Source organism: Ranitomeya variabilis, chromosome 2 (genome assembly GCF_051348905.1).
Source record: "Ranitomeya variabilis isolate aRanVar5 chromosome 2, aRanVar5.hap1, whole genome shotgun sequence".
NCBI classification, from domain to species: Eukaryota; Metazoa; Chordata; class Amphibia; order Anura; family Dendrobatidae; genus Ranitomeya; species Ranitomeya variabilis.
Window position 1 is genome coordinate 24,870,837 of NC_135233.1, and position 576,716 is coordinate 25,447,552.

Consider the following 576,716-nt stretch of genomic DNA (forward strand, 5'->3'; position numbering starts at 1 on the left):
GTATAACTACTATAATACTGCTCCTATGTACAAGACTATAACTACTATAATACTGCCCCTATGTACAAGAATATAACTACTATAATACTGCCCCTATGTACAAGAATATAACTACTATAATACTGCCCCTATGTACAAGAATATAACTACTATAATACTGCCCCTATGTACAAGAATATAACTACTATAATACTGCCCCTATGTACAAGAATATAACTACTATAATACTGCTCCTATGTGCAAGAATATAACTACTATAATACTGCTCCTATGTACAAGAATATAACTACTATAATACTGCCCCTATGTACAAGAATATAACTACTATAATACTGCCCCTATGTACAAGAATATAACTACTATAATACTGCCCCTATGTGCATGAATATAACTACTATAATACTGCTCCTATGTGCAAGAATATAACTACTATAATACTGCTCCTATGTGCAAGAATATAACTACTATAATACTGCTCCTATGTACAAGAATATAACTACTATAATACTGCCCCTATGTACAAGAATATAACTACTATAATACTGCTCCTATGTACAAGAATATAACTACTATAATACTGCTCCTATGTGCAAGAATATAACTACTATAATACTGCTCCTACGTACAAGAATATAACTACTATAATACTGCCCCTATGTACAAGAATATAACTACTATAATACTGCTCCTATGTACAAGAATATAACTACTATAATACTGCTCCTATGTACAAGAATATAACTACTATAATACTGCTCCTATGTGCAAGAATATAACTACTATAATACTGCTCCTATGTACAAGAATATAACTACTATAATACTGCCCCTATGTACAAGAATATAACTACTATAATACTGCCCCTATGTACAAGAATATAACTACTATAATACTGCCCCTATGTACAAGAATATAACTACTATAATACTGCCCCTATGTACAAGAATATAACTACTATAATACTGCCCCTATGTACAAGAATATAACTACTATAATACTGCCCCTATGTACAAGAATATAACTACTATAATACTGCTCCTATGTACAAGAATATAACTACTATAATACTGCCCCTATGTACAAGAATATAACTGCTATAATACTGCTCCTATGTACAAGAATATAACTACTATAATACTGCTCCTATGTACAAGACTATAACTACTATAATACTGCCCCTATGTACAAGAATATAACTACTATAATACTGCCCCTATGTACAAGAATATAACTACTATAATACTGCCCCTATGTACAAGAATATAACTACTATAATACTGCCCCTATGTACAAGAATATAACTACTATAATACTGCTCCTATGTACAAGAATATAACTACTATAATACTGCTCCTATGTACAAGAATATAACTACTATAATACTGCTCCTATGTGCAAGAATATAACTACTATAATACTGCTCCTATGTACAATAATATAACTACTATAATACTGATCCTATGTACAAGAATATAACTACTATAATACTGCTCCTATGTACAAGAATATAACTACTATAATACTGCTCCTATGTACAAGAATATAACTACTATAATACTTCTCCTATGTACAAGAATATAACTACTATAATACTGCTCCTATGTACAAGAATATAACTACTATAATACTGCTCCTATGTACAAGAATATAGCTACTATAATACTGCTCCTATGTACAAGAATATAACTACTATAATACTGCTCCTATGTACAAGAATATAACTACTATAATACTGTTCCTATGTGCAAGAATATAACTACTATAATACTGCCAATATGTACAAGAATATAACTACTATAATACTGCTCCTATGTACAAGAATATAACTACTATAATACTGTTCCTATGTGCAAGAATATAACTACTATAATACTGCCGCTATGTACAAGAATATAACTACTATAATACTGCTCCTATGTACAAGAATATAACTACTATAATACTGCCCCTATGTACAAGAATATAACTACTATAATACTGCTCCTATGTACAAGAATATAACTACTATAATACTGCTCCTATGTACAAGAATATAACTACTATAATACTGCTCCTATGTACAAGAATATAACTACTATAATACGTAGACTGCTCCCAGGTATAAGAATATTGACATGAACAGTTGAGTTCCCGTTTGTCTGATCTATATTTGCAGTTCTATACAATAAACCGTTTGAAGGAGAAGAATAATAAGTGAAGACGTCTTTATATTATAAACGAGGCAATCATTAATCCCTGATGTAGGAAGTGTTTGGATTCTTTGCATGTGAGATTGGGATAAAAGAAGATAATACATAAATTAAACTCGACACAATTAGCCGCTGACAACTTTACATTCTGAGTCGCTGAAGGGAATTTGAAGGGATTTAATTTCCTTCTCTTTCATTTTTACTATCTGTGTTCTGCACGATGAAGTTGAGATAAAGACAATGATATCCAGAATTATTCTGGTAGTGAGAAGTCTTTGTATTCTGAGAAGTGACCCGCTATGGAAGAAGAAAATAGTATTTCTGTTTCCAAATTCTTTTTTGTTGTTGAAAGTTTTGCTTTGTAGAATTGTAATATCTTTTAGTTAATGAAGCTTTACCCCTCCTGACATGTCACATTCATGGTGGGGGTGTACATATATAGGGAGGGCAGGGGCCTGTTGTGGTTTATTGTAAAATCTGCATCTGCCAGGATCGAAGATAATTGTGATATTTTACCCCCAGATGCCACATTAAGGCTGGGGTCACACTTGGCGTAAGACAATACGCCACGTATTATACGTCCGTACTACGGCCGTAATACGGAAAAATGTTCCCAAAATATTGATCCGTAGTCAGGGTGTGTCAGCGTATTTTGCGCATGGCATCCTCCGTATGTAATCCGTATGGCATCCGTACTGCGAGATTTTCGCGCAGGCTTGCAACATCGACATCTAATGGATTTATGTGCTCAAATGTTCGGGAAAACATATATACAGTATATATATATATATATGTCATTGAGACACATATATATATTCTGTATTTAGATTTCATTCAGCGCGATATCTGTGAAAAGTCGGTAATTCAATTGCCGGCTTTTCATTTCTCCTGCCTAAACCCGACAGGATATGAGACATGATTACATACAGTAAACCATCTCATATCCCCCTTTTTTTTGCATATTCCACATTACTAATGTTAGTAGTGTGTATGTGCAAAATGTGGGCGCTGTAGCTGCTAAAATAAAGGGTTAAATGGCGGAAAAAATTGGCGTGGGCTCCCGCGCAATTTTCTCCGCCAGAGTGGTAAAGCCCGTGACTGAGGGCAGATATTAATAGCCAGGAGAGGGTCCATGGTTATTGGCCCCCCCGTGGCTAAAAACATCTGCCCCCAGCCACCCCAGAAAAGGCACATCTGGAAGATGCGCCTATTCTGGCACTTGGCCACTCTCTTCCCACTCCCTGTAGCGGTGGGATATGGGGTAATGAAGGGTTAATGCCACCTTGCTATTGTAAGGTGACATTAAGCCAGATTAATAATGGAGAGGCGTCAATTATGACACCTATCCATTATTAATCCAATTGTATGAAAGGGTTAAAAAACACACACACATTATTAAAAAGTATTTTAATGAAATAAACACAGCGGTTGTTTTAATAATTTATTGCTCTCTCAATCCATCAGCAACACCCTCGCTTGGCAAAATAATAAACGCACAAGATACATACCTTCTGATGTCCGATCACGTCCCACGATGTAATCCATCTGAAGGGGTTAACTAATATTACAGGCACGAGCTGCGATAAACCACTCGCTCGTGCCTGTAATCCCCGGGTGCTGAAAGGAAAGCAGAGTGATCTATACTTACATTCAGTCGCGGTGATGCGCCCCTGCTGGATGTTCTCATGAACTGCAGCCTGGGAACTTTTTCCCACGCTCCAGGTCATATGAGGACATCCACCAGGGGGCGCATCACCGCGACTGAAGGAAATGTAGGTCAATGACCTACATTTCATTCATTCGCCGGGGATTACAGGCACGGAGCACAGCTGCATTTGCAGGGCTCCTGCCTGTAAAATATTTTAACCTCTTAAGATGGATTACCTCGTGGGACGTGACGGTTCAGCTGAGGGTATGTATCTTGTGCGTTTATTATTTTGCCAAGCGAGGGCCTGCAAATGGATTGAGAGAGCAATAAATTATTAAAACAACCGCTGTGTTTATTTCATTAAAATACTTTTAAATCGTGTGTGTGTGTTTTTTAACCCTTTCATACAATTGGATTAATAATGGATAGGTGACATAATTGACGCCTCTCCATTATTAATCTGGCTTAATGTCACCTTACAATAGCAAGGTGGCATTAACCCTTCATTACCCCATATCCCACCGCTACAGGGAGTGGGAAGAGAGTGGCCAAGTGCCAGAATAGGCGCATCTTCCAGATGTGCCTTTTCTGGGGTGGCTGGGGGCAGATGTTTGTAGCCAGGGGGGGGCCAATAACCATGGACCCTCTCCTGGCTATTAATATCTGCCCTCAGTCACTGGCTTTACCACTCTGGCGGAGAAAATTGCGCGGGAGCCCACGCCAATTTTTTCCGCCATTTAACCCTTTAATTTAGCAGCTACAGCGCTGAAATTTTGCACATACACACTACTAACATTAGTAGTGTGGAATATGCAAAAAAAATCGGGATATGAGATGGTTTACTGTATGTAAACCATGTCTCATATCATGTTATCATGTCGGGTTTGTGCAGGAGAAATGAAAAGCCGGCAATTGAATTACCGACTTTTCACTAACACCGCTGCGTATTTCTCGCAAGTCACACTGCTGGTCCGTGTGGAATCCGTATTTTTCTCGCCCCCATAGACTTTCATTGGCGATTTTTTTGCGCAATACGCTGACAAACGCAGCATGCTGCGATTTTGTACGGCCGTAGAAAGCCATATAATACTGAACCGTAATATACGGCTGATAGGAGCAGCCCCATTGAGAATAATTGTGCCGTATGTAATGCGAGTTTTACGGACGTAGTTTCTGCGCTCTTACGTCCGTAAAACACGCATGTGTGACCCCAGCCTAATACCTACCACGTCAGCTAAAAAGCTCATCCGTCGGCCACTGCAACGTGATCACAGCCTAAAAAATGCCCCAAGACCCACCAGAACGGGAATTAAATAGAAAGCGAATTAAAACATAAGAAAAACAAATATAAAAAAGTGTATAAATTACAGAAAATGTCGACATTTAAATCACCCTCCTTTATAAAAAAAAAAATAATCTATGGCTTTGTGCGCACTGAGTTTTTGAAGGAGTTTTTGGAGCAGAAACTGAACAAAAACTGTTCAAATCCTCCTCAAAATTCCTTAAAAACTCGGGGTTTTCACTTAGTTTTTGCTACAGAAATTCAGCAAAATAACTCCGTGTGCACATACCCTAAACAATGAACACATTTGGTATCCCCACATACACACAATCCAAACTATTGAAGGAGTGGATTAATACCACATACAATGAATGACATAAAAACAAATTAAATGCCAGAATTTCTATTTTGTCATCTTAACACAAACCAAAAATATGGAATAAAAAGAGATTTAATCGCCACAGAGCAGAGGCAGATCGAGGTTTTCCAGCATTGGGGGCAAGAATTCAGTTTTACACACCCTCCTATAGTAGTCATTATGTGACTGCAGACTTCTGAATCAACACAGCTTGCACACTATACGCTGTCAAAATTCTCCTGTGCCGGGAGCGGGAAGTCATGTGACTGCAACTATAAGATTTGCATAATTCCCGCTTTAATTCATCTGGACATTGGGTGGCTTCGCTCAATTCAACGTAATTGATAGAGGCAGCGCATGTCTAGTTGGCACAAGACTGCATGCATACAAATCGCATACTTTTAGTTAAATGAACTGTATCTTTCGCCACTGGAGAATCCTGATAGTGGGCAGTATGCACTTTGTGAGGATTTAGAGGTCTTCAGTTACTATCAGTACATGAATACATCACCAGAACCACTATCAGTACACAAATGCAGCTGCAGAACCACCATCAGTAAAGAAATACAGTACTAGAACCACCATCAGTAAAGAAATATAGCACCAGAACCCCCATTATTACAGAAATACAGCACCAGAACCACCGTCAGTAAAGAAATATAGCACCAGAACCCAATTTAGTACAGAAATACAGTACTAGAACAATGATCAGTACAGAAATACTTCACCAGAACCATCATCAGTAGAGAAATACAGCACCAGAACCACCATCAGTACAGAAATACAGCATCAGAAGCATCATCAGTACAGAAATACATCACCAGAACCCCCATTAGTACAGAAATATAGCACTAGAACCTCGACTAATACAGAAATACAGCAGCACCTGTTCTGGAATGCAACACTAGAACCACCATCAAAATGCAGCTGTCTAGAAGGCACCAAGGACCACAGAGTGAGGTGACCCAATGGTGCCCACCTGCTGGCTGCACCATGGGCAAATGCCCTGTCTGCCACCCTCTAAATATGTCCCTGCTCTAGAGTACCAAAAAAAACCTGCCACTCTCAGATAGCGGCATCAATTGAAAAATAAAAATCTTATGGGTATTAAAATTTTATCTAATTTGTGTTGTATTTTTTTGTTTTCTTTAGTATAACATAACATAATAATATAAAACTGGTATAACCGTAATCAAAGTAATCTGCAGAGTAAAGTCACCAGGTCATTTAATTTCAATGGGAAAAAAAAAGAAAGATCTTTGAAGACAAGGAGGGAAAAACAAAAATTGGTGGGAACAGGTTACTGAAGACATGAGAAATTGCACTTATATGTTTTTCCTCTAGGACCCATGGTTAACTCATCTCTAAAGATTCCCCAGCTAACACAAGTGATTTTCCAGCAGCAATAAAAATAAAGCTTTTTCTTTCTGTTTTGTTTTAAGAACTTTTGCGGTTGGATTTTTTTAAAGTTTTATTTTGTATGCATTGTCCATGGTTCTTCCTAAAAGTTTCCACTTTGGACAATGCCTACCCTTGACAGGATGCAAATCATATCACAACCACTAGGTGGCCACATACAGACATGTGGCATAAACAGCTGCCAACACTCCCAAATTATGCTTTTTTTATTTCACAGCTGGTAATCTAGCACCGGCGCCGCACATCTCAGGATACATAGAGCCAAGAGGAAAAGTAACGCTGACACCTGTAGATACAAAATCATGATTAGTCTGATACCAAGACAGGCAGGGCTACCATCAGGGCATTGCTGCCCTTATCGGCATATGGGACCTGGTGGTGGTGAGTAGGATGGAGACATATGGGGGACAGGATGGAGGTATATGGGGGCAGGATGGAGGCATATGACGGGGAAGGACGGAGACATGGGCGGCTGCATGGAGACATATGGGGCCAGGATGGGATGACATATGAGCGGCAGGATGGAGACATATGGGGCCAGAATGGAAGGACATATTGGGGCAGAATGGGAGAACATAGGGAAGCAGGATAGGAACCCATGGGGACATGTTGGGAGGACATATGGGAGCAGGATGGAGACACATGGGGCCAGGATGTCTTACATTATTACTGTAGGGGCTAATTAAGGGATATTATTAAGGCTGTAATGTATTTTATTTTTGAGAATACTGTTATCAGCGGGGGAGGGGTCCTGTCTCTGTGCAGGGCGGAACTGTCGTTTTTTTTCTTCATCTGGAGTAGTGTAGAAGTTGGGGAAAAATTAGAGAATGGGCTCTAGATAACAGTTATTTTCTGCAGAGATAAAACCTAGCTGGAAGAAATGATGGAGTTCTGTGCTGGATGAAGAAGAAAGGCGAAGATGAATATCTTCAATTAGAGACGCCACTCGTGAGTCAGTGTGTTACTTGTATACTTACACTATTTATTATATACGGAGCTCCTGTGTATAATGTCACTGGTGATCACTGTATTACCTGTACACTGACACTATATACAGAGCTCCAGTGTATAATGTCAATGGTGATCACTGTATTACCTGTACACTATACATTATATACAGAGCTCCTGTGTATAATGTCACGGGTGATCATTGTACACTATACACTAGGGTGCCAAGGAAATGCATGGTAAAAATTAAGTAGCAAGTTTTTGAATGTCTTACCTCCTAATTTTGTTCCTTTTTGGTCAGAGATACTTTATAATTTTCATTTTTTTAAGATTAGTTATCATTTACTGGTTGCTCAATGGCACATCATATTGCAGTTTTAAATGTTTAGTATTTATCGTCATGGATATCCTGCGTTATGTATGATATGTTATGCCGTTTACCGATCAGATTAATTGATTTTATATTTTGATAGATCGGGCGTTTCTGAATGCGGCGATACCAAATGTGTGTTTATTTGCTTTTTAAAGGGAACCTGTCACCTGAATTTGGCAGGACCTTTTTTTGGTCCGATGGGCGGTGTTTTCTTCACCCCTTCCTTTCCCGCTGGGCGCACGCTAGCCGCAATATTGGCTTCAAGTTGATTCCCTGTCCTCCGTAGAACACGCCTGCGCAAGGCAATCTTGCCTTGCGCACGTGCAGTATGCTTTGCCCAACTGCGGGCAAAGCCGAAAAGCATTAGTGAGCATGCGCCGGCGCACTATGTCCCGGAACACACCAAAATACTTCCGGGACATAGTGCACCGGCGCATGCGCACTAATGCTTTTCGGCTTTGCCCGCAGTTGGGCAAAGCATACTGCGCGTGCGCAAGGCAAGATTGCCTTGCGCAGGCGTGTTCTACGGAGGACAGTGAATCAACTTCAAGCCAATATTGCGGCCAGCGTGCAGCCAGCGGGAAAGGAAGGGGTGAATAAAGCACCCGAAAACACCGCCCATCCGACCGAAAAAAGGTCCCGCCAAATTCAGGTGACAGGTTCCCTTTAAACCCTTTAATTTTCAATGGGATAATTCACATGCCTTGAGCAAGTGGAAAATCTAAATTTAATGTCAACATATTTTACATGGCGAATCATTATGCCAAAAGGAACAAATTTGAGGGGTAAGACTTACCAATTTGCAAAGTTCATTTTTCCTTTGCACCCTACTATACACTATATTGTACACTGTATACTATATATAGAGCTCCTGTGTATAATGTCACTGTTGATCACTGTATTACCTGTACACTGACACTATATACAGAGCTCCTGTATATAATGTCACCATTGATCACTGTATTACCTGTACACTTGCACTATACAGTGTATACTATATATAGAGCTCCTGTGTATGTCACTGGTGATCACTGTATTACCTGTACACTATATACTATATACAGAGCTCCTGTGTATAATGTCACTGTTGATCACTGTATTACCTGTACACTGACACTATATACAGAGCTCCTGTATATAATGTCACCATTGATCACTGTATTACCTGTACACTTGCACTATACAGTGTATACTATATATAGAGCTCCTGTGTATGTCACTGGTGATCACTGTATTACCTGTACAATGACACTATATAGAGCTCCTGTGTATAATGTCACTGGTGATCACTGTATTATCTGTACACTATACATTATATACAGAGCTCCTGTGTATGTCAATGGTGATAATTTTACCTGTACACTATACATTATACACAAAGCTCCTGTGTATAGTCACGGATGATCACTGTATTATCTGTACACTATACACTATATACAGAGCTCCTGTGTATGTCACGGGTGATCATTGTATTTGTACACTATATACAGCGCTCCTGTGCATAATGTCATGGGTGATCACTGCATTATCTGTACACTGACACTATAGAGCTCCTGTGTGTAATCTCATTGGTGATCACTGTATTACCTGTACACTTTCACTATACAGTGCATACTATATATAGAACTCCTGTGTATGTCACTGGTGATCACTGTATTACCTGTACACTGACACTATATACAGAGCTCCAGCGTATTATGTCACTGGTGATCACTGTATTGCCTGCACACTATACATTATACAGAGCTGTGTATAATGTCACTGTGATCAATCTATTATCTGTAAACTGACACTATATACAGAGCTCCTGTGTATGTCAATGGTGATCATTTTATTACCTGTACACTATACACAGCTCCTATGTACAGTATATCATGGGTGATCACTGTATTATCTGTACACTATACAGAGCTCATGTGTATAATGTCACTGGTGATCATTATGTGCACACTGACACTATATACAGAGCTCCTGTGTATAAAGTCATTGGTGAGTCAGTGTGTTACTTGTATACTTCCACTATATACTATTTAGTATATACAAAGCTCCTGTGTATAATGTCACTTATGGTAATATTAGTATTGTGTTGTTTTTTTTTATTATTAATGATCAATATTGTAGTATTCGGTCATTACGTGGTGGTAATATGTGGTCCGGCCATGGTGTGATGGTATTTGTTCCTTGTATGTGGTATTATTCGGTCATTATGTGTTGGTAATATGTGATCTGGTCAAGAAGTGATGGCATTTGTTCCTTGCACTGTATGTGGTATTATTCGGTCATTATGTAGTCTGGTCATGGTGTGATGGTATTTGTCCCCTGTATGTGGTATTATTCTGTCACTATATGGTGGTAATATGAGGTCTGGTCATGGTATGATAGTATTTTTCCCCTATATGTAGTAGTATTCGGTCACTATGTGGTGGTAATATGTGGTCTGGTCATGGTGTGGCGGTATTTGTCCCTGTATGTGGTATTATTGTTCATTTTTAAAAATGTATGTGACACATTCCCGAAAATGTTGCCAGTATGAAGCCCTGAAATTTCTGGTGGCAGCACTGCAGACAGGAGTCTTTGGCAGTTATATTATTATTGTCAACAGCCTACACAATACACACATGGCTGACCTGATGCGTGATCTGCTAAACCCATCCAACTCTACATAGGACATTGGAGAAGACAGGTCACAAAATAACATTCCCTCATTGTGGCATGTGTCATTGTGCAGAAATCATTCTCCGGTCAGCCATCCACATATGGAAATCAGAATCGCAGAAATGGTGTCTGCATGGATATCTGTCACTTCAGCTGGGATAATGCTTCCCCCCATCCTGTGACAGTAAAGCGGAGAATTCTGCATTAATAGAGCAGATTCCTACTGGAAATAGTCAGCAAAAGGTCAATCTGGAAAGGGAAGTTGTTTTGAATATTTGGGAGCCCGACGAATTGGAACAGTTTGCAATTTGATTTGCACAAATTGCCAAAAATGAACACAAAAAATGCACCGTCATTTTACACAAAACTGAAGATTAGTTAGCAGAGAAGAAAGCTTACATCACCTCTGATGCAACCACACAGCTTTCCCCATAATGACTGTCGCATCATAAGGTACAGCCAATCAGGAGGGATTATCATAGTCTGTATAAAAGCCGAGGCAGGGAACACAGTGGTCACTTTGTAATGAATCTGGAAAGTGAGAAGACGTCACAGCTCACAGATTAGTCATAGAGGCAAGGAATGAAAGCCATAAAAACACTGAAAAAACACTACAGACAGTGTGTGCGTCAGCACAGCAGTCCAAAACAGATCCAGCTATTTACCCATATATGTTCTGGTCACTTTAAGATACGTTTTCCTTAAAGAGTTTGAAAAGTGTTCAATACAGTCCTCGGCCGACCTGGGGCACTAAATCATTAGTAGCCCATTTACAGAGCCGCCCTAATTGAGATATAACCGATCGTTCAGTGCACGCAGGCTGCCATTGATCTCTGCAGCGCGAGTCCTGTGTACACAGAATAATACGCTGCCGAGAAAGATAAACAGCCCAAATTATGGAACCCTAAACAATATACAAATATCGCCACTATACCCAACCCAAATAATATTAGAAAGGTTTGTAACACGCTGCTCAAATAATATTATCACATAAAGCTCAAATAATGCCGCCATACGGGGCACACAATGCTGTTGTATCTAGCACTGACCAGAATGTATAATTCAGCTTGTTCTACCGCAGTGATAGTAAAGTAACAAGTAGACGTCACATTCAGCACCTACTCACCAGAAACGGACGTCTCCGGGCCACGCACTTCAGGTTGTCAGCCCATGTGCGACAACCAGGATAAAGAACAAGACATGAACTCGACCATGTTAAAAATGATTTTATTTCTGAAAGATGGTCCGTATCACAGGGACTGAGTCACCTTTAAGAGGTTTCAAAAACCTCTGTGTAAAACTTTGGTAAGTTCTTTATTTCCATGCGGCCGTTTCAGGATTTCCTGCAGATGCAGAAATAGCAAAATACCAACGAATTTTATTTCTTTTCTTTTTGTGCCAAATTTCAAAAGAATTCATAAATTATTTTATGTTTAATACATATACAAGTAAAATATATCTATATATTATATGTGAGGTCAGGAGCTCTGCTCCCACCGCTCACAACCATACAAACTGGAAAACTGATTTTTAGGACCAAAGACCTTAAAACGCAAATTCACCTTCAGTTCAGCAAGAAAGTTTTCAAGTACATAAAGATGCTGGGGCTATCATCAGTAGCATGTATTCTACTCCAGTCACATCCAAAGCTGGGAGGGATGGAGGGAGGGAAGGAAGGGAGGGATGGATGGAGGGATGGAAGGAAGGAAGGGAGGGAAGAAAGGAAGGAAGGGATGAAAGGAAGAAAGGGAAGAAAGGGAGGGAGGGAAGAAAGGAAGCAAGGGAGAGAGGGGAGAAAGGAAGGAAGGGAAGGAAGGAAGGGAGGGAAGAAAGAAAACAAGGGAGAGAGGGGAGAAAGGAAGGGAGGGAAGGAAGGAAGGGAGGGAAGGAAGAGAGGGAAGAAAGGAAGGAAGGGAGGGAGGGAGGGAAGAAAGGGGAGAAGGGAAGGGAGGGAAGAAAGGAAGTGAGGGATGAAAGGAAGGGAGGCAGGGAAGGAAGGGAGAAAGGAAGCAAGGGAAGGAGGGATGAAAGGTAGGAAGAGAGGGAAGAATGGAAGAGTGGGAGGGAAGAAACGAAGGGGGGAGGGGAAAGAGGGAGATAATAAGGAAGAAAAGGAGGGAGGTAGTAAGGGAGGGAGGTTGTAAGGAAGAGAGTGAAGGAAGGAAGAAAGGAAGGAAGGAAGGAAGGGAGGGAAGAAAGGGAGTGAGGGAGGAATGGAAGAGAGGGAGGGAAAAAAGGAGTGAGGTAGTAAGGAAGGGAGGGATGGAGGAAAGAAGGAAGAAATAAAATAAAGGGAGGGAGGGAAGAAAGAAAGGAAGTGAAGGAGGGAAGAATGGAAGGGAGGAAGGAAAAAAGGAAAAAGGGGAGGGAAAAAAGGATGGGGTAGGGAAGAAAGGGAGGGAAGGAAAACAGGGAGGGGAAGGAAGGAGGGAAAGAAGGGAGGGAGAGAGGGAAGGAAGGAGGAAAAGAGGTAGTAAGGGAGGAAGGGAAGGGATGGAGGGAAGGAGTAAGTGAGGGAAAGAGGAATGGGGAAGGAGGGAGGTAAGGAACGGAGGAAGGGAAGAAGGGAGGTCGTAAAGGAAGGAAGGAAGGATAGACAGACAGATTCACAGATAGACGTGTCCGCTCATGTTACACCTCATGACTGGAGAATCGTTGGTTCATTTGAACATCGTCTATTAGTCCCAAATTCCCATGTGGCTGATGATCAGTAATGTGACCCCCCCATTTGTGGTGAAGCATGAGTGCGGATCTAACCCTGTTCTCTCACCCCCCCCCCCCCCCCGTGTGCTTTTATCTATCCCTTATGTGATGATAATGAATGATAATGGCGTCCCCCTCACATGTCAGCCGTCATTTCTCCGTTCTTCAGTGGCCTCTACTGGAAAACAAAACATTCTACCCTTGAGTTGCCATTTTCTTCCCCTTCCGCGTCTCCATTGTCATTTTCTTGCTCCTGATTTTGCTCCTTAATAATTTCGTCTTTCCTGTCCGGTTTTCCGTACTGCAGCGGAGCGGCGCTGGCGTCACTGCAGGCAATGGACTTTGCCACGAGGGTTTCCTCTATTCCAGTGCGATGGTCTTACTGCCCTCAGTGGAAGTCATGTAGGACCATTTCCCAGCGCTGGCTGATGGCGGTGGTCTCGCACGGGTTGATCACGATCTCTCTGTTGTTTTCATCGGTGTCGCCGATGATTTCCGTATCCAGACAGAAGTGCGATGCCATGTGCTCGATGTGAGAGCCGACTTTACTCCACCTCTGACGCCAAGAAGAAAACAAAAACGTTAAAGCCGAGGGTTAGAAGACGGGGAAAATATTTACAGTAAATAGAAATAAATATTGACATTATATTTCCCTTTCCCCAGACTACAGGGAATGGCAGGGGAGCCATAGAATATCTATATGGCTGTGATCCCCCGTCCTCTGCTTATTCTGTCCCAGTCTATACAGCAAAGCTTACAAGTGAACTGCACAAATGTCCACGTATTTTGTGTGGTGCTACTGTGGTCAGTGTGAAAACTGAAAAATGTATATATTCTATAGTTACATAAAATTAAATAATTATGAAACACAGTCACCAATTTGCACCTGAAAAAGATCTGTTGACCTTTTAAGGGGGTTGAAGACATTTGCAAGGTACTGTCTATATTTTCAAAGGTCTATAAATATTTATAAGGATACATATTTGGTTACAAAAGAAGAAATACATGGATATAATATTCAAAAAGACAACTACAGATGGGATTACATTATTATTTTTGGGGGGAGGAGGAACTGAAAAAGCTCTTCTTATATACAGGATACAGACTTCGCTACTTATTTACTGTTCTTTTGAATCCTCCTTCAGACTTAAGAGGCCAATAAATAAAATGTTCCCCTGCTAACATGTTCTCTCGTTATATTGGTTGCAGTAAAGCAAGGTTCCGCTGTTGCAAAAATGCATTGTAGATTCTAACCTCAAGGTGGCGCCATCCACAATCCACATAATAAAAACCATTGGGAGAAAATTCTCTTACAATTATTTAGATTTTTCATCGTCTTATTCACAGTATTTCTGCTATTATTAATTTGGGGGATTTTTTTTTTAGTTTTGGGGAATATTATAATTTATTATCGATTTGGGGTATGACAAATGAAGTTTTAACCCTTCAATCCTGACCCTTTCCCCTTTCACTCTCTTCCCCACCAAAAATAGTGATGTAGATATTGGGACCATGGTGGAGACTCGTTTCTGTCACTTTGACCATGTACAAAGTATAGATCGACTTCTTCATATTCGGCTACATCGGGGCGCACTGTGTGACCTCACCTGTCGGCCATCTCCGTCTTTGCAGGGTAAGAGAACCACCTGGGTCCCGGGAAATAAAGTGTGCACCGACAGACACAGATCCTGCTGGCTGATCTGCTGAACCTGAGTGTAAATCCAGTCCTGGGAAACATAACACAGGACAGGGTTAAAATATCAATTAGCACCTCACTAATGTAGCACAGCTGGATTTCTCATTTACAGGGGTCCTCCAATTTAGACGACCCTTACTTTCTAGGAGGATCTTTTGACATTGAATCGATCACAAAGTGTCCCCCACTCCTCTCCTGGGAACCCCCCTAGCTGTGATCTATAGGGAAACCATGCAATAATTGTTGCATTTCCCTGCAGCTCCTCCGCAGGTGAAACAAAGTATTACACAGGTCCAAGTCACGTCAATGTTCTGTCTGTGTAATATGGGACAGGACCTGGGGAGAAAGAGTCGTTATTTCCAGCCGCTCTCCACCCTGGCCAAGAAGTGAAGATCCCGAGCAGAGGATGCTCATCTATTACCTTAGAATTCCTTAAAGGGGGTATGTAATTTTTTTTTTGTAATGGGGAGGGCGGCTTTATAGGGTCTTTTGAGCACAATTTTTTTTAAAAAGTAACTATTTTAATAATAATAATAATAATAATAATAATAATAGTGTCCTGATTTGTTTCACTTTGTAGAAACTCAATATTCCTGAGCTGTCTGTGTATATTGTTGCCAAGGATTTATAATCGGTTTTCATCTTCTTAGATCAATATTATTATGACACTTTTAATTGCAGAACTATCTTCTAATTGATTTGAGACGCGGAGTATGAATCATGTCACCGCACGTACAACGCTGCGCGGCGCCTTAATTAAAGCAAAGATGTCAGGATGATGAAGGAGGAGGAAGGAAAAAGGCAAAATAAGAGGAAGAGATTACTGAATGTATCACAGGGTGAAGGCGCAGAGCAGGGATCAGATGTGCACAGACCATTCCCCACACAGATACAATGTATCGAGCGGCACACGGACTAATATCAACCACAGCACAAAGGAAGCGACGACCCCGCGATTATCCAAGAACCCGGAGTGATGGCGGAAACTACTGATGAAGAGGACTTCAATCAATAACAAGTGCGAGAATTGTATAGAGACATAAAGGCAAAAAGTACTAACCACGATTACATCAATACACCGCGTTCCAAATTATTATGTACAAGCTCTTTTTTATAATGCTCACATCATCGATCGTTCGAGGATAAATCACATTTTATTGGACAAATCTCCCAATGAGAACAGGATTCTTTATCAAAACTAATAAAGATGCGGAACATTCTGGTATCCTCCATTTTGATACAGGAAAGATTCAGAAGTGGTTTTAGTTCCATTATCAAAACTAAAAATTCTGAAAGTTATTCTGCACAAACGTTTCCAAACAGTTTGTAGATTGTAGAAAAACTGAAAATGGTAATTTGTCGAATCTGCAGCAATAAGCGATCACATTTACTGACATCAAAATATCTTAACAAGCCAAGTTACATGTAACAAAGGAACCTTCATAGATGTCACAAATCTAGCATCCATTAAACTTGTGAGTTTTTGCATAGTTTCTACTTGTATTTCTTTGCAGGATGTCTGAATGGACTCACCCTCATAGATCTATTGTTTGTACATAAAAGCAGTATTATACTAGTTATATTCTTGTACATAGAAGCAGTATTATAGTAGTTATATTCTTGTACATAGGGGCAGTATTATAGTAGTTATATTCTTGTACATAGAGGCAGTATTATAGTAGTTATATTCTTGTACAAAGGGGCAGTATTATAGTAGTTATATTCTTGTACATAGGAGCAGTATTATAGTAGTTATATTCTTGTACATAGGGGCAGTATTATAGTAGTTATATTCTTGTACATAGGAGCAGTATTATAGTAGTTATATTCTTGTACATAGGAGCAGTATTATAGTAGTTATATTCTTGTACATAGGGGCGGTATTATAGTAGTTATATTCTTGTACATAGGGGCAGTATTATAGTAGTTATATTCTTGTACATAGAAGAAGTATTATAGTAGTTATATTCTTGTACATAGGGGCAGTATTATAGTAGTTATATTCTTGTACATAGGGACAGTATTATAGTAGTTATATTCTTGTACATAGGAGCAGTATTATAGTAGTTATATTCTTGTACATAGGGGCAGTATTATAGTAGTTATATTCTTGTACATAGGAGCAGTATTATAGTAGTTATATTCTTGTACATAGGGGCAGTATTATAGTAGTTATATTCTTGTACATAGGAGCAGTATTATAGTAGTTATATTCTTGTACATAGGGGCAGTATTATAGCAGTTATATTCTTGTGCATAGGAGCAGTATTATAGTATATTCTTGTATATAGGGGCAGTATTATAGTAGTTATATTCTTGTACATAGGAGCAGTATTATAGTAGTTATATTCTTGTACATAGGGGCAGTATTATAGTAGTTATATTCTTGTACATAGGAGCAGTATTATAGTAGTTATATTCTTGTACATAGGAGCGGTATTATAGTAGTTAGATTCTTGTATATAGGGGCAGTATTATAGTAGTTATATTCTTGTACATAGGAGCAGTATTATAGTAGTTATATTCTTGTACATATGGGCCGTATTATAGTAGTTATATTCTTGTACATAGGAGCAGTATTATAGTAGTTATATTCTTGTACATAGGAGCAGTACTATAGTAGTTATATTCTTGTACATAGGGGCAGTATTATAGTAGTTATATTCTTGTACATAGGGGCAGTATTATAGTAGTTATATTCTTGTACATAGGAGCGGTATTATAGTAGTTATATTCTTGTGCATAGGAGCGGTATTATAGTAGTTATATTCTTGTACATAGGAGCGGTATTATAGTAGTTATATTCTTGTACATAGGAGCGGTATTATAGTAGTTATATTCTTGTACATAGGAGCGGTATTATAGTAGTTATATTCTTGTACATAGGAGTAGTATTATAGTAGTTATATTCTTGTACATAGGGGCAGTATTATAGTAGTTATATTCTTGTACATAGGAGCAGTATTATAGTAGTTATATTCTTGTACATAGGGGCAGTATTATAGTAGTTATATTCTTGTACATAAGGGGCAGTATTATAGTAGTTATATTCTTGTACATAGGGGCAGTATTATAGCAGTTATATTCTTGTGCATAGGAGCAGTATTATAGTAGTTATATTCTTGTATATAGGGGCAGTATTATAGTAGTTATATTCTTGTACATAGGAGCAGTATTATAGTAGTTATATTCTTGTACATAGGGGCAGTATTATAGTAGTTATATTCTTGTACATAGGAGCAGTATTATAGTAGTTATATTCTTGTACATAGGAGCGGTATTATAGTAGTTATATTCTTGTATATAGGGGCAGTATTATAGTAGTTATATTCTTGTACATAGGAGCAGTATTATAGTAGTTATATTCTTGTACATATGGGCCGTATTATAGTAGTTATATTCTTGTACATAGGAGCAGTATTATAGTAGTTATATTCTTGTACATAGGAGCAGTACTATAGTAGTTATATTCTTGTACATAGGGGCAGTATTATAGTAGTTATATTCTTGTACATAGGGGCAGTATTATAGTAGTTATATTCTTGTACATAGGAGCGGTATTATAGTAGTTATATTCTTGTGCATAGGAGCGGTATTATAGTAGTTATATTCTTGTACATAGGAGCGGTATTATAGTAGTTATATTCTTGTACATAGGAGCGGTATTATAGTAGTTATATTCTTGTACATAGGAGCGGTATTATAGTAGTTATATTCTTGTACATAGGAGTAGTATTATAGTAGTTATATTCTTGTACATAGGGGCAGTATTATAGTAGTTATATTCTTGTACATAGGAGCAGTATTATAGTAGTTATATTCTTGTACATAGGGGCAGTATTATAGTAGTTATATTCTTGTACATAGGAACAGTATTATAGTAGTTATAATCTTGTACATAGGAGCAGTATTATAGCAGTTATATTCTTGTACATAGGGAGCAGTATTATAGTAGTTATATTCTTGTACATAGGGGGCAGTATTATAGTAGTTATATTCTTGTACATAGGGGCAGTATTATAGTAGTTATATTCTTGTACATAGGGGCAGTATTATAGTAGTTATAATCTTGTACATAGAGGCATTATTATAGTAGTTATATTCTTGTACATAGGAGCAGTATTATAGTAGTTATATTTCTGTACATAGGAGAAGTATTATAGTAGTTATAATCTTGTACATAGGGGCAGTATTATAGCAGTTATATATTTGTACATAGGGGCAGTATTATAGTAGTTATATTCTTGTACATAGAGGCAGTATTATAGAAGTTATATTCTTGTACATAGGGGCAGTATTATAGTAGTTATATTTCTGTACATAGGGGGCAGTGTTATAGTAGTTATATTCTTGTACATAGGGGCAGTATTATAGTAGTTATATTCCTGTACATAGGGGGCAGTATTATAGTATCTATATTCTTCTACATATAGGACAGTATTATAGTATTTAATTCTAATCAGTAAAAAATGTACGTAAACTACCGTAATCACAATCTTTTCTGTATGATTTGTTACAGCACTACAGATATTTATAGTCAATGACTGGAACATGCCCTTCATATCGGATACTTTCCAATAAAACTACTTAGTACTTTTAATAATAGATGATTTTGGGATCTAATGGTCTAAGTCTCTAAGAACACTTATGCATCAGAATGCAATGATGTCATGGAGGTACAAGTCACTTTCCTAACTTGAAGACGTCTCTGTGTATTGATAGTTTAATATATTCAATACACATTTTTCTGCAGATTTCCTATAATACTGAGGAGATACAGAAGACGTTACATGGGGTTAATATATCCACACTCACATTGTGCTGCGTTCAGACTGTGGACTCTTCGGCACTAAGCGCTGTCATCTCGATGTTACAATGACTTTCACTATCTTATAATAAATGTGACAGCCTTCCCGGAAATAGCTGTGATAAATGGTCAATGAACAAGCATTTAGAGAAATGAATTCTTCACAATGGTATCAGTCTGAGCTGTGGATTTCTGTTGAACCCATTTACATTTATGTGCAAAGAATTAAATGAGATTGTGGAGGTAAAGTACAATTTATACCGGCGCTCTGTCACGTGCTCATGCCTGCGGGTTAAATGAATATCATCGAAAAACACGACTAATAAATAAACCTGTTGAAGGTTACATCATGTGTCATGGCTGTATAGGATGGTATATAAATCTGTATGCAGTGAGCTCCCCTAGTGGTGGCTGTATAAATCTGTATGTAGTGAGCTCCTCCTAGTGGAGGCTGTATAAATCTGTATGTAGTGAGCTCCTCCTAGTGGTGGCTGTATAAATCTGTATGTAGTGAGCTCCTCTAGTGGAGGCTGTATAAATCTGTATGTAGTGAGCTCCTCCTAGTGGAGGCTGTATAAATCTGTATGTAGTGAGCTCGCTCTAGAGGTGACTGTATAAATCTGTATGTAGTGAGCTCCCCCTAGTGGTGGCTGTATAAATCTGTATGTAGTGAACTCTTTTATTATAAAAATACAAAACTTACAATCAATAAATAGCAAAAATCAAAACCCCAGCAAAAGCAACTGTCCGAGTCCAACATTACCCCCCCAGTCCAAAGCAAAGTCCGAGTCCAGCATAACTGCCCTTAGTCAAAGCAACCCCGCAAAAGAAAAAAAACTGCCTTCTTCTTTCTCAGAGAAGCTTCCTCCATCTTTCCTTCTTATGCTGTTTTCTGTCCTTTACTCATCTTTTCACTTTTTGATTCCTCCAGATCTCCTCCTCCCCAGGTTACATCACCCAAGGAGAGAGGAAACATTTTATTAATACACACGCACATACACACTTCATACCAAACCTGACAAAGAAAACTCTGGTCCATCGCCCAAAAAGAAACATTATAGCCACCTGGCTTAAACACATCTATCTAAATCACACAAAAAAAAATTGTATTTATTTATTTTTTTTAAATTTATATATATATTTTTATTATTATTTAATTTTAAAAATTTTTTTTTTTTACACAGCAAACACAACTATAAACAACCTACCACCAAACCCACACAATACAAAAATAAGCTCACCGAGGAACTCATAACCTCTTGCTTATAAGACAGGTGCATTAACCCTGTAAGCCACAGAATCATCATCTTACAATACAATGCTACATAACTCTCTATATACAACACTTACCCAGAGCCAGGATTGGTGCCTGTAAGCCCTATATCAATAATTCACTTCTGCAAAACAAAAATCTGATAGTGAAAAGCCCCAGCCCGCCACCGGGAAACCGGAGATGACAGGCTTCTACCCTAACAATCCTTACCCTACCAGCCGTCCATACCTGTCTAGACATCTGCCCCTATTTATCTACCTACCTTTCCCTGTCTCTCCCTGCCTGACCCTACTACCCTACCTAATTCACCGCGTGCCTACCTAACTGTCCCTAGGCTGTCCCTATCCTGTCCCTAACTATCTACCTGTCCCTACTGAAGCTATCTACCTGTCCCTACCACCTACCTGCTTATCTAAGCCCTAGGTACATTAACCCCTTCACCCCCAAGGGTGGTTTGCACGTTAATGACCGGGCCAATTTTTACAATTCTGACCACTGTCCCTTTATGAGGTTATAACTCTGGAACGCTTCAACGGATCTTGGCGATTCTGACATTGTTTTCTCGTGACATATTGTACTTCATGATAGTGGTAAAATTTATTTGATATTACCTGCGTTTATTTGCAAAAAAAATGGAAATTTGGCGAAAATTTTGAAAATTTTGCAATTTTCCAACTTTGAATTTTTATGCCCTTAAATCACAGAGATATGTCACACAAAATACTTAATAAGTAACATTTCCCACATGTCTACTTTACATCAGCACAATTTTGGAACCAAATTTTTTTGTTGTTAGGGAGTTACAAGGGTTAAAAGTTGACCAGCAATATCTCAATTTTACAACACCATTTTTTTTTAGGGACCACATCTCATTTGAAGTCATTTTGAGGGGTCCATATGATAGAAAATACCCAAGTGTGACACCATTCTAAAAACTGCACCCCTCAAGGTGCTCAAAACCATATTCAAGAAGTTTATTAACCCTTCTGGTGCTTCACAGGAATTTTTGGAATGTTTAAATAAAAATGAACATTTATCTTTTTTTCACAAAAAATTTACTTCAGCTCTAATTTGTTTTATTTTACCAAGGGTAACAGGAGAAAATGGACCCCAAAAGTTGTTGTACAATTTGTCCTGAGTACGCCGATACCCCATATGTGGGGGTAAACCACTGTTTGGGCGCATGACAGAGCTCGGAAGCGAAGGAGCGCCATTTGACTTTTCAATGCAAAATTGACTGGAATTGAGATGGGACGCCATGTTGCGTTTGGGGAGCCCCTGATGTGCCTAATCATTGAAACCCCCCACAAGTGACACCATTTTGGAAAGTAGACCCCCTAAGGAACTTATCTAGAGGTGTGGTGAGCACTTTGACCCACCAAGTGCTTCACAGAAGTTTATAATGCAGAACCGTAAAAATAAAAAATCATATTTTTTCACAAAAATTATCTTTTCACCCCCAATTTTATATTTTCCCAAGGGTAAGAGAAGAAATTAGACCCCAAAAGTTGTTGTACAATTTGTCCTGAGTACGCTGATACCCCATATGTGGGGGTAAACCACTGTTTGGGCGCATGGGAGAGCTCGGAAGGGAAGTAGCACCGTTTGACTTTTCAATGCAAAATTGACAGGAATTGAGATGGGACGCCATGTTGCGTTTGGAGAGCCACTGATGTGCCTAAACATTGAAACCCCCCACAAGTGACACCATTTTGGAAAGTAGACCCCCTAAGGAACTTATCTAGATGTGTTTTGAGCGCTTTGACCCACCAAGGGCTTCACAGAAGTCAATAATGCAGAGCCGTAAAAATAAAACAAAAATTTTTTCCCACAAAAATTATTTTTTTAGCCCCCAGTTTTGTATTTTCCCGAGGGTAGAAGGAGAAATTGGACCCCAAAATTTGTTGTCCAATTTGTCCTGAGTGCGCTGATACCCCATATGTGGGGGGGAACCACCGTTTGGACGCATGGAAGGGCTCGGAAGTGAAGGAGCGCCATTTGGAATGCAGACTTAGATGGAATGGTCTGCAGGCGTCACATTGCGTTTGCAGAGCCCCTAATGTACCTAAACAGTAGAAACCCCCCACAAGTGACACCATGTTGGAAAGTAGACCCCCTAGGGAACTTATCTAGATGTGTGGTGAGTGCTTTGACCCACCAAGGGCTTCACAGAAGTTTATAATGCAGAGCCGTAAAAATAAAACAAAAATTTTTTCCCACAAAAATTATTTTTCAGCCCCCAGTTTTGTATTTTCCCGAGGGTAACAGGAGAAATTGGACCCCAAAAGTTGTTGTCCAATTTGTCCTGAGTGCGCTGATACCCCATATGTGGGGGGAACCACCGTTTGGATGCATGGGAGGGCTCGGAAGGGAAGGAGCGCCATTTGGAATGCAGACTTAGATGGAATGGTCTGCAGGCGTCACATTGCGTTTGCAGAGCCCCTAATGTACCTAAACAGTAGAAGCCCCGCACAAGTGACCCCATTTTGGAAACTAGACCCCCCAAGGAACTTATCTAGATGTGTTGTAAGAACTTTGAACCCCCAAGTGTTTCACTACAGTTTATAACGCAGAGCCGTGAAAATAAAAAATCTTTTTTTTTCCCACAAAAATTATTTTTTAGCCCCCAGTTTTGTATTTTCCCAGGGGTAACAGGAGAAATTGGACCCCAAAGTTTGTTGTCCTATTTGTCCTGAGTACGCTGATACCCCATATGTTGGGGTAAACCCCTGTTTGGGCACACGGGAGAGCTCGGAAGGGAAGGAGCACTGTTTTACTTTTTCAACGCAGAATTGGCTGGAATTGAGATCGGACGCCATGTCGCGTTTGGAGAGCCCCTGATGTGCCGAAACAGTGGAAACCCCCCAATTATAACTGAAACCCTAATCCAAACACACCCCTAACCCTAATCCCAACAGTAACCCTAACCACACCTCTAACCCTGACACACCCCTAACCCTAATTCCAACCCTATTCCCAACCGTAAATGTAATCTGTTTAACCCTAACCGTAACTTTAGCCCCAACCCTAACTGTAGCCTAACTGTAGCCTTAACCCTAGCCCCAACCCTAGCCCTAACCCTAATGGGAAAATGGAAATAAATACATTTTTTTTATTTTTCCCTAACTAAGGGGGTGATGAAGGGGGGTTTGATTTACTTTTATAGCGAGTTTTTTAGCGGATTTTTATGATTGGCAGCCGTCACACACTGAAAGACGCTTTTTATTGCAAAAAATATTTTTTGCGTTACCACATTTTGAGAGCTATAAATTTTCCATATTTTGGTCCACAGAGTAATGTGAGGTCTTGTTTTTTGCGGGACGAGTTGACGTTTTTATTGGTAACTTTCTGGGCACGTCACATTTTTTGATCGCTTTTTATTCCGATTTTTGTGAGGCAGAATGACCAAAAACCAGCTATTCATGAATTTCTTTTGGGGGAGGCGTTTATACCGTTCCGCGTTTGGTAAAATTGATAAGCAGTTTTATTCTTCGGGTCAGTACGATTACAGCGATACCTCATTTATATTATTTTTTTATGTTTTGGCGCTTTTATACGATAAAAACTATTTTATGGAAAAAATAATTATTTTTGCATCGCTTTATTCTCAGGACTATAACTTTTTTATTTTTTTGCTGATCATGCTGTATGGTGGCTCGTTATTTGCGGGACAAGATGACGCTTTCAGCGGTACCATGGTTATTTATATCTGTCTTTTTGATCGCGTGTTATTCCACTTTTTGTTCGGCGGTATGATAATAAAGCGTTGTTTTTTGCCTCGTTTTTTTTTTTTTTTCTTACGGTGTTTACTGAAGGGGTTAACTAGTGGGCCAGTTTTATAGGTCGGGTCGTTACGGACGCGGCGATACTAAATATGTGTACTTTTATTGTTTTGTTTTTTTTATTTAGATAAAGAAATGTATTTATGGGAATAATATTTTTTTTTTTTTCATTATTTTGGAATATATATATATTTTTTTTTTTTTTACACATTTGGAAATTTTTTTTTTAACTTTTTTACTTTGCCCCAGGGGGGGACAATACAGATCGGTGATCTGCCAGTTTGCATAGCAATCACCGATCTGAGAGAAGTGCAGGCTGCTTCACAGTGCCTGCTATGAGCAGGCTTCTGTGAAGCCACCTCCCTCCCTGCAGGACCCGGATCCGCGGCCATCTTGGATCCGGGTCTGGAGCAGGCAGGGAGGGAGGTAAGACCCTCGCAGCAACGCGATCACATTGCGTTGCTGCGGGGGGCTCAGGGAAGCCCGCAGGGAGCCCCCTCCCTGCGCGATGCTTCCCTGCACCGCCGGCACATCGCGATCATGTTTGATCGCGGTGTGCCGGGGGTTAATGTGCCGGGAGCGGTCCGTGACCGCTCCTGGCACATAGTGCCGGATGTCAGCTGCGATAGGCAGCTGACACCCGGCCGCGCTCCCCCCGTGAGCGCCGCCGATCGCACTGGACGTACTATCCCGTCGGTGGTCATACGGGCCCACCCCACCTCGACGGGATAGTACGTCTGATGTCAGAAAGGGGTTAAATGAGAACCCTCTCCAGAGAAGAGAGGCCCTCGCTGCACCCAGCCTGTCATACTCCAGAGAGCGCACCTTCACCAGGCCACCCAGAATGTTCCTAACAACCTCGTCCCGGGGGAGGGTTTTTTGCTGAGTTGACACTAAGCACTAGTGCGTTCCACGTGTAAAACCTGACGACTAAACTGACTAGAAATAAAGTGCCCCGATCTCGGCCACCCAGGGATCCGAATGCCCCATACGCCCACTCCACATAGGAAAGGTGTGCCAGCCGAGGCCAACCTATGGAAGCACCCACCCTGTTGTAGACCCCTGTATTAAAAGGACACTGAAGGAGAAGTGCTCCATGCTTTCCAGCGTGTCGCAACACCCCTCACGGGGACAACCCCTAACATCGGAGTTCCTACACTTCAGGTTGTCCCTTACATACAGTTTCCCATGGAAGCAGCGCCAAGCCAAGTCCCAAAACTTCAAGGGGACCCGTGTAGAATTCAATAACCTCAGCCCACCCTCCAGATCCCGACTTGGGCAATCTTTGAGCACCAGAGGCTTCTGGAAATGGGTCAACAGGACCCTCCTGTCAAGGAATTTCCTCGACATGGTCCTGATCTCCCACATTCCCAGACCCCACCGGCGGATCACCTTCAGAACCGGGGTAGCGTAAGCCGGGAGATGCCCATGCGGTGTGCGCAGGTCCTTCACTTGCCCTCCTGTCTCCCATTCCTGGAAGAAGGGTCGAAGCCATCCCCTGCAGGAGAATACCCACGGAGGAGCCCTCTCTGACCAGAGGTTGGCGATGTTAGTCTTGACAAAAGTGTTTATTAGAAACACCACTGGGTTGACCATACCCAACCCTCCTAGTCCCTTTGTGCGATATGTGACCTCCCGCTTGACTAGGTTCAGCCTATTTCCCCATAACATCTGGAAAAACAGGCTGTAGACCCGTGTCCAGAGCGGCTCTGGCAACATGCAGACACTGCCCAGGTATATTAACAAGGGTAGCAAAAAACCCTTAACCAGGCTAACCCTTTCCCTCAGGGTCAAAGACCAACCCTTCCATTGGTCCACCTTCTGGGCGGCGATCTTAAGTCTGCCCTCCCAATTTTGCTGGGGGTAGTCCCCAGGGCCAAATTCGATGCCTAGGATTTTTGCCGATGCCTGGGGCTCTGTAAGAGTGTCCGGGAGACCAAAACTAGGGTCTCCCTCTCCCAGCCAGAGACTCTCACACTTTTCCTGATTAATTCTGGACCCAGAAGCCTCCGAGTAGTGATCAACCTCAGACATGACCCACTCCGCCTCCTCACCCGAGGACACGAAAAGGGAGACGTCATCGGCATACGCTACCACCCTCAGAGTGGCTTCCGGGGCCACCTGGTCCATCCTGACTCCCGCCAACGGCCCACGCTCAATCCTCCTTAAAAGGAGATCTATCGCGAACACGTATAACAGCGGGATCAATGGACAGCCCTGGCAGACCCCAGACCCAACCTCAAAAGGGCGGCCAGACCAACCATTCACGAGCGGGAAAGTCTCTGCCCCCGCGTACAAGATCTTTAGCCAATTTACAAACCCCCCAGGGAAAACGTACCTCAGAAGGATGGACCAGAAGTACTCATGGTTAACCCGATCAAAAGCCTTCGCCTGGTCTAAGGACAACAAATACACCTTCCAGTGACCTGCCCTGCCCTGCTCCACTGCCTCTCGGACACCGAGCACAGCACTAAACGTACTGCGGCCTGGAGCAGAGCAGTGCTGGGCCCCCGAAAGGAGCCGGGGTGCAAACTTCACCAGCCGTTTGAACAGCACCTTTGCCAGAACCTTATGGTCCGTATTGAGAAGCGCTATGGGACGCCAATTCTCAATATGGGATGGGTCCTTACCCTTTGACAGGATAATCAGGGCCGACTGCCTCATTGACTGGGAAAGAGCGCCCGAGGAGAGACACTCGTTAAACACCTCAGTCAAGAGAGGGACCAAGGAGTCCCTAATGGTCTTATAAAACTCGGATGTTAAGCCATCCGGACCTGGCGATTTCTTAGGCCGAAGCCCATCAATGGCCAGTCGCACTTCCTCTTCCCTGATTGGTTCTGTCAAAACGTGAAGCGAGGGGTCATCCCCTGGCTCAGGGATGGCCTCGGCCAGAAAAGCCGACATCACGTTCCGATCCAGATCCCTCTTCCCCAAGAGGTGTGAGTAGAAAGATCTGATCACCTCCAGGATCCCTGATTTGGATCTGTTCAGGGAACCCGTATCGTCGACCAAACCTGTCACCACCTTACAACTCACTGACGTCTTACAGTTTCTAATATCAGAGAACCCGAAAGCATAATGAGCCAAACCCGGGAACAAACACTAGTGTGATATATAATAATAATCACCCGGGCGCTTAAATCATTGCTCCAGCAACATTATATAAAGAGGAGAAACAGGAGCCTAGAGTACAAATGTAACCAATACTTTATTAATGAAAAAGTTAAAAATGTCGGACAAAAGACTGTACAAAAATGAGAGTACCACAAGAATACATGGAGGGGAACAAGAAAAAGGAACAACTCTACCTGTCCACTCCCTGGCACTAGATGAAATAAACATTAATTGGCGCCAATGTGTGATGGAAAATAGTAGGTGCCAAAATAGTGCATAGTACTAAAAAAATGGGAAGCGCAAAAAGCATGTGGAAAGACGCTGCCGTGTGACTATACAGCGCATGGTCTCAGGGCCAGTGCCCTGTGTAGTGACATGCAAAAACCTGAAGCACACCGGCAGTGAACAAGTATAATATGCTTACCCAAGTGAAGGGAGACAGACAGGAGAGGGTCCCACCGGTGGAAAGGCCCCATTAATAAAGTATTGGTTACATTTGTACTCTAGGCTCCTGTTTCTCCTCTTTATATAATCTTACAGTTTCTGTAGGAGTCAGGCGAGCGGTACCTCCCGAAATCCCTCTCAAAAACCAAAGATGTGTGCCTATCGTACTGACACCTCTTGAGTAAAGACTTCACTCTGGAGATCCCCTCACGGTCACCTCCAGCCGAGACGAGATGTTCGAGTTTCCTCCTCAGTTCCTGATACAGGCGGTACCTGCTCAGGCTCCTGAGGCTCGAGAGCTGGCGGAAGAAATTCGCAACCCGATCCTTGAACATCTCCCACCACTCTGACTTATCGCTACAGAGATCCAAAAGCGGTACCTGGCTCTGAAGAAAGTCCTCAAAGGATTGTCTTATCTCTGCTTCTTCCAAGAGGGACGAATTCAGCTTCCATAGTCCCCTTCCCATCCGAGGGGTTTCTGAAACATTCAGAGAAAAAGAAATCAGACAGTGATCGGAGAACTCCACCTCAACAACGGACACTGCTGAAGAGATGGCTTCCTCCTTTAAAAAAAACCTGTCTATCCTAGACCTACAATTACCTCTATGAAAGGTGAAACCACAGTGACCTAGGGTGTGCCGGATGTGGACATCCACCAGGCGAGCGTCACTAGCTATGCTATTAAGAGTATTACTATCATAAGCCAGCCGGTCAATGGAGCCTCCCCTATCACGAAGCCTTGTGACAGTGTTAAAGTCACCTCCAAAGACCACCTGCCGACTCGTAAAAAGATAGGGCTTAATCTTCAGGAAGAGACATTTATGGTCCCACTTTGACTGCAGACCATAGATGTTAATGAGCCGAAGCTCCTGTCCCCTCATGAAGACGTCTAAGACCAGGCACCTCCCCATTTCTACCTCGATAACTCTCCGGCATTCAACCGATGCAGTCTTAAAAAGGACTGCCACCCTGCTTCACGGCTCGGCCGCAAGAGACCAGTATGAAGACCCGCACCTCCACTCGCTCTCCGCCTTGCGTATGGCCCCCATATCCGTAAGCCTGGTCTCCTGCAAAAACAAAATTTCAGCCTCAAATCGGGTGAGAAAATCAAAGGCCGCAAATCTAGCCGCATCAGACTTTATACTAGTGACATTAATGGTCGCTAGAGTCAACGGGGTGGGTGCCGCCATCATGAGTGATCGAGTTAGATGGCCTTTTTCTTCCCCCAACCCTTTTTCTTAGCCTGCTCATCTCCGGACAATGAAGCCCCCCCTCTTCTTTTCAGAGAGACCGAGGTATCCATCCCTCCCACCTCTTTCTCATCTCTGGACCCAGGGTTGTCCCCACCTCCCGAGGAAGACACACCCCCTGGAGAAGGGACTCCCCCGCCTCCCAAAGGCCCTCCCGATGTTACCGCCGGAACCTCACCCCCGACTCCCGTCTCAGCAGGATCGTCAAGGGCTTGGAACCGGTTGGAGAGGGGGATCAGAGGGGAGTCGGTGGGACCTTCCTTAGGCACCTTGGTCAGGGAAGAATATTTTCCACCTTTTCTCTTTTTTTTACTTTTGGCACTCTTGGTACCCTTGTCACCCATTTCTTTTGGCTACTCCCCTCCATCCTCATCAAAACTTTCATATTGAGAGGCATCTGAGAGATCAGCCACTTCCTCATTCTCCATCCGTCTGATCTCCTCATTCACCACTTCCTCCCCCGGGGCCTCAGTGACATGGGCCGTCGCCTTGGAGGAGGGGGCAGCCATTACCCCAGTTTCCCGAGGCTCCTCCTGCCCCCTGCCCTCCTGACGCCTTGCCTGCCTCCGCTGGTAAGAGGGGCCCCTAGCCCTGCCATTCCTCATCAGCCCCTCAGCTCCTCCCCCGCTGCCACCTCCAACCTCTGCAGAAGTTGCACAGCCAGGAACTTCCTCGCGGCTCCCCTCCGCCCGGCCGGCCATGGCATTAGAGAAGGAACGAGGGCAGCGGCTGAACGGGTGACCTAGATCACCACACAGGTGACATCGAATGACACCACAGGATGCGGCGAGGTGACCCACCTCGCCACACAAGGAACATTTCTGCACCTTCCAGCCTGCGCTGAAGTGGCGAGGATCACCGCACCTGTGGCATACCTTCGGCTGCCCCTGGTAGAAGACCAGAATCCGATCCCTTCCCAGGAAAGCCGAGGAAGGGATGTGGGTGACAGTGCCACCTGAACGCTTCAACTTTACCATGAAGGTCCAGCCTCCTGACCAGATACCAAAATCGTCCTGGTTCTTCTTAGGGACCTCCACAACCTCGCCGTAGCGGCTCAACCAGGTCATTATGTCAACGCCAGAAAGAGACTCATTACATGTTAAAACGGTCACTTTCTTTGGCCCTCTTTGGCGAGAAATTGCTTCCACGGCGAACCCTCGCCAGCCGGGCTCCTCTTTTACCAGCTCATAATTCAACCAAAAGAGCTCCAAGCCCTCTGGCCGACCAAAGCTGATATCAAAGGTGGAGGTCCCAAAAGGATGTATCAGAGCAAAGATGTCAATAGCCCTGAAGTCCATCTTCATGAGGAGCTTCACCACATTTGTCCTGGATGGACACGCCTCATCGCCCCTCCAGCGAAGACGAACCACATTTCTCCTGGAGACCCCCTGCCCGGCTATCGGGAGGGACCACACAGTCTCCCCCCCCCCCTTTTCTCTTGGAAGGCAGCTAGACCAAACTTATCTAGCCAGTAGGACAACGCCACCTCTCTTCCCTCTACATTGATCGTCCGCTCCCCTTTTTTGAGGGCCTCCAGGAAACGGCAGTGAAAAGCTTCATTCCCTGGGTCCGGAGATGAGGAAGACCCCTGTGGAACCCCAGCGGCAGCAGCCGCATAACTAATGGCGGCTGCAGGTAAGGGGGACGATGGACCAGCCCCAATATTCCCTGAACCCTCAACTTCACAGTCAACCATCTCCACCTTACTTACCTCAGCCTCACGATTTTCACTGGTAGAAATCCCCGCACTGGCACCATTCACACCAACCATACCTCCACCAGAAACCGCCCCTGACCCGTCACCATTATCACAGACAATATTCACACCACTTGCACCACTTCCATTCTTATTTACATTTTTGTTTGCATTTTTTTTTTACTGCTTTCTGCTGGGGTTGTTGCTATTTGCAGTGCAGCTGCCCCTTTAAGATCCATACTGCAGGGTTTGATTACCACACCCTGCTTTGCAGCAGAGCATGTGCTGGCAGCTGCAGACTGTTGCTCCAGCCTCTCCTGCAGACCATCTCCACGCTCCTGTGTGCACTTCACCGCCGGGTCCCCCACAGATACAGGTGACACACATGCAGAGGACCCAGGCGGTGCGACCCCCTCCGGTGAGGGTGCAATCCGGGCCGGCAATACCGCAGCCATTACAGCTGCACCCGAGATGATAACCGGTGCCGGGGTCCCGGACTTTGACCCAGCATCGGATCTGCATGTGGGGGAACCCGACACCACAGCACACGCCGCCGATGATGCGGCCCCGGCTGACAGCGCACTGCCAACACTGCAGGGAGCGGTGACCACCGGCAAGGTACCCACAGCCTCCACCCCCCGAGCGTCAGCGGGTGCAGCAGGCACCAGGCCGTCCCCCGTTTCCACAGAGGATCGGGCCTGGACACCTCCACAGATGTTATTACCGCCCGCCACAGGGCCACACTCCAGACCATGCACACTGTCCGGCTCTGCAGCCGCATGCCCACTCTCGCCCCCTCTGCTACCGCCAGCAGAGATGGCGACCTGCGCCATACGACTTGTACTCTCCCCGCTCCCTCGCACCGGACCCACTGCAGGTCCCGGGCCGGGGTGGGTAGCGGGCTCCACACAGCGGGACCGGGGGGTCCCATGAAGGGGGACAAACACCAACCTCTCCTCCGATGTTTTCTTCCTTTTTTTGCTTTTCTTTTTCCCCCTCCTGGTTGCCTCGTCCCCGCAGACCTCATCCCCAAACTTCAGGTGGGCATAATTTACTGGGGACTCTAGCTGACGGATCTGCTGCAAGACGAGGCAACCCCCACTACTGCTGTTATCACTGCTGCTATCATCCGCATCACCCCCATCATCCTCTGAAATACTATTGTCTGATGGGAGTGGGACCTGCACTGGAGCTATCCCGCTGTGTGTGGCCTAGAGATAACTTACCAAGCCCCCAGGTGGGTACGGTGCCTCCTCCATCTCCTCATGGTCCACCTCCTCCACCTGGGTTGGACGCTGAGACCCCTCTGGCTCCTTTGCAGCAGCCATGTTGTGGAATCGGTCCTCATTTTTCAGCTTTTCTCGGATGGGCCCGCTGTTATCCAATATAGCCGCTCTCCAGGCTTCCATGCCCTCAATGCAGATCCTCAGGCTGGATATCCTGGCTGTTAGGGCAGACTTCTCTGTGCGGGAGGCTCTGCTTGCAGCTTGCCTCACCTCCTTCAGCTCCTCCCGGAGCCTTCTCAGGGTCTTCCCAGCCTCCTCATACTCCCTGAGGTACGCATGGACGGGGGAGCCATAGCTGGTAACCGACTCCCGTGCGGCCCTTTTGCCCCAATCCTTCTGCACCGCCGCCGCTGCACCTCTGCGAGTGCTCCGCTCACCTCTGGGAGGAGACACCGCAGTGGCCCTCGCCTCAGCCTTAGGGGCTTTGCAGCCCTCCTGGGTCTTCCTGGGCTCCTCCATGTTTTGGGCCTTGCCGGATCTGGTGACCCTCTTTGCCGGTTGCAATGAGCTCCCACCCCTCGCCGGCTTAGACCGAGGGGTGGGAGACGGGGACTCAGCCCCACAGTCCATCCACTACACCCCTCTCTTTCCTGGGTCAGAGAGGGGGAGGAAATTACTGGGTGAAAAAAAACAACTGGTGACTCTCCTGGAGCAAACAGACCAGCACCTTCCTCCACAGACTACAGGCTCCTAGTGGTGGCTGTAGAAATCTCTATGTAGTGAGCTCCCCCTAGTGGTGACTGTATAAATCTGTATGTAGGGAGCTCCCCCTAGTGGTGGCTGTATAAATCTGTATGTAGTGAGCTCCCCCTAGTCATGGCTGTATAAATCTGAATGTAGTGAGCTCCCGCTAGTGGTGACTATAACAATCTGTATGTAGTGAGCTCCCCCTAGTGGTGAGTGCAGGTATCTACTGTGTAATGTTTAATTTCCTCTCTAGCAGAAGATTTGGAACTTTGTGTTGATATAATAATAATTAGGTATATCAGATATGTTTAGAAATTGACCACCCCTGAGTTTGGTATCGTCAGCATTGCAGGGCTGTACGGTGCATGTGACTGTATTTCTACACGTGTATTAGTGGCATGGCATTCAGCTCACCGTAAATGATAATCTTTAGAACCAATTTGGCCATCACCGAATTTGAGGATAATTACTTTTGCAGCCACCAGCGAGTGCTACATTGTTGCAGGAGATACGCGGGTTATCGAACAGGGAAATCAGTGTGGCAGCGGCCGACGTTCACAGCGCACTGGACATTTATGGGACCCTCCCCTGTGAATGGCGCTGACCCAGCGTTTGTTACACGAGTGAGCCGAGCGATCTATTAATCTGCTGGTAATAGGAAACTGGAATTAGAAACATGGCGGTAACAATCGGCAGAGATGGAGCTTTGTACACGGCGTCCGGAGCCGGGGAAGAGCTGACACCATGAATCTCCGGCTTTATGATATAATTGGAGGTCAGCGCGGGCCGTGGATTCACTTTATGTGTCAGGAAGACAAGCTCAGGAACGTCAGGTAATGGATTGTAATAAGTGCAGCAAATAATTCCACATTTACTCGGCAGCGCAGAACCTGGAGATCAGAGAATAAAGCAATCTCAGCAGTTTATCTGTCAGTGTAAGGAGCAATATACTTCCTTTATCTCCACGGTTTATCTATCCTCGCACTGCACAGGAGGAAGGAGCAGCGCAGTCAGCGACCAGGATTCTTTCTTGGGAGGTCTGGTGCTCTCCATCTACTATTACAGCTGGTAGGGGATCCTGTCCCCAGGACTCGCAATATTAAAGAGTAACGAAAACTTTGGGGATGTTTTTTATTTGTATACGTATTTAAATTATGAGAAGATGGGTGGTATTCCAGGTCCTGAGACCAACAGATCGCTCAAAAGACTTCAGAGAAGTGCACAGATAAAGAGACAGGAGAGCGCACAGTGCAGAACAGATCAGGAGACAGGAGAGAGCACAGTGGAGCACAGATCAGGAGACAGGAGAGCGCACAGTGCAGAACAGATCAAGAGACAGGAGAGCGCACAGTGCAGAACAGATCAGGAGACAGGAGAGCGCACAGTGGAGCACAGATCAGGAGACAGGAGAGCGCACAGTGCAGCACAGATAAGGAGACAGGAGAGTGCACAGTGCAGAACAGATCAGGAGACAGGAGAGCGCACAGATCTCGAGACAGGAGAGCGCACAGATCAGGAGACAGGAGAGTGCACAGTGCAACACAGATCTGGAGACAGGAGAATGCACAGTGCAGCACAGATCAGGAGACAGGAGAGCGCACAGTGCAGAACAGATCAGGAGACAGGAGAGAGCACAGTGGAGCACAGATCAGGAGACAGGAGAGCGCAGAGTGCAGAACAGATCAAGAGACAGGAGAGCGCACAGTGTAGAACAGATCAGGAGACAGGAGAGCGCACAGTGCAGCACAGACCAGGAGACAGGAGAGCGCACAGTGCAGCACAGATCAGGAGACAGGACAGTGCACAGTGCAGCACAGATCAGTAGACAGGAGAGCGCACAGTGGAGGACAGATCAGGAGACAGGAGAGCACACAGTGCAGCACAGATCAGGAGACAGGAGAGCGCACAGTGGAGCACAGATCGGGAGACAGGAGAGAGCACAGTGCAGCACAGATCAGGAGACAGGAGAGCGCACAGTGGAGCACAGATCAGGAGACAGGAGAGCGCACAGTGCAGCACAGATAAGGAGACAGGAGAGCACACAGTGGAGGACAGATCAGGAGACAGTAAAGCGCACAGTGCAGCACAGATAAGAAGGCAGGAGAGCGCACAGTGGAGGACAGATCAGGAGACAGGAGAGCGCACAGTGCAGCACAGATCAAGAGACAGGAGAGCGCACAGTGGAGCACAGATCAGGAGACATGAGAGCGCACAGTGCAGCACAGATAAGGAGACAGGAGAGTGCACAGTGGAGGACAGATCAGGAGACAGGAGAGCGTACAGTGCAGCACAGATCAGGAGACCGGAGAGCGCACAGTGCAGCACAGATCAGGAGACAGGAGAGCGCACAGTGCAGAACAGATCAGGAGACAGGAGAGAGCACAGTGGAGCACAGATCAGGAGACCGGAGAGCACACAGTGCAGAACAGATCAGGAGACAGGAGAGCGCACAGTGCAGCACAGACCAGGAGACAGGAGAGTGCACAGTGGAGCACAGATCAGGAGACAGGAGAGCGCATAGTGGAGCACAGATCAGGAGACAGGAGAGCGCACAGTGCAGCACAGATAAGGAGACAGGAGAGCACACAGTGCAGCACAGATCAGGAGACCAGAGAGCGCACACTGCAGAACAGATCAGGAGACAGGAGAGCGCAGAGTGGAGGACAGATCAGGAGACAGGAGAGTGCACAGTGGAGCACAGATCAGGAGATAGGAGAGCGCACAGTGCAGCACAGCCATCAGGAGACAGGAGAGAGCACAGTGCAGCACAGTTTAGGAGACAGGAGAGCGCACATTGGAGCACAGATCAGGAGACAGGAGAGGACACAGTGAAGGACAGATCAGGAGACAGGAAAGTGCACAGTGCAGCACAGATCAGGAGACAGGAGAGTGCACAGTGCAGCACAGATCAGGAGACAGGAGAGCGCACAGTGCAGAACAGATCAGGAGACAGGAGAGAGCATAGTGGAGCCCAGATCAGGAGACTGGAGAGCACACAGTGCAGAACAGATCAGGAGACAGGAGAGCGCACAGTGGAGCACAGATTAGGAGACAGGAGAGCGGACAGTGCAGCACAGATCAGGAGACAGGAGAGCGCACAGTGGAGCACAGATCAGGAGGCATGAGAGCGCACAGTGAAGGACAGATTAGGAGACAGGAGAGCGCACAGTGGAGGACAGATCAGGAGACAGGGGAGCGCACAGTGCAGCACAGATCAGGAGACCGGAGAGCGCACAGTGCAGCACAGATCAGGAGACAGGAGAGCGCACAGTGCAGAACAGATCAGGAGACAGGAGAGAGCACAGTGGAGCACAGATCAGGAGACAGGAGAGCGCAGAGTGCAGAACAGATCAAGAGACAGGAGAGCGCACAGTGCAGCACAGACCAGGAGACAGGAGAGCGCACAGTGCAGCACAGATCAGGAGACAGGAGAGTGCACAGTGCAGCACAGATCAGTAGACAGGAGAGCGCACAGTGGAGGACAGATCAGGAGACAGGAGAGCACACAGTGCAGCACAGATCAGGAGACAGGAGAGCGCACAGTGGAGCACAGATCGGGAGACAGGAGAGAGCACAGTGCAGCACAGATCAGGAGACAGGAGAGCGCACAGTGGAGCACAGATCAGGAGACAGGAGAGCGCACAGTGCAGCACAGATAAGGAGACAGGAGAGCACACAGTGGAGGACAGATCAGGAGACAGTAAAGCGCACAGTGCAGCACAGATAAGAAGGCAGGAGAGCGCACAGTGGAGGACAGATCAGGAGACAGGAGAGCGCACAGTGGAGCACAGATCAGGAGACATGAGAGCGCACAGTGCAGCACAGATAAGGAGACAGGAGAGTGCACAGTGGAGGACAGATCAGGAGACAGGAGAGCGCACAGTGCAGCACAGATCAGGAGACCGGAGAGCGCACAGTGCAGCACAGATCAGGAGACAGGAGAGCGCACAGTGCAGAACAGATCAGGAGACAGGAGGGAGCACAGTGGAGCACAGATCAGGAGACCGGAGAGCACACAGTGCAGAACAGATCAGGAGACAGGAGAGCGCACAGTGCAGCACAGACCAGGAGACAGGAGAGTGCACAGTGGAGCACAGATCAGGAGACAGGAGAGCGCACAGTGGTGCACAGATCAGGAGACAGGAGAGCGCATAGTGGAGCACAGATCAGGAGACAGGAGAGCGCACAGTTTAGCACAGATCAGGAGACCAGAGAGCGCACACTGCAGAACAGATCAGGAGACAGGAGAGCGCAGAGTGGAGGACAGATCAGGAGACAGGAGAGTGCACAGTGGAGCACAGATCAGGAGATAGGAGAGCGCACAGTGCAGCACAGCCATCAGGAGACAGGAGAGAGCACAGTGCAGCACAGTTTAGGAGACAGGAGAGCGCACATTGGAGCACAGATCAGGAGACAGGAGAGGACACAGTGAAGGACAGATCAGGAGACAGGAAAGCGCACAGTGCAGCACAGATCAGGAGACAGGAGAGTGCACAGTGCAGCACAGATCAGGAGACAGGAGAGCGCACAATGCAGAACAGATCAGGAGACAGGAGAGAGCATAGTGGAGCCCAGATCAGGAGACTGGAGATCACACAGTGCAGAACAGATCAGGAGACAGGAGAGCGCACAGTGGAGCACAGATTAGGAGACAGGAGAGCGCACAGTGGAGCACAGAGCAGGAGACAGGAGAGCGCACAGTGCAGAACAGATCAGGAGACAGGAGAGAGCACAGTGGAGCACAGATCTTGAGACCGGAGAGCACACAGTGCAGAACAGATCAGGAGACAGGAGAGCGCACAGTGCAGCACAGACCAGGAGACAGGAGAGTGCACAGTGGAGCACAGATCAGGAGACAGGAGAGCGCACAGTGGAGTACAGACCAGGAGACAGGAGAACGCACAGTGGTGCACAGATCAGGAGACAGGAGAGCGCATAGTGGAGCACAGATCAGGAGACAGGAGCGCACAGTGCAGCACAGATAAGGAGACAGGAAAGCACACAGTGCAGCACAGATCAGGAGACCAGAGAGCGCACACTGCAGAACAGATCAGGAGACAGGAGAGCGCAGAGTGGAGGACAGATCAGGAGACAGGAGAGTGCACAGTGGAGCACAGATCAGGAGATAGGAGAGCGCACAGTGCAGCACAGCCATCAGGAGACAGGAGAGAGCACAGTGCAGCACAGTTTAGGAGACAGGAGAGGACACAGTGGAGGACAGATCAGGAGACAGGAAAGCGCACAGTGCAGCACAGATCAGGAGACAGGAGAGTGCACAGTGCAGCACAGATCAGTATACAGGAGAGCGCACAGTGGAGCACAGATCAGGAGACAGGAAAGCGCACAGTGCAGCACAGATAAGAAGACAGGAGAGCGCACAGTGGAGGACAGATCAGGAGACAGGAGAGCGCACAGTGCAGCACAGATCAGGAGACCAGAGAGCGCACAGTGCAGCACAGATCAGGAGACAGGAGAGCGCACAGTGGTGCACAGATCAGGAGACAGGAGAGCGCATAGTGGAGCACAGATCAGGAGACAGGAGAGCGCACAGTGCAGCACAGATAAGGAGACAGGAGAGCGCACAGTGCAGCACAGATAAGGAGACAGGAGAGCACACAGTGCAGCACAGATCAGGAGACCAGAGAGCGCACACTGCAGAACAGATCAGGAGACTGGAGAGCGCAGAGTGGAGGACAGATCAGGAGACAGGAGAGTGCACAGTGGAGCACAGATCAGGAGATAGGAGAGGGCACAGTGCAGCACAGCCATCAGGAGACAGGAGAGAGCACAGTGCAGCACAGTTTAGGAGACAGGAGAGCGCACATTGGAGCACAGATCAGGAGACAGGAGAGGACACAGTGAAGGACAGATCAGGAGACAGGAGAGCGCACAGTGCAGCACAGATCAGGAGACAGGAGAGTGCACAGTGCAGCACAGATCAGGAGACAGGAGAGCGCACAGTGCAGAACAGATCAGGAGACAGGAGAGAGCATAGTGGAGCCCAGATCAGGAGACTGGAGAGCACACAGTGCAGAACAGATCAGGAGACAGGAGAGCGCATAGTGGAGCCCAGATCAGGAGACTGGAGAGCACACAGTGCAGAACAGATCAGGAGACAGGAGAGCGCACAGTGGAGCACAGATTAGGAGACAGGAGAGCGGACAGTGCAGCACAGATCAGGAGACAGGAGAGCGCACAGTGGAGCACAGATCAGGAGACCGGAGAGCGCACAGTGCAGCACAGATCAGGAGACAGGAGAGCGCACAGTGCAGAACAGATCAGGAGACAGGAGAGAGCACAGTGGAGCACAGATCAGAAGACAGGAGAGCGCAGAGTGCAGAACAGATCAAGAGACAGGAGAGCGCACAGTGTAGAACAGATCAGGAGACAGGAGAGCGCACAGTGCAGCACAGACCAGGAGACAGGAGAGCGCACAGTGCAGCACAGATCAGGAGACAGGAGAGTGCACAGTGCAGCACAGATCAGTAGACAGGAGAGCGCACAGTGGAGGACAGATCAGGAGACAGGAGAGCACACAGTGCAGCACAGATCAGGAGACAGGAGAGCGCACAGTGGAGCACAGATCGGGAGACAGGAGAGCGCACAGTGCAGCACAGATAAGGAGACAGGAGAGCACACAGTGGAGGACAGATCAGGAGACAGTAAAGCGCACAGTGCAGCACAGATAAGAAGGCAGGAGAGCGCACAGTGGAGGACAGATCAGGAGACAGGAGAGCGCACAGTGCAGCACAGATCAAGAGACAGGAGAGCGCACAGTGGAGCACAGATCAGGAGACATGAGAGCGCACAGTGCAGCACAGATAAGGAGACAGGAGAGTGCACAGTGGAGGACAGATCAGGAGACAGGAGAGCGCACAGTGCAGCACAGATCAGGAGACCGGAGAGCGCACAGTGCAGCACAGATCAGGAGACAGGAGAGCGCACAGTGCAGAACAGATCAGGAGACAGGAGAGAGCACAGTGGAGCACAGATCAGGAGACCGGAGAGCACACAGTGCAGAACAGATCAGGAGACAGGAGAGCGCACAGTGCAGCACAGACCAGGAGACAGGAGAGTGCACAGTGGAGCACAGATCAGGAGACAGGAGAGCGCACAGTGGTGCACAGATCAGGAGACAGGAGAGCGCATAGTGGAGCACAGATCAGGAGACAGGAGAGCGCACAGTTTAGCACAGATCAGGAGACCAGAGAGCGCACACTGCAGAACAGATCAGGAGACAGGAGAGCGCAGAGTGGAGGACAGATCAGGAGACAGGAGAGTGCACAGTGGAGCACAGATCAGGAGACAGGAGAGCGCACAGTGCAGAACAGATCAGGAGACAGGAGAGAGCATAGTGGAGCCCAGATCAGGAGACTGGAGAGCACACAGTGCAGAACAGATCAGGAGACAGGAGAGCGCACAGTGGAGCACAGATTAGGAGACAGGAGAGCGCACAGTGGAGCACAGAGCAGGAGACAGGAGAGCGCACAGTGCAGAACAGATCAGGAGACAGGAGAGAGCACAGTGGAGCACAGATCTTGAGACCGGAGAGCACACAGTGCAGAACAGATCAGGAGACAGGAGAGCGCACAGTGCAGCACAGACCAGGAGACAGGAGAGTGCACAGTGGAGCACAGATCAGGAGACAGGAGAGCGCACAGTGGAGTACAGACCAGGAGACAGGAGAACGCACAGTGGTGCACAGATCAGGAGACAGGAGAGCGCATAGTGGAGAACAGATCAGGAGACAGGAGAGCGCACAGTGCAGCACAGATAAGGAGACAGGAAAGCACACAGTGCAGCACAGATCAGGAGACCAGAGAGCGCACACTGCAGAACAGATCAGGAGACAGGAGAGCGCAGAGTGGAGGACAGATCAGGAGACAGGAGAGTGCACAGTGGAGCACAGATCAGGAGATAGGAGAGCGCACAGTGCAGCACAGCCATCAGGAGACAGGAGAGAGCACAGTGCAGCACAGTTTAGGAGACAGGAGAGGACACAGTGGAGGACAGATCAGGAGACAGGAAAGCGCACAGTGCAGCACAGATCAGGAGACAGGAGAGTGCACAGTGCAGCACAGATCAGTATACAGGAGAGCGCACAGTGGAGCACAGATCAGGAGACAGGAAAGCGCACAGTGCAGCACAGATAAGAAGACAGGAGAGCGCACAGTGGAGGACAGATCAGGAGACAGGAGAGCGCACAGTGCAGCACAGATCAGGAGACCAGAGAGCGCACAGTGCAGCACAGATCAGGAGACAGGAGAGCGCACAGTGGTGCACAGATCAGGAGACAGGAGAGCGCATAGTGGAGCATAGATCAGGAGACAGGAGAGCGCACAGTGCAGCACAGATAAGGAGACAGGAGAGCACACAGTGCAGCACAGATCAGGAGACCAGAGAGCGCACACTGCAGAACAGATCAGGAGACAGGAGAGCGCAGAGTGGAGGACAGATCAGGAGACAGGAGAGTGCACAGTGGAGCACAGATCAGGAGACAGGAGAGCGCACAGTGGTGCACAGATCAGGAGACAGGAGAGCGCATAGTGGAGCACAGATCAGGAGACAGGAGAGCGCACAGTGCAGCACAGATAAGGAGACAGGAGAGCACACAGTGCAGCACAGATCAGGAGACCAGAGAGCGCACACTGCAGAACAGATCAGGAGACAGGAGAGCGCAGAGTGGAGGACAGATCAGGAGACAGGAGAGTGCACAGTGGAGCACAGATCAGGAGATAGGAGAGGGCACAGTGCAGCACAGCCATCAGGAGACAGGAGAGAGCACAGTGCAGCACAGTTTAGGAGACAGGAGAGCGCACATTGGAGCACAGATCAGGAGACAGGAGAGGACACAGTGAAGGACAGATCAGGAGACAGGAAAGTGCACAGTGCAGCACAGATCAGGAGACAGGAGAGTGCACAGTGCAGCACAGATCAGGAGACAGGAGAGCGCACAGTGCAGAACAGATCAGGAGACAGGAGAGAGCATAGTGGAGCCCAGATCAGGAGACTGGAGAGCACACAGTGCAGAACAGATCAGGAGACAGGAGAGCGCACAGTGGAGCACAGATTAGGAGACAGGAGAGCGGACAGTGCAGCACAGATCAGGAGACAGGAGAGCGCACAGTGGAGCACAGATCAGGAGGCATGAGAGCGCACAGTGAAGGACAGATTAGGAGACAGGAGAGCGCACAGTGGAGGACAGATCAGGAGACAGGGGAGCGCACAGTGCAGCACAGATCAGGAGACCGGAGAGCGCACAGTGCAGCACAGATCAGGAGACAGGAGAGCGCACAGTGCAGAACAGATCAGGAGACAGGAGAGAGCACAGTGGAGCACAGATCAGAAGACAGGAGAGCGCAGAGTGCAGAACAGATCAAGAGACAGGAGAGCGCACAGTGTAGAACAGATCAGGAGACAGGAGAGCGCACAGTGCAGCACAGACCAGGAGACAGGAGAGCGCACAGTGCAGCACAGATCAGGAGACAGGAGAGTGCACAGTGCAGCACAGATCAGTAGACAGGAGAGCGCACAGTGCAGCACAGATCAGGAGACAGGAGAGCGCACAGTGGAGGACAGATCAGGAGACAGGAGAGCGCACAGTGCAGCACAGATCAAGAGACAGGAGAGCGCACAGTGGAGCACAGATCAGGAGACATGAGAGCGCACAGTGCAGCACAGATAAGGAGACAGGAGAGTGCACAGTGGAGGACAGATCAGGAGACAGGAGAGCGCACAGTGCAGCACAGATCAGGAGACCGGAGAGCGCACAGTGCAGCACAGATCAGGAGACAGGAGAGCGCACAGTGCAGAACAGATCAGGAGACAGGAGGGAGCACAGTGGAGCACAGATCAGGAGACCGGAGAGCACACAGTGCAGAACAGATCAGGAGACAGGAGAGCGCACAGTGCAGCACAGACCAGGAGACAGGAGAGTGCACAGTGGAGCACAGATCAGGAGACAGGAGAGCGCACAGTGGTGCACAGATCAGGAGACAGGAGAGCGCATAGTGGAGCACAGATCAGGAGACAGGAGAGCGCACAGTTTAGCACAGATCAGGAGACCAGAGAGCGCACACTGCAGAACAGATCAGGAGACAGGAGAGCGCAGAGTGGAGGACAGATCAGGAGACAGGAGAGTGCACAGTGGAGCACAGATCAGGAGATAGGAGAGCGCACAGTGCAGCACAGCCATCAGGAGACAGGAGAGAGCACAGTGCAGCACAGTTTAGGAGACAGGAGAGCGCACATTGGAGCACAGATCAGGAGACAGGAGAGGACACAGTGAAGGACAGATCAGGAGACAGGAAAGCGCACAGTGCAGCACAGATCAGGAGACAGGAGAGTGCACAGTGCAGCACAGATCAGGAGACAGGAGAGCGCACAGTGCAGAACAGATCAGGAGACAGGAGAGAGCATAGTGGAGCCCAGATCAGGAGACTGGAGAGCACACAGTGCAGAACAGATCAGGAGACAGGAGAGCGCACAGTGGAGCACAGATTAGGAGACAGGAGAGCGCACAGTGGAGCACAGAGCAGGAGACAGGAGAGCGCACAGTGCAGAACAGATCAGGAGACAGGAGAGAGCACAGTGGAGCACAGATCTTGAGACCGGAGAGCACACAGTGCAGAACAGATCAGGAGACAGGAGAGCGCACAGTGCAGCACAGACCAGGAGACAGGAGAGTGCACAGTGGAGCACAGATCAGGAGACAGGAGAGCGCACAGTGGAGTACAGACCAGGAGACAGGAGAACGCACAGTGGTGCACAGATCAGGAGACAGGAGAGCGCATAGTGGAGCACAGATCAGGAGACAGGAGAGCGCACAGTGCAGCACAGATAAGGAGACAGGAAAGCACACAGTGCAGCACAGATCAGGAGACCAGAGAGCGCACACTGCAGAACAGATCAGGAGACAGGAGAGCGCAGAGTGGAGGACAGATCAGGAGACAGGAGAGTGCACAGTGGAGCACAGATCAGGAGATAGGAGAGCGCACAGTGCAGCACAGCCATCAGGAGACAGGAGAGAGCACAGTGCAGCACAGTTTAGGAGACAGGAGAGGACACAGTGGAGGACAGATCAGGAGACAGGAAAGCGCACAGTGCAGCACAGATCAGGAGACAGGAGAGTGCACAGTGCAGCACAGATCAGTATACAGGAGAGCGCACAGTGGAGCACAGATCAGGAGACAGGAAAGCGCACAGTGCAGCACAGATAAGAAGACAGGAGAGCGCACAGTGGAGGACAGATCAGGAGACAGGAGAGCGCACAGTGCAGCACAGATCAGGAGACCAGAGAGCGCACAGTGCAGCACAGATCAGGAGACAGGAGAGCGCACAGTGGTGCACAGATCAGGAGACAGGAGAGCGCATAGTGGAGCACAGATCAGGAGACAGGAGAGCGCACAGTGCAGCACAGATAAGGAGACAGGAGAGCACACAGTGCAGCACAGATCAGGAGACCAGAGAGCGCACACTGCAGAACAGATCAGGAGACAGGAGAGCGCAGAGTGGAGGACAGATCAGGAGACAGGAGAGTGCACAGTGGAGCACAGATCAGGAGATAGGAGAGGGCACAGTGCAGCACAGCCATCAGGAGACAGGAGAGAGCACAGTGCAGCACAGTTTAGGAGACAGGAGAGCGCACATTGGAGCACAGATCAGGAGACAGGAGAGGACACAGTGAAGGACAGATCAGGAGACAGGAAAGTGCACAGTGCAGCACAGATCAGGAGACAGGAGAGTGCACAGTGCAGCACAGATCAGGAGACAGGAGAGCGCACAGTGCAGAACAGATCAGGAGACAGGAGAGAGCATAGTGGAGCCTAGATCAGGAGACTGGAGAGCACACAGTGCAGAACAGATCAGGAGACAGGAGAGCGCATAGTGGAGCCCAGATCAGGAGACTGGAGAGCACACAGTGCAGAACAGATCAGGAGACAGGAGAGCGCACAGTGGAGCACAGATTAGGAGACAGGAGAGCGGACAGTGCAGCACAGATCAGGAGACAGGAGAGCGCACAGTGGAGCACAGATCAGGAGGCATGAGAGCGCACAGTGAAGGACAGATTAGGAGACAGGAGAGCGCACAGTGTAGAACAGATCAGGAGACAGGAGAGCGCACAGTGCAGCACAGACCAGGAGACAGGAGAGCGCACAGTGCAGCACAGATCAGGAGACAGGAGAGTGCACAGTGCAGCACAGATCAGGAGACAGGAGAGCGCACAGTGGAGCACAGATCGGGAGACAGGAGAGAGCACAGTGCAGCACAGATCAGGAGACAGGAGAGCGCACAGTGGAGCACAGATCAGGAGACAGGAGAGCGCACAGTGCAGCACAGATAAGGAGACAGGAGAGCACACAGTGGAGGACAGATCAGGAGACAGTAAAGCGCACAGTGCAGCACAGATAAGAAGGCAGGAGAGCGCACAGTGGAGGACAGATCAGGAGACAGGAGAGCGCACAGTGCAGCACAGATCAAGAGACAGGAGAGCGCACAGTGGAGCACAGATCAGGAGACATGAGAGCGCACAGTGCAGCACAGATAAGGAGACAGGAGAGTGCACAGTGGAGGACAGATCAGGAGACAGGAGAGCGCACAGTGCAGCACAGATCAGGAGACCGGAGAGCGCACAGTGCAGCACAGATCAGGAGACAGGAGAGCGCACAGTGCAGAACAGATCAGGAGACAGGAGAGAGCACAGTGGAGCACAGATCAGGAGACCGGAGAGCACACAGTGCAGAACAGATCAGGAGACAGGAGAGCGCACAGTGCAGCACAGACCAGGAGACAGGAGAGTGCACAGTGGAGCACAGATCAGGAGACAGGAGAGCGCACAGTGGTGCACAGATCAGGAGACAGGAGAGCGCATAGTGGAGCACAGATCAGGAGACAGGAGAGCGCACAGTTTAGCACAGATCAGGAGACCAGAGAGCGCACACTGCAGAACAGATCAGGAGACAGGAGAGCGCAGAGTGGAGGACAGATCAGGAGACAGGAGAGTGCACAGTGGAGCACAGATCAGGAGACAGGAGAGCGCACAGTGCAGAACAGATCAGGAGACAGGAGAGAGCATAGTGGAGCCCAGATCAGGAGACTGGAGAGCACACAGTGCAGAACAGATCAGGAGACAGGAGAGCGCACAGTGGAGCACAGATTAGGAGACAGGAGAGCGCACAGTGGAGCACAGAGCAGGAGACAGGAGAGCGCACAGTGCAGAACAGATCAGGAGACAGGAGAGAGCACAGTGGAGCACAGATCTTGAGACCGGAGAGCACACAGTGCAGAACAGATCAGGAGACAGGAGAGCGCACAGTGCAGCACAGACCAGGAGACAGGAGAGTGCACAGTGGAGCACAGATCAGGAGACAGGAGAGCGCACAGTGGAGTACAGACCAGGAGACAGGAGAACGCACAGTGGTGCACAGATCAGGAGACAGGAGAGCGCATAGTGGAGCACAGATCAGGAGACAGGAGAGCGCACAGTGCAGCACAGATAAGGAGACAGGAAAGCACACAGTGCAGCACAGATCAGGAGACCAGAGAGCGCACACTGCAGAACAGATCAGGAGACAGGAGAGCGCAGAGTGGAGGACAGATCAGGAGACAGGAGAGTGCACAGTGGAGCACAGATCAGGAGATAGGAGAGCGCACAGTGCAGCACAGCCATCAGGAGACAGGAGAGAGCACAGTGCAGCACAGTTTAGGAGACAGGAGAGGACACAGTGGAGGACAGATCAGGAGACAGGAAAGCGCACAGTGCAGCACAGATCAGGAGACAGGAGAGTGCACAGTGCAGCACAGTATACAGGAGAGCGCACAGTGGAGCACAGATCAGGAGACAGGAAAGCGCACAGTGCAGCACAGATAAGAAGACAGGAGAGCGCACAGTGGAGGACAGATCAGGAGACAGGAGAGCGCACAGTGCAGCACAGATCAGGAGACCAGAGAGCGCACAGTGCAGCACAGATCAGGAGACAGGAGAGCGCACAGTGGTGCACAGATCAGGAGACAGGAGAGCGCATAGTGGAGCACAGATCAGGAGACAGGAGAGCGCACAGTGCAGCACAGATAAGGAGACAGGAGAGCACACAGTGCAGCACAGATCAGGAGACCAGAGAGCGCACACTGCAGAACAGATCAGGAGACAGGAGAGCGCAGAGTGGAGGACAGATCAGGAGACAGGAGAGTGCACAGTGGAGCACAGATCAGGAGATAGGAGAGGGCACAGTGCAGCACAGCCATCAGGAGACAGGAGAGAGCACAGTGCAGCACAGTTTAGGAGACAGGAGAGCGCACATTGGAGCACAGATCAGGAGACAGGAGAGGACACAGTGAAGGACAGATCAGGAGACAGGAAAGTGCACAGTGCAGCACAGATCAGGAGACAGGAGAGTGCACAGTGCAGCACAGATCAGGAGACAGGAGAGCGCACAGTGCAGAACAGATCAGGAGACAGGAGAGAGCATAGTGGAGCCCAGATCAGGAGACTGGAGAGCACACAGTGCAGAACAGATCAGGAGACAGGAGAGCGCACAGTGGAGCACAGATTAGGAGACAGGAGAGCGGACAGTGCAGCACAGATCAGGAGACAGGAGAGCGCACAGTGGAGCACAGATCAGGAGGCATGAGAGCGCACAGTGAAGGACAGATTAGGAGACAGGAGAGCGCACAGTGGAGGACAGATCAGGAGACAGGGGAGCGCACAGTGCAGCACAGATCAGGAGACCGGAGAGCGCACAGTGCAGCACAGATCAGGAGACAGGAGAGCGCACAGTGCAGCACAGATCAGGAGACCGGAGAGCGCACAGTGCAGCACAGATCAGGAGACAGGAGAGAGCACAGTGGAGCACAGATCAGAAGACAGGAGAGCGCAGAGTGCAGAACAGATCAAGAGACAGGAGAGCGCACAGTGTAGAACAGATCAGGAGACAGGAGAGCGCACAGTGCAGCACAGATCAGGAGACAGGAGAGTGCACAGTGCAGCACAGATCAGTAGACAGGAGAGCGCACAGTGGAGGACAGATCAGGAGACAGGAGAGCACACAGTGCAGCACAGATCAGGAGACAGGAGAGCGCACAGTGGAGCACAGATCGGGAGACAGGAGAGAGCACAGTGCAGCACAGATCAGGAGAGCGCACAGTGGAGCACAGATCAGGAGACAGGAGAGCGCACAGTGCAGCACAGATAAGGAGACAGGAGAGCACACAGTGGAGGACAGATCAGGAGACAGTAAAGCGCACAGTGCAGCACAGATAAGAAGGCAGGAGAGCGCACAGTGGAGGACAGATCAGGAGACAGGAGAGCGCACAGTGCAGCACAGATCAAGAGACAGGAGAGCGCACAGTGGAGCACAGATCAGGAGACATGAGAGCGCACAGTGCAGCACAGATAAGGAGACAGGAGAGTGCACAGTGGAGGACAGATCAGGAGACAGGAGAGCGCACAGTGCAGCACAGATCAGGAGACCGGAGAGCGCACAGTGCAGCACAGATCAGGAGACAGGAGAGCGCACAGTGCAGAACAGATCAGGAGACAGGAGAGAGCACAGTGGAGCACAGATCAGGAGACCGGAGAGCACACAGTGCAGAACAGATCAGGAGACAGGAGAGCGCACAGTGCAGCACAGACCAGGAGACAGGAGAGTGCACAGTGGAGCACAGATCAGGAGACAGGAGAGCGCACAGTGTTGTGAATTTGGATTCTGGGCTCCCCCGGTGGCTACTGGTGGAATTTAACTTGTGACATCATCTTCCCTGTTCACCTGTTCTGATTAGATCTGGGTGTCGCTATATAACCTGGCTTCTCTGTTAGATGCTTGCCGGTCAACAATGTTATCAGAAGCCTCTCTGTGCTTGTTCCTGCTCCCAGACATCTACTAGATAAGTTGGACATTCGTCCATGTTTTGTTTTTGTATTTTGGTTCCAGTTCACAGCTGCAGTTTCGTTACTGTGTCTGGAAAGCTCTTGTTGATCAGGAATTGCCACTCTGGTATTATGAGTTAATGCCAGAGTCCTAAAGTAATTTCTGGATGTGTTTGGTTAGGGTTTTCTACTGACCATGAAAGTATGCTTTCTGTCTTCTGCTATCTAGAAAGCGGACCTCAAATTTGCTAAAACTATTTTCCTGCTGCGTTTGTTGTTTCATCTCATATCACCGCCAATATATGTGGGGGGCTTCTGTCTCCTTTTTGGGCATTTCTCTAGAGGTGAGTCAGGTCTTATATTTCCCTCTGCTAGCATTATTTAGTTCTCCGGCCGGCGCTGGGCATATAGGGATAAAAAGTAGGACATGCTACCTGGCTACTTCTAGATGATGCGGTAGGTTTAGTTCATGGTCAGTACAGTTACATCTTCCAAGAGCTTGTTCCTATTGAGGCTTATGCTAGTTCTCTGGCCATGGAGATCATGACAGCACAGTGGTGCACAGATCAGGAGACAGGAGAGCGCACAGTTTAGCACAGATCAGGAGACCAGAGAGCGCACACTGCAGAACAGATCAGGAGACAGGAGAGCACAGAGTGGAGGACAGATCAGGAGACAGGAGAGCGCACAGTGCAGCACAGATCAGGAGACCGGAGAGCGCACAGTGCAGCACAGATCAGGAGACAGGAGAGAGCACAGTGGAGCACAGATCAGAAGACAGGAGAGCGCAGAGTGCAGAACAGATCAGGAGACAGGAGAGAGCACAGTGGAGCACAGATCAGGAGACAGGAGAGCGCACAGTGGAGTACAGACCAGGAGACAGGAGAACGCACAGTGGTGCACAGATCAGGAGACAGGAGAGCGCATAGTGGAGCACAGATCAGGAGACAGGAGAGCGCACAGTGCAGCACAGATAAGGAGACAGGAAAGCACACAGTGCAGCACAGATCAGGAGACCAGAGAGCGCACACTGCAGAACAGATCAGGAGACAGGAGAGCGCAGAGTGGAGGACAGATCAGGAGACAGGAGAGTGCACAGTGGAGCACAGATCAGGAGATAGGAGAGCGCACAGTGCAGCACAGCCATCAGGAGACAGGAGAGAGCACAGTGCAGCACAGTTTAGGAGACAGGAGAGGACACAGTGGAGGACAGATCAGGAGACAGGAAAGCGCACAGTGCAGCACAGATCAGGAGACAGGAGAGTGCACAGTGCAGCACAGATCAGTATACAGGAGAGCGCACAGTGGAGCACAGATCAGGAGACAGGAAAGCGCACAGTGCAGCACAGATAAGAAGACAGGAGAGCGCACAGTGGAGGACAGATCAGGAGACAGGAGAGCGCACAGTGCAGCACAGATCAGGAGACCAGAGAGCGCACAGTGCAGCACAGATCAGGAGACAGGAGAGCGCACAGTGCAGAAGAGATCAGGAGACAGGAGAGAGCACAGTGGAGCCCAGATCAGGAGACCGGAGAGCACACAGTGCAGAACAGATCAGGAGACAGGAGAGCGCACAGTGGAGCACAGATTAGGAGACAGGAGAGCGCACAGTGGAGCACAGAGCAGGAGACAGGAGAGCGCACAGTGGAGCACAGATCAGAAGACAGGAGAGCGCACAGTGCAGAACAGATCAGGAGACAGGAGAGAGCACAGTGGAGCCCAGATAAGGAGACAGGAGAGCACACAGTGCAGCACAGATCAGGAGACAGGAGAGCGCACAGTGCAGCAGATAAGGAGACAGGAGAGCACACAGTGCAGCACAGATCAGGAGACAGGAGATTGCACAGTGGAGCACAGATCAGGAGATAGGAGAGCACACAGTGCAGCACAGATCAGGAGACAGGAGAGCGCACAGTGGAGCACAGATCAGGAGACAGGAGAGCGCACAGTGGAGCACAGATCAGGAGACAGGAGAGCGCACAGTGGAGCACAGATCAGGAGATAAGAGAGCGCACAGTGCAGCACAGATCAGGAGACAGGAGAGCGCACAGTGGAGTACAGATCAGGAGACAGGAGATTGCACAGTGGAGCACAGATCAGGAGATAGGAGAGCGCACAGTGCAGAACAGATCAGGAGACAGGAGAGTGCACAGGGGAGCACAGATCAGCAGATAAGAGAGCGCACAGTGCAGCACAGATCAGGAGACAGGAGAGCACACAGTGCAGCACAAGAAAGCAAATGACTTTATAAACCTTCTGCTCTGTGTTTTTTCTCTAATTAAATGGGCTAAAACATATAAAAGATTCCCCCAAAATTAGGTTACTCTTTACATTTATTAATATTATATTATTAAAGGGAACCTGTTACTTCACCAAACGCTGTTAACTTGCAGATTAAATAGATCTTAGACCTAATAAAGCTGATGTACTTTCTTTGAAAAATGAATGACAGAATGAATACTCATTTTTGAACATTTGAACTCAGTCTCCACCCATCTAGTCTGATTGACATCCTCTCAAAGTACCTCCTTCCCTATTTATGCTGAATCTCCATCTAATTAGTCGTCTGATTTACAGCTTCTCGGTGCCTTACCTCCCTGATGGACAGTCCTTCTTCATTACCCCTCCTCCCTGCAGTTGAATATCCATCCTTTAGCCTGATTGACGGCTCCTCAGTGTCCCTACTCCCTGCAGTTGAATATCCACCCTTTAGCCTGATTGATGGCTCCTCAGTGTCCCTCCTCCCTGCAGTTGAATATCCATCCTTTAGCCTGATTGACGGCTCCTCAGTGTCCCTCCTCCCTGCAGTTGAATATCCACCCTTTAGCCTGATTGACGGCTCCTCAGTGTCCCTCCTCCCTGCAGTTGAATATCCATCCTTTAGCCTGATTGACGGCTCCTCAGTGTCCCTCCTCCCTGCAGTTGAATATCCACCCTTTAGCCTGATTGATGGCTCCTCAGTGTCCCTCCTCCCTGCAGTTGACTATCCATCCTTTAGCCTGATTGATGGCTCCTCAGTGTCCCTCCTCCCTGCAGTTGACTATGCATCCTTTAGCCTGATGGATGGCTCCTCAGTGTCCCTCCTCCCTGCAGTTGACTATCCATCCTTTAGCCTGATGGATGGCTCCTCAGTGTCCCTCCTCCCTGCAGTTGACCATCCATCCTTTAGCCTGATGGACGGCTCCTCCTCAGTGAGTCTCTTTCCTGCTGATGCTAAAATCTCACATTGCTGAAGTACAAGCTGTATGGGCAGAAACTGAATACAGGTCCAATGAGCTCGCTCACTCTATAGCTGTACTCAAACAATGTTCATTTTGATATCTACAATACATACCAATTCTGACATTGATTTTCAAAGTAAGTACACCAGCCTCATTAGATGTAGATTTCTATTTAAGAATCTATACACTTTATTTTGTAAAATATGGGGAAAAATCTGGTTCAAAGCAAATCCGTCACCATATTCCATAATACAAAATGTGCACATCATTAAATAGATCTCATATACCTGGAGAGGCTGGTGTACTTACTTGAAAATCTATATAAGGATGGTTGTATATTGCTGAAATTAAAATTGGTATTTCATAGTCTAGTCAGAGCTCCAGTCCTTTCATAAAGGACTCTATAACCACTCTTACATAAATTCCCACCATAAGTACACCAGACTCATCAGGTCAGTTTTTGGAAAATTTTAAATAAGAAAATCATCCATACTCAGGACTCCTCAGCTCCCCCTAGTGGTGGCTCAATGAAGACTGAATTTTAAGTTATCCATATGGTTGGAAACTGGAGACTCAAGAGAAACAACCCATCATTTTGCTAAACTAGGATCCCTGACCTGAGCGTAGTAATAAAACACTCATTGAGCCATCATCTACAGCCGGGTCTGACGGGGACAAGAATCGGGGACTCCTCTTTATTAATATAGATATGTGGACATGGATATTCTAGAGCAGGATAGAGGATGTACCTGAGATTTTTCGGTCACCCCTTTAAGGCTGCTACAAGGTACTAGGTTTAGGGTGGGAGCATCCTGCCCTCCGGTCTTCTGGGACTCGACACATCGCTGTCTCTGTCTGATTATTCCTGATTTTGATAAGGATTCCACCGGGATTCTGGAAAACACACGAACGACATCATTAAAATGGTCACCGGACAATGGAGAAATTGCCGACACGGTCCCAAAAGAACAAAAGAATCATCCATTCCAGAATGTTACAGATGAACCAACAACAAAAAAACCTATGTGATCAATGACTTCTGATCATCGGGGCCCGTAGAGTCCGACCTCATATTGATAATTTATTGCAAAGGACAGTCCCAGAAAATCATTTTTAATATCTCGTCAAAGTATAATTTTATTGAGTAATTCCTCTAAATTACCAGAATTTACATAAATGTAAAAGAGAAAAAGTTGCTACATGCACCAGCCACTAGAGGGAGCAACTGCACACCGAATTGTTATTCAGTTCAATATATAACAATAAGCACTAAGCTTCCCCAAGGCGACTTTCACACTAGCGTCGGGCACTGCACGTCGCAATGCGTCGTTGTGGAGAAAAAACGCATCCTGCAAAGTTGCCCGCAGGATGCGTTTTTTTTCCATAGACTTCGCATTGCGACGGTTGCGTCGTGTTTTGGCGGACCGCCGCCACAAAAAAAGTTACATGTAACGTTTTTTTGTGCGTCGAGACCGCCATTTTCGACTGCGCATGCGCGGCCGAAACTCTGCCCCCTCCTCCCCGGACCTTGCAATGGGGCAGCGGAAGCGTCGTAAGACTGCTTCCGCTGCCCACGTCGGGCATTTTTTCACAGTATGCGTCGGTACGTCGGGCCAACGCAGCGCGACGGCCCTGTACCGACGCTAGTGTGAAAGCAGCCTTAGTGGCAAATACAAGCACTGAGCTCCCCCTAGTGCTGGTTACAAGGATCAAGCTGCCCTATTGGTGGTACAAGCACTGAGCTCCCCCTAGTGGTGGTTACAAGCAGTAAGCTCCCTATAGTAGGCAGTTACAAGCATTAAGTCCCCCGAGTAACTGTTACAAGTAGTGATGAGCGAATATACTCGTTACTCGAGATTTCCTGAGCACGCTCGGGTGGTCTCTGAGTATTTTTTAGTGTTCGGAGTTTTAGTTTTCATCACCTCAGCTAAATGATTTACAGCTACCAGCCAGCATAAGTACATGTGGGGGTTGCCTGGTTGCTAGGGAATCCCCACAAGTACTCAGCCTGGCTAGTAGCTGTAAATCATTTAGCTGAGGCGATGAAAACTAAATGTCCGAGCACTAAAAAATACTCAGAGACCACCCGAGCGTGCTCAGGAAATCTCGAGTAACGAGTATATTTGCTCATCACTAGTTACAAGCACTGAACTCCCCTAGTAGCTGGTACAAGCACTGAGCTCCTCATTAATGGTGGTTACGAGCAGTAAGCTCCCCCTAGTGTATACAAAACTGTAAAGCGCTGCGGAATACGTTGGCGCTATATAAATAAAGAGATTGTTATTTCTTTAGTGGTGGTTACAAGCAGATAGCTCCTTCTAGTAGCGGTTACAAGAGTTAAGTCCTCCTAGTAGCAGCTGCAAGCACTGCGTTCTCCCTAATAGCAGTTAAAAGCATTGAGCTCTCCCTAGTGATGGTTACAAGCACTGAGCTCCCCCTAGTGGTTGTTACAATCACTGAGCTCCCCCTAGTGGCTGTTACAATCACTGAGCTCCCCCTAGTGGCTGTTAAAAGCATTGAGGTCACCCTAGTGGCTGTTACAAGCACTGAGCTCCCCCTAGTGGCTGTTACAATCACTGAGCTCCCCCTAGTGGCTGTTAAAAGCATTGAGGTCACCCTAGTGGCTGTTAAAAGCACTGAGCTCCCCCTAGTGGCTGTTACAATCACTGAGCTCCCCCTAGTGGCTGTTAAAAGCATTGAGGTCACCCTAGTGGCGGCTAAAAGCACTGAGCACCTCCTAGTGGTTGTTACAAGCACTGAGCTCCCCCTAGTGGCGGCTAAAAGCACTGAGGTCACCCTAGTGGTGATTACAAGCAGTAAGTTCCCCCCTAGTGGCTGTTATCAAAATAACTCACTGGAGTTCTGGATACACGTTCTCCAAATACCACTTGAACGGTCGGCATTTTAAGCTCCGTCGCAGAGACAATCTCTTCTGAATACTGCAAAAGAGAGAGAAAACTCAACCATTGATTATTCTCTGGGGATAATCAACTCCAGTCACATCCAAAGCTGCATCTGAGCAACTCTTCACACAGATCCTAGAGGGTAAACTACTCCAGTCCCATCCACAGCTGCATCTGAGCAATTATTCCCAAAGATCCTGCACTGATTCCAGGGGATAACCTACTCCAGTCACATTTAAACCTGCATCTGAGCAACTCTTCACACAAATCCTGCAATGATTCCAGGGAATAATCTACTCTAGTTACATCCAAAGCTCCAGAATTCTGAATGCAGCTCTAGATGTGAAACCCAAGGTGACTGATGCCTGTAATGGCCTCCATATTGTATGCCACCCATCTGCATGATGCTACAGACTTCTAAATATAATTTAGAGCATTGAGAGAAAGATAATTTATATTGTGGCTTCACAAGTGACGTTGTGATAAAAATTCTGATTATTTTTTTTTATTGATTGTGGTCCGGGTATGAATGCACCCTAATCACCTGCAGGTATATAGATTTGTACATTTTATACCCATGATGAATTTTACTTGACTGATCCTGGTGCACTAAATGCTTTAGCAGCAGCTGCCTGACACCAGACGCGCGTATGACACCAAGACCATGTTCACATGCAGTTTGTGAAGGGTTTAAAAATCACCAGTATTCTTATAGAAACCCCTTGAGGTAATGTTCCTCTTTTGTGTAGATTTTTGTTTCCTGAAGAGGTTTTGAAAAGTTTTTGAAGATTTTTTTTCCCTACGGTGTTTTTTGCAGTCTTTTGATTGGACAGTGGCTAATTTGGAGTAGATTCCTTCCTTCAGGATTTGAGTGATTTTAAAGACCTCTAAAGGAAAAACAAAGCTTGAAAAAATCTGAGTATAGACAAAATTAATTTGCAACAGAAATGAACAGGAAGAGTTTTTGAAGCAGTTTTTAAAGAGTTTTTCCTGAGCAGATCTTCCCCAAAATCCTCCTCAAAGGATCGTTTGGAAGAAAAAAAAGAAAGACAATGTCACTTCTTTGAAGAGGATCCTGAAGAAAAATTCTCCAAACGTCACACTGTCCAAATCACAAGATTGGAAAGGTCTTTGCAGGGAAAAAAAAACTATTTCAAAGCTTTTCAGGAAATGAAATCTTTTTCCAAAACTGTCCAAAAAAAGAGCATTAAACACCTCAAATGCCAGTGTGCACAGAGCGTCATACTGTTGGAATCTCTGCTTGCCAAGGCTTTACTGCAGGGGAATAGGGCAGGCCTCTGGGGAATAAGGCAGGGGGCGATCACAAAGCCAACCGTAAATAAGGCAGGGAGCAATCACAAAACCATCCGTAAATAAGGCAGGGAGCGATCACAAAACCTTCCGTAAATAAGGCAGGGAGCGATCACAAAACCATCCATAAATAAGGCAGGGAGCAATCACAAAACCATCCGTAAATAAGGAAGGGAGCGATCACAAAGCCTCTGGGGAATAAGGCAGGGAGCGATCACAAAACCTTCCGTAAATAAGGCAGGGAGCGATCACAAAGCCTCAGGGGAATAAGGCAAGGAGCGATCACAAAGCCTTCAGCGAATAAGTGAGAAAGTGATCAATCACAAAGCCTCAGGTGAATAAGTCAGCAAGTAATTACAAAGCCTCTGGGGAATAAGGCAGGGAGCGATCACAAAACCTCCAGGAAATAAGGCAGGGAGTGATCACAAAGCCTCAGGGGAATAAGGCATGGAGCAATCACAAAGCCTCTGGGGATGAAGGCAGGCAGGGATCACAAAGGCTCTGGGGGATAAGGCAGGGAGTGATCACAAAGCCTCAGGGGAATAAGGCAGGGAGCGACCACAAATCCTCTTTGAATAAGGCAGGAAGTGATCACAAAGCCTCTGGGGAATAAGGCAGGGAGCGATCACAAAACCTTCCATAAATAAGGCAGGGAGCAATCACAAAACCTTCCGTAAATAAGGCAGGGAGCGATCACAAAACCATCGGTAAATAAGGCAGGGAGCAATCACAAATCCTCCTGGGAATAAGGCAGGAAGTGATCAGAAAGCCTCTGGGGAATAAGGCAGGGAACGATCACAAAGCCTCAGGGGAATAAGGCAGGGAGTGATCACAAGCTTCAGGGGAATAAGGCAGGGAGTGATCACAAAGCCTCAGGGGAATAAGGCAGGGAGCGATCACAAGGCATCTGGGGAATAAGGCAGGCAGCAATGACAAATCCTCCTGGGAAAAAGGCAGGAAGTTATCACAAAGCCTCTGGGGAATAAGGCAGGGAGCGATCACAAAGGCTCTGGGGAATAAGGCAGGGAGCGATCACAAAGCCTCTGGGAAATAAGGCAGGGAGCGATTGCTGCTGCGGAGGAGAAGTTCTGTTTGTTAGTTGATTATTATCAGGGTAATAGACTTGTGATAAAAATCCATGAATCCGATCGGCGTTACATACTACTCCGAATACGGCTTAATTGGGGAAAATTTAAAATAATATTACTACTGCTATATAATGGATCACAAAGCCTCGAGAGAACGCCAACTGCAGATCCTAAATTATGGATTTATTGCTGCCATGTGTTTTAATTAAAACATTCAGATTGTTAATTAAAAGTGACGGAGCCGAGGAATCGCCTGCAAACGTCTGCAACCTCGTCACATGGCAGACGGATCAGAGGCTATTCTGCTCAGCGTTTCTAGTAAACCAGAGAATATTTTCCGGGGACGGAGAAATGGAGTTTATTCCAAAGACAGATTAGATACTGTGTCACCACTAGGGGTGCTGGACTGGGGAGATCTGTTGAACAACATGGAACCCCGGGAATCACTATGCAGGGATGGGATGTCCTTTTATTTTTCCAGAAATACCATAATAATGATAAGACCAGACTATCCAGAAAATACACACCCCGGGCCAGTCAACTCCAAAATATAGACCCAAAACAAAGTGTCACCAAACTATAGACCCCAGACCAGATTATCCCCAAAAATACAGACCCCAGACCAGACTATCCCCAAAAATACAGACCCCAGACCAGAATTTCCCCAATAATGCAGACCCCAGACCAGACTATCCCCAAAAATACAGACCCCAGACCAGACTACCCCCAAAAATATAGACCCCAGACCAGATTATCCCCAAAAATATAGACCCCAGGCCACTCTGTCTCCGGAATACCGACTCTAGTTGAGACTATCCACAAAATATTGAGCAGACTATCCCTAAAATTCAGACCCCAGACAAAAAGAGCAACTAAAAACAGACATCAGGGCACTCTATCCCAAAAATATTGACCCCACAGGAGACTATCCACAAAATACAGACCCCAGACCAGACTATCCCCAAAAATACAGACCCCAGACCAGACTATCCCCAAAAATAGACCCCAGAAAAACTTATCCCTAAAAATACAGACCCCCACATCAGAATATCCTCAAAAATACAGACCCAGACCAGACTAACCCTGAAAATACAGACCCCTGACCTGACTATCCCCAAAAATACAGACTATCCCCTAAAAATGGAGACCCCAGACCAGACTGTCCCCAAAAATACAGACCCTAGACCAGACTATCCCCAAAAACACAGACCCCAGACCAGACTATCCTTGACAATACAGACCCCAGACCAGACTCTCCCTAAAAATACAGACCCCAGACCGGACAATCCCCGAAAATACAGACCCCAGACCAGACTTTCCCCAAAAATACAGACCCCTGACCAGACTATCCCCAAAAATACAGACCACTGAACAGACTATCCCCAAAAATAGACCCCAGACCAGACTATCCCAAGAAATACAGACCCCAGAAAAAACTATCCCTAAAAATACAGACCCCAAATCAGAATATCCCCAAAAATACAGACCCTAGTTCAGACTATCCCCAAAAATACAGACTCCAGACCAGACTATCCCCAAAAATACAGACCCCACAGACCAGACTATCCTTGAAAATACAGACCCCAGACCAGACTATCCCTGAAAATACAGACCCTAGTCCAGACTATCCCCAAAAATACAGACCCCTGAACAGACTATCCCTGAAAATACAGACCCCAGACCAGACTATCCTTGAAAATACAGACCCCTGACCAGATTATCCCCAAAAATATAGACCCCAGACCACTCTGTCTCCGGAATACCGACTCTAGTTGAGACTATCCACAAAATATTGAGCAGAATATCCCTAAAATTCAGACCCCAGACAAAAAATAGCAACTAAAAACAGACATCAGGGCACTCTATCCCAAAAATATAGACCCCACAGGAGACTATCCACAAAATACAGACCCCAGACCAGACTATCCCCAAAAATACAGACCCCAGACCAGACTATCCCCAAAAATACAGACCCCAGAAAAACCTATCCCTAAAAATACAGACCCCCAAATCAGAATATCCTCAAAAATACAGACCCTAGACCAGACTATCCCCAAAAATACAGACCCCAGACCAGACTAACCCTGAAAATACAGACCCCTGACCTGACTATCCCCAAAAATACAGACCCCAGACCAGACTGTCCCCGAAAATACAGATCCTACACCAGACTATCCCCAAAAATACAGACCCCAGAAAAACCTATCCCTAAAAATACAGACCCCAAATCAGAATATCCTCAAAAATACAGACCCTAGACCAGACTATCCTTGAAAATACAGACCCCTGACCAGACTTTCCCTGAAAATACAGACCCCAGACCAGACTACCCCCAAAATATAGACCACTGACCAGACTATCCCCAAAAATACAGACCCCTGACCAGACTATCCCCAAAAATACAGACCCCAGAAAAAACTATCCCTAAAAATACAGACTCCAAATCAGAATATCCCCAAAAATACAGACTCTAGACCAGAGGTGTCAAACTGCATTCCTCGAGGGCCGCCAACAGGTCATGTTTTCAGGATTTCCTTAGCATTCCACAAGGTGCTGAAACCATTCTGTGCAGGTGATTAAATTATCACCTGTGCAATACAAGGAAATCCTGAAAAAATGACCTGTTGGCGGCCCTCGAGGAATGCAGTTTGACACCTCTGCTCTAGACCAGACTATCCCCAAAAATACAGACCAGACTACCCTTGAAAATACAGACCCCAGACCAGACTATCCCTGAAAATACAGACCCTAGTCCAGACTATCCCTGAAAATACAGACCCTAGTCCAGACTATCCCCAAAAATACAGACCCCTGAACAGACTATCCCTGAAAATACAGACCCCAGAGCAGACTATCCTTGAAAATACAGACCCATGACCAGACTTTCCCCAAAAATACAGACCCCAGACCAGACTACCCCCAAAAATATAGACCACAGACCAGATTATCCCCAAAAATATAGACCCCAGACCACTCTGTCTCCGGAATACCGACTCTAGTTGAGACTATCCACAAAATATTGAGCAGACTATCCCTAAAATTCAGACCCCAGACAAAAATAGCAACTAAAAACAGACATCAGGGCACTCTATCCCAAAAATATTGACCCCACAGGAGACTATCCACAAAATACAGACCCCAGACCAGACTATCCCCGAAAATACAGACCCCAGACCAGACTTTCCCCAAAAATACAGACCCCTGACCAGACTTTCCCCAAAAATACAGACCCCTGACCAGACTATCCCCAAAAATACAGACCCCTGAACAAACTATCCCCAAAAATACAGACCCCAGAAGAAACTATCCCTAAAAATACAGAGCCCAGAAGAAACTATCCCTAAAAATACAGACCCCAAATCAGAATATCCCAGAAAATACAGACCCTAGTCCAGACTATCCCCAAAAATACAGACCCCTGAACAGACTATCCCTGAAAATACAGACCCCAGAGCAGATTATCCCTAAAAATACAGACCCAGAGCAGACTATCCCCAAAAATACAGACCCAGAGCAGACTATCCCCAAAAATACAGACCCAGAGCAGACTATCCCTGAAAATACAGACCCCCTGACCAGACTATCTCCCAAAATACAGACACCAGACAAGACTATTCTTAAAATACAGACCCCAAACCAGGCTATCTTCAAAATACAGACCCCTGATGCGACTTTATCCTAAATACAGACCCCAAACCAGAATATTCTTCAAAATGCAGACTCCAAATGAGACTACACATAAAATATAGACCCCAGACCAGACTATCTCTAACCGAGACCTCCGAACAATTTCCACAGATTCTTTTCTCGCCCCTATAACAGTCCTCACTCCCTGGGGCGACCCAGACAGCGTGGCCCATGTTAGGACCGTACATTGTGTGCAGAGGAGCCTGGGGCGAGAAGCATCACAGGTATGGGGGGCCGTGAGAGTATAGGGGGCACCCGGCAGACCTCCTCTCTTTCTTTTTCTGGCCAGTCAGGGGTCTGGTGTGGGGGTCACCAGGAGAGGGTCGTTGGTATCGTGCCCCCTGTATGGCCCTGGCATTCTCCTGTATGACGAGGCTCATGAGCACAGACACGAGCTGGGAAGAATCCGGCGGTGCCGTAATTCACAGATAATTGGATTTTCGGTCTTATTTATGGGATCGGGCGCTCGGTCTCAAATTATTACCTGTACAATATCTGCACAATTAAATCATATAAAGCAGAAAATGGGAAATGTTTATCTCCAGGCCCGGGGTACACATCCGGCACAGCTGCAGAGCGAGGAGCTGCGTCTCACCGGCCGGCAGATAATAGCTAGGTGTAGTATGTATGAAATGGAATAATGGTGTAATGCACAGCTGTATAATGCCGCACACAGTGTCCACACTGCTCCACATCCCAGCCACTGCACATTACTAGCCTGACTATTTTTATTATACTTTTTCCCATTTCCATTCCATCCTCTGGAGGGGAGACGTACTCGCCGTATGGTCTTCCTTGAGCAGCCGGCCTCGCTGCATAGTAATGGTTTTTATATTCATCCATCCATACTTCAGCTGTGCGCTTGGTGTTCCTGAAGGGTGACAGGAAAAAGCAAGAAGTTATTGAGTTGTGCGCACCGTGTGTTCGCTTCTCGGAGATAGCGACGTGTGTGCACGGAGAATAAATGCCCCCATCCCCCCTCTACCATATGTTCTAGAAGGATCCAGGGGCTGATAACTGAGAAAGTTAGAATAGTGATAATATATGAAAGTAACAATATAGTCATATTTAATAGGTAATCAGGTAAAGTTACGACATCTAAAATTAAATACGTAATTACTGTCATAGATAAAAATTGTAAAATACATAAAGAAATCTCCGGAATTAATTAATTTATATGATAATTTATCATTTATATTCATTTATATAATAATTAATATGGGATTAATTATAAGTGGAGAAGTGAGAAAAAGCAGACACTCCAACCTCCACTGAAATAATATATAACTACTATAATACTGCCCCTATGTACAAGAATATAACTACTATAATACTGCTCCTATGTACAAGAATATAACTACTATAATACTGCCCCTATGTACAAGAATATAACTACTATAATACTGCTCCCATGTACAAGAATATAACTACTATAATACTGCCCCTATGTACAAGGATATAACTACTATAATACTGCCTCCTATATACAAGAATATAACTACTATAATACTGCCCCTATGTACAAGAATATAGCTACTATAATACTGCCCCTATGTACAAGAATATAACTACTATAATACTGCCCCCTATGTACAAGAATATAACTACTATAATACTGCTCCTATGTACAAGAATATAACTGCTATAATACTGCTCCTATGTACAAGAATATAACTACTATAATACTGCTCCTATGTACAAGAATATAACTACTCTAATACTGCCCCTATGTACAGGACTATAACTACTATAATACTGCCCCTATGTACAAGAATATAACTACTATAATACTGCCCCCTATGTACAAGAATATAACTACTATAATACTGCTCCTATGTACAAGAATATAACTACTATAATACTGCCCCTATGTACAAGAATATAACTACTATAATACTGCTCCTATGTACAAGAATATAACTACTATAATACTGCCCCTATGTACAAGAATATAGCTACTATAATACTGCCCCTATGTACAAGAATATAACTACTATAATACTGCCCCCTATGTACAAGAATATAACTACTATAATACTGCCCCTATGTACAAGAATATAACTACTATAATACTGCTCCTATGTACAAGAATATAACTGCTATAATACTGCTCCTATGTACAAGAATATAACTACTATAATACTGCTCCTATGTACAAGAATATAACTACTCTAATACTGCCCCTATGTACAAGACTATAACTACTATAATACTGCCCCTATGTACAAGAATATAACTACTATAATACTGCCCCCTATGTACAAGAATATAACTACTATAATACTGCTCCTATGTACAAGAATATAACTACTATAATACTGCCCCTATGTACAAGAATATAACTACTATAATACTGCTCCTATGTACAAGAAAATAACTACTATAATACTGCCCCTATGTACAAGAATATAACTACTATAATACTGCTCCTATGTACAAGAATATAACTACTATAATACTGCTCCTATGTACAAGAAAATAACTACTATAATACTGCTCCTATGTACAAGAATATAACTGCTATAATACTGCCCCTATGTACAAGAATATAACTACTATAATACTGCTCCTATGTACAAGAATATAACTACTATAATACTGCCCCTATGTACAAGAATATAACTACTATAATACTTCTCCTATGTACAAGAATATAACTACTATAATACTGCCCCTATGTACAAGAATATAACTACTATAATACTGCTCCCTATGTACAAGAATATAACTACTATAATACTGCTCCTATGTACAAGTGTATAACTACTATAATACTGCCCCTATGTACAAGAATATAACTGCTATAATACTGCTACCTATGTACAAGAATATAACTACTATAATACTGCCCCTATGTACAAGAATATAACTATTATAATACTGGCCTCATATGTTCTGGTTTTGTGATGGGTGTTAAACTCATGCCTGGTGCCATTTTTCGTAGCATATGTTGATCAGTGACACAGTCACAGCAGGACTTTGTAGAAATATCGGAGCAGGAATGTAGATGAGGATTTCTTCATTACTCACGCACCTGCTGTTCCCTTCTCAGACTTCAGATGCAGTAAAGTCTCAGATCGCCGGCTCTGGTGTCGCACTAACACCTGTCTACTTCAGCATTAATAATATGTGATCCGTCTGCTATGAACCTCTGCAGGGGAGCGGAGAGATCGATATGGTCGGTGAATGAATCGGAGAGTATTTGTTTTCAATATTTCTTGTCTGTAAAGCTATATATATATACTAGACTGTGGCCCGATTCTAAAGCATCGGGTATTCTAGAATATGCATGTCCCCGTAGTATATGGACAATGATGATTCCAGAATTCGCAGCAGACTGTGCCCGTCGCTGATTGGACAAGGCAACCTTTATGACATCATCGTCGCCATGGCAACCATTATGACATCTACGTCGATACTGTGCCCGTCGCTTATTGGTCGAGGCGAATTCGCGGCAGACTGTGCCCGTCGCTGATTGGTCGAGGCAACCTTTATGACATCATCGTCGCCATGGCAACCATTATGACATCTACGTCGATACTGTGCCCATCGCTGATTGGTCGAGGCGAATTCGCGGCAGACTGTGCCCGTCGCTGATTGGTCGAGGCAACCTTTATGACATCATTGTCGCCTTGCTGTGCCCGGCGCTGATTGGTCGAGGCCTGGCGGCCTTGACCAATCAGAGACGCAGGATTTCCAGGACAGACAGACAGACAGAAAAACCCTTAGACAATTATATATATAGATATATATATATATATATATATAACTAATCCTGCAGAATTATCTGATTTTACAGTCTGGTAGAAACTTTTAGCACATTTTACAACTTGATTAAGTGTTGAAAAAGTTTGCAAAGTCTTTAGATCCAACTTTTAACTATTCTGCTCTATTTACACCTAAAAGAAAAAGTAAAATTCTCCTGATTGTGACCTGGAATATGTGGAATTTGTAGGTGTTAAATGTTCGACGTGTAACTAAAAGCTTAGAGCCGAGATCTCGCAGCCCTCTGTACTCTAGAATAAAGCTGCTTTGGATGTGAATGGAGTAGATGACATCTATTTTTGCTGCTCAGCCTTATTGTACGGGTCTATTCTTAACAAGAATCTCCTTTAGATCGAAAAAGATCATCAGTCTCCATATTTATAAATACAGGAGCTTTGTTTTTCTGATACATATACTGTATATACTGTATGTGCAGAGCTGCCACCAGAGGGAGCCGTTGAGCAGGCTTGGATTTGAGCTAAAATTTGTGCCAATTTTTTTTTATTTTTCGTTTTTTCGTCCCCTTCTCGTAAGAACTATAACTTTTTTATTTTTCTAGCAATAAGCTGTATTAGAGTTTGTATTTTGCGGGACGAGTTATACGCCGTTCCTCCTACCACATAGTGCACTCGAAAATGGGAAAAAATTCCAAGTGCGATAAAATTGCAAAAAAATAAGGGCAATAATACAAGTTTTTTTTAATTTTTATTTATCATAACCTGATAATACGATTCTCCGGGTCAGTATGGGGTACATACGATATTTTGATTGCCTGTTATTGCATTTTATTGCAACGGCCAAAAAACCCCGTAACTTTGGCATTTTTATTTTTCTTCTCGTATCAATTTACTTTATATTTTGATAGATCGGACATTCATTAAAGCAGCGATTAAAAATGCGTACTTTTTTATTTTTTAAATTGTTTTATTTGTAATGAGTCAAAAGGTTGTGTGATTTTAATTTTATTTATTTTTTTTAAATTTCATATTTTTAAAAATCTTTTTTCACTTTTTAGTGTATTGAACAGTAGCTGTGATCGCTGGTGCCGCACGCAGCCGGTTATCAGCCATCTCCTATGGACGCCGGCCACAGGTTGGCTTTCAGAGGAGGATCGCAATGACAGGCCCGGGGGTGATGGGGCACCGGATAAATGACGCTGTCAGAGACTGATGACGGTATTTAACGGGTTCACCGCTGCGCCCGCGGCTGTTAAAGGCACATGACGGCTGATTAAGTGCCGACCCGGCCTGCAAACCCGCATCAAAGGCAGGCACATGTCATATGACATAAATGTACGTCTTATGTCCTGAAAGAATTAAAAGGAATCTGTCAGTACGCTTGACCTTCCTGAGCCGTCTATATAGCATGGAGGTCATAGAAAGTTGAATAAAATGATACCTTGATATCTGTAATCCAATTTATTCTAGAAAAATCCACATTTTTCTTAATATGTAAATGATCTGTTAAGATCTATGGGCGGGGCATAGAATTCTCTAGAGAATCTGCCTCCAGGGCTTATTGTAAGTGATACCCTGGGCTGAGGACTATATACCCCGGGCTGAGGACCTTATACCCTGGGCTGAGGACTATATACCCTAGGCTGAGGACTATATACTCTGGGCTGAGAACTATATACCCCAGTCTGAGGACTATATACCCTGGGCTGAGGACTATATACCCCAGCTGAGGACTATATAACCTGGGCTGAGGACTATATACCCTAGGCTGAGGACTATATACCCTGGGCTGAGGACTATACAACCTGGGCTGAGGACTATACACCCCAGCTGAGGACTATATAACCTGGGCTGAGGACTATACACCCCGGGCTGAGGACTATATACTCTGGGCTGAGGACTATATACCCTTGTCTGAGGACTATATACCCCGGGCTGAGGACTATATACCCCGGGCTGAGGACTATATACCCCGGGCTGAGGACTATATACCCCGGGCTGAGGACTATATACCCTAGGCTGAGGAATACATACCCTGGGCTGAGGACTATATACTCTGGGCTGAGGACTATATACCCCGGGCTGAGGACTATATACCCTAAGCTGAGGACTATATACCCTAGGCTGAGGACTATATACCCTGGGCTGAGGACTATATACCCTGGGCTGAGGACTATATATACCCCGGGCTGAGGACTATATACCCTGGGCTGAGGACTATATACCCTGGGCTGAGGACTATATATACCCCGGGCTGAGGACTATATACCCTGGGCTGAGGACTATATATACCCCGGGCTGAGGACTATATACCCTTGTCTGAGGACGATATACCCCGGGCTGAGGACTATATACCCTGGGCTGAGGACTATATATACCCCAGGCTGAGGACTATATACCCTTGTCTGAGGACGATATACCCCGGGCTGAGGACTATATACCCCGGGCTGAGGACTATATACCCCGGGCTGAGGACTATATACCCCGGGCTGAGGACTACGTACCCTGGGCTGAGGACTATATACCCTGGGCTGAGGACTATATACCCTAGGCTGAGGACTATATACCCTGGGCTGAGGACTATATACCCTGGGCTGAGGACTATATACCCTGGGCTGAGGACTATATATACCCTGGGCTGAGGACTATATACCCTGGGCTGAGGACTATACAACCTGGGCTGAGGACTATACACCCCAGCTGAGGACTATATAACCTGGGCTGAGGACTATACACCCCGGGCTGAGGACTATATACTCTGGGCTGAGGACTATATACCCTAGGCTGAGGACTATATACCCTGGGCTGAGGACTATATACCCTGGGCTGAGGACTATATACCCTGGGCTGAGGACTATATATACCCTGGGCTGAGGACTATATACCCTTGTCTGAGGACGATATACCCCGGGCTGAGGACTATATACCCCGGGCTGAGGACTATATACCCCGGGCTGAGGACTATATACCCCGGGCTGAGGACTATATACCCCGGGCTGAGGACTACATACCCTGGGCTGAGGACTATACACCCTGGGCTGAGGACTATATACCCTAGGCTGAGGACTATATACCCTGGGCTGAGGACTATATACCCTGGGCTGAGGACTATATACCCTGGGCTGAGGACTATATACCCTGGGCTGAGAACTATATACCCTTGTCTGAGGACGATATACCCTGGGCTGAGGACTATATACCCTGGGCTGAGGACTATATACCCTGGGCTGAGGACTATATACCCTGGGCTGAGAACTATATACCCTTGTCTGAGGACGATATACCCCGGGCTGAGGACTATATACCCTGGGCTGAGGACTATATATCCTGGGCTGAGGACTATATACCCTGGGCTGAGGACTACACTCACTGGCCACTTTATTAGGTACACCTGTCCAACTTCTTGTTAACACTTAATTTCTAATCAGCCAATCACATGGCGGCAACTCAGTGCATTTAGGCATGTAGACATGGTCAAGACAATCTCCTGCAGTTCAAACCGAGCATCAGTATGGGGAAGAAAGGTGATTTGAGTGCCTTTGAACGTGGCATGGTTGTTGGTGCCAGAAGGGCTGGTCTGAGTATTTCAGAAACTGCTGATCTACTGGGATTTTCACGCACAACCATCTCTAGGGTTTACTGAGAATGGTCCGAAAAAGAAAAAAAATCCAGTGAGCGGCAGTTCTGTGGGCGGAAATGCCTTGTTGATGCCAGAGGTCAGAGGAGAATGGGCAGACTGGTTCGAGCTGATAGAAAGGCAACAGTGACTCAAATCGCCACCCGTTACAACCAAGGTAGGCCTAAGAGCATCTCTGAACGCACAGTGCGTCGAACTTTGAGGCAGATGGGCTACAGCAGCAGAAGACCACACCGGGTACCACTCCTTTCAGCTAAGAACAGGAAACTGAGGCTACAATTTGTACAAGCTCATCGAAATTGGACAGTAGAAGATTGGAAAAACGTTGCTTGGTCTGATGAGTCTCGATTTCTGCTGCGACATTCGGATGGTAGGGTCAGAATTTGGCGTAAACAACATGAAAGCATGGATCCATCCTGCCTTGTATGGAGCATCTTTGGGATGTGCAGCCGACAAATCTGCGGCAACTGTGTGGTGCCATCATGTCAACATGGACCAAAATCTCTGAGGAATGCTTCCAGCACCTTGTTGAATCTATGCCACGAAGAATTGAGGCAGTTCTGAAGGCAAAAGGGGTCCAACCCGTTACTACCATGGTGTACCTAATAAAGTGGCCGGTGAGTGTATATACTCTTGTCTGAGGACTATATACCATGCGCTGAGGACTATATACCCCGGGCTGACAGAAGAAAAGCCGGCTACGGAGCTTTTAAATCGGCGGCCATCATTTGCATGAGAAGACAGATATGACGTGAACCGCCATATTAACCCTTGTCACATGGGCTTGTGCGCTATGGATTGTAATCTTGCAGCCTAGTCATTTTCCCAGATAAGACAAGGAGAGATTGCCTTCTAGATGTTGCCGTTTCTTAATTAACAGTGTCACACTGTGTAAAAAATCAATTTCAGCGTCGATGCTACACGGAGATACGCCGTACGCCTGCAAAAGCAAATAATCTACAGCCGCCTCCCCAGGCAGTATCTTCATTATCCGCAGAGAAAACACTCTACCTACTTTATGTAAGTGTTGGCGTTCCCCTCTGGAAAGACATAAGGATGCTTCTTCCGAAACACGTGTCCCACCCGGCTGCAGGGTATGATTTCCAGGCTCCCTCCGCACATCCAGACGCGGAATGAGATTTCTGAAAAACATTATATTCAGCTTAGAAAAACCCGATATCAGATCCCTGCGCTGTGGATTATGGCGGGTGTGTAACACAACAAACCTAATCAAAACCTAACTGGGAATTCAATGTAGCGGATCCCTCCTGACAGCAGGAACGCCTTATCGCCGCGCCGATACATTGTATCACACACAATCCCCCCAACAGGAGCAGGAAGAGGCTTACAAAATAACAGGGTCACTTGTCGTAAATATTTATTCATTTTCATAAATTACAAAAAGGAAAATGGTCAGATGCAAAAGTTTGGGCACCCTTGGAGATTTGTGAGCTCAGATAACTTTGACCGAGGTTTCAGACCTTAATTAGTCTGTTAGGGTTATGGCGCGTCATGGGAGACAAGGTGACAAGATTACTGGAAGGGGTCAGGATGGGGTCATTACATCGGGAAGGGGCCATGAGAGGAACATTGTTACATAAATGGGCTCAGGATGGGGGACATTATGGCAGGAAGCATGTTGGACATTATTACTGCAAGGGCTCCAGGATGGGGGACAATATTACCAGAAGGGGCCCAGGAAGGAGGATATTATACCAGAAAGGGCCCAGGATGGAAGACATATATTAGTGGAAGGGGCCAGGATGGGGACATTACACCAGGAAGGAGGCATGGTAAGAATACTGTTACAGAAAGGGGCTCAAGATGGGGGACATTATGGCAGGAAGCATGTTGGACATTATTACTGGAAGGGACCCAGGATGGAGGATATTATACCAGAAAGTGCCCAGGATGGGAGACATATATTAGTGTAAGAGGCCAGGATGGGGACATTACACCAGTGTGAAGAGCAGAACAAAAATGGTTACCTCAATGAACCATTTTAAAAAGAATTTGTGATAAATATTGACCTGTCCATTCAAGGACATTTTAGCTATAGTATGAAATCCTGTTTTTCTTGTCTGTGGAATTGCCTTTGTACTGTTTGTTGTGAAACTGCCGCCCACGAAACTGTTTTTTCTTTCTTTCCTGTTTTGTCTCTTTGTTTAAACATGCAAAACTTATATAACCACTGAACCTACCGATACAACTATATAAAGAAGGGATAGCACCTTGAAGGCAGGCGTGCTTCAGAGACTTCCCAGTGATACACTATACAAGACGTGTCTTGTGTATTATTTCTGGTGATTCCCCACTTCCAAAGGCTGCTCCGACTGAGTGTGATCCTGACAACCAGGAAGGGGCCATGGTAGGTACACTGTTACAGAAAGGGGTTCAGGATGGGGGACATTATGGCAGGAAGGATGTTGGACATTATTACTGCAAGGGGACCAGGATGTGGGACAATATTACCAGAAGGTGCCCAGGATGAAGGATTTTATATCAAAAAGGGCCCAGGATGGGGGACATATATTACTGGAAGGGGCCAGGATGGGGACATTATACCAGGAATGGACCATGAAAGGAACAGTGTTACAGAAAGGGACTCAGGATGGGAGGACATTTTGGCAAGAAGAATGTTGGACGTTATTACTGCAAGGGGCCCAGGATGGATGATATTTATACAGAATGGGGGACATTATTACTGGAAGGGGCCCAGGATGGATGACATTTATACAGGATGAGGAACATTATTACTGGAAGGGGCACAGGATGGATGACATTTATACAGGAGGGGGGACATTATTACTGGAAGGGGCACAGGATGGATGACATTTATACAGGATGGGGGACATTATTACTGGAAGGGGCACAGGATGGATGACATTTATACAGGAGGGGGGACATTATTACTGGAAGGGGCACAGGATGGATGACATTTATACAGGATGGGGGACATTATTACAATTTGGGGTGGGGGGCAACACGTATGTCTTTATAGGATCTAGAACGCCATAAGGGGTAATACATGCAGATTGGGGCCCATCGGACTCTCGTTCCGCCGGTGTCTGGATTCTTGGGCAGAAGTTCATGTTCTCTCTCCTTGTCACCTGCGGCTGCCTTCTTGCACCCCGTGTACTGGCGCAGCCTTTTTCTTGTGTTTTCTCGCCCGGACTACCGGCAATATGATAGATCTCGGAATGTTGCGATCTGCCGGAGTTGCAGAAAAGTAACTTTGTGCTGCAGAGAAAGTTTCCTGTGTGAATGTGATAATGAGTGATACCGTGTGGGAGGTGCGGAGCGCGCCCGGCACTTCTGTAAAGAAAAATGAAAAACAAAAGGTGGAGAAAAGCCGCGCTGAGCGTTGCCAGAGGCTGAAATTCAATCAGAATATTGACTGCGCGGATGCCTGGCACCAGATTACACGCACAGAATGGCTGCCGGGATCCCACAGGAGGACACTTTCACTCGATGCGTCAATACAATCCAAGGGAGAAAAAAAATACGGAAAAACTGATTAGGCGGATTGAGATTTCCATATATCCTGCCGGGTACATAAACCAATTTGTCACTCGATACGTCTGCGACAGGGCGACCGGCCTATTTTCATTAGTCGGAGACCGAGGATCACGGAAGGGAGATGTATAAATAACTGAGACTGCCAGACATATTTTATTTATCAACTTCTCAATAAAGAATCCGTCGCCCTATCACCTCTCTGAAATATATCGTCCCGCTGGTGGCTGCTGACAGCTGGCCGGCAAGAATAACGTATTACCCACCGAGCCACGTGATCAGGCCTGAGATCTGCTGACATCTGCAAAGGAACCTTCCCGGGCAATTTCTGGCACAGAAATGAATGGAATACCACAGAATGTATTTAATTAGATTAGTGGAATGATGACAGCAGCAGAAGTGGAGGAGGATGATTTTGTGGGAGAAAGTGACCTGTCTACTTATGGGATTATGTGTCTGAGGACAGGACTGCATGTGACAGGGGCAGTGTTCGAAGGCGAGGAAAATGAGAGGGAAATCATAGTCTGAAAAAGGAAATATCAGGGTACCACAGCAGTACAGAGTATTTAATGAGAGGAGTGTGTTGAGTTTGTGGGTGAAAGTGACCTGTCCATTCATGCGATAATGTGAATGACGCCGCCGCCAAATATGACGGGAACAGGCTTACAATATAAGGAGAGGAATGGGAATGAGAGGGAAATCATAGTGGCTGGGATCACACATACGCGAGATACGGCCGAGTCTCGGAGGTGAAAACCCAGCTCTGGCGCCGGCACTCCGGAGCGGAGTGTGCAGCCGCACAGCAATACATGGAGCTGCACGCTCCGCTCCGGAGTGCCGGCGCCAGAGCTGGGTTTTCACCTGCGAGACTCGGCCGTATCTCGCGTATGTGTGATCCCGGCCTCTGAGAGAGGAAGTTTCAGGGTCATGTAGCAATACATAGTATGTAATAAGGGGGGGTGTTGATTTTGTGGGAGAAAGTGACCAGTGCACTCATGTGATGATGTGAATGAGCGCATGGTGGCATGTGACATGGGCAGTCTTGCAATACCAGGAGCAAGAGATGGAAATTATAGTCCGAGAGGAAGAATCAGGGTCTCTCAGCAATACAGAGTATTTAATGAAAGGAGTGTGTTGAGTTTGTGAAAGAAAGTGACCTGTGCACTCATGTGATGATGTGAATGAGGATACTGCTTCATATGACAGGGAAAGACTTACAATATAAGAAATAAGAAGGGGAATGAGATGGAAATCATAGTCTGAGAGAGGGAATATCATGGTCCCAGAGCAGGATAAAGTATTTAATGAGAGGAGTGTGTTTCTTTTGTTGAGGAAAGTGACCTTTCCAATCATATTATGTGTGAATGATGACAGGGCTGCATGTGATAGGCGCAGTGTTGGGATGTATAGGGAGGAATGGGAACAAGAGGGAAATCATAGTCTGAGAGTGAAAGGATCAAGGTAGTGCAGTGCAGAGTATGTAATGAGTGGAATGTGTTGATTTTGTGGGAAGCAGTGACCTGTCCTTCATGTTATGATGTGAATGAGGACATGGCTACATATGACAGGGATGGGGTTATGATATAAGGAAAGGAATGGGAATTAGGCCAGCGTCACACTGGCGAGTTTTACGGACGTATGAGAGCAGAAAATACACCCGTAAAATACGCATAACACACGGCCCAATGATTCTCTATGTCCCAGCTCCTATCAGCCGTATTTTACGGATCCGTATTATACGGTCTTGTACGGCCGTAGAAAATCGCAGCATGCTGCGTTTGTCACCATATTGCGCAAAAAAATCGCCAATGAAAGTCTATGGGGGCAAGAAAAATACGGATTACACACGGACCAGCAGTGTGACTTGCGAAAAATACGCAGCGATGTTCTATAGAAAAGCCGGTAATTCAATTGCCGGCTTTTCATTTCTCCTTCACAAACCCGACATGATATGAGACATGATTACATACAGTAAACCATCTCATATCCCCTTTTTTTTTGCATATTCCACACTACTAATGTTAGTAGTGTGTATGTGCAAAATTTGGGCGCTGTAGCTTGTAAAATAAAGGGTTAAATCGCAGAAAAAATTGGTGTGGGCTCCCGCGCAATTTTCTCCGCCAGAGTGGTAAAGCCAGTGACTGAGGGCAGATATTAATAGCCTAGAGAGGGTCCATGGTTATTGGCCCCCCCTGGCTAAAAACATCTGCCCCCAGCCACCCCAGAAAAGGCACATCTGGAAGATGCGCCTATTCTGGCACTTGGCCACTCTCTTCCCACTCCCGTGTAGCGGTGGGATATGGGGTAATGAAGGGTTAATGTCACCTTGCTATTGTAAGGTGACATTAAGCCAGATTAATAATGGAGAGGCGTCAATTCCAATAGTACGAAATGGTTAATCAAACACACACATTATTACAAAGTCCTTTAATGAAATAAAGACACATGTTGTTGTAATATTTTATTATACTGGTAATCCACCTGAAGACCCTCATTCTGTAACAAAGGAAAAATAAAAACTCAACAATATCTCATACCTTCCGTCACTCAGATCAAGTCCCACAAAGTAAATCCATCTGAAGGGGTTAAATCATTTTACAGCCAGGAGCTGTGCTAAAGCAGTGCTTGTGCCTGTAAAAACCCCCAGGAATGAATGGATTGCAGGGGAATGACCTGTAGTTACCTTGAGTTGCGGTGAGGCGCCCTCTGCTGGATGTCCTCGTATGAACTCGAGCGTGGGAACTTTTACCAGGCTCCAGTTCATGAGGACATCCAGCAGAGGGCGCATCACCGCAACTCAAGGTAACTACAGGTCATTCTCCTGCAATCCATTCATTCCTGGGGGTTTTTACAGGCACAAGCACTGCTTTAGCACAGCTCCTGGCTGTAAAATGATTTAACCCCTTCAGATGGATTTACTTTGTGGGGCTTGATCTGAGTGACGGAAGGTATGAGATATTGTTGAGTTTTTATTTTTCCTTTGTTACAGAACGAGGGTCTTCAGGTGGATTACCAGTATAATAAAATATTACAACAACCTGTGTCTTTATTTCATTAAAATACTTGTAAATAATGTGTGTGTGTTTTATTAACCATTTCGTACTATTGGATTAATAATGGATAGGTGTCAGAATTGACACCTCTCCATTATTAATCTGGCTTAATGCCACCTTACAATAGCAAGGTGACATTAACCCTTCATTACCCCATATCCCACCGCTACAGGGAGTGGGAAGAGAGTGGCCAAGTGCCAGAATAGGTGCATCTTCCAGATGTGCCTTTTCTGGGGTGGCTGGGGGCAGATGTTTGTAGCCGGGGGGGGGGGGGGGCAATAACCATGGACCCTCTCTAGGCTATTAATATCTGCCCTCAGTCACTGGCTTTACCACTCTGGCGGAGAAAATTGCGCGGGAGCCCACACCAATTTTTTCCGCCATTTAACCCTTTATTTTACAAGCTACAGCGCCCACATTTTGCACATTCACACTACTAACATTATTAGTGTGGAATATGCAAAAAAAAAAAAGGGATATGAGATGGTTTACTGTATGTAATCATGTCTCATATCATGTCGGGTTTGGGAAGGAGAAATGCAAAGCCGGCAATTGAATTAGCGGCTTTTCTGCTATCTAGCGCTGTATTAAATATATATATATATATATAGACTGTTTTCATGAATATTTCAGCCCATGGATCCATTAGATGTCCGTTTTTCAAGCCTGCGGGAAAATCTCGCAGTACGGATGCCATACGGATTACATACGGAGGTTTACATGCGCAAAATACGCTGACACACCCTGCCTACGGATGACATATGGATCACTATTTTGGGAACATTTCTGCGTTTTACGGCCGTAAAAAACGGACCATATTTTCATACGCCTAGTGTGACGCCAGCCTAATAATGTGATGATTTTTGACTCCGTTTATGTTTGTTTAATCATTTTTTTTTTTCTGAGGAATAAAAGTTTTTCTAAATAAATTCCTCCTGAAGAGTTATGACAGCCCAAAACACTGACTGCACCTTTGCCTCCATTAGTAATTAGAAATACTTATTTTCTGCGCAGAAATATCTATTGTTTCCTTTCTGAATTAAATAGATTCTTCCTCTGTGTAAATTAGCTGAACCGTGAAGTCTGAGTATTTATGGGGCATTAACTTGGGTTTTTTTTTTTGCAATTCTTCCCATTATTAATGCCTTTACTCAGATGACATTGATCTAGTGGATCGGTTTGGGGGATGAATATGGCGGCGTCTATCACGGCTCTCCGGAAGCCTCTGCGGCGATGCTACCAGCCGGAGCGCTGCTGTCTGCTCCTCGATTGTGCCGGATAATAGAAAGTGTCAGCGTCTAAACTCCGGGCTTGTTCTGGCTCAGTCATGCAAGGCTTCTCCTCCTGACACCAGACACGGTTCTGTTTCTAAGTAATTCCATTTGTATTTGTGCTCTTGTCACATTCCCCAGACAGATGCAGACGGGTATTGAGTTTTCCTTCAGCTCCATCTCATTAAATCTGTAAGCCCGGGCAAAATGTGATACACAAATAGGCTACTTAATATGGCAAGTGTCGTCCATTTACAGAGGAAACTCACAATCCCATTGAACTCAATCAAGGCCGTGTCAAATTAATAGGCTGGAGATGTCCTGTAACTAACAAAGTACCTACGAGGAATTACCAAGGTACCGCCGCCGTCTAAAAAACAAATAACTGCTCCTAAATGGGATCTAATCCACAGCATCGCTAATTTAATGTCTGATACAAAGTTCCAAATCCCCTGCATGGACAAAGAATGAAATAATGTATCAGATCATGTGACCAAGGAGTGAAACAATGTATCCAGTTCAGCTCTGGATACACTGAGGGGCAGTACCCAAAGCAGCCACCGGGTGGCAGCAGGAAGAAAGTATGCTGGGATATACCCAAGGGGTCTCAACAAGGAGAGAAGAACTAGAAGTTTCAGAAATAGTAGTCAAGAAATAGAAGTAGTTTGTAGGCCTGAGGTCAGAATCAGGGTGTGGGATAATAAGTCAAAGCATACAAATCCAAAAATAGGCATTTGCAAAGACATACACTGATCACCAGGCTCAAATGGCATCCTGAATATATCAGTGTTTGTACCGAAAAGCAATAGTCTACAGCCACCACTAGAGGGAGCTCAGGAGCAAATGGAAGACATAGGACAGAATGCAGTAAGCTCCTGAGCTCCCTCTGGTGGTGACTGCAAGGAGCTGCATGTGATAATATAACTGTCTAAAAGGGGATTTGGAGCTTTGTGCCAGAAAGAGGGAGCTCCGATGAGAAATTAATCAGCACAGCATCATGGTAAGGGGCGGAGGTTCACTTTAAGCTTCTTATGAGAGAGTCATGGATAAAGTATTAAATGGAACATGAGCTTCTTTCTATGGCGATTTATGGTATGCGTGTCCACGGGCGTCAGGGTCACAGTGAACCATCTGTCCACCACAGGAGGGGAGTATACTTTTTTTATTCCAAATGGGGAACTTTAACGTTTAAAAAGAAGTTATTACTTGGTAAAAAATGATCAATAAAGTCTAAAATAGTCCATAGTCCAATCTTTAGGGGTATAAGCTACACCCAAGGTGGGAAAGTAAAAAAAAAATTATCCAGAGCGTGACTTGTTTCTTTCTGGAGGACCGGTTATGTTCCACCACTTCCTTTGGGCACCGTGTAATACTTCTTTTCCCCTGCGGGGGCAGTGCAGAGAATTTGCACACTATCTGCTGGCTGCTCTTGAATATTAGGAATGATTGCTGGGATCAGCTTTAGTTTTTATAGGTAACACATCCAAATAAAACAGCTGGAACAAGGAAGAAAATCCCTTTAAGAACATTGAAAAAAAAAAAAAGTACAAAAAATCTGTTTAGAGGAGAAATAGAGAACTTTGTAAGTAATACAGAATTAAGTGAGAAGCGCAGCGGGAGATTTGGTGTGAGAAGCGGGGACAGGACGTCAGCCTGGTTCTAGAATTATGGACATGGCGGTTAGTGCAGATTGTGAGGCAGCGAGATGGGAAGCGGAGAGCGGAGATAACAGGACCTGGCACTAATCACAAGGAGGAGGCCGCCGAGGGGATTAGACGAGCTATCTGCCAGAGACAGACGAAAAGAGGCATCTCACCTGCAACACGGGAGCAAGGAGAAAGCCTCGTCATGGAAGCAGACACCCTAGACTTGTCCTTGGGAACAGGCGGCATTACAGGCGGAGATCAGGTCCCGAAGAAAAATTCCCCAAAAATCAAGAAATGCCCTATCCATAGAGATCCCCAGCAATCCCAAGATTAGCCCCCTGGATGGAGTGGAGCAGCGCATGTTCGGAGTCCACTCCGTTCATCTGTATGGGACTGGCGGAAAGAAACGGGCGCTGTACTGTGCAGTCCCATAGACAATGAATGGAGAGGATGGTGAGCATGCGTATCTCAGCCCATTCAGGACATTACTGCGGAGTACAGCGCTCATCTTTTCCCATCAGTCCTATAATAGAACGGACACTGAGCATGCGCACCTCCGCTCCATTCAGGACAGGCTGCGGAGCACAGCGCTCGGCTTTTTCCGTCAGTCCTATAATAGAACGGACACTAAGCATGCGCACCTCCGCTCCATTCAGGACAGGACTGCGGAGTACAGCACTCAGCTTTTACCATCAGTCCTATAATAGAACGGCCACTAAGCATGCGCACCTCCGCTCCATTCATGGTGGGGTGTGGAGCACAGCTCTTGGAATCACTGGGGTTCTCGGTGATCGGACTCTCCGCAATCAGCAAGTTCTCCTCTATGCGATGGATAGGGGTTAAATTCCTTTTTTTTTTAAAAAACCCTTTAATGAAAAACTTAAACAGATTCAATAAAAAAAAAGTTTCTCCTTTACTCATCATCATTTATGCAGGTAACAAGATGGAGCTGGGGAGAGCCCCTCGCCGCCTGCTTATTCTCCAGATCCCACTGCCTGAGTGGTTCCCATCTTCTGGACTCAGATCTTCCAACATTGCAGCTGCCAGTTAGGTCCCTGTCCCAGTTGCACAGGATCACCCGCTCTCCAAGCAGGACTGCCCATTTCTGGGTGAGATCTGACTGTTTCTTTTCTCCGGGCCATCTCCAATTTTGTGAAGGCTGGATCTGAATAATCAGGACAGTTCCTGCAAAGCCAGGATTGTTGGCAACTACGTAACATTCCCATAAACTCATGCTATTGCCTCACCATGGAGTAGGGGCCCTGAACCCATGAGGGCCAGCGGAGAGCTTGTCTTAATAACCATAAAATTAAAATTCCAGCTGCCTGTGGCCACCACTAGGGGGAGCTCACTGTATGCACAGTCCCACAGATACCACTGTGCTCCTCCTAGTGGGGGCAGCAGTCTCCAGTACACCTCTGCTGCTGTGAAGCCCCCCGATACTGAAGATGGGGAGTAGTCCGCACCAACCTTGGATGCTGGGGGTGATACCTGTACAATGTAACAGTGGTCATTGTTCTGTGTAGCAGTGATATCTGCGTGCCGGACCCCCAGGGAGGATATTGACTAATTGAAACCTAAAATAAGAAGTCATTGCATCGATTTCCGCTTTCGAGATTTCTCTACTCTCTACACCATGTTCCAAATTATTATGCAAATTACATTTTTATCAGATTTTCCTAAATGGTCGGTGCAAATGACAGTCAGTCTAATAAAAGTCATCACCCGTTAGATTATACATCGAATTTTATTGAAGAAACCTCCCAATGATAACAGTATAATCTCCAAAATGAATAAAAACTCACCGCACTGTTCCAAATTATTAGGCACAGTAGACATTTGATATGTTTTAAAGAACTGAAAATGTTCATTTGTGGAATTTGCAGCATTAGGAGGTCACATTCACTGAACAAAAAAGCTATTTAACGCCAAAACATCCTAACAGGCCAAGCTACATGTTAACATAGGACCCTCCTTTGATATCACCTTCACAATTCTTGCCTCCATTGAACCTGTGAGTTTTTGGAGAGTTTCTGCTTGTATTTCTTTGCCTCCCAGAGCTGCTGTTTGCATGTGAACGGCCTCCCACCCTCATAGATCTTTTGCTTGATGATCCTCCACAGGTTCTCTATAGGGTTGAGGTCAGGGGAAGATGGTGGCCACACCATGAGTTTATCTCCTTTTATGCTCATAGCAGCCAATGACTCAGAGGTATTCTTTGCAGCATGAGATGGTGCATTGTCAGCATGAAGATGATTTTGCTCCTGAAGGCACGTTTCTGCTTTTTATACCATGGAGGAAAGTTGTCAGTCAGAAACTCTCTATACTTTGCAGAGGTCATTTTCACACCTTCAGGAACCTTAAAGGACCCTACCAGCTGTTTCCCCATGATTCCAGCCCAAAACATGACTCCTCCACCTCCTTGCTGACGTCGCAGCCTTGTTGGGACATGGTGGCCATCCACCAACCATCCACTACTCCATCCATCTGGACCATCCAGGGTTGTCGACACTCATCAGTAAACAAGACTGTTTGGAAATTAGTCTTCATGTATGTCTGGGCCCAATACAACCGTTTCTGCTTGTGAACACTGTTTAGGGGTGGCTGAATAGTAGGTTTATGCACCACAGCAAGCCTTTGAAGGAGCCTACACCTTGAGGTTCGAGGGACTCCAGACGCACCAGCAGCTTCAAATATCTGTTTGCTGGTTTGTAATGGCTTTATAGCATCTGCTCTCTTAATCCGATGACCTTGCCTGGCAGAAACCTTCCTCATTATGCCTTTATCAGCACAAACACATCTGTGCTCAGATACAGCCACAAATCTCTTAACAGTACGATGATCACGCTTAAGTTTTCGGGAAATTTCTAATGTTTTCATCCCTTCACCAAGGCATTGCACTATTTCATGCTTTTCGGCAGCAGAGAGATCCTTTTTCTTTCCCATGTTACTTGAAAACTGTGACCTGCATAATAATGTGGAACATCATTTTTAAGTAGTTTTCCTTTAATTAGAATCACCTGGAAAACTAATTATCACATGTGTTTAAGATTGATTTCAGTGATCCATTGAGCCCTGAGACACAAAACCATCCACGAGTTTATTTGAAAAACAAAACAATTAAATCTTTATCACACTTAAATCCAATTTGCATAATAATTTGGAACACAGTGTAGTCTTCTCTGGGATCTCTCATCTAGTTACTGGCGCTTCCCGAGTTGTAGAATGAGGGGTTAATAATTCATCTTTATGGTACCGGAGTCGTCTTACATCTTCACTTCTGTGATTACTGCGCAGGAGGCACAATGAGCTGCGGGGGGCAATCACCGGGGGTCACACCATCCTCCACATAAAGGGAAACCGACCTCATTAGTTTGTCAGTAGGACTACAGCTTAGTGCACAATATAGCACCAACATATACCGCAGCGCTGCGCCACAACATTAGTCCCTATCCCCAGTGGGGCTCACAATGTTGTATTCTCAGTCACACCCACTAGGGACACATTCACAGACAGTCATTCTAGCAGTGTATGCCATTATTATTTATGGGCACTGTGTGGCGCCATTTTTTGCCGGGTGTGCTGTATGCTGCACTGTGTGGTGTTGTTCCTACTGTCTATTGAGATCCTAATACTTGGACAATATACAGTGCCGCTATTTGAGTGTGATATGTTGCTGTCACTTTGGTAGCGTATATCGTTATTATTTTTTATGATGGTCTTATATGGTTACTGTATGGCGCTATTATTCTGCAGGTTTATGGATGGATATGATGCTTCTATTTGCGTGTTAATATATGTTGCTGTCACTTCTGCATGCGTGTGTATTATTATTTTTTTACGGGCACTGTATAGCGGTTTTATTTGGCAGGAGTACATAGCTGTTATTTGGGCTCTGTCTAATATTTGGGCACTACGTTGTGCAGGTGTTTGTTATATGTTGCTATTATTTTTGTTATGTGTTATGTTGCTTTTATATGGGCACGGCGTGGCGCTCTTTTTGCTGGTTGCTATTTTTCAGTATTAGTTTCTTTTATTTGCACAAGTCGATGTTTCTTGAGACTCGTGTGGTCCGGATATTTGGGCACTTTATTTTGCTGTTATTCGGGCACGGAATGTTTTCATGATCTCCCCATTACGTGTTCCTGTAATTTCATTCTTTTTTATGGTGCAGTTATTTGGGCAGTGTTTGGCTGTCCTCTATGGTGGGGGGAGGTTACAAATTCGGGTGTATTATGCGGCTGTGGTCTGAGTGTTATATGTTGCCGTCCTTTTACCTGTACAAGCCATTATTATTCTCTTCTATGGTTCCGTTATATGGGCAGTGTATGGGCCTCTTCTATGGTGACTATTATTTCAGCACTATGACGGGGATATCATCTCTTGCTGTAACAGAATATCAGAGATTTTTAGCACTTCTCTTTTGGCCTTTTCACTTTTTTTTTTTATTTTAGAAAAAGCGCCAGGAGCGCCGAATAAAAACAGAAAAGAAAAGGCGCAATTTTATGGCAAAATAAACCGATGCTTGGAGAGTAATAAATCCTCCCCCTATATGTTGTATTTGAGCGATCACCATATTCCCCCAACCCTAGAAGAGGCCGTCCTACCCTTCCCCGAGTCCCATAATCTCCCCCAGTCACCGGGCGCCATTTGTATTAGGAACGCTCAGAAAAAAGCTCATGCACAGAAATTATCATTTCTACTTTGATGATTTTCCTGTTAATTCCCTGATGGCGAAAATTTGCAAAAAATATAAGAATCTTAGCAACTAAACTGATCCCAGGAAACCGAATGTTCGGTGTATCCGTGTCTGTAGCAGTCACCAGTTACTTAGTAACCACAATGGAATCTTCCCCAGTATTCCGACCCTTTCATTATCAGGTCCATGGACATTTTTCTACTTTAATTTTTTTTTATTAAACGATTTTATTTATTTATTTTCATATTATTTTATTTTTATTGTTTCACTTACCAAAATTCTCTCCTCCCCAGATGTCCATGGCGGTGTCGTACTTCCCCAAGTGATTGAACCAAGACTTGTCTATGACGAAGAGTCCCCCAGCGATGACGGGGGTCCTGCACAGAACACATGGGGGGCACAATGTCAGGCTAAAATGGGGAATTCTCATATTCTCACCCCACCGTGCTACCTGCCCACTTATTTCTCTTTATTTTGTAATCATTAATTGTCCTCTTTTGACTTTTATTATTCCAGAGTATAAAATGATAAACTGAGTTTTTACCCCTAGGATCCAGCGCTTCCTCTCTGCCGCTGCTCAGATCTTTATTCACCAGTTGCAGTGATGACATCATGTATACAGCACTGCAGCCAATCAGCTTGTGCCATCTCCAGCAGCAGAGCCTTAGAGTATCAGTGATTGGCTGCAGTGGTTAAGATTGCTGTAGACCTGAAGTCACTGCTGCAGACAATGAACAAACACCGGAGCAGCGGCGGAGAAGCAATGATGGAGTCAAAGCGTAAAAACTCAATTGTTATTATATAGAAATAAAAGTCCACACAAGACAACCCCTTTAAGAACCTCTTTTGTGTTTTCCCCGCCTTCCAAGAGCCACAATATTTTTTATAACCTTATTTCCAGAGACATAGCTGCATGGTTGCTTGATTTTTGTGGGATGAATTGTATTTTCCAATTTCACCATTTAATTTATAGAATAATATACTGAAAAACAGTAGAAAAAAAAACGTTTTGTTTGTAAAATGTAGAAAAGGTAAACTAAATTAAAGGTAAAATAAAGAAAAAGTTATTCCACCAATGTTTTTGGGGGATTTCATTCTTTTAATAGTGTTCATGGTGAAGAATAAATACCCTGATAACATTATTATGTGGATCAGTACAATTCTAACGATACCAAATACAGTGATGTGAAAAAGTGTTTGCCCCCTTCCTGATTTCCTATTCTTTTGCACGTTAGTTACACTTAAATGTTTCAAATCACCAAACAAATGTAAATATTAGACAAAGTTAACACAATGAAACACAAAATGCAGTTTATAAATTAAAGTCTTTATTATTAAGGAAAAAATAAAATCCAAACTTCCAGGGTCCTGTGTGAAAAAGTTATTGCCCCTAAACCTAATAACTGGTGGGGCCGCCCTTAGCAGCAACAAATGCATTCAAGCGTTTGCAATAACTGGCAATGAGTCTTTCACAACGCTCTGGAGGAATTTTGGACACTCATTTTTGCAGAATAGTTGTTATTCGGCTACATTGGAGGGTTTCCGAGCATGAACCGCCTTTTGAAAAGGTCATACTACAACATCTCAATTGGATTAAGGTCAGGACTTTGACTAGGCCACTCCAAAGTCTTAATTTTGTTTTTATTAAGCCATTCAGAGGAGGACTTGCTTGTGTGTTTTGGACCATTGTCCTGCTGCATAACCCAAGTGATCTTCAGCTTGAGGTCAAGAACAGATGGCTGGACATTCTCCTTCTGGATTTTTTGGTAGACAGCAGAATTCATGGTTCCATTTACCACAGCAAGTCTTTCAGGTGGAGAAGCAGCAAAATAGCCTCAGACATCACACTACCACCACCATATTTTACTGTTGGTATGATGTTCCTTTTCTGAAATGCTGCATTACTTCTACGCCAGATGTAATGGGACAAACACCTTCCAAAAAGCTCAACTCTTGCCTCGTCAGTCCACAGAGTATTCTCCCAGAAGTCTTGGGGATCTTCAAGATGTTTCCTGGAAAAACTGAGACAAGCATTTATATTCTTATTGTTCAGCAGTGGTTTTCGTCTTGGAACACTGCCATTCAGGCCATTTTTGCCCAGTCCCTTTCTTATGGTGGAGTCATGAACACTGATATTAACTGAGGCAAGAGAGGCCTGCAGTTCTTTGGATATTGCTGTGGGGTCTTTTGTGACCTCTTGGTTGAGTCGTCACTGCGTTCTTGGGGTAATTTTGGTCTTTGGTCGGCCGGTCACTTCTGGGAAGGTTCGCCACTGTTCCATGTTTTTGCCATTTGTGGCTAATGGCTCTGACTGTGGTTCACTTGAGTCCCAAAGCTTTAGAAATGGCTTTATATCCTTTTTCCAGACTGATAGATCTCAATTACTTTGTTTCTCATTTGTTCCAGAATTTCTTTGGATCTCGGCATGATGTCTAGCTTTTGAGGACCTTGTGGCCCACTTCACTTTGTCAGGCAGGTCCTATTTAAGTGATTTCCTGATTGAGAACAGGTGTGGCAGTAATCAGACCTGGGTGTGGCTAGAGAAATTGAACTCAGCTTCCTAAACATGTGAGCAACCACAGTTAATTTATGTTTTAAGCGGGAGGGGGCAATAACTTTTTCACACAGGGCCCTGCAGGTTTGGATTTCTTTTTCCCTTAATAATAAAAACCTTCATTTAAAAACTAAATTTAGTGTTTCCTTGTGTTATCTTTGTCTAATATTTACATTTGTTTATTGATCTGAAACATTTAAGTGACAAACAAGCAAAAAAATAAGACATCAGGAAGGAGGCAAACATTTTTTCACATCACTGTGTATAAAGTTTTTGTGTGTTTTTTATTGCGGTTAAATTTAATTTGAAAGTTAGTAATAAAAATTTAGCTTTGTGTCATCGTTTTCTGTGAACCATAACTTTTTCATACGTTTTATACTGGTACAATTTTCCTGCCTTATTTTTTTAAACTCGGGATGGGACCATTTTTACCCTTCATGATAATGTTTTGCTTTTTTTTTTTGTAAATATGCTTTTAAAATGTTTTCTTGTTTGCATATTGAAATAAATTTTTATGCTAAATTTGGTTTGACTTTTATGTAATTTTTATATATTTTTCTATACTAATAGAAGGGAAAAATGTAAAGAAAAATGCAAAATGTGTTTCTATTTTTCACTTTTTAAAATGTATTTTTTTTACAACCACAAAGGACCACTAAAAACATTTTAAATTTCATTCAGCTCTCCAGAAAAATTATTTTTGTATATTCAACTTTTTTTTTCAACAAGCCGCTGCAAAGTTGAACTTTTTTTTAGTCCTGTTTTATTATTTACTTATTTTCTTGCTTTTTTACACATTTTTCATTTATTTTACTTACTGTGCCCCACATAAGGACTTAAAATATTTTTGTGGGGGGCATTTTGACATGTTAATAAATTCTTTCTATTGCTGATATCCCCTGTAACTAGAAAAGTATATCAGTCCCGGTTACAGGGGAAAGTCAGCCTTGTGCCTGCATAGCAGAAGTGACTGGGTCTCCTAGAATTCAGCAGGTCCTGCTCCCGCACTGCGATCACATGACCGTTGGTCTGGAGGAAGAAATGCTGACAGCGATTTCAATAACTGAATACACAGAACTTGTAAATTATTGTGTATATAGCGATAGGGAAGGCAGAAAAGCTAGTAAACCATCTCTGCCTTCACTATGAGGAGTCTGGCTGTGTCTGACTGCTGACTCCTTGCTGCATGGTCTTGTGCAAGCAGATAACTCTGCACTGACATTTTAACATCAGTGCAGAGTGAAGTGTGGACCGCCTGGATGCTTAAAGTCTATGGGCAGCGCGGAAGTAGTTAATTTATTTTATTTTGGATTATTATTTTTATCAGTCTTCCTTAGAGACTTGAACCTGTGATCGCTTGTACAATACTGTACACTGTAAACACTTATATTGTCATTTTTCTGACCGCCGATGAAGCTCCAACCGCTTAGATGCTGCAGTCGTTATTCACTATTGCATCTAAGCAGTTAATCAGCTGAGATTAGAGCTATCTCCTGAGCCCGCTCCTTACATACCGCAAACAGCAGGACGTTTTTCATCGTCGATCAGTCTTATACATTTTTGTCAACAATGTACAGAATTTAACAGGAAAACTTTTTATAGTCTCTGTATGAAATTGGGGGCCTTAGGAGAATCCTTTTTCTGCAGCTGATCCCGGCCCACGACTGATATGGGTGTTGTCATTTTTTTTATGTGTTTTGGTTATTATACTTACTTTATTGGTTCTGTGGGGTCCAATCTTTTAGCTTTTTGTTCCGTAGTGAGCTGCTCCCATTTAAAGTGCAAACTCCAGTCAAAGCCTAATAAAAAAAAAAAAAAGTAAATTATGTATATGTAAATAGATATAGAAAATGTAGCAGATTTTTTTTTTTTTTTTCAAAAACAGCGCCACTCTGTTTAATTGGCTTTATCTGGTACTGCAGGTCAGTCCCATAGAAGTGAATAGAACTGAGCTGCAATACCAGACAATGGCCATATAAAAGAGTGGCGCTGTTTATTTCTGGCAGCAGATGCGTTTTTCTAATTTCTTTCCAGCCATCTAAACCAAGGAAATAGTCTTGTATCTAAAAAAATAAAACATTAGTAATAAGATGCATATTCCTAGAGAACTCTCATAAAACACTTCTGCGCCAACAAGCCAATTTTTTACCTTTTAGGCTATTGGAAAGGTGAAAGGGACCTAGGGGTGAAGCAGTAGACAACTAATAGAGGACCTGTCACCAGGTCAATAACGGCCAGTTTATGCTTCTGTTTTATTCCTGCTACTCCCCTTATTATTCATGTTTCTTTTTTTTTTCAATCCACCACACAATTATAAAGAGGGGGCGTGGCCTCCAGGGTAATTATGCCGAGCATTCTAAAGACACGCCCCAGAGGATCCTGTGAGACACACCCCCTTTGTAAAGGCCATAAAAATTAGCACCAAATAAAAAGGCTCATATCTCTTGAACCTTATAGCGAATGTATGAAAAAAAACAAAAACACAGAATAATCAGTTCTGGTTAGGACTCTGCTTTAACTTTTAGGGACTGGTCTATGGTCTGATGAATATTAGGGACCCGGTATAAAGTCTGAATAAAAATAAGGGGTTGGCCTGGGGTGTACATAAATGTATTGGGTGGTTTAACGTATGATAAATTTTAGAGGGCTAAACTAATTTTAAGGTCTGGTGTCTGAATACATTTTTTGAGCTGATTTGGGGTTTGGATTAATTTTATGGGTTTTTTTGGGTGGTGAGGGTCTAAATTAATATTAGGGGTCCATGTTTGACGTTTGAATGAGTTCGGGGGTCTGAATGTGTGAATTTTTCTAACTTGTTTTCATGATAACAAAGCAAAGTCAGTAATAATGATTTGCGGATTTTTGTCTGACCTGATTACTCAACACGACCCCATTCACCTATGAGAATTATTACCATTTAGTCCTTGAATGATGATGTCATAGGATGACATCACCTCATTTCTACAAGTAGAAGGTCCCTTGTATTAGACATGCAATGATTACGGAGGCCGACTGTCTGCAGCGCTCTTCTCTGCCCTCCCGGTGAGGTAGCCGCATATGTTATTCGGTAAGCACATAGGTTTATGCACGGATAATATAACAGCACGGAAGCCCCATGGGCATTAATTACAATGCCTTCTATCCGTGACTCCTCTCTGCTACTAACGTAAATTGTAATCCGCCGGCAGCTTGTTTTCCACATTAGGCGCAGATTTCCTGAATGGGTCTGGATCTGCGGTGGAGGAAACATCTGCTCGGGTGGAAGGTAAGACAGTGCGTCCTGCTCATCTGTAATCCCTCCACACGTACTCCATGGAATGCTCCCGAGACCCCGCGCACAGAGGGAAATGAAGCATGTAATGTCGAATAAAACGTAAAAATAACGACTATTCCAGACTGGAAGGAGAAACTTTATACCAAAAATATCACTCCAATGAAGCAGTTAGGCAGCAACAGACCCTGACTGATTTGGGGGAACTGTGCAGATCACAAAGTCCTGGCTGTCCCCACATAGCACTGATCCATATGGACAACGAGAAGGAGAAGGTGACAGAGGTAAAGTGCACATTATACTCAGCCTCCTATGACAACAGGCCAGTGTCAATAAAACACCAAACTAAACATGTACAAGAATATAACTACTATAATACTGCTCCTATGTACAAGAATATAACTACTATAATACTGCCCCCTATATACAAGAATATAACTACTATAATACTGCCCCATGTACAAGAATATAACTACTATAATACTGCCCCTATATACAAGAATATAACTACTATAATACTGCCCCATGTACAAGAATATAAGTACTACTGTATAATACTGCCCCTATGTGCAAGAATATTACTACCATAATACTCTGCTCCTATATACAAGAATATAACTACTATAATACTGCCCCAATGTACAAGAATATAACTACTATGATACTGCTCCTATGCACAAGAATATAACTACTATAGTACTGCTCCTATGTACAAGAATATAACTACTATAATACTGCTCCTATGCACAAGAATATAACTACTATAATACTGCCCCTATGTACAAGAATATAACTACTATAATACTGCTCCTATGCACAAGAATATAACTACTATAATACTGGTCCTATGTACAGGAACATAACTACTATAATACTGCCCCTATGTACAGGAATATAACTACTATAATACTGCTCCTATATACAAGAATATAACTACTATAATACTGCCCCTATGTACAAGAATACAACTACTATAATACTGCTCCTATGTACAAGAATATAACTACTATAATACTGCCCCTATATACAAGAATATAACTACTATAATACTGCTCCTATGTACAAGAATATAACTACTATAATACTGCCCCTATGCACATGAATATAACTACTATAATACTGCTCCTCTGTACAAGAATATAACTACTATAATACTGCTCCTAGGTACAAGAATATAACTACTATAATACTGGTCCTATGTACAGGAACATAACTACTATAATACTGCCCCTATGTACAGGAATATAACTACTATAATACTGCTCCTATATACAAGAATATAACTACTATAATACTGCCCCTATGTACAAGAATACAACTACTATAATACTGCTCCTATGTACAAGAATATAACTACTATAATACTGCCCCTATATACAAGAATATAACTACTATAATACTGCTCCTATGTACAAGAATATAACTACTATAATACTGCCCCTATGCACATGAATATAACTACTATAATACTGCTCCTCTGTACAAGAATATAACTACTATAATACTGCCTCTATGTACAAGAATATAACTACTATAATACTGCTCCTATGTACAAGAATATAACTACTATAGTACTGCCCATATATACAAGAATATAACTACTATAATACTGCCCCTATGCACATGAATATAACTACTATAATACTGCCCCTATGTACAAGAATATAACTACTATAATACTGCTCCTATGTACAAGAATATAACTACTATAATACTGCCCCTATGCACATGAATATAACTACTATAATACTGCTCCTCTGTACAAGAATATAACTACTATAATACTGCTCCTATGTACAAGAATATAACTACTATAATACTGCTCCTATGTACAAGAATATAACTACTATAATACTGCTCCTATGTACAGGAATATAACTACTATAATACTGTCCCTAGGTACAAGAATATAACTACTATAATACTGCCCCTATGTACAAGAATATAACTACTATAATACTGCTCCTATGTACAAGAATATAACTACTATAATACTGCTCCTCTGTACAAGAATATAACTACTATAATACTGTTCCTATGTACAAGAATATAACTACTATAATACTGCACCAATGGAAAAAAGTAGCATTCAGAAATTTGTGACATGTCTCTTACCTCCTCTGAGATCAGAAGATGCAGCAATATATGCAAATGTGTCCAAGTTGATGATGTCGATCACAGGACTCACAACACGAGTCGGCTCCTGAGTACATAACATAAATACATATATAGTAAATATCTGCATCCTCCTCATTTTTTAGTAGTTAACTACTTTTTTTTTTTTTTTTTTTTTACATTTTTGCAATTCATTTCCATTGTTCTTCCCCTCAGTCCAGGGAATTTCTCACCTCTTTCACTCTTTTCAGCAGTGGAGGGAGCCAGTCCTTATTGACTTCACAGTGACTGTCTAGGAAGGTGAGCACTCTGGCCTTCGCAAGCTCTGCTCCTCTCACTCGAGACCGTATCAAACCTGCTTAGATAAAATAAATGTGGTCACTGAGAAGATACATTTAAAGAAAGAGTGAAAATATTAATCATTAGGGAAAATGTAGGGGGAAAAGGATTGTTGATAAAGTATCTTAATTTTCAGACCATAAGACTCACGCCAAATTCAGAGTATGAAAATAGGGAAAAAAAATATTTTTTACGTGAAAACTGGAGTCTGTCTTATAGTCCAAAGTTAGCTTAGTGGTGGCGGTGGAGAGGGGTCACAGGAGGCAGTAGCAGGGTCACCACTGGAGTGGGGCGATGGACTGGGGGGAAGGTATGTCACTGCCGTGTGAGGCAGGAGCCATTGATCTCCTGGTGGTGGGCTTAAGGAAAATGTCGGCGGTGCGAGGCAGGAGCAGACTCAAACCGGTGGTGGGCTTCAAGAAATTGGCACCAGAGGCGGCGCATGCGCAGATTGAGATCTTGTCCCATCGCCAGGAGATGAATGTCCGCAGCGGGGACTCAGCTCCTACCACAATCTGCTGACATTTTCTTGAAGCCCACCGCCAGGAGATTAATGGCTCCTTCCTTGCACCGCCAGTACACTCCCAACTTCCAGGCCAGTGTCCAGAGCATCACCCCACTCTGGCCGTCGCCAGCTTCCTACAGCAGTGACCCTTCCTCCTGTGACCCCACTCCGCCACCTCCCCCTTTTTTTTCAGACTATAAGACGCATCCCCATCTTCCTCCCAAATTTGGGTGGAAAAAGTGTGTTTTATAGTCTGAAAAATACAGTAAATGATAGCACTCAGTGTCAGTCTGCTGCATCTAAAGCGAACATGTTATTGTCCTGTGGTCGGAAAAGCATGGCTTCTAGAGAATAAAGTTTTACTTCCTCATAGAGTTCTGAGATGACCACATTTTCTTTAATCTGTCCAGTTTTGGGCAGCAGTACAAGAACCGGAGAGAATTCAAAGGCGTAACCAAATTAATAAGAGGTGTGAGGACAGATTATGATGACGGGTTGGTAAAACAAAATGTATTTACTCCTGAGATGAATAAGCTGATGGGGGGTTGTGGATTTGTCAGGTGGCCAGTAGGGGGCAGAACATATAACACTAACATAAAAACAGTGCAAAATATTAGGAAGGAGAAGGATGGCAAATTTCCATTAGGGCTTATGCTCACTGTCACTGCTATGTTACGCTTTTGGTTTGGACAAAGCCATATTTTAAGTGCAAACCCTCCAGTCACTGATGGAAATGATCCTCGAAAATCTGATATTTAGATCATACATTATATTTATGCAATCACTACATTTACTAGACAGTAGAGAACCTCAGGGGCTGGTCTAATTTACATAGAGGACCCACCCCTGAGGACCACGTATCTTTCTTTTAAAGCAATTAGCAGCTTATATCTTAACAAATGGAAGTGAAAGGGTGCTGGGTTTGTAAGACTTCAGCTAAGTCAAGGGAAATATCAAACAGCAAAGGATCCACCTGCCTCCCTCCTTTGATGCATACATTGGACTTTTACTATTCATTTTACTGATGGATGTTTATATTAAAGGGGTATTCTGGACTCGTACAGTGATGACACATGTATGGAACCTTACTAATCCTGTGACTAATCACTGCTTTTTTTCGGCACAGAAACACAACTCGGCTCCTAGTCACCCAATTATGCAGCCATCTGCAGAAAGTTGGTGGCGGGGGAACTGCGGCAATGCTGAAGACTTTCCATCTGGTAAGATATATGACGGCCTCAGTAGTAACACATCTAAGGGATGCGACGACTTCTGCTGAAATGGGGTACCGCATTCATTATAATGTACAGCTGAGCTGCATGAATGAAGCTAAGCTGCAATACCAAAAAGAACCTGCAGAGAGGTGTGGCGCTGTTTTTATAATAAGAAAAGAAGCAGCTGTGATTTTCTGATCCTGTACAACCCCCTCGGGATGTGTTGACCCAACCTGAAGACCTGACATCTTGTAACCTGGATTTCTCTGTAAAGGTTCTGGAAGATTACTGCATCCCAAGGATGAGACCCCCGCGCCGCCCGCCTATTTACCGCAGGCGTCCTCCTGCTCTGTATGCATCGTGTTGTCTTTTGAAAACGTGACCGGAGAACGATGAGACAGAACGTGCGGCAGATCATAAAAGCGAATTTGAGATTCAGGACTCGGAGAGTTCACAGGCGATACATACACTTTTCGGATGTTCTCCGGGGTCTCAGCAGGATTCGGCGCTTTCAGCCAAACCATTTGTAATGCAGATTTACTATGTAAACGGGATAATGTTAGAAAATACGATCCCGTCCCGGACACTGCCGCGTACGAGAACATAAAACCGCAAATATTATTACTGGTGAGGCGTAAATATTTCTCTGTACCTTATAAATATGGAGTCTGGTCTGGATTTTATCGTGGGTACGGGGGTAATCGCCTATTCGTCACGCTCTACAGCCCCGTGGCACCGAAAGAGAATTATTTCAGAAAACAATAATGTAAGGACACCATATGGCATGTTATTTTGCCCCATGTGGTAGCATTGCTGAGGCAGAATCTCTACCTTATTGTTTCCCTTCTTCCAAAGTGATCGAAGACACATTTTGCCCAAGAGACCGACGCAGATTTTTTTTCCATCTGAGCCAAATTTTTCACCTGTTATATGAAATGGACCGAACATCCTGCAGCCAATCAGATCACTGGGAATTACAACAGCAGGAGAAGAGTGTGTTGATCTTGTCGGGAGGCAGTGACCACACAACAGGTGCGATGTTAGTGAAGATAAGGGTGTAGGTGGCAGAGTTAGTCTTACCTGCACATTGATTGTGGAAAGTAGCAGAGCCCCCAGCAGCACAGAGTATTTCAGGAGAGTAATGTATTGATTCTGTGGCAGACATTGACCTCATGTGTTATTATAAGAGGCGGGAATCGGAATAAGAGGGAGGTCACAGACTAAGGGAATGTTCTCACAGGGCAGATTTTTGAGGAAGGACCTTCTACCAGGAAAATTGAGAAAAATTGAAATTAGATCTACGCTGCTTGAGAAAAAAAAATCAGATTTATTGCAGATTTTCCACTTTCCAACGCATTCGGTAGTATCCATGGCAAAATATGACTGTGACGACTCTGCATCCGGGTTTGTCACAGATTTTGTTGTGTATTTGCTGCGAAATTTTGTTTTTACATAGTAGAAGGAGTAGGCTCTGCAGCAGCACAGAGTATTTTAGGAGACGACTGTGGTCACCGTCTGTGACAAGAGCAGCAACAATATGCGAGGATGAAAGAATCTCGGCACTGAAACGCGGCGGTGCTGCCGAGAAGGGACGATCGCCGCCTTTGGATTGTGCCTCGATGTTACATTTTATCAAGTGTTAAATGTTTGTTTTTTTTATTAACGCTATATAATTGTTGTCTTTTTTACCTGCACAAAAAAACCCCGAAACATAAATTTTCAATAAATGTGTAAACGGCAGGAGCCTGGAACAATCGCACGCTCCCTCGATAGAGCAGGAGCCGTAAAAGCGACACTTGGCAGCAAAAAAAAAAATTGAAAGACCTGGAAAGGCCTCCATCATTTTGATAACAAATTTACCTTGTTCCACAGAGAAGGATCAGACTATGAATTTTAAAGAGTCCCCGACGCGCTTTACTGCACATCTATCGCCACAATCTCCCGCCATCACGGGAACTTCCTTTCCAACTTTCTTCGCTCAAAACAAAGATTGAATCAGCGAAGACGGAACAAATGCACATTGGATTCCCAGATAAAGCGATGCGCACGGCATGCTCCATCCGCCGGTGGTCATAAACAGCGCCAGACGACGGGCGCGTAAAGATCCCGCGTGATCGAAAGGTCGATGGATTTGGGATAATACTGAAATGTTTTGCAAAACATTAAATAACTCATTAGACGGCAGTGATTCGGGACCGGACCCCTGAGAACACGTCAGGGTATATTTATATTCTCTTATGCCGAGATCTGTTCCCAATTTTGATAAAAAAAAGACGTACTGGGAATTGGTTTTCCTAAACACGTGTTTATACCGCCACACACAGCATGAATAAAGCGGCTATACAGATAAATGGCGAGTAGGAACCACTATGTAGCTCATACGGTAATAACCACTTTCCTGGTGAAGTGGGGAAGGTAAGGGATTAGCGTATGTTGACCTGGTGGTCTACACTAATGGAGGGGTTAGTGTTCCTTTCCCTGGTGGTCTAAGATAGAGGGAGGGTAAATGTACAATTCCCTGGTGGTCTAGGATGGGAGTGAGTCCATGTGTATTTTTCAGGTGGTCTAGGTCTACTGGTCATGCTCATGAGTGGTTGACTGCTCTTATCTGCTCTTCTAGATTAGTGAATGGGTTGATGTTTGTTTCCCTGGTGGTCTAGGGTATCTCCGTTGGTATTTAATAGTGCAGGGGTTAAGGCCTGTATGCCTAGTTGTTTAGGGTATAAGACCGGTTAATGCCTGTACACCTGATAGTCAAAAGTAGTGGAATGGTTAATGCCTGTAACCCTGGTGGTGTAGTGGAGTGGAGGGGTTACTGTCTGCATCCCTGGTGCTGTAGGGGCCAATGCCTATATCCATGGTGGTCTAGAGTTGTGCAGAGGTTAATGCATCTAGCTCTAGTTGTCTACAGTCATGCATGGGTTAAGGTCTGCATCTCTAGTGGCCTAGAATCATGGAAGAGCTAATGCTTGTATTACTAGTGGTCGAGGGTATAGGAGGGGTTAATGTCTGTATCCCTGGTGGTCTAGAGTCATGCAGGGGTAACTGACTATATTCCTGTTGCTGTAGGTGCTAATTCCTGTATATCTGGTGGTCTACAGTCATGCATGTGTTAATATCTGTATCCCTGATGTTCTAGAGTCAAGGAAGGGTTAATGCCTGTATTACTAGTGGTCAAGGGTATAGGAGTGATTAATGTCTGCATCCCTGATGGTCTAGGGTAGTGGAGGGGTTAATGTCTGTATCCCTGGTGATCTAGAGTCATGCAGGGGTTAATGTCTGCATCTCTGGTGGTCTAGGGTAGTGGAGGGGTTAATGTCTGAATTCCTGTTGATCTACAGTCATGCAGGGGTTAATGTCTGCATCCCTGGTGGTCTAGGCTTGTGGAGGGGTTAATCCCTGTATCCCTGGTGATCTAGAGTCATGCAGGGGTTAACGTCTGTATCTCAGGTGGTCTAGGCTAGTGGAGGTGTTAATGCCTGTAGCCCTGGTGGTTTACGTTAGCGGTGGGGTTAATGTCTGCAGCCCTGGTGGTCTGGGGTAGTGGAGGGGTTAATACCTGTATCCCTGGTGATCTAGAGTCATGCAGAGGTTAATGTCTGTATCTCTGGTGGTCTTGGGTAGTGGAGGGGTTAATGTCTGAATACCCTGGTGATCTACAGTCATGCAGGGGTTAATGTCTGCATCTCTGGTGGTCTAGGGTAGTGGTTGGGGGTTTAATGTCTGTATCCCTGGTGATCTACAGTCATGCAGGGGTTAATGTCTAACTCAGGTGGTCTAGGCTAGTGGAGGGGTTAATCCCTGTAACCCTGGTGGTCTAGAGTCATGGAGGGGTTCATGTCTGTATTTTCTGGTGGTCTAGGCTAGTCGAGGGGTTAATGCCTGTAACCCTGGTGGTCTACGTTAGTGGAGGGGTTAATGCCTGTAGCCCTGGTGGTCTACAGTCATGGAGGGGTTAATGTCTGAATCCCTGGTGGTCTGGGGTTGTGGAGGGGTAAATCCTTGTAGCCCTGGTGATCTAGAGTCATGGAGGGGTTCGTGTCTGTATTTTCTGGTGGTCTAGGCTTGTCGAGGGGTTAATGCCTGTAACCCTGGTGGTCTACGTTAGTGGAGGTGTTAATCCCTGTAACCCTGGTGGTCTAGAGTCATGGAGGGGTTCATGTCTGTATTTTCTGGTGGTCTAGGCTAGTCGAGGGGTTAATGCCTGTAACCCTGGTGGTCTACGTTAGTGGAGGTGTTAATCCCTGTAGCCCTGGTGATCTAGAGTCATGGAGGGGTTCGTGTCTGTATTTTCTGGTGGTCTAGGCTAGTAGAGGGGTTAATGCCTGTAGCCATAGTATGTTAGCGCAGGCATTAGTGCCTGTAGCCCTGGTGGTCTAGGGTAGTGAAATGGTTAGTATCAGATACTGATACCCAGCAGCAGCTGCAGGAGGACAGATGGCCGAGGGTCCCGGACCCAGGGAATGAAGCATGTCTCATGTGACAACCTGACTGACACGGCGCTCTCCTCGCTGGCGGGTCAGTAATGTCAGCGCCTGATGTCTCATGTACGTGGGAGGACGTAGAGAAGAATTCACCGTGAAGCCTCATGAATATTCTGATGTGATTATGAATACATTATGCAGATGAATGGTTGTGTTTTCTCCCAGAATTATCACATCCGCACCTCGTATCATAAAGAAAAAAATGACATCTCTCTAAATTCTATTAGATGATGATCCAATAACAATGATGTCAGATGAGGCGGTTCACACCCAACGTTTCCGGACGAGCAGTCACTGACATGTGGCCGTCCTATCCTTCGGCCAAGTCAGAACATTGGGGGTCTCACATTAGAAAGTGAAGCGAAAAATCATGTACAAGGAGATAACCAATGGCGGGACGGGCACCCCGGATATCCCCAGTGTGTGACTATATCATAGGATTCAGAGTGGACGCTCCACCACCAGGAGGCCCAATGTCGCCCTTCTTCCCCGCTGGCGGGGACTCGGCTAGGGCAAGTGGGACAGCTCCTACTGCTACAACTAGACGACTCGCTGATTCTACGGCGACGCTGTCTGGTCTGTGAGGGTGACCCAACTGGTGGACCATAAGCCCAACTGGTGGAAACCCAAGTCCATCCATAAGATCATCAGAGCCAACTATGTAACAGAGTCTACTCCAGGGCTTCCGAATGACATGATGAAGACTCTATGGACTAATGTGTCTTCTGGTAGACCGACCAATGGGCACAAGGACTTGTTATGGATGGAGATATAGGTAGGACTGCCCGTCCAGTCATTCATGGACATCTACAACTGAGCAAAACCAGGAATTGTCCAAGGACGCCTTTGTGAAGGAAACATCTTTCTTCATCTTTTGGGGGTTACCATTTTGCACAGAGTCTGTTGGATGCCCTGAATCTTCATTTCAGAGACATTGTACCTAGGTAGAGTCTACTCTCTGGCAGAGGCACGTGGCCGCTAAGGGGCCTGTGAGCCGGGGGAAGCCTTCTTTGCATTCATCTGTATTGGCATCCCTTGCAATACCACTTCTAACCACATGGAATGCTGTGGGCAAAACACATCCATAAGTAGCATGTTGCATACTGCCATCTAGAGGTAGCAGAATACCTAGAATTTCTAATTGGTTGCAGTAATACACAGGCATGGAGCCTGCCCATCTCTTGCTGGGATGATATAGGGAGATCGTGCAGCCGGGACAGATTGATGATATATACACATATGTCACTTCTGTTTACATGCATAATTATTACTTCCATTCTTGCTAGAAAAATTGAATTCTTACTGTCTAAATGGTTTTACCCCGAGCTCAGTGAGCCCGCGACAGCTTTGATGCGGTCGGTACATGAATCATCTGCGAGCGTTCATGATGGATATGCATGAGATGTGTTATCAGAGGGGGGTACGGCCCATGGATGATGTAGCCGCGCTGCTCAGAGAGGCGGTGTCGCTCCATTAGAGTCAACGTCGCTGGTTATGGCGCGATTTATTCCCAAACACAAAGGAATTGAATTTATATCAGAAGCCGGAAACTGATTGATTACCCAAAAAGTGTACGAGGAACATCCCCGCTGATTTTACGGTGATGTTTAATGCATCCGGACACGCGCGGCGCAAATCACATTTTATGTGCCAATAAAATCCTAATATTTCCCATCTACTGATACATCCAGAAGTGAGATAGAAGATACAAGGAATCATTCCGGACGGGGGTGATGAATATAAATTATGTTACATTGTGCTCTGACTAAAGTAAACAGCAGGTTACACATTTATGGGGGGTTTCTGTTACATCTGATCCGGCTCCGGAGCTCTGTTAGCTTTACATAAATAAAGCGTTAAAGCTATGACCACCGTTACAACTGTCCTTTCTACTGTTCCAGTGTATCTAAAGGAAAATGCACCTTTAAAAATCTCCGACTACTTTGTGTATGCAGCTGTTATGCAAAACTATGTCTCCATGCTTCTCACTTCAGTTTAAATTATGTTCCACTGAATTACTGGAAGTGGGGGCGAGTATTTGTCCATCTACAGGAAGTGGGGGTGGGTCTTTGTCAATCTACAAGAAGTGAGGGCAGGTCATGTCTTTCTACAGGAAGTGGGGGTGGGTCTTTGTCAATCTACAAAAAGTGGGGGCGGGTCTTTGTCTTTCTACAGGAAGTGGGGATGGGTCTTTGTCCATCTACAGGAAGTGGGAGAAGGTCTTTGTCAATCTACAGGAAGTGGGGGCGGGTCTTTGTCTTTCTACAGGAAGTGGTGGTGGGTCTATGTCTTTCTACAGGAAGTGGTGGTGGGTCTATGTCTTTCTACAGGAAGTGGGGGTGGGTCTTTGTCCATCTACAGGAAGTGGAAGAGGGTCTTTGTCTTTCTACAGGAAGTGGGGGTGGGTCTTTGTCTTTCTACAGGAAGTGGGGGTGGGTCTTTGTCTTTCTACAGGAAGTGGGGGTGGGTCTTTGTCTTTCTACAGGAAGTGGGGGTGGATCTTTGTCCATGTACAGGAAGTGGTAGAGGGTCTTTGTCTTTCTACAGGAAGTGGGGGTGGGTCTTTGTCTTTCTACAGGAAGTGGGGGTGGATCTTTGTCCATCTACAGGAAGTGGGAGAGGGTCTTTGTCAATCTACAAGAAGTAGAGGCAGGTCTTTTTCCATCTACAGGAAGTGGGGGTGGGTCTTTGTCTTTTTACAGGAAGTGGGAGAGGGTCTTTGTCCATCTACAGGAAGTGGGGTGGGTGGGTTTAATAATGTAAACTTGACTTGTCCTATTCTGTTCCATTGTGAAGAAACTATATATAAGCTGGGAAAACCAACAACCTCCAGTGCTTTATAAATGCTTAATTTGGCTTTTGTAAACCCTGGGAAAGCAAATCCACCCTAACGTGCAGAAATCTAAGAGGAGAGATATGTAATGCTTCATTCATAGTACACTCAGAAGCAAATAAATAACTACAATCGTCATTGTAGCCGCAATGACGGCAAAATTGGTTGTCACCAGTAGTGTAGCTCGTCGCCCCGGGGCACCGCACTCTGAGGGGGCCCACCCGGAACTACGCCACAGTAACTGTATCTGTGTGCACAGCGCGTCGATACAGTTACATTCTGCAGGAGAACAGGGAAAATCGATCTTCCTGCTCTGCAACCCGGCTGCTATGGGGCCCCTGAACAAACCGAGTGGCCAGATGCCAGCAGTGGGCCCCCAGCCCATCATCACAAGTTCAACTGTATCAGCTATCGTCTGACAAAGGTACACATTGACAGGGGTCACGATAACGTCACTACTCGGTGCTCGCTGTCCAGAGATGTGCGGGCGGTCGGAGCAGCAAAGGAACCAGGAGGAAAGGTGAGTATTGGATTTATTGTTTTTATGGAGGTGCTTTATATTATACAGTCTGCCTATGGGGGGTGCATTATATTAGAGTCTGCCCATGGGGGGTGCATTATACTATAAAATATGCCTATGGGGGGTGCATTATATTATAGTCTGCCTATGGAGAGATTATTATACTATAGTCTGCCTATGGGGGGGTGCATTATATCATGGAGTCTGCCTATGGGGAGTGCATACTATATAGTCCACCTATGGGGGAACGCATTATACTATAGAGTCTGCCTATGGGGAGTGAATTATACTATATGGATGCCTATGAGGGCACCCTGTGCTCTTCACAGATGAAAGCAGGTTCACACTGAGCACATGTGACAGACGTGAATCTGGAGACGCCGTGGAGAGCGATCTGCTGTCTGCAACATCCTTCAGCATGACTGGTTTGGCAGTGGGTCAGTAATGGTGTGGGGTGGCATTTCTTTGAAGGGCCGCACAGCCCTGCCTGTGCTCACCAGAGGTAGCCTGACTGCCAATAGGTACCGAGATGAGATCCTCAGACCCCTTGTGAGACCATATGCTGGTGCGGTTGGCCCTGGGTTCCACCTAATGCAGGACAATGCCAGACCTCATGTGGCTGGAGTGTATCAGCAGTTCCTGCAAGATGAACGCATTGAAGCTATGGACTGGCCCGCCCATTCCCAAGACCTGAACCCGATTGAGCACATCTGGGACATCATGTCTTGCACCATCCACCAACGTCACGTTGCACCACAGACTGTCCAGGAGTTGGCGGATGCTTTAGTGCAGGTCTGGGAGTAGATACTTCAGGAGACCATCCGCCGCCTCATCAGGAGCATGCCCAGGCGTTGTAGGGAGGTCATACAGGCACGTGGAGGCCACACACCACTGAGCATCATTTCCTTGTCATGAGGCATTTCCACTGAAGTTGGATCAGCCTGTAATTTGATTTTCCACTTTGATTTTGTGTATCATTCCAAATCCAGACCTCCATGGGATATTCATTTTGATTTACATTGATTATTGTTATGTTTTATTGTTCTGAACACATTCCACTATGCAATGAATACAAATTTGCATCTGGAATATTTCATTCAGTGATATCTAGGATGTGGTATTTTAGTGTTCCCTTTATTTTTTTGAGCAGTGTATATTCTAGAGGGTTGATTTAGAATTTAGAGGGTACAGAGAACCACACAGCAGGTGCAGTAACAGGGACACATACAGCAGCAGCGGCTCAGTATTGGGGTATCAGGGGCAGTAATAGGGACACATACGGCAGCAGCGGCTCAGCATTGGGGTATCAGGGGCAGTAATAGGGTCACATACGGCAGCAGAGGCTCAGTATTGGGGTATCAGGGGCAGTAATAGGGACACATACAGCAGCAGCGGCTCAGTATTGGGGTATCAGGGGCAGTAATAGGGACACATACGGCAGCAGCGGCTCAGCATTGGGGTATCAGGGGCAGTAATAGGGACACATACGGCAGCAGCGGCTCAGCATTGGGGTATCAGCAGAATATGCAGTTTGTGCAGGTTGGAAATAGTCCCATTGGGGACAGTGCTGAAAATATGAGACGGTAAAAATGTGTCTTTGTTGTATTCTCTGCAGCCGAGTCCTGGCTGTTGAAGTTGTCATGTCGGTCTGGGCCAGATGGAAAAGAAGGGAAAAATGAACGATTCCATCAGAAAGAACGTCAGCAGTAAGTCATTATTTGTAACTGTGCCATATGATAATAATGATATGATATTACTATCTCTTTTATGTTCTGTAGGGCTGGTATCTACCACTGACCATATGGCGGTGATATCAGTGTTGGTCGTTATGTAGAGATTATCTTCAGTAACAGCGCAGTCATCTACTGAGGTTCTCCTCCACTATTAGGGTGTGTCACCTAGCTGTATTCAAGGTTACCTGGTCAGGGGCCACTCAGAAGTTTCGCCCCCTCCGAACCAAAACCCCAACTTTCTCAGGAAAAAGGCAACTTCAGGTCAGTTCTTATAACAATCAATCTTGGCTGCTCCCAGTACAAGGTCTATAAGCTCTGAGCTCCTGTCCATTAATGTTAAGGCCATGTCTGTAGATGAGTCCCCTGATAGGCGCATACCTTCCCTTTGGTCGTTGCGCAAGCACTTCACTTTCGGTAACTTGCAGAGGAGCCGGCAGTCATCAACTGTCAAAGAAAAAAAACACTGTGTTAATAGAAAAGCTCTGGGTTATAAAAAGTCCAAGGTAGAAAAGAAAGATTTAGGTCAGAGCTGAGGGAAGAATGAAAACCTCATGTGAGAGGTCAGGATCTATATAAAGAACATGTTCTTATATTCATTCATCTCACACACTGCATCAGTGACTCGGCATACTGGGAGATGTAATCTTACAAATGCCAGAGTCACTGTAAAGACCGTACACAAAGGCACCATAACAAAACACCAAAACTCAGCTCAATTAGATTATACAGCCACCAGAGGGCGCTCACTGCTGTATTAACCTTTATGTAGTGAGCTCCCCCTAGTGGTGACTGTATAAATCTGTATGTACTGAACTCCTCCTAGTGGAGACTGTATAAATCTGTATGTACTGAACTCCTCCTAGTGGAGACTGTATAAATCTGTATGTACTGAACTCCTCCTAGTGGTGGCTGTATAAATCTGTATGTAGTGAACTCCTCCTAGTGGAGACTGTATAAATCTGTATGTAGCGAGCTCCCCCTAGTGATGGCTGTATAAATCTGTATGTACTGAACTCCTCCTAGTGGAGACTGTATAAATCTGTATGTAGTGAGCTCCTCCTAGTGGAGACTGTATAAATCTGTATGTACTGAACTCCTCCTAGTGGAGACTGTATAAATCTGTATGTAGTGAGCTCCCCCTAGTGGTGGCTGTATAAATCTGTAAGTAGTGAGCTCCTCCTAGTGGTGGCTGTATAAATCTGTATGTAGTGAGCTCCTCCTAGTGGTGACTGTATAAATCTGCATGTAGGGAGCTCCCCCTAGTGGTGGCTGTATAAATCTGTATGTACTGAACTCCTCCTAGTGGAGACTGTATAAATCTGTATGTACTGAACTCCTCCTAGTGGAGACTGTATAAATCTGTATGTACTGAACTCCTCCTAGTGGTGGCTGTATAAATCTGTATGTAGTGAACTCCTCCTAGTGGAGACTGTATAAATCTGTATGTAGCGAGCTCCCCCTAGTGATGGCTGTATAAATCTGTATGTACTGAACTCCTCCTAGTGGAGACTGTATAAATCTGTATGTAGTGAGCTCCTCCTAGTGGAGACTGTATAAATCTGTATGTACTGAACTCCTCCTAGTGGAGACTGTATAAATCTGTATGTAGTGAGCTCCCCCTAGTGGTGGCTGTATAAATCTGTAAGTAGTGAGCTCCTCCTAGTGGTGACTGTATAAATCTGTATGTAGTGAGCTCCTCCTAGTGGTGACTGTATAAATCTGCATGTAGGGAGCTCCCCCTAGTGGTGGCTGTATAAATCTGTATGTAGTGAGCTCCCTCTAGTGGTGTCTGCATAAATCTGTATGCAGTGAGCTCCCCTAGTGGTGGCTGTATAAATCTGTATGTAGTGAGCTCCCCAAGTGGTGGCTGTATAAATCTGTATGCAGTGAGCTCCCCCTAGTGGTGGCTGTATAAATCTGTAAGTAGTGAGCTCCTCCTAGTGGTGACTGTATAAATCTGTATGTAGTGAGCTCCTCCTAGTGGAGACTGTATAAATCTGTATGTACTGAACTCCTCCTAGTGGAGACTGTATAAATCTGTATGTAGTGAGCTCCCCCTAGTGGTGGCTGTATAAATCTGTAAGTAGTGAGCTCCTCCTAGTGGTGACTGTATAAATCTGTATGTAGTGAGCTCCCTCTAGTGGTGTCTGCATAAATCTGTATGCAGTGAGCTCCCCTAGTGGTGGCTGTATAAATCTGTATGTAGTGAGCTCCCCAAGTGGTGGCTGTATAAATCTGTATGCAGTGAGCTCCCCCTAGTGGTGGCTGTATAAATCTGTAAGTAGTGAGCTCCTCCTAGTGGTGACTGTATAAATCTGTATGTAGTGAGCTCCTCCTAGTGGAGACTGTATAAATCTGTATGTACTGAACTCCTCCTAGTGGAGACTGTATAAATCTGTATGCAGTGAGCTCCTCCTAGTGGTGGCTGTATAAATCTGTATGTACTGAGCTCCTTCTAGTGGTGGCTGTATAAATATTTCAGCATTCTTTGACTATGCAGGGGATTTGGAGCTCTGTATCACTAATATGGAGTTCCAAGTGCTAATAAAGATATAATCAGTAAATAATTAGAAAAGAAAATGTTGACGAAGGCTGGATATTTCATCTGTTTCAGCAGAGCCTGTCACTTCCACTGTGAATATCTGATGTCAGTCTAAGTACAGACATTTCCTGGGGGTGGGCTGAGCACTACGGATCATTACTCACATTCAGATTTATGGACGGTTCCCTATATGATTGATTATCCTTTATGTCTCCCATAAATCACCCTCTACCCACACAGCATCCCACCGGGCACCGTACACTGGAAGCTGCAGGGGAGGCTCTGACATGAAATGTATCTGGAACGTTGCGGGGGTCTCATGTACAGTACGGGGGTCAGATTAGACTCCATTCCATGGTTTTTTTTTTCTGTGGGACCCCTCTCCCTCTTTTACACAACTGTGATCAGGTAAAAGAAAATTTGTTAAGCAAATCTACTATATAATTGTCTAAGGGGTACTTCCGTCTGTCTTTCTGTCTGTCCTGGAAATCCCGCGTTGCCAATCAGCGACGGGCACAGTCCGGCCGAGAATTAGTCCCTCACTACTCCCGTCCAGTCAGTGCCCGGCGCCCGCTCCATACTCCCCTCCAGTCAGCGCTGACACAGGGTTAATGCCAGCGGTAACGGACCGCGTTATGTGTAACGCACTCCGTTACCGCTGCTATTAACCCTGTGTAACCAACTTTTTACTATTGATGCTGCCTATGCAGCATCAATAGTAAAAAGATCTAATGTTAAAAATAATAAAAAACAAAAAAAATGCAATTCTCACTTTCCGTCGTCCGCCGATGCGCGCGCGGCTGCTGCCAGCTTCCGTTCCCAGAGATGCATTGCGAAATAACCCAGAAGACTTAGCGGTCTCGCGAGACCGCTAAGTCATCTGGGTAATTTCGCAATGCATCGCTGGAAATGGAAGCTGGCGGCAGCTGCGCACGCATCGGGACAGCTTCGCTGGACGCCGACGGGTGAGTATAAAACTATTTTTTATTTTAATTATTATTTTTTTTTAACAGGGATATGGTGCCCACACTGCTATATACTACATGGGCTGTGTTATATACTGTGTGGGCTGTGTTATATACTATGTGGCCTGTGTTATATACTGTGTGGGCTGTGTTATATACTGCGTGGCTGCTATATACTACGTGGGCAGTGTTATATACTACGTGGCTGTGCTACATACTGCGTGGGCTGTGTTATATACTGCATGGACTGTGCTATATATTACGTGGGCTGTGTTATATACTGCGTGGCTGCTATATACTACGTGGGCTGTGTTATATACTATGTGAGCTGTGTTATATACTGCGTGGCCTGTGTTATATACTGTGTGGGCTGTGTTATATACTGCGTGGGCTATGTTATATATTACGTGGGCTGTGTTATATACTGTGTGGGCTGTGTTATATACTGTGTGGGCTATGTTATATACTGCGTGAGCTATGTTATATATTACGTGGGCTGTGTTATATACTGCGTGGCTGCTATATACTATGTGGGCTGTGTTATATACTGCGTGGGTTGTGCTATATACTGCATGGGCTGTGTTATATACTGCGTGGGCTGCGTTATATATTGCGTGGGCTGTGTTATATACTGCGTGGTCTGTGTTATATACTGCATGGGCTATGTTATATATTACGTGGGCTGTGTTATATACTATGTGACTGTGTTATATACTGTGCGTCTGCTAAATACTAAATGCTCGTATATACTACGTGGCCTGTGCTATATACTAAGTGGCTGCTATATACATACATACATACGCTAGAATACCCGATGCGTTAGAATCGGGCCACCATCTAGTGTTATATAAAAGTCTTCAAAATGGAAAAGTGAAAAATAAAAGGGATCATATAAATTCAATGGACAAGAGCGCTAAAAAGGAGATAAAAAAAAGTGAAAAACAAAAACAAAGAGCATTTTTCAACGTGTCCAAAATTCATGAACATCGTGCGAAATTTTAAAGGGAACCTATCACCCCGTTTTTTTCGGTATGAGATAAAAATACTGTTAAATAGGGCCTGAGCTGTGCATTACAATAGTGTAGTTTGTGGACCCCGATTCCCCACCTATGCTGCCGAAATACGTTACCAAAGTAGTCATTTTCGCCTGTCAATCAGGCTGGTCAGGTCGGATGGGCGTGGCTTCTTCCCCCAGATATTGCGTAGTTTTCCGTTGGTGGCGTAGTGGTGTGCGCATGTCCAACGTCCCCAATCCTGCACGGGGGGGTGAAAATAGCAGCGATGTCCGTTATTCCATTGGTGGTCGGTGGGCGCGGCCATCTTCCTTTGGCCGCGCGTGCGCAGAAGCGGCGCTCTGCTGGCCGCGGCTTCAGGAAAATGGCCGCCGCGATCTCCATCTGCGCACGCGCGGCATCCCGCGGCCATTTTCCTGAAGCCGCGGCCAGCAGAGCGCCGCTTCTGCGCACGCGCGGCCAAAGGAAGATGGCCACGCCCACCGACCACCAATGGAATAACGGACATCGCTGCTATTTTCACCCCCCCGTGCAGGATTGGGGACGTTGGACATGCGCACACCACTACGCCACCAACGGAAAACTACGCAATATCTGGGGGAAGAAGCCACGCCCATCCGACCTGACCAGCCTGATTGACAGGCGAAAATGACTACTTTGGTAACGTATTTCGGCAGCATAGGTGGGGAATCGGGGTCCACAAACTACACTATTGTAATGCACAGCTCAGGCCCTATTTAACAGTATTTTTATCTCATACCGAAAAAAACGGGGTGATAGGTTCCCTTTAAAGAATTTGGCACAAAATAACGGTAGCAAAAAACACAAAACCCCGCAAGTGATGAATTTGATCCCATATATCCTGAGTTTTCCAGTGTTATTACCGGTAAATATTAGGATTGAGCAATTCAATTTGCAAGACCCAAATCCGGTGGTTACATCAGAAGTCCAAAAGCGAGACATAACTAAGAGGGGCCGTCATTGCTTGGAAGTGGGAGACCCCCACCAATCACTAACAGGAAGGGCTTGTGACTCTTTCTGAACCATGCCCTCTACAGGTGAAGTGTGGTACTGCAGTTGGCCTCAGTCCTATGATCACGCCCCATTTGTGACTCTTTCTGAACATTGCCCTCTACAGGTGAAGTGTGGTGCTGCAGTTGGCCTCAGTCCTATGATCACTCCCCATTTGTGACTCTCTCTGAACATTGCCCTCTACAGGAGAAGTGTGGTGCTGCAGTTGGCCTCAGTCCTATGATCACTCCCCATTTGTGACTCTCTCTGAACATTGCCCTCTACAGGAGAAGTGTGGTACTGCAGTTGGCCTCAGTCCTATGATCACTCCCCATTTGTGACTCTCTCTGAACATTGCCCTCTACAGGTGAAGTGTGGTACTGCAGTTGGCCTCAGTCCTATGATCACTCCCCATTTGTGACTCTTTCTGAACATTGCCCTCTACAGGTGAAGTGTGGTGCTGCAGTTGGCCTCAGTCCTATGATCACTCCCCATTTGTGACTCTCTCTGAACATTGCCCTCTACAGGAGAAGTGTGGTACTGCAGTTGGCCTCAGTCCTATGATCACTCCCCATTTGTGACTCTTTCTGAACATTGCCCTCTACAGGTGAAGTGTGGTGCTGCAGTTGGCCTCAGTCCTATGATCACTCCCCATTTGTGACTCTCTCTGAACATTGCCCTCTACAGGAGAAGTGTGGTACTGCAGTTGGCCTCAGTCCTATGATCACTCCCCATTTGTGACTCTCTCTGAACGTTGCCCTCTACAGGTGAAGTGTGGTGCTGCAGTTGGCCTCAGTCCTATGATCACTCCCCATTTGTGACTCTTTCTGAACATTGCCCTCTACAGGTGAAGTGTGGTGCTGCAGTTGGCCTCAGTCCTATGATCACTCCCCATTTGTGACTCTCTCTGAACATTGCCCTCTACAGGAGAAGTGTGGTACTGCAGTTGGCCTCAGTCCTATGATCACTCCCCATTTGTGACTCTTTCTGAACATTGCCCTCTACAGGTGAAGTGTGGTGCTGCAGTTGGCCTCAGTCCTATGATCACTCCCCATTTGTGACTCTCTCTGAACATTGCCCTCTACAGGAGAAGTGTGGTACTGCAGTTGGCCTCAGTCCTATGATCACTCCCCATTTGTGACTCTCTCTGAACGTTGCCCTCTACAGGTGAAGTGTGGTGCTGCAGTTGGCCTCAGTCCTATGATCACTCCCCATTTGTGACTCTCTCTGAACATTGCCCTCTACAGGTGAAGTGTGGTACTACAGTTGGCCTCAGTCCTATGATCACGCCCCATTTGTGACTCTTTCTGAACATTGCCCTCTACAGGTGAAGTGTGGTGCTGCAGTTGGCCTCAGTCCTATGATCACTCCCCATTTGTGACTCTCTCTGAACGTTGCCCTCTACAGGTGAAGTGTGGTGCTGCAGTTGGCCTCAGTCCTATGATAACTCACCATTTGTGACTCTCTCTGAACGTTACCCTCTACAGGTGAAGTGTGGTGCTGCAGTTGGCCTCAGTCCTATGATCAGCACCCATTTGTGACTCTCTCTGAACATTGCCCTCTACAGGTGAAGTGTGGTGCTGCAGTTGGCCTCAGTCCTATGATCACGCCCCATTTGTGACTCTTTCTGAACATTGCCCTCTACAGGTGAAGTGTGGTGCTGCAGTTGGCCTCAGTCCTATGATCACGCCCCATTTGTGACTCTTTCTGAACATTGCCCTCTACAGGAGAAGTGTGGTACTGCAGTTGGCCTCAGTCCTATGATCACGCCCCATTTGTGACTCTTTCTGAACGTTGCCCTCTACAGGAGAAGTGTGGTACTACAGTTGGCCTCAGTCCTATGATCACTACCCATTTGTGACTCTTTCTGAACATTGCCCTCTACAGGAGAAGTGTGGTACTGCAGTTGGCCTCAGTCCTATGATCACGCCCCATTTGTGACTCTTTCTGAACGTTGCCCTCTACAGGAGAAGTGTGGTGCTGCAGTTGGCCTCAGTCCTATGATCACTCCCCATTTGTGACTCTTTCTGAACATTGCCCTCTACAGGAGAAGTGTGGTACTGCAGTTGGCCTCAGTCCTATGATCACGCCCCATTTGTGACTCTTTCTGAACGTTGCCCTCTACAGGTGAAGTGTGGTGCTGCAGTTGGCCTCAGTCCTATGATCACTCCCCATTTGTGACTCTCTCTGAACGTTGCCCTCTACAGGTGAAGTGTGGTACTGCAGTTGGCCTCAGTCCTATGATCACGCCCCATTTGTGACTCTTTCTGAACATTGCCCTCTACAGGTGAAGTGTGGTGCTGCAGTTGGCCTCAGTCCTATGATCACTCCCCATTTGTGACTCTCTCTGAACATTGCCCTCTACAGGTGAAGTGTGGTACTACAGTTGGCCTCAGTCCTATGATCACTCCCCATTTGTGACTCTCTCTGAACATTGCCCTCTACAGGAGAAGTGTGGTACTGCAGTTGGCCTCAGTCCTATGATCACTCCCCATTTGTGACTCTTTCTGAACATTGCCCTCTACAGGTGAAGTGTGGTGCTGCAGTTGGCCTCAGTCCTATGATCACTCCCCATTTGTGACTCTCTCTGAACATTGCCCTCTACAGGAGAAGTGTGGTACTGCAGTTGGCCTCAGTCCTATGATCACTCCCCATTTGTGACTCTTTCTGAACATTGCCCTCTACAGGTGAAGTGTGGTGCTGCAGTTGGCCTCAGTCCTATGATCACTCCCCATTTGTGACTCTCTCTGAACATTGCCCTCTACAGGAGAAGTGTGGTACTGCAGTTGGCCTCAGTCCTATGATCACTCCCCATTTGTGACTCTTTCTGAACGTTGCCCTCTACAGGTGAAGTGTGGTACTGCAGTTGGCCTCAGTCCTATGATCACGCCCCATTTGTGACTCTTTCTGAACATTGCCCTCTACAGGTGAAGTGTGGTGCTGCAGTTGGCCTCAGTCCTATGATCACTCCCCATTTGTGACTCTCTCTGAACGTTGCCCTCTACAGGTGAAGTGTGGTGCTGCAGTTGGCCTCAGTCCTATGATCACGCCCCATTTGTGACTCTTTCTGAACATTGCCCTCTACAGGTGAAGTGTGGTGCTGCAGTTGGCCTCAGTCCTATGATCACGCCCCATTTGTGACTCTTTCTGAACATTGCCCTCTACAGGAGAAGTGTGGTACTGCAGTTGGCCTCAGTCCTATGATCACGCCCCATTTGTGACTCTTTCTGAACGTTGCCCTCTACAGGAGAAGTGTGGTACTGCAGTTGGCCTCAGTCCTATGATCACGCCCCATTTGTGACTCTTTCTGAACATTGCCCTCTACAGGAGAAGTGTGGTACTGCAGTTGGCCTCAGTCCTATGATCACGCCCCATTTGTGACTCTTTCTGAACGTTGCCCTCTACAGGAGAAGTGTGGTGCTGCAGTTGGCCTCAGTCCTATGATCACTCCCCATTTGTGACTCTTTCTGAACATTGCCCTCTACAGGAGAAGTGTGGTACTGCAGTTGGCCTCAGTCCTATGATCACTCCCCATTTGTGACTCTTTCTGAACGTTACCCTCTACAGGTGAAGTGTGGTACTGCAGTTGGCCTCAGTCCTATGATCATTCCCCATTTGTGACTCTCTCTGAACATTGCCCTCTACAGGTGAAGTGTGGTACTACAGTTGGCCTCAGTCCTATGATCACTCCCCATTTGTGACTCTTTCTGAACATTGCCCTCTACAGGTGAAGTGTGGTGCTGCAGTTGGCCTCAGTCCTATGATCATTCCCCATTTGTGACTCTCTCTGAACGTTGCCCTCTACAGGAGAAGTGTGGTACTACAGTTGGCCTCAGTCCTATGATCAGCACCCATTTGTGACTCTTTCTGAACGTTGCCCTCTACAGGAGAAGTGTGGTGCTGCAGTTGGCCTCAGTCCTATGATCATTCCCCATTTGTGACTCTCTCTGAACGTTGCCCTCTACAGGAGAAGTGTGGTACTGCAGTTGGCCTCAGTCCTATGATCATTCCCCATTTGTGACTCTCTCTGAACGTTGCCCTCTACAGGAGAAGTGTGGTACTACAGTTGGCCTCAGTCCTATGATCACTCCCCATTTGTGACTCTTTCTGAACCATGCCCTCTACAGGTGAAGTGTGGTACTGCAGTTGGCCTCAGTCCTATGATCACGCCCCATTTGTGACTCTTTCTGAACATTGCCCTCTACAGGTGAAGTGTGGTACTGCAGTTGGCCTCAGTCCTATGATCACTCCCCATTTGTGACTCTTTCTGAACCATGCCCTCTACAGGAGAAGTGTGGTACTGCAGTTGGCCTCAGTCCTATGATCACTCCCCATTTGTGACTCTCTCTGAACGTTGCCCTCTACAGGAGAAGTGTGGTACTACAGTTGGCCTCAGTCCTATGATCACTCCCCATTTGTGACTCTTCCTGAACATTGCCCTCTACAGGAGAAGTGTGGTACTGCAGTTGGCCTCAGTCCTATGATCACTCCCCATTTGTGACTCTCTCTGAACGTTGCCCTCTACAGGAGAAGTGTGGTACTACAGTTGGCCTCAGTCCTATGATCACTCCCCATTTGTGACTCTTTCTGAACGTTGCCCTCTACAGGTGAAGTGTGGTGCTACAGTTGGCCTCAGTCCTATGATCACTCCCCATTTGTGACTCTCTCTGAACGTTACCCTCTACAGGTGAAGTGTGGTACTGCAGTTGGCCTCAGTCCTATGATCACTCCCCATTTGTGACTCTCTCTGAACATTGCCCTCTACAGGTGAAGTGTGGTACTACAGTTGGCCTCAGTCCTATGATCACTCCCCATTTGTGACTCTTTCTGAACGTTGCCCTCTACAGGTGAAGTGTGGTACCGCAGTTGGCCTCAGTCCTATGATCACTACCCAATTGTGACTCTCTCTGAACGTTACCCTCTACAGGTGAAGTGTGGTACTGCAGTTGGCCTCAGTCCTATGATCACTCCCCATTTGTGACTCTCTCTGAACGTTGCCCTCTACAGGTGAAGTGTGGTACTGCAGTTGGCCTCAGTCCTATGATCATTCCCCATTTGTGACTCTTTCTGAACGTTGCCCTCTACAGGAGAAGTGTGGTACTGCAGTTGGCCTCAGTCCTATGATCAGCACCCATTTGTGACTCTCTCTGAACATTGCCCTCTACAGGTGAAGTGTGGTACTGCAGTTGGCCTCAGTCCTATGATCACTCCCCATTTGTGACTCTTTCTGAACATTGCCCTCTACAGGTGAAGTGTGGTACTGCAGTTGGCCTCAGTCCTATGATCATTCCCCATTTGTGACTCTTTCTGAACGTTGCCCTCTACAGGAGAAGTGTGGTACTGCAGTTGGCCTCAGTCCTATGATCAGCACCCATTTGTGACTCTCTCTGAACATTGCCCTCTACAGGTGAAGTGTGGTACTGCAGTTGGCCTCAGTCCTATGATCACTCCCCATTTGTGACTCTTTCTGAACCTTGCCCTCTACAGGTGAAGTGTGGTACTGCAGTTGGCCTCAGTCCTATGATCACTCCCCATTTGTGACTCTTTCTGAACATTGCCCTCTACAGGTGAAGTGTGGTACTGCAGTTGGCCTCAGTCCTATGATCACTCCCCATTTGTGACTCTCTCTGAACGTTGCCCTCTACAGGTGAAGTGTGGTGCTGCAGTTGGCCTCAGTCCTATGATCACTCCCCATTTGTGACTCTCTCTGAACCTTGCCCTCTACAGGTGAAGTGTGGTACTGCAGTTGGCCTCAGTCCTATGATCACTCCCCATTTGTTACTCTCTCTGAACGTTGCCCTCTACAGGTGAAGTGTGGTACTGCAGTTGGCCTCAGTCCTATGATCACTCCCCATTTGTGACTCTTTCTGAACGTTGCCCTCTACAGGTGAAGTGTGGTACTGCAGTTGGCCTCAGTCCTATGATCACTACCCAGAATGAGACATGGTGCAGAGCCGGGAATGTGTCAATTAATACACCGGCCCCCTTCTTGTGAATACTGGTGGTCCCTATGATCGGACTCCATGATATTTCAAGTTCCCTTTAATTTTTACTTCTTGTTACTGATATTTCAGCAGCTTCGGCTCGATCACAAGAACAAGAACTAAAAACCAATCCATCGTATCCGATGCGTCGGCTGCTGCCATAAAAGTTCATTTACCTTTATGACTTTTGAATACAGAATTAAAGGGAGTTAAAGAATCCATTAAAACTTATTAAAGTCATCTGTTTGTGCAGGGAGGATCCTCCGGGGGACATTACTCACGCCGGGTCCCTCCGGGGCAATCACTTACCGCGCTGCCTTCATTCCTGTATATTAAAGGGAACCTGTCACCTGAATTTGGCGGGACCAGTTTTGGGTCATATGGGCGGGGTTTTCGGGTGTTTGATTCACCCTTTCCTTACCCGCTGGCTGCATGCTGGCCGCAATATTGGATTGAAGTTCATTCTCTGTCCTCCGGAGTACATGCCTGCGCAACGCAATATTGCCTTACGCAGGCGTGTACTATGGAGGACAGAGAATGAACTTCAATCCAATATTGCGGCCAGCATGCAGCCAGCGGGTAAGGAAAGGGTGAATCAAACACCCGAAAACCCCGCCCATATGACCCAAAACTGGTCCCGCCAAAATCAGGTAACAGGTTCCCTTTAAAGCTCTTGGCTGGAGATGGAGTAATGGCCGCTTTATTAGGAGATCTCATTACCGGCATCTTCCTGACGGCTCCAGGGTCCTAGGAAGGTCTCATGCACAGATACCAATATTTGGCGGGACTTACAATCCTGGTAAATTCTGGGCAGTGACTACCAAGGATCCAAGTTCGTTTTTTGGCTTAAAAATGGCGCAGACGCCATCTTGGAGGTGGAATTTTTTTTTTACTTCACTAGCAAGATGTCGCCGCCAGTGCCTGTACGATAGCAACTAACGGCAATCGCTTCTATATACACCGATAGCTGCTACTGCGCAGGCGCCATTTTAAAATTGATTTTTTTTTTTAAATACTTCTCAGGAAATCTTCAAGCAGTTATTATCTGCACATTATACATGCGATTATGCTGCAGAACAGATGCCATGGCCGCCGCCTGCCTGCAGAAGGGTTTTTTATTTTTTTTTGCAGTATGTACAGGTATTCATTATGTAAACTAGGGGGCCGGTCAGTGAGGGATCAGGGTCCTATCAGCAGTCTGCATTATGAATATCTAATCAAGCGAGCCTGTTAGTCTCTGAGCCACCACCTTTGACTTCAAGTATCAGTTAAAACGTCGTAAGCACTGTATGCAAATTATCTTGCAGAAGTCATGAAGGAGGAGCTGCTCAGCAGAAGAGTCACGGTGGCTCAGTCTGGCAGGACTGAAGGCTTTGAGCACGGGACATATAATTTAACGTCTTATTCTGACTGGCTGCAGAATTCGGCACATGCACAGTGATCCTGGGTGCACTTGTACCGGGGTCATCTGCACATTGATCCTGGGTGCACTTGTACCGGGGTCATCTGCACATTGATCCTGGGTGCACTTGTACCGGTGTCATCGGCACCTGAGTCAGCTGCACAGTTATCCTGGGCAAACCTGAGTAATCTGTACAATCTGCACAAGGAGCATTCTGCCTGTAAGAACAGACCATGTGATGATGTATCCAGTGCTCAAGGATGTCAATCAAGACTGATTTGACATGACCTGGCTCTACTTACATGATTCCTACAAGATATTTTAAAAAAAGAATAAGTTGCCATTCATTTTTTTCTTTTATAAAAGTATACAGCCACCAACTTGGGGGTTGCATCATGCTACAGTGATTGCACAGCACATCACTTCGTCAAAGTGAAGAGTGGCTGCACTACACAAAGAGGATAGCGCCCAGATGACAAAAATGGAGCATAATTCCAGTGAATCAAAGATTCAGGCGCACAAACATGTCCCCATAACATCATACATTTTATTAAAGTTTTATAAAAAGTAATTCAAATAGTAAAAGGTACCACAATGGGACCCGCGGCCGCCCGGCAGCAGCATATGTGAGATCTCTAAAGCTTTCTTTCTATTATTTGGTGGATATCCATAGATAAAATTTGCTCAAAACTTTCTCATATACTTATCTCCACAGACAGGAAGGCCTTTTTGTGAACAGTGCTGAAACGTTTATGCTTTGTTAACATGATCATAAGCTGGATAAGGCCTAACGGCGTGCCCATTATGGTACCTTGTACAATTTGTATTACTATTAGTGATGAGCGAATACACTCGTTACTTGAGATTTCTTGAGCATGCACGGGGGTCCTCCGAGTATTTTTAGTGCTCGGAGTTTTAGTTTTTCTTGCCGCAGCTGAATGATTCACATCTGTTAGCCAGCCTAAGTACATGTGGGGATTCCCTAGCAACCAGGCAACCCCCACAGGTACTTATGCTGGCTATGAGATGTAAATCATTCAGCTGCGGCAAGAAAAACTAAAACTCCGAGCACTAAAAAATACTCGGAGGACCCCCGAGCGTGCTCGAGAAATCTCGAGTAACGAGTATATTCGCTCATCACTAATTACTATTTTATGAAACTGTCTTAAAATGTATGATTTTACAGGGACATTGTAAGCCACTTTGTTGGTGGGCCTGAATCTCAGATGCTCTGATTTAATGTTATTTTTTAGTAACTTTGGAGTTTAGTGCCGATCACATGCATGGTGCATCTTTAAGTGGAGAACATAGCCTTCACTTACAATAATGGAGCACAGTAGCCTTTGTGTTGGCAGCTGCTACCTCTGCACTAGTACGTCCCATAAGGAGTGATAAAATAAAAGAAAAAGGTGGCAGTTTGAGGACATACTGACAGGCGCCCTTTAACAGTGATGAACATTTAAAGGGGTTCCTCTCTTTGGGCAATCCCTTCTCCTTAGGCTGACTTCGCATGTCTGTAAATCAGAGTACAGACTGTGATTTCAATACCGGCCGCCGGTCTCCTGGCCCAAACTCAACCACCGCATGGACATATCCCAGGCTGATGAGTTTTGGGCAGTAGACTCGCGGCCCGTACAGTAACCACACTCCAGACTCGGATCGCGATTTGCGGGAATGTGAAGACAGTCATAAAAGGTCCCCACAAAATAACTGATCAGAGGGATTTTCTGCTGCGATCAATCAACTGTGATCTGTGAAGAAGCCGATAGCTAGTGTTCAATTTCCCTGCAGCGCCTCCACAGGGCAAAAGAAGTATTACATAGTTTCTACTAAAATCAATACACTCTGCAGACGATCTCCACAGAATTAATAGGGTGCTTAAAAATAGATTTTTATGAACCCGACCAAGCTTTTAAACTTACGGTTATCGCTGTAGTCGTCCACTAATATGATTTCATGGATGAGGTGCATAGGTGTCCGATTCAGCACACTGCAAAACACAGAGATAACATGAGCGTCCGCACTTCTGTGCTCTCACATTCACAGACACAGAGATACGCAACGTGCGGCTACGAATACACGACCACTGCAGGTGGAGAAGCCTTTAGTGTAGCACTTGTACAACTTGGTTCACTGCTGTTTTTTTACGATCGCATTCATTTTTATGGATGTAAATGTAGATGTGTTGCACTAAAGTCCACTCCATCGGTACATTTTCAAAGTTGCACGTAAAATCTTGCTTCTCATAAATGTTCTAATTGAATTGAGAGAAAATCAAGATTCGCTGTAAATCAATTTGGCACAAAAACAACATAAAATAAAGTTCAGCAACTGTCTCATACAGCGAGTTCTCAAAAATGCTTAATGTCAGGAAATAGGAACATTCTTGTCATTATTCAAACTAAATCTCCTAGTCCTTCTCACACAGCTGAGGGATTGTTACAATGTATCTGTTTAAACAGTACTCTGAACTAATCACTGCAGTACAAGTCCTCCCTCTACCCTCTGACCTTAAACTTTCAGAAAAGGTTTGAAACTTCAAAGAAACATGTACAAAGTTTTGATTGGTGTTGGTCCGGACATTGAGACCCCACCAATCGACAAAACAAAGGGGCAGAAACCTTCATGCGAGCATCGCCCTGCTCCGAGACTCCACACTGAGGATAGAGAGCGTTTGTTCTGCTCTTTTATTTTAGCCATCGGTGAGGATCTCATTATCCGGACCCCACATATAAAAAAAAAAACCATGACATGTTCAAAGTTTTCTGAAACTAGAGTTACTCATCAATTTAAACTGACACTTGAAGTGTTAGGATTTCCATCCGCTGGCAGCAAGCAGAGATCTTGAAAATGATATATAAATTAAAGAATGTAAGAAAGTGGTAACGTTAAGGATAATACAATAACTGTTACCAAATGTGAAATAAAAGGGACACTATACAGATCAGTGACCCCAGGAAATATTGCCCTTTTCATAGGACTATCATTTTAATGTGCGTTTACATAGGACTGCAGAAAAAGAATGAGGCGTCACTTGGAGCAAGACATTTAATTGTGCGTTTTTCCGAAGGCGGCAGTAGTATATTGCTGTTATCTGCTTCCCCCTGACAAACAGTGAAACGTCTTTAATTCCAAATAATAACGCACAATTATGGCCGATAAAAAAACCTTTGTGCGTCGGATTCGAATTCCTGGAAACCAAACGTCCTATTGAGTCAAAGGAAGATAAGAACGTGCAGAGCGGCCAAAGGAAAGACGCCGCATAATGGTAGGAAATCACAAGATCACAGAAAGCAATGAGAAAATGGAAATATTAGCAGTGAGCAAGACATGATGGGAGCGGACGCCCAAAGCCAACAAGCCAACGTCAGCGCTCATTTACTGCTGTACACCAGACGTCCGGCTCACAGACTGGCTGCCTACTAACTATGGCCACCTCTGATTCCACGCTTAGGATGTGCACTGCGGACGGGGTGGAAAAACAAAGGGATTGGGCAATTACAAGTAAACTGGCCACTCGTTATCTACCGATGGGAAAAGAATTGGGAAGACCCGACCCACGATGACACCCAACTCTGTGAAGGACCGGAAAGAGGGGTGCACACTGTGATGAGATTGTTGCGCCATCACCTCATCCAGTATGTTGCCCCTACTGCGGACAGTATGATGCCCCTACTGTGGACGGTATAATGCCCCTACTGCGGACTGTATGATAACCCAACTGTGGACAGTATGATGGCTCTACTGCGGACAGTATGATGCCCCTACTGCGGACAGGATGATGCCCCTACTGCGGACAGGATGATGCCCCTACTGCGGACTGTATGATGCCCCTACTGCAGACTGAATGATAACCCAACTGTGGACAGTATGATGCCCCTACTGCGGACAGTAGGATGCCCCTACTGCAGATGGTATGATGCCCCTACTGCGGACAGTATGATGCCCCTACTGCGGACAGTATGATGCCCCTACTGCGGACAGTATGATGCCCCTACTGCGGACAGTATGATGCCCCTACTGCGGACAGTATGATGCCCCTACTGCGGACAGTATGATGCCCCTACTGCGGACTGTATGATGCCCCTACTGCGGACTGTATGATGCCCCTACTGCGGACTGTATGATAACCCAACTGTGGACAGTATGATGCCCCTACTGTGGACAGTAGGATGCCCCTACTGCGGACAGTATGATGCCCCTACTGCGGACAGTATGATGCCCCTACTGCGGACAGGATGATGCCCCTACTGCGGACAGGATGATGCCCCTACTGCGGACAGTATGATGCCCCTACTGCGGACTGTATGATGCCCCTACTGCGGACTGTATGATGCCCCTACTGCGGACTGTATGATGCCCCTACTGCAGACTGTATGATAACCCAACTGTGGACAGTATGATGCCCCTACTAAGGACAGTATGATGGCCCAACTGAGGACAGTATGATAATAATAATTTTTATTTATATAGCGCCAACATGTTCCGCAGCGCTTTACAACTTATAGAGGGGACTTGTACAGACAATAGACATTACAGCATAACAGAAATCACAATTCAAAACAGATACCAGGAGGAATGAGGGCCCTGCTGCTCGCAAGCTTACAATCTATGAGGAAAAGGGGAGACACGAGAGGTGGATGTAACAATTGCTTTAGTTATTTGGACCAGCCATAGTGTAAGGCTCGGGTGTTCATGTAAAGCTGCATGAACCAGGTAACAGCCTAAATATGTAGCAGTACAGACACAGAGGGCTATTAACTGCATAAAGTGTATGAGAACATGATGCGAGGAACCTGATTATGGGGTTTTTTTTTCGTTTTTTTTGAATGGGCCACACAGGGATAGTTAGGTTAATGCATTGAGGCGGTAGGCCAATCTGAACAAATGAGTTTTTAGGGCACGCTTAAAACTGTGGGGATTGGGGATTAATCGTATTAACCTAGGTAGTGCATTCCAAAGAATCGGCGCAGCACGTGTAAAGTCTTGGAGACGGGAGTGGGAGGTTCTGATTATTGAGGATGCTAACCTGAGGTCATTAGGAGAGCGGAGGGCACGGGTAGGGTGGTAGACTGAGACCGGGGAGGAGATGTAGGGTGGTGCTGAGCCATGGAGTGCTTTGTGGATGAGGGTAGTAGTTTTGTACTGGATTCTGGAGTGGATGGGTAGCCAGTGTAATGACTGGCACAAGGTAGAGGCATAGGTGTAATGGTTGCCCCTACTGTGGACAGTATGATGCCCCTACTGCGGACAGTATGGTGCCCCCACTGGGGACAGTATGAGGCCCCTACTGCGGACAGTATGATGGCCCTGCAGTGCCTCCAGAGCATTTTCCCCGGGCCGTGTATCATTATACTTTCAGCTTTCCCAGATAGTTGATCCCATTTCTTCCCCATTATATATGAGGCATTTGAGGCACAGAGAGAAGTGAGTCAGGAGGACCCGCGTTCGGTCCATTAGAAACCTTGCCATGGTTGGGTGGTATATATATTTTTTGCTTTTTAAAGCAAACACGGTTCCCTAAGTTCAGCACTTTTTCCCTGTGTTGCAGTAGTGGAATCCATGTATCCATTAGTTGCAGTGTCCTGATGTATTATGTCAGTATATCATAGCTTAGTTCATCCTGATCACCCTGATTCATGAACTTCCAGAGTGTGGACACTGACATACAAAGCTGATGGGGAGGGGGAGGGCTTTGTAGTTATTGGCTTTTATTTTAGCCAAAGACGTTGTTGTGTCCTCCCCGAATCTCAGTAATTATTTTATTTTTAGAGAGCATCATACGGTTCACGATTCCCAGTCCTGTCGGATCCGGCCAAGTGACGGAGCGGAGAGTGACCATCTGCTCGGTGACATCACTGGCTGCATATGACAATATGGGGGGAGGATTCTTGAGAGGCGGTTCACCCACAGGAGTATATGGGAGTAGTGCAAGGAGTATACAGGAAAAGTACAGGGAGTATACGGGAGTGGTACAAGGAGTATACGAGAGAAGTGCAAGGAATACACAGGAGAGGTACAAGAAGTATAAAGAAGTACAAGGAGTATACAGGAGAAGTACACCAACCCAACAAACAAGGCTACACATACAGAGTTAACAGAAAACGTCAGGAATACAAAATATTCACTCACATATAACAGAGGAATACATCGGGGAGTGGAAGATGGGGGTAATTGTCACGATCCCTTAGCCGCTGCCACCAATTGGTCACGAAATCCACAGGGATTCCTGACCACTGTCACCAATAGGTCACGGATTGGGGTGACTTTAGACCAACAGACGGCTATCACATGTGCAGGGGGCTTATCTTAGTTATCCCTCCACTGCCACAATGTGATGAAAAAAGAAACACACACAAGGCTAGGGACCTCTTAGTTTACAGCAGGGGCTTATTTTAGGTATCCCACTGCTCTTCAATATACCACAAACTGCAGGGATTTTTGTATATCCCGCTTACAGTTCCACTTAAACCTTGCAGCTCTCTGGCGCCCCCCCTTTCTGTCAGGTCAGATTAGGTACTGCACCTAGGGTAATTAGTCGCCAGAAAGGCTGCCTGCTATGTACTGGCTATTGGGCACGCTGCAGCGACGCGATAACTACGACTACTCCCACTCAGGCAGGAACAATAATTATCAATGCCGCAGTCGCTGCAATGTCACCCAAAGGCCTGCACACACTATAACAATAAATAATAATAATAAATAATAATAAACAAAAATAGAGAAGGGAATTACCACACTTACAAACCACACAACAGTCACAGATAACTCCTCCAACACTTCTCCTCACATGAACTCCTCTTCCTCCTGAAGCCATGAAGCAAATGCTAGCTCTGACATGGATTTTCATCAGAGCCAAGATTATAAAGGGAAAGGGAGTGGCTAATTGGGCTCAGCTGGGAGCTCAGAGTTTTCCAACATGGCCGATTAACCTCTGCTCTGCCAAAAGGAATAAACACCATTAAAATGAAGACATACTTCTCAGCGCCGCAGTAGGAGCAATCAGACGCTATGGTCTACTGGCTCCAAAATGTTGCGGTAACCCTGTGACACATGGAGTATACAGGAGAAGTACAAGGAGTACACAGGAGAAGTACAAGGGGTATACAGGTGACCCTGAAAACTAATCAAGTTATGTGAATAAGTTTCTGAGAACCTAACCAGATTTCCCTGAGCTACTTGTGAAGGTACACCACGTGTGCACCCATTTCAGCAAGTCAGCTACAGCTACCACCGGTGTGGCAGTGCTGCAGCAGCTCTTACAAGTGCCAGCTCACCGACTGGTGTGCGACGTGACCATGTGCTGAAACTCCACATTAGACATTGTGGCAAGGCTTGGTGAGAAGCAGTGGGCAGTAGTTGAATACCAGCTACAATACGCCCATCGTTATTCCAGTCAGCCTCCACATATAACAACCGACGAACTGCCATGGATGTCTGACATCTGCGAGGTTTTACAAAACTTTGAAAAATCAACCAAAATGGTGAGCGGCAGTGAAAAGCATAATCAGCACAACCATCCTTCTTCTGTGTCTACTCAAACATTTGCTGCCTGCAAATAAAGAGGAAGCTTTGCATGCGATCCAGGTGGAGATGGAAGAAGAAAGTGCACAATGTGATGCTACCCAGCCCATCCTCATCTCATCTGCTCAAAGTGGATTGGGTGATAATAAAGAGGAGGAACAGGAGATGGTTTCCTGTGCTACAGAGGGTACTACCCACACCAGCTTCTGTTCATCATGGATGGGCAGAAGAGGAGGAGAGTGATGAGATGGAGAGTCCTTCTCCTTGTGGGGACAGGGAAGTCTTGCTTGTTGGGAGTCTAGCACACATGGCTGACTTTGTTTCCCACTGACTTTCCCGTGATCCTCACGTTATACTTATTTTTGCCCACACTGATTACTGGTTGTTCACCCTTCTCGACTCACACTACAAGGAGAACTTTCCATCTCTCCTTCCTGCAGCGGAGAGGGCAAGTAAAATGTTGCAGTACCAGAAGGCCCTAGTCAAACAATTAGCAAAAAAAATTCCCATCTGACAACACTGGTGGCAGAAGACATAGATCCTTGGGCAACCAAGGAGGAGAGACAACGGACATACACACCAGATGCAGCAGGGGCAGAGGAACACTCTCAAAGGTCTGGGACAGTTTCACAAAACCCTCAAAGCCCCAGGCACTGATGCATGGGCTAGTCTGACAAGGAGGGAATAGTTTTAGACGATGGTGTGGAGTACCTAGCTGACTGCACCAGCATCCTCCATGATTCCTCTGTGCCATACAATTATTGAGCATCCAAGCTGGACACGTGGCATTAACTGTCCCTCTAGGCTTTGGATGTGCTGGCCTGCCCTGTCGCTAGCGTTTTGTCAGATTGGGTTTTCAGTGCTGCCGGGGAGGTTCTGCCTACTAGGGCAAAAGGCGAGGTTAAAATTACTGTTGTCACTATAATAAGCTGTAATACTCTAATAGTGATGTCTAATGTGGTAATAGATCATTCTGGCGACATTTATTTGTATTACAAGTTGCTTTTCTGTAAAGCTGTCAATTGCATTGTGGGAAAAAAACAATGCATTTTGGGTAAGAAGGTCCTGGTGAAGCAGTCATTTTGTAAGAAGCAACCTAGCAGAACAGGTGTGTAATAGTTTCTCCTGCATTATGTTAATACAACTCCATTATCGTAGATAAAGTGTATCTGGTGAGGGCACTATCTCTGTTCTGTGGTATTGTGTATTCAGAACTGTTGTTAAATCAGACGGTGATAGGTGACGGTTACTAGGTCATGTGTTCACATGTACAATCTCTATCTTGCTGTGTGCGGTCACTGATAATTGTAAATGTCATAGTTATGTGATATTCTAAGCTCATACTTGATATCTGTTATGGTGGGCGCTCTGCTGGCACTGTAATGGGTACTCTGCTGGCACTGTAATGGGTACTCTGCTGGCACTGTATATGATGGACACTCTGCTGGCACTGTATATGGTGGGCACTCTGCTGTCACTGTATATGGTGGGCACTCTGCTGTCACTGTATATGGTGGGCATTCTGCTGGCACTGTATATAATGGGTACTCTGCTGGCACTGTATATGGTGGGCACTCTGCTGGCACTGTATATGGTGGGCACTCTGCTGGCACTGTATATAATGGGTACTCTGCTGGCACTGTATATGGTGGGTACTCTGCTGGCACAGTATATGGTGAGCACTCTGCTGGCACTGTATATGGTGGGTACTCTGCTGGCACAGTATATGGTGAGCACTCTGCTGGCACTGTATATGGTGGGCACTCTGCTGGCACAGTATATGGTGAGCACTCTGCTGGCACTGTATATGGTGGGTACTCTGCTGGCACTGTATATGGTGGGCACTCTGCTGGCACTGTATATGGTGGGCACTCTGCTGGCACTGTATATGGTGAGTACTCTGCTGGCACTGTATATGTTGAGCACTCTGCTGTCAATGTATATGGTGGGTCCTCTGCTGGCACTATATATAATGGGCACTCTGCTGCCACTGTATATAGTGGGTACTCTGCTGGCACTGTATATGATGGGCACTCTGCTGGCACTATATATGGTGGGTGCTCTGCTGGCACTGTATATGGTGGGTGCTCTGCTGGCATTGTATATGATGGGCACTCTGCTGGCAATGTATATGGTGGGTGCTCTGCTGGCACTGTATATGGTGGGTACTCTGCTGGCACTGTACATGTTGAGCACTCTGCTGTCAATGTATATGGTGGGTACTCTGCTGGCAATGTATATGATGGGCACTCTGCTGGCACTGTAAATGGGGAGCACTCTGCTGTCAATGTATATGGTGGGTACTCTGCTGGCAATGTATATGGTGGGTACTCTGCTGGCACTGTATATGGTGGGTGCTCTGCTGGCACTGTATATGGTGGGTGCTCTGCTGGCACTGTATATGGTGGGTACTCTGCTGGCACTGTATATGTTGAGCACTCTGCTGTCAATGTATATGGTGGGTGCTCTGCTGGCACTGTATATGGTGGGCACTCTGCTGGCACTGTATATGTTGAGCACTCTGCTGTCAATGTATATGGTGGGTGCTCTGCTGGCACTGTATATGGTGGGTGCTCTGCTGGCACTGTATATGGTCGGCACTCTGCTGTCACTGTATATGTTGAGCACTCTGCTGTCAATGTATATGGTGGGTGCTCTGCTGGCACTGTATATGGTGGGCACTCTGCTGGCACTGTATATGATGGACACTCTGCTATCACTGTATATGGTGGGTTCTCTGCTGTCACTGTATATGGTGGGCACTCTTCTGGCACTGTATATAATGGGTACTCTGCTGCCACTGTATATGGTGGGCACTCTTCTGGCACTGTATATGATGGGCACTCTGCTGTCACTGTATATGGTGGGCACTCTGCTGGCACTGTGTATGGTGGGCACTCTGCTGGCACTGTGTATGGTGGGCACTCTGCTGGCACTGTGTATGGTGGGCACTTTGCTGGCACTGTATTATGGTGGGCACTCTGCTGGCACAGTATATGGTGGGTGCTCTGCTGGCACTGTATATGGTAGACACTCTGCTGGCACTGTATATGGTGGGCACTCTGCTGGCACTGTATATGGTGGGCACTCTGCTGGCACTGTATATGGTGGGCACTCTTCTGGCACTGTATATGGTGGGCACTCTGCTGGCACTGTGTATGGTGGGTGCTCTGCTGGCACTGTATATGGTAGACACTCTGCTGGCACTGTATATGGTGGGCACTCTGCTGGCACTGTATATGGTGGGCACTCTGCTGGCACTGTATACGGTGGGCACTCTGCTGGCACTGTATATGATGGACACTCTGCTGGCACTGTGTATGGTGGGCACTCTGCTGTCACTGTATATGGTGGGCACTTTGCTGGCACTGTATTATGGTGGGCACTCTGCTGGCACTGTATATGATGAGTACTCTGCTGGCACTGTATATGGTGGGCACTCTGCTGGCACTGTATATGGTGAGCACTCTGCTGGCACTGTATATGGTGGGCACTCTGCTGGCACTGTATATGGTGAGTACTCTGCTGGCACTGTATATGTTGAGCACTCTGCTGTCAATGTATATGGTGGGTCCTCTGCTGGCACTATATATAATGGGCACTCTGCTGTCACTGTATATAGTGGGTACTCTGCTGGCACTGTATATGATGGGCACTCTGCTGGCACTATATATGGTGGGTGCTCTGCTGGCACTGTATATGGTGGGTGCTCTGCTGGCATTGTATATGATGGGCACTCTGCTGGCAATGTATATGGTGGGTGCTCTGCTGGCACTGTATATGGTGGGTACTCTGCTGGCAATGTATATGATGGGCACTCTGCTGGCACTGCACATGTTGAGCACTCTGCTGTCAATGTATATGGTGGGTACTCTGCTGGCAATGTATATGGTGGGTACTCTGCTGGCAATGTATATGATGGGCACTCTGCTGGCACTGTAAATGGTGAGCACTCTGCTGTCAATGTATATGGTGGGTACTCTGCTGGCAATGTATATGGTGGGTACTCTGCTGGCACTGTATATGGTGGGTGCTCTGCTGGCACTGTATATGTTGAGCACTCTGCTGTCAATGTATATGGTGGGTGCTCTGCTGTCACTGTATATGTTGAGCACTCTGCTATCACTGTATATGGTGGGTTCTCTGCTGTCACTGTATATGGTGGGCACTCTGCTGGCACTGTATATGGTGGGCACTTTGCTGGCACTGTATTATGGTGGGCACTCTGCTGGCACAGTATATGGTGGGTGCTCTGCTGGCACTGTATATGGTGGGCACTCTGCTGGCACTGTATATGGTGGGCACTCTGCTGGCACTGTATATGGTGGGCACTCTGCTGGCACTGTGTATGGTGGGTGCTCTGCTGGCACTGTATATGGTAGACACTCTGCTGGCACTGTATATGGTGGGCACTCTGCTGGCACTGTATATGATGGGCACTCTGCTGGCACTGTATATGGTGGGCACTTTGCTGGCACTGTATTATGGTGGGCACTCTGCTGGCACTGTATATTGTAGACACTCTGCTGGCACTGTATATGGTGGGCACTCTACTGGCACTGTATATGGTGGGCACTCTGCTGGCACTGTATATTGTAGACACTCTGCTGGCACTGTATATGGTGGGCACTCTACTGGCACTGTATTATGGTGGGCACTCTGCTGGCACTGTATATTGTAGACACTCTACTGGCACTGTATATGGTGGGCACTCTACTGGCACTGTATATGGTGGGCACTCTGCTGTCACTGTATATGATGGACACTCTGCTGGCACTGTATATGGTGGGTACTCTGCTGGCACTGTATATGATGGACACTCTGCTGGCACTGTATATGGTGGGCACTCTGCTGTCACTGTATATGGTGGGCACTCTGCTGGCACTGTATATGATGGACACTCTGCTGGCACTGTATATGATGGGCACTCTGCTGGCACTGTATATGATGGGCACTCTGCTGGCACTGTATATGGTGGGCACTCTGCTGGCACTGTATATGGTGGGCACTCTGCTGGCACTGTATATGGTGGGCACTCTGCTGTCACTGTATATGGTGGGCACTCTGCTGTCACTGTATATGGTGGGTACTCTGCTGTCACTGTATATGGTGGGCACTCTACTGGCACTGTATATGGTGGGCACTCTGCTGTCACTGTATATGATGGGCACTCTGCTGGCACTGTATATGGTGGGCACTGCTGGCACTGTATATGGTGGGCACTCTGCTGGCACTGTATATAATGGGCACTCTGCTGGCACTGTATATAATGGGCACTCTGCTGGCACTGTATATGATGGACACTCTGCTGGCACTGTATATGATGGACACTCTGCTGGCACTGTATATGGTGGGCACTCTGCTGGCACTGTATATGATGGACACTCTGCTGGCACTGTATATGGTGGGCACTCTGCTGTCACTGTATATGATGGACACTGCTGGCACTGTATATGGTGGGCACTCTGCTGTCACTGTATATGATGGACACTCTGCTGGCAATGTATATGGTGGGTACACTGCTGGCACTGTATATGATGGACACTCTGCTGGCACTGTATATGATGGACACTCTGCTGGCACTGTATATGATGGACACTCTGCTGGCACTGTATATGATGGACACTCTGCTGGCACTGTATATGGTGGGCACTCTGCTGGCACTGTATATGATGGACACTGCTGGCACTGTATATGATGGACACTCTGCTGGCACTGTATATGGTGGGCACTCTGCTGGCACTGTATATGATGGGCACTCTGCTGTCACTGTATATGATGGACACTGCTGGCACTGTATATGATGGACACTCTGCTGGCACTGTATATGATGGACACTCTGCTGGCACTGTATATGGTGGGCACTCTGCTGTCACTGTATATGGTGGGCACTCTGCTGGCACTGTATATGATGGACACTGCTGGCACTGTATATGATGGACACTGCTGGCACTGTATATGGTGGGCACTCTGCTGTCACTGTATATGATGGACACTCTGCTGGCACTGTATATGATGGACACTCTGCTGGCACTGTATATGATGGACACTCTGCTGGCACTGTATATGGTGGGCACTCTGCTGGCACTGTATATAATGGGTACTCTGCTGGCACTGTATATGGTGGGTACTCTGCTGGCACAGTATATGGTGAGCACTCTGCTGGCACTGTATATGGTGGGTACTCTGCTGGCACAGTATATGGTGAGCACTCTGCTGGCACTGTATATGGTGGGTACTCTGCTGGCACTGTATATGGTGGGCACTCTGCTGGCACTGTATATGGTGGGCACTCTGCTGTCACTGTATATGATGGACACTCTGCTGGCACTGTATATGATGGACACTCTGCTGGCACTGTATATGGTGGGCACTCTGCTGGCACTGTATATGATGGACACTCTGCTGTCACTGTATATGGTGGGCACTCTGCTGGCAGTGTATATGATGGACACTCTGCTGGCATTGCTCATGGAGAAACAATATGTGAAACTGTTTATGGCACTGTGTAGAAGATCGCATTCTGTTGGCACTGTTTAGGGGTGTATTCACATCTGGTGGATATGCTGCAGATTTTTCAGAATTTTTCCTTTTTCAGAACATAGGACACCTGCCCTCAAACACACAGTAAAATCCTCAACATACCCGCATGCAACTCGAGCAGATTTATGCAAATTTGTTGCAAATAGTTTTCTTAGTTTATGTAAACATTACCTATTCTTTGAAGCTTTTTCTCTCTGTCTTTAGTGGGGAACAAGAATTTAGATATTTGGGGTCAATTTGAATAAAAAATATTTCAAAAGTATTTTCTAGAGGTTGCAGTTTAAGAAAATTGATATTGCCTCTGATGGTGTTAGATTTATTTGCTTCTCTGCATCTTGAATATACAAATCCCAATCTGGGTGGCTGCTTCCCACAATAACTGCCTGGTCACTGCAGGAGGTCTCTGCTTCAAAGGAGATGAGATGTCAGCTCTCTCCAGTTCTACGTAGTTTTTTGCCTTGCCGGTATGTTCAATGTGAGGGGGACATGTACCCTTCTTGGAAATGTCTTATGGATTTTAATTTTGCTCTATGACTTTTACTAATAAAAATCCCTCCATCTTAGAAAACGATAAATTGCAATTTTGCTCATTTTTGCAACCACTTTGCCGTTTTAGCTACTTAACAAGATGAGAAAACCGCTTTTAATGGAGTACACCTCGAAATCTCTAAACAATGTAGCAAACATCACCTGCTGAGCTGTCGATCATACGGCGGCGCTCACTGTTACGTAACGGTCTCAGTTCGGACACATAATAGTAGCGGAGCCGTCACTCCGGCAGGCGGAAACCTCGCTAAATGCCAATTATTTATGTGCCTGAGCTCCAACTTACATCACATATAATTGCTTTGATTACTTACTGACGAATGTAACAAGCTAAAACAACGCCGTGCCATTCCATTAATAGAGGAGGGGAGGATTTATGGGGCTCCGGGGACAGATAAACACGACTCCGCTTTATCCTATTTTTCTGTCTCGAATGTAAATATCATATAATTTCCCAGACAGAACTTCATGAATTTCCTCTGGTTTATAAACCACGGAGGAGACGTCGAGTCATTTCTCAAGGCTGAAATATTCGCCTTTTTCATAAATTGGTTATTTTATTTCCAAATTTATCTTTTCTTTTAGTTTAAAACCTGCAGCATAAAATATCTCACGTCTATAACTGGCAGACATAACTCAGCGGTACAAGGCTACATCCCGCCATTAACATTAAGCAAGCAGCTCCCGAGAGCCACAAATGATACATCTCTCCGCACTTAATATGCACTTTTGGATAATTGGATTGATTAAAGTTGAAAGTAACAGGGCAAAAGGGGCTGACCAGAAATCTACGAAGAAATGGAATGGATACACAATAGCGAGCGAGTGATTAACAGCATCCTATGATATGACTCCGAGACACAGGATCGAGCACGCAGTGTGTTCACGCTGCAAGCAACTCATTACAGGGGATAAAGGGAAGGAAAGAGGCAAAAGTGTAAGAAAAATGGAAACAAAAAATGATAAATGACACATGTCACCTTCTACAAGTCATATTCATCTCAACAACTGCTGGAAATCCGAGATTTGTACAACAGTTACTGCCTGTATCCATGTACTGCATTATAGCAGCCATATTCTTGTACATAGAGGCAGTATTATAGTAGTTATATTCTTGTACATAGGAGCAGTATTATAGTAGTTATATTCTTGTATATAGGAGCAGTATTATAGTAGTTATATTCTTGTACATAGGGGCAGTATTATAGTAGTTATATTCTTGTATATAGGGAGCAGTATTATAGTAGTTATATTCTTGTACATAGGAGCAGTATTATAGTAGTTATATTCTTGTACATAGGGGCAGTATTATAGTAGTTATATTCTTGTACATAGGGGCAGTATTATAGTAGTTATATTCTTGTATATAGGAGCAGTATTATAGTAGTTATATTCTTGTACATAGGGGCAGTATTATAGTAGTTATATTCTTGTACATAGGGGCAGCATTATAGTAGTTATATTCTTGTACATAGGAGCAGTATTATAGTAGTTATATTATTGTACATAGTCAGCAGTATTATAGTAGTTATATTCTTGTACATAGGAGCAGTATTATAGTAGTTATATTCTTGTACATAGGAGCAGTATTATAGTAGTTATATTCTTGTACATAGGAGCAGTATTATAGTAGATATACTCTTGTACATAGGGACAGTATTATAGTAGTTATATTCTTGTACATAGGGGGCAGTATTATAATAGTTATATTCTTGTACATAGGAGCAGTATTGTAGTAGTTATATTCTTGTACATAGGGGCAGTATTATAGTAGTTATATTCTTGTACATAGGAGCAGTATTATAGTAGTTATATTCTTGTACATAGGAGCAGTATTATAGTAGATATATTCTTGTACATAGGAGCAGTATTATAGTAGTTACATTCTTGTACAAAGGAGCAGTATTATAGTAGGTATATTCTTGTACATAGGGGCAGTATTATAGTAGTTATATTCTTGTACATAGGAGCAGTATTATAGTAGTTATATTCTTGTATATAGGAGCAGTATTATAGTAGTTATATTGTTGTATATAGGAGCAGTATTATAGTAGTTATATTCTTGTACATAGGAGCAGTATTATAGTAGTTATATTCTTGTACATAGGAGCAGTATTATAGTAGTTATATTCTTGTACATAGGGGAAGTATTATAGTAGTTATATTCTTGTACATAGGAGCAGTATTATAGTAGGTATATTCTTGTACATAGGGGCAGTATTATAGTAGTTATATTCTTGTACATAGGGGCAGTATTATAGTAGTTATATTCTTGTACATAGGAGGCAGTATTATAGTAGTTATATTCTTGTACATAGGGGCAGTATTATAGTAGTTATATTCTTGTACATAGGAGCAGTATTATAGTAGTTATATTCTTGTACATAGGGGAAGTATTATAGTAGTTATATTCTTGTACATAGGGGAAGTATTATAGTAGTTATATTCTTGTACATAGGAGCTGTATTATAGTAGGTATATTCTTGTACATAGGGGCAGTATTATAGTAGTTATATTCTTGTACATAGGGGCAGTATTATAGTAGTTATATTCTTGTACATAGGAGCAGTATTATAGTAGTTATATTCTTGTACATAGGAGCAGTATTATAGTAGTTATATTCTTATACATAGGGGCAGTATTATAGTAGTTATATTCTTGTACATAGGAGCAGTATTACAGTAGTTATATTCTTGTATATAGAGGCAGTATTATAATAGTTATATTCTTGTATATAGAGGACAGTATTATAGTAGTTATATTCTTGCACATAGGAGCAGTATTATAGTAGTTATATTCTTGTACATAGGAACAGTATTATAGTAGTTATATTCTTGTACATAGGAGCAGTATTATAGTAGTTATATTCTTGTACATAGGAGCAGTATTATAGTAGTTATATTCTTATACATAGGGGCAGTATTATAGTAGTTATATTCTTGTACATAGGAGCAGTATTATAGTAGTTATATCCTTGTACATAGGAGGCAGTATTATAGTAGTTATATTCTTGTACATAGGAGGCAGTATTATAGTAGTTATATTCTTGTACATAGGGGCAGTATTATAGTAGTTATATTCTTGTACATAGGGGCAGTATTATAGTAGTTATATTCTCGTACATAGGGGCAGTATTATAGTAGTTATATTCTCGTATATAGGGGCAGTATTATAGTAGTTATATTCTTGTACATAGGGGCAGTATTATAGTAGTTATATTCTTGTATATAGGGGCAGTATTATAGTAGTTATATTCTTGTACATAGGGGCAGTATTATAGTAGTTATATTCTCGTACATAGGAGCAGTATTATAGTAGTTATATTCTTGTACATAGGGGCAGTATTATAGTAGTTATATTCTCGCACATAGGAGCAGTATTATAGTAGTTATATTCTTGTACATAGGAGCAGTATTATAGTAGTTATATTCTTGCACATAGGAGCAGTATTATAGTAGTTATATTCTTGTACATAGAGGCAGTATTATAGTAGTTATATTATTGTATATAGGGGCAGTATTATAGTAGTTATATTCTTGTACATAGGGGGCAGTATTATAGTAGTTATATTCGTGTACATAGGAGCAGTATTATAGTAGTTATATTCTTGTACATAGGGGGCAGTATTATAGTAGTTATATTCTTGTACATAGGGGCAGTATTATAGTAGTTATATCCTTGTACATAGGAGGCAGTATTATAGTAGTTATATTCCTGTACATAGGAGCAGTATTATAGTAGTTATAGTCTTGTACATAGGGGCAGTGTTATAGTAGTTATATTCTTGTACATAGGGGCAGTATTATAGTAGTTATAGTCTTGTACATAGGGGCAGTGTTATAGTAGTTATATTCCTGTACATAGGAGCAGTATTATAGTAGTTATAGTCTTGTACATAGGGGCAGTGTTATAGTAGTTATATTCTTGTACATAGGAGCAGTATTATAGTAGTTATATTCCTGTACATAGGGGCAGTATTATAGTAGTTATATTCTTGTACATAGGAGCAGTATTATAGTAGTTATATTCTTGTACATAGGAGCAGTATTATAGTAGTTATATTCTTGTACATAGGAGCAGTATTATAGTAGTTATATTCTTGTACATAGGAGCAGTATTATAGTAGTCATATTCTTATACTTGTGCTTCAACCCCTATGATTATAACAAAAGCTGTACATTTTCAGAAACTAATGTTTGGATCCTGGAAATGTTTTTGTGTGTTCCTCATTGTTTGCCTCTAGCTGTGGATAATGAAATGGTTAATTGTATTTTCTCCCTCTCTGTTATCAGAAAAGCTGTCAGATAAATTGAAATATAAACTGACAATTTGGAGAAAAGCGTAACATAAGTTTATGCAGCACATATTGTATTCTAAATTGAGATGGGTAATTTGTCCTCCCACATATTTTCTCGGAGAGTTACAGGTATAGAATACCGTCAGAGTCACATGTGGAGCAGATGCTGCTTTATGCTAATCTTCCGTGTTAATAACAATATCAATCGGAGAATTACACTTTCTTTGATGAGACAATAGTCAGACAGTATTAGGATCGCTCCTGTCTTCTGACTTGAGAAGTTAATTTACTTATTGCTGATAAATAAGAAGCGCACATCTCTCCTCTTCACTGGGGAATTGTGAATATTAATTGCTCCATTGTGTTCCCTGCAGAATACATTGTGGATCTGCCATCTGCGACAATTTACTTCTTTTGTATCAGAAGTTTGCAAAGTAAATGGAGTTTGAAAACTTAAAAATGGCAGTCACTCCTAACATCAACATCAGACATTACAGAAAGTACGTCCACATGCACATGGCATTGCAACGGCCACGCACTATGGTGGCACACTGACTTTATACATGGCGGGATATGGTCTCCATAAGTGATGAGACACGGACATATGTATGGTGGCACGCAGTCACCTTGTGTGGTGGGATATGGACACTATGTATGTAGGCACGTGGGCTCCCCGTATAGTGGGTCATGGACAGTGGCGTACCGACAATGGCGGCAGATCACACTACTACTATGGTGGCCCGTGAGGCATAGGGCCCAAGAACTGTGCCAGGTGTCCCCCACTCGCCCCCTGCATCGCACTTTCAAGTGTACAGCTTAATGCAATTATGGAGAAGGGAGCCGTCGGCTTCCTCTGCTGTTATTATTCCTCGGCATCTGACATCTGAGGTCTCAGAGCATAATATTTTGGAGGGCTAGATGGGGGCAATTATAATATTTGGAGGACTATTTGGGAGCCTTTCTACTTTATGGAGGGCCATTATACTGTTTGCAGGACTATGTGGGGGCCATTATACTGTGTGCAAGAAATTATACAGTTTGAAGGTTTGTGTGGGGTCTCTCATACTGTGTGGAAGACTGTTCGGGCAATTATGCTGTTTGGAGGGCTGTGTGGGGGCCATTATGAAGTTTGGAGGGTTGACTGGTTGCCATTATTTGGAGGGCTAGTGGGGTCATAATACACTGTGGAGGGTTGGGTTTGGGCCAACATACTCTGTGGAACAAATAGAGGAGAAAATCCAGCTTCCAAAAATATCAAAATTTATTGAAGATAAAATCCAAGATCCAAAAACATGGTTCACAGGAGAAGATATGGCAGCATGCTCTTCTCCTGTGAACCATGTTTTTGGATCTTGGATTTTATCTTCAATAAATTTTGATATTTTTGGAAGCTGGATTTTCTCCTCTATTTGTTCCACTGCCTTACGTGAAGACTGCACGTTATCCGGGCTTCCCCACAACAAATGCCTAGTAGGTGAGCTGGTTTTGTCACATTTTTTTTTTTCTTTTGTTATACTCTGTGGAAGGTTGTGCTTGGGCCATGATACAGTATGGAAGGCTGTATTGGGGTTGCAGTAGGATCATCAAACTATGCCTGTGGAGTGTATTGTGGAGGAATTCATCTTGTTGGCATCATACTTTATGGGGGCAATGAGAAGGGAACCTAGGGGCTTCAATAGTAGGGAAATTACTTTGCAAAACCTGCAAATTTGTGAGATATGCTCTTCTGTGACCCTGCTGAATATTCATTTTTTTAGGGGGCCCAAATAGAACTTCTATGGGACCCATGATTTCTATGTACGCCCATGGACTTATTCTATGGTTAGACACGGACTCTGTATGATGGGACACAAACTCTATGCATTGAGGCACATGGATCCCTGTATAGTGGGAGAAGAACTCCCTGTATGGTGGGACACGGACTCCTAGTATGGTGGGACACGGACTCCTTGTACGGTGGGACACGGACTCCTTGTACGGTGGGACACGGACTCCTTGTACGGTGGGACACGGACTCCTTGTACGGTGGGACACGAAATCTTTGAATGGTGGGAAACGGACTCCTAGAACGGTGGGACACGGACTCCTAGTACGGTGGGACACGGACTCCTTGTACGGTGGGACACGGACTCCTTCTACAGTGGGACATGGACTCCTTGTACGGTGGGACACGGACTCCTAGTACGGTGGGACACGGACTCCTTGTACGGTGGGACACGGACTCCTTGTACGGTGGGACACGGACTCCTTGTACGGTGGGACACGGACCCCTTGTACGGTGGGACATGAAATCCTTGAATGGTGGGACACGGACTCCTAGTACGGTGGGACATGGACTCCTTGTACGGTGGGACACAAAATCCTTGAATGGTGGGACACGGACTCCTAGTACGGTGGGACACGGACTCCTAGTACGGTGGGACACGGACTCTTAGTACGGTGGGATACGGACTCCTTGAACAGTGGGACATGGACTCCTTGAATGGTTGGACACGGACTCTTTGAATGGTGGGACGCGGACTCCTTGCACAGTGGAACACGGACTCCATGTACAGTGGGACAAGGACTCCTTGAATGGTGGGACACGGACTCCTTGAATGGTGGGACACGGACTCCTTGTACAGACTTCTTGTATGGTGGGGCACGGACCCCTTGTATGTTGCGACATGGAATCCTTGAACGGTGGGACACGGACTTCTTGAACGGTGGGACACAGACTCCTTGTACGATGGGACACGGACTCCTTGTATGGTGGGACAAGGACTCTTTGAACGGTGGAACACGGATTCCTTGAACGGTGGGACACGAACTCCTTGAATGGTGGGACACGGATTCCTTGAACGGTGGGACACGGATTCCTTGAACGGTGGGACACGGATTCCTTGAACGGTGGGACACGGACTCTTTGAATGGTGGGATACGGACTCCTTGAATGGTGGGACACGGACTCCTTGTACGGTGGGACACAGACTCCTTGAATGGTGAGACACGGACTCCTTGTATGGTGGGACATGGACTCCTTGTACGGTGGGACACGGACTCCTTGAACGGTGGGACACGGACTCTTTGAATGGTGGGACATGGACTCCGTGTGCAGTGGGACACGTACTCCTTAAATGGTGGGACACTGACTCTTTTCTTGTACGGTGGGACAAGGTCTCCTTGTATGCTGGTGCACAGACTCCCTGTATGCTGACACGTGGACACAGTACATGACAGAAAATTAGCAGAATTAAGTACTGAAATAAGCAGTCAGTTAGACCCTTCACACAAAGCCCTGGGCCTGCCCTGCAGGAAATCGTTTGTTATTATTATTATTATTATTATTATTATTAATATTAGTTTGTTAAAAGGGTTGTTCAGGATTAAAATAAATGGTTGCTTATTTTGGAAACAGAGCCACTGTTGGCTGTGTGTGGAATTGCAGAACCGTTCCATTCCAACTAATGGGGCTGAGTTGCAATAACAGACACAAAAAAATGGGCCATGGGTGGTGTTGTTTTTGAAAGTAGTAGCCATGTTTTTCTAATCCTGGACAACACCTTCAAAGGTCCAAAAATGGAGTGGACAAACAAACAAAGTTGGAAGCTGAAAATTGGAGACAATTTGAAAATAAAATGATATTTTTAAAGTCCTACTAAAAAGAACTGAAACTAAATGCTTGCAAGAAGAGAAGCTATTTAACTATTGGTGGAAAGCATAATATAGAGAAAAATGAGCTGAGCAGAACAATATATAGGTCTGATATAGACTCAAGTATTGGAAGTCCATGGGCTTTCCTACCTAGATTGAACTAGCCATCAATTCCTCAGATCACTGGACCCTTCATTCTACTCAGAAATGCCCCTCGGACTTCTCATTTTATGGAAATGAAACACACACCTGACTCATCATGCTAAGGAGAACTGCCCATCAGACTCCTCACTTTACTGAGAAGAATTGCCACCTAACTCATCGTTCTTCTGAGAATAACTGCCCTCTGGAAACCTTGTTGTACGGAGAAGAACCGCCAAGCTGACTCATCGCTCTACTGAGAACTGACAACTTGACTCCTCATTCTACTGAAAAAACACCCACTGCACTACTTGTTCTACTGAGAAGAGCCAGCCACCGGACTCCTTGTTCTACTTAGAACTGCCCACCGGACTCCTTGTTTTACTGAGAATAACTGTCCACTGGACTCCTCAGTCTACTGAGAAGAATCCCCACCAGACTCCCTATTCTACTGGGAATAACTGCCCACCGAACTTCTCAGTCTACTGAGAAGAACCACCCACTGGACTTCTGGTTCTAAGAAGAACCACCCACCGGACTTCTGGTTCTAAAGAGAACCACTTACCGGACTTCTGGTGCTAAAAAGAACCACCCACCGGACTTCTGGTTCTAAAAAGAACCCCCCACCAGACTTCTGGTTCTAAGGAGAACCACTCACCAGACTTCTGGTTCTAAAGAGAACCACTCACCAGACTTCTGGTTCTAAAGAGAACCACTCACCAGACTTCTGGTTCTAAAGAGAACCACTCACCAGACTTCTGGTTCTAAAAAGAACCACCCACCGGACTTAGAATCACCCACCTGACTCATTAGTCTTACTGAGAAGAACCACCCAATGGACTCCTAGTTCTACTGTAAAGAACCACCCAATGGACTCCTAGTTCTACTGTAAAGAACCACCCAATGGACTCCTAGTTCTACTGTAAAGAACCACCCAATGGACTCCTAGTTCTACTGTAAAGAACCACACAATGGACTCCTCGTTCTACTGAGCAAAGCTGCACAACTGTATAGCAATATGCTCATCCCCTGCTCTATAGCACGCTGCCTACAGATGAGAAAGCATTTCCATATGATATTATGTCATAATCAGATAAACAGACGCTATCAGACGAGGTCCTGGGTTTGGTTAACCATGTCTTTCTCAAGCACCTTTAGTTTTCATTTTCTTGCATTCAGCCAAGGAGCAGAAACATGAAATGTTTGTAAGTCCTGACCTTCTACAACTGAGCAAAGAAACCTCATATATGAGATAGAAACCAAGGTCAGGAGAGAAATAACTCTGGTTTACCTGCGCTGATTAAATGTCAGTAGGCAGCCTTCATCTAGAAATGATAGAAATTGTACATCAGGAGGATCTCCAGGAAACTGCAGCCAATAAAAGTAGAGAAATCATAAAACAATAGAAATAATGTTATTAAAGCCCAGGAAAACGAACCTCTCCAAGGGCACGAGAGGAAGAGTCATTACCGGCTGACAGCGATCAGCGCGGATGGAAGAGTTACAGCCCAAACTGTGCGTAACGACTGGCGGAAAATCAGCGCTCAAGGGCATTGGATAAAGGAAAAAGCAAATGAGAAGTGCAGTGAAATATTACCATTCATAGACGAGACCTCAAATGTAAAAACCCTCCGCAATATTATGTCAATGGACTGCGACACTTGATTTTAGGCAATGTGACGGATGCTGTATAGCGGCATACAGAGCCCCGTGTGCCTATGTACTACAAAGCAGTGAAGACCCCCAGCGCCAACACATGGTCACAGTGCAAAATTTATGACAGTGCCTTCATCTATTATGTGTCTACTATTTATGTTACTGATGCTTTTTATGTAGCAAAGGGTCTCCTGGGCTTCCGAAAATACCACTTTACCTTATTCACCTCCATAGATACAATCCTAATGGGTGCCCTATTGCGGCTCCATATAACTCAGTGAATGTACTCAGCTGCAGTACGTGTACTTGCCAAATCAATCGAAAAATTTGGGGTTCTTTTGGAAAAAGGTTATACCAACCGGATTCCGGATTCTTTGGCGAGTTGGTAAGTCTCCTGGGTGCTGTACAACCCACTGGAAGGCAGGATGAACCAATCTATTATTTTCTGGGGCCCCAAACATGGATAACATGAAGATGTACAAAAAAAAGGGCATGACCTAAAAGGGTGCATGGTCTGTGACAAAGGAAGGCATGGCTTTGTAAAAATAAAATTTTTAGAAAAAAAACAATTTAAAAAAATTAGGCAAGCATGGTTAACGCAACAAGCATTTGTGCGACAATTCTGTGACCACCATTCCTCTGTACACAATGGGAAAAATAAGTATTTGATACACTGCTGATTTTGCAAGTTTTCCCACCTACAAAGAATGGAGAGGTCTGTAATTTTTATCGTAGGTAAACTTCACCTGTGAGAGACAGAATCTAAAAAAAAAAAAAAAAAAAAAACCCCAGAAAATCACATTGTACGATTTTTAAAAATTTGCATTTTCTTGCATGAAATAAGTATTTGATACAAAAGAAAAACAGAACTTAATATTTGGTCCAGAAACCTTTGTTTGCAATTACAGAGGTAAGACGTTTCCTGTAGTTCTTCACCAAGTTTGCACACACTGCAGCAGGGATTCTGGCCCACTCCTCCATACAGATCTTCTCCAGATATTTCCGATTTTGGAGCTGTCGCTGGGCAACATTGAGTTTCAGCTTCCTCCAAAGATTTTTTTATTGGGTTCAAGTCTGAACACTGGCTAGGCCACTCCGGAACCTTGAAATGCTTCTTACGGAACCACTCCTTACTTACCCTGGCTGTGTGTTTTGTGCCATTGTCATGCTGGAAGACCCAGCCACAACCCATCTTCAAAGCTCTTACTGAGGGAAGGAGGTTGTTGGCCAAAATCTCCCAAATGACCCCATCCATCCTCCCTTCAATACGGTGCACTTGTTCTGTCCCCTTTGCAGAAAAGCACCCACAAAGTATGATGTTTCCCCCACCATGCTTCATGGCTGGGATGGTGTTCTTGGGGTTCTACTCATCCTTCTAATTCCTCCAAATACGGCGAGTGGAGTTGATGCCAAAAAGTTCTATTTTGGTCTCATCTAATGACATAACCTTCTCCCATGCCTCCTCTGGATTATCCAGATGGTCATTGGCAACTTCACATGGGCCTGGACATGTGCTGCAGTGATCAGGGGGACCTTGCATGCCCTGCAGGATTTTAATCCATGATGGCATAGAGTGTTACTAACGGTAATGTTTGAGACTGCGGTCCCAGCTCTCTTCAGGACATTGACCAGATCCTCTTGTGTTCTTCTGGGCTGCTTCCTGACCTTTTTCAGAATCATCCTTACCCCACGAGGTGAGATCTTGCATGGAGCCCCAGACCGAGAAAGATTAACAGTCATCTTGTGGCTCTTCCATTTTCTAATTGTGCCAACAGTTGTTGCCTTCTCCCTAAGCTGCTTGCCTATTGTCGTGTAGCCCATCACAGCCTTCTGCGGGTCAACAATTTCGGCCATGGTGTCCATAGACAGCTCTTTGGTCGTGGCCATGGTGGAGAGGTTGGAGTGTGATTGAGTGTGTGGACAGGTGTCTTTTATACAGGTAATGAGTTGAAACAGGTGCAATTAATAATCTGTGAGAGCCAGAATTCTTGCTGGTTGGTCGGTGATCAAATACTTATTTCATGCAATAAATGCAATTTAATTATTCAAAAGTCATACAATGTGATTTTTATTTTTAGATTCTGTCTCTTACAGGTGAAGTGCACATATGACAAAAACTACAGATCTCTCCATTCTTATTTTAGGTGGGAAAACTTGCAAAATCGGCAGTGGATCAAATTCTTATTATCCCCACTGTATATACTGTAACTGTCTGTATCGATACTGTAACCATTCAGTATCTGTACCTACAATATATTGTAACCATCAAACGTCTGTATCTCTGCTGTAACCTCTAAGTGTCTGTAACTACCGTCATGGCCAAAAGTGTTGGCACCATTGAAATCCTTCCAGGAAATGAAGTATTTCTCCCAGAAAATTATTGCAATTATATGTCGTGTTATACACATGTTTATTTCCTTTGTGTGTATTGGAACAACACAAAAAAAAAGAGAAAAAAAAAGGCAAATTGGACATAATGTCACAAAAAAAAATGGGCACGACAACCTACTCAACTTAATATTTGGTTGCGCCCTTTAGAATAAACAACTGCAATCAATTGCTATCTATAACCATTCACAAGCTTCTTACACTTCTCAGCTGGGATTTTGCACGACTCCTCTTTTACAAACTGCTCCAGGTCTCTCGTATGTGAAGGTGCCTTCTCCCAACAGCAATTTTAAGCTCCCTCCACAGGTGATCTGGGCTCATTGCTGTCACTTCAGAACTCTCCATCACTTTATTTCCATCCAGTTCTAGGGGCTTCTTGAAGTATGTTTGGAGTTATTATCCTGTGAAAGACCCATGACCTAGGACACAAAAACAGCTTTCTGACACTGGGCACTACACTGCGACGCAAAATCCTTTGGTAATCTTCACATTTCATGATGCACACAGTCAAGGCACCCAGTGCTCGAGGCAGCAAAACTACCCCAAAAACATCTTTGAACCTCCGCCATATTTGACTGTAGGTGCTGTGTTCTTTACTTTGTAGGATTCATTCCGTTCTCGGTGAACAGTAGAACGATGTGCTTTACCAAAGCTTCTATCTTCGTCTCATCTGTCTACAAGACACTTTCCCATATTTTGGTTTACTAACGTACATTTTGGCGCACTGCAGTTTAGCTTTTTAATGACTTTGTCAGCAGTGTGGTCCTCTGAGTTCTCCTGCCAGCGTTTCACTTCATTCAAATATGGACAGATACCTTGCGCTGACACTGATGTTCCCAGGGCCTGCAGGACAGCTTGAATTTCTTTGGAACTTGATTTGCGGTTATCCACCATTCGGATTATCCTGCGTTGTAACTTTTCATCAAATTTTCTCTGCTGTCCACATCCAGAGAGATTAGCTACAGTGCCATGGGTTGTAAATTTCTTGTTTATGTTGCGCACCGTGAATAAAGGAACATGAAGTTCTCTAGTGAAGGACTTATAACCTTCAGATTGTTGATACTGTTCAACAATTTTGGTTCTCAAGTCCTCAGACAGTTCTCTTCTCCTCTTTCTGTTCTCCATGCTTAGTGTGGCACACACAGACAATGCAAAGATTGAGTCAACTTCTCCCCTTTTTATTTGGTTTCAAGTGTAATTTTCATATTGCCCACACCTGTTACTTGCCGCAGATGAGTTTGAACAAGCATCACATGCTTGAAACAAAGTTGGTTACCCACCATTTTGGAAAGGTGACAACAATTTTGTCCAGACCATTTTGGGGGATTTGTGTGAAATTATGGCCAATTTGCCTTTTTTATCATTTTTTTTGTGTTGATCCTATAACCACAAAGGAAATAAACGTGTATAACAAAACATGAGTAATTGCAATCATTTTCTGGTAGAAATACTTAACTTTCTAGTACAATTTCAAGGGTGCCAACACTTTCAGCCATGACTGTATATTGTAATCAGGAAGTGTCTCTAGCTATACTTTAACCATCGAGCCTGTGTTCCTATACTGTAACCACTGAACCTCTATATCTATACTGTAACCATTAAGTGTTTGTATATATATTGTAACCACCAAAACTCCGCATTTATACTGTAATCTCCAAGCTTCTGTATCTATACTGTAACCAGCAAGCCTCTGTATTATACTGTAACCACTAAGCTTCTGTATCTATACTGTAACCAGCAAGCCTCTGTATCTAAACTGTACGGTGATGGTAATGCATGTAAAGCGCTGCAGAATAAGATAGCAAAAAGTGAAGTGGCACAACTCAGCTTCGGAGTTTCTTTACAGGTTACATACCCATAGACGTTTACAAACAGTGGTGCTAGCGTAGGAAAACAGTAACAAGTCCTGAGTACAAAATAAGAAAAAACGCTGCACTCACTGTTAGTCGGTAGTCTTCTTTATTGCGACATACAATTATGCATCTTCACGGCACGGGGGAGTGTAGGTGGAAAAGGACGTGTGAGGCGGGACGACGGCCGTTTCGCGCTAGGTAGTTGCGCTTCTACGGGTCTAAAACTTTTAGACCCGTAGAAGCGCAACTACCTAGCGCGAAACGGCCGTCGTCCCGCCTCACACGTCCTTTTCCACCTACACTCCCCCGTGCCGTGAAGATGCATAATTGTATGTCGCAATAAAGAAGACTACCGACTAACAGTGAGTGCAGCGTTTTTTCTTATTTTGTACTCAGAATAAGATAGCGCTATATAAGCAAAGAATAACAAATAAAAATAAATAACACAACCACTAAGCCTCTGTCTATACTATATTCACCAATCCTCTGTATCTATACTGTAACCACCAAGTGACTGTATCAATATTGTAACCACTAAGCCTTTGTATCGCTGCTGCAACCACTGTCTGTATCTCTACTGTAACCAAGTGTCTGTATCTCTACTTTAACCACCAAGTGTCTGTATCTCTACTGTAACCACCAAGTGTCTGTATCTCTACTGTAACCACCAAGTGTCTGTATCTCTGCTGTAACCATCAAGTGTCTGTATCTCTACTGTAACCAAGTGTCTATATCTCTTCTGTAACCACCAACCCTCTGCATATGTAATGTAACCGCCAAGTATCTTTATCTCTACTGTAACCAAGTGTCTGTATCTCTACTGTAACCACCAACCCTCTGCTTCTGTAATGTAACCGCAAAAAATCTGTATCTTTACTGTAAACAAGTGTCTGTATCTCTGCTGTAACCACCAAACCTCTGCAACTGTACTGTAACCACCAAGCGTTGGTACGTGTAATGTAACTGCCAAGTGTCTGTATCTATTCTGTAACCACCAAGTGTCTGTATCTCTACTGTAACCGCCAAGTGTCTTTATCTCTACTGTAACCACTAAGTATCTTTATCTCTACTGTAACCACCAAGTGTCTGTATCTCTACTGTAACCATAAAGTGTCTCTATCTCTACTGTAACCACTAAGTATCTTTATCTCTACTGTAACCACTAAGTGTCTTTATCTCTACTGTAACCACCAAGTGTCTGTATCTCTACTGTAACCACCGTGTCTGTATCTCTACTGTAACCACCAAGTGTCTTTATCTCTACTGTAACCACCAAGTGTATGAATCTCTACTGTAACCATCAAGTGTATGAATCTCTACTGTAACCATCAAGTGTCTGTATCTCTACTGTAACCACCAAGTGTCTGTATCTCTACTGTAACCACCAAGTGTCTGTATCTCTACTGTAACCACCAAGTGTCTGTATCTACACTGTAACCACCAAGTGTCTGTATCTCTACTGTAACCACCGTGTCTGTATCTCTACTGTAACCACCAAGTGTCTTTATCTCTACTGTAACCACCAAGTGTATGAATCTATACTGTAACCACCAAGTGTCTGTATCTCTACTGTAACCACCAAGTGTCTGTATCTCTACTGTAACCACCAAGTGTCTGTATCTCTACTGTAACCACCAAGTGTCTGTATCTCTACTGTAACCACCGTGTCTGTATCTCTACTGTAACCACCAAGTGTCTTTATCTCTACTGTAACCACCAAGTGTATGAATCTATACTGTAACCACCAAGTGTCTGTATCTCTACTGTAACCACCAAGTATCTTTATCTCTACTGTAACCACCAAGTGTCTTTATCTCTACTGTAACCACCAAGTGTATGAATCTATACTGTAACCACCAAGTGTCTGTATCTCTACTGTAACCACCAAGTGTCTGTATCTCTACTGTAACCACCAAGTGTCTGTATCTCTACTGTAACCACCAAGTGTCTGTATCTCTGCTGTAACCATCAAGTGTCTGTATCTCTACTGTAACCACCAAGTGTCTGTATCTCTACTGTAACCACCAAGTGTCTGTATCTCTACTGTAACCACCAAGTGTCTGTATCTCTACTGTAACCACCAAGTGTCTGTATCTCTACTGTAACCACCAAGTGTCTGTATCTCTACTGTAACCACCAAGTGTCTGTATCTCTACTGTAACCACCAAGACTCTGCATGTGTACTGTAACCACCAAGCCTTTGTGCCTTTTATAGTAACCTTCAAGCACCGTGCCAATAAATATTACTCTGCCTCTGTAAAACTATATTGAGTCCACCTTGTTCATTACACTCTCGAGTACATCCAAATCTCACCATCTCACAGGCCCCCATAACACACTGCTGCAGAAGTTTGTAACATTGCCATCCCAATCATTAGCGATGTGCTGCCTGAGCACAGCAGAGCTTACTGTCACCAAACCCCTGCACATCTGTGATAGGAATTAGTGACAAGTGAGGGACAAAATCTTCCATTTCTGGTGTGAAACATGTCTACAAATCAGTAAAGGATGGGCCTCTCCTACTAAAACTGGGACACCAAGGAGGATTGGGGCAAGATGTGATATTTCGGTTCCACGCTGGCTATATTCCCCAAACCTTCCTATACGATCGACCCCATATGTGTCACTGGCCACGAATAACCTCCATAGTCCTAAATAAGAATGCAAATATAAAAGTAAGAACAAAGAAAATCTCAGTAAAGTTCTTTCTTCTGAAATCTGCATTTTCATAATGGAAAATGTGCGCAGCTTAGAGAAATAATAGATGACTGTTAAGTGAAATCTAATCATAGTTCAGCCATCCAGAAGAATTGAATTACTTTTTCCTTTAACCCTAATTTGATTTCAGCCTTCACATAATCACAGTACCGATACGAGCTACAATGCTGCTGCGAGAAAATGTAAGAGGTTCGTATCGTACCAGATCTGATTTATTTTAAGGGGATCTCCATCTTGTCATTTTAATGTCAAGCAGTCAGTGGTGATATATATCATAATATGTCTTTTAGAGGAAATGACGTTCTGTTACTCTGATACAGAGCTCCAAACACCCAGCATATAGGCAAAAGTGAATGATACTTTTCTGTTTGCCTGCAGCCACCACTAGGGGGAGCTCAGTGCAATCTACTACAGAATTCAATGCCTGTTAGTGATGAGCAAACGTGCTCAGATAAGGCGTTATCGGAGCATGCTCATGCGCTAACCGAGTGTACATAGTGTCCTCGTGGCTGCATGTCTCGCGGCTAACAAACAGGTGATCCATGCATGTGTTCATGACTAGTAACTGTGTATTCAGTAAGTGCTTCCTAGTGGTGGTTGCAGCCATTAATTTTTATTGCTAAATTGGGAAGCAGTGGATTCGGAGTTCTGTAATTGAAAAATGCAAGATCTGCTTATTTTTAACTGTAACCCCTTCAAGACCTATGACATATATATACGTCATAGGTTGTGTCCATGCACTCCATGTGGGCTCCAGTGCTGAGCCTGCATCTTTTCCGGCACATGACAGCTGATTTGAACAGCTGTCATGTGCTCCTAACAGCCATGGGTGGAATCGCGATCCACCTGTGGCTGTTAACATGTTAAATGCTGATGTCAATTTCCAATAGCGGCATTTAACATGGCCGCTCCGGAAGCGCATCACTAATCCCGCCCATCAGTGCCCCTGTCAAATTATCGAGGGGCGCAATTGGCTGGCATTGCCGCTCTGCTATGAGCGCCTCCCTGTGGTTGGTATTCATAATAGATGAACATTTCTGAATCCTTGCTATGTGTAGCACAGGCAATCAGACAATAGCAGCTTCAAGTCTCTTAAGGAGACTATTGAAGCTAGTAAAAAGTGTAAAAAAAAAAAAGGGTATTAAAGAAAAATAAAAAAAAAAAAAAACGAAAAAAATCCGGGAAAAAAAAAAACACGGAAAAGCCCTAAGGTTGTGAAAGGGTTAAAATTTCTTACGCTTGTTTTTTTCAAGGATGTTTTTTTTTTTTTTATCAGATAGATTTTTATTAGACAATCAGGATAATACAAATAGTATCCATTACACTTTGTATACAACTCTAGTAACATTTTACATATAACATACACTTACCCCCCCCCCAAGTTAAATCGCCAAACAAAGACCTAATCTTGCGAAATCTACACTGTGGAATCCAAATGGGAGAGTTATGTAACACATAAAGAAGCTGTGGCATTACAATCATCTTTATAAGATTCACCCTACCCACTACCGACAAATGTAATTTGTTCCATGCCATAATTTTGGTGCGAATCTTCTGCAGAAACGGACTTAAATTCAATTCCTCAAAACTAGTTAAAGGGAAAGCAATCTGAATCCCCAAGTATTTAAATTTATTAACTACCTTTAATCTGGAAGGTGGATTCCCCCCGTCATTACCAATATTGTCCCCGTCAATCAACATCATACAAGATTTGTCCCAATTAATCATGAGACCTGAATACCTCCCAAATTCCTCAATAATAGCCACCGCATTGTGTAGGGTCCCCTCCGAGTCTTCCAGGAATAACAAAATATCGTCGGCATACAAGGCCACTTTATCCTCTTTTAAACCATACATAAAGCCTCTCACCTCTTGTGCACCTCTTATTTTAGCAGCCAACGGTTCAACAGCAAGAGCGAAAAGCAACGGGGACAGCGGACACCCCTGCCTGGTACCTCTAAACAGAGAGAAACTCTCCGACAAATTGTTGTTAACTCTAATTTTTGCCGTTGGATCAGAGTACAGCAACCTCCCCCAGGAAATAAATTTGGGACCAAATCCCAGCCGTTCCAGCACCGACCACAAGTAATTCCATTCTACACAATCAAAGGCCTTATGGGCATCTAAAGACACCACAGCCCTCTTACCAGCATTATCAGAAGGAAGGAGAACCAGGAGCCGGAAGTAAATAACGTATAAAAATCTTTATTAATTTAACAATGCTAAAAACAAGACACGAGTAACCATAACAGGTGTTCCACAACACCACATAAATGGGGGAAAGAAAACCACCCTACACCTCAAGACGTTTTCGCTCTGCTTCCTCAAGGCGAAACGCGTGTCGGGCTCGTCCACCGGCGGGACCCCCTTCTCCTCCTGTCCTCCATGCCTGGGTAAGCATTTTGCTATTTTTGCTGCACTGCTAGATGGGGGCTTACCTATGATAGCCAGCGGTTGGCACCTGCTCCATACTTTTCAGCCCATATGCATATAGCAGCATTAATCCTTCAGCTTCCCTTGCTTATATTTGCCCCTGATCCATGGGGGCTGCGGTGTTTATGTGATACTTCTCCCTGCTACATTTGATTAATGATATGTACTATTTCTAAGCAGCCCTATTTTTCACCGCTCCTAACATTGGGGGTCTTGAGGTGTAGGGTGGTTTTCTTTCCCCCATTTATGTGGTGTTGTGGAACACCTGTTATGGTTACTCGTGTCTTGTTTTTAGCATTGTTAAATTAATAAAGATTTTTATACGTTATTTACTTCCGGCTCCTGGTTCTCCTATTTTCTAATATTTGTAGTTGGAGCAATGGCTTAAATCCAGGTCACTATTACATGTACACTGGTACTCTTCCCTGGATTATCTAGTATGTATTCGGATTCTTGGTTATTATTATCAGAAGGAATTTGCAAATTTAAATATAACCTTCTCAAATTGAGTGCCGTTGATTTATTGGGCATAAAGCCTGACTGGTCTGGATGAATCAATTTATCAATCACTTGGGTCAGCCTGTTTGCCAGAGCTTTAGCCAAAATCTTAATGTCGGCCGTTAGAAGTGAAATAGGTCGGTAAGACTCCGGCAACAGTGGATCCCTGTCAGCTTTAGGGATGACCACCACAATGGCTTCCCTCATAGACGGAGGCAGCACCCCACTCTCCAACGATTTACTGAATACCCCTTCCAATTTAGGCACTAATTCATCTTGAAAAATTTTATAGACCTCAGTCGGAATGCCGTCCGTCCCCGGAGCTCTACCCCCCGCCATACCTAACAGAGCTGCCTTTAATTCTTCCTCCCCAAGCCGTTTATCCATCCATTCACAGTCTTCCGTACTTAGGCCGGCGTCACACTAGCGAGTACTACGGACGTATGAGAGGTGCAGAAAATACGGATTGCATACGGTACAATGACTCTCTATGGCCCAGCTCCTATCTGCCGTTTTTTACTGATCCATATTATACGGTCTTGTACGGCCGTACAAAATCACAGCATGCTGCGTTTGTCACCATATTGCGCAAAAAAATCGCCAATAAAAGTCTATGGGGGCGAGAAAAATACGGATTCCACACGGACCATGCGTGTGACTTGCAAGAAATACGCAGCGGTGTTCTATAGAAAAGCCGGTAATTCAGTGCAGTGTACAGTAAAATCACACTAACAGAATAGAATAGGTAGAATAAATGTCTACACATAGAATAGGTATATATATACTGTATTTATATTTTATACAGCGCTAGATATCATAAAAGCCGGTAATTCAATTGCCGGCTTTTTCTTTCTCCTTCACAAACCCGACAGGATATGAGACATGGTTTACATACAGTAAACCATCTCATATCCCTTTTTTTTTTTTTTTTTTTGCATATTCCACACTACTAATGTTAGTAGTGTGTATGTGCAAAATTTGGGCGCTCTAGCTATGAAATTAAAGGGTTAAATGGAGGAAAAAATTGGCGTGGGCTCCCGCGCAATTTTCTCCGCCAGAGTGGTAAAGCCAGTGACTGAGGGCAGATATTAATAGCCTAGAGAGGGTCCATGATTATTGCCCCACCCCCCTGGCTACAAACATCTGCCCCCAGCCACCCCAGAAAAGGCACATCTGGAAGATGCGCCTATTCTGGCACTTGGCCACTCTCTTCCCACTCCCGTGTAGCGGTGGGATATGGGGTAATGAAGGGTTAAGGTACCGTCACATTAAGCGACGCTGCAGCGATAGCGACAACGATGCCGATCGCTGCAGCGTCGCTGTTTGATCGCTGGAGAGCTGTCATACAGACCGCTCTCCAGCGACCAACGATGCCGAGGTCCCCGGGTAACCAGGGTAAACATCGGGTTGCTAAGCGCAGGGCCGCGCTTAGTAACCCGATGTTTACCCTGGTTACCAGCGTAAAAGTAAAAAAAACAAACAGTACATACTCACCCAGCGTCCCCCAGCTTCTGCTTCCTGACACTGACTGAGCTCCAGCCCTAACAGCACAGCGGCTTTCACTTTCACTTTAGGGCCGGCGCTCAGTCAGTGTCAGGAAGCAGACGCTGGGGGAGGTATGACGCTGGGTGAGTATGTAGTGTTTGTTTTTTTTACTTTTACGCTGGTAACCAGGGTAAACATCGGGTTACTAAGCGCGGCCCTGCGCTTGGTAACCCGATGTTTACCCTGGTTACCAGTGTAAAACATCGCTGGTATCGTTGCTTTTGGTGTCAAACACAACGATACACGGCGATCGGACGACCAAATAAAGTTCTGGACTTTATTCAGCGACCAGCGACATCACAGCAGGATCCTGATCGCTGCTGCGCGTCAAACTAAACGATATCGCTAGCGAGGACGCTGCAACGTCACGGATCGCTAGCGATATCGTTTAGTGTGACGGTACCTTTAATGTCACCTTGCTATTGTAAGGTGACATTAAGCCAGGTTAATAATGGAGAGGCGTCAATTATGACACTTATCCATTATTAATCCAATCGTACGAAATGGTTAATAAAACACACACATTATTACAAAGTATTTTATTGAAACAAAGACAAAGGGTGTTTTAATATTTTATTAGACTCTTAATCCACCTGAAGACCCTCGTTCTGGAAAAAAGGAAAAATAAAAAAACAACAATATCCCACACCTTCCGTCGTTCAGGTCACGTCCCACGATGTAAATCCATCTGAAAGGGTTAAATCATTTCACACCCAGGAGCTCTGCTAATGCAGTCTCTCCTGTCTGTAAAACCCCGGGGAATGAATAGAAAGCAGGGTGATCTGTTAGTTACCTTGAGTCGCGGTGATGAACTCGAGCGTGGGAAATTTTCCAAGGCAACAGTTCATATGAGGACATCCAGCAGAGGGTACATCACCGCAACTCAAGGTAACTACAGGACATTCCCCTGCACTCCATTCATTCCCCGTCTTTTTACAACCATGAGCACAGCCGCTTTAGCAGAGCTCCTGGGTGTAAAATTATTTAACCCCTTCAGATGGATTTACACCGTGGGACGTGACCTGAACGACGGAAGGTATGGGATATTGTTGTTTTTTTATTTTTCCTTTTTTCCAGAACGAGGGTCTTCAGGTGGATTAAGAGTCTAATAAAATATTAAAACACCCTGTGTCTTTATTTCATTAAAATACTTTGTAATAATGTGTGTGTTTTATTAACCATTTCGTACGATTGGATTAATAATGGATAGGTGTCATAATTGACGCCTCTCCATTATTAATCTGGCTTAATGTCACCTTACAATAGCAAGGTGACATTAACCCTTCATTACCCCATATCCCACCGCTACACGGGAGTGGGAAGAGAGTGGCCAAGTGCCAGAATAGGCTCATCTTCCAGATGTGCCTTTTCTGGGGTGGTTGGGGGCAGATGTTTGTAGCCAGGGGGGGCCAATAACCATGGACCCTCTCTAGGCTATTAATATCTGCCCTCAGTCACTGGCTTTACCACTCTGGCGGAAAAAATTGCGCGGGAGCCCACGCCAATTTTTTCTGCCATTTAACCCTTTAATTTCATAGCTAAAGCGCCCAAATTTTGCACATACACACTACTAACATTAGTAGTGTGGAATATGCAAATAAAAGAAGGGATATGAGATGGTTTACTGTATGTAAACCATGTCTCATATCATGTCGGGTTTGGGAATGAGAGAGAAAAAGCCGGCAATTGAATTACCGGCTTTTATGATATCTAGCGCTGAATTAAATATAAATACAGTATATATATATATATATATATATATATATATATATATATGTGTGTGTCTCGATGACATATATATATATAGAGAGAGAGATACTGTATATATGTTTTAACGAACATTTGAGCCCAAAAAACCATTAGATGTCGGTTTTGCAAGCCTGCGAGAAAATATCGCAGTACGGATGCCATACGGATTACATACGGAGGATGCCATGCGCAAAATACGCTGACACACCCTGCCTACGGATGACATACGGAACACTATTTTTGGAACATTTCTGCGTATTACGGCCGTAAAATATGGACCGTATTTTCATACGCTGAGTGTGACGCCGGCCTTAGCCTTGGCAAGTCAACCCCATTCAAATAGCTGATCATTTCCTCTTTTCCCTTTTCCCCCCTAGAGGAATATAACTCACTATAGAATTTTCGAATTCTAATATTTGCACTCCCTGGGTAACCACTTTCCCTTCCTCTGTTTTTATGGAGTATACATGGGAAGAGTCTCGTTGCGCAGACGCCACCACTGAGAGTAAATGTCCCGCCTTTTCCCCTTCCAAATAAAATGTTTCTTTTTGAAATACTCTCATCCTATCTGCCTTACGCAAATGCAGCTGATTAACCTCTGTCTGAGTTCAAGGATATTTCAAATTGGAACTCTTTAACTTAAACTAAAAAAAAAAAAAAATTGTGGTACGGCTACTTTCACACTAGCGTCGGGAACAACCCGTCGCTGCGCGTCGGGCCGACGTTCCCGACGCTAGTGTGTTCTCCGCCGCACAACGGGGGCAGCGGATGCATATTTCCCACGCATCCGCTGCCCCATTGTGATGTGCGGGGAAGTGCGGGGAGGTGGGGGCGGAGTTCCGACTGCGCATGCGCGGTCGGAAAAAGCGGACCGTCGGGAGCAAAAAACGTTACATGTAGCGTTTTGTTTTCCCGACGGACCGCTACCATACGCCCAAACGCCGCCAAACGCATTCACCGTTTGGAAATGCGTCGCAAATGCGTCGCGAATGCGTCGCTAATGTTACTCTATGACGAAACAACGTATCCAGCAAAAACTTTTGCTGGATGCGGCGTTTCGCAAAAACGACGCATTTGCGACGTATTGCAGTTAACGCTAGTGTGAAAGTAGCCTAAGGCTACTTTCACACTAGCGTCGGGAACAACCCGTCGCTGCGCGTCGGGCCGACGTTCCCGACGCTAGTGTGGTCTCCGCCGCACAACGGGGGCAGCGGATGCATATTTCCCACGCATCCGCTGCCCCATTGTGATGTGCGGGGAAGTGCGGGGAGGTGGGGGCGGAGTTCCGACTGCGCATGCGCGGTCGGAAAAAGCGGACCGTCGGGAGCAAAAAACGTTACATGTAGCGTTTTGTTTTCCCGACGGACCGCTACCATACGCCCAAACGCCGCCAAACGCATTCACCGTTTGGAAATGCGTCGCAAATGCGTCGCGAATGCGTCGCTAATGTTACTCTATGACGAAACAACGTATCCAGCAAAAACTTTTGCTGGATGCGGCGTTTCGCAAAAACGACGCATTTGCGACGTATTGCAGTTAACGCTAGTGTGAAAGTAGCCTGAGGCTACTTTCACACTAGCGTCGGGAACAACCCGTCGCTGCGCGTCGGGCCGACGTTCCCGACGCTAGTGTGGTCTCCGCCGCACAACGGGGGCAGCGGATGCATATTTCCCACGCATCCGCTGCCCCATTGTGATGTGCGGGGAAGTGCGGGGAGGTGGGGGCGGAGTTCCGACTGCGCATGCGCGGTCGGAAAAAGCGGACCGTCGGGAGCAAAAAACGTTACATGTAGCGTTTTGTTTTCCCGACGGACCGCTACCATACGCCCAAACGCCGCCAAACGCATTCACCGTTTGGAAATGCGTCGCAAATGCGTCGCGAATGCGTCGCTAATGTTACTCTATGACGAAACAACGTATCCAGCAAAAACTTTTGCTGGATGCGGCGTTTCGCAAAAACGACGCATTTGCGACGTATTGCAGTTAACGCTAGTGTGAAAGTAGCCTAAGGCTACTTTCACACTAGCGTCGGGAACAACCCGTCGCTGCGCGTCGGGCCGACGTTCCCGACGCTAGTGTGGTCTCCGCCGCACAACGGGGGCAGCGGATGCATATTTCCCACGCATCCGCTGCCCCATTGTGATGTGCGGGGAAGTGCGGGGAGGTGGGGGCGGAGTTCCGACTGCGCATGCGCGGTCGGAAAAAGCGGACCGTCGGGAGCAAAAAACGTTACATGTAGCGTTTTGTTTTCCCGACGGACCGCTACCATACGCCCAAACGCCGCCAAACGCATTCACCGTTTGGAAATGCGTCGCAAATGCGTCGCGAATGCGTCGCTAATGTTACTCTATGACGAAACAACGTATCCAGCAAAAACTTTTGCTGGATGCGGCGTTTCGCAAAAACGACGCATTTGCGACGTATTGCAGTTAACGCTAGTGTGAAAGTAGCCTAAGGCTACTTTCACACTAGCGTCGGGAACAACCCGTCGCTGCGCGTCGGGCCGACGTTCCCGACGCTAGTGTGGTCTCCGCCGCACAACGGGGGCAGCGGATGCATATTTCCCACGCATCCGCTGCCCCATTGTGATGTGCGGGGAAGTGCGGGGAGGTGGGGGCGGAGTTCCGACTGCGCATGCGCGGTCGGAAAAAGCGGACCGTCGGGAGCAAAAAACGTTACATGTAGCGTTTTGTTTTCCCGACGGACCGCTACCATACGCCCAAACGCCGCCAAACGCATTCACCGTTTGGAAATGCGTCGCAAATGCGTCGCGAATGCGTCGCTAATGTTACTCTATGACGAAACAACGTATCCAGCAAAAACTTTTGCTGGATGCGGCGTTTCGCAAAAACGACGCATTTGCGACGTATTGCAGTTAACGCTAGTGTGAAAGTAGCCTTAGAGTTACCCATGGGTGTGATTCCTCCTCACAGCACTCCAAGTGGTCAGATAAGGTACTGCAAGCAAATATTGCGACATTTCTTTCCATTATTAGTTTTTCCTCTGTTGTTCCAATACAACGCGACCCGTGGAGCAAACACTAGATTCCAGAGACCTAATGAAGTCCTCCAAGTCTGCCATCTTTCTACATCTAAGCCCTGCCTGAGGTATAATACACTGCCATGCATAAGGAAATCCATGAGTTTAGCAGTGTATTATATGAACGATTGAAGAAAATTGTAAACAAAATAATTAAGTATTTAAATATAATGTTCCAAAATATAAAAAGAAAAAATAGAAAAGTCTCCTGTTTCACTTTACAAAATGCCTCTTTATAAAAAATAAATCTAAAGAAAAAACTGAGTGATTGGTATTGTTGCAAACTATAATATCATTATATTATTCATCTTGAATAAAGGCTGAAAAAAAAACAACAAAAGAACAAAGTGGCTAAATAGCCATTTTTATTCATCTGTCATATAAACTGAATAAAAGAAATCAAAAAGTGTTCTGCACCCCAAAATGGAACCAATAAAAACGTCAACTCATCCCGCAAACAAAATAAAAGCCTTATATGGCTACATCAAAAGAAAAATGACTATTTAAGAGGAAATTGTGTGAAAAGATAAAGATCGCAAAACACAAAAAATAATAATTTGGTGTGATCGTTGTTATTCTGACTGGCAGAATAATGTGAACAAGTCAATTATACAGAAAGGTTAAAGCTGCAAGAACAAAACTCCTCAAACAAACAAAACACATAAAATTGCAAAATTGAGGGATTTTTTTTACATTCCTGGCTAAACACAAATACAAAATTATTTTTAATAAACTACAAACATTGTTAAATCATCAAATTAAAAAATACAATTCAAACATTTTTCACCAATTTTTACGTTGCGGAGGCTCGATCTCTGATCCTTAGTTGTCTGTGAGCTAGTAAAGATAGCTGCCATAATGTCCTATACAGCATTCACAAACATGAGGAATCACTGCTCTCCTGTCTCTATGTAGCACATTTTTAATAGCAACAACAATACGGAGGACATTTTACAGCAGTACTGAGCAGTGCAGCTGTGAATCCAGCTCTGAGGCTAGATAATACACTATGTAGAAAGCAACAGCAGGGAAGACATTACACACCTTTACTGAGCAGTGTAGATGTCAATCCAGCTCTGGGATGAGATAAAACACTTACTAATAAGGAGCATCATGGACTACATTATACACCAGTATTGAGCAGTGTAGATGTCAATCTAGCTCTGGGGTGAGATAAAACACTTACTCGAAAGGAGCATTATAGAGCACATTATGCACCAGTACTGAACAGTGTAGCTGTGAATCCAGCTCTGAGGCAAAACAAAAAAACTAACTAAACAGCAACAGCCGTGAAGACATTAGTCACCAGTACTGAGCAGTGTAGTTGTTAATCCAGCTCTGGGGTGAGATAAAACCCTTACTAGAAAGGAGAATCATGGAGTACATTATATACCAGTACTGAGCAGTGTAGCTATGGATCCAGCTCTAAGGTGAGGCAAAACACTTGCTATAAACAACAGCAATGGTCTATGTGTCTCTGCCTCTCCATCTCATTCCGCTAATCCCTTCACCTTCAAATTGCAGCTCTAATATGATTTAGCAGTCTACCTTGCATTAAGCAAAACGGATTTTGGCAGTTCTTTAGAGTGAATTATGAGTTCTGGAGGTGGAGGAGGGGAAGAAGCGGCTCATAAGAGGAGAAAAAAAGTGGTTCATAACTGGAGAAAGGAACAGACTTCTTATTTATATTTGCTACCGAATGAGACGATATCCTTATGAAATGAGCGAAACCATAAGTCAGTAGGATCACCTTATGAAGATGTGCTACTACCAGGCACACCACCATTTCAGTGACAAACTATAGTAAATCAGCTACAGCTCACCCCAAAATCATGATCAGTCACAATAATCAATATAACCAGGGGGACAATAAATAGTTAAAAAATAAAAAACAGAAAATGCTAACTAATGCTGCTGATGTACGAAGAAAGTCATAATAATAATAATTATTAAAGTTTTATCTTGAATAACACCTGACATACAGTAACTATTCTGCTTATGTCAGTGACACCATTTTATTATGTCTTACATTTGCTTGTACTATTGATTGATACAGAAATCGTTGATACGACGGGGACCATTCCCATGTAGGTGCAACGTTACTTTGACCCGTTCAGCTTTTAATCCACAGTCAGCACAATAATTCCCAACCAACATCTAATAATGATAAACTATTTAATAGATGGAAAGCGTCTCCGGTAAACATGTAAGGTTAGAAAATCAGCAGCTGGACGGCTAAAAACTCTGCGTGCGCAGAGGCAACTCCTGCAGGGACAGTCCTGCCGAGATCCAAGACAAGCGACTCCGTCACATCTGTGGAACAATCTGTCTTCACAAGCGAAGGTGAAGGAGAGAGGAACCTGAACACAACAGGATCTGTCTACTGACGCCGTACCATGGACGGGAGACGCTGGGCCAATCTGTCGAGTGGCAGAAATACAGGCAATGCTACTAATAAAGGAATGTTCATATCTTTGTGTCAATTTTGGAACTGCAATATTAAAAGAAGAAAACGTGTTATGTTTTTTCTGGGTGACCTTATGAAAATTGGATTGTGTCATCTTCTAGTTTGGTCTTCTGGCTTCTCAAAAAAGATCCAACACTCCAGTGATCGTCTCCATCCACCTTGTTGCTACTCCAGTGATTGTCTCCATCCACCTTCTTGCTACTCCAGTGATTGTCTCCATCCACCTTCTTGCTACTCCAGTGATTGTCTCCATCCACCTTCTTGCTACTCCAAGTGATTGTCTCCATCCACCTTCCTGCTATGCCAGTGATTGTCTCCATCCACCTTCTTGTTACTCCAGTGATCATCTCCATCCACCTTCCTGCTATACCAGTGATTGTCTCCATCCACCTTCTTGCTACTCCAGTGATCGTTTCCATCCACCTTCTTGTTACTCCAGTGATCGTCTCCATCCACCTTTTTGCTACTCCAGTGATCGTTTCCATCCACCTTCTTGTTACTCCAGTGATCGTCTCCATCCACCTTTTTGCTACTCCAGTGATCGTTTCCATCCACCTTCTTGTTACTCCAGTGATCGTCTCCATCCACCTTTTTGCTACTCCAGTGATCACCTCCATCCACCGTCTTGTTACTCCAGTGATCATCTCCATCCACCTTCTTGCTACTCCAGTGATCGTCTCCATCCACCTTCTTGCTACTGCAGTGATCGTCTCCATCCACCTTCTTGCTACTGCAGTGATCGTCTCCATCCACCTTCTTGCTACTGCAGTGATCGTCTCCATCCACCTTTTTGCTACTCCAGTGATCACCTCCATCCAGTCTTGTTACTCCAGTGATCATCTCCATCCACCTTCTTGCTACACTAGTGATTGTCTCCATCCACATTCTTGCTATTCCAGTGATCGTCTCCATCCACATTCTTGCTATTCCAGTGATCGTCTCCATCCACCTTCTTGTTACTCCAGTGATCGTCTCCATCCACCTTCTTGCTACTCCAGAGATTGTCTCCATCCACCTTCTTGTTACTCCAGTGATCGTCTTCATTCACCTTCTTGTTACTCCAGAGATCGTCTCCATCCACCTTCTTGTTACTCCAGTGATCGGCTCCATCCACCTTCTTGTTACTCAAGTGATCGTCTCCATCCACCTTCTTATTACTCCAGTGATCATCTCCATCCACCTTCTTGTTACTCCAGTAATTGTCTCCATTCACCTTCTTGTTACTCCAGTGATCATCTCCATCCACCTTCTTATTACTCCAGTGATCATCTCCATCCACCTTCTTATTACTCCAGTGATCATCTCCATCCACCTTCTTGCTACTCCAGTGATCGTTTCCATCCATCTTCTTATTACTCCAATGATCGTCTCCATCCACCTTCTTGCTACTCCAGTGATCTTCTCCATCCACCTTCTTGTTACTCCAGTGATCGTCTTCATTCACCTTCTTGTTACTCCAGTGATCATCTCCATCCACCTTCTTGTTACTCCAGTGATCGGCTCCATCCACCTTCTTGTTACTCCAGTGATCATCTCCATCCACCTTCTTGTTACTCCAGTAATCGTCTCCATCCATCTTCTTGCTACTCCAGTGATCGTCTCCATCCACCTTCTTGTTACTCCAGTGATCATCTTCATCCACCTTCTTGTTACTCCAGTGATCGTCTCCATCCATCTTCTTGCTACTCCAGTGATCGTCTCCATCCACCTTCTTGTTACTCCAGTGATCATCTTCATCCACCTTCTTGTTACTCCAGTGATCGTCTCCATCCACCTTCTTGTTACTCCAGTGATCATCTTCATCCACCTTCTTGTTACTCCAGTGATCGTCTCCATCCACCTTCTTGTTACTCCAGTGATCAGCTTCATCCACCTTCTTGTTACTCCAGTGATCATCTCCATCCACCTTCTTGCTACTCCAGTGATCGTCTCCATCCACCTTCTTGTTACTCCAGTGATCGTCTCCATCCACCTTCTTGCTGATCGTCAGCTGGAAATTCCAGCTTAATCACTTATAGATATCATTGTCTTCTCAAATTATCTTGTATTTCCTATTTTTTGAGCAGGTTATTTTTATGTTTGACGAGTTGTAGTTCTTTCACTGGTTCCATTTTGGAGTTGATACAACTTTTTTATTCGTTTATAGTCAGTTTTTTGGGAGGTGGGGTGAACGGAAAAAGCATTTCCATCTTGATGCAGATCAATATTGTGATCATTTGATAGAATGGGTCACTATGGCTGTGCTATAACAATTTTATTTTTTAGTTTTTTGGTAATTTTGTTGAAGAAATATGTAAATTATTTCAAATGTGCTTGGAATGCAATTGGTTTAGCCTTACAAATTGTCCGGACCCTCCGCAGAACCCGAATATGGGGCTTTGAAAAGCCTTACAGGAATAGAACAGCGCCAACATATGCATTACTGCGTCAATCATTCTCCATAGGACTGCCGAAAAAAGCTGAATGCTGTAGTCTGCTATGTTCCCCAGTCCCTTATAAAACACATGCACGGCTACCTACCTATTCTGATAGGGCAATGTAGAGTCTTGTCCTCAGAATTGGACCCCACCGATTAGCAAAATATGACATATCTGTAAGGAGAACAGTCTTGGCACAAGCTACTACGTTTCTCAGAACCCTGGGGTTGCCCTGGCCTTCACCCTGAAAACTCTATACAAAAATCTGGACTTACACAGAAGTCCCTGGCCAAGTGCCAAAGAGTCAGCTGCTGTTTGGTGGCGCAAGCCGACAAGAAGGATAGTCAGGTAACTGGGTCAAAGCCAAGAGGGAAGGAAAGGTACAAAATCGTCAAGCAGGAGAAGAATCAATAAATAAGCTGAAGTCAAAACAGGAACACACAAATGCTATGCAGGAGAAGAAACCATAGACCTTCACCAAGGAAGCACAAAGCTATATCTGGCAGCTTCCAGCAGTAAGCTAGCGACAGAAGCAGATTTCACAGGAGCAGGTCTTGGTGGAGATATAACAGTATATTTTAGAGAAAGTATAACCTTTATTGAAGGGATCAGCACCAAAGAACACAAAATCAGTAAATCTTGCTGCAAATATATGTTTTATTTGGTTCCCGCACAAAAGGAAGACAGACTGTCCAAAGTTTCGACAAATAGTTGGTCTTTATCAAGGACATCTGTGTTGATTACAGGAAGGTGGTGTATAGGTAAGGAGTAGTGATGAGCGAATATACTCGTTACTTGAGATTTCCCGAGCACGCACGGGTGTCCTCCGAGTATTTTTTAGCAACCAGGCAACCCCCACATGTACTTATGCTGGCTAACAGATGTAAATCATTTATCTGCGGCAATAAAAACTAAATTTTCGAGCACTAAAAAATACTCGGAGGACACCCGAGAATGCTCGAGAAATCTCGAGTAAAGAGTATATTCGCTCATCACTAGTAAGGAGCTTTACAACACATACAGCTCCTCACCTATACACTACCTTCCTAATATCCGGCTGTAATCAACACAGATATTGTCACGACCCAGCTGTCAAGCACTGTCAAGGACCAGGGGCTCCTTCTCTGTCCCTACCACAAGGGAGCCACCCTAGCTCACCGGATTCCCAGGGACACTTCTGAAGGTGAAGATGCCGGGGCGGCCACTCTTGCCTTATCTCCTGAATCAGCCCTCTGACTGTTAACTTCCCCCACCCAGGGAAGAGGGGTGATACTGTGTGCAGTACAACAACCCGACAAACAAGGTAACACAAACAAGGATAAACTGAAAACACCAAGCAAACAAATATTCACTCATATATAACAGAGAAATGCACCGGGGAATGGAGGAAGGTGAATAACCAAAGTAAGAGGAGGGAAGGGAATTACCACACTTACAAACCACGCAAGAGTCACAGACAACTCCTCCAAAACTCCTTCGCATATGAACACCTCTCCTCCTAAGTCATGCAGCAAATGCTAGCTCTGACATGAATTTGAATCAGAACCCAGATTATAAAGGGGATAGCAGTGGCTAACAGAACTCAGCTGAGAGCATAGACTCCAAGAGTTCCCAACATGGCCGATTAACCTCTCTTCTCTGTTGCGGTAACGCCAAGACAGATGTCCTCGATAAATAACATCTATTGGTCGAAACGTTGGACGATATCTGTCTTCCTTTTTGTGCCGAATCCAAATAAAATTATAAATTTGAATCAAGATTTACCACTTTTGTCTTCTGTGGTGCTGAGGTCTTCAATAGAGTATTATAGGACTATGGTCCTTTCCTCACACATGACTACCTATACAGTAGCGCTGACGACTTTTCTCTACATCTACTAATCTTTTATTGTGCATCATGTAAATTCGATATAGAAAAATAAACGCTACGTGACATTCAATCTCCAAAAATGAATAACTCTGAATGTCCAAGAACTCTTAACCTTGTAGATGGAGGACAAGAGCATAAAGTCATCTGTATATTGTATCTGCAGCCCAGCACTGTGAACACTTACAAAGTACTGAAAAGTGTGAGCCCTTGTGGTCATAAGTGGTATTGCGTGTTTTTCTGGGACGACTAAAACGCATTGTTTTAAGATTTTCTTTTGCAAAACCCAATATCTTATTTCAGGAAAAGATAATATTCTCTACCATACAAATAAACTATTAAAGCTCCAATCTTGTTTACTTCCCGGAGATTCTGGCGCTTGTTACGTGTCTCCGGAGACGCTGCTATTTGCATTGAGATTTGCTCTCATTCTTGGCTAATTGTTGAAAAATTCCTGCACATAAAATGAGACGGCTCAATGGGAAATGTCAGCGACTCCTTTCATGAATCTGTGCAACCTTCACCGCGACTGTCGTCTGAGCGCTGCTCTCTGGCTGCTCCGCTGCGTGTTTTAATTAGTGACATTTCAGATGATAACCTGCAACATCGCCGCGCGGAAGCAACCGGGCCATGAGAATGTACAGCGCGCGCCGACATGTGTGAACGAGAGACAAGCCTGTCACACGATTTATCTCACCTCCTTATCGTCCTCAGAAGTGTGGATCGAGCCTCGTTGTGAAAGGTAATAATGATGCTCGTAGGTGGAAGGTTTGATGGGTAGCGCAGCTCGGTACATCTGAAAAACACAGCAATTACCAAATGAGTCGATGCATCAAAATAGAAAAAAAATAACATTTATGACTAATAAAAGTCCCCTTCAGACAAGTCAGACGGAGCTCCAAACATTTCTATAAAGGGAATCTATCAGCAGGTTTTGCTATGTAATCTGACAGAAGCATGATGTAGAGACAGACACACTGATTTCTGCGATGTGTCACTTACTAGGGTGTATTTTTTTGTTTCAATAAAATCAGTGCTTTATCAGCAGGAGATTACCACGACAGGACAAGGTGCCTCGTGCCTTCTAGTCCAACCACACCCCCATCACTGATTGGCCAATCAGGGGTGTAGGCAGGGTTATTCACAGCTCAGCATTCTGAAAACAGTGGGGTGTGTCTGACAAGTTTATCTGGGGGTGTGGCTTAAGGCTGCTTTGCATAATTATCATGTGAGCCACGCCCATTTAGTAAAGACCATAAAACAAAAAGGGGATACTCGGGATCAGCAGGAATAAAAGCAAAATTGGCCACTTTTCCGGCAGTGACCAGTCCTCTATAAAATTATTAAAAAATCCAGTGAATGGCCTTCTTTGTAGCTTCCATCCAGTTTACAAAGTTTACTCACTTATTACATAAATTACATGGCTTACCCTGTAGGTCCAATATTATACTCAAGAGCTGCACTCACTATTCTGCTGGTGCAGTCACTGTGTACATACATTACAATACTGATCCTGAGTTACATCCTGTAGATCTTTTATTATAAAAATGAAAAACATAACAACAATAATAGCAGAAAACATAACAAAAATATTAGCCAGAAAATAATCAGTATACTGAACACTGGTCCAGCCGCTCATTCTCTCCTCTCACACATATTATACAGTATATACAGAACAATAACTACTTTGATTTTCAGGTCCGGTCACCAAACAAAATAATAATAACAAATAAAATAAACAATGGCAAACAGACTATATACATGAATTTTTTTTTTTTTTTTTTTTTAGTTTTAAATAAAATAACTACAAATTAAACAAATATATACAATACTACAAGCTATCCTCCATTCCGAACCCCCCGCACTGACCTGAGAGCTGGTCCTGCGTCTCATGCCTCAGTCCATGTCCAACGTCCATAGGCCAGATCAGGCATTGCCAGTTTTTCCCCCAAACAACCCAGTGTCCCATAGTCCCACAAGATAATCCCACCTCCCCCCCTTTCCCACCACCCAACCTAATACCTACACCCAAATCTATATCCCCATATACAATATATACATTATATACAGCAGCACACACCACAATAATCACAAAACACGAAGCCCAAGTTCGGCGCCTGCAGCCCTACATCACTGTATAATGATCAAACAAAACAAAAATCTACAGTGTCAGCAGCAGCCCACCACCAGGAAAGGAGATGACCAGACTAGGGCACACTAAAAGAAAAGCCCCTCCAGAGGAGCGCGGCCCTCCGTGCGCCCAGTCTCCCATACTCCAGAGAGCGCACCTTCACCAGGTCACCGAGTATACACATCGTCCACTGGGAGGATTTTTCGTTGCGTCGATACTAAGCACCGTGCGTTCCACGTGTGATACCTAACCACTGCGCTAACTAGAAATAAGGTGCAGCGGTCCCGACCACCCAGGTCTCCGAAAGCTCCATAGGCCCATTCCGCATAGGAGAGACCGGCCAGCCGAGACCAGCCAATGAAGGCGCCCACCCTGTTGTACACCTCTGTGTTGAAGGGACAATGAAGCAGGAAGTGGTCCATGCTTTCCAGCAAGGTACCACAATGCTCCCGAAGACAATTCCTGTCCTCAGAGCTCCTACACTTCAGATTGTCCCTCACACACAGTTTCCCATGGAAGCAGCGCCAAGCCAAGTCCCAAAACTTCGAGGGGATCCTGATAGAATTCAAAAGATGCAAACCCACCCCAAGATCCTGACTTGGGCAGTCCCTGAGCGCCAGAGGCCTCTGGAAATGGGTCAACAGAACCCCACTGTCAAGTAGTTTCCTTGGCAGAGTCCTGATCTCCCACATTCCCAGACCCCACCGACGAATTACCTTCAGAACCAAGGTAGCGTAAGCCGGAAGATGTCCATGCAGTGTGCGAAGATCCTTCACTTGCCCTCCTGTCTCCCATTCCTGGAAGAAAGGCTGAAACCATCCCCTACAGGAGAATACCCACGGAGGAGCCCTCTCTTTCCAGAGGTTTGCGATATAAATCTTAATGAAGGTATCCACAAGGAATACCACAGGGTTGACCATACCCAACCCTCCTAGTCTCCTCGTACGGGTAAGTAACCTCCCTCTTGACCAGGTTCAGTCTATTCCCCCATAACAGTTGGAAGAACAAACTGTAGACCCGAGTCCAGAGAGATTCCGGCAAGATGCACACACTGCCCAGATAAATCAGTAAAGGGAGCAGGTAAGTTTTGCTCAGGTTTACCCTTTCCCTTAGGGTCAAAGACCAACCCTTCCATTGGTTCACCTTCTGAGTGGCGATCTCTAGCCTGCTGTCCCAATTTTGTTTGGGGTAATCCCGCTGGCCAAATTCGATGCCAAGGACTTTTGCAGAGACTTTGGGTCCTGGAAGGGTGTCCGGGAGCTCAAAACCAGGATCTCCTCCTCCCAGCCAGAGACTCTCACACTTATCCCGGTTGATCTTGGACCCGGATGCCTCCGAGTAGCGATCTACCTCTGACATCAGCCACCCTGCCTCCTCGTGAGAGGAAGCAAACACAGTGACATCATCGGCATACGCCACCACCCTCAGAGTGGCTTCCGGTGCTGCCTGATCCATCCCGATCCCGGCCAACGGTCCACACTCCACCCTCCTAAGAAGAGGGTCAATCGCAAACACGTACAGCAGCGGGCTCAAGGGACAACCCTGGCGAACACCGGACCCAACCTCAAAAGAGCTACCAATCCAACCATTCACAAGCGGGAAACTCTCTGCCCCACTGTACAAGGTCTTAAGCCAATCAACAAACCCCCCCGGCAGGCCATATCTCAGAAGGACGGACCAGAGGTACTCGTGATTAACCCGATCAAACGCTTTTGCCTGGTCCAGTGACAGCATGTACCCCTTCCAGTGACCAGCCCTACCCTGCTCCACTGCCTCTCGGACACAGAGCACAGCAATAAATGTGCTGCGGCCTGGAACAGAGCAATGCTGGGCCCCCGAAAGGAGTCGGGGTGCAAATTTCACCAGCCGATTAAACAGCACCTTTGCCAGAACCTTCCTGTCTGCATTGAGAAGCGCTATGGGACGCCAATTCTCAATGCAAGACGGGTCCTTACCCTTTGACAAGATGATCAGAGCAGACCTCCTCATTGACTTCGGCAGAGTGCCTGAGGAAAGACACTCATTGAATACCTCAGTCAAGAGGGGAACCAAAACGTCTTTAAAGGTCTTATAGAATTCAGATGTTAAGCCATCTGGACCAGGCGATTTTTTGGGAGCGAGCCCTTCAATCGCCAACTGAACTTCCTCTTCCCTGATCATTTCTGTCAAAACGTCAAGAGAGGGGTCTACCCCTGGTTCGGGGACAGCTTCTGCCAGGAAAGCCGACATCTCATCCCAATCAAGATCCCTCTTCCCCAAGAGGTGCGAGTAGAAGGATCTGACAACCTCCAGGATCCCTGATCTGGATCGCCTCAGTGACCCCGTAGTGTCGACCAGTCCTGTAACCACTTTACTATTCACTGACATCTTGCAGTTTCTGTAAGGGTCGGGCGAGCGGTACTTCCCGTAATCCCTCTCAAAAACCAAAGATGCGTGTCTATCGTACTGACACCTCATAAGCAAAGATTTCACTCTGGAGATCTCCTCACGGCTACCTCCAGTTGAGACAAGATGCTCGAGTTTCCTCCTCAGACCCTGATACAGGCGGTACCTGCTCAGACTCCTGAGGCTCGAGAGCTGGCGGAAGAATCTCGCCACCCTTTCCTTGAACATCTCCCACCACTCTGACCTACTACTACAAAGATCCAGTAAGGGTACCTGGCTCTGAAGAAAATCCTCAAAGGACTGTCTTATCTCCGCTTCTTCCAAGAGAGACGAATTGAGCCTCCAAAAGCCTCTTCCCATCCGGAGGGTCTCTGTAACATTCAGAGAAAACAAAATTAAACAGTGGTCGGAGAACTCCACCTCAACAACAGACACTGCTGAAGAGACAGCTTCCTCCTTTAAATAAAACCTATCTATTCTGGACCTACAGTTACCTCTATGATAGGTGAACCCCTCGTGGCCTGGGGTGTGCCGAATGTGGACATCCACCAGGCGAGCCTCAGTAGCTATACTATTAAGGGCGACGCTATCATAAGTCAGCTTGTCTCTGGAACCTCCTCTATCTCGGGGCCTCGTGACAGCATTGAAGTCCCCTCCAAAGACAACCTGCCGACTTGTAAAAAGGTAGGGCTTGATCCTCATAAAGAGACACTTCCGGTCCCACTTAGATTGGGGACCATAGATGTTAATGAGCCGGAGCTCTTGTCCCTTCATGAGGACATCTAAGATCAGGCACCTCCCCATTTCTAACTCAATAACCCGTTGGCATTCCACCGGTGCGGTAAAAAGGACCGCCACTCCGCTATACGGCTCGGCCACAAGAGACCAATAGGAGGGCCCGAGTCTCCACTCCCTCTTAGCTTTAAACACATCTGCCATGTTTGGCAGCCTGGTCTCTTGCAAAAAGAAAATGTCAGCTTCAACCCGGCTGAGAAAATCAAAGGTCGCAAATCTAGCTGTATTTGACTTTATGCTGGCGACATTAATGGACGCCAGCGTCAACGGAGTGGGTTCCGCCATCATTGGTGATTGAGTTAGATGGCTTTCTTTTTCCCACTCCCCTTATCCTCTGCCTCAGAGGAGGAATCCTTCCCCCTCTTTAATGACATGGAGGTATCCATTTCCACGCGTTTTTTATTTTTTTCGTCCTCGTCTCCGGACTCTGGGCCAGTCCCTCCCTCCAAGGATCTTACGTTCCCAGAAGGAGGAGACTCGGCGCCCCCTGTGAGCCCCGCCGAAGCCAGAACCTCACCCTCAGCTTCCTCCTCAGAGGAAGAGATGTTTTCAAGGGCTTGGAACCGGTTAGAAAGACCAACCAGAGGGGAGTCGGTTTTTCCTTCCTTAGGTACCTTGGTCAGAGTGAGAGAAGATTTTTTTATCTCCCTTCTTTCTCTTCTTTTTGGTGCCGAGCTTACGCTTGTCCTCTAGCCACTGCCTATTATCCTCATCCATACTTTCATAATGGGAGGACTCTGAGGCAGTGGCACTCTCCTCCCTGTGGATCCTCCTGACCTCCTCATCCAACTCATCATCCCTTGGGGCCTCAGCAGCAAGACTGGCATCCAGGACAGGGGCCGCCCCAGTGGCCCGAGGCTCGCCCAGCTCCCTATCCTGTCTGCGCTTGTCTAGACGCCTTAGCTGGGCAGGCGTCTTTTTATTGCTTTTCTTCCTTGGCCCCTCAGCTCCCTCACCCTTGCTAGTCCCTTCCCCAGCAGAATCAGCCTCACGGCTTTCTCCCACCGGGGTCGCGACTGCGTTAGCGAAGGAGCGAGGACAACGGCTGAATGGGTGACCTAACTCACCACACAGGTGGCACCTAATCTCCACACAAGATGCAGCAAGATGGCCGACATCCCCACACAATGCACACTTCTGCACAGTGCAGTTTGCGCTGAAGTGTGTGGGGTCGCCGCACTTGTGACAGAGCTTCGGTTGCCCCTGGTAGAAGACCAGGATACGATCCCTACCCAGGAAGGCAGATTATGGTATGTGGGCAACCGTACCACCTGAACGCTTAAGTTTTACCATAAACGTCCAGGCCCCTGACCAGATACCAAACTCGTCACGGTTTTTCTTTGGCATCTCCACTACCTCTCCATACCGGCCAAGCCACGTCATGATGTCATAACAAGAAAGCGACTCGTTACATGTCATCACGGTCACTTTCTTGACTTGATTTTGGCGAGACACCGCCTGAACGGCAAAGTCTCGCCAGCCGGGCTCATTTTTTGCCAACTCATAGTTCGACCAGAAAAGTTCAAGCCCCTCCGGCCGAACAAAGCTGACATCAAACTCAGGTGTGGAATAGGGATGTATCAAGGCGTAGATGTCAATCGCCTTGAAGCCCATCCTCAGCAGGAGCTCCACAACCTTCGACCTTGGAGGACACGCATCACTGCCCCTCCACCGAAGACGGACCACATTCCTACGCACACTACCCGGCCCGGCTGTTGGGAGGGACCACACTGTATCCCCCCCTCTTTGCTCTCGGAAGGCCCCGAGGCCATGCCTCTCTATCCAGAAGGATAGATCAACCTCTCGACCCTCTACCATTAGTGATCTCTCTCCCTTCTTTAGAGCCTCCAGGAGACGCCGTTGCAACATGCCGTTCCCAGAGCCCAGAGACGAGGAGGACGCCCTATTTCCCCCGGAGGTGACAGCGGCATAACTCCTGACAGGTGCTGCCACCACTGGGGGGCAACCGGACCAGTGACCACATCCACACCAACAGTATCACCATTACCCACCTCCATAACCTCCTCACCCTCCACCAAACCAGCAACCACACCACTAGACAAAGAGATTTCCTCATCCATACCCACCACCACATTCACTCCTGCTGGACCAGTGACAACAGGGGGTGACATTTTGGCCTCCGCATCATCAGGCACAAGGGGCTGAGTCTCCTCCACAGAACTGGAGGTGACCTCACCCCTGGTTTTATGTGTGCCCTCCGCATCATCAGTTGATATTTTCCGCTGCTTCATGGTTGCTACCAGGCGCCGCTGATCTTTCGCTGCTGTGAGGCACCGCTGATCCTTAGCATCAGGATCTTGTTGACCAGCGGCGCCAACACAGAACAGGACTTTGGTGGGAGGACCGGAACGCCCAGCCCCGGTAACCCCCTCACACTGCCGCCGCTTCTCAACTAAGTGATCAGCGGCAACAGCATTCAGGGGCACCGAGGCTACCGGAGCTGCCCCTGACACCGGGCTGCTCCCCCCTCCCACTGGGGAGCGCACCACAGTATCGTGGCCTGATTTTTCGCCCGCCGCCGGGCCGCCCTCACTGTCCAGCCTCTCGGCTGATGCACCTGCTGCTACGTCCCTGCTACTACAAGCAGAAACGGAGCTCTGCGCCTCACTACCGTGCTTTGTAATCTCCCCGTGTCTTTGCACCGGATCCACAGCAGAACCCGGGCTGGGCTGGGCAACGGGGCTTATACAGCGAGCTGACCCTGCAGCCGACTCAGGGGGTACAGGGAGGGGGGCATACACATAGCTTACCGCTTCCTGCAGCTTAGGTTTGATCTTCTTCACCTTTTTTTTCTGGCCCCCAGGTGCCTCCTCTGGCAAATCATCACCAAGATGGAAGTTCTGAAGGCACACTGGGGACTCCAGGAGCTTGATCTCTGCCATTAGTGCCCCTCCCTGGCCGATGTCACTGTCCTCCCCAGAGCCAGCAGAACTGCGACGAGATGTCATTGTCGCCTGTCCAGCAGGGAGCTCGCTGCACGTGGCCTGTGAGTGACTAAGCAGGCTGCCAGGTGGGGTTTTCTGCTGGTCATCCTCCTTCTTATCATCATCATCATCATCATCATCATCCACCTGGCTCCCAGGCTGCAGCCCTATCTGCCTTTGCTCTCTGTTATCAGCCATTTCTCTAAATCGGTCTTCATTTTGCAATTTTTCTTTAAATGGTCCACTTTTTTCTTGGATAAACGCTTTTCTTACCTCCAGGTCATTAATTTCAAGCTTCAGGATCTTTACCTCCGCCTGGAATTGCGTCTTCCTGGGTCTGGAGGCGCCTGCAGCTTTTGCGCTTGTGCAGCGCAGCTCCTCCCGGAGCCTTCTCAATCTCTTGCTTGCTTCTTCATACTCACGAAGGTGGCTCATGACCCGGGAGGCATAGGTGGACACAGACTCCCGGGGTCTCTGCAGCGCCCAACCCTCCTCAGTGAGGTCGGCCTCACCTCCGTGAGCATTCAGCTTTCCTCCGGAAGGGCCGTCATCCTGCACGCTAGCAAGCTTCTCCTCCATGGAAGCCTTGCGGCTTCTCTGGGTCTCTGCAGACCTGGGGGGAGTAAGAGCCACATTGCTGCGACTCCTGGTGGAGCGTCTCACCCCCGAATCTTCTGATGTGCAGGCTGGTTGCTGGTTCTTTCTGCCCCCCGCCAGCCTGGTCCGGGAAGCAGAAGCCTGGGACTTGGCCCCCTCATTCATCCCAGGAAACCCACTCACTCCCTGGGTAAGAGAGAGAGCAGGTCCCCGGGCGGAGAGGTGGTGGTTCCCAGGAGCTCAGGAGCACACTGCAGGTTCAGCAGCGACCGCACCCACAATCAACACAGTGAGTAGCAGCTGAGCAGAGCTGCACTCACTATCCTGCTGGAGCAGTCACTGTGCACATACATTACATTACTGATCCTGAGTTACATCCTGTATTATACCCCAGTGCTGCACTCACTATTCTGCTGGTGCAGTCACTGTGTACATTACATTACATTACTGATCCTGAGTTACATCCTGTATTATACTCCAGAGCTGCACTCACTATTCTGCAGGTACAGTCACTGTGTACATACATTACATTACTGATCCTGAGTTACATCCTGTATTATACCCCAGAGCTGCACTCACTATTCTGCTGGTGCAGTCACTGTGTACATACATTACATTACTGATCCTGAGTTACCTCCTGTATTATACCCCAGTGCTGCACTCACTATTCTGCTGGTGCAGTCACTGTGTACATTACATTACATTACTGATCCTGAGTTACATCCTGTATTATACTCCAGAGCTGCACTCACTATTCTGCTGGTGCAGTCACTGTGTACATACATTACATTACTGATCCTGAGTTACATTCTGTATTATACTCCAGAGCTGCACTCACTATTCTGCTGGTGCAGTCACTGTGTACATACATTACACTACTGATCCGGAGTTACATTCTGTATTATACCCCAGAGCTGCACTCACTATTCTGCTGGTGCAGTCATTGTGTACATACATTACATTACTGATCCTGAGTTACATTCTGTATTGTACTCCAGAGCTGCACTCACTATTCTGCTGGTGCAGTCACTGTGTACATACATTACATTACTGATCCTGAGTTACATTCTGTATTGTACTCCAGAGCTGCACTCACTATTCTGCTGGTGCAGTCATTTTTGTACATACATTACATTACTGATCCTGAGTTACATCCTGTATTATACTCCAGAGCTGCACTCACTATTCTGCTGGTGCAGTCACTGTGTACATTCATTACATTTCTGATCCTGAGTTGCATCCTGTATTATACTCAAGAGCTGCACTCACTATTCTGCTGGTGCAGTCACTGTGTACATACATTACATTACTGATCCTCAGTTGCATCCTGTATTAAACTCCAGAGCTGCACTCGCTATTCTGCTGGTGCAATCACTGTGTACATACATTACTGACCCTGAGTTACATCCTGTATTATACCCCAGAGCTGCACTCACTATTGTGCTGGTGCAGTCACTGTGTACATACATTACATTACTGATCCTGAGTTACCTCCTGTATTATACTCCAGAGATGCACTCACTATTCTGCTGGTGCAGTCACTGTGTACACACATTACATTACTGATCCTGAGTTACATCCTGTATTATACCCCAGAGCTGCACTCACTATTCTGCTGGTGCAGTCAATCTGTACATACATTAAACTACTGATCCTGTACTCTACCAGAGTTACACTGGGGCCCAATAATTGAGCCGCTGATCCTTTACTATTACTACCTAATTGCATTGTGGGTGTGTGTGGGAATTTCTGTGGGACTGTCGTTTTGGATCACCTCAGGGTTTCTATCTTTTGTGATTTTTTTCTCTTCTTGAAAAAGAAAACAAATGACATTTTCTTGTGCAGAAAATCCGATTCTGCTAAAAATGTGAAGCTGTGACATTTAAGAAGAGGACAACAACGAGCCCCCGAACTGTCATCAGTTATGCTAATGAGACATAACTAAGCGCCAAAGGAAGAGGGAAATTAAAGGTTGAAATTAATTAAGTCCGTGGGTCTAATGTGATGGGAAACGGGACTTTTTACTATGAAAGATGAATATTTAAGGGACAAGTCCAGTCACAGCCGCGATAAGAGGCAGAAGTGCAAATCCAGAATAAACATCCTACAGCCCCCTTGGCCCACTGTATATGAGTAGGAGGCAAAACCTAAGGCGGAGCCTAAATAACTGACTGACAATATTACACAGTGATACAATGTATCATATTCGTTATCGATTCTTACACAGTGATACAATGTATCACATCAGTTATTGACCATTACAGTGATACAATGTATCATATCAGTTATCGATTATTACACGGTGTGAGGCAGTGACCCCTGTTACAGCTAAGGGGTGCTGTATGTGCTCTTCAGAATGTGTATGGAAGCATAATGAGGCCATGAGGGTGTACTGCAGACACAGGTGTGGCTGTAATTCGAATAGTGAAGCAGTGACTGATTAAAACCCCTGTAGTAAAGGAATAGGTGTTTCATTGTTGAGCTTGGAAGCAGACAGAGCAGTTGTCTGCAGAACTCGCTCTGTGTGGAGCAACACAGAGGCAGGAGGAACCAAAGAGACTGACACTCTGCATCTTGGGCTGTTTTGTGTTTACCCGGCTGCAATCCGGAGGATAAAGAGTGCATGCACTGAGTGAGTACAGACACTTGATAACGGCGTGTGGTCTCCCAGGGAAACTGGACAGATGGAAGTTCGGCCTGTTTATTGACTTGATCATATAGCCATGTATTACTAATGGACTGTATGAAGAAGCCGTACACTGTATAGGCTGTGTCAAGTAACACAATAAAAGAACATTTTGTTTGAACTTGTTTGGGTCACTGCCGTTTGACTGTGTATGGTCCTACCGCTGCATTACATATGGTGGAGAATGCGGGCCATGTGAACTAAGGCATAGCCAGAGAGTGCTGTAGATTGTTGTGCAAGTCAGCTGGAGAAATGGAGGAGCTTTTGGAGCAGGTTGTGCTCAATCAACAAAGGCTTCAGCATTCACAGCAAGAAGTTCAGCAGCAGCAGGAGCTGCAGTGGCAGCAACAGCAAAAGGCGCTACAGTGGAAGCTAGCAGAGATTCAGCATGTTAAAATGGAGACCCCTAAAGTGAGGGGTGAACAGCAAAGTCCTGAAGAGACCCCAAAGGTAAGGGGCGATCATTGGGTGTACCAGTGGTCCTATGTAGAGACTCGGTCTGCCAGGTCTCAAGAAAAAGACTTATTACACTTGGTGGAGGAGTGGCTCCAGCCTGAGTTCTGTTCTCCGTATGAGATGATGGAGAGAATCGTGGCTGATCGGATGGTGAGGGCTCTGCCGGCCGCCATGCAGCGTTGGGTCGGGCTGAGGGACCTAGGCCACCTGGAACTGCTGATAGAATTGATTGAGCGGTATAAATCCACTCAGGACGTTGCACCAGAGCCCGGGCATCGGGCTAGTTATTGTTCGGTGACATCTAAGCCCATGGACTGTGGTAACACTGGTCAGGAGTCTATGTGTGCCCAGCCTGTCTGTATCACCACTACGGGCACAGCCGGCAGCAAACCAGAATTGTGCCAGGTACTTCTGAATGGGTGCCAAAGAGAGGCTCTCCTGGACACGGGAAGTAAAGTGACTCTGGTCCATCGGTCCCTTGTTGCTGGGGACAAACCCAAGGGACCGAGAGTGGAGGTGATGGGTATCCACGGGGAAATCCAGGAGTACCCGACCACGGAGGTTAATTTTTCCACACCAGGTGGGGACATTAAACATGTGGTGGGAGTGGCAAAGACTCTTCCATATGGGGCTATGTTGGGGAGAGATTTGCCCCTGCTTTGGTCCCTGTGGGAGACCAGGTTCAACCGTCTCAAGGAAAGTGTTGTAAGGGGTGCAGAACCCAAAGATATTGAGATACCTGCCATAGGGGTCGCCAATCTAGGGACAGAGTGTAATCCCAATAGGCTCCCCCTAGAGGTAATGGCAGGAGAAACTAAAGATGTTGTTTCGGGCGTAGAACCCGAAGATCCTAAGATGTATGCCACAGGGGTCGCCAATTTAGGGTTAGAGTGTAATCTCGATAGGCTTTCCCCAGAGGTTGTGGCAGTAGAGGTTGTGGAGACCCCATTGAACCCTGAGCTGTAGGTGTTCCCTGGTAAGGTCGAGACAGCTCAGATCCAGGGTCCCACACAGAGACGCAGATACAAAAGACGCAGGTGTGAGAAGAGCCTGGAGTGTATGGTCGCAGAGGCGACTGGGGACATGCGCACGAGGAACCCTCTGGCAACGGTCAAGGATGGGGCCGGGGGTCAAGGTAAATTAGATAGAGCGCTCGCTAGGCAGCAGTGTCAGGAGGCTCAGGTTCGGGTGTGGCGTAGTACAGATGTATGCTCGGAGTTGCCAGCGCGGTCCGCGGCGTTTCAGCGTGATATAGTCACTGAGGCACGGGTAAGGGTACAGAGGAAACAGTACCAGGGGCCCGAAAGCAGATACTTAGGTGACAGGATGACCCGTGGGGTTAGTGTGCCCAAAATAAACAAAGTTGAGACCACCCAAAACTGTCCCAAATCTGCGGTTAAACAGAAAAGAGGGCTTGGCTTCTGTAATGGAGAACGAGGGGGTGGTCCCGTAATGAAGTATAGAGGAGAAACACCAAGGGGAGGGATGCATGCGCCGATCGATTGTTCCAGTCCCTACTTTAGTTTCTTAGTGTAGTGTCAAGCGGGGATGTCACAGGGGCATACCGACATCCTGTCTCACGCCCTTACGGGGTAACAAATGTTCAAACCCACAGGTATGAATGGGGGGGAGGATATGTGAGGCAGTGACCCATGTTACAGCTAGAGGGCGCTGTATGTGCTCTCCAGAATGAGCATGGAAGTGTAGTGAGGCCATGAGGGCGTACTGCAGACACAGGTGTGGCTGTAATTAGAATAGTGAAGCAGTGACTGATTAAAAGCTCTGGAGTAGAGGGGGAGGTATGTCAGTGTTGAGCTTGGAAGCAGACAAAGCAGTTGTCTGCAGAGCTCTTTGTGAGTGGAGCAACACGGGCAGAAGGAACCAAAGAGATTGACACCCTGGGTCCCGGGCTGTCTTGTGTTTAAACGGCTACAATCCAGAGGATATACAGTGCAGTGCACTGAGTGAGTACAGAGACTTGATACCGGCGTGTGGTCACCCAGGGAAACTGGACAGATGGAAGTTCGGCCTGTTTATTGACTGCATCATAAAGCCATGTATTACTAATGGACTGTATGAAGAAGCCGTATAATGTATAGACTGTTATGGATTATTACACAGTGATACAAAGTACCACATCAGTTATTGATCATTACACAGTGATACAATGTATTATATCAGGTATCGATTATTACACAGTGATACAATATATCATATCCGTTATCGATTATTACACGGTGATACAATGTATCATATCAGTTATCAATGATCCACAATAAGATTAGACATGGCGAAATCGAACTGCCCGAGTCTGCTATCAGCTGAGAATTGAGGGGTCCCCAAATACATTGGATTGGCTGAAATTTGCTGAGCTTAGCAGACCGTCAGTGTTACGCAGTGTTTTTTTTTTATTGGACATCAGACGATCGCACATTCAAGTCCACTAGTGGGAGCAGAGGGGAAAAAAATAGTATGAAAAGTTTTTAAAATGTTGCTAACAACTAAATATAATTTAAAAAAAATGGATAAACCATATGAACCCTTCAAAATTTACCAGTTCAAAAAGAAAACGTAAGAATCACAGCAAATGTAAAAATTATAATAATATAATAACACCAAAATAAAGAACACTGAAGGCTTAAAATAAATCACGTTGTTAAAGGGAAGGTAGCACCTCTATTATTTATTAATCATTACAACCAGATAGTTTTTTTAAATCAATTAATTTCTGTAAAAATATATATTTTAGAAAATTTTAATAATAATAAAAAAAACTCCATGATTCAGGTGGACGGTCATATTATCTAAACTTCTGCTAACAGCATTTGGAGACGTCTTACAGCAGCAAAAATCAGACTAGAGATGTTTAGGAGTGTTGTGGGCATGCTCTGGGGTCTGTGCAGAGATTATTAGGCAGGGAGGTGGAGGACGTCAGCTGTGACATCACTTATGGTAGAATATTTATGGGCATGCTCTGTGACCTAGACAAGGTTCAGTGTGCAAAGATGGAGGGAGCTGGTATTATCACCCATTATCTTTTATGGAGGAGTGTTGCAGACATGCTCTAAAATCTGAGCAGTGGACATTGCGCATGGAGGGGGAGGAGCATGCTGTGACATTACCTCTTGTAAATGGAGGGTTCTGTGTTATCTATGCATAGGCAATCCAGCCTGTGATGATAATAAGGTAACTGCGGAGAAGGGATCTCTACAGAACAGGAAGTGTCAGCCCATTGTGAGGCTCAGCGTGAAAACTACAAGATTTCAGGCTTAATTATTAAATTTTCAAAAACCTGAAATCTTGTAGTTTTCACTATTTTATTTTCTGTTTTTTATATTTTATCAAAAAATTTATCCCAGATATGTTGAACATGATTCAGACAATAGGTTATTTTCTGATGACGCACGAGGCAGTACGGTACATATTTTTTTAATGTGATTTGTATGCTAATGGTTTTTGCCTTTTTATCTATATACTGTTTCATTGGTGATCGACTTTTAACACTGCGCACATCTTGCATGTCACATGGGGTGTACTTACTTTTTCTCAACTCAGGTACCATATAGTAAAGTCAACAAGGGAGAACGAAGGCGGCAGCGTCGCTCCCTGGCTAAGCATGGCTGACATGATGAGTCGCAGGCAGCAGCGGAGTCGTCTGTGTCTGGCGGGCAGGTGATGACATGTTTGTGCCCCCTCCTGCCGGTGATCTCCCCCAGGGCCTTTATGTAGGGAAGTGAAATGTAAAACCCTAATGACAACTGAACGCTTGTCAGACAACTTCCGCAGATTCGCCCGGTTGATGTCGTCCGCGGCGTACGATCATATCTCTTCTGCAAACCATCAAAGCTATTTTATTTAATCCTTTGTAGTTTTGGTTGGTGGAGATTCCTCCCGTCACATCAAAGACGTTTTATGCAGAAGAGAATTAAATATTTGAAGAATTCGTCTTTGTAGAAGATTAATTTCTCATCGTGACGTCAATGACTTTCCAAAACCAGCGGCCGATTAATTACAGGATCCGTCACTTTAAGGAATTCAGTCAATATTGATGGAAAATGTCATTGGCGATAACAGTGCGGTCAGCGGAGACTCCGCATATAAGCAGAGGTCCGATGTGGCCGCGACCGGGGTCCTATAGCCCCGACGTACGGAGCATAGTGCTGCCCAATAAGGGCCACATACAGGGCGCAGATACATAGGACAATGAGGTCTGCCGTATGAGGTTCTGCAGCAGCTGGGGTGTATTATGAGGTTTTGCAGCAGTTGAGGTGTATTACGAGGCTCTGCAGCAGCTGGGGTGTATTATGAGGTTCTGCAGCAGCTGAGGTGTATTATGAGGTTCTGCAGCAGCTGATGTGTGTATAATCAGGAGCCCTATTCTCCGCCCTGTAACGCCCCTTTGGTTCCATATATAATGCACACTCGTTGCTGCCGCTGCTCTCTGACACGTGTCTCCCGGTGATGGTGGCGAGTTCCCCGCTGTCTCGATTTCCTCTCCTCCTTCGCTCATCCCCCTACGTGGCTGATAAATGGTCGCTGTACGTTATGTCAGGTTTCACAATCCCTCGCCGGCGCGGCTGCACCTGAGCATTAATATCGGCGGGCGCCCGGACTTTCCTTATCATTTGGCGGATTATTGTGTGCTGCTCGCTGTGTGACGCCGACGGCCATTACACTCATTTTATGGGTCGGTAATGAAGATAAAGGGGCTCTCAGCTTTTTACGTCGCATCTGTCACATACATGGGGAGAAGCGGAAACGTGGCCGACGAAGACTACGGCCGGCCAATATTATGTATGAGGAGACATGGCGGTCGGGGAGCTAGCAGATAAAATAATGGCCACTACTTCACCTAACGATCTAGAACCTTTCCTAACGATTTGCCGTGTCTAGTTAACCCCTTAGAGTAAGGGGAGGCCGGTTAGTGCCCAGAGAGGTAGCCCGGCCCTTTAACGCGCTCTACTCAGGAGTTCCAAGATTCTTAACGTATGTAAGAAAAGATCCCTTTAATTTTTCTTTTTCTCCAGCTTTGCCCCATTACACCTGAGTAATATCACATAATCCAATCCCGTCTTCATATCATCCAATATTAATGGGCAGCGCGCCGATTCCGAGGAGCAGCATCGCTGGTGATTACAGGGTGATATTAAACTAGGTCACGGCGTGTACAGCTCCGAACACGAGATGGGACTTGTGGACTAAAATGCTGTTTCAGTGATTTTCATTTCTTTTTTTCCTCCTGGTTAATGGCACATTTTAAATTCCACTGTAATTTCTCTTGGGACGGGGGGGAAGCGACGACCATAAAGTATTTAATTATAAATTGGCTTTTCCCAGCGCATTCAATTTGCAGGTCGCATATTAGAAAAAGTGATTTTTTAATTGATGCAATATTTATTTATTAGATGTATCAGGAAAATAGTCAAACACAGAAATAGTTAGAAGAAAAATATCTAATATCGCTTCTGAATGAGCTCGGGCAGGACGGACGGACCCTAGAGGAAGGTCACCACCATTATGTGGGCATTTTACAGGCAAGATCCCCTCTCCATGAGACCTTGGGCGTGCGTGAAGGGAAGCCGGTATTAATGGTCCTGCTGAAAATCTTCTCAGGATAGATCAAAATAGTTGCTTGGCTTGAGATTGAAGGAATAGGAGGGATGGTAGAACTTACCGCCATGACCCAGGCTACAAGAAGACTCTTTTTGAACAAGATGGGTCAATGGTGCCATATACATAGGAGGCATCTACCACCACATACATCCAACCAACGCTAGAAATACAATGTGATCGAAGCTTATATGTTGGAGGAGGCCATTACTATTGTACAAGAGGTCCCAGGAAGGATGAAAATTAGATTCTGCATGATACTGGCACACTCTTCGCTTACCCACCATTGCCGGTCCTGGCCCATTGCACTTTCACGGTAAAAGCCACTTTTTAGCTACTTTCATGCTTCAGGAGCGCCCTGATGGATTCCCACAATTTGATAAAGTGGGGACATAACCAACCAAGACCTTTCTTTTACTGCTGGTGTGGCTGCAGAGTAGGACATACTGGTCAACTCTCCGGGAATAGAAAAAAGACATATGCCAGTGGCTCCTGGAAGAGTTGGAAAATCGTTTGGGTCTCTTGGAAGCTTTGAAGGTATCTAAATGAATTATCGGAAGCACTGTAGAATCCTAGAATGTTATAGTTGGAAGAGACCTCCGGGGTCATCGTGTCCGATGTTGTGAATTCTGTTCTTGGGCTCCCTCTTGTGGTCACGAGTGGTACTGTGTGAGTGCTATCTTTGGGCTCCCTCTGGTGGCTCTTTTTGTCATTCTGCGGGTCTGTGGCTGGGATCAGCTGTCTCGTCATCTGCTAGTTGGTTTCCTATTTAGCTCACCTGGACCTTCATTTGTTGCCTGCTGTCAATGTATTCAGTGCTATTCTGATCTCTTGTGCTTTCTTTTCAAGAAAGTTTTCGCCTGCTGAGCGGAATTATGATGTTGGTAATCGGGAGTTGTTGGCAATGAAGTGGGCATTTGAGGAGTGGCGACATTGGCTCGAGGGAGCTAAGCATCGTGTGGTGGTCCTGACTGATCACAAAAATCTGATTTATCTCGAGTCTGCCAAGCGGCTGAATCCTAGACAGGCTCGTTGGTCGTTGTTTTTCTCCCGTTTCGATTTCGTGGTCTCGTACCTGCCTGGTTCGAAGAACGTGAGGGCTGATGCTCTTTCTAGGAGTTTTGTGCCTGACTCTCCTGGAGTTTCAGAGCCGGCTGGTATCCTCAGAGAGGGAGTGACTTTGTCTGCCATTTCCCCAGATTTGCGACGAGTGCTGCTGGAATTTCAGGCGGATAGACCTGACCGTTGTCCACCAGAGAGACTGTTTGTCCCAGATAGATGGACCAGCAGAGTTATTTCCGAGGTTCATTCTTCGGTGTTGGCGGGTCATCCTGGGATTTTTGGTACCAGAGATTTGGTGGCTAGGTCCTTCTGGTGGCCTTCCTTGTCGCGGGATGTGCGTTCCTTTGTGCAGTCCTGTGGGATTTGTGCTCGGGCTAAGCCTTGCTGTTCTCGTGCCAGTGGATTGCTTTTGCCTTTGCCTGTCCCGAAGAGGCCTTGGACGCACATTTCCATGGATTTTATTTCGGATCTTCCAGTCTCTCAGAGAATGTCTGTCATCTGGGTGGTGTGTGATCGTTTTTCTAAAATGGTCCATTTGGTGCCCTTGCCTAAGTTGCCTTCCTCCTCCGATTTGGTTCCTGTTTTTTCAGAATGTGGTTCGCTTGCACGGCATCCCGGAAAACATTGTGTCTGACAGAGGATCCCAGTTTGTGTCCAGATTTTGGCGGACCTTCTGTGCTAAGATGGGCATTGATTTGTCTTTTTCGTCGGCCTTCCATCCTCAGACGAATGGCCAAACCGAGCGAACTAATCAGACCTTGGAAACTTATTTGAGATGTTTTGTTTCTGCTGATCAGGATGATTGGGTTACTTTTTTACCATTGGCCGAGTTTGCCCTTAATAATCGGGCTAGTTCTGCTACTTTGGTTACGACGTTTTTTTGTAATTCTGGTTTTCATCCTCGTTTTTCCTCGGGTCAGGTGGAGCCTTCTGACTGTCCTGGGGTGGATTCTGTGGTGGATAGGTTGCAGCAGGTTTGGAACCATGTGGTGGACAATTTGAAGTTGTCACAGGAGAAGGCTCAGCGCTTTGCCAACCGCCGTCGCTGTGTGGGTCCCCGACTTCGTGTTGGGGATTTGGTGTGGCTGTCTTCTCGTTATGTTCCTATGAAGGTCTCCTCTCCTAAGTTCAAGCCTCGTTTCATCGGTCCTTATAAGATTTTGGAAATCCTTAACCCTGTGTCATTTCGTTTGGACCTCCCAGCATCGTTTGCCATTCATAATGTGTTCCATAGGTCTTTGTTGCGGAGGTATGTGGTGCCCGTGGTTCCTTCTGTTGAGCCTCCTGCTCCGGTGCTGGTTGAGGGAGAATTGGAGTACGTGGTGGAGAAGATCTTGGATTCTCGTATTTCTAGACGGAGGCTTCAGTATTTGGTTAAGTGGAAGGGTTATGGTCAGGAGGATAATTCCTGGGTGGTCGCCTCTGATGTTCATGCGGCCGATTTGGTTCATACCTTCCATGTGGCTCATCCTGATCGCCCTGGGGGTTTTGATGAGGGTTCGGTGACCCCTCCTCAAGGGGGGGGTACTGTTGTGAACTCTGTTCTTGGGCTCCCTCTTGTGGTCACGAGTGGTACTGTGTGAGTGCTATCTTTGGGCTCCCTCTGGTGGCTCTTTTTGTCATTCTGCGGGTCTGTGGCTGGGATCAGCTGTCTCGTCATCTGCTAGTTGGTTTCCTATTTAGCTCACCTGGACCTTCATTTGTTGCCTGCTGTCAATGTATTCAGTGCTATTCTGATCTCTCCTGACTACATTCGTTATCAGTCTCTCCAAGAGAAGCTAAGTTTCTGTTTGTTCATTTTTTGCTCATCTGTGTTCAATATGTTTCTTTGTTTATGATGAGTTCTGTCCAGCTTGCTAATATGTGATTTCCTCGCTTGCTGGTAGCTCTAGGGGGCTGAGTTTCTCCCCTCACACCGTTAGTTGGTGTGGGGGTTCTTGAACTCTCAGCGTGGATATTTTGTATAGGGTTTTTTACTTATCGCACAGTTTCCTATCTATCTTCTGCTATCTAGTGATTAGCGGGCCTCATTTGCTAAATCTGTTTCATTTCTACGTTTGTATTTTCCCCTTAACTCACCGCTATTATTTGTGGGGGGCTTTCTATATCTTTGGGGTATTTTCTCTGAGGCAAGTGAGGTCTTTGCTTTCTCTCTTTAGGGGTAGCTAGTTTCTCAGGCCGTGAAGAGACGTCTAGGATTTTAGGAACATACCACGGCTACTTTTAGTGTGTTTTGGATAGGATCAGGATTGCGGTCAGTCCAGTTACCACCTCCCTAGAGCTCGTCCTATGTTCAGTTACTTAGCTGGTCAGATCTGTGATCCTCAGCCACTAAGGATCATAACAGTCCGAACCCTCGGCTCAATGCAGGATTCACTAAACCATCCCAGACAGATGTCTTTCCAGCCTCTGTTTGAAGACTTCCATTGATGGAGAACTCACCACCTCTAGTGGCCGCCTGTTCCACTCATTGATCACCCTCACTGTCAAAAAGATCTTTTCTAATATCTAATCTGTATCTTCTCCATTCTATTGCTTCTCGTGTTTCCATGTGCAAATGACAATGATGATGATCCCTCTACACTGTGACAGCCCTTCAGATATTTGTAGACAGCTATTAAGTGTCATCTTAGCCTTTTTTTTCTTGCAAGCTAAACATTCCCAGATCCTTTAACCGTTCCTCGTAGAGTAGGAACGGACAAAGACAGAGGAGGGCTCCCGTGTAAAAACAATATACGGGCCCTTTGCAATCCAACAGCTCATCTTAACGCATTGGAAATGGTAACGGCCCCCATACTCCGTGGACCCCTGTGCAGCTGTACTGGTTGCACCAATATGTCCGCCTCTGCTGTAAACACATGGTTATAAGGTAAAGACGTTGGATATCACACTTTGCGTGCTGTGACTGCAGATTCATCCCGGACCAGCACTATGAACAGTTGGCAAGTAGACAATGAGCTTCCTAATCACAATCCTTGGAGATTAAAAAAATGAGAGAAAGGTTCATAAAAATTATACAAAACTCCGTGCAAAATTATAGATAAAAGCCTATTATTCCGTCCGATGGAGTGTGATCCTCGATCAGTAATTCCTACTCCGGAACCTGTAAAACTAATAAAATCCAGCTCCGAACCCTACACCCCTCCCATACGGCCATGTAAAAAAGACGCTTTTTTTTTTCTTGTTGTACTGATAAAACTTCAGCTTCAATGAACATTTCATTCAGCATGTTCATAATTATTCAGCGTGACAATTACATCCAGAGTAATTGCAATTTAATACCTCTCCACGAGTGAAAATTGCAGCTTTTAGCAGGAAAAGTGCTATAATAATGAACAAAATCCCCTAAGTGATGAGTTCTTAGTACCTCCGGCTACGGCTGCTTAAATGGCTGACTCTGCACTAAGTGCAATTGTAAAGGCCAAGCGGCTGCGGAACAATTGTGGATTACAGGATCTGCCTACTAAACAGAACACCGGGAAAACTCTGCTGCCAAAAGGTATCCGGCGTAAAGGGCAAAAATCTGCAAAGAAGCAATCAATCATATGTAAGGATGAAGGGTCCTGCAACAGCCAGACAAAGGACCCGCCGGACAGAAGGAACTTACAGGAACCGCCTATTCCTCAACTATGGATCCACTACTTAGATGGTCTAAGGACTTTGATGTCCTCGTTCTCGTTTGGCTGTTTCAAGACTCAATAAAGGGAGATAGAGGCAGTTTCCTTCCTTTTTTATGCCAACTATTTTGCATTCTTTTCTTCCCTTTTAGAACTGCCTGTCGATCTTCATTCACCTTAAAGGGGTTCTCCAAAAATGTAATAAAATGGCACCTGTCAACGACAGCCCGTCCTAGTCACGTCAAGACAGACTGCAGTCTGAAGAAACACAACTCCTGAAACCTGTGCCTCAACTGACAAAGGAGCTAAATTGTACGTATACATACCGAAGCTGCTGGAGAAGGGATGTGATAGGAAATGAAATAAAGTTTCTCATCGACTGACTGAGCACAAAAGTATGTTTTTTCCCAGCCTTAGTCCTCCGTGCTCTGTCAGCCAAAGAGAAGATTTATTTCTTCTCCTATCACAGCCCTAAATAAAAAAAAGTCCATATCTCTGGAGCCGTTTCGCGAATTTAAAAAAAAAAATAAAAAACAAAACAAGTAAATAATCAGGGGAGGATCAGGAAAAAAATGAGAAGAGAATCTTATGAGCCTCCTAAATAGGATCTTAGTGATCCGGTTGTGAGCCCCTGCAGCCCGGCAAACCTGCAGAAGTAATCTTACCACATTCCTTGTATGTTAAAGAAGTGATGATCAGTCCAACGGGATCGGGTATGGACCACTCTTGGCATCTGCTATGAGATCAATAATCCGTGATGGATTCAATAATGGGCAGAGGGGCCACACTGGCGAGCTTACAGCAGGGGCCGAGGTCTGTCCCTATCCATCGGACGTCTCTGCAATGAATACCATACAGGGGGGAGCGATGTATAAAGATAACTTGCGGGCTGAAGAACGGAACGGATCGTTCGGATCCTAATTATGAGAACATAGTATGCCGGCAGCGGTGTAATACTGGGAAACCTAATGATAGATCCTTTAATGGGGAGAAGCAGATACGCTAGTCCAAGGTTGATCCTCTTGATTGACATTTAGTAGACGTAGAACCAAAGGACATCCTGCCAAGGCATAGGGGCCACCAGACACGGGCCCCTCAGTTATGCCACCATCTATTATATGATGGAGCTAATGAAGTTAATAGCTCACAATTATTAGCAAACTGTTGGATGGGGGTCTCTAAAATTTGAGAGCAAAAGGCTCATATACAGCCCTGAGCTGTCTGTGTCCACTGCCATAAATTAGTCAGTAGTACAGTCGCTACTGGCAGTGACTGGTCAATGTCTGGAGAAACCAGTATGGGTAGAGTAATAAGAGTGGGAAATGAAGTTACGCAGATCAGAGGTCAAGTAACAGAGCTGAAAAGATGGAAGTGTAGTTGAAGAAGCCGCAGTCAGATAATGGTTGCCAAAGAAAAAACAGGATATGGCACCATGAAGAATACAAACGGTAAATAGTTGACCCGAAAAACTTACTCGAACCAAAAGAAAGAAAGTTAGAATGTCTATAGCACAAGAGCACTAAACCTGGTTATGATTGGTCAGACAACCTTGTGTACCACCCACGAGCAGCCCGACATCCTTACCCAAGGAGGAAAATGCAGGAGGACAGAGTTCTAAGTTACCCAAGAAATGTATCTTTCATCTATGGCACCTTGGGACTTTGTTCAGGGTTTAACCACCCTGTTGGCCCTAAGATGCCAGTGTGATCTGGATAATTATCTACTGGTTGAGTCTTTACACAGTGTACAACAAAATCCGGGAAAGGGCTAGGTGCAGGAGCAAGTGAGTGAAATGGACAGATTCATAGTGACCAACATGGTGCAGCCTCATCCCAACTAAATGAATGAAGCTAAGCTGCAATACCAGTATCAGCCCCTGGAAAAGGGTGGCGCTGTTGCTTCCAATATTAAGAGGACTCAGTTTTAGATCTCACATAATATTGTGCAGTCATTTTTACAGTCAGAATGTGCTGCAGATGTTTGTAACTCCTCATTTTTCTGATCCCCTTAAGTTGTTTGGCTTGTGTAAGCTTCATTTTCTAGCTTTTCTATTTTTCTGACGTATCCCGAGAAGTTGTAAGTAGCTAATTGCAGCACAGCTAGTCTCTCCTGAGTAATTAGACTTCACTAAACAGGTGCGACCAGAAGAAGGGAGCTGTGCCGCAATCCTTCAGTTATCCCCAGGTTTCCTCTGAGGATGAAAGACGGCCCTCACTGTGCAGAGAAATGCATAGAAAACAGCCAAAAGGACTCTTTAGTTAATCTGTGCAGATGTGACATGCATAAAAAAAATCTCACCCAGGGTAAGAGGCTTTATTTATTTTTATGTTTTATTTTATGAGACATTAAGGAAACACGCAGAGCAGAAAATGTAAATGACTGCAGTAAATGGCTCTGCCACTAGGCGGAGCTGTGTCAGAGTGAGAGAATTGCATACAGCACACCTAGTGGCCAGATACGGTACTGCATGCCAAATTTCACTTTTCAAATTGCATGCCACATATCAAGTCCAGACCTGGCTGAACCCCCTGCACTGAGTTTCCAAGGTGGCGAGATCATCAGACACTGAGAACCATCTACTGTTATATCTCTGAAAATGTGGCTTGCTTGGTTTAGATTAATCCCATACATAAATCTGCTTTTATGTAATTCTAAGAACATTAACATTTCTGTATGTCTAATTAACACACTATAATATTTTTTTTTATATAATTGCAAACGTCATTTATTTCCTTTCTTCCATTCTGTTCTATTTTTCTGACAATTAGTAAATTACATTCTCTGTGCGGCTGGCACGCTGACCCCATACGGCGCACGTCGGATCGACGCTTTTCCTCCTCTCTTTACACATCGTGTTTATCCTGATAAAATATAATTTTCTAATTAGCACCAACACATCGAGCGCGGAGTTAGGAGACCCTGTAATTAGCCTCGTCTCCGGCTCCTTATTTTCTTCACAATTCCGTTTTTTTTACTTTGCGTCGTTTACACCTAATGACAGGGTTTTCTGGTTTTTTTTCACGATAATGTTTATTTTTTTACCACTTTCAGCGTTAGTGGAAATAAAAGTAGAATTTTACACATCTCATAAGTGAGCGGCTCTAATTTAGTTTTCCTAAACTGCAGCAGTTCTTGCGCTAATCAGTCTGTGATGTCAATCCATTCTATGTTCATTTTATTGATGCGCCACACACTATATGGCCACTGTGCACGCTATATGGCCACTGTGCATGCTATATGGCCACTGTGCACGCTATGTAGCCACTGGGCACACTATATGGCCACTGTGCACGCTATATGGCCACTGTGCACACTATATGGCCACTGTGCACGCTATATGGCCACTGTGCACACTATATGGCCACTGTGCACGCTATATGGCCACTGTGCACGCTATATGGCCACTGTGCACGCTATATGGCCACTGTGCACACTATATGGCCACTGTGCACGCTATATGGCCACTGTGCACGCTATATGGCCACTGTGCACGCTATATGGCCACTGTGCACACTATATGGCAACTGGGCACACTATATGGCAACTGGGCACGCTATGTGGCCACTGTGCACACTATGTAGCCACTGTGCACGCTATATTGCCACTGTGCACACTATATGGCAACTTGGCACGCTATATGGCCACTGTGCACGCTATATGGCCACTGTGCACACTATATGGCAAACTGGGCACGCTATATGGCCACTGTGCACGCTATATGGCAACTGGGCACACTATATGGCCACTGGGCACACTATATGGCAACTGGGCACACTATATGGCCACTGGGCACGCTATATGGCCACTGTGTACACTATATGGCCACTGTGCACCCTATATGGCCACTGTGCACGCTATATGGCCACTGAGCACACTATATGGCCACTAGGCACACTATATAGCCACTGTGCACACTATATGGGCACTGGACACACTATATGGCCACTTTATACAGTATACTGTAGGGGTTCTTTTTAGCATTTTGTAAGCATTAGAGAATACTATATACACTACCGTTCCAAAGTTTAGGGTCACCCAGACAATGTTGTGTTTTCCATGAACGCTCATACTTTTATTAATCCAATGAGTCACCAAATGAATGTAAAATCTAGTCCAGACATTGACAAGGTTCGAAAAAAAGATTTTTATTAGAAATAATAATTTTCTCCTTCAATCTTTGCTTTCATCACAGAATGCTCCCTTTGCAGCAATTCCAGCATTGCAGACCTTTGGCATTCTAGCAGTTAATTTGCTGAGGTAATCTGCAGAAATTTCCCCCCATGCTTCCAGAAGCCCCTCCACAAGATGGTTTGGCTTGCTGGACACTTTTTGCAACATACGGTCAAGCTGCTCCCACAATGGGGCTGAGATCTGGTGACTGTGCTGGCCGCTCCATTACAGATAGAATACCAGCTGCTGCTTCTTCCCTAAATAGTTCTTGCATAGTTTGGAGCTGTGTGCTTTGGGTCATTGTCCTGTTGTTGGATGATATTGGCTCCAATCAAGCGCTGTCCGCAGGGTATAGCATGGCGCTGCAAAATGGAGTGATAGCCTTCCTTATTCAATATCCCTTTTACCTTGTACAAATCTCCCACTTTACCAGCACCAAAGCAGCCCAAGACCATCACGTTACCTCCACCCTGCTTGACAGATGGCGTCATGCACTCTTCTAGCATCTTTTCAGTTGTTCTGCGTCTCACAAAGGTTCTTCTGTGAGATCCAAACACCTCAAACTTGGACTCGTCTGTCCATAACACTTTTTTCCAATCTTCCTCTGTCCAATGTCTGTGTTCTTTTGCCCATATTAATCTTTTCCTTTTATTACCCAGTCTCAGATATGGCTTTTTCTTTGCCACTCTGCCCTGAAGGCCAGCATCCCAGAGTCGCCTCTTCACTGTAGACGTTGACACTGGCGTTTTGCGTGTACTGTTTAATGAAGCTGCCAGTTGAGGACCTGTGAGGAGTCGATTTCTCACACTACAGACTCTAATGTACTTGTGTTGTTGCTCAGTTGTGCATTGGGGCCTCCCACTTCTTTCTACTCTGCTTAGAGCCTGTCTGTGCTCTCCTCTGAAGGGAGTAGTACACACCGTTGTAGGAAATCTTCAGTTTCTTGGCCTTAACTTCTAAGAACAAGAATAGACTGTCGAGTTTCACATGAAAGTTCTTTTTTTCTGGCCATTTTGAGAGTTTAATGGAACCAGCAAATGTAATGCTCCAGATTCTCAACTAGCTCCAAGGAAGGTCCGGTTTATAGGTTCTCTAATCAGCCAAACTGTTTTCAGCTGTGCTAACATACTTGCACAAGGGTTTTCAAGGCTATTCTAACCATCCATTAGCCTTGTTAAACAGTTAGCAAACACAAAGTACCAAAGTACTGGAGTGACGGTTGTTGGAAATGGTCCTCTATACACCTATGAAGATATTGCATTACAAACCAAACTGTTGTGAATTCCCTTCTTGGGCTCCCTCCGGTGGTTGTAAATGGCACTTTTGTGAATTCTGCCCTTGGGCTCCCTCTGGTGGTTTTGAGTGGAACTGCTGCTCCTTGGGTTTAGCATTAGCAGCTGCTTCCACTGATCGTCTCTCCTGGCTCTGCTATTTAACCTGGCTATGGTCTTCAGCCAGTGCCAGCTGTCAATGTTTCTTGGTTGGATTCAGATCTCTCCTTGGATTTCTCTGATTGCCTGTCCATTTCAGCAAAGATAAGTCCTTGCTTTTTCTTTTGTTGTCCACTTGCTGTGGGCTTAATCTCTCAGCTCATGTTATGTTTTTTCTTGTCCAGCTTTTCAGTATGATATATTCAACTTAGCTGGAAGCTCTGAGGAAGCAGATTTGCCCTCCACACCGTGAGTCGGTGTGGAGATTATTTTTGTAAACTCTGCGTGGATTTTTTAGCTTTTAATACTGACCGCACAGTATCCTTTTCTATTCTGTCTTTCTAGGTAGTTTTGGCCTCCTTTGCTAAATCCTGTTTTCATTCTGTGTATGTAATTTCCCTCTCCACTCACAGTCAATATTTGTGGGGGCTATCTTTCCTTTGGGGGTTTTCTCTGAGGCAAGATAACTTTCTGTTTCCATCTTTAGGGGTAGTTAGTTCTCAGGCTGTGACGAGGTGTCTAGGGAGTGACAGGAACATCCCACGGCTACTTCTAGTGTTGGTGTTAGGATTAGGAACTGCGGTCAGTACAGATGCCACCTCCTCAGAGCTTGTCCCATGTTGCTTCTTAACCACCAGGTCATAACAGTACAGCTGGCCCACAATGTGTTGAATGCATCTCAAAAGAGGGAAAAAAAAAGTTCTGAGCCATTTTTTTTTCTCTGCAGCCTGTTTTGTCTTTTTTTTTCCCCTTAATCTCTGGGTGGTTCAGGATTCTGGTGCTGACATGGATGTTGAGGGTTTGTTCTCTCGTGTGGATCAACTCGCTGCAAGGGTACAGAGTATCCAAGACTATGTTGTTCAGACTCCGGCTTTAGAGCTTAGAATTCCTACTCCTGATTTGTTTTTTGGGGATAGATCCAAATTTTTGAACTTTAAAAATAACTGCAGATTGTTTTTTGATTTGAGACCCCGTTCCTCTGGTGACCCCATTCAGCAGGTGAAGATTGTCATTTTGTCTGCTGCGTGGAGACCCTCAGGACTGGGCATTCTCTGTTGTGAATTCCGTTCTCGGGCTCCCTCCTGTGGTCATGAATGGTACTTTGTTGAGTTCTGTTCGTGGGCTCCCTCTGGTGGCTTTGAGTGATACTGCTGGCCTTTAGCTGGCTCCCAGCTGCCTCGTTTTCTGCTGTGCTGGCTGCCTATTTAACTCCACTTAGGTCTTTACTTGTTGCCAGCTGTCGTTGTATTCAGTATTGGTTCAGATCTCTCTGGGACTTCTCTAGTGACCTGTCTCCTCCAGGAGAAGCTAAGTTCATGCTAGTTCATTTTTGCTCATTGTTTTTGGAAAATGTTTCTCAGTACATAATAAGTTCAGTCCAGCTTGCTTATATGCTATTTTCTTGCTTGCTGGAAGCTCTGGGGTGCAGAGTATGCGCCCTAACATCGTGAGTCGGTGTGAGGGTCTTTTTGTATTCTCTGCGTGGATATTTTGTAGCATTTTATACTGACCGCACAGTTCCCTTGCTATCCTCTTACTATTTAGTATTAGTGAGCCTCTTTTGCTAAAACCTGTTTTCATGCCTATGTTTGTATTTTCCTCTTAACTCACCGTCATTATTTGTGGGGGGCTGACTTTACTTTGGGGAAATTTCTCTGAGGCAAGTGAGGCTTTGTTTCTCTCTAGGGGTAGCTAGCTCTCAGGCTGTGAAGAGGCGTCTAGGGAGAGTTAGGTACGCTCCACGGCTGCCTATAGTGTGTGTGATAAGATCAGGGTTGCGGTCAGTAAAGTTCCCATATCCCCAGAGCTTGTCCTATATTTCTGGTTTACCTATCAGGTCATATCAAGTGTTCCTAACCACCAGGTCCATAACAATTCTCCCTTGAGTCAGGGGATCCTGCATTGCTCAATGTAGACGCATTTTTTCAAGCGCTCGGATTGCTGTATGACGAACCTAATTCTGTGGATCAGGCAGAAAAGACCTTGCTGGCTCTGTGTCAGGGTCAGGAAGCGGCAGAAGTATACTGCCAGAAATTTAGAAAGTGGTCTGTGCTCACTAAATGGAATGAGTATACCCTGGCAACAATCTTCAGAAAGGGTCTTTCTGAAGCCCTTAAGGATGTTATGGTGGGGTTCCCCACGCCTGCTGGTTTGAACGAATCAATGTCTCTAGCCATTCAAATTGATCGGCGCCTGCGCGAGCGCAAGGTGGTGCACCATATGGCAGTGTCCTCTGAGCAGAGTCCTGAGCCTATGCAATGTGATAGGATTTTGACTAGAGCTGAACGGCAGGAATTCAGACATCAGAATAGGCTTTGTTTTTACTGTGATGATTCTGCTCATGCTATTTCTGAGTGCCCTAAGCGTACTAAGAGGGTCGCTAGGTCTGTTACCATTAGTACTGTGCAGCCTAAATTTCTCTTGTCTGTTACCCTGATTTGCTCATTATCGCCCTTTTCTGTTATGGCGTTTGTGGATTCAGGCGCTGCCCTGAACTTAATGGACTTAGAGTTTGCCAGACGCTGTGGTTTTTCCTTGCAGCCTTTGCAGAGCCCTATTCCCTTAAGGGGGATTGATGCTACACCATTGGCCAAGAATAAACCTCAGTACTAGACACAGTTGACCATGTACATGGCTCCAGCACATCAGGAAGATTATCGTTTTCTGGTGTTGCATAATTTGCATGATGTTGTTGTGCTGGGTTTTCCAAGGTTACAGGTACATAATCCAGTGCTGGATTGGAAATCTATGTCTGTGACTAGTTGGGGTTGTCAAGGGATACATAGTGATGTTCCTTTGATGTCAATTTCCTCTTCCCCCTCTTCTGAAGTTCCTGAGTTTTTGTCGGATTTCCAGGATGTATTTGATGAGCCCAAGTCCAGCTCCCTTCCTCCTCATAGGGACTGCGATTGTGCTATTGACTTGATTCCTGGCTGTAAGTTCCCTAAGGGCCGACTTTTCAATCTGTCTGTGCCAGAGCATGCCGCCATGCGGAGTTATGTAAAGAAGTCTTTGGAGAAGGGGCATATTCGCCCGTCTTCGTCACCGTTGGGAGCTGGATTCTTCTTTGTTGCCAAGAAGGATGACTCCTTGAGGCCCTGTATAGATTATCGCCTTCTCAATAAGATCACGGTCAAATTCCAATACCCTTTACCTTTGCTTTCTGATTTGTTTGCTCGGATTAAGAGGGCTAGTTGGTTTACTAAGATTGACCTTCGAGGGGCGTATAATCTTGTTCGTATTAAACAAGGTGACGAATGGAAAACAGCATTTAATACGCCCGAAGGCCATTATGAATACCTGGTGATGCCATTCGGGCTCTCTAATGCTCCATCTGTGTTTCAGTCCTTTATGCATGATATCTTCCGGAATTATGTTGATAAATTCATGATTGTATATTTGGATGACATTTTGTTTTTTTCCGATGATTGGGAGTCTCATGTGAAACAGGTCAGGATGGTATTTCAGATCCTTCGTGCTAATGCTTTGTTTGTGAAGGGGTCTAAGTGCCTTTTTGGAGTTAAGAAGGTTTCTTTTTTGGGTTTCATTTTTTTCTCCCTCGGCTATAGAAATGGATCCTGTTAAGGTCCAGGCCATTCATGATTGGATTCAACCCACATCTGTGAAGAGCCTTCAGACATTTTTGGGCTTTGCTAATTTTTATCGCCGTTTCATTGCTAACTTTTCCAGTGTGGTTAAGCCCCTGACCGATTTGACGAAGAAAGGCGCTGATGTGATGAATTGGTCCTCTGCGGCTGTGGAGGCCTTTCAGGAGCATAAACGCCGATTTACTTCTGCCCCTGTGTTGCGTCAGCCGGATGTTTCTCTTCCTTTTCAGGTTGAGGTTGACGCTTCTGAGATTGGGGCAGGGGCCGTTTTGTCTCAGAGAAGTTCTGATGGTTCTTTGATGAAACCGTGTGCCTTCTTCTCAAGAAAGTTTTCACCTGCTGAGCGTAATTATGATGTCGGCAATCGGGAGTTGTTGGCTATGAAGTGGGCATTCGAGGAGTGGCGACATTGGCTTGAGGGAGCCAAGCATCGCGTTGTGGTCTTGACCGATCATAAGAATCTGATTTACCTCGAGTCTGCCAAGCGGTTGAATCCTAGACAAGCTCGATGGTCCCTGTTTTTCTCCCGTTTTGATTTTGTGGTCTCGTATCTTCCGGGATCTAAGAAAGTGAAGGCTGATGCCCTCTCTAGGAGTTTTTTGCCTGATTCTCCGGGAGTCCTTGAGCCGGTTGGTATTCTCAAGGAGGGGGTGATTCTTTCTGCCATCTCCCCTGATTTACGGCGGGTGCTTCAGGAGTTTCAGGCTGATAAACCTGACCGCTGTCCAGTGGGGAAACTGTTTGTTCCTGATAGATGGACTAGTAAGGTAATTTCTGAGGTTCATTGTTCGGTGTTGGATGGTCATCCTGGGATTTTTGGTACCAGAGATTTGGTTGCTAGGTCCTTTTGGTGGCCTTCCTTGTCGCGGGATGTGCGTTCTTTTGTGCAGTCCTGTGGGACTTGTGCCCGGGCCAAGCCTTGCTGTTCCCGTGCTAGTGGGTTGCTTTTGCCTTTGCCGGTCCCTGAGAGGCCCTGGACGCATATTTCCATGGATTTTATTTCGGATCTTCCTGTTTCCCAGAAGATGTCTGTTATCTGGGTGGTTTGTGACTGGTTTTCTAAGATGGTCCATTTGTGTTGTGATTTTGCTTTTTGCTCCCTCTAGTGGTCATTAGTGATTTGACTCTGGAGCTTCTGTCTTTTCCTATATCCTCACCTGGGCCGTTAGTTCAGGGGCGTTGCTATATAAGCTCCCTGGACCTTCAGTTCTATGCCTGGCATCGTTGAAATCAGAGCTAATCTGTTGTGCTCTTGTCCTATGATCCTGGTTCCTGTATTTCAAGCTAAGTCTGCTTCCTTGCTTTTTGCTTTTGTTTTGTTTGGTATTTTTGTCCAGCTTGTTCCAATCTGTATCCTGACCTTTGCTGGAAGCTCTAGGGGGCTGGTGTTCTCCCCCCGGACCGTTAGACGGTTCGGGGGTTCTTGAATCTCCAGCGTGGATTTTTATAGGGTTTTTGTTGACCAGATAAGTTATCTTGCTATATTCTGCTATTAGTAAGCTGGCCTCTCTTTGCTGAACCTGGTTCATTTCTGTGTTTGTCATTTCCTCTTACCTCACCGTTATTATTTGTGGGGGGCTTGTATCTTGCTTTGGGGTCCCTTTCTCTGGAGGCAAGAGAGGTCTTTGTTTTCTTCTCCTAGGGGTAGTTAGATTCTCCGGCTGGCGCGAGTCATCTAGCGATCACCGTAGGCATGATCCCCGGCTACTTCTAGTGTTGGCGTTAGGAGTAGCTATTTGGTCAACCCAGTTACCACAGCCCTATGAGCTGGATTTTTGAATCTCGCAGACTTACACGTTCCTCTGAGACCCTGTCCACTGGGGTCATAACAGTATGCCAGGCCAGTATTAAATGTTTAATGCATTGCAGAAGTGGGATTATAAGAAAGAAAATTTTGAGTTTTTTTTTTCCCTCTCTCATTTTTTTTTTTTTTTTTTTCTTTTCCCCTTTACCTCAGAGTGGCTTAAGCTTGCTGCAGACATGAATGTCCAGACCTTGATTACAAGTGTGGACCAGCTTGCCGCTCGTGTGCAGGGTATACAAGATTATGTTACCAGAAATCCTAGGTCTGAACCCAAGATTCCGATTCCTGAACTGTTTTCAGGAGACCGATTTAAGTTTAGGAATTTCAGGAATAATTGTAAATTGTTTTTGTCCCTGAAATCTTGTTCGTCTGGAGACTCTGCTCAACAAGTAAAAATTGTTATTTCATTCTTACGGGGTGACCCTCAAGATTGGGCTTTTTCGTTGGCGCCAGGAGATCCGGCATTGGCTGATATTGATGCGTTTTTTCTGGCGCTCGGTTTACTTTATGAGGAACCCAATCTTGAGATTCAGGCAGAGAAAGCCTTGCTGGCTATGTCTCAGGGCCAGGACGAGGCTGAGGTGTATTGCCAAAAATTTCGGAAATGGTCCGTGCTGACACATTGGAACGAGTGTGCACTGGCCGCTAATTTTAGAAATGGCCTTTCTGAGGCCATTAAGAATGTTATGGTGGGTTTTCCCATTCCCACAGGTCTGAATGATACCATGTCCCTGGCTATTCAAATTGACCGGCGGTTGCGGGAGCGCAAAACCGCAAATTCCCTCATGTTGTTGTCTGAACAGACACCTGATGTGATGCAATGTGATAGAAAAACCGCAAATTCCCTCATGGTGTTGTCTGAACGGACACCTGATTTGATGCAATGTGATAGAATCCTGACTAGAAATGAGAGGAAAATTCATAGACGCCGGAATGGCTTGTGCTACTACTGTGGTGATTCTACACATGTTATCTCAGCATGCTCTAAACGTATATCTAAGGTTGTTAGTCCTGTCACCGTTGGTAATTTGCATCCTAAGTTTATTCTGTCTGTAACTTTGATTTGCTCACTGTCATCTTATCCTGTCATGGCGTTTGTAGATTCAGGTGCTGCCCTGAGTCTTATGGATCTCTCATTTGCTAAGCGCTGTGGTTTTATTCTTGAACCATTAGAAAATCCTATCCCTCTTAGGGGTATTGATGCTACGCCATTAGCAGAAAATAAACCGCAGTATTGGACACAGGTTACCATGTGCATGACTCCTGAACACCGCGAGGTGATACGTTTTCTCGTTCTACATAAAATGCATGATTTGGTTGTTTTGGGGCTTCCATGGTTACAGACCCATAATCCAGTCCTTGACTGGAAGGCTATGTCAGTGTCTAGTTGGGGCTGTCGTGGTATTCATGAGGATTCCCTGCCTGTGTCTATTGCTTCTTCTACGCCTTCGGAAGTTCCGGAGTATTTGTCTGATTATCAGGATGTCTTTAGCGAGTCCAGGTCCAGTGCATTGCCTCCTCATAGGGAATGTGACTGTGCAATAGATTTGATTCCAGGCAGTAAATTTCCTAAGGGAAGACTGTTTAATCTGTCGATACCTGAACATACCGCTATGCGTTCATATATCAAGGAGTCTCTGGAGAAAGGACACATCCGTCCGTCTTCTTCCCCTCTTGGTGCGGGATTCTTTTTTGTGGCTAAAAAGGACGGATCTTTGAGGCCTTGTATTGACTATCGGCTTTTAAATAAGATCACTGTCAAATTTCAGTATCCTTTGCCGCTGTTGTCTGACTTGTTTGCCCGGATTAAAGGTGCCAAGTGGTTTACCAAGATAGACCTTCGTGGTGCGTACAACCTTGTGCGCATTAAGCAAGGGGATGAATGGAAAACCGCATTCAATACGCCCGAAGGTCATTTTGAGTACTTGGTGATGCCTTTTGGGCTCTCTAATGCCCCTTCAGTTTTTCAGTCCTTTATGCATGACATTTTCCGGAACTATCTGGATAAATTTTTGATCGTTTATCTGGATGATATTCTGTTTTTTTCTGATAATTGGGACTCGCATGTGGAGCAGGTCAGGATGGTCTTTAAAATTTTGCGTGAAAATTCTTTGTTTGTCAAGGGCTCAAAGTGCCTTTTTGGTGTACAGAAGGTTCCCTTTTTGGGGTTCATTTTTTCCCCTTCTGCTGTGGAGATGGACCCAGTCAAGGTCCGAGCTATTCTTGATTGGACTCAGCCCTCGTCAGTTAAGAGTCTTCAGAAGTTCTTGGGTTTCGCTAACTTCTACCGTCGTTTTATCGCTAACTTTTCTAGCATTGTGAAACCTTTGACGGATATGACCAAGAAGGGCTCCGATGTGGTTAATTGGGCTCCTGCTGCCGTGGAGGCTTTCCAGGAGTTGAAACGTCGGTTTACTTCGGCGCCTGTTTTGTGCCAGCCTGATGTCTCGCTTCCCTTTCAGGTTGAGGTGGATGCTTCAGAGATTGGAGCAGGGGCCGTTTTGTCGCAGAGAGGCCCTGGTTGCTCTGTTATGAGACCTTGCGCCTTTTTCTCTAGGAAGTTTTCGCCTGCGGAGCGAAATTATGATGTGGGCAATCGGGAGTTGTTGGCCATGAAATGGGCATTTGAGGAGTGGCGTCATTGGCTCGAGGGTGCTAAGCATCGTGTGGTGGTCTTGACTGATCACAAAAATCTGATGTATCTCGAGTCTGCTAAACGCCTGAATCCTAGACAGGCCCGCTGGTCATTGTTTTTCTCCCGTTTTGACTTTGTTGTCTCGTATTTACCAGGTTCAAAAAATGTGAAGGCCGATGCTCTTTCCAGGAGCTTTGTGCCTGATGCTCCTGGAGTCGCTGAACCTGTTGGTATTCTTAAGGATGGTATTATCTTGTCAGCTATTTCTCCAGATCTGCGACGTGTGTTGCAGAGATTTCAGGCTGATAGGCCTGATTCTTGTCGACCTGACAGACTGTTTGTGCCTGATAAGTGGACCAGCAGAGTCATTTCCGAGGTTCATTCCTCGGTGTTGGCAGGTCACCCAGGAATTTTTGGCACCAGAGATCTGGTGGCCAGATCCTTTTGGTGGCCTTCCTTGTCTAGGGATGTGCGGTCATTTGTACAGTCCTGTGGGACTTGTGCTCGAGCTAAGCCTTGCTGTTCTCGTGCCAGCGGGTTGCTCTTGCCCTTGCCTGTCCCTAAGAGACCTTGGACACATATCTCCATGGATTTCATTTCTGATCTTCTGGTGTCTCAAGGCATGTCTGTTATCTGGGTGATATGTGATCGCTTCTCCAAGATGGTCCATTTGGTTCCTTTGCCTAAGCTGCCTTCCTCTTCCGATCTGGTTCCTGTGTTTTTCCAGAACGTGGTTCGTTTGCACGGCATCCCTGAGAATATTGTGTCAGACAGAGGATCCCAGTTCGTTTCCAGATTCTGGCGATCCTTTTGTAGTAGGATGGGCATTGACTTGTCGTTTTCGTCTGCTTTCCATCCTCAGACTAATGGACAGACGGAGCGAACTAATCAGACTTTGGAGGCTTATTTGAGGTGTTTTGTCTCTGCTGATCAGGACGATTGGGTGACCTTCTTGCCGTTGGCTGAGTTTGCCCTTAATAATCGGGCTAGTTCCGCCACCTTGGTTTCGCCGTTTTTCTGCAACTCTGGTTTCCACCCTCGTTTTTCTTCGGGTCATGTGGAACCTTCTGACTGCCCTGGGGTGGATTCTGTGGTGGATAGGTTGCAGCGGATCTGGAATCTTGTGGTGGACAACTTGAAGTTGTCACAGGAGAGGGCTCAGCGCTTTGCCAACCGCCGCTGCGGTGTGGGTCCCCGACTACGTGTTGGGGATTTGGTGTGGCTTTCTTCCCGCTTTGTTCCTATGAAGGTTTCCTCTCCCAAATTTAAACCTCGTTTTATTGGTCCTTACAAGATATTGGAAATCCTTAATCCTGTATCCTTTCGCCTGGATCTTCCTGTGTCGTTTGCTATCCACAACGTGTTTCATAGGTCCTTGTTGCGGCGGTACGTTGTGCCTGTGGTTCCTTCTGCTGAGCCTCCTGCTCCGGTGTTGGTTGAGGGCGAGTTGGAGTACGTGGTGGAGAAGATCTTGGATTCTCGTCTCTCCAGGCGGAGGCTTCAGTACCTGGTCAAGTGGAAGGGCTATGGTCAGGAAGATAATTCCTGGGTGGTCGCCTCTGATGTTCATGCGGCCGATTTAGTTCGTGCCTTTCACGCCGCTCGTCCTGATCGCCCTGGTGGTCGTGGTGAGGGTTCGGTGACTCCTCACTAAGGGGGGGGGGGGTACTGTTGTGATTTTGCTTTTTGCTCCCTCTAGTGGTCATTAGTGATTTGACTCTGGAGCTTCTGTCTTTTCCTATATCCTCACCTGGGCCGTTAGTTCAGGGGCGTTGCTATATAAGCTCCCTGGACCTTCAGTTCTATGCCTGGCATCGTTGAAATCAGAGCTAATCTGTTGTGCTCTTGTCCTATGATCCTGGTTCCTGTATTTCAAGCTAAGTCTGCTTCCTTGCTTTTTGCTTTTGTTTTGTTTGGTATTTTTGTCCAGCTTGTTCCAATCTGTATCCTGACCTTTGCTGGAAGCTCTAGGGGGCTGGTGTTCTCCCCCCGGACCGTTAGACGGTTCGGGGGTTCTTGAATCTCCAGCGTGGATTTTTATAGGGTTTTTGTTGACCAGATAAGTTATCTTGCTATATTCTGCTATTAGTAAGCTGGCCTCTCTTTGCTGAACCTGGTTCATTTCTGTGTTTGTCATTTCCTCTTACCTCACCGTTATTATTTGTGGGGGGCTTGTATCTTGCTTTGGGGTCCCTTTCTCTGGAGGCAAGAGAGGTCTTTGTTTTCTTCTCCTAGGGGTAGTTAGATTCTCCGGCTGGCGCGAGTCATCTAGCGATCACCGTAGGCATGATCCCCGGCTACTTCTAGTGTTGGCGTTAGGAGTAGCTATTTGGTCAACCCAGTTACCACAGCCCTATGAGCTGGATTTTTGAATCTCGCAGACTTACACGTTCCTCTGAGACCCTGTCCACTGGGGTCATAACACATTTGGTACCTTTGCCTAAGTTGCCTTCCTCCTCTGATTTGGTTCCATTGTTTTTTCAGCATGTGGTTTGTTTGCATGGCATTCCGGAGAATATTGTGTCTGTTAGAGGCTCCCAGTTTGTTTCTAGGTTTTGGCGGTCCTTTTCTGCTAGAATGGACATTGATTTGTCTTTTTCTTCAGCATTTCACCCTCAGACAAATGGCCAAACTGAGCGAATCAATCAGACCTTGGAAACCTATTTGAGATGCTTTGTGTCTGCTGATCAGGATGATTGGGTGACCTTCTTGCCGTTGGCCGAGTTTGCCCTTAATAATCGGGCTAGTTCGGCTACCTTGGTTTCGCCTTTTTTTTGTAATTTTGGTTTTCATCCTCGTTTTTCTTCAGGGCAGGTTGAGCCTTCTGACTGTCCTGGTGTGGATTCTGTGGTGGACAGGTTACAGCAGATTTGGACTCATGTGGTGGACAATTTGACGTTGTCTCAGGAAAAGGCTCAACGTTTTGCTAACCGTCATCGGTGTGTTGGTCCCCGGCTTCGTGTTGGGGATTTAGTCTGGTTATCTTCTCGTCATGTTCCTATGAAGGTTTCTTCCCCTATGTTCAAGCCTCGCTTTATTGGTCCTTATAAGATTTCTGAAATTATCAATCCGGTATCTTTTCGTTTGGCCCTTCCAGCTTTTTTTTTTCATCCATAATGTTTTCCATAGATCTTTGTTGCGGAGATATGTGGTGCCCGTAGTTCCCTCTGTTGATCCTCCTGCTCCGGTGTTGGTTGAGGGGGAGTTGGGATATGTGGTGGAGAAGATTTTGGATTCTCGTTTTTCGAGGCGGAAGCTTCAGTATCTGGTCAAGTGAAAGGGTTATGGCCAGGAGGATAATTCTTGGGTTGTTGCCTCCGATGTCCATGCTGCTGATTTGGTTCGTGCTTTTCACTTGGCTCCTCCGGATCGGCCTGGGGGCTCTGGTGAGGGTTCGGTGACCCCTCCTCAAGGGGGGGTACTGTTGTGAATTCCATTCTTGGGCTCCCTCCGGTGGTTGTAAATGGCACTTTTGTGAATTCTGCCCTTGGGCTCCCTCTGGTGGTCTTGAGTGGAACTGCTGCTCCTTGGGTTTAGCATTAGCAGCTGCTTCCACTGATCGTCTCTCCTGGCTCTGCTATTTAACCTGGCTATGGTCTTCAGCCAGTGCCAGCTGTCAATGTTTCTTGGTTGGATTCAGATCTCTCCTTGGATTTCTCTGATTGCCTGTCCATTTCAGCAAAGATAAGTGCTTGCTTTTTCTTTTGTTGTCCACTTGCTGTGGGCTTAATCGCTCAGCTCATGTTATGTTTTTTCTTGTCCAGCTTTTCAGTATGATATATTCAACTTAGCTGGAAGCTCTGAGGAAGCAGATTTGCCCTCCACACCGTGAGTCGGTGTGGGGATTATTTTTGTAAACTCTGCGTGGATTTTTTAGCTTTTAATACTGACCACACAGTATCCTTTTCTATTCTGTCTTTCTAGGTAGTTTTGGCCTCCTTTGCTAAATCCTGTTTTCATTCTGTGTATGTCATTTCCCTCTCCACTCACCTGTCAATATTGGTGGGGGGGCTATCTTTCCTTTGGGGGTTTTCTCTGAGGCAAGATAGCTTTCTGTTTCCATCTTTAGGGGTAGTTAGTTCTCAGGCTGTGACGAGGTGTCTAAGGAGTGACAGGAACATCCCACGGCTACTTCTAGTGTTGGTGTTAGGATTAGGAACTGCGGTCAGTACAAGTACCACCTCCTCAGAGCTTGTCCCATGTTGCTTCTTAACCACCAGGTCATAACCCCAGACGTTTGCAGCAAGAATAGTCATTTACCACATTAACAATGTATACAGTATATTTCTGAATCATTTAATGTTAGCTTCTTTGGAAAAAAAACTGCTTTTCTTACAAAAATAAGGAAGTTTCTAAGTGACCCTAAACTTTGGAACGGTCGTGTATCTGGACGTTTTATTAATCAACTTTATGATGTCTCAACCATTTTTTTTTTACTTTATTTCTTTGTCACTTCACAATTCATTCATTTTTCATTTTTTTTCTTTTGCCGTAGACCTCTGAGAACCTGATTGTTGCTTCAGGAGATGGATTACTTAATTACATGATTTCGAGGTGTGCATAATGCAATAAAATATCTTTGCTGCATTTGTTTCTGAGGGTACAATACAGGATCTCAGAAACAGAAACCATATTATTAAAAAACAGTCCAAAGCCAATCTATCAGGACTGTACCAGGCAAATAGCCAATAGAGATCTATATAGAATTGTAAACAGAAACACTTGGAGAATATATAATCCAAAAAAAGAATTAGAAAACTTTAATTAATAATTCATTATATACAAGGCAATACACAAGTCAAAAACCGTATCAATGACAGAGCTAATTACATCAGATCTCAGGTGCACAAAAATATGATGTAGCAGCACAGACACAAAGAGGTAAGGGAGAGACTGCTGTTCACAGAAGTATCTATATAAAGTGACAGTGCTACTAATTAAAAAAAAGATGTAATAGCATATTCATGAAATCACGCCAATGAAATCAAGTAAAAATATATGTTGTCAAGTCAATTAATCACATAGGTAATAATATTGATGATGGTGACATGAATCATACCATTAGGTGGCTCTTACCCACAATCATATCTGCGGTGCCACATATGCCCCAACACGCGTTTCGCATCAGCGTCTTCAGGGGGGCCAAGATGAAGTGAGATGTCCCCAATGCCCTTTTTTAAATCGCAATACCAGGTGTCGATACTTCCCGTTGATTGCGGCGTATGTGGCCAAACGCGAGCGTCGGAAACTGCATCACTGCAGGCACCATCATGGAGGTGCGGGTCACAAGGAAATCCACGATGACGTCAGTGACCTGCACACGTCACTACCAGGAACCAGAAGTGATGCTCCGGTATCGACTCGCGTCGGAGACATGCGCACCAGTTCCGGTCTGTTGGGAACCACGCACCTCTCATGTAGGTTCACCATCTTACATTTTGGCAAATTAATGGGTAGCTGTAACCTGCCCTTTAATTTGCCTGCGCAGAATCAAGGATTGATTTTTAACCAAAAACATGCCGATGTAAGACAAAACATACGTCGCCTGCATTCTGAAAATCTTCAATGTAACGTGGGTATAAAACATACATAGAAATACAAAGGAACAAACGACATTAAAGTGCAAGTGCAAATGATAACAACATAAATGATACAATGTAAAGTATATCTCCGTGCATACTCTGAGCCATATCTAAATACGAAGGATATCCTAACACATGTGGTATGAGGATAGTGAAAAGGGACTGTGTACTAATGGTGCCATATTTAACGTGCCAGTGCAATATGGAAGCAGCGTGCAAATACAACATCACCATTAGCAGGTATAACTGGGACTGCATATAATAGTGACAACACTAAGAAAAATATATATATAAAAGAAAGAGAACAATAAAAAACAAGATAAATGCATTGCAGAATATGATATGTGGGTCATCGGCCATTGGTAAGTCCGGACTTGTTAAAGACCAGCTGAATTACAGTGTTCTGAAGGGGACGCCTCATAAATAATTATTTGATGCGTCAAGACAAATTACTAAAAACACAAAGGAGACAAAAACAATTAAACAATAACAATGATCATCAGTCCAGAGACAGTACCTCCATCATAAAAAGGAGGCAAAGCTTGATTGCTCATATAACCCCGCAGGTACAATGGTGTCCAAAACTGTAGTCTAACGACCCTCTTTCTGTGTTCCATCGACTCCTTCGATCCCCATATGTGCTCGATCGATTCCCCATATCTTTAAATCCCCAGAGTTACATTTGTGTTTCAATTTGAAATGTCTCAGAATTGTTTTAAGGGCGTCCACGTCTTTTTGGCTTATATGCTCCAAGTGTTTCTGCTTACGTTACATTTGTTTCGGAGGAGTGGACAATTCTCTAATTTGAAACTTTTCAATGTTCTTTTTCAGTTTTGTGCTCACTATTGCGGTATAAATTACATGTTAACATTATTTTTTTATCAAGTCAGTACTAATATGCCAATGCTAAATTATTCAGCTTTATTTTTAATGTTTTACTACCTTCGCACTATTTTTGGTGCTGCTATATTTAGAGAGCATAACTTTTTACATTTTTATAGCTTTCGTTCTTATCAGTAAAGCTTTATGTTGTTTTTTTTTTTAAATAAACTGTTATGTTTGCCTATACCGTTTTTACAAAGAAGAAAGAAAAAGGATGAGAAGGAAAAGGAAAACAAAGGAAAGAAAAATAAACTAGACCCGTAGAAGCGCACATTAGCGCGAAACGGCCGTCGTCCATTACGTCTCCGTTGTGAACTCTCCTGCCTCTGGTTTTTAAATGTAAATCCAAATAAAGGACATTGCATGGGACGGTGAGTGCCATCCTTTCTTTCTTCTTTTTAGATATGAACATTGTTTCAGTATTTTTCATACGGTTTGGCACCCGAGATCCCTGAGTCAGCACCACGCTTAAGCCCTGGAAAATCGCAGCTGAAGCGGTCACCTGTGTTTATCTCAAGCGTCTGATCATTTAAAATAAAATGAAGGAAAGAAAGGAAATTAAGGGAAGAGGAAGGGGAGGAAAAGAAAGGGAAAGGAAATGAAGAAAAGGAAAAGAAAAGGAAGTAAAAGGAAAATAATAGGAAAAGGAAAAGAAAGGAAAGGGAAGGAAAAAAAGGGAATTGAAGGAAGGGAAAGGGAACGAAAAGAAAGGAAATGAAGAAAAGGGAAGGAAAAGGAAAAGAATGAAAAGGAAAGGAAAGGGGAGGGAAGGAAAATATATTTAAGTAAGGGGAAAGGAAGAAAGGGAAAGAAAAGGAAAAGGGAAGGAAAAGAAAGGTAAGGAAAGTCAGGAAAAAGAAAGGGAAATGAAGGAAGGGTAAGGGAAGGGAAGGGAAAATAAAGGGAAGAAAAGGGAGAAAAAGGAAGGTAAGGAAAAGAAAGAGAAGGAAAGTTAAGAAAAAAGGTAAATGAAGGAAGGGGAAGGGAAAGAAAATTAAAAGAAGGGGAAGGGCAATAAATGGAAAAGGGGATGGGAAGGAAAAGGAAAATAAAATGTAGAAAATGGGAGGAAAAGAAAAGGAAGGAAAAGAAAGTGAAAGAAAAGGAAAAGAAAGGAAAGTCAAGAAAAAGAAAGGGAAATGAAGGAAGGGGACGGGAAGGAAAAGGAAAAGAAGAGGAAGGAAAGGAAGGAAAAGGAAAATAAGAGGAAGGAAAGGGAAGGAAAGGGAGGACAAGAAAGGGAAAGAAAGAAAGAAAGAAAGAAAGAAAGAAAGAAAGAAAGAAAGAAAGCTATTTTGATTCTGCGGCACATATGTCCCACTTTGTATCGTTTGGCTAATATATAGCATCAACATTTTTCTGAAGCGAAAAAGATCTTTACAGCAAAAAAGCCTGGATAACAAATAGAAATTAAACTGGAAATTGGATAAATCCAATAACAACAGAATCAATAAATGTCCGGCAGAAAACAAAGCTGAACATTTCCTTTGGCCAAGAGGATAATTTCTTTTACTGTACTTCAATACATGTGGGATCGAAACCAGCCAACGATCCGGCTATCTATAGCGCGTTTGTTTTATTGCTGGTTATAGTGGAAGAAAGAAAAAAAATGAACATATCTTTTCTTTGTTACATCAAATAGGGAGAATTTTACCATTTTTGGAACCAGAATATTTTTACAACAAAATGTGTTTTTATGCATTTTATTAAATTCATCTAATATATGACCGTGTAATGATGTTTCCTTCTAGGTGGCTGGAGGTTAATTTGCATTAGTCTCATGACAACAATTGTCATACCTAAACATCGCTATACGAGGGCAGAGTATTATCTGTATAACATTTGTGCTGCAATACTTATTTTATCTATTTTCTAGCAACTTTTATTATTGCTCTGCCTTTTCTGCCTCTCATCCTGATTTTTAGATCTGGTAAAGGAAGAGGTTGAATAAAAATGATACTTTGTCAGAGTGCCAGCGCTGCACCAATGTAAGAGAAATCACACAGGACGTAAGGTCATGGGTAAGGAAAACTACACAGGTCTTAAAGGGAGTCTGTGAGTAGGATCGTCCCTCCTAAGGCTAGGTTCACATTGCGTTAGTGGGTGGTCGCTAACAGACAGCGTTGCACGGCGAAAATGTCGCAATTAACGCCGTGCAACGGGTCCGTTAGCGCACCCATTGACAGCAATGTAAATTTCGCCTGCAGCGCATCGCTAGCGCGTGCCTTTTTCGGCTCGCGCTAGCGATGTGCCATTCTTTTGTAGCGCGCCTCGGACGCTGCTTGCAGCGTCCGCGGCGCGCCCGAGGTCCGTTCCCTGCTCTCGCAGATCGGGGATCTGCGAGAGAGCGGGGACGTTAGCGCAACCCCTAAACGCGGCCCCTACAAATACATTGCGTTAGCGCAATCCGCTAGCGCTAAACGGATTGCCCTAACGCAATGTGAACCTAGCCTTAGTCATCTAAATGGGCATGTAGGCCATAGAAAGCTGAATGAAATGATACCTTGATATCTGCGTTCACGTGTCTTATTCCAGAGAAATCCACGTTCTTGTTAATATGTAAATGAGCTGTTAAGATCTATGGGTCGGAGATAGATCTCCCAGAGAATCTGCCTTCAAAGCTTATTATAAATGAAAGGGGCCTTACCAGTGTGAGACATGTAATGGCTGACAGTCTGCTCTCCTGATCTATATGGCTCACTTTGGTAAGGCCCACTTTCATTCAAAATAAGCTCTGGAGGCAGATTCTCATAGAGATCTATGCACGGCCCATAGATCTTAAGAGCTAATTTAAATACATAAAAAATGTGGATTTCTATTAAATCTGACATCGAATTGCAGATATCAAGGTATCATTTTATTCAGCTTTCAATGACCTACATGCCCATATAGAAGGCTCAGGAGGGTGGATCCCACAGACAAATTCCCTTTAATGAATGGCAAACAACAGCAGTTCCATCTCCCCTCTTCTAGTGAACCCCCAAAGCTGACGAACCTTATAGGTTCTGGCTCCATGTCGGACTCTTATCATAGCATGAACCATACAGTTAAGGCAGAAGGAACAGTTTAGGTCTGTGTAGAATTGAATTTACCTCTTAATTACGTTGCTTCCATACAATGACAGCAAATGACGGTTATAGAGAAGCGCGATGGCTCAGTGGTCAGCACTGTATGGTAGCTCAGTGGTTAGTAGTCTCGTAGTGCTGGAGTCCTGGGTTCCAATCCCACCAAGGACAACATCTGCAAGGAGTTTGTATGCTCTCCCTCTGTTTGGTGGGTTTCCACCAGGTTCTCGGGTTTCCAAAGACTGATGGGGAACTTAGATTGTGAGCCCCGATGGGGACAGCGATGATAATGTCTGTAAAGCGCTGTGGAAAATTAATGGCGCTATATATGAGAATAAAATAAATAGCGAATTGAAGCTTGAAACAGATTTTGATTTGTAATTGTTTTGTTCGCAATGTTTGTTCCTTATGGGTTCCCAGGTTGCGATGATCTGCAGAGATCGGGGGATTACAGTGACATACATCAGGCTCAGGAGATAAATTGCGCCGCTCTCGTCATGGTTGCTTTTTTTTGCGATGTAATTCCCGTCCTTCCATTCTTTTTGTAAATTGAACTGACACCGGACGCGGTTGGATCTCTGCACATAAATCTCTGCCCGGTGCCTCGGGTAACCGGCTGGTGGAATTGAAGTCATTTTGTTTCAGACTTGCTTCCCCTAAAAGAAAGCCCGGCGGCAATTCTGTAATGACAGCGCAGGCCAATCTACACTCCATGGCACTGCTATAAGGAAACTGGGCAGAGGGGGGAAATACAGAAACGACGAAGCTTCAAGCCCACCGTCGTCACATTCTGGGGTCCTGGACAAGCTTTAGTCAATGTCTTGTGCAGATTTGGGGGTTAGAGGGGTATGCCATTGTATAAAGTGATGGAGTGTGGCTGGGACATGCCCTACTGTGACCTTAGAGCCACATCGGCTGCACGTTGTCCGCTGACCATCCACTGCTCTGTTCAAAGACAGCAAGCGCAGGTCTTGAGGAACTGATGAACTCAATAACAAAGTCTATCTGGAAATTGCCCTCATTTCCGAGCCTGTTACCTGGTGTAATTCTACTGAATGTTCACAGAGTAGAGAGCTGCAACAATCACAGAGTAGAGAGCCACAATGTTCACAGAGCAGAGAGCCGCTATGTTCACAGAGTAGAGAGCTGCAATGTTCACAGAGTAGAGAGCCGCAATGTTCACAGAGCAGAGAGCCGCAATGTTCACAGAGTAGAGAGCCGCAATGTTCACAGAGTAGAGAGCCGCAATGTTCACAGAGCAGAGAGCCGCAATGTTCACAGAGTAGAGAGCTGCAATGTTCACGGAGTAGAGAGCCACAATGTTCACAGAGTAGAGAGCCGCAATGTTCATAGAGAGCCGCAATGTTCACAGAGTAGAGAGCCGCAATGTTCACAGAGTAGAGAGCCGCAATGTTCATAGAGAGCTGCAATGTTTTCAGAGCAGAGAGCCGCAATGTTCACGGAGCAGAGAGCCGCAATGTTCACGGAGCAGAGAGCCGCAATGTTCACGGAGCAGAGAGCCGCAATGTTCACGGAGCAGAGAGCCGCAATGTTCACGGAGCAGAGAGCCACAATGTTCACGCACCCTCCATCCACCTGCAGGAAGGTTCTTATATCAAGCACTAGTACAAGAAAGACATTTATAATGCTGGAATTGAAGCTGTCCCTAAGAATTTTTGCTCTCCCCGTTGGATCGTTCTCATCTTTAAGCTTTATTTTATTAGGCATGACAAAAAAAGAATCTTAAACACTCCATAAAACCGCGCTGATTCACTCCGCGCGTCGCCTGATATGTTTGCCATTTGTACATAATTATCTTGCCAAACACCGGAGCCGCGCATGACGGGGTCTGCATTCTGCTTGGTTCAGCGTCTTTGTCTGGAGAAGTGAAAAGTCATCTAGAAGTCAGAAACTGGTGATAAAAATCCGTCAGGTAGAGACGCAGCCGCCTGATTACCGCTCCATGGTCATAAACAGACAGAAAGCAGGAGGAGATTAATCTGAAGCGCACCCTTAAATACCATTTTGTCTTTAAGTACAAATTCTGAGCTTATTCATTTTGATAATTTATATTTTTATTGAGGTCGAACATTTACTTCACTGTTACACAGCTCCAAATCTTCTGCTTTCCTTTACCCAGTCGTATACTGAAATCAGAAAATTCTAGCTGCCTGCAGCCACCACTAGGAGGCGCCAAGTGCGTACAGCTCTTACGGAATTCTCCAATAGATGGAAACGCGGGAAGATTCTAAGCACCAACTAGTGGTGGGAATTTGGGAAATGCAACAATAAGAAGGAAAATAAAAAGCCTCACATTTTATGTCTTGAAAAACAGCTCAAGGAAAAACTACTTGTCACAGGGTCCTACTCCGGTACCACACAATCAACAGAGCAAGAGAATAGTGAACAATTACACGATCCACCACACTGAGGATACAGTAGTCCAGAACACGAATGCAGTTCAGTAACAGAATAAAAGTCCAACAATCCAGCAGACAGAGGAACACATAGTCCATATACTCTTCTTTCTCTCTGACTTGCTCTTCACATCATCATTCCACACAAGACTGATCTGTGTCTCACCTCCCTGATATTTACAAGTCTCCCTCCTCATTCACAGGTCAGGAGGGGGAAGGTCTCAGGGGCTCATTGTTTCAACAAGCTAGGTCAACATGTCATTAGCATATTAGCAAACAACATTATTCACTGACCCTGTGGAGAGATAACAATACAGAACTGTGGGGAGAATATCAGATGGCAAATAACAACTCATCCTACAAGAGAACACCATGAAAATACAGTAAGTAAAATAGAAATATACACAAAAATGATACATAGCATATAACACCATCACACTACTAGAATTTAATTGCACATTTGGGCTAAAATTCCAAACTAAACAGTGAATACTGTGCAACCCTTCCCAGTAAAATGATGGACTAAATAAAAGAAACCATATCCTTCAGCGGAACGGGATAATGACCTCATCGGCTTCTCCTGTGGCTGCAAGTCTTAGAATCCCATTTGTAGGAAGCTGTCCCTGAGTTCCTGTCGCTCACTGTACGTCATCTCATCAGCCAGCCTTTACCCTGTGCTGATGAAGGGCAAGAGTACTGAAACAGCTGTCTACTAGTGATGGGTGGACCCGTGAATGTTCGGGCCCATTGAGTTCGGCCGAGCGTTATAAAAAAGTTGGTTTGGGTACTAGAATGGTACCCAAACTCGAACCCCAATCAAATGAATGGGAGCCCCGAAAATCTGGTGTTTCCTTGTATGACATCGTGAGAAACACCGGCTCTGAGCGGCGGTAACATTACACGTGATCGCTATTCACAGCGTTGTGAGCCAGCAGATGACAGCGTGAGAATGGTGAAAGGTTACTGGCGTTGGCTAATGAGTACTGTCGTCATCGTAAGCCTGGTCTTGCTGCTAAACCTTAACACCAACAGAAGTCCGGGTTCGGGGTCCGTGCACATTCGCCCATCTCTACCGTCTACAGATGGTTGTCTCGGGTTTGGCTGACCATGTTTCAAGCCCCTTTTACCTGTCAGACATTAGCTTATAGGGTGGCTACCTACAGATGGCAGTTGAGTATTTTTTTTTTAACAACATTTGGCTTGGTCTTGAGCCATGGTGACATTAAAGATGAACGATCTGTAGGAAGGTAAATCTAGTGCAAGCCTAGATAGGTCCACCAGGGTCTTCTCTGCTCCTATCTTGAGACTATGAAGGTTGGTGGTCTCCCTCTTCACCTTCTTTCTATTCTTCAAATCATGATGTGGTCTTCCTCTTCACCTTCTTCCTTCTATTCTCCCAATCATGAGGTCCTTCACCAGTGATCGCTCTCTTCGTATGATGTGTCCAAAGTAGGCGAGTCATAGGTCGAAGATCTTTGCTTTGAGTGACATGTCTGGATTGATTTGTTCCACAATGGATTCGTTTGCTTTTTCTGTTGTCCATGGAATTGTCTAACATCCTTCTCCAGCTCCACATTTTGAAGGACAGATAGCAGTAGAGATGGCTTTTTCCTTCTGGCGAAGAACTTAATTTGTATCGATGTCCAAGATAAAGGCACCCATGACCATTCCCTGAAATAAAATTTCCACCTTAGTCCCTACTGGCTACCAAAACATAATTTATTTCTCGTGACATCTGCTAGACATAAAAGACCCAACGCTGCACCTAACAAGGTTCTTGTGCATCTATTTCCCGATCTTAGATCGCAGCATCCTGCACGTGCCGAACACATGCGACGCAACCGTTCAATAGCCTCTTGTAAAAATCAATTCTCACGGAAGTCAATCTCCATCAGTCTGCGTGAGCGATAGGAAGTCTACCGTGACAGCTCTGATACAAACTGTCTCCGTTCCGTTCCACCTCACTCTGTAATAATCTTTCTTTTCCCCCTGATCCAAGGTCAATGATAGTTTAAATCTCTATCAGGGTATAATGGATATGTTATATACAGAATAATCCTTCTGCCATCGATCCACCGGTAGAGGAAGGGCAAGAAATGGGATTTATTTTGGATGGAAGTTGTAACTTTGTCAATCATTATCTTGGCTATATTCTGTAACTTTTCATGAACTTCTAAAATTTTGGGTATTAAAAAACGTTCCTGGCTGTATTTTTATTTTATTTTTATCACAATCGCTTCTACTTTCAGACAAAAATAATTCCATAAAGGAAAAAATTACCTACATTGAAAATTATTGTCCAATACTTTGCCATTTTTCTGCAAATTTTTGGAAAATTTAATTTTTAATTTTTTTTTTCAGCACAGTTTCTTCACCCTCTTTGGCACTGAAGTTGTGTATTAAGTTGTAGGAAAGGGTTTTTCAGTTCAGAAAAAGCTCTTTTATGTGCAGGTTCTCAATTAGTAAATTAGTGGGGGTGGAAGGAGTAAAGTCTACACTTATCTAATATTTGTGATCTGTCCTAAGGACAGAACTTTAATTTAAAGGGGTTATCCAGGAATTTTACATTGATGACTTATCCTTAGGATGGGTCATCAATATTTGATTGGTACCCCTGGCTGTCACACCCCCACTGATCAGATGTTGATGATGTTCAAGCTAAAGTTAAGGTTTCAGAAATCTCCTTAAGGCCTACGTAATAAACCTCTCTGCTAAGGAAACTTGTAGGTGCACCTTGTACTGGGCCCACCAAGGTGTTAGAACGTTTCATGGACCCCCGAAGCTCTACGCACAGTGGCATACTGTCAATATCAGCAGACCATGCAGCCACTAAGGGTTCCGTCAGTCGGGGGTGTGTGGAGAGGTACACTGTCGGTGATGGCACCCTGGTCCCACTCGGAATCACACTCATCCTGGATGCCGATACAGTTGAAAGCCGTGATGGAGGAGCTGAGCTGCCAGCTCCCTCCTCCATCATTCTCCCTCTGCGTCTCAGTTCTGGTGTCTCAACGTAAAGGGTACGATGACGTCACAACATCTCACCCCCCGTGCCGAGCAGCACAGAGCTTCAGAAGAGCGGTGGAATGAGGAAAGGTGAGTATTTATTTTTTTGATCAATGAGTTCATTATGGAAACATTTAGATACTGTTTGGAGGCCATTACACTATGTGGAGGGCTCTGAGGAGGCCATCATACTCTATGGAAGACTGTGTGGAGGCCATCATACTCTATGGACAGCTGTGTGGAGGCCATCATACTCTATGGACAGCTGTGTTAGGGTCACAGTTGAGGCATGATACTGTGTTAGGGTCGCCATACTTTGCAGGGAGGAAGCGCGGGGTACAACTTCTGCTACGGGACCCCATGATTTTATTATGCAGTAATATAGGTGGGGCGGATATTGGAGTTTTCCTCCACTTTGAAGCTGCATTTTACTTTCATGACAGGCAGTAAAGTGGATTTTGGCGAGGGCTGGGTTAGAATTAAACAAACCCCCTACTTTAATTAGACGCCCTTCATGTTTGTGTCCCTGCGCCGACACTGGGCTGACGACTACGCTCCAATCTGTCTCGTCTGCATCTCGATTAACGTAAATTCCCAAAGCCGAAAGCTTTTGAGTAAAAATACAATCTGGCCAAATAGTTTTGAGTAATTGCAACATTTATCAGCTCCGCTTCCCTTGCATGCAGAAAACATACACAGATTGGAAAAGTAAATGAGTCCGGCAATATGGAGCGGCTATGCTAATAAATGACTCGTAAGCCTCCTGGCCATGCTAATAAAAGGCTCGTAAGCCTCCTTATCCTGGAGGAACACGAAACTTGGAAATGATGGCTTCTCCAACTTAATAGTGCACCATCCTGAAAAATGGAAATAATGTCCCGGGCTATGTAGGACAGGAGGTCTGTTATGATCCTTAGTGGTTGAGGATCACAAAATACTCCAGCTAAGTAACAAAACATAGGACAAGCTTTAGGGAGGTGGTAAACTGGACTGACCGCAAATCTGAACCTATCCAACACACTAGAGGTAGCCGGTGAACGTGACTAAAATCCTAGACGTCTCGAGCCAGCCTGAGGAACTAACTACCCCTAGAGAGAAAGAAAGACCTCACTTGCCTCCAGAGAAATAATCCCCAAAGATATAGAAGCCCCCAACAAATAATAACGGTGAGGTAAGAGGAAGGCACATACACAGGGGTGAAAGCAGATTCAGCAAATGAGGCCCACTAATACTAGATAGCAGAAAATAGAAAAGGGGTCTGTGCGGTCAGTAAAAAACCCTTACAAAATATCTACACTGAGATTTCAAGAACCCCCGCACCAACTAACGGTGTGGGGGGAGAAACTCAGTCCCCTAGAGCAACCAGCAAGCGAGGAAATCACATTTTAGCAAGCTGGACAAGAAACATGATGAATGCTGATAATCAAAAAATAAACAAACAAAAACTTAGCTTGTCTTGGAGAGACTGGGAGCAAGGTAGTCACAAGGAATCTGAAGAGCACTGAATACATTGAGAGCAGGCAAGGAACTGAGTATCCAGGTGAGCTAAATAGGAAACCAACCAAGGATAACGAACCAGCTGATGCTGCCAACCTGCAGAAAGACAACACTACACAGTACCGCTTGTGACCACTAGAGGGAGCCCAAAAATAGAGTTCACAACAGTACCCCCCCCCCTTGAGGAAGGGTCACCGAACCCTCATCAAGACCCCCAGGGCGATCAGGATGAGCCGCGTAGAAGGCACGAACCAAATCGGCCGCATGAACATCAGAGGCGACAACCCAGGAATTATCCTCCTGACCATAGCCCTTCCACTTAACCAAATACTGAAGCCCCCGTCTAGAGATACGAGAATCCAAAATCTTCTCCACCACGTACTCCAATTCTGTTATGACCCCAATGGCGAGGGTCTCAGAGGAACGTGGAAGTCTGCAGAATACAAAAATCCAGCTCATAGGGCAGTGGTAACTGGGTTGACCATATATCTACTCCTAACGCCAACACTAGAAGTAGCCGGGGATCATTCCTACGTTGATTCTAGATGACACGCGCCAGCCGGAGAATCTAGCTACCCCTAGTAGAGGAAAACAAAGACCTTTCTTGCCTCCAGAGAAGGGGACCCCAAAGCTGGATAGAAGCCCCCCACAAATAATGACGGTGAGGTAAGAGGAAATGACAAACACAGAAATGAACCAGGTTTAGCACAGAGAGGCCCGCTTACTGATAGCAGAATAAAGAAAGGTAACTTATATGGTCAACAAAAACCCTATCAAAATCCACACTGGAAATTCAAGAACCCCCGAACCGTCTAACGGTCCGGGGGGAGAACACCAGCCCCCTAGAGCTTCCAGCAAAGGTCAGGATATAGATTTGGAACAAGCTGGACAAAAATACAAAACCAAAACAAATAGCAAAAAGCAAAAGGCAGACTTAGCTGATATAACTGGAACCAGGATCAGTAGACAAGAGCACAGCAGACTAGCTCTGATAACTACGTTGCCAGGCATTGAACTGAAGGTCCAGGGAGCTTATATAGCAACACCCCTAACTAACGACCCAGGTGCGGATAAAAGGAATGACAGAAAAACCAGAGTCAAAAAACTAGTAACCACTAGAGGGAGCAAAAAGCAAATTCACAACAGTACCCCCCCCTTAGTGAGGGGTCACCGAACCCTCACCACGACCACCAGGGCGATCAGGATGAGCGGCATGAAAGGCACGAACTAAATCGGCCGCATGAACATCAGAGGCGACCACCCAGGAATTATCCTCCTGACCATAGCCCTTCCACTTGACCAGGTACTGAAGCCTCCGCCTGGAGAGGCGAGAATCCAAGATCTTCTCCACCACGTACTCCAACTCGCCCTCAACCAACACCGGAGCAGGAGGCTCAGCAGAAGGAACTACAGGCACAATGTACCGCCGCAACAAGGACCTATGAAATACATTGTGAATAGCAAACGACACAGGAAGATCCAGACGAAAAGATACAGGATTAAGGATTTCCAATATCTTGTAAGGCCCAATAAAAACGAGGTTTAAATTTGGGAGAGGAGACCTTCATAGGAACAAAGCGGGAAGAAAGCCACACCAAATCCCCAACGCGTAGTCGGGGACCCACACCGCGGCGGCGGTTGGCAAAGCGCTGAGCCTTCTCCTGTGACAACTTCAAGTTGTCCACCACATGATTCCAGATCTGCTGCAACCTATCCACCACAGAATCCACCCCAGGACAGTCAGAAGGCTCCACATGACCCGAAGAAAAGCGAGGATGGAAACCAGAGTTGCAGAAAAAAGGCGAAACCAAGGTGGCGGAACTAGCCCGATTATTAAGGGCAAACTCAGCCAACGGCAAGAATGTCACCCAATCGTCCTGATCAGCAGAGACAAAACACCTCAAATAAGCCTCCAAAGTCTGATTGGTTCGCTCCGTCTGTCCATTAGTCTGAGGATGGAAAGCAGACGAAAACGACAAATCAATGCCCATCCTACTACAAAAGGATCGCCAGAACCTGGAAACGAACTGGGATCCTCTGTCAGACACAATATTCTCAGGGATGCCGTGCAAACGAACCACGTTCTGGAAAAACACAGGAACCAGATCGGAAGAGGAAGGCAGCTTAGGCAAAGGAACCAAATGGACCATCTTGGAGAAGCGATCACATATCACCCAGATAACGGACATGCCCTGAGATAGCGGAAGATCAGAAATGAAATCCATGGAGATATGTGTCCAAGGTCTCTTCGGGACAGGCAAGGGCAAGAGCAAACCGCTGGCACGAGAACAGCAAGGCTTAGCTCGAGCACAAGTCCCACAGGACTGCACAAATGACCGCACATCCCTTGACAAGGAAGGCCACCAAAAGGACCTGGCCACCAGATCTCTGGTGCCAAAAATTCCCGGGTGACCTGCCAACACCGAGGAATGAACCTCGGAAATGACTCTGCTGGTCCACTTATCCGGGACAAACAGTCTGTCAGGTGGACAAGACTCAGGCCTATCAGCCTGAAATCTCTGCAACACACGTCGCAGATCCGGAGAAATAGCTGACAAGATAACTCCATCTTTAAGAATACCAACAGGATCAGCGACTCCAGGAGCATCAGGCACAAAGCTCCTAGAAAGAGCATCGGCCTTCACATTCTTTGAACCTGGTAAATACGAGACAACAAAATCAAAGCGGGAGAAAAACAATGACCAGCGGGCCTGTCTCGGATTAAGGCGTTTAGCAGACTCGAGATACATCAGATTTTTGTGATCAGTCAAGACCACCACACGATGCTTAGCACCCTCGAGCCAATGACGCCACTCCTCAAATGCCCATTTCATGGCCAACAACTCCCGATTGCCCACATCATAATTTCGCTCGGCAGGCGAAAATTTCCTAGAGAAAAAGGCACAAGGCTTCATAACAGAGCAACCAGGGCCTCTCTGCGACAAAACGGCCCCTGCCCCAATCTCCGAAGCATCCACCTCAACCTGAAAGGGAAGTGAGACGTCAGGCTGGCACAAAACAGGCGCCGAAGTAAACCGGCGTTTCAACTCCTGGAAAGCCTCCACGGCAGCAGGAGCCCAGTTAGCTACATCGGAGCCCTTCTTGGTCATATCCGTCAAAGGTTTCACAATGCTAGAAAAATTAGCGATAAAACGACGGTAGAAGTTAGCGAAGCCCAAGAACTTCTGAAGACTCTTAACTGACGAGGGCTGAGTCCAATCAAGAATAGCTCGGACCTTGACTGGGTCCATCTCCACAGCAGAAGGGGAAAAAATGAACCCCAAAAAGGGAACCTTCTGTACACCAAAGAGACACTTTGAGCCCTTGACAAACAAAGAATTTTCACGCAAAATTTTAAAGACCAACCTGACCTGCTCCACATGCGAATCCCAATTATCAGAAAAAACCAAAATATCATCCAGATAAACAATCAAAAATTTATCCAGATACTTCCGGAAAATGTCATGCATAAAGGACTGAAAAACTGAAGGCGCATTGGAGAGCCCAAAAGGCATCACCAAGTACTCAAAATGACCTTCGGGCGTATTGAATGCGGTTTTCCATTCATCACCTTGCTTAATGCGCACAAGGTTGTACGCACCACGAAGGTCTATCTTGGTGAACCACTTGGCACCCTTAATCCGGGCAAACAAGTCAGACAACAGCGGTAAAGGATACTGAAATTTGACAGTGATCTTATTTAAAAGCCGATAATCAATACAAGGTCTCAAAGATCCGTCCTTTTTTGCCACAAAAAAGAATCCCGCACCAAGAGGGGAAGAAGACGGACGAATATGTCCTTTCTCCAGAGACTCCTTGATATATGAACGCATAGCGGTATGTTCAGGTACCGACAGATTAAACAGTCTTCCCTTAGGAAATTTACTGTCTGGGATCAAATCTATAGCACAGTCACAGTCCCTATGAGGAGGCAGTGCACTGGACTCAGACTCACTGAAGACATCCTGATAATCCAACAAATACTCCGGAACTTCCGAAGGCGTAGAAGAAGCAATAGACACAGGCAGGGAATCCCCATGAATACCACGACAGCCCCAACTTGAGACTGACATAGCCTTCCAGTCCAGGACTGGATTATGGGTCTGTAACCATGGCAGCCCTAAAACGACCAAATCATGCATTTTATGTAAAACCAGGAAACGTATCACCTCGCGGTGTTCAGGAGTCATGCACATGGTAACCTGAGTCCAATACTGCGGTTTATTTGCTGCCAATGGTGTAGCATCAATACCCCTAAGAGGAATAGGATTTTCTAATGGTTCAAGAGTAAATCCACAGCGCTTAGCAAATGAGAGATCCATGAGACTCAGGGCAGCACCTGAATCTACAAACGCCATGACAGGATAAGATGACAGTGAGCAAATCAAAGTTACAGACAGAATAAATTTAGGTTGCAAATTACCAACGGTGACAGGACTAACAACCTTAGCTATACGTTTAGAGCATGCTGAGATAACATGTGTAGAATCACCACAGTAGTAGCACAAGCCATTCCGGCGTCTATGAATTTTCCGCTCATTTCTAGTCAGGATTCTATCACATTGCATTAAATCAGGTGTCTGTTCAGACAACACCATGAGGGAATTTGCGGTTTTTCTATCACATTGCACCGAATTAGGTGTCTGTTCAGACAACACCATGAGGGAATTTGCGGTTTTGCGCTCCCGCAACCGCCGGTCAATTTGAATAGCCAGTGCCATAGTATCATTCAGACCTGTGGGAATGGGAAAACCCACCATAACATTCTTAATGGCTTCAGAAAGGCCATTTCTAAAATTAGCGGCCAGTGCACACTCGTTCCAATGTGTCAGCACGGACCATTTCCGAAATTTTTGGCAATACACTTCAGCCTCGTCCTGCCCCTGAGACATAGACAGCAAGGCCTTTTCTGCCTGAATCTCAAGATTGGGTTCCTCATAAAGTAAACCGAGCGCCAGAAAAAACGCATCAAGATCAGCCAATGCCGGATCTCCTGGCGCCAGCGAAAAAGCCCAATCCTGAGGGTCGCCCCGTAAGAACGAAATAACAATTTTTACTTGCTGAGCAGAATCTCCTGATGAACAGGGTCTCAGGGACAAAAACAATTTACAATTATTCACGAAATTCCTAAACTTAAACCTGTCTCCGGAAAACAGTTCAGGAATCGGTATTTTAGGTTCTGACCTAGGATTTCTGATAACATAGTCTTGTATGCCCTGCACACGAGTAGCCAGCTGGTCCACACTTGTAATCAAGGTCTGGACATTCATGTCTGCAGCAAGCATAGCCACTCTGAGGTAAAGGGGAAGAAGAAAAAAAAAAAAAAACTCAGAATCTTCTTTCTTATAATCCCTCTTCTGCAATGCATTAAACATTTAATACTGGCCTGGCAAACTGTTATGACCCCAATGGCGAGGGTCTCAGAGGAACGTGGAAGTCTGCAGAATACAAAAATCCAGCTCATAGGGCAGTGGTAACTGGGTTGACCATATATCTACTCCTAACGCCAACACTAGAAGTAGCCGGGGATCATTCCTACGTTGATTCTAGATGACACGCGCCAGCCGGAGAATCTAGCTACCCCTAGTAGAGGAAAACAAAGACCTTTCTTGCCTCCAGAGAAGGGGACCCCAAAGCTGGATAGAAGCCCCCCACAAATAATGACGGTGAGGTAAGAGGAAATGACAAACACAGAAATGAACCAGGTTTAGCACAGAGAGGCCCGCTTACTGATAGCAGAATAAAGAAAGGTAACTTATATGGTCAACAAAAACCCTATCAAAATCCACACTGGAAATTCAAGAACCCCCGAACCGTCTAACGGTCCGGGGGGAGAACACCAGCCCCCTAGAGCTTCCAGCAAAGGTCAGGATATAGATTTGGAACAAGCTGGACAAAAATACAAAACCAAAACAAATAGCAAAAAGCAAAAGGCAGACTTAGCTGATATAACTGGAACCAGGATCAGTAGACAAGAGCACAGCAGACTAGCTCTGATAACTACGTTGCCAGGCATTGAACTGAAGGTCCAGGGAGCTTATATAGCAACACCCCTAACTAACGACCCAGGTGCGGATAAAAGGAATGACAGAAAAACCAGAGTCAAAAAACTAGTAACCACTAGAGGGAGCAAAAAGCAAATTCACAACAAATTCGCCCTCGACCAGCACCGGAGCAGGAGGCTCAACAGAAGGAACCACAGGTACCACATACCTCCGCAACAAAGACCTATGGAACACATTATGAATGGCAAACGATGCTGGGAGATCCAAACGAAAAGACACCGGGTTAAGGATTTCCAAGATGTTATAAGGACCGATGAAGTGAGGCTTGAATTTAGGAGAGGAGACCTTCATATGAACATACCGAGAAGACAGCCACACCAAATCCCCAACACGAAGTCGGGGACCCACACCGCGGCGGCGGTTGGCAAAGCGCTGAGCCTTCTCCTGTGACAACCTCAAATTGTCCACCACGTGGTTCCAAATCTGCTGCAACCTATCCACCACAGAATCCACCCTAGGACAGTCAGAAGACTCAACCTGACCCGAGGAAAAACGAGGATGGAAACCAGAATTGCAGAAAAAAGGCGAAACCAAAGTAGCAGAACTAGCCCGATTATTAAGGGCAAACTCGGCCAATGGCAAAAAAGTCACCCAATCATCCTGATCAGCAGAAACAAAACATCTCAAATAAGTTTCCAACGTCTGATTAGTTCGCTCGGTTTGGCCATTAGTCTGAGGATGGAAGGCCGACGAAAAAGACAAATCAATGCCCATCTTAGCACAAAAAGTTCGCCAAAACCTGGACACAAACTGGGATCCTCTATCAGACACAATATTTTCAGGAATGCCGTGCAAGCGAACCACATTCTGAAAAAATAGAGGAACCAAATCGGAGGAAGAAGGCAACTTAGGCAAGGGCACCAAATGGACCATCTTGGAAAAACGATCACACACCACCCAGATGACAGACATTTTCTGAGATACTGGAAGATCCGAAATAAAATCCATGGAAATGTGCATCCAAGGCCTTTTCGGAATAGGCAAAGGCAAAAGCAAACCGCTGGCACGAGAACAGCAAGGCTTAGCCCGAGCACAAATCCCACAAGACTGCACAAAGGAACGCACATCCCGCGACAAGGAAGGCCACCAGAAGGACCTAGCCACCAAATCTCTGGTACCAAAAATCCCAGGATGACCCGCCAACACCGAAGAATGAACCTCGGAAATAACTCTGCTGGTCCATCTATCCGGGACAAACAGTCTCTCTGGTGGACAACGGTCAGGTCTATCCACCTGAAATTTCTGCAGCACTCGTCGCAAATCTGGGGAAATGGCAGACAAAATCACTCCCTCTCTGAGAATACCAGCCGGCTCAGAAACTCCCGGAGAGTCAGGCACAAAACTCCTAGAAAGTGCATCAGCTTTCACGTTCTTCGAACCAGGCAGGTATGAGACCACGAAGTTGAAACGGGAGAAAAACAACGACCAACCAGCCTGTCTAGGATTCAGGCGCTTGGCAGATTCAAGGTAAATCAGATTTTTGTGATCAGTCAAGACCACCACACGATGTTTAGCTCCTTCGAGCCAATGTCACCACTCCTCAAATGCCCACTTCATAGCCAACAACTCCCGATTACCAACATCATAATTCCGCTCGGCAGGCGAAAACTTTCTTGAAAAGAAAGCACATGGCTTCATCACAGAGCCATCAGAGCTTCTCTGCGACAAAACAGCCCCTGCTCCAATCTCAGAAGCATCAACCTCGACCTGGAAGGGGAGAGAGACATCTGGCTGACATAAGACTGGAGCTGAAGAAAACCGGTGCTTCAGCTCCCGAAAGGCCTCCACGGCCGCAGGAGACCAATTAGTCACATCAGAACCCTTCTTGGTCAAATCCGTCAAAGGTTTAACCACGCTAGAAAAATTAGCGATGAAACGACAGTAAAAATTAGCAAAACCCAAGAAATTCTGAAGACTCTTAACAGACGTGGGCTGAGTCCAGTCATGAATAGCCTGGACCTTGACTGGGTCCATCTCCACAGTAGAAGGAGAAAAAATAAAACCCAAAAAGGAGACCTTCTGTACTCCAAAGAGACATTTTGAGCCCTTCACAAATAAAGCATTAGCACGCAGGACCTGAAACACCATCCTGACCTGCTTCACATGGGACTCCCAATCATCAGAAAAGACCAAAATGTCATCCAGATAAACAATCATAAATTTATCCAGATATTCTCGGAAGATGTCATGCATGAAGGACTGAAACACAGAAGGAGCATTAGAGAGTCCAAAAGGCATCACCAAGTACTCAAAATGGCCTTCAGGCGTATTAAATGCTGTTTTCCATTCATCTCCCTGCTTAATGTGCACAAGGTTATACGCACCACGGAGATCTATCTTGGTGAACCAACTGGCACCCTTAATCCGAGCAAACAAATCAGACAATAGTGGCAAAGGATACTGAAATTTGACTGTGATTTTATTCAGAAGACGATAATCTATACAAGGTCTCAAAGAACCATCCTTCTTGGCCACAAAAAAAAAATCCTGCACCAAGAGGGGAAGAGGATGGGCGAATATGTCCCTTCTCCAAAGACTCCTTTATATAACTCCGCATCGCGGCATGCTCTGATATAGACAGATTAAAAAGTCGTCCCTTAGGGAATTTACTACCAGGAATTAAATTTATAGCACAGTCACAATCCCTATGAGAGGGCAGGGCACTGCACCTGGGCTCATCAAATACATCCTGGTAGTCAGACAAAAACTCAGGGACCTCAGAAGGAGTGGAAGAAGCAATAGACACCAACGGAGCATCGCCATGAATTCCCTGACAACCCCAACTTGACACAGACATAGCTTTCCAATCTAAAACTGGATTATGAGCCTGCAGCCATGGCAGACCCAAAACGACAACATCATGCAAATTATGCAAAACTAGAAAGCGAATCACCTCCTGATGTACGGGAGTCATGCACATGGTCATTTGCGTCCAATACTGAGGCTTATTCTCAGCCAATGGCGTAGCATCAATTCCCCTCAGAGGAATAGGAAATTCCAAAGGCTCCAGGACAAAACCACAGCGCCTGGCAAACGACAAATCCATAAGATTCAGGGCAGCACCCGAATCCACAAAAGCCATAACCGGGTAGGACGACAAAGAACAAATCAAAGTAACAGACAAAATAAATTTAGGCTGCATAGTACCAATGGTGACAGGTTTAGCGATTTTTTTTTAAGCGTTTAGAGCATGCTGAGATAACATGAGTAGAATCACCACAGTAAAAGCACAACCCATTTTGACGTCTATGACTTTGTCGCTCAATTCTGGTCAGAGTTCGGTCACATTGCATAGACTCAGGTCTCTGTCCAGAAAATACCGCCAAAGGATGAGCAGATTTGCGCTCCCGCAAACGCCGATCAACCTGAATGGCTAAAGCCATAGAATCACTCAGACTTGTAGGGGTGGGAAACCCCACCATAACATTCTTAACGGCCTCAGAAAGACCTTCTCTGAAATTTGCAGCCAGAGCACACTCATTCCACTGAGTAAGCACCGACCATTTCCGAAATTTTTGACAATACACCTCTGCTTCATCCTGACCTTGAGAGATAGCCAGCAACGCTTTTTCTGCCTGATTCTCAAGATTAGGCTCCTCATAAAGCAGTCCAAGAGCCAGAAAAAATGCATCTACATTAAGCAATGCAGGATCTCCAGGCGCCAGAGAGAAGGCCCAATCTTGAGGGTCGCAAAACAACAAGGAGATAACAATTTTAACTTGCTGAGCGGAATCACCAGAGGAACGAGGTCTCAGAGATAGAAATAACTTACAATTATTCTTAAAATTTAGAAACCTAGATCTATCTCCAGAAAACAACTCAGGAATGGGTATCTTTGGTTCTGACATAGGGCTATGAATAACAAAATCCTGAATACTTTGCACCCGTGCAGTAAGATGATCCACACTAGAAGTCAGAGTCTGAACATTCATGTCTGCAGCTGAGCTCAAAACCACCCAGAGTTCAAGGGGATGAAAGAAGCTAAACAGACTGCAGCAAAGGAAAAAGCGGGAGGAAAAAAAAAAAAATATGTACTCAGGTCTTCTTTTTATCCCACTTCTGCGATGCATTAAACACTTTTTTGGCCTGCTATACTGTTATGATCCTTAGTGGTTGAGGATCACAAAATACTCCAGCTAAGTAACAAAACATAGGACAAGCTTTAGGGAGGTGGTAAACTGGACTGACCGCAAATCTGAACCTATCCAACACACTAGAGGTAGCCGGTGAACGTGACTAAAATCCTAGACGTCTCGAGCCAGCCTGAGGAACTAACTACCCCTAGAGAGAAAGAAAGACCTCACTTGCCTCCAGAGAAATAATCCCCAAAGATATAGAAGCCCCCAACAAATAATAACGGTGAGGTAAGAGGAAGGCACATACACAGGGGTGAAAGCAGATTCAGCAAATGAGGCCCACTAATACTAGATAGCAGAAAATAGAAAAGGGGTCTGTGCGGTCAGTAAAAAACCCTTACAAAATATCCACACTGAGATTTCAAGAACCCCCACACCAACTAACGGTGTGGGGGGAGAAACTCAGTCCCCTAGAGCAACCAGCAAGCGAGGAAATCACATTTTAGCAAGCTGGACAAGAAACATGATGAATGCTGATAATCAAAAAATAAACAAACAAAAACTTAGCTTGTCTTGGAGAGACTGGGAGCAAGGTAGTCACAAGGAATCTGAAGAGCACTGAATACATTGAGAGCAGGCAAGGAACTGAGTATCCAGGTGAGCTAAATAGGAAACCAACCAAGGATAACGAACCAGCTGATGCAGCCAACCTGCAGAAAGACAACACTACACAGTACCGCTTGTGACCACAAGAGGGAGCCCAAAAATAGAGTTCACAACAGAGGTCTTGGGCTTGCAGGTCCCGGAACTATGAGATTACGAGATTGCCCAACTTTTGGGAGAACTGGCCCCTTCCTAAAACAGCACCATAACTGTCTACTGCTTGTCTCCAGTATTACAGCTCAGGTCTCCAGTGAATGGGGCCGTATCCAGATTTGGGGGGTCCCAGCAAACATTTTTACCCATTAAAATGAATGATGCAGCCACCTGGGACCAGGCACTACTTGGCAGCCACATGGTCCTCTTATTCTATGGGGATCTGAAAAACAGAACTGGACTGACAGGTAAAAAACTTTTTAATCACTTTTTGAAATAATCAAGTTGTAATTAAGTGTCCAAACAGATGATACATTTTGGGGTGCGATTTGCTAAATAAAATTCTCAGAACAATCCTATTCACTGGCAGCAAAGCGGAGATCTTAAAAATTGTTAAAAATTAAATCGCAAAGTATTTTAAATAGTTCCAGCTTTTTAATACACATTATTAGTATCACAGAAGGTTTATTTTCATCGTTATTTTGTCTGTCACAACCCATGATCCTAATTCTGAGCTACAAAACCAGAGAACATCATCTGATCTGAAAAAATAAATAAATAAATAAAGTATCGACAGATGGCTTTAACAGCAAGACTAAAACAAAGCCATTAAAAATCAGATAACCACCAAAAATCCTCCCCACGCAGGAAAATCAATGGAGCTGATATTACGGCATGTTTCTGCTATTACGATTTTTACAGATAATTTGTAATAAAAATGTATAACTTGCAGCGAGCGCAGTTAAAGCTTCGGCCGAGGTTTGGTTTGCAGGCAGTGCCCAGAGCACTTCAACGCTTCAGTCTGCTTGAGTGCTTAGCTAAATTGCCACTTTAATGACAAATTCCTTCTTCAGAGATAGTTACTATTTCCAATAAACACTTATATTTTAAAGGTGCCCCCCACAAACGTGTGAAAAAGACCTCCAGCAGCTCTGTGAATAAATGAAAATAATCTGCCATTTACTTCTTCACCTAAAGTTTTTCTAACTCACTGTTTTCATCACAGAATTATTATAGTGTGTCAGGTACTCATTATACATGTACTGAAATATGGGGCAGTATTATAGCAGTTATATTCTTGTACATAAGAGCAGTATTATAGTAGTTATATTCTTGTACATAGGAGCAGTATTATAGTAGTTATATTCTTGTACATAGGGGCAGTATTATAGTAGTTATATTCTTGCACATAGGAGCAGTATTATAGTAGTTATATTCCTGTACATAGGAGCAATATTATAGTAGTTATATTCTTGTACATAGAGGCAGTATTATAGTAGTTATATTCTTGTACATAGAGGCAGTATTATAGCAGTTATATTCTTGTACATAGGGGCAGTATTATAGCAGTTATATTCTTGTACATAGGGGCAGTATTATAGTAGTTATATTCTTGTACATAGAGGCAGTATTATAGCAGTTATATTCTTGTACATAAGAGCAGTATTATAGTAGTTATATTCTTGTACATAGGAGCAGTATTATAGTAGTTATATTCTTGTACATAGGGGCAGTATTATAGTAGTTATATTCTTGTACATAGGAGCAGTATTATAGTAGTTATATTCTTGTACATAGGGGCAGTATTATAGTAGTTATATTCTTGTACATAGAGGCAGTATTATAGTAGTTATATTCTTGTACATAGGGGCAGTATTATAGTAGTTATATTCTTGTACATAGGAGCAGTATTATAGTAGTTATATTCTTGTACATAGGGGCAGTATTATAGTAGTTATATTCTTGTACATAAGAGCAGTATTATAGTAGTTATATTCTTGTACATAGGAGCAGTATTATAGTAGTTATATTCTTGTACATAGGAGCAGTATTATAGTAGTTATATTCTTGCACATAGGAGCAGTATTATAGCAGTTATATTCTTGTACATAGAAGCAGTATTATAGTAGTTATATTCTTGTACATAGGTGCAGTATTATAGTAGTTATATTCTTGTACATAGGGGCAGTATTATAGTAGTTATATTCTTGTACATAGGGGCAGTATTATAGTAGTTATATTCTTGTACATAGGGAGCAGTATTATAGTAGATATATTCTTGTACATAGGAGCAGTATTATAGTAGATATATTCTTGTACATAGGGGCAGTATTATAGTAGTTATATTCTTGTACATAGGGGCAGTATTATAGTAGTTATATTCTTGTACATAGGGGCAGTATTATAGTAGTTATATTCTTGTACATAGGAGCAGTATTATAGTAGTTATATTCTTGTACATAGGAGCAGTATTATAGTAGATATATTATTGTACATAGGAGCAGTATTATAGTAGATATATTCTTGTACATAGGGGCAGTATTATAGTAGTTATATTCTTGTACATAGGGGCAGTATTATAGTAGTTATATTCTTGTACATAGGAGCAGTATTATAGTAGTTATATTATTGTACATAGGGAGCAGTATTATAGTAGTTATATTCTTGTACATAGGGGACAGTATTATAGTAGTTATATTCTTGTACATAAGGGGCAGTATTATAGTAGTTATATTCTTGTACATAGGAGCAGTATTATAGTAGTTATATTCTTGTACATAGGAGCAGTATTATAGTAGTTATATTCTTGTACATAGGAGCAGTATTATAGCGTATTTTCCGGCATATAAGACGACTGGGCGTATAAGACGACCCCCCAACTTTTCCAGTTAAAATATAAAATCTTCTTAAAAGTCGGGGGTCTTCTTATACGACGTATGTCGTCTTATAGGGCCGGTGACTAATGTGCCTTTTGGGGGGGAGTGGTCCTGATGACGAAGAGGGGGCATCTCACAGGAAAGTGTGAGTGGAGTATCCCCCATTACCTCATTGTAGCTGCAGTGTGGGGTGCTGGGGAGCGGCGGCGGCCACCGCCCCACAGCACAGCACCCATGCGGCACAAAGAGGAGCAGCAGCTGCCGCCTCTCCCCAGCACAGAGACCCCATGCTGCAGCTACAATGAGGTAATGGGGGATACTCCACTCACACTTTCCTGTGAGACGCCCCCTCTTCGTCATCGGGACCACTCCCCCCCCATCCACCATATACACATTGGTGTCTGCACTCGGCGTACAAGACGGCACCCGGCGTATAAGACGACCCCCGACTTTTAAAAAGATTTTCAGGGGTTAAAAAGTAGTCTTATACGCCAGAAAATACAGTAGTTATATTCTTGTACATAGGAGCAGTATTATAGTAGTTATATTCTTGTACATAGGGGCAGTATTATAGTAGTTATATTCTTGTACATAGGGGCAGTATTATAGTAGTTATATTCTTGTACATAGGAGCAGTATTATAGTAGTTATATTCTTGTACATAGGAGCAGTATTATAGTAGTTATATTCTTGTACATAGGAGCAGTATTATAGTAGTTATATTCTTGTACATAGGAGCAGTATTATAGTAGTTATATTCTTGTACATAGAGGCAGTATTATAGTAGTTATATTCTTGTATATAGGAGCAGTATTATAGTAGTTATATTCTTGTACATAGGGGCAGTATTATAGTAGTTATATTCTTGTACATAGGAGCAGTATTATAGTATTTATATTCTTGTACATAGGAGCAGTATTATAGTAGTTATATTCTTGTACATAGGAGCAGTATTATAGTAGTTATATTCTTGTACATAGGAGCAGTATTATAGTAGTTATATTCTTGTATATAGGAGCAGTATTATAGTATTTATATTCTTGTACATAGGAGCAGTATTATAGTAGTTATATTCTTGTACATAGGAGCAGTATTATAGTAGTTATATTCTTGTATATAGGAGCAGTATTATAGTAGTTATATTCTTGTATATAGGAGCAGTATTATAGTAGTTATATTCTTGTACATAGGGGGCAGTATTATAGTAGTTATATTCTTGTACATAGGGGCAGTATTATAGTAGTTATATTCTTGTACATAGAGGCAGTATTATAGTAGTTATATTCTTGTACATAGGGGCAGTATTATAGTAGTTATATTCTTGTACATAGGAGCAGTATTATAGTAGTTATATTCTTGTACATAGGAGCAGTATTATAGTAGTTATATTCTTGTACATAGGAGCAGTATTATAGTAGTTATATTCTTGTACATAGAGGCAGTATTATATTAGTTATATTCTTGTACATAGGGGCAGTATTATAGTAGTTATATTCTTGTACATAGGAGCAGTATTATAGTAGTTATATTCCTGTACATAGGAGCAGTATTATAGTAGTTATATTCTTGTACATAGGGGCAGTATTATAGTAGTTATATTCTTGTACATAGGAGCAGTATTATAGTACTTATATTCTTGTACATAGCAGCAGTATTATAGTAGTTATATTCTTGTACATAGGAGCAGTATTATAGTAGTTATATTCTTGTACATAGGGGCAGTATTATAGTAGTTATATTCTTGTACATAGGAGCAGTATTATAGTACTTATATTCTTGTACATAGGGGCAGTATTATAGTAGTTATATTCTTGTACATAGGAGCAGTGTTATAGTAGTTATATTCTTTTACATAGGAGCAGTATTATAGTAGTTATATTCTTGTTTATAGGAGCAGTATTATATTAGTTATATTCTTGTACATAGGGAGCAGTATTATAGTAATAATCTTATATACAGAAATCAGTGTTGTAATTAACAGTAGAACGCAGTCACTATATTACTAATGGTTAATCTCAGGCAAACATAAAATTCTAATTTACTCACTAATAGAGCAATCTATTATTGTCTTGTGATAAACCTCCATTTCACATGAATTTACCAATAATTTAAAGACTCCCTTGGTATTATTTCACCATAACTATTCCCCACCAGTAAATCGATGGTAGTTAATGTTTCACATTCTGTCAAACATGCGACTATTCCACTGAATTCAATCAATAACTAATTCCAATGTAAATATTTACAAGACTCAGTATTGACTTAAAGGGGAAACGTCACAGTTATTGGTAGATATTTATACTTGTCCTAAATAATATTTATCACAAAGGACATTAGTAGTGTATAGTATTAACCCACGTATCTTAAAGTCAGCACCAGGTTCTATGTATACCTTCCCTATAGATAGATAGATAGATAGATAGATAGATAGATAGATAGATAGATAGATAGATAGATAGATAGATAGATAGATACACACACATCATGGATAGATTATAACCCATGAGTTGAGAGGTTATCACAGTCCACACCCCTAACCGTTCCCTGTAGGACTATTATAGGACTTATATTGCCCCAGGCAACCAAGAAATGTAAAATTGATCCTTCAATTACCTTAACCTTTCAGGGACTTTACTTTTAACCTTTAAAGAGTAAGTCAACTGTTTTTTTTTTTCATTTATTATTTAATTCTCCGCAGACATTAATTGTAATACACTTCATTAATTTATTTTGCTTTCTTGTTACTTTATTGTCCGGATCATGCTCTTTGAGAAGCTACTTTCATCTGCTGCTCAGCAAGATCTTTACACTATAGTCAATCTGTGTACAGGACGTTCCTTGTCTGATCCTCTGTGCTCACTATCCTGGTACTATGAAAGAAGAATTCCTGTACACAGACTGAATAAAATGTACAGATCCTGCTGAGCAGCAGTTAAAAGCAACTCCTAAAGGAACATGAAGTGAGCATTAAAATATCATGTGTTTAGGAAAGAAGAAAGGGAAATAAAATTATAAAGAACATTACAAAAAATCATATCTTTGTAATGACTGAAGGAATATAGATCATAATGAAAAATAACTTTTGTTACGCATCAAATAAATTGAAATACTAAAAATGCCAATTGGGGGCTCAATTGTTTATAAAGCCGTAGCAATAGACAATAGACACTCAAAAGGTGGATGCCTCCCAGACTTCCACAACAGTCGACAGATCTCCTTATACCCTACTGCTTTCCAGGAGGTTTCTTTTGTATGATCCTGGGATACACCATGATTAGTAGGAACACAAGAAGAGTCCAATCATAAATTCACAGGGCACAGGAAATGGGGTGCAAAAGGTAAGTAAAAGGGATGCAAAAGGGGAATGAGTAAAACAAGGGGTGCAAAAAGGGGAATGGAATAGATGAAAAAAGGGAATGAAAGGGGTGAAAAGGGGCAGTGGAAGGCTGCAAAAGGGGAATGGAAGGGGTGAAAAAAGAGGAGTGAAAGGGGTGAAAAAAGAGGAGTGAAGGGTGAAAATGGGGAGTGGAAGGAGTGCAAAAGGGGAACCCGAAGGGGTGAAAAAAGAGGAGTGAAAAGGGGGAATGGAAGGGGTGAAAAAAGAGGAGTGAAAGGGGTGCAAAAGGGGGAATGGAAGGGGTGAAAAAAGAGGAGTGAAAAGGGGGAATGGAAGGGGTGCAAAAGGGGGAATGGAAGGGGTGAATAAAGAGTGAAAGGGGTGAAAACGGGGATTGGATGGGGTGAATAAAGAGGAGTGAAAGGGGTGAAAAGGGTGGGTTGTATAGGGTGAAAAAAGAGGTTTGAAAGGGGTGTAAAAAAGGGGAGTAAAAAGGGTGCAAAGGAGGAGTGGAAGGGGCTCAAAAGGGGAGAGGATAGGGTGTAAAATGGGAGAGGAAGAGAGTGTAAAAAGGGAGTGAAGGGGATACAAAAGGGGACAGGAAGGGAGTGTAAAAAAATAAGTAGCCTGTATTTAGAGCTTTAGTTTTTGCGAGGAGGATTTTGGTGGCGTACTTTGCTCACCCCATTAATAAAGCCTCCCAAAATGCCCTGTTTAAAAGCTGACAAGGTCCAATCCTGCAACTATACATCATACATGCATTATTAAAGAGCAACTCCATTAAAATTAATTGATTCTGCAGGTAGAGGAAGTTTTTATTGATGTACCCCCGAGCCTTCATGCTCAGTCGCAATGTATTACTTTGAAGGGCTTCTCCAAAACCAACGCCACTCCTGTCCACAGGTCGTCCGATTCTGATCAATGGAGTTAGGCTGCTGTACCGACCACAGACTGAGGATAGGGAAGGCGCCGTTTCTCTGTTTTTCACATGTTAATAATTGTGGGCTACCCCTTCTGGCTAAGTAAACATAAGACAGATTTACGACTGGTAGGAGGTCGTCCCGGATCGCTAGCGGCCACGGAGAAGGAGAGAGCGGTGCCAACAAGTCAGGCTGGTGCTGGCGACTGGTCACTGGGAATGTTGGCGTGGACGGTCATTGTTAGGCGGTATATCCCTAGGACAGGGTCAGTGTACTGGCAGCGTCCACACCGTGCCGCATTCACACCGTGCCACATTCACGCCGTGCCGCATTCACACCGTGCCGGCTGCTATTTTACCCCTTGTTATTAATTAGATTGTTCTATAAAAGCTCCATTTAGTTGGAGAACATCTCTATTACTTCCGTCTGAAGCTCGGCCTCTTGTGCGGATCCATTCTGCGCTGTCTGTATAACCGCACTATACAAACCACACACAAAAGAGCAGATTGCTTTCTGCGCCGTGGGACTCTATTGTCAGACAGTGCATTTCACATGTGCGCTACCAGCTTTTATCAGCAACAAAGACCGGAGGAATAATGGGGGAAGCACAGAGCGACCGAGAATTCTTTTTTTTTTTTTTTTTTGCTACCGCAAGTCGTTCCTGGAAATAGCCCATACTATTGAAGTGCCGCCAAGTGGCATCCTACCCCCAAGGGCACCTTTCTCTGAAAGACAGGAGCATGACTTGGAGATTTTGTCTAAATAACAAAACCGAGTCTGCATTCGTAATTAGCAAGCGAGGAAGATTAAGTCTAGTGCCGAGGCTTTCCAAGCAGTCAACATGGAGTACTGAGGGAAACAATTGTTCTGCCAAGCTGTCTAAGTGCTTGTGCTGCTCCAGATGTCCTCAGCTATTTGCAATTAGAGCTTCTGATAAAATAAAGCTGCTTTCATGTGTAAATAGCGGCGCTCTCCCCATTGAAAAAGCAGAACCGTTAAGGCTGAAAAGCCATATTAAAGGGCCGCGCGCAGACGGAATATAATCGCGGAGTCTCGTGTACAGACATATTGTGAAAATTATCATTTATTTCCAAAGCAACAACGGGCATTGTAACGTTCTACAATCACCGGGAAGAGATAACACAATATGGCCACGATGTATGGAACAAGGACGACTATCTGGGGTAGACCTAGATACTCAGAATACTTTATGTAAAAGGGAAAGATGTCGTCGCTCTCAACCATTCAACAGCATCACGGGAGGTCAAATACAAAAGAAGACAAAGTAACAACATTGTTCAGAAAATACATAAAATAATCATTATTTATTTTCCTCATATTCTTTGCTCCTAGTCTGTCTGTATCCAAAAAGATTGGCCATACCCCCTCATTACAAAGCTCAGATCAGACCTGTTTCTGGCTATAAGACAACCAGCTGCAGCAGAGGCCTCTCCGACTGCTCTGCCTGCTACTGGAGACCTGGGGATAAACCCAAACCCCACCGCTTCATCAAAATCCCATCCAGCATTTTGCAAGGTGAAAATGAACATGATTAGATAATAAAGTTACCCAATCACAGAAATACTTCGGTCACTTGGGGCCCTGTCCTCACTAACTCCAGCACATGAGTGGACAGGTCACTTTCCCCTACAAAATCAGCATACTCTTCTCATGAAATACTCTGCTGGAGACCCTGCTCCTTCCATTTTGTCAGTCTGTGACCATTCCCTATTCTACTTCAAGAACATTGCCCCTGTCACATTCAACCCTGTCCTCACTGATAGGTCACTTTCCCCCACAAGATCAACATACTCCTCTCCTGCTGCAGTCTTCACTTTCATAATCAGACTACAATGGGCCTATCCCAACTTGTATAATTCGTATGACATGGAAATAATGGCGAGTTAAAAAATAAGAGACCTATCTTGTCTTTTTATGAGTCCCATCTGGCACACATCACTGCCCCCACCAACATCAGGAAACTCTGTACTTCCACTACAGAAAACACCTATGACCTCCCACTGGTGACCATTCCCCTCCCTATACCATGATGCTTTCGCTGTGGCATACAGTCCTGTACTCACTAACATGGTAAGATCAGTTTACAGGTCACTTTCCTTCACAAGTTCAACATCGTCATCTCCTGCTGCTGTCTTCATTCTCATAATCGGACTACAATGGGCCAATTCCACCTCATATACTTCATAGGACATGGAAATTATGGCGAGGTAAGAAAATGAGAGTCCTGTCTTGTATTTTAAAGAGTCCTGCCTTGCACAGGTCATTACCCCCAACAAGGACAGGAAACTGTCCCTCCACTACAGTAAACACCTCTGAGTCTATGAACTCCCACCGGTGACCATCCACCTCCCTATATCATGCAGCTCTGTACTTGTGAATTCACAGGTCACTTTCTCCCACAAGATCAGCACACCCCTCTCCTGCTGTTGTCTTAAATTCCAAGATCAAACTACACTGAGCTCCATCCCAACTACACAAGAGGCATCAGAGCGGGCACGTGACAATAAATAACGGATCCCTGTCGTCTTTGTAGCTTGCAGTAGGAGGCTTTCTCCACTTCCACCCCGTTTGACTCCTTCGTTATTATCCCCCGTGTTCTTGCACAGTGATGGCAGCTCAGACACTTCTGTCATCGCCGCTCCTAATTATTCCCCAGCGCTGACTTGACTTTCAGAAGCCAGTTTTGCCGCAGGATTTTTGTCCTCTCGCTGGAAATCCAGGTTTATTCATGCAAGGTCAAGTGTTCCATATTTATACTGGGCCTCAATTACTGCGCGCTGGATTATTTTACCTCCTCGTTTTAAAGGGGCGTAAAATCTAATCTTCAAACAGTGGAGAACCCTTGAGAGGCAGCAATGACTGTGGGCATTATATAATCGGAGGCACGATCATATAAAAGGGCTCAATACTTGGCTCCTCCATAGGTGAGTCAGAAGGGATGGTATACCTAGTGGAACACTTACTGGCTGGGTCAGCCATGATGGCTGCCACTGCGCCTAGGAACCCAGGGCAGGAGCATTGGACTCCTCAGGGCAGAGACAGCGGAAGATGATGGTGGTCCTCAGCTTCGTACCCCACCATTCAGCATGTGACTCCCATGTCTTTAGTAGATGGCCCTTGGTTAAGACACTGGTTTTTATTTTATAGCACCTTTATTAAATTTGGGGGCAACAAGGGGAGCATCAATATGGACTAGGAATCACATTTGGTGGGGTCACTAAGGAGGGCATCCTACTATGAGGGGACACCGAGGGGGCAACTTGCTGGTTGGGGGGCATTGATCAGGTGCCATGCTGTAATAATGCACTGAGGGGGCATCATACTGTGTGTGGGGCACTAAGGGGGGATCAAACTGCGTAAGGGTGATGAAGGGTTATCATGCTGTATGGGGGCTACAAAGAGAACCTTACTCTATCTGGGGGACACAAAGGGGCACCGTACTGTCAATGGATTCTTATTGTGTGGAGCTACTGAGGGGACACTGAGGAAGCATTATGCAGGTTGGGGGGGCGCTAAACAAGTAAGTGAGGGCACCATGCTGTGTGGGGTACTGAGGGGTCATCGTAATTTGTGGATGTACTACTAAGGGGGCATCATGATGAATGTGAAAGAAACTAAAGGGGCTTCAAATTGTGAGTGAGGAACTAAGAGATCATCACTAATATATGGGGGGAACCACTACTATGGGGGGCAGCACTAAGAAGACATATTACTATTTGGGAGCACTAAGGACGCATAATTTGGGGGATGTGAAATTTGAGTAGCGGCTGTAAAGGGGGCTGATAAAGTGAAGACCTGAAGTCATAGCGGTCTGGGTCTGCCGGAGAGAAAAAAATCCTAACATATCAGTGATTAACTGTTTGTTACGTGAGCCCTGCAGCCAATCAGCGGACACTTCAGAGCCCCAGAAAACCTGGCGTTGGCATTCCTGGAACGGCACTGGCATCGGAGGGGGGAGTATAAGGTGTTTTTATTCCACATGGGGGAATATTATAATTGAAAAGGGGTTGACAGAGTAGAGGACAACCCCTTTAAGTCCACTCCCAGACATCGGCGATAACATACAGCATTGCTTTGGGGAGGCAATGATATGACTGTACTGTGCTACCGAAAGCCAGCAGAATTCAGCTTTATAGATCAGTAAGTAAATGGAGCAGAGATGGTGGAAATTCACTACTGCAGCATCAGACTACACAAGGTTTGTTTGTAGTCTGTAACCATGGCGATGCATATATGTACATAGGGGCTGTGTACACAGAATTGTACAAAATTTAATAAAGACTATTTGTGAAGTTGCTTCTTTTTTTATTTTGAGCAATCGATAAGCTGGTTATAAAATGATACCTACCCTTTAATTGAAGCTATATACTGTAATTATCTACCATCATATGATCACCTGGAGCATTTGATAATCTGATAATCTACAGCAGCTCTAACACGGGCTGTTCTCAGCCTCAGCGTCATACTGTGCAGAAATGTCAATTAATTCCAGTGTGTCCAGTGACAGGACGCGGCCTCTTACATTACATTCATGGCTACTTTCTATTATCTTTCCTGTCCAGCACACAGGGACGCGGCTCAGTGATGTGAGGGCAATCGCAATGTTCCAATCGTTCTCCGCTGGGACACCTACCGCACACATAAGGCCATCGTTAGTCCTCGGCAGAAAGACAGGTAATTGGCCGGTTAGGCCTGATCAATCACAAGATGAGATACAATGTATCGATAATGTGAATTTAAGTGATCAAGTGATCGTAAGATGGAAAATCCCTTTAAGTGCTACAAGGGCAGGTTCATGTATTGACACAGTAGAGATGAGATCTATATAAAAAGCTGCGTTACTTTGTAATTACTTTCCATTAATTACAAGGTTGTAGCTTCTTGAGTCTGATCTCTAGTGAGGGAGATTTATAAAGCTTAGGACACCAAAAATTGGTCACAATCTGCAGAAAACTCTGGTGGATGACGTTTACCCTACCTATTGTTTGTCGGGGTTTTTTTTACACCTCACTGGTTTAATCAAAAGGAGCGCGGCTTAGAAAGTGACATCATGCACAAAAACTGCGCCAAAGTTTTGAAGCAAATTATTGGTACAAAGTATGTTGATCTATAGGTGGTGTATGGTTATAATCCCAGGACTAAGAACACAGGCCAGGCTCGAAATGCGTCGGATTTTCTCTTGTTCTATGATGGATTTTAGTCTAATAAACTAATAAAACGAGTTGTAATTGCTGGATGATGCGGGATAATTTTTAGCCAATTTGTAAAGTTTGCCACAACTGCCTAAAAGTTAGTAAAATGTATCACCCGAGAATACCCAATGCTGTGAAAAAAGTAAGAGCCTGAAAACCCACACTGATCTGATATGTCTGACATCGTTTGTTACAATTGTATCCAGTCTGGACAATCCTCCTCCAGATACATTTTACCTACAGAGATACATTGTTACATACAGGGAGATTTCTGCACTTGACATGTTTACAAATAACTAAGAGTTACATAAATCCGTCACAATTATTGCAGATCGCGACTTTTTATCCATTCATTGATAGCGAGCAGAGTTGTTGAAAGGGGTGAAAACTTAGAACCGACAGTGCATTAAAAAGTTGCAGAACTTTTCCCTCGGCAGTGAATAATCTAGGTTGCTGTGAGCGGGTAGCTCCAGACTCCAGAATGATGGGCAGGATTCCCGCCGTCCTGTGAGCGATATTAGCCTGTAACATTAGAATAATAACTCTGCGTTCCCGCGATTTCAGATGGGCCATATTTTTCGTTGACGTTCCTATTTGACTTGTTTTGCATTTAATAGAAAGATGTTTGGATCTCGACAAGTCGTAAACATGAATGGTGATGTGCGTCGTAAAAGGAATTGTTTCTATTCTGCCTGCGTGATGCCGCTCGCGTTCTCCTGGTTGTGGAAAGCGAATATAATAAAAAATTCTGCGTTAATTTCTTTTCTAAAAGATGAGGATTTAATAGAAACTTTATGACGTATAATTGCAGCCACAATCTAAAACGCATTTCCAGCAATGTTCCGGGCGCCGCAGTTCTAACGAGCTTTACACTGTATATTGTTCGAGACTATAAATACGTTATCGCATCTGCCGCTTTTTTTAGGATCATCGTCTTGTTTTATGCTCCTTGTACTAAGTTTGGCTACCTCGTCTGAGAGCAGCATGATGTAGGGGCAGAGACCCTGACTCCAATGATGTATCACTTAATTTACTCGGTACTGCAGTTTTTAATAAACACTGTTTTCTCTGCTGTAGATGTAGCGGATCTCTAATGCTGAACGGTGTATAACCCCGCCCACAGCACTGACTGGCAGCTTTCTTTGTACGCTGTGCATAGCTGTCAATCCATGATGGGTATGAGGCTGGACTATCTGACAGGAGGTTAAGCAGTCCTCTAGTGATAATATCCTGCTGATAAAACTTTGATTTTATGAAAACTACAGAAAGCAGACCAGTAAATGATATATTATTATTATTATTATTCATTTTTATAGCGCCATTTATTCCATGGCGCTTTACATGTGAAATACGGGGCAAATATAGACAAATACATTAGACATGAGCATAAAAAAAATATATAGCTGGAATCAGGATCTCTGCCACTACCTCATGCTGCTCTCAGATTACGTAGCAAAAACCTGGTGACAGATTCCTTTTAAATGATTACCGTCCTTTCAACGATCTTTGCATAAATCAATTGTACAAGAAAATGTAAGGAAATTTGTAATATTTCTTATCAATGAAACCTGCTTCATTCTTCACTTATGAGCCACTTCTTCTCCACCCAGCCTCCTGACTTAATCATTTACACTAAAAATCTGAGCTAAAATCCATCTTGGTCAGAGCAAGACATAGTGCCAAATCACTGCAGGATCAGATTATTTAAGTCTATGGAAAGTGGAGGTGGAGGAGCAAGGAGAGGCGCTGATACAGGCAAACACACATAGATGGTGCTGCAGTTTATAGCAAGTGGTATTTTCTCACCCCAGAGCTAGATTCACAGTTACACTACACAGCTGTGCTAAATAAAGTCCTCCATGCTGCTATCTATTATGTATTTATCTCATCCCAGTGCTGGATTCACATCTGCTCTGCTCAGTACTTTTGTATAATGTCCTCCCTGCTGCTTCTGAACATGTGCTACAAAGCACACTGCTCCCGATTCAGATCTCCGCAGCCCTCAATGCTCCCGATTCAGATCTCCGCAGCCCTCACTGCTCCCGGCACAGATCCCTGCAGCCCTCACTGGTCCCAGTATAGATCCCTGCAGCCCTCATTGGTCCGGTAGATACCTGCAGCCCTCACTGCCCCCGGCACAGATCCCTGCAGCCCTCACTGCTCCCGGTACAAATCCCTGCAGCACTCACTGCTCCTGATAGAGATCCTTGCAGCCCTCACTGCTCCCGATACAGATCCCTGCAGCCCTCACTGCTCCCAGCACAGATCCCTGCAGCCCTCACTGCTCCCGATACAAATTCCTGCAGCCCTCACTGCTCCCGATAGTGATCTTTGCAGCCCTCACTGCTCCCGATACAGATCCTTGCAGTCCTCACTGCTCCCGGCACAGATCCCTGCAGCCCTCACTGCTCCCAGTACAGATCCCTGCAGCCCTCACTGCTCCCAGTACAGATCCCTGCAGCCCTCACTGCTCCCGATAGAGATCCTTGCAGCCCTCACTGCTCCCGGCACAGATCCCTGCAGCCCTCACTGTTCCCGGCACAGATCCCTGCAGCCCTCACTGCTCCCGGTACAGATCCCTGCAGCGCTCACTGCTCCCGTCATAGATCCCTGCAGCCCTCACTGCTCCCGGTACAGATCCCTGCAGCCCTGAGAGGTCCCGGTACAGATCCCTGCAGCCCTCACTGCTCCCGGTACAGATCCCTGCAGCCCTCACTGCTCCCGGTACAGATCCCTGCAGCCCTCACTGCTCCCGACACAGATCCCTGCAGCCCTGAGTGGTCCCGGTACAGATCTCTGCAGCCCTCACTGCTCCCGGTACAGATCCCAGCAGCCCTCACTGCTCCCGGTACAGATCCCTGCAGCCCTCACTGCTCCCGCTAGATCCCTGCAGCCCTCACTGCTCCCGGTACAGATCCCTGCAGCCCTCACTGCTCCCAGCACAGATCCCTGCAGCCCTCACTGCTCCCGGTACAAATTCCTGCAGCCCTCACTGCTCCCGATAGTGATCCTTGCAGCCCTCACTGCTCCCGATACAGATCCTTGCAGTCCTCACTGCTCCCGGCACAGATCCCTGCAGCCCTCACTGCTCCCAGTACAGATCCTTGCAGCCCTCACTGCTCCCGATACAGATCCCTGCAGTCCTCACTGCTCCCGGCACAGATCCCTGAAGCCCTCACTGCTCCCGGTACAGATCCCTGTAGCGTTCACTGCTCCTGTCACAGATCCCTGCAGCCCTCACTGCTCCTGGTACAGATCCCTGCAGCCCTGAGAGGTCGCGGTACAGATCCCTGCAGCCCTCACTGCTCCCGGTACAGATCCCTGCAGCTCTCACTGCTCCCAATACAGATCCCTGCAGCCCTCACTGCTCCCGACACAGATCCCTGCAGCCCTGAGTGGTCCCGGTACAGATCTCTGCAGCCCTCACTGCTCCCGGTACAGATCCCAGCAGCCCTCACTGCTCCCGGTACAGATCCCTGCAGCCCTCACTGCTCCCGACACAGATCCCTGCAGCCCTGAGTGGTCCCGGTACAGATCTCTGCAGCCCTCACTGCTCCCGGTACAGATCCCTGCAGCCCTCACTGCTCCCGCTAGATCCCTGCAGCCCTCACTGCTCCCGGTACAGATCCCTGCAGCCCTCACTGCTCCCGGCACAGATCCCTGCAGCCCTCACTGCTCCCGGTACAGATCCCTGCAGCGCTCACTGCTCCCGTCACAGATCCCTGCAGCCCTCACTGCTCCCGGTACAGATCCCTGCAGCACTCACTGCTCCCGGTACAGATCCCTGCAGCCCTCACTGCTCCCGGTACAGATCCCTGCAGCCCTCACTGCTCCCGACACAGATCCCTGCAGCCCTGAGTGGTCCCGGTACAGATCTCTGCAGCCCTCCAGTGTTGTGAATTTGCTTTTTGCTCCCTCTAGTGGTTACTAGTTTTTTGACTCTGGTTTTTCTGTCATTCCTTTTATCCGCACCTGGGTCGTTAGTTAGGGGTGTTGCTATTTAAGCTCCCTGGACCTTCAGTTCAATGCCTGGCAACGTAGTTATCAGAGCTAGTCTGCTGTGCTCTTGTCTACTGATCCTGGTTCCAGTTGTATCAGCTAAGTCTGCCTTTTGCTTTTTGCTATTTGTTTTGGTTTTGTATTTTTGTCCAGCTTGTTCCAAAACTATATCCTGACCTTTGCTGGAAGCTCTAGGGGGGCTGGTGTTCTCCCCCCGGACCGTTAGACGGTTCGGGGGTTCTTGAATTTCCAGTGTGGATTTTGATAGGGTTTTTGTTGACCATATAAGTTACCTTTCTTTATTCTGCTATCAGTAAGCGGGCCTCTCTGTGCTAAACCTGGTTCATTTCTGTGTTTGTCATTTCCTCTTACCTCACCGTCATTATTTGTGGGGGGCTTCTATCCAGCTTTGGGGTCCCCTTCTCTGGAGGCAAGAAAGGTCTTTGTTTTCCTCTACTAGGGGTAGCTAGATTCTCCGGCTGGCGCGTGTCATCTAGAATCAACGTAGGAATGATCCCCGGCTACTTCTAGTGTTGGCGTTAGGAGTAGATATATGGTCAACCCAGTTACCACTGCCCTATGAGCTGGATTTTTGTATTCTGCAGACTTCCACGTTCCTCTGAGACCCTCGCCATTGGGGTCATAACAGTTTGCCAGGCCCGTATTAAATGTTTAATGCATTGCAGAAGAGGGATTATAAGAAAGAAGATTCTGAGTTTTTTTTTTTTTTCTTCTTCCCCTTTACCTCAGAGTGGCTATGCTTGCTGCAGACATGAATGTCCAGACCTTGATTACAAGTGTGGACCAGCTGGCTACTCGTGTGCAGGGCATACAAGACTATGTTATCAGAAATCCTAGGTCAGAACCTAAAATACCGATTCCTGAACTGTTTTCCGGAGACAGGTTTAAGTTTAGGAATTTCGTGAATAATTGTAAATTGTTTTTGTCCCTGAGACCCTGTTCATCTGGAGATTCTGCTCAGCAAGTAAAAATTGTGATTTCGTTCTTACGGGGCGACCCTCAGGATTGGGCTTTTTCGCTGGCGCCAGGAGATCCGGCATTGGCTGATCTTGATGCGTTTTTTCTGGCGCTCGGTTTACTTTATGAGGAACCCAATCTTGAGATTCAGGCAGAAAAGGCCTTGCTGGCTATGTCTCAGGGGCAGGACGAGGCTGAAGTGTATTGCCAAAAATTTCGGAAATGGTCCGTGCTGACACATTGGAACGAGTGTGCACTGGCCGCTAATTTTAGAAATGGCCTTTCTGAAGCCATTAAGAATGTTATGGTGGGTTTTCCCATTCCCACAGGTCTGAATGATACTATGGCACTGGCTATTCAAATTGACCGGCGGTTGCGGGAGCGCAAAACCGCAAATTCCCTCATGGTGTTGTCTGAACAGACACCTAATTCGGTGCAATGTGATAGAAAAACCGCAAATTCCCTCATGGTGTTGTCTGAACAGACACCTGATTTAATGCAATGTGATAGAATCCTGACTAGAAATGAGCGGAAAATTCATAGACGCCGGAATGGCTTGTGCTACTACTGTGGTGATTCTACACATGTTATCTCAGCATGCTCTAAACGTATAGCTAAGGTTGTTAGTCCTGTCACCGTTGGTAATTTGCAACCTAAATTTATTCTGTCTGTAACTTTGATTTGCTCACTGTCATCTTATCCTGTCATGGCGTTTGTAGATTCAGGTGCTGCCCTGAGTCTTATGGATCTGTCATTTGCTAAGCACTGTGGTTTTACTCTTGAACCATTAGAAAATCCTATTCCTCTTAGGGGTATTGATGCTACGCCATTGGCAGCAAATAAACCGCAGTATTGGACACAGGTTACCATGTGCATGACTCCTGAACACCGCGAGGTGATACGTTTCCTGGTTTTACATAAAATGCATGATTTGGTTGTTTTAGGGCTGCCATGGTTACAGACCCATAATCCAGTCCTAGACTGGAAGGCTATGTCAGTCTCAAGTTGGGGCTGTCGTGGTATTCATGGGGATTCCCTGCCTGTGTCTATTGCTTCTTCTACGCCTTCGGAAGTTCCGGAGTATTTGTCTGATTATCAGGACGTCTTCAGTGAGTCTGAGTCCAGTGCACTGCCTCCTCATAGGGACTGTGACTGTGCTATAGATTTGATCCCAGGCAGTAAATTTCCTAAGGGAAGACTGTTTAATCTGTCGGTACCTGAACATACCGCTATGCGTTCATATATCAAGGAGTCTCTGGAGAAAGGACATATTCGTCCGTCTTCTTCCCCTCTTGGTGCGGGATTCTTTTTTGTGGCAAAAAAGGACGGATCTTTGAGACCTTGTATTGATTATCGGCTTTTAAATAAGATCACTGTCAAATTTCAGTATCCTTTACCGCTGTTGTCTGACTTGTTTGTCCGGATTAAGGGTGCCAAGTGGTTCACCAAGATAGACCTTCGTGGTGCGTACAACCTTGTGCGCATTAAGCAAGGTGATGAATGGAAAACCGCATTCAATACGCCCGAAGGTCATTTTGAGTACTTGGTGATGCCTTTTGGTCTCTCCAATGCGCCTTCAGTTTTTCAGTCCTTTATGCATGACATTTTCCGGAAGTATCTGGATAAATTTTTGATTGTTTATCTGGATGATATTTTGTTTTTTTCTGATAATTGGGATTCGCATGTGGAGCAGGTCAGGTTGGTCTTTAAAATTTTGCGTGAAAATTCTTTGTTTGTCAAGGGCTCAAAGTGTCTCTTTGGTGTACAGAAGGTTCCCTTTTTGGGGTTCATTTTTTCCCCTTCTGCTGTGGAGATGGACCCAGTCAAGGTCCGAGCTATTCTTGATTGGACTCAGCCCTCGTCAGTTAAGAGTCTTCAGAAGTTCTTGGGCTTCGCTAGCTTCTACCGTCGTTTTATCGCTAATTTTTCTAGCATTGTGAAACCTTTGACGGATATGACCAAGAAGGGCTCCGATGTAGCTAACTGGGCTCCTGCTGCCGTGGAGGCTTTCCAGGAGTTGAAACGCCGGTTTACTTCGGCGCCTGTTTTGTGCCAGCCTGACGTCTCACTTCCCTTTCAGGTTGAGGTGGATGCTTCGGAGATTGGGGCAGGGGCCGTTTTGTCGCAGAGAGGCCCTGGTTGCTCTGTTATGAAACCTTGTGCCTTTTTCTCTAGGAAGTTTTCGCCTGCCGAGCGAAATTATGATGTGGGCAATCGGGAGTTGTTGGCCATGAAATGGGCATTTGAGGAGTGGCGTCATTGGCTCGAGGGTGCTAAGCATCGTGTGGTGGTCTTGACCGATCACAAAAATCTGATGTATCTCGAGTCTGCTAAACGCCTTAATCCGAGACAGGCCCGCTGGTCATTGTTTTTCTCCCGCTTTGATTTTGTTGTCTCGTATTTACCTGGTTCAAAGAATGTGAAGGCCGATGCTCTTTCTAGGAGCTTTGTGCCTGATGCTCCTGGAGTCGCTGATCCTGTTGGTATTCTTAAAGATGGAGTTATCTTGTCAGCTATTTCTCCGGATCTGCGACGTGTGTTGCAGAGATTTCAGGCTGATAGGCCTGAGTCTTGTCCACCTGACAGACTGTTTGTCCCGGATAAGTGGACCAGCAGAGTCATTTCCGAGGTTCATTCCTCGGTGTTGGCAGGTCACCCGGGAATTTTTGGCACCAGAGATCTGGTGGCCAGGTCCTTTTGGTGGCCTTCCTTGTCAAGGGATGTGCGGTCATTTGTGCAGTCCTGTGGGACTTGTGCTCGAGCTAAGCCTTGCTGTTCTCGTGCCAGCGGTTTGCTCTTGCCCTTGCCTGTCCCGAAGAGACCTTGGACACATATCTCCATGGATTTCATTTCTGATCTTCCGCTATCTCAGGGCATGTCCGTTATCTGGGTGATATGTGATCGCTTCTCCAAGATGGTCCATTTGGTTCCTTTGCCTAAGCTGCCTTCCTCTTCCGATCTGGTTCCTGTGTTTTTCCAGAACGTGGTTCGTTTGCACGGCATCCCTGAGAATATTGTGTCTGACAGAGGATCCCAGTTCGTTTCCAGGTTCTGGCGATCCTTTTGTAGTAGGATGGGCATTGATTTGTCGTTTTCGTCTGCTTTCCATCCTCAGACTAATGGACAGACGGAGCGAACCAATCAGACTTTGGAGGCTTATTTGAGGTGTTTTGTCTCTGCTGATCAGGACGATTGGGTGACATTCTTGCCGTTGGCTGAGTTTGCCCTTAATAATCGGGCTAGTTCCGCCACCTTGGTTTCACCTTTTTTCTGCAACTCTGGTTTCCATCCTCGCTTTTCTTCGGGTCATGTGGAGCCTTCTGACTGTCCTGGGGTGGATTCTGTGGTGGATAGGTTGCAGCAGATCTGGAATCATGTGGTGGACAACTTGAAGTTGTCACAGGAGAAGGCTCAGCGCTTTGCCAACCGCCGCCGCGGTGTGGGTCCCCGACTACGCGTTGGGGATTTGGTATGGCTTTCTTCCCGCTTTGTTCCTATGAAGGTCTCCTCTCCCAAATTTAAACCTCGTTTTATTGGGCCTTACAAGATATTGGAAATCCTTAATCCTGTATCTTTTCGTCTGGATCTTCCTGTGTCGTTTGCTATTCACAATGTATTTCATAGGTCCTTGTTGCGGCGGTACATTGTGCCTGTAGTTCCTTCTGCTGAGCCTCCTGCTCCGGTGTTGGTTGAGGGCGAGTTGGAGTACGTGGTGGAGAAGATCTTGGATTCTCGCCTCTCCAGGCGGAGGCTTCAGTACCTGGTCAAGTGGAAGGGCTATGGTCAGGAGGATAATTCCTGGGTGGTCGCCTCTGATGTTCATGCGGCCGATTTAGTTCGTGCCTTTCATGCCGCTCATCCTGATCGCCCTGGTGGTCGTGGTGAGGGTTCGGTGACCCCTCACTAAGGGGGGGGTACTGTTGTGAATTTGCTTTTTGCTCCCTCTAGTGGTTACTAGTTTTTTGACTCTGGTTTTTCTGTCATTCCTTTTATCCGCACCTGGGTCGTTAGTTAGGGGTGTTGCTATTTAAGCTCCCTGGACCTTCAGTTCAATGCCTGGCAACGTAGTTATCAGAGCTAGTCTGCTGTGCTCTTGTCTACTGATCCTGGTTCCAGTTGTATCAGCTAAGTCTGCCTTTTGCTTTTTGCTATTTGTTTTGGTTTTGTATTTTTGTCCAGCTTGTTCCAAAACTATATCCTGACCTTTGCTGGAAGCTCTAGGGGGGCTGGTGTTCTCCCCCCGGACCGTTAGACGGTTCGGGGGTTCTTGAATTTCCAGTGTGGATTTTGATAGGGTTTTTGTTGACCATATAAGTTACCTTTCTTTATTCTGCTATCAGTAAGCGGGCCTCTCTGTGCTAAACCTGGTTCATTTCTGTGTTTGTCATTTCCTCTTACCTCACCGTCATTATTTGTGGGGGGCTTCTATCCAGCTTTGGGGTCCCCTTCTCTGGAGGCAAGAAAGGTCTTTGTTTTCCTCTACTAGGGGTAGCTAGATTCTCCGGCTGGCGCGTGTCATCTAGAATCAACGTAGGAATGATCCCCGGCTACTTCTAGTGTTGGCGTTAGGAGTAGATATATGGTCAACCCAGTTACCACTGCCCTATGAGCTGGATTTTTGTATTCTGCAGACTTCCACGTTCCTCTGAGACCCTCGCCATTGGGGTCATAACACTCCAGCACCTGGTACAGATCCCAGCAGCCCTCACTGCTCCCGGTACAGATCCCTGCAGCCCTCACTGCTCCCGCTAGATCCCTGCAGCCCTCACTGCTCCCAGTACAGATCCCTGCAGCCCTCACTGCTCCCGGCACAGATCCCTGCAGCCCTCACTGGTCCCGGCACAGATCCCTGCAGCCCTCGTTGCTCCCAGCACAGATCCCTGTAGCCCTCGTTGCTCCCGGCACAGATCCCTGCAGCCCTCGTTGCTCCCGGCACAGATCACTGCAGCCCTCGTTGCTCCCGGCACAGATCCCTGCAGCCCTCGTTGCTCCCGGCACAGATCCCTGCAGCCCTCACTGCTCCCGGTACAGATCCCTGCAGCCCTCACTGCTCCCAGGACAGATCCCTGCAGCCCTCGTTGCTCCCAGCACAGATCCCTGCAGCCCTCGTTGCTCCCGGCACAGATCCCTGCAGCCCTCACTGCTCCCGGTACAGATCCCTGCAGCCCTCACTGCTCCCAGGACAGATCCCTGCAGCCCTCGTTGCTCCCAGCACAGATCCCTGCAGCCCTCACTGCTCCCGGTACAGATCCCTGCAGCCCTCACTGCTCCCAGGACAGATCCCTGCAGCCCTCGTTGCTCCCAGCACAGATCCCTGCAGCCCTCGTTGCTCCCGGCACAGATCCCTGCAGCCCTCGTTGCTCCCGGCACAGATCACTGCAGCCCTCGTTGCTCCCGGCACAGATCCCTGCAGCCCTCGTTGCTCCCGGCACAGATCCCTGCAGCCCTCACTGCTCCCGGTACAGATCCCTGCAGCCCTCACTGCTCCCAGGACAGATCCCTGCAGCCCACGCTGCTCCCAGGACAGATCCCTGCAGCCCTCGTTGCTCCCGGCACAGATCCCTGCAGCCCTCACTGCTCCTGGTACAGATCCCTGCAGCCCTGAGTGGTCCCGGTACAGATCCCTGCAGCCCTCACTGCTCCCGGCACAGATCTCTCCGGTCCCCACAGAGAATGTACCATTTATGAGGACTTTTTGTTTCCTGTCTGTTCGCCGCCTCCTTACCCATCTGCCATTTTATCTGCCGTCTGTTAGTGCTGATGTCGGAGGATCAATAAGAATTGTGCAGGGCTGCCCAGGTATGCTGGGGGTTGTAGTTTCCCAACAGTGGGAGAGTCAGGAGCTGGATCCCACTACATTGGACCTCTAGGTCTCGAGTTTCCTCGCTAATCTGAAGAGCTCCTGTCCTCATAGGAGTGTAAGAGGCGCTACCACAATCCCCAAAACTTCCACTAAACGCCCCCATTGCTTGCACCGTGCTCCCTCCATCTTTTTTCTCGATGTATTATTACAACCAGCTCCTCGGATGTTTTTTTCCCACCATTAAGCCAAAAATAAAATCCCCCAACAGCTTTGAATGTCAACGTAGAAATTCCCACTTTATCATCATTCATCTGCATAGTAATCCCGGGAGAAGGCGCCATCGCTCCTAATGAAGCCGCATTGCTGTAAGCCATGAATGACGGAGCGTGGAGGAGAAATGTTATGTAGCGATGTCTGCATCTGATCTGAAGGAATGGCCCTCTTAATCCAGGAACCGGGGGTTTAAAGACCTGTCAACCAGAGATATCACCCATCAGAGGAGATCAGCAAATTCCCGGCATCGGCGCGGACAGCTGACGTATATGTCAGAGGCAGGATACAATATTGCTCTGGAATCGTCTCCAACTGCTCCGAGGATTAAAAAAAAGAAAAACTACAAAGAAAAGGAAAAAAAAAAAACTACAAAGAAAAGGAAAATATTTCAAGAAGATTTCTGTATCTTGTATATCTGCAAAGTATGGAAAGTTCCAAATGGCAAATTATAGATATTAAGCTATAATATAGAACTTCAAACTATAAGAAATGGAGATTTTTTATTAGTTTTTTAAATTTAAAAGCCGTTTCCAATTCTGGCGGCGGCCAAATGTGAACAGAGGCAGAACAGAACAGCACAGCGCCGTCACCTGTATAGTGGCCGCAGTGGGGTACTGCAGATCCAGGTGTATTCATGTGAATGTGCAGTATCCTCTCGTGGCCACTATAACATTGATGGCGCTGTGCTGTTTCGCAACTGAACGCATCCAGCCACCGCTGGCACCAGGAATAGCTGATCGGTGCAGTGGATCCCCATCGATATGATATTGATGATCTATCCTAACAATAGGCAACAAATGTAATAGTACTGGACAGCCCATTTTTAGCAGGTAGCGGATTGAGTAAAAATCTACTTTCAAAACTATGTATCACAAAAATGGCGCTCAATCAGCTGTGAAGGTACATCAAGAAACCAATAATGAAAAATTGGTGCTTAAATGGAATCTGTCAACAGGTTTTTGGTATGTAGTCTGAGAGCAGCATGATGTAGGGGCAAAGACCCTGATTCCAGCGAGTATCATGTAGTTTACTGCATGCAACAGTTTTCACTGCTGCAGATGTAGCAGAGCTCAGAATGCTGAGCCCTGTATAACCCCGCCCCCACACCATTGATTGGCAACTATTTTTCAATCTACAATGTACACACAAAGCTGCCAATCTGTGGTTGCTGCATGGCTGGACTAGGAGGCATGAGGACAGTTGTCCTGTAGTGATAATCTCCTGCTGATAAAACACTGATTTTATTGAAACAGCAAAACACAGCCAGTTAGTGAGACATTGTTGAAATCAGTGTCTCTGTGCCTACATCATGCTGCTCTCAGATTACATATCAACAATCTGCTGACAGATACCATCATTAGAAAAAAAGAATACAAGAAACTCTGCTACATATCTTAAGGCAGAAATGTTTGTTTCTCCACTTATAAGCAACTTCTTCATACCCCTACTAACCTACTGTAGCATACTGTAGATTGGAAGAGCAGGAGGTGGAAGGAAAGAGTGATAGGCCAAGAATCTGATTGTGTTGCAGACTTCTAATGTGTTTGTTTACCTCATACCAGTGTTGGACTCACATATACACTGCTTAGTACTGCTGTATAATGCCCTCCATGCTAAGTCCGTCTAGTATATTATTACTCTCACCCCATAGCTGGATCCACAGGTTCAGTGTTGTATACTGTCCTCCATGCTACTGTTTTCTAATAAATGCTTAATCTCACCCCATAGCTGGAATCACAGCTATACTGCTTAGTACTGCTGTATAATGCCCTCCATGGTAATGTCTTCTAGTAAATTCTTAATCTTGCACCAAACTATATCCACATATACACTGCTCAGTACTGTTATATAATGCCCTCCATGGTACTGTTTTCTAATAAATGTTTAATCTCACTCCATAGCTGGAATCACAGCTATACTGCTCAGTACTGCTTTATAATGCCCTCCATGGTAATGTCTTCTAGTAAATTCTTAATCTCGCACCATAGATGTATCCACAGATAAACTGCTCAGTACTGTTGTAGAATGCCCTCCATGTACTGCTTTCTAGTAAATGCTTAATCTCACTCCATAGCTGGATTCACAGCTACACTGCGCAGTACTGTTGTATAATCTCCTTCATGTTGCTGCTGCTGCTGAAGATTTACTACATAGAGACAGAACAGAAAGAATTCCACCCTCTTGTCTGTGTATGTTGTGTATGGAAGACATCATGGAGGCTAGACTCTACCCACCAGCTCAGAGACAACTGAAAATTAGAGATGGAGCCTGCAGAAGGCAAAAATGGTGAAACATGCAGGACGCAAGTCATATAATGGCCAGAAAGTGCTAAACACAACAGTTTGGACAGCCACCTGAAATGACAGGAACACTTTAAGAAGCCGTTTATCATGTATTCTCTACTTTCTTACATGATATAAGTCACTGGTAATGTTGTATCAAGAGTTAACTCATGTGGAAGGAAACATAATTTCCCTGATATAATCTGCCCTAAATAAGCACAGACATCATTAAAATATTGTCTTCTCTCAGAATCATAGTTGATGATGATCCGCTAAAATTAAATGCTGAGGAGTTAATTAGTCGTCTCTAGCTTTCTATAATTAGCATGTTCCATGATTGAGACCACTTGTAAATGTTTAGGCTGCAAAAAAATAAAAAAAAAACTGCCACAATTTAATGTTTCTAATATAATGAGATCTGCAAACTAAAAGTAAAGATGAAGGAATTTATTCATCACATTCGAGTTTTGCTAAATTGTAATTTTTTTAAATTGTTTATCCAACCTACTATTATAAAATTACTTGGAGACCGGGGTGGGAGATTTTCGAGGTTGTCATTTGTCAGTATCACCGAAGCACTATTCATCAAAATATGTAACACGTCAAATATCTTTCATTTTGCCTACACACTTATGATGACAGCAGTGTAGATAACTCGGTACCACCTTGGTGTAACACACATGAGCCAGGTGTCGTGGGCTCTGCTTCCTTCACCTCGGTCTGCTGCGCTCTGCTGTGCTCCGCGCCGGTCTTCGGTTACCCACTGTGGTTGTGGCAGGTTGATTCCATTATTTAGATTTGCTTAAAGGGTAACAATGCTTTCAAGTAACTTTACAAAATAGGCTGTCAGGCGCATACGTGAGGAATAACACTATATCTAGCCCTTATACGACTTGTATTCTGCATTTTCACTAGTTTCCTCTCTACAGGCTCGGTCTCTTAATTTGTAATAGACTGAGATAGTGGGGTCAAGATTATCTGCAATGTCATCCTTACACAACACAGAGATGGATTCCTGTTATTCACTCCATTTTTTAAAGCACAGAGACTAGCAGCACCATGGAAGGAATTGTAGGTGATTACTGAGCAGTGTTATTGTGAATCCAGCTCTGGGCTAAGGTGAGAGATGTTTTATTTATTCCTTTTTTTATCACACAGAGAAACAGCAACATTGAAGGAATTGTGGAACAATACAGAGCAGTGTAGTGGTGAGTCCAGCTCTCGGGCAAGGTGAAAAATGTATTATTCTTCCTTTTTTAGCACACAAGAGAAAAACCACAGCATTGAAGGAATTTTAGAGGAATACTGAGCAGCATAGTGGTGAATCCAGCTTTGGGAATAAAGGAAATGTGTCTTATTCATTCCTTTTTTTAGCACACAGAGAAACAGCAGAATTGAAAGAATTGTAGGGAAATACTGAGCAGTGTAGTTGTAAATCCAGCTGAAATCTCAGAATGATTCCTTTTGTGTCTAACAGTTCTTCTCACACCTCCTCACCCTCTATAAAGGATGATATGAGGTGTTACCTCACTGTGCTGGCAGTCTGTCTAATCTGAGCAAGACAGAGATGAGGTGAGGTTTTATCAGAGTTAATGATGAGATCCAGAGATGGGAGGAGAACAAGAAGCGTCTGATAAGTGGGGGAGGAAACAGATTTCTCTGATAAGATATATTGCACAATTTCTCATATTCCCTTGTTCGATTGACTCATGCAAAGCGTGCTGAAAGTACGGCCCCAATGTCAGAAGTAATTTTTCAGAATCTAAACTTCTATTTCACCTACTATATTAGATGTGAAATTGAAAGGTTACTTGAAGGCGGAGGATGGGAGTCTCAGAGGACTATTCACTAATTGCAACTTAACGAATAACTTTACTTCTGCTCTTATTCTACGGGAAAAATTAAAGTCCAGATGTAGCGAAAAATATCCCGATGCAGAAAAGTGTAATTCAACAGCTAACAATACAAATTCAATGGGTTTGTTGTGTTACGATAACTTTCTGCGCCGTCAAGATCTTTCGTGTGTTGGTTTAAAAATTGCTACATCTGTAGATAACGTGGAACCGATGCCTTCAAAATGTGGTGATGGAGAAGGACGTTATCAATTCCATGGATGGCAAGAAGAACAAATAAATCAATTTTGGAACAAATCGAGCCATATATGTCACCGAAGCAAAGATCACCGAGCTACGACTTGTCTACTCTGGACACATCACATGAAGAGAACGATCACTGGAGATGGACATCATGGTCGGAAGAATGGAAGGAACAAGGTGAAGAGGAAGATCAGCAACCTGATGGCTTGATACTATCAAGATAATGGTGGAGAAGATCTTGGAGATCCTATCTAGGTTTGCACAAGATCGATCTTCCTTCAGATTGTTCATCCATCAATTCGCCATGTCTAGAGCCAAAGGCCATTAAAAAGAAAAGATAACTTGGTTCCACCTTGGCATCTAATAAGAATCCAAGCTCAGATCTAATTGTAACAATCTTCAAAGACACAGATCATAGGTCACACGTTTACTAGGATCCACCAGAATGACACAGAAGACCGGGAACATTTTGACCAACAGACAAGAGAAGTAATTTCAGTGAGTAAAAGACTTATATTTCACCTCCTGTACTAGACGGCCTGGCCCAATAGTGGTGAAATCATAAGGTGATGAACCGTTCATCTTTAATTCCAACATTTAAGAATAACCTTTGTTTTATTTTATTTCCTTTTCCATGAATCAATAATACATGTGAAAATAAGAAGCTTTGTAATAAATCTTATCAGAGAAATCTGCTTCTGTCTTCTCTGGGATTTATCCTTCATTTTCAATTCACAGTTAAAAAAAAGAACCTGGCTTAAGTAAATTAATATTTTCACAGTTCTAGGACAGTTGCTGCTCGTATTGTTCTATGGAGATGGAAGAGTGGGTGAAACGGTAGGAGCAAGAGGCTCACACAGACATTCTGCTGCAAGTTCTCCAGAAACAACAGTTACGCTTCATAGTCTACTTGTCGTTTCGGGAGAACTTGCAGCAGAACGCATGTGCTTGATTTTAGCACCTCCCATCTCCATAGACCTTTACAAGCAGCAACTGTCAAATCCTATGTCAGAAATGGGTAAATCTGCAATCACTTAAGACAGAACTTACCCAGATATTTTAGCCTAATTCATAATCTGCAACTTTTTAAAATGTTGCTAAACTTTTCCCGATGTCCTACTGTAGCACCAAATGTAATCTTATTTTTGAGCAGCTGAAGACTATCGTGCACATTTTAAAGGATTGCGCAACATTTTGATATAAAATGCACAAAAATGGTTAAAAAAAAACCTCAAAACAATAATTTTTTATTTTGTGAAATTTGGGGGATAAAGGGTGCAAAAAAGGTAAAAGAAAAAATTTTTTGATGTTTTGGAATTTGGGTTAATAAAAAAACCCGAAATGAATACTGCTGAGCATGCGAAATCAAGCGGCACTCCACTGCTTATTGTAGCTAGGCATTATATTCCTCTACCATAGGGTCTTAGCATGGAGCTGTTGTGGGGTCCTTGGAAACAGGTTGCCATCCCCTTTACTTTTGGGTGGGAAGAATAAGAAGCTGTGCAGGTCTCCCTGTCTAGACAATATGTATTGTTACCAAACGGGTAAGGAACTGGCCCAAGAGTTGTGAAAAGAGGAGAGGGAACGGACGCTCGTACCATCTATATTGGGTGGCAGAGCCATGCCCCAAAATGGGGGGCCCAATTTGAGCTTTACAATTGGCGACCCCTCTCTTCTTCGTATACCGCTTGCTTCCTCTACTGTAAAAGTTGCACATCCATCAGGAGTAACATTCTTCATTCTTGGCATTTCGCACTCAAGGAAGATTTGTTATATTTTCCCTAAATAATATAGAAAATTCTACAAGATGGAAATTGCTTTTTTTATTATTATTTCATTCCAGCAGCTCTGAGTTCATTTTAATACACATTTAATTGGGATTTAGGAACTCGGAGTTAATAAGGTTTAACCATCTGTTCACGATTCGGTGATGTCGGCTGTTACCACAACACGGCTCGCGCTCCAGAGTCATTGATCCTGACCCGGAGTGAAGGATTTGTTCAATGGTTGGATGTTAGTTTATTAGTTCAGTGTTTACCGTGTTTATTGCTCGAATTTACCAGTCCCTTCCACTGCAGAGGAGAGATAACGAGACGCCACCGCGCTATGAAGAAAACACTCTCCAAAAATAATGGTGGCTTTACACTGGCTGCACCTGAACACAACAAGGACAGGAGGTTTATACAGGACCTAGGATTCTATTTTTCTGTTCAGAGAAGAGGCCTCTGTAAAGAAATAATTTGCATATTAAAATTTCCCAGAGAAGGATTGCATGGCCTATAAGTCTCCTAACACTGACATGTCAGGCCAGGCATGTCACTCTCCACAACGAGAAACGTTACCGAACCCCCCATCACCCAGAATATGTTGTGCAGTCATATGTATGTATAATAGGTTCCATGTGAGATTCATGTCCCTAATGCATCAGCCCACAGGCTGCGCCCCTGGGCAGAGGGGACAAGATATTCTCCTTCTGACCTCCCCCACCTTTGTAATTCCCACAGTAAATATCGGCAGGCTCCGGCCACCTGCGGCTATTGTAATGTATGTCTGGCCTGCCACTTTTGAATTGGCCTGCCCTCTGTATCTGTTGTGATATATATTCTGTGTCCTGTGAGTAAAGAGTAGTGTTGAGCGATACCTTCCGATACTTGAAAGTATCGGTATCGGATAGTATCGGCCGATACCCGAAAAATATCGGATATCGCCGATACCGATACCCGATACCAATACAAGTCAATGGGACACAAGTATCGGAAGGTATCCTGGATGGTTCCCAGGGTCTGAAGGAGAGGAAACTCTCCTTCAGGCCCTGGGATCCATATTCATGTAAAAAATAAAGAATTAAAATAAAAAATATGGATATACTCACCCGTCTGGTGGCCCCTGGACCTTACCGATTGTAACCGGCAGCCTCCGTTCCTAAGAATGAGGAGTTTAGGACCCTCGATGACGTCGCGGCTTGTGATTGGTCGCGTGCCGTTCATGTGACCGCTCACGCGACCAATCACAAGCCGCGATGTCATCGAGGGTCCTAAACTCCTCATTCTTAGGAACGGAGGCTGCCGGTTACAATCGGTAAGGTCCAGGGGCCGCCGGACGGGTGAGTATATCCATATTTTTTATTTTAATTCTTTATTTTTTACATGAATATGGATCCCAGGGCCTGAAGGAGAGTCTCCTCTCCTCCAGACCCTGGGAACCATACACTGGGAACTTCCGATTCCGATTTCCGATACCACAAAAATATCGGAACTCGGTATCGGAATTCCGATACCGCAAGTATCGGCCGATACCCGATACTTGCGGTATCGGAATGCTCAACACTAGTAAAGAGTTGTCACACTGGAAATACGTGGAGAAGCAGTGATCTTTTATATGCGCACATGTAATGAAGCCATTCCAGTCAGTGTCCTTCATTCAGAATCCAGCCAAAGCAGAGTGGACCTCCTAAAACACGGGGTGGTACTGAAAGAGGTACTACAGCACGGAAGACCCCGTTACAGTTACCCCTTAGATCCTTTTATTTTTTTATGTAAAAAAATGTTTCTGTTTAATTTATGGTGTTTATATAGGAACTATTGTTTTTATACAGGACGGACAGTGTTTATAAATGATCTATAGTGTTCGGATTTAATTTATATTATTATTTATTATTATAGCACCATTTATTCCATGGCGCTTTACATGCGATATAATAATTTGATTTGTGATCATACAGTTGTGGCCAAAAGTATTGACACCCCTGCAATTCTGTCAGATAATACTCAGTTTCTTCCTGAAAATGATTGCAATCACAAATTCTTTGGTATTGTTATCTTCATTTAATTTGTCTTAAATGAAAAAACACAAAAGAGAATGAAGCAGAAAGCAAAACATTGATCATTTCACACAAAACTCCAAAAATGGGCCAGACAAAAGTATTGGCACCCTCAGCCTCATACTTGGTTGCACAACCTTTAGCCAAAATAACTGCGACCAACCGCTTCCGGTAACCATCAATGAGTTTCTCACAATGCTCTGCTGGAATTTTAGACCATTCTTCTTTGGCAAACTGCTCCAGGTCCCTGATATTTGAAGGGTGCCTTCTCCAAACTGCCATGTTTAGATCTCTCCACAGGTGTTCTATGGGATTCAGGTCTGGACTCATTGCTGGCCACCTTAGAAGTCTCCAGTACTTTCTCTCAAACCATTTTCTAGTGCTTTTTGAAGTGTGTTTTGGGTCATTGTCCTGCTGGAAGACCCATGACCTCTGAGGGAGACCCAGCTTTCTCACACTGGGCCCTACATTATGCTGCAAAATTTGTTGATAATAATGAACAGATAAACGCACACAATGGGGGGAATGCCACATAGTATCATAGAATAACTACCAGTGTAGTATATGAAAGGCATTCACACCCAGATCATGGGACAAATCCGGACCCACCAGAAAACTCTAATAGAACCACAACTAAATTGGTGGAAAAAAGTCCATGAATATACAAACTAATGAAAAAATCTTTATTATTTAAAATTACATATACCAAGGTACAAAACAGGGGCATAACAGGAGTAGGTGGTGGAGAAACACACTACAAATGAGGAACCACATATGCTGTGAACACATCACAGGCGCAAGTGCGCCATATAACTCAAGTATGGTAACCATATACGCTACAACCATATCATAAGCGCAAATGCGCAATGTAGCTAAAATGTAGTGACCGCATGTCAGCGTTACCTACCCGAAAGTGTGTGGACCAAGCACGTGTGGACCTCAGCCCTCCCCGACGCGCGTTTCGGAAGCACTGGGCTTCCTTCCTCAGGGACGCCCCCTGAGGAAGGAAGCCCAGTGCTTCCGAAACGCGCGTCGCGGAGGGCTGAGGTCCACACGTGCTTGGTCCACACACTTTCGGGTAGGTAACGCTGACATGCGGTCACTACATTTTAGCTACATTGCGCATTTGCGCTTATGATATGGTTGTAGCGTATATGGTTACCATACTTGAGTTATATGGCGCACTTGCGCCTGTGATGTGTTCACAGCATATGTGGTTCCTCATTTGTAGTGTGTTTCTCCACCACCTACTCCTGTTATGCCCCTGTTTTGTACCTTGGTATATGTAATTTTAAATAATAAAGATTTTTTCATTAGTTTGTATATTCATGGACTTTTTTCCACCAATTTAGTTGTGGTTCTATTCTTGTAAAATTTGTTGGTAGTCTTCAGACTTCATAAAGCCATGCACACGGTCAAGCAGTCCAGTGTCAGAGGCAGCAAAGCAACCCCAAAACATCAGGGAACCTCCGCCATGTTTGACTGTAGGGACCGTGTTCTTTTCTTTGAATGCCTCTTTTTTCTCCTGTAAACTCTATGTTGATGCCTTTGCCCAAAAAGCTCTACTTTTGTCTCATCTGACCAGAGAACATTCTTCCAAAACGTTTTAGGCTTTTTCAGGTAAGTTTTGGCAAACTCCAGCCTGGCTTTTTTATGTCTCGGGGTAAGAAGTGGGGTCTTCCTGGGTCTCCTACCATACAGTCCCTTTTCATTCAGACGCCGACGGACAGTACGGGTTGACACTGTTGTACCCTCGGACTGCAGGGCAGCTTGAACTTGTTTGGATAATGAAAAATGCACACGGCACTCAAGGTTCCTGTGTGGTGCTCAAGTCGGGTTTCCAGCCCCTCAATCCAATACTCAAAAAACACTTGGCACTCAAAAAATTATTTTGCAAGTTGATTATTCCATTTATTTGTGCATCCAGTTTAGAAAATTGAACGTTTTCGGTCCATACATCAGACCTTCATCAGAAATGCCTTTTTACAAACTGGTACATTTAATGTAGAAGGGTATATCAAGGCCCGAATAGGCCAATGCTGGGTGGCCCGGGACAAGGCAGAGAGGCTGACAGCCAGGTTGCCTCACTTTGCCCGAAGATGTGCTGCTGGGTGAAGGCGCCAATCAGCTGCTATGGGTAGCGCTTGAAGCGCCGGCTACGTGCCCGGGATTTTCAGTCCTTACGCCACGTAGCCGGCGCTTCAAGCGCTACCCAAAGCAGCTGATTGGCGCCTTCACCCAGCAGCACATCTTCGGGCAAAGTGAGGCAACCTGGCTGTCAGCCTCTCTGCCTTGTCCCGGGCCACCCAGCATTGGCCTATTCGGGCCTTGATATACCCTTCTACATTAAATGTACCAGTTTGTAAAAAGGCATTTCTGATGAAGGTCTGATGTATGGACCGAAAACGTTCAATTTTCTAAACTGGATGCACAAATAAATGGAATAATCAACTTGCAAAATAATTTTTTGAGTGCCAAGTGTTTTTTGAGTATTGAACTTGTTTGGATGTTAGTCGAGGTTCTTTATCCAACATCCGCACAATCTTGCGTTGAAATCTCTTGTCAATTTTTCTTTTCCGTCCACATCTAGGGAGGTTAGCCACAGTGCCATGGGCTGTAAACTTCTTGATGACACTGCGCACGGTAGACACAGGAACATTCAGGTCTTTGGAGATGGACTTGTAGCCTTGAGATTGCTCATGCTTCCTCACAATTTGGTTTCTCAAGTCCTCAGACAGTTCTTTGGTCTTCTTTCTTTTCTCCATGCTCAGTGTGGTACACACAAGGACACAGGACAGAGGTTGAGTCAACTTTAATCCATGTCAACTGGCTGCAAGTGTGAATTAGTTATTGCCAACACCTGTTAGGTGCCACAGGTAAGTTACAGGTGCTGTTAATTACACTAATCACAGAAGCATCACATGATTTTTCGAACAGTGCCAATACTTTTGTCCACCCCCTTTTTTATGTTTGGTGTGGAATTATATCCAATTTGGCTTTAGGACAATTCTTTTTGTGTTTTTTCATTTAAGACAAATTAAATGAAGATAATAATAACAAATAATTTGTGTTTGCAATCATGTTCAGGAAGAAACTGAGTATTATCTGACAGAATTGCAGGGGTGTCAATACTTTTGGCCACAACTGTATTACAGGATCTTTTTTTTTAATAGGACTTTTGGTGTTCATATTGTATTTATTTTATATTTATCTAATATAGGACGTGTCTTTTACCACTGTATTAACTATGCCCCTTATATATTTTTATATAGGATGTATGGAGTTTATATAGGATTGATGGTGTAGATTTAATTTATAGTGTTTATATGGCACCTATGGTGTTTGGAAAGGACTTATGGTACTCGCATGTGATTTATAGTGTTTTATTTCATTTATAGTGTATAAAGGACTGATGATGTTTATATAGGACCTATGGAATAAATGTGGTTTGTAAGGCATGCTGGTGTATATAGGACGTGCTGCTTCTTCTATAGGACCCTCGGTGGTGTACGAATGTCTCCTGCTGTGGGGATGTAGGGCAATCAGTTGTGATCGATGCACAGTTCGCTTCCCGTCGAGATACTTTGGGAAAATCAATTGTTTGAAGCTTTAGATGAACTGAAGATGAATCGATCGCACATTCTATGGTCTCAGAGATATACTGGATGTCTGCAGCCATCAGTTTTGCTTCTGATTATTTTCTATGGACCAGATTCAGTGAGCAGCAGAGGTGAGGGTGATCATACAGTCACCAGGTCACCCAGGCTGCACGGAAATGCACAGTCCTGCTCCGTCCTCGCATGTTCTAGTTTGACTTTCATGCAATTCTTGGTAATAGCAGAATAAATCTAGGAATATCTCCTGTGTGTGATATTACTGAGAAGTGGAAGGAGCAACAGCAATTCAGCCACGAAGTGGAGACCCCATAACCTTACAGAGTGAGGGGACGAGTGCTGAGAGGCAGAGGGCTGAAAAGTCACCACCGCTCTGCTGCCCCCATAACTGCAGAGTCTAGACCTCCTCTGGTGTAACATCAACACAAACACCCGCCGGGAGCTTCATGGCCGAGCAGCTGCATGCAGCCATACATCACCAAGCACGATGTCGAACGTCGGATGGAGTGATGTAAAGCCGCCATCACTGGACTCTGAAGGAGACGTGTTCTGTGCAGTGATGGATCACATTTCTCTGATGGAGGAGTCTGGGTTTGGTGATTCTAGGAAATGTTACCTCCTAACTGCATTGTGCCCCCAGTACAGATGGTGGAGGAGGATAATACTATGGTCTGTTATCAGGGGGCGGCCTCGGACCCTCAGCTCTAGTGACAGGAAATCTTAATCTTCAGCACAAGACATTGTGGACAATTGTAGCTTCAGCTTTGTGGGGACAGTTTCTCCATGACTGCGCCCGGTGCACGAGGTCCATACACACATCGGGGGGAGTTTGGTGGAAGAATAACACTGGCTCCAAACAACAACTAGAGCAAAGGGAGTGGGCCTGGCCTCTCCCCAACATCAGGGTCTGACCTCACAAATCTGACCATCACTAAAAATTACTCTAGTCAATTAATTTTTTTCATGTTTTAGTAACATTTAGGACCCGAGAATAAGACTCGCCACTAAAAATCAAAACTAAACTGGGAGAACATCACAGGAACATCACATAGAATCCCGATTGTATCAACCTGTATCCGAGTCTTTACTGAGCACCAGAAGGAGATCCGCTAACCCCAGGACACCTTCCCTGTGCATGAAGAAAGAGATCCGCTAACCCCAGGACACCTTCCCTGTGCATGAAGAAAGAGATCCGCTAACCCCAGGACACCTTCCCTGTGCATGAAGAAGGAGAGCCGCTAACCCCAGGACACCTTCCCTGTGCATGAAGAAAGAGATCCGCTAACCCCAGGACACCTTCCCTGTGCATGAAGAGATCCGCTAACCCCAGGACACCTTCCCTGTGCATGAAGAGATCCGCTAACCCCAGGACACCTTCCCTGTCCATGATCTCCAGGGGGTGATACTTACTGTAGCTGGGGTCTTATGGGCATATTGATTTCTCTTGCAGTTTTCAGATGCAGGAATCTATTGATCTCTATGTTTGGGCCACTCGTCCCTCCCTCCCTGGATACAATGGAGGCTCCTTCTCCTCCGTGCACTTTTCCATGGGATTATTTGATGGATGAGAGCCGTTATTTGAAGCGAAATCTTAAATTGTCTGTTTTCATTGGCATTGTGCGGCTTTCCCCCGGAGGAGGGCCACATGATTATTTGCATGATGCATTGGGTAGAGGGTGATCCCGGCTGATTTATGGGGCGCCGCTGAGATGACAACTCATTAAAAGCGTGTTCTATTGATCACGGGAAGAAGATGAGTTCATTTCTTAAGTCTATCGAGCCCTTCTGCACAGGAGCAGCGGCAGCAGCGTAAATCTACTTCGCCTCCAGCTACGCAGCGAGGCTGAAGGGGAAGATGCCTGGAAAATTGGGTCACGACGACGAATGTACAAGCAGGTGATCATGAAGAAAGTAAAAATTGTATATTCCGGTGGCCGCATTGTAGAAGTAAATGAAAAGTGCAAACACAATCACTGAATAATATCATTTATTACAAGTTACTGGAAACAGTCAGCAAGCCTGTCCAAAGACAAACCCAAATAAAGTCATGATAAATGTACACAAAATGCCTAAAAATACTACCAAAGAGAGGTAACTAACACTGCCATATAGTAGCAACATAAAAGTAGCATAGAGTGAGGAAATATCAGAGCCACAGTACAGAGACCGACGCTCCCACATAGGAGAACTTGCAGCAGGATGTCCGGATCTGCCGCTTGCTCTTCTCTCCATAGAATCGTACAAGCACCAACTGCCATCTCCCATCTCATTAACAGGTGAGTCTGTCTACACTGCATACACGTTTTACCCATGAATTAAGTAAGAATGATCCGTCCAGGAGGAGGAAAAGCAGATTTATCTGATAAGATTTATCACAAAGTTTCTTATTTTCATGCGAACTATTGATTTATGATCTAAAAATGTAATCGATTGTTACTTTTTAAGGGTTTGAAATGAACAGTACCATATAGTGTAAACTGAGAAGAGATACACAGTATCAACAAAATACTGCTCCATAGTAACCACATAATAGTACTAAGCAGTGAGCACATAGTGGCATCATACAGTACCTAGAAAATACTGCTAAAGGGGGCTTATAAAAGAGGGGCATATAATAAGCAATCATAAAATACTGCCATATAGTAACCACATAATAGTACCATACAGTGGACGCTTACCTATATTATATGGTACTCAGAAAACACTGTAAAGGGGGCTTATAAAAGAGTGGCATATAAAAAGCAATCACAAAATACTGCTGTATAGTAACCGCATTATAGTACTATACAGTGAACACTTACCTATATTATATGGTACCCAGAAAACGGGGCTTATAAAAGAGCGGTATATAAATAAGCAATCATAAAAAACTGCCATATAGTAACCACAAAATAGTACTACACAGAGAACACTTACATCACACAGTACCCCACAATACTATGAAACTGCTTACAGAGGTATATAACTAAGCAGTCCTTACAGTACATGATTAACAGGCACATACAGTGCACATATAACGAAGCAATACCAGGTCCACAACATACTGCGGCATACATCATGCTATAGGCAGGGTCATGCAAAAAACACATAATGTCAATAGTGCCCACACAATACTGCTAGACACAGTATCTTAGAGAAAAAACTAAGGATAAGCAAAGGGGCTTATCAAGTAAACAAGTCTAGAAAAAACCCTATAAAATACTAGGAAATAATGGACATCACGAGAAAACATTTCAGTGTGATAGGGTTAGGGGATGGGCTCTAGAGTCCCTGATTTAACCTTAGGGCTCATTTCCACTGGCGAGAGACAAATCGGTCCGATTAACGGACCGAAAAAACGGAGGAAAATCATGCGAGTGTCATGCGAGTGTCATGCGAGTGTCATGCGATTTTTTATCGCAATATCCGTCTGACATCCGTATTGCTGTCCGATTTTTACGCGCCGGTGTCCTTTGAAAAGCCGGCAAATCAGCGCTGTGTACAGTAAAATCACACTGACAGGTTAGAATAGAGAAGATATATACACATAGAATAGGTATATATACATATATATATATATGTCAGTGAGACACCTATATATGTATATTTATTTTTAATGCAGCGCTAGATAGCATAAAAGCCACTAATTCAATTGCCAGCTGTTCATTTCTCCTTCACAAACCCGACAGGATATGAGACATGGTTTACACACAGTAAACCATCTCATATCCCGTCTTTTATTACATATTCCTCTTCACTAATGTAACAAGTGTCTGTGTGTCAAATTTGGGGTCTCTAGCTATGAAATTAAAGGGTTAAATTGCGGAAAAAATTGGCGTGGGCTCCCGCGCAATTTTCTCCGCCAGAGTGGTAAAGCCAGTGACTGAGGGCAGATATTAATAGCCAGGAGAGGGTCCATGGTTATTGGCCCCCCCCGTGGCTAAAAACATCTGCCCCCAGCCACCCCAGAACAGGCACATCTGGAAGATGCGCCTATTCTGGCACTTGGCCACTCTCTTCCCACTCCCTGTAGCGGTGGGATATGGGGTAATGAAGGGTTAATGCCACCTTGCTATTGTAAGGTGACATTAAGCCAGATTAATAATGGAGAGGCGTCAATTATGACACCTATCCATCATTAATCCAATTGTATGAAAGGGTTAAAAAAAACACACACACATGATTAAAAAGTATTTTAATGAAATAAACACAGCGGTTGTTTTAATATTTTATTGCTCTCTCAATCCATTTTCAGACCCTCGCTTGGCAAAACAATAAACACACAATATACATACCTTCTGATGAACTGTCACGTCCCACGAGGTAATCCATCTGAAGGGGTTAACTAATATTACAGGCAGAGCTGCGATAAACCACTCGCTCGTGCCTGTAATCCCCCGGGTGCTGAAAGGAAAGCTGTATCTGTACTTACATTGAGTCACGGTGATGCGCCCCTGCTGGATGTTCTCATGAACTGCAGCCTGGGAACTTTTTCCCACGCTCCAGGTCATATGAGGACATCCACCAGGGGGCGCATCACCGCGACTGAAGGAAATGTAGGTCAATGACCTACATTTCCTTCATTCGCCGGGGAATTACAAGCACGAGCACAGCTGCTTTTGCAGGGCTCCTGCTTGTAAATTATTTTAACCCCTACAGATGGATTACCTCGTGGGACGTGACGGGTCAGCAGAAGGTATGTATATTGTGTGTTTATTGTTTTGCCAAGCGAGGGTATGAAAATGGATTGAGAGAGCAATAAAATATTAAAACAACCGCTGTGTTTATTTCATTAAAATACTTTTAAATCATGTGTGTGTGTTTTTTAACACTTTCAAACAATTGGATTAATAATGGATAGGTGACATAATTGACGCCTCTCCATTATTAATCTGGCTTAGTGTCACCTTACAATAGCAAGGTGGCATTAACCCTTCATTACCCCATATCCCACCGCTACACGGGAGTGGGAAGAGAGTGGCCAAGTGCCAGAATAGGCGCATCTTCCAGATGTGCCTTTTCTGGGGTGGCTGGGGGCAGATGTTTGTAGCCAGGGGGGGCCAATAACCATGGACCCTCTCCTGGCTATTAATATCTGCCCTCAGTCACTGGCTTTACCATTCTGGCGGAGAAAATTGCGCGGGAGCCCCCGCCAATTTTTTCCGCCATTTAACCCTTTATTTGAGCAGCTAAAGCGGCCAAATTTTGCACATACACACTACTAACATTAGTAGTGTGGAATATGCAAAAAAAAAGGAGGATATGACATGGTTTACCGTATGAAAACCATGTCTCATATCCTGTCGGGTTTGTGAAGGAGAAATGAAAAGCCGGCAATTGAATTAGCGGCTTTAATGCTATCTTGCGCTGCATTAAATATAAATATACATATATAGGTGTCTCACTGACATATATATATGTATATATACCTATTCTATGTGTATATATCTACTCTATTCTAACCTGTCAGTGTGATTTTACTGTACACCGCGCTGAATTACCTGCTTTTCAAAGGACACCGGTGCGTAAAAATCGGACAGAACTCGCATGGTGCGAGTGCTGTGCGATTTTTTTCTCGCACCCATTGAATTGCATTGGCAAGTCTCGTCTGAGACTCGCAGCAAATCGCAGCATGCTGTGATTTTTTTCTCAGTCCGATTTTGGCTGAGAAAAAAATCGCAAATTAAAAGACACCTATTGAATAACATTGGTCCGAGTGCAATCCGATTTTTTATCGGATTGCACTCGTCCGTTTTCCGCACCAGTGGAAATGAGCCCTTAGGCCGGCCTCACACTTGGCGTAAGACAATACGCCACGTATTATACGTCCGTACTACGGCCGTAATACGGAGAAATGTTCCCAAAATATTGATCCGTAGTCAGGGTGTGTCAGCGTATTTTGCGCATGGCATCCTCCGTATGTAATCCGTATGGCATCCGTACTGCGAGATTTTCTTGCAGGCTTGCAAAACCGACATCTAACGGATTTATGTGCTCAAATGTTCGGGAAAACATATATACAGTATATATATGTCATTGAGACACATATATATATATATATTCTGTATTTAGATTTCATTCAGCGCGATATCTGTGAAAAGCCGGTAATTCAATTGCCGGCTTTTCATTTCTCCTTCACAAACCCAACAGGATATGAGACATGGTTTACATACAGTAAACCATCTCATATCCCCTTTTTTTTTGCATATTCCACACTACTAATGTTAGTAGTGTGTATGTGCAAAATTTGGGCGCTGTAGCTGCTAAAATAAAGGGTTAAATGGCGGAAAAAATTGGCGTGGGCTCCCGCGCAATTTTCTCCGCCAGAATGGTAAAGCCAGTGACTGAGGGCAGATATTAATAGCCAGGAGAGGGTCCATGGTTATTGGCCCCCCCTGGCTACAAACATCTGCCCCCAGCCACCCCAGAAAAGGCACATCTGGAAGATGCGCCTATTCTGGCACTTGGCCACTCTCTTCCCACTCCCTGTAGCGGTGGGATATGGGGTAATGAAGGGTTAATGTCACCTTGCTATTGTAAGGTGACATTAAGCCAGATTAATAATGGAGAGGCGTCAATTATGACACCTATTCATAATTAATCCAATTGTTTGAAAGTGTTAAAAAAAACACACACACACACACATGATTTAAAAGTATTTTAATGAAATAAACACAGCGGTTGTTTTAATAATTTATTGCTCTCTCAATCCATTTCCAGGCCCTCGCTTGGCAAAATAATAAACGCACAAGATACATACCCTCAGATGTCCTATCACGTCCAACGAGGTAATCCATCTGAAGGGGTTAACTAATATTACAGGCACGAGCTGCGATAAACCACTCGCTCGTGCCTGTAATCCCCGGGTGCTGAAAGGAAAGCAGTGATCTATACTTACATTGAGTCGCGGTGATGCGCCCCTGCTGGATGTTCTCATGAACTGCAGCCTGGGAACTTTTTCCCACGCTCCAGGTCATATGAGGACATCCACCAGGGGGCGCATCACCGCGACTGAAGGAAATGTAGGTCAATGACCTACATTTCATTCATTCGCCGGGGGATTACAAGCACGAGCACACCGCTGCATTAGCAGGGCTCCTGCTTGTAAATTATTTTAACCCCTTCAGATGGATTACATCGTGGGACGTGACGGTTCAGCTGAGGGTATGTATCTTGTGCGTTTATTATTTTGCCAAGCGAGGGCCTGGAAATGGATTGAGAGAGCAATAAATTATTAAAACAACCGCTGTGTTTATTTCATTAAAATACTTTTTATTCATGTGTGTGTGTGTTTTAACCCTTTCAGACAATTGGATTAATAATGAATAGGTGACATAATTGACGCCTCTCCATTATTAATCTGGCTTAATGTCACCTTACAATAGCAAGGTGGCATTAACCCTTCATTATCCCATATCCCACCGCTACAGGGAGTGGGAAGAGAGTGGCCAAGTGCCAGAATAGGCGCATCTTCCAGATGTGCCTTTTCTGGGGTGGCTGGGGGCAGATGTTTTTAGCCAGGGGGGCCAATAACCATGGACCCTCTCCTGGCTATTAATATCTGCCCTCAGTCACTGGCTTTACCATTCTGGCGGAGAAAATTGCGCGGGAGCCCACGCCAATTTTTTCCGCCATTTAACCCTTTATTTTAGCAGTTACAGCGCTGAAATTTTGCACATACACACTACTAACATTAGTAGTGTGGAATATGCAAAAAAAAGGGATATGAGATGGTTTACTGTATGAAAACCATGTCTCATATCCTGTCGGGTTTGTGCAGGAGAAATGAAAAGCCGGCAATTGAATTACCGGCTTTTCTCTAACACCGCTGCGTATTTCTCGCAAGTCACACTGCTGGTCCGTGTGGAATCCGTATTTTTCTCGCCCCCATAGACTTTCATTGGCGAATTTTTTGCGCAATACGCTGACAAACACAGCATGCTGCGATTTTGTACGGCCGTAGAAAGGCGTATAATACTGAACCGTAATATACGGCTAATAGGACGAGACCCATTGAGAATAATTGTGCCGTTTATTTTGCGAGTTTTACGGACGTAATTTCTGCGCTCTTACGTCCGTAAAACTCGCTAATGTGAGGCCGGCCTTAAGGTGCCCCTACCTGTCCTCGGAGGGTAGCACCTAGTGTAGACGATATTGGCCCCCGCCCATCGTGAACTGATCCTATAAGATACTATTCCGACACTGAACACTAAACAATGTAACAATTTACATATCTGTTCAATAACCATTTAATAGTAAAGGACGTATTAAATAAACATGTAGGATAGATACTGGCTGTCAATTAGTCTGGCATTCACGGTAAAAGGACGTACTATCCCACAAAACGCTCCAATACTGTACCTACATAATGGTGCCGCCACATCACATAACCACACTGCCTCCTTATAACACAACTACACAAATGAGAGTGCCACACGGTGCCGAATGTAGAGTTCTACAAAGTATGTCTTTTTTGACGGCTGTGCGTTTAAAGACGCCATTGCGCCATTGGACTGTGTATTTTGCTCCTAGGCTTCTGTACAGAGCTTGAAAAAGACACATGTAAAAAAAAATAAAAATCAGTGGAGCTTTTAGGCTATGTGCACACTTTGCGGATTCTACTGCGGATTTTTGCACAGCGGAATTCCAAAATCCGCAGTGAAAACCCGTCGCGGTTTTTACTGCGGATTTATTGCGGTTTTTACTGTGGATTCTTATGCGGTTTTTCATCTGCATTTTCCTATTGGAGCAGGTGAAAATCCGCAGTAAAGAAGTGACATGCTGCGGAATGTAATCCGCTGCATTTCCGCGCGTTTTTTTCCGCAGCATGTGCACAGCGTTTTTTGTTTCCCATAGGTTTACACTGTACTGTAAACTCATGGGAAACTGCTGCGGATCCGCAGCAAAATCCGCAAAGTGTGCACATAGCCTTAAGGGTAGATTCATAGCGTGTCTGCACTAAAAGTGCGATAAAAAAGGCATAAAAAGGGGGAGAAACGCAGAAAAAAAATGCAATAATCAAAGCAGAGCGCTATTATGTTACTTGGTGCAAAAATGTACAGAAAAACGCAGGGAAAAAAAACCCAACGATGTGGCAAGTGTGAACAAGGCCATAGGGAAAGGCTGGGGGAGGCTTCCTGTGACCCTGCGATTACCGGACACCTGTGGGCACACACACACACCTCCGCTCTGCTACATGGAAGTGTATGCTACGTGCACTCGTCAGCTCTGCTATAAGTCCTGCGTCCCTGTCCACATTTACAGATGTCAGAGGTGGGCTCCAGGGACCGGGGCATTACCTCCGGCGAGGGACGGACACGGAATGGAGACATTATTGAACATTCCTCCTGATTGCTACTGACAAACTGTTCTTGAAATCCAACTAGCAGAAACAAATTACAGCCGCCGCCAACTCGAGCAGATGTCACATCCAGCCTGTAATAAGTGGACTTGGGGTCTGATAACCTCAACAACCAGAGATTTATATAATATTTATACATAGCCCAATGGCGGAACATGCCGCTAAGGGCTCATTTCCACATGCGAGTCACACGTCCGTACCTCGCATGTGGAAACCAAGCTGTGGAGCCGGCACTCCATAGCGGAGCTTGCGGCCGCATAGGAACACATGGAGCTGCACAGCTCCGCTCCAAAGTGCCGGCTCCACAGCTTGGTTTCCACATGCGAGATACGGACGTGTGACTCGCATGTGGAAATGAGCCCTTATACTGTGGGTACGGAAAGTCTTCAGACCCCTTTACATTTTTCACTCTTTGTTTCTTTGCAGCCATTTGGTAAATTCAAAAAAGTTCATTTTTTTCTCAATTATGTACTCTGCACCCCATCTTGAAATGTAGACTTTTTTGCAAATTTATTAAAAAATAAAAACTGAAATATCACATGGTCATAAGTCTTCAGCCCCTTTGCTCAGACTCTCATATTTCAGTCCCATGCCGTCCATTTCCTTGTGATCCTCCTTGAGATGGTTCTGCTCCTTCATTGGACTCCAGCTGTGTGTAATTAAACTGATAGGACTTGATGTCCGCCTGTCACCTGGTGAGAGATCATCTTTAGGCTATGTGCACACGTTCAGGAATGTCTGCAGAATTTTCCTGAACAAAACCGGACTTTTTCTGCAGGAAATCTGCATGCGTTTTTTTTTCGCGGATTTGTGGCGTTTTTTTTTTTCACAGCTTCCCAATGCAATAATATAGCGGCAAAAACACGAAAAATCAGCAAAATTAATGAACATGCTGTGTTTTTTACCGCAGTGCGGTTTTTTTTCACGGAAAAAAAACGCAGCATGTGCACAAAAATTGCGGAATGTATTGAAATGATGGGATGTGTAATGTAAGCTTTTTTTAGCGTTTTTTCCGCAGGAAAATGGCAAAAAACGTGAAAAAAACACGAAAATCCTAAACTGAGTACTTCTTCAATTGCTGCTGTCTCCCTGATTCTGGAAGAGTATGGGTATGTGTCCACGTTCAGGATTGCATCAGGATTTGGTCAGGATTTTTCATCAGTATTTGTAGCCAAAACCAGGAGTGGAACAATTAGAGGAAAAGTATAATAGAAACATATGCTCCACTTTTGCATTTATCACCCACTCCTGGTTTTGGCTACAAATACTGATGAAAAATCCTGACCAAATCCTGATGCAATCCTGAACGTGGACACATACCCTTTGTCTTTTGTTCCCCTCAGTTCTACAGTTATCCCTCCCCAAAATATAAAGATACAATCCTACAACCAAGGCTTCATAACTTCTGTCAGGGAAAAAGAAAACGCTCCCAGAGCCGTTCTATATACATTACATCAGTAAAGTACAGGATATAAAATCTGACGACTTTTAAAAAATGTTTTATGTAAAAAGTTTAAAGATTTTCTTCCACGTCTGTATTATAGCTGAGAGCTGCTTTCTGTAGCTTCAGAGCTGAAATCTGCAGGGTTTTGGATAACAAACAGGAGGTGAAACCTGCACAGAACTTTTTTTCCAAAATGAACAATTGCCTCAATAATATCCGGTCTAGACAATTCCTTGTGAGGTTAGAAGATTAATCTGCTTGGATCTCAGACTGACAACTGTACGTACGTTCAGTGTCTGTAAGGATAAACCAGGAGACGGTGATAATACAGAAGTGCTGATGGATTTCTATTAGACTTTTCGGCCGGCGTCACACTCAGCGTATGAAAATACGGTCCGTTTATTACGGCCGTAATACGCAGAAATGTTCCCAAAATAGTGATCCGTATGTCATCCGTAGGCAGGGTGTGGCAGCGTATTTTGCGCATGTCATCCTCCGTATGTAATCCATATGGCATCCGTACTGTGAGATTTTCTCGCAGGCTTGCAAAACCGACATCTAATGGATTTATGTGCTCAAATGTTCGTTAAAACATATATACAGTATATATATATATATATATATATATATATATATATATATATATATATATATATATATATATGTCATTGAGACACACACGCATATATATATATATATATACTGTATTTATATTTAATTCAGCGCGAGATATGTGAAAAGCCGGTAATTCAATTGCCGGCTTTTCATTTCTCCTTCCCAAACCCGACAGGATATGAGACATGATTACATACAGTAAACCATCTCATAACCTTTTTTTTTGCATATTCCGCACTACTAATGTTAGTAGTGTGTATGTGCAAAATTTGGGCGCTGTAGCTTGTAAAATAAAGGGTTAAATCGCGGAAAAAAATTGGCGTGGGCTTCCGCGCAATTTTCTCCGCCAGAGCGGTAAAGCCAGTGACTGAGGGCAGATATTAATAGCCAGGAGAGGGTCCATGGTTATTGGCCCCCCCGTGGCTACAAACATCTGCCTCCAGCCACCCCAGAAAAGGCACATCTGGAAGATGCGCCTATTCTGGCACTTGGCCACTCTCTTCCCACTCCCGTGTAGCGGTGGGATATGGAGTAATGAAGGGTTAATGTCACCTTGCTATTGTAAGGTGACATTAAGCCAGATTAATAATGGAGAGGCGTCAATTATGACACCTATCCATTATTAATCCAATAGTCCGAAATGGTTAATAAAACACACACACATGATTACAAAGTATTTTAATGAAATAAAGACACAGGGTGTTGTAATATTTTATTATACTGGTAATCCACCTGAAGACCCTCGTCCTGTAAAAAAGGTAACATACCATAACATTACAAGTATAATAAAATATTACAACACCCTGTGTCTTTATTTCATTAAAATACTTTTAAATAATGTGTGTGTGTTTTATTAACCATTTCGGACTATTGGATTAATAATGGATAGGTCTCATATCATGTCGGGTTTGGGAAGGAGAAATGAAAAGTCGGCAATTGAATTACCGGCTTTTCTCTGTAACACCGGTGCGTATTTCTTGCAAGTCACACTGCTGGTCCGTGTGTAATCCGTATTTTTCTCGCCCCCATAGACTTTCATTGGCGATTTTTTTGCGCAAAACGGTGACAAACGCAGCATGCTGTGATTTTCTACGGCTGTACAAGACCGTATAATACAGATCAGTAAAATACGACAGATAGGAGCTGGGACATAGAGAATCATTGTACCGTATGCAATCCGTATTTTCTGCACCTCTCATACGTCCGTAAAACTCGCTAGTGTGACGCCGGCCTTCCTCTGATTTTTCATCTCCTGGTTTTGGCTACAAATACTGATGTAAATACTGACCGAATAAGTGTGAATTTTCTTTCCACCAAAGATCTTCCCACCTCTGCCCCTGTGGCGTTATAACCAGGGTCTGCAGAGATCTTCCCACCTCTGCCCCTGTCGAGTTATAACCTGGGTCTGCAGAGATCTTCCCACCTCTGCCCCTGTGGAGTTATAACCAGGGTCTGCAGAGATCTTCCCACCTCTGCCCCTGTGGAGTTATAACCAGGGTCTGCAGAGATCTTCCCACCTCTGCCCCTGTCGAGTTATAACCAGGGTCTGCAGAGATCTTCCCACCTCTGCCCCTGTCGAGTTATAACCTGGGTCTGCAGAGATCTTCCCACCTCTGCCCCTGTGGAGTTATAACCAGGGTCTGCAGAGATCTTCCCACCTCTGCCCCTGTGGAGTTATAACCAGGGTCTGCAGAGATCTTCCCACCTCTGCCCCTGTCGAGTTATAACCAGGGTCTGCAGAGATCTTCCCACCTCTGCCCCTGTCGAGTTATAACCTGGGTCTGCAGAGATCTTCCCACCTTTGCCCCTGTGGAGTTATAACCAGGGTCTGCAGAGATCTTCCCACCTCTGCCCCTGTGGAGTTATAACCTGGGTCTGCAGAGATCTTCCCACCTCTGCCCCTGTGGAGTTATAACCTGGGTCTGCAGAGATCTTCCCACCTCTGCCCCTGTGGAGTTATAACCTGGGTCTGCAGAGATCTTCCCACCTCTGCCCCTGTGGAGTTATAACCTGGGACTGCAGAGATCTTCCCACCTCTGCCCCTGTGGAGTTATAACCTGGGTCTGCAGAGATCTTCCCACCTCTGCCCCTGTGGAGTTATAACCAGGGTCTGCAGAGATCTTCCCACCTCTGCCCCTGTCGAGTTATAACCAGGGTCTGCAGAGATCTTCCCACCTCTGCCCCTGTCGAGTTATAACCTGGGTCTGCAGAGATCTTCCCACCTCTGCCCCTGTGGAGTTATAACCAGGGTCTGCAGAGATCTTCCCACCTCTGCCCCTGTGGAGTTATAACCAGGGTCTGCAGAGATCTTCCCACCTCTGCCCCTGTGGAGTTATAACCAGGGTCTGCAGAGATCTTCCCACCTCTGCCCCTGTGGAGTTATAACCAGGGTCTGCAGAGATCTTCCCACCTCTGCCCCTGTGGAGTTATAACCAGGGTCTGCAGAGATCTTCCCACCTCTGCCCCTGTCGAGTTATAACCAGGGTCTGCAGAGATCTTCCCACCTCTGCCCCTGTCGAGTTATAACCTGGGTCTGCAGAGATCTTCCCACCTTTGCCCCTGTGGAGTTATAACCAGGGTCTGCAGAGATCTTCCCACCTCTGCCCCTGTGGAGTTATAACCTGGGACTGCAGAGATCTTCCCACCTCTGCCCCTGTGGAGTTATAACCTGGGTCTGCAGAGATCTTCCCACCTCTGCCCCTGTGGAGTTATAACCTGGGTCTGCAGAGATCTTCCCACCTCTGCCCCTGTGGAGTTATAACCTGGGTCTGCAGAGATCTTCCCACCTCTGCCCCTGTGGAGTTATAACCTGGGTCTGCAGAGATCTTCCCACCTCTGCCCCTGTGGAGTTATAACCTGGGTCTGCAGAGATCTTCCCACCTCTGCCCCTGTGGAGTTATAACCATAGTGTTAACACTAAAATATTCCAAGTATTTTTCCTGCTTGTCCAGAAAGTCACTTTTATGACACCAAATACTTTTAATGGAAAATTACAGTAAAAAAAAATAGCTTCCACCCAGGGTTTGCCGGCGCTCAATGCTACCTGTGGATTGTACGGCTTGTAGTAAGTGTTAGGGGATGAGCGACTGCTATGTATTTGCTGCAGAAAGTTCTGCATCTATTGGCAGGAAAAACGCAGCAGCATAAAACTTCTGTTTTTACAGAGTTTTTACTTGTGTTTTTGGTGCAGATTTTCCTAATTCATTACATGAATGCTGCAGGTGTAAATCTGTACCGAATCTGCAGGTCACAAATAAGCAAGAGACTCCAGGAATCTCATCCACTTTGCTGGAAAAAAGGAATCCCTTCAGGTTTTGTGACAAATCTGCATTGAAAAAAAAACACAATGTGTGCACACAGCCTAAGTTCCTGCGCACACGTTGCAGATTTGTCGTCTTTTTGTTTCTGTGCAGATTTGTTACACAACCTGAAGGGTTTCTCGATACCAGCAGTGAATGAAAATCCTGAAGTCTCAAGCAGACGTTGCTTATTTGTGACCTGCAGATCTGGTGCAGATTTACACCTTTCAGCATTTTTGTTGCAGAATTCCCACATACTAATACTGAGTACGGAAAAAATCTGCACTAAAAACACAAGTAAAAATGCATCAAAAACACTTTTTTTGCTGCATTTTTCCTGCCAGGAGATGCAGAAATGTCTGCACCAAACACTGAACGTGTGCACAGGCCCTTACGGTTTGGTTTCTACATTGTAGCAATTTGCAGATGTTATTCACATGACGCTATGTTCTCTACGAGAATGCCATTATTGATACAATTGCTATGATTGATAGGACCCCTGAACTAGTAAAGACCCTACAACAAGAGATGAGTGAAGTTTTTCAAGATGGATTCAACAAAAAAAAATGGATTCTCCAGATTACAAAATTATTTTTCGATTTGCTTTTCTCACCATTTTGCTAAATTGTATAAAGTTGTTATGTATAGAACTAACAATCAAAGATGGATTGGATCAGCAAGGTAGAAGGTATACAAATTATTTATTATTATTATACATTTTTATAGCGCCATTTATTCCATGGCGCTTTACATGTGAAATACGGGGCAAATATAGACAAATACATTAAACATGAGCAAAAAACAAGGCACGCGGGTACATAAGGAGGGAGGACCCTGCCCGCGAGGGCTCACAGTCTGCAGGGTATGGGTGATGAAACACTAGGAGGGTAGGGCAGGTTGTGCGGCAGTTCAGTAGGTTCAGGATCACTGCAGGCTGTAGGCTTGTCGGAAGATGTGAGTCTTCAGGTTCTTTTTGAAGGTTTCTATGGTAGGCGAGAGTCTGATGTGTTGGGGTAGAGAGTTCCAGAGCATGGGGGAAGCACGGGAGAAGTCTTGGATGCGGTTGTGGGAAGAAGAGATGAGAGGGGAGTAGAAAAGGAGATCATGAGAGGATCGGAGGTTGCGTGTAGATAGGTACCGGGAGGCCATGTCACAGATGTATGGAGGAGACAGGTTGTGGATGGCTTTGTAGGTCATTGTGAGGGTTTTGAACTGGAGTCTCTGGGCGATAGAAAGCCAGTGAAAAGCTTGACATAGGGGAGAGGCTGAGGAATAGCGGGGAGACAGGTAGATTAGTCGGGCAGCAGAGTATAGGATGGATTGGAGTGGTGCCAGAGTGCTAGAGGGGAGTCCAGAGAGTAGGAGGTTGCAGTAGTCGAGGCGGGAGATGATAAGGGCATGCACTAGTGTTTTTGCAGTGTCGCGGTCAAGGAATTGAAATATAACCTTTAATAATAATTTAAAAGAGACCCTCAGGCTCAAAAACCAATTAATAAACATTTAAAGATACAATGACATACGAAAACTGTGTCCTCATACACAATAAGATATAGCTTAAAAACTATAGGTTAGCAGATAACATATAAATGGGAACGATCTCACCAACACTCCCAACAACTTTCATGTGGCGAATTTTCAGGGAAGATGAGGACCAGAAAAAAAAATATAGGGGTCCAATATATCAGCCGTTAGGGCTAAAGAAATGGGCATTTCCACATCTTAATTATGGGGAATAAAGTCTTTTTAGCCCTAACGGCTGATATAGTGGACCCCTGTATATATATTTTTCTAGTCTTCATCTCCCCTGAACATTCGCCAGATCAAACACGTCGAGTAACACCCTCATCTCTGTTTACCCGTTACTTCTGTAGAGAAGGGAAAAGATGGTTTGGCGACATACTGGCTTTTCACCAATAAATCTTTTCTATTCTTACTCCTTCTGGCTGTGGATAAAGGCCGCTCTGGGAGTAACTTGTCAATAATGGGTTCTGTTTTACGAATTGGCCAGTGTTTACATAAGATCTTCCGAATAATCTCCCATTGATTATTATACATGGAAATAAACCTGACTGGAGGGAAGTTGTCCATTCTCTTCTTAGGATTAAAGAGTAGTTAGTTATATGTAGTATTCTTAGCCCAATTATATCCTCTTCTAATGCTCCTATTACTGTATCCATGCACATTAAAGTGGTCACGAAGATCCCCTGCCTGTTTTTCAAAAAATTTGTTGGTAGAGCAAACACGTCTCATCCTCATGAATTATCCAATCGGGACAGCCTGTATGGTAGAGGGTGTGTGTGCTGGAGAGGCATGGAGTAGGGTATTCACTGACGTTTCCTTATGGAAAATGTCAGTCTGAATTCAATCGTCAGCTTGGGCCAAGATTTGGATGTCAAGTTATGGAACTTATAAGTAACTTTGATGTTGTATTGTTTATGATTCAACTGAGCCATAAAATCTTGAAGATCATTGTCAATGCCCCACCAAAATGATGAACAGGTCATCAATATAACGATACCAGCACTGCGCATGAGAGGCGGAGTCTACAAACCTCCCCTCTCCCAGTATCCGAGGAAGAGATTAGCGTACGCTGGAGCACACACCGTGCCCATCGCAGTACCACATTTTTGTAAAAATAACCTATTTTTGAAGGTAAAGTAATTATGGATCAGCATGAATCATAGGATTGCCAGAATCAGAGTGCATAATGGGCCATCCAAGTTGCTCATATTCAGAAAGAACTCAAATGCCTCTATTCCATGCGAATTTGAATAAGCGTATAAAGGGACTCAATGTTTGTCGTAATCAACAGCATATCAGATTCCAATGAGAGACCATCCAATCTCCTCAAGACGTCCATAGAGTTCATGACAAAGGAGGGTAGAGTTTCGACCAATAGATGCAAGTAGTGTTTAATAAGTTTACATACTGGGTCCCACAGCCCTCCAATGCCACAGACAATCAGATGCCATGGTGGGTTTAATGGGTTCTTATGAACCTTGGGGAGTAGGTACAACGTAGGGGTGAATAGATTTTTTTACAAGCAGACCCTCAAATACTTTTTTAGGGATAATTCCCTGGATTAAATCTGTATCTATATCTGTATGCAAAACTAGATTGCGGATTAAAAGAAAAGGCCGTATATGCCTCCCTAACCCTGAGTTGCCTAAAAGCCTATTTCTCGTATATCGCAATGACCACATTCCTCCCATCATCTGCCGGTTTAAACACAACATTCTCCAATGATCTTAGTGCCTTCCTTTGCTCTCTCGTAAGGTTATCATCCACCCTTCGAATGGAGATGAATTTACAATCCTCAAACACCAGTTTACAATAGATTTCAACTTGGGGACACAGTGAGAACATGGTAGACCTAAAAAGAACAGAGGCAAGAAAAGTCCCTGTAGAATGCCCAGAACTCTCCTTCTCTGGCTCCTCCAAGATCAAAACAGCTTCCTGTTGGGCCCTGCTGGTAAGGCCCAATGCAGTTATGCAAGAGTTACCGTACTTATAGAAGAGGTGTCCTAATGGAGGGAAGCTGCAGTATAAAGCATGAGGAAAGAGACCACAAGCAGGTTTAAGACTCCCTCAGACGCCTCAGCTGGTCACTGATCAAAGCTGTATCCTCGTGGCGTAGAGCAGCAGTGTAACGCATGGAAGAAAGTCAGATGAACACCCTGAACCTCTGATTTTAACAGAAGAATTAATAAGATTAAAGTCCATAATGTAACAAGCACTTTAGTAATGTCAGATTCTGCCCCCTGAACTGTAGGATGCACCTTGCTGTCCACATCATAGTGATCCCCATTATCCAGCCTTGCCCGAAATGCATAACAATGGTGCTGATAACTGTGTGTAAACTCGATGCAGCATCCTCGTCTGCCGGGACACATATAGGATTCTGCTGGCACAAGCACACTGTGAATTATTCATGTTACATCATCGCTCGGGCCATAAATCCATCCAGCTTGGAGACTGATTTATGGAGGAATCTCCGAGGCTGCTCCTTTATTATTAAATATTAATAGCTGATATATATGTAGTCGTGAGGGAGCCGTCCACGCCGCTGTATTTCTAGAGATCTATTTCAGCGAGTCTCATAAGGCCATATTCCTATTCTAACGGGGAGATTGCTATATAGTAATTTATTATGCACGCCTCCCCAAGGTTACAACTATTTAAAGCTAATGTGGTAGCACCGACGCTCTATTTATTACCCAAAGTGCTGGCGGCTTCTTTACAGCACAGCTCTACACTTCAGCAGTGTCTGCCGGAGTCTATGGTAGTCTGAAACCATTGTTTTCTTTCATGAGAGCCTCAGGTTGCTGCATCGTCACTTCTCGTACTTATGACTGCAGCTCGGCCTTTTCAATTTGACTCCCGGGTAGAAGCACAAGATCGGCAAGATGGCAGTTCTGAATGAGATCTGGGATGGAAAGGTGAAACGAAGAATAGCAATGGTGGATCACTGTGATGGGCAGCAACTTACTGCCACTTATAGTCTGAAATTATAAGTCGGTGTTATGTCCCATGATGCAGGAATCATACAGACAGTATTGCACTATCATTGTGCTGTTTTATTGTGCTGCTTCGTTGCTCTGCAAAAAATGTTGGCTCTCTTTAGAAGTTTCTTTGTCTCTGATGTCAGCAACCCCTCCCGTCTCTCTCATTTACTGTTTATCAGCCATCTTAGAAGCTCGTGTGTATGCAGTCCTGTTTATGAAAAGTCTTTTTTATCTGCTGTATGTCTGTGGTCTCCAGAACGTCTCCTGGCTGCCTGTGGCTTCCATTACCTCTGCTACCTGTCTGCACTCTTCCTGGACCTCTGCTATGTGTCCGCCTGCAGCTTCTAGAACTGTAAGTGTGTTAAAATCACATTGCATAAGGATGTCATACGGATTCTAGGACAGAAAAATCGAATTGTACTCGCATGACACACGTCTGACGTTTCAGGAACAACATTGGACTAGTTTTATTGATGCTGATGACGAGTATGAGCCCTAAAACTGTTCCTCTTAATTGCACACAGGTATGTGGACTTATTCCTCCCCAAATTAAAAATCTCCGACACGATCAACCTTAAAGAAAAGTTAAGCTCTACAAAACTTTCCTTCAATAAAATATATTTCACCAGTGTTCTCTGTTATTTTATACTGATGCAATATTTAGACACTGGACACTCAACTGCAGTGGCGAAACTAGAGTCCGATGGGCCCCAAAGCAAAATGTGGACCTGGGCCCCCACCTGCATGTTGGTCAGATGAATGGGCTGTTGTAGAGGTCTAGGTCCTATAAAGACATGCATGTTCGTCCGCCATGTAATAATGTCTGCCGTTCTAGCTCCTTCTTGTAATAACCTACCCCCATCCTGAACTTCTTCCAACAATAATGCCCCATCCTGGGCCCCTTACTAATATATCCCCCACCCTGTATAATGTCCTCATTCTGGTATAATGTCCCCCATTCTGGTATAATGTCCTCATTCTGGTATAATGTCCCCCATTCTGGTGTAATGTCCTCATTATTGTATAATGTCTCCCACTCTGGTATAATGTCCCCCATCCTGGTATAATGTCCCCCATCCTGGTATAATGTCCCCCATCCTGGTATAATGTCCCCCATCCTGGTATAATGTCTCCCATTCTGGTATAATGTCCTCATTATTGTATAATGTCTCCCACTCTGGTGTAATATCCCCCATCCTGGTATAATGTCCCCCACTCTGGTGTAATCTCCCCCATTCTGGTATAATGTCCTCATTATTGTATAATGTCTCCCACTCTGGTATAATGTCTCCCACTCTGGTATAATGTCCCCCACTCTGGTGTAATCTCCCCCATTCTGGTATAATGTCCCCCATTCTGGTATAATGTCCCTCATTCTGATATAATGTCCCCCATCCTGGTATAATGTCCCCCATCCTGGCATAATGTCCCCCATCCTGGTATAATGTCCCCCATCCTGGTAGAATGTCCCTCATCCTGGTATAATGTCCCCCATTATTGTATTTCTTGCTTTTTAGCTTTCTCCTTTTTATGTTGTGATTTTTTTTATATCTGTATAATATAAGTATAATAAAGTATAATTATTATTAAATACTAGTACCGGTATTTATTTTTTTAAGGACTACAACAATTAAGAGTAACCCAAATGTGTATCTGTTTTTTTATGATTTATGTCCTTTAATTTTATTTTAGTTATTTTTTTTTCTTTTGTAATTTTCGTATTTTTACAATTTATCTTTCACCTCAGTTAAACTTGAAAAGAAAGAAAGATTTCAGATATTATTTCTCGACTGCCCCAACAGATTCAGTTAGTCCCAGAACTGTCTCTTTAAAACCACCCAGTCCTACAATTGCAGGGCCGCGGCTAATGGTAAGTTGACAGATCAAAGCCCTCCCTTTTGCTGATGCTGTGATTGCTATTGATTGTAGCTTCTCAAATATTTATTGCCAGGATGAAAGATTTTTCCAATGCTGGACGTTACCCTTGTGGGTGCGTCAACAACAATGAGTGCTAAAGGATTGTTGTCCACTACTAGATAACCCCTGCTTAATTACAATTTCAGGACCCCGATTAAAATAAAATCAGTGTATATTCACCTCCTGCAATGACGTCCTTCCAACTATTTCATGACATTGAGTCAAGTGCCAGCTGCAGTTGATAAGCGTCTGCTCGTCAGCAGCTCTTTATTCCACCACGGCGGACGTCCGCTGGACTGCCAAGGGCCCACCAGTAACACTGGCTCTGGAGTTTCATTGGTTCAGCTACATGCAAATATTACATTATCCTCATTCACAATTTACCTTTCTTCTATATAATAAACTGGGTATTAGGATACATGAATGATTAGTTGTTGTTTGTCGTGGAGGCCTACCCGGGAATTCACCGGTCCTCCTGTGTTCCAGTCCAAGCCTGGCGGCAGCTGACACACGACAGCTCATTGGCTGCGAGTTGGCATGTGACACAACAATGTCACCACATTGCAGGAACGGCGCCACTATAGGAGATGAATATACTCTGGTTTTAATTAATTCTGGGTTCTAAATTAAGCTGGGGTTGTCTAGTAGAGAACCACCTACTTAGGTTCCAACTATCAGCTATGTTACAAGTAGAAGTGGGGAGTGGCTGGTAATAATAAAAAAGTGAAATTAATAGAAATTACAGTATATAATAAAACACATAATATAATACAAAAATAAAATATTATTTTTGAGGGAGATACCAATTATCTTAACAAAATGACAATAAAACTTGTGCATCACATACTGTAGATAGACTGTATGAATAATTGCGTTACATTTCACTACCTGAACAGTTCTCTCAAACTAAAAAAAAATAATAAAAAAATAATCTAAGAAAAACAGATAAGAGGGGAGATAAGAGAATGCAGAAAAACAAAAAAAAAACAATAATGTAAGAAAATATCTGATGAGAAAAGTAGTTTAAAGCGGTGACAAGAGATGAAGCAATCTCCGGGTGCCGGCAGAAAAATTCAATAAGTTGCTCTTTACAAGACAAGATAAACGAGGACATAATAACACATAAGAGCACTGCAGCAAAAAGAAAGTTCTGAAGAAGGAAAAGTTCCCAAAACTGAGACACAAACTCCTGGTGCTATTATCTACTGCGAAGATCTTTACACTACAACTCCCAACATATCCCGCGGCAAAGGCTTCTCACGTTGTCGTGTAGGAACACTGGACCCACAACCCGCACACCCACCGCCGGCACTGAATGTCGGGGCTGACACTGGACTCACAACAAGTGCACCCACCGCCGGCATTGAATGTCAGGGCTGACACTGGACTCACAACCAGCACACCCACCGCCTGCACTGAATGTCAGGGCTGACACTGGACCTACAACCCGCGCACCCACCGCCGGCACTGAATGTCGGGGCTGACACTGGACCCACAACCCGCACACCCACCGCCGGCACTGAATGTCAGGGCTGACACTGGACCTACAACCCGCGCACCCACCGCCGGCACTGAATGTCGGGGCTGACACTGAACCCACAACCCGCACACCCACCGCCTGCACTGAATCTCAGGGCTGACACTGGACCCACAACCCGCGCACCCACCGCCGGCACTGAATGTTGGGGCTGACACTGGACCCACAACCCGTACACCCACCGCCGGCACTGAATGTCGGGGCTGACACTGGACACACAACCAGCGCACCCACCGCTGGCACTGAATATTGGGGCTGACACTGGACCCACCACCCGAGCACCCACTGCCGGTACTGGATGTTGGGGCTGACACTGGACCCACAACCCACGCACCCACCGCCGGCACTGAATGTCGGGGCTGACACTGGACCCACAACCCGCGCACCCACCACCGGCACTGAATGTCGGGGCTGACACTGGACCCACAACCACGCACCCACCGCCGGCACTGAATGTTGGGGCTGACACTGGACTCGACTCAGAACCCACGCACCCACCGCCAGCACTGAATGTCGGGGCTGACACTGGACCCACAACCTGCACACCCACCGCCGGCAGTGAATGTCGGGCTGACACTGGACTCACAACCCGCGCAACCACCGCCGGCACAGAATGTCGGGGCTGACACTGGACCCACAACCCGCGCACCCACCGCCGGCAATGAATGTCGGGGCTGACACTGGACCAACAACCCACGCACCCACCGCCGGCACTGAATGTCGGAGCTGACACTGGACTCACAACCCGCGCACCCACTGCCGGCATTGACTGTCAGGGCTGACACTGGACTCATAACCCGCGCACCCACCGCCGGCACTGAATGTCGGAGCTGACACTGGACTCACAACCCGCGCACCCACTGCCGGCATTGACTGTCAGGGCTGACACTGGACTCATAACCCGCGCACCCACCGCCGGCACTGAATGTCGGGGCTGACACTGGACCCACAACCACGCACCCACCGCCGGCACTGAATGTTGGGGCTGACACTGGACTCGACTCAGAACCCACGCACCCACCGCCAGCACTGAATGTCGGGGCTGACACTGGACCCACAACCTGCACACCCACCGCCGGCAGTGAATGTCGGGCTGACACTGGACTCACAACCCGCGCCATCACCGCCGGCACAGAATGTCGGGGCTGACACTGGACCCATAACCCGCGCACCCACCGCCGGCAATGAATGTCGGGGCTGACACTGGACCAACAACCCACGCACCCACCGCCGGCACTGAATGTCGGAGCTGACACTGGACTCACAACCCGCGCACCCACTGCCGGCATTGAATGTCAGAGCTGACACTGGACTCATAACCCGCGCACCCACCGCCGGCACTGAATGTCGGGGCTGACACTGGACCCACAACCACGCACCCACCGCCGGCACTGAATGTTGGGGCTGACACTGGACTCGACTCAGAACCCACGCACCCACCGCCAGCACTGAATGTCGGGGCTGACACTGGACCCACAACCCGCGCACCCACCGCCGGCACTGAATGTCGGGGCTGACACTGGACCCACAATCCGTGCACCCACCGCCAGCACTGAAAGTCGGGGCTGACACTGGACCAACAACCCACGCACCCACCGCTGGCACTGAATATCGGAGCTGACACTGGACCCACAATCCGCGCACCCACCGTCAGCACTGAATGTCGGGGCTGACACTGGACCAACAACCCACGCACCCACCGCCAGCATTGAATGTCGGGGCTGACACTGGACTCATAACCCGCGCCCCCACCGCCGGCACTGACACTGGACCCAAAACCAGCGCAGCCATCGCCGGCATTTAATGTCGGGGCTGACACTGGACTCATAACCCGCGCACCCACCACCGGCACTGAATGTCTGGGCTGACACTGGACTCACAACCCACGCACCCACCGCCGGCACTGAATGTCGGGGCTGACACTGGACTCGACTCAGAACCCACGCACCCACCGCCAGCACTGAATGTCGGGGCTGACACTGGACCCACAACCTGCACACCCACCACCGGCACTGAATGTTGGGCTGACACTGGACTCACAACCCGCGCACCCACCGCCGGCACTGAACGTCGGGGCTGACACTGGACCCACAACCCGCGCACCCACCACCAGCACTGAATGTCAGGGCTGACACTGGACCAACAACCCACGCACCCACAGACGGCATTGAATGTCGGGGCTGACACTAGACCCACAACCCACGCACCCACCGCCGGCACTGAATGTCGGGGCTGACACTGGACTCACAACCCACGCACCCACCGCCGGCACTGAATGTCGGGGCTGACACTGGACTCACAACCCACGCACCTACAACCGGCACTGAATGTCGGGGTTGACACTGGACCCAAAACCGGCGCTCCGACCGCTGGCACTGAATGTCGGGGCTGACACTGAACCCACAACCCGCGCACCCACCACCGGCACTGAATGTCGGGCTGACACTGGACTCACAACCCGTGCACCCACCGCCGGCACTGAATGTCGGGGCTGACACTGGACTCACAACCCGTGCACCCACCACCGCCACTGAATGTCGGGCTGACACTTGACTCACAACCCGTGCACCCACCGCCGGCACTGAATGTCGGGCTGACACTGGACTCACAACCCGTGCACCCACCACCGGCACTGAATGTCGGGCTGACACTGGACTCACAACCCGTGCACCCACCACCTGCACTGAATATCGGGGCTGACACTGGACTCATAACCCGTGCACCCACCACCGCCGGCAATGAATGTCGGGCTGACACTGGACTCACAACCCGTGCACCCACCACCTGCACTGACTGTCGGGGCTGACACTGGACTCATAACCCGTGCACCCACCACCACCGGCAATGAATGTCGGGCTGACACTGGACTCACAACCCGTGCACCCACCGCCGGCACTGAATGTCGGGGCTGACACTAGACTCACAACCCAAGCACCCACCGTCGGCACTGAATGTCGGGGCTGACACTGGACTCACAACCCGCGCACCCACCGCCGGCACTGAATGTCGGGGCTGACAATGGACTCACAACCCAAGCACCCACCGTCGGCACTGAATGTCGGGGCTGACAATGGACTCACAACCCAAGCACCCACCGCCGGCACTGAATGTCGGGGCTGACAATGGACTCACAACCCGTGCACCCACCGCCGGCACTGAATGTCGGGGCTGTTGGTGCAGCTTGTGTTGTATGAAGTCACACCCGCTTATATAGGGGCCACGAATCATCACATGATGTAACCGGTCCACATGGCGTCCACCATCACATCCAGCAGCCAATCACAATCCGCCTCTTGCTTGCGTTTGCCCTCCTCTTTAACCCCCGCACTGCTTGGTGGCGTCAGGTGATCTCAGTACATGACACCATGTAGTTCTGCATTTACTGGGGTCATTTCTGCTGTGACTTCCTGGGGCTTCTCATAATCCTCTCCTGGACATTTGCACCAGACCGTGCATCCTAAAACTTTGTCACTATGATTTATGGCATCGGCCATGTCGCTTCCACACATAACTGATGCACGGAATATTACTGGAGAACAGTTGTGTGTGTCTATAACTGATCCAAGGTGCACATCACCTACACTATCATATACGCCATGTTGTGCAGTCACACACATCACGACTGCCCCCAGCAGAAAAAACACAGGCCACAGTCATTTCTTACACAACTGAGGTATAATGTAAGCTGAGCCGTGATTAGTTGCTATGGTAAAATGAAAGCCAAGCTCTGGTTATATGGTAAAATGAAAGCCAAGCTCTGCTTGCTATGGTAAAATGAAAGCCAAGCTCTGGTTGCTATGGTAGAATGAAAGCCAAGCTCTGGTTGCTATGGTAGAATGAAAGACAAGGTCTGGTTGCTATGGTAAAATGAAAGCCAAGCTCTGGTTGCTATGGTAGAATGAAAGCCAAGCTCTAGGCGCTATGGTAGAATGAAAGACAAGCTCTGGTTGCTATGGTAGAATTAAAGCCAAGCTCTGGTTGCTATGGTAGAATTAAAGCCAAGCTCTGGTTGCTATGGTAGAATGAAAGACAAGCTCTGGTTGCTATGGTAGAATTAAAGCCAAGCTCTGGTTGCTATGGTAGAATGAAAGACAAGCTCTGGTTGCTATGGTAGAATGAAAGCCAAGGTCTGGTTACTATGGTAAAATGAAAGCCAAGCTCTGGTTGCTATGGTAGAATTAAAGCCAAGCTCTGGTTGCTATGGTAGAATGAAAGACAAGCTCTGGTTGCTATGGTAGAATGAAAACTGAGTTCTCATCGGTTGCTATAATAAAATGAAAGACATTTCTGATGAATGAGAACCCAAAAGTGTCACCCTGTACAGACCACACAAGATTCAGGGGGTCGGTACTGGTTGCCCGCCCTGTAGTTACACTGATTTAACCCTTTCCTTTCAGCCCTTTCTGACCTTGAGGGGCTCCGCGGCTGCCGCGCTCTCGCCAGGGGCCGATCCCACTGTATAAAATCTGGATCCGTCTGGAGAGCAGTTTCCAATTACCAATATTTAATTACAGTGAAGAAAACGCTCATTTGCTTGTGGCCGTGGAATCCCGCCGTGTCGGTAAGGCTTGTGATAAACATTCTGATATACTAATCATTGCGTTCCCTTTATTGCCGCCACCATAACCAAACATGACAGCCGCCTGCTTATCCGTGCTCGGTTGTGGTGCACCTGCGCCCGGGACGCACATGTGCTCGGCTCGGCGAGATATTGCCGGTGGTAATTCATTCCCTGGCTGCCAGGCCGCTGATAAAATCCGGGAGATCAATCAGCGAGCAGACGCCTCACCGGGAGGAGAAGGTCCCCGCTGCTTAATTATCAGCCAAGACGGCTTCCCATCCAGTGACATGTTTAGGACTTCATCTACCAGATTGGGGACGGGTGTAATAAAATAAGTCACCATTCATTAGAGAGACACCTTGGTGTTCGTAAATACATAAAATTATGCGTGTCCTTCCCTCCAATGAAATATATGACCACCGCTGCCCACTACCAAAATACACAGGAAAAAAGGATTAAAGGGAATGTCCAGATGTTGGGACCAGTGATCATGCAGTGACGAAAAGTGTTTATTTCCCCAGCAGCGCCCTCGCAGGGTAAGGAAAGTATTACATGGTGCCCCCAGGACAGCCGGGTCCTCCACTGAGAGATTATTTAATCCACGTAATAGACGAAATATGTAAAGCAAATAGACTTTATATATAATACAGTCATATAACAGAAAACCAAGGAGAGGGTGATCAAATAAAATTAACAACACATCTACCTATGTACAGTACATACATTACTGATCCTGAGTTACATCCTGTATTATACCCCAGAGCTGCACTCACTATTCTGCTGGTGCAGTCACTGTGTACATACATTACTGATCCTGAGTTACATCCTGTATTATACCCCAGAGCTGCACTCACTATTCTGCTGGTGCAGTCACTGTGTACATACATTACATTACTGATCCTGAGTTACCTCCTGTATTATACCCCAGAGCTGCACTCACTATTCTGCTGGTGCAGTCACTGTGTACATACATTACATTACTGATCCTGAGTTACCTCCTGTATTATACCCCAGAGCTGCACTCACTATTCTGCTGGTGCAGTCACTGTGTACATACATTACATTACTGATCCTGAGTTACATCCTGTATTATACTCCAGAGCTGCACTCACTATTCTGCTGGTGCAGTCACTGTGTACATACATTACATTACTGATCCTGAGTTACATCCTGTATTATACTCCAGAGCTGCGCTCACTATTCTGCTGATGCAGTCACTGTGTACATACATTACATTACTGATCCTGAGTTACATCCTGTATTATACTCCAGAGCTGCACTCACTATTCTGCTGGTGCAGTCACTGTGTACATACATTACATTACTGATCCTGAGTTACATCCTGTATTATACCCCAGAGCTGCACTCACTATTCTGCTGGTGCAGTCACTGTGTACATACATTACATTACTGATCCTGAGTTACATCCTGTATTATACTCCAGAGCTGCGCTCACTATTCTGCTGATGGAGTGTATGCTGTGTCTTTATCTTTTTAAGCCATGTTTCTTACACCAGGCATCAGCACTTGTTTAATATGTGCGAGATCAACGTTTCTTAGGTTTTTCTCTCTCCGCTCACAGATGAGGGCAGAGGAGACATAAGGGCCCACGACTTAAGTGGCTCCACAAGAAAAGCGAACGGAGCCTGAGCCTGATTGTCATATTACAGACATCAGTGACCCTACCTGTAATGTCTGGTGTCCTTAATGGCGCGGTCACTGGGGATACGCTCACTTTCCCTCTGGTTGAAGGCGTACAGCCTGTAGGGATCTTCTCCAGGTTTCCATCTTTGAGCATTCAGGTATCTACGCTCATCAAACTGGTCCCATAGATCATCCCAGTCCACATCCGTATCCTGCAATAGGAAGAAGACACTGAGCTGCCTTATGTGACAAAGAGGAAAAAGTTTAAATAACTTTGAAAAACTTTGTAAATAGTTTATTTACACTGCAACATGGCGGTTTATTATTTATTTCTTACACTCTCGCTTAGAATTCACTAGCACTGTAGCACATGTACAGTCATATGAAAAAGTTTGGGCACCCCTATTAATCTTAAGCTTAATGTTTTATAAAAATTGTTTTTTTGCAACAGCTATTTCAGTTTCATATATCTAATAACTGTTGGACACAGTAATGTTTCTGCCTTGAAATGAGGTTTATTGTACTAACAGAAAATGTGCAATCTGCATTCAAACAAAATTTGACAGGTGCATAAGTATGGGCACCCTTATCATTTTCTTGTTTTACATACTCCTACCTACTTTTTACTGACTTACTAAAGCACTTTTTTTGGTTTTGTAACCTCCTTGAGCTTTGAACTTCATAGCCAGGTGTATGCAATCATGAGAAAAGCTACTTAAAGTGGCCACTTGCAAGTTGTTCTCCTGTTTGAATCTCCTCTGAAGAGTGGCATCATGGGCTCCTCAAAACAACTGTCAAATGATCTGAAAACAAAGATTTTTCATCATAGTTGTTCAGGGGAAGGATACAAAAAGCTGTCTCAGAGGTTTAACCTGTCAATTTCCACTGTGAGGAACATAGTAAGGAAATGGAAGAACACAGGTACAGTTCTTGTTAAGGTCAGAAGTGGCAGGCCAAGAAAAACATCAGAAAGGCAGAGAAGAATGGTGAGATCAGTCAAGGACAATCCTCAGACCACCTCCAGAGAGCTGCAGCATCAACTTGCTGCAGATGGTGTCACTGTGCATCAGTCAACTATACAACGCACTTTGCACAAGGAGAAGCTGTATGGGAGAGTGATGCGAAAGAAGCCGTTTCTGCAAGCACGCCACAAACAGAGTCGGCTGAGGTATGCAAAAGCACATTTGGAGAGCCAATTTATTTTTGGAAGAAGGTCCTGTGGACTGATGAAACCAAGATTGAGTTGTTTGGTCATACAAAAAGGCGTTATGCATGGCGGCAAAAAAACACAGTGCGTTGTATAGTTGACCGATGCACAGTGACACCATCTGCAGCAAGTTGATGCTGCAGCTCTCTGGAGGTGGTCTGAGGATTGTCCTTGACTGATCTCACCATTCTTCTTCTCTGCCTTTCTGATGTTTTCCTTGGCCTGCCACTTCTGGCCTTAACAAGAACTGTACCTGTGTTCTTCCATTTCCTTACTATGTTCCTCACAGTGGAAATTGACAGGTTAAATCTCTGAGACAGCTTTTTGTATCCTTCCCCTGAACAACTATGTTGAATAATCTTTGTTTTCAGATCATTTGACAGTTGTTTTGAGGAGCCCATGACGCCACTCTTCAGAGGAGATTCAAACAGGAGAACAACTTGCAAGTGGCCACTTTAAGTAGCTTTTCTCATGATTGCATATACCTGGCTATGAAGTTCAAAGCTCAATGAGGTTACAAAACCAAAAAAAAAGTGCTTTAGTAAGTCAGTAAAAAGTAGGTAGGAGTATTTAAAACAAGAAAATGATAAGGGTGCCCATACTTATGCACCTGTCAAATTTTGTTTGAATGCAGATTGCACATTTTCTGTTAGTACAATAAACCTCATTTCAAGGCAGAAACATTACTGTGTCCAACAGTTATTAGATATATGAAACTGAAATAGCTGTTGCAAAAAAAACAATTTTTATAAAACATTAAGCTTAAGATTAATAGGGGTGCCCAAACTTTTTCATATGACTGTATGTCTCGTAGGGGAGTCCTGTTATTACAGATATCTGTACTGACACAGCCCCTTTAAATGACCACTCCAGCTCTGCTACATTAGTAAATGTAACCAGTCTCAAATATTGCATACAATGTAAACCTCAAGGAGATACACATCTGACTGTAACAACCCGCGGATCCGTCAGATACGAGTACGCAGCTCTCCTGCCGCTAATGAAAGCTGCCTGCCATCCATCTCTCGCTATCTAGCGTCTTCTCTTAGCAAATGCACAAAACTGGAGATTTGGAAGAGTGAGATATTTATCCAATAATTGACTTTTATTCACTCACTGCTCCGACATTCATCATGGTAATAAGATTCGGAGAAGCTATTTATTTTTTTATAAGTTTATGAAGGAGAACGGCTGGTAACACGGTATCGCCACATCTGTCCGCATCCGCCTAATAACTCTACTATTATATGGCTGGGATACGCGCTCCGTGGTGTGCGGGATCTTATCGGCGTGGGGTCACACAGTCACGGTCACCCACCCATAAATATAGATGTAGACACTTCTCATCCACACTTTTATTTTACAATTTTATTTTAGTTACTATTTTTGCTTCTTTTGTAAAGTTACAAAATAACACGTCCCCAGGTGTGAACTGTGCAGACGGAGGACTTTTTTTTTTTTTTTCCAATCACCCATAAACTGGGTTATAACTGTAAGCTATAAAAAAAAACATGAAAAAAACTAAATACGGATTTGTAACACCCAAAAGAGTATTGGCATGTAGATATACGCACAAAACCAATCTGCAAACACAAAATAATAATGTGTGTAACAAGCAAACATAAGAATACACATACAGAGGTACACAATTATATACACACAGAACTGTGCAAAGGTTTTAGGCACTTGTCGAAAAAAATTCTAGTTTCAGAAATAGAAATGTTAATAGTTTATTTATATCAATTATTTATATCAATTAACAAAATGCAAAAATGAATCCAATATTTAGTGAGACTGCCCTTTACTTTCAAAACAGCATCGAAAGCATCACTGCTTCTCGGTCACTTGAAACAAACACACAGGAAGGAACTCGGCAGAAGATTGTTCCAAACATCTTGGAGACCTGACCCCAGATCTTCTTTGTAGGACCGTGTCTCTCTGTTCTTGCAGACTCTCATTATTGTGACGCTTTCTTGTCCTTGGACGTTGATTGCAAGAAGATGGGAGGCGCTGGACCAAGAAGAGCGACATCTTTCGGTCTGGACCACCCCCCGCAGGTGACTATAATAATCTTTATCTTCTCTTACAAGTCAGGTTGGTGGTAGATATACAGCATTATAGAATGCTGTATATCAGCCCTGAAAGGCGGTGGCCGTATCTTATATAGGGCCAAAGCTGGTGACAGATTATTTTAACCTTACTTTTATGTCGCGGTAGATCTTTTATTATTTTTGTTTATTTTGCGCTTTACAGACATCATCGTCGCTGTCCCCATCGGGGCTCACAGTCTACATTCCCCATCAGTATTCCCAGGGAGACATGATATAAATGTCTCAGTTGGTTGCACCCCTTATACTAAGTGGTCTCCGTTAGCTCTCGAGGTTTCCGCTCTTGGATATCATCCCCGGTCAATAGATAGACTACATATAAGACGCATTATGCAAAGAGATGACTTGATGCCTAATAATATTAGTAAAAGTAATAATAAGACTATGTATCCTTGATGAGCGAGACCATTATATCAGAGGTAATAGAGTTAACATGATTTATTCCCCACGTCTTCCCTCATGTGGCAGCGCCGTTTGATATTAATTACAACACTAGTCTTGAAGGTTTGCACGGTCTGATAGGAACTATGACAAAATGTCATCTGCGGTAGAAGATGTACGGTACGGCCCGCGCCGCGATAAACCATTCACTTCATTGTTATGAAACGTACACATTAAAAAACACTTACAGCCTCTAATTATCATGAGATCACCTCAGCCGTGAAGAATTAGAGCTTGGATTCAAGGTCTTTCATGAGAAGCATCACCGGCTCGCTGCACCGGCGAGATAACACCCGCCATACTCCAATAAGACGGAGGTTTCATCTGAGAACTTGTCAGACAATTTGGAAGAGTTGTAAAATGAGACGATGAGGTCAGTGGTTACTCAACGAACAGAAGATGAATGATGCAGCAAAAGATATTGATTATCCCACTGCTAGAGAAGAAGTATTTAATATGTATCACTTTAAGAAAAGTAACCTTAAAAACCCTGTCAGTATTGTCAGTAAGTACTGGAGGCGTCTCTTTCTCTTGTTATCTGCATTCAGCAAACTACAATACTGCTCCCTATACACAAGAATATAACTGCTATAATACTGCCCCTATGTACAAGAATATAACTGCTATAATACTGCCCCTATGTACAAGAATATAACTACTATAATACTGCTCCTATGTACAAGAATATAACTACTATAACACTGCCCCTATGTACAGGAATATAACTACTATAATACTGCCCCTATGTACAAGAATATAACTACTATAATACTGCTCCTATGTACAAGAATATAACTACTATAATACTGCTCCTATGTAGAAGAATATAACTACTATAATACTGACCCCTATGTACAGGAATATAACTACTATAATACTGCCCCTATGTACAAGAATATAACTGCTATAATACTGCTCCTATGTACAGGAATATAACTGCTATAATACTGCCCCTATGTACAAGAATATAACTACTATAATACTGCTCCTATGTACAAGAATATAACTACTATAACACTGCCCCTATGTACAGGAATATAACTACTATAATACTGCCCCTATGTACAAGAATATAACTACTATAATACTGCTCCTATGTATGAGAATATAACTACTATAATACTGCTCCTATGTACAAGAATATAACTACTATAATACTGCTCCTATGTACAAGAATATAACTACTATAATACTGCCCCTATGTACAAGAATATAACTGCTATAATACTGCCCCTATGTACAAGAATATAACTACTATAATACTGCCCCCTATGTACAAGAATATAACTACTATAATACTGCCCCTATGTACAAGAATATAACTACTATAATACTGCTCCTATGTACAAGAATATAACTACTATAACACTGCCCCTATGTACAGGAAAATAACTACTATAATACTGCCCCTATGTACAAGAATATAACTACTATAATACTGCTCCTATGTACAAGAATATAACTACTATAATACTGCTCCTATGTACAAGAATATAACTACTATAATACTGACCCCTATGTACAGGAATATAACTACTATAATACTGCCCCTATGTACAAGAATATAACTGCTATAATACTGCTCCTATGTACAGGAATATAACTACTATAATACTGTCCCTATGTACAAGAATATAACTACTATAATACTGTCCCTATGTACAAGAATATATCTACTATAATACTGCTCCTATGTACAAGAATATAACTACTATAATACTGCCCCTATGTACAAGAATATAACTTGTTATGGACCTGGTGGTTAGGAGCACCCGAAATGACCTGATGGTTAAAATGGAAAAACCTGGGACAAGCTCTGAGGAAGTGGTAACTCTACTGACCGCAATCCCTAATCCTACCACACACACTAGAAATAGCCGTGGAGCGTACCTAACTCTCCCTAGACGCCTCTTCACAGCCTAAGAGCTAACTACCCCTAAAGATAGAAATAGCAGCCTACCTTGCCTCAGAGAAATTCCCCAAAGTAAAGGTAGCCCCCCACAAATATTGACTGTGAGTTAAGAGGAAGTAACAAACACAGGAATTAAACAGATTTTAGCAAAGGAGGCCGAATCTTCTCTAGACAGACAGAGGATAGGAAAGGGAACTATGCGGTCAGTATTAAAAACTACAAAAACCACGCAGAGTGTGCAAAAAGACCTCCACACCGACTCACGGTGTGGAGGTGCAGCTCTGCACCCCCAGAGCTTCCAGCTAGCAAGGAAATATCATAATAGCAAGCTGGACTGGAAACATAGCATGTACTGAGAAATATATTCAAAAACCAATGAACAGCAAATGGACTAGCGAGGACTTAGCTTCTGCTGGAGTAGACAGGTCATCTGAGAAATCCAAGAGAGATCTGAACCAGTACTGAGACATTGACAGCTGGCATGAACTAACGACCTGGGCAGAGTTAAATAGGGAAGCCAGCAGCAGCAATAAACGAGGGCAGCTGAGAAAGCCAACCTCAAAGATCAGCAGTTCCACTTAAGGCCACCAGAGGGTGTCCAAGGACAGAACTCACCAAAGTACCATTCACGACCACAGGAGGGAGCCCGAGAACGGAATTCACAACAATAACTACTATAATACTGCCCCTAGGTACAAGAATATATCTACTATAATACTACCCCTATGTACAAGGATATAACTACTATAATACTGCCCCTATGTACAAGAATATAACTACTATAATACTGCCCCTATGTACAAGAATATAACTACTATAATACTGCTCCTATGTACAAGAATATAACTACTATAATACTGCCCCTATGTACAAGAATATAACTACTATAATACTGCCCCTATGTACAAGAATATAACTACTATAATACTGCTCCTATGTACAAGAATATAACTACTATAATACTGCCCCTATGTACAAGAATATAACTACTATAATACTGCTCCTATGTACAAGAATATAACTACTATAATACTGCCCCTATGTACAAGAATATAACTACTATAATACTGCCCCTATGTACAAGAATATAACTACTATAATACTGCTCCTATGTACAAGAATATAACTACTATAATACTGCCCCTATGTACAAGAATATAACTACTATAATACTGCTCCTATGTACAAGCATATAACTACTATAATACTGCCCCTATGTACAAGAATATAACTACTATAATACTGCCCCTATGTACAAGAATATAACTACTATAATACTGCTCCTATGTACAAGAATATAACTACTATAATACTGCCCCTATGTACAAGAATGTAACTACTATAATACTGCCCCTATGTACAAGAATATAACTACTATAATACTGCTCCTATGTACAAGAATGTAACTACTATAATACTGCCCCTATGTACAAGAATATAACTACTATAATACTGCCCCTATGTACAAGAATGTAACTACTATAATACTGCCCCTATGTACAAGAATATAACTACTATAATACTGCCCCTATGTACAAGAATGTAACTACTATAATACTGCCCCTATGTACAAGAATATAACTACTATAATACTGCTCCTATGTACAAGAATATAACTACTATAATACTGCCCCTATGTACAAGAATATAACTACTATAATACTGCCCCTATGTACAAGAATAGAACTACTATAATACTGCCCCTATGTACAAGAATATAACTACTATAATACTGCCCCTATGTACAAGAATAGAACTACTATAATACTGCCCCTATGTACAAGAATATAACTACTATAATACTGCTCCTATGTACAAGAATATAACTACTATAATACTGCCCCTATGTACAAGAATATAACTACTATAATACTGCCCCTATGTACAAGAATATAACTACTATAATACTGCTCCTATGTACAAGAATATAACTACTATAATACTGCCCCTATGTACAAGAATATAACTACTATAATACTGCTCCTATGTACAAGAATATAACTACTATAATACTGCCCCTATGTACAAGAATATAACTACTATAATACTGCCCCTATGTACAAGAATATAACTACTATAATACTGCTCCTATGTACAAGAATATAACTACTATAATACTGCCCCTATGTACAAGAATATAACTACTATAATACTGCTCCTATGTACAAGCATATAACTACTATAATACTGCCCCTATGTACAAGAATATAACTACTATAATACTGCCCCTATGTACAAGAATATAACTACTATAATACTGCTCCTATGTACAAGAATATAACTACTATAATACTGCCCCTATGTACAAGAATGTAACTACTATAATACTGCCCCTATGTACAAGAATATAACTACTATAATACTGCTCCTATGTACAAGAATGTAACTACTATAATACTGCCCCTATGTACAAGAATATAACTACTATAATACTGCCCCTATGTACAAGAATGTAACTACTATAATACTGCCCCTATGTACAAGAATATAACTACTATAATACTGCCCCTATGTACAAGAATGTAACTACTATAATACTGCCCCTATGTACAAGAATATAACTACTATAATACTGCTCCTATGTACAAGAATATAACTACTATAATACTGCCCCTATGTACAAGAATATAACTACTATAATACTGCCCCTATGTACAAGAATAGAACTACTATAATACTGCCCCTATGTACAAGAATATAACTACTATAATACTGCTCCTATGTACAAGAATATAACTACTATAATACTGCCCCTATGTACAAGAATATAACTACTATAATACTGCCCCTATGTACAAGAATAGAACTACTATAATACTGCCCCTATGTACAAGAATATAACTACTATAATACTGCCCCTATGTACAAGAATAGAACTACTATAATACTGCTCCTATGTACAAGAATATAACTACTATAATACTGCCCCTATGTACAAGAATATAATATTATGTTATACACTCTATAACGTTTACACGTTATATGTTGGTTTGGGGATTCTATCATGGACTTATGTGATATCTGTGATATTATCACTACTCTTTTATGTGCAGCCTTTTCTTTTATTACTCGCTCGCTCTCCCAGTACTATACAGGAGAGGCCATTATTATGGAAATAAGATGCATTGAGGCGGTGGTGGAGGTTGCGCCGGTCGCGATCACCGGGGGCAGATGTGGCCATGGACTTCACCCAGGGATCTCATTAGGCTATGCCTATTCTGCGGGTGGTTATTTGTGGCCAGATGTCCTGCTGTCACTGAGACGCGTTTGTGGCCCTGAGATAAACAGAATATGCCATTTGGACTCTTGCTTTTCGTTACTGTCATGTATTTTTACACTTTCAGCTGGAATATACAGTAGCAGTATGCTGCCGATACTGAGGTCAGAAAAGGTGTAAATTTACCATAATGTAACATTGGAAGAATTGGGCGTTGTGAAGCTCCCGGAGCAGATGTCGGAGCCCAAGTCTACACACGCTGGTGATTGTAGTCTGTGCCAGGGCTGCTAGCGTGTGCCAGCTGTGCTCTTATTATTCCCACCATCATTTACTTCAGCCTGGATTACAGCCCATAAACTAGGTTTCATCTCGGTCACAACACTCCTGTGCATCTCCCACCGATTTATAGGACAGATGCCGAAAACTCTTCATGATCAACTCTTCCTCTAATTGCTACATTTCATAGGCAGCGACCGTGGTCGGAATTCAGGAGATTGGGTAATTAAATGACGCTCTGTGTGACTGGATACAGAATACTTATTGGTGACGGAGCCCGATCCTGGCGTCATGGTGGACCTCGATCTCCTGGATTATGAAGACTAGAAAGCAATTGACAATTCTTAGAAATGATAGCACTGATTTACAGGACGCACGTCAGTAGTCCAAGGACACCGGATGGAGGTCTGCGAAACGAGCCCGCTTCTGTCACGATCAGCTGCAGCCGCAGATGCGGCCCAGCCCATAGACGCCCCCAAGCCCACCAACCTCAGAAGGCGTGGGGCACGCGTCCCCTGGGGACTCAATACGGACCCTTTAAACCACAGAGGGGGACCCGGCCTACCCGAACTAGGGGAGGGCAGAGACCGGGGTTCAGTGGCAGCTGAGCATGTGGACATGGAAAGAGACACGTAGGACTATATTACACCGCACAACTTCAGGTATAGAGAAAGTAAAGTTTACTAAAGTCACACAGTACATAAACAAAACATGACGATGTCAGGCTCCCGATTCCACACCTCCAGAAGGGTACCACTTAGTGGACCCCAAGGCACCAACGGATCACCGAGGCATACATAGGCGGGACATCAGGACCCAGGTAGGACATCAAAGTACACGAGGACATCAGGGCGAAGGCAAGACATCAGGATACAGACAGGACATCTGGACTCAGGAAAGACCTCAGGACATCAGGACACAGGAAGGGCATCAGGACACAGAATACTGGATAGACATCTGGGACACTGGCGTGGCAGCCCAGGTCATCAGCTGGGACACTGGTGTAGCAGCCCAGGTCATAAGGACATCGAACACAGAAAGGACATCAGGGAACACGAGGTCATCAGGATGCAGGTAAGACATCAGGACACACAAGAACGTCAGGACATCAGGATAGAGACAGGACATCAGGACATCTGGACCCAGGGTCACCGGCAGACATCAGACAGGAGTCGTTCGGTTCCGGACATCCGACACGACCTACAGGCACCACCAGTCATCAGGCTCCAAGCTCCACGCAGCGGTCATCAGGTTCCAGACTGCGGTTGTCAGGCTCCGGGCATCGGACCTAGGAAGGAACTCAAGCGTGATGGTGCAAGCACCGCCGTATTGGACGTGAGCCAGACGGGGTTAACACCGCATGGTAGTCAGAGCACAGTAGTAGATGCTCAGCAGAAACACCGGTTTCAAGAGACTCAAAGTCACTGGGAGTGAGGCTCCAGAAGCAGAGGGATTCCAGGAACATAATCACAGCAGACACAGTTCAGACAGGTTCAGGTACAGGAACAGGATCAAGGATTCGGGCCTGGATATATCGCCTCCAGGACAGGTGCCAGAACAGGACAAAACAGGAATCAAGGCAAGGACTTTGGTACCAAAACATAGACGGGAGAGGTGCAGGAACACAAACAGACATAGCAAAGTTCAGGAGCTTTGTGAGTAGCTCAGGCCCCGCCCATAGGGCAGGGGAACTTTATATAGGAGCTGCCCCTCAGCAATTGGCTGGGGACAGCATTTCAAGTACACACCCTAACCCTGATAAAAGCAGGGGACGTGTGGCCGCGCACGCCCTTAGCACACACAGAAACCATTACAGCACAATCAGTGCAGGAACTGAGGCTCAGGGCACCTGGCTGTGACTGTACGCACTGACACACGTGGAAAGTCATGCACCAGCTGCAAATGACCTCACAACCCGTGGACAGCTTCCACAGCGGCAACCAGGGACCGCACATGTGGAAGGAAATGCAATAGAAAAGACCTAACCACCATGTACGGCTGCGCAGCAGAGCAGGGAACTGAGAAGGCTCCATCCAGATAACAGCCAACAGTATCCCAGCTCAAATTAGGGGGAAAAGAGTAAAGGGTTAAAGCAAACATATGCATTGTCATGCCGAAAACCAGAAACAGACAGAATGGCATGACAGCTACCTGCCAGAATTCCCAGTGCTTCTACTTTCTTAAGGAAATCCAAAGACCAAGATCCAGCTCATTTACTAAATCTTAAACTTTATTTTCCAATACTTTATAACATGGTGATGGAAGGATGGATGGCATGTCAAAACACTTTGTGGAAAAGAAGGTCCTTCATTGAACTATAATAATTAACGCCTTTCGAGGCGTAACCATAATCAGAAGCGGTGCCGGCGTTTCCTGTACGTAGGAGGCGGTTCGTAGGGCTCCTGTGTGGCGGCCACAGACAACTGACGTGGCCGATGGATCACAATATTGTAAATCAATTCATTCCTTTCTAGCAGTCATCCTTTGAAAGTCACAAACTCCACTAGGTCATATTAGAAAGGAGTTTTGTGGATAGGATTTCCGCGCCGCTGAATGAATGAAGACGTCAATCCAGGAGTTGGTTGATAATGGATATTCGTGGTTTATTCAAGGCATTTCGAAGTTTCCATCACTTCTTGGTCAGGAAGTAATTACATGTAAAGACATATGGTTACATCCTGATAAAGAAGTGATGGAAACTGGATTGACGTCTTCATTCATTCAGCAGCGCGGAAATTCCATCTACAAAACTCCTCTCTAATATAGACACTGTTGGTCACTCGGTGACCCGTGGATCTTCAGCAGGTCACAACTACGCCTAAAAACGCAAACCTCGGCTATATCAGGTTAGCATAATCTGATAAGACGTGTAGAGTTTATTGGCTAAGACCCTATTGGTGCAATTTTCTCCACAGCTTTTTATAAACTCCATTTGGTGGAAGTCAGTGGAAGATCTATGGACTCGCTCAACCTTCAGGTTATCCAGAACTTCACTTTTGCTGGTTTGATAATATTCCTCAACTACAGACCTTGTAAGCCTTTTCGACTTTTTTGCATGCTAGTTGCTCGTTATTTGCTCATGTAGAAAAAAATAAAAATTCAGAAACAGTGTTTTCATAGACGAGGCCGAAAATACCAGAGAAAATAAGAATTTAGACCCACCATCCAGCTATTTAAAAGGAGTCATGTCAACATGATACATTATTGAAAATTCAAAATGCTTATAAAATAAAAAAAATTTGCAATATACTTGTTTTTTTTAAAAAAAATCCTCTATTTTGTCAAGAGCAGAAGGATTTTTAATTTTGTAGTTTATTGCTCGTTGTCTAGTTTATCAGCGACATCTGCAGTCCATCGGTGCTGGTGGGCCGTCTCCTATTCAAGAAATGAAGGACAGTCAAGCTGTGTGCTATGGTGCTTGCAAGCGCTGCTTTGTAGCCATCAGGACCGCTGGATCCAGCTACCTTTTCAGCGCCATTGTGCTTCTCGGATTCTACAGGGGCAAAGTTGCCTTATGTTGCAGCATCAAAAAGAACACAAGTTTGGACCAGCAGCACAACCATGCCATCAGCCTGAGCTATGGTGCAATGTTCCCTGGCAAGCAATAAGTAACACAAAGGAACCGTCCATTACGGAAGACTGATCTACATGAAACCCCCTTAAGGCAGGTGCTTGCTACCTTTATATGTTGAGCATTTTTATCATGTCAGAGCATGGGTTCCACATGGACGTTTTGAAGGTGGAGGCCCCTTGTTTCCCCTTTATTGGGGAGCAAACATTGACTCAGGCTCTTGGTGGAAACTGGGCTGCCAACCCAAAAGGTTTTGGTGAAATGAGGCCACCGATTGCTGCCCCCTGCTATGGCCTGCTGGTGGGGGGCTTGGTAAAGGTTTCTTGGGTGATCTTCTTAATTTGGAGAGGGCTAAGGAAAAAAAATGCATTCTTGCACACTTCTTTAGTACTTGGTAAAAATGATCGAATTTTTGGGGCTTTCATTCAAAAATGGATCTGGTAGGGATTGGTAACTGAGTAATAGGTTTTTGGTAGTTATGAACATAAGAGGAACATTTTTCAATGCTAGCAACGTTTTTAATATTTCACTCAGCCAAGAGAAGAACCGTAGTGGATTGAACCTCATGCAAAATAAACTCAATCCCACATCATAAAAGAAAATGATGGCATTTGGCACGGCATCGGGGGAGAGTTAATGGAGTACACTGAACACTAAGGACGGCTGTAATTTAACTTTTTAAGGGAAACAGTTCTCCGGTGCGAATTTCCCTTATGAAATATCATCCAAACTTTATAACAGTAATAACTCTCGGGGACTATGAGGCCGTTCATCTAGCGAGCTGCCAAGAACATTATAGGTGGAGGCTCGATGTGATGTTGATCGCCGCAACGTTTATCAAATTATTGGAGTAATTATTCAATTTGGACTCTTCAGGGGATGAAGTTCTTTAGCTCGGAGTCGATTTAAGCAAACATTGTATTTCATTATTGTATTAACTTCTCCATTTGTGACCGGACTATTGTTTTTCTTACCTCGTTTTATTACAAGGTGAAAAACGGGAGCTGAAAGGAAGTGGGTTACAATTTAACAGGTGGCTAGTGAAGTTATTATGATGCCATATAAAATAAATTGTACCCAACATAAAGATTTAGAGGGGTGGTCCTGCTGAGAATCTCTTTATTATGTTAGCATCTGCCAGCTAGATACAGATGTAGCACAGCTTAATTGAATGATTGGCATTCCATGAGGGTTCCGGTAATGTGCCGATGGTTCTAATGCAAAGTGACCAACGTGCTCCTCTTTTGATTTGATGCACACTCAATATGGCGCTGGGCTAATAAAAATAAAGCTGCAAATGCCGGCAGGTAGGGGACAATTAGTAGGACTTCTGTCTGGCATTCAAGGAATTCTTAGGAGGCCGCTGGACCAAGGTTCTGTGACTCGATTTGCTCATCTCTAATTACTTGTATCACTGGAGACCCTCTTTCTCTTTGAGAAGAGGTCATGTTCCTATATGCCAGCTAAGGAAACATTTTATCCCTTAGACCTCCCATTGAAGGTCTTCTCCTTTGCACTGATGATGGGCCAGAACTCCGAAACAGGGGTCTGCAAATGAGAGCTATCCCTTTTTCTAGTGGATTCAGATTTTATATCCCAAGAGTCAACATCGACTTCTAATATTGATACTTTGAATAAGGGATGCAAGAGATCCTTCTCTCTATATAAAGAGGTTATGTTTCCCTATGCCAGCTTGGCGGTCTTCTTAAGGAGAACCTTTACCCCTTAGACCTCCCAATGACGTTATCCTACTCTGCACTCATGAGGGGCAAGAACCCCGAAACAGGTGTCTGCAAGCGGAGGTCGATCACTGTTGAAGAGAATTCTCAATTTATATTGTAAGTCAGGTGGGAAAGCTCTTTAAAGGGTCAACATTGACTTCTAATATTGCTACTTTCAACAGGGGGCACTAAAGACCCTAATCTTTTTCTCTGAGAAGAGACTAATTTCATAAAGCCTGTACTAATTAATTTATCTCTTCTCCGTATTAGAAAAGTAAGTGGGGAACATAGGACACCCCTCTTTGACAGCTACAGACTCTAACAGAGAATATATTGGACATGGGTATTTCTATCGGACAATCCCTTTAAAGTGACTCTCTTAGAGAGAAGGTGCCCATCCTTAGCCCAAAAGTTGTAGTCATTTATAATACAATGCCCTGGAGGTCTCCATGCACATCACTCAACACCTTGGCTACCTTTATAACCCCTGAGCAATGGTTGACTATAGATATCCAGTAACTAATATATTAAAGAACTCCTCTTCTAAAGAGAATTTAAAGGCGTTCTCCATTTTGGTCCAATCCCTACTTGTTATAAGGGTCAATCACAAGAGCGCCGCAGGTCCGGGGGGTGAGTATACACTGTTTTTAGTTTCTGCACCAGGTTGCATCTATTAAGATGTTTTTTCTCATAGTGGACAACCTCTAATTCATAATGTCGCAATACGGTATACGAAAATCTGTAATTAATTTCGATAAACGACATTATAAAAACAAACGTCCCCCCCCCCCCCCAGACGCGCGCTCACACGACTTTTCAATAAACACAATAATTCATTGTCGATGGTTTGCAGACACACTGATAAATTAGTCAGTGTATTTTTACTTCTCGACACAAAGAAAGAAAATATAGAAAAAAAAAATCAAGTGAACATAATTACTTGTTTGATGTAACACTGGTGTAATTAGAGGCAAACACTCGGCGGAGCGCACGACGCATGAATGAACCAGTCACTGCCATTAAAAATTACCATACAATATGAAGTCCCGTAAATGTCAGGTGCGATCCAGTGACTATTCTGACCTGTGTAATTACAGCTCCTGATATATTCAGAGCTGACATTTCAGCCGAGAAACGTCTCCGTGCAAAGAAAACTCTACACATAAAAGAATGGTATGACAAAGAAAATATGGAACATTCCCAGAGCAGAATGTATAAGTAAGGAGAAGCCCGGAGCCGGATCTTGGGCATCTCGGACGGATCCGCAGGTAGATGAACAGGCCGCTTTCATACATCCAGGGATTATCACTTAAAAGGTAAAGCCCCGAGATCGCACATATCGGCCACCGCTATACACTTCTGCTTTGTACCCAAATGTTAAGTGTGCTGGCGCTCATAAAAGTCACCCACTATAATGTCTTTTATACACATGGAAACAAACAGCGGGAAATCATCCCAACTTAGAGCTCCACTATACTGCTAATAGGAACAGAGTCCATATAATGTAAGCACAGATAGTACTGGCTCCCAGTCTTTAATTGTAAAGGATGTAGGCACAGATAGAACTGGCTCCCTGTCTTTCCCCATAAATGATAAATGCACAACTAGTACTACCTCACTGTCTTTCACTGAAAACGATGTAGGCACAGATAGTACTGCTACCCTGTCTTTCTCTGTAAATGTTGTATGCACAGATAGTATTGGCTCCCTGTCTTTCTCCATAAATGATGTAGGCGCATATTGTAATCATTCCCTATAAATGATATAGGCACAGATAGTACTGGCCCCCTGTCTTTCCCTATCAATGATGTAGGTTCAGATAGTACTGCCTCCCTCTCTTTCCCTATAAATTATGTAGGCACAGATAGTACTACCTCCCCTGTCTTTCCCTATAAATGATATATTCACAGATAAAACTACCTCCCTGTTTTTCACTGCAAATGATGTAGGCACAGATAGTTCTGGCTCCCTGTCTTTCCCTAAAAATGATGTAAGCGCAGATAGTACTCGTTCCCTAGCTTTCCCTATAAATGACATAGGCACAGATAGTACTGCCTCCCTGTCTTTCTCTATAAGTGATGTAGGCGCATATAGTAATCTTTCCCTGTAAATGATATAGGCACAGATAGTACTAGCTCCCTGTATTTCTCTATAAATGATGTAGGTTCAGATAGTACTGACTCCCTCTCTTTCCCTATAAATGATGTAGGCACAGATAGTACTACCTCCCTGTCTTTCTCTATAAATGATGTAGGCGCATATAGTAATCTTTCCCTGTAAATGATGTAGGCACAGATAGTACTGACCCCGTCTTTCCCTATAAATGATGTAGGCACAGATAGTACTGACCCCCTGTCTTTCCCTATAAATAATGTATGCACAGATAGTACTGTCTCTCTCTTCCTATAGGCACAAAGTTTGTTATAAAATTGAAAGGTCACTGAGCCTCCCCTCCCCACCATGGGCCACTTTCTACAATGCGCCGATTTCTTTATCGAGCCTGCCTGCAGCAAACCCCTAGTGCACCTCTTAGTATTCAGGATTCTTCAGGCAACTAATAATTCCAAGGCCCTTGGATCCTCTATAAGGAAGGTCACTGATGATATTCATTCTGCAGAAATACTATTTTAATAAAGTTTTTCACAGGCAGCAATAAAGAATATGTATAGTAATTTAGCCGGCCGAAATCGCCCTTCACTTGGAGATTGCTTAAAAATCCTATTACACAGCGAACATTTAGATGCACAGAGCTATTGATATAAATATTCGCAGGGAATTCTGAGGGCGCTACTCAAAACTACTTATCAAACCCCAACAGCTTCACCTGGCCGTCGTTACAGCACGAAGGTTAATTAAAGAAGCGCTGCAGGTCAGCGGTGGCTGAATATACAAGGCAAATAACGGCCATAGATTGTGGCCAGGAGCATTGGCCGAGCTCAGGGATAACGCAAAACTAAAGAAAAGTTATATTATATGCATTCCTGATTATATCTAAAGATACACCTTTTAAAGGGGTCGTCCAATGTCATATATAAAGACCTTTAAAAGGCTGAGAGAGATGCTGAGCGTCGGGAAATACAGTTTTCTATTATGTTATCTAATATTTTCATGCAATAAGCTTTTCATTGCTTCCACGACTTGTAAACAAAGTCTGATAGTCCGGATTCCACCCCCACCCACAGAGAAAACCTTTGTATCCTTCTTCTCCCACCTCCCTATTAAGAAGCCTGAGAGTCCTGCTTACCCCAACAACTTATAAAGAAAGCCTGAGAGTCCTGCTTCCCCTGACCACTTATAAAGAAAACCTGAGAGTCCTGCTTCCCCCGACCACTTATAAAGGAAGCCTGAGAGTCCTGCTTCCCCCGACCACTTATAAAGAAAGCCTGAGAGTCCTGCTTACCCCAACAACTTATAAAGAAAGCCTGAGAGTCCTGCTTCCACCGACCACTTATAAAGAAAGCCCGAGAGTCCTGCTTACCCCAACAACTTATAAAGAAAGCCTGAGAGTCCTACTTTCCCCGACCACTTATAAAGAAAACCTGAGAGTCCTGCTTCCCCCGACCACTTATAAAGAAAGCCTGAGAGTCCTGCTTCCCTCAACAACTTATAAAGAAAGCCTGAGAGTCCTGCTTCCACCGACCACTTATAAAGAAAACCTGAGAGTCCTGCTTCCCCCGACCACTTATAAAGGAAGCCTGAGAGTCCTGCTTCCCCCGACCACTTATAAAGAAAACCTGAGAGTCCTGCTTCCCCCGACCACTTATAAAGAAAGCCTGAGAGTCCTGCTTCCCCCGCCCACTTATAAAGAAAGCCTGAGAGTCCTGCTTCCCCCGACCACTTATAAAGGAAGCCTGAGAGTCCTGCTTCCCCCGCCCACTTATAAAGAAAGCCTGAGAGTCCTGCTTCCCCCGACCACTTATAAAGGAAGCCTGAGAGTCCTGCTTCCCCCGACCACTTATAAAGAAAGTCCGAGAGTCCTGCTTCTCCCGACCACTTACAAAGAAAGCCTGAGAGTCCTGCTTCCACCGACCACTTATAAAGAAAGCCTGAGAGTCCTGCTTCCCCCGACCACTTATAAAGAAAGCCTGAGAGTCCTGCTTCCACCGACCACTTATAAAGAAAGCCCGAGAGTCCTGCTTACCCCAACAACTTATAAAGAAAGCCTGAGAGTCCTACTTTCCCCGACCACTTATAAAGAAAACCTGAGAGTCCTGCTTCCCCCGACCACTTATAAAGAAAGCCTGAGAGTCCTGCTTCCCTCAACAACTTATAAAGAAAGCCTGAGAGTCCTGCTTCCACCAACCACTTATAAAGAAAGCCCGAGAGTCCTGCTTTCCCGACCACTTATAAAGAAAGCCTGAGAGTCCTGCTTCCCCTGACCACTTATAAAGAAAGCCTGAGAGTCCTGCTTCCCCAACCACTTAAAAAGAAAGCCTGAGAGTCCTGCTTCCGCCGACCACTTATAAAGAAAGCCCGAGAGTCCTGCTTCCCCTGACCACGTATAAAGAAAGCCTGAGAGTCCTGCTTCCCCTGACCACGTATAAAGAAAGCCTGAGAGTCCTGCTTCTGGCGACCACTTATAAAGAAAGCCTGAGAGTCCTGCTCCCCCGACCACATGTAAAGAAAGCCTGTGAGCCCTGCTTACCCCAACAACTTATAAAGAAAGCCTGAGAGTCCTGCTTCCACCGACCACTTATAAAGAAAGCCCGAAAGTCCTGCTTACCCCAACAACTTATAAAGAAAGCCTGAGAGTCCTGCTTCCCCCGACCATTTCTAAAGAAAACCTGGGAGTCCTGCTTCCCTCAACAACTTATAAAAAAAGCCTGTGAATCCTGCTTCCCCCAACCACTTATAAAGAAAGCCTGAGAGTCCTGCTTCCACCGACTACGTATAAAAAAATTCTACTTAACAGACCACTTATAAAGAAAGCCTGTGAGTCCTGCTTTCTCTGTAAACTGTAAACCCCGGGTACTGAAAGGAAAGCAGGATGATCTGTACTTACCTTGAGTTGCGGTGATGCGCCCTCTGCTGGATGTCCTCATATGAACTCGAGCGTGGGAACTTTTCCAAGGCTCCAGTTCATGAGGACATCCAGCAGAGGGCGCATCACCGCAACTCAAGGTAAGTACAGATCATCCTGCTTTCCTTTCAGTACCCGGGGTTTACAGGCACGAGCGAGTGCATTAGCACAGCTCCTGGCTGTAAAATGATTTAACCCCTTCAGATGGATTTACTTCGTGGGACGTGACAGATCATCTGAAGGTATGTATATTGTTGGTTTATTATTTTTCAGAGCGAGGGTCTTCAGGTGGATTGAGAGAGCAATAAAATATTAAAACAACCTGTGTGTTTATTTCATTAAAATACTTTTTAATAATATGTGTGTGTTTTTTTAGCCCTTTCATACAATTGGATTAATAATGGATAGGTGTCATAATTGACGCCTCTCCATTATTAATCTGGCTTAATGTCACCTTACAATAGCAAGGTGACATTAACCCTTCATTACCCCATATCCCACCGCTACACGGGAGTGGGAAGAGAGTGGCCAAGTGCCAGAATAGGCGCATCTTCCAGATGTGCCTTTTCTGGGGTGGCTGGGGGCAGATGTTTGTAGCCAGGGGGGGCCAATAACCATGGACCCTCTCTAGGCTATTAATATCTGCCCTCAGTCACTGGCTTTACCACTCTGGCGGAGAAAATTGCGCGGGAGCCCACGCCAATTTTTTCCGCCATTTAACCCTTTATTTTAGCAGCTACAGCGCCCAAATTTTGCACATACACACTACTAACATTAGTAGTGTGGAATATGCAAAAAAAATGGGGATATGAGATGGTTTACTGTATGTAACCATGTCTCATATCATGTCGGGTTTGTGAAGGAGAAATGAAAAGCCGGCAATTGAATTACTGTCTTTTCACTAACACCGCTGCGTATTTCTCGCAGGTCACACTGCTGGTCCGTGTGTAATCCGTATTTTTCTCGCCCCCATAGACTTTCATTGGCGATTTTTTTGTGCAATACGGTGACAAACGCAGCATGCTGCGATTTTCTACGGCCGTACAAGACCGTATATTACGGATGCGTAATATACGGCAGATAGGAGCTGGGCCACAGAGAATCATTGGGCTTTGTGTAATGCGTATTTTACGGACGTAGTTTATGCGCTCATACGTCCGTAAAACTCGCTAGTGTGAGGCCGGCCTAAATAGTATTGCTCTTTTAGAAAAAATCTTTTTTTATCGGACACTTTTTTCTTTCCACGGGGCAGGGTCTACAAACAGTGATTTGGACAGACAGCAGCTTTCTATATGGTTTATTTTTCAGTGTTTTTTTAATTTATTTATTTAACACATTGTGCCTCCCATAAGGTCATAAAAGACTTTTGGGGGCATTACAATATTTAATTTTATATGTATTAAAATAATTTCCTCTGTAACTGGAATCAGCCCCTGTTACAGGGGAAATGCAGCTTCCTTCCTTCATAGCTGATCCGAGTCTGCGGATACCCAGCAGGCCCTGCTCCCTCCTTGCACCTGGCTATGATATAATTTTTTGAGGCGCTGTTATCATTTCCTAATCATAAATAGCCCTCAGGAAAGCAGCCGCCGACTCACCGCTCCTGCAGCCGCCGACTCACCGCTCCTGCAGCTGCCGACTCACCGCTCCTGCAGCCGCCGACTCACCGCTCCTGCAGCTGCCGACTCACCACTCCTGCAGCCGCCGACTCACCGCTCCTGCAGCCGCCGACTCACCGCTCCTGCAGCTGCACAATCTCAAGCTTTCTCTATGGGCTATAGACAAGTTTTTGGTGAAAGTTTTGCTTCAAACCTAGACAAAGTGTATCAGCCCCTTACATACATACATCACTTTACCTGCTACTGGTTCAGTGCCTGAGAAAATAACTTTTAATTTATATGCAAATGAGAGGGCTTTGGTGCACCCACGGGGAACCAAGAGTTTAATGCACCCTTACCCCCCTCGTTTTGCATGTTTGGGGCTCCTTTCTCCTGATTGACAGCACTCACATCTGCAGAGGAGCCAGGGAGGAGAGATGCCTGCTCTAATAATCAGAAGCGGGGGACGTCCAGACATGCTAATTGGGGGGGTGTAACAGTGTTCCGCCTTTGCACAAAAGCCCCCTTTGTTTGCATATGATTTAAAAGTTATTTTCTCAGACCCTGAACTACTAACAGTAACCAGTACTAGTATGATGTTTATAGGGGCTGAGTTTGGGGGATGATATCTTCCTCACCTGACTTGTCCATCTGTGAGGAGCTATTGGAGGACTGTGGTGTCTATCAGGGGAGATAAGCAAGACCCCCAGAGAAAAGCCCAGAATTCTCTGTGTAATAAAATGAGACCCCTAGTCCCATTAATAACCATAACCCTGCACATTATATCCATTAGGAGCCCAATAATTAACATAGCTAACTCAGTCCTCTGGGGATGCCACCATGACAGATTGTATGTCAGTCAGTAATTTACAGGCCGTCAATCAATTAGCTCATTATTTGCATCATATAAACACTGGAAAATTGTCTCTTCTCTATATGAGGTAGAGAACATGGATATATGATATTTAAATAAAGCAATCAGGTCTAAGAGCCCCCATAGCCAATAGGTAAAAGCAAATGCTTCTGTGTTCTCCACTAGAGAGCCGCTGCCAGTGGTGGCATATATTGCGGAGTACAAAAATGGCAGAAGTCTGATATTTAACTCCCTCAATATTATCTGTAGGGGAAATGTTGGGAGACCTACGTTCAGATGACGCCTAATATGTACTGGGGCCTTTTCCAGACACCACTAGAGGGAGTACACTACATTACACAATTATAAAGTCACCACTAGGTGGAGCTCACTACATTACACAATTATACAGTCACCACTAGGTGGAGCTCACTACATACATATTCATACAGCCACTACTAGGAGAGAGCTCAAGTCATACAGATATATACAACCATCACCGGGGGAGCTTACAATTTATGGATTTATACAGCCACCACTAGAGAGAGCACACTACATACAGATTTATGCAGCCACCACTAGGGGGAGCTCACTACATACAGATTTATACACCAATCACTAGAGGAAGCGCACTACATACAGATTTATACAGACACCACTAGGGGGAGCTCATTATATACAGATTTATACAGCCACCACTAGGGGGAGCTCACTACATACATATTCATACAGCCACTACTAGGGGAGAGCTCAAGTTATACAGATATATACAACCACCACTAGGGGGAGCTTACAATTTATGGATTTATACAGCCACCACTAGAGAGAGCACACTACATACAGATACATACAGCCACCACTAGAGGGAGCTCACTACATACAGATTTATACAGCCACCACTAGAGGGAGCTCACTACATACAGAATTATACACCAATCACTAGAGGGAGCGCACTACATACAGATTTATACACCACCACTAGGGGGAGCTCACTACATACATATTCATACAGCCACTACTAAGGGAGAACTCAAGTCATACAGATATATACAGCCACCACTAGGGGGAGCTTATAATTTATGGATTTATACAGCCACCACTGGAGAGAGCACACTACATACAGATACATACAGCCACCACTAGAGGGAGCTCACTACATACAGATTTATACAGTCACCACTAGAGGGAGCTCATTACATACAGATTTATACAGTCACCACTAGAGGGAGCTCATTGCATGCAGATTTATACAGCCACCACTAGGGGGAGCTCACTACATACAGATTTATACAGTCACCACTAGAGGGAGCTCATTGCATGCAGATTTATACAGCCACCCCTAGAGGGAGCTCACTATTACAGATTCATACAGTCACCACTAGAGAGAGCACACTCTATATGGATTTACACAGCTAGTAGTTAAATTAAAGGGGTCGCCTCATGTTCCTCGATTTAGGAGCGCATCATTCCTCTGTGTCTTGGCTTCCTGCTTGCCGGGTGGCAGTATGGTACTGAAGAGTGACAGTTTGGACCAATGGATTTGTTCTGCCCCAAACTGTGCTCTGTGCTATGCTGCAAGCAGAGTCAGTTTCAGGAGCATTACAGGGCCTGAAGCTGATACTATCCAGCAATCTGTCTGGCCACAAAGCAGCGCTAGAAAGCTCTAAAACAAAGAGTTTGCAAACCTGCGCTCCTTGCCTAGTAGACAGGATACTGCAAAAGGATAAAATTAGTTATTGCCATTAAACCAGCAATAAAAATTGTCACTTGAGGTCATTAATGGCGGGAGGGCAGCAGGGAGTTAATCTCTGCGTGCACACTTTTCCACCCTGAATAATCATGTAAAAGCGCAGAGAATAACGGTCACTGGACGCCCGGTGGGACGGGTTCTGCTTCAAACAAATATTTCTTACGGAAAACTAATTAAACCTTCTGCAAACAATGGCAATCGCCGCAGGAACACTTGTCGGCTGCTGCAGGTCGCTCCCGTGGGTCGCCCCTGGGAGAGTCTTTGCTAAAGATCTCAGACTCCATTGTCAGACGTTGTCCCGGGTCAGTCACTAATTGACTTCCATGTGTAAGAGAAAAGCAAACCAGTGACGCCATATTGTAAGGAGGATGATCTACTGTAAAAGTAACATTAAAAGGGGCAGAAACCACAGATACATGCAATCAGACACATAAAGGATCGCTACATCCTGCAAAGAACAAGGAGTGTTACCCTCAGAAATATATACACTAGTATAAAGTGAAGTGAGACACAAAAAAGAGGTTAAAGTGTAATTAAAAAAACGGTCTTTATTATATAAACTCACTCGCAAAAATCAGTGCGGGCATAGAGTCCAGATACACAATACAAGACGAGATTAAAATGGGGGGGACAACACAATGGGCGTCACAGACTGCCAAGGAACCTCCACTAACGTCTTAGTGACAAGAGAAGATAAAAGTAATGACCCAGAGCAAGAAAGTGCATGTGCGATTCTCCATAGGGAAAAAGAGGTCTTCCCAGCAAGTGCTGGGCAGGACCCAGGAGAAAGAAAACATATTGCTCATAATGTCTGGAGAAAATCTAATGCTTACCCATGTGGGAAGGAGGAAACCCGGCAGAGAGTGAACACACTAGCCCCGACGCGCGTTTCGCGTGGTTAGCTTCCTCGGGGGCCATAAATATCTGATGAGACAGATACCCCCTCATAAAACTGAACGAAAGTTACTAAAATTCATAGGAAATGTCACAGACATAAAAAGAATAACTGGATCTGTTCTTTGGGGGTTGTCTGGCACATTGACGTCTACAGTAAACATCATAACGGATTATTGCCATTTTGGTTCCGATTTTGCTCCATTTGTCTTTTTTAACTGCCGGATGGATTTGGCACATACAGATGACAATTGGACATGTGAACAGATCCTTAGACCCAATGAAGCTGGTAAAATTACCTTGAAGATCCAACTAGTCAGAATAATTGTAGAATCATCATTGAAATGTTTTCCTGCCCAATATTAAAATGAGCTCTAGTTGGTCTCATAAAATGCTTAGTTTAGTTTTAGGATTATACGTCCATCTTGACAGTAAGTCCATCAGTGTCCTCAGGTCTAAGAGATCTATTAATATTGCATACAGTTTGTACTGTGAAATCTGGAAACTCTAAACTTAAAATCTCATTGTGGGAATGTAGCCTTAGGGTCGGTATTAAAACAGCGATATCAATAAGAAGGGGGGTTTTTTATTCCTTTTTTTTTAGCAGTGAGATGCAAATCTTCACCACTGATTTCTGTGTTTTTTTAATTTAAGGTGGAAGAGTCGTGTGTATCAGCATCCAGCAGGTTGTATTTCCCTACTGTAAAGGGTCAGGATTTTTTCTCAGTAGCCAATTAATCAATCTGCGGTAGGAAGGAGATGCAGCTGCAGAATGTCTCCATTCTGTGAGAATTCATGCTGTGAGAGGGGGGAAGGAGCAGCTGGACTGAGATTTCTTTTTCTAGGTATTAGGATGGTTAGTGACACCCTCCCAGATCTGCAAAAAGCTTCAAGTCTCCGATGTCCAATTTGTACTTTAGTCCCTTCCCTTTCATAACAGCACTTTGCCTGAACGAGGGAGAGCTTCAATAAGCAAAATGGTGATGTGGCATGTGACGGTATTACATATTAAAGATGTTACAGTGACCCTTTAAAGGATCATCTCAACATAACTACTCACCATTAAACAGAAGGCATCGCAGATGTTGCTTTTGGGGAACAGGTTCAGGGTTGAGGTTACATAACATAAATGGAATAGAAGGGAGAACATGGTTGGGTTACGTCTACACACCAGTGTGTGTCCATGAAATTCATACGCCCTAATGGTGAGAAAATCCCTTGAAAATGGCTATAATATTGGATGAAAGGCATCAACTTTTGTTCATCAATGCATCAGGCATCACCACTGGTCCTTGCACTATGTTTCGACTGGAATACCCCTTCAAGGACTCCAAGCTTTAGGTGCAGCTGCCTGACACTGAGCACCAAAATTCAGTTTACTGTCTTCTGATACAGTGTAACGGTGTCCTACTCACTATCTGTAAAGCTATCAGTCTAAGTCAAAAGACGACTACAGGGAGAATCCTTGTATCCAACTCCACCTTAGCCCTGACACTACGTTTCGCCTGAAGTGCTCTCTCTAGGAAACCAAGCTTTAGGTGCAGCTGCCTGACACTGAGCACCAAAATTCAGCTTACTGTCAACTGATACAGTGTAACGGTGTCCTACTCACTATCTGTAAAGCTATCAGTCTAAGTCAAAAGACGACTACAGGGAGAATCCTTGTATCCAACTCCACCTTAGCCCTGACACTACGTTTCGCCTGAAGTGCTCTCTCTAGGAAACCAAGCTTTAGGTGCAGCTGCCTGACACTGACCACCAAAATTCAGCTTACTGTCAACTGATACAGTGTAACGGTGTCCTACTCACTATCTGTAAAGCTATCAGTCTAAGTCAAAAGATGACTACAGGGAGAATCCTTGTATCCAACTCCTCCTTATCCCTGACACTACGTTTCGCCTGAAGTGCTCTCTCTAGGAATCCTATCTTTAGGTGCAGCTGCCTGACATTGAGCACCAAAATTCAGCTTACTGTCTTCTGATACAGTGTAATGGTGTCCAACTCACTATCTGTAAAGCTATCATTCTAAGTCAAAAGAAACCTAAAAGGAAAATCCTTGCATCTGATTCCACCTTGGCCCTGACACGTTTCGCCTGGAGTGCTCTCTCTAGGACTCCAAGATTTAGAGACAGCTACCTGACACTGGGCACTAAAATTCAGTTTACTGTCTTCTAATACAGTGTAACGGTGTCCAACTCACTATCTGTACAGCTATTATTCCAGGTCCAAAGCCAACTAAAAGGAGAACAATGTATCAGGCACAACCTTAGTCCTTGCGCTAAAAATCATACAGTGCATTCGTTTTATCAAGAGCGCTAGTTCTAAACTGTACTCTTATTAAAAATGTGCTCCTATAAAATAAACTAAAATAATTTTAAAAAATGCATCATATTTTATTGGCTTAAGGGGCAGCCAGCTGACATTGAGTACTAAAAATCATTCTCTTGCCTTCTGGTACAGTAGAAGGGTAACTGAGGCACGAACCATAAAGCGATCATTCTGTCTTATAAAAATATATAGCATATGACTGCTAAAATTGCCGGATAACATCATAAATGGGCACTTTACATGAGCCGCCGGCACAACCCTTAATACATCCATAAAAATTACATAAAAAAGAGCAAATAAATAAGTGTTTTATAAACCAAATACCAGCAAAGTACAGGTGGCGACGACTTGTTACGGTGAATATATATGTATATACTTGGGAGACTGTTATTTTACATTCTCGTTACACTGTTCCAAAGGGATTAATCCAATTTCTTTTCCTATTTTACACATTACGGAAGGATGTTTATCCAGATTACGGCTTTTCCGCCTTCACTTACATTTATGGGATAATTCTCAGTCTATGTATGGAGGTCACATCGTGTAGGTATACGGTATATACTACAAATAATCCTTCTGATCTGGGATAATTCCGTAACGTGATACATGGTGGACACAGAAGTATCACAGAGGTGACAGCATTAGAAATTCTTCTCCGGAATGATACAATATTACAATTCTCACATGTAATATTGATACATTTTTCTTTACATGATGGATCTCTATGATACGGATAACACTGGACACTGATCAGACGCAGCCTCCAGGTGACATCACACCTCCATTAGGCCCCGCACAATATGCAGATCGATGCTTTGCCACCATCTGTAGTCACTGTCTGGACCTAATATATACTGTAATATAGATTTCCTTCTACCGGCAAAATGATCCATGAGTCAGTCCCTTGTAAATGGACCGACATGTCTGAGATGATGAACGTCAGAGCTCTGCTGTCGTATCGATCTCTGCCTGTATTTGTATCTGCAATTAGGAAAATAGAATATAAATGGTGATTTAATTCCCTGATAATATTATCAACTGCAGATTACAGTAAGCGAAAAGATGAAGCTGAAAAAGAAAGGATCAAATCGAAGATAATTCACAACATACCTCTTATATCCAGATGTAATGGCAAGATAAATCACATTCTAAAATACACAGAGGCAGTATTATAGTAGTTATATTCTTGTACATAGGGGGCAGTATTATAGTAGTTATATTCTTGTACATAGGGGCAGTATTATAGTAGTTATATTCTTGTACATAGGGGCAGTATTATAGTAGTTATATTCTTGTACATAGGGGCAGTATTATAGTAGTTATATTCTTGTACATAGGGGGCAGTATTATAGTAGTTATATTCTTGTACATAGGGGCAGTATTATAGTAGTTATATTCTTGTACATAGGAGCAGTATTATAGTAGTTATATTCTTGTACATAGGAGGCAGTATTATAGTAGTTATATTCTTGTACATAGGAGCAGTATTATAGTAGTTATATTCTTGTACATAGGAGCAGTATTATAGTAGTTATATTCTTGTACATAGGGGACAGTATTATAGTAGTTATATTCTTGTAGATAGGAGCAGTATTATAGTAGTTATATTCTGTACATAGGGGCAGTATTATAGTAGTTATATTCTTGTACATAGGGGGCAGTATTATAGTAGTTATATTCTTGTACATAGGAGCAGTATTATAGTAGTTATATTCTTATACATAGGTGGCAGTATTATAGTAGTTATATTCTTGTACATAGGAGCAGTATTATAGTAGTTATATTCTTGTACATAGGGGCAGTATTATAGTAGTTATATTCTTGTACATAGGGGCAGTATTATAGTAGTTATATTCTCGTACATAGAGGCAGTATTATAGTAGTTATATTCTTGTATATAGGAGCAGTATTATAGTAGTTATATTCTTGTACATAGGAGCAGTATTATAGTACTTATATTCTTGTACATTGGAGGCAGTATTATAGTAGATATATTCTTATATATAGGAGCCAGTGCTACGCCGCAGTTATTAAGGGTTGGGCAGTGCATTTTGATCCCGAGTTTCCAGGAGTGGCTGCAGATTTGCAGTATTGCTTTCTGTACTGTGACTGTAGAGAAATAATTACAAGTTAAAATTTCAGAGAAGATGAAGATCTTACAACTGGAAAGGAGAAGATTTAGGAAAATTACAAGTGGGAAATCATGAAATCTTAGTAGAGAATTTTCTCTAAAAGCCGAACCTCTCCCCTGCGGCCGCTCTGAAGGACGAGTCACGTGTCCCGCTACAAATCATGTGCGACTTATTTGCTCTTCAGAATTCATGGCATGAAACCCAGTGGGTTATTCCCATGTGACGTCTTCGCTTCAGAACCACATCTGTAATGTGGCAGCATTAATGCAGCTCCAGGGCGGCCGATTCAGCTGCAAATCACATCTCTGTATAAACGGCTTCTTCCATTTATGTTCAAATAAAAATTAGTCTAAAAAAGTCCTTTCTGTTGTATCAGTCGAATATGTAAATCAGCGCACAGCTCCGGCCATAACTTCTTGCTTTAGCAATCACAGACTTGTGCGGCTGTCCATGGTGCTGATCCTCCAGAGAAAGCCCCCAAACATCAGACACCAATTCAATCAGTTCTCCATCCGCTACAGTACTGTTGATCCTGGTCCTCCTGGTTCATGATCATTTATACACACAGTTCGGTGTTTAATCGGAGTGTCTAACCCCTGAGATGCTGTGACCAGTAGGATCTGCAGCATTTACAAATGTTGGAGGCTCCTTGCCACTGTATGGCTTACAAGCCTCCGCAGGTGGAGGTCTCCATAAGGACTAACGGTACCCCACTGCTTCTCTGCAAGGGGTCAATTTCTTTTGGAGAAGCCCCTGGTTTGGCTTAATATCATTAGACATTGATTTCTAGGGTAGAGCTACTTCCATCACCTTTCTTCCTTCTGGAGGAGAGCTCATTTGCATGCTGTTTTTCACTGGAAATATTAGCTGGCCTAAAAGTCTCCAACCTGAAAGTTTCAAGTAGGATAAAATACGCCTTAGATCCCCATCATCAACTCCAGCATTGCAGACAGTGGGGATTGTCTTATAATAAAGCTTCTTAAATAGAATCTGTCAGCAGAATGGAATCTGAGAACAACATGATTTAGGGGCAGAGAGCCTGATTCCAGGGATGTGTCACTTACTGGGCTGCCTGGTGCAGTTTTCATAAAATCTATGTTTTTGCTGCGGTAGCTGTAGCAATGCTCGGAATGCTCATCAGTGTATAACCCCGCCCACACACACCTGATTGGCAGCTTACTGCTTACACTCTACATTGTCAGCCAATCAGTGGTGGGGGAGGGGATATACAGATAAGCTAGACTGCTTGGCACGTGACACCTAGTCCTCTAGTGATATTCTCCTGCTAATAAAACACTGATTGTATTAAGACTACAGCACGCAAGCCCAGTAAGTGACAGCTTCCTGGATTACATCATGCTGCTCTCAGATTAAATATCAAAAATCTGCAGATAGAAGGGACTATGTCGAGAGAAGGTCACCTGTCCCCACCCTTGAGGGAAGGTTAGAGTCCTTATACCTTTTTCTCCTTTTGCACAGGCCTAGTAATACTCGGCATAATTTTGCACCTTTTTGCTTGTGTATGTGTAACGCTGCTCTTTATTTATGTTTGAGTAAAGAATGTCAGATCATCAGTTTTTAATTAATGTTAATAAATGTATTTAATAAATAATAATAAATGTGTTAAATAATAATAAATGTCTTTAATAAAGTATGTCCTAGCAGAAGCTTATATATTTCATGTGCACAGGCTTCAAAGTGTTGGTATACAGTGGGGCAAAAAAGTATTTAGTCAGTCAGCAATAGTGCAAGTTCCACCACTTAAAAAGATGAGAGGCGTCTGTAATTTACATCATAGGTAGACCTCAACTATGGGAGACAAACTGAGAAAAAAAATTCCCGAAAATCACATTGTCTGTTTTTTTATCATTTTATTTGCATATTATGGTGGAAAATAAGTATTTGGTCAGAAACAAACAATCAAGATTTCTGGCTCTCACAGACCTGTAACTTCTTCTTTAAGAGTCTCCTCTTTCCTCCACTCATTACCTGTAGTAATGGCACCTGTTTAAACTTGTTATCAGTATAAAAAGACACCTGTGCACACCCTCAAACAGTCTGACTCCAAACTCCACTATGGTGAAGGCCAAAGAGCTGTCAAAGGACACCAGAAACAAAATTGTAGCCCTGCACCAGGCTGGGAAGACTGAATCTGCAATAGCAACCAGCTTGGAGTGAAGAAATCAACAGTGGGAGCAATAATTAGAAAATGGAAGACATTCAAGACCACTGATAATCTCCCTCGATCTGGGGCTCCACGCAAAATCCCACCCCGTGGGGTCAGAATGATCACAAGAACGGTGAGCAAAAATCCCAGAACCACGCGGGGGGACCTAATGAATGAACTGCAGAGAGCTGGGACCAATGTAACAAGGCCTACCATAAGTAACACACTACGCCACCATGGACTCAGATCCTGCAGTGCCAGACGTGTCCCACTGCTTAAGCCAGTACATGTCCGGGCCCGTCTGAAGTTTGCTAGAGAGCATTTGGATGATCCAGAGGAGTTTTGGGAGAATGCCCTATGGTCTGATGAAACCAAACTGGAACTGTTTGGTAGAAACACAACTTGTCGTGTTTGGAGGAAAAAGAATTCTGAGTTGCATCCATCAAACACCATACCTACTGTAAAGCATGGTGGTGGAAACATCATGCTTTGGGGCTGTTTCTCTGCAAAGGGGCCAGGACGACTGATCCGGGTACATGAAAGACTGAATGGGGCCATGTATCGTGAGATTTTGAGTGCAAACCTCCTTCCATCAGCAAGGGCATTGAAGATGAAACGTGGCTGGGTCTTTCAACATGACAATGATCCAAAGCACACTGCCAGGGCAACGAAGGAGTGGCTTCATAAGAAGCATTTCAAGGTCCTGGAGTGGCCTAGCCAGTCTCCAGATCTCAACCCTATAGAAAACCTTTGGAGGGAGTTGAAAGTCCGTGTTGCCAAGCGAAAAGCCAAAAAAAAAACTGCTCTAGAGGAGATCTGCATGGAGGAATGGGCCAACATACCAACAACAGTGTGTGGCAACCTTGTGAAGACTTACAGAAAACGTTTGACCTCTGTCATTGCCAACAAAGGATATATTACAAAGTATTGAGATGAAATTTTGTTTCTGACCAAATACTTATTTTCCACCATAATATGCAAATAAAATGATAAAAAAACAGACAATGTGATTTTCTGGATTTTTTTTTCTCAGTTTGTCTCCCATAGTTGAGGTCTACCTATGATGTAAATTACAGACGCCTCTCATCTTTTTAAGTGGTGGAACTTGCACTATTGCTGACTGACTAAATACTTTTTTGCCCCACTGTATATAAGTATTATAATGCAATTATATATAAAGATGTAAAATGTAAAAGAAACAATAATTATAGTGGTTACAATTATATAAAAAATATCTGTTACATCTTAAAGGCCACAATTAATGGGGCCATCACCAACCTTTTTTTTTTTTTTTAAAGACTCAAACCCTCGGCGATCATCTAAGAAAGCCGGATATAAATTTTCCCTGCAGTGGCCTCTACAGGGGATATTTGGTATTACACCTCATCCATTCAAATGAATAAAAGAGCATTTAATACATGCATGGGGGGGTCCTCCAGGAATATATCCTCTATTTTCAGGGGAACTCCCTCTCAGATACCCATATACCCCAATAGGGCATATGAACAGGGGTTAAAACAATGTTTAACGTGCCGATCCTATCCCACAGTCCTTGGTCTGATGGGGCCCTGTAGGGCCCCAGTCTATAAAAAGCCAAATAATAAAAGCCCTATAATAACACTTGCTTCCTTCAGAAAGAGAAAAGAAAAAAAAAACGTCAAAGAAATTCTCCATCGCCTGTTGAAACATTCAATGTATTTTGACAATAGGGGCTTTCTTCTCCTAATCAATGGGAAAATAAAAGCCTTTTGAAATAAAATATTAATAGAGCACTCTAATTAAACCAGTAAAATCCCCCCCACGTTTGTAGGAAAAGCTTTTAACTCAGCGTGGCGATCGGCGCACGGTCCCCGGCGCAGGGCGCGCTTCCGTTTAACCACTTCATTGTTTGATAACCTTTAATAACAATATTGCATAGGGAGCGAAATCCCAGTGACAGATTAATTACATGTTGGGGAATATGTAGGAGCATTGATCAGCGCTTGTCTAGACTCAGTGCAGGCACCTCGAGAAGGTAAATGGCATACAATTAGGATAGGAAATAACTAGCTATAAGAAAAGGACCCCCGAGGAAGCCATTCTGCAGATATCAGATGGGAAGTGGAGGATACGGGCTGCTGCGGGGAATGGCTTGGCGTATGCTCTTACTTTATGCAGTTTATCAGTTACTTAGCATGACTATTGTACAGAATTTACTTTAATTGCAGATAGGTCAATCAGTTATACCAGAATAACAAAAAATACTGAAATTTAATTTATCAATTAAAATGCATATAAAATTCTGAGTTAATTAATCTCATTATAGATCTTAAAAAAGGCTTACAGTTCCATTTTGCTGCATAGGTTTACAATCATTTACCAATTTGTTTCAGCCTGAAGCCTCCACTAGGGGGAGCACACTGCGTCCGGATGTATACAACTCTCATTGAGCGCCATATTAAATCTGGACGCATTGTGCTCCCCCTAGTGGCGACTGAAAGCAAAATAAATATTAGCGTTTCAAGGGATTTTTCCAGCATCCAACACATGCTAAAAGCTAGAACCATCAACATCGGCCTAAATCTAAACCTCTCCGCACGACAGATTGATTTTATACAACGCTAGTATGTGAAAGAAAAATTGGGCAAAAATCTTCCATTTTTCTAAAATTGAAAATATGCACCGCAGGAAGGTAAAATTATCAATTTCTATATATATATTTTTTCATTTTACTAACACAAAAACAAGTCCCCTACATCCCGGCTTCATGTTAAATGCAGCAGAGCTGACTAACAAGGAGCCGCGGCAGAGATCCATGTATAATTGATGGCCTCCACTTCATCTCCTGTTAGTTAGAGGCGCAGGTTAAGTTAAGGCCAGAGGAGAAGTTGTCGGAAAGAGACTTTTCATGTAAGGATCAAGTGATCCATTAACAAGATGGATTCCACATTCTGAGGATCCATTACAGATGGAAAAATGACAACATTTTAAGGGCCCCTTTATATGAGGGAACATGTGTGGCTTCTGGTCCGGCCTCTGTTCCTTCTACGGTCCTTGGGTTAATATCTTCATTATGTTACTTCTTCTTCTGTCGCTTCTGGTCTTACTTGTATTATTTCTCGTCTTACCCCGGCTCCTTCTTATTCTGCCTCTGTCCCTTTTATATTTACCTCTGTTCCTTCTTGTAGCTTTTGCCCCTTCTTATACTGACCCTGTTCCTTCCTCTGTTCATTAATTTGCTCCTTCTGTCCGTGGCCTGCCTCTGTTCCTTCCGGTTTCGCCTCAAATTTTTCTTGTACAAGACTGTTCTTATGCTGCCTTAGTTCTTTCTGATATTGCTTTCGTACATCTTCTGTCCTTTACTATGCTGCCTCTGCCCCTTTCTATACTGCCTCTGCCCCTTCCTATGCTGCCTCTGCCCTTGCTATGCTGCCTCTGTCCCTTCCTATGCTACCTCTGCCCCTTGCTATACTGCCTCTGCTCCATCTGTACTTTCTTGTTCTGCCTCTGTCCCTTCCTATGATACCTCTGCTCCTTCTGATATGGTCTCTGTCCTTTCCTATGCTGCCTCTCTTCCTATGTTGCCTCTGTCCGTTCTGATACTGCCTGTCTCTTCTTGTCCTGCCTCTGCTCATTCTGACACTGCATCTGTCCCATCTTGCCCTACCTCTACTCTACTTCTTCCTATCCTGACTGTTCCTCTCGTCCTGCGTCCGCTCGGTGCCTTCTTACCCTCCTCTTATCCATCTTATTTAGCCTCAGTTCGCTCCCTGTGATGCTCTTTTCCTCTTCTATCTCTGTCTCCATCCTCTTCTGAGGTCGTATTCGTGATGTGACCAATAACCCTCCTGTAGTGATGAGCGAATATACTCGTTACTCGAGATTTCCAGAGCACGCTCGGGTGTCCTCCAAGTATTTTTTAGTGCTCGGAGATTTAGTTTTCCTCACCGCAGAATGATTTACAGCTATTAGGCGGCTTGATTACATGTGGGGATTCCCTAGAAAAACTAAATCTCTGAGCACTAAAAAATACTCGGAGGACACCCGAGCGTGCTCGAGAAATCTCGAGTAACGAGTATATTTGCTCATCACTACCCTCCTGGTAAATCTTCTGTTGTGAGTGAAGTCTCCTTCCATACAATAATCGTCGTCATATTGTTTGCAGATTGTGGCCGCTGTGACCCGCGTCCTCCTCTTCCTCCTGTCTTGTCTCTGTCTCCCGTCTCGTCTCTGCCCAGTCTCCCTCCTGCCTCCATATTTCCCCCACTCGCCTTCCTGTCCATTGTAAAAACAGAGGAACGACTCAGTTCCCTGACGTTTGATGTGTGTCCCTCCGATGTTGTTACATTGTAGCCGGCGCTCACGATTGTTTCACTTCATGAAATATTTACCAATAACAAATAAAAACTAGAAAGTAACGATAGTGCCGGAGATTATGAGGCGCGGCTGGTGCCGTCTCCTTATTTATAGAACAATAGGGATCGGCGGCGGTGGCGGAGGATAAAGATGGTTTATAGGACAAATAGCGGAATAATATTCTTATTTAATGTAACCAAGGTCGGACCCGTCTTCTCTCCAGGCAGAATGTGATGTCTGACGTTCTGCGATCACGTTATTTTCTGTTACTTGGTCATGAATATTAGGAGCCGCCGAGCGCTCGGCCTCCATTACTGCAGAATCCGGGGAGATGTAATCCGGGTAATTCCACCTGTGATGCTTTGTCAGCGCTGACGCCGACTAACGACATCTTATCGTTCCTTTTCCATGATAAGTTGTGCCGCTCTGCCGGGGATTATTCCGGTGAAGGCCGGCGGGATCATGGCGGCAGACTTTGTATTATCGTGTCGCACATTTCTGGTGACTGTGCCGGCTGTGAATAGCTCGGGATAGCTGAACTTCCTGCCACAAATATTCTGTGTATTGTTCGCTGAGCCTCATATATTAGCAGCGCCATATACCGGGGTAATGATATTCTGGGATTAGTGCCGTGTTATAGGAATCTCCGGAGTGTCACATTCACTCCACCGCACCTTACAGTACTAAGAATTGGAAGTTATTCCCTATCTACTGGATTTGGGATAATGCCCCATCACTGGGGTCCGACCACGGGAGTGCCCACCGGGGCAGAGAAGTGACGCTGTGGAAAATCCTTGTGTGAATGGAGCGATGGTCGACCACGTGTCTGTCCACTTCATTCACTCTTATGGGCGTGCGGAAGACCAGCCGAGCGACCATGGGTGATGGGGGAAGATTAAGAGGAAGAAATGTTATGGATGGACTTGTTACCCCGGTGGCTCCTATTACAGGACCGCGCTGATATCAGGGAGCTCGGCACCACCGACCGCTCTGTCACATGATAGTAAAGACAGGTGACATGGTGGGGGGCTGGAGGTTATACACTGGGGGGTTATACAGCAGCATGGGGGGATAGGTTGTACAATGGGGGCTAGTGGCCAGAGGTTGTACACTGGGGGGCAGCAGTTATATAGTGGAGGGCAAAGGTTATACACCGGGGGGGCGGAGGTTATACACTGGTGGTAGGGTGGCGGAGGCTATACACCAGGGTGTGGAGGTTATACACCATAGATGGGGGAGCAGAGGTTATACACTGGGGGGCAAAAGAGTGGAGGCTATACAACCAGGAGCAGGAGGCCAGAAGTTATACACCGTTGGGCCAGAGGTTATACACCGGGGGGGCAGAGGTTAGACACCAGGGTGTGGGAGGTTACATAATGGGGGTGGGAGGCCATACACCGAGGGGAGCAGAAGTTATACACCCTCGGAGGCTATACACCAGAGGTGGGGAGGCAGAGGTTATACACCAGGGGGGGCGGAGGTTAGACACCTGAGGTGGGGGGGCGGAGGCTATATGCCAGGGGGTGGAGGTTACATAATGGGGGCAGGAGGCCATACACTGGGGGTCCAGAAGTTATACACCAGGAGGCAGAGGTTATACACCAGGGGGTGGAGGTTATACACCGGGGGGTGGAGGTTATACACTGGGAGGTGGGGGTTATACACCAGAGGGGGCGGAGGTTAGACACCGGAGGTGTGGGGGGCGGAGGCTATATGCCAGGGGGTGGAGGTTACATAATGGGGGCAGGAGGCCATACACTGGGGGTCCAGAAGTTATACACCAGGAGGCAGAGGTTATACACGGGGGGGGGGGGTGGAGGTTATACACTGGGGGGTGGAGGTTATACACCGGGGGGTGGAGGTTATACACCGGGAGGTGGAGGTTATACACTGGGGGTGGAGGTTATACACCTGGGGGTGGAGGTTATACACCTGGGGGTGGAGGTTATACACCAGGAGGCAGAGGTTATACACCAGGGGGTGGAGGTTATACACCGGGGGGTGGAGGTTATACACCAGGAGGCAGAGGTTATACACCGGGGGGGCGGAGGTTAGACACCTGAGGTGGGGGGGCGGAGGCTACATGCCAGGGGGTGGAGGTTACATAATGGGGGCAGGAGGCCATACACTGGGGGTCCAGAAGTTATACACGAGGAGGCAGAGGTTATACACTGGGGGGTGGAGGTTATACACCGGGGGTTGGAGGTTATACACCGGGAGGTGGAGGTTATACACCGGGGGGTGGAGGTTATACACCTGGGGGTGGAGGTTATACACCAGGAGGTGGAGGTTATACACCGGGAGGTGGAGGTTATACACCGGGAGGTGGAGGTTATACACCGGGGGGTGGAGGTTATACACTGGGGGGTGGAGGTTATACACCAGGAGGTGGTGGTTATACACCGGGGGGTGGAGGTTATACACCGGGAGGTGGAGGTTATACACCGGGAGGTGGAGGTTATACACCAGGAGGCAGAGGTTATACACCAGGGGGTGGAGGTTATACACTGGGGGGTGGAGGTTATACACCAGGAGGTGGTGGTTATACACCGGGGGGTGGAGGTTATACACCGGGAGGTGGAGGTTATACACCGGGAGGTGGAGGTTATACACCAGGAGGCAGAGGTTATACACCAGGGGGTGGAGGTTATACACTGGGGGGTGGAGGTTATACACCAGGAGGTGGTGGTTATACACCGGGGGGTGGAGGTTATACACCGGGAGGTGGAGGTTATACACCGGGAGGTGGAGGTTATACACCAGGAGGCAGAGGTTATACACCAGGGGGTGGAGGTTATACACTGGGGGGTGGAGGTTATACACCAGGAGGTGGTGGTTATACACCGGGGGGGTGGAGGTTATACACCGGGGGGTGGAGGTTATACACCAGGAGGCAGAGGTTATACACCAGGGGGTGGAGGTTATACACCGGGGGGTGGAGGTTATACACCATGGGGTGGACGTTATACACCAGTTGCGGGGAGACGGGGCCGGATGTTATAAAGTGTGAGCAATGGTGCTGAAAGTAAAAGGGTAACGGAATATGTAAGACGTGGGCCAATACTTTTATCTCTGGGATTTCTGGCCGTATATGAGAGCTAAACACAGATGAATGGATTTACTATTACTGATGAATGGTCCCTGGGAGCGCTGCACAGAAGAGGACAATGTTTGATTGACAAGCGAGAGAGAAGCAGGAGAACCGTCCTCTTATTAGGAGGCGTCAGGCTTGATGGATACTGGGTGACATTTATTGGGTCCCTAATGGCTCCCGCAGTCCAGCTCACATATTAACGCTATGTTTTAACCAGGCGGCTTTTTTTTTTTTTTTTTACTTTAAATGAGCCATACTCAGAGAATCTTTAATGCTTTACGCAGAAGTCATTTAAAATGCCATTACAGCTAATCCCCTCAGCAGAAGGAAGAATGGCCGGCTCGGTATATGTCACTGCGGAGCCCTAATACATCGGCGGCACGTCACACCCGGATGCTGCGGAATACTAATACAGCAAGTCCTCATCTAATGTCTTATAGCGCCGCATGCTCCTAGCACTTTATGGGTGAAGTCAAGATTCTAATTTTATTTTTAAAATTAAAAAACAACAACTATTTTTACTTTTTTATTTCCCTTCAGTGGCCTGAACCTGCATCTGTGACTTGTTTTATATACTACAATACAACTGTGGCTGGGAATCACATGAGTATTAACATGGCAGCCCGAGGGCCGTCATCAAGCCCCTGCCTGCTATGGCAAACCCCTCACATACGTTAAGGACTAACACAATTTCAGGTCATTATACCGCTTGTTTTCTGTATTTTTACCAGTGTTTCCCTTTAATTTTCAGTTGTCTCTGAGCTAGTAAATAGAGACTAGCTGCCATGATGTCTCCCATATACAGCAAACAGAAATGAGGGATTCCTGCTCTCCTGTCCGTATGACACACATGTTCAGAAGCAGCAGAATGTAAGACATTATTTAGAAGAATAATTGAGCAGTGTAGCTGTGAATCCAGCCCTCCTTCTTTCCCTCTCTCAGTAGATGGAAGCCCATCTTGTATTGTGCTGGATGAATTTTAGCAGTTTTTTCAGAATAAATGATGAGTTTAGGAGACAGGGAAGGAGCAGAGGAGGTGGCTCACAAGTGGGGAAAGAAGCAGATTTATGTGACATGTTACTTTGGCTTGAAGTATTGATCTATACAATGTTTGTTTATGCAACAGCGACCAGTTAAGGCTCGGTTCACACTGGTTAAGGGTTCATTTTTTCGACAAAAAAAACATAACTCCGGCAAGAAACGAATCCATATGACATCTGACCCAAAGACGAACAATAATGGGGTCCGCTTTCATCTCCATCACCATCTGCACTAATAAAGGAACTGGCAACAAAGCCCCTTAATGTGTCCCCGACACGCGGGAATCTGGACTTATAGATCCATTGTTTGAAAATGTCTGGTTGAAACAAAGTATCCCTATAACAATAATTTTTTTTTGTGATGTAGAGGCTTGGTCTTTAGGTTTTATCTTGCCGTTAATGGAGGATTATAATAAGACATTTGATCCATAGGTGCGATATATAGAAGCCGTAATACGTTGGCTATAGAATTCAGAATTCAGCACCACGGACAGCGCCGGATCAAGAGGTTCCTCCAAAGAAACAAACGTTTCCAGGAGACAATGTAAAAGTCAACTTTATAATTCAAGTGCAATTCTCCGGGGACGGCGGCATCTCAAAGACAAGTCTGCGGCACTGGGTTAGACATCATAGTTCACACAGAATTACCGGCCGTGACAGCAAAAAAAACAAATGCTCCGGCGGAATGAGAGCAAAACGATCTGTCCCCACGGCTGACGGTTCTATTATACTCTGTGAGATCCCTGAACCCACACAGGTGGCAAACATGGAGGACAGCGTGTAATATGGCGCCGGTACACGTGTATCATCAGGAATAACTGTAGGCTGGCAATGGACGGGAAAACTCTGGACAAAGGAGTGCATCCCCCCTAAAGAAATCATGAAAATAACCCAAAACTGCCCCCAAAACATTATCACATAGTGGGTTAAAATCCGCCATAGAGTGTCACATATTAATACTAAAAATGCTCCAATGACAGCCCCATAAAGTGCATTATTAAAGAAGACCGCCAACCCCAATTTTCTTTTTTTTATTAAATAACATATACTCACCTTGCCAGTCGGCCGCCATTCCTGTTGCACTGCTGCCCCAGTACACCACCAATCTACACCTTCCAGATGGGCATGTCACCGCTGTAGCCAATCACTGTCTGCAGCTGTCACTTGAAGGCATCAGTGGCCACATGCCCATCCAGATAGAAAAGGAAGCATGGAGACCAGCTATGGATGAGGAGAAATGAGCTAGCGGGAAGGTGGGTGTGCTTCACTTTTTCATTTTTAATTATTCTGGGCAATTAATGTAAGAAAAATATTCAGGGAGGACGTTTCCTTTAATATTGCACTACAGTACAGTGTCAAATAACAATACCACATCGGTGCACTTAGTGGATGCTGTAGGTGTCAAAGCTCAAGGTCCCGGTGGGCACACAGGCCACGGCCATTGGTGCAGCAGGAAGATGAAGCACAAAAAAGGTAGCAAAGGTACGGGAGGCCACAGAGAGACAGGAGTCCTGAAAAAGATAGCAGAGGTCCTGGAAGACAGAGAAAGGGTAGCAGAGGTCCTGGAAGACCAGGAAAAGGTAGCACAGGTCCTGGAAGACCAGGAAAAGATAGCAGAGGTCCTAGAAGACCAGGAAAAGGTAGCAGAGGTCCTGGAAGACCAGGAAAAGGTAGCACAGGTCCTGGAAGACCAGGAAAAGGTAGCAGAGGTCCTGGAAGACCAGGAAAAGGTAGCAAAGGTCCTAGAAGACCAGGAAAAGGTAGCAGAGATCCTGGAAGACCAGGAAAAGGTAGCACAGGTCCTGGAAGACCAGGAAAAAGTAGCAGAGGTCCTGGAAGACCAGGAAAAGGTAGCAGAGGTCCTGGATGAACAGGAAAAGGCAGCGGAGGTCCTGGAAGACAGAGAAAGAGTAGCAGAGGTCCTTAAACACCAGAAAAAGGTAGCAGAGATCCTGGAAGATAGCGAAAGGGTAGCAGGGGTCCTGGAAGACAGAAAAAAGGGTAGCAGAGGTCCTGGAAGACCAGGAAAAGGTAGCGGAGGTTCTGAAAGACCAGGAAAAGCTAGCACAGGTCCTTGAACACCAGGAAAAGGTAGCAGAGATCCTGGAAGACCAGGAAAAGGTCACACAGGTCCATGAACACAGAGAAAGGGTAGCAGAAGTCCTAGAAGACAGAGAAAGGGTAGCAGAGGCCCTGTAAGACATGGAAAAGGCAGCAGAGGTCCTGGAAGATCAGGAAAAGGTAGCAGAGGTCTTGGAAGACAGACAAAGGGTAGCAGAGGTCCTGGAAAACCAGGAAAAGGTAGCAGAGGTCCTGGAAGACAGAGAAAGGGTAGCAGAAATCCTGGAAAACCAAGAAAAGGTATCAGAGGTCCTGGAAGACCAGGAAAAAGTAGCACAGATCCTTGAACACCAGGAAAAGGTAGCAGAGGTCCTGGAAGACAGAGAGAAGGTAGCAGAGGTCCTGTAAGACATGGAAAAGGTAGCAGAGGACCTGGAAGATGAGGAAAAGGTAGCAGAGGTCCTGGAAGACAGAGAAAGGGTAGCAGAGGTCCTGGAAAACCAGGAAAAGTTAGCAGAGGTCCTGGAAGACAGAGAAAGGGTATCAGAAATCCTGGAAAACCAGGAAAAGGTAACAGAGGTCCTTGAACACCAGGAAAATGTAGCAGATGTCCTGGAAGACCAGGAAAAGATAGCACAGGTCCTTGAACACCAGAAAAAGGTAGAAGTCCTGGAAGACCAGAAAAAGGTAGCACAGGTCCTTGAACCAGGAAAAGGTAGCAGAGATCATAAAAGACAGAGAAAGGGTAGCAGAGCTCCTTGAAGACAGAGAAAGGCTAGCAGAGGTCCTGGAAAACCAGCACAAGGTAGCAGAGGTCCTGGAAGACCAGGAAAAAGTAGCAAAGGTCTTTGAACACCAGGAAAAGGTAGCGGAGGTTCTAGAAAACCAGGAAAAGGTAGTAGAGGTCCTGGAAGAACAAGAAAAAATAGCACAGGTCATTGAACACCAGGAAAAGGTAGCAGAAATACTGGAAGACAGAGAAATGGTAGCAGAGGTCCTGGAAAACCAGGAAAATGTAGCAGAGGTCCTGGAAGACCAGGAAAAGGTATCACAGGTCCTTGAACACGAGGAAAAGGTATCATAGGTCCTGGAAGACCAGTAAAAGGCAGCAGAGGTCCTTCAACACCAGGGAAAGGTAGCAGAGGTCCTGGAAGACAGAAAAAGGGTAGCAGAGCTCCTGGAAAACAAGGAAAAGGTAGCAGAGGTCTTTGAACACCAGGAAAAGGTAGCAGAGGTCCTGGAAGACAGAGAAAGGGTAGCACAGGCTCTGGAAGACCACAGACGGTAGCAGAGGTCCTGGAAGCCTCAAATGGGCAAGAAACATCCTAGAAGCCACAGCTGGATATATACAGTGTAACAGATGTCCTGGAAGACAGAACAGATAGCAGAGGTCCTGAAAGACCAGGAAAAGTTAGCAGAGGTCCTGGAAGATTGGGAAAACATAGCAGAGGTCCTGGAATACCGAGGAAAAGGAGCTGAGATACTGGAAATAGGGAAGAGGTAGCTGAGATACCGGAATACCGGGAAAAAGGTAGCAGAGGTCCTAGAAAACCTGGAACAGGTAGCAAAGGTCCTGGATGACTGGGAAAAGGTAACAGACAGCACTCCGGAGCCACCAGAAAGTCTTATTATCAAGACCCAGGTGTGTGACTTGCTAGACCTTATATAGGCCCAGGTAGATGATCACATGGGAGCACACAGGGACATCTGCAAGCCGAACTTGGAGCATAGCAGAGTTCAGCGGACAGGGATGATGAGCAAAGACCGGATACGGAACAGGTACATAAAAGTAGGATTACTGTGCTGTAATACTGACCTTATTAATGCCACCATACTATGAAAAAAACACAGTATCGTACCGTGCACCTACAATGCTGCCATGCAGTACTACAAATATTCTGTAAATCTAGGGGGATAGGGTAGTGGAGGCCCAAGATAAATGCCCCTATTGCCTTTGCTAGGGTCAGGCCCAGGGTAACACTTGAGAGTCAGTGTGATCAATACGCAGGTCCTTGCTGGTTGGAAACTGCTGCAGATTAAATAATCCGTTATCATTGGGAGAAGTCATGACCAGCAGCAGTGTATGACCAAGTCGCAAAATAAATTCTGGCACATTGAGGGGCTCCCAAGCATAAAGCCCCCTCTGTATGATGGACATACAAGCTACATTGTCCTGGTGACACAATCCAGAATATTCCAATCTCATACATTTATGACTTATCCATGGAGATCTGGATTCCACCAATGGGACGAGCATTTCTCTAAATAACGGGGGTCCCGCTGTCAGTGGAGTGGAAGTATAGCCCCTTTCTTGGGAAAGATATAGGTACCAATAGTGGGGTCTCTGTTATGATCCGGTGACCTTGGAGCCGCATGAAACTTTCTCTGGAGTGGGTGGAAACTGTACTGACCGCAGATCCTGAACTAACACCGCAACTAGAAGTAGCCGTGGGGTGTGCCTAACAAACCCTAGACACCTCAACACAGCCGGAGGACTAAATACCCCTATAGATGGAAATAGGAATACTACCTCGCCTCAGAGCAGACCCCCAAAGGATAGGCAGCCCCCCACGAATATTGACTGTCAGTAGGAGAAGAAAAGACATATGCAGGCAGAAAACAAGATTTAGCAAAAGAGGCCACTCTAGCTAAATAGGAAAGGATAGGACAGAATACTAGGCGGTCAGTATTAAAACCTTTCACAAAATATCCACAGCAGATAATACAAAAACTTCCACAATCTAACTAAAGACGTGGAGTGAATATCTGCAACCCCAGAGAATCCAACACAGACTGAGAAAATACTGACACAATCTAAGCTGGACAAGAAAACACAACAGAATAGCACTGAATTATGAAGCACACAGCATGTGTGCCAAAGAAACAAAACCAGACACTTATCTTTGCAGATTTGGCAGAAAGGCAGGAGGAACCAGGCAGTGGTCCAACACCTCCCAACAACAATTGACAACTGGCAAGGACTAACGAATTCTGCACGCCTAAATACCCCAGTCAGAACTGCAATCAGCAGATACACCTGACCAGGACTGCAACTCACGGACAACTGCATTACCACCTACAACCACCGGAGGGAGCCCAAAAGCAGAATACACAACAGGTCTCCACCTACTCTACATTTATGTAAGAAAAGGAGCAAATCCCATAAATGTACAAGCTGGAAAAACATCTTTCAAGTAAAAACTTTCTGACATTTTCAGGTGAAACTAAAAGTGACCTTTAATTCTCAATGTCGTCTGTCTACGGTAAAATGAAACATGAGTGGCCCAATAAGTATATAAAATATATAAAATCACAGCACTTGTCGTTAATGGAAGCTGAATTCATATGCAACATCAAAATCATCAATGAGTCATAAAACACAAAGTATTTACAGCGGCGCAGACATGAACCTGTGTGCTCAGGATCTGGAGGAAGCAATAATAATGGATGTGCTTCCAGCTCCAGCAATAAAAGATAGTGTCATAAGGGGACAGAACGTGATTGAATTCACCGGCCGCCGCTGTAGGGCAGCTCAATATGCATCATCACCGGAATAAACAATGGACCAACGCCGGCCAGGAATTAATGACTTCAGCACCTTGGACAGAGGTCAGGAGTCAGCAGTAATTGTCTGTGCGAGCTGGAGAGAAGCCGCAACGGTTCTGACGGATCAGCGACCAACATACAACTGCTGCCAAAGACCCGGAGAGCAACCGGAGCGGAAAGTCACCGGCTGCAAAGACCGGACAGCAAATCATGAATATTGGGAATGTGCTCAAAGAGTAATGTCTGACACATGAGAAAGCACGACTGATACGTGTGTAATGTCATTGTGTACATACATTACGTTACTGATCCTGAGTTACATCCTGTATTATACCCCAGAGCTGCACTCACTATTCTGCTGGTGCAGTCACTGTGTACATACATTACATTACTGATCCTGAGTTACATCCTGTATTATACTCCAGAGCTGCACTCACTATTCTGCTTGTGCAGTCACTGTGTACATACAGTACATGACTGATCCTGAGTTACATCCTGTATTATACCCCAGAGCTGCACTCACTATTCTGCTGGTGCAGTCACTGTGTACATACAGTACATTACTGATCCTGAGTTACATCCTGTGTTATACCCCAGAGCTGCACTCACTATTCTGCTGGTGCAGTCACTGTGTACATACATTACATTACTGATCCTGAGTTACATCCTGTATTATACTCCAGAGCTGCACTCACTATTCTGCTGGTGCAGTCACTGTGTACATACATTACATTACTGATCCTGAGTTACATCCTGTATTATACCCCAGAGCTGCACTCACTATTCTACTGGTGCAGTCACTGTGTACATACATTACATTTCACACTCTGCATGTACTGCATGGAATAGTTAGTTTTTCAGCATCGGATCACTCGACAGAGCCTAATGTAAAGACTACACTTCCCATAATGAATGCTGTGTGTAGACATTGAACAATCATGGAATGATTTCAGCTCTGAAGCTTACAGCAAATGCAGCACTGGGTTATAACACAGGCTGCGGCTCAGACGGCCATACACTTTAAATAAGAAGACAAAAAAAAATAAAGTGATAGGTGAGTCTTCAGTATAACACATAATTCATCCCAGAATACAAGCCTTCTCCAAGATGAAAAATCCTCTTCTCCCGGCATGAAATCAAAATTACCCCGACTGTAAGGTAATGGCATCATCAAAAGGAGCCGTTTCCTCCAAGTCGGAGATTGGGTAATTTTTCAGTGGAATTTCTGCTGTAATTTTTGGGTGAGATGAAAGTTTCCACTATAATAAAGAGCAGTAATCTATCTGTTGTGCTGACTTTGAAGTGTTTTACTGGTGAAAAATAGAAATGAAATAAAACAATCTTAGCCCGCGGGGAAAAAGTCCTACACAACATTTTTTAGAAAAAAAAAATTAAAATATTGTAGAAAAGAATGTTTGTGGACAGGACAACATAAAAAGTGATATAGATGGTCTGACTGCACTGTGCTACAAAGTAGAATGTCCAGGTATGTACCACTTTAAGAAATCAGACTTAAAGGGATGCTCCATATTTGGGGCCACATTACCCTTTTCTCGATGTGAATCTTTATCCTTGATGACCATTTTGATTTTTTGTTATATTTCAGTGGGTCCCACACTCTATACTGGTTCATTTCCTAAGATCTCTTTATAAGTATCAAAGAACTGTGATTCCGATGCACTGTCCCAAATCCTCTGCATAGGCAAAAAGGTTCAGTTGTGCTTCTGGCAGCTGCCATTACATTGAGTTTAGGTTTGCACACTGTGCTTCTCTGAGGAGAGGGGATAACTTGCTGATCACTGGGGTTCCACTAATTTGATCACAGTAATCCTGAGATCGAGGTTCTGGAACGCCAAGAATAATGCTCCTGAATGGAGCAGAGGTGCATATGCTCAGTCATTCATTGTCTATGGAACTGATGGAAATATCCGAGTGCTGCACTCTGCAGTCCCATAGTCAATGAATGGAGAGGAGGCTGAGCCCGCACACCTCTGCTCTAGGATGGGGCTGCTAAGCACAATTCTCAGAATCACTGGGGGTCCCAGTAGTCGGACCCCCACTGATCACCAAGTATCAAATATACTATCAATAGGGTATAACTTTATCTTTTAAATACTCTCCCCACCTTAGTGGTTGTTGCCAGTGTATATATATAATTTATTTAATTTTTGTACTAAACCAAAAATGTACATTAAATTTAAGGGATTGCTTATCAAATATCTCCAAATTACATATTTTTATTGGAAATTGCCCCTTTAAAGAAGAAGCATTGCTCCTTCTCCTCCCATCAAAATTTTTTAATATATTGCAGTCATCATATTACAAAGCACTGTGTACTTACAATTGCTCATTTTGCCTTTCTACCCGGCTAATCCTTCTCTTTTCCATTCGGTCTATGACATCACATGATTAAAAACTGAGGAACTGAATCCTTCTCAGCTCTGTGTAGAAACAGGAGGTCAATTTTCCCTGCACGAGTCATAAGTCAATGCAAAAGTCCCTGGTAGGGGGGTAGAGAATTCTTATAAGGTCTATGTAGAATCAGGAGGTCAATTTTTCCTGTTTGAGTCATTGGAAAAGTCCCTGGCAGGGGGAGGAGAGAGTGGCTGGGTCAGGAGGTGAAGAGGGGAATGATAAATGCAGGGACAAGAGACTTCCTGTTTCTACATAGAGCAGAGAAAAGAGAAGAATCATCTGGGTAGAAATGAAAAATGAGCAATTGTAAGTACACAGTGCTATAAAATATGATGAGTGCAATATATTAAGGAGATAAATACTTTGATGGAAGGAGGAGGAGGGCTTCTTTAAGGCTTGTCCATTTATAGGCGCCTTTCCATCCATTCTCCCATACACAGTTACAGCTGCCGGCTCCTGTATGAATCACCCTGCTCTGACCAATTAGGGGCTTCTATAATTGAAACCTGTAGTCTGGTACCAGCAGAGTGCAGCATGATCATTAGGTCACCTTTCCTTCATATGGATGTCTAGGAATAGAAAAAGATTTCACTTTAAAGCGAAAACAGCACCCCTGCTGCCCACTGGTTATGTCTGGTACTGCAACTGAGCCCTATTCAGTGGAGCTGCAATACCAGACATAACCTGTGGACACCGGTGGTGTAGTTTTTGGAAATAGATGCCTATTTTTCATTCCTATTATATCCCTTTAAGCACTGATGAGCAGCCCTTACCGGCCATCTGGGCATGGGTAATATTTTGTGCTGTGGCACCCCATAGATCATAGGGTTCGCTTAGTCAAAAAAAAGAAGAAACTAACAAAAGATCAACCCAATCGCAAACAAGCTATATATAAATAACCATAAATATGAAGACATTTATTCACCAGGGTGTCTTTTGAAGAGAGCAAAAAAAGTGGAAACCACTTAAACCAAGAACCAAAACCAATCACCAAAGAAATGGATACACCAATGAGACCAAATGGATCAGTAATATTCTTTTACTAATATCTAGCAGTGATACAACATATTAAAAATATTAAATATAAAAAAAACAAAAAAGTACAGTATATCATAAGAAAGTGTGTGGCATGAACGGTATATATAACAATAAATATACAAGTACCCACATGCACAGTGAAAAAGTCACATATATATCAGTGCAAGGTATACACTCTCCCCTATTACCTGAGAATTTTAGTAAAACAAATTAAAAATCAAGTGAAAGATTAATAAAAACTTCAAATTATTGTGCAATATGTGCAAAAAAATTGCTAAGGTGCCAATGAAAAAGGAAGTTAATATTAAGGAGCAGGGTTTATCCCGCCCTGCACAGTGCTAGAAACACTGACGAAGGAATTTAGTTCTGAAACGCGCGTCGGGCGTGTGTGTGTATGCTGGACGGTACGGTACCTCAAGGTAATATTGATCAGATACATATATTTTTTAGTTTCCTGGGAATCCTTAGCACTTTGTGTTTCTAGCACTGTGCAGGGCGGGATAAACCCTGCTCCTTAATATTAACTTCCTTTTTCATTGGCACCTTAGCAATTTTTTTGCACATATTGCACAATAATTTGAAGTTTTTATTAAACTTTCACTTGATTTTTATTTTGTTTTACTAAAATTCTCAGGTAATAGGGGAGAGTGTATACCTTGCACTGATATATATGTGACTTTTTCCCTGTGCATGTGGGTACTTCTATATTTATTGTTATATACAGTTAGGTCCATATATATTTGGACAGAGACAATATTTTTCTAATTTTGGTTATAGACATTACCACAATGAATTTTAAACAAAACGATTCAGATGCAGTTGAAGTTCAGACTTTCAGCTTTCATTTGGGGGTATCCACATTAAAATTGGATGAAGGGTTTAGGAGTTTCAGCTCCTTAACATGTGCCACCCTGTTTTTAAAGGGACCAAAAGTAATTGGACAGATTCAATAATTTTAAATAAAATGTTCATTTCTAGTACTTGGTTGAAAATCATTTGTTGGCAATGACTGCCTGAAGTCTTGAACTCATGGACATCACCAGACTCTGTGTTTCCTCCTTTTTGATGCTCTGTCAGGCCTTCACTGCGGTGGTTTTCAGTTGCTGTTTGTTTGTGGCCTTTCTGTCTGAAGTTTAGTCTTTAACAAGTGAAATGCTGCTCAGTTGGGTTGAGATCAGGTGACTGACTTGGCCATTCAAGAATATTCCACTTCTTTGCTTTAATAAACTCCTGGGTTGCTTTGGCTTTATGTTTTGGGTCATTGTCCATCTGTAGAATGAAACGACGACCAATCAGTTTGGCTGCATTTGGCTGGATCTGAGCACACAGTATGGCGGCTCTGAAGACCTCAGAATTCATTCCTGTGTCACATCATCCATAAACACTAGTGACCCAGTGCCACTGGCAGCCATGCATGCCCAAGCCATCACACTGCCTCCGCCGTGTTTTACAGATGATGTGGTATGCTTTGGATCATGCGCTGTACCACGCCTTCGCCATACTTTTCTCTTTCCATCATTCTGGTAGAGGTTGATCTTGGTTTCATCTGTCCATAGAATGTTCTTCCAGAACTGTGCTGGCTTTTGTAGATGTTTTTCAGCCTTTTTATTCTTGACACTTATGAGTGGCTTGCACCGTGCAGTGAACCCTCTGTATTTACTTTCATGCAGTCTTCTCTTTATGGTAGATTTGGATATTGATACGCCGACCTCCTGGAGAGTGTTGTTCACTTGGTGGGCTGTTGTGAAGGGGTTTCTCTTCACCATGGAGATTATTCTGCGATCATCCACCACTGTTGTCTTCCGTGGGCGCCCAGGTCTTTTTGCATTGATGAGTTCACCAGTGCTTTCTTTCTTTCTCAGGATGGACCAAACTGTAGATTTTGTCACTCCTAATATTGTAGCAATTTCTCGGATGGGTTTTTTCTGTTTTCGCAGCTTAAGGATGGCTTGATTCACCTGCATGGAGAGCTCCTTTACCGCATGTTTTCTTCACAGCAAAACCTTCCAAATGCAGCACCACACCACACATCAACTCCAGGCCTTTTATCTGCTTAATTTAGAATGACATAACGAAGGGACTGCCCACACCTGTCCATGAAATAGCCTTGGAGTCAATTGTCCAATTACTTTTGGTCCCTTTAAAAACAGGGTGGCACATGTTAAGGAGCTGAAACTCCTAAACCCTTCATCCAATTTTAATGTGGATACCCTCAAATGAAAGCTGAAAGTCTGAACTTCAACTGCATCTGAATTGTTTTGTTTAAAATTCATTGTGGTAATGTCTATAACCAAAATGAGAAAAATGTTGTCTCTGTCCAAATATATATGGACCTAACTGTATACCGTTCATGCCACACACTTTCTTATGATATACTGTACTTTTTTGTATTTTAATATTTAATATTTTTAATATGTTGTATCACTGCTAGATATTAATAAAAGAATATTACTGATCCATTTGGTTTCATTGGTGTATCCATTTCTTTGGTGATTGGTTTTGGTTCTTAGTAAAAAAAAAGTAGCATCCTTGTACTGCAGTACTATGGACCAGCAAAGACATGACGTACTCCTGCAGAGTCGGTGTGTGGCTCAGTCCATCGGCCGGACGGGAGCCGTGAGAACCGCCTCTCATCTGATGGCATCTGCAGCTCTTCTTTTGATTGGCCGGCCTGACACATTATCGTCACAATAATGTCACATCATGCCATTCCGGCTAATCAAAAGAGCCGCGGACACCATCAAGAAGTGGTTTTCACGACTCAATTTTGAAGGAACCTCAAGATATATGACCATGAGTATACAGATGGGAGACATTTCACACTGTTGTGCCATCACACAATACCTGTAATTTTTATCAAGTGTTTTTTTTTATTTTCTCTCCCTATATCTATGACTAATCTGTGAACTGTGACGTCCTCTCACCATCCAGATTCATCACAACCTGGCTGCTGCATTCCCTGTCGTGGCTTTTATACAGGCTATGATAATCATCCCTGATTATTTGTGCTATGCAATGATATCAGTTTCAATGCATCATGCAGGAAGTCTGTTTTTCCGCACCTGCAGTTCTGTGATTCTTTTCTAGCCAACGCAATCTTCTACAATGTGTAAAGTAACGATGACCATTTTATGGAATTTTTGTAAAGTGTAACGCAAATTGTTGAAATTTTTAAATTCCTATAATTTTGATGTAAATTTGATTTGCATCAAATGTATTCACCAAAGTGACTAATTGCTACAAAGATGTCTGCAGACAAGTTTATTTCTTTCGGGGCAAAACTAAAATATGAGCAGTACCCGCGCCCCAATTGTGGATATGCTCACCCGTCAGTCTACAAGAACACGAGCCGCATCATTATCACATTTCCAGTAAGTTTCTTCCAAAAGTGTCCAGATTAAGATTCTAGCGTCAATCTTTCCGCAAGAAGAAACTTCCCCGACCTTCACGGCCCCCGATAAATAAGGCTCAGGAAATCCATATTGCAAAGTCCCCGACACCTGACACTTGGCAGAGCCGGCGGTGCGAGCGCGGGGAGCCGTTATTTTCTCGGCATCTCATTCCATATCCATCTAAATGTAACATAGTTTCTCACATATGCAAACCGCTTCTCACCGTGACATTAATCCAGTCCTGAGTGACAGCTTGAAATCCTCCGCTGCCTGAAATTGGAGAGAAAAGAGCTCGGCATTGTTATGCGGCTTCTATATCCTTGTCAACAGGCTGCAATATTTGCCATTACCGCGGAACGAGGAGTAAGAGGAGCTCCGAGGCGGATTGTATTATACGTGGTGCCCGGTGAGCAGAGAATAAAAGGCGACTATGAACATGTGCAATGTAATTGTCCTCTGTGCAACGGTAGATTTCCGGAAGAGCGGACTCTTCCTTACAGTTGTGGCCAAAAGTATTGACACCCCTGCAATTCTGTCAGATAATACTCAGTTTCTTCCTGAAAATGATTGCAATCACAAATTCTTTGTTCTTATTATCTTCATTTAATTTGTCTTAAATGAAAAAACACAAAAAGAATTGTCCTAAAGCCAAACTGGATATAATTCCACACCAAACATAAAAAAGGGGGTGGACAAAAGTATTGGCACTGTTCGAAAAATCATGTGATGCTTCTCTAATTAGTGTAATTAACAGCCCTGTAACTTACCTGTGGCACCTAACAGGTGTTGGCAATAACTAAATCACACTTGCAGCCAGCTGACATGGATTAAAGTTGACTCAACCTCTGTCCTGTGTCCTTGTGTGCACCACATTGAGCATGGAGAAAAGAAAGAAGACCAAAGAACTGTCTGAGGACTTGAGAAACCGAATTGTGAGGAAGCATGAGCAATCTCAAGGCTACAAGTCCATCTCCAAAGACCTGAATGTTCCTGTGTCTACCGTGCGCAGTGTCATCAAGAAGTGTAAAGCCCATGGCACTGTGGCTAACCTCCCTAGATGTGGACGGAAAAGAACAATTGACAAGAGATTTCAACGCAAGATTGTGCGGATGTTGGATAAAGAACCTCGACTAACATCCAAACAAGTTCAAGCTGCCCTGCAGTCCGAGGGTACAACAGTGTCAACCCGTACTATCCGTCGGCGTCTGAATGAAAAGGGACTGTATGGTAGGAGACCCAGGAAGACCCCACTTCTTACCCCGAGACATTAAAAAGCCAGGCTGGAGTTTGCCAAAACTTACCTGAAAAAGCCTAAAACGTTTTGGAAGAATGTTCTCTGGTCAGATGAGACAAAAGTAGAGCTTTTTGGGCAAAGGCATCAACATAGAGTTTAAAGGAGAAAAAAAGAGGCATTCAAAGAAAAGAACACGGTCCCTACAGTCAAACATGGCGGAGGTTCCCTGATGTTTTGGGGTTGCTTTGCTGCCTCTGGCACTGGACTGCTTGACCGTGTGCATGGCATTATGAAGTCTGAAGACTACCAACAAATTTTGCAGCATAATGTAGGGCCCAGTGTGAGAAAGCTCGGTCTCCCTCAGAGATCATGGGTCTTCCAGCAGGACAATGACCCAAAACACACTTCAAAAAGCACTAGAAAATGGTTTGAGAGAAAGCACTGGAGACTTCTAAGGTGGCCAGCAATGAGTCCAGACCTGAATCCCATAGAACACCTGTGGAGAGATCTAAAAATGGCAGTTTGGAGAAGGCACCCTTCAAACATCAGGGACCTGGAGCAGTTTGCCAAAGAAGAATGGTCTAAAATTCCAGCAGAGCATTGTAAGAAACTCATTGATGGTTACCGGAAGCGGTTGGTTGCAGTTATTTTGGCTAAAGGTTGTGCAACCAAGTATTAGGCTGAGGGCGTCAATACTTTTGTCTGGCCCATTTTTGGAGTTTTGTGTGAAATGATCAATGTTTTGCTTTTTGCTTCATTCTCTTTTGTGTTTTTTTCATTTAAGACAAATTAAATGATGATAATAATAACAAAGAATTTGTGATTGAAATCATTTTCAGGAAGAAACTGAGTATTATCTGACAGAATTGCAGGGGTGTCAATACTTTTGGCCACAACTGTATATGGATTGATAAACTCTTGCCACATTATATTTGGAGCAAATTGTCGTCCGCTTCTAAAATCAGGTTTGAGCGGAGAATTGCTATAAACAGATGGAGAATGGGGTTAAAGAAAGGCTTTTTGTAATCATATTCTGGCACAATCACTATACCGCCAGCAGTAGTGTAGGCGTTTCAGCTTTCTGGTAGCCGCGTGGATAGGCACGGGGTTTTAATCTCTTAACAAAACAAAAGTTTATGGTCCATCATAAACTTTACAGCTCCAAAATGAAAACAGCATTCCTTCAACACAAATAACAAAACAGTCCTTTCTTGAGCACAAACGAATAAGCAAAACAGTCATTTTTTTAGCACAAATGAATAAAAGCAGTCCTTTCTTCAGCACAAATAAACAAAAGTCCTTTCTTCAGCACAAATGAAGAAAATTGGTCCTTTCCTCAGCACCAACGAATAAGCAAAACAGTCATTTCTTTAGCACAAATGAATAAGGCTAGGGTCACATTGCGTTATGTGACCGCGTTTAACGGACTACGTTACACCGCGGCATAACGCGGTGTTAACGTAGTCCGTTAACGCCGCCATAGCCTGTAATGGTGAGCGCATCGCTAGCGCACGCCCACATTGGGCGTGCGCTAGCGATGTCACGTCATTTGAGTGACGGACCTCGGACGCTGCTTGCAGCGTCCGCGGCGCGCCCGATGTCCGTTCCTCGCTAGTGCAGATCGGGGATCTGCGCTAGCGGGGACACCGAACGAGGACCCTAGGGAAGCATTGCGTTAGCGCAACCCGCTAGCGCTATGCGCTAAACGGATTGCCCTAACGCAATGTGAACCTAGCCTAAGAAAATCAGTCCTTTCTTCAGCACAAAATAAACAAAACAGTCCTTTCTTTAGCACAAATTTATAAGAATATCAGTCCTTTCTTCAGCCCAAATAAATCACCAAAATAGTCCTTTCTTCAGAACAAATTAATAAACAAAATAGAACTTTGAATAAGCAAAAAGGTAAGGTAAAGTAAATTACCAACTTGATATTACAGGGACTTTTCCAGCTGTAGCACAGACTATTCATCAGCTCTCTCTTTCTCCAGTCTCAACACAAAACATACTGCTAAGCTAACCCAGCAGCCTGTTAGGCAAGTAAGACCCGGACCTGAGTATGGATTTGACCTCTCCCACCCCATTCTCATTTGGTCGCTACTAAATCCCTGACCAAAACTGCAGTCAAATAAAAACCTTCTCAGTAACCTAGTGTTACTGGCACAGACTTCCTGGGACTTACATTACCAAGGCCAGACGCCTTGGTGACACATACCCGACAACCAGGACATTACCTCCTGCTTTCTTACCTTAGTATAGGAATATTTAGGTCAGGAACACCGCAACCCCAGACTCACCCCTTTTATCGGTAGAATATTCTACTAAAATGGTGACTGTTGGCTGCTATGGTCTAGGAGGTTTGAGAACAGTGGTGGAACAATAAGAGTTCAGCACGTCCTGTGCTGGGAGATCACTTCACAGCTACCATGATGTAGTGCCATCGCCATACTGTAAGGATTTTTTTTATTTCCCATAAAACTCCACTATAGCATCTTGCCCTGTATACCATGTAAAAAAAAAACAAGTTTGTTGCTCACGGTATGATAATGGTCCTATGTCATCCACTCCGCCAGTGAAATCTTGCATCTGAACCATTGAATACAAGACTGGCGCATGCGCAGTGCGCTCCGCTATGCTCTGAAACAGTGATTCTTTTTCGGGGGGGGGCATGTGCCAGACCTGACATCACTTTAAGGTCACATACATAATGAAGCTTCGCTGCTACCAGCTGGACAGGGCAGAGATAATGGCGCATGCGCTTGTTTTCAGACCACTGGATGCCATCCACATTCTATAAAGGAAGAGGGGTGCGTGACAAGGTGCCCACCATGGTCCCAAAACGCCCATTGGACCACTCGTGTGAGAGCTAAACAGTGGGTAAAATACGGCTGGCACCCAACTCCAATGGAGCGGCACAGAACACACAGAACATACACATTGGAGCGGCACAGAACCCACAGAACATACACATTGGAGAGGAACAGAACACACAGAACATACACATTGGAGCAGCACAGAACATACACATTGGAGCGGCACAGAACATACACATTGGAGCGGCACATAACATACACATTGGAGAGGCACAGAACATACACATTGGAGCAGCACAGAACATACACATTGGAGCAGCACAGAACATACACATTGGAGCGGCACAGAACATACACATTGGAGCGGCACATAACATACACATTGGAGAGGCACAGAACATACACATTGGAGCAGCACAGAACATACACATTGGAGCGGCACAGAACATACACATTGGAGCGGCACAGAACACACAGAACATACACATTGGAGCAGCACAGAACGCACAGAACATACACATTGGAGCGGCACAGAACATACACATTGGATTGGCACAGAACACACAGAACATACACATTGGAGCAGCACAGAACATACACATTGGAGCGGAACAGAACACACAGAACATACACATTGGAGCAGCACAGAACACACAGAACATACACATTGGAGCAGCACAGAACATACACATTGGAGCGGCACAGAACATACACATTGAAGCGGCACAGAACACACAGAACATACACATTGGAGCGGCACAGAACATACACATTGGAGCGGCACAGAACACGCAGAACATACACATTGGAGCAGCACAGAACACACAGAACATACACATTGGGGTGGCACAGAACATACACATTGGAGCGGCACAGAACATACACATTGGAGCGGCACAGAACATACACATTGGAGAGGCACAGAACACACAGAACATACACATTGGAGCAGCACAGAACATACACATTGGAGCGGAACAGAACACACAGAACATACACATTGGAGCAGCACAGAACATACACATTGGAGCGGCACAGAACATACACATTGGAGAGGCACAGTACACACAGAACATACACATTGGAGCAGCACAGAACATACACATTGGAGAGGAACAGAACACACAGAACATTCACATTGGAGAGGCACAGAACATACAGAACATACACATTGGAGTGGCACAGAACACACAGAACATACACATTGGAGTGGCACAGAACATACACATTGGAGCGGCACAGAACATACACATTGGAGCGGCACAGAACACACAGAACATACACATTGGAGTGGCACAGAACATACACATTGGAGCGGCACAGAACATACACATTGGAGCGGCACAGAACACACAGAACATACACATTGGAGCAGCACAGAACGCACAGAACATACACATTGGAGCGGCACAGAACATACACATTGGAGAGGCACAGAACATACAGAACATACACATTGGAGTGGCACAGAACATACACATTGGAGCGGCACAGAACATACACATTGGAGCGGCACAGAACACACAGAACATACACATTGGAGCAGCACAGAACGCACAGAACATACACATTGGAGCGGCACAGAACATACACATTGGATTGGCACAGAACACACAGAACATACACATTGGAGCAGCACAGAACATACACATTGGAGCGGAACAGAACACACAGAACATACACATTGGAGCAGCACAGAACACACAGAACATACACATTGGAGCAGCACAGAACATACACATTGGAGCGGCACAAAACATACACATTGAAGCGGCACAGAACACACAGAACATACACATTGGAGCGGCACAGAACACGCAGAACATACACATTGGAGCAGCACAGAACACACAGAACGTACACATTGGGGTGGCACAGAACATACACATTGGAGCGGCACAGAACATACACATTGGAGCGGCACAGAACATACACATTGGAGAGGCACAGAACACACAGAACATACACATTGGAGCAGCACAGAACATACACATTGGAGCGGAACAGAACACACAGAACATACACATTGGAGCAGCACAGAACATACACATTGGAGCGGCACAGAACATACACATTGGAGAGGCACAGTACACACAGAACATACACATTGGAGCAGCACAGAACATACACATTGGAGAGGAACAGAACACACAGAACATTCACATTGGAGAGGCACAGAACATACAGAACATACACATTGGAGTGGCACAGAACACACAGAACATACACATTGGAGCGGCACAGAACATACACATTGGAGCGGCACAGAACATACACATTGGAGAGGAACAGAACACACAGAACATACACATTGGAGAGGCACAGAACATACAGAACATACACATTGGAGCAGCACAGAACACACAGAACATACACATTGGAGCAGCACAGAACATACACATTGGATCGGAACAGAACACACAGAACATACACATTGGAGCAGCACAGAACACACAGAACATACACATTGCGGTGGCACAGAACATACACATTGGAGAGGCACAGAACATACACATTGGAGAGGCACAGAACATACACATTGGAGCAGCACAGAACATACACATTGGAGCGGCACAGAACATACACATTGGAGAGGCACAGAACATACACATTGGAGAGGCACAGAACATACACATTGGAGCAGCACAGAACATACAGAACATACACATTGGAGAGGCACAGAACATACACAATGGAGCGGCACAGAACACGCAGAACATACACATTGGAGCAGCACAGAACACACAGAACATACACATTGGGGTGGTACAGAACATACACATTGGAGCGGCACAGAACATACACATTGGAGCGGCACAGAACATACACATTGGAGCGGCACAGAACATACACATTGGAGAGGCACAGTACACACAGAACATACACATTGGAGCAGCACAGAACATACACATTGGAGCGGAATAGAACACACAGAACATACACATTGGAGCAGCACAGAACATACACATTGGAGCGGAACAGAACACACAGAACATACACATTGGAGCAGCACAGAACACACAGAACATACACATTGCGGTGGCACAGAACATACACATTGGAGCGGCACAGAACATACACAATGTGACGACCTAGAGGCTTGTAGTCTATTGGAAGGAGAGTAGTAAGGAACCTTACGGCAATAATAATTTCTGAATCTCCAGCATTGTACGCCGCACCTCTGCGCGCCGCATTTTCCCTTTAAATATAAAACAAATTCATGTTTTTGCAACACAGTAACTTTTCCAGAGATTTGCGCTGCCCCTTCATACAATGCCTCTCTCTGCACCATCTTGTGTGCATCTGAGGCTTCCTCCACTGCTTCCCCTGGGAGCTCATTTGCTTGTACAGCTGGGCAGTGGAGTAAAGCCCTCCGCACACACCGCTCTGTCTGGCTCGGGATCTTCTAACAAGGCTTAAGGCTTCTCCAGGAGATTTTGCATTCGGAATCAGCTCCGCATTCTGCTCGCCTACTTTGTCTTCTTGTAAGTGCTCACGGGACATATAGAAATGATAAAGTAGAAGACAATGGCGCATCTGTGTGACCTAGATACCAACATTAAGAAAAGCGCCAGGCAGAGGAGCAGTGATACTTCCCTATTTCCCTAATAACTCAGACGCTTCTGCCAATGCTGCAGATTTAACGCGTCTCTCGTCTTACTTAAAGGCTTCCTTTACACGTCTGTATTTAAACTACACCCGGCGCCAGCGGAGGTAACCATTTCCTCACCGAAACCAACAGGCAAATTGCTGCATCACATTAACATCGTCATCTATACCACCAAAGTATACAGCAACCGCAAGTGAGGAGACCTGAGAATGCGACAGAGACACCTGAGCAATGTAGGAACACCATTAATGACCGGAAGTTATAGGGTTAAAGGAAAAAAAAGTATCACATGTATCATGATCTAAAATGTAAATGTGACACAGAATGTTGTAACAAGTCATCGATCTGCCGATGTACAGTGGGGGAAATAAGTATTTGATCCCTTGCTGATTTTTGTAAGTTTGCCCACTGACGAAGACATGACTTTTGGATATGGGATGGACCCCACTCCATCTTAAAACCACCATAACTACTGTAAACCTAGGCACTAAAATAAATACACAAAACACATTATTTTGGTTGTCAAAATGGCCACAGCTTTTATTCAAATCACAGGATTAAATAATCACAGTAGGAGTCAGGTGGAGTGCTAGTACATTGGGATTCACAAGTACTGCGATGTCCCCAGCTGCCTGACATACAGCACCAGGACAGACAGCCATAAAGGGACGGCTGTTATGATCCTCAGTGGCTTAGGATCACAAATCTAACCAGCTAAGTCAGAGATAATAGGACGAGCTCTGGGGATGTGGTAACTGGACTGACCGCAAACCTGATCCTAACCGCACACACTATAGGTAGCCGTGGAACGTTTCCTGAAATCCTAGACGTCTCTTCACGGCCTGAGAAACTGACTACCCCTAAAGAGAAAGTAAGACCTCACTTGCCTCAGAGAAATAACCCCAAAGATATAGGAAGCCCCCCACAAATAATAACGGTGAGTTAAGAGGAAAAGACAAACACAGAGATGAAACAGGTTAAGCAAATGAGGCCCGCTAACACTAGATAGCAGAAAATAGCAAGGGATCTGTGCGGTCACTAAAAAACCCTATACAAAAATATCCACGCAGAGAATGCGAGAACCCCCACACCAACTAACGATGTGGGGGGAGCAACTCAGCACCCCAGAGCTACCAGCAAGCAGAGATATCATATATTAGCAAGCTGGACAAAACTCATAATATTCTAGGAAACATATTGAACACAATAACTGTCAGTAAAAAATTACGCCACAGCACTCACCAGGTAAGCAGTTCACGTTCTCTTTATTGGATTGCACACAAAGGCATCTTCACGGCACGGGAGTGTGGGAGAGTGCAAGAAAATAGCGAGACGACGACCCGTAGAAGCGCTTTTTTTCAGCGCGAAACGGCCGTCATCTCGCTATTTTCTTGCACTCTCCCACACTCCCGTGCCGTGAAGATGCCTTTGTGTGCAATCCAATAAAGAGAACGTGAACTGCTTACCTGGTGAGTGCTGTGGCGTAATTTTTTACTGACAGTTATTGTATTATAGACTTTTGTATCGACGCAAGCACCTCCAGGTTTTTTCTTCAGACATCCAGCTGATTTTACTCATCTCACGATATATGACAGCTCTAGTATTAGAAGCAGTGCGGCTTTCTATACTCTGGCGTGTTGAACATATTGAACACAGATGAGCAAGAATAAGCAAACCGAACTTAGCTTCTCTTGGAGAGACTGATAACGGATGTAGACAGGAGGAATCAGAATAGCACTGAATACAACGACAACAGGCAAGGAATGAAGGACCAGGTGAATTAATTAGGAAACCTGACTAGCAGATGACGAGACAGCTGATCCCAGCCAGAAACCTGCAGAATAACAAAAAGAGCCACCAGGGGGAGCCCAAAGAGAGAACTCACACAGTACCACTCACGACCACAGGAGGGAGCCCGGAAACAGAGTTCACAACAGGCGGTACGCACTGGCCTGCCATTCAAGCAGAGCCAGTAAACTTTCAGGGCACCAATGACCCTATTATCCTCACTCCTGTGTTTAACCACTGTGCCCGCCCCTGATTGATGTTACCATTACAACGTCCTTGAGGCTGGCCACCAAACCCGAGCCTGCTCACCACCATGAGGTTTTACATCCTCTATTAGTTAAAATGAGTCCACCTTAACTTGTCTGCAACTTCCACCTGACTCATAAAACGCAAAGCCGTGACGGGTTATAAATTCCAAGTCTCAATTCACACTTTTTTTTTTTTTATAATTAAATCATTTTTGTAAACTTAAAAATTAGAAGTACCTGCAAAAGCATTAATGGGACTAAACTGTTGTGAATTCTGTTTTTGGCTCCCTCTGGTGGCTACTGGTGGTACTGGATGACTTTGGTCTTGTGTTTCCAGTGCACCTGTTTTCATCAGGAAATTGGGAGTTTCCTATTTAGTCTGGCTTCTCAGTCACTCTAGTGCCGGCAATCAATGTTACCAGAGCATCTCTGTTGCTTGCTACCTGCTCCTAGTCTGCAATTCAGCTAAGTTGAAATCTTTGGCTTTTTTGTGTTTGTTTTGTCCAGCATGCATTTATATTTCTCGTGATGCTGGAAGCTCTAGTGATCTGAAATTACTACTCCGGTGTCATGAGTTGATAACGGAGTTAAGGTAGTTTCAGGATGGCTGCTTAGGGTTTTGAGGTAACCGCGAAGTCCTCTTTTGTATTTTCATCTATCTAGTCAGAGGGCTTCACTTTGCTGAATCTATATTCATACTGCGTTTGTGTTTTCCTCTTACCTAACCGTTATTACATGTGGGGGGCTACTATAACTTTTGGGGTTTCCCTGGAGGCAAGCCAGGTCTGTGTATTCCTCTTCTAGGGGTAGTTAGCTCTCCGGCTGGCGCGAGGTGTCTAGGGATACAACGTAGGCACACCCCCTGGCTACTTTTATTTGCGTGTTAGGTTCAGCATCGCGGTTACCTGAGATACCATCTTCCTAGAGCTAGTCCGTTTTTTGCCCATGTCCCTGCCATTGGGAATCATGACAGTATTGCCGGCCAGAATGTATTAAAGGTATTGGCTAAAGAAGGAGAGGAAAAAGAAGTTTCTGACACTTTTTTTTTTTTTTACTCAGAGGTTCTGTCTAGCCATAATTGCAATCTGCTGTTTTTTTTTTTTCTCTCCTCTTAACCCCTGAATGGCTCAGATCTCTGCTGTTGAGAAATGGATATCCAGAGCTTAGCTTCTAATCTTAATACTCTTGCCTCTAAGGTTCAAAATATCCAAGACTATGTTATACATGCTCCTATGTCTGAACCCAAGATCCCTATACCTGAGTTCTTTTCTGGAGATAGATCTCGCTTTTTGAATTTTAAGCACAATTGTAAATTGTATCTTTCTCTGAGATCTCGTTTCGCTGGAGACCCCGCTCAGCAGGTTAAAATTGTTATTTCCTTGTTGCGGGGTGACCCCCAGAATTGGGCATTTGCATTGGCACCAGGGGATCCTGCGCTGCTCAATGTGGATGCGTTTTTTCTGGCACTGGGGTTGCTCTATGAGGAACCTAATTTGGAGATTCAGGCTGAAAAGGCCTTGCTAGCCCTCTCTCAAGGGCATGATGAAGCTGAAGTATATTGTCAAAAATTTCGAAAATGGTCTGTGCTTACTCAGTGGAATGAGTGCGCCCTGGCGGCGAATTTCAGAGAAGGTCTCTCTGACGCCGTTAAAGATGTCAGGTGGTGGTCTTGACTGATCACAAGAATCTGATTTACCTTGAGTCCGCCAGGCGTCTGAATCCTAGACAGGCGCGCTGGTCATTGTTTTTCTCTCGGTTTAATTTTGTGGTTTCATACTTGCCGGGCTCGAAAAATGTGAAGGCAGATGCTCTTTCTAGGAGTTTTGAGCCTGACTCCTCTGGTGATTCTGAGCCTACGGGTATCCTTAAGGATGGAGTGATTTTGTCTGCTGTCTCCCCAGACTTGCGACGTGCTTTGCAGGAGTTTCAGACTGATAGGCCTGATCGTTGTCCGTCTGGGAGATTGTTTGTTCCTGATGAGTGGACCAGTAGAGTCATCTCAGAGGTTCATTCTTCTGTGTTGGTGGGCCACCCTGGAATTTTTGGTACCAGAGATTTGGTGGCCAGGTCCTTCTGGTGGCCTTCCCTGTCTCGGGATGTGCGTGCCTTTGTACAGTCTTGTGATGTTTGTGCTCGGGCCAAGCCTTGCTGTTCTCGGGCTAGTGGATTGTTGTTGTCCTTGCCTATTCCGAAGAGGCCGTGGAAGCACATCTCTATGGACTTTATCTCGGATCTCCCGGTTTCTCAGAAAATGTCCGTCATTTGGGTGGTGTGTGACCGTTTTTCTAAGATGGTTCATTTGGTACCCTTGCCCAAATTGCCTTCTTCATCGGAGTTGGTTCCTTTATTTTTTCAGAATGTGGTTCGCTTACATGGTATCCCGGAAAACATCGTGTCTGACAGAGGATCTCAATTTGTGTCTAGGTTCTGGCGAGCGTTCTGTGCCAGGATGGGCATTGATTTGTCTTTTTCGTCTGCGTTCCATCCTCAGACTAATGGCCAGACGGAGCGAACTAATCAGACCTTGGAGACGTATTTGAGGTGTTTTGTGTCTGCTGATCAGGATGATTGGGTCGCCTTTTTGCCGTTGGCAGAGTTTGCCCTCAATAATCGGGCCAGTTCTGCTACTCTGGTTTCTCCTTTCTTTTGCAATTCAGGGTTTCACCCTCGTTTTTCGTCTGGTCAGGTGGAGTCTTCGGATTGTCCTGGAGTGGATTCTGTGGTGGGTAGACTGCACCGGATTTGGAGTCATGTGGTGGACAATTTGAAGTTGTCTCAGGAGAAGACTCAGCAGTTTGCTAATCGTCATCGTCGTGTGGGTCATCATCTCCGTGTTGGAGACTTGGTGTGGTTGTCTTCTCGTTTTGTCCCTATGAAGGTCTCTTCTCCTAAGTTCAAACCTCGGTTCATAGGTCCTTATAAGATTTTGGAGATTCTTAATCCTGTATCTTTTCGTTTGGACCTTCCAGCATCTTTCACCATTCATAATGTCTTCCATAGGTCGTTGTTGCGGAGGTACGAGGTACCGGTTGTTCCTTCTGTTGAGCCTCCTGCTCCTGTGCTGGTGGAGGGTGAATTGGAGTATGTTGTGGAGAAGATTTTGGACTCTCGTATTTCCAGACGGAGACTTCAATATCTGGTTAAATGGAAGGGATACGGTCAGGAGGATAATTCTTGGGTGACTGCCTCTGATGTTCATGCCTCTGATTTGGTTCGCGCCTTTCATAGGGCGCATCCAGATCGCCCTGGTGGTTCTCATGAGGGTTCGGTGCCCCCTCCTTATGGGGGGGGTACTGTTGTGAATTCTGTTTTTGGCTCCCTCTGGTGGCTACTGGTGGTACTGGATGACTTTGGTCTTGTGTTTCCAGTGCACCTGTTTTCATCAGGAAATTGGGAGTTTCCTATTTAGTCTGGCTTCTCAGTCACTCTAGTGCCGGCAATCAATGTTACCAGAGCATCTCTGTTGCTTGCTACCTGCTCCTAGTCTGCAATTCAGCTAAGTTGAAATCTTTGGCTTTTTTGTGTTTGTTTTGTCCAGCATGCATTTATATTTCTCGTGATGCTGGAAGCTCTAGTGATCTGAAATTACTACTCCGGTGTCATGAGTTGATAACGGAGTTAAGGTAGTTTCAGGATGGCTGCTTAGGGTTTTGAGGTAACCGCGAAGTCCTCTTTTGTATTTTCATCTATCTAGTCAGAGGGCCTCACTTTGCTGAATCTATATTCATACTGCGTTTGTGTTTTCCTCTTACCTAACCGTTATTACATGTGGGGGGCTACTATAACTTTTGGGGTTTCCCTGGAGGCAAGCCAGGTCTGTGTATTCCTCTTCTAGGGGTAGTTAGCTCTCCGGCTGGCGCGAGGTGTCTAGGGATACAACGTAGGCACACTCCCTGGCTACTTTTATTTGCGTGTTAGGTTCAGCATCGCGGTTACCTGAGATACCATCTTCCTAGAGCTAGTCCATTTTTTGCCCATGTCCCTGCCATTGGGAATCATGACACTAAACTTGGCAAACCTCCGACTCACAGTCATCCTACGGTGCTCAGGAGAGGAAAAAACCCCTGTGGAGGAAACCTCTAGGGAACCATGGCTGAAGGATTGCCCTTCCCTTGGGCTTAGAAGGTTACCACAAATAATAACTCTTTATAGCCAATATACAATTGAACCTTTTACGAGATATACAATTACAAATTCAAAAATACAATAAAGCATTTATTATTATACAAGAAATAATTATAATTATTATAATATAATATATAATAATAATAATTTTAGGACAGAGATTATAAACAGGGCGGGAGGGCAGGTAATGTTTCCTCCTGTCCAACCTGTGAGAGAAGGAGGGAGAGCCAGAGTAGCCTCCCCTATATAAGACCCACCCTCCTCACAGTAATACACCAGGCACAAACATCTAAACTCCTTCCTCTTAAAGCAACAACACTCTTGTTTAAAATCTACACCTGAAATACAAACAAAAGCTGCAGTAGTTCTCGGTCCACCCATCCCCAAGTCATGTCCACCTCCGTCTAGTCTCCAGTGGTTTCTTGAACAGTCTATAATTTTAAGGGTAGGTTAATTTTAACGTTGAGAGATAGAATATCAAAAATAAAATCCAGAAAATCACATTGTATAAATTATATAAATGTATTTGCATTTTGCAGTGAGAAATAAGTATATGATCCCTCTGGCAAACAAGACTTAATACTTGGTGGCAAAACCCTAGTTGGCAAGCACAGCAGTCAGACGTTTTTTGTAGCTGACGATGAGGTTTGCTAACATGTCAGAAGGAATTTTGGTCCACTCATCTTTGCAGATCATCTCTAAACCATTAAGATTTTGAGGCTGTCACTTGGCAACTCGGAGCTTCAGCTCCCTCCATAAGTTTTCTATGGGATGAAGGTCTGCAGTCCTGGTGGAGGGAAGGAGGTTGTAACTCAGGATTTTACAGTACATGGCTCCATCCATTCTCCCATTAATGCGGTGAAGTAGTCCTGTGCCCTTAGCAGAGTAACACCCCCAAACCATAATGTTTCACCTCCATGCTTGACAGTGGGGACGGTGTTTTTTGGGTCATAGGCAGCGTTTCTTTTCCTCCAAACACGGTGAGTGGAGTTAACGCCAAAGCCCTCAATTTTTATCTCATCTGACCACAGCACCTTCTCCCAATTACTCAGAATCATCCAGGAGTTAATTGGCAAATTTCAGACGTGTCTGCACATGAGCCTTCCTGAGCAGGGAGATCTTGCAGGATTTTAAACCTTTATGGCATAATGTGTTACCAATGTTTTTTTTTGGTGACTGTGGTCCCAGCTGCCTTGAGATCATTAACAAGGTCCCCCCTGGTGTAGTTTTAGGCTGATCGCTCACCTTCCTCATGATCAAGGATACCCCACAAGGTGAGATTTTGCATGGTGCTTCAGATCGATGTTAATTGACAGTTATTTTGTATTTCTTCCATTTTCTTACTATTGCACCAACAGTTGTCTCCTACTCACCCAGCGTCTTACTTATGGTTTTGTAGAACATTCCAGCTTTGTGCAGGTCTATGATCTTGTCCCTGACATTCTTACAAAGCTCTTTGGTCTTGCCCATGTTGTAGAGGTTAGAGTCTGACTGATTAATTGAGTCTGTGGATAGGAGTCTTTAATAAAGGTGACTATGTAAGACGGCTGTCTTTACTGCAGGTAACGAGTTAATTAGGAGTGTCTAACCGGTCTGTAGGAGCCAGAACTCTTAATGGTTGGTAGGGGATCAAATACTTATTTCTCACTGCAAAATGCAAATAAATTTATATAATTTATACAATATGATTATCTGGATTTTATTTTTGATATTTTTGACTGTTCATGTCTTTGTCAGTGGGCAAACTTACAAAATCAGCAAGGGATCAAATACTTTTCTCCCACTGTATAGAGCAATGCACTTCGGGGTTAGCTGAACAATAAACTCCTTAAGGGATAACATTATAGTTGTTATATTCTTGTACATAGGAGCAGTATTATAGTAGTTATATTCATGTACATAGCGGCAGTATCTTAGTAGTTATATTCTTGTACATAGGAGCAGTATTATAGTAGTTATATTCTTGTACATAGGAGCAGTATTATAGTAGTTATATTCATGTACATAGCGGCAGTATCTTAGTAGTTATATTCTTGTACATAGGAGCAGTATTATAGTAGTTATATTCTTGTACATAGGGGCAGTATTATAGTAGTTATATTCTTGTACATAGGGGCAGTATTATAGTAGTTATATTCTTGTACAAAGGAGCAGTATTATAGTAGTTATATTCATGTACATAGCGACAGTATTAGGCTGGAGTCACACATGGCGTAAGACAATACGCCACGTATTATACGTCCGTACTACGGCCGTAATACGGAGAAATGTTCCCAAAATAGTGATCCGTAGTCAGGGTGTGTCAGCGTATTTTGCGCATGGCATCCTCCGTATGTAATCCGTATGGCATCCGTACTGCGAGATTTTCGCGCAGGCTTGCAAAACCGACATCTAATGGATTTATGTGCTCAAATGTTAGGGAAAACATATATACAGTATATATATATATATATATATATATGTCATTGAGACACATATATATATGTTCTGTATTTAGATTTCATTCAGCGCGATATCTGTGAACAGCCGGTAATTCAATTGCCGGCTTTTCATTTCTCCTGCACAAACCCGACAGGATATGAGACATGGTTACATACAGTAAACCATCTCATATCCCCTTTTTTTTTCATATTCCACACTACTAATGTTAGTAGTGTGTATGTGCAAAATTTCAGCGCTGTAGCTGCTGAAATAAAGGGTTAAATGGCGGAAAAAATTGGCGTGGGCTCCCGCGCAATTTTCTCCGCCAGAATGGTAAAGCCAGTGACTGACGGCAGATATTAATAGCCAGGAGAGGGTCCATGGTTATTGGCCCCCCCGTGGCTAAAAACATCTGCCCCCAGCCACCCCAGAAAAGGCACATCTGGAAGATGCGCCTATTCTGGCACTTGGCCACTCTCTTCCCACTCCCTGTAGCGGTGGGATATGGGGTAATGAAGGGTTAATGCCACCTTGCTATTGTAAGGTGACATTAAGCCAGATTAATAATGGAGAGGCGTCAATTATGACACCTATCCATTATTAATCCAATTGTAGGAAAGGGTTAAAAAACACACACACACATGATTAAAAAGTATTTTAATGAAATAAACACACAGGCTGTTTTAATATTTTATTGCTCTCTCAATCCATCAGGAACACCCTCGCTTGGAAAAATAATAAACGCACAAGATACATACCTTCTGGTGAACCGTCTCGTCCCACGAAGTAATCCATCTGAAGGGGTTAACTAATATTACAGGCACGATCTGCGATAAACCATTCGCTCGTACCTGTAATCCCCGGGTGCTGAAAGGAAAGCTGGATCTGTACTTACATTGAGTCGCAGTGATGCGCCCCTGCTGGATGTTCTCATGAACTGCAGCCTGGGAACTTTTTCCCACGCTCCAGGTCATATGAGGACATCCACCAGGGGGCGCATCACCGCGACTGAAGGAAATGTAGGTCAATGACCTACATTTCATTCATTCGCCGGGGGATTACAGACACGAGCACACAGCTGCATTAGCAGGGCTCGTGCCTGTAATATTAGTTAACCCCTTCAGATGGATTACATCGTGGGACGTGATCTGACATCAGAAGGTATGTATATTGTGCGTTTATTATTTTGCCAAGCGAGGGTTTGCAAATGGATTGCGAGAACAATAAATTATTACAACAACCGCTGTGTTTATTTCATTAAAATCCTTTAAAATCATGTGTGTGTGTTTTTTAACCCTTTCCTACAATTGGATTAATAATGGATAGGTGTCATAATTGACGCCTCTCCATTATTAATCTGGCTTAATGTCACCTTACAATAGCAAGGTGGCATTAACCCTTCATTACCCCATATCCCACCGCTACAGGGAGTGGGAAGAGAGTGGCCAAGTGCCAGAATAGGCGCATCTTCCAGATGTGCCTTTTCTGGGGTGGCTGGGGGCAGATGTTTTTAGCCACGGGGGGGCCAATAACCATGGACCCTCTCCTGGCTATTAATATCTGCCCTCAGTCACTGGCTTTACCACTCTGGCGGAGAAAATTGCGCGGGAGCCCACGCCAATTTTTTCCGCCATTTAACCCTTTATTTTAGCAGCTACAGTGCACAAATTTTGCACATACACACTACTAACATTAGTAGTGTGGAATATGCAAAAAAAATGGGGATATGAGATGGTTTACTGTATGTAAACCATGTCTCATATCCTGTCGGGTTTGTGCAGGAGAAGGAAAAAGCCGGCAATTGAATTACCGACTTTTCACTAACACCGCTGCGTATTTCTAGCAAGTCACACTGCTGGTCCGTGTGGAATCCGTATTTTTCTCGCCCCCATAGACTTTCATTGGCATATTTTTTGCGCGATACGCTGACAAACGCAGCATGCTGCGATTTTCTACGCCCGTACAACGCCGTATATTACGGATCCGTAATATACGCCTGATAGGACTAGACCCATTGAGAATCATTGTGCCGTATGTAATGCGTGTTTTACGGACGTAGTTTCTGCGCTCTTACGTCCGTAAAACACGCATGTGTGACCCCAGCCTTATAGTAGTTATATTCTTGTACATAGGGGACAGTATTATAGTAGTTATATTCTTGTACATAGGAGAAGTATTATAGTAGTTATATTCTTGTACATAGGAGAAGTATTACAGTAGTTATATTCTGGTACATAGGAGCAGTATTATAGTAGTTATATTCTTGTACATAGGAGCAGTATTATAGTAGTTATATTCTTGTACATAGGTGGGCAGTATTATAGTAGTTATATTCTTGTACATAGGGGGGCAGTATTATAGTAGTTATATTCTGGTACATAGGGGCAGTATTATAGTAGTTATATTCTTGTACATAAGGGAAGTATTATTGTAGTTATATTCTTGTACATAGGAGCAGTATTATAGTAGTTATATTCTTGTACATTGGAGCAGTATTATAGTAGTTATATTCTGGTACATAGGGGCAGTATTATAGTAGTTATATTCTTGTACATAGGTGGGCAGTATTATAGTAGTTATATTCTGGTACATAGGAGCAGTATTATAGTAGTTATATTCTTGTACAAAGGGGCAGTATTATAGTAGTTATATTCTGGTACATAGGGGCAGTATTATAGTAGTTATATTCTTGTACATAGGAGCAGTATTATAGTAGTTATATTCTTGTACATAGGAGCAGTATTATAGTAGTTATATTCTTGTACATAGGGGCAGTATTATAGTAGTTATATTCTTGTACATAGGGGCAGTATTATAGTAGTTATATTCTTGTACATAGGGGCAGTATTATATTAGTTATATCCTTGTACATAGGGGCAGTATTATAGTAGTTATGTTCTTGTACATAGGGGCAGTATTATAGTAGTTATATTCTGTTACATAGGGGCAGTATTATAGTAATTATACTTCTGGACATGGGGCAGTATTATAGTAGCTATATTCTTGTACATAAGGGCAGTATTATAGTAATTATACTTCTGGACATGGGGCAGTATTATAGTAGTTATATTCTTGTACATAGGAGACAGTATTATATTAGTTATATCCTTGTACATAGGGGCAGTATTATAGTAGTTATATTCTTGTACATAGGGACAGTATTATAGTAGTTATATTCTTGTACATAAGAGCAGTATTATAGTAGTTATATTCTTGTACATAGGGGCAGTATTATAGTAGTTATATTCTTGTACATAGGGGCAGTATTATAGTAGTTATATTCTGGTACATGGGGCAGTATTATAGTAGTTATATTCTTGTACATAGGGACAGTATTATAGTAGTTATATTCTGGTACATGGGGGCAGTATTATAGTAGTTATATTCTTGTACATAGGAGCAGTATTATAGTAGTTATATTCTTGTATATAGGGGCAGTATTATAGTAGTTATATTCTTGTACATAGGGGCAGTATTATAGTAGTTATATTCTTGTACATAAGAGCAGTATTATAGTAGTTATATTCTGGTACATAGGGGCAGTATTATAGTAATTATACTTCTGGACATGGGGCAGTATTATAGTAGCTATATTCTTGTACATAGGGGCAGTATTACAGTAATTATACTTCTGGACATGGGGCAGTAGTATAGTTGTTATATAGCTGTGCATGAGAGCAGTAATGTGGAAGTGTGTGTTGGAAATAGTTCTTTTCCCTTCAGTTAGTACAATCACTCACATGTCGTCCTCTTGAGAACATTGGTTACTACAGAAGATTGCTGCACTCGTGTCCATTAGACTTTTCTCAGCTCTGACTCTTCGGGATCCTGACAATGGATGGCTCAGCAGATAAACAGCCTTGTTTATGGCGGTGTTGATTATCTCCTCTCACGGACCCGGAAAGGTAGAGGAGGTAGAGTGCGTCTTACTTAGAGCTTTTGGCTCTGCGGGAAGCTTTATTAAGAAAGCATTTCATGGAGCTGCTGGGAGAAGGCGCCTTACAGTTACTCTTAAATGTTCCTCTAAATGGCTCAGCGATCAGCCTGAAAACTCTCAAGAAACAGACACTTCTCACAAGGGGAGCCATAATTAAAGGCAGTGTTGATTTCTTCATAAATTCTACAGAAGACAGAAAATCTAAACGTGAGGCAGCAATGTTCCTAATGCCGCAAAGGTCACAGAGATCTTCCGAAGCTCCCGGGGGCATTGATAGTAATAAAGTGTTGAGTCGGGGACTTTTCTTTTTCTCGTTATTACTGCACCACTATAAAATAAAAATGGAAGCAATTTATTGTCGTGAAGGTCAGAAGATCCTCGTCCTTGGGGACATCTTGTCGCCAAAAAATAAGATGTTTTCTGTTGCTCTCTTACTTCTTGGTTTTTTTTTTTTAAGACGATTTTGAGTGATCTTTTGCCCTGACATTAAACATAACAGCACGTTTATAAATATCACTGCACGTTGGCCGCCATTTTTTCAGGTTTTACTTGTATCTGCAATTAAGCTTAAAATGGAACAAATCTGCATTAAATCCAAAGATCAATTAACAAAGATTTTAGGGTGAAACAGGAAATTGATCATGAATTTGTACCAATGTGCATTGTCCGAATTAATTTTTTGTCTTAAATTAGTGTTCCACCATCTCTATGCACTAGACTCTTCGTTTACTAGAACAGTTACCCAACAGCAAAACTTGAGTTTGCCCACAGTGCCCCCACAGGGATAAATGGGTATTACACCGCTCCCTTAGAAATCGATGTGATCCTCCACGGTGACAGATGCTCTTTGTAGCCGCTCTCCACATTGTCCTACAAGTCCTGAATGGGGACTTGACTAAATAGTCCTTAATGGGTTTCAAAATGTAGTTTGAAGGGGTCCGACTTTCAGCACTCACACGGACCAGGGCCCCATTATTACTCGTTCTCCAGTTTTATCAGGGGCAAATTAATTTTGTGGTAAAGACAGTAATGCACTGAGACAATATACTGATGATGAGACGACTCTCAGTGAATCCGGTGCATAAGAAAACTGCATGGTGGCTCAGTGGTTAGCACTGTACAATGGCTCAGTGGTTACCAATGAAAGGTAACTCAGTCGTTAAAACTGCATGGTGGCTCAGTGGTTAGCACTGTACAGTGGCTCAGTGGTTAGCACTACTCAGTGGTTACATTGTGGTTACTCAGTGGTTAGCACTGTGTAGTGACTCAGTGGTTAGCACTGTGTAGTGACTCAGTGGTTAGCACTGTACCATGGCTCAGCTTAACAGTCTACAGGCTCAAAAATCACTATGGTGTGAACAGAGAAAAATATTCTCTGTCCATGGGGTGGGGTCCATAAATTATGGTGGGATATGGTGCGACTTATGTCCTAAAGCTTCCACCTCAACAAATCTAGCTGTGAGGAAGATCGATGTGAAATATGTGAGATGTCGGATCGATAGCTGTCACTCATCCCCTCCGTTCTGAGCTGCAGGGTCCCGGACCCCCACTCTTCCTCTTATATCAGGCGACGGTTCCACTTTTTGATCATCAGATCCTGCAAAGAAACATCCCCCAGAGAAGACCATGATTCCCACCAGCTCCCAGTGCAGATTTATTCTGATGCCCTCTGCTACCAAAAGACTTTTTATCGGCTTCAAAACCTTTTTTTCGCATTTCGTACACAAACCCGAGATCAGGAAAATGATACGATATTAAACTTGCAGAAAATCGATAGCAGCCAGAGACTCATAAATAATTTTACATCAGCATAAAGTATAATAAATATTTCTTTATTTTACCAGGAGCAGCTATAACCCTCACGATAGTCTCCTTGAGAATCGAACAGTTTACTGCCAAGACGTGATGGAAATACCAGTAAAATGAGGCTGGCACCGAACGACCCAGAGGAGCGGAGGAAGCTTCACCGCAGACGACACCTGGACGCAGCTCATCTGTCACTGAACTCAGAAATATCGAAAACATCCCGGTATGGAGGCGCTCCCCACACCATCAGCCGCACTGCCAGGACCTGCTCATAGGGATGGCGGCATGCTTTATATATCATGTCTGGCACAAGCAGCTGGCACCCCCAATATGGTGAACTAACCATAATACTGCCCCACATACAGCAATATGATCACTAAAATACTACACCATGTACAAAATACAGCTATGGTACTACTGCTCATATACAAAGTAGTACTTTAATACTGCATATAGCTACAAGAATATAACTACTATAATACTGCTCCGATGTAAAAGAATATCACTACTATAATACTGCTCCTATGTAAAAGAATATAACTACTATAATACTGCTCCTATGTACAAGAATATAACTACTATAATACTGCCCCTATGTATAACAATATAACTACTATAATACTGCCCCTATGTACAAGAATATAACTACTATAATACTGCCCCATGTACAGGAATATAACTACTATAATACTGCTCCTATGCACAAGAATATAACTACTATAATACTGCCTCTATGTACAACAATATAACTACTATAATACTGCTCCTATGTAAAAGAATATAACTACTATAATACTGCCCCCTATGTACAAGAATATAACTACTATAATACTGCTCCTATGTACAAGAATATAACTACTATAATACTGCTCCTATGTATAAGAATATAACTACTATAATACTGCCCCTATGTACAAGAATATAACTACTATAATACTGCTCCTATGTACAAGAATATAACTACTGTAATACTGCCTCTATGTACAAGAATATAACTACTATAATACTGACTCCTATGTACACGAATATAACTACTATAATACTGCCCCATGTACAAGAATATAACTACTATAATACTGCCCCTATGTACAAGAATATAACTACTATAATAATGCCCCCATGTACAAGTATAAAACTACTATAATACTGCTCCTATGTACAAGAATATAACTACTATAATATTACTCCTATGTACAAGAATATAACTACTATAATTCTGCCCCTATGTACAAGAATATAACTACTATAATACTGCTCCTATGTACAAGAATATTACTACTATAATACTGCCCTATATACAAGAATATAACTACTATAATACTGCCCCTATGTACATGAATATAACTACTATAATACTGCTCCTATGTACAAGAATATTACTACTATAATACTGGCCTATATACAAGAATATAACGACTATACTACTGCCTCCTATGTACAAGAATATAACTACTATAATACTGCTCCTATGTACAAGAATATAACTACTATAATACTGCCCCCTATGTACAAGAATATAACTACTATAATACTGCCCCCTATGTACAGGAATATAACTACTATAATACTGCTCCTATGTACAAGAATATAACTACTATAATACTGCTCCCTATGTACAAGAATATAACTACTATAATACTGCTACTATGTTCAAGAACATAACTACTATAATACTGCTCCTATGTACAAGAATATAACCTCTATAATACTTCCCCTTTGTACAAGCATATAACTACTATAATACGGCTCCTATGTACAAGATAACTACTATAATACTGCACCTATGTACAAGAAGATAACTACTATAATACTGCTCCTATGTACAAGAATATAACTACTATAATACTGCCCCTATGTACCAGAATATAACTACTATAATACTGCCCTCTAGATACAATAATATATCTACTATAATACTGCTCCTATGTACAAGAATATAACTACTATAATACTGCCCCTATATACAAAAATATAACTACTATAATACTGCCCCATGTACAAGAATATAACTACTATAATACTGCCTCCTATGCACAAGAATACAACTACTATAATACTGCTCCTATGTACAAGAATATAACTACTATAATACTGCTCCTATGTACAAGAATATAACTACTATAATAATGCTCCTATGTACAAGAATATAACCTCTATAATACTTCACCTTTGTACAAGCATATAACTACTATAATACTGCTCCTATGTACAAGAAGATAACTACTATAATACTGCACCTATGTACGAGAAGATAACTACTATAATACTGCTCCTATGTACAAGAATATAACTACTATAATACTGCCCCTATGTACCAGAATATAACTACTATAATACTGCCCTCTAGATACAATAATATATCTACTATAATACTGCTCCTATGTACAAGAATATAACTACTATAATACTGCCCCTATATACAAAAATATAACTACTATAATACTGCCCCATGTACAAGAATATAACTACTATAATGCTGCTCCTATGTACAAGAATATAACTACTATAATACTGCTCCTATGTACAAGAATATTACTACTATAATACTGCCCTATATACAAGAATATAACGACTATACTACTGCCTCCTATGTACAAGCATATAACTACTATAATACAGCCCCTATGTACAAGAATATAACTACTATAATACTGCCCCTATATACAAAAATATAACTACTATAATACTGCTCCTATGTACAAGAATATAACAACTATAATACTGCTCCTATGTACAAGAATATAACTACTATAATACTGCCCCCTATGTACAGGAATATAACTACTATAATACTGCTTCTATGTACAAGAATATAACTACTATAATACTGCTCCCTATGTACAAGAATATAACTACTATAATACTGCTCCTATGTACAAGAATATAACTACTATAATACTGCTACTATGTTCAAGAATATAACTACTATAATACTGCTCCTATGTACAAGAATATAACCTCTATAATACTTCCCCTTTGTACAAGCATATAACTACTATAATACTGCTCCTATGTACAAGAAGATAACTACTATAATACTGCTCCTATGTACAAGAATATAACTACTATAATACTGCCCCTATGTACCAGAATATAACTACTATAATACTGCCCTCTAGATACAATAATATATCTACTATAATACTGCTCCTATGTACAACAATATAACTACTATAATACTGCCCCTATATACAAAAATATAACTACTATAATACTGCCCCATGTACAAGAATATAACTACTATAATACTGCCTCCTATGCACAAGAATACAACTACTATAATACTGCTCCTATGTACAAGAATATAACTACTATAATACTGCTCCTATGTACAAGAATATAACTACTATAATACTGCTCCTATGTACAAGAATATAACCTCTATAATACTTCCCCTTTGTACAAGCATATAACTACTATAATACTGCTCCTATGTACAAGAAGATAACTACTATAATACTGCTCCTATGTACAAGAATATAACTACTATAATACTGCCCCTATGTACCAGAATATAACTACTATAATACTGCCCTCTAGATACAATAATATAGCTACTATAATACTGCTCCTATGTACAAGAATATAACTACTATAATACTGCCCCTATATACAAAAATATAACTACTATAATACTGCCCCATGTACAAGTATATAACTACTATAATACTGCTCCTATGTACAAGAATATAACTACTATAATACTTCTCCTATGTACAAGAATATAACTACTATAATACTGCCCCTATGTACCAGAATATAACTACTATAATACTGCCCTCTAGATACAATAATATATCTACTATAATACTGCTCCTATGTACAAGAATATAACTACTATAATACTGCTCCCTATGTACAAGAATATAACTACTATAATACTGCTCCTATGTACAAGAATATAACCTCTATAATACTTCCCCTTTGTACAAGCATATAACTACTATAATACTGCTCCTATGTACAAGAAGATAACTACTATAATACTGCTCCTATGAACAAGAATATAACTACTATAATACTGCCCCTATGTACCAGAATATAACTACTATAATACTGCCCTCTAGATACAATAATATAGCTACTATAATACTGCTTCTATGTACAAGAATATAACTACTATAATACTGCCCCTATATACAAAAATATAACTACTATAATACTGCCCCATGTACAAGTATATAACTACTATAATACTGCTCCTATGTACAAGAATATAACTACTATAATACTTCTCCTATGTACAAGAATATAACTACTATAATACTGCCCCTATGTACCAGAATATAACTACTATAATACTGCCCTCTAGATACAATAATATATCTACTATAATACTGCTCCTATGTACAAGAATATAACTACTATAATACTGCTCCTATGTACAAGAATATAACTACTATAATACTGCTCCTATGTACAAGAATATAACTACTATAATACTGCTCTATGTACAAGAATATAACTACTATAATACTGCCCCTATGTACAAGAATATAACTACTATAATACTGCCTCCTATGTACAAGAATATAATTACTATAATACTGCCCCTATGTACATGTATATAACTACTATAATACTGCTCCTATGTACAAGAATATAACTACTATAATACTGCTCCTATGTACAAGAATATAACTACTATAATACTGCTCCTATGTACAAGAATATAACTACTATAATACTGCCCCTATGTACAAGAATATAACTACTATAATACTGCTCCTATGTACAAGAATATAACTACTATAATACTGCTCCTATGCACAAGAATATAACTACTATAATACTGCCCCTATGTACAAGAAAATAACTACTATAATACTGCCCCTATATACAAAAATATAACTACTATAATACTGCCCCTATGTACAAGAATATAACTACTATAATACTGCTCCTATGTACAAGAATATAACTACTATAATACTGCCCCTATATACAAAAATATAACTACTATAATACTGCTCCTATGTACAAAAATATAACTACTATAATACTGCTCCTATGTACAAGAATATAACTACTATAATACTGCCCCTATATACAAAAATATAACTACTATAATACTGCCCCTATATACAAAAATATAACTACTATAATACTGCTCCTATGTACAAGAATATAACTACTATAATACTGCTCCTATGTACAAGAATATAACTACTATAATACTGCCCCTATATACAAAAATATAACTACTATAATACTGCCCCATGTACAAGAATATAACTACTATAATACTGCCTCCTATGCACAAGAATACAACTACTATAATACTGCTCCTATGTACAAGAATATAACTACTATAATACTGCTCCTATGTACAAGAATATAACTACTATAATAATGCTCCTATGTACAAGAATATAACCTCTATAATACTTCACCTTTGTACAAGCATATAACTACTATAATACTGCTCCTATGTACAAGAAGATAACTACTATAATACTGCACCTATGTACAAGAAGATAACTACTATAATACAGCTCCTATGTACAAGAATATAACTACTATAATACTGCCCCTATGTACCAGAATATAACTACTATAATACTGCCCTCTAGATACAATAATATATCTACTATAATACTGCTCCTATGTACAAGAATATAACTACTATAATACTGCCCCTATATACAAAAATATAACTACTATAATACTGCCCCATGTACAAGAATATAACTACTATAATGCTGCTCCTATGTACAAGAATATAACTACTATAATACTGCTCCTATGTACAAGAATATTACTACTATAATACTGCCCTATATACAAGAATATAACGACTATACTACTGCCTCCTATGTACAAGCATATAACTACTATAATACAGCCCCTATGTACAAGAATATAACTACTATAATACTGCCCCTATATACAAAAATATAACTACTATAATACTGCTCCTATGTACAAGAATATAACAACTATAATACTGCTCCTATGTACAAGAATATAACTACTATAATACTGCCCCCTATGTACAGGAATATAACTACTATAATACTGCTCCTATGTACAAGAATATAACTACTATAATACTGCTCCCTATGTACAAGAATATAACTACTATAATACTGCTCCTATGTACAAGAATATAACTACTATAATACTGCTACTATGTTCAAGAATATAACTACTATAATACTGCTCCTATGTACAAGAATATAACCTCTATAATACTTCCCCTTTGTACAAGCATATAACTACTATAATACTGCTCCTATGTACAAGAAGATAACTACTATAATACTGCTCCTATGTACAAGAATATAACTACTATAATACTGCCCCTATGTACCAGAATATAACTACTATAATACTGCCCTCTAGATACAATAATATATCTACTATAATACTGCTCCTATGTACAACAATATAACTACTATAATACTGCCCCTATATACAAAAATATAACTACTATAATACTGCCCCATGTACAAGAATATAACTACTATAATACTGCCTCCTATGCACAAGAATACAACTACTATAATACTGCTCCTATGTACAAGAATATAACTACTATAATACTGCTCCTATGTACAAGAATATAACTACTATAATACTGCTCCTATGTACAAGAATATAAGCTCTATAATACTTCCCCTTTGTACAAGCATATAACTACTATAATACTGCTCCTATGTACAAGAAGATAACTACTATAATACTGCTCCTATGTACAAGAATATAACTACTATAATACTGCCCCTATGTACCAGAATATAACTACTATAATACTGCCCTCTAGATATAATAATATAGCTACTATAATACTGCTCCTATGTACAAGAATATAACTACTATAATACTGCCCCTATATACAAAAATATAACTACTATAATACTGCCCCATGTACAAGTATATAACTACTATAATACTGCTCCTATGTACAAGAATATAACTACTATAATACTTCTCCTATGTACAAGAATATAACTACTATAATACTGCCCCTATGTACCAGAATATAACTACTATAATACTGCCCTCTAGATACAATAATATATCTACTATAATACTGCTCCTATGTACAAGAATATAACTACTATAATACTGCTCCCTATGTACAAGAATATAACTACTATAATACTGCTCCTATGTACAAGAATATAACCTCTATAATACTTCCCCTTTGTACAAGCATATAACTACTATAATACTGCTCCTATGTACAAGAAGATAACTACTATAATACTGCTCCTATGTACAAGAATATAACTACTATAATACTGCCCCTATGTACCAGAATATAACTACTATAATACTGCCCTCTAGATACAATAATATAGCTACTATAATACTGCTCCTATGTACAAGAATATAACTACTATAATACTGCCCCTATATACAAAAATATAACTACTATAATACTGCCCCATGTACAAGTATATAACTACTATAATACTGCTCCTATGTACAAGAATATAACTACTATAATACTTCTCCTATGTACAAGAATATAACTACTATAATACTGCCCCTATGTACCAGAATATAACTACTATAATACTGCCCCTAGATACAATAATATATCTACTATAATACTGCTCCTATGTACAAGAATATAACTACTATAATACTGCTCCTATGTACAAGAATATAACTACTATAATACTGCTCCTATGTACAAGAATATAACTACTATAATACTGCTCTATGTACAAGAATATAACTACTATAATACTGCCCCTATGTACAAGAATATAACTACTATAATACTGCCTCCTATGTACAAGAATATAATTACTATAATACTGCCCCTATGTACATGTATATAACTACTATAATACTGCTCCTATGTACAAGAATATAACTACTATAATACTGCTCCTATGTACAAGAATATAACTACTATAATACTGCTCCTATGTACAAGAATATAACTACTATAATACTGCCCCTATGTACAAGAATATAACTACTATAATACTGCTCCTATGTACAAGAATATAACTACTATAATACTGCTCCTATGCACAAGAATATAACTACTATAATACTGCCCCTATGTACAAGAAAATAACTACTATAATACTGCCCCTATATACAAAAATATAACTACTATAATACTGCCCCTATGTACAAGAATATAACTACTATAATACTGCTCCTATGTACAAGAATATAACTACTATAATACTGCCCCTATATACAAAAATATAACTACTATAATACTGCTCCTATGTACAAAAATATAACTACTATAATACTGCTCCTATGTACAAGAATATAACTACTATAATACTGCCCCTATATACAAAAATATAACTACTATAATACTGCCCCTATATACAAAAATATAACTACTATAATACTGCTCCTATGTACAAGAATATAACTACTATAATACTGCTCCTATGTACAAGAATATAACTACTATAATACTGCCCCTATATACAAAAATATAACTACTATAATACTGCTCCTATGTACAAAAATATAACTACTATAATACTGCTCCTATGTACAAGAATATAACTACTATAATACTGCCCCTATATACAAAAATATAACTACTATAATACTGCCCCTATATACAAAAATATAACTACTATAATACTGCCCCTATGTACAAGAATATAACTACTATAATACTGCTCCTATGTACAAGAATATAACTACTATAATACTGCCCCTATATACAAAAATATAACTACTATAATACTGCCCCTATATACAAAAATATAACTACTATAATACTGCTCCTATGTAAAAGAATATAACTACTATAATACTGCTCCTATGTACAGGAATATAACTACTATAATACTGCTCCTATGTACAAGACTTTAACTATAGCGCAATTAAAAAACAATACAATAAGGAGATTGGGAGCAGGAGGTCGGCACAGGGGCCAATGTGTCTTCCAGGGTAAGTCAGTGGGCTCGTAATCTTGGAGTTGGGGTGTCGAGAGGCAGGAATGCTCCAGGTCAGCAGTGGTATGGTGGGTGTTCACCTTTTGGTTAGGTTTAAAGTAATGTAAATAAAGTGCATTTCGACACATTTGGGATGGGTTTTATATTGACAGGTGCATCCTCCCTTTTAGAGTCGCTTCTAGGGGTTATTGCACGCACAGATAATGAGACGCGGAGGACACAATTCTGCTTGGTTCTTTGTTTGCAGATTCTTATTTTCAGCTATTTCATTAGACAGACGCCTCCGACAGGTGCGGCAGTGGAGTTTAGAGAATTGTAACGCTGCCTTAATTACGTTTTCTTGTGCCTTTGATGAACTCTGTACGACCTCTGGTAATTTCATTTCTGTATCTCGTGAAAGCTGCAGCTACATTCATTTTAATGCTTTTTCCTATGAACTTTCTGTTCAGTTCTGATGCAATAAAGTGGAAAATGTGTAAAAATACAGCGAAATCTGGAGGGTGCATTTAAAGAGCAACTTCCTCCAAAAGATCGTTCAGGGTAGGAAACGCCATAGGTTGGAGCATCACTAAACTGATTCATATTTGTTACTACCAAGCAAGGTAACTGTAAAATCTGTCTGTGGTTCCTCCATATATTCATAAAAAAAAGTCTGTGAGCCTTACTTCTTCCATCTTCCCACCCAAAATCTTTCCTACGCAGTCATATAGAAAGCCTGTGAGTTCTTCTTCCCCTATACAATCAGAGAAGGGCTTTCATTTCAATCTCTCCAACCCCCAATCTTAGAGAAAACCCATGAGCCTCGCTTCCGAAACACACTCACAAAGAAATCATGTGTGTCCTACTTCTGTCAACCTAAAGAGAAAGCCTGTGAGTCCTGCTTCCCGGCATAGAAAAAGCCTGTGAGTCCTGCTTCCTGGCATAGAAAAAGCCTGTGAGTACTGCTTCTCCATGTAAAAAAAAGCCTGTGAATCTTGCTTCCCCGCATAAAAAAAAGGCCTGTGAGTCCTACTTCCCGGTATAGAAAAAAAACAGCGAGTCTTGCTTCACAACATGGAAAAAGCCTGTGAGTCTTGCTTCCTGGCATAGAAAAAGCATCTGAGTCTTGCTTCCTGGCATAGAAAAAGCATGTGAGTCTTGCTTTCCCTGCCCACTCATAGAAAAAAACCCATGTTCAACTTTTCTTGTTTCACCACTATGGCTACATCTCAGGTCCTTCCCTATATGAACAATTGACCGTGTTGTATCATCCGACCATTATCCACATTCACCTCCCCCACCACAGCACCCTACATGTATATCATTAGTATATATCGTGGGATCTCATTATTTATAGCGGCATTTTTTTATTATTTATTTACCCTGACATTTAAGGTTAAATATTTCAGTGCCGACCTTGTCATAACGTGTCATAATGTACCTGGCGCGGCGGGAATTATTAATATACTAAGAGGGAGCATTTCATCTGGTGTTTCCAATTTAAATGCTAATGGAGACCTTTAACATAATTTACTTACTCTTGCATAATCTGTTGCCCAAACCGAGTCCCATTCTCCAACAGCGTTATCACAATGTAGAACAAACAATCAAATAAAACTTGCGCCGCTCTCTCCATTCCTCCAGCATCTCGGTTTATGTTCTGGAGGACTGTAAAAGATGTCTCCTCAGCAAAACATCTGCATTTCTAAGCAGCTGATGAGTAAACATCACGCAAGGTCAGAAAGCGGGAATAACTCATGGCACAAAGACAAATAAGTAACGGGGTGATATGTTGTATCGATATGTAGTCTGGTGCCTAATTTTAAGAAGATGTGATGAATTATTGGCCACTGATTGGACTTTCCCAAGACCAAAAGTTGACCAAGTTTTTCTCGAAGAGTTTAGATGTTCCCACCTATCTCCATGCGGTCGGAAGTGGTATTCAGAAACAGTACTGGGCACAGACCTCCACTTCCTAGCGAGGTGGTCACTGCTATGGGCTGGGATAAAAGGGGAGCTAGTTGGACCTTTACAGGTTGAAGATGGATCACAATCATCTCCCAAACCTCCTGCTTGTGTTTAGAAGACACATTCTTCCAGCAGTGGAGCAGAAAAAGTCTGCATCTGTCCAGAAAACCAGGATTGTTCTGCAGAAGAGGCTCCAACTTTGAAGTCTCCACCACTCGAGACCAGGAAAGGCCTTAAAGATTGAGAATAATTACCCATCCCCTTCCTCCCCGGACCTACACCATAGTGAGAATTTGCAGTCCTCCTTAAACAGGAGACTTACGGTGAAGGAGATCAGTCACATCTCTCTTCAGCATCTTGGGCTGTGGTTGGTGCTGCTCAAAAAGACAAAGAATTTGACCAACTCCGTGGATTTAAGGCTTATTATGCTTATTAAGAAGAGCGGCCATATTGCTATCTTGTGCTTCTGTGCATCCGTACTTTGCTCTGCCCTGCTGTGGGAACACTGTGTGGATGACATAGGACACGTCATCCACCTGAAGCAAGTCAAGATGATGGTGATTGTGAGAGGAGACGGCAATTCATGACCATTGATGCCCATTCAACCGGACCGCGACATAGGGGTGATAATAAAGAGGCATTAAAGGTGGTGGCCGCAGTTTATACTGTGAAAACTCTCGTGACCGGTTCCCATTAAATTATAACTGACAAGTCTATAGGAATATCCGGGAGGCTCTCAGAAAAGAGACCTCAAAGTCTCCCGGAAGAGTTGGTGGATCTCTGTTATGAACTGGTGGCCTAGGAGCAGCATGGACGAGCTCTGGAGTAGGTGGCCTCTATACTGACCGCAGACCCTGAACTTAACACATCAACTAGAAGTAGCCGTGGGATGTTCCTGTCACTCCCTAGACACCTCGTCACGGCCGGAGGACTAATTACCCCTAAAGAAAGAAACAGGAATACTATCTTGCCTCAGAGAAAATTCCCAAAGGAAAGGCAGCCCCCCACAAATATTGACTGTGAGAGGAGAGGGAAATTACAAACGCAGACTGAAAACAGAATTTAGCAAAGGAGGCCACGCTACCTAGAAAGAAAAGACAGGAAAGAGTACTGTGCGGTCAGTATAAAAAAATACTACAAAATCCACCACAGAGAATACAAAAATCTCCACACCTAGCTAAAGGCATGGAGGGTAACTCTGTGACTCCAGAGCTTCCAGCTTGGCTGAGTAAATCTTAACACAGACAAAGCTGAACAAGAAAAAACATAGCAATTCACAGAACTATTAAGTCCACCGCATGTGGACTGCAAAAACAGAGCCAGGACTTATCTTTGATGATTTGGACAATCCAGAAGGAGAAACCAAGCAGAAATGTGGATCCCTAGAAAACAATGGACAACTGGCACTCACTAAAGGAAGGAGCCAGACTAAATAGCCCCGTCCAAAGTGGAAGCAGCTGATGACTGTTGTGAAGGACAAACAGCAGCACTACCACTTATAACCACCGGAGGGAGCCTAAGAGCAGAACCGACAACAGAATTCACAACAGATCTCCTAAGCTCCCAAGCAGCCTCAAAGAACTTATTGGGTTTTTGGGGGGGAGCTATTCCTGATCAGATGGAGCCTTGGTGTCCAGACAAAAACAAAAACAAGGGGAAAAGCAAAACAAGGGGAATAAACATTTTTTCTCAAGACAATGTCTCTGAGAATCCAAGTTGCAGAGGTTTTGTTGTCCCTTTAGACTGAAGGTATATTTCCAGGATGGGTCATCACTTTCTGATCATTGGGGTCTAATCGGGTCTCCTCTGAATTTGTGAATGGGCAGGCTGCGGTTTAGCTCGGCACAGAAAGGCTTGCGCCTCCTGACTGTGCCGGGTACTGACCCATCCACTTGGGCACAGTTGTGTGCGGCGCCTTGTAGAGATCGTGAAACTTTGGAGGGGATGCCGTGCTATACCGGAGATGTGACCCCCGTCCTTCTGAAGATCATGAGGTCCTGGCAGTCAGTTGATCATAAAGTTTCGGTAAGTCCTAATAAAATGCCTTTAATTTACGAAATAGAAAAATCACTTTGGCCAACGAGAACCAAAATATTGGAAAAGGAGAAATGATAAATGTTTCTGCTGCTAAAAAATCCACAAATGCCCGACTGGGTGCAGTCCCCTTTTATTTTTCCCATGATTTCGCGATTGCCTAAGACAAGATATTTGCTTACACAATGACTGGCACTTGCAGGCAATGTTTTGTCAATTTTAGTAATAATTGCCGGCAACTCGGAACTATGCAAATTAAGAACAAAAAAGCGATCGCAGAAGGAGGCACGCATTATTTAAAAGTAATTACATCCAAATGGTTTTCATGAGTAAAGTTTCCCAGCGCGTTTTATAAACCGAGGAGCAGAAATTATTATTCACTGTGAAGCAAAAACATTATAATGAGATTATTTATATCATCAAATACAGTGTAACACCGAAAATCTGCCAGTTCTGGGCCAAGAACATGTCAGCAAATCAAAGAAAATGGAAATAGGGAATGTATACACTGTGATTCGCTAAGCGTTTTAAGAGGCTCGAGGACCGATCCGCACTGTGCCCGGAGGAATAATCATATTTTGTGCTCACAGGTAGATGGAAATGTAGGGATCATGAAAAGAGTTAAACAAGTCACAATCCCATTTTTAGGTCCAATTTCTTAACATAACTTCATACTACGTTGAGCTCCAAGTCACCTCTAAACGAATACATATAAGAACTAGTAGGCAAGATTCCTGCCACCACCACTAGAGGGAGCTGCTGCACACATTGAGATCAATAATAACTCAGTATGCAGTAAGCTAATCAGCTCCCCCTGGTGGTGGCTGCCGGCAGCAAAAATGTAATCATTTATCTCTAAGTCTTTGCAGGGTATTGGAAGATAGGTATAAAAAAATACCTTTGTATTGGAAAAAATTATTCTTCACATCATTTTGGACCTGTTAATGTTTGAAAATGGACCTCAAGGGTGGACATCCTTTATGCTCAGGATCAGTGCAGGTCCAAAGGTCCTTTATGCTCAGGATCAGTGCTGGTCCAAAGGTTCTTTATGCTCAGGATCAGTGCAGGTCCAAAGGTCCTTTATACTCAGGATCAGTGCAGGTCCAAAGATCCTTTATACTCAGGATCAGTGCAGGTCCAAAGGTCCTTTTTTACTCAGGATCAGTGCAGGTCCAAAGGTCCTTTATACTTAGGATCAGTGCAGGTCCAAAGGTCCTTTAGGCTATGTGCACACGTTCAGGATTTTTCGCGTGTTTTTTTGCTTTTTTTGGCCATTTTCTGCGGAAAAAACGCTAAAAAAAATCGCTTACATAAGCTTCCCATCACTTTTAATGCATTCCGCAATTTTTGTGCACGTTTTTGCCGCTATATTATTGCATTGGGGAAGCTCCAGAAAAAAAACGCAGTAAAAAACGCCAAAAAAACGCACACGGATGTCTTGCAGAAAAAGTCCGGTTTTGTTTTGGAAAATTCTGCAGAGATTCCTGAAGGTGTACACATACACTCGGGATGAGTGCAGGTCCAAAGGTCCTTTATACTCAGGATCAGTGCAGGTCCAAAGGTCCGCCCTCCTTCCTTTCCTTCACCAAGTGATCATTTACTTTCCTTCGGCTGATATTAAGTTACTTTTTACCCCATTCACATCTAAACCTGTCTTCAGAATTCCTCTGGAGTCCAATTACTGGAGAACAGAAGAGAGAAAGCCGATGAATGATTAAATCCTAAGCACGGCTCTGTAGAAGTTTTTAATTTTGCTCTTGACGTGCGTGGAGAAGATAATGTAACGGAAAATCAGCAGTAAAGTGACATTTGTAAGATATTTTAACAGGAGGAAACATTCTGCAGAGGCTGTGCCCCTTTATGCTGGAGTACGAATCTAACCCAAAAAACTACATATGGCTAGCACAGATTTTCCCCCCACCATTATTACAGGGGGTTGCCCATTTTATTAACTATTTGTTATAAGGGAATACCAAAAATCATCTGATCGCCGAGTGTTCTGCTGCTGTGCGGTCACTACAGAATGATGGCGGTGCTTCCACAGGACGACAGTGACCGGGTGCAGGAGGCGCGACCACATAACTGCATGTTCCACCTGGACACTCGCTGCGAGAGCTCAGCCGCGGGGTACAGTGCGTTCCAGAAAAAGGCGAATATTTTTCTTAATCATCTTTAGCAGCCACTCGATACATTACATCCTTGATTCATCCTTTGCTTCCATTTTTGTTTCACTCTGAGCCATTTTATTAGTTGAACCCAATTTATTTTTTTATTTGCGCCTTTTTCAAAGTCTTTGATAAGTGCGCGCCTGTTTGTTTTTTTTTTGTTTTCGTTTTATGAACAAAGTTACCAATTCCAATTGTTTTCAGCTGATTCTTTTTTTTTTGCAACTTTGCTAAATTTGGCGCAACTTTACTCCAATCCTTCCCCGGAGTGATTTTATGCACGTCAAGCAAAAAGTTACATTTGTTGTGACTTTTCCCTTAAAAAGTCGCAAAAATGTGCAAAATTTGTCAACCGCGTGCACTATTTTAATACATTTGGCACCATAAACCTCAGTGCAAACTGTAATTTTTATGGCACAATTGGAGCATGATCACTTTTTTTATTTTTTGGAAGGGAACTCAGGAATGATTTATTACTATTGTGGGACACTTAGGGGGCTTTATATCTTTTGGGAGGGAGCATTATTAATGTAACTATGAATTGTTACAGGAGCACTCGGGGCGCACATTTATTGATTTTTGAGGGACATATCGGAGACAATATTACTTCTTAAATGGGCACTTTACAGACATTACTATTAAGGGTCCACTCACGGGGTGTGATAACTTTCTAAGGGGCACCCAGGCATTTTTGCTTTGTTGACACCATTACTTTATAAAGGGGCGTTTGGGAAAAGGGACAATTTTTATTACTTTATACCCTCTGGGGTACAGTATACCGCACTTTTTTTTTTTTTTTTTTGGGGGGGGGCAATTTAGTAACATCATCAACATTTTTGCCAGACAACAACAGGTGCAGCTCTGGTGCAGAACTGGGGTAGCGGCAAAATGGGAAAAATTGTGCAGGTTGGGAATAGATGGGACAGTGATGAAAATGTGAGAAGTTTAATGTGTCTGTATTATAACTTCGGCAGACGAGTCGTGGCTGGAGAAGTCGCCATGGTGGTCTGGGCTGGATTGCAAACATGGAATAAGTCCGAGTGATTATAAATCCCTATGTATAACTTGTGTAATCTCTCGTACAGCGATTAGAGCTGGGATCTACCATTCTATGGCCACTGTACGGTGGTAATATTAGTCTTCTATAGTGTTTATACTCAACAGCATTGTCATCAGCTCAGATAATTAGGGCCTAGATGTGTTTCCTAGGTTAGAGTAATGTTTCGCCTTCCCCAGAGATGAACATCTAGTTGAATACCGTATATTACAGCCCAATATAATAAAATACAATGTAATAGCATATAAAATTCTACATAAACATAATACAATACAATGGAATTCGAGCTAATAAAGTACAATTTAACATAATAGAATATAAAACTATACGATATAAATACAGTACAATCATAATAAAACACATATTATAGAGCCTTTTAGTATCTGGAGGAAGCAAGAAAATCCACTTCAGCTAATGTATAAAATGCCAAGTTAATCTCATTAAATAATAGCAGCGAGCTCACAGACACATTGGAGAAAAAAAATAAATCAGTTTTCCCAGCACCACCGCTCTGAAATAAAGACGCTCGCTCTTAAACAATCGCAGGCCATTTACCAAAATCCAACAAGCGTCTGGAGGAGAAAGCATTTATGCCGCCACGTTCCCAAGAGGCCTTGAAGTCAGCGGCCGGGCAGCTTGTTACTTGCCGAGGATTTCAGCCTTTCAATTCTCTCTTTTCTTCATGAAGTAAACAAGCTGGCTCTATTATAAACCGGGGGAAAAAAAATTGCCACTCAATCTCCGGTAACCCCTGAAGTGACAGAAAATCATCAGAGAGGCCCGGGAACGTATTACATGACACAGAGGACACGGCACAATAAAGGCTCCTCGGTTCATAGAAGACGCAGCCCTCCAGTTATAAGAAACGGCTGTATTAACAATGCAGTGTTAGGAAGATGAAAGGCTAGGAGGAAAAACACTCAAAAATCAATATACAGCACTGCGAGGAAAAAAAACCTGCAGGGTATAATGGACGTCCATCAAAGGAGATGGCTCCGATCTATGAAATAACTGGACTGAAAAGTAAAGCAAAATGGAAAAGGTCTGTGACCTTTGGGGACATGGCCGCGGGCTTCCTATATATTTGCCGAGGGAGAAGTTTAATAAAAGTGTTAAGAAAACTTCTATTTCTGCACTGCTATGTTCCAAGGAAGACAGGAAAAGTAGGACCGACGTAGGGCATAAGGGACCGACATACCGTGTATTGACGTAGGACATACGGGACCAAGGTATGGGGCATACGGGACCGGCGTAGGGCATATGGGACTGACATAGGGTGTACGGGACTGACGTAGGGAGTAAGGGATCGACGTAGGGCATATGGGATCGATGTAGGGCGTACGGGAACGAGGTAGGGCGTACGGGACCGATGTAGGGCGTCGGGACCGAGGTAGGGCGTACGGGACCGAGGTAGGGCGTACGGGACCGAAGTAGGGCGTATGGGACCGACAGGGCGCACAGGACAGACGTAAGGCGTATGGGACAGACGTAGGGCGTACGGGACAAACTTAGGGCGTACGGGACAAACTTAGGGCGTACGGGACAAACTTAGGGCGTACGGGACAAACGTAGGGCGTACGGGACAAACGTAGGGCGTACAGGACAAACGTAGGGCGCACGGGATTGATGTAGGGTGTACGGGACAGATGTAGGGCGTACAGGGCCAACCTAGGGTGTCCGGGTCCTACGTAGATCGTACAGGTCCAATGCAGTGCATATGCAACCAATGTAGGGTACATGGGACTAAATTAAGGAGTATGAGGCCAACATAAGGCATACTGGACCAATGTAAGACACATGGGACCAATGCAGGACAAATAGTAGCATGGTAAGGTGATGGTTAACTTTTAGCTGTTTAATTAGAAGCAAACAAAGAAAGCAACCGTGATGTATCAAATCTAATATAGTCCCAACTAATGTCTTTGGTTAGCTGTTAACAAAGATATGAGATTGCACCATTCCCGTGTGGATGCACAAGGTTACAATCTCTTAATTTAGAAACTATATCATTATGGCTGAAACTGGTTATGTGCTAGCTAGACTGATAAACAGTCCAAGAGATCCTATCAGCAAAGGTAGTACTATGGGTCATGGTATGTACCGCAGGGTCACGATCACCAGAAGAGTCACCAATTGGCAGCCACATAGAGCATCTACGAAAGAACTTGGCACTATCAAGACAAAGAAAGGATCCAGAAACAGCAGAAGGAATGGAGCCAGGAGAACAGGACTGAAAGATGGTCAGATGGAGCTGCGGATCTGAGCAAGAAACATCCGAGTGGAGAGTGGTCAGAAGTAGTCAGAATATGGAACCCAGAGAAGGAACAGAAACACAGCAACCTGCAGGCAAGCCAAGAGCCAGAACCAAGAGTGGAAACAGGGACAAGACAACCAGGGATAAGATGAAAGGTAAATTAGAACCAGGAACACGGAACAAGTTCAAGAGCAAGCTCTATCAGAATCAGGATGAAGAGGTGAAGCACTAATCTGGAGCAGAACAGGTCAAAGCCAGGAAAACAGCAACAGTAACAAGGCCAAGAAGAGACGAGAAAACCACAGACCATTCAAATGCACTGGAGAACAGGGATAGAGAGGACCACAGAAGCCAGACCGAGCTGGGACCAAGGCTGCTTAGTACTAACACTCAGGCAATGAGAGAAAGACCTGGAAGGGTTTAATTAGAAGGGCTTGAAGACATCTTCAGAAACAGCCCAGGACAAAGTATCATCTTGCACAAAGCTCAGAACTAGGAAGAGAAGACACTACATAGCTGTAGAGAAACCAGATCCTAGCGAATGTTCCCTAGGCAAGGTCCCATAAATGACAAGGACCAGTGCTTCCCTCCTACCATGGCCACGGTTGGCCCATTTGTGCCCTGTGATCCAATTGATTTAAAGTGCGGAATGCTGCATTCATAATGGTTGAGGTTCCTGATTGGCACATGTAATATCGAAAATGAGCCAAAATGTCCAAGATCCAGCCCCCAGCTAACATGCACCATTTATGACACTGTACGAGCCTATGAAATTTTACCCACCAAGAACCAGTTCTGACCGCTACCTCTGCGTCTCCTATAACTTCACCCCTGGTTCAGTCTAAGTTGAATCCCACACTAGTTTTGGGGTAATTTTGCATCTCAGGTTTAGAAATTGGAAGACTTCAATTAAAGGATTTAAAACCGACCGTATGAACTTGATATAAAAAAGAATCTACATAAATCTTCTCCAAAAACAAGAAGAGGCGCCCAAAAGAGATTCACATATCATATTCATGGACTTCTCTATGACTGTCATAGGTGGTCTGATAAGTTTTAGGGTTTTTGTTGGCTTAGTAAGACGCTAAATGTGTCAAGTGCCCTTTAAATGCCCCCCGATCTGTGGAAGAGAATCTTGATGAAGACTGAAGCCTCAGACTCCTCAACACTGTATTAATATTAACACTTGTAAATTGTCACCAGCGAGATTTATTCAAACAGCTTGAGATACTGTTAGCTTTACAATGGGGTCACCAGGCTGAGGATTTAATTGACGCACATGAATGTTTGTACAACTGACTAACCGAGAAAAAAATCAGACAATGGAAAAACAGCAGAAATGCACTAATTACACAGATTAGGTCTCACAGTCACTGGAGCTTCATTAATGTTCCCGAGAATGAAACCTATTAAGACACTGAGCGGGAATGCAGACCCAAATACCGAAAATACCGAAAATCATTACCATACTTGTATGTACATAGGGCGCAGTATTATTATTGTAGTTATATTCTTGTACATAGGGGCAGTATTATAGTAGTTATATTCTTGTACATAGAAGCAGTATTATAGTAGTTATATTCTTGTACATAGGGCCAGTATTATAGTAGGTATATTCTTGTATATAGGAGCAGTATTATAGTAGTTATATTCTTGTACATAGGGGCAGTATTATAGTAGTTATATCCTTGTACATAGGGGCAGTATTATAGTAGTTAAATTCTTGTACATAGGGGCAGTATTATGGTAGTTATATTCTTGTACATAGGAGCAGTATTATAGTAGTTATATTCTTGTACATAGGGCCAGTATTATAGTAGGTATATTCTTGTATATAGGAGCAGTATTATAGTAGTTATATTCTTGTACATAGGGGCAGTATTATAGTAGTTATATCCTTGTACATAGGGGCAGTATTATAGTAGTTATATTCTTGTACATAGGGGCAGTATTATAGTAGTTATATTCTTGTACATAGGAGCAGTATTATAGTAGTTATATTCTTGTACATAGGAGCAGTATTATAGTAGTTATATTCTTGTACATAGGGGCAGTATTATAGTAGTTATATCCTTGTACATAGGGGCAGTATTATAGTATTTATATTCTTGTACATAGGGGCAGTATTATGGTAGTTATATTCTTGTACATAGGAGCAGTATTATAGTAGTTATATTCTTGTACATAGGGGCAGTATTATAGTAGTTATATTCTTGTACATAGGAGCAGTATTATAGTAGGTATATTCTTGTATATAGGAGCAGTATTATAGTAGTTATATTCTTGTACATAGGAGCAGTATTATAGTAGTTATATCCTTGTACATAGGAGCAGTATTATAGTAGTTATATTCTTGTACATAGGGGCAGTATTATAGTAGTTATATCCTTGTATATAGGGGCAGTATTATAGTAGTTATATTCTTGTACATTGGGGCAGTATTATAGTAGTTATATTCTTGTACATAGGAGCAGTATTATAGTAGTTATATTCTTGTACATAGAGGCAGTATTATAGTAGTTATATTCTTGTACATAGGAGCAGTATTATAGTAGTTATATTCTTGTACATAGGAGCAGTATTATAGTAGTTATATTCTTGTACATAGGGGCAGTATTATAGTAGTTATATTCTTGTACATAGGGGCAGTATTATAGTAGTTATATTCTTGTACATAGGAGCAGTATTATAGTAGTTATATTCTTGTACATAGAGGACAGTATTATAGTAGTTATATTATTACACATAGGAGCAGTATTATAGTAGCTACATTCTTGTATATAGGGGAAGTATTATAGTATTTATCTACAATACCCAAACAGTATCTGCATAATGTTAATATATTTTATTTTTATTATAGGAAGAGAGTTTGAACTTACTACTAATTCTGTATATAATGTATACTGCCTTATGTTGGGATATAAGACACATCCCATGGACAAGATTTTGCATTGTTTTACGGTATACTGTATATAGAACCGTATAAAATATTCTTCCTTACCCGTTTTATGATATAGTTCAGCTTTGGACTAGGCGTTAGTTGAGGTACAATTAACACAAAAACCTAATACTAGACGCAGCACAATTTGTGTATTACATTTTTCTATAGATATGAGCCCCAGGTAAAAAAAAAATAAAAACTACAGTAAAACAAGGCAAAGTGCTGCTTTCCTTCAGAGACCCATAATTTGCTTGATGCAGCGCAGGTCTAAATATACTTAGTAAGAGAACAGGCCCTCAGGGGACGTATATCATTTACAGCATGGGGAATATCATACCCATATTTACAACAAGGGCCGAGGAACGCGAGCTGAGAAATGATGGAGTCGTTCTTTTCTCTGAATTTATTGCTCCATATGAACGTGTTGGGGAAATAGCTTTACAAAGGAACATTAATATGAAATGATATAATGCGCTCGCTGTAAATACACGATCCCGTGGTGATATCTGACAGAGATGGCGCTTTTTTTTTGCCAGCTTTATTCTGTAGTCAGCAATATTGCAGCAATATCACATTTATATAGATTTTATATGTTCGGATTTGAAATGTTAAAACATTTAAAAAAAAAAAAAGAACTTAAAATCTGGGTTGTGACTGGTTTCTTCTTTTTTTTGTGCAGCATTCCATAGATTTTATTTTTTGTGCCACTTCGTGGGACATACAACTTTTTACTAATTTGGGCCGGAATGAAGTGACCAAAATTGGCAATTCTGGCACTTGTATTCTTTATTTCTTTTTATTTACCATTTAGGATAATTGATCTGATATTTTTAAAATGTTGCACTGTCTCTTGCAGGGCCATACCAATTTTATATATAAAATTGACAAACCAATCCAAACTGGGAAATCTTTTGGCTTATTCCGGCATTTGGTCAATGGGTTTCGAAACGCAAAATCTCTAAGGTTCTTCTCTGACCTAGACCCAGTGGTAAATCCATCTTACTTTGTAAAAGTTTGGGAGTCGCCTGCACACTTTCTTTCGATGGGTTTTCAAAATGCAAGTTCTTGGAGGTGCAGCTAAGTCTTTGGCTGGTTGGTGGATCTATTCAAACCGAGAGAACACGCAAGTTTGGTGAGTTTTGAAAAGCAATTGTTTAAAGATACAGCTATGTCTCAGCCTAGGTGGTGGGTCCATCAAAGCTGAGTGAACTTCATTAGTTGGTTTGGAACTCAGCTTGATTATTTTCAAAACTCAAGTTTCCAAAGGCACCAATTACTAGGTCTTTACCAGGGTGGTTGGCTTATCCAAGCTGGGATAACTTTGTGCTCTGGCATTTGGAACGATGGATTTAAAAAACAAACAAAAAAAAATACTATGCTGTAGCCTGGGTGGTGGACTCATCCAACTTGGGAAAATTTCCTAATTGCTTAGACAGAGGGTTTGAAGGATTTTGAAAAACAAGTTCTTAAAAAGTTCTGCTCTGCTGTCTCTTGGCTAGAGCTTTGGACCCATCCAAGCTTGGGGAACTTTGCAATTTGCCTTGGCACTTTATGTGAAAGGTTTTTCAAAATGCAAGTTCTCAAAGATAATGCCAAGTCTTAGCCTCTGTGGTGGATCCAATCAAGGTTGGAGAACTTGGCTTGATCGGCTTAAAAAAAATCTATTGCCTAAAGGGACTGCTGTGTCCTAGCTCGGGCAGTTGACTTATCCAAGCTGGAAAAACTCTGTGACTTGGTTTGATAAGTTTCAAAAAGCAAGTTCCCAAGAATATTGTTAGGTCTTAGACTGGGTTAATGGATCCATCCAAGTTGGCCAAACTTTATGAGCTTCTATGACATTTAGTTTGATGGGTTTAGAAAAGCAACAACTGTTCCATAATCCTCAATTTTCAGTGCCCAAAATTGTTCTTTCCTGCACACCACCCTTGCTCAAAACTAATATGTCTTGACCTTGTTTGAACATTGGCTGTGGAGACTTTCTAAACAAGTCATGGACCAAATTCGTCTTTTAGTCGCGTCTATTTTTGCATTTTTATGAAGATATATGATTAGGCTTTTTTAAGCACAGACAGAATCAGATGTTTGTAAATAATAATTTGTTGCCACTGATAATTGAATTATTTTTCATTTCCATTGAAAACCGCTTTCTCTTTTGATTCTAAATCTTCCAGCTCAGGATTGTGCGCTGCGCCGGCGCCATTCGCGATTCTCTGGAATCACTCAGCGGGATTATTCTTCAGAGTTTGCTTGTTGTATATCGGCAATAGATAAAACAAACATTTGATGCAGAACTGGAGGCAAACAAGCCGCACCGCTCGACTACAGAGGCCACGCTACAGATGCTCGCTGCTAGGAACAGCAATTCCTCACCGCTCTGCTTTGCAAAACCAATTTTCATTGCTCGGGCCGGCTGCTAGCAGCGAGTATTATGCCGAAGTTCACACCAAGCTTCCATATGGCAATAATCACCAAGGCACTTGCTGACAGAAGCAGAAAAACAGATGCAAATAGTCGGGAAGTGGCCAATGTAGTAAAACAAAAGCACATCACACACAAAACAGATTGGCTCATCTACAAGAACACCGGTGTACGGAGATTTCTCCTCATCTGACGGAGGCGACAATAAAGAGCTGAGCCATTACACGACTTGCCAGGAGTACAGTAACATTTCCAGACTGAGCGAGAAAAATGCTGCCTTAGCGTAAAGTGGAGCTTATGGCCAAACCGCTCCAGCACGCGGAGCAGCATTTTACTCCTTTTCGGTATGTTTTATTTTACTCGATGGCGTTATACTATTGCACAACTGAAAAATTTCTCCCGTTGGATCTGGAGGCAAAAACTGAGATTCTGTTAAACCAAATAAAACCAAGTCACCAAATAAGTTTCATCACAGACACTTCTCATGGAAGGAATCTCCAATTTTACTGATCGTCACGGCACAGTGCCACACAAAAGCTCACCGAGCGTTATTGCACTCCCGCCATAGATACCGAGACCCCCTTCACTTGTCGATGTTTCTGTAGTCTACGACAACTGGGGAGATTCAGATTCGTACTCCAACACCGTGTTAGTGACTCTGCCATTTTTTGGCTGCAACCCTAACAAGCTGACTATGCCAAGTTGTAAGCCAAACCGGCCAGATGTGAAGAGTCGTCAAATAAAATGGCCAACAGCGCTCAGTACTGGATACAGCTTCTGTTTCTCTCCCATGTGTTTACAGGTGCCAGTGTGGCCCACATGGCAATGGTGTAAACTCCTCCAAAGGTGCATGTATACAGGGGTATCGGGTCTTTCATCCTGCAGAGCCTCCATAAGACCTCCTGTTATCTCCAGACCAAGGTCTACATGGCCACCTCCTCTCAATCCGCCCAGCGTGGCCGACATCCCACCTTGAGATGCCATGGCATCAGCCCCCCAACTAGCACCAGTCTCCAGCGCCCTCCACGTTGTGAAACCCCTAACTATAGGGCTAAGGTGCTGTCCAGTATCCACCATCTCCTCCTGCTGGGCAGAAAAGGACCTCAGCCACCAAGTCCATGTGAAGAACGCAGTATCCCCACATCTATGTATTCTCCAAATTTTTAGGACCAGAAGCCATATATTCCACACCAATCATGGTATCTGCCTCTGTTCTTCCCCAGCGCCATATTAACATCAGCATAGAGTTTATGATTATTGGAGAGAAATATTTTTCAGGACTGTTGTACGTTCAGCTATCTTAGAGGGGAAATCTTGTGATCTAGGACATAAGCCAATTCCTGGAAGAGATAAATGTCTTCGACTTGAGAACATTGGAAGATGTGAAGAGTCAGCATTCAAGTTCTTTGCAAAGCTTCACGACCTTTACCTTTGGGAAACTGATGGAAGCCCAAGCTCCAGGACCACCAATTCTTTCCTTTTGACCTGTCCCCTTTAATCACCAGTAAATTATTTATGTAAAGTGTCCCGACTACCCAAAACTATTATAAAACATATTATGATGATGCACTGAATGATTTTTATCATCTTTGTAAACTTCAGTAAAAGAGTCGTCCATGTAGTGACTTTCTACGATGTTCTTCCCAAGAAATCTCCATGATCATCCGCGGATATTGAAGGATTGTTGGGATTGTCGGCCACATCCGAACTCTTTGGACTGTTGGGATATTCCCCAATGGGCTAAACAGGGCTAATTAGTGGCAAATTAATGGGGATATTTTAGTTGCTACTAGTGTCCTAGTGTCTAAGTGAAGGAAAATTGCCCAGGACCCATTGAGACAACTATTTTCAGTGGCTTTATACTCTGGATTATGGTGGGAACTCCTACCATCCATGTCCTATTATTGTCTGCACCGACGAAGTGGGAAAAAACGCTGGTCTGGTTTGGCTCGTATACAGAGGTGTAATATTATAGGTCCGGGGGTTGCAATTGCACCTTGGCCCTGGGGACTAGGGGTCCAAAAAGTCTATTTAGTCCATATGAGATTACCTTTACTATTAAAAGACTTGCAATAACTTTTTGAAAATTGGACCCTAAATGATTCCAGCCAATCACTGAGCTCGGCAGCACTGGCGATGTAGATAGCACATGCCGCAGAGCTCAGCACTGGCGATGTAGTCAGCACATGCTGCAGAGCTCAGCACTGGCGATGTAGTCAGCACATGCCGCAGAGCTCAGCACTGGCGATGTAGTCAGCACATGCCGCAGAGCTCTGCTCTGGCGATGTAGTCAGCACATGCCGCAGAGCTCAGCACTGGCGATGTAGTCAGCACATGCCGCAGAGCTCAGCTCTGGCGATGTAGACAGCACATGTCACAGAGCTCAGTTCTGGCGATGTAGTCAGCACATGCTGCAGAGCTCAGCACTGGCGATGTAGTCAGCACATGCCGCAGAGCTCAGCACTGGCGATGTAGACAGCACATGTCACAGAGCTCAGTTCTGGCGATGTAGTCAGCACATGCTGCAAAGCTCAGCTCTGGCGATGTAGTCAGCACATGCAGCAGAGCTCAGCTCTGGCGATGTAGACAGCACATGTCACAGAGCTCAGCACTGGCGATGTAGTCAGCACATGCCGCAGAGCTCAGCTCTGGCGATGTAGTCAGCACATGCCGCAGAGCTCAGCTCTGGCTATGTAGACAGCACATGCCGCAGAGCTCAGCACTGGCGATGTAGACAGCACATGTCACAGAGCTCAGCACTGGCGATGTAGTCAGCACATGCCGCAGAGCTCAGCTCTGGCGATGTAGTCAGCACATGCCGCAGAGCTCAGCTCTGGCTATGTAGACAGCACATGCCGCAGAGCTCAGCACTGGCGATGTAGACAGCACATGCCGCAGAGCTCAGCACTGGCGATGTAGTCAGCACATGCCGCAGAGCTCAGCTCTGGTGATGTAGTCAGCACATGCCGCAGAGCTCAGCACTGGCGATGTAGACAGCACATGCCGCAGAGCTCAGCACTGGCGATGTAGTCAGCACATGCCGCAGAGCTCAGCACTGGCGATGTAGACAGCACATGCCGCAGAGCTCAGCACTGGCGATGTAGACAGCACATGCCGCAGAGCTCAGCACTGGCGATGTAGACAGCACATGCCGCAGAGCTCAGTTCTGGCGATGTAGTCAGCACATGTCGCAGAGCTCAGCACTGGCGATGTAGTCAGCACATGCCACAGAGCTCAGCACTGGCGATGTAGTCAGCACATGCCGCAGAGCTCAGCACTGGCGATGTAGACAGCACATGCAGCAGAGCTCAGCACTGGCGATGTAATCAGCACATGCCGCAGAGCTCAGTCATTGCCTGCAGCGGTGATGGGCCAAAACACTGAGCGGTAGAGCAGGAATAGGGGAGGGCAAGTATGATTTGTTTCTTTATTTTTTTACATTTTGTGAATTGTTTGGGGTTCACTTTTCAAAAAGCAGAAAACCCCGTTAAGGATTGCGTATTAGAAACTATAAAATACCATGAAATATTCCACAATGCTTGTGTTGAATTTTCAGCGAGATCCAGATTTTCTAGAGGAGAAATCTGAGTTTTGAGGATGAATTATTAATCATTAGAATCGATGGTTATTTCATGACATAATTACATTGTACGGCACAGTTATAGTGTTACATTGTACAACTCTCCCCAGCGCTTCGGGTTTCTATCCTGCGTCTTCCTATTATTCTTTACCACTAACCCTATTTACAATTATTTCAAGCTAATTCTTCCCTCCGATTTACAGCTCAGTTTATTCCTTTTCCGCAGTTTCGCATTAAGCAGCAGAAACTCCAAGAAATTGAATTACAATGTTTCCAGCTAAGACTGGGACTGTGAGGTGGGATTTGGTTGTGTGGTCATTGCCCTCCCTGGACCAGTGTGCCAAAAATAAAAATAACATGCAATACTCATTTCTACCACTAGCAGGAGCTTTAGAGCACAATCTCTGAATAAAGTGCAAACCATGTGGTCAGAAATGGTACTGCAGGTAAAAGTTAATTTCATGAACTCTAATTACTTGAAAAGTTGTACTGATAAATGCAACAAAATTACAATGAAGAAAGCTTTATATAACTCAATGTGTAGAACAGATACATAGATCTAGAGGTCAATAAGAATTATAGCCTGTATACACCAATCCCCCAAAAGAGAAAGTCCCTTAGAACTATATACTGCATAACATTGAATACTGACCAAAAAGAGAAAGCTGCAGGCATGGTTATGTATCAATGGGCCAAAAGACTGTGGTTATTAAAGGACTTTGATACTGATGGCTTATCTGGTCATCAAGAACAGCTCCATACACCATGCAGTGACCATTCTCAGGTTTTACAGCTCAGCTCCTATTGACTAAAGTGCAGTACCGGGAATGGCCACTAGTATGCGGAGATGGGCTTTTCTGCCTCTGTACACTGTGCACTTCCAGTGGCTACCAGACTTGCTAACAGCTGGCAGGTAAGGGGTCAGTTTTTAGGACCACCTCTGATCCGATATTAAGGACCTATGGACAACCCCTTTAATATTTCAGTAAACTACCAGGGACTCATAACTCTACATAACACTGGCCCATAGACAAAGTGTGTTCAAAGCCAAAGAAAGGCATAATATACAACACTGGTTGGCAGAGAAAGTTCCCTGAAAGCACTGAAATGTGTACAGTAAGTTCCCAGCTTGTGAGCTCTGTATAAACCAATGTGCAGCAGAATAACCTGCTAAGTCTCCAGGTAGCACAGACTTTACACCCTGCGAACCAATAGCTCTGCAGGACTGGGCAATAAATGGTAAAGGACTGTCCCCAGGGGCTAAGCAGTTCATATAGCAGTCCCACTGACTGAACCATCAGATATTAATCTATATAGTGATGTATATAGCAATGGATACAGTGGGCCATTGATTGGAATTACACAGAATACACCACTGCAGTGGTAAAGGATGTTGCATGCCCCACTGGATCTTCAAGGATCGGACGGATTAAAGTCATTACAATATTACATGCCGCTTTACATGCAGCCGACTGACACCAATTACCGGAATGAAATGGAAATCATCACGGTGACAGAAGACTAATAAATATGGATGGAAATTAATTGTGCAACTCGATTTATCCAAAAGCTTTGTCGCCGGAATCTCGTGGCTGGAGCTGGAGAAACCGCCGTGCGCCCAGACTTAGGCCGCTCTCCACAGACGTTCGGCATCTTTTTTTTTCCACTGTTTTGCTTCCATCACATCAAAACACAGACTTTTTCCCAATAAGCCGAATCATTTTCACCAGAGGAACACAACCTCTTCTGCTACAAGCTTGTTTCAATCTCGGTAATTGAGCGAGGTCCCGGCTCTGCCAACTGGCTGTAATGAAACCATCTGATCTGATGAAAAAGCTGCTTCGTCTCATCATGGCGTGAATAAAGATATGTTTGCAAAGTCATTTACACAGAATGTTTGTCTCGCTCGGCACGCACCGCCCGGCTGATACCGATTTTATGACACGGCCTTTGTCAGACTCCCATCCATCTCTCAAACACATTTTATGTGCCATGGAAGCAGAATTTGTGGCTGCTCGGCTGTGAGCCTCAAAATCGCAAAAAGAAGGAGAAATGGAAACGCTACGCAAGAAAATTCCTATTTAAGGCTACGTTCACATTTGCGGTCGGCGCCGCAGTGTCGGGCGCCACAGCGTCGCCGCATGCGTCATGCGCCCCTATATTTAACATGGGGGCGCATGGACATGCGTCGCACTTGCGTTTTGCGCCGCATGCGTCTCTGCGGCGCCCGCGTCCGGGCGCAGAGGACGCAGCAAGTTGCATTTTTGCTGCGTCCAAAATCAATGAAAAAAAGGACGCATGCGGCGCAAAACGCAGCGTTGTGCATGCGTTTTGCTGCGTTTTTGTTTGCGTTGTGCGTTGCGGCGCCGACGCTGCGGCGCACAACGCAAATGTCAACGTAGCCTTACAAATACAATCCTGCTTTTAAATGTAAATAACTCAAAATTCTGAGCGGAATCATTTAGTGATATATTTGTTATAAAGGTTAAAACGCCAAAGCCAACATGTTCACGACCATTAGCCACCACTAGGAGGAGCTCATCAGTTTACTGCATACTGATTGTACATTACACTCAATAATAACAAAGTATCCTGTATCTCTGTATACAGGGAGCTCCCCCTAGTGGTGACTGCAGACAGGATCTTATCATGTATCTCTGTATACAGGGAGCTCCCCCTAGTGGTGACTGCAGACAGGATCTTATCATGTATCTCTGTATACAGGGAGCTCCCCCTAGTGGTGGCTGCAGACAGGATCTTATCATGTATCTCTGTATACAGGGAGCTCCCCCTGGTGGTGACAGCAGACAGGATCTTATCATGTATCTCTGTATACAGGGAGCTCCCCCTAGTGGTGACTGCAGGCAGGATCTTATCATGTATCTCTGTATACAGGGAGCTCCCTCTAGTGGTGACTGCAGACAGGATCTTATCATGTATCTCTGTATACAGGGAGCTCCCCCTAGTGGCGACTGCAGGCAGGATCTTATCATGTATCTCTGTATACAGGGAGCTCCCCCTAGTGGTGACTGCAGATAGGATCTTATCATGTATCTCTGTATACAGGGAGCTCCCCCCTAGTGGTGGCTGCAGACAGGATCTTATCATGTATCTCTGTATACAGGGAGCTCCCCCCTAGTGGTGGCTGCAGACAGAATCTTATCATGTATCTCTGTATACAGGGAGCTCCCCCTAGTGGTGGCTGCAGACAGGATCTTGTCATGTATCTCTGCATACAGGAAGCTCCCCCTAGTGGTGACAGCAGACAGGATCTTATCATGTATCTCTGCATACAGGGAGCTCCCTCTAGTGGTGGCTGCAGACAGGATCTTATCATGTATCTCTGTATGCAGGGAGCTCCCCCTAGTGGTGACAGCAGACAGGATCTTATCATGTATCTCTGTATACAGGGCGCTCCCCCTAGTGGTGACAGCAGACAGGATCTTATCATGTATCTCTGTATACAGGGAGCTCCCCCTAGAGATGGCTGCAGACAGAATCTTATCATGTATCTCTGTATAGAGAGCTCCCCCTAGTGGTGGCTGCAGACAGAATCTTATCATGTATCTCTATATACAGGGAGCTCCCCCTAGTGGTGACTGCAGACAGAATATTACCATGTATCTCTGTATACAGGGAGCTCCCCCTAGTGATGGCTGCAGACAGGATCTTATCATGTATCTCTGTATACAGGGAGCTCCCCCTAGTGGTGGCTGCAGACAGGATCTTATCATGTATCTCTGTATACAGGGAGCTCCCCCTAGTGGTGGCTGCAGACAGGATCTTATCATGTATCTCTGTATACAGGGCGCTCCCCCTAGTGGTGGCTGTAGACAGAATCTTATCATGTATCTCTGCATACAGGAAGCTCCCCCTAGTGGTGACAGCAGACAGGATCTTATCATGTATCTCTGCATACAGGGAGCTCCCCCTAGTGGTGACTGCAGACAGGATCTTATCATGTATCTCTGTATAAAGGGAGCTCCCCCTAGTGGTGGCTGCAGACAGGATCTTATCATGTATCTCTGTATACAGGGAGCTCCCCCTAGTGGTGACTGCAGACAGAATCTTATCATGTATCTCTGTATACAGGGAGCTCCCCCTAGTGGTGGCTGCAGACAGGATCTTATCATGTATCTCTGTATACAGGGAGCTCCCCCTAGTGGTGGCTGCAGACACGATCTTATCATGTATCTCTGTATACAGGGCGCTACCCTAGTGGTGACAGCAGACAGGATCTTATCATGTATCTCTGTATACAGGGAGCTCCCCCTAGTGATGGCTGCAGACAGGATCTTATCATGTATCTCTGTATACAGGGAGCTCCCCCTAGTGGTGACTGCAGACAGAATCTTATCATGTATCTCTGTATACAGGGAGCTCCCCCTAGTGGTGGCTGCAGACAGGATCTTATCATGTATCTCTGTATACAGGGAGCTCCCCCTAGTGGTGACTGCAGACAGGATCTTATCATGTATCTCTGTATGCAGGGAGCTCCCCCTAGTGGTGACAGCAGACAGGATCTTATCATGTATCTCTGTATACAGGGCGCTCCCCCTAGTGGTGGCTGCAGACACGATCTTATCATGTATCTCTGTATACAGGGCGCTACCCTAGTGGTGACAGCAGACAGGATCTTATCATGTATCTCTGTATACAGGGCGCTCCCCCTAGTGGTGACAGCAGACAGGATCTTATCATGTATCTCTGTATACAGGGAGCTCCCCCTAGTGGTGGCTGCAGACAGAATCTTATCATGTATCTCTATATACAGGGAGCTCCCCCTAGTGGTGGCTGCAGACAGGATCTTATCATGTATCTCTGTATACAGGGAGCTCCCCCTAGTGGTGGCTGCAGACAGAATCTTATCATGTATCTCTGTATACAGGGAGCTCCCCCTAGTGGTGACTGCAGACATAATCTTATCATGTATCTCTATATACAGGGAGCTCCCCCTAGTGGTGGCTGCAGACAGGATCTTATGTATCTCTGTATACAGGGAGCTCCCCCTAGTGGTGGCTGCAGACAGGATCTTATCATGTATCTCTGTATACAGGGAGCTCCCCCTAGTGGTGGCTGCAGACAGGATCTTATCGTGTATCTCTGTATACAGGGAGCTCCCCCTAGTGGTGACTGCAGACAGGATCTTATCATGTATCTTTGTATACAGGGAGCTCCCCCTAGTGGTGGCTGCAGACAGGATCTTATCATGTATCTCTGTATACAGGGAGCTCCCCCTAGTGGTGACTGCAGACAGGATCTTATCATGTATCTCTGTATACAGGGAGCTCCCCCTAGTGGTGGCTGCAGACAGGATCTTATCATGTATCTCTGTATGCAGGGAGCTCCCCCTAGTGGTGACTGCAGACAGGATCTTATCATGTATCTCTGTATACAGGGAGCTCCCCCTAGTGGTGACTGCAGACAGGATCTTATCATGTATCTCTGTATACAGGGAGCTCCCCCTAGTGGTGGCTGCAGACAGGATCTTATCATGTGTCTCTAGTGGTGCAAATATTTACCACATTATCTACAAAATCAAAACTGAGCCCACTAAAAATCCTGACATTCTGATGCAGTAAGGTCTGATAAATTGTAACAACTGTTGCACTTGTGTCTGATGGCCGTAATCAGAGCAGATTTAGAGCCTCCAGATGCAATATTTCCATTTGCAGACAGCAAGCACAGATCTTTAAACTTGTCAGGAATTTCCACACAGAGCCGATTAGAAACATTCCATTACATGAGGATTATACGCACTGTGTGTATTACAGTGACCTGCTCTTCTTCTCTCCAGTGGGATAAAATTAATAATAAAAGTGTCAAAATGAACAATCTTAAAGGATAATCGGAAAAAAGCAAGAAAATGAAAACCAGAGACGGACATAGATCTGCCTGGAGAATGTGAGACTGAGCTTGAACCGGACCTGAAAACTGCAATATCTGATCGGCAGACGTGATGTTCTGCGGGGAGGACACGAGATCATGTGGCTGCAAAGGAATTTATCTAAGATAGGTGGAAATGAGACGGAGCTTGTATTACCCTGCGCAGGGGGCAACGATGGGGGATCGAGGTCAGAAGGGGGAAAAAAACAGAGAAAGGATGTTATAGTGACTGCAGCCTCCAGTCACCTGGCAAAGGTTGATGGAGCTTGCTGAGCCTTGCAGTTCTACAGAAAGAAGTCTCCTCTTAAGAAGCACCCATCCCATCCCATCTCCCATCCAAATGGACAACCCCTTTAAAACAATAATAAGAATATGCAAGTTTGAAAACAGGGAGGACCCTGAAACTTGCTGCAGGAGCAGGTGCCACTCTCCATTTATTGCATCTATGCACAATACAGGTAAACTAAACTTTTTTTTCTGAGATAGGACTATCTGGATTAACCCCTTCACCCCGAAGCCTGTTTTCATCTAAGTGACAGGGCCAATTTTTACAATTCTGACCACTGTCACTTTATGAGGTCATATCTCTGAAACGCTTCAACGGATCCTGAGAATTCTGACATTGTTTTCTCGTGACATATTGTACTTTATGATAGTGGTAAAACTTCTTCGATATGACTTGCATTTATTTGTGAAAAAAAAGAAATTTGTCGAAAATTATGAAAATTTGGCAATTTTCAAATTTTTCGTTTTTATGCCCTTAAAATAGAGAGTTATATCACATAATATAGTTAATAAACAACATTTCCCACATGTCTGCTTTACATCAGCACAATTTTGGAAACATAATTTTTTTTTGTTAGGGAGTTATAAGGGTTAAAAGTTGACCAGCAATTTCTCATTTTTGCAACAAAATTTGCAAAACCATTTTTTTTTACGGACCACCTCACACTTGAAGTGACTTTGAGGGGTCTATATGACAGAAAATGCCCAAAAGTGACACCATTCTAAAAACTGCACCCCTCAAGGTACTCAAAACCACATTCAAAAATTTTATTAACCCTTCAGGTGCTTCACAGGAATTTTTGGAATGTTTAAAAAAAATTGAACATTTAACTTTTTTTTCACAAAATTTTTACTTCAGATCCAATTTGTTTTATCTTACCAAGGGAAACAGGAGAAATTGGACCACAAAAGTCAAAAGTCATTGTACAATTTGTCCTGAGTACGCCGATACCCCACATGTTGGGGTAAACCAATGTTTGGGCGCATGGCAGAGCTCGGAAGGGAAGGAGCGCCATTTGACTTTTCAATGCAAGATTTGCTGGAATTGAGATCGGAACCCATGTTGCGATTGGAGAGCCCCTGACGTGCCTAAACAGTGGAACCCTCACAAGTGACACCATTTTGGAAAGTAGACCCCGTAAGGAACTTATCTAGATGTGTGGTGAGCACTTTGAACCTCCAAGTGCTTCACATAAGTTTATAATGTAGAGCCGTAAAAAAAATTTCATATTAATTTTCACAAAAAATGATCTTTTCGCCCCAAATTTTTTATTTTCCCAAGGGTAACAGGATAAATTGGACCCCAAAAGTTGTTGTGCAATTTGTCCTGAGTATGCTGATACTTAATATATGGGGATAAACCACTGTTTGAGCGCATGGCAGAGCTCGGAAGGGAAGGAGCGCCGTTTGACTTTTCAATGCAAAATTGGCTGGAATTGAGATCGGAACCCATGTCGCGTTTGGAGAGCCCCTGACGTGCCTAAACAGTAAAAACCCCTCACAAGTGACCCCATTTTGGAAAGAAGACCCCCTAAGGAACTTATCTAGATGTGTGGTGAGCACTTTTAACCCCCAATTGTTTCACTAAAGTTTAGAATGTAGCTCCGTGAAAATGAAAAAATAATTTTTTCTTTCCACAAAATGATGTTTTAGCCCGCAATTTTTTTTTTCCCAAGGGTAACAGGAGAAATTGGACCACAAAAGTTTTTGTCCAATTTATCCTGAGTACGCTGATACCCCATACATGGGGGGAAACCACTGTTTGGGCGCACGGCAGAGCTCGAAAGGGAAAGAGCGCCGTATGAAATGCAGACTTAGATGGATTGGTCTGCAGGCGTCATGTTGCATTTGCAGAGTCCCTGATGTACCTAAACAGTAGAAACCCCCCACAAGTGACCCCATATTGGAAACTAGACCCCAAGGAACTTATCTAGATGTGTTGTGAGAACCTTGAACCAAAAAGTGTTTCACTACAGTTTATAACGCAGAGCCGTGAAAATAAAAAATAATTTTTTTTCCACGAAAATGATATTTTAGCCCCCACATTTTTTTTTCCCAAGGGTAACAGGAGAAATTGGACCACAAAAGTTTTTGTCCAATTTGTGCTGAGTACGCTGATACCCCGTATATGGGGGGGAACCACTGTTTGGGCGCACGGCAGAGCTCGGAAGGGAAGGAGCACTGTTTTACTTGTTCAAAGCAGAATTGGCTGGAATTGAGATCGGACGCCATGTCGCGTTTGGAGAGCCCCTGATGTGCCTAAACAGTGGAAACCCCCCAATTCTAACTGAAACCCTAACCCCAACCCTAAGCCCAGCCCTAACCCTAGCCCTAACCCCAGCCCTAACCCCAACCCTAACCCTAGCCCTAACCCTAACCCTAATGGGAAAATGGAAATAAATATATTTTTTAAAATTTTATTATTTTCCCCTAACTAAGGGGGTGATGAAGGGGGGTTTGATTTACTTTTATAGCGGTTTTTTGGAGGATTTTTATGATTGGCAGCCGTCACACACTAAAAGATGCTTTTTATTGGAAAAAATAGTTTTTGCATCATCACATTTTGAGAGCTATAATTTATCCATATTTTGGCCCACAGAGTCATGTGAGATCTTGTTTTTTGCGGGACGAGTTGACGTTTTTATTGGTACCATTTTCGGGCACATGACTTTTTTGATCGCTTTTTATTCCGATTTTTGGGAGGCGGAATGAACAAAAACCAGCAATTCCTGAAATTCTTTTAGGGGGGGCGTTTATAGCGTTCCACGTGTGGTAAAATTGATAAAGCAGCTTTATTCTTCAGGTCAGTATGATTACAGCGATACCTCATTTATATAATTTTTTTATGTTTTGGCGCTTTTACACAATAAAAACTATTTTATATAAAAAAATAATTGTTTTTGCATCGCTTTATTCTGAGAGATATAACTTTTTTATTTTTCTGTTGATGATGCTGTATGGTGGCTTTTTTTTTGCGGGACAAGATGACGTTTTCAGCGGTACCATGGTTATCTATATCCGTCTTCTTGATCGCGTGTTATTCCACTTTTTGTTCGCCTGTATGATAATAAAGCGTTGTTTTTTGCCTTGTGTTTTTTTTTTGTTTTGTTTTTTGCGGTGATCACTGAAGGGGTTAACTAGTGGGATAGTTTTATAGAGCGGGTCGTTACGGACGCGGCGATACCAAATATGTGTACTTTTATTGTTTTTTTTTCCATTTACATAAATAAATGGATTTACTGGGAAATGTTTTTTTTTCCTTTATTTGGGGATTTATTTTTATTTTTTTTTATACATTCTATTTTTTTTTTTTACTTTCTATTATTGTCCCAGGGTGGGACATCACTGTATTAGATCAGATCGTTGATCTGACAGTGTGCATAGCACTCTGTCAGATCAACGATCTGACAGGCAAGTTTAGGAGGCTTTCCGGCGCCTGTTCTCAGCAACACTCAGCAGGCGCTGGCTAGCCACGTCATTTTATGACCCGGAAGGAGTCCCGCGGCCATCTTGGATCCGGGGACTCCTTCCGGATCACCGGAGCAACACGATCTCATCGCTTTGCTCCGGTCGGAGAGCGCAGGGAGCCCCCTTCCCTGCGCGATCCCCCTCTATGCCGCTGTCACTACTGACAGCGGCATCAGAGGGGTTAAATGCCCTCGATCGGCGCTAGCGCCGATTGTGGGCATTGCTGCGGGGTGTCAGCTGTCATATACAGCTGACACCCGCAGCCGATCACCGCGGCGCACAGCGCGAGACCGCGGTGATCGGTGCGCCGTACTAGTACTGCTGCTGGCACAAATGCAGTGCCGGCAGCGCAGTACTAGTACGGCGCATGTCGCGAAGGGGTTAAAGGGAAAACCATTCAACTTTTGAAAATTGCTAATTTCTAGAAAATGTTGTCAAATTTACAATATTTTTATACATAAACACAAAACATATCAACCTAAAATTTACCATTAACATAAAGCACAATGTGTCATGAAAAAACAATCTCAGAATCACTATATATACACTAGGGTCTAAGAGGTAACGTTTCTCCTTATGGAGAGTGACATACCAGCTCGCTTGTTAAGGTAAGGAGGCTTATTCGCCGTGCTCTTTTTCTCAGAAGAGGCAATTTGCATATATATACACTATACACTACACTATATGTGTATATATACATACTCACTAGTTGAAGAGCTCGGCGTTGCCGGGCATAGTAACTAATTGTGGTTAGTTATAACAAATTATAATGATTATATTGCACATAAAAACATTTCACATCATATATTCAACACTACAGATTTTCATTTTCCCCCTCACATCTCTTATTTTCCCCCCTCACACCTGTCATTTTCTGATCACTCCACTATTTTCCCCTCACACCACTATTTTCCCCTCACTCCTGTCATTTTCACCTCACTCCTCATTTTCCCCCTCACTCCTCTCATTTTCCCCCTCACTCCTCTCATTTTCCCCCTCACTCCTCTCATTTTCCCCCTCACTCCTCTCATTTTCCCCCTCACTCCTCTCATTTCCTCCTCACTCCCCTCATTTTCCCCCTCACTCCTCTCATTTCCCCCTCACTCCTCTCATTTTCCCCCTCACTCCTCTCTTTCCCCCTCACTCCTCTCTTTCCCCCTCACTCCTCTCATTTCCCCCTCACTCCTCTCATTTTCCCCCTCACTCCTCTCTTTCCCCCTCACTCCTCATTTTCCCCTCACTCCTCATTTTCCCCCTCACTCCTCTCATTTTCCCCCTCACTCCTCTCATTTTCCCCCTCACTCCCCTCATTTTCCACCTCACTCCTCTCATTTTCAGCTCACTCCTCTCATTTTCCCCCTCACTCCTCTCATTTCCCCCTCACTCCTCTCATTTCCCCCCTCACTCCTCTCATTTCCCCTTCACTCCTCTCATTTCCCCTTCACTCCTCTCATTTCCCCCTCACTCCTCTCATTTTCCCCCTCACTCCTCTCATTTTCCCCTCACTCCTCTCATTTTCCCCCTCACTCCTCTCATTTTCCCCCTCACTCCTCTCATTTTCCCCCTCACTCCTCTCATTTCCCCCCTCACTTCCCCCTCACTCCTCATTTCCCCTTCACTCCTCTCATTTTCCCCCTCACAAGTGCACAGCAACTTCCTGTTATGAGCACAGCGGTGTAATCCATGAGATGCCTCCCTTTCCCTTGACGTCATGCCTCACAGGAGCAACTCCATTCTAGACACGACGGAGCTAGATGTGGCCTGTGCCTGTCCCGCACTGATACTCTGAAGGCATTTTGCAGGGTGGCTTTCGAGGTGAATGTGTCTCCGCCCGTGTGCGCTAACGTGGGCCATATGGACGGGGCTTTGCGTGTGGAGTGTGGCTATATGGAGTGGATGGGGCTATGTGGAGTGGGCGTGGCTTGATTTTTTTTTTTTACATTTTCAAAATTACAAAAAGGAAGATGGGCCTATACAAAAGTTTGCGCACCCTTGGAGATATGTGTGCGCAGATAACTTTGACCAAGGTTTCAGACCTTAACTAGCCTGCTAGGGTTATGGCTTGTTCACTATCATCGTTAGGAAAGGCCAGGTGATGCAAATTTCCAGCTTTATAAAAACCCAGCCTCCTCTAACTTTGTGCCAAAACAGCAGCCATGGGTTCTTCTAAGCAGCTGCCGAGCATTCTGAAATGATGGAAATCCACAAATTAGAAGGCTATGAGAAGATAGCAAAGCGTTTTCAAATTGCCCTTTCCTCAGTTCAAAATCTAATTAATAAATGGCAGTTACCAGAAGAGTGGAGATTAAGATAAGGTCTGGAAGACCAAGCAAAATTTCAGTGAGAGCTGCTCGCAAGGATTGCTAGAGAGGCAAATCAGGACCTTCAGAAAGATTTAGCAGACTCTGGAGTTGTGCTACATTGTTCTACTGTTCAGTGACTCCTGCACAAAAATGGCCTTCATGGAAGAGTCATCAGAACAAAACCCCTCCTGCGTCATCACCATAAAATTCAGTGTCAGAACAGTATGCAAAAGAATATCTAAACAAGAATGCATTTTGGAAGCAAGTCCTGTGGACCAATGAGGTTAAAATAGAAATCTTTGACCACAATGATCAAAGGTATATGTTTGGGGTAAAAAGGGGAAAGAATTCCAGAAAAAGAACATCTCGCCAACCATTAGGCATGGGGGTAGATCAATCATGCTTCGGGGTTGTGTTGCAGCCAATAGCACAGGGAACATTTCATGGGTAAAGGGAAGAATGGATTCAATGACATATTCTTGATGCAAACATAACACCATCTGTAAAAAAGTTGAAGGAGAAAAGAGGAAGAGGATGGCTTCTACAAGAGGACAATGATCCTGAACACACGGCAAAATCCACAATAGACGACATCAAAAAGGCGCAAACTGAAGGTTTTACAATGGCCCTCACAGTCCCCTTATCTGAACATCATTGGAAATCTGTGGCCAGACCTCAAAATAGCAGAAGATGCAAGACGCCCAAGGAATCTCACAGAACTGGAGGAATTCTCCAAGGAAGAATGGAGGAAAATGCCTCAAACAAAGAACTGAAAGACTCTTGTTTGGCTACAAAAAGTATTTACAAGCTGTGATAGTTTCAAAAGGCGGTACTGCTAGGTACTATCCATGGCTGCCCAAACATTTGCAATGGTCCATTTTCCTTTTTGTAATTTTTAAAATGTAAAAGTTGAAAATATATACCTTATGTATTTTTGCATAAAATACAAAGGAAATGTGTCATCTGTAACTTTAGCGCTTTTAGAAATCATTTCATCTTCAACTTGCTTAATTGTTCACAATGACAGTAATTCTGATGAGGGGTGTATAAACTTTTACAAGCCACTGTAGATGCTGCCCCGACCAATTCTACTTCTTACGCTGCTTTTACATTTTCATTAAGTAATATAACTTTTGTACACAATTGTCGCTATTTTTTTAAGACAAACTTTTTTCCCCTAAATAATCTTATCAAATTTCCATTTTGTTCCCAAAATGTTTTATGGTGACACATACATCTTGCATTGATGGCCTAATACCTTGTATTGTTACTGCATGCCAGTTGGAGGCAATGCTGAGTATTGGGATCCTAAAAACAGTTGCAAAAAACAGCTGAATAGGCAGCAAAAAACCTGCTTTTTTGCTGCAGCTTTTTACTGCTAAAAGATCAGGTTTTGTCTACAAAAAAGCAGCAAAAAAGTAACGTGTGAACATTGTCTAAGGAAATGTTAAAAAGAAAAAAAAAGTCTGATGGGCTCTCGTGATAGATTGGGTCCCTGGCCCCTCCCCAGCCTGATATGCCCTTCAACCTGGGATTTAGGTCCCTTATCCTGGACCCCTTCATGGTATATATATTCAATATCAACCAAACCAAAAACAAAGAGTTAAAGACACACTGTAGTGTCATTGTATTGGACAGAAAAAGTGGACACTATCAAAACCTACAACCTATACTAGACATAGAGTACAAAGTCCAAATATGTAAAAATATATCAATTTTTATTACAAAATTACAAGAAATAACTCACATATAATAAGAAAAGGCGATGGAAAAAGTGGCGCACAGTGTCAACAAATTCCCACTGCACAAATCCATACATAACGTATCAGGTATAGGGTAAGAGACAAAAAGACAATATACATAATCAATGATGGTATAATATGTAACAGTGCACATAATGCATATTGATCCACTACCGATGATCAAAAGATCAAAGTTTGATACAAAAAACTGGGAAGTATCCACATCATAATAAAGTTGTATTGTCACATGTTATAAGTAAAAAAAGGGACAGCAAACCCAGAAAAAATCCACATCATGGAGTCAGATCATGGTAGGGATAGTTAGCCAAATAGAGGCATCTCACCCATTGTAACCTGTGTATGGAAGTGCCAAAGGAACCAGCTCCTTCATAGTATATATATCCCCAACACTGGTATATGTCCCCCATTCTACAACTGTTCTTTAATGTATAGAAAAAATATAAACCATTATACTCACCAGGGACGAACATAAGAGGCATGGGGCTCCATAACAGAACTATAATGCATTCCCCATAGTCCTCCATATAGTATAATGCACAGCGCATAGTCCTCCATATAGTATAATGCACAGCCCATAGTCCTCCATATAGTATAATGCACAGCCCATAGTCCTCCATATAGTATAATGCACAGCGCATAGTCCTCCATATAGTATAATGCACAGCCCATAGTCCTCCATATAGTATAATGCACAGCCCATAGTCCTCCATATAGTATAATGCACAGCGCATAGTCCTCCATATAGTATAATGCACAGCCCATAGTCCTCCATATAGTATAATGCACAGCGCATAGTCCTCCACATAGTATAATGCACAGCCCATAGTCCTCCATATAGTATAATGCACGGCCCATAGTCCTCCATATAGTATAATGCACTTCCCATAGTCCTCCATATAGTATAATGCACTCCCCATAGTCCTCCATATAGTATAATGCTCAGCGCATAGTCCTCCATATAGTATAATGCACAGCCCATAGTAATTCATATAGTATAACGAACACCATAGGCATCCATGTAGTATAATGCACAGCTCATAGCCCCTGGATAATAGAGAGATAGATATGAGATACAAGGATAGAAAGATAGATAAGATAGAAAGATGATATATAATAGATAATTAATAGATAGATAGAGAGATGATAGATAATAGATAGATAATAGATAGATAATAGAGAATAAATAGATAGATAATAGATAGATGATAGATAATAGATGGATAATAGATAATAGACAGATAGATGGATACTATAGATAATAGATAGATAACAGTTAGATGATAGATATATAATAGATAGATGATAGATAATAGATGATAGATAATAGATGATAGATAGATAATAGATAGAAAGATATATAATAGATAGATGATAGATGGATAATAGATAATAGATAGATAATAGATGATAGATATTTGGTTGTTCACTGAATCGCTGCCATTTTTCAGATGTGACGATCTATATCCCGGCCTGTCTCTGCTGATCAGACAGAAAACAGTTAATTGCAGAAAGTTCTGTTTCCCGCTGGACAGATTTCTTTGAGTTAGAGAGTAACAGGCGCGGAAAGAGCGGAGCAAAAGAAGAGCGAGGAAGAACAAAGGCTTCTTCTGCAGAAAGCGCATCTTTAATTTATGTCGCTATGCCAATATCATGGACATGAAAAAGAATCGGGAAGGACGGTGATTCTAAGTCACAGCAGGTACAATCAAATTAGCAGCCCCAGGTAAGAGAAAAGTCTCATCATCATGGACAGAAACCAAACACATGGGCGACACTTGGCTCCTTCCCGCCGCCTCGGCTGCTGTTGCTTAGTAGCAGAATACCGCATGTACGGCGCGAACCGAGTATGGAGAAATGGGTTCAAATAATGAGCCGCCCTGAAATGATATTCTGGGCTCTCACCGTCCATATGGACAGCACGAGACGTACACGGCTGCTTTATAATCTGCTTTATCAGTTCACAGATTACTCCATCATGTGTGCACTGTATGGCAGTATTATTGCACCACATAACAGCGGTAATAATTCAGTAGTGTATAGTGACCCTATGAAAATAACGTATGGCTGCATTATTTGCACACTGTAGAGCGGTATTATTTGAGTACTATATTGTAGTATGATATATTCATTTTACGGTATTATTTGTGTACTGTATGGGGCCATTACTTGAGCACTGTATTAACATATCATATGTATCACATATCACATATTTTGCAGTACCATCCTATAGCATATACCAGTATTATTTAACCAGTGCATGGCCACATTATTTGCACTCTATCATCACATTATATACGGTAAAGCACATGGCAGAATTATTAGAACACTATATACAAGTATTATTTAAGATCTACACTACCCACAAAACGTTAGGGATATTGGTCTTTCGGGTGAAGTTTCAGGACGATCCTAAAATGCCCTGTGACCTTTTCCAGTGAACTCAATGTGACATCTGTGACTTTCGGAGGCCCACGTCCCACTGTTCAATGTCTCAGGACTTTTTACACAACTTTGTGTTCTCTAACAAGGAGCTTAATGGCAAAATTCACAGCAGGTGTTTGATCCATGAATCCTCCAATAAATGTCGGGGTTCAATTAGAATTGGTATTAAACCGTCCCCCTCATCATGGGGCCGTGACGACCCCCAACAAGTGAGGACCAGGACCTCGCCATGGTGAGACTTCAGGGAGGATGTGACGGAGGAGGCCACTGAGCTCAGAGCCATCAGATGACAGAGACTGAAGAGTCACAGAACAGCAGAGAAGTGGACGTCCTCTGCCACATCCCACACTGAGGACCCTTCATTGTGCACAATGCCCTTCAGGACCAGATGATGAATGCCCCCAACTCCAGGCACATCTAGGGGAGGTGAGAGGCGCCCAAGTGTCATGTCATGTCATATCAGCGTGGTCTGCGTACTGGACGCCTTGCAAGGTACCGGACCTCGCCACCATGGACCAGGGGGGGGGCATCTACACTGGACTAGGGACCAGTGGCCTCAGCGCTGTTCACTGATGAAAGTCGATTCACGCTGATCAGAAATGATGGCCACCAATGATGTTGGAGACGTCAAGGAGAGCGCTGTGTATCAGCCACTTGTCTTGTCACCAGACAAGCCTGTGGTGGTGTTACTGTAGGCAGTGGGTGTAGTCAGTACAGAACTGCCTGCACTTTGTGACGAGCCCCTATTACTGGAATAACCTCATTACTCCAGTCATTGTGCCTCTGCACGGACAACACCGGCCTCATGTCATCTTCATGGACGACCATTCTCCAGCTCATCGAGGTCGCATCATTGGAGAGCGGCTGCTGGAGACTGGGGGACCTCACGTGGAGTGGCTGCACTTTCTCCAGACCTGACCTGAATCCCATAGAAAACCATAGGGTCAGCTGAGTCACCGTGTAGAGGCTCGTAACTTTGTACCCCAGAACCGCAATGACATGAGGGCCGCCCTCCAATAACAGTGGGACGCCATGTCTCGGCAGACAGTAACTCCACTTGTGACCAACAGGAGGCGTCGTTGTCAGCTGTAGTTAATGCTCGAGGCACCAGAACAAGTTATTGGGACACTGACATTTTTTGGGGGTACACACCACTGGTGCTGGCTTCTGTTCCAATAAATTGCTTGAGATAAAGAAATCTCCATCGCTGCTTCTACTTAATGCCCGACTGTCATGAGAAAATATCACTGGAGCTTTTGACTTTTTCCGAAAATTTTTCCCAAAACCCAAATATCCCTAACTTTGTGTGAGTAGTGTATATTGTGTTATTGTGTTTTATTGCAGTATTATATGAACACTGCATGGCGGTATTTATTTGAGCACCATATGGCGGCATCATGAGCGCATTCTATGGCAGTATCAATTACGCACATCAGATAGAACACCCTTATTCTTGGCTGTGACTATCTGGAAGTGATAAATACCTTTCTACACCTTGAGGCTTTTCAGTTCCAGAAATGTAATGAAACTTACAAACAACATGTAATTTAAAAAAAATGTGTGATCTTGGCAACGTTTACCTGAACTTTTACAAATCCCGAACCCCAACCTTGGAGCAGATGCTTCTTTGTGCATTTATTCCACCTGTATGCGTTTGTCTGCAGTTAGCTCCCCCTAGTGGCGGCAGCATGAGGCCGGAATGATAAACCTCACAGTCAGCAGGATGAGGCTGCGCAGATTGCTGTACTGCTTGGAGGCACATTCTGGGTTTTGCTGTGAAGCCTGTTATGCCCTGGTGGTTAAGAGGCCACACTGATATGACCTGGTGGCTAAAACGCAACATGAGACGAGCTCTGAGAAGGTGGTATCTCTACTGACCGCAGTCCCTAATCCTAACAACAACACTAGTAATAGCCGTGGGATGTTCCTAACTCTCCCTAGACACCTCTTCACAGCCTAAGAACTAACTACCCCTAAAGAAGGAAATAGAAAGCTATCTTGCCTCAGAGAAAACCCCAAAAGGAAAGATAGCCCCTCACAAATATTGGCTGTGAGTGAAGAGGGAAATGACGTACACAGAAATGAAATCAGATTTCAGCAAAGGAGGCCAATACTAAACTTGATAGACAGAGAGAAAAGGATACTGTGTGGTCAGTATTAAAAACTACAAAATCCATGCAGAGTTTACAAAAATGAACTCCACACCGACTCACGGTGTGGAGGGGCAAATCTGCTTTCCCAGAGCTTCCAGCTAGCCTGAATATGACATAGTGACAAGCTGGACAAAAAGAGACATATTTACAGAGCAATAGAGTCCAAGCAAATGGACAAACAAGAACTAGCAAAAACTTATCTTTTGCTGACAAGGACAGGCCATATGAGAAATCCAAGGAGAGAACCAAATCCAAGTCAAGGACATTGACAGCTGGCATGAACTAAAGCCCAGAGCAGGTTTAAATAACAAACCCAGGCAAGGCGATTAGTGAAGGCAGCTGCCACAGCTACCCAAAGGAGCAGCAGTTCCACTCGAAACCACCAGAGGGAGCCCAAGGGCAGAACTCACAAAAATACCATTAGCAACCACAGGAGGGAGCTCCAGAACGGAATTCACAACAAAAGCCCTATGATTTCTGGGTGCTCTCTTACCTAGAAACATCATGCAAAGCACTAGAATTGGGGCTTTCTCGTCATCATAAATGGATACAATTTCTAAGTGCTTGGAAAAATCGGCATCATTGCAATTTAACTCTTATTAAAAAATTCTACCTCTTCTTAACAGATGCTACTTCCCCTTTTGAAGAAGTGGGCACGCGAAACGCGCGTCGGGGGTTGCGGGGAGAACGCTGCCGATCAGGACACACTATGGGTAAGCATTGTAATGCACTTTACATGTATGCTCCATTTTGGGGGCAGTCCTATATGGAAATATAGTATGGTGCTTTTTCTGGGCAGTGATTTTTATACATGTAAGCCTACTATATGCCTAAGCACTGTTGCACAGATTTTACCCATGTCATATTGGTCAGGACGTACTATGGGTGAGCACTGTAATGCACTTTAGATATATGCTCCACTTTGGGGGTAGTCCTATATGGGCGTTTAATATGGTGCTTGGTTGTGGGCAGCTACCATTATACATGTAAGTTTAATATACGCCTAGGCACTGCTATATACATTCTACCCAGGTCATACTAGTGATCGCTTTGGTCTCCTCTGGCTACTGGCATTGCTTCCTCCTTATTTTTATCTGTTCCTTTTATCTAATGGGTTAATTGTGTTGTGGTTTGTATACTTAATAAAAAGAGTTTTACATTATCTCTTTTGTGAGTGTTTTCGTTTACTCCTTTTCTCCTTTGGTATTCTCTTCTTAACAATGGAGGGATTTTTAGTTTTATAGTTTATTGCCTTTTGCATAAGCTACCGGCCACCACTGAAGTCCATCAGCGGTGGCCAGTCTCCTAGGAAGGAGTGGAGCACTTGCAACCTCTTTGCCATAGAGCCTGTAAGCGCTGCTCTGAAGCTGGACAGATCGGTGCTCCTCCGATGCTGCAGACTCAGAGCCGTCTGTTTGCGAGTTCACAATTCAACTAGGTGAACAACTTCAATGCTGCTCACTCCAAACTGTCAATCATCAGGAGTATAAGAAAAACATTGCCGCAATCTTTTAGAAACAGCGCCCTCACCTGTACACAGGTTGCGTGTAGTACTGCAGCTCACCAAATTTTAATAGACCAAAGCTGCAATACCAGAAACTACCCATAGACAGGAGTGGCGCTGTTTGTAGAAAAATGAGGCCATGTTTTTTCTAATGTTGGACAAAATTATATTTGTGCAATTTTCAATTATCATAGTCAAAGAAAATAATGCGATATTTTATATATTTGTAACTTTTGAAAAAAATAAGTTAATTAACTTAAAAGTTAATTCATTAAAAGTTAGTTCATTTGTAACTAATTTTTAACTTTTTTTTTAGCTACATTATATTATTCAATGGCACACGGCGCAAGCAAATCTCGAAAAGACCGATAAAAAGGAACCAAAAATAGAGTACAAATGAGCAGAAATGTGAAGTAATGACCGGCCATGTAACACGGTGATGACCTACAGAACTGGCAGGAACGCAGCTCTCAGAAAGAATCCGAGAAAGGAGGCACAAATGAAGCAAGCGAACGCTCGTTAGGAAGCTGCTCAGATACGCAGAGACGCCGGCCAAGAAATCGTTACTCCTGGGTCTTGTCCAAGGAGCCTCCAGTGCAATCCGATTCCAGGGGAAATTGCCAGAGAAGTTTCATTAAGGAAATTCAAGTTGAAATTGGATAAGTTCCTGGAGGAAGTGTCAGCGCCGAACTCTGCAAGTCACATTAAGGTCTTTTATTTGTACTTTATACGGAGTCTTCAGTAACTATAATAGTATTATTAGCAGTGGCGCAGAATCCGCTTCAGGCAAAATCCAAGCACATGACAAAGCTGCCTGCTGCGAAACAAGGAAAATAAATAAGATGTCATATATATACCTACACCTGCCATAGTATCCCACAATCATTGCCTACCTACCGGCAAATAATTACCCTAATTATACAGAAATGCTTCATCTGGAAAGTTCTGCACCCAGCACCCAAGATGCTTCGCTTTCCCTCAAGTTTATTCAAGAACAGCGTTCAGCGTAACAATCCACCAACAAAAGTTAAGCAAAAAGTATCAAAAACTACTTTAACGGAAGCCGTCACATTGACCACGTAGTCCTCTCTGTATTATTATTATTTATTATTTATTTATATAGCACCATTAATTCCATGGTGCTGTACATGAGAAAGGTGGTTACGTACAGAGTTATAGATATCGTTTACAGTAAACAAGTTTACAGTGACAGCCTGGTAAAGAGGGGAGAGGACCCTGTCCTTGCGGACTTACATTCTATGGGATAGCAGGGAAGAGGCCGAAGGTAGGGGCAAGGCGGCGGCTCTGGTGAGGCGGCAGCTCTGGCGATGGCGAGGGGGCAGCTCTGGCGATGGTGAGGCGGCAGCTCTGGCAATGGCGAGGCTGCAGAATGGTTATTGTAGACTGTAGGCTTTCTTGAAGAGATGGGTTTTCAGGTTCCGTCTGAAGGATCCGAGGGTGGTGGATAGTCGGACGTGTTGAGGCATGGAATTCCAGAGGATGGGGGATATTCAGGAGAAATCTTGGAGGCGGTTGGGTGAGGACCGAATAAGTGTGGAGGAGAGGAGGAGGTCTTGGGAGGACCGGAGATTACATGAGGGAAGATATTGGGAGATTAGTTCAGAGATATAGGGAGGGGACAGGTTGTGGATGGCTTTGTAGATCAGTGTTAGTAGTTTGAACTGGATTCGTTGGGGAATTGGGAGCCAGTGAAGGGATTTGCAGAGGGGGGAAGCAGGGGAGTATCGAGGAGAGAGATGGATTAGGCGGGCAGCAGAGTTGAGGACAGACTGGAGTGGTGCAAGAGAGTTAGCGGGGAGGCCACAGAGGAGGGTGTTGCAGTAGTCGAGGCGGGAGATATTGAGGGCATGCACAAGAGTCTTAGTAGATTGTGGGGTGAGGAAGGGACGGATTCTGGCAATATTTTTGAGTTGGAGGAGACAGGAGGTGGCAAGAGTTTGAACGTGCAGTTTGAAGGACAAGGCAGAGTCAAGAGTTAACCCGAGGCAGTGGATTTCAGGTGCGGGAGAGAGAGCGTGATGCGGTTTACCATAATAGATAGATCAGGTAGGGGGGATACGTGAGATGGAGGAAAGATGATGAGTAGGTAGTGTGATCGCTCATTCATATTCATTTCTGGTTTAGGAGGAGTCCAGTGGGCGGTCCTGCTTCATGATTGATGGTAATTTCAGGCACACTTATACAAGGAAGGCGGTCAACCACTGAATAGGACCGCCCACTGGACTCCTAGATCAGAAATAAGCATGAATTATAAAACAGGTTATAGTTAGGTATTGTCCTAGTGGAAAAATCCCTATATGTGAAAAACTTTTAGCATGTAAAAAAAAAAAAAAACATAAGAGAAAAGGCAGAGGCAATCTAAAGAAAGTCCAATGATTATGGAAGTGATGGCAAAACTTTAGGATGACCTCTGCTTCACTGGGTAGGCGGTCTTACCCTCAGCAAGGGTTGACCCCACCCCAACTCACATTCGAAAACAAAGGATATGGAACAGCTCTGACCTTTGTGCACCAATGTTTAGACGTTATTCCATTTTTGTCCACATTTTGCATAAGGACAAAAGCCAAAAAAGTTTCTTGAATCCCTGGGTGGCTTCTACATCTTAATTATTTTCATCCATACAGGTCATTAAGAGAAATGTTATAAAGACAAACCACATATAATGAAGAAAGTCCCAACTTCGTGGGTGGTCTAAATCTCAGCAGGGGTTGTCCCTTCTTGTAGACACTTCCCACTAGAATATACAGGGTGCACCCATGAGTAGAAGACAACTTATTACAGTTTTATAATTCATCTATGGATCTGTCCAAACACTCTATAGTGATCTTCACAACTACAAGATCTGTCTTAAATAGAAAAGGCTAAAATATGGAAGACAGGCCAAACAATCATTGGGGGGGGAGATTAAGTTTGTTTATTTTAGGAACTTCAGCCATCTCCATAAGGGACATAATATAAAGGAAGAGTTACCGCACAGCCACTAATGATATACCTAGTGTCACTTATTAACGACAGGTGCCAAACGCCTAGACTCTACATACAGGGGTCTAAGGACCACATGGGGGTCCTAAACTACTGTTTGAGGAACTCTACTCTAGAGACAGCCACAATGATAATGATTGGAAAGATGGTCATTAGCTCAATATGGCCCCAGCATTTTTCCATGAATGACCAAAATCAAAATGTGAGTTACCCCACAGCCACTCATGAAACTCCTGACACCACTAATGCACAGTAGTATCAGCCAAAAATTTGGGAGCAACATAAAGGCAAACTGAGAGCCACGTGTGGACCCTAATCTACATGTTGGGAAACTCTACAACTTAACAATGATAAAGAAGATGGCCAACAGCTCAATATGGCCCAGGCATTCTTCACGGGAGATCTAAACCAAACATGAGGAACCTCAGAACCACTCATAAAATTCCAAAAACTCAAACTCAAAAAGAAACTGAAAGCCACACGTAGACCCAACTCTACAAGTTGGGGAACTCTAATCCAGAGACATCCAACGTAACAATGAAGAAGGTGGACAATGGCTCAATATGGCCCAACACTTCTTCATCAGTGACCTAAGCCAAAACAGGAGGAACCTCATGAAATTTCAGATGCCACTTAAGCACAACAGAATCTGCCAAAAATTTGGGAACCCAAAAGAAATTGAGACACATGTGTAGACCCGACTCTACAAGTTGGAGAACTCTACTCCAGAGACATCCAACATAACAATGAAGAAGGTGGACAATGGCTCAAAATGACCCACGCCTTCTTCATGAGTGACCTAAGCCAAACGGGAGGAACCCTACAACCACTCATGATATTTATAGTGCCACTTATGCACAATAGTATCTGCAGCTGCCAAATTTTGGCAACAACTATACATACAGCGGACCTCATCTAATCTACTGGTTGAAGCATTCTACTTTAGAAATAACCAATGTAACAATAATGGAAAAGATGGTCAGCAGCTCATTGTGGTCCCATCCTTCCTCATGGGTGATCCAAACACCACGACCCAAACACATTTTGGAAAAAAAGACCCCTAAATTATTTTTCTTTGCACGTACTTTGTAACATTGTTTTAACTTCAGATATAATTGATTACAGGCTGCGATACTGGCCCTGGCGATCTCCCCTACAATCATTTGCGCACCATTTCATAAGAAGTCAACTTCATCCTAAAACTTCTCTCTACTTTATTCCGAGACCACACGATGTGAATGCTGATTCATCATCAACAAAGGCACCTTCACAGCGCAGTCCATTTATAACAAGCTTCATTAATAAAAAGTTTGCTAAATCCGTCTTGTGACATACAACCGTCTCCCTATCTCAGCCTTTCAGGTCGCCTTTGAAGGTTTCTTTGCATCAGCTTGTCTTTCATGTTTGCCTCTGATCTACCTCTCCCTTTTCTATTTTAGAGGATTCACGTGAAGAAAAATAACTAAAGAAACACAAGATTGCACTATTGAAGATGAAACGCTAAGAGAATGAAAAAAGAATAAAGCATAAACCTCCACAGATATAGCGGTATTATACTCTAATATAATGTATCATTATAATAACATAATATACACGTTATTAACAGTTATATTCTTGTACATAGGGAGCAGTATTATAGTAGTTATATTCTTGTACATGGGGCAGTATTATAGTAGTTATATTCTTGTACATAGGGGCAGTATTATAGAAGTTATATTCTTGTACATAGGGGCAGTATTATAGAAGTTATATTCTTGTACATAGGGGCAGTATTATAGTAGTTATATTCTTGTATATAGGGGCAGTATTATAGTAGTTATATTCTTGTATATAGGGGGCAGTATTATGGTAGTTATATTCTTGTACATAGGGGCAGTATTATAGTAGTTATATTCTTGTACATAGGAGCAGTATTATAGTAGTTATATTCTTGTACATAGGGGCAGTATTATAGTAGTTATATTCTTGTACATAGGAGCAGTATTATGGTAGTTATATTCTTGTACATAGGGGCAGTATTATAGTAGTTATATTCTAGTACATAGGGGCAGTATTATAGTAGTTATATTCTTGTACATAGGGGCAGTATTATAGTAGTTATATTCTTGTACATAGGGGTAGTATTATAGTAGTTATATTCCTGTACATAGTGGGCAGTATTATAGCAGTTATAGTCTTATACTTAGGAGCAGTATTATAGTAGTTATATTCTTGTACATAGGAGCAGTATTATAGTAGTTATAGTCTTGTACATAGGAGCAGTATTATAGTATATTTTTGTACATAGGAGCAGTATTATAGTAGCTATATTCTTGTACATAGGGGGCAGTATTATAGTAGTTATATTCTTGTACATAGGGGCAGTATTACAGTAGTTGTATTCTTGTACATAGGGGGCAGTATTATAGTAATTATATTCTTGTACATAGGGGCAGTATTATAGTAGTAATATTCTTGTACATAGGAGCAGTATTACAGTAGTTATATGCTTGTACATAGGGGCAGTATTACAGTAGTTACATTCTTGTACATCGGGGGCAGTATTATAGTAGTTATATTCTTGTACATAGGAGCAGTATTATAGTAGTTATATTCTTGTACATAGGGGGCAGTATTATAGTAGTTATATTCTTGTACATAGGGGCAGTATTATAGCAGTTATATCCTGGTACATAGGGGCAGTATTATAGCAGTTATATCCTGGTACATAGGGGCAGTATTATAGTAGTTATATTCTTGTACATAGGGGCAGTATTATAGCAGTTATATCCTTGTACATAGGGGCAGTATTATAGCAGTTATATCCTTGTACATAGGGGCAGTATTATAGTAGTTATATTCTTGTACATAGGGGCAGTATTATAGTAGTTATATTCTTGTACATAGGAGCAGTATTATAGTAGTTATATTCTTGTACATAGGAGCAGTATTACAGTCGTTACATTCTTGTACATAGGGGGCAGTATTATAGTAGTTATATTCTTGTACATAGGGGCAGTATTATAGCAGTTATATTCTTGTACATAGGGGCAGTATTATAGCAGTTATATCCTTGTACATAGGGGCAGTATTATAGCAGTTATATCCTTGTACATAGGGGCAGTATTATAGTAGTTATATTCTTCTACATAGGGGCAGTATTATAGTAGTTATATTCTTGTACATAGGAGCAGTATTATAGTAGTTATATTCTTGTACATAGGAGCAGTATTATAGTAGTTATATTCTTGTGCATAGGAGCAGTATTATAGTAGTTATAGTCTTGTACATAGGGGCAGTATTATAGTAGTTATATTCTTGTACATAGGGAGCAGTATTATAGTAGTTATATTCTTGTACATAGAGGCAGTATTATAGTAGTTATATTCTTGTACATGGGAGCAGTATTATAGTAGTTATTTTCTTGTACATAGGGGGCAGTATTATAGAAATATTAGTTTGGGTCATGGGGCAGTAGTCGTCATTATATTGCTTACAGTACAGTATAATGTAATAATGATCTGTTAGTGTTTGTGCTTATTATTACCAGTGTTTAGGATAATATTATATGAGTATATCGAACACTAATCGCACAGGCAATGAGGGGTAAATGCTGCACATTCCAGGCAACATCCTCCCACCTTCTTCTACCATTAATGCTTTGCTTGGGCTATAAATAATGGATTGAGAGACTGAAGCATTTAAGGGACATGACAATACAAACCCATTTGATGTATTACGTCTCCTTCAGCAGGAGCGGTTACTTTTAGGCAAAAAAAAGTCTAAGACAAAACACTATAAATCACAGAGAAAGCTGTGACTTGAGCCGCTCATTAATATACATAGATACTAGCCTGCACTTAGAAGGGACCTATTATATTACTATTAATGGTATAATAGCTCTTACAGTAACATAAAATCCCCCTGGTCTACGCCCGGCCCCGGCTCATGAAGCGGCCGTCGCCCAGAACTTCTGGGAATAGTCCAAGAATCCAGGAAAGTTACTGAAGAATTGTCAGGTCCATTAAGATGTTAATAACTTACCGAGCGTCTCCGTCTGGTCAGAAGGACGAGAATGATGGGAGTGATCTCATTCACGTGATGTCGGCCAAGTGCTATAACGCCAATATAATCCCAGATGTAATTATTATTTCTGAGTCCGGTCATAGGTGATGGATTATAAAGTGGCGATACAATAAAAAGCCTTTCCTGAAACACTCTGTGCTGCTGGGAATTCTCCTTACTCCTGTATTGTACTCCTCTGTTAGAGAATTAATTTATATCCTCAAATGGAGGAATCAAGTAGAAGACCACCGTCCAAATAGATAATTACAAGAGCAGCCAAACTACAGAAGCCAGCAGAGGTGATCAAGATCAATATTCCCAATAAATGCAAATTGGTTCATAGACGTGAACCCGAAAAATGCAGCATAAACCCCTGGTGATGTGAATGCACTGGATTCCGCTCTTACTGACATATCTGCATCCTGTCCCTTTAAGTGGAATAATCCGCCTGGCTAATAATAGAGGAGGTAATCGGTCCGCGCCTTCCTATATGTATCAGTGCTGGGATTATTATCCTTCATTCTACAAAGCAGACGACCGCTGCAGCATTTCCATAGGGACTGACCTCATGGGGATCATAGATAACAGCAAATGAAAAAATAGCATCAACTTCTCACGAGGCTTAGATGAAGTCAGTTGTGGAATTAGCACCGAAAAACCCGGTTATAACACTATTCTATGTAATCTGCGGTAATGTGACACAGTCAGAAAACAGTAAGAAAAAGCTATCAGATGAAGGCACAGAAGGCAGAAAAGATAGAATACTCGGTACACAAAAATCCTGAAATATTGTAGTTCTACTGTAGTTACTTGAGAAGACATTGCTTGATTTTTGCAGTTTACTTTTTAACTTTACTGTGTACACTTGGTCAGGGCCAACAGAGTCATCTCATCATTTGAGGGTGCAGATCAGCAGAGTCATCTCATTGTCATTACAGCTCACGATCAGCAGGATTCTCATTATCAGTAGAGGCAGGGTCAGAAGAGTCATCTCATCATTACAGGCAGGATTATAAGAGTCATCTAATTATTAGAAGACAGGGTCAGGAGAGTCATCTTTTCATCATTAGTGGGCCAATTCAGTTAAGTCATTTTATGAGTGGACAGAATCAGTGGAGTCATCCCAAAATCATTAGATGACCAGATTAGAAAATATATCTCATGGTTACAGGGCAGGGTCAGTAGGTTCATCTCATTCTCATTACAGTCATAGAATCCTAGATTGTTAGAGTTGGAAGGTACCTCTGGCGTCATCGTTTCCAACCCCCCGCTCAATGCAGGATTCACTAAACCATCTCAGGCAGATGTCTGTCCAGCCTCTGTTTGAAGACTTCCATTGAAGGAGAACTCACTACCTCTTGTGGCCACCTGTTCCACCCAATGATCACCCTCACTGTCAAAAAGTTTTTCCTAATATCTAATCTGTATCTTCTCCCTTTCAGTTTCATCCCATTGCTTCTCGTGCTTCCATGCGCAAATGAGAAAAAAGATGATCCTTCTACACTGTGACAGCCCTTCAGATACAGGTGCTTCTCACAAAATTATAATATCAAAAAGTTCATTTATTTCAGTTCTTCAATACAAAAAGTGAATCTGATATATTCTATAGAGTCATTACACACAGAGTGATCTATTTCATGTGTTTATTTCTGTTAATGTTGATGATTATGGCTTACAGCCAATGAAAACCCAAAAGTCATCTCAGTAAATTAGAATAATTAACAAGAAACACCTGCAAAGGCTCCTAAGCAATTATAAAGGTCCCTTAGTCTGTTTCAGTAGCTCCACAATCATGGGGAAGACTACTGACCTGACTGATGTCCAGAAGGCATCATTGACACACTCCACAAGGAGGAGAAGTCACAAAAGGTCATTGCTAATAAGCCGGCTGTTCACAGAGTGCTGTATCCAAGAATATTAATGAAAAGTTGAGTGGACGGAAAAAGTGTGGTAGAAAAAGGTGCACAAGCAACCGGGATAACCGCAGCCTGGAAAGGATTGTTAAGAAAAGGCCATTCAAAAATTTTGGGGAGATTCACAAGGAGTGGACTGCTGCTGGAGTCATTGCTTCACCACACAGACATCTCCAGGACATGGGCTACAAGTGTCACATTCCTTGTGTCAGCCACTCATGACCAATAGACAACGCCAGAAGCGTCTTACCTGGGCCAAGGAGAAAAAGAACCGGACTGTTGTCAGTGGTCTAAGGTGTTGTTTTCAGATGGATGTAAATTTTCCATTATATTTTTTCAATCCAGGTCCCAGAGTCTGGAGGAAGAGTGGAGAGGCCACAATCCAAGCTGCTGGAGGTCTAGTGTGAAGTCTCCACAATCAGTGATGGTTCGGGGAGCCATGTCATCTGCTGGTGTAGGTCCACTGTGTTCTATCAAGACCAAAGTCAGCGCAGCCGTCTACCAGGATATTTTAGAGCACTTCATGCTTCCCTCTGCCAACAAGCTTTTTGGAGATGGAAATGTCATTCTCCAGCAGGACTTGGCCCCTGTCCACACGGCCAAAAGTACCAATACCTGGTGTAAAAACAACAGTATCACTGGGCTTGATTGGCAGCAAACTCGCCTGACCTTAACCCCATAGAGAATCTATGGAGAATTGTCAAGAGGAAGATGAGAGACACCAGACCCAACAATGCAGACGAGCTAAAGGCTGCCATCAAAGCAACCTGGGCTTCCATAACCCCTCAGCAGTGCCACAGGCTGATCGCCTCCATGCCACGCCGCATTGATGCAGTAATTGATGCAATAGGAGCCCCGACCAAGTACTGAGTGCATTTACTGAACATACATTTCAGTAGGACAACATTTCGGATTTTAAAATAATTTAAAATAATTTTTCAAGCTGGTGTTATAAAGTATTCTAATTTACTGAGATAATGACTTTTGGGTTTTCATTGGCTGTAAGCCATAATCATCAACATTAACAGAAATAAACATATTAAATAGATCACTCTATCTATATAATATAGGAGATTCACTTTTTGTATTGAAGAACTGAAATAAAATTAACTTTTTGATGATATTCTAATTTTATGAGAAGCACTACTATTTGTAGACAGCGATTAAATATCCTCTTAGCCTTCTTTTTTACAAGATAAATATTCCCAGATCCTTTAATTGTTCCTATAGGACATACTTTGCAGTCCACTTACCATCCCAGTAGCTCTTCTCTGACCTTGCTCCACCTTTTCAATGGCTTTCTTAAAATGTGGGGCTCAGAACTGGACACAGTATTCCAGATAAGGCCTATCCAAGGCCTGACCACCAGCAGAGAGTAAGGAGATACGATACATATCATCATAATTATTGGAGGGAGACGTCAGCAAAGTCATATTGGCATTAAAGAACAGGGCCAGCCAAGTCATATTTTCACAAGAAGACTAGTTCAGCAAAGTCCTCTTTTTATCATTAGAGGGCAGGGTCAGCAGAGTAATATCAGTATCAGTAGCTGACAGGGTCAGCAGAGTCATCTCATTATCATTAGATGGCATGGTCAGCAAAGTCATCTCATTATTATTAGAGGGCAGGGTCAGTAGAGTCATCTCATTATCATTAGAGGGCAGGGTCAGCAGAGTCATCTCATTATTAGAGGGCAGGGTCATCAGTCATCTTATCATCATTAGAGGGCAGGGTCAGCAGAGTCATCTCATCATCAGAGGGCAGGGTCAGCAGAGTCATCTCATCATCAGAGGGCAGGGTCAGCAGAGTCATCTCATTATTAGAGGGCAGGGTCATCAGAGTCATCTTATCATCATTAGAGGGCAGGGTAAGCAGAGTAATCTCATTATTAGAGGGCAGGGTCATCAGAGTCATCTTATCATCGAGGGCAGGGTCAGCAGAGTCATCTCATTATTAGAGGGCAGGGTCATCAGAGTCATCTCATCATCATTAGAAGGCAGGGTCAGCAGTCATCTCATTATCATTAGAGCGCAGGGTCAGCAGAGCAATCTCATTATCATTAGAGTGCAGGGTCAGAACAGTTATCTCATTATCGTTAGAGGGCAGGGCCAGTCATCTCTTTACCATTAGATGCTGTGGTCAAGGATCAGAAACTGGAGATCTCTAATTAGATTTTGGATTAATATTGGTGGATGTCCTGTGACTGAGACAGCTCAAACCATTGGTCAGAAGCGCTCAGGTTATGAATGGGCAAGCAAAAAGTGATGTAAAATCCATGAACAATCTATTGGGCTAGTACACCTCTCCATGCACACTCATGCCTGAGCCATGATATATTGTCCTGCTGACTGAGTTATCTATGGGGGCTCAGGACTGGGACCCCCACACGCCTATGTAGTAAGCAGAGAAAATGCTGATGGATCGGAGGCCCGCTGGAACTTATGACTTGTGGGATTCACGGTGGGTAAAAGCCCATGATCATAATGAGACCTCATAGATGAGCAATATGTCGCCACTTCCTCTGGATGAAGTATCTCTTTAACGAACCACACCATGGATCTGCATGTACCTTGCTTTATCAAGCATGCGTAATATCGGTACACCCTCTCTTTTATAGAGGAAGCTCAAGATCGATGATTTAAATGATTTTTTTTTACCCTGAAAATTAAAAGGGAGAACAATGGAGGGCAGAAAACGCGATGGAGTAGACAAATGAGTTCTGGTGGAATCAGTCGATAGATGACATGTAAGGGAACAGCGACGCAAGGAAAGTCTCCACAATTGCTGATGTCTGCAAAAATCCCGGTGACAGGTAAATCAATCCCTTCACTATTCTTCCCCAATTAGCTTGACGTAGCCTGAGAAACTTCCCTGCAAAATCATGCTTATTCCTCGCTTTTCCGGTGGCGTTGTGCTCTCCTGAGAGACCTATTGGCACCTTTCGATATTAATAAGTATCTGACGCTCCGCTCCTCGTTTCTTCATTAACTCCTGCTCCGGCTGGGGATCTGGATTCAATTGAACTTCAGGCTATTAAGAAAACATGATAAGCGCTTGTGTCGAAAAATTAATTTTTCATTAAGAATGATACGTGAAGGCTTTTATTATGTAAAGTAGACAGGGCGGAGAATTACACAGGTCGCCTCGGCTGCCATGTCGCGGGGCAGGGATAGAAGACGATGCCTTAAACACTTCTTCATCTCGCTCTGCACCGGTTCATGACCTCGTGCCAAGAGAATCTCAACCGCTATTTCTGCAGAGAAGTAAAAGCGAAGGGTTAATTGGGTAACATGGACTCAGACTATCCTCAAAACCCAACTGTTGCCTCCTTCTACTCTCCACCATCCTAGATGATGAAACCCTCCATCAGCATTCAGCAGATCAATGTTCCTCTAGTCTTACTATGTGCAGAATTTCACGTATTAGAGCAGAAGTTTGTACTTCACAGCTGCTCTTCCTACATTAAAAGGGTTATCCAGGACAATCTCAACTGTTTACTAAGGCTTCCGAAGTCCATAAAAAGGTAATTTGACATAAACAGCAGGGTCTGGAAGTGAAGCTTGTACACAAGTGGGTGGAGGTGGCAACAACAGGTGGATGGTTACAAACCATAAAGAAAATGTCATGATCCAGTCTGGGTTTTGAGTCCTGTCTGCCCTTTTCCCGGGATGATCATGTCAAGGGTTAACTTTGCTCGGCCTCATTCTGGGTTCTGCTGCATCCTGCAGACGGTGTCAGTTATAGTTTCTGCCTACGGCGTGTGTAGCTGATTTGTCCTGCTGGTTTGCTGACCGTACCCGTGTCTGTTTATTCCCCTCTTCCCGTCCTGACTGTGTTCCCCGTTCGTGTTTGGATTCTCTGGTACCTGACCTGTCTTGGACTCTGACCTGCTGCTTTGTTTCTTGTCTTTGGCATATCTGCTCCTGACCAGTATTGACCCATTTGGCTTGTTTCTGACTCTGTGCTCGGTTATTCCTTTGGTACTGCACTACAGACTAATATCGACCCGGCTTGTTTTACTATTCCGCTGCCACCTGGTGGTGGCCTCGCTGCTGCGCTGCAGGTCTGCTCCTGCTGTGTGCAGTCCTCCCTCTACTCCATTGCCATCTAGTGGAGCTGCATCTACCTGCATAGCAGCAGCGTGACAGAAAAACTGAGGTACATTAGGGAGGTAGATAACATTTTATACCAAGGTTCTAAAAAAAAATCAATTGTCGTATCGGAAAACCCTTTTAATTAAAGAACAAGAAATTTCAACCTGCATTCGACCAGATTGAAAACTGTGGAGGATAGTCATTTGGTCACCTTCCAGCATACACACCCTTTACCATGTCCTCACTAAGGACAAAAGGGAAAAAAATAATACACGGAGCGAGAATAACGACAGAGAGACAGCAATTATCCTCTTCATAATTCAGTCACTTCTCTGCCAAGATCCGTAGAGGTTTCACCACTGTGGAGCGACACCTCAGGAGCTGAGTCCAGGATATGGGACCATTCGTACAACAGCATGCTACAGATAGACAGAGTAGGATGCAAAATAAGAATCAAGAGGAAAACACACTTAAGAAACCACCTTATTATATGCACCAACTGATAGACAAAAATCAGGTAGACTTGAACTGACTCCCATTGTTCTGGCTACAGTAGTAGAATTCATGAAGACAATTTTATTTTATTAGTTCATTTTTCACAAACTGAGTTGGAAATCTCAATATTACCAGTGATAACTTTTTTGGCTGTCACATTTATGATGGTTGGCATGAAAGTTATTACTGAGATCAAAGGTCTTCTGTCTGCAAGAGGTTTAGAAGTGTTAATGCAGTAATCTCTTATTACCGAATGAAAATAATTATACCATATATGAAATCATTAGTCTGGTGTTAAAACGGATTATAAATGCAGTTATAATGACACCGAATACATTTAACGAGCCACTGGAAGCAATATACAAAACACAAAAAAGTTTACTAAAAAACAAGCCCATATAGAACATATAATTCTACTCTAGACATACTATAATACTTCTAATTACTATAATACTGCTCCTATGTACAAAAATATAACTACTATAACACTGTCTTCTATGTACAAGAATATAACTACTATAATACTGCTCCTATGTACAAGAATATAACTACTATAATACTGCCCCTATGTACAAGAATGTAACTACTATAATACTGCCCCTATGTACAAGAATATAACTACTATAATACTGCTCCTATGTACAAGAATATAACTACTATAATACTGCTCCTATGTACAAGAATATAACTACTATAATACTGTTCCTCGTATACAAGAATATAACTACTATAATACTGCTCCTATGTACAAGAATATAACTGCTATAATACTGCTCCTATGTACAAGAATGTAACTACTATAATACTGCTCCTATGTACAAGAATATAACTACTATAATACTGCTCCTATGTACAAGAATATAACTACTATAATACTGCCCCTATGTACAAGAATATAAGTACTATAATACTGCTCCTATGTACAAGAATATAACTACTATAATACTGCTCCTATGTACAAGAATATAACTACTATAATACTGCCCCTATGTACAAGAATATAACTACTATAATACTGCTCCTATGTACAAGAATATAACTACTATAATACTGCCCCTATGTACAAGACTATAACTACTATAATACTGCCCCTATGTACAAGAATATAACTACTATAATACTGCTCCTATGTACAAGAATATAACTACTATAATACTGCTCCTATGTACAAGAATATAGCTACTATAATACTGCCCCTATATAAAAGAATATAACTACTATAATACTGCTCCTATGTACAAGAATATAACTACTATAATACTGCCCCTATATAAAAGAATATAACTACTATAATACTGCCCCTTTGTACAAGAATATAACTACTATAGTTCTGCCCCCTATGTATAAGAATATAAGTACTATACTATTGCCCCCTATTATACTGTATGGAGCACTATGTGGGGCCATTATACTGTATGGTAGGCAATGCAGGGCCCTGTCATACTGTATGGAGTATTATGTGGGGTCCCATTATACTGTATGGAACATTTTTTGTGGCCATTAAACTGTATGGAGCATCATGTGGGGCAATTATACTGTATGGCGGACAATATGGGGCTCATTAAACTACACTCACCGGCCACTTTATTAGGTACACCATGCTAGTAACGGGTTGGACCCCCTTTTGCCTTCAGAACTGCCTCAATTCTTCGTGGCATAGATTCAACAAGGTGCTGGAAGCATTCCTCAGAGATTTTGGTCCATATTGACATGATGGCATCACACAGTTGCCGCAGATTTGTCGGCTGCACATCCCAAAGATGCTCCATACAAGGCAGGATGGATCCATGCTTTCATGTTGTTTACGCCAAATTCTGACCCTACCATCCGAATGTCGCAGCAGAAATCGAGACTCATCAGACCAAGCAACGTTTTTCCAATCTTCTACTGTCCAATTTCGATGAGCTTGTGCAAATTGTAGCCTCAGTTTCCTGTTCTTAGCTGAAAGGAGTGGTACCCGGTGTGGTCTTCTGCTGCTGTAGCCCATCTGCCTCAAAGTTCGACGCACTGTGCGTTCAGAGATGCTCTTAGGCCTACCTTGGTTGTAACGGGTGGCGATTTGAGTCACTGTTGCCTTTCTATCAGCTCGAACCAGTCTGCCCATTCTCCTCTGACCTCTGGCATCAACAAGGCATTTCCGCCCACAGAACTGCCGCTCACTGGATTTTTTTTCTTTTTCGGACCATTCTCTGTAAACCCTAGAGATGGTTGTGCGTGAAAATCCCAGTAGATCAGCAGTTTCTGAAATACTCAGACCAGCCCTTCTGGCACCAACAACCATGCCACGTTCAAAGGCACTCAAATCACCTTTCTTCCCCATACTGATGCTTGGTTTGAACTGCAGGAGATTGTCTTGACCATGTCTACATGCCTAAATGCACTGAGTTGCCGCCATGTGATTGGCTGATTAGAAATTAAGTGTTAACAAGAAGTTGGACAGGTGTACCTAATAAAGTGGCCAGTGAGTGTATATTGAGCACTTTTTGTGGCCATTATACTGTGTGGAGTGTTATGTGGTGATCACAGTTAGAAAGTCATACTGTGATGGGGTCACCATTCTTTATTGGGAAGATTGAAGGAGGGGGTACAGTAGGGTCATCAAACCGTGTGTGTGGAGGGTACTGTGGATGAATTCGTGTTGGGAGTATCTTACTGTGTTTGGGGGCACTTTGTTGGCATCATACTTTTGTATTTGTATTATTCAAAGTTTATTCTTTGTTATTACATATTAAATAAGGCCATTGGGCCACATGCTTTTTACTGGTCTTAAATAACATTATTCCAATATTTAATTCTAAGATCTATTAACTAAAATGTACTTTGTTCTTTGGACAACCCTTTTAAGTTTGTTTCCATATTACAAATTTCACCATTGTATTTCATAAAAAGGAAAAGTTTTCTCAATTTACACTTTAAAAAAAAAAAAAAAAATCAAGGCTGGCGTGCCCTGGTGCTTTGGCAAGTGGGGTAATATTTTGGGGTTGATTTCAACTGTATAATGTCAGCTGACATCAAGCCCAGGGGTTAGCAATGGAGAGACATTTTTAAGACACCTCCATCACTAACTCCATAATCAAAAGAAATAATCACAAACAGCGAAAAGTCCTTTAATTGTACTAAAGACTCCCTGGCCTTTTTTTACCCATTGATTGCCTTTAAAAAAAATAATAATAATCTACAGGGTTTCGCCGTAAAGCCATCCCACAACGATCCCAAAGTCTGCAAGTCTGCTACATCCGGATGCAGTGCTGAGCGGCGACATCAGTAATGTGACCGCTCAGTGCGGCACCCGGAACACAATGACAGAGCGTGAACCCGGCTGCTGCGACGAGCGCTGAGGTCAGTAAGATTATCGCAGTTCACAGGTGATGAACTGAGGTACCTTACTGATGTCAGCGCTCGGCACAGCAGCCGGATTCACACGCTACTGACATTCTGTTCCAGCGGCCGTGCTGATTTACGACTGACCCCTTTGATTTAATTTATTTTTTTAGGTAATAAATGGGCAATAGAGGGTCAGAGAGTGTTTTGTACAATTAAAGGATGTGTGTGTTTATTACTTTTGAACACAGGGTTAGTAATGGGGGTATCTGACAGACGTCTCTCTAACCCCTGGACTTGATGTCAGTGGACATTATAAAGCTGATATTGACCCCAAAACCAATAACCCGCTTGCCAATGCACCAGGGCAAGCGGGAAACGCAGAGGCTAAGAGCCAGAATTGGCGCATCTAATGGTTGAGCCATTTCTGGGGTGGCTGGGAGGGGGCCAATATCCACAGTTGTTTGCTTAGCCTTTGCTGGTTATTAAAAATAGGGGGGACCCCATGTCATTTTGGGGGGGGCCCAGTAAGGTTACCGCCAGTCAGAGCTGGTGTTTCCCACTCTGTCACAAAGATGGCAGCATGGGAACCACCGGATGTTAGGGCCCTTCAGTCACTTGAATGGGGTTTGGGATCAAGTTTGGGTGCCGTTCTGGAACTCGAACTGAACTTTTTTTTTTTAGAAAGTTTGACCAAACTTGACGGACCCGAATCTCCACGTGTCCGCCCATCCCTAATTGTGGAGCCTCAGCCACAACCAGGGTATACATTTCTACTTCCCACATCCTTGAATGATGGACTTAGTAAATGAAAGTTACATAAGTGAATATTCATTTCATCAATTAACGGGAAATGAGATGCAAATTGAAAATTCATTAAACAATGGACAACCTGTAATAAAACTCCCGGCGCTGTGTCTCTCATTATGAGTAATCTATTTCCTAGTACTCGCCGCCATGTTTCCCAGATGAGATGCTGAAGAATTCTGTCCTGTGCGTATATCCAGAAGAAATTTACAATGTGGCCTAACAATAAAAAATAAAATTACAAAACGAGATCTTGTCCAATCAATAGTAATGGCCGTGTAAGTCTCCGTACACAATGTATCGCCGTAATGAAGTGTAATTGGATAAAATTCATTAATTGTAATTACAAGGGAAAAATTAACAAGCTCTCGTCAGCGCCGGGTGGATCCGCGTGTTCTCACTGAGCCGTACATCGAAAATTAACAGCCTGGGATGAAATCGCATCAAGCCCTGGCGTGCAGTGACGGGCGCAGCCAAACAGCAGATACCACAGAACGAGGAGACTTTATAGCAAAATCATTAATGCGATGGAGGTGATTTATCCAACGGAGTCTCTCCAAACTGTAGTAATCTGACGACGCCGGGCAATTACTCATTGTCCTCATTCTGCCACTAGTATTACATTTTGGAAACGCTTAAAATGGAGGCACTGAAACGAGCTGAAGAAGGAGAAGGCAATGTACGAATTCCTCCAAAGAAGATATACGATGGCGAGTACAGCTGGTGATGGGAGGACGTTACGTGGAGGTTTGCAGATGGTGCCTGTTTGTTGCCAAAAAATTGCAATAAAGCTAAATTTAAGCACATGAGTCAAACATTCACTGTGTATATTATTCCCTGCATGTTGCATTTGATTTGTTCCAACATCCTGCACTGATTCATTTTTGTTAATGTAATATTATATTGATCAGGGTTTACATAGCTACGGGCCAAAATTCAGTGATCGTGCAGCCACCACTAGGGGGAGCTCAGGGGTTTGCTGCATACTGTACATACATTCAAGACCATGACACTACAGTGTGTAGTAAGCTCATGTGCTCCCTCTAGTGGTGGTTGGAGGTAGCTTCAGAGAAATTAAGCAGTGTCCCCCTATAAGTCTCAACTTTACATGAGGAGTAAATGTGCCACACAAATAGCAGGCGTACCACGACAAGATATTTACAAAGAGTTGCGCACCAACTGTACAGATGAAGCTTCCTACACCTTTACTGTATAATAAGTATGGCTGTCATGCGGCACTGTATATGATAGCCTGGCAGCTCTTAACCCTCAGCACTAGACAGTCCACCTACCAGATCCCAGGGGTTGTCCTGGTCTTCACCATAAAACCCATGTGCGGGTTCTGGACCTACACAAGGGTCTCTTGTTTGGGGCCATGGAGTAGGACGCTGGTTGGTGGAGCAAGTTGGCAGGAAGATGGATCAACAGAAGGAGTCGTTACCTGGAGATCAAAGTCAGGGGCAATATTGGAAAGCAAGCTGGTGGTAAGTTTATGACCCAAGGTCGGAAAACAGAATAATCAAAATATAACCACAGGAGCAGAGAGCAGGGATGTGGACCAGGTCAAGTGAACTTAATAACTGGCAGGAAGCAACAGGAATACAGGCACTTAAACAGCTGCCACACCCAGGGCTAGCACCAGAGATAAAAGTTGTCCTTAAGTTGTTTGGATGGCACCACAAGTCCCAGAAATTACACAAAACCGTCGTGTTGTCATTCCGTATTGCCTGAATTAGTAGCGCGACTCAGCTCCGCGAAGCAATAGAAGCAGAGGGGGCAAGCGTCGACATAGACGTCACAATGACCTACTTAAAGGAACACTAAGCTTAGGACGAAAGATAAAATATTACAAATGGTTTATTAGCCTGCTGAGTTTCGTCTTGTAGGAATCCCACAGAAAACACGGGGGTTAATTTCCTGAAGATCTCTGTCATGTTTGGCTGGTAGAATACCAAGTTAGCCAGGTTGATTACTTGGATCTTTGTGCAGAGGGGAGAGGCTCCTGCTTCAGCCAACTGTGCACAATACACTATTGAAGGAAGAGGCTTTTAGCTTTTTCACCTTGCTATGGTTCTTTTGGCAGGCAGCCATCTGCTTCACCTGTACTTGGAGCAGGTCCGCAGTCATTTGTGGTACACCGTGCTCCTTTGCTCTTAACGAATCTCTTCCCGAGCATGGTAGATACATCTGTGGCAAGGGCGATTCATTTCCAAGATGATCTAATTGCCCGTGGCGCCCTCTGAACCGCACTTTCTTCTCAAACATGGCAGATGGAACAACAATTACTGTGTAAGAGGAGACGACGGAGAAGGCCCACTAAACTCCGGACCTGCAGCTCCAGGAGCAAACACTAAAAGCTCAGCAGGACATCAGTGCATGGAGAGCTGCTCTGCTTATCAGAAACGATAGATTATAACCTACAAGAAAGGAGAATTTAGCCCCAAAATTATAGCGAGCGAAGTACTGCAACTATTCTAAAGGAGCCCCAGAAAGCCCCAACTATCTGTTACTTCTCTCCAGCGCGCCCTTCTTTCACCCGGTGCCATGACATTAATGCGTTGCGGTATATACCGGCGGCAGAGCGCTGTCTGTTACTTCTCTCCAGCGCGCCCTTCTTTCACCCGGTGCCATGACATTAATGCGTTGCGGTATATACTGGCAGCAGAGCGCTGTCTGTTACTTCTCTCCAGCGCGCCCTTATTTCACCCGGCGCCATGACATTAATGCGTTGCGGTATATACCGGCGGCAGAGCGCAGTCCGTTTCTTCTCTCCAGCGCGCCCTTCTTTCACCCGGTGCCATGACATTAATGCGTTGCAGTATATACCGGCGGCAGAGCGCTGTCTGTTACTTCTCTCCAGCGCGCCCTTCTTTCACCCAGCGCCATGACATTAATGCGTTGCGGTATATACCGGCGGCAGAGCGCAGTCCGTTTATTCTCTCCAGCGCGCCCTTCTTTCACCCGGCACCATGACATGAGTTGCGGTATATACCGGCGGAAGAGCGCTGTCTGTTACTTCTCTCCAGCGTGCCCTTCTTTCACCCGGTGCCATGACATTAATGCGTTGCGGTATATACCGGCGGCAGAGCGCAGTCCGTTTATTCTCTCCAGCGCGCCCTTCTTTCACCCGGCACCATGACATTAATGAGTTGCGGTATATACCGGCGGAAGAGCGCTGTCTGTTTCTTCTCTCCAGCGTGCCCTTCTTTCACCCAGCGCCATGACATTAATGCGTTGCGGTATATACCGGCGGCAGAGCGCAGTCCGTTTCTTCTCTCCAGCGCGCCCTTCTTTCACCAGCGCCATGACATTAATGAGTTGCGGTATATACCGGCGGAAGAGCGCTGTCTGTTACTTCTCTCCAGCGTGCCCTTCTTTCACCCGGTGCCATGACATTAATGCGTTGCGGTATATACCGGCGGCAGAGCGCTGTCTGTTACTTCTCTCCAGCGTGCTCTTCTTTCACCCGGCGCCATGACATTAATGCATTGCGGTATATACCGGTGGCAGAGCGCTGTCTGTTACTTCTCTCCAGCGTGCCCTTCTTTCACCCGGTGCCATGACATTAATGCGTTGCGGTATATACCGGCGGCAGAGCGCTGTCTGTTACTTCTCTCCAGCGTGCCCTTCTTTCACCCGGCGCCATGACATTAATGCGTTGCGGTATATACCGGCGGCAGAGCGCTGTCTGTTACTTCTCTCCAGCGCGCCCTTCTTTCACCCGGCGCCATGACATTAATGCGTTGCGGTATATACCGGCGGCAGAGCGCTGTCTGTTACTTCTCTCCAGCGTGCCCTTCTTTCACCCGGCGCCATGACATTAATGCATTGCGGTATATACCGGTGGCAGAGCGCTGTCTGTTACTTCTCTCCAGCGTGCCCTTCTTTCACCCGGTGCCATGACATTAATGCGTTGCGGTATATACCGGCGGCAGAGCGCTGTCTGTTACTTCTCTCCAGCGTGCCCTTCTTTCACCCGGCGCCATGACATTAATGCGTTGCGGTATATACCGGCGGCAGAGCGCTGTCTGTTACTTCTCTCCAGCGCGCCCTTCTTTCACCCGGCGCCATGACATTAATGCGTTGCGGTATATACCGGCGGCAGAGCACTGTCTGTTACTTCTCTCCAGCGCGCCCTTCTTTCACCCGGCGCCATGACATTAATGCGTTGCGGTATATACCGGCGGCAGAGCGCTGTCTGTTACTTCTCTCCAGCGCACCCTTCTTTCAGCCGGTGCCATGACATTAATAATGCGTTGCGGTATATACCGGCGGCAGAGCGCAATCCATTTCTTCTCAAGCCTTTAAAACCCTCAATTTAACTTAAGCAAACTAAAATCTCCCGAGTATCCAGATATTGCAGCCTCAGCTGTCTTCAGAGCGGCCTAAGAAAGCCGAGAGATATTTCTTAATGTTGTTTATACACGGGCGTTCTGCTTCCGAGTTCAGAATGATAAATTGCCTAGTTTCTCTAGGAACTCCGGGTAAACAAGTAATGAATTGTAGCAGGTACCACGGATATGCCTCACCTATTGCCAGGGATCTTTTTATTTTTTACTGAATCTTTAATTTTTATATTTTTATGGTCGAGCTCAATTTTTTTTTCAGATACAAATCTCCAAAATCTCCTGCACTGACATAGAAATCATGACTAAAAATCTGTCTCCCTGCAGCCACCGCTAGAGGGAGCTGAGGAGCTTACTGCATACAGCTATAATTGTATATGTGGTGTACTCCCCCTAGTGGTACTTAGAAATGTATCCTATATTGACGATAACACAGGTTTCTTCAAGATTCATTTGAGCAGCCTGTGTAACCAGGGGAGTAACAATCTTGGTAGTGGAGTTCCCGTGCAGGTGGTGGTGAGCTCTCAGTTGCCAGCACAAACTTCAACTGGATGTGTGTCCTTTGACGAACATTCAGCTGAAGTGTATTGCGACACAGAGATCCGCCGGGATCAGAGGCCAACAGCTGACATCGACGTGTACTTGACAGGGGGTGCCAGGATATGTATCGCTCGCATACTAAAGTCAGCTGTCGTCTTCAAAAGAGGACATCGCATGACGGGGAGCGGAGGGAAGGTGAGTAGAATGGTTTTTTTTTCTATGTATTAAAGAATGGGGGACATATACCAAAATGGGGGATATATACAGTGTATATATATATATATATATATACACTCACTGGCCACTTTATTAGGTACACCTGTCCAACTTCTTGTTAACACTTAATTTCTAATCAGCCAATCACATGGCGGCAACTCAGTGCATTTAGGCATGTAGACATGGTCAAGACAATCTCCTGCAGTTCAAACCGAGCATCAGTATGGGGAAGAAAGGTGATTTGAGTGCCTTTGAACGTGGCATGGTTGTTGGTGCCAGAAGGGCTGGTCTGAGTATTTCAGAAACTGCTGATCTACTGGGATTTTCACGCACAACCATCTCTAGGGTTTACAGAGAATGGTCCGAAAAAGAAAAAAAATCCAGTGAGCGGCAGTTCTGTGGGCGGAAATGCCTTGTTGATGCCAGAGGTCAGAGGAGAATGGGCAGACTGGTTCGAGCTGATAGAAAGGCAACAGTGACTCAAATCGCCACCCGTTACAACCAAGGTAGGCCTAAGAGCATCTCTGAACGCACAGTGCGTCGAACTTTGAGGCAGATGGGCTACAGCAGCAGAAGACCACACCGGGTACCACTCCTTTCAGCTAAGAACAGGAAACTGAGGCTACAATTTGTACAAGCTCATCGAAATTGGACAGTAGAAGATTGGAAAAACGTTGCTTGGTCTGATGAGTCTCGATTTCTGCTGCGACATTCGGATGGTAGGGTCAGAATTTGGCGTAAACAACATGAAAGCATGGATCCATCCTGCCTTGTATGGAGCATCTTTGGGATGTGCAGCCGACAAATCTGCGGCAACTGTGTGATGCCATCATGTCAATATGGACCAAAATCTCTGAGGAATGCTTCCAGCACCTTGTTGAATCTATGCCACGAAGAATTGAGGCAGTTCTGAAGGCAAAAGGGGTCCAACCCGTTACTAGCATGGTGTACCTAATAAAGTGGCCGGTGAGTGTATATATATATATATATATATATATATATATATATATATATATATATATATATATATATATATATATATATACACACACACACAAGGATGGGGTCCAGGATAAGGGACATATATATGTATATATGCATACATACATACACACCAGGATGGGGGTCATATATACACTGCACAAAAAAAAAAGGGAACACTTAAACAACAGAATATAACTCCAAGTAAATCAAGCTTCTGTGAAATCAAACTGTCCACTTAGGAACCAACACTGTTTGACAATCAATTTCTCCTGCTGTTGTGCAAATGGAATAGACAACAGATGGAAATTATTGGCAATTATGAAGACCCCCTCAATAAAGGAGTGGTTCTGCAGGTGGGGACCACAGACCACATCTCAGTACCAATGCTTTCTGGCTGATGTTTTGGTCACTTTTGAATGTTGGTTGTGCTTTCACACTCGTGGTAGCATGAGAAGGACTCTACAACCCACACAAGTGGCTCAGGTAGTGCAGCTCATCCAGGATGGCACCTCAATGCGAGCTGTGGCAAGAAGGTTTGCTGTGTCTGTCAGCGTAGTGTCCAGATGCTGGAGGCGCTACCAGGAGACAGGCCAGTACACCAGGAGATGTGGACGGGGCCGTAGGAGGGCAACAACCCAGCAGCAGGACCGCTACCTCCGCCTTTGTGCAAGGATGAACAGAAGTAGCACTGCCAGAGCCCTGCAAAATGACCTCCAGCAGGCCACAAATGTGCATGTGTCTGCACAAATGGTTAGAAACCGACTCCATGAGGATGGTCTGAGTGCCCGACGTCCACAGATGGGGGTTGTGCTCACTGCCCAACACCGTGCAGGACGCTTGGCATTTGCCACAGAACACCAGGATTGGGAAATTCATCACTGGCACCCTGTGCTCTTCACAGATGAAAGCAGGTTCACACTGAGCACATGTGACAGACGTGACAGAGTCTGGAGACGCCGTGGAGAGCGATCGGCAGCCTGCAACATCTGCTGCCTGCCAGTTTGGCAGTGGGTCAGTAATAGTGTGGGGTGGCATTTCTTTGGAGGGCCGCATAGCCCTCCATGTCCTCGCCAGAGGTAGCCTGACTGCCATTAGGTACCGAGATGAGATCCTCAGACCCCTTGTGAGACCATATACTGGTGCGGCTGACCCTGGGTTCCTCCTAATGCAGAACAATGCCCAGACCTCATGTGGCTGGAGTGTGTCAGCAGTTCCCGCAAGATGAAGGCATTGAAGCTATGGACTGGCCTGCCCGTTCCCCAGACCTGAATCCGATTGAACACATCTGGGACATCACATCTCACTCCATCCACCAACGTCACGTTGCACCACAGACTGTCCAGTAGTTGGCGGATGCTTTAGTTCAGGTCTGGGAGGAGATCCCTTAGGAGACAGGAGACCATCCACCGCCTTATCAGGAGCATGTTCAGGCGTTGTAGAGAGGTCATACAGGCACGTGGAGGCCACACACACTACTGAGTATCATTTGCTTATCTTGAGGCATTTCCACTGAAGTTGGATCAGCCTGTAACTTCATTTTCCACTTTGATTTTGAGCATCATTCCAACTCCAGACCTCCATGGGATATTAGTTGTGATTTACATTGATCATTTTTAGGTTTTACTGTTCTCAACGCATTCCCCTATATAATGAATAAAGACTTACAACTGGAATATTTCATTCAGTGATATCTTGGATGTGGTATTTTAGTGTTCCCGTTATTTTTTTGAGCAGTGTATATATACCAGGATGGGGGAAATATATACATATATACCAGCACGGGGCCCAGGATAAGTGGTAAATACCAGGATGGAGCCCAAGATGGGGGACATTACTACATAATGGGGTAAGCGGAGAACTCGTATGTCCTTAAAGGATTTAGAACACTACATAGGGTCCATACATCTGACCAGCATGCGGAGACTGGCGGGTGATGGGTCCAGGTCCAGATTTTGCCCATCCGACTCTAGTTACGCCACTGCTTGCAACTGCAAAATTTTAAGCATTGCTGATTAATAAAGAGGCTTCAGATTTTATCCTTTTCTGCCCACGCAAATTCAATTTTTTGAAGCCCCCAAAACCCCAGCCAGTTAAAGAGAACATGTAAGGTTCCATAATATAACAGGATGTCCATCTTTAAAGAGCCACTATCAAAAAGATGTGTCGGGTATAGAATACAATCTTGTTGTACAAATCTTCCTCCTGTTTTGTGTTCACATCTCAATGGCCAATCTTTGTGTGTAAGATCGCTGCAGGCAGTTGCTGCTCATTGGTTCCATACAATAAACTGTTTGAAGACTACTTTGACATCTATATATCCCATGCCTGCTCATTCCTAACCTCCTTCTGATCATGGCAGAAGCATTTATGGCCACCACAGGTCAGTATTATTCACACACGACAAGCTATATGGTCCGGACTATGAGCTGCCTATAAATTACAGCTTGCTTTGTAATGTGTATATCAGAGAAAAAAAAAAGGAGGGAGACAATGGCACAGAGGCAAAAGCAAGCAGAGACGAAAAATCAGCTTTACAGGGAAAGCTCACTGCGCTCAAAACCTGCAGCTCCATAATCCAGTATGACAGAGAAAGCAGGTGTTGAAACAAAGCAGCAAAACAGAAATCAGATTCCATTTGTGTCCCCAGCTCTTATACAGAACTATGTGCATTATGCCGTAGTGGCTTCTTACAGGTTATAAACATTGTGTGAAGACTTATTTTGCATTTTTATTTTTTAGATCCCGCCTCTATATTCCTAACCTCGCTCATAAGAGGTCAGTATTATTACCAAAGAGCAAATGATATATCTGTGAGCCGGTCATGTAAATGGTATAGTCATGTTAGAGACAGAGAAGAAGGGAAAGACACCGGCACATAGGCAGAGAAGGGAAAGAGCTTTACGGGAAAGGCCAACTGTGCTAAAAACCTGCAGCTTCATAAACAAGCAGGATAGAGAAAGGTGATGAAAAGAAGGAAGAAATGCAAAAAGCTGACAATAGCATACTGCAAGATATCAACCATGGTACTTTTTTTTAGGAAAGATTCTATCTGCTGATCCCGGTGGATCCTGTTGTTGGGAGACCCTGTGATCACACCTTCATCAGCGCAGTTAGCCATGAACAGTACCTGGCGGCACATGACCAACTGCACGGCAGGTTTTTGAGATTTCTCTACCGTTATAAAATAAAACTAACAAAAATAAAGCACGGGAGAGCAGATCTCGGGATAACGAGGTAATTAAAACTGAATTTTAAAAAACCCAAGAACCTGGCAGCCGGCGAGATGCTAAAGAGAGGGAGAAATAGATTTGTTCCCATCATCCATGCCTGGGGGAGCGGCATTATGAGGATAAATGTCTCCCGCTGTCAGGGACATTTGGCCATCGTTAATTACCAGTAATAAACACAGCTGTCTAATAAAGCCGTCTCGCTGGGTACCTGACGTCTGCGTCACGGAGGCCGACGATCGTTTAGGAGGAAACTCTGTAGATGTTCTAGATCATCATTCTAACTAATTAAAGAGCATTCTCCTTAAAATAGCGGAATACCCCTTCCCCAGTATATATCAGCTCTTCAGTCGGGGAAGCTGGATGACAACAAATATGTTGTGGGTGGCACTTAGTGGGAATCCAATAACTTTTGAGGTCCTGCCATTTACCATAATCCCACAGCCCCACACATAGTACAATGGCCCCCACAACTCATTGTGATGGTCCCCAGAGCCCACCACTCAGCATAAGAACGTCCACAGCTCCTCACAGTATTAGGGCCACCACAAAGAATGAGGACCCTCACCATACCCATCTCAATATAGGGTCCTTCACTGCCACACACAGTATTATGGTTCCCGCAGCCATCCATTCAGTAAGATCTGCCTCCGTCAGCCAATTAGTCAATATTACTAGACCACCATTAACTCCCCATCCAGTATGATTAGCCCACCCCAGCTCTCCTTTCAGTATGATTTGGCCCAAACAGCCCCTCATTCAATGACTAGACCCCCACCAACTCTCCATTCAGTATGACTAGACCCACACCAGCTCTCCATTCAGTATGACTAGACCCCCACCAGCTCTCCATTTAGTATGACTAGACCCCCACCAGCTCTCCATTCAGTATGACTAGACCCCCACCAGCTCTCCATTCAGTATGACTAGACCCCCACCAGCTCTCCATTTAGTATGACTAGACCCCCACCAGCTCTCCATTCAGTATGACTAGACCCCCACCAGCTCTCCATTCAGTATGACTAGACCCCCACCAGCTCTCCATTCAGTATGACTAGACCCCCACCAGCTCTCCATTCAGTATGATTTGCCCCTACGAGACCCTCACTCAGTATGACTAGAACCTCACCAGCTCCAAATTCAGTATTAGACCCCCACCAGCTCCCCATTCAGTACGACAGGGCCCCCACCAGCTCCCCATTCAGTATGATTTACCCTCTCCGGATCCTCATTCAGTACGATTGGCCCCCTATCAGCCCCCCATTCAGTAACATTGGCCCCCATCCTCTGGCATGCTTCTCTGGTCTGTGCAATTTGCGTACTAAGATTTCAGCACTGCAGGCACGATGTAGGCCGTAGGCTCCCTGATTCACCATTGTACTCAACGGTATCAGTGTCCTGAGGATGCGAACATGCTGAAATCGTGATGACATGAAGCGGAGAGGGGGTCCAGCGCAGAGCAGCCCCGGGCCCCCCCACAATTCATGGGCCCTGCAGTGTCCGTATGGTCTGCTGCTATAGTTGGTATACCCGTCTACAGACTTTTAATGTTGACTGGCTGTTTAATGCTTTAGAGGCTACCGTAAAGGGGAACTGTAGCACCTGAGGGGTTTTACCCTTACAGAGCTGCCTTGTGAGCCCATTGTTACTAATGGGATGAATTTGCAGTTGGTATCCAGCTGTGCCAGTCGTTCCGCACGTTCCTAAACCTGGACATGACAGGCCATCTTTCAATATTCAGTGACAATAAAAAAAATATATATATATATATATATATATATATATATATATATATATATATATATATATATATATATATATATATTTTTAAAAGGTAAAAAGTACTTTGCAAAAAAATCTTGATCAAAAATATCCCTTAAAAAAAATTGAATAGAGTACGACAGAATCAGACTACGCAGAGAACGCTTGTAGTCTGTAACCATGGAGATGTATAAATCAGCACAGGAGCTGAAAACACAAAACTAGAACAGATTTTGAATCAAAACTACTTGCAAAATGTTCCTTTTGTTCATTTTAGATACATCAGTGCAATGAAAACAAATTAGTTTTGGAAGGTCGACATAGACAGACAGACACCCTCGCCCCACAATCCGCCACTCTCCGCAGACTCCCTGTATGTGTGTGTACGAGGAGCCGACTCTTTCCTCCTCGGTCCAGCTCTCAGCTAAAGACTTATTATTTCATGATTTTCACAAAACATAAATTGTATCTGACTTTTTTTTTGTTCAGCAGCTCTATTTACAGAGAAAACAAGAAAATGGCGACAAATCCTTTTACACCGGACCCGTCATTTACTGACTGAAAAAGAAAACAGCAAAATCGGAACATGAAAAGACTCATTTTGTAACAAAGACGAAATTGCAGAATAGCTCGATGTGGAGGGGGCAAACTTCTCCGATAATAAATGTTCCATTTTACAGCAGAGCCCAACATAAAAGAATAGAAAGAGTCAGCAACGTAGAGGAGGAATTAAAATGTTGGCATTTAAAGTTTCTTGCTGAAAAAAGTGACAGATCAGCTACAAAAACTAGCACAGAAGTAGAAAACGTATGCTTTATGTAAATTAAGTGTTTAAATGCATAATACTGTTAAATAACAATTGGAATACTGCCCCTATGTACAAGAATAGAAATACTATAATACTGCTCCTATGTACAAGAATATAACTACTATAATACTGCCCCCTATGTACAAGAATATAACTACTATAATACTGCTCCTATGTACAAGAATATAACTACTATAATACTGCTCCTATGTACAAGAATATAACTACTATAATACTGCTCCTATGTACAAGAATATAACTACTATAATACTGCTCCTATGTACAAGAATATAACTACTATAATACTGCTCCTATGTACAAGAATATAACCGCTATAATACTGCCCCTATGTACAAGAATATAACTACTATAATACTGCCCCTATGTAAAAGAATATAACTACTTTAATACTGCTCCTATGTACAAGAATATAACTACTATAATACTGCCCCTATGTACAAGAATATAACTACTATTATACTGCTCCTATGTACAAGAATATAACTACTATTATACTGCTCCTGTGTACAAGAATATAACTACTATATTACTGTCCCCTATATACAGGAATATAACTACTATAATACTGCCCCTATGTACAAGAATATAACTACTATAATACTGCCCATATGTTCAAGAATATAACTACTATAATACTGCTCCTATGTACAAGAATATAACTACTATAATACCGCCCCTATGTACAAGAATATAACCGCTATAATACTGTTCCCTATGTACAAGAATATAACTACTATAATACTGCTCCTATGTACAAGAATATAACTACTATAATACTGCCCCTATGTTCAAGAATATAACTACTATAATACTGCTCCTATGTACAAGAATATAACTACTATAATACCGCCCCTATGTACAAGAATATAACCGCTATAATACTGTTCCCTATGTACAAGAATATAACTACTATAATACTGCTCCTATGTACAAGAATATAACTACTATAATACTGCCCCTATGTTCAAGAATATAACTACTATAATACTGCTCCTATGTACAAGAATATAACTACTATAATACTGCCCCTATGTACAAGAATATAACTACTATAATACTGCTCCTATATACAAGAATATAACTACTATAATACTGCTCCTATGTACAAGAATATAACTACTATAATACTGCCTCTATGTACAAGAATATAACTACTATAATACTGCCCCCTATGTACAGGAATATAACTACTATAATACTGCCCCTATGTACAAGAATATAACTACTATAATACTGCCCCTATGTACAAGAATATAACTACTATAATACTGCCCCTATGTACAAGAATATAACTACTATAATACTGCCCCTATGTACAAGAATATAACTACTATAATACTGCCCCTATGTACAAGAATATAACTACTATAATACTGCTCCTATGTACAAGAATATAACTACTATAATACTGCCCCTATGTACAAGAATATAACTACTATAATACTGCTCCTATATACAAGAATATAACTACTATAATACTGCCCCTATGTACAAGAATATAACTACTATAATACTGCTCCTATATACAAGAATATAACTACTATAATACTGCTCCTATGTACAAGAATATAACTACTATAATACTGCCTCTATGTACAAGAATATAACTACTATAATACTACCCCCTATGTACAGGAATATATCTACTATAATACTGCCCCTATGTACAAGAATATAACTACTATAATACTGCCCCTATGTACAAGAATATAACTACTATAATACTGCTCCTATGTACAGGAATATAACTACTATAATACTGCCCCTATGTACAAGAATATAACTACTATAATACTGCTCCTATGTACAAGAATATAACTACTATAATACTGCCCCTATGTACAAGAATATAACTACTATAATACTGCCCCTATGTACAAGAATATAACTACTATAATACTGCTCCTATGTACAAGAATATAACTACTATAATACTGCCCCTATGTACAAGAATATAACTACTATAATACTGCTCACTATGCACAAGAATATAACAGCTATACAGGTCCTTCTCAAAAAATTAGCATATAGTGTTAAATTTCATTATTTACCATAATGTAATGATTACAATTAAACTTTCATATATTATAGATTCATTATCCACCAACTGAAATTTGTCAGGTCTTTTATTGTTTTAATACTGATGATTTTGGCATACAACTCCTGATAACCCAAAAAACCTGTCTCAATAAATTAGCATATCAAGAAAAGGTTCTCTAAACGACCTATTACCCTAATCTTCTGAATCAACTAATTAACTCTAAACACATGCAAAAGATACCTGAGGCTTTTAAAAACTCCCTGCCTGGTTCATTACTCAAAACCCCCATCATGGGTAAGACTAGCGACCTGACAGATATTAAGAAGGCCATCATTGACACCCTCAAGCAAGAGGGTAAGACCCAGAAAGAAATTTCTCAACAAATAGGCTGTTCCCAGAGTGCTGTATCAAGGCACCTCAATGGTAAGTCTGTTGGAAGGAAACAATGTGGCAGAAAACGCTGTACAACGAGAAGAGGTGACCGGACCCTGAGGAAGATTGTGGAGAAGGACCGATTCCAGACCTTGGGGAACCTGAGGAAGCAGTGGACTGAGTCTGGTGTGGAAACATCCAGAGCCACCGTGCACAGGCGTGTGCAGGAAATGGGCTACAGGTGCCGCATTCCCCAGGTAAAGCCACTTTTGAACCATAAACAGCGGCAGAAGCGCCTGACCTGGGCTACAGAGAAGCAGCACTGGACTGTTGCTAAGTGGTCCCAAGTACTTTTTTCTGATGAAAGCAAATTTTGCATGTCATTCGGAAATCAAGGTGCCAGAGTCTGGAGGAAGACTGGGGAGAAGGAAATGCCAAAATGCCTGAAGTCCAGTGTCAAGTACCCAGTCAGTGATGGTGTGGGGTGCCATGTCAGCTGCTGGTGTTGGTCCACTGTGTTTCATCAAGGGCAGGGTCAATGCAGCTAGCTATCAGGAGATTTTGGAGCACTTCATGCTTCCATCGGCTGAAATGCTTTATGGAGATGAAGATTTCATTTTTCAGCACGACCTGGCACCTGCTCACAGTGCCAAAACCACTGGTAAATGGTTTACTGACCATGGTATTACTGTGCTCAATTGGCCTGCCAACTCTCCTGACCTGAACCCCATAGAGAATCTGTGGGATATTGTGAAGAGAAAGTTGAGAGACGCAAGACCCAACACTCTGGATGAGCTTAAGGCCACTACTGAAGCATCCTGGGCCTCCATAACATCTCAGCAGTGTCACAGGCTGATTGCCTCCATGCCACGCCGCATTGAAGCAGTCATTTCTGCCAAAGGATTCCCGACCAAGTATTGAGTGCATAACTGAACTTTATTATTTGATGTTTTTTTTGTTTGTTATTAAAAAACACTTTTATTTGATTGGACGGGTGAAATATGCTAATTTATTGAGACAGGTTTTTTGGGTTATCAGGAGTTGTAGGCCAAAATCATCAGTATTAAAACAATAAAAGACCTGACAAATTTCAGTTGGTGGATAATGAATCTATAATATATGAAAGTTTAATTGTAATCATTACATTATGGTAAATAATGAAATTTAACACTATATGCTAATTTTTTGAGAAGGACCTGTATACCTCTGCACACATGTATAGATTGCACAGTAATATTGACTACAAGGATTGTAATGGATGGACTATTCCTCGTGGTCAGTAATACGTTTCTTTACCTTCCTGACCTCAGGTTGAGGTTCTTGTCCACAGATTATGGTAATTAGATTGTGTAATGGCCTCTCGTTTAGCCGTCACGCGCTCGCAGTGTGCAGGTTCCTCCGCCACATTGAGCATCATGCAATGTTTAGCACCTCACAGAATGGAGTGCACTTAATCCAACAATGTCCGCTTTCTTACTGCTGAATTGTACGGGGAGAGCAGTGAAGGATTCGCATTCGGTGCATACTTGATCTCAAGCTCCACACTTGTGAATGGCTGCTTAACAATAAAAGGTGTCGAGATAAGAGACGTCTGCAGCTCCTAATGATTTCCTTACATGCCATCATCTTCACAGACGTATTGAAAGAAGCATCAAAGCTTTTTATATTGATTTAAATAAATGAAATGTTTTATAAAAAGTCTCAGAGTCCAGTGAAGAGGAGGAATCGGCAACATTAAATTACATTTCTTACGAAGAATAAAAAAAAAAATAGTCCAATGAACATTCATTTCTAAGATGTCGTCTTCGAAGGAGTTTTCTGAAATGTTATTTTTTATTTTATATAATCACATCCAATATGTCCACTAACAGCCCCACATGGGCAGTCATTTAGTCTTTTATGAATCCTCTATAGCAAATCCACCTTTTAAAGGGCTGAACAAAAAAAAAATATCTGCTTGTCCCAGGGGACAATACTAGCTTTTCTGCTGCCCGAGTTGGGATTTGACATAGCTCCCCCACTTCCTCTAAAAAAAACCCCAAATCATTAGTAAGAAAACTACACAAAATCTAAAATTGTCCTTCGATAGCTCAAGTCGAATATCGCTATGCAGCAGCAGGTCTTGAGGGAATATGTGTGAATCAACAAGGACCAGGCCAGCAGAGAAATGGTTGATAGCAGGAATCTAACAGAGAAGTAAATATAGTCTGGTATCATCCAGCAAGGTAATGGTCAATAGCAGGAAAGCAACAAAGCATAAATAAACTGTACACTTGCTTGAAGAGATGCGTTACCTTGATTGCACAGGCCAGGTGTGAACAGGAGTGAATAGAGTTGAGAGAAGCTGGTAACTTGCTGAGAGGTTTGGGTGGCCAGCACTAAGTAAACTGGAGCGGGCTTGGAAATAATGCTGGCTGTAGAATGGAAGTCAGAAGTAATTGAGGAGACCATAGGCTAAAGTAATGTGAAGTAGAAAAATGTCCTGACAAACTTAAGGCTACTGAACCCATTCTACTTAAAGAGCAAGTACTTGGCTGGTGCTTGAGGTTACCTTAAAAGGCACAAGATGATGATGTCGGAGCATTCTGCTGGGTCACCAGAGATACCAGCCATTAACTACTGCAAATTGAACGGGGTTCTTTGCTGGTGACAGAACATGTAGCGGCTCAATTCTATGTTTATGGGACTACCAGAGATAGTCAAGACCCATTTCAGAAAGAAGAAAAGATACCATAACAGAGACCATAACTAAAAAACTGCAAAGGGATCCTATACCCATGTGAGAGTGCCCAGTGCACACGGAAAATAGGGACGCTCCAATACTGAGCAAATAGAATGGAAAAAACGGAGCAAAACGTCCAACAGTTGATGTATAAAAAGGTATAAGTTTATTACATAATATATATTTCAATAAATGTAGACAGAAGATAATTGAATATAGAGACAAACCAGAGAAGAGATCAGGTAGAGAGTGGCATGATCAACCATATTATATTAAATGGGCTTTTTTGTATTCTCAGTAAAAAAGTGAATAGTGTTTATCTAAACCGGAGAGACAGTGATAATTGGTGGGAAGGGTATGATTATTTCACAGTAAGCTAGTGCCTGAAATCAACCCGACCTAAAGTCAAGTCAGGTCAGGTCCCATCAAGTCCCCGCAGGTTCTTACCCATAATGAAGTTACAGGATGAAGCGCCACCAGCCCCAACGCGCATTTTGCGTTGGCTTCCTCAGGAGGTCATACTACTTTGTGTGTCTAGCCAGGCATTAAATACATTATCCACAGGTGTAGAGAGACCCGGTGATGGCGCATGCGTACATTCGGCCGTGCCGGAACTTGCATTACTTCCGGCAATCCCTATGATGCAGCGGGTCACAGTGAACGTCGCAGTGACGTCAGTGACCCGCACGCGTCATAACTGGGCTCCATCGGCGATGCTCCGGATCATGGTACGCTGAAGACATGCACACAAATCTTGTAGAGAAGATAAACCAGCCAGACATCCACATGCTACACCCCATCGTATCGTGAGAAGACATCCCTTTATATGCCATCATGTTGAATCGAGAATATAAAAAGTGATAAAAGCAAGATAATACAAAAAGAATATAACCCATGCCACTGTGAGGACCCATTTCAGAGCCCATTCTTGAGACTGGTTAGAGGCCCTGTGGTCTGACTCTCAACAGTTGTCAGATTCTCACTCATCATGTGGGTGATAACTTGCCGAATTCGGACAACCCTATGAAAAACACCATTAAAGGGAACCTGTCACCTCCAAAATGGAAGTTGAGCTAAGCCCACCGGCATCAGGGGCTTATCTCCAGCATTCTGTAATGCATTCTGTAATGCTGTAGATAAGCCCCCGATATATCCTGAAAGATGAGAAAAAGAGGTTTGATTATACTCACCCAGGGGCGGTCCCGCTGGAGTCCGGTCCGATGGGCATCACAGTCTGGTCCGGGGCCTCCCATCTTCTTACGATGACGTCTGTTATGATCTGGTGGCCTAGGAGCAGCATGAGACGTACTCTGGAGAAGGTGGTACCTGTACTGACCGCAGACCCTGAACTTAACACCGCAACTAGAAGTAGCCGTGGAATGTACCTAGCGCTCCCTAGACATCTCGACACAGCCGGAGGACTAATTACCCCTAGAGATAGAAAAGGGAAAACTATCTTGCCTCAGAGAAAATCCCCAAAGGATAGACAGCCCCCCACAAATATTGACTGTGAGAGGAGAGGGAAATAACATACGCAGACTGAAATCAGAATTTAGCAAAGGAGGCCACTTCTAGCTAAATAGAAAGGATAGGACAGAGTACTATGCGGTCAGTATTAAAACACTAGAAAATATCCACCACAGAAAATACAAAATCTCCACATCTAACTAAAGGCATGGAGGGTATATCTGCATCTCCAGAGATACCAGCTTGGCTAAACAAATCCTTATACAGACCAAGCTGGACAAGACAAAACATGGAAAATAACTAGAACGATAAGGCCCACAGCATGTGGACTGCAGAAAACAAAGCCAGAACTTATCTTTGTTGAAATGAACAGCAAGCAAGAGAGACCAGGCAGGGAAGTGAATCCTCCAGGAAACAATGGACAACTGGCACTAACTAAAGGGTCAAGCAAGACTAAAAAGCCCAGTCAGAATTGCAATAAGTGGAAACACCTGATGAATGCTGCGATCCAAAGACAGCAGCACTACCACTTATAACCACCGGAGGGAGCCCAAGAGCAGAATTCACAACAGACGTCCTCTTGTTGTCTTCCTGCTGCGGCTCTGGCGCAGGCGTTCTGATTTTCCCTGTTGAGGGCAGAGCAAAGTACTGCAGTGCGCAGGTGCCGGCGTCTCTGACATTTCCCGGCGCCTGCCCACTGCAGTACTTTGCTCTGCCCTCATAAGGACAGACAAAGTACGCCTGCGCCGGAGCCGCAGCGTGAAGACAAGAAGAGGACTTCATCCTATGAAGATGGGAGGCGCCGGACCGAACCGCGACGCCCATCGGACCGGACCGCAGCGGGACCGCCCCTGGGTGAGTATAATCTAACCTCTTTTTCTCAACTTTCAGGATACATCGGGGGATTATCTACAGCATTACAGAATGCATTACAGAATGCTGGAGATAAGTCTCTGATGGCGGTGGGCTTAGCTCAGTGATAGGTTCCCTTTAAAACCTAATTTTCTCCAGTGGTCCACAAAAAAGAGAAACCCTTGTGTTATATAGATAGTGTCTTGGAAAGCTAAGTAACAACTACTACGGAACCTGTAATTGCCTCCATATTTGATATTGGGATGCTTTTGGTGGAGCACATGTGAAGCTACCGTCCTACCAAGGCTGGTTGGATGTCCAACAATCATGTAGTTATCACCTATCCTGGGACAATGCCTTTAAAAATAAAGCCAATTTTGCCCATATGTTTTTTTTCAAAAGCCGACCTATTACCTGATGACTGACAATCCTTTTGAGCCTTTACATGAAAGCTGGCATGCTCGACTACCCATTCTAACAGGATATTTTTTAGACATGCTCAAGGGATCAACTTGATGAAAGAAGGAGGCTCAAAGACCCTTGACTTAGGGGTGAAATGTTCTCGTTACATGCGAGATCCCATAGACCTTGTATGGCTGAATACTGAGACCACAGACACATAGGACTATCCGGGGAGGCGGACATTGTCTATCTGCTCCACCAGAGTTTATTCTAGGATACTAGAAGCAACCACTGGAAACTTTTAATGATTATTAGAGAAGACAAACTCTACTAACCCGTCACACGTCAAGTGCAAAAAATATACATCACCAGCGGAATAAATGGAAGAATGCTTATATATTCCTGACCCGAACAAGTCAAGTTCTGCTCATTTCAGTGTGTGGGGGTGGTGGCACATTGGAAAACAGAAAAAATCCAAAAGGAGACTTCTACGTTGCAAAAGAAAAGTAAGAATCATAGGCAAAATAGTTTTTGTTCTGTATATTTGCAAAAAAAAATTTAAATCAAAATGTACTATTTTATCATTGTAAACGAGAAGTTCTAATGGTATGTCACAGTGATATCTCAGCCCAGGAGCAAAATTACCGTATATAACCTTTATATCACAGTAATTGTATCAACCCATAGAATAAAAAAAAGAACAAAAGAACAAAATTCAAATAACGGTTATACAAAACATTACATGTACCTTAAAATGACGACAGTAACAAAGTGCAACTCATACTGCAAAAACCATATCCTAAAAATGGGTTTTCAATAAGAAATAAAATAACTTTTCGTCATTAGGAAGGGCTGGACATAGGCCGGCCAGGTTGGGAAAATGTTTGAAATTTGCAGTAAGGAATTTTTTGGTTATGATTGTGAATTGCTTGACTCGGTTCTCATCATTAATTAACTTTCCTTACTTAGTGCAGTACATTTGTAGAATGGATCACATATTAGCAGGTCAGTCCTAAGTTCAGCCTTTAAACAAAAATTCCAGTATTTCTAGAGATTTTTGAAAAAAAAATAAAATAAATACTCTTGATGGATAACTAAAGGTAGAAAATAAAATAGCTACATTTATTGGTTCCAGTTTTACCTTTCATTTCCTTTAGATATGTCCCTGACCACCAACCATATTGATTACAACTAGTGATGAGTGAACATGCTCAAACAAAGTGTTATCTGAGCATGCTCGTGTGCTAACCGAGTATCTTCAGCGTGCTCGAATAACATGTTAGAGTCCCCGCGGCTGCATGTCTCACGGATGTTCAACAGTCGCAACACATGTAGGGATTCGAGCACACCGGATACAATCAGTTAGCACACAAGCATGGTCAGATAACACCTTATCCGAGCACGTTCGCTCATCATTAGAGTTGGGCGAACCTGAACAGTATACTTTGGGGTCCGTACCGAACACCTACTGTTCAGGCATGGACTTCACCAGGAAGTCCTTGTTACTGTTTGGCCTTGGCCACCGAACACCGGGTGCTTCTCGTGCTGTCATGCACCTGATAAACACCGCTTCTGATCGGCGGAAAAATCATTATTGCCGGTCAGACAGCCAAGGTTCCCACGCAGTCAAATGACAGCGTGAGCCCGCAGCTGAGAACCAAGGTAAAAAGTTTACCTATTGTCACTGGTGTCGGCTGATGGGACTACTGCTCCAATCAGCCTACACCTGCTGCTACTAATAACAGCGAGATGAGGTGGCAACTGATGGGAGTATTCATCAGCCGGCGCCTGCGTTCTAAATAAATAATTTAAAAAAAAACGGAGTGGGTTCCCTTGTATTTTTGATAACCAGCCAGGTAAAACTGACAACTGCGGGCTGAAACCCTTTAGTAAGGTTGGTTATCAAGAATAGAGGAGCGCCCACACTGCTTTTTTTTAAACTTATTTAAATAATTTTAAAAACCGCCGTGGGGTCCCCCCCCATTTTTGACAACCAGACAAGTTAAAGCAGACAACTGGGGGCATTTGGAATTCTCAGGCAGGTAAGGGGCCATGGATATGGCTCCTTATCTGCCTGAGTGGTTCTGTGCAGCTCATTCCTCAGTGGTTCTCAGCCTGGACGGTCACATCGGAAAGAACAACAGACAGGTGAGGGATATGGTTGTTTTTTAATTTAGTTTTATTACAGGAGACGAGGGCTTCAGTGGAATGGGCGTTAGGTGAGTTTAACTGTGTTTGCTATTTTTAAATAAAAAAGGAAAAGTGTGTTTTGTTTTATTTTTAATAAAGGAATTTATTCTGGCTGTGTCTTTATTTACCATATAACTATATGATTAGTAATGGATAGGACCCCTCTCTATTACTAATCCGTGAGCTTGATGTCACCGGACAATACAAAGGTGACATCAACCCCACAAATATGAACCCCACTTGCCACCACTACAGGGCAAGTGGGAAGAGCCAGTGCAAAGCGCCAGAATTGGCATATCTAACATAGCTGGCTTTTCTGGGTAGCTGCGGGCTGCCATTTTTAGGCTGGGGGAGGCAATATCCATGTCCCCTTACCAGCCTGAGAATACTAGCCCCCAGCAGTCTGCCGTAGCTTGGCTGGTTGTCAAAAATGGGCAGAGGACTCCATGCTGTTTTTTTAAAAAATTTATTTAAATCATTTTAAAAAACAGTGTGGGTACCCCTCTATTCTTCATAACCAGCCTTGCTGAAGCTGACAGCTGAGTGTTGCAGCGCACAGCTGTCACTTTTGCCTGGCTGGTTATCAAAAATGCAGGGGAACCCACGCCATTTTGTTTATTTTATTATTTATTTAGAGCGCATGCGCAGGCTGATGAATACACTCATTAGTCGCTGCCTGCTCTAGCTATTATTAGCGGCAGCAGACGTAGGCTGATTGGAGTAGTAGTCCCATCAGCTAATGCCTGTGACAGAGGGGGTAAACTTTTAACCTCCAATCACAGCTACGGGTTCACATCATGGGAACCATGGCTCTCGGGCCAGCTGTAATGATTTCACAGCGGATCAGAGGCAGTGTTTGCTCCGCTGTCATGCACATGACAGTGTGGCAAACACTGGATGATTAGGCCACCCCATTCAAGTGAATGGGGTCTGGGTACTGTTCTGGTACCCAAACCCAAACTTTTTTCAACTGTTCGGCTGAACTCTTCAGACCCTAACATCCAGGGATCTGCCTATCTTTATTCATCACCAATTACAACCAAAGTTGGAGAGCAGTTATCAACTTGACATCCATTGAACTCCAACTTTTAGGGTATGTGCACACGTCAGGATTTTGTCAGGATTTTGTCAGGATTTTTCATCAGGATTTGTAGCCAAAACCAGGAGTGGAACAATTAGAGGAAAAGTATAATAGAAACATATGCACCACTTCTGTATTTATCACCCACTCCTGGTTTTGGCTACAAAACCTGATGAAAAATCCTGACAAAATCCTGACAAAATCCTGACGTGTGCACATACCCTTATTCCTAGTTTTTCAACAATAAAAAGGAGAAAGTCTGATAACCCTATCGATCACTCATTAATGTGACGCTTCGGGTCCCTCTAACACATTACTGACCAATGACGGATACAAAATTTGGACCTGTAGTTCCTTCATCCTTGGAATAGCTCATGTGGTATAAAGAATGTGAGAATGACCTGCAGTAAGTTTGGACTTTTTATGATATGGGTGAATGGAAAGTGAATTTTGTGAGAAGGTCTGGGGGTTATAACAAGTCATTCTCACATTATATAAGCAGTATGAGAATAACTTAAAAGTGACGCTTGTCATAATGGCCGATGTATGAGAATGTCTCAGAGGGCACCATGTCATTCTGAGTGCAGCTCCACATAAGTCTTACCGCCCAAGAAATGAACACGTCGGGGCCACGCTTGTTGTTGTGACACAGAACATATGTATCTGAAATGTAAACCAATCCTAACATTTCTCTACGCGGCCGGGTTTTAATCTTCTAGATGCCAATTGTTCATATCCCCTCAACGCCCGTAATACAGGAACCAATAAAAAGGACTAGTTATTATTGCTCTTTCCTCGATACAATCCGATAATATCAGACAGGAGAACACAGAAAATGACTCGTATAATAAATGTCAAATCCAGACAGTAAAAACCAACTAACAAGAAAAAAAAAGGCGAAGACGGGAAAGAAAAACAAATTAAGAGAAAAACTGCGAAAAGCGTGAAGCCAACAGCAGCATCATAAATCCGGGTATTATAATCACCGACCCCCTGAACGACCTACAGGCAGCGGCAGACAAGGTTGGGGGGCTGGGAACGGAGCGGCTTGTTTTCCTCCAGTCACAAGATGATATTATAGCGGCGTTAATGGACGAGATTGAATTGGTAATTGCTGCATTAATGAAATGCCGTCTGCATCTGTTTGCCTGTTATACACACATTAATAAATAACTGATTTGCCAAAGGATAAACTGAAAATTATAACGAAGGATAATTACAGATTGGGTTGCGATAGTTTGTAGCACCTGGGGAAAAAGGCATTTAAGAGCGGTAGATAAAGCTGATTCTGAGACTGGTTTCTATTACTCTTTAAAAGAAACTACAAAGACAAATGTGGCAAGAATGAAACAATGCAATAAAATACAGCATGCGAGTCAAATTTCCGCCAAGTTCACGTTCATGGGACGACATGCGCACGATACAAGTCAGGGGATGGCAAGTTTAGGGCATTATCACACTTTAGTGAAAACTGGATCAAATCCGCATCTGAAAAAGCACATGCGAAACACTTATTTTGCGTGGTTTTTTTTTCTGTGAAGAATCCACCGGCAATTACAGTAACGCAAAACCATTGCAATTTACTCATTACGGGGTTTTTTTCACATTTCCAGGATTGGTACATTTTATCCAATGGTGTAGATCTCAGTCCTGCTAAGACAAATCACTTCCAACAATACAGCCACGAGTCACCCTGAAACAATAAATTAGAGCACAATTTTTTCTTTTTTTTTTTTTAAATAAAAAAATAAAAATATCTAATCACGTGGCACTCTAGCTTCTATCTGACCATGGGTTTCACTTTATGGCTTCTTCTTGGAGTTTTTTCCCCTGACAAAGATGCGAAACATGCAAGTATATTTTTTTATTTAAAAAAAAAAAAAAACCTCTTGCAAACTAATCATCTGATAGTGCTGCTCTACAACCAGTTGTTCTTTAAGGGAAACTTATGACCTTGTGAAAATATTCTTGGAAGTAATCGCTTATGGAACTAACACTGGATGAAATACACGAGAAATAGGATTGAGGATAATCTGAATTCGGCTCTAAAGATTGTAAATGCAGTAAAGTCACATTAACTTATTTTTATTGAGCAGGACATTTCTCTGATCCTGGGAATGGGGATATCTCCAGCACATCCTCAGAAAATGCATAGATTGGAGAAGTGCATGCGCTCGGACATTGATGTGGTTCCCTGTAACAAATGAGGAAATGTGGATAATCAATGTGTCAATGGATATCAGCGTTTACTATTGATTTTGTATCTCTGGTAACAAAAGACCGGGATCGTTATAATGCATTGAACATAATGGACGTCATCTTCATGCAAATAATGTAACGGGGACCGGACTGCACGGAGTTCTAAACCAGTCTGGGATCCTTCTTGATGGCTTCAGGCTGTTCGAGGAGCTGTCCGTCTACTGTAACAGTCATAATACGGTAATGAAGAACATGCGGCGTACAGTCACCAGCTGCGACATATTCTGCTCTAAAATTTCCGTCTCAGAGTTTTGGGGAGAACTGGTGATCATGTTGGTAGAACTGGTCCAAGAAAACGACTGACATTGGTCCTACATACAACACCACCATGGAGAACGCATGGCAATATCCCATAACCGCCATCAAACATAGGATCTGGTGAGGGCTGCAGAATTCACAAAAGAGTAAAAGTCCAAGAAACCTTCTATAAAAGATTCAGGAACTGGAAAGAAAACAACGATTTGTATAGAAAGGTAACGAATGCAAACGATGGAAGATGGAAACTACAACGTCTTAATCCTCCTTTCTTAATTTGACAGAGGTTGATTTTATCTGCAAGTCCCCACACAGTCTGCGTTACTGACCCCGACCACGTGGACGCTGATCTCACTGACAGATATTTCTATAATTGATTCCTAAGGAGCCTCTCACATGATCAGCTCATACATAGCTAATACTTAGAAAAAAACAATAGGGTGAAAGCAAGTGTTCACGAGTCAGTCATTTCTGCAATGCTTCCTGCAACCTGGTCCTTCATTCTATTACCTTTAGTATTAAAGTAATTATATTCTTGTACATAGGAGCAGTATTATAGTAGTTATATTCTTGTACATAGGGGCAGTATTATAGTAGTTATATTCTTGTACATAGGGGCAGTATTATAGTAGTTATAGTTATATTCTTGTACATAGGGGCAGTATTATAGTAGTTATATTCCTGTACATAGGGGCAGTATTATAGTAGTTATATTCTTGCACATAGGGGGCAGTATTATAGTAGTTATATTCTTGTATATAGGAGCAGTATTATAGTAGTTATATTCTTGTACATAGGAGCAGTATTATAGTAGTTATATTCTTGTACATAGGGGCAGTATTATAGTAGTTATATTCTTGTACATAGGAGCAGTATTATAGTAGTTATATTCTTGTACATAGGGGCAGTATTATAGTAGTTATATTCTTGTATATAGGAGCAGTATTATAGTAGTTATATTCTTGTACATAGGGGCAGTATTATAGTAGTTATATTCTTGTACATAGGAGCAGTATTATAGTAGTTATATTCTTGTACATAGGGGGCAGTATTATAGTAGATATATTCTTGTACACAGGGGCAGTATTATAGTAGATATATTCTTGTACACAGGGGCAGTATTATAGTAGATATATTCTTGTACATAGGAGCAGTATTATAGTAGTTATATTCTTGTACATAGGAGCAGTATTATAGTAGTTATATTCTTGTAGATAGGAGCAGTATTATAGTAGTTATATTCTTGTACATAGGAGCAGTATTATAGTAGTTATATTCTTGTAGATAGGAGCAGTATTATAGTAGTTATATTCTTATACATAGGAGCAGTATTATAGTAGTTATATTCTTGTATATAGGAGCAGTATTATAGTAGTTATATTCTTGTACATAGGGGCAGTATTATAGTAGTTATATTCTTGTACATAGGAGCAGTATTATAGTAGTTATATTCTTGTACATAGGGGGCAGTATTATAGTAGATATATTCTTGTACACAGGGGCAGTATTATAGTAGATATATTCTTGTACATAGGAGCAGTATTATAGTAGTTATATTCTTGTACATAGGAGCAGTATTATAGTAGATATATTCTTGTACACGGGCAGTATTATAGTAGCTATATTCTTGTACATAGGAGCAGTATTATAGTAGTTATATTCTTGTACATAGGAGCAGTATTATAGTAGTTATATTCTTGTACACAGGGGCAGTGTTATAGTAGTTATATTCTTGTACATAGGGGCAGTATTATAGTAGTTATATTCTTGTAAATAGGAGCAGTATTATAGTAGTTATATTCTTGTAAATAGGAGCAGTATTATATTAGTTATATTCTTGTACATAGGGGCAGTATTATAGTAGTTATATTCTTGTACATAGGGGCAGTATTATAGTAGTTATAGTTATATTTTTGTACATAGAGGCAGTATTATAGTAGTTATATTCTTGTACATAGGGGCAGTATTATAGTAGTTATATTCTTGTACATAGGAGCAGTATTATAGTAGTTATATTCTTGTTCATAGGAGCAGTATTATAGTAGTAATATTCCTGTACATAGGAGCAGTATTATAGTAGTTATATTCTTGTACATAGGGAGCAGTATTATAGTAGTTATATTCTTGTACATAGGAGCAGTATTATAGTAGTTATATTCTTGCACATAGGAGCAGTATTATAGTAGTTATATTCTTGCACATGGGGGCAGAATTATAGTAGTTATATTCTTGTACATAGGAGCAGTATTACAGTAGTTATAGTCTTGTACATAGGGACAGTATTATAGCAGTTATATTCTTGTATCTAGGAGCAGTATTATAATAGTTTTATTCTTGAACATAGGAGCAGTATTATAGCAGTTATATTCTTGTACATAGGGGGCAGTATTATAGTAGTTATATTCTTGTACATAGAAGCAGTATTATAGCAGTTATATTCTTGTACATAAGGACAGTATTATAGTTGTTATATTCTTGTACATAGGAGCAGTATTATAGTAGTTATAATCTTGTACATAGGGGCAGTATTATAGTAGTTATATTCTTGTACATAGGAGCAGTATTATAGTAGTTATATTCTTGTACATAGGGGCAGTATTATAGTAGTTATATTCTTGTACATAGGATTATATTTACATTTTTGAACATATTATCCGTATTGTCCTTTGATCTGGAGATTCTACACAAAGTCTTGATTTTAATGAATAGTATGTAATGCTTCTTTTTTCCTTAGGGGGCACTGAAGAGGAATTAATCTCCGATTAATGACATCTGATCAGTGGGGTCTCTGTTATCTGCTTATTGTATGGAGACATTTTTTTTTATATCAGAGACTGAAGTCAGTGTAACTGTGCACATTACAAGTCTATTTCTCAACCAAAGCAATGAATGTTTTCTTTTTTCCGCACAACCTGTCCTTTAGTCATCACAAAGTGATGCTCTCAGCTTTTTCTCGTACTTCAGGTGTCAGAAATCGCACGAAGAAGACGACAAGCCGGGGAAAGGCTGAGCGGAGTCCTTGTGTTTTCCAGTACATGTTTGGATAGCACTTGACAACATAATAGTGCTGGCAGGAGCGGAGGGTCCCGGATGGCTCATTCTTCACTTATACATGAACTTTGTATTTACCAAATCTATTTAAAAGACCGCCGCCATCACGGGAAGCTAAAAATACGCAGCTTCAAAGCCGATCTGAGAAATCTTCCCTCCGCCGCTGAAGGTTTGTAGAGATGTTTTACTGGGAAATGTCTCTTCTCTTTACTAAAGAGTCGAACAAATTGTATCCCAAAGACATTGGACGCTTAAGGGGTTTATCTCATATGGACAAGTAACCACATATCTACCGGGACCCCCCCACTTCTCCCATAAACCGGGCTCTGGAATGCCCTGTAAGAACAGAGAGGTGGTGCGCATGCGCCATCTCCAACCGTCCCGTAGACCGTGAATGGAGCATACGCGGCCACCGCTCTCTTCCATTTCAGAACCATGTGGTCAGGATCTGAGGGGTCTGATTATTAGTCAGCAAGTGTGAAAAGGTGAAAACTTGACTAATTGGCACAGCTATTTAAAAAAAAGTACAAATTAAAAAATGGCTGCAATTTTTCTAACTTTTTGTGTTACTCCATATTGCTATCTCTGTAACGGCCCACGGTCAAGTCTGGATTGATCCAATTCGTTTGTAACGTCTATTAAAAAAAAAAAAGATCCCATCGACCAACCAATCAGGACCGGACTAAATCAACTGGCTGAGTAGCCCTGAGACTAGAAGTTTTTATTTTGGTGCCCAACTTTTTGGGTTGTTTTTTTGTGGTCTATAGTTTCCTATCGACCAGCATGTCATGGTCCTTCTGGTTCCATAAGTCTATGTTGAAATATCAGACACTATATATCAGACAATCAGGACAAGACTCATTTTTCAAGCCACAAAGCCAATGAGATTGGAGATTTGCTTTTGTTCCTAACTTTTTGCGTCGCTCTCCACTTATTACGAGTCGTGGTCTACACGAAACATGGAAGCCGATGAGACTAGAATCTGAATCCGGTGCCTAATTTTGGGGTTGTTCTCTTTCGCTGTTTGTTGATTTTCCTCTTGCTAGGCCCACAATGGCCCGATGGGAAAATGACCACAAACATCTACCATTCAGGACTGCACGGTTTGTATAAGCCAGGAAGACAATGCGGCTCGAAAGTGAAACGATGCCCAACATTTTGGATTATTTTCTATAGGATACTAGCAGGTCTTTGGTTACCAATCTTTCTTAAAGAGGATCTGAGGTCAAATGTAGACAGTTTGTTTGCTTTGATATATTCCAATTGATCCCGAGTATTCCATTTGTTGTTTTTTTTAAATCCACCGTACAGTTCCAGATCTATTAACATTTTTAATTGGAGTAAATTCTTATGGTCCTTATTAAGGGGGTGTGGCTCACAGGGTAATTATACAAAGCAATCGTAAGATACGCCCTAGAGGATCCTGTGAGCCACACCCCCATAGTAAAAACCATAAAAATTAGCACTAAAGTAAAAAAGGACCATATCTCTGGAACCATATAGTGGATTCTAAAAAATAAAAAATCGGAATACTCGAGGGATCAGTGGGAATAAAATAACCATTTGACCTAGTGAGAGATCCTCTTTAAACACATCTCTAAAGTGTTAACATGTTACGGTATTACCACTGGCCAATAATGACACCTATAATTTAATAATATCGCCTACACAAATGGACAAATGTGAAAACAGAGGTAACAGAACATCACCCCAAGGATACGGAAATCATACTCAAGACCTTGTAATCTGAAGATCAATGAAATGGAGGACACTTAAAGTGAACCTGCCAGCCGATTCATGCTACCCATTGGCCCCCTGAGAAGTGATCGTGGATGACAATGGGTTGTAATGGCCGTCATCTTACTACTGCTATTACGCCCTGCCTAAGGTATGTGTAAAGGAAAGTCGGTCAGTATTTTGATGACAAATATAATACACTGCAGGTCAGAAGTAGTGTGCAGCATTATAAGAGGGATCCGGCTTACTGAGCCAGATCCCTCTTATAATGCCTTCAAGTTCCCTAGTGAGACAAATAGAAAAAGTAAGAAAAAATAAATAAATAAATATATATATATATATATATATATATATATATATGTGTGTGTGTGTGTGTGTGTGTTCAAGAATCTAAAAGTAAAAAAAATTATAAAAATCTTCAAAAACTTGTTTCAATAATATATAAAAAGGGGGAAAAAGGCGACAAACATGCATTATTAGAAATACAAAGGAAGTTATATGATACAAATGAAGTTATATGAAAAAATGTGTTTTACATTATAAATTCTTTACAATATAAATACACAAAAACAAAAACAAAATACGCACCTCACTGGTATCAATGCGTCCGCAATTACTCGAACTATCCAATTGCCATTAACATTCTTTTAACCGGTAAAAAAAAACACTAGGCCAGAATTGGAGCAATTTCTTGCTCAACCTCTCAAAAAATGGAATAAAAAGTGATGAATAAAATCTCATACACGAAAAAATGGCACATAAAAACTACAATTTGTTCTGTCAAACAGAAGTCCTCACATAAGTCTGAACACAGAAAAATGTAAATGTTATGAGTCTCTGCACTAGTTAAAAAAAAATTCCCCTTCCAAATAAATGTAATAAGAAGCGATCAAATCTTCATATATACCCCAAAATGTAGGGGCAAACAAAAAACAGGCGAAAAATCGCCAAAAACTTGACAAAAAAAAAGGAGAAAATGAATCGGGGCCCTTTGTGTGGTCTATATGAGCTGGTTATTACAGGCCATTAAAGAAAATATTGGAGCGGTTGCTGAAGAGACCTCACAAGTTCTACCAAGTACTTATTAGTCCCAGAAAGTAAGTGCACGGTCACTGAGCATTATGCCGCCATCAATACTTATATAAATCACACAAAACGTGGACGGTTGATGAAAATCTGGTGCGTTGTGTTTTTTATTCACGCCCCTATATCAAAACTTTTCTGTTTTTCCAACTTCCTTTTTTATTATTTTGAGCTGAATTTGACAAAAATGAATTTATTTTATTTTACTTTTATTTTTTTTATTCGCTATTGATTTTATTTCACCAGACAGATGCAATTATGCTGCAAGTGGGAGAATATTACGTAAAGCGTGATAAGACGTCTGTGGAAGAGCAGATAAAGTGCCGCGTGGATGTGATTTTCCAGGTGGGAACAACATGAAAGAGACAAGAGATCACATGGAGAAGTGATGCTTTCGTTTCGCTCCTCTCTTATTCTCGGTTCTGTAAGTGCAGAATATAAAAATATCCAAACCTCGTTCAGCTAAAAGCAAAACTATCCCCCGAAATGACTCTCTTCTTATTTTATTTTTTTGTCTATTCTTTATATTTCCTTTGCATAAAATCAGCTATAAAGGGGAAACTGAAAATGAATTATTTAGTAGTATTTCCACTTATTTTATAAATATACAGTAAAACAGAAACAAAATAGTAAATTCCATCTCTGCATCGTTTTGAAAATTTCTGAGTAAAAACAGGGTTTATATTATGGAGACCACAAAAATTAGACTCTGGTGCCAAATTGAACATATCTGGTGCTCATCTGGGAAAGCAGATCTAGGACTGCCAGTCTATGGTGCCATAACGAAGACATTCTTACATAACTGGTGACAGATTAATAAAGTCTTATGACAGAAATTATTATTTATCAGGATTTAAAGAGTATTTGTCACCAGTTTAAAAGTCACCAGTTTTCACTATCACTTTATTCCTGCCGCTTCCTTGAGTACATCGCTTTTTGTTTTTTTCAAATCCACTATATGGTTCCAGAGATGTGGGCCTTTTTATTTAGTGATAGTTTTATGGCGCTTCCTAAAAGGGGTGTGGCTTGCAGAGAAGCATAAGGATACGCCCCAGAGGAACTTGTGAGCCACGCCTCCTCACTAAAGACTATAAGAATTAGAACTAAACTTTCTATCTTGGCTGATATTAGGGATGCAGGCCTCTCATATGATGAGAGGTTTGGAAAAGTTGGGCTTAATTAGGTTAGAAAAACAAAGGCCTCAGAGCAGAGGAGATCTCAGTTATATGTGTGGTCAGTACAGAGGACGGCTCATGACTTATTCCTTCCAAGGACCATACTAAAGGACCAGGGGGCACTCATTACGGGTGGAAGAAAGGCGATTCCAGGTGCTAAGTAGGACAACACTGTGGATTACACATAATTTAGTGATAAAGACATACAATTGGCAGAGAACTGTTGAGCTTGATGGACAGGTCTTTTCCAACCTACGTAACTGTGTAAACAGAAAGGCTCATATCTCTTGAACCGTCTGGCGGATTTGAAAAAAACAAAAATGTATACACTCCAGGGAGCAACAGGAATTAAATAAGAGCAAAAACTGGACGCTTTTGAATTTGTGACAAATCCCCTTTAAATACCAATAAATAATATTACCAGTTTTGTGAGGATCTCATTATTACACTCGGCACCATAGATTGCCACTCCTATTTTTTTGGCCGAGAACCAAATACATTCAGTTTGGCACCAGAATCTAATTTTTCTAGTATCCATTATGTTAATCTTTTTTTTTTTTCTAAACAAAAAAAAAAATTAGGAGAAATTTCGTAAGCAATGCAGGCACGGAATAAACTAAGACATGGAATTAACTATTTGGATGTTTTATTGTATATTTATAAAATAAATGGAAATGCTACTAAATAATTCATTATCGTTTTTCCATTTATAGCTGCTTTTATGCAATGCAATTATTGATGAAAAATAGACGGAAAAAAGAGAAAGTCTATTTGGGAAATAGTCTTGCATTTAGCTGAATGAGGTCTGATGATGGCCAGAACTGGGTGATAAGGCAAACTCCAAAGCTCATGATAACTGAACACAAAGATTAGTGAAGACTCAGATACACACACCTGTCTTAAAAGGTTTAGGGTGATGATGTCACAGAAGTTTCCCCGGGCTCCCTAAAAAAAAAATGGTGTTGACCACAGCACGAGGTGGTGGAAATAGTGGAAGGGGTCAAAGCCCGGCCCTGGAGCCAAGACAGGAGAGTAACACCTTGTATTATCTAATGCCAAGTCCAGATTGAAGATCATATCTGGAACCAAGATTAATGATGAAATCTTATATATTGAGTCAAGCTTCATGAAGAAACCTGCTACATCTGGTGCCGAGTCTATTCTGAAGGCCATATTTAGAGCCAAGCCCAACGATGAAATCCTTAGATACTAAATGACGAGCCTAACAATGAAACCCAATATAGCTGGTGCCAAATGAAATCCTTGCAAATTTGGTGTCCAAACTAAAGATCATACATGGCACCAAGCCTAATGATGAAATCCTTAGATATTGAGACGAGTTTAATGATGAAACCCATTATATCCAGGACCAAGGCTAACAATGAAATCCTTAGATATCGAATGACGAGCCTAACAATGAAACCCAATATAGCTGGTGCCAAATGAAAGCCTTGCAAATTTGGTGTCCAAACTGAAGATCATACATTGTACTAAGCCTAATGACGAAATATTTAGATATTGAGATGAGTTTAATGATGAAACCCATTATACGTATCCAGGACCAAAGCTAACAATGAAATCCTTAGATACTGAAGGCCGAGTCTAATAATGAAACCCAATATAGCTGGTGCCATGTCTACAAATGAAAGACTTGTATATTTGGTGTGAAGTCCAAATTGAAGATCATATCTGGTACCAAAACTAAAAAAGAAATTCTTAGATATTAAGTTGAGATTAATAATGAAATCCTGAGATATTGAGTCGAGATTAATGATGAAATCCTGAGATACAGAGTCGAGATTAAAGATGAAACCCACCGCATCGGGTGCCAAGTCTAAGTCTAATTTGAAGACCAAATCTGACGCCAAGCAGAAGGGTTATGGCAGCAAGGTGATATCTAGAGCCCGGCTCATAACTGGAACCAAATCTGGTCCAAACCCAAAATGTTGACCTCACTGTCCATCACTTGAGATGACGTAACGGGCGCCAAGTTTTCTTTAAATACCCAAATAGATATTATGAGAGATTTGCAAAGGTGCCGAAGACCCGATAGATATTGGGAGAAGAGATGATTCATAGATTGGTGCCAGGACTGATGATCTCATGGATTAATTATCTGCTGATCTGGACCCCAGGTGTATCAGGTGGGCTGCCATATCTCTGTGGGATACATTGTAACTTGATGAACTTTACACCATTATTACTGGAGGTTCTTATTGGCCGGAGATTCGGCATCACTCATCATCTTGGCAGCACTTCCCTATAGTCCTCTTAACGTTGAGTAACTGCCTGGGCTCGCTAATCACCGACGAAGCCAAATCAGAGGGAGGAAGCCGGCGGATAATGACAGTTTCCTTCTACTATCTGACAACGACCCCCACTGCCGCCTTCCTCCCGATCACATCCCGCCCTCTGATCGCGGGCAACCAGCAAAACACGTTCACTCTGCGAGCGCGGTCGTCTGGTGTTGGCTTAATAAACCTCCTAATTATACCGCGGAGCTGGGGAAGAGGCGGCATCGGCTTCCATGAGCAATTTCAGGGGACCCGGCCAAATGTACATTATTCATCAATTCAGAACCTGCATCCAAGATCTGTCGCTGTTAACTCCTTCACCGCTGCGCAGCCCTGAGCAGAGAGCAGGAATGGCTGCTGATGCATATAATGGAGTCCACGACCCAAAAAAAGGATTAGTCAGCTCGGGTCACTGCCACCATGACGGCACCACGGCAGCAGAAAAGTAAAGGATCCAATCAAAAGTGACACTTACTCAAGGTTTTAAAAGGTAGAACACATAAGAAAAAGTATGTACACCCCTTAGATTAGCCACTTCAGGCACAACGACTGGCGACGACAGTTATGTATACCGCCATATAGTGCAGTCACTGACATTAGCGATCAAAGGGGTCAGTGTAAGGAGCATTCCCATCATTGACATTTATGGCAAATTCTGGTAAAAGAAACAGGATATAAAAACAACAGGGAGATGAAACGCGTCGTGCAGAAACCGTATATTGTCAGTGGAGGCAAACATCAGGACGGGGAACACCATGGCCGGGGTCACCAATACTGCCCCATCATTGGACTCTGGGCAGGACAAACGCATTTCACCAGGTCACATTCTGATGGCGGAGCCATAATACAGCGTTGTGTACAGGGTTTGGTCGGAGGAAGAAATTAGGGATCAGTTGGGGCATTTCATATTGTATGTACTGAGAGAAGATCCACAATCCCATCATGCACTGCAAATCATGGGCTCCAACTCCAGCCCAGGGATCTGCGCAGGGGGATGCGGCCCACAGGGAAACGCAGCCAGCAGGGAGCATGCAGGAAGCCGCGGCCCGCAGGTAGCACACAGGGGGACACGGCCCGCAGGGAGCGTACAGGGGGACACGGCCCGCAGAGAGCGCACAGGGGGACGCAGCCCGCAGGGAGCACGCAGGGGGACGCGGCCCGCAGGGAGCACGCAGGGGGACGCGGCCCGCAGGGAGCACGCAGGGGGACGCGGCCCGCAGGGAGCACGCAGGGAGATGCGGCCTGCAGTGGGACACGACCCGCAGGGAGCACGCAGGGGGACATGGCCCGCAGGGAGCGCACAGGGGGACGCGGCCCGCAGGGAGCGCACAGGGGGACGCGGCCAGCAGGGAGCGCACAGGGGGGACACCGCTCATTGTGTAACATAGAGAACAGCAGAGCAGAATATATATATGCTCATTAGAATACACAGCCGACATCCCCGGACCCTTATACACAATCCCCCCATATTATCTACCAGGCAGCAACATTTGCAAGCAAAGACTCAAAAGCCCATTATCACTCGGGGTACAGGATAATGACACTGACACTGGGGGTACAGGATAATGACACTGACACTGGGGGTACAGGAGAATGACGCTGACACTGGGGGTACAGGATAATGACACTGACACTGGGGGTACAGGATAATGACACTCGGGGTACAGGATAATGACACTGACACTGGGGGTACAGGATAATGTCACTGACACTGGGGGTACATGATAATGACACTGACACTGGGGGTACAGGATAATGACACTGACACTGGGGGTACAGGATAATGACACTGACACTGGGGGTACAGGATAATGACGCTGACACTGGGGTACAGGATAATGACGCTGACACTCGGGGTACAGGATAATGACACTGACACTCGGGGTACAGGATAATGACACTGACACTGGGGGTACAGGATAATGACACTGACACTGGGGGTACAGGAGAATGACGCTGACACTCGGGGTACAGGATAATGACACTGACACTGGGGGTACAGGATAATGACACTGACACTGGGGGTACAGGATAATGACACTGACACTGGGGGTACAGGATAATGACGCTGACACTGGGGTACAGGATAATGACGCTGACACTCGGGGTACAGGATAATGACGCTGACACTCGGGGTGCAGGATAATGACACTGACACTGGGGGTACAGGATAATGACACTGACACTCGGGGTACAGGATAATGACACTGACACTGGGGGTACAGGATAATGACACTGACACTGGGGGTACAGGATAATGACACTGACACTGGGGTACAGGATAATGACACTGACACTGGGGGTACAGGATAATGACACTGACACTGGGGGTACAGGATAATGACACTGGGTGTACAGGATAGTGACACTGACACTCGGGGTACAGGATAATGACACTGGGGGTACAGGATAATGACACTGACACTGGGGGTACAGGATAATGACACTGACACTGGGGTACAGGATAATGACACTGGGGGTACAGGATAATGACACTGACACTGGGAGTACAGGATAATGACTGACACTGGGGGTACAGGATAATGACACTGACACTGGGGTACAGGATAATGACACTGACACTCGGGGTACAGGATAATGACACTGACACTGGGGGTACAGGATAATGACCCTGACACTCGGGGTACAGGATAATGACGCTGACACTCGGGGTACAGGATAATGACACTGACACTGGGGTACAGGATAATGACCCTGACACTGGGGGTACAGGATAATGACAGTGACACTCGGGGTACAGGATAATGACAGTGACACTCGGGGTACAGGATAATGACAGTGACACTCGGGGTACAGGATAATGACACTGACACTGGGGGACAGGATAATGACATTGACACTGGGGGTACAGGATAATGACCCTGACACTGGGGGTACAGGATAATGACAGTGACACTCGGGGTACAGGATAATGACACTGACACTCGGGGTACAGGATAATGACACTGACACTGGGGGTACAGGATAATGACCCTGACACTGGGGGTACAGGATAATGACAGTGACACTCGGGGTACAGGATTATGACAGTGACACTCGGGGTACAGGATAATGACACTGACACTGGGGGACAGGATAATGACACTGACACTCGGGGTACAGGATAATGACACTGACACTGGGGGTACAGGATAATGACACTGACACTGGGGGTACAGGATAATGACACTGACACTGGGGTACAGGATAATGACACTGACACTCGGGGTACAGGATAATGACACTGACACTCGGGGTACAGGATAATGACACTGACACTGGGGGTACAGGATAATGACACTGACACTGGGGGTACAGGATAATGATGCTGACACTCGGGGGACAGGATAATGACACTGACACTCGGGGTACAGGATAATGATGCTGACACTCGGGGGACAGGATAATGACACTGACACTCGGGGTACAGGATAATGACACTGACACTGGGGGTACAGGATAATGACACTGACACTGGGGTACAGGATAATGACACTGACACTGGGGTACAGGATAATGACACTGACACTCGGGGTACAGGATAATGACACTGGGGGTACAGGATAATGACACTGGGGGTACAGGATAGTGACACTGACACTTGGGGTACAGGATAATGACACTGACACTGGGGGTACAGGATAATGATGCTGACACTCGGGGGACAGGATAATGACACTGACACTGGGGGTACAGGATAATGACACTGACACTGGGGGACAGGATAATGACACTGACACTCGGGGTACAGGATAATGACACTGACACTGGGGGTACAGGATAATGATGCTGACACTCGGGGGACAGGATAATGACACTGACACTGGGGGTACAGGATAATGACACTGACACTGGGGGACAGGATAATGACACTGACACTCGGGGTACAGGATAATGACACTGACACTGGGGGTACAGGATAATGACACTGACACTGGGGTACAGGATAATGACACTGACACTGGGGTACAGGATAATGACGCTGACACTCGGGGTACAGGATAATGACACTGGGGGTACAGGATAATGACACTGGGGGTACAGGATAATGACACTGACACTGGGGTACAGGATGATGACACTGACACTTGGGGTACAGGATAATGACACTGGGGGTACAGGATAATGACACTGACACTCGGGGTACAGTATAATGACACTGACACTGGGGGTACAGGATAATGACACTGACACTGGGGGTACAGGATAATAACGCTGACACTCGGGGTACAGGATAATGACGCTGACACTCGGGGTACAGGATAATGACACTGACACTCGGGGTACAGGATAATGACACTGACACTGGGGGTACAGGATAATGACACTGACACTGGGGGTACAGGATAATGACACTGACACTGGGGGTACAGGATAATGACACTGACACTGGGGGACAGGATAATGACACTGACACTCGGGGTACAGGATAATGACACTGACACTGGGGGTACAGGATAATGACACTGACACTGGGGTACAGGATAATGACACTGACACTGGGGTACAGGATAATGACGCTGACACTCGGGGTACAGGATAATGACACTGGGGGTACAGGATAATGACACTGGGGGTACAGGATAGTGACACTGACACTTGGGGTACAGGATAATGACACTGGGGGTACAGGATAATGACACTGACACTCGGGGTACAGTATAATGACACTGACACTGGGGGTACAGGATAATGACACTGACACTGGGGGTACAGGATAATGACACTGACACTTGGGGTACAGGATAATGACACTGGGGGTACAGGATAATGACACTGACACTGGGGTACAGGATAATGACACTGACACTCGGGGTACAGGATAATGACACTGACACTCGGGGTACAGGATAATGACACTGACACTGGGGGTACAGGATAATGACACTGACACTGGGGGTACAGGATAATGATGCTGACACTCGGGGGACAGGATAATGACACTGACACTCGGGGTACAGGATAATGATGCTGACACTCGGGGGACAGGATAATGACACTGACACTCGGGGTACAGGATAATGACACTGACACTGGGGGTACAGGATAATGACACTGACACTGGGGTACAGGATAATGACACTGACACTGGGGTACAGGATAATGACGCTGACACTCGGGGTACAGGATAATGACACTGGGGGTACAGGATAATGACACTGGGGGTACAGGATAGTGACACTGACACTTGGGGTACAGGATAATGACACTGACACTGGGGGTACAGGATAATGACACTGACACTCGGGGTACAGGATAATGACACTGACACTGGGGGTACAGGATAATGACACTGACACTGGGGGTACAGGATAATGATGCTGACACTCGGGGGACAGGATAATGACACTGACACTCGGGGTACAGGATAATGATGCTGACACTCGGGGGACAGGATAATGACACTGACACTGGGGGTACAGGATAATGACACTGACACTGGGGGACAGGATAATGACACTGACACTCGGGGTACAGGATAATGACACTGACACTGGGGGTACAGGATAATGATGCTGACACTCGGGGGACAGGATAATGACACTGACACTGGGGGTACAGGATAATGACACTGACACTGGGGGACAGGATAATGACACTGACACTCGGGGTACAGGATAATGACACTGACACTGGGGGTACAGGATAATGACACTGACACTGGGGTACAGGATAATGACACTGACACTGGGGTACAGGATAATGACGCTGACACTGGGGGTACAGGATAATGACACTGACACTGGGGTACAGGATAATGACACTGACACTGGGGTACAGGATAATGACGCTGACACTCGGGGTACAGGATAATGACACTGGGGGTACAGGATAATGACACTGGGGGTACAGGATAGTGACACTGACACTTGGGGTACAGGATAATGACACTGGGGGTACAGGATAATGACACTGACACTCGGGGTACAGTATAATGACACTGACACTGGGGGTACAGGATAATGATGCTGACACTCGGGGGACAGGATAATGACACTGACACTCGGGGTACAGGATAATGACACTGACACTGGGGGTACAGGATAATGACACTGACACTGGGGGTACAGGATAATGACCCTGACACTGGGGGTACAGGATAATGACGCTGACACTGGGGGTACAGGATAATGACGCTGACACTGGGGGTACAGGATAATGACACTGACACTCGGGGTACAGGATAATGACACTGACACTGGGGGTACAGGATAATGACGCTGACACTGGGGGTACAGGATAATGACACTGACACTGGGGGTACAGGATAATGACCCTGACACTGGGGGTACAGGATAATGACGCTGACACTGGGGGTACAGGATAATGACACTGACACTGGGGGTACAGGATAATGACACTGACACTGGGGGTACAGGATAATGACCCTGACACTGGGGGTACAGGATAATGACACTGACACTGGGGTACAGGATAATGACATTGACACTGGGGGTACAGGATAATGACGCTGACACTGGGGGTACAGGATAATGACGCTGACACTGGGGGTACAGGATAATGACGCTGACACTGGGGGTACAGGATAATGACACTGACACTCGGGGTACAGGATAATGACACTGACACTGGGGGTACAGGATAATGACGCTGACACTGGGGGTACAGGATAATGACGCTGACACTGGGGGTACAGGATAATGACGCTGACACTGGGGGTACAGGATAATGACACTGACACTGGGGGTACAGGATAATGACACTGACACTGGGGGTACAGGATAATGACCCTGACACTGGGGGTACAGGATAATGACACTGACACTGGGGTACAGGATAATGACATTGACACTGGGGGTACAGGATAATGACGCTGACACTGGGGGTACAGGATAATGACGCTGACACTGGGGGTACAGGATAATGACGCTGACACTGGGGGTACAGGATAATGACACTGACACTCGGGGTACAGGATAATGACACTGACACTGGGGGTACAGGATAATGACGCTGACACTGGGGGTACAGGATAATGACGCTGACACTGGGGGTACAGGATAATGACACTGACACTGGGGGTACAGGATAATGACACTGACACTGGGGGTACAGGATAATGACCCTGACACTGGGGGTACAGGATAATGACACTGACACTGGGGTACAGGATAATGACACTGACACTGGGGGTACAGGATAATGACGCTGACACTGGGGGTACAGGATAATGACGCTGACACTGGGGGTACAGGATAATGACGCTGACACTGGGGGTACAGGATAATGACACTGACACTCGGGGTACAGGATAATGACACTGACACTGGGGGTACAGGATAATGACGCTGACACTGGGGGTACAGGATAATGACGCTGACACTGGGGGTACAGGATAATGACACTGACACTGGGGGTACAGGATAATGACACTGACACTGGGGGTACAGGATAATGACACTGACACTGGGGGTACAGGATAATGACACTGACACTGGGGTACAGGATAATGACACTGACACTGGGGGTACAGGATAATGACGCTGACACTGGGGGTACAGGATAATGACGCTGACACTGGGGGTACAGGATAATGACACTGACACTCGGGGTACAGGATAATGACACTGACACTGGGGGTACAGGATAATGACACTGACACTGGGGGTACAGGATAATGACACTGACACTGGGGGTACAGGATAATGACACTGACACTGGGGGTACAGGATAATGACACTGACACTCGGGGTACAGGATAATGACACTGGGGGTACAGGATAATGACACTGACACTGGGGGTACAGGATAATGACCCTGACACTGGGGGTACAGGATAATGACACTGACACTCGGGGTACAGGATAATGACACTGACACTGGGGGTACAGGATAAGGACACTGGGGGTCCCCTCCTATAACAGGTGAGCCCCCCGCACACACACTGGGGGTCCCGTGTGTTTCCCACGTGCTGCTGTGTCACTGGAGGAACTTTCCCGGTCTCCGGTGCCGGCGGAGGATGTGATATCCCCGGGTATGGCGGGCGCAGCCCCCGGACTTTCTGGGATTAGTGGGGTCGGCTCTTACCTTCGTCTGCTCCCCCTCGGCTTCATCTTCTGCCTCTAACTTCCGTCTGCCCCCCAGGAGGAAGATGAGGATGGCGATCCACACCAGTCCGATGAGACTCAGGACCAGCCTGCGCGCCGTGCGCCTCATAGTCTGGGGGGTCATAGGAGCTGCAGCCGCTGCCCCGGAGCCACAGTCCTCCGCATGTGTCCTGTGCACTGTCCGCCGCCGCCGGCCGCGCTCTGCTCTGCGATGTCTCCACCGGCGGAGCCCGGACACCGGAGCAGCAGCGATGCGATCCCGCGCTCAGCACCGGAGACAGCGGCGGAGGGAGAGCAGAGAGGAGCAGCGCGCCCCCTGCTGGCCGACACCTGCCGCTGCAGGACGCGCGGCCCTGCCCTCTGTACACCTGCCCAGGTGAGCGCCGGCCGGGGGCAGAGGGGGCTGCGACATTTACTGCAAGAGCTGAACGGGCGCATCCGCGGAGAGAGCTGGAAAATAAAAATAAAGCTCCAAGTTCAGTGAAATGGTTAAAAAAAAAACCGCATTTCCGCCCAATGTGTATGATATGATGACCCGATTCTCCACATCAGTACGACTACGGCGATACCGAACCATGAGGTTTGTTTTTTACTATTTTTAATTGCTTTAAAAATATTCAGAAATTTGTAAAAAATAAAATTCGCTTTCTGTCTCCATTTTCTCAGACCCCTGACTTATTTCTTATTTTTCTATCAATGTGTGAGGGCGGCTTTCTTTTTTCCATGGTGAGAGGTGTTTTTCTTGGTATCACTGTGGGGCGCAGACAATGTTTTTCGTTCGCATTTTTTTGCTGCAATGACTAAAAAAACTAAATTCTGGTGTCTGGATTTTTTTTTCTTTTATACAACGTTTACTGATTGGGTTAATTTTATATTTTGATAAATCAAATGTTTATGGATGCTGAGATATTAATTTTTTTTCTTTAATATTTAAATGTTTTTATTTGTATCCTCAGAAAAGACGACAATTCACATTTTTATTATTTATTATTAATTATTATTTTTTGTATTATTTTAATGTTTAATTTTATTATTATTTTCTTTTCACTTTTTTCCTAGCGCCCTTAGAGGACTTGAACCTGCGATAATGTAATTACGTCTTCTATGTGCAGCAATAGCGTATAAAGAATAGCCGGCTCCTCCGATGCCCGGTTGGTCGCTCCTCCGATGCCCGGTTGGTCGCTCCTCCGATGCCCGGTTGGTCGCTCCTCCGATGCCCGGTTGGTCGCTCCTCCGATGCCCGGTTGGTCGCTCCTCCGATGCCCGGTTGGTCGCTCCTCCGATGCCCGGTTGGTAGCTCCTCCGATGCCCGGTTGGTCGCTCCTCCGATGCCCGGTTGGTAGCTCCTCCGATGCCCGGTTGGTCGCTCCTCCGATGCCCGGTTGGTCGCTCCTCCGATGCCCGGTTGGTAGCTCCTCCGATGCCCGGTTGGTCGCTCCTCCGATGCCCGGTTGGTCGCTCCTCCGATGCCCGGTTGGTCGCTCCTCCGATGCCCGGTTGGTCGCTCCTCCGATGCCCGGTTGGTAGCTCCTCCGATGCCTGGTTGGTAGCTCCTCCGATGCCCGGTTGGTCGCTCCTCCGATGCCCGGTTGGTCGCTCCTCCGATGCCCAGTTGGTCGCTCCTCCGATGCCCAGTTGGTCGCTCCTCCGATGTCCGGTTGGTCGCTCCTCCGATGTCCGGTTGGTCGCTCCACCAAAGCCCGGTTGGTCGCTCCTCCGATGCCCGGTTGGTCGCTCCTTCAATGCCCAGTTGGTCACTCCTCCGATGCCCGGTTAGTCGCTCCGATGCCCGGTTGGTCGCTCCTCCGATGCCCCGTTGGTCGCTCCTTTGATGCCCAGTTTGTTGCTGCTCTGGTGCCCAGTTGGTCACTCTTCCACTGTCCGGTTTGTCGCCGCTCTGGTGCCCGTTTTTGTTGCTGCTCCGGTGCCCAGTTTCTCACTGCTCTGGTGCCCAGTTTTTCGCTGCTCTGGTGCCTGTTTTTTGTTAACGCTCTGGTGCCCAGTTTGTCGCTGCTTTGGTGCCCGGTTTGTCACCATTCTGGTGCCCAGTTTGTAGCTGGGCATCGCAGGACAAATCACGACAGGAACTTCAGATGACCCTCAGCTGTCTCTGCAGCTCACCGCCTGCCTGTGCTTGCAGCACGTAAATGTCAGTGATTGTCAGCTGCATTTAAGAGGTTAACATCAGTGATCGATGGCAGCTGTGATCGCTGCTGTTAAAAGCGGGTGTCATTTATGTAGTACAGCCCTCACCTGCCCCGTGTGGAGCAGCTCCTGAGCCCGCGCCAAATACCGTGCCATACTGCATGACATAATAGTACATCATGGTGTATTAAGGGATTATTTGATTAATCATCAAGATCCGCTGCTGCTGGCAGCTCCTGTGTAATCATCGACCAATGACATGCTCAATGTGCACAATCGGAGGAGCTGCAGCCATGGTGGAAGACTCAGGCCATGCAAGCTGCGCACAGAATACTGAGACCACCACCCACTGCAGCACTATTGAGACTACCACTCATGGAGTACTGAGACCACCGCCTGCTGCAGTACTGAGACCACCACCCAACTGCAGCACTATTGAGACTACCACTCATGGAGTACTGAGACCACCGCCTGCTGCAGTACTGAGACCACCACCCAACTGCAGCACTATGAGACTACCACTCTCTACAGTACTGAGACCACCGCCTGCTGCAGTACTGAGGCTACCACTCTGTGCAGTACTGAGACCACCACTCTCCACAGTACTGAGACCACCACCCACACCAGTACTGAGACCACCACCACTCTACAGTACTGAGACCTCCACCCACACCAGTACTGAAACCACCACTCTCTACAGTACTGAGACCACCACCCACACCAGTACTGAGACCACCGCCCACACCAGTACTGAGACCACCACTCTCTACAGTACTGAGACCACCACCCACTCCAGTACTGAGACCACCACCACTCCACAGTACTGAGACCACCACCACTCCACAGTACTGAGACCACCACCCACACCAGTACTGAGACCACCACTCTCTACAGTACTGAGACCACCACCCACACCAGTACTGGGACCACCACCACTCTACAGTACTGAGACCTCCACCCACACCAGTACTGAGACCACCACCACTCTACAGTACTGAGACCACCGCCCACACCAGTACTGAGATCACCACTCTCTACAGTACTGAGACCACCACCCACACCAGTACTGAGACCACCACTCTCTACAGTACTGAGACCACCACCCACACCAGTACCGAGACCACCACCACTCTACAGTACTGAGACCACCACCAACACCAATACTGAGACCACCACGATCTACAGCACTGAGACCACCACCCAAACCAGTACTGAGACCACCATTCTCTATAGTACTGAGACCACCACCCACACCAGTACTGAGACCACCACTCTCTACAGTACTGAGACCACCACCCACACCAGTACCGAGACCACCACCACTCTACAGTACTGAGACCAACACCAGTAATGAGACCACCACGATCTACAGTACTGAGACCACCACCCAAACCAGTACTGAGACCACCACTCTCTACAGTACTGAGACCACCACCCACACCAGTACTGAGACCACCACCACTCTACAGTACTGAGACCACCACCCACACCAGTACTGAGACCACCACTCTCTACAGTACTGAGACCACCACCCACACCAGTACTGAGACCACCACCACTCTACAGTACTGAGACCACCACCCACACCAGTACTGAGACCACCACCACTCTACAGTACTGAGACCACCACCCACACCAGTACTGAGACCACCACTCTCTATAGTACTGAGACCACCACCCACACCAGTACTGAGACCACCACCACTCTACAGTACTGAGACCACCACCCACACCAGTACTGAGACCACCACCACTCTACAGTACTGAGACCACCACCCACACCAGTACTGAGACCACCACCACTCTACAGTACTGAGACCACCACCCACACCGGTACTGAGACCACCACCACTCTACAGTACTGAGACCACCACCCACACCAGTACTGAGACCACCACTCTCTACAGTACTGAGACCATCACTCTCTACAGTACTGAGACCACCACTCTCTACAGTACTGAGACCACCGCCCAGTGCAGTACAGACTCCAGCACGGCTGCAGTTATGGGTGAGGGGTCAGTAGGTGACATCCTGGCTGTCAGAGGTGACTGATGTCTTTAATCATGTCTGAGACGTGTAGTGCGGGGAGAGGATTTATACCTCCCACATCTCTGATTCTTGGGATTAGAGAGAATATATTTAAGCCAGAGATGATTAGATCTGAAGAGCGGACATGTCACCTTCCCTGCATTCACCAGCGGACCCCATCACGGTGCAGGAGGAAGAACGCGATGCACTGTATGATGTAGCAGAGCTGAAATTCTTCATCAATTCCTCATGTTGCGATCTCTGGGGTCTGCTCGTTGTTTTTTGTTTAGTTTTTAATGTTTTTTTTCGCCTGTTTTTCTTTTGTGCAGAATTATTTTTTAGGTCTTTTTTTGTTTTTGTTGTATTTTTCTGTTCGCGATTATGGCATTATGGGCGCACTTTTATTTTTCAGATGTTTGCTGTCGACGCATCAATTGTGACAAATTTTTTGTACAAATGTTCTCCAGTCGCTGCCTGATTTTTTATTTTGTAACATTTTAGGGAGATGAGGGAATGCGACCTTTAGCGCTAAAAATAAGCAAAAAGGTTGCAGACAAATGATCTGCATGCGCCATTTCGAAAAATTTGCCAAAAAACACGTCAGCGAATGCCATAAAACAAAAAAGAAAAGGGAGCTAAAAAAGACCATAAATGATGAATCGCCCCAAATTACTGCGGGGGTGGGAAGGGCAGGAATGAAATACATTTGCGCAAACATTTAGTGACTGTTTAAAAAGTTAATAAATCGCCAATTGTCAGTAAACATCTGAAAGACAAAAACCACATCCATAAGGGCGAACATAAAAAAGAACAGGCGAACATATAAAGTAGAGTACAATAAAGCGCATATTAAAACAACAATCTGATAGAGCTGAACAGAAGACTGAAAACACCAAAACTAGACACAAGAAGGAGCAAATGCAAAAACTGAATCAGACTCATTACCCTTGGGAGGCAAAAAAATCATCAACCTGCGTCTCACAGATGCCACCAAGTATTAGGTGCAAAAATCAGCAACAAAAACCACAACAGAACAAAGAAAGAAGACTGAAAATAACCTGCAAATCAGACTCAATTTACCTGTCAGGTTCTTAACACCTAATGTATTCAAGAAACTAGGTACAGCCGGTATAACCTGGGCATCTCCTGTATATAATTATATATGTACAGCCGGTATAACCTGGGCATCTCCTGTATATAATTATATATGTACAGCTGGTATAACCTGGGCATCTCCTGCATATAATTATATATGTACAGCTGGTATAACCTGGGCATCTTCTGCATATAAATATATATGTACAGCTGGTATAACCTGGGCATCTCCTGTATATAATTATATATGTACGGCCGGTATAACCTGGGCATCTCCTGTATATAATTATATATGTACAGCTGGTATAACCTGGGCATCTCCTGTATATACTTATATATCTACAGCTGGTATAACCTGGGCATCTCCTGTATATGATTATATATGTACAGCCGGTATAACCTGGGCATCTCCTGTATATAATTATACATGTACAGCCGGTATAACCTGGGAATCTCCTGTATATAATTATATATGTACAGCTGGTATAACCTAGGCATCTCCTGTATATACTTATATATCTACAGCTGGTATAACCTGGGCATCTCCTGTATATGATTATATATGTACAGCCGGTATAACCTGGGCATCTCCTGTATATAATTATACAGCTGGTATAATCGGGGAATCTTCTGTATATAATTATATATGTACAGCTGGTATAACCTGGGCATCTCCTGTATATACTTATATATCTACAGCTGGTATAACCTGGGCATCTCCTGTATATGATTATATATGTACAGCCGGTATAACCTGGGCATCTCCTGTATATAATTATATTGTACAGCTGGTATAACCTGGGCATCTCCTGTATATAATTATATATATGTACAGCTGGTATTACCTGGGTATCTCCTGTATATAATTATATATGTACAGCCGGTATAACCTGGGCATCTTCTGCATATAAATATATATGTACAGCTGGTATAACCTGGGCATCTTCTGCATATAATTATATATGTACAGCTGGTATAACCTGGGCATCTCCTGTATATAATTATATATGAACAGCTGGTATAACCTGGGCATCTCCTGTATATAATTATATACACTCACCGGCCACTTTATTAGGTACACCATGCTAGTAACGGGTTGGACCCCCTTTTGCCTTCAGAACTGCCTCAATTCTTCGTGGCATAGATTCAACAAGGTGCTGGAAGCATTCCTCAGAGATTTTGGTCCATATTGACATGATGGCATCACACAGTTGCCGCAGATTTGTCGGCTGCACATCCCAAAGATGCTCCATACAAGGCAGGATGGATCCATGCTTTCATGTTGTTTACGCCAAATTCTGACCCTACCATCCGAATGTCGCAGCAGAAATCGAGACTCATCAGACCAAGCAACGTTTTTCCAATCTTCTACTGTCCAATTTCGATGAGCTTGTACAAATTGTAGCCTCAGTTTCCTGTTCTTAGCTGAAAGGAGTGGTACCCGGTGTGGTCTTCTGCTGCTGTAGCCCATCTGCCTCAAAGTTCGACGCACTGTGCGTTCAGAGATGCTCTTAGGCCTACCTTGGTTGTAACGGGTGGCGATTTGAGTCACTGTTGCCTTTCTATCAGCTCGAACCAGTCTGCCCATTCTCCTCTGACCTCTGGCATCAACAAGGCATTTCCGCCCACAGAACTGCCGCTCACTGGATTTTTTTTCTTTTTCGGACCATTCTCTGTAAACCCTAGAGATGGTTGTGCGTGAAAATCCCAGTAGATCAGCAGTTTCTGAAATACTCAGACCAGCCCTTCTGGCACCAACAACCATGCCACGTTCAAAGGCACTCAGATCACCTTTCTTCCCCATACTGATGCTCGGTTTGAACTGCAGGAGATTGTCTTGACCATGTCTACATGCCTAAATGCACTGAGTTGCCGCCATGTGATTGGCTGATTAGAAATTAAGTGTTAACAAGAAGTTGGACAGGTGTACCTAATAAAGTGGCCGGTGAGTGTATGTACAGCTGGTATAACCTGGGCATCTCCTGTATATAATTATATATGTACAGCTGGTATAACCTGGGCATCTCCTGTATATAATTATATATGTACAGCTGGTATAACCTGGGTATCTCCTATATATAATTATATATGTACAGCTGGTATAACCTGGGTATCTCCTGTATATAATTATGTATGTGCAGCTGCTATAACCTGGGTATGTGATGTATTATACAGTTGTATGAAAAGTTTTTGCCACCTTCCTGATTTCCTATTCTTTTACATGTTTGTCACACTGTATTTTTCGGAGTATAACATGCACTTTTTTCCTCCAAAAATGTGGAGGAAAATGGGGGGTGCATCTTATTGGTCTGTATGTACTTGCTCTGGCCATGAATAGGGAAGTGGGGGAGCGGCAGCGGCCAAACAGCGAGTCACTGGAGACAGGAGCCGGCGGCTGCGGCTAACTCCTGTGCCAGCTGCTATAGAGAAATGAGTATTCACTGCTCTTCACGTCCATGGTAGTGGAGAGCAGTGAATATTCATTTGTCTTTACTAGCAGACATGCTGTTAGCTGCAGCTTCCGGGCTTTCACGTGTGCCTGCTACTTAAGGGAATGAATATTCACTGCTCTCCACTCCCATAGGTGTGGAGTGCAGTGAATATTCATTGACCTTTAATGGCGGGCACAGGATCAGCAGCCGCCGGCTTCCTGCAGCTTCCAGGCGATCACATGTGCCCACTATTAAAGAAAATGAATATTCAGTGCTCTCAGTGAATATTCATTTCCTTTAGTAGTGGGCACACGTGATCACCTGTAAGCTGCAGGAAGCTGGCGGCCGTGGCAAACACTGTGCACGCTATTAAAGATCAGTGAATAGTCAGTGCTCCACAGGCGTATGGTCCCGGCATGGGGAGCAGTGAGTATTTCGGCAGCTGTCCTAGACTTGTAGGATGCGCATGACGTCACTGCCATGCACTGCTTACAAGCATAAATCAGCTACTGGCAATGGAACAGAAAGCAGCGAGGGAGCGCAGGGAAGGTAAGTAGAATTGTTTATGTTTTTTTATGTTTTTCTGATAGGGGCTATGCCTACCAGGATGGGGATGAGGGAGCCATGCATACTAGGATAGGGATGAAGGGTCTATGCTTACCAGGATGCGGATGAGGGGGCCATGCATACTAGGATAGGGATGAAGGGTCTATGCTTACCAGGATGGAGATGAGGGGGCCATGCCTACCAGAATAGGGATGAAGGGTCCATGCATACCAGGCTAGGGATGAGGGGTCCATGCCTACCAGGATAGGGATGAAGGGTCCATGCCTACCAGAATAGGGATGAAGGGTCCATGCCTACCAGGATGGGGATGAGGGGGCCATGCACACCAGGCTAGGGATGAGGGGTCCATGCATACCAGGCTAGGGATGAAGGGTCCATGCATACCAGGGTAGGGATGAGGGGGCCATGCATACCGGGATAGGGATGAGGGGGCCATGCATACCGGGATAGGGATGAGGGGGCCATGCATACCAGGGTAGGGATGAGGGGGCCATGCATACCAGGCTAGGGATGAAGGGTCCATGCATACCAGGCTAGGGATGAGGTGGCCATGCATACCAGGATAGGGATGAGGGGACCATGCATACCAGGATGGGGATGGGTGCCATGCATACCAGGATGGGGATGAGGGGGCCATGCAGACCAGGATGGGGATGAGGGGACCATGCATACCAGGATGGGGATGAGGGGACCAAGAATACCAGGATGGGGATGAGGGAACCATGCATACCAGGATAGGGATGAGGTGGCCATGCATACCAGGATGAGGGGACCATGCATACCAGGATGGGGATGAGGGTGACCATGCATACCAGGATGGGGATGGGTGCCATGCATACCAGGATAGGGATGAGGTGGCCATGCATACCAGGATAGGGATGAGGGGGCCATGCATACCAGGATGGGGATGGGTGCCATGCATACCAGGATGGGGATGAGGGGGCCATGCATACCAGGATGGGGATGAGGGGGCCATGCATACCAGGATGGGGATGAGGGGGCCATGCATACCAGGATGGGGATGAGGGGGCCATGCATACCAGGATGGGGATGAGGGGGCCATGCATACCAGGATGGGGATGAGGGGGCCATGCATACCAGGATGGGGATGAGGGGGCCATGCATACCAGGATGGGGATGAGGGGACCATGCATTCCAGGATAGGGATGAGGGGGACCATGTCTACCAGGATGGGGATTAGGGGGCAATGCATACCAGGATGGGGATGAGGGGCCATGCATATCAGGATGTGGAAGAGGGGGCTATAGATACCAGGATGGGGTTGAGGGGACCATGCATACCAGGATAGGGATGAGGGGGCCATGCATACCAGGATGGGGATGAGGGGACCATGCATTCCAGGATAGGGATGAGGGGGACCATGTCTACCAGGATGGGGATTAGGGGGCAATGCATACCAGGATAGGGATGAGGGGGCCATGTATTCCTGGATTGGGGAGATATATATACCAGGATAGGGGATATCAGTACAGAATTGACCACATTTTTTGCTTCAGTTTTTTTCTAATTTCCTCCTCTAAAACCTAGGTGCGTCTTATGGTCCGGTGTGGCTTAGGCTACTTTCACACATCAGGTTTTTGCCGTCAGATACAATCCAGTGAATTTTGAAAAAAACAGATCCGTTTTTTTTCCGCCGGATCCGTTTTTTTCTCATAGACTTGCATTAGCGCAGGATGGCCTAACATTTTATCCGTTTTTTTCCGGATCCGTCGAAAATTATTTTTCCTTCAGGCCGGAATAAACGTACAGAGGAACGTTTTTTCTGTCCGGCGAAAAAACGCACAGCGATGATTTCGGCGATAAACGGATGAAATGTGAGGTGAAATGAGTGAATCCGGCTACCGATTCCATTTTTTTACACTGGGCATACCCCGTAGCTGCATTTTCCATTCTGGAGTCTCTCTCTCTCCTCCCCATACCAGTTTGTGCCCAGATATCAGCTAGTCGGAGCCGGCAAAAAAAACGTATCCGTTGCATCAGTTTTTCACAATTTGCAATGGATCCATTTTTTTCAAAAGTCGACGGATTTAGGCTGACGCCGAAAACCTAATGTGTGTAAGTAGCCTAAGAATACTGTAAATGTTTCAGAACACCAAACAAATGTAAATATTCGACAAAGATAACACAAGTAATTACGAATGAAGATCTTTATTAGTAAGGGAAAAAGAAATCCAAACCTACAGGGCCCTGTGTGAAAAAGTGATTGCCCCCTAAACCTAATAACTGATTGGACCACTCTTAGCATCAACAACTGCAATCAAGCGTTTGCGATAACTGGCAATTAGTCTTTTACAATGCTCTGGAGGAATTTTCATCACTCATCTTTTCAGAATTGTTTTCATTCAGTCACATTAGAGGATGAACCACCTTTTTACGGTCATGCCACAGCATCTAAACCAGATTAAGTTCAGGATTGACTAGGCCACTCCAAAGTCTTAATTTTATTTTATTTTTTTAAAGCTATTCAGAAGGGGACTTGCTGATGTGTTTTGGATCATTGTCCTGCTACATAACCCAAGTGAGCTTCAGCTTGAGGTCACGAACAGATGGCCGGACATTCTCCTTCAGGATTTTTGGTAGACAGCAGAATTCATGGTTCCATTTACCACAGAAAGTTTTCCAAGTCCTAAAGCAGCAAAACAGCCCCAGACAATCACACTACCACCACCATATTTTCCTGTTGGTATGATGTTTCTTTTATGAAATGCTGGGTTACTTCTCCGCCAGATATAATGGGACATACACCTTTCAAAAAGTTCAACTTTTGTCTCGTCAGTCCACAGAGTATTCTCCCAAAAGTCTTCGGAAGCATCAAGATATTTTCTGGCAGAACTGAGACGAGCCTTTATGTTCTTATTGCTCAGCAGTGATTTTATTCTTAGAATTCTGCCATGCCGGCCATTTCTGCCCATTCTATTTCTTATGGTTGAGTCATGAACACTGACCTTAACTGAAGCAAGTGAGGCTTGCAGTTCTTTGGATGTTGTGGTGGGTTCTTTTGTGACCTCTTGGATGAGTGGTTGCTGCATTTTTTGGGTAATTTTGGTCTAAGGGCCACTCCTGGGAAGGTTCACCACTGTTCCATGTTTTTGCCATTTGTGGATAATGGCTCTCACTATGGTTCGCTGGAGTCTAAGAGCATTTGAAATGGCTTTATAACCATTTCCAGGCTGATAGATCTCAATGACTTTGTTCCTCATTTGTTCCAGAATTTCTTTGGATTGCGGCATGATGTCTAGCTTTTGAAAAGCTTTTGGTCTACTTCTACTTTGTCAGGCAGGTCCTATTTAAGTGGTTTCTTGATTGAGAGCAGGTGTGGCAGTAATCAGGCCTGGGTGTGGCTAGGGAATTTGAACTCAGCTTCCTAAAAATGTGATAAACCACAGTTAATTTATGTTTTAATGGGTGGATGGGAATCACTTTTCACACAGGACCCTGTATGTTTGGCTTTCTTTTTCCCTTAATAATAAAGACCTTAATTTAACAACTTCATTTTGTGATTACTAGTGTTATCTTTGTCTAATATTTCAATTTGGTGATCTGAAGCATTTAAGTGTGACAATCATGCAAAAGAATAGGAAATCAGGAAGGGAGCAAACACTTTTTCACACAACTGTATTTGCACAGGAGGTATAAGTTACAGTATACATTTTCATTTATATAGTGATATGGGGCATGCAGTACAACCTGGGAGTATTCCGGTACATAATTATATATGAGAACATAAAATAGGATTAAAACAGAAACAGAAATGAGTCGCTCACAGGAAATGAAGATTTCATGTCAGTTGGAATTAAAATTCACATTTGATAAGATCTTTATCCTTTTGGATTATTTTTAATTAAAACTGAAGCTGAAATCATTAAAGTTATGGATTTTCCTTGCTGTTTATTAATTAAAGAATCAAAACAAAATCTTCGGGAGACAATAATGAGGATGATACAGGATGGGTGGGGGCTGGTGACTGACGCTCACTATCAGTATTTAGGGATTACGTAGAAGTTACATGATCTGCAGATAGAAGTGACACTTGTCAGCTACTAGGTATCTCATTAACTAAGTGAGAATCTCCATGTGATAAAAGACTCCTGAGTCTTGTTAATGTAATACCAGCAGAAGGTAATGGTGGCGAAGGTGAACCACATGGGGGCATAGCTAGACAAACCTTCAGATTTTGGCATGACCGACCAACTATCTTATGTGCTTCAGCACCCTCCAACTCTCTCCTGAGATGATTATCAGCAGAATCAGGCATCACCATCGAGAGGATTGGGCATCACCATCGACAGGATTTGACATCACCATCGACAGGATTGGGCATCTGTTGTGAATTCTGCTCTTGGGCTCCCTCCGGTGGTTGTTGGTGGTAGTGCAGTTGTCTTGGGGTTGTAATCCAGGGCAGGTGTTTCTGCTGATTGCAGCTCTATTAGGTATTTAGGTGTGCAGGATCCATGAGTCCTTGCCAGTTGTCCATTGTTCTTGGAGGGATTGCATCTCCCTCTGGTTCCTCATGCCCTGCTGCCAATTCAGCTAAGTGTCTGGTTTTTTGTCTCTGTGCACACATGCAGTGTGCTTTGCAATTCAGTGCAATTCATTGTGTTTTTGTCCAGCTTAGACTTTGTTTGGATTTTTCAGTCATGCTGGATTCTCAGGAGATGCAGATATACTTTCTATGTCTTTAGTTAGATGTAGAATATTTGTATTTTCTGCTGTGGATATTTTTAGGATTTTAATACTGACCGCTTAGAATTCTGTCCTATCCTTTTCTATTTAGCTAGAAGTGCCTCTTTTGCTAAATCCTGTTTTTCTGCCTGCGTGTGTGTTTCCTCTTATACTCACAGTCAATATTTGTGGGGGGCTGCCTATCCTTTGGGGTTCTGCTCTGAGGCAAGATAGAATTCCCATTTCCATCTATAGGGGTATTTAGTCCTCCGGCTGTGTCGAGGTGTCTAGGACGTGTTAGGTACATCCCACGGCTACTTCTAGTTGCGGTGTTAGTTTAGGGTTTGCGGTCAGTACAGGTGCCACCTACTCCTGAGAAAGTCTCTCATGCGGCTCCAAGGTCACGGATCATAACAGGCATCACCATCAACAGGATTGGGCATCACCTTCAACAGGCTTGGGCATCACCAATGACAGGATTGGCATCACCATCAACAGGATTGGGCATCACCATCGACAGGCTTGGGTATCTCTATCGAGAGGATTGGACATCACCATTGTCAGGCTTGGGCATCACCATCGAGAGGATTGGGCATCACCATCGACAGGCTTGGGCATCACCATCGACAGGATTTGGGCATGGTGAATTTATGCAGTTGATCCTTTTGTCCACAAGGTAGGTACGCATGTTCTCTCTCCATTGAAAGTACATACACACTCCGCCAAATCGAGCGTTCATGTGCAAGAAGGGAGGTAAAGATAGCTGTTGGCTGAACGAGTGATTGGCCAACAGTTATCGAAAATTACTATTGACTGGACACATACTTAGATCAGCAAATAGCTTATTATCACTAGATCACCAGAGACAATACATTTATGCTTGGAGATCCCCAGGAACTGGATGTTGATAATTATGGTGTTATGATAGTGTAGTAACTCACTCAGGAAAATAGGTAGCACCCTAAAAACCGGAACTGACCCTGTCAATTCCTGTACAGACTAGAGATCCTGACCACAGTCCCTAGTAGTTCCTGCATCTGCTCAGATAGCCCTAACCACAGACTAGAAAATGGTAACTCAGACCTCCTGAAAAGCGGTCAAGCTCGTCACGTTCCTTCTAAAGGACAGTAGGGCAGAGAAGAGTGTAAATTAAGTACAGTAGGGAAAATACTAAAATAAAAAAAATCCCAAAATGATTAAAGCAAACAACGAAATACAAAATGAAGGATTAAATACATACTTGTTGTGAAATTGGATTTTGGGCTCCCCCGGTGGCCACTGGTGGAATTGAACTGGTGTGCATCATCCTCTCTGTTCACCTGTTTCCATCAGGATGTGGGAGTCGCTATTTAGCCTTGCTCCTCTGTCACTTCCATGCCGGTCAACATTGTAATCAGAAGCCTTTCTGTGCATGTTCCTGCTGCTAGACAACTCCCAGCTAAGTTGGACTTTAGTCCTTGTTTGTTTTTGCATTTTGTTCCAGTTCACAGCTGTAGTTTTGTTTCTGTGTCTGGAAAGCTCTTGTGATCTGAAATTGCCACTCTGATGTTATGAGTTAATACTAGAGTCTTAAAGTAATTTCAGGATGGTGTTTTGATAGGGTTTTCAGCTGACCATGAAAGTGCCCTTTCTGTCTTCCTGCTATCTAGTAAGCGGACCTCAATTTTGCTAAACCTATTTTCATACTACGTTTGTCATTTCATCTAAAATCACCGCCAATATTTGTGGGGGCCTCTGTCTGCCTTTCGGGGAAATTTCTCTAGAGGTGAGCCAGGACTATATTTTCCTCTGCCAGGATTAGTTAGTCCTCCGGCCGGCGCTGGGCGTCTAGGGATAAAACGCAGGCTACGCTACCCGGCTACTGTTAGTTGTGCGGCAGGTTTAGTTCATGGTCAGTTTAGTTTCCATCCTTCCAAGAGCTAGTTCCTATGTTTGCTGGGCTATGTTCTCTTGCCATTGAGAACCATAACAGTTTGACCGGCCCCAAAGGGTTAAATTAATTGACAGAGAAAGGAGAGAAAAGAGAAGTCTGCTGAAGATTTTTTTTTTTTTTTTTTCCTTCAGTTCTGAGTGTGCTTGTAATTGAATCTCTTGCAAGTCTGCCTATATTGCAGCCTTTCTCTCTCTCTCTCCTTCTAATCCTGGAATGGCTCTGTGTTCACCTGTTTAAAATGGATATTCAGAGTTTAGCTGCAGGTTTGAATAATCTCACCACGAAAGTTCAAAATTTACAAGATTTTGTTGTTCATGTTCCTATATCTGAACCTAGAATTCCTTTGCCTGAATTTTACTCAGTGGAATGAGGGCGCCCTGGCGGCGAATTTCAGAGAGGGTCTCTCTGATGCCATTAAGGATGTTATGGTGGGGTTCCCTGTGCCTGCGGGTCTGAATGAGTCCATGACAATGGCTATCCAGATCGATAGGCGTCTGCGGGAGCGCAAACCTGTGCACCATTTGGCGGTGTCTACTGAGAAGACGCCAGAGAATATGCAATGTGATAGAATTCTGTCCAGAAGTGAACGGCAGAATTTTAGACGAAAAAATGGGTTGTGCTTCTATTGCGGTGATTCAACTCATGTTATATCAGCATGCTCTAAGCGTACTAAGAAGCTTGATAAGTCTGTTTCAATTGGCACTTTACAGTCTAAGTTTATTCTATCTGTGACCCTGATTTGTTCTTTATCATCTATTACCGCGGATGCCTATGTCGACTCTGGCGCCGCTTTGAGTCTTATGGATTGGTCCTTTGCCAAACGCTGTGGGTATGATTTGGAGCCTCTTGAAACTCCTATAGCCCTGAAGGGGATTGACTCCACCCCATTGGCTAGCAATAAACCACAATACTGGACACAAGTAACTATGCGGATTAATCCGGATCACCAGGAGATTATTCGCTTTCTTGTGCTGTATAACCTACATGATGTGTTGGTGCTTGGATTGTCATGGCTGCAATCTCATAACCCAGTCCTTGACTGGAAAGCTATGTCTGTGTTAAGCTGGGGATGTAAGGGGACGCATGGGGACGTACCTGTGGTTTCCATTTCATCATCTATTCCCTCTGAGATTCCTGAATTCTTGACTGAATATCGTGACGTTTTTGAAGAACCTAAGCTTGGTTCATTACCTCCGCACCGGGAGTGCGATTGTGCCATAGATTTGATTCCGGGTAGTAAATACCCTAAGGGTCGTTTATTTAATCTGTCTGTGCCTGAACATGCTGCTATGCGAGAATATATAAAGGAGTCCTTGGAAAAGGGACATATTCGTCCTTCGTCATCTCCCTTAGGAGCCGGTTTTTTCTTTGTGGCTAAGAAAGATGGCTCTTTGAGGCCGTGCATTGATTATCGGCTTTTGAATAAAATCACGGTTAAATATCAATATCCGTTGCCACTGCTGACTGATTTGTTTGCTCGCATAAAGGGGGCCAAGTGGTTCTCTAAGATAGATCTCCGTGGGGCGTATAATTTGGTGCGAATTAAGCAGGGGGATGAGTGGAAAACCGCATTTAATACGCCCGAGGGCCACTTTGAGTATTTGGTGATGCCTTTTGGTCTTTCAAATGCCCCTTCAGTCTTTCAGTCCTTTATGCATGACATTTTCCGTGATTATTTGGATAAATTTATGATTGTGTATCTGGATGATATTTTGATTTTTTCGGATGACTGGGACTCTCATGTCCAGCAGGTCAGGAGGGTTTTTCAGGTTTTGCGGTCTAATTCCTTGTGTGTGAAGGGTTCTAAGTGCGTTTTTGGGGTTCAAAAGATTTCCTTTTTGGGATATATTTTTTCCCCCTCTTCCATCGAGATGGATCCTGTCAAGGTTCAGGCTATTTGTGATTGGACGCAACCCTCTTCTCTTAAGAGTCTTCAGAAATTTTTGGGCTTTGCTAACTTTTATCGTCGATTTATTGCTGGTTTTTCTGATGTTGTTAAACCATTGACTGATTTGACTAAGAAGGGTGCTGATGTTGCTGATTGGTCCCCTGCTGCTGTGGAGGCCTTTCGGGAGCTTAAGCGCCGCTTTTCTTCCGCCCCTGTGTTGCGTCAGCCTGATGTTGCTCTTCCTTTTCAGGTTGAGGTCGACGCTTCTGAAATTGGAGCTGGGGCGGTTTTGTCGCAGAGAAGTTCCGATTGCTCCGTGATGAGACCTTGTGCTTTTTTCTCGCGTAAATTTTCGCCCGCCGAGCGGAATTATGATGTTGGGAATCGGGAGCTTTTGGCCATGAAGTGGGCTTTTGAGGAGTGGCGTCATTGGCTTGAGGGGGCTAGACATCAGGTGGTGGTATTGACTGACCACAAAAATCTAATTTATCTTGAGTCCGCCAGACGCCTGAATCCTAGACAGGCGCGCTGGTCGTTGTTTTTCTCTCGGTTTAATTTTGTGGTGGCCTACCTGCCGGGTTCTAAGAATGTTAAGGCGGATGCCCTTTCTAGGAGTTTTGAGCCTGACTCCCCTGGTAATTCTGAACCTACAGGTATCCTTAAGGATGGAGTGATATTGTCTGCCGTTTCTCCAGACCTGCGGCGGGCCTTGCAGGAGTTTCAGGCGGATAGACCTGATCGTTGCCCACCTGGTAGACTGTTTGTTCCTGATGATTGGACCAGTAAAGTCATTTCTGAGGTTCATTCTTCTGCGTTGGCAGGTCATCCTGGAATCTTTGGTACCAGGGATTTGGTGGCAAGGTCCTTCTGGTGGCCTTCCCTGTCTCGAGATGTGCGAGGCTTCGTGCAGTCTTGTGACGTTTGTGCTCGGGCCAAGCCTTGTTGTTCTCGGGCTAGTGGATTGTTGTTGCCCTTGCCTATTCCGAAGAGGCCCTGGACGCACATCTCGATGGATTTTATTTCGGATCTTCCTGTTTCTCAGAAGATGTCTGTCATCTGGGTGGTGTGTGATCGTTTCTCTAAGATGGTCCATTTGGTTCCCCTGCCTAAGTTGCCTTCTTCTTCCGAGTTGGTTCCTCTGTTTTTTCAAAATGTGGTCCGTTTGCATGGTATTCCGGAGAATATCGTTTCTGACAGAGGTACCCAATTCGTGTCTAGATTTTGGCGAGCATTCTGTGCTAGGATGGGCATAGATTTGTCTTTCTCGTCTGCTTTCCATCCTCAGACTAATGGCCAGACCGAGCGGACGAATCAGACCTTGGAGACATATTTGAGGTGTTTTGTGTCTGCAGATCAGGATGATTGGGTTGCTTTTTTGCCTTTAGCGGAGTTTGCCCTCAATAATCGGGCCAGCTCTGCCACCTTGGTGTCTCCCTTTTTCTGTAATTCGGGGTTTCATCCTCGATTTTCTTCTGGTCAGGTGGAATCTTCGGATTGTCCTGGAGTGGATGCTGTGGTGGAGAGGTTGCATCAGATTTGGGGGCAGGTAGTGGACAATTTGAAGTTGTCCCAGGAGAAGACTCAGCTTTTTGCCAACCGCCGGTGTCGGGTTGGTCCTCGGCTTTGTGTTGGGGACTTGGTGTGGTTGTCTTCTCGTTTTGTCCCTATGAGGGTTTCTTCTCCCAAGTTTAAGCCTCGGTTCATCGGCCCGTACAGGATATTGGAGATTCTTAACCCTGTGTCCTTCCGTTTGGACCTCCCTGCATCTTTTTCTATTCATAATGTTTTTCATCGGTCATTATTGCGCAGGTATGAGGTACCGGTTGTGCCTTCCGTTGAGCCTCCTGCTCCGGTGTTGGTTGAGGGCGAGTTGGAGTACGTTGTGGAAAAGATCTTGGACTCCCGTGTTTCCAGACGGAAACTCCAGTATCTGGTCAAATGGAAGGGATACGGTCAGGAGGATAATTCTTGGGTGACTGCCTCTGATGTTCATGCCTCCGATTTGGTCCGTGCCTTTCATAGGGCTCATCCTGATCGCCCTGGTGGTTCTGGTGAGGGTTCGGTGCCCCCTCCTTGAGGGGGGGGTACTGTTGTGAAATTGGATTTTGGGCTCCCCCGGTGGCCACTGGTGGAATTGAACTGGTGTGCATCATCCTCTCTGTTCACCTGTTTCCATCAGGATGTGGGAGTCGCTATTTAGCCTTGCTCCTCTGTCACTTCCATGCCGGTCAACATTGTAATCAGAAGCCTTTCTGTGCATGTTCCTGCTGCTAGACAACTCCCAGCTAAGTTGGACTTTAGTCCTTGTTTGTTTTTGCATTTTGTTCCAGTTCACAGCTGTAGTTTCGTTTCTGTGTCTGGAAAGCTCTTGTGATCTGAAATTGTCACTCTGATGTTATGAGTTAATACCAGAGTCTTAAAGTAATTTCAGGATGGTGTTTTGATAGGGTTTTCAGCTGACCATGAAAGTGCCCTTTCTGTCTTCCTGCTATCTAGTAAGCGGACCTCAATTTTGCTAAACCTATTTTCATACTACGTTTGTCATTTCATCTAAAATCACCGCCAATATTTGTGGGGGCCTCTGTCTGCCTTTCGGGGAAATTTCTCTAGAGGTGAGCCAGGACTATATTTTCCTCTGCCAGGATTAGTTAGTCCTCCGGCCGGCGCTGGGCGTCTAGGGATAAAACGCAGGCTACGCTACCCGGCTACTGTTAGTTGTGCGGCAGGTTTAGTTCATGGTCAGTTTAGTTTCCATCCTTCCAAGAGCTAGTTCCTATGTTTGCTGGGCTATGTTCTCTTGCCATTGAGAACCATAACACATACTGGTAGAGAATATGCTGCCTACTTCCTAAACAGAAACAAAAGATAAATGCAGGTTAAAGAACAAAAACAGCAAAGAGATAAACCCTAGCTGGTCTTTCACTGACTGGCTTAAACTACAGCAGTATGGCTGGACATCCAAAGGAGACTATCACCAGCAGAAAATACCAGCAGGGGGAAAGTATATATAGCCGCACCTGAAAGATGAAAGGGCAAACAAATTAAAACACCTGCTTCAGGTGTCAACAACCAAAAAGTGAATGGGTATTGTTAACATTTGCAGAGGTTTAGTATTGTTAGCACTACATTACCAGGGACATTGCATTCATGCCAGGAATCCAGAAAAAAATAGTTAAGGCTACTGATAATCAGTAGGCAGTATTGTGACATTGTCTATGTCAGGAGACTGACTGGGTACACAGGGAAGCGAGGAGAAAAGCCACACCAGTTGAGGAGGTAAGTAGAGATTTTTTTTAATTTATGAAGCCACTTGAGGTCATTAATTAGGGGTTGTTCAGTAGTGGACAAATGCTTTAAGCCACCATTTATCAGAATGTTTATAATAAATCAATGTATGTACTATATAATGAAGAGAACCTGTCAGCAGGATTGTGCACAGTAACCTACAGACAGTGTTAGATCGGCGCTGTTATACTGATTACAATGATACCTGGTGATGAAACCTGTCTTGTGGTTGTTGTTTAATCTTCATTTGCAGTTTTGAGTTAATGAGATTCTCGTGATTTGGGGTGGCCTGTGCCTAGCGCTTGCCGATAGATGCTACTGCTTAGGCACTGCCACCGGCGCTATTTTGCCGCTGCCACATTTTCTTTTCCTCCAGTCGCCCACGGTGCCATTTTGCTGGATGTAAATTTTTTGTTCTAACCACACTACACTCACTGGCCACTTTATTAGGTACACCTGTCCAACTTCTTGTTAACACTTAATTTCTAATCAGCCAATCACATGGCGGCAACTCAGTGCATTTAGGCATGTAGACATGGTCAAGACAATCTCCTGCAGTTCAAACCGAGCATCAGTATGGGGAAGAAAGGTGATTTGCGGGCCTTTGAACGTGGCATGGTTGTTGGTGCCAGAAGGGCTGGTCTGAGTATTTCAGAAACTGCTGATCTACTGGGATTTTCACGCACAACCATCTCTAGGGTTTACAGAGAATGGTCCGAAAAAGAAAAAAAATCCAGTGAGCGGCAGTTCTGTGGGCGGAAATGCCTTGTTGATGCCAGAGGTCAGAGGAGAATGGGCAGACTGGTTCGAGCTGATAGAAAGGCAACAGTGACTCAAATCGCCACCCGTTACAACCAAGGTAGGCCTAAGAGCATCTCTGAACGCACAGTGCGTCGAACTTTGAGGCAGATGGGCTACAGCAGCAGAAGACCACACCGGGTACCACTCCTTTCAGCAAAGAACAGGAAACTGAGGCTACAATTTGTACAAGCTCATCGAAATTGGACAGTAGAAGATTGGAAAAACGTTGCTTGGTCTGATGAGTCTCGATTTCTGCTGCGACATTCGGATGGTAGGGTCAGAATTTGGCGTAAACAACATGAAAGCATGGATCCATCCTGCCTTGTATGGAGCATCTTTGGGATGTGCAGCCGACAAATCTGCGGCAACTGTGTGATGCCATCATGTCAATATGGACCAAAATCTCTGAGGAATGCTTCCAGCACCTTGTTGAATCTATGCCACGAAGAATTGAGGCAGTTCTGAAGGCAAAAGGGGGTCCAACCCGTTACTAGCATGGTGTACCTAATAAAGTGGCCGGTGAGTGTATATTTCATGCATTATGTTAAATAGTAGGCATGTCACTGAAAGATCAGTGACCTGTCATAAGCCCAAACAGATGCATATGTAAGCAGAGCACCACATATAGCCCCGCCCACAGCTCCTCCCACAGCCACACCCACGGGCCCACCCCAGAGCACAAGAATCTCATTAACTGAAAACTACAAATACAGATTAAACAACCACAAGACGGATTTCATCCCTGTGGTGCTAGTCACTTCTCACGGCCAAGTCGTGAGTCAGAGTGGTCAAGGAGTCCAAGTTCAGAAGCCAGAAGGGTGCATCATAAACAGGAGGAAGAGACAAAAGCGCAGTCAGGTAACATTCCGAGGTCAGAGTACTGGGAGGATAATGGATCAGAGCTGAAAGGGTTAAACAGACGGATGGTCAGAATGAAGTCCAAAGTCATGCAAAAGATCACGCATACAGAACTCAAGGCACAGGCGAACAAACCTCACAAGCTGAATGTACGTCTAGGAGACACAGCTCAGTTAAGAAGCATGGCAATTACCTGGAATAATGAACACCTGGAGACCGCCGACGCCTCACAATCTCAAATTGGATAGTCGAGTCAAACAACACACTGACAGCTCAGCACGCCCCTGTATCAGATTGGATGGCCAAGTTGTCAATCAAAGTACTGACAGCTTCATCACAACCCTATACCAGATTTGACGGCAGAGTTGTCAGTAACTGCATCCCAGACACCCTGATAGGTGGAACTGTGACAATCACCAGGTATCATTGTAATGAGTATAACTGCGCCGACCTATCACTGTCTGTAGGTTGCTGTACACAATCCTGTTGACAGGTTCCATTTTAGCTTGAGAAACAATATTAACATTGTGAGAAGCTGATCACTGTGACCTCTAGATTACCAGGGATTATACTATTAATGCCAAGAACTGAACGTTGATAAATCACCAGTGATAAGATTTTATAATAGGTAACTGGGTTATACTAAATATTATTGATAGGAGCTTTATGGTGCTTACATTAGAGGATGCTTAGCACTGTTACCACTAGATTACCAGTATTTTAGGGAAAAAATACGGTATATATATATATATTCATCTTTTACATTTTAAAAATTAAAACATGGAAAATGGGCTGATGCAGGAGTTTGGGCACCCTGCATGGTTAGTACCTAGTAGTAGCACCGCCTTTTGCTAGTATCACAGCTTGTAAACGCTTTTTGTAGCCAGACAAGAGAATTTCATTTCTTGTTTGAGGGATTTTCCTCTATTCTTTGGAGAATTCCTCCAGTTCTGTGAGATTCCTGGGGCGCCTTGTATCCTCTGCTATTTTGAGGTCTGACCACAGATTGTCAATGATATTCAGATCAAGAGACTGTGAGGGCCATTTTAAAACCTTCAGCTTGCGCCTTTTGATGTAGTCTATTGTGGACTTTGATGTGTTTAGTATCATTATCCATTTGTAGAAGCCATCTTCTTTTCAACTTCAGATTTTTTACAGATGGTGTTATGTTTACATCAAGAATTTGTTGAAATTTCATTGAATCCATTCTTCCCTCTACCCTTTGTGGTGCAGTTTGACAAACAGGCAGTCACCACAGGAAAGTTCAAAACAAATGTCTTTTTATGTCCAAAGAAAACTTATAACTGGAACTCAAAGATATCCTCCGGATTGCAGCCGGGAAAACAAGACCGTCCGCAACCAAAACCGGTTGCGACGGGCGACTGCACCGCCGTGTACGCTCCGTGGTGCCAGGCCTTTTGGCTCCACTTGGCTCCATGTTGCTTCACACAGGCTGAGCCCTGCAGAGCCTCCTGCTATGCACAATTGTAATACATAACTGACATACCCAATGCTCAGCTGCAGGGTTTTTACAAGGAACCTGTGGCCGCAGACCACATGGAAGACCTGGCCAGGGGTAAACGGACTGCCTGTTGTGTATCCGCTTTTTGGGCTCCCCTGGTGGTTGCTGGTGGTACTGGTGACTTGTTTGCACTTTGCTTCTTCTGTTCACCTGCTTCCATCAGTGTTTGGGAGTTTCCTATTTAGCCTTGCTCTCCAGTCATTTCCTTGCCGGTCATCATTGTAACCAGAGCCTTCGGTTGCATGTTCCTGCTACTAGTCTGCTGATCAGCTAAGTGGACTTTGTCCTTTTGTTTTGTACCTTTTGTCCAGTTTGCAGTTTTTGTGATTCTCTGTAGCTGGAAGCTCTTGCGGGCTGAAATTGCCACTCCTGTGTCATGAGTTGACACAGGAGTCTTAAAGTAATTTCAGGATGGTTTTTTGAAAGGGTTTTCAGTTGACCGTGAAGTCCTCTTTTGTATCCTTCTGCTATCTAGAAAGTGGACCTCTCTTTGCTAAATCTACTTTCATACTGTGTATGTCTTTTCCTCTTAATTCACCGTTATTACATGTGGGGGGCTGCTATCTTCTTTTGGGGTATTTCCCTAGAGGTAAGCCAGGTCTGTTTCTTCCTCTACCAGGCGTAGTTAGTCCTCCGGCTGGCGCGTGGCATATAGGAAGCCGTAGGTATGCTCCCTGGCTACTGTTAGTTGTGTGATAGATTTAGCTCACGGTCAACTCGAGTTTCCATCACCCGAGAGCTCGTTCGTTACTTATGTGTTTTTTACGTTCCCTTGCCATTGGGAACCATGACAGTGGCAATTCAGATTGATCGGCGTTTGCGGGAGCGCAAACCCGTGCACCATTTGGCGGTATCTTCTGAAGAGACACCAGAGAAAATGCAATGTGAGGGTTGGAGCGAACTAATCAAACTTTGGAGACTTATTTGAGGTGTTTTGTGTCTGCGGATCAGGATGATTGGGTTGCCTTTCTGCCGTTGGCGGAGTTTGCTCTTAATAATCGGGCTAGTTCTGCCACTTTGGTTTCTCCTTTCTTTTGCAATTCAGGGTTTCATCCGCGTTTTTCATCTGGTCAGGTTGAATCTTCGGATTGTCCTGGAGTGGATGCGGTGGTGGATCGGTTGCATCGGATTTGGGGACAAGTGGTGGATAATTTGGAATTGTCCCAGGAGAGGACTCAGCAGTTTGCTAACCGTCGTCGTCGTGTTGGTCCCCACCTTCACGTTGGGGACTTGGTGTGGTTGTCTTCCCGTTTTGTCCCTATGAGGGTTTCTTCTCCCAAATTTAAGCCTCGGTTCATCGGTCCTTATAGGATTTTGGAGATTCTTAACCCTGTTTCCTTTCGTTTGGACCTCCCGGCATCTTTCGCTATCCATAATGTGTTCCATCGGTCGTTGTTGCGGAGATATGAGGTACCGGTGGTTCCTTCTACTGAACCTCCTGCTCCTGTGCTGGTGGAGGGTGAATTGGAGTACGTCGTGGAGAAGATCTTGGACTCCCGTATTTCCAGATGGAGACTTCAATATCTGGTTAAATGGAAAGGCTATGGTCAGGAAGATAATTCTTGGGTAACTGCCTCTGATGTTCATGCCTCGGATTTGGTTCGTGCCTTTCATAGGGCTCATCCAGATCGCCCTGGCGGTTCTTGTGAGGGTTCGGTGCCTCCTCCTTAAGGGGAGGGTACTGTTGTGTATCCGCTTTTTGGGCTCCCCTGGTGGTTGCTGGTGGTACTGGTGACTTGTTTGCACTTTGCTTCTTCTGTTCACCTGCTTCCATCAGTGTTTGGGAGTTTCCTATTTAGCCTTGCTCTCCAGTCATTTCCTTGCCGGTCATCATTGTAACCAGAGCCTTCGGTTGCATGTTCCTGCTACTAGTCTGCTGATCAGCTAAGTGGACTTTGTCCTTTTGTTTTGTACCTTTTGTCCAGTTTGCAGTTTTTGTGATTCTCTGTAGCTGGAAGCTCTTGCGGGCTGAAATTGCCACTCCTGTGTCATGAGTTGACACAGGAGTCTTAAAGTAATTTCAGGATGGTTTTTTGAAAGGGTTTTCAGTTGACCGTGAAGTCCTCTTTTGTATCCTTCTGCTATCTAGAAAGTGGACCTCTCTTTGCTAAATCTACTTTCATACTGTGTATGTCTTTTCCTCTTAATTCACCGTTATTACATGTGGGGGGCTGCTATCTTCTTTTGGGGTATTTCCCTAGAGGTAAGCCAGGTCTGTTTCTTCCTCTACCAGGCGTAGTTAGTCCTCCGGCTGGCGCGTGGCATATAGGAAGCCGTAGGTATGCTCCCTGGCTACTGTTAGTTGTGTGATAGATTTAGCTCACGGTCAACTCGAGTTTCCATCACCCGAGAGCTCGTTCGTTACTTATGTGTTTTTTACGTTCCCTTGCCATTGGGAACCATGACAACCGCCCCACTACCATTCTGTAGTTCGCTTAAAAAATAAAAGCCCATGGCAGGTTTTCTTAAACCTGCCTTGGACAAAAAGCTTGCCCAAGACCAACACTTACTTTTATTTTGCATTGCAATCACAGCTATGCCTGTGACTGCAATACACTCCTGCGGCCTCAATACGCTTCTGTACGCATCCTGGGAGATGCATCGTGACCCTCGCATATAACACCGGTCACTGCCTCACACCATGAAATGTTCCCTGTGCCATTGGCACACAACCCCAAAGCATGCTTGATCCACCCTCATGCTTAATGGTTTGCTGAGATGTTCTTTTCCTGAAATTCTGTGCCCTTTTTTCTCCACACATACCTTTGACCATTGTGGACAAAGATTTCTATTTTAATCTCATTGGTCCACAGGACTTGTTTCCAAAATGCATCAGGCTTCCTTAGATGTTCTTTTCCATACTTTTGACGCTGAATTTTATGGAGAGGAAGCAGGAGAGGTTTTCTTCTGATGACTCTTCTAAGAAGGCCATATTTGTGCAGTTCTCTCTGAACAGTAGAACAACGTATCACAACTCCAGGGTCTGCTACAGATTGATCTACTAGTGTCCTGTGCCCATCATTGTTCTTCAGCCGGTGTAAAGAGGCCGGGAAACAAGCATCAAACGACTTCAATATTGTCGATCACGCTCGTTTAGCAGCCTGAACTCAGTGCATGTAAATAGAACTGAAATGTTTCTGTCTGATGGTGCAATATGTCAGCATTTGGGGCCCCACATTAAAGTTTTGCCCAGGTCCCCACTTTGTCTAAAACTGCCCATGGTCACTCCATTGCTGAGATATTCACATTTGTTGCTTTTGTGGAGCGCAGTTTGTGAAATCTCTGCTTGTAACGCAACTGGGTGTTTCTTCACTGCCAGTCATAGCTCTGCAGCGCTTGAGATTGATAGGCTCCTAGATCAGCTGCCGAGCTGTGCATTTGAGAAGAAAGGGTGAATGCGCACGCTGCCGGAGACGACTCTGAAGAAATGCCCACTTGGATTACAAGTAAAGATTTCACATACTGCGCTCCAAAAGCTACAAATGTGAATATCTCAGCAATTTAGCGAAGCTGTGCAAAATTGAAAAAAGCTGCAGATGTACAGGAGCTCATGGATTTTTTTCATAAGGTATACTCAATTTTTTAGAGAAAGTTACAGGTCCTGATATCTATGTATTTTTATATATTATACATGTTAGACTGGACTATAGAAAGTCACTGAAATAGCTGCTCACATATTCATTGTCTGTACTATGTAGTCTTCAAAATGGAAATGTCATAAATAATATATAGGAATTAGAAAGGATGGGTGCAAGGAAGACTTGAAATTGTTGGCTGTAGGATAAAACACTTAATGTTCTGAAATACACGAAATTTTGGAAACCTTAAAGAAACCTAAGAATAAATGCATATGTGAAGAAGAAACAAAAAGTCTGTTCTTTGCAGGATGCTATGATGTCACCATTGTTTACACTGTGGAGCAGGTAATGTAGATGGGGCTGATATTAAAAGCCGTTGCCCAATGGTCCCAGAGATGTCAAGATGAGGAATCCTACTAGACCAGGGATGTCAAACTCAAATACATAAAGGGCCAAAATTAAAAGGTTGGACAAAGTCGAGGGTAAACCCTGGTATTTATTAAAAAAAATATCTACAGTTGAGGAAGTTTTTCCTTATCAACAAATATAACGATTAACTTTTTCATTTGGAAGCAAACCTAAACAGGTTGTCCCACGAACAAAGTAAAGTTTAATTAATAGATCTTAGAATAAAATATTGGAATAATGTAAGAACAGTAAAAAGCATATGTCCCAATGGCCTAATTTAAATATGTAATAAAAAATCAAAATATTGAATAACACAAATAACAAAGTATGATGCAAACAAAACTGCACCCAAACACAGTACGATACCCTACAATTAATTCCTCCAGCGTACCCTCCACAGGCACAGTATAATTACCCTACTGTACCCCCCTTCCTCACTCCCCCGACTAAGAATGATGACCCCATCACAGTATGATTCTCCAACTGTAATCCCCACACAGCGCTCCATACAGTATAATGGCCACAAAAAGTGATCAACATTGTATAATGGCCCCATATTGTGCTCCAAACAGTATAATCGGCCGCAAATAGTCCTCCATACAGTATAATGGCCACAAAAAGTGCTCAATACAGTATAATGGCCCACATAGTCCTCTATACAGTATAATTGCCCCACATAGTCCTCTATACAGTATAATCGGCCCCACATAGTGCTCCAAACAGTATAATGGGCCCCAAATAGTCTTCCATACAGTGTAATGCGACCCACATAGTGCTCCATACAGTTTAATCACTCCACATAGTGCTCCATAAAGTATAATGGCTCCATACAGTATAATTGGCCCCACATAGTGCTCTATACAGCATAATTGGCCCCACTTACTGATCCATACAGTGTAATGGCTCCACATAGTGCTCCATAGTGTTTAATCGCTCCACATAGTGCTCCATACAGTATAACAGCTCGATCTATATATATATAATTGTCTAAGGGTTTTTCTGTCTGTCCTGGAAATCCCGCGTCTCTGATTGGTCGAGGCCGCCTGGGCCTCGACCAATCAGCGACGGGCACAGTATCGACGTAGATGTCATAATGGTTGCCATGGCGACGATGATGTCATAAAGGTTGCCTCGACCAATCAGCGACGGGCACAGTCTGCCGCGAATTCTGGAATCATCATTGTCCATATACTACGGGGACATGCATATTCTAGAATACCCGATGCTTTAGAATCGGGCCACAATCTAGTATAGTATAATTGGCCCCACATAGTGCTCCATACAGTATAATTGCCCCCACATAGTGCTACATACAGTATAATGGCTTCACATAGTGCTCCATACAGTATAACAGCTCTACATAGTGCTCCATACAGTATAATGGCTCCACATAATGCTCCATATAGTATAATGGCTCCATATAGTACTCCATACAGTATAACAGCTCCATATAGTGCTCCATACAGTATAATGGCTCTACATAGAGCTCCATACAATATAACAGCTCCACATAGTGCTCCATACAGTATAATGGCTCTATATTGTGATTGTGGTCCATACAGTATAATGGCCCCACATAGTGCTCCATACAGTATAATACGCCCACAACAATTGCTCAATACAAGGGGGTGACTCACGGGCCCAGCGTTGCAAGCCAAATATACTCAACCTGCGGGCCAGATTTGGCCCTCGGACCAGGGTTTGATATATGTGTACTAGACCATACAATTGACCTTTTGGACCATTTTTTCCATGACTTCTATCTTTCTCATCTACTTTTCCCTGTGATTTTTTTCAGCAATTAAGTGTTTTAATAGTGTTAGTGAGAAAGTGGTCACTACCAGCATTTATGGTGCAAAATCAAATGTACCTGGACCGCCGATGAGCAGCGCAGAAGCTGTTCTACTCCATGTTAAGCATTTAGGGTTCACTCTACCTTGTATATGCTCTATAGTTTGCATTTTAACCTGACCATTACCAGTTTACAGCTGGGTGAGCAAAGATGCTAGAAACCCCACATGGCTTGAGGGATAAGTACATTGCTGGAATCAGGGTCTCTGCCCCTAGATCACATTGCTCTCAGATTCAGCGTCGGACTGGAGCACCTTGGGCCCACCAGAGAAAATCATTCTTGGGGCCCACTATGTAGCTACATAGAAATAGATACAAGACCACCAATTGTGCGGTAAAAAGCGCTAATATCAGGGTATAATATAAGGTAGTTCACGTCTTAATTATGTAGCAAGGGTTGGGGTAGCACCCTCACAGAATATAATGTAGCCCTCTCATAAAATATAATGCGGTCCCCTCTCATAGAATATAATGCAGCACCCCACAAAATATAATGCAACCCCCTCAGCTATGACGCAGTCCCCACCATAGAATATAATGTAGCACCCCCATAGGGTATAATGCAGCCCCCCTCATATAGTATAATGCAACCCACCACAGAATATAATGTAGTCCCCTGAGAGAATGCAGTTCCACCACAGAATATAATGCAGCCCCCCATAGAGTATACTGTAGCCCCCTCATATAGTATGATGTAGCCCCCCAAAATATAATGTAGTACCCTGAGTATAATGCAGTCCCCCCACAGAATATAATGTAGCCCCCCCAGGGCCGTATTTAGAGTTTCTGCTGCCCTAGTCACTTTTAGTGCTGCCTCCCCCTTTGGTGAGTATGACACTATTGGCAGAATCGCTGATGTAAAAGTCGCCTTTTGCAGCAGATCCGGCAGTTTTTCTGCATCTGCCGCGTAACGGATTACTTACGGCAACACTGCGTTCAGCCTCATTCATTCCCTATGGGATTTGCGGCACTTGCCGTGATCTGGCAAATGCGGTATCATACCTCCCAACTTTTGAAGAAGGGAAAGAGGTAAATTTTAGGCCACGCCTCTGACCACACCCATTTCACAACTAGTCACACCCATGTCCACGTCCCAACCACAGCCATTTAGTACTGCTGATCACACTGTTTTATATACAATAATTATAAACAAAAAAAATGGCCACACAGTGCTCCATACTGTATAATGGCCAAACATGATGCTCCATACTGTATAACGGCCAACACACATGATGCTCCATACTGTATAATGGCCACACACAGTTCTCCATACTGTATAATGGCCACACATAGTGCTCCATACTGTATAACGGCCACACACAGTTCTCCATACTGTATAATGATCCCACATGATGCTCAATACTGTATAATGGCCACACATGATGCTCCATACTGTATAACGGCCACACATGATGCTCAATACTGTATAATGGCCACACAGTCCTCCATACTGTATAATGGCCCCCCTCCTGTATGCATGGCTCATCTCCCTCCCATCCCATATGCATGGCTCATATTCCCCCCTGTATGCATGGCTCATATTCCCCCCCCCCTATGCATGGCTCATATTCCCCCTGTATGCATGGCTCATATTCCCCCTCCTGTATGCATGGCTCATATTCCCCCCCTGTATGCATGGCTCATATTCCCCCCTGTATGCATGGCTCATTGTTGTGGGTTTGGTTTCTGGGCTCCCCCGGTGGTTACTGGTGGTACTGAACTTGTGTGCTTCATCTCCTCTGTTCACCTGTTTCCATCAGGATGTGGGAGTTTCTATTTAGCCTTGCTCCTCAGTCATTTCTATGCCGGCCAACAATGTTACCAGAAGCCTTTCTGTTGCATGTTCCTGCTCCTAGACTACTATCAGCTAAGTTGGACTTGTAGTCCTAAGATTGTTTTGCATTTTTGTTCCAGTTCTCTGTTTTTGAATATTTCTGAGGCTGGAAGCTCTTGTGAGCTGAAATTGCCACTCTGGTGTCATGAGTTGATATTAGAGTTTTAAAGTAATTTCGGAATGGTGTTTTGAAAGGGTTTTCAGCTGACTGTGAAGTTCCCTTTTCTGTCTTCCTACTATCTAGTAAGCGGACCTCAATTTGCTAAACCTATCTTCATACTTCGTGTGTCATTTTTCCTCTAAAATCACCGACAATATATGTGGGGGCTACTGTCTGCCTTTTGGGGAAAATTTCTCTAGAGGTAAGCCAGGTCTGTATTTTCCTCTGCTAGGGTCAGTCAGTCCTCCGGCTGGCGCTGGGCGTCTAGGGATAAAATGTAGGCACGCTACCCGGCCACTGTTAGTTGTGCGGTAGGTTTAGCTCACAGTCAGCTCTAGTTCCCATCTTCCAAGAGCTAGTCCTTTTGTATGCTTTACTACGGTCTCTTGCCATTGAGAACCATGACAGTTTGGCCGGCCACAAGAATTTGATTTATCTTGAGTTTGCCAGGCGCCTGAATCCTAGACAGGCGCGCTGGTCGTTATTTTTCTCTCGGTTTAATTTTGTGGTTTCTTACCTACCGGGTTCTAAGAATGTGAGGGCGGATGCCCTTTCTAGGAGTTTTGAGCCTGATTCCCCTGGTAATTCTGAACCTACAGGTATCCTTAAGGATGGAGTGATATTATCTGCTGTTTCCCCAGACTTGCGACGGGTCTTGCAGGAGTTTCAGGCGGATAGACCTGATCGTTGCCCGCCTGGTAGACTGTTTGTTCCGGATGATTGGACCAGTAGAGTCATCTCGGAGGTCCATTCTTCTGCGTTAGCTGGTCATCCTGGAATCTTTGGTACCAGGGATTTGGTGGCTAGGTCCTTCTGGTGGCCTTCCCTGTCGCGAGATGTGCAAGGTTTTGTGCAGTCTTGTGATGTTTGTGCTCGGGCCAAGCCTTGTTGTTCTCGGGCTAGTGGATTGTTGTTGTCTTTGCCTATTCCGAAGAGGCCTTGGACTCACATCTCCATGGATTTTATTTCTGATCTCCCTGTTTCTCAGAAGATGTCTGTCATCTGGGTGGTGTGTGACCGTTTCTCTAAGATGGTCCATTTGGTCCCCTTGCCTAAATTGCCTTCCTCATCCGAGCTGGTTCCTCTGTTTTTTCAAAATGTGGTTCGCTTGCATGGTATTCCGGAGAATATCGTTTCTGACAGGGGAACCCAATTCATGTCTAGATTTTGGCGAGCGTTCTGTGCTAGGATGGGCATTGATTTGTCTTTTTCGTCTGCTTTCCATCCTCAGACTAATGGCCAGACCGAGCGAACTAATCAGACCTTGGAGACTTATTTGAGGTGTTTTGTGTCTGCGGATCAGGATGATTGGGTTGCCTTTTTGCCCTTGGTGGAGTTTGCCCTCAATAACCGGGCTAGTTCTGCCACCTTGGTTTCTCCTTTCTTCTGTAATTCGGGGTTTCATCCTCGTTTCTCTTCCGGTCAGGTGGAGTCTTCGGATTGTCCTGGAGTGGATGCTGTGGTGGAGAGGTTGCATCAGATTTGCGGGCATGTGGTGGACAATTTGAAGTTGTCCCAGGAGAATACTCAGCAGTTTGCCAACCGCCGTCGTCGTGCTGGTCCTCGTCTTTGTGTTGGGGACTTGGTGTGGTTGTCTTCTCGTTTTGTCCCTATGAAGGTTTCTTCTCCTAAGTTTAAGCCTCGGTTCATCGGCCCGTACAAGATATTGGAGATTCTTAACACTGTGTCCTTTCGTTTGGACCTCCCTGCATCTTTTTCTATTCATAATGTCTTCCATCGGTCATTGTTGCGCAGGTATGAGGTACCGGTTGTGCCTTCCGTTGAGCCTTCTGCTCCGGTGTTGGTTGAGGGTGAGTTGGAGTACGTTGTCGAGAAGATCTTGGACTCCCGTGTTTCCAGACGGAGACTTCAGTATTTGGTCAAGTGGAAGGGCTACGGTCAGGAGGATAATTCTTGGGTGACAGCCTCTGATGTTCATGCCTCCGATTTGGTCCGTGCCTTTCATAGGGCTCATCCTGATCGCCCTGGTGGTTCTGGTGAGGGTTCGGTGCCTCCTCCTTGAGGGGGGGGTACTGTTGTGGGTTTGGTTTCTGGGCTCCCCCGGTGGTTACTGGTGGTACTGAACTTGTGTGCTTCATCTCCTCTGTTCACCTGTTTCCATCAGGATGTGGGAGTTTCTATTTAGCCTTGCTCCTCAGTCATTTCTATGCCGGCCAACAATGTTACCAGAAGCCTTTCTGTTGCATGTTCCTGCTCCTAGACTACTATCAGCTAAGTTGGACTTGTAGTCCTAAGATTGTTTTGCATTTTTGTTCCAGTTCTCTGTTTTTGAATATTTCTGAGGCTGGAAGCTCTTGTGAGCTGAAATTGCCACTCTGGTGTCATGAGTTGATATTAGAGTTTTAAAGTAATTTCGGGATGGTGTTTTGAAAGGGTTTTCAGCTGACTGTGAAGTTCCCTTTTCTGTCTTCCTACTATCTAGTAAGCGGACCTCAATTTGCTAAACCTATCTTCATACTTCGTGTGTCATTTTTCCTCTAAAATCACCGACAATATATGTGGGGGCTACTGTCTGCCTTTTGGGGAAAATTTCTCTAGAGGTAAGCCAGGTCTGTATTTTCCTCTGCTAGGGTCAGTCAGTCCTCTGGCTGGCGCTGGGCGTCTAGGGATAAAACGTAGGCACGCTACCCGGCCACTGTTAGTTGTGCGGTAGGTTTAGCTCACAGTCAGCTCTAGTTCCCATCTTCCAAGAGCTAGTCCTTTTGTATGCTTTACTACGGTCTCTTGCCATTGAGAACCATGACAGCTCATATTCCCCCCCTGTATGCATGGCTCATATTCCCCCCCTGTATGCATGGCTCATATTCCCCCCTGTATGCATGGCTCATATTCCCCCCCCTGTATGCATGGCTCATATTTCCCCCCTGTATGCATGGCTCATATTCCCCCCTGTATGCATGGCTCATATCCCCCCCGTATGCATGGCTCATATTCCCCCCTCCTGTATGCATGGCTCATATTCCCCCCTCTGTATGCATGGCTCATAGTCCCCCCTGTATGCATGGCTCATATTCCCCCCTCTGTATGCATGGCTCATATTCCCCCTCCTGTATGCATGGCTCATATTCCCCCTCCTGTATGCGTGGCTCATATTCCCCCCTGTATGCATGGCTCATATTCCCCCCTCTGTATGCATGGCTCATATTCCCCCCCTGTATGCATGGCTTATATTCCCCCCTGTATGCATGGCTCATATTCCCCCTTGTATGCATGGCTCATATTCCCCCCCCCCCGTATGCATGGCTCATATTCCCCCCTGTATGCATGGCTCATTGTTATAATCCTAGTGGCAAGGATCGCAGGTCGGACTAGCTAAGTAACTGAACAGACTACTAGCTCTGGGGAAGTGGTAACTAGATTGACCGCAACCTGATCCTATCCGCAAACAACTATAGGCAGCCGTGGAACGTTACCTAAAAAATCCTAGACGTCTCGTCACGGCCTGAGAAACTGACTATTCCTGAAGGGAAAGTAAGTCCTCACTTGCCTCAGTGGAAGACCCCAAAGATATAGAATAGCCCCCCACAAATATTAACGGTGAGTTAAGGGGAAAGCACAAACGCAGAGATGAAATCAGATTTAGCAAATGAGGCCCGCTAATACTAGATAGCAGAAAATAGGAAGGAAACTGTGCGGTCAATAAAAAACCCTATTCAAAATGTCCACGCAGAGATTGCTTGAGCCCCCGCACCAACTAACGGTGCGGGGGAAGCAACTCCGTACCCCAGAGCTTACCAGCAAAAAGAAATCACATGTTAGCAAGCTGGACTAGACTCATCATACACAGAAATCATATTGCAGGCAGATGAGCAAAAAAATATTCAAACAGAACTTAGCTTATCCTGAAGAGGCAGAAAACCAGATAATCAGGAGTAATCAGAATAGCACTGAATACATTGACAGCCGGCAACAAGTGGAAGTGAAGCAGAGCTAAATAGGAGCCTCCCTGGTGAATAACGAGGCAGCTGATCCAGCCAGACCCGCAGGATAATAAACCAAACCACCAGGGGGAGCCAAAAAACCAAAGTCACACAATACCATCTGTGACCACAAGAGGGAGCCTGAAAACGGAGTTCACAACAGCTCATATCCCCCCCCCCCCCTGTATGCATGGCTCATATTCCCTCCTGTATGCATGGCTCATATTCCCCCCTGTATGCATGGCTCATATTCCCCCCCTGTATGCATGGCTCATATCCCCCCCCGTATGCATGGCTCATATTCCCCCCCATGCATGGCTCATATTCCCCCCTGTATGCATGGCTCATATTCCCCCTCCTGTATGCATGGCTCATATTCCCCCCCTGTATGCATGGCTCATATTCCCCCCTGTATGCATGGCTCATATTCCCCCCCCTGTATGCATGGCTCATATCCCCCCCCCCCTGTATGCATGGCTCATATTCCCCCCTCTGTATGCATGGCTCATATTCCCCCCTCTGTATGCATGGCTCATATTCCCCTTTGTATGCATGGCTTATATTCCCCCCTCTGTATGCATGGCTCATATTCCCCCCTCTGTATGCATGGCTCATAGTCCCCTCCCGTATGCATGGCTCATATTCCCCCTCCTGTATGCATGGCTCATATTCCCCCCCTGTATGCATGGCTCATATTCCCCCCTGTATGCATGGCTCATATTCCCCCCCTCTATGCATGACTGATATTCCCCCTGTATGCATGGCTTATCTCTCAGCCCCCCCCGCTCCCGCTCCTGCTCCCATCTTGCATGGCGCGCCGGCTTATGTCCTCCTTCATACCCCCGTCCCCCCGTCCCTCATACTCATCTGTCCCACACTGCACGGCTGCGCTCTGTCCCAACTCCCGGCGCAGCACCTTCTTTCTGCCTGAACGGTCATGTGATACCACTCATTAAGGTCATGAATATGCACATATTCATGACCTTAATGAGCGGTACCACGTGACCGCTCATTCAGGACGAGCTGCAGATGCCGAGACCATCGCTGGAGCAGGGTGAGTATCGTCTTCAAGGAGGGTGGGAGGCGGGTGGCCGGGGGGGGGGCCCCTGGAGCAGTGGAGGCCCTAGGCAGCTGCTGGCCAGTATGCCAGCAGGTGTCAGTGCCAGGGCCCACCGGAGAGCCTGCTCAGATTACATAATAAAGACCTGCTGACAGATTCCCTTTAAAGACCCCAGATAATACTGCCAAAAGGTTCACACATAAAGTTTAATTTGAGTGCAAATTAACACCACCATGAGCTATACTGCACAGCTTTAGTTTGCTATCTGGGTTTCACATTCTTGTAAGTGGGAGTCCTGGGGAACTACGGGCTTACAGATATGCACTGCTCAAAAAAATAAAGGGAATACTTAAACAACAGAATCTAACTCCAATTAAATCGAACTTCTGTGAAATCAAACTGCCCACTTAGGAACCAACACTGTTTGACAATCAATTTCACATGCTGTTGTGCAAATGGAATAGACAACAGATGGAAATTATTGGCGATTATCAAGACACCCTCCATAAAGGAGTGGTTCTGCAGGTGAGGACCACAGACCACATCTCTGTACCAATGCTTTCTGGCTGATGTTTTGGTCACTTTTGAATGTTGGTTGTGCTTTCACACTCATGGTAGCATGAGACAGACTCTACAACCCACACAAGTGGCTCAGGTAGTGCAGCTCATCCAGGATGGCACATCAATGTGAGCTGTGGCAAGAAGGTTTGCTGTGTCTGTCAGCGTAGTGTCCAGAGGCTGGAGGCACTACCAGGAGACAGGCCAGTACACCAGGAGATGTGGAGGGGGCTGTAGGAGGGCAACAACCCAGCAGCAGGACCGCTACCTCTGCCTTTGTGCAAGGAGGAACAGGAGGAGCACTGCCAGAGCCCTGCAAAATGACCTCCAGCAGGCCACAAATGTGCCTGTTTCTGCACAAACGGTTAGAAACCGACTCCATGAGGATGGTCTGAGTGCCCGACGTCTATAGATGGGGGTTGTGCTCACAGCCCAACACCGTGCAGGACGCTTTGCATTTGCCACAGAACACCAGGATTGGCAAATTCGCCACTGGTGTCCTGTGCTCTTCACAGATGAAAGCAGGTTCACACTGAGCACATGTGACAGACGTGACAGAGTCTGGAGACACCGTGGAGAGCGATCTGCTGCCTGCAACATCCTTCAGCATGACTGGTTTGGCAGTGGGTCAGTAATGGTGTGGGGCGGCATTTATTTAGAGGGCCGCACAGCCCTCCATGTGCTCGCCAGAGGTAACCTGACTGTCATTAGGGACCGAGATGAGATCCTCAGACCACCTGTGAGACCATATGCTTGTGCGGTTGGCCCTGGGTTCCTCCTAAAGCAGGAAAATGCCATACCTCATGTGGCTGGAGTATGGCAGCAGTTCCTGCAAGATGAAGGCATTAAAGCTATGGACTGGCCTACCCATTCCCCCAGACCTGAGTCCGATTTAACACATCTGGGACATCATGTCTCGCTCCATCCACCAACGTCACATTGCACCACAGACTGTCCAGGAGTTAGCGGATGCTTTAGTCCAGGTCTGGAGGTCTGGGAGGAGATCCCTCAGGAGACCATCCGCCGCCTCATCAGGAGCATGCCCAGGCGTTGTACAGTAGGGAGGTCATACAGGCACATCGAGGCCACACACACTACTGAGCAACATTTCCTTGTCTTGAGGCATTTCTACTGAACTTGGATCAGCTTGTAACTTCATTTTCCACTTTGATTTTGAGCATCATTCCAACTCCAGACCTCAGTGGGATATTAGTTGTGATTTACGTTAATAATTTTTATGTTTTATTCTTCTCAACACATTTCACTATGTAATGAATAAAGATTTACAACTGGAATATTTCATTCAGTGATATCTAGGATGTGGGATTTTAGTGCTCCCTTTATTTTTTTGAGCAGTGTGTGACTGCTCCTTAATAGACATCCCACTTCTCTGTATGCAGAATGTGGGGTTTTCTCATGGACACAGAACTCCGCACACTCTGTCCATGTTTGCTGTTTCACAAAAGACCACCGCTGCTGCATATTCTACTGCTACAAAGTGCCATATACAAAAATCCCAACATGTTCAAGGGGAATTCGTAAGCAAAGGGAGGAAGCAGAAATAAATTAAAAAAAATCTCAAACCATAGGGAAGGAAAGAATAGAAGGAAAGGAAAAATGAAGGAAAGGAGGAAACGAAGGAAGTGAATAAAGACAGGAAAGAAAAGAGGGAAAGAAAGGAAGGAAAAGAGGGAAATGAAAAAAGGGAGAGAAAGGAAAGAAGAAAAAGGGAGGGAAGGTAGGAAAGGAAAGAAGGAACGAAAATAAATAAGGGAAGATAGAAAGGAAAGAAAAGAGGGAAGGAATGAAGGAAGTAAAAATTTTCAAAAAAAGAGAAGGAAAGAACAAAATGAGCAAAGGGAGGAGGGAAGAATGGTAAAGAAAGGAGGGAAAGAAATAAGGGAAGAAAAGAGAAGGAAATGACGTAAGGAAAAAAAAAGGAAGCAAAAGAAGGAATAAAAGAGGGAAGAAATGAAAATACGGAAGGTAAGAAAGAAAAGACTGCAAGAAGGAAGGAAAAGAGTGAAGAGAAGGTAAGAAACAAGGAAAGAAAAAAATAAAGGAAGAAAAGGAAGGAAAAAAGAAGAAGGAAGCTAAAAAGGAAATAAAGAAAAGTAAGACAGATTGTGAATACACACAGAAAGAGAAATAGACAGATACATAGATGCAATATGTAAATAGACACAAATAAAAGAAAGCTCATGTATTATTGGGGCATTTTTACTCATTTTGAGAAAGAAATATGTTCAAAGTCAAGTTTTGCACCAAATTTTCAAACTTTACAGATTAGATGATATTGAACACATGTGGAGACGCTGGATTAGTGATGTTGAGCAGCCATGCCCGATGCTAGTACATGCTGATATTAAGTAAGTGAACCCCTTATTATCCTCGGCAGCTCTGGAATAAATCGCATGACTTCATTTTAGCTATGGCTGCTCTTTACATTTTGTTGCTAAGGATTCCTCATTGTTTGGTGTTTTGATTATTAGGTCTCTCATTATAAATGTCACGTCTACTTGGCTTCTCAGCTGTTATTGCCGCATGGAGGTACAATTACAAATATTTAAGATGTACTTCCCCATGATATTATAAAGCGTGTAGGAAGTTTGTTATTGAGCATTGTACAAACTCTCTAGTGATGTTTAAGTAAATCTCCAATAATCCAGATCCTTGTAACAATGTGAAAAAAAAACCTACGAGAACATAACAGTAAGTGCAAACCCGACCATCAACAGTGACCTGCACAAAGAAACAATTACACATGCAATTCTATAATCTTTTACATAGGAGCAGTATTATAGTAGTTATATTCTTGTACATAGGAGCAGTATTATAGTAGTTATATTCCTGTACATAGGAGCAGTATTATAGTAGTTATATTCTTGTACATAGGGGCAGTACTATAGTAGTTATATTCTTATACATAGGAGCAGTATTATAGTAGTTATATTCTTGTACATAGGAGCAGTATTATAGTAGTTATATTCTTGTACATAGGAGCAGTATTATAGTAGTTATATTCTTGTACATAGGGAGCAGTATTATAGTAGTTATATTCTTGTACATAGGGGCAGTATTATAGTAGTTATATTCTTGTACATAGGAGCAGTATTATAGTAGTTATATTCTTGTACATAGGGGCAGTATTATAGTAGTTATATTCTTGTACATAGGGGTAGTGTTATAGTAGTTATATTCTTGTACATAGGGAGCAGTATTATAGTAGTTATATTCTTGTACATAGGGAGCAGTATTATAGTAGTTATATTCTTGTACATAGGGGCAGTACTATAGTAGTTATATTCTTATACATAGGAGCAGTATTATAGTAGTTATATTCTTGTACATAGGGGCAGTACTATAGTAGTTATATTCTTGTACATAGGAGCAGTATTATAGTAGTTATATTCTTGTACATAGGAGCAGTATTATAGTAGTTATATTCTTGTACATAGGAGCAGTATTATAGTAGTTATATTCTTGTACATAGGAGCAGTATTATAGCAGTTATATTCTTGTACATAGGGGCAGTATTATAGTAGCTATATTCTTGTACATAGGGGGCAGTATTATAGTAGTTATATTCTTGTACATAGGGAGCAGTATTATAGTAGTTATATTCTTGTACATAGGGGCAGTACTATAGTAGTTATATTCTTATACATAGGAGCAGTATTATAGTAGTTATATTCTTGTACATAGGGGCAGTACTATAGTAGTTATATTCTTGTACATAGGAGCAGTATTATAGTAGTTATATTCTTGTACATAGGAGCAGTATTATAGTAGTTATATTCTTGTACATAGGAGCAGTATTATAGTAGTTATATTCTTGTACATAGGAGCAGTATTATAGCAGTTATATTCTTGTACATAGGAGCAGTATTATAGTAGTTATATTCTTGTACATAGGAGTAGTATTATAGTAGTTATATTCTTGTACATAGGGGCAGTATTATAGTAGTTATATTCTTGTACATAGGGGCAGTATTATAATAGTTATATTCTTGTACATAGGAGCAGTATTATAGTAGTTATATTCCTGTACATAGGAGCAGTATTATAGTAGTTATATTCTTGTACATAGGGGCAGTATTATAGTAGCTATATTCTTGTACATAGGAGCAGTATTATAGTAGTTATATTCTTGTACATAGGGGCAGTATTATAGTAGTTATATTCCTGTACATAGGAGCAGTATTATAGTAGTTATATTCTTGTACATAGGGGCAGTATTATAGTAGTTATATTCATGTACATGGGGGCAGTATTATAGTAGTTATATTCTTGTACATAGGGGCAGTATTATAGTAGTTATATTCCTGTACATAGGGGCAGTAATATAGTAGTTATATTCTTGTACATAGGAGCAGTATTATAGTAGTTATATTCTTGTACATAGGAGCAGTATTATAGTAGTCATATTCTTGTACATAGGGGCAGTATTATAGTAGATATATTCCTGTACATAGCAGCAGTATTATAGTAGTTATATTCTTGTACATAGGGGCAGTATTATAGTAGATATATTCTTGTACATAGGGGCAGTATTATAGTAGTTTTATTGTACATAGGGGGCAGTATTATAGTAGTTATTGTTGTGAATTCTGCTCTTGGGCTCCCTCCGGTGGATTTAAGTGGAACTGCTGCTCCTTGGATTTAGCAGTCAGCAGCTGCTTCCACTGATCGTCTATTCTGGCTCGGCTATTTATCCTGGCTCTATACTTCAGCTAGTGCCAGTTGCCAATGGTTCCTGCTTGGATTCACATCTCTCTTGGATTTCCCTGATATTCTGACCAGTTCAGCAAAGATAAGTCCTTGCTTTGTTCTTTTGCTTTCCACTTGTTGTGGACTTAATCGTTCAGCACATTCTATGTTTTTTTTCTAGTCCAGCTTGTCAGTATGGATTTATTCAGTTAAGCTGGAAGCTCTGGGAAGCAGATTTACCCTCCGCACCTTTAGTCAGGTGTGGAGATTTTTGTAAACTCTGTGGTGGATTTTTCTAGTTTTTAATACTAACCGCACAGCATTCTGTCCTGTTCTATCTATCTAGCTAGATTGGCCTCCTTTGCTACATCCTAGTTTCATTCTGTGTATGTCATTTCCCTCTCCACTCACAGTCAATATTTGTGGGGGGCTGTCTGTCCTTTGTGAATTTTCTGAGGCAAGATAGCTTTCCTGTTTCTATCTTTAGGGGTAGTTAGTCCTCTGGCTGTGACGAGGTGTCTAGGGAGTGACAGGAACATCCCACGGCTACTTCTAGTGTTGTGTTAAGCTCAGGAACTGCGGTCAGTACAGGTACCACCTCCTCCAGAGCACGTCCCATGTTGCTCCTAAACCACCAGTTCATAACAGTACTACTGGCCCAAAAATGAATTAAATGCATCTCAAAAGAAGGAAAAAAGAAAAATTCTGAGCCATTTTTTTTCTGTAGTCTGTTTTGCCTTTTTTTCCTCTTAATCTCTGGGTGGTTCAGGATTTTGGCGCTGGCATGGATGTTCAGGGTTTGTTTTCTCGTGTGGATCAACTTGCTGCAAGAGTACAGAGTATCCAAAATTATGTTGTCCAGACTCCGGCTTTAGAGCCTAAAATTCCTACTCCTGATTTGTTTTTTGGGGACAGATCCAAGTTTTTGAACTTTAAAAATAACTGCAAATTGTTTTTTGCTTTGAAACCCCGTTCCTCTGGTGATCCCATTCAGCAGGTTAAAATCGTCATCTCTCTGCTGCGTGGTGACCCTCAGGACTGGGCATTCTCCCTTGAATCAGGGAATCCGGCATTGCTTAATGTAGATGCATTTTTTCAAGCGCTCGGATTATTGTATGACAAACCTAATTCTGTGGATCATGCAGAAAAAACCTTGTTGGCCCTATGTCAGGGTCAGGAAGCGGCAGAATTATACTGCCAGAAATTTAGAAAATGGTCTGTGCTCACTAAATGGAATGAGGATGCTCTGGCAGCAATTTTCAGAAAGGGTCTTTCTGAAGCCCTTAAAGATGTTATGGTGGGGTTCCCCACGCCTGCTGGTTTGAGCGAATCTATGTCTCTAGCCATTCAGATTGATTGGCGCCTGCGCGAGCGCAAAGTTGTGCACCATATGGCAGTGTCCTCTGAGCGGAGTCCTGAGCCAATGCAATGTGATAGGATTTTGACTAGAGCAGAATGGCAGGGATTCAGATGCCAGAATAGGCTGTGTTTTAACTATGTGGTGATTCTGCTCATGTTATTTCTGATTGCCCTAAGCGTACTAAGAGGGTCGCTAGGTCTGTTACCATCAGTACTGTACAGCCTAGATTTCTCTTATCTGTGACCTTGATTTGCTCATTATCGTCCTTTTCTGTCATGGCATTTGTGGATTCAGGCGCTGCCCTAAACTTAATGGACTTGGAATTCGCCAGGCGCTGTGGTTTTTCCTTGCAGCCTTTGCAGAGCCCTATTTCTTTGAGGGGGATTGATGCTACACCATTGGCCAAGAATAAACCTCAGTATTGGACTCAGCTGACCATGTGCATGGCTCCAGCACATCAGGAAGATTGCCATTTTCTGGTGTTGCATAACTTGCATGATGTTGTTGTACTGGGTTTTCCATGGTTACAGGAACATAATCCGGTGCTGGATTGGAAATCTATGTCTGTGACTAGTTGGGGTTGTCAAGGGGTACATTGTGACATTCCTTTGATGTCAATTTCCTCTTCCCCCTCTTCTGAAGTCCCTGAGTTATTGTCGGATTTCCAGGATGTATTTGATGAGCCCAAGTCCAGTTCCCTTCCTCCACATAGGGACTGTGATTGTGCTATTAACTTGATTCCTGGCTGTAAGTTCCCTAAGGGCCGACTTTTCAATCTGTCTGTGCCAGAGCATGCCGCTATGCGGAGTTATATCAAGGAGTCTTTGGAGAAGGGGCATATTCGGCCGTCCTCGTTACCATTGGGAGCGGGATTCTTTTTTGTTGCCAAGAAGGATGGCTCCTTGAGACCCTGTATTGATTATCGCCTTCTTAATAAGATCACGGTCAAATTCCAATACCCTTTACCTTTGCTTTCTGATTTGTTTGCTCGGATTAAGGGGGCTAGTTGGTTTACTAAGATTGACCTTCGAGGGGCATATAATCTTGTTCGTATTAACCCCTTAAGCCCCGAGGGTGGTTTGCACGTTAATGACCGGGCCAATTTTTACAATTCTGACCACTGTCCCTTTATGAGGCTATAACTCTGGAACGCTTTGACGGATCTTGGCGATTCTGACATTGTTTTCTCGTGACATATTGTACTTCATGTTAGTGGTAAAATTTATTCGATATAACTTGCGTTTATTTGTGAAAAAAAAATGGAAATTTGGCGAAAATTTTGAAAATTTCGCAATTTTCCAACTTTGATTTTTTATGCCCTTAATTCACAGACATATGTCACGCAAAATACTTAATAAGTAACATTTCCCACATGTCTACTTTACATCAGTACAATTTTGGAACCAAAATTTTTTTTTGTGACGGAGTTATAAGGGTTAAAAGTTGACCAGCAATTTCTCATTTTTACAACACCATTTTTTTTTAGGGACCACATCTCATTTGAAGTCATTTTGAGGGGTCTATATGATAGAAAATACCCAAGTGTGACACCATTCTAAAAACTGCACCCCTCAAGGTGCTCAAAACCACATTCAAGAAGTTTATTAACCCTTCAGGTGTTTCACAGGAATTTTTGGAATGTTTAAATAAAAATGAACATTTAACTTTTTTTCACACAAAATTTATTTCAGCTCCAATTTGTTTTATTTTACCAAGGGTAACAGGAGAAAATGGACCCCAAAAGTTGTTGTATAATTTGTCCTGAGTACGCTGATACCCCATATGTGGGGGTAAACCACTGTTTGGGCGCATGGCAGAGCTCGGAAGGAAAGGAGCGCCATTTGACTTTTCAATGCAAAATTGACTGGAATTGAGATGGGACGCCATGTTGCGTTTGGAGAGCCCCTGATGTGCCTAAACACTGAAACCCCCTACAAGTGACACCATTTTGGAAAGTAGACCCCCTAAGGAACTTATCTAGAGGTGTGGTGAGCACTTTGACCCACCAAGTGCTTCACAGAAGTTTATAATGCAGAGCCGTAAAAATAAAAAATCATATTTTTTCACAAAAATGATCTTTTCGCCCCCAATTTTTTATTTTCCCAAGGGTAAGAGAAGAAATTGGACCCCAAAAAATGTTGTGCAATTTGTCCTGAGTACGCTGATACCCCATATGTGGGTGTAAACCATTGTTTGGGCGCATGGCAGAGCTTGGAAGGGAAGGAGCGCCATTTGACTTTTCAATGCAAAATTGACTGGAATTGAGATGGGACGCCATGTTGCATTTGGAGAGCCCCTGATGTGCCTAAACATTGAAACCCCCTACAAGTGACACCATTTTGGAAAGTAGACCCCCTAAGGAACTTATCTAGATGTGTGGTGAGCACTTTGACCCACCAAGTGCTTCACAGAAGTTTATAATGCAGAGCCGTAAAAATAAAAAATCATATTTTTTCACAAAAATGATCTTTTCGCCCCCAATTTTTTATTTTCCCAAGGGTAAGAGAAGAAATTGGACCCCAAAAAATGTTGTGCAATTTGTCCTGAGTACGCTGATACCCCATATGTGGGTGTAAACCATTGTTTGGGCGCATGGCAGAGCTTGGAAGGGAAGGAGCGCCATTTGACTTTTCAATGCATAATTGACTGGAATTGAGATGGGACGCCATGTTGCGTTTGGAGAGCCCCTGTTGTGCCTAAACATTGAAACTCCCTACAAGTGACACCATTTTGGAAAGTAGACCCCCTAAGGAACTTATCTAGATGTGTGGTGAGCACTTTGACCCACCAAGTGCTTCACAGAAGTTTATAATGCAGAGTCGTAAAAATAAAAAATCATATTTTTTCACAAAAATGATCTTTTCGCCCCCAATTTTTTATTTTCCCAAGGGTAAGAGAAGAAATTGGACCCCAAAAAATGTTGTGCAATTTGTCCTGAGTACGCTGATACCCCATATGTGGGTGTAAACCATTGTTTGGGCGCATGGCAGAGCTTGGAAGGGAAGGAGCGCCATTTGACTTTTCAATGCAAAATTGACTGGAATTGAGATGGGACGCCATGTTGTGTTTCGAGAGCCCCTGATGTGCCTAAACATTGAAACCCCCCACAAGTGACACCATTTTGGAAAGTAGACCCCCTAAGGAACTTATCTAGATGTGTTTTGAGAGCTTTGAACCCCCAAGTGTTTCACTACAGATTATAACGCAGAGCCGTGAAAATAATTATTTTTTTTTTCTCAAAAATGATTTTTTTAGCCCCCAGCTTTGTATTTTTACAAGGGTAACAGAATAAATTGGACCCCAAAATTTGTTTTCCAATTTGTCCTGAGTACGCTGATACCCCACATGTGGGGGGGAACCACTGTTTGGGCGCATGACAGAGCTCGGAAGGGAAGGAGCGCCATTTGGAATGCAGACTTAAATGGATTGGTCAGCAGCCGTCACGTTGCATTTGCAGAGCCCCTGATGTACCCAAACAGTACAAACCCCCCACAAGTGACCCCATATTGGAAACTAGACCTCCCAAGGAACTTATCTAGATGTGTTTTGAGAACTTTGAACCCCCAAGTGTTTCACTAAAGTTTATAGCGCAAAGCCGTGAAAATAAAAATTCTTTTTTTTTTTCACAAAAATGATTTTTTAGCCCCCAGTTTTGTATTTTCACAAGGGTAACAGGATAAATTAGACCCCAAAAGTTGTTGTCCAATTTGTCCTGAGTACGCTGATACTCCATATGTGGGGGGGAACCACTGTTTGGGTGCATGACAGAGCTCGGAAGGGATGCTCGTTGCATTTGCAGAGCCCCTGATGTACCCAAACAGTACAAACCCCCCACAAGTGACCCCATATTGGAAACTAGACCTCCCAAGGAACTTATCTAGATGTGTTGTGAGAACTTTGAACCCCCAAGTGTTTCACTACAGTTTATAACGCAGAGCCGTGAAAATAAGACATCTTTTTTTTCCCACAAAAATGATTTTTAGCCCCCCAAATTTTTATTTTCCTAAGGATAACAAGAGAACTTGGACCCCAGAAGTTGTTGTTCAATTTGTCCCGAGTACGCTGATAACACATATGTTGGGGTAAACCCCTATTTGTGCGCACGGGAGAGCTCGGAAGGGAAGGAGCACTGTTTTACTTTTTCAACGCAGAATTGGCTGGAATTGAGATTGGACACCATGTCGCGCTTGGAGAGCCCCTGATGTGCCTGGACAGTGGAAACTCCCCAATTCTACCTGAAACCCTAACCCAAACACACCCCTAACCCTAATCCCAACGGTAACCCTAACCACACCCCTAGCCCTGACACACCCATAATTCTAATCCCAACCCTAATCCAAACCGTAAATGTAATCCAAACCCTAACCCTAACTTTAGCCCCAACCCTAACTTTAGCCCCAACCCTAACCCTAACTTTACCTCCAACCCTAGCCCTAACCCTACCCCTAACCCTAACCCTAAACGTGACTGAAATACGTGGCACTGAAATACGTGGCACTGAAATACGTGGCACTGAAATACGTGGCACTGAAATACGTGATACGTGGCACTTAAATACGTGGCACTGAAATACGTGATACGTGGCACTGAAATACGTGGCACTGAAATACGTGGCACTGAAATACGTGGCACTGAAATACGTGGCACTGAAATACGTGGCACTAAAATATGTGGCACTGAAATACGTGATACGTGGCACTGAAATACGTGATACGTGGCACTGAAATACGTGGCACTGAAACACGTGGCACTGAAATACGTGATACGTGGCACTGAAATACGTGGCACTGAAATGCGTGGCACTGAAATACGTGGCACTTTAATACGTGGCACTTAAATACGTGGCACTGAAATACGTGGCACTGAAATACGTGGCACTGAAATACGTGGCACTGAAATACGTGGCACTGAAATACGTGGCACTAAAATATGTGGCACTGAAATACGTGATACGTGGCACTGAAATACGTGGCACTGAAATACGTGGCACTGAAATACGTGGCACTGAAATACGTGGCACTTTAATACGTGGCACTTTAATACGTGGCACTTTAATACGTGGCACTTAAATACGTGGCACTTAAATACGTGGCACTATGACTGTCAGAAAATGTTCATTAAACAGTTAGGGGTGAGGTTAGGGGTAGAGTTAGGGTTAGGGTTTGGATCCCTTTATCACCTTGATGGTGGTGGGTGGCTTTTCAGTGTGTTTTCTGTTTTTTTTCGATAAAAACGCATGCGTTTTTAACACAAACAAACGCATGTGCTTAAAAACGCAAGAAAATACTGCAGGTTGTATTTCTGAAAATGAACGCATGCAGAAAAAAAACGCATGCATTTGAAAACGTGACCAAACGCGTACAAAAAACGCATGCGTTTTCAATGTTAAATATAGGGAAAAAACGCATGCGTTTTTTTCTGCAAAAAACGCTGCAGACAAAAACGCAAGTGTGAAACCAGCGACGCTTTTTATAGCAAAAAAGTTTTTGCGTCTCCACATTTTGAGACCTATAATTTTTCCACATTTTGTTCCACAGAGTCATGTGAGGTCTTGTTTTTTGCGGGATGAGTTGACGTTTTTATTGGTAACATTTTCGGACACGTGACCGTTTTTGATCACTTTTTATTCCGATTTTTGTGAGGCAGAATGACCAAAAACCTACTATTTATGAATTTCTTTTGGGAGAGGCGTTTATACCGTTCCGCGTTTGGTAAAATTGATAAAGCAGTTTTATTCGTCGGGTCAGTACGATTACAGCGATATCTCATTTATATCATTTTTTTTATGTTTTGGCGCTTTTATACGATAAAAACTATTTTATAGAAAAAATAATTATTTTGGTATCGCTTTATTCTCAGGACTATAACTTTTTTATTTTTTTGCTGATGATGCTGTATGGCAGCTTGTTTTTTGCGGGACAAGATGACGTTTTCAGCGGTACCATGGATATTTATATCAGTCTTTTTGATCGCGTGTTATTCCACTTTTTGTTCGGCGGTATGGTAATAAAGCGTTTTTTTTTGCCTCATTTTTTTTTTTTTTTCTTACGGTGTTTACTGAAGGGGTTAACTAGTGGGGCAGTTTTATAGGTTGGGTCGTTACGGACGCGGCGATACTAAATATGTGTACTTTTATTGTTTTGTTTTTTTTATTTAGATAAAGAAATGTATTTATGGGAATAATATATTTTTTTTTATTATTATTTATTTAGGAATTTTTTTATTTTTTTTTTACACATGTGGAAAATTTTTTTTTTTTACTTTTTTACTTTGTCCCAGGGGGGGACATCACAGATCGTTGATCTGATAGTGTGCACAGCACTCTGTCAGATCACCGATCTCACTGACAGGGCTGCAGGCTTACCAGCGTCTGCACTGAGCAGGCACTCGGTAAGCCACCTCCTTCCCTGCAGGACCCGGATGCCGCGGCCATCTTGGATCCGGGACCTGCAGCCAGGAAGGAGGTAGGAGACCCTCGCAGCAACGCGATCACATCGCGTTGCTCCGGGGGTCTCAGGGAAGCCCGCAGGGAGCCCCCTCCCTGCGCGATGCTTCCCTATACCGCCGGTACACTGCGATCATGTTTGATCGCGGTGTGCCGGGGGTTAATGTGCCGGGGGAGGTCCGTGAGCGCTCCTGGCACATAGTGCCGGATGTCAGCTGCGATAGGCAGCTGACACCCGGCCGCGATCGGCCGCGCTCCCCCCGTGAGCGCGGCCGATCGCTATGACGTACTATCCCGTCGGTGGGAATTAAGGCCCACCCCACCTCGACGGGATAGTACGTCAGATGGGATTAAGGGGTTAAACAGGGTGACGAATGGAAAACTGCATTTAATACGCCCGAAGGCCATTTTGAATAACTTGTGATGCCTTTCGGGCTTTCTAATGCTCCTTCTGTATTTCAGTCCTTCATGCATGATATTTTCCGCAATTATCTTGATAAATTCATGATTGTGTATTTGGATGATATTTTGATTTTTTCCGATGATTGGGAGTCTCTTGTGAAGCAGGTCAGGATGGTATTCCAGAGCCTTCGTGATAATGCTTTATTTGTGAAGGGGTCTAAGTGCCTATTTGGAGTTCAGAAGGTCTCTTTTTTGGGTTTTATTTTTTCTCCCTCGTCTATAGAAATGGATCCTGTTAAGGTCCAAGCCATTCATGACTGGATTCAACCCACATCGGTGAAGAGCCTTCAGAAATTTTTGGGCTTTGCTAATTTTTATCGCCGTTTCATTGCCAACTTTTCCAGTGTGGTTAAGCCCCTGACCGATTTGACGAAGAAAGGCGCTGATGTGATGAATTGGTCCTCTGCGGCTGTTGAGGCCTTTCAGGAGCTTAAACGCCGATTTACTTCTGCCCCTGTGTTGCGTCAGCCGGATGTTTCTCTTCCTTTTCAGGTTGAGGTTGACGCTTCTGAGATTGGGGCAGGGGCCGTTTTGTCTCAGAGGAATTCTGATGGTTCTTTGATGAAACCGTGTGCTTTTTTTTCCAGAAAGTTTTCGCCTGCGGAGCGCAATTATGACGTTGGCAATCGTGAGTTGTTGGCTATGAAGTGGGCATTTGAGGAGTGGCGACATTGGCTTGAGGGAGCCAAGCACCGCGTTGTGGTCTTGACCGATCATAAGAATCTGATTTACCTCGAGTCGGCCAAGCGGCTGAACCCTAGACAGGCTCGATGGTCCCTGTTTTTCTCCCATTTTGATTTTGTGGTCTCGTATCTTCCGGGATCTAAGAATGTTAAGGCTGATGCCCTCTCTAGGAGTTTTTTGCCTGATTCTCCTGGAGTCCTTGAGCCGGTTGGCATTCTTAAAGAAGGGGTGATTCTTTCTGCCATCTCCCCTGATTTGCGGCGGGTGCTTCAGGAATTTCAGGCTGATAAACCTGACCGCTGTCCAGTGGTGAAGCTGTTTGTTCCTGATAGATGGACTAGTAAGGTAATTTCTGAGGTTCATTGTTCAGTGTTGGCTGGTCATCCTGGGATTTTTGGTACCAGAGATTTGGTTGCTAGGTCCTTTTGGTGGCCTTCCTTGTCGCGGGATGTGCGTTCTTTTGTGCAGTCCTGTGGGACGTGTGCCCGGGCCAAGCCTTACTGTTCCCGCGCTAGTGGGTTACTTTTGCCTTTGCTGGTCCCTGAGAGGCCCTGGACGCATATTTCCATGGATTTTATTAAGGATCTTCCTGTTTCCCAGAAGATGTCTGTTATCTGGGTGGTTTGTGACCGGTTCTCTAAAATGGTCCATTTGGTACCTTTGCCTAAATTGCCTTCCTCTTCTGATTTGGTTCCGTTGTTTTTTCAGCATGTGGTTCGTTTGCATGGCATTCCGGAGAATATTGTGTCTGACAGAGGTTCCCAGTTTGTTTCTAGGTTTTGGCGGGCCTTTTGTGCTAGGATGGGCATTGATTTGTCTTTTTCTTCGGCGTTCCATCCTCAGACAAATGGCCAAACTGAGCGAACTAATCAGACCTTGGAAACCTATTTGAGATGCTTTGTGTCTGCTGATCAGGATGATTGGGTGGCTTTCTTGCCGTTGGCCGAGTTTGCCCTTAATAATCGGGCTAGTTCGGCTACTTTGGTTTCGCCTTTCTTTTGTAATTTTGGTTTTCATCCTCGTTTTTCTTCGGGGCAGGTTGAGCCTTCTGATTGTCCTGGTGTGGATTCTGTGGTGGACAGGTTACAACAGATTTGGACTCATGTGGTAGACAATTTGACGTTGTCTCAGGAAAAGGCTCAACGTTTTGCTAACCGCCGTCGGTGTGTTGGTCCCCGGCTTCGGGTGGGGGATTTAGTCTGGTTATCTTCTCGTCATGTTCCTATGAAGGTTTCTTCCCCTAAGTTCAAACCTTGGTTTATTGGTCCTTATAAGATTTCTGAGATTATCAATCCGGTATCTTTTCGTTTGGCCCTTCCAGCCTCTTTTGCCATCCATAATGTTTTCCATAGATCTTTGTTGCGGAGATATGTGGTGCCCGTTGTTCCCTCTGTGGATCCTCCTGCCCCGGTGTTGGTTGATGGGGAGTTGGAATATGTGGTGGAGAAAATTTTGGATTCTCGTTTTTCGAGGCGGAGGCTTCAGTATCTTGTCAAGTGGAAGGGTGCCGCCGATTTGGTTTGTGCCTTTCACTTGGCTCGTCCTGATCGGCCTGGGGGCTCTGGTGTGGGTTCGGTGACCCTTCTTCAAGGGGGGGGTACTGTTGTGAATTCCGCTCTCGGGCTCCCTCCGGTGGTTGTAAGTGGCACTTTTGTGAGTTCTGCTCTTGGGCTCCCTCCGGTGTATTTAAGTGGAACTGCTGCTCCTTGGATTTATGTCATGGTTCTCAATGGCAAGAGAACGTAGTAAAGCATACAAAGGACTAGCTCTTGGAAGATGGGAACTCGAGCTGACTGTGAGCTAAACCTACCGCACAACTAACAGTGGCCGGGTAGCGTGCCTACGTTTTATCCCTAGACGCCCAGCGCCAGCCGGAGGACTGACTGACCCTAGCAGAGGAAAATACAGACCTGGCTTACCTCTAGAGAAATTTTCCCCAAAAGGCAGACAGTAGCCCCCACATATATTGTCGGTGATTTCAGAGGAAATTGACATACGAAGTATGAAAATAGGTTTAGCAAATTGAGGTCCGCTTACTAGATAGTAGGAAGACAGAAAAGGGAACTACACAGTCAGCTGAAAACCCTTTCAAAACACCATCCTGAAATTACTTTAAGACTCTAATATCAACTCATGACACCAGAGTGGCAATTTCAGCTCACAAGAGCTTCCAGCCTCAGAAATATTCAATCACAGAGAACTGGAACAAAAATGCAAAACAAACTTAGGACTAAAAGTCCAACTTAGCTGATAGTAGTCTAGGAGCAGGAACATGCAACAGAAAGGCTTCTGGTAACATTGTTGGCCGGCATAGAAATGACTGAGGAGCAAGGTTAAATAGAAAACTCCCACATCCTGATGGAAACAGGTGAACAGAGGAGATGAAGCACACAAGTTCAGTACCACCAGTGACCACCGGGGGAGCCCAGAAACCAAATTCACAACAGTACCCCCCCCTCAAGGAGGGGGCACCGAACCCTCACCAGAACCACCAGGGCGATCAGGATGAGCCCTATGAAAGGCACGGACCAAATCGGAGGCATGAACATCAGAGGCTGTCACCCAAGAATTATCCTCCTGACCGTAGCCCTTCCACTTGACCAGATACTGAAGTCTCCGTCTGGAAACACGGGAGTCCAAGATCTTCTCGACAACGTACTCCAACTCACCCTCAACCAACACCGGAGCAGGAGGCTCAACGGAAGGCACAACCGGTACCTCATACCTGCGCAACAATGACCGATGGAAGACATTATGAATAGAAAAAGATGCAGGGAGGTCCAAACGAAAGGACACAGGGTTAAGAATCTCCAATATCTTGTACGGGCCGATGAACCGAGGCTTAAACTTAGGAGAAGAAACCTTCATAGGGACAAAACGAGAAGACAACCACACCAAGTCCCCAACACAAAGACGAGGACCAACACGACGACGGCGGTTGGCAAACTGCTGAGTATTCTCCTGGGACAACTTCAAATTGTCCACCACATGCCCCCAAATCTGATGCAACCTCTCCACCACAGCATCCACTCCAGGACAATCCGAAGACTCCACCTGACCGGAAGAGAAACGAGGATGAAACCCCGGATTACAGAAGAAAGGAGAAACCAAGGTGGCAGAACTAGCTCGATTATTGAGGGCAAACTCCGCCAAGGGCAAAATGGCAACCCAATCATCCTGATCCGCAGACACAAAACACCTCAAATAAGTCTCCAAGGTCTGATTAGTTCGCTCGGTCTGGCCATTAGTCTGAGGATGGAAAGCAGACGAAAAAGACAAATCAATGCCCATCCTAGCACAGAATGCTCGCCAAAATCTAGACACGAATTGAGTTCCCCTGTCAGAAACGATATTCTCCGGAATACCATGCAAGCGAACCACATTTTGAAAAAACAGAGGAACCAGCTCGGATGAGGAAGGCAATTTAGGCAAGGGAACCAAATGGACCATCTTAGAGAAACGGTCACACACCACCCAGATGACAGACATCTTCTGAGAAACAGGGAGATCAGAAATAAAATCCATGGAGATGTGAGTCCAAGGCCTCTTCGGAATAGGCAAAGATAACAACAATCCACTAGCCCGAGAATAACAAGGCTTGGCCCGAGCACAAACATCACAAGACTGCACAAAACCTCGCACATCTCGCGACAGGGAAGGCCACCAGAAGGACCTAGCCACCAAATCCCTGGTACCAAAGATTCCAGGATGACCAGCTAACGCAGAAGAATGGACCTCCGAGATGACTCTACTGGTCCAATCCTCCGGAACAAACAGTCTACCAGGCGGGCAACGATCAGGTCTATCCGCCTGAAACTCCTGCAAGACCCGTCGCAAGTCTGGGGAAACAGCAGATAATATCACTCCATCCTTAAGGATACCTGTAGGTTCAGAATTACCAGGGGAATCAGGCTCAAAACTCCTAGAAAGGGAATCCGCCTTCACATTTTTAGAACCCGGTAGGTAAGAAACCACAAAATTAAACCGAGAGAAAAATAACGACCAGCGCGCCTGTCTAGGATTCAGGCGCCTGGCAGACTCAAGATAAATCAAATTCTTGTGGTCGGTCAATACCACCACCTGATGTCTAGCCCCCTCAAGCCAATGACGCCACTCCTCAAAAGCCCACTTCATAGCCAAGAGCTCCCGATTACCAATATCATAATTTCGCTCAGCGGGCGAAAATTTACGAGAAAAGAACGCGCAAGGTCTCATCACGGAGCAGTCGGAACTTTTCTGCGACAAAACCGCCCCAGCTCCGATTTCTGAAGCGTCGACCTCAACCTGAAAAGGAAGAGTAACATCAGGCTGACGCAATACAGGGGCGGAAGAAAAGCAGCGCTTAAGCTCCCGAAAGGCCTCCACAGCAGCAGGGGACCAATCAGCAACATCAGCACCCTTCTTAGTCAAATCAGTCAACGGCTTAGCAACATCAGAAAAACCAGTTATAAATCGACGATAAAAATTAGCAAAGCCCAAAAACTTCTGAAGGCTCTTAAGAGAAGAGGGTTGCGTCCAATCACAAATAGCCTGAACCTTGACAGGGTCCATCTCAATGGAAGAGGGGGAAAAAATGTACCCCAAAAACGAAATCTTTTGAACCCCAAAAACACACTTAGAACCCTTTACACACACGGAATTAGAGCGCAAAACCTGAAAAACCCTCCTGACCTGTTGGACATGAGAGTCCCAGTCATCCGAAAAAATCAAAATATCATCCAGATACACAATCATAAATTTATCCAAATATTCACGGAAAATGTCATGCATAAAAGACTGAAAGACTGAAGGGGCATTTGAAAGACCAAAAGGCATTACTAAATACTCAAAATGGCCCTCAGGCGTATTAAATGCGGTTTTCCACTCATCCCCCTGCTTAATTCGCACTAAATTATACACCCCACGAAGATCAATCTTAGAGAACCACTTGGCCCCCTTTATTCGAGCAAACAAATCAGTAAGCAGTGGCAAAGGATACTGATATTTAACCGTGATTTTATTCAAAAGCCGATAATCAATACACGGCCTCAAAGAGCCATCTTTTTTAGATACAAAGAAAAAACCGGCTCCTAAGGGAGATGACGAAGGACGAATATGTCCCTTTTCCAAGGACTCCTTAATATATTCCCGCATAGCAGCATGTTCAGGCACAGATAGATTAAATAAACGACCCTTTGGAAACTTACTGCCCGGAATCAGATCTATAGTACAATCGCAATCTCTGTGCGGAGGTAGTGAACCAAGTTTAGGCTCCTCAAAAACGTCACGATAATCAGATAAAAATTCCGGAATCTCAGAGGGAATAGATGACGAAATGGAAACCAAAGGTACGTCCCCATGAGTCCCCTGACATCCCCAGCTTAACACAGACATTGCTTTCCAGTCGAGGACTGGGTTATGAGATTGCAGCCATGGCAATCCAAGCACCAACACATCATGTAGATTATACAACACAAGGAAGCGAATAATCTCCTGGTGATCCGGATTAATACGCATAGTTACTTGTGTCCAGTATTGTGGTTTATTACTAGCCAATGGCGTGGAGTCAATACCCTTCAGAGGTATAGGAACTTCCAGAGGCTCTAAATTAAACCCACAGCGTTTGGCAAAGGACCAATCCATAAGACTCAAAGCGGCGCCAGAGTCGACATAGGCGTCCGCGGTAATAGACGATAAAGAGAAAATCAGGGTCACAGATAGAATAAACTTAGACTGTAAAGTGCCAATTCAAACAGACTTGTCAGGCTTCTTAGTACGTTTAGAGCATGCTGATATAACATGAGTTGAATCACCATAATAGAAGCATAACCCATTTTTTCGCCTAAAATTCTGTCGTTCGTTTCTGGACAGAATTCTATCACATTGCATAATCTCTGGCGCCTTCTCAGTAGACACCGCCAAATGGTGCACAGGTTTGCGCTCCCGCAAACGCCGATCAATCTGAATGGCCATTGTCATGGACTCATTCTAACCTGTAGGCACAGGGAACCCCACCATAACATCTTTAATGGCATCAGAGAGACCCTCTCTGAAATTCGCCGCCAGGGCGCACTCATTCCACTGAGTAAGCACAGACCACTTACGAAATTTTTGGCAGTATATTTCAGCCTCATCTTGCCCCTGAGACAGGGCCATCAAGGCTTTTTCAGCCTGAATCTCTAAATGAGGTTCCTCATAAAGCAACCCCAATGCCAGGAAAAACGCATCCACATTGAGCAACGCAGGATCCCCTGGTGCCAAAGCAAATGCCCAATCCTGAGGGTCGCCCCGGAGCAAGGAAATTACAATCCTGACCTGCTGTGCAGGATCTCCAGCAGAGCGAGATCTCAGAGACAAAAATAATTTACAATTATGTTTGAAATTCTGGAAGCGAGATCTATCCCCGGAGAAAAATTCAGGTAAAGGAATTCTAGGTTCAGATATAGGAGCATGAATTACAAAATCCTGTAAACTTTGAACCTTCATAGCGAGATTATTCAAACCTGTAGCCAAACTCTGCTGATCCATTTTTATCAGGTGAAATCAGAACCATTCAAGGATTAGAAGGAGAGAGAGATGAAGGCTGCAGTAAGCAGAGATGCAAGTGAATCAACTAATGAGCAAACTCAGAGAAAAAAAAAAAAAAAAATTCTCTGCAGACTTCTTTTCTCTCCTTTCTTCTGCCAATTATTTTAACCCTTGGCCGGCCAAACTGTCATGGTTCTCAATGGCAAGAGAACGTAGTAAAGCATACAAAGGACTAGCTCTTGGAAGATGGGAACTCGAGCTGACTGTGAGCTAAACCTACCGCACAACTAACAGTGGCCGGGTAGCGTGCCTACGTTTTATCCCTAGACGCCCAGCGCCAGCCGGAGGACTGACTGACCCTAGCAGAGGAAAATACAGACCTGGCTTACCTCTAGAGAAATTTTCCCCAAAAGGCAGACAGTAGCCCCCACATATATTGTCGGTGATTTCAGAGGAAATTGACATACGAAGTATGAAAATAGGTTTAGCAAATTGAGGTCCGCTTACTAGATAGTAGGAAGACAGAAAAGGGAACTACACAGTCAGCTGAAAACCCTTTCAAAACACCATCCTGAAATTACTTTAAGACTCTAATATCAACTCATGACACCAGAGTGGCAATTTCAGCTCACAAGAGCTTCCAGCCTCAGAAATATTCAATCACAGAGAACTGGAACAAAAATGCAAAACAAACTTAGGACTAAAAGTCCAACTTAGCTGATAGTAGTCTAGGAGCAGGAACATGCAACAGAAAGGCTTCTGGTAACATTGTTGGCCGGCATAGAAATGACTGAGGAGCAAGGTTAAATAGAAAACTCCCACATCCTGATGGAAACAGGTGAACAGAGGAGATGAAGCACACAAGTTCAGTACCACCAGTGACCACCGGGGGAGCCCAGAAACCAAATTCACAACAGATTTAGCAGTCAGCAGCTGCTTCCACTGATCGTCTATTCTGGCTCGGCTATTTATCCTGGCTCTATCCTTCAGCTAGTGCCAGTTGCCAATGGTTCCTGCTTGGATTCACATCTCTCTTGGATTTCCCTGATATTCTGACCAGTTCAGCAAAGATAAGTCCTTGCTTTGTTCTTTTGCTTTCCACTTGTTGTGGACTTAATCGTTCAGCACATTCTATGTTTTTTTTTCTAGTCCAGCTTGTCAGTATGGATTTATTCAGTTAAGCTGGAAGCACTGGGAAGCAGATTTACCCTCTGCACCTTTAGTCAGGTGTGGAGATTTTTGTAAACTCTGTGGTGGATTTTTCTAGTTTTTAATACTGACCGCACAGCATTCTGTCCTGTTCTATCTATCTAGCTACAGTAGATTGGCCTCCTTTGCTACATCCTAGTTTCATTCTGTGTATGTCATTTCCCTCTCCACTCACAGTCAATATTTGTGGGGGGCTGTCTGTCCTTTGTGAATTTTCTCTGAGGCAAGATAGCTTTCCTGTTTCTATCTTTAGGGGTAGTTAGTCCTCTGGCTGTGACGAGGTGTCTAGGGAGTGACAGGAACATCCCACGGCTACTTCTAGTGTTGTGTTAAGCTCAGGAACTGCGGTCAGTATAGGTACCACCTCCTCCAGAGCACGTCCCATGTTGCTCCTAAACCACCAGTTCATAACAAGTTATATTCTGTACATAGGGGGCAGTATTATAGTAGTTATATTCTTGTACATAGGAGCAGTATTATAGTAGTTATATTCTTGTACATAGGAGCAGTATTATAGTAGTTATATTCTTGTACATAGGGGGCAGTATTATAGTAGTTATATTCTTGTACATAGGAGCAGTATTATAGTAGTTATATTCTTGTACATAGGAACAGTATTATAGTAGTTATATTCTTGTACATAGGGGCAGTATTATAGTAGATATATTCTTGTACATAGGGGGCAGTATTCTAGTAGTTTTATTGTACATAGGGGGCAGTATTATAGTAGTTATATAATTGTACATAGGAACTGTTTTATAGTAGTTATATTCTTGTACATAGGGGACAGTATTATAGTAGTTATATTCTTGTACATAGGGGCAGTATTATAGTAGCTATATTCTTGTACATAGGAACAGTATTATAGTAGTTATATTCTTGTACATAGGGGCAGTATTATAGTAGATATATTCTTGTACATAGGGGGCAGTATTATAGTAGTTTTATTGTACATAGGGGCAGTATTATAGTAGTTATATAATTGTACATAGGGACTGTTTTATAGTAGTTATATTCTTGTACATAGGGGACAGTATTATAGTAGTTATATTCTTGTACATAGGAGCAGTATTATAGTAGCTATATCCTTGTACATAGGAGCAGTATTATAGTAGTTATATTCTTGTACATAGGGGCAGTATTATAGTAGTTTTATTGTACATAGGGGGCAGTATTATAGTAGTTATATAATTGTACATAGGGACTATTTTATAGTAGTTATATTCTTGTACATAGGGGGCAGTATTATAGTAGTTATATTCTGTACATAGGGGGCAGTACTATAGTAGTTATATTCTTGTACATAGGAGCAGTATTATAGTAGTTATATTCTTGTACATAGGAGCAGTATTATAGTAGTTATATTCTTGTATATAGGGGGCAGTATTATAGTAGTTATATTCTTGTACATAGGGAGCAGTATTATAGCAGTTATATTGTACATAGGGACTGTTTTATAGTAGTTATATTCTTGTACATAGGGGCAGTATTATAGTAGTTATATTCTTGTCCATAGGAGCAGTAATATAGTAGTTATATTCTTGTACATAGGAGCAGTAATATAGTAGTTATATTCTTGTACATAGGGGCAGTATTATAGTAGTTATATTCTGTACATAGGGATCAGTATTATAGTAGTTATATTCTTGTACATAGGAGCAGTATTATAGTAGTTATATTCTTGTACATAGGAGCAGTATTATAGTAATTATATTCTTGTACATAGCAGCAGTATTATAGTAGTTATATTCTTGTACATAGGGGCAGTATTATAGTAGTTATATTCTTGTACATAGGGAGCAGTATTATAGCAGTTATATTGTACATAGGGACTGTTTTATAGTAGTTATATTCTTGTACATAGGGGCAGTATTATAATAGTTATATTCTTGTACATAGGAGCAGTATTATAGTTGTTATATTCTTGTATATAAGCGGTAGTAATATAGTAGTTATATTCTTGTACATAGGGGCAGTTGTCATGATTCCCCAATGGCATGGGAACATCAGAAACACAAAATAACAGACTAGCCCTCGGGTGATGGAAACTCAAGCTGACCGTGACCTAAATCTACCACACAACTAACAGTAGCCAGGAAGCATTCCTACGGCTGCCTAGATGCCATGCGCCAGCCGGAGAACTAACTACACCTGGAAGAGGAAGGAACAGACCTGGCTTACCTCTAGTGAAATTCCCCAAAGATGATAGTAGCCCCCACATATATTAACGGTGAGTTCAGAGGAAAAGACATACACAGTATGAAGGTAGATTTAGCAAAGCGAGGTCCACTTACTAGATAGAGGAAGGATACAAAAGAGGACTTCACGGTCAGCTGAAAAACCCTTTCAAAAACCCATCCTGAAATTACTTTAAAACTCCTGTGTCAACTCATGACACAGGAGTGGCAATTTCAGTCCACAAGAGCTTCCAGTAACAGGAAATGACAAACTGTAAACTGGACAAAAAATACAAAACAAAAAGGACAAGAGTCCACTTAGCTGATCAGCAGACTGGTAGCAGGAACATGCAACTGAAAGACTCAGGTTACAATGATGACCGGCAAGGAAGTGACTGGAGAGCAAGGCTAAATAGGGAACTCCCAAAACTGATGGAAGCAGGTGAGCTGAGGCAGAAAAGAACACACAAGTCTCCAGTACCACCAGCCACCACTAGGGGAGCCCAAAAAGCGGATCACAACAGTCCCCCCCCCTTAAGGAGGGGGCACCGAACCCTCACAAGAACCGCCAGGGCGACCTGGATGAGCCCTATGAAAGGCACGAACCAAATCCGAGGCATGAACATCAGAGGCAGTTACCCAAGAATTATCTTCCTGACCATAGCCCTTCCATTTAACCAGATACTGGAGTCTCCGCCTGGAAATACGGGAGTCCAAGATCTTCTCTATAACGTACTCCAATTCACCCTCAACCAGCACAGGAGCAGGAGGCTCAGCAGAAGGAACCACCGGCACCTCGTATCTCCGCAACAACGACCGATGGAACACATTATGGATAGCGAAAGATGCCGGGAGGTCCAAACGAAAGGAAACAGGGTTAATAATCTCCAAAATCCTATAGGGACTGATGAACCGAGGCTTAAATTTAGGAGAAGAAACCCTCATTGGGACAAAACGGGAAGACAACCACACCAAGTCCCCAACACGAAGGCGAGGACCAACCCGACGCTGGCGGTTAGCAAACCGCTGAGTCCTCTCCTGGGACAAATTCAAATTGTCCACCACTTGTTCCCAAATCCGATACAACCGATCCACCACAGCATCTACTCCAGGACAATCCGAAGACTCCGCCTGACCAGAAGAAAAACGGGGATGAAACCCCGAATTGCAAAAGAAAGGGGAAACCAAAGTGGCCGAACTAGCCCGATTATTAAGAGCAAACTCCGCCAACGGCAAAAAGGCAACCCAATCATCCTGATCCGCAGACACAAAACACCTCAAATACGTCTCCAAAGTCTGATTAGTTCGCTCCGTCTGGCCATTAGTCTGAGGATGGAAGGCAGACGAAAAAGACAAATCAATGCCCAACCTGGCACAGAATGCCCGCCAAAATCTAGAAACGAACTGGGTACCCCTATCAGAAACGATATTTTCAGGAATACCATGCAAGCGAACCACATTTTGAAAAAACAAAGGAACCAACTCAGACGAGGAAGGCAACTTCGGCAATGGCACCAAATGAACCATCTTAGAAAAACGGTCACACACCACCCAGATAACAGACATCCTCTGAGAGACAGGAAGATCAGAAATAAAGTCCATCGAGATGTGCGTCCAAGGTCTCTTCGGAATAGGCAAGGGCAACAACAACCCGCTAGCCCTAGAACAACAAGGCTTGGCCCGAGCACACACATCACAAGACTGCACAAAAACACGCACATCTCGAGACAGAGATGGCCACCAGAAGGATCTAGCCACCAAATCCCTGGTACCAAAAATTCCAGGATGACCCGCCAGCGTAGAAGAATGAACCTCCGAGATGACTCTACTGGTCCAATCATCAGGAACAAACAGTCTACCAGGTGGACAGCGATCAGGTCTATCCGCCTGAAACTCTTGCAAAGCACGTCGCAGATCTGGGGAAATAGCGGATAATATCACCCCATCCTTAAGGATACCTGTAGGTTCCGAATCACCAGGGGAATCAGGCTCAAAACTCCTAGAAAGAGCATCTGCCTTCACATTCTTAGAACCTGGTAGATATGAGACCACAAAATTAAACCGAGAGAAAAACAACGACCAGCGCGCCTGTCTAGGATTCAGGCGCCTGGCAGACTCAAGATAAATCAGATTCTTGTGATCAGTCAAAACCACCACCTGATGTCTAGCACCCTCAAGCCAATGACGCCACTCCTCAAATGCCCACTTCATGGCCAAAAGCTCCCAATTACCGACATCATAATTTCTTTCGGCGGCAGAAAATTTTCGAGAAAAGAACGCACAAGGTCTCATCACTGAGCAATCGGAACTTTTCTGCGACAAAACCGCCCCCGCTCCGATCTCGGAAGCATCGACCTCAACCTGAAAGGGGAGAGAGACATCAGGCTGGCGCAACACAGGGGCAGACGAAAAGCGGCGCTTAAGTTCCCGAGAGGCCTCCACAGCGGCAGAGGACCAATTGGCAACATCAGCACCCTTCTTAGTCAAATCCGTAAGAGGCTTAGCAACACCAGAAAAACCAGTTATAAATCGACGATAAAAATTAGCAAAGCCCAAGAACTTCTGAAGACCCTTTAGAGAAGTAGGCTGCGTCCAGTCACAAATAGCCCGAACCTTGACAGGGTCCATCTCAACAGAAGAAGGGGAAAAAATGTACCCCAAAAAGGAAATCTTTTGAACCCCAAAAACACACTTAGAACCCTTTACACACAGAGAATTCTCCCGCAAGACCTGAAAAACCCTCGTGACCTGCTGAACATGAGACTCCCAGTCCTCAGAAAAAATCAAAATATCGTCCAAATACACAATCATAAATTTATCCAGATATTCACGGAAAATATCATGCATAAAGGACTGAAAAACTGAAGGTGCATTAGAAAGGCCGAAAGGCATTACTAAATACTCAAAGTGGCCCTCAGGCGTATTAAATGCGGTTTTCCACTCATCCCCTTGCTTAATTCGCACCAAATTATACGCCCCACGGAGATCAATCTTGGAGAACCACTTAGCCCCCCTTATGCGAGCAAACAAATCAGTAAGCAGCGGCAACGGATACTGATATTTGACAGTAATTTTATTCAGGAGTCGATAATCAATACAAGGCCTCAGCGAGCCATCCTTTTTAGAGACAAAGAAAAACCCAGCTCCTAAAGGTGATGAAGAAGGACGAATATGTCCCTTTTCCAGGGACTCCTTAACATACTCTCGCATGGCAGCATGCTCAGGTACAGATAGGTTAAACAAACGACCCTTTGGAAATTTACTGCCTGGAATCAGATCTTTGGCGCAATCACACTCTCTGTGGGGAGGGAGAGAACCAATTTTAGGCTCTTCAAAAATATCCCCAAAATCCGACAAAAATGCCGGAACCTCAGAGGGAATAGATGACGAGATAGAAACCAAAGGTATGTCCCCATGAGCCCCCCGACATCCCCAGCTTAACACAGACATAGTTTTCCAGTCCAGTACTGAGTTATGAGATTGCAACCATGGTAATCCAAGCACTAACACATCATGTAAATTATGCAACACGAGGAAGCGAATCATCTCCTGATGGTCTGGAGTCATACGCATAGTCACTTGCGTCCAGAACTGTGGTCTATTACAAGCCAGAGGTGTAGAATCAATACCCTTCAGAGGTATAGGAACTTCCAGAGGCTCCAAATCAAACCCACAGCGCCTGGCGAAGGACCAATCCATGAGACTCAGAGCGGCGCCAGAGTGCACATAGGCATCCACGGTAATAACTGATAATGAACAAATCAGAGTTACAGACAGAAGAAATTTAGACTGTAAAGTGCCAATAGAAACAGACTTGTCAACCTTCCTAGTACGTTTAGAGCATGCTGATATAACATGCGCGGAATCACCACAGTAGAAGCACAAGCCATTTTTGCGCCTATAATTCTGCCGCTCGCTTCTTGACAGAATTCTGTCACATTGCATTTTCTCTGGCGTCCCTTCAGAAGATACCGCCAAATGGTGCACGGGTTTGCGCTCCCGCAAACGCCGATCAATCTGAATCGCCATTGTGATGGACTCATTCAGACCTGTGGGCGTAGGAAACCCCACCATGACATCCTTAACGGCATCAGAAAGGCCTTCTCTGAAAATTGCCGCTAGGGCACACTCATTCCACTGAGTAAGCACAGACCATCTACGAAATTTTTGGCAGTATATCTCAGCTTCATCTTGCCCTTGAGACAGGGCTATTAAAGCTTTTTCAGCTTGAATCTCCAAATTAGGTTCCTCATACAGCAACCCTAAAGCCAGAAAAAACGCATCCACATTGAGCAACGCAGGATCCCCTGGTGTCAATGAAAATGCCCAATTTTGAGGGTCACCTCGCAGCAAAGAAATCACAATCTTAACCTGCTGAACAGGATCTCCAGAGGAGTGAGGTCTGAGAGAAAGGAATAATTTACAATTACATTTGAAATTCTGAAACCGAGATCTATCTCCGGAAAATACCTCTGGTGTAGGAATCTTAGGTTCAGAAATAGGAGTACGTATAACATAATCTTGTAAATTCTGAACCTTCGTAGTAAGATTATTTAAACCTGCAGCCAAACTCTGAGAGTCCATCCTTAAACCGGAGAGATCAGAGCCATTCAAGGATTAGAAGGAGAGAAAGGCAAGGCTGTAAATAGAGCAGAAATACAACTGAGCCAACTAAGTAGCAAACATGTGAGGAAAAAAAAAATAAATAAATAAATCTACAGACTTCTTTTACTCTCCTTTCTTCTGCCAATTACTTTAACAGCGGCCGGTCATACTGTCATGATTCCCCAATGGCATGGGAACATCAGAAACACAAAATAACAGACTAGCCCTCGGGTGATGGAAACTCAAGCTGACCGTGACCTAAATCTACCACACAACTAACAGTAGCCAGGAAGCATTCCTACGGCTGCCTAGATGCCATGCGCCAGCCGGAGAACTAACTACGCCTGGAAGAGGAAGGAACAGACCTGGCTTACCTCTAGTGAAATTCCCCAAAGATGATAGTAGCCCCCACATATATTAACGGTGAGTTCAGAGGAAAAGACATACACAGTATGAAGGTAGATTTAGCAAAGCGAGGTCCACTTACTAGATAGAGGAAGGATACAAAAGAGGACTTCACGGTCAGCTGAAAAACCCTTTCAAAAACCCATCCTGAAATTACTTTAAGACTCCTGTGTCAACTCATGACACAGGAGTGGCAATTTCAGTCCACAAGAGCTTCCAGTAACAGGAAATGACAAACTGTAAACTGGACAAAAAATACAAAACAAAAAGGACAAGAGTCCACTTAGCTGATCAGCAGACTGGTAGCAGGAACATGCAACTGAAAGACTCAGGTTACAATGATGACCGGCAAGGAAGTGACTGGAGAGCAAGGCTAAATAGGGAACTCCCAAAACTGATGGAAGCAGGTGAGCTGAGGCAGAAAAGAACACACAAGTCTCCAGTACCACCAGCCACCACTAGGGGAGCCCAAAAAGCGGATCACAACAGGCAGTATTATAGTAGTTATATTCTTGTGGAAAAAGAGGAATTTGAGTTCCAGCTCCGTAAAATGCAAAATTTTAATAAGGTCCAATATTAAAATACAGACAAATGACTGTGCTCCCTCCGGTATAATCCCCAAATGTGAGGTGCAATTGGCGACGCGTTTCGATTGAGAAAGATCCTCGGATCGAAACGCGTCGCCAATTGCATGATCTGGACTCTGAAATGAGGAGTGTGTTACACCAGTGGGATAGACTGGAAGTGCGAGAGTCAGTGCTATATCGTAAGAGGCAACAGCCAAAAGTTATGGAAGTAAGGTGGCAAGTGGTCATCCCAGGAAGAATGGCTCAAGAAGTAGCTAAAGAAGCCCACGAATTTGGAGCACACTTCGGCCCCACAAAGACCTACCAATGGTTACAGCGGTATGTGTATTGCCCCCGGTTGGAGTTTGTGGTGGAAGAGGTTTGCCGGCAATGTCGAGTATGTGACCTCATTAAGAGTACCGAACAGAGGGCACCCATCCAAACCATACAAACTAAGGAACTGCTAGAAGTCTTGATGATTAACTATCTCCTCGTGGGACACTCGGCCCAGGGGCTGCAATACTGTTTGGTGATGACCGATCATTTCTCTAAGTTTGCAGTAGTCACTCCGACTAGAGATCAGACTGCCGAATCGGCGGCACATCCAGGTGTATGGGTGCCCAAAGCGCATCCACTCCGACCAAGGCGCATGTTTCCAAGGCAAGGTGATGGAAGAATTGTATCGTATGTATGGCATCGAGCGGTCCCGGACCACCCCTTACCACCCTCAAGGCAACGGAGCTTGTGAACGCTTCAACCGAACCTTACTTCAAATGCTGAGAACGTTGGAGGAGGATAAGAAGGCGTGTTGGCCAGACTATCTGCCGGAATTGGTCTGGACCTACAACAATCGGGTCCACTCCACCACGGGTTATACCCCCTATCTACTGTTGTTTGGAAGAGCTGGACGAGAGATCATTGAGCTGAATTTGGAACAGCCAGAGGAGCTGATGGAGCGAACTGTCACCTCATGGGTGAAAGAGCATTGGCAACGATTGCAAACGATACACGAGACACCATCACGTGTTTCTCAACGCAATGAATAGCCAGGTCTTTCACCGGGAAGGAACAACCACGGGTAGGGCAGCATCCAATAAAGGAAAACCACCTATGCCAAAACATGGTATCCATCCACAGACAGCTGTTTCGGGGTATTTGCCCCTCATCAGTGTGGAGTAGGAAACTGGCTACTAGGAGCAGTGCCTAGTGAAAAGACTATAAACATAAGGATGAATGACCTCAGGGAGATCAAAACATCCAACACTGCGGAGACAACATCACGTGTTTCTCAACGCAGTGATCCAGAACACTGCCCCCAGCCCTAACCGTGGTTGTTCCTTCCCGGTGAAAGACCTGGCTATTCATTGCTTGCGTTGAGAAACACGTGATGGTGTCTCTGCGGCTTTTCTACACGCATTTGCATATTTCCCTTTAGGGATGGGGGCAGCGTTCTGGATCACTGCATTGAGAAACATGTGATGGTGTCTCCGCAGTGTTGGATGTTTTGATCTCCCCGAGGTCATTCATCCTTATGTTTACATTTTATTCGGACTCCTGTGGCGACGTTTCAGTCCGAAGACCTGCTTGCTTGAAAAAGGTCTTCGGACCGAAACGTCGCCACAGGAGGCAGAATAAAATGTAAGACTTGCTTTTCACCATTAATGTAATAATAGAACAACACGGCACTCGTAGTAGTATATAGAGTAGGTGCTCAAGTAGGGTATCCAGCCCAACAAATCCAAATCTGAAAAAACTTGGCACTCTAGATGAATAATTATCATATGCAAAAGGTTTATTGATGTGCATCCATAAAGGCAAGTCGAACGTTTTGGGTCCACATCCGGACCTTCATCAGAACAAATATAAGAGATATGGTGCAGGGAGAAACGTTAATCCTTTCTCTATAAATTCCAATATTGGTAGGGTAGCCTGGATGCAGCAAGAATTCCTGTCCATGTCGTGTGATGCGACCGGAGTCACTGGGTAAATGGCGCCATGTGGACCGAAAACGTTCGACTTGCCTTTATGGATGCACATCAATAAACCTTTTGCATATGATAATTATTCATCTAGAGTGCCAAGTTTTTTCGGATTTGCCTTTCACCATTGTTCGAGGCGCTGTCATTTGACTTACCATCCGCGTCCCTGTCCTTAGTAAGGTCTGTTACTAGGTCACACTGTCTCCTCAACCAGATGACGATGTCCTGAGGAGGCATCGCTTCATTCCAGAAGATGACGGTCATGTTCACTGTACTGGGAGACATTCGCCCAGAACTGATCCAGGTCAGATGTAAGCTTGGAGCTGACAGCGTAGCCCTGTCGGTCTGGCAGGTTTATCATCACCATGATGTTTGTGGGCAGGAAGCTCATTTGGCTACACAGGATCTTTCTGATGACAAGCCTCTGGTCAGGAAGCTCGTCTTTGGCACCTTGGAGTCAGAACCTCCTCTCAAAGACCTGGCAGGTATGACTGCTGTCTGACGTGCAAGGCGACCTATGCTGATGCTTCTCCCTTGGTCTTTACATCTTTCTGGTTGCTCCCAGATCGTATGCGGTTGGCCAGTATCACTGCAGTCTGCTACGGGTTATCCTGCATGGTCTGCTTCTCAGGAGACGTTCTCTGCCTGCAAGGGGAACGGCTGCACTGATCAGCCGCAGCTGCTTTCACCAAACCTTTACTTTTTGCTGCAACAGTTTCTTCATTCTTTACTCTGCAATCATTTTCTTTCCATCATCGCTTGTCATCACACAGGAACCGCTGCCACAAAGTTCCCTCTGCCCTTCCAAAACAACTTTAGGATTTTTTTCCACAAACTGAGCCTGGGAGTTAGTTCCCAGTGTAGGCCTGGAAGCCTGGGCCTGTCTTGAGGAGCTTCTCTTTCTTTGTAGATGTTCTATTTTTTATATACAGTGTGTGTATGTATATATATATACATATATATATATATATATATATATATATATATATATATATGTGTGTGTATATATCTAATGTTTAAAGCTGAATGTGTGTATGTGTGTATGTGTGTAGGTCCGGGATTGGCATCTGAACCGTCGCAGCTACAGGCACAAAATTTTGCACAGTCACACGTCTGGACCCCGAGAGCGTCATAGGCTATGTTGTGAGGTGAAATTTTAACCCCGCGCTTTCCAATTCACCAAACAATTTTGCCCCTATCTACATAATGGGGAAAAAATTAAAGGAAAAGTGTTGGAGGCAAATTAACAGCTGCCAGATGTGAACAAGGGGGACTTAAAGAATGAGAGCGATGGCGCCAAAGAGTATATACTGTACAGTTGCTAAGGTGGGGCCCCGACATGGGATAATCACCACACCACCACGGGGATATGAGCACACACACAAAATGCGCCACACACTACCACGTGCTCGAACACATATACCACCCTCAGCGCACATTTCACCACACATACACCAACCTCGCCACATAAAAGTCGAAACACAAAAGTCGCCGCTCAAAACTCGCCACGCGCAAAACTCTCCACATGCAAAACTCGCCACGCGCAACACTCACCTCATGGAAAACTCGCCACACGCAAAACTTGCACACGTGGAAAAATTGCCACATGCACAAAAGTTGCAACACATGCAAAAGTTGCCTCACACAAAACTTGCACATACTCAAAAGGCACCACACATAAAACTCGCCACGCGCAAAACTCGCCATGCGCAAAACTTGCTGCACACAACTTGCTACATTAACCTGTCACATGCAACTCGACACACAAAAAGTTGCTACACGCATGTCACCACACAACTCATCTCACAAAAGTCGCTACATGCATGTCGCCACACGCAACTCAACACACACAACTTGACACACGAAACTCGCCCTAAAACACACAAGTCTGGTATTATCCTTCAAAAATAAAAATCTGATTAATAAGCAGACAAACTACAAGAGCAACAAATGTACCATATAGGAATCCGGCAGCTGTCAGTCACATGACCAGTCTATTATGTGTATGTGTGAGCTAATATATACTGCCAGGGGGTGGGCTTACTGTTGGCTGGGGATTTATCAGGCTGCCAATTTAGCTTACAAATACTGAGGTAAAAATACTGACCAAATAACGTGTGAACGAGGTCTAATACAGGAGGAGATGACATACAGATATATACTATATACAGGAGGAGATGACACACAGGTATATACTATTTACAGGGGAGATGACACAGGTATATACTGTATACAGGAGGAGATGACACACAGATATATACTATATACAGGAGAGATGACACACAGGTATATACTATATAGAGGAGGAGATGACATACAGGTACATACTACATACAGGAGGAGATGACATACAGGTATATACTATATACAGGAGGAGATGACACACAGGTATATACTATATACAGGGGAGATGACACAGGTATATACTGTATACAGGAGGAGATGACACACAGATATATACTATATACAGGAGAGATGACACACAGGTATATACTATATAGAGGAGGAGATGACATACAGGTACATACTACATACAGGAGGAGATGACATACAGGTATATACTATATACAGGAGGAGATGACACACAGGTATATACTATATACAGGGGAGATGACACACAGCAGGTATATACTATATACAGGGGAGATGACATACAGGTATATACTATATACAGGAGATGACATACAGGTGTATACTATATATAAGGGAGATGACAAACATGTATATACTGAGGTGAAAATGAGAGGTGTGAGGTGAAAATGAAAAGGTGTGAGTGCAAAATGAGAGGAGTGAGGGAAAATAGTGGAGTGATCGGAAAATGACAGATGTGAGGTCGAAATGACAAGTGTTAGGGGGGAATGAGAGGAGTGAGGGGGAAAATAAGAGGAGTGAGGGGGAAAATAAGAGGAGTGAGGGGAAAATGAGAGGTGTGAGGGAGAAAATGAGAGATGTGAGGGGGAAAATGAAAGATGTGATAGGGAAAATGAGAGGTGTGATGGGAAAATAAGAGAAGTGAGGTGCTATAACTAACCACAGATATTTACTATGCCCAGGCAACGCCGGGCTCTTCAGCTAGTATATATATATAATCTCGTTTTACTAAATTTACTGAATATATTGTCTTTTTATAGAAAACTGATTCTTTATTCTTTTTATAGCTAATTATGATTTATTAAGCGGAGCTGTGTAAGATGCACTTAAAAGAGAATTGTTTATTCCCGGCCCTGATTCATTAACGGGAGGGAAAAAAAAAAATCACTTTTATGTCAGTAATACATAAGGAATAAGAACCGCCAGTGATCTATATCACAGCGTGCGCTCAGAATTTAATCCGATAGCACAAATTCAATTTATTTAAATTTAATGGCCCTGCACATTTATTGGTGTATGATTGAAACAGTAACGATCGCACAAAGGGCGATACTGCTCAGCGGCGCCCGCTCACGCTTTGATTTATTTTTAAGTGTTATTTTCAGAAAATTTGGAAAATTTTAGTTTAGGATCTGACTAGTAAACCTCCGGAGGGAGACGTCATCGTGCAACCAATGCCAGAAGGCTGAAAAACAGCAATGTTTTGTGGTACGTGTGATATTAACACAATGTGTGTGTATATGTATATATATATATATATATATATATATATATATATATATATATATATATTTTTTTTTATATATATATATTTTTATATATATATTTTTATATATATATATATATATATATTTTTATATATATATATATATATATATATATACATATATACATATATACATATATATATATATATATATATATATATATATATATATATATATAAAGTTTGGATACATGTTCATGCAAAGAATAACAGTTGTGGAAAAGAAGAGTAAAGAAACTAATGACAGAAACCATACTATACTATATGTTACACATGAAATTTCTCATGTACCACCTTTTTATTCAGATGACAGCTTTATACCCCTTGGCATTCTCTAGGCAGCTTCATCAGGTCTTCACCTGGGATCTATTTTTCCAACAGTCGAGATGGATTTCCCGGAGGCGCCGAGCGCTGGTCAGCTGCTTCGCCTTCATTCTGTGTCTAGCCCATCCCAAACCATAGAATTGGGTTGAGGTCGGTGATTATAGTGGCCATGTCCTGTGACACGGCCGCCATATCTCTCCATGGCCACAGTCATTACATCGCATAGAGGTGTCTTGGGTCAATGTCCTGTTGCAACACAAATGATGACTAAGTGCAAAACCGATGCGGATGGAGGAAGTTGCAGAACGCGGTAGTCGCAATGTGGGGTAAATGTATATATAGAATATTATGTATATATAGAATATTTATATACAGTAATGTGCAAAAGGTTTAGGCGGGTGTCAGAAAAATACTGAAATGTGAGGCTCAATGGACACTGCATCATCTGTGCCCACTGATTGGATAGATGCAGAGAAACCTTCAACCATAGGGACCACTGTAGAGAAATGTATACCGCTTTGTTTATGTTTCTTTGCAGGAAATAGCAGTCAGCTGTGATCCCTATACAGTTATACAAAAGCCATACAGTCACATCCCGGCCAGGCAGACGATGAAAGAACAAAGAACGCACTAAATGTGTGATCCAACCTCACAGAGACCTGATCTCACCTCATCCCTCATACACAGAAGGTCTGGGGTCAGGTCTCCAAGATGTTTGGTATAACCTCCTGCAGAGATCCTCCATAACCTGTTTACAAGAGATGAGAAGGAGGTGACAGGCAGTCACCAGATACTGAAGGCGACAGGTGGTCACGACATACTGATGATGGAGGCGACGGGCGATCACTAGACACTGATGATAGAGGCAACGGGCAGTCACCAGATACCGAAGGCGACAGATGGTCACGACATACTGATGATGGAGGCGACGAGCGATCACTAGATACTGATGATTGGTGCGACAGGTGGTTACCAAATACTGATGATGTAGGTGACACAGTCTACAGATACTGATGATGGAGGCGACGGGCGATCACTAGATACTGATGATGGAGGTGACAGGTGGTTACCAGATACTGATAATGTAGGTGACACAGTCTACAGATACTGATGATGGAGGCGACAGGTGGTCACTAGATACTGATGATGGAGGAGTCAGGCAATCACCAGATGCTGATGAAGCAGGCGACGGGTGGTCACCAGATACTCATGATGGAGGCGATGGGAGGTCACCAGATACTGATGATTCAGGAGTCAGGCGATCAAAAGATACTGATGAAGGAGGCAACGGGTGGTCACCAGATACTGATGATGGAGGAGTCAGGCAAACACCAGATGCTGATGAAGCAGGCGACGGGTGGTCACCAGATACTCATGATGGAGGCGATGGGTGGTCACCAGATACTGATGATTCAGGAGTCAGGCGATCAAAAGATACTGATGAAGGAGGCAACGGGTGGTCACCAGATACTGATGATGGAGGAGTCAGGCAATCACCAGATGCTGATGAAGCAGGCGACGGGTGGTCACCAGATACTCATGATGGAGGCGATGGGAGGTCACCAGATACTGATGATTCAGGAGTCAGGCGATCAAAAGATACTGATGAAGGAGGCAACGGGTGGTCACCAGATACTGATGATGGAGGAGTCAGGCAAACACCAGATGCTGATGAAGCAGGCGACGAGTGGTCACTAGATACTCATGATGGAGGCGATGGGTGGTCACCAGATACTGATGATTCAGGAGTCAGGCGATCAAAAGATACTGATGAAGGAGGCAACGGGTGGTCACCAGATACTGATGATGGAGGAGTCAGGCAATCACCAGATGCTGATGAAGCAGGTGACGGGTGGTCACCAGATACTCATGATGGAGGCGATGGGAGGTCACCAGATACTGATGATTCAGGAGTCAGGCGATCAAAAGATACTGATGAAGGAGGCAACGGGTGGTCACCAGATACTCATGATGGAGGCAATGGGTGGTCACCAGATACTGATGATGCAGGAGTCAGGTGATCACCAAATACTGATGAAGGAGGCGACAGGTGGTCACCAGATACTCATGATGGAGGCAATGGGTGGCCACTAGATACTGATGATGCAGGAGTCAGGTGATCACCAAATACTGATGAAGGAGGCGACAGGTGGTCACCAGATACTCATGATGGAGGCGATGGGTGGTCACAAGATACTGATGATGGAGGTGATGGGCAGTCACCAGATACTGATGATGTAGGTGAAGGGCGGTCACCAAATACTGTTGATGTAGTCTGTGACACCACAGCATTTAATCTTAATTATGTCAGACGTCTATTTTCAGAAGGCCAGGACACATTGGCTATTGTCTGAATGTTAACTATTGAATTTACGTGTTTTTCTTCGGATAATAAAGAATCATAGACTATTGTTCATATGAATCTGAACATTGACTCTTCTTGTAGGTAAAATTGATGATTGTGAATTGCTGAATGGCTGCTGCTTACCTCTTATATCAGCTCCTACAAGTTATTGTGTTGCTATCCTTGGAAGACAGGGACTCAGGGTCTTTGAACAATTGATGTTTGCTAATATGTTGATTATCCATTGTACCAGGTCACGCAGTTTCTTGACCTGCAAACAGTGAAAGATAAACTATGCAGATTGATTAAATACTCAAACAATGAGAGTTGCCTTTCTGCCTACTTTCTTCGATCTTGTGGAAAAATGTCTGAATAAGAGCTGTGAATTATAAAAGGGGGATCTGCCTCTGTTTCAAGGACAAACTCTACAGAACAGCAACCACGACACCATGGCTCCATCAAGAAAAAGACATTTGTAACAGGTACAAACTCTCCTATTGGATTGTCACAATAAGCTCCTTGACGAGTGCTCAGTTAACTCATTCTGCATCCAGCAACAAACTTTGCAACATGTAGGATATCCGAGCCAAACAGAGCAACTTCTCCCCCACTCCCGTGCTCACAACATGATCACGGGGCACTGATAGGTCACAATGACGGTTGGGTGTCTACTGAAGGACCCCCGTGTCTGTCATGACTGGTTTCCTATGCAGCACGCTGTTCACAGGAGACAGTGATTTTTCCTACATACAATAATATTGTGGCATTGTTGTGATGATCACAGGTTCAAGACATCTAAGGAGACACAGTAAAAATTAAGTAAAAACTGTTTTTAAAAATATGAAAAACATAAAAAATAAGAATTAGAATCACCCTTCTTTGCCCCTATTAAAGATAAAGAAAGAAGAACAATAATAAGAAGAATACAAATACACATATTTGGTATTGCAACGTCCGAAAAAGTCAGATCTATCAAAGCATAAAATTAATTAACTCAATCGGTAAATGGCGTAACGAGAAAAAAAAACATCAGAATTTCAGTCTCTTCTGCCTGCAACACCGCACCTCAATCTCAGACAGTGGCATTTAGCACGTGCCGATAGGGAGTGCGTCATTCCACGCTCCCATAGCTGTACCCATGACGTGATCAAAGGGCGCCGATAGTTTTTCTGGATAATCAGGGTTAGCTGGTGTTCATAACAGATTATGAGTACTATATCGCTGCTTTGCACGGCACAAGCCAATCGCAGCTTCAAGTCCACAAAGAAATTATAAAAATCCAGTAAAAAATAAAAAAAAAATGTAAATTTTTTTTATTTTAAAAAATTAAAAAACCCACAAAAGTTCAAATCACCCCCCTTTTGCAGAATCAATCAAAATATAAAATAAATTAATCTGATCAGTAAACAGCGTAACAAGAAAAAACCTGTTAGAATTACGGGTTTTTTTACAATAAGAGGCGATCATAACATCGTACCTACTGCAAAATGGTATCGGTAAAAACGTCAGCTCAGGGTACAAAAATAAGTCCTTACACAGCCCCTGATAACGAAAAATGAAAATGTTATGTGACAAAAGTGGATTTTTGTTTTCTTAAAAATTTCCCAATTTTTTTTTTACCACTTACGGTAAATTTAAAAAAATCTATACATATTAGGTATCTGCGTGCTCATACTGACTTGGAGAATCATATCCATTTTATCACATAGTGATCGTGATAATTAAAGAACCCAAAAAAACAATTGTGGAATTGTACTTTTTTTGCAATTTCAACGTACTTGGATTTTTTTCCTGCTTTCCAGCGCATCACATGATAAAATGGATGGTGTCATTCAAAAGTACAACACGTCCCACTAAAAACAAGCCTTGTATGGACAAAGCATTAAAAAAGTTATGGCTTTTGAAAGGAGGGAAGGAATGGATGAAATAAAAAAATAAAAAATCACCCTGGGGTGAAGGGGTTAAATAAAAAAATAATAATGTTTGCTATCGACTTAATTGTACCGATCTGGAGAACCATCGTACTGTATAGTGAATGGTATAGAAACAGAACAAAAACAACATTTACAAAATTTGCCTTTTATTATTTCTGGAGGGCAATTTTGCCGCTCCTGGATTTTTTGTCCCCCCATTTTCGGGCACATCTCATGGAGGGAGTCGTCCAAAAGTACAATCTGGAAAAAAAATGAAAAGACTTAATCGACTATAATCGACAGAAAATTAAAAAAAAATTTGGGGTCTTGGAAAAAGAGGAAGAAAAAAACTAAAAACAATGCAAAAACACAAAAAGGGTCCAGGAAGAAAAAAAATGTATCCAAAGGGTAGACAAAGCCATCTGGTGACGTTGTCACCTACCCAAAAATAGATGATGTCTGAACTCACCCGATTCTAAGAATGGGGTTCTGCCTGGTCTATGGGACTAAGGTACGGCATCCGGTAATCTCCGGCGGCTCCTTGGCAATGAATGGCGCGGGTACACATGTGCACAACCACGGCTCCATCCTAGTGGAGCATGTTAACGTCCCGCTCTCGGGAACTGTGGGGTCGTCGTGAGTTCCCGATATGTAGCTACCAGCATTGTGAGGCATCAGTGCACCCATAAGTTCTGGGCCCCCGAGGTCACCCCCAGCACCACGAGCCACCACCGCTCCGGCGGAGGATTTCGGAGCCATCTTTGCTTTCCCAGAACCTTTTGCAATTTTCAAGAAAGAGAGATCTGGAGAAGCTGAGATGAAGGCGGATTCATTTCTTTCCAGCGTTTGTGCTGACTCTACAGAGAAGATCGGTGGCCTCAGCTCCTAGTATCGATCTTCGCCCAGCAGAATTAAGCTTAGACCGCGCTTTTCCGAGGAGTTAAAATAAATACGCTGTAAAACCGAGGGAGATTACTGGGCTGAGGCAGCGGGCGGCCGGAGAGGAGCGCTGCGTGCACTTACGTTCATTGACTGGTTTGTTAGTTAACAAGCCTCAGCACATCTAGTATTGACGGGCTGGAGACAGCGCATGGCAGTGAGCGCTACCACACCGGCTGGGCAGAAGTGCATTATGGGAGGACATTGATTTATCCCAAGACGGAGAGGCTACTTGTATCTTATTACGCTTAAGTCATCCCTTCAGCGGGTAATATAAGGGAGTCTCAGAGACTGTGAGTGTATCAGGCTGTCACTTAGAGTATCACACATGAGTGTCTAATATGTGCACCTAATAAGACAGGCGATTAATCCCGTAGTGATGGGACATGATTAGGACTGTGCCGAAACACCGGAGTGAGGAACGTGTGCAATAGTTCAAGTGTATGGAGGGTGTAAGGAGACATAAGTCTTAAGGAGAATTTAACAGCTGATATAATGGATCCTGCAGCAACGATAAAAATTAGACACGTTTCAGCCTCCGCCTGACACCAGCAGCACAATGTCCTCAGGACGTTCTCATTCCCCCCCAGAACGGTTCTAGTGCAATTTCCACACCAGCTGGGAGTCAAGAGCAGAATGCTTCACATTGGTGGGGATCCCATTTATTAACATTTATTTCAGAAACTGTGGAATTGTCATAAATGTCAGGAATGAAAAAATGTAAAAACAGAAATTGGGGGCATTTTTTATACTGTGCGTTATCTTTTACAGTGGGGAAAAAAAAGTAGTCCACTACCAATTGGGCAAATTCTCCCACTTAAAAAGATGAGAGAGGCCTGTAATTGACATCATTGGTAGACCACAACTATGAAAGTCAAAATTAGAAAACAAATCCAGAAAATCACCTTGTCTGATTTGGCACGATTTATTTAGCAAATTATGGTGGAAAATAAGCATTTGGTCATCAACAAAAGTTCATCTCAATATTTTGTTATATATCCTTTGTTGGCAATGACAAAGATCAAATGTTTTCTGTAAGTCTTCACAAGGTTGGCACACACTGTTGGTGGTATGTTGGCCCATTCCTCCATGTAGATCTCCTCTAGAGCAGTGATGTTTTGGGCCTGTCGCTGGGCAACATGGACTTTCAACTCCCTCCAAAGGTTTTCGATGGGGTTGAGATCTGGAGACTGGCTAGGCCACTCCAGGACCTTCATATGCTTCTTACGAAGCCACTCTTTCGTTGCCCTGGCAGTGTGTTTGGTATCATTATCTGAGCCAGAAGCTCTCTTCATGTGAGAGAAACTATGCAATTGTTGAGAAGGAGTGCTTAGCCATAAAATGGGCCGTGTATGCATTAAGGTATTATCTACTAGGCCGGAAGTTCAAACTCGTGTCCTATCATGCCCCTCTGAGATAAGTTAGGGGAGAAAAAGGGTAAGTATGCCTAGTATGACTAGGTGGTTCTTAGGCCTCCAAGATTTCAGTTTCCACGTAGTGCATAGACCAGGGAAGTTACACGGTAACGCGGATGCTCTCTCCCGAATTCCCTGTTTGGTGTCTGAAGGTGCCAAAGCCCCAGCTTTGGGTAGGAGGGAGGGGATATGTGAAGGGTCACTGGTGCTGTGTGTGAGGGGAGATAAGCATTACAAAGATTGCTTTCTTCTGTGATCTAAAACTCATAAGTTTCTCTCCAGGATGCTATGTGCTGAAGGAGTTAAATCAGTCGTTACAAGGGTCTGGGTTTTTGGTGAGTAGGCGAGAGATGGGCAGGACGCCTACTCACCATATCTCCACCTCTAGGGTGTGGTTGGCAGAGTTAAACGTCCAGGGACTGTGTTTTTTTCTCTGTTGTATATTTTGAAGGAAGGAAGTCTCCAGGCGCAAGCTCCTGCCGGAGTTGAATTGTGTTGCATCCTAGAGGGCTGGAGCCATACTGGGAAGAACTGTTTGCATGGACTTTTTATTTTTATTTGTGCCAGAAAGGCTGTTTTTGTGTTATTACTTTTGTTTTGTGGTTTATGAAGCAATAAACTGCCCAGAAACTTTAATATCAAGTGTTCCTGTATCTACCCCGGGAAGCAGCTACATGGGTCAATCTACCATAGTAGCACTGACTGCACCAGCAGAATAGTGAGCGCAGCTCTGGAGTATAATGCAGGATAAATAATGTAATGGGTGTGGCTAATGGCTACACTTTTTCTCCAGCTTTGTTCTATATGTCCTGTGAATTGGTCTTTGATAATATATATTCTTTTTAGCTTTGCAGCAGACAATTCCTACCTCCGTTTTGCCTTTGCAGCTTCGTTACATGAGATGCACTTTCTCCGTGGCTGGTATTAGCAGACAGTCTGCATTTGTTACACATTAGAAAACAAGTGCTGGAGAAACATCAATATTTCAGGAGAGAATACAATTCTGCTCTGGCATAATTTCATGCAAAAACAGCAGAATTAGATTAATGAATAGCAGAACAGTACGAAAAGGTGTCAAGGACTTTCAATGAGAACCGAGAGCCGATGTAACAAAACACGGGCGGTTCAGAGTACGCCATTGTGTATAAAATCAGAGAGGAGAAATGTATGCAACATGGCACCTAGAATAGTGGAGGGAGGAGGACCATTGTGTTATATACGGTGATTATAGAGAGGGAACTGCTGTAGCTGATATACAAATATCACCTGTACAATAAATCATGATACAGTCTACACGGAATTCTTAAAGGGATGGTCCTTTTTAGTAAAACACCAAATTAAATGCCAAGCTGATCAGAATCCAGACATGGACATCCACTGATGTGTCAGATACACGCAGCCCGGGTGACTTAGGGGCTATATGAGAATCCACTAGGGCTGTAAATGACAGGTGGAGTTGATACCTGTTACAGATTTTGCATTGGGGCCAGATTACTCCCTAGTGGACATCACTTTTTGCATTAGCCATAAAAGTCAGAATGTAAATATTGGGGCATTAACGACTGATTCAGAAGTTGGTGCACATCCTCCAACATGGACATTCGCTTTGTGACTCATCTGTCCCAGCTCAGAAGGCTCTACATCCTCCTCCCTAATGGTCAGCTCCTTGAGTTACTATTGTAACCTGCAGAGCATCCCTGATGTCACACATATAGGCCTTTTACTCTGGTTCGGGTGGTGACATACCACCTGAGTATTCAGGTAGTTTGGTGTCCTTGCTGTTAGCACTGTTCTGGATCCTGCTACCTGTGTGTCAGATGTCAAACCCAAATCAGCTTTACTGGTGGACTCTGCTGCCCGTTCCCCAAACTGAGTTTTATGACAAACTCAATTCTGAGTATATAAAAAAGTGTTTATCAGCTGCCCACCATGGCTGCTATCCTGACTCACTGGTGTAACACTAGGTTATGACTAAGGGGCATATTTGGCCCTGAAACGTGTAAACCGCTGTCTGGGACCCCTGCTATTTATGCCATTTTTTTCTACTGCTGGTTATCTATGCTTTTATTTGAAGATTTTGGAATAATGCTTATTGGAGTGCAACCTTCTTGGTGCTGGATTTTTTACAAACTCAACTCTGCTGTTCCAAGGTAACTGTCTTCATATTCGGATCTGCTGCTCCAGAATGCCTATCTGCATGCTTGGTTCTGCTGTTTCAATATGCCTGTCTACATACTGGATTCTGCTGTTGCAATATGCATAAGCATACTCAGCTCTGCTGTTCTAATGTGCATGTCTGCATGTTTGGCTCTGATTTTCTAATTGACCTGTCTGCATATTCACCTCTGCTGTTCCAAGTGCCTGACTGAATGATCAACTCTGCTATTCAAATGTTATTTTTACTGCATACTCACCTGTGTTCCAATGTGCCTCTCTGCATACTCGTTTCTGCTATTCAAAGGTACAGTCCTGCATGCTCACCTCTGCAGCTCTACGACTATGGTGCCATTTAATATACTTATTACTTCTATTCCCCGACCAAAGTGCCATCCAGCATAGCTATCTCTGCCATTATATAACGAAGGTATGATCTAACATTCCCAGCTCTATCTTTCCCCGAACAAGGTGCCTTGTAGCATTCTCTACCTTTGCAAATCTCTGGCATTCTCCTGTATGTATCCAGTTTTGCTATTACACTCTGTTCTAGGATCTCAGCTATGCCATGCTGCAGCAATGTCTCTAGTGTGTGCTGATCATCCAGACATACAGCTTAGATAATCCATCTCACCGGGTGAGCTCTTAAAATTAGAAGATAAGCCTTATTTTTTGTTACAATATTTGCATATGATCATTTCCATCATCTGGGAGTTATCATGCGCAGGATCCTTTCAAATAAACTTCAATTACTAACATACAGTATATACTGTAAGGTCAACTAAAATAGCCAGGGTGAAAACATATAGTAATCCTGGACAAATGCATTAAATAGCAGGTGAATTTCTCCAATTAACTCCACCCATGACTTTTGTGAATTTACATAACACCACCCATGAGTTATTTAGCCCCACCCCCAAGGTTCTAAGGCATAAAAATGAAGTTGTCTGAGAAAAGGCAACCTTTGTAACTGAGCAATGCTTCTGCAACCCCTTGGATCATTCTTCAATCACGTTCTCCCAGCTATAAGAATTATTTCAAGGGCAAGTTATGCAAAAGCGATCGTCTAAATGAAATTCTAGGTCAAAATCAGCTAACGTCTTTTATAAGAAAAAAACTGAAAGAAAAGAAAAATGATCATAAAAATATTTGATATTACAATTTTTTACTGCCTCTAAAATGAATCCTGTCATTTCACAGCGCTGAAACCCTGATATTGTATAAATCACAGGTTTCGCTCACATCCTTTATGTTTAATTTTCGCTGCAAGAATTATACGTTGGGCTGACTCTTGCCGGAGGAAATATTGAGTGAAGGCAAACATTTCGCTGCATGATCTATTGACCCTTTACTGAATGCAAGATATTATATAATAGAGAAACGCGTTTTGACCACTTCCTCCGGCTTAATTGTCTCATCTTTTGCTTTATTTGCTCTTGTAATCTTAAGGTCGCCAATGTATCTCAGCCTAAATTCCATCTTCTCCCTGTGATAAATGGGCTTAAAAACTTTTGCAAAAATTTTGGTAAATAAATGCAATTACTTGGCTTTCAAGTTTAATCATTTTGATTAAATTGCTTCTATTCAAAGGACCTTTCTTCTTCCGAGGGGGTGTTAACTTCTTTTTGACATCATGTAGACAGAGGCATAAGGAGGATTTGATGTAGATAGGATTTTAATTCTTCAGGACGTGTGTGCTGTGTACTAATTATCCTGACTGTCTTTGTTCTGGAACAATTCCTTCTTTGATGAAATCCATCGGCTTTTTATGTCGTATCTCAGAGTTGGACTGGCCAAAAAAAAAATTAAGTCTTTTCTTTTTGGATTGGAATTCTTATTTGAAGATTTAAAATGAACAAATATGACATCTTATAGATTTTATGCCACATAGTAATCTCCTCCTTTTTCCTCCCTCTCACTGCACAGTGTCCTCTGCACAGGTCTAAAGGAAATTCCTACATATATACCATCATGTGATAATGAAAATCTGGTTGATCAGGGTTCAGCTCCTGCTTCGTCCTCCCTCTCCCTGCGCAGTGTTCTCTGCACAGGTCTAAGGGAAATTCCTACATATACCATCATGTCATAATGAAAATTTGGTTGAGGAGGATTCAGCTCCTTCTTTAGCTTTCCTCTCTTTGCACATTGTTCTCAGTATCTAAGAGAAAACACCAGCATGTTCTATGATATAATGAAAATCAGGTTAAGGAGGGTTCAGCTTCGGCTTTGTCCTCCCTCTCCCTGCGCGATGTTCTCTGCACAGGTCTAGGAGGAATTTCCTACATATATCATGACATAATGAAAATCTGGCAGAGAATAGATCACATCCTCCTCCCTGCTACCTCTCCACGCACATGAGAGAAGAGTATCCCTGCTTATACCATTGTCATGCAATATGCCATGTGGTGTGCGGAAGTTACCAGTCTGCCATAGCAGTGACAAAGAAAATATAAGAAAGTTTGTAACACCAGGGTGCACTTAATTATCCTCTGCTTTCTGGTAGTGTGATGTAATGTGGTGCACTCAAAATAGTCCAGAAAACAGGGAGTCCAGAGGGGCTGTTGATAACCTTTACTTGTTGCACAAATAGACAGGTATATCCAGATAAACTATGAACACATATTCAATTCCTATGCAGCAATTTCAGTTACTTTCCAGTACAGTAATGCAGATATATAAATGGTGCAGTGATTCCTGAGCTCCCGCGTCTGCTTATATGCACAGTCCTGAGCACACAGTTGTCTGGAGCTGAAGCTGTGGTTTCTCCTATACAGAAGCTATGGCTGCTCACTTACCTGCTCCTTCAGCTTCTCTAGGAGGACTCTCTCCTTCACTGCTAAGTCCAAGACCTGGTCATGTGGTTTAACCATGTGAACTTATGGCCACATATGGAAAGCAGGGCTGCTTTGTTAACCCTTAACAACCTGATAGCAGAACATAATAAGGACATCACAGTATACAGACATAAACCACTTCTATGGACCGAAATCTACCGTACATTATCTGCAAAGGGAAATGTTAACATGATGCAAACATAATGAGGTAGTTGCCAGATCTGCTACATCTTAAAGGCACATGCACAAAAACTTTAGGCATTACACCATGACATAATGAAAATTTTGTTGAGGAGACCTCTGCTACTCCTTCTTCTTGCACAGTGCCCTCTGCACAGGTCAAAGAGGGAGTTCCTGATTACACCGTGACAAAATGAAAATCTGTCTGAGGAGAGCTCCTCTTCATCCTCAACCCTCCCTACGCAGTGTTCTCTGCACAGGTCAAAGAGAGAATTACAGCTTATACCATGGATTAAGAAAGACCTGGGTGTCAATAACTCTACTTCCCTCTCACTGGAAAGCATCCTTTGTACATGTCAGGAGAGACATCCTCTGCATGGGTCAAGAGGGAATTTCTGCTTATACTATAAAATAATGAAGATCTGGCTGTAGGCACCTTTTCCTCCCTCCTCCCTGCAGCTTGTCCTCTGCACAGGACAAAGAGGGAATTCCTGCTCATGAAATGGCTATAATGGAAGTGATCTGGACTTTTCTGCAGACAACCCTCAGGTCTCAAATCCCACAGTAGCCAGAACTACAAGTTGGCAGCTTGTTGGCAAATTGTAGTCAGAGGTAACCCTGGGTCGTACATAGGGGGGCCAGGCAGTATGGTGTCGCAACAAGGGAGGAGGCAAAGAATGGTGGAAGGCAAGAGTTATAAGCCAGGAGAGGCAGTATAAGTTTCAGAGCCTCCTCATTGGCCAGCCAGCCAAGTCTTCTGGTTGAATAATTGAATAGGTACTCAAACTCTCAATGTAAGTGCACCTACCGCCAAACATCCCCACCAGACCAGCCAGGATTTCTATTGCTGCAACAAGTTGTACAGATGGAGAGTGAAGGAACGTGACCAGGTAAATGCCACACAAAGATGAAAAAGTATTCAATCCTGGGGCTACTCTGAATGTTAACACTTACCTAGGGTCAGAGGAGACGGCATTTCAGTTACACAGCTTCATAGAATCATAGAACCATAGAATGGTAGAGTTGGAAGGGACCTCCTAGGTTATCATGTCCAACCCCTGCTCAATGTGCAGCGCCCCAGAGTCCTGGTCGTTGCAGTATTGTGGCTCCGCCGCTATGGGGAGCTATGGTACGTCTGATGGCACTGAAGGAGTTCATCTGACCAGGTATCACAGACACCAATACATTTCACAGTCGGGCCTCCAGGGGGAGCTAAGGGTTCTATTCACTAGGCCACTCCTCACATACTGGTAAAACTGGGGGTCAGGCAGGAAGTTAGGACAGAAAGCTGACTGGATGGGAACCAGGCAACACCTTGTGGCAGAGGGTGTTGCAGGGGAAGATTCGGTAGGGTCCCTGTCAGGGGTGGGATCCTGACAGAGGCCTTGCAACTTGAGAGAACGCTACGGGATCGTGCCTGCTCAGAATAGCGACGGTGCCCTAAGGAAGGAACAGAAGCGAGATATATTGTGCTGAGTGAGAAAAGAGATCACCGCAGAGGGAGAAATACCAGTAGGAGTCGTGCTGTTAGACCGAGGCAACATCCTACTGAGGCGCACAACCGGTGGCCGGAACGCCGAGGAAGTATAGTGTTTCAAGCCATACTTCAAACCTACGGCAGGACAATCAGTTACAGGCGGGCTGTCTCACCCAGACCCAGGAAGACCTAGGGAGGTACCAACAGGAGTGGGGCGACGCTAGAGTCCCGGAAGAGCTCCGAGCCTCCCCGTCATACGGGTGCGTCCTAACCGTAAGATCAGGGGGACGTAAAAAGGGAGAACATTACAGTTGTGAGGGAACATGAGAAACAGACACAACAGTTGTGGGGACTTTCCGTAAGCACAGCAGGGAAGGACCGCAACACACAAGCGCAAGAAGGTAGGCACAGATTTCCACCTGCAAAGAGAACTCTGGAGGTGCCATTGGACCGGCCGGACTTGCGCAGCCTGGTTATCCGGATTCCGGACTGAGGACCCAGAGATCTTCAGTAAAGAGGTAAAGAGACTGCAACCTGGTGTCCTCGTTATTTACTACGACCAGCACTTCACAACTACACCATCACTCACTTTACTATCACCGGACGTCCCCCACTGACCAGCAGGGTCACGGACCGGATCTAGCCACCGTGACAACCCCAGAACAGAGACTCAGAGGCCCGGTGCCGGGTACCCCTCGGCCCCGCGGCAGTGGGGGCGCTTCATTTTGGCGTCACGAACAGGATCAACTTAAGCCTGAAGGTTCAGGTCATGTGTGCCTTGGAACTGTGATTTATTGTGCTTGGACTGTGCTTTATTGAGAGACTGTGTATTGCCATTTGCCGAGAGAAGTTCCCGCCAAAAGCCGCCGCCATTGCTATGCCAGAGAAGAAGGAGGGCGTGCCATGGGAGGAGACTACCAAAGTGGCGCCAGAAGCGGCGACCGCCCCCTGCGCCTCTTGTTGCAAAGCGATGACCTGCCTCGAAGCAGAGGACCACCCCCTGACCTGGAACGACGGGAAGCGGGTGACGGAGAAGCTCGGCCCTGGAGAAATGGCGGGGTCTGGTGCATGCACTGCCACCGATTATCAGACCATGACGATGAACAGCAAGTGCCAGAACGAGGAAGGAACGATCCCGGCTTGCCCTTATCCACCGGAGGCGGACCCACGTCCACCGCAGCGGAAGGACCCGAAGTCCTTGGAACCGGCAGCGGAGCCGAGCCTACCCATCCCGACCTCGGAGCCAGCGGAGGAGGAACCATGGAAGGCGGGGCCGCCTCCGGAAACCGCATTGGAGGAGCCGCGGTCCGGGCCGCAGCCGACTCCAGCGTCCTCGTCAACGGACTGGAACGACATCGGTGGAACCTCATCAGGCGCAGGTATGGACGGCGCCCCTGCTCCCCTGCCCGGTCCCGCTCTCGCGACCGATCCTCCCCACAACAGTAACCGCTTATTCACAGTTGAGCGGGTGGTCCTCACCCCCAACATGATGGTGAAGTTGATACCGCCGCTACCGACCAAGAGGGGAGAGCCCATAGATGTGGGCCCAGACGGGGTGATGCTCCGGTGGGACACCCCCTGGGTTGAGCTGGATGGGGCACCGGGGGATGGTCTCACCCTTGCAATACTTACCTGGGAACAGTACAATCAATGCTTGATCCAACACTGGAAAAATCGAGACGAGGTTGAACAACATGATACGCAACGCAGAAAGTCTGTGCATGGCAGGAAGGACGTGGTAAAGCGGGGAACTGTGTTGGCCTTCCACCCGAAGAGGGGATGGGGTTCCATACAGGAGCCGGGGCTACCCACTGACGTCTTCGTTACAAGTTACAACGTGAAAACTCCCTGCTGCGACCGGAATGGCGACCCACTACGAAGGGGGGATCAGGTGACGTACACCCATCACCGGAGCGCACAAGGATGGCGTGCTCGGGATGTCCGGCGATGTGAGCCTGAGGGAGCGTCACCTGCTGCCCCGATCACGACAGATCCAGATTTGCCAGATCTTGTGACCATCACCACCGTACGCCTAGTAGCGGCTACTGAACTTGCAAGCAGGGTTAGCCTTCAAATCCAGACACCGGGTGATCTGACGGCCCCTGCGGGACCTGCCACCGGTACAGACGCCACAGCAGTCGGAGGTCAGGGGCCAAGGCCGCCAGAGCAAGAATAAACCTCGAGACCACGAGAATGTAAATAGTTAACTGTTTGTTTTCCTGATTTGCTGCTAAACCCGTCCAGGGTTAACTCCAAGGGGATCCCTTTGTTGACCCGGGATCCCTATTGTTTTGTTTATTTTTTCTAAGTTTTGCACAAGTTTCAAGAACTGCCGCAATCATGAACAGTGCATGATACAAACTTCTTGTATATAGTTCGCACCTTCTTAAGGGTGTTTCCTACTGGTTTTACTTGAAAAGAGACTCTTTGCGAAGATACCGCACCGGAGCCTTTGCTGAGTACAGACTGGTAGCTTGCGAAGATACGCTACCTTGTGAAGACTTGGTCCCCTTTTAAAGGGGATGTTTGCTGTTGCATTTAAAGAGTGATATTGCTTTAAGACTGATAGAAAGCAATAATGTCATAGCAAGCGAAAATGATGATGGTGTTTACATGTAAAGTTATATGTATTTGACTAGTTAATTGTAAAGGAATGCAGATAATGTTCTCGGAAAGAAAGTCAGACGAAAGATGCAGCAGACCCGTAGGGGTAGACATAGTGTCCTGCATACCTGTCAGTAAGGAAAGTAATGATGGAAGTTTGATATTTGATAATGTTGATAGAAAAATAAGGATAGAAGGTAAACCCTGAGTCCTTTAGGAGCTATATAGAGATGGCTCAGTGCCCTTGAACTGAAAGAATGTTATGTTCTATACTGTGTATAGTAGTGGAAAAGACAGAAGGCTCGGGCTGAAAGGAGCGGTCCTGTAAGAAAGGAGAGGCAGTAGGTCTGGCGCCGTTAGGACAGGCGGTCCTGCAGATGTTAAGAAGGAGAATGTAGCACAGTTGCTTAAGCCTTATAATGTGTATAAGAAGGTCTTTAATGGATTTAGAGTGTGCATCCTTAAAGGCAGAGTTAAATTATTGTTCAGGAATTTGTATTAAGTAGAATACCCGGTTGGGTAAGAAAAGTTATTTATAGCATGTTGCTATGTTATTTAACCATGTTTTGTAACGTTCAAGTGTCCTCACCTTCCATAAAGGGAAGCTCTGTTCAAGTATACTTATTGTTATTTGCACTCAACAAAAATTGTATGTCTTTTTGCTAACCTGTATTGTTGTTTCTTCCCAGTCCCGGAGTACTGGATTTAACCGGGGGGGAGTGCAGCGCCCCAGAGTCCTGGTCGTTGCAGTATTGTGGCTCCGCCGCTATGGGGAGCTATGGTACGTCTGATGGCACTGAAGGAGTTCATCTGACCAGGTATCACAGACACCAATACATTTCACAGTCGGGCCTCCAGGGGGAGCTAAGGGTTCTATTCACTAGGCCACTCCTCACATACTGGTAAAACTGGGGGTCAGGCAGGAAGTTAGGACAGAAAGCTGACTGGATGGGAACCAGGCAACACCTTGTGGCAGAGGGTGTTGCAGGGGAAGATTCGGTAGGGTCCCTGTCAGGGGTGGGATCCTGACAGAGGCCTTGCAACTTGAGAGAACGCTACGGGATCGTGCCTGCTCAGAATAGCGACGGTGCCCTAAGGAAGGAACAGAAGCGAGATATATTGTGCTGAGTGAGAAAAGAGATCACCGCAGAGGGAGAATTCCAGTAGGAGTCGTGCTGTTAGACCGAGGCAACATCCTACTGAGGCGCACAACCGGTGGCCGGAACGCCGAGGAAGTACAGTGTTTCAAGCCATACTTCAAACCTACGGCAGGACAGTCAGTTACAGGTGGGCTGTCTCACCCAGACCCAGGAAGACCTAGGGAGGTACCAACAGGAGTGGGGCGACGCTAGAGTCCCGGAAGAGCTCCGAGCCTCCCCGTCATACGGGTGCGTCCTAACCGTAAGATCAGGGGGACGTAAAAAGGGAGAACATTACAGTTGTGAGGGAACATGAGAAACAGACACAACAGTTGTGGGGACTTTCCGTAAGCACAGCAGGGAAGGACCGCAACACACAAGCGCAAGAAGGTAGGCACAGATTTCCACCTGCAAAGAGAACTCTGGAGGTGCCATTGGACCGGCCGGACTTGCGCAGCCTGGTTATCCGGATTCCGGACTGAGGACCCAGAGATCTTCAGTAAAGAGGTAAAGAGACTGCAACCTGGTGTCCTCGTTATTTACTACGACCAGCACTTCACAACTACACCATCACTCACTTTACTATCACCGGACGTCCCCCACTGACCAGCAGGGTCACGGACCGGATCTAGCCACCGTGACAACCCCAGAACAGAGACTCAGAGGCCCGGTGCTGGGTACCCCTCGGCCCCGCGGCAGTGGGGGCGCTTCAAATGCAGGATTCACTAAACCATCTCAGACAGATGTCTGTCCAGCCTCTGTTTGAAGACTTCCATTGAAGGAGAACTCATCACATATCATGGCCGCCTGTTCCACTCATTGGTCACCCTCACTATCAAAGTTTTTTTCTAATATCTAATCTGTATCTCCTCCCTTTCAGTTTCATTGAATTGCTTCTCATATTTCCATGCACAAATGAGAATAAGGATGATCCCTCTACAATGTGACAGCCCTTCAGATAATTGTAAACAGCTATTAAGTCTCCTCTACGCCTTCTTTTTTGCAATCTAAACATTCCCAGATCCTTTAACCGTTCCTCATAGGACATACTCTGCAGTACGCTAACCATCCTGGTAGCTCTGTTCTGAACTTGCTCCAGTTGTTCAATATCTATTTTAAAATCTGGTGCCCAGAACTGGACACAATATTCAATATGAGGCCTGACCGAGGAGGAGTAGAGGGGGATAATTACTTCATGTGATCTACACTCTACGCTTCTTTTAATACACCTAGAACAGTGTTTGCCTTTTTTTGCTGCTGCATCACACTGTTGACTCATGTGCAGTCTGTGATCTATTAGTTTACCCAAGTTTTTCTCACGTTCCGTTGCTTAGTTCTATTCCTCCCATTCTATAGATGTAATTTTTGTTTTTCTTGCCCATATGTAGAATCTTGCATTTCTCCCTGATAAATACCATTCTATATTGCTGATTATTGAAGCTTATTTAGATCCTTCTGAATCCTTTCTCCATCTTCTCTAGTGTTAGCTATCCCTCCTAGCTTTACATCATCTGCAAATTTGATTAGTTTACCTTCAGTTCCCTTATCTAGATCATTTATAAAAATGTTGAACAACACTGCAATCAGAACAGAGTCTTGTGGTCCCCACTTGAAACACTTTTCCAATTGGATGTGCAACCATTTATTACCACTCTTTGAGTACGATTGCTGAGCCAGTTATGAATCCACCTAACCGGAGGCTTGTCAATCCCATACTTGGTCATTTTTTCAATTAGTATGAAATTCGTTATCAAAAACATTGCTGAAGTTGAGACATACTATATCTACTGCATTTCCCTGATCCACCCAGTCAGTGAAACCATCAAAGAAGGAAATTAGTTTAGTCTGGCATGTTGTGTTTGCTACAAGCCCATGCTGGCTCTGGTTAATTATTGTATTCTTATCCAAGTACTTACATACATGCTGTTTAATAATTTATTCACTGATCTTTCCTGGTATAGAAGTAAGGCTCACTGGCCTGTAATTTCCTGGCTCTGTCTTATTTCCTATTTTGAAGATAGGGACAACATTTGGCCTTCTCCAATCTTCTGGGACTTCTCCTGTTTTCCAGGATTTTTAAAGATTCTGGCTAGTGGTTCTGCAGTTTCCTCTGCTATTTCCTTCAGTACCCTAGGATGTAATAGAGAACACAGATGCAAAATAGGAATTTAAAAGTTCAGCCTCACTTCACATCAATAGCATAGACATAAAGTAAAAAATCTGACTTCCTGCTGCCACCACTAGGGGGAGCTCACTGTATACTGTAAGTACATTGAGCTCAATGATAACATTGAATGTAGCAAACTCCCCCTAGTGGTGGCTAAAGAAAGAATTCACTCCATCAGTTCTTGGTCTATGCATTTAAAGATCATAGAAATACAGCCGCAAACACTATTAATCAGCTCTGAAGTAAAAGTGGACATTCCCTCTAAACAAGTACATAAAAATTACAGCAATTAAACAATGAATATTTTACAGAATAACAAAAACATTACTCGAATTTTGAGACAAGAAAAAAAAAAATAACCACAGAAATTCTGGATCATTGCAAATGCAAATCTACAATTCATGTGCAAATGAGCCTCCTCGTCTGCGGCCCCATAGACAATAATATTCCTTAATTACGTCCTGTTTACAGTATATATTTACAGCCTTGTAAATCAGCGGGGAAGATGATATGTGAGAAGTTGTCAGATCCGTATACTCAGCGGCATCCATGGCGGCGCGGGTGACATGGCGCTAATATAAACATCTTCCTGAGGACGGAGCGCTCTCAGTTACCGGCGGAGCAGACCTGACATACTTCTGCACCCTGAGGAAGGATTTTCTGCCTGTTAATTACAGCGGAGCTCAAAAAAATTGAAAAAAAAAAATCTTCCGGGCCTTACAGATTATAATTATACAATCTCATGAATATTCATGAGCTATCTGCATCCAGAAAACAGCCGTACGACTAGAGACTGCTGGCACAAATAAGGGATTTTAATGCTGTTTTCTGCTTATGAGAAACAAAAAAAGGCGAGAAAAAATATCTCATTTCTAAGATGCCAAGAAGCTTTTAATCCATCTCGGGAACTTTTTCCTGCCGTGATTACAGATTTTGCTGCAAAACGCTGAATACGCTAAAAAAATGTGAGTGAGTGTCATATAATGCTGGCGGGACCCAGCGACAAACATCGCTCCATGGTTATAAGGACCTCCGTATGCTTCATAGTATTGAGGTGTGATGGGGCACAACCCCAGAAATGTATTTCTAAACATCTAATTCATTTTATTGCATTACATTAAAAAAAGATTGAATTATTTCATCGTTTTTCTAAAGATTTATTTTTTACATATTTTTGTTTTTCACTTTTCTTTGGTTGTCCTTAATGGAACTGCCTCCTTCTCTCATTTCACAGCTCAAGATGAACTTTATGTAGACAATGACATCACAAGCTTTTTCTAGATAACCCTGCCTGTTTAATCTATGACCTCACCAGTCCTCTCCAGATAACCCCACCCCTTCACTCTGTGACCTCATCAGTCCTCTCCAGACAACCCCACTCCTTCACTCTGTGACCTCACCAGTCCTTTCCTGATAACCCCACCCCTTCACTCTGTGACCTCACCAGTCCTCTCCTGATAACCCCACCCCTTCACTCTGTGACCTCATCAGTCCTCTCCAGATAACCCCACCCCTTCACTCTGTGACCTCATCAGTCCTCTCCAGACAACCCCACCCCTTCACTCTGTGACCTCATCAGTCCTCTCCAGATAACCCCACCCCTTCACTCTGTGACCTCATCAGTCCTCTCCAGACAACTCCACCCCTCCACTCTGTGACCTCATCAGTCCTCTCCAGATAACCCCACCCCTTCACTATGTGACCTCACCAGTCCTCTCCACATAACCCCACCCCTTCACTCTGTGACCTCACCAGTCCTCTCCAGATAACCTCACCCCTCCACTTTGTGACCTCACCATAAGACGCTACCCCTTTAAATGGGACATCATCAGTCCATTTAGAAAAAAACCTCCACTTTACTCCATGGCATCATCAATCCTCTTCAAATAACCCTTACCCTTCACTTTGTGACATCATTAGCCTACCCCAGATAATCCTTCTTTCTTTTGTGACCTCACCACTCCGCTTCAGGCAGGGGCCTTGGGGAGCAGGGTTGCAGTCACACATGTGCCCTGGAGCCAAAAGAGGGCAAATGTCCTTTCGGCTCCTATACACTGAGGAGTGAGGACCATTCACCTCAAGCTACACCTCAGACGCCAGGGTCTAGAGGAGAAATAACAAATGGGCTCTGATCCCTTTTATCACTTAAGAAGGCAACAATATTGTTAAAGGTGAAAACACAAAAAAGCACAGTAAAACCAAAAACACTCTGTTGCAAAAAAATCACAGTAGACAGCAAGTGCTGGTAAAAAGATGGAAAAAACAGGGTATTTGGTTGATACGTTTTTTTTGCAAAAAATGTATATTAAGCCGCTCTACCAAACTTCAAGGTATACCCATATCAGAGCAGTCCTAGCTAATGTATGTAATCCCTATCTGCTGTATTTAAAACCTGGTCATATGTACAATACCTGTATGAGCAGGATTCAGAAAAGGAAAGTCCAGCGTGTCCACATGGACATTTCCTCTCTGAACCCTGCTCATACAGGTATTGTACATATGACCAGGTTTTAAATACATCAGATAGGGATTACATACATTAGCTAGGACTGCTCTGATATTGGGTATACCTTGACGTTTGGTAGAGCGGCTTAATATACATTTTTTGCAAAAAAAGTATCAACCAAATACCCTGTTTTTTCCATCTTTTTACCAGCACTTGCTGTCTACTGTGATTTTTTTGCAACAGAGCGTTTTTGGTTTTACTGTGCTTTTTTGTGTTTTCAAGTCTCTTGGTGGTGTGAACATGTCTCTACGGGCTTGTTCACCGTGCGCGCAGCTCATGTGTTCTGGTTTCACAATATTGTTAAAGGTGTTGTCTTATCTTTAGTAATAGTGAAATTGCAAAGTGCTTGTAAGAACAAACAACTTAGCAATTTGCCTCTTATTAAAAATCCTCGTCTCTGTATTTTTAATGTTATAGTTTACTACTTATTGCCCAGGTTATCGGCCACCTCCACAGTCTATCAGAGGTGGACAGTCATCTAGGCAAGAAGTGCAGCGCTTACATGGTCCTTTGCTAAAAAGAGCTTGTACGTGCTGCTCTTAGATAGCAGGATTCAGCCAGATACAGTGTCAGTGCGCTCCTCCGATGCCTCTGCGGCCAAGCTGCCTCATATAGGAGGAGCGCATAGTTCGGGTCAACAACACAATGTCAATGGTCTGAAGTGTCAATCATCAGGGGTACACCGCCCCGGGCCAGCAGGATGCGAGGAGGTAAAGGAGCGGTGCGCTCCTGAAGAAAGAAGATAGTATGAACCCTTTAAGGAAACATGGCAACTGAGGGTCCTATTACAGATTTTGTCCTGCTTGGAACCCCTCAATGTCTTACACAGTGGCCATTCATTTCAATGGCCGGTATCTAATACTGCCGGAAGTGATGCAGGGTGGTATAAAGAGGGATCCAGGATATTTCTCCGCTGATCATCTGCTGATTTTGTTTAGAGAATTCTTTTTAATGTTTTTATTTCCGTTTCTCTTATATCCCCCCCAGTTCTATAATGACTCAGTTGCGCTGATTTCTCTCCTCCCGGACCCTCGGACACGTCTCCGGCGCCCTCCGCATTGCATACAGCAGTTTGCTTGGACAATTATTTCATAGCTCAGGGCAGAAAAAATAATTGACCTCATTAAAAATAAAATATGCGTCCTAAACCCTGTGTAAGTTCTGTAGGACGCCGCCATCTACGGAGACGATGCTCCCAGGTATCTGTAAATATTTTAGTGCAGCACTTAAAGCCATGAACTGCAAAACGGCCGGAGCCGAGCGATATTTCCTGTGTCCTTACCCTGCACAAAGGTCAGACCCCGAGTCATCAGCATAATAACTATGACAGACGGGATTGCTGCTCTACTGTATAATGGATCTAATACCAATGCAGCAGAGCCGAGTTGGGATATGCATCTGGGGACAACAATTCAGCTGAAATGTATTGCGGCACAGAGATCCGCTGGCTCCCCGCACTACAATACATGAGACCAGCCTATGCAAAGCTGACAGCTGACGTAGGCGTGCACATCACGGATGGCGCAAGGCAGTGACATCGTGCATTGCCCACGGCTGGCACGTCGACGTCAGCTGCAGCCATCTCCACCGGCTAGAGGAAGCGAAACCGCACATTATGAGAGAGGAGGAAGGTGAGAAGAATTGTTTATTTTTTTAGACCTGCAGAGTGGAGGACATTATTACGGGAAGTGACCAGGATGGAGGACATTATTACAGGAAGTGACCAGGATGGAGGACATTATTACAGGAAGTCACCAGGATGGGGGACATTATTACAGGAAGTCACCAGGATGGGGGACATTATTACAGGAAGTGACCAGGATGGGGGACATTATTACAGGAAGTCACCAGGATGGGGGACATTATTACAGGAAGTGACCAGGATGGGGGACATTATTACAGGAAGTGACCAGGATGGGGGACATTATTACAGGAAGTCACCAGGATGGGGGACATTATTACAGGATGTGACCAGGATGGGGGACATTATTACAGGAAGTGACCAGGATGGGGGACATTATTACAGGAAGTCACCAGGATGGGGGACATTATTACAGGAAGTGACCAGGATGGGGGACATTATTACAGGAAGTGACCAGGATTGGGGACATTATTACAGGAAGTGACCAGGATGGAGGACATTATTACAGGAAGTGACCAGGATGGGGGACATTATTACAGGAAGTGACCAGGATGGAGGACATTATTACAGGAAGTGACCAGGATGGGGGACATTATTACAGGAAGTGACCAGGATGGAGGACATTATTACAGGAAGTGACCAGGATGGGGGACATTATTACAGGAAGTGACCAGGATGGGGGACATTATTACAGGAAGTGACCAGGATGGGGGACATTATTACAGGAAGTGACCAGGATGGGGGACATTATTGCAGGAAGTGACCAGGATTGGGGACATTATTACAGGAAGTGACCAGGATGGGGGACATTATTACAGGAAGTGACCAGGATGGGGGACATTATTACAGGAAGTGACCAGGATTGGGGACATTATTACAGGAAGTGACCAGGATGGGGGACATTATTACAGGAAGTGACCAGGATGGGGGACATTATTACAGGAAGTGACCAGGATTGGGGACATTATTACAGGAAGTGACCAGGATGGAGGACATTATTACAGGAAGTGACCAGGATGGGGGACATTATTACAGGAAGTGACCAGGATGGGGGACATTATTACAGGAAGTCACCAGGATGGGGGACATTATTACAGGAAGTGACCAGGATGGGGGGCATTATTACAGGAAGTGACCAGGATGGGGGACATTATTACAGGAAGTGACCAGGATGGGGGACATTATTACAGGAAGTGACCAGGATGGGGGACATTATTACAGGAAGTGACCAGGATTGGGGACATTATTACAGGAAGTGACCAGGATGGAGGACATTATTACAGGAAGTGACCAGGATGGGGGACATTATTACAGGAAGTGACCAGGATGGAGGACATTATTACAGGAAGTGACCAGGATGGGGGACATTATTACAGGAAGGAGCCCAGGATGGGGGATATAATTACATCATCTGCACAGGAAAGTGCCAGGATGGGGGGCATTATTACTAGAAGGGGCTGGGATGGGAGACAGTATTACTGGAAGGGACCCAGGATGGAGGACATTATTATAGGAAGTGGCCAGGATGGGGGACACTAGTACTGGAGTGGGCTCACGATGAGGGACACTATTACAGGGAGTGGACATGATGGGGGACATTATTACTGGAAGGGGCCCAGTATTGGGGACATTATTACAGGAAGTGGCCAGAATGAGAGACATTATTACTGGGACGGGCCCAGGATGAGGGACATTATTACAGCATGGACACATTGTTGCAGGAAGTTGCCAGGATTATATTACCCGGCCCCTTCCAGTATTATTACTGGAAGGGGCCGGGATGGGAGACAGTATTACTGGAAGGGACCCAGGATGGGGGACATTATTACAGGTTGGAGCCACTATAGGGAAAATTATTACTGGAAGGGGCCACTATAGGGGACATTATTACTGGAAGGAACCCATATTAGGGGACATTATTACTGGAAGGGGCCCAGTATGGAGACTTTATTACTAGAAGAGGCCTGCATGAAGGACATTATTATTGAAAGGGGACAGGAGGAGGGACATTATTACTGGAAGGGACTTAGGATGGGGGACATTATTAGTGAAAGGGGCCAAGGCGAAGGACACTATTACTGGAAGGGGCCAAGGATGGGGGACATTATTACTTGAATGGGCCAAGGATGGGAAGCATTATCACAGGACAGGGAATATTCATCGATGATTCAAAGATGAAGGGGTTAATTCATTGAACTACGTGATGTAAGTATTGAGATAAGGCTATGATGTGATCCCACCTGCATTCTCTTTACAAACTCAGCTCTGCTACATCTGTACATAGGTTTCTGCGCGTGTGAACCTTTCCCTTTGCCGTCAGTCACTGGCCATTCTGAAAGTGACACGGGACACCACCAGGATGATTGATGTGGTGGATTTGGACAAATTGCCTAGGATAAAACTGAAATAATGTCCTTTCTCAGTGCGTCTCTGCAGTAGATTATAGGTTACCGGGTAGAAGATGCAACTAAACTGCAATTTACTGTACAAAGGATGACAGGAGCTGGAAAAAGAACATCTCAGAGGGATTCGATGGCAAGTGCAGGCTTGTATGGACAAATAGGAAAAATCCTTAAAGGGTAACTCCATGATAAAGTCTCCAAAGCTTTTACTATTTGTTATAGAACCCTTGGCTTACCGCTGGGGGTCGGAACAGATTCCCATTACACAATGATGAGATCCAGCCAGTAAATTCTACATTTGCAAAGTTTCCATATTTAGGGTGACAACCGGCTTCTTTCTCATAAGAATAAATAACAGGTAGTCACAGCTCTGCTCACCATTAGTGACAAGTCACAGCTCCACCCACTATTAGTGACAAGTCACAGCTCCGCCCACTATTAGGGACAAGTTACAGCTCCGCCCACTATTAGGGACAAGTTACAGCTCCACCCACTATTAGTGACAAGTCAGAGCTCCGCCCACTATTAGTGACAAGTCACAGCTCCGCCCACTATTAGGGACAAGTTACAGCTCCGCCCACTGTTAGTGACAAGTCACAGCTCCACCCACTATTAGTGACAAGTCACAGCTCTGCTCACCATTAGTGACAAGTCACAGCTCCGCCCACTATTAGTGACAAGTCACAGCTCCGCCCACTATTAGGGACAAGTTACAGCTCCGCCCACTATTAGTGACAATTCAGAGCTCCGCCCACTATTAGTGAAACGTAGACAAGTAATATCATGTCTAGGGCTATGTGCACATGTTGATTATTTGCAGATTTTTCTGCACAAAAATCCAAAGTGTTAGCAGGAAAAATGCTGCATACATTATGTGTGTTTTTGCTGACTTTTTATGTGCCTTCTTTATCATTCATTAAAAGGGGTGAAAAAAGCTGAAACAATTGGAATGTTGCAAATTGTAAGAAGCGCTTTAAGGTTTACTAAGTGTAAGGAAAAATTCAAGCAGCGTGTGCCGAGAATTCAGAAACCTCACTCACTTTGCTTGTACCGTAAACTGCAGTGTTTTTACACTTGTACAACATGTGGGGAAAAATGCAACGTGTGAATAAGCCCGTGCCGCCCTGACTCTGCCCATTCTACCCCAGTCTATTCTGCAACACTGACAAGTCAGCTTCAACCAATGGTCTAATGACCGGTGTGAAAACTGCAAAATTTCAAGGGTTTTTCTATAAATGTGCAATTAAAATGGAAAAAATGGAAAAAAATTTTGTAATTTTTCTGACAATTTCCTTTCAAGTTGACCATGATCAGTCCTGTTTCCATAGTGAAGCCATATTTCGGGGATCTTCGCCATTTTACCATTATGTGGTTTTTAGGTTCACAATGTTTACAATTAAAAACAAATCAAATACAAAGTTGCAAATGGTATAAAGCCAATGAAAAAATATAAAAATAAATATTATGTTTCTTTTCGGTCAGCGGTAAGAGTCATGATGCCGTGTGACAACTGTGGCTACTGATTGGCTGCAGTGGTCACATGCTGAGGGTTTATAAGTAAAGATTGAGCAAACTGACATAATTAATGGAAAGAAGAAATTAAACTATATTTTCTTTTTTTTTTTTACCATTTTATACAATTTTCTGCTGATTTAAAAAACAAAGCAGGAGAACGTATTTAAAGGGATTTTACCATTTAGAAAACCTATTTTCATACACCTTGTTAGTTAGTTCTGAGTTATTAAAGGGGTCCTTTTCTCTTGGCCAGAGTAATGTAAAAAGTGTCGTCTCTCTCTCTTTTTCTGGAAGACCCAACTTCCCCTGTATTACATAGACAAGTGATTAATGTGAACAGACACAATGTAATGCTTCATTTCTCCTCTGGAGGCGCTGCAGGAAATCTACAGCTGATTCCTGGCGGTTTCAGCAGGAGATCACTTTACGCTCTATTTATCATTTGCAGTTTATTTTAAGTCCTTTTTGTTTTGCAAAATCCAAAAATGCTCTTTATTTTTGTATTTAACCTTTTTTGCAACTTTGTAGAAGAAAAATTCTAATGTTCCGCTAAAATGTTACAAAATGTTCCCCTATCCTTCCAATTTTTTTTTTCAGTCATATAGTAAATCGTTACAGGGTAGACTGGAGTACTCATACCCAAACATTTTGCAACTTTTTAATAAGTTGCAATTGAAGAATCAGCCAAAAGCATCTGCAAACTCCTCTCACAATGGTGAATGTAACAACAGAAAAATGCAAACACTTAGACTTAAAAAAAGGCAAAAATTATAAGAATTAGGCACAAATGAAAAAAAGGTGAAAAACATCAAAAACTAGATAAAAAAAAGCAAAAAATGCAATAATGAATTGGGTTCTGTGTGGTCAACTTATTATTAAGGGATTTTTCTAACACTTTTTCTGTATTTGAGGCTCAATATTTCTGATACAAAGTTCCAAATCCCCTGCACGGACATACAATGAAGAGCTTGCCGTTCCCAAGGAGTCCCGGTATCCATAGGGACCTAAGGACACTGCAATAGGACTGTGAAAGTAGCAGTCAAAAGTTCTCCTTTAAGTCATACACAGAATAAAAAGCTAAAAAATAGCAATTTACATATAAAAAATTGTTATAAAAGTGTTCTGCATTCTCTCAAAAAACTAATGGCTGAGCTCATATTAAACCGCTCCATCAAGGTGAATTACCGGGGAAGATTCTGCCGAGTAGAAAATGTTTGCATTATGTTAATGGCAAAAGCGCGTGGTCCTTAATGCGTTCTCTCTCGGCTCAGCCGCCAGGAGGGATCTCACCGGGTTCTCTGATAGATCCATTGTTCTTCTCGGTGTCTCATTCACTTAGCCAGAATGCATCAATTTAATCTCCATCCGCAGAGACCAGATATCAGTCGCCTAATGATGGAAGACGTCGCCACTGGCGGCCGCCATCGGATCATCCAAAAATGTAAATTGTTTCCATTAATTACAGCGAGAGCGAAAGAACTGAGATAGACGTCACTAATCAGGATGAGGAACATCAGGAGACAACGGGTGGGAAATATTTCAAGATATCGTCCACTTCGGGACCAGCAAGATCATAAGGTTCCCCAGTGGTCGCTGCAATCTTTGAATTAACCTGATGTTAAATGTTCAATTACCTACCATATAGCGCCACCACAGGAGACATTAATTATTACACAATTCTCTCTGAAATCAATGGGCTGTTCATGTAACATGTTGGCACCCTTGAAAATGAAATATTTCTCCCAGAAAATTATTACAAGTACACATGTTTTGTTATACACAGGTTCATTTCCTTTGTGTGCTTTGGACATAATTTTACACAAAATGCCAAAATGGGCCTGTCAAAATTGTTGGCGCCCTCCAATTAATATTTGTTTGCATCCTTTGGAATAAATAATTGCAATTAATCTCTTCCTATAACCATCCACAAGCTTCACTGCTCCAGGTCCCTGATTTTTGGAGGCGCCTTCTCCCAACAGCAATGTTAAGATCTCTCCACAGGTGATCAATGGGATTTAGAGATTTAGATCCAGACTCATTGCTGCCACTTGAGATCTCCAGTGCTTTGTTTCCATCCATTACTGGGGGCTTCTTGAAATATGTTTGGGGGTCATTGTCCTGACCTAGGATGCAGGGCCGGACTGGGACTAAAATTCAGCCCTGGCATTTGAAGTCACACAGGCCCACTTGTCGCATGGTGACTGTATAATATCTTTGTACACTTGTAGGTTACAAGAAGTGAGGGGAGTGTAACACGACTATATAACATATAATTACAGCTGTATCCAGCATTACAGCTCAGTCCCCATAGAATGTAATACAGCACAGCCCCCATAGACTATAATACAGCACAGCCCCCATAGAATGTAATACAGCACAGCCCCCATAGAATGTAATACAGCACAGCCCCCATAGAATGTAATGCAGCCAGCCCCATAGAATGTAATACAGCACAGCCCCATAGAATTTAATGCAGCACAGTCCCCATAGAATGTAATGCAGCACAGCCCCCATAGAATGTAATGCAGCCAGCCCCATAGAATGTAATGCAGCACAGCCCCCATAGAATGTAATGCAGCACAGCCCCATAGAATTAAATGCAGCACAGCCCCATAGAATGTAATACAGCACAGCCCCATAGAATATAATGCAGCACAGCCCGATAGAATATAATGCAGCACAGCCCCATACAATATAATGCAGCACAGCCACCATACAATGTAATGCAGCCAGCCCCATAGAATATAATGCAGCACAGGCCCATAGAATGGAATGCAGCCAGCCCCATAGAATATAATGCAGCACAGGCCCATGGAATGGAATGCAGCCAGCCCCATAGAATATAATGCAGCACAGGCCCATGGAATGGAATGCAGCCAGCCCCTATAGAATGTAATGCAGGCAGCCACCATACAATATAATGCAGCACAGCCCCCATAGAATGTAATGCAGGCAGCCTCCATAGAATGTAATGCAGCACAGCCCCATAGAATGTAATGCAGCACAGCTCCATAGAATGTAATGCAGCACAGCCCCATAGAATATAATGCAGCACAGGCCCATAGAATGGAATGCAGCCAGCCCCATAGAATATAATGCAGCACAGGCCCATGGAATGGAATGCAGCCAGCCCCATAGAATATAATGCAGCACAGGCCCATGTAATGGAATGCAGCCAGCCCCATAGAATATAATGCAGCACAGGCCCATGGAATGAAATGCAGCCAGCCCCCATAGAATGTAATGCAGGCAGACACCATACAATATAATGCAGCACAGCCCCCAAAGAATGTAATGCAGGCAGGCAGCCCCCATAGAATGTAATGCAGGCAGGCAGCCCCCATAGAATGTAATGCAGGCAGGCAGCCCCCCATAGAATTTAATGCAGGCAGGCAGCCCCCCATAGAATGTAATGCAGGCAGGCAGCCCCCCATAGAATGTAATGCAGGCAGGCAGCCCCCATAGAATGTAATGCAGGCAGGCAGCCCCCATAGAATGTAATGCAGGCAGGCAGCCCCCATAGAATGTAATGCAGGCAGGCAGCCCCCCATAGAATGCAATGCAGGCAGGCAGCCCCCATAGAATGTAATGCAGGCAGGCAGCCCCCATAGAATGTAATGCAGGCAGGCAGCCCCCATAGAATGTAATGCAGGCAGGCAGCCCCCATAGAATGTAATGCAGGCAGGCAGCCCCCCATAGAATGCAATGCATGCAGGCAGCCCCCCATAGAATGCAATGCAGGCAGGCAGCCCCCATAGAAAGTAATGCAGGCAGGCAGCCCCCATAGAAAGTAATGCAGGCAGGCAGCCCCCATAGAATGTAATGCAGGCAGGCAGCCCCCATAGAATGTAATGCAGGCAGGCAGCCCCCCATAGAATGCAATGCAGGCAGGCAGCCCCCATAGAAAGTAATGCAGGCAGGCAGCCCCCATAGAATGTAATGCAGGCAGGCAGCCCCCCATAGAATGCAATGCAGGCAGGCAGCCCCCATAGAAAGTAATGCAGGCAGGCAGCCCCCATAGAAAGTAATGCAGGCAGGCAGCCCCCATAGAAAGTAATGCAGGCAGGCAGCCCCCATAGAAAGTAATGCAGGCAGGCAGCCCCGATAGAAAGTAATGCAGGCAGCCCCCCCCCCATAGCTCCACAATCCAGTCATCACTCATTGATAAAAAACAAACAAACACACTACTCACCTCTCTCCTCGTGCCCCGCGCTGCTCCTGGCTCCGGCCTCAGCAGTCGCAGTCTGCCCGCCCGGTCACACAGCAGGTGCGCGATGATATGACGTCATCGCGCACCCGCAGTGTCAGCGGCAGGCAGAGCGGGGAATGATGGGAGAGGAAGCGTCAGCAGACGCTCTCTCCTCCATCATTGCATTCAACTGTACCGGCGTCTATGATGCCGGTACAGTTGAATGCGGGGCCGGGAGTGCGCCGACAGCGGGGGGAGTGCGCCGACAGCGGCACATTCGAGCGGCCCACTACTGCCATCGGCCCTTCTGGCATTTGCCAGAACTGCCCTATGGCCAGTCCGGCCCTGCTAGGATGCAAATCCAGCTATGTGACCCCGGTTACTACATTGTGACCCAAAATCCTTTAGTAATCTTCAGATTTCATGAGGCACACAGTCAAGTCACTAGGGCCAGAGGCAGCAAAACAACCCCAAAACATCTTTGAACCTCCACCATATTTGACTGTAGGTACTGTGTTTTTTGTAGGTCTCATTCTGTTTTCAGTAAACAGTAGAATGATGTGCTCTTCCAAAAAGCTCTATATTGGTCTCATCTGTCCATAAGATGCTTTCCCAAAAGAATTTTGACTTAGTCACATAAATTTTGGCACAAAGCAGTCTACTTTTTATCTCTCTGTGTCAGCAGTGGGGTCCTCCTGGGTCTCCTGCCATAGCGTTTCATTTAATTCACATGTGGACAGATAGTTCATGTTGATACTGATGCCCCTGAGCCTGCAGGCAGGCTTGAATTTCTTTGAAACTTGATTGGGGCTGCTTATCCACCATCCGGATTATCCTGCGTTACAGCCTTTCATCAGTTTTTCTCTGCCGTCCATGTTCAGGGAGATAAGCTACAGTGACATGGGTTATAAACTTTTTGATTATGTTACGTACTGTGGACAAAGGAACATCAAGATCTCTGGAGATAGATTTGTAACCTTGAGATTGTTGATATTTTTCAATAATTTTGGTTCTCAAGTCCTCAGACAGTTCTCTTCTCATCTTTCTGCTCTCCATGTTTAGCGTGACAAACACAGACACACAATGGAATGATTGAGTCAACTTCTCCCATTTTTATAAGGTTTTAGGTGTGATTTTCATATTGCCCACTCCTGTTACTTGCCTTAAGTAAGTTTGAACGAACATCACAATAGGGACAGTGCAGATAATGTCCGTGAAGTGTTTTGGAAATAATGGCACATTCTAAGTAAGTAAAATAAGTAAATGTTACTCAGGATTAGTAGAGGATCACTAATGTCATGTATGTACACAGTGACTGCACCAGCAGAATAGTGAGTGCAGCTCTGGGGTATAATACAGGATGTAACTCAGGATCAGTAATGTAATGTATGCACACAGTGACTGCACCAGCAGAATAGTGAGTGCAGCTCTGGGGTATAATACAGGATGTAACTCAGGATCAGTAATGTAATGTATGCACACAGTGACTGCACCAGCAGAATAGTGAGTGCAGCTCTGGGGTATAATACAGGATGTAACTCAGGATCAGTAATGTAATGTATGCAC

At 44.2% G+C, this 576,716-nt stretch overlaps 2 protein-coding genes across 2 annotated transcripts; both read right to left on the reverse strand.

The window, feature by feature from the left end:
• Positions 1-12,083: 12,083 nt before the first annotated feature.
• On the reverse strand, positions 12,084-472,308 carry GALNT14 (polypeptide N-acetylgalactosaminyltransferase 14). The gene is made up of 15 exons (XM_077282130.1): positions 472,014-472,308; positions 290,257-290,426; positions 163,724-163,822; positions 117,637-117,704; positions 103,176-103,241; positions 91,403-91,524; positions 91,170-91,257; positions 87,498-87,582; positions 83,503-83,606; positions 70,060-70,186; positions 62,464-62,556; positions 55,552-55,635; positions 53,446-53,590; positions 15,183-15,302; positions 12,084-14,131 (listed from the first exon to the last, which is right to left on the reverse strand). Exons 1-15 carry the CDS (start codon positions 472,155-472,157, stop codon positions 13,964-13,966), a joined length of 1,683 nt encoding a protein of 560 aa, XP_077138245.1. The 5' UTR covers positions 472,158-472,308; the 3' UTR covers positions 12,084-13,963.
• On the reverse strand, positions 20,744-34,558 carry LOC143804235 (uncharacterized). Its single transcript, XM_077282131.1, has 2 exons — positions 29,072-34,558; positions 20,744-21,475 (listed from the first exon to the last, which is right to left on the reverse strand). The coding sequence occupies exon 1, from the start codon at positions 31,243-31,245 to the stop codon at positions 30,295-30,297; it is 951 nt and encodes a 316-aa protein (XP_077138246.1). The 5' UTR covers positions 31,246-34,558; the 3' UTR covers positions 20,744-21,475; positions 29,072-30,294.
• Positions 472,309-576,716: the final 104,408 nt, after the last annotated feature.

Bases quoted from the DNA above. Each gene is read 5' to 3' on its own strand.
- LOC143804235 (XM_077282131.1), bottom strand. From the start codon at position 31,245: ATGAAGATGGACTTCAGGGCTATTGACATCTTTGCTCTGATACATCCT.
- GALNT14 (XM_077282130.1), bottom strand. From the start codon at position 472,157: ATGACCCCCCAGACTATGAGGCGCACGGCGCGCAGGCTGGTCCTGAGT. The intron at 163,823-290,256 runs GTAGGGTCACTG...TGTGTTTTTCAG, and splicing joins AAGGACACCAGACATTACAG to ATGTACCGAGCTGCGCTACC. The intron at 91,525-103,175 runs GTATGCGCCTAT...TTATCTAAGCAG, and splicing joins GCGCAACGACCAAAGGGAAG to GTTTGATACGGTCTCGAGTG.